At 42.2% G+C, this 566,216-nt stretch overlaps 13 protein-coding genes and 7 long non-coding RNA genes across 57 annotated transcripts; 12 read left to right on the forward strand and 8 right to left on the reverse strand.

The window, feature by feature from the left end:
- The first annotated feature begins 16,792 nt into the window (after positions 1-16,792).
- LOC309541090 lies at positions 16,793-24,760 on the forward strand. Its single transcript, XR_014223628.1, has 4 exons — positions 16,793-16,882; positions 17,451-17,502; positions 21,146-21,180; positions 24,161-24,760. It is a non-coding gene; the product is annotated as an uncharacterized lncRNA (long non-coding RNA).
- Positions 24,761-32,362: 7,602 nt separating this feature from the next.
- Positions 32,363-37,973, forward strand: CDKN2AIP (CDKN2A interacting protein). The gene is made up of 3 exons (XM_082237835.1): positions 32,363-33,005; positions 34,338-34,465; positions 35,023-37,973. The coding sequence occupies exons 1-3, from the start codon at positions 32,719-32,721 to the stop codon at positions 36,159-36,161; spliced, it is 1,554 nt and encodes a 517-aa protein (XP_082093961.1). The 5' UTR covers positions 32,363-32,718; the 3' UTR covers positions 36,162-37,973.
- A 5,286-nt stretch (positions 37,974-43,259) lies between these two features.
- Positions 43,260-47,745, forward strand: ING2 (inhibitor of growth family member 2). 3 transcript variants are annotated; one of them, XM_082237809.1, is made up of 2 exons: positions 43,260-43,648; positions 45,814-47,745. In XM_082237809.1, exons 1-2 carry the CDS (start codon positions 43,396-43,398, stop codon positions 46,482-46,484), a joined length of 924 nt encoding a protein of 307 aa, XP_082093935.1. In that variant the 5' UTR covers positions 43,260-43,395; the 3' UTR covers positions 46,485-47,745. The 3 variants fall into 3 exon arrangements, with proteins under 3 accessions (XP_082093935.1, XP_082093936.1, XP_082093937.1); XM_082237810.1 differs by lacking the exon at positions 43,260-43,648 and adding an exon at positions 43,997-44,166; XM_082237811.1 differs by lacking the exon at positions 43,260-43,648 and adding an exon at positions 43,998-44,251.
- Positions 47,746-48,963: 1,218 nt separating this feature from the next.
- LOC309540740 (uncharacterized protein) lies at positions 48,964-94,776 on the reverse strand (the record flags this gene model as incomplete). 4 transcript variants are annotated; one of them, XM_082237805.1, is made up of 32 exons in its annotated part: positions 48,964-49,246; positions 50,814-51,071; positions 51,490-51,611; positions 53,785-53,879; positions 54,344-54,550; positions 55,783-55,937; positions 56,490-56,650; positions 58,574-58,704; positions 58,872-59,073; positions 59,623-59,791; positions 60,151-60,398; positions 61,472-61,600; positions 63,033-63,166; positions 63,670-64,001; positions 65,677-65,805; positions 66,734-66,873; positions 67,960-68,831; positions 70,382-70,591; positions 71,663-71,786; positions 72,186-72,344; positions 73,822-73,932; positions 75,861-76,000; positions 84,108-84,316; positions 84,419-84,573; positions 85,515-85,927; positions 86,823-87,022; positions 87,631-88,192; positions 88,968-89,063; positions 89,144-89,221; positions 90,480-90,599; positions 91,370-91,432; positions 91,892-91,996. In XM_082237805.1, 31 exons carry the CDS (start codon positions 91,994-91,996, stop codon positions 50,833-50,835), a joined length of 6,210 nt encoding a protein of 2,069 aa, XP_082093931.1. In that variant the 3' UTR covers positions 48,964-49,246; positions 50,814-50,832. The 4 variants fall into 4 exon arrangements, with proteins under 4 accessions (XP_082093931.1, XP_082093934.1, XP_082093933.1 ...); XM_082237808.1 differs by lacking the exons at positions 48,964-49,246; positions 91,892-91,996 and adding exons at positions 92,948-93,003; positions 94,490-94,776 and having other exon boundaries at positions 49,253-51,071; XM_082237807.1 differs by lacking the exons at positions 48,964-49,246; positions 91,892-91,996 and adding exons at positions 92,948-93,163; positions 94,490-94,776 and having other exon boundaries at positions 49,253-51,071.
- Positions 66,053-91,897, forward strand: LOC309540743. The gene is made up of 3 exons (XR_014223443.1): positions 66,053-66,370; positions 71,046-71,135; positions 91,781-91,897. It is a non-coding gene; the product is annotated as an uncharacterized lncRNA (long non-coding RNA).
- A 1,395-nt stretch (positions 94,777-96,171) lies between the features above and the next one.
- Positions 96,172-106,106, reverse strand: RWDD4 (RWD domain containing 4). 3 transcript variants are annotated; one of them, XR_014223475.1, is made up of 7 exons: positions 105,953-106,105; positions 102,985-103,065; positions 102,158-102,267; positions 101,921-102,065; positions 101,368-101,485; positions 97,798-100,630; positions 96,172-97,755 (listed from the first exon to the last, which is right to left on the reverse strand). XR_014223475.1 is itself a non-coding variant. In XM_082237940.1 (7 exons), the coding sequence occupies exons 1-7, from the start codon at positions 105,974-105,976 to the stop codon at positions 100,322-100,324; spliced, it is 642 nt and encodes a 213-aa protein (XP_082094066.1). In that variant the 5' UTR covers positions 105,977-106,106; the 3' UTR covers positions 96,172-100,321. The 3 variants fall into 3 exon arrangements, 2 of the variants coding, with proteins under 2 accessions (XP_082094066.1, XP_082094065.1); XM_082237940.1 differs by having other exon boundaries at positions 96,172-100,435; positions 100,581-100,630; positions 105,953-106,106; XM_082237939.1 differs by having other exon boundaries at positions 96,172-100,630.
- A 307-nt stretch (positions 106,107-106,413) lies between these two features.
- Positions 106,414-178,736, forward strand: TRAPPC11 (trafficking protein particle complex subunit 11). 4 transcript variants are annotated; one of them, XR_014223473.1, is made up of 31 exons: positions 106,415-106,624; positions 107,220-107,448; positions 109,411-109,580; positions 111,613-111,683; positions 112,434-112,548; positions 113,328-113,427; positions 113,957-114,030; positions 114,403-114,499; positions 116,529-116,662; positions 117,501-117,648; positions 118,923-119,016; positions 120,190-120,269; positions 120,345-120,423; positions 120,507-120,561; positions 121,961-122,106; positions 122,703-122,764; positions 122,854-122,986; positions 123,788-123,918; positions 124,817-124,969; positions 125,607-125,794; positions 126,641-126,789; positions 127,326-127,447; positions 127,928-128,047; positions 129,234-129,299; positions 129,388-129,544; positions 130,159-130,270; positions 132,134-132,225; positions 133,206-133,339; positions 134,361-134,528; positions 168,686-168,812; positions 177,337-178,736. XR_014223473.1 is itself a non-coding variant. In XM_082237858.1 (30 exons), the coding sequence occupies exons 2-30, from the start codon at positions 107,245-107,247 to the stop codon at positions 177,361-177,363; spliced, it is 3,381 nt and encodes a 1,126-aa protein (XP_082093984.1). In that variant the 5' UTR covers positions 106,415-106,624; positions 107,220-107,244; the 3' UTR covers positions 177,364-178,736. The 4 variants fall into 4 exon arrangements, 3 of the variants coding, with proteins under 3 accessions (XP_082093985.1, XP_082093984.1, XP_082093983.1); XM_082237858.1 differs by lacking the exon at positions 168,686-168,812; XM_082237857.1 differs by lacking the exons at positions 168,686-168,812; positions 177,337-178,736 and adding an exon at positions 136,773-138,076 and having other exon boundaries at positions 106,416-106,624.
- On the forward strand, positions 144,825-274,771 carry STOX2 (storkhead box 2). 5 transcript variants are annotated; one of them, XR_014223474.1, is made up of 5 exons: positions 144,825-145,363; positions 252,049-252,201; positions 260,343-262,614; positions 269,125-269,499; positions 270,023-274,771. XR_014223474.1 is itself a non-coding variant. In XM_082237882.1 (4 exons), exons 1-4 carry the CDS (start codon positions 144,889-144,891, stop codon positions 269,318-269,320), a joined length of 3,096 nt encoding a protein of 1,031 aa, XP_082094008.1. In that variant the 5' UTR covers positions 144,825-144,888; the 3' UTR covers positions 269,321-274,771. The 5 variants fall into 5 exon arrangements, 4 of the variants coding, with proteins under 4 accessions (XP_082094008.1, XP_082094011.1, XP_082094009.1 ...); XM_082237882.1 differs by having other exon boundaries at positions 269,125-274,771; XM_082237885.1 differs by lacking the exon at positions 144,825-145,363 and adding an exon at positions 194,522-194,900 and having other exon boundaries at positions 269,125-274,771.
- A 6,542-nt stretch (positions 274,772-281,313) lies between these two features.
- On the forward strand, positions 281,314-292,267 carry LOC309540786. The gene is made up of 4 exons (XR_014223490.1): positions 281,314-283,858; positions 285,234-285,379; positions 288,587-288,668; positions 291,082-292,267. It is a non-coding gene; the product is annotated as an uncharacterized lncRNA (long non-coding RNA).
- ENPP6 (ectonucleotide pyrophosphatase/phosphodiesterase 6) lies at positions 284,500-313,758 on the reverse strand. The gene is made up of 8 exons (XM_082237916.1): positions 313,317-313,758; positions 304,064-304,243; positions 298,123-298,234; positions 297,203-297,344; positions 294,063-294,242; positions 292,301-292,438; positions 287,916-288,039; positions 284,500-284,748 (listed from the first exon to the last, which is right to left on the reverse strand). The coding sequence occupies exons 1-8, from the start codon at positions 313,555-313,557 to the stop codon at positions 284,543-284,545; spliced, it is 1,323 nt and encodes a 440-aa protein (XP_082094042.1). The 5' UTR covers positions 313,558-313,758; the 3' UTR covers positions 284,500-284,542.
- Positions 311,087-327,310, forward strand: LOC309540785. The gene is made up of 4 exons (XR_014223489.1): positions 311,087-312,216; positions 318,860-319,046; positions 326,174-326,316; positions 327,014-327,310. It is a non-coding gene; the product is annotated as an uncharacterized lncRNA (long non-coding RNA).
- A 430-nt stretch (positions 327,311-327,740) lies between these two features.
- On the forward strand, positions 327,741-331,171 carry LOC309540784. Its single transcript, XR_014223488.1, has 3 exons — positions 327,741-328,340; positions 329,921-329,971; positions 331,062-331,171. It is a non-coding gene; the product is annotated as an uncharacterized lncRNA (long non-coding RNA).
- Positions 330,648-369,772, reverse strand: IRF2 (interferon regulatory factor 2). Of its 6 annotated transcripts, XM_082237917.1 has the most exons (11): positions 369,552-369,772; positions 368,944-369,320; positions 354,727-354,811; positions 341,671-341,763; positions 338,692-338,791; positions 337,819-337,995; positions 337,135-337,172; positions 336,655-336,769; positions 335,682-335,846; positions 334,309-334,355; positions 330,648-332,040 (listed from the first exon to the last, which is right to left on the reverse strand). In XM_082237917.1, exons 2-11 carry the CDS (start codon positions 369,051-369,053, stop codon positions 331,717-331,719), a joined length of 1,254 nt encoding a protein of 417 aa, XP_082094043.1. In that variant the 5' UTR covers positions 369,054-369,320; positions 369,552-369,772; the 3' UTR covers positions 330,648-331,716. The 6 variants fall into 6 exon arrangements, with proteins under 6 accessions (XP_082094043.1, XP_082094044.1, XP_082094047.1 ...); XM_082237918.1 differs by lacking the exon at positions 368,944-369,320; XM_082237921.1 differs by lacking the exon at positions 354,727-354,811 and having other exon boundaries at positions 369,552-369,771.
- LOC309540756 lies at positions 346,236-347,120 on the forward strand. The gene is made up of 2 exons (XR_014223451.1): positions 346,236-346,889; positions 346,920-347,120. It is a non-coding gene; the product is annotated as an uncharacterized lncRNA (long non-coding RNA).
- Positions 369,773-379,303: 9,531 nt separating the features above from the next.
- Positions 379,304-395,012, reverse strand: CASP3 (caspase 3). Of its 3 annotated transcripts, none has more exons than XM_082237934.1 (7): positions 394,903-395,012; positions 391,148-391,229; positions 388,036-388,160; positions 386,923-387,051; positions 385,569-385,744; positions 383,559-383,676; positions 379,304-382,531 (listed from the first exon to the last, which is right to left on the reverse strand). In XM_082237934.1, exons 2-7 carry the CDS (start codon positions 391,219-391,221, stop codon positions 382,305-382,307), a joined length of 849 nt encoding a protein of 282 aa, XP_082094060.1. In that variant the 5' UTR covers positions 391,222-391,229; positions 394,903-395,012; the 3' UTR covers positions 379,304-382,304. The 3 variants fall into 3 exon arrangements, with proteins under 3 accessions (XP_082094060.1, XP_082094059.1, XP_082094058.1); XM_082237933.1 differs by lacking the exon at positions 394,903-395,012 and adding an exon at positions 394,761-394,896; XM_082237932.1 differs by lacking the exon at positions 394,903-395,012 and having other exon boundaries at positions 391,148-391,272.
- A 108-nt stretch (positions 395,013-395,120) lies between these two features.
- On the forward strand, positions 395,121-409,102 carry PRIMPOL (primase and DNA directed polymerase). 2 transcript variants are annotated; one of them, XM_082237912.1, is made up of 14 exons: positions 395,121-395,246; positions 397,176-397,258; positions 398,484-398,668; positions 398,817-398,908; positions 400,233-400,374; positions 402,142-402,289; positions 403,201-403,488; positions 404,437-404,599; positions 405,053-405,150; positions 406,099-406,185; positions 406,271-406,379; positions 406,548-406,630; positions 406,719-406,765; positions 408,784-409,102. In XM_082237912.1, the coding sequence occupies exons 2-14, from the start codon at positions 397,249-397,251 to the stop codon at positions 409,084-409,086; spliced, it is 1,755 nt and encodes a 584-aa protein (XP_082094038.1). In that variant the 5' UTR covers positions 395,121-395,246; positions 397,176-397,248; the 3' UTR covers positions 409,087-409,102. The 2 variants fall into 2 exon arrangements, with proteins under 2 accessions (XP_082094038.1, XP_082094039.1); XM_082237913.1 differs by lacking the exons at positions 395,121-395,246; positions 397,176-397,258; positions 398,484-398,668; positions 398,817-398,908 and adding an exon at positions 399,163-399,428.
- Positions 409,071-433,408, reverse strand: CENPU (centromere protein U). Of its 8 annotated transcripts, XM_082237894.1 has the most exons (14): positions 433,262-433,392; positions 430,815-430,882; positions 429,941-429,992; positions 428,406-428,475; positions 427,787-427,913; positions 425,783-425,855; positions 424,560-424,691; positions 424,077-424,152; positions 416,927-417,050; positions 415,462-415,540; positions 413,407-413,454; positions 412,192-412,253; positions 410,791-410,947; positions 409,071-410,144 (listed from the first exon to the last, which is right to left on the reverse strand). In XM_082237894.1, exons 2-14 carry the CDS (start codon positions 430,829-430,831, stop codon positions 410,022-410,024), a joined length of 1,140 nt encoding a protein of 379 aa, XP_082094020.1. In that variant the 5' UTR covers positions 430,832-430,882; positions 433,262-433,392; the 3' UTR covers positions 409,071-410,021. The 8 variants fall into 8 exon arrangements, with proteins under 8 accessions (XP_082094020.1, XP_082094021.1, XP_082094014.1 ...); XM_082237895.1 differs by lacking the exon at positions 424,560-424,691; XM_082237888.1 differs by lacking the exons at positions 409,071-410,144; positions 410,791-410,947; positions 412,192-412,253; ... (1 more) ...; positions 415,462-415,540; positions 416,927-417,050 and adding an exon at positions 419,922-422,308 and having other exon boundaries at positions 433,262-433,406.
- A 65-nt stretch (positions 433,409-433,473) lies between these two features.
- On the forward strand, positions 433,474-564,960 carry HELT (helt bHLH transcription factor). Of its 4 annotated transcripts, none has more exons than XM_082237937.1 (5): positions 433,474-433,554; positions 506,022-506,102; positions 561,396-561,500; positions 561,801-561,897; positions 564,162-564,960. In XM_082237937.1, exons 3-5 carry the CDS (start codon positions 561,483-561,485, stop codon positions 564,647-564,649), a joined length of 603 nt encoding a protein of 200 aa, XP_082094063.1. In that variant the 5' UTR covers positions 433,474-433,554; positions 506,022-506,102; positions 561,396-561,482; the 3' UTR covers positions 564,650-564,960. The 4 variants fall into 4 exon arrangements, with proteins under 4 accessions (XP_082094063.1, XP_082094064.1, XP_082094062.1 ...); XM_082237938.1 differs by lacking the exon at positions 433,474-433,554 and adding an exon at positions 547,884-547,978 and having other exon boundaries at positions 505,899-506,102; XM_082237936.1 differs by lacking the exons at positions 433,474-433,554; positions 506,022-506,102 and adding an exon at positions 560,383-560,752.
- On the reverse strand, positions 439,233-485,748 carry ACSL1 (acyl-CoA synthetase long chain family member 1). Of its 4 annotated transcripts, none has more exons than XM_082237911.1 (21): positions 485,403-485,748; positions 472,857-473,091; positions 464,004-464,118; positions 463,591-463,655; positions 462,513-462,614; positions 460,095-460,194; positions 459,421-459,599; positions 456,490-456,522; positions 456,316-456,367; positions 455,849-455,922; positions 454,379-454,456; positions 450,022-450,156; positions 449,660-449,794; positions 448,418-448,513; positions 447,502-447,574; positions 445,888-445,976; positions 445,422-445,538; positions 442,702-442,845; positions 441,906-442,007; positions 441,320-441,391; positions 439,233-440,545 (listed from the first exon to the last, which is right to left on the reverse strand). In XM_082237911.1, the coding sequence occupies exons 2-21, from the start codon at positions 473,049-473,051 to the stop codon at positions 440,405-440,407; spliced, it is 2,097 nt and encodes a 698-aa protein (XP_082094037.1). In that variant the 5' UTR covers positions 473,052-473,091; positions 485,403-485,748; the 3' UTR covers positions 439,233-440,404. The 4 variants fall into 4 exon arrangements, with proteins under 4 accessions (XP_082094037.1, XP_082094036.1, XP_082094034.1 ...); XM_082237910.1 differs by lacking the exon at positions 454,379-454,456 and adding an exon at positions 454,509-454,586 and having other exon boundaries at positions 485,399-485,744; XM_082237908.1 differs by lacking the exon at positions 454,379-454,456 and adding an exon at positions 454,509-454,586 and having other exon boundaries at positions 485,403-485,743.
- Positions 504,744-545,258, reverse strand: LOC309540790. 3 transcript variants are annotated; one of them, XR_014223496.1, is made up of 3 exons: positions 544,643-545,258; positions 539,917-540,040; positions 504,744-504,869 (listed from the first exon to the last, which is right to left on the reverse strand). It is a non-coding gene; the product is annotated as an uncharacterized lncRNA (long non-coding RNA). The 3 variants fall into 3 exon arrangements; XR_014223497.1 differs by lacking the exon at positions 504,744-504,869 and adding an exon at positions 521,554-521,758; XR_014223498.1 differs by lacking the exon at positions 504,744-504,869 and adding an exon at positions 525,405-525,683.
- Positions 564,961-566,216: the final 1,256 nt, after the last annotated feature.

Here is a 566,216-nt window from a genome sequence, read left to right on the forward strand (position 1 = left end):
CCCCCACCTAGTGGCGGGCAGGGCGAGCTCCCCACGGGGGTGGGGCGATCTGCCTAGGGGAGCGATCGGTGCGGCGGCGATCTGCCTTAGAGGGGGCTCAGCGCTGTGACGATCCACCCGGGGGGGGTTGTCACTCCCCCTCTTGGATGACACCCAGGGCAGACCGCCCCCTGCCCCCCGCCCCCCTTCCTATGCCCCTGCCCCACCCTCCAGCTTTGCCGAACTGCCCTTGGTTACATTAGCTAAAATGGTGGAGCCACTTGCACAGGTGGGGCCTGTGATTCTGTTCCCAGGGACCCAGGCTCCAGCTCCAGTGAGGGTTGGAGCAACCCGTCACATGCCTTGTCCCCTCAGTACCTCTGTAGATGGTCTTTGTGAAAGATTTTAGACCTGTGCCTGGGACCCAACTAGGTTTGGTATACCACCTCTCACTTCCCTCTACAGTACTTGCAGAAACCACCTTCTTGACTTTCGGTCTCATCCGCTCAATCTGGACAGTCGAAGCCATTCCCGGGGTGTGGCGACTGCCACATGCTGACAGCTTCTGGGAGCCATAAGTGACAGCTGAGTGCAGGGTGGGGACCAAAGTTGGACAGACGACCCCAGAAGAAGCACAATGTGTCTCTTACCGGAGGTACTACCCCCTTCGTTAACACCCATAAGTATACACACACACACAAGTACAGTCAGCGACCATTTTGTGTGGGCAGGGGTGCCAACTTGAATAAAATATGGGGGGGGGCAGGTAACCCCTGCCCTGCATATGGTGTGGCACGCATACCATTTGAATGAGAATTCCCCTCAACTTTGCGGGGGCCCAGCTCCCTCAAATATTTTATTGGCGGGGCAAAGGGACCAGGAGTTGGCTCCTATGTGTGCAGGGGTTCTGTTCCTAGCCCTGTGTGCATTGGCAGAACATGCATAAGCCCACCCCGTCCCATTACACCCTGACCTATCCTCATTTGCCCCTTTCCACCCTCTTCTGGGTCCAAAAGGACCTGCATGTCAGTGGTCATGTGTTAATTATATATATCTGTTTAAAGCTGCACTCTACATTGTATGCAATAAAATATACAGTGAAATCACATCAGTTAAAATTAACCTTAACATTAAAAAAAAATCACTTTAAATTGTCTTCACTCAGGCTCGTTCCTGAGATGGCTCTCAGTTATATGAAAAGGGCATATCCTTCACCACAGCACTACAATGGAAAAGCTCAATTATTCTCTCCTCTGTCATGTCTCTGGGAGCTGAGGATGGAAGGTCCAGCTTGATCTGAACAACTTTTTGGATGTAGGTTTCCAAGCATTAGTCATCTTCAGAGAAGACCCACTGAAATGGATAGAAGTGATTAACTGAGAGCCACTAAGCTAAGTGGGTCTGCTCTGTGGAAGACTAGCTAGCATCGGCTACAATTCTATATTTGCAGACTTAACTTGTGCCTGTTATAAAAGGGTGCAATTAATATGTTGCTTCCGAATGTAAGAGAAATGTAAATTAGATGTTGGGGAAAGACCTTACACACAATTCCCCCACCCCCACCCTTGAAAAACAATTTAGTTTTTTAATATTTATAAGAACACTTGTTTTACTTTGAAAGGAAAAAAAGAACTGGGTACTTTTTCTGTAAAGTGTGTTTAGAAATAATGAATCTGGCAAAGTTAGTATTCTGGCAGGGAATAGAGTCCTGAGGGTTGATATATCCCATGACTCTGGGAGAACTGATAGCAGAAAAATATCCTTTGATGTTTTATTTAAAAATGTTGTTCAATAATTCAATAAAGAGATCCATTATAATCATGAAACAGTAAAAATGTGCCATGAATACAATGTAAGAGTGAAATGAACTGGTATACACTTAACCAATGTTTACAGTTCACGAACCATTTTCTGCACTCTTATACAATGAGCAGAACCCAGCTTACATTGGCTGATTTGTGGGAGGTGTAAGTATTTGGTCGTTTCTTATATCTAGAGCAAAATAAGGATGAAAAGCAGGGCTTTTTTTCCAGCCATAACTTGCCAGAACATGAAGCATTCATGGTGAATTCCAGCACCCCTTTTTCTAGAAAAACAGCATGGGGGGAAAGGAAACATGACGGTGTGTTTATATTAATAGAAATGAGATCTTGCTGTTAGCAATGGCAAAGCAAATATTTTACAAATATGCATTCCAATCTACCTAAGGAAGTAGGTGTATGATGAAGGTGGCATAGCCCACCTGGAAAGGTTGAAATATACAAGCAGAGGGGTTGACTCTCCCCATCTAGTTGTTGGGTGCATATAGGCAAAAGTTGACCATTTCATCACACAGGGGGAATGGCAGGGGGTTGTATGCAGTCCCCCCACTTTGCTGCCCACTGATCCACACACTGGCTATTTTTGACTGGGCTACATACTGCCCTAGCAGATGTTCTACTACACAAAGACTTCTGGATTGGGGCCAGAGAGTTTTGCATACCTTATTTTTCCTTCCAATTAAACCCAACCAGTCCAGGCTCCCCTGGGAAGAATCGGGTTGCTATTTTGAGTCCCAAGGCAAATGAAAATGTTTTTAAGCTATTTAAATTAAATGGCTTTCCACTGACATTGGTGAAGAAGAAAACAGTCAGCTCTGATTCATCCGTGCAAAAGTGTCACCCAAAACATGAAGGATGGGACTGTCACTCAGTGAAACAAATCAATTTATCAGCATAGAATTCGCATAGAATAAAAGCCCATTTCAAATTTGCATAGAATAAAACAACAATGTTTTTGGAGAAAAAACATTGCTTTCCGGGGGGGGGGGGTGTTTGCGGGGGAGGACCTTAGATTAGAAGTAGATGGCAGGCTTTTTCATACAGAAAGTCCCATCTCTGCTAATCTCCAGTCAGAAACCTTAGTAAGTGATGGGGGAAACTGCTGCTGCTTTTTCTCAGGAGTAGTCTATGGGTCCCACCTGCTTATTGAAAGTGGGGGTGAAGCCAGCAATAGATGGAACCAGGGCAAAAGTGGTCCATACTGACCCCCCCACCCCACCCACCCTGGCTTCTTCCCTCTGTCCAGAATGCTGCTGAGGAAGGAGCAGTTTGCTTTCGCAAGAGGCCTGAACTGATTGCTTGCAGAGGGCTTTTGAAATTAAGCTGAGGGCCGTGTGAAATTAGGCCACAGGCCATATGTGTCCCTCAGGTCACAGGTTGCCCACTCTTGCCATAGAAAGCCATTGTCAGGCTGGGTATAGAGTCGTGGGCTCAATGGTTGAATGGGCTGACTCAATATAGTGACAGGCTGTGGGGCAGCATCATTATTTCTTAGATGACATATATATATATATGTATGTGCCATCATCTACACATCCAAATGTACATTATATTGGAAGCATTAATATTCTAAAAATTATGTTGCCTGGTTAATTGGCTGCACCATTTTTATGGATCAAAAGGGTTTTAGTCATTTAACTGATTGAGAGAAATCCTATGGTCCCATGGGGGGGTGTCCCAGTTGCCATAGCAGATAATCTCCCTCCCCAACCACAGAGAGCAAGATCTTGCAAGCCCCCCTGTTGAGGAAGCAGAAACCTCACTCCTCTAACAGGGCTCAGCTGGTGGTAACAACCAAAAAGGGGGCATGGCAGGGATATATATAGATCAGGAAAAGCTTTGATCATCTGGATTCAAAGCCCTCTCATTCTTCCAATAAGCTCCCACAATGGTGGGGGGGGGGTGATCAATGGGAGGGAAATATGATGGGGTTGAACCACTGACCCGGAAAGTAAGTGGGAAGTCCGAAAAAATACCACCACTCAGGCTTCTGCCTTGCTGGTGTTTAGGGACAGAAGACTGTCGATTGCAATTCTCTCAGTTTCTCGGTTTTTTTAAATTTTAAATTCCCTTCTCCACATTTCTTCAACAAATGGTGAATTTCCTTTTTAAAAATCCTCCTGAAAGTCCTTCAGTGTTCTAGCGTGACTATCTCTGAATAAACACATTTTTACTATTGTACACGTTTCTGCAAGTAATTTGTCATAAACATACAGTTTCCCAAGCTCCGTGACTGCTTCCTGTTCAGTGGCCAAAAAGGCTGTTTGGGGGCGTTTTCAGGTACTGCTTTTTGAAGTGCGCTTTTACTGCTGTTGTTCTTTATTCTGTTTTGAACTGTGCTGTCATTTTTTTTATTGCGATGTTGATTGTGTTGCTTTTAATTTTTTATAATTGTTAGATTCACTGAGTATTTATTGACAAAAAAGGGGATCTGGAAAATGCAAGTAAAATCAAAGAGAAAAGTATCTCAATGCTTGAAGTTGCATGTGAATTAATTCCCACCCATTCTCTGTTTTTACTTAATAATGTTGGAGGAAAGACCTGATGGAAATGTGTTTTGTAGCCAAAAAAAGTCATTTTGCCAAGAGCACTGGCTGCATCCCCAACATCTGGTGCTTTAAATATTCAGAGTAATAAAATACTGTAATGATAATGGAAATATTCTAAAAGAAATGGTCACATAACCCATCACCTATGTAGAGAAAAGAAATGGGCTTGTCACAGTCTTACAGCTGTGGCAACCACAGGTATAAGGTGGGGGCATAATAAAAATTCCAAAATCAGTATTTGGGATTTATTACCTTTAATAGGCCAACTAAAATATCACCCAGAGTGCGCAAACTTTCAAGTTCTCCCTAATTTTTCATCAACCTAGATAGTAAACAGAGTAGGTGAGTTGGGGTGTCATGGAGTTTGCATGTGATCTGTCAAGACGGAATGTGGGATGAGATAGCAGACATCCAAGATGTTGGGTACTATGGAGGTTTCAGGCTGCACCAAAGGCTGAGAAGAAGGAATATAGTGTTGCACACACCCACATTTCCAAGTAGTGAGAGACTTCATGGATGCCGGTGCTTATATCTACATATCTGCATCATGAGCTTGAGGTGGAAGGGCTTACAACATTGACACTCCAACAGAACTTCCTTTGGTGTCTTCCCAGCTCCAGGTGAGACTAGCCCTTGGCCTATTGTTCTCCTCCCCCTAGGATGATGTGACCTCCAGCGAGGTGAGAGGGAGGGAAGATGCCTGCCCCCCAGTTCTGAAAGTATTGCTAGCTAGGTGTTTATATGGCAACACACCAGTACTTGACCAATCCTTTAGACATGTAAATAGCATGCTTTGTTAGAGCCGTTAACAAGGAGACTGGTTTGAGCACTTCAGCAGTCCTTTCTACTGTAGACTCCCATCTTACAGATATAAAATGACAGACTTGAAGGGGTTCCAAAGACAGCAGGATGTTTTGGGTTTCCCTGTCTGCTCAACATCCCCACCCCCTGGAGCTCCTACTCATGAAATTGTCATCTGAGCATGCATGCTCATTTGCACATGCATGATGGCCGCTGTCTTAAATGATCACATTGCCACTTATCCTGCATCCAGTTTCCTAGTTGGATTGATGCTCATTTGAGGGCAGGGGAATGCATCAAACAGTATTTGTCAAGAAGCTACAGTACTGTAAGGGACGCGGGTGGTGCTGTGGGTTAAACCACAGAGCCTAGGACCTGCCGATCAGAAGGTTGCCAGTTTGAATCCCCGCAACGGGGTGAGCTCCTGTTGCTCGGTCCCTGCTCCTGCCAACCTAGCAGTTCGAAAGCACATCAAAGTGCAAGTAGATAAATAGGTACTGCTCCGGCGGGAAGGTAAACGGCGTTTCCGTGCGCTGCTCTGGTTCGCCAGAAACAGCTTAGTCATGCTGGCCACATGACCCGGAAGCCGTACGCCGGCTCCCTTGGCCAATAAAGTGAGATGAGCGCCGCAACCCCAGAGTTGGTCACGACTGGACCTAAGGGTCAGGGGTCCCTTTACCTTTACCATACAGTACTGTATGGGTTGTGCCTAACATTGTGCGAATGTGGCTTCGAAAACTAGCCGTGGGAGCACACCAGATGTGGAGTAAGGAGTGTGAACACACCCTAATTCTGATGAGCTTCATGCGAGAAACACATCTGTCTTCCAGAATGATGCTGCTTTCACAATGTATCACTATATTTCTCACCGTGGTCCTTTCCTGAGGCAGGTTTTTCTCTCTCCACTCCACCCCCAGCTACCATCATATGACTTGCACAGCTGCTTCTAAGAAAGTAGCAGTATTGAGTCATTAGAAAGCACAGCTGGGCATTACACCAAGGCCATTTACATGAAAAGAGGATCTTACTTTAATTAATCTCCTGCTGCTCTACCCGCCTGATCTGAAGTCAAGTGCCAGTGGGCGGATGGGTCACGGGTGCAAATTTATGCTTTCAGTTGCAGAATAAAAAGCCCTTATTTCATTATTATCCTAACAGAGCTGTGAGAAATCAATCATGTTCTATTAAAAAAAAATCATTTTTACAGAAAGAAAATGTTAACTATGAACAGGATCTGAGAATTACACACAATTGCCTTTTATAGTCTGAATTCGGGCAGAACAACTGATAAATGACAAGAACCTGGGCAATGCGGCAGCCCACCTCTGTTCCAAATGTTAATTTTTTTTCAGGGGGAGAAATATAGGAATGGAAAACTTGTCAAAAGAAATGCAGGAGGTTCCAGCAAGTTCTCTGAAAACAAGACCTCTTTCCCTAGGGCTTCCCTTTGTCTCGTCACTCACATTTCAAAAAGGGTGGTAAAGCACCGTCCCTTTACTGATTCCTGCAAAAGGTCATCAATATTCAAATGTTTCAAAAGCTGGTCTATTTTTAAAAAGAAAAAGAAAAAAATGGAACTGGAGTATCCTGCTGTTTATAGACACATTGACAGCAGACAAGAAAGGAATTTGCTCACTGTTGACATTACTGATCTGGTGACTGAAATGATAGATCTGGAAATAACAAGTACAGCAATGCTAGATGACATTCAGCCATGGAAATATTTTATACAATTGGTTACGTGTAAGTGTTTATCATATGTTCACGCAAAAGAATCCCCCCCCCCAAGAGAAACACACACTGGTAGCAGAAATACTGTAGATGTTGATGCTTCTTGAAAATTAAAATGCAGCAATTTACTGATAAATACATGCTCAAATTATTGTTTATGCTCCCCTTAATTATATTTTAAAGTTCTGTTGCCCATCAGGTCTCTGGATCCAGATCCAGAATGGGTCTATTATTTATTTACTTATTAACTACAATTTTATCCCACCCTCCCTCTGAGGACCACACAGTGGCTACTTCATTCCTCCACACAGTTTCATCCTCACAATAATCTTGGGAGGCAGGCTAGGACTGGGATACTGCAGTCAAACATGACTATGCATGAGTGCTAGTTATGGCATGATGGGATTAAGACCACATAGTTCTGTTCCTAGCCTCAGCTAGGTCACACCCACTCTCCTCTGCAAAGAAGGAAGTGAAGCTTCTATTTCCTTTCCTCACTCTCTGTTTTCACCATGTAATCCACTAGGATGGATGTGTCTGAACTTAATCCAAGTTCAGACCACATGTTTGAAACTATATGCTGTATTTTGCACCCAATAATAACCTACCTGTGTTCTCTTTGCTGCTGCATGGAATAACTCATGAACCAGACCTTGGATTATAAGTAAAGCTTTTAAATTTATTCAACAATGTGTAGTCTGTTCATTGCAAGAGGGTGAGAGAGGGGAGGCAAGAGCTGTAAGCAGACTAAATGGGATATGCAAAAAGGTTTAACAGCCTGTATTCCATGCTATGCTGCTGGCTAACTCTGAGAGTGTTTTTAACTCTGTTGGGGCTCTCTCCTGCTGAAGAATGTACAAAGTGCTGCATTTTGAATCTAGGTGCCCAGCCAAATCTTTTTTTAATTACCCAAATGTGGGTCAGATCTAGTTTCTACCTCCATAAGGATGAGAATGGGGGGGGGGGCACAAAGGATTGCTCATTGAGCATCCTGGTTGAGTGGGGGTTTGAACATAGGTATCCCAATTCTTCCTAGTCCAACCAGGAACCACTTAACCACACCATTCCATGTTAACTCCATGAACTTAAGGTGGTATCCATATGGCTCTCTAGCAGCTTTTATCAACATACTGAACCTGCTTCAGCAATGTTACTGCATCACGTTACTTCAGAGCATGTTCCGGTGTGAAAGAGTTGAACAGAATTGATAATATCATCAGGTGTGGCTTTTCCAATCATAGGGCGCTTCCAGACTTGCTGTTTTGGGGGACTCAGCCAACTTAGGGTTGCACAATTTTAGCTGACTGGGAAGTCTTGCAAAACAAACCAGCTTCTCCAAATACTGGACTTCTTGCAATAAGGGAAACGAGGGGAAAATGTGTTGGGAAGTGTGGAATAACACTTGCTTTTTAAACATTTACCAACAGTTTTATTACTGCTGATCATTAAACTGCAAAAAGAAAGGCATTATACATTGATAAATGGGAGAGAGAGAAATCAAGTACAGAATCTGAATAAGATTAACAAATAAGATGGTGTCCATTTATTTTTAATTAAAAACACTTATATTGTTTTTATATATATATTTATTATAGAAATCATCAGGGTGGTTTGCAATAAAAACAGCAACACATAGTCATACAAATACAAAACCCTGGCTGAGTTGGTGTGCTTTCTTTTTCCATGTCTAAATGAGAATTTCTTTTCCTCCCCTCCCCTGTCCCATTTCTGTCAGCAGTGCCAAAGGGTGGGGGAGGATGGCGAGTTAAGATGAAGTGGCTGGTTGCATGTGAGAGGGAATGAGTTAGGAGGCCATTCTTGGATATCATGTTAAATCAGTGGGTGTGCAATTTAAGATGCATTAGAAGCTGGCTGTGTCAAGAGAATAAAGTCTCCTTGCTGATTACAGAAATGGAAGTGTCTCACCACATGGGGTTACCACAGTTGATATTAGATCAAGCAGTGTTCAAAGTGAATAAAACAGTTAAGTCTAAGTATATATTGAGGAATACAGTCACGCAGGGCTTTGAAGTGTGCTATCATCAAAAAGTACAGTTCTCTGTTACTTCTTTTGCTAGTTCTCTTGCTTCTACATGCAGACAACAACTCATTTGTAAACTGTGCCCAGATTCACCAAACACAAGTACCACATGCTGAATTCCGTCTCGAACCTGGCTGAACAGAATACCGCGTTGGCCTGGGGCTTCCCAGGTGGCTTATCAATCCAAGATCTGGCCGGCCAAGCAAGCAAGCAAGCAAGCAAGGTCTGCTTCTGTTTCTAATACAGGGAAGAAAAGCAACCTGCTTCGCAGAACAGATTTCTGTGTATCTCGCTATGAAACAGCCTGATTTTTTTTATTTGTTGTTATAAATTATGTCAGATATTTTGTTGTGTAAATTATCTTGGAAATCAATAAAAGTATTATTTAAAAAATGAAACTTTGTAGTCAAATATTATATTGCCTACTTCATACTCATCGAAATTTCTCTAATGAAAATAGAGAAATCCTACCATACCCTCCAGCATTTCTCAAAATTAAAAGACGCCTGCTTCTTGGGAGAAAAGCAATGACAAACCTAGACAGCATCTTAAAAAGCAGAGACATCACCTTGCCAACAAAGGTCCGTATAGTTAAAGCTATGGTTTTCCCAGTAGTGATGTATGGAAGTGAGTGCTGGACCATAAAGAAGGATGATCGCTGAAGAATTGATGCTTTTGAATTATGGTGCTGGAGGAGACTCTTGAGAGTCCCATGGACTGCAAGAAGATCAAACCTATCCATTCTTAAGGAAATCAGCCCTGAGTGCTCACTGGAAGGACAGATCATGAAGCTGACACTCCAATACTTTGGCCACCTCATGAGAAGAGAAGACTCCCTGGAAAAGATCCTGATGTTGGGAAAGATGGAGGGCACAAGGAGAAGGGGACGACAAAGGATGAGATGGTTGGACGGTGTTCTCAAAGCTACCAGCATGAGTTTGACCAAACTGCAGGAGGCAGTGGAAGACAGGAGTGCCTGGCGTGCTCTGGTCCATGGGGTCACGAAGGGTTGGACACGACTAAATGACTAAACAACAACAAAGAAAAACTACTTTTTATGCCTTTTAAGAACAGATGTGTTGAGATGTGTGTGAAGCAGGGTTGTGCTACTAGCCCAACCACCAATGCCATATGCCTCCTGGATGTTCATGCCTGATTAAGGGGAGCCTTTGTACATAGAGCTCTACCCATGTAGGCTTCCAATTTATCTGAATGCCTGATTGTGCAATGTTCCAGATTCCCTTCCTCAGACTTCAGGTGGCCGGCAAAGAGGCATGAAACATCAAGATCAAGGACAGCTGGGCAGCCCCACGCCCCCTTTCTACTTTTGGAACACTCTTTCAGTGCTATTTCTCTAGAGAAAAAGGTTCTAGAACTCACCATGAATACCTCCCTTGTTCTCTTATAATGGCAAACGCACCCATCTGTTCTAACCAACAGTCAAGACAAGAAGTTGCTAAGAACTGGGGTTCAAATTTTCACTCTAAACTCAACTGCGGAGTCAGTGTTCCATGCAAAAATAATATGATTTGCTGGTATAAAGTCACAGGTTTAATCTCAGCCATATCTATCTAAATATTCTCTGGTAATTAGGTTAGGGAACCAAATGCGTTAAGACCTGTGCGTGTGCTACTATCCCAATCGCCTTGGAGGATGGATGGGATTCAAGTGTGGTATGTATATATACAGACATATATCTGTTTATATATAATACCCAAGATATATAATACAAGTAATCCCTGGTCAGCTTTTCTGTGGGAGTAATAAAGTAGTATTAATCAGATGTTTCATGTCACGCTAAGGGGGGGGCGGGGAGCTAAGCTAGATACTATCACTCGCTCACAGCCTTGAAATCATTCATGGTTATTTAGTTCAGTATGTTTTTTTATTTCAAGTCAAAGGTGCCATACATTGTACCATTTACCCTGGGTTCTGTAATGTTGTTTTGTGCTACTTTTATGAGAACGGCATTACCTATTCATTCCTATCCATGCTTTTTTAGAACAGCCTTTTTGTGGGGGGAGGGGACACGGACGGACGGGGGACTGATAACAAATAGTGTGGGAAATGTTTTAATTGCTTTGTGTTATGTACTGAGTTGAATAGGATCCAAACTGCAGCAGTCTGATTGGTCCTAGAACAATAGGATCCAAATTGCAGCAGTTGGATTGGTCCTAGAACAATAGGATTCAGAATGCAGCCGTCTGATTGGTCCTAGAACAATGCAGCAGTATGATTGGTTGGCAGGAACCACCCAATCCTGCTCCAGATTGAAGTGAATCCACAACCTGATTGGCTTACAGTAGAATTCCGGAATTAGCCAATCATGTGCAGCCCATTGTGTAAATAATGTATATAAAGCAGATACTGTGAGAGGACTTTCATTCATTCCTCCTCACCACTATGAGCTGAATAAAGAGCATGAAATCACTTTGCGACTCTGAGTATATTTCACTGGCGACGAAGGTGGGATCCCGCTGAGCTGACTGCGACACACAGCACCGCAGCACCGCCACCTGCCGCACCGCTGCCTCGCACCGTGTATCCAGGCTTCAGCTCCGGGACACAAGGAACTCAGAATGGCAACCGACAGCAGCTTCTCGCCGTTCAACCCAGCATCTGGAGACTGGGAAGCGTACGCCTCCCGTTTCACCTTCCTCCTAGAAGCCAAAGGGGTCACCGACGAAGAAGACGCCAAGAAGAGGGCGATATTCTTCAGCGTCTGCGGAGAGGAGACGTTTGAAATCGCCCGGGCTCTCCTTGCGCCTGAAGACGTCGCTACTGTTCCATACAAAACAATAATGGAACAGCTGAAGGGGCACTTTTCGCCGCAGCCCTCAGTGGTGGCTCGTCGAAATGCCTTCTACGCAAAGCGACAAGCCCCTGGGGAAACCATAACTGGGTTTGTGACCTCTCTCCGCCAAGCCGCCCGGTTCTGCAACTTCTCAGAGTTGGAGAACATGCTTCGTGACCGCCTCGTCGGTGGCCTGAAGGATGAGAAGCTGCAACGACGCCTCTACGCTAAGAAGGACCTAACATTCCAGGTTGCTCTGGAGGAGGCCCTGGCAACGGAAGCTGCCGAGAGGTCGACGCAAGAGGCACGGCCGAGCCTGCCATCCCAACCGAGGGTCCACCACGAAGACCTCACTGACGACTCAGGATCCGACAGGGAGGAGGTGCACCGAGTACAGCAGCGCACTCAAGCAGCGCACAGACCACAGCTGCCTCGACGAGAAGGAGGAAACTGCGCAAGCTGCGGGGAGAGTCACGAGAGGAGGACCTGCCGTTTCCGCAACGCAGAGTGCAGGCAGTGCAGAAAATCGGGACACATCGCCCGGGTGTGTCGGGCTCGGCCCACCCGACACCAGGCATCAGATGACCAACCCAAGAGCCCCAGGTCCCGGGGCCCAACGCACCAAGGCAACTCGACGGAGCTCACGGACTGCCAGGTATACCAGTTGCCCCACCCCAACGTAGAGAAAATTTATGTAGAGGTACAGATAGAGGGGGCCCCATGCCGCATGGAGCTTGACACGGGTTCAACTCTATCCATAATCTCGGCAAAGACCTTAAGGAAACTGTGTCCTACTGGGGGTCCCAAACTCAGGCCGGCCCCATTCACCCTACGGGACTTCCAGAAACGTAAGGTCCCCACAATGGGGGTGGGGACATTCAGGGTGCAATACCGAGGGCGGACGCGGCAACTGGACTTGCTTGTGGTCAAGGGCCCCTACATTAGCTTACTGGGATTGGCATGGTTTGGACCACTGGGGCTAGCTGTCACCGGGGTGAACCACACTAGCTTACAAGTGGACGTGGACGCCATATGCAAGGAATTTCCAGGGGTTTTTGATGGGAAATTGGGACAGTATACGGGCCCCCCCATTGCGCTACAGCTTGACCCCACAGTACGACCGGTCAGGCTCAAGGCCCGCCGGGTCCCGTTCGCCTTGAAACCCCGTATAGACGAGGAATTGGACCGACTCGTGGAGCAAGGAGTGCTGGAGCCGGTGCCTAATGCCCCCTGGGAAACTCCAATCGTCACACCCGTCAAGCCTAATGGTTCGGTCCGCATCTGCGCAGACTACAAATGTACCATAAACAAGGCCCTCACGGCCCACGCATACCCAGTGCCAGTGGTCAGCCATGTCCTTGCCACCCTGGCTGGGTCGAAAATTTTTGGCAAGCTGGACTTGGCCCAAGCATATCAACAGCTGCCAGTAGATGAGGCCACAGCAGAGGCACAGACGATTGCGACGCACAGAGGAGCGTTCAGGGTAAAGCGGCTGCAATTCGGGGTCAGCGTGGCACCAGGCATATTCCAGAATCTAATGGACTCTCTCCTTAAAGGGATTCCTGGTGTCACCCCCTTCTTCGATGATGTGTTGATTGCTGGGCCCACACCAGAGGAGTTTGAGGACCGCCTCCGCACCGTTCTGCACCGTTTCCAGACGGCGGGTCTCAAGGTGAAGCGGGAAAAATGTCTACTAGGAGTGCCTCAGGTGGACTTTCTGGGATTTATGGTGGACGCAGAAGGGGTCCACCCGACTGGGGACAAGGTACGGGCCATTTGTGATGCCCCAGCGCCCAAGAGCAAGACTGAACTTCAGGCCTTCTTGGGACTATTGAACTTTTACCATTCCTTCCTTCCCCACAAGGCGGCGGTAGCGGAGCCCCTACACAGACTCCTGGACAAGCGGGCCCCTTGGGTGTGGGGCCAGCGCCAGGAGGCCGCATTCCAGGCAGTCAAGGACTTGCTTGTCTCAAACTCTGTCTTGGCACACTTCGACGAGAGGCTGCCGGTGGTGCTAGCATGCGACGCCTCACCCTATGGCATTGGCGCTGTCCTGGGGCACCAACTTCCGGATGGAAGAGAGGTACCGGTGGCGTACTTTTCCCAGACACTCAACGCAACCGAGCGGAACTACTCACAAATTGACAAGGAGGGTCTGGCAATCGTGAAGGGAGTAAAAAAATTCCATGATTTCTTGTACGGGCGGCCCTTCACCGTGGTGACTGACCACAAGCCGTTGCTTGGCTTGTTTGCCCCCGAAAAGCAGACCCCCCAAGTGCTGTCTCCTCGCGTCCTCAGGTGGTCAATTTTCCTTGCCAGCTACCAGTATGCACTGATTCACCGCCCGGGGAAAGCGATGGGCCATGCGGACGCCCTCAGCAGGCTACCACTACCGGAAACAGGCCCCGACCCAGCACCTGCACAAGAGGTTATGAGCCTGGAGCTGCTTCCCGACCGCCCCATTCAGGCACAAGAAGTTGCACACCATTCCAAGAAAGATAGGGTCATCTCCCGGGTCCTGGACTGGGTGTGGAGGGGATGGCCCAGCAGCAGCCCCGGGCCAGAATTCGCCGGCTACACAACCCGCAAACATGAACTGTCAGCCCACAAGGGGTGCCTGTTATGGGGAAGCAGAGTCGTTGTTCCCCAGCCCCTCCGCAAAAGGGTCCTCACAGCCCTACACGAGACACATCCAGGGGTAGTAAGAATGAAGGCCCTTGCCAGGAGTTATGTGTGGTGGCCGGGGATTGATGGAGAGATAGAGGCCTGGGTCAAACACTGCCAGGCCTGCCAAGAATCCCGCCCAGATCCCCCAAGGGCCCCAGTCCAGTCCTGGGAGTCCGCCCGAGCACCATGGTCACGCCTGCATGTGGATTTCGCTGGCCCCTTTCAGGGGAAAACATTCTTCATAGTGGTGGACTCCTACACCAAATGGCTGGAAGTCGCACTGGTACCGTCCACTTCCACGTCCGCAGCCATCCGGGTACTACGCAGGCTGTTTGCAACCCACGGGCTCCCTGACACTCTCGTCTCAGACAACGGGACTGCATTTACGTCAGGAGAATTCCAAACCTTCACAGCACAGAACGCCATCCGCCACATCCGTTCGGCGCCGTTCCACCCTGCCACCAATGGGCAAGCAGAACGCATGGTGCGGACCACCAAGGACACCCTTCGCCGCATGACGCAAGGGGACTGGGAGTACCGCCTTGCCACATTCCTTCTAGCACAGCACAGCACCCCCAGCTCAACGACTGGCCGGAGCCCCGCTGAACTACTAATGGGTCGGCGCCTTGCAATCAGATTGGACCGCCTTCACCCCGATAGAGCTCAGGATGAGGTAGTGGTGGGGGAAGGCAGGAACCCCCGGACCTTCGAGGCCCAGGACCCAGTGTACGCAAAGAATTTTGGGGCAGGCCCAGCATGGGTACCCGCCACAGTCACCAGGGTCACTGGCCCAGTGTCGTACGAGGTGCTAACGGATGGGGGGCAATGCTGGCGCCGCCACTGCGACCAGATACGGCGACGATTCCCGGGAGAAACCCAGGAGGAGGACAGGTCAGAGGAGTCCCAAGGGAACAGCGGGGCAGTGAGGCCCATAGAGCAGGAGGGGCCAGCAGGAGAGGCAGAATCAGTAAATACAGAGAGGACCCGTGAGGCCGAAAGGACACCAGAACCAGAACCACGACTGAGCGAGCCGGTTGCACCAGACCAAACAACCCCATCACAGCCAGCATCCTTGGAACACGAGCCAGAACCTGAACCCCGGACCAGGGAACAACCCAGGCCGCAACGCACACGTAGGCTGCCGGCATACCTTGAGGACTATGAATGCGACCTCCCGGGCAGGACTGGAACTTAGAGGGGAGGGGTGTTATGTACTGAGTTGAATAGGATCCAAACTGCAGCAGTCTGATTGGTCCTAGAACAATAGGATCCAAATTGCAGCAGTTGGATTGGTCCTAGAACAATAGGATTCAGAATGCAGCCGTCTGATTGGTCCTAGAACAATGCAGCAGTATGATTGGTTGGCAGGAACCACCCAATCCTGCTCCAGATTGAAGTGAATCCACAACCTGATTGGCTTACAGTAGAATTCCGGAATTAGCCAATCATGTGCAGCCCATTGTGTAAATAATGTATATAAAGCAGATACTGTGAGAGGACTTTCATTCATTCCTCCTCACCACTATGAGCTGAATAAAGAGCATGAAATCACTTTGCGACTCTGAGTATATTTCACTTTGTGTCTGAAAAAGCCTTACTTATAGGAAGGGGGGGCAAAATACTTCCTTGAAATATAATAAACTGGAAAGCATGATAACACACATGCTTAGAGATAACCCTCAGAAAAACCTTCTTATAAACACAGCTCTCTTATTGTTAGAGAAGTTTTTTTTTTTTTGAAGGGGAAGTAATGGAGCACTAGGCATCAACTTGTATGAATTCCAAAATCCATGACCAAGAAGGAAAGCTGATATATACTGCCTATCTATAGGAAAGGTAATCCCTTCCTCTAAACAAAAAAAACCAAAAACCCACCCAGCCCTTGTTAATTGCTCTCAGAAGAGAGAACAGCCTTTTCTCTTTAATGCTCTTCTTGGCGGGGTGGGCATGTGTACATAGTAGTCCTTTCTGAATCATTAGAGATTAGATCAGCAAGATGAAACTCAGCCACGTGTCCCTCTCTAGCTCACATCCACACCACACGTTAAAACATGTTTAAAGCACATGACTTCCTTCAAAGAATTGTGGGAATTGTAGTTTACCCATCAAAGCACTAAAATCCCCAGCACTGTTAACGAACTACAGTTCCTTCACTTGCCGAGTCCACTTCCACACTGACACACATAATGTAAAAGCGTGAACATTAATTCCTGCTCTTAGTTGTTGAAAAATAAATACCATTTTAGGAACAAAAATATGACCATCAAATACATGGCCTGATTTTTCTTTATAATTAATAAATGACTTTATGCGATTCGCCACCCCATATCAGTAACAATAGCCCCTTCCTGCCGGAAGTGACATTACATGAAACCTATATTCACTTGATTTCAGAGCTCTGGACTGTCACTTCCGTATTTCATGTGTCATCATGACCATTGGCCACGCTGGCTTGGGCTGATGGAAGGTGTAGTCCCAAATTTCCAGAGAGCATCATCAAGTTGGAAAAGGCTATTCTAGACCAGTGTTTCCCAACCGGTGTTCCGCGGCACACTACTGTGCCGTGAGACATTGGCTGGTGTGCCGTGGGAGGGAGGCGGGCGAGTCGGGCGGTGAGAGGCGGCGGCGGCGAGGATCTGCGTCGAGCCGGGGGCGGCTCCGCGGTGGTGGTGCCGAGCGGCGGGGCAGCGCGTGCAAAAGGGAGGAGCGCGAGACAGCGGAGGAGGAGGAGGCCGGCATGTCCGGGCAGCAGCAGCAACAACAGCAGCAGCAACTCCCGGCGACGGCTCCTCAAGCCCCGCCGCCGCCCCCTCCTCCGCCCACTATCGCCGCCACCACCACAACAGCCGCCGCCGCCTCAGTTGCCGCCGTCCCTCAGTCCCTCGCTCTGCTGCCTCCTCCCACCCCCAAAGCTTGGAGGTTCCCCGGCAAGGGGGAGGGAAAAAACTTTCACTTTCGTGCGTCCTTCCCGGCGTGACACTGCGCGCTGACGTCACGGGGTGGGGCTTTAATGGTGGTGTGCCGCGAGATTTTTTTTCAGTAAACAGGTGTGCCGTTGCCCAAAAAAGTTTGGGAAACACTGTTCTAGACCATTGACCAGCAAAATCTCAGGAGAGAAAGGTGATTCTCCCGAACTGTCATTGATTATAGTCTAGGAGAAGCAATGGGTTGTCATTAGCACAGTGTTGTTGCATTGTATTGAGAGTTTTCCTGTACGGTTGCTTGAGGATTTATTTGGGCATGTTGTTGTGAGTAAATTAAGACATTGCACAGTGAATTTGGAAATTTCACTGCGTCTGTCAAAGTTAAGCTTCTTTTAATGTTGCAATTCAATATTTTAGCATTGTTGGTGTCTTGCTGCTTGCCTAGCAGATACGACCCAAGACATTTTGGATCCTGAGGGAGAAGGTCAAAATTATGTCCCCAATAGTGTAAAAAAGATAGCAAAATAAAAGGAAGTCATAATTTTTCTCCCCAATTAATAGCACCCCAAAAACCTGCCAGCTGACACTATCTACCTCACTGTGCCTAACTATAGAGCTGGCCTTGTAGGTGATTACAGGATAATGAGCAGCTTGGAATCATATGAGGAAGGCCATAGTGTCAGCCATTTTAACTGGACAAGAGGAACAGACTGTGAGGAGCCAACTTTGAAAAAACATTGTTGTGTATCTAGTATTAGAATGCAGCAAACACTGAAGGAGACAAGGGAATTAATTTGTGTGTTTGTATGTGTGTGAACAGACACACAATTTCCCCAAACATTATTATTATTATTATTATTATTATTATTATTATTATTATTATTATTATTATTATCCTCTGAAAACCCAGGCAGTAGTTAAGGTAAAGCTAGGGTTTTTGTTCAAGAACACTGCTCTACCATAAATATTTTGTTTCACGCTACATCATATAAAAAGAGCTCTTGTCCAAGCTGTCTAGATAGCCAGGCATACACAATTAATAATCCAAACACAGAAAAGCCTTATCTGACTGTAAAACAGACAACTTTATTTGCCTTTCATTGAAGACTCACAGGGACTACAATTTATAAGGCCACAAATTTACTACAAGACAGCCCTAATTGCTTGGTACATGTGGGAGAAGATCATACACTATGAAAAGGACTTTGCATAAAATCTGTTTTATTGTCATCAATCAGAACTTTTCATTTTCTTGAAAGTCTCTTTTTGGCTTTCCCAGTCAGTGAACAGAGCTGGGATAGAATCCCTCTTTCTTCTGACTTTATTAAACTTGGGGCCCACAGTTGACAACCATAAATTACCCAGCCATGGTTTGTTCTATACAACAATATTGAATGAATTCAACTTAGGCCATTTTCTTAATTAACGAAGGAAAATAGTTCCCATTGTGCATTAATATTGTTGTTGCTGTTAATGAAAAGTCTGCTATCTACGTTTTTTAGACATGTTTGTTCGATTAGTGTTATCAGTAATATCATAGATTTAAAACAGAAGCTGCCACTGTGAGAGCGTTTGAAGGATAGAATACTGGCTTTATAGACTTCATAGAGTGATTGTATATCCAGCACATCACCAACAGATGTTCTTTCTTCTCAGTTATCCTTATCTGACTTTGTCCTTTGAACTGCTGTGGAGCAGGACATACTGTTAAAGACGGATTGGCTGCATTCTGCCCATGCTAGAGATGCTTGCCTTCTAGAAGCAAGCTATCGCAACCAAGTGCCATGTGAAGGTGCCCTAGCTGCTTTGAAGAGAGTCATCTGCTTGCATAAGTATACTAAGACCACACGATTTGAGGATTCCACCCAGACAGATTCTGGCCCCTCCAGAATGTTCTGGCGCACACCAAAACATACAGGGGTGTGCTTGATATGTATTCATTGATGCATGCTTGATTGAAGATGAAGTCACAGAGCTATTATTTATGACTGTGCACGCACTATACATTTAAAAAACATTTAAAAGCACCCCCCCCAAAAAAAAAAAAATAACCCGGGAACTAAAGTTTGTTAAGAGTGCTGGGAACTGTAGCTCTGTGGAGGATAAACTACAGTTCCCAGGATTCTCAAGGGTAGGGTGTGTGCTTTAAATGTATTCTATGCACACAGCCCGTGATTTCACTCAGAGGTATTAAGAGACAAACTGAAACTACCTTGTGAAAAGTTATGAAATCTAAGATGGGGGGTGGTACAAGAGTTTGGTGCAAATATTGTTTTTGACACAGAAACCAAAATTCCATTTTAAGGTAAAGGTACCCCTGATCGTTAGGCCCAGTCGCGGACGACTCTGGGGTTGCACTCTCATCTCGCTCTATAGGCCGAGGGAGCCGGCGTTTGTCCACAGACAGCTTCTGGATCATGTGGCCAGCATGACTACGTCGCTTCTGGTGAACCAGAGCAGTGCACGGAGACGCCGTTTACCTTCCTGCCAGAGTGGTACCTACTTATCTACTTGCACTTGACATGCTTTCGAACTGCTAGGTGGGCAGGAGCAAGGACTGAGCAAAGGGAGCTCACCCCGTGGCGGGGATTCGAACTGCCAACCTTCTGATCAGCAAGCCTTAGGCTCGGTGGTTTAACCCACAGCGCCACCCGTGTCCCAATTCCATTTTACAAAGGCATAAATATATTCCATCAGGAGTGGGGTAGGGAAAGGTGTTGATCTTTGTTGAAAACAGGGTATGCACGCCTTTGTTTGTGCAGTTTGATTTCTCAAACCGTGCAGGCAAAGAAAAACCGGTCACCTTGAAGCCTTATTTACCTAGGGATCCATTAGCCACGCCATCCCCTGGACCTCGGAGGGAACAAAAGTACCAGGAAAGCAAAATCTTATTTGGAGAAAAAGAGTTTATTGAAAATCTGTGCACAGAGACAAGGTCTGTACTCAGAGACAACCAGCTGGATAGTTCCTGAAAATATTCTGGCTGTAAAACAAGACACTTCTGCAGACTTTTCTTATACTTTTCTGAACACTCTCCCCCCCTCCCACACCTTCCCCAGACTTCCCCAATCGGCTAGCAAATATTGCTTGCTAAACATATTTTATTGCTTGCTAAACATTCCTGTCTTTCTGCTAACCAAGCACTCCCTTCCCTCTCCTTCATACACGTGTCTCTTTTGCTAGGTAAGCATTAGTAAGCATAAGACAGGAAAAGGGGCCTCTTTAGCAACAGGTCTGGTCTGGTTGGTTATTGCTTACAGTAGCAGCTTCTGCTAGCCAGCAAGGCAGGAAATGGACTTTTGCCCTGCCAGCCAAATTTAGCACAGTCACTGGCGGCGTGCTAACTGTCTGGCCAAAATTTGCAGAAGTTGCAGAAGTAAGATTTCTTAGGTACAGAATACAAAGCACAGAAAATATTGAGAGAAACCTTTCCCATCTTCCTTTAACCTGATGTCATTGCGATAAGTGGCTGGCGCATGGTGACACCCACCTATGAAAGTTGGCCTGTGAAACAGGTGTGCTTTCATGAGGTAAGGATTCAGCCTCTTGGCTGGATCCAACTGCGCACAGCTGTTACTGGACCCCCCCCTTTTGCCATGTGTCATTCCAGTAAAGGATGCTAATGAGCCTAGGTAGAGCTTGCCTACATGTTGTAATTTCCTTTCTTCAAATTGCAAAACTTCTTTTGCTCCTTTGTCTCACCCTTCCCATGTTTGTCATAGTGACTCATGTGGGTCCCCACTTGCCGTGAGAAAAAGAAAAAAAGGGCTTCTGGAATGCCATGGTTAATTTCCTGGTAACAGACATTCCACTCACTAATCACATCAAATTTTTTTTAGAGTCACAGAAGTGCCCTAGGTTGATCTACAAGCAGGTACTCAAATTTCTTTATTGGGATTTGTCTTGAATTGGGTATTGAATATACAGTCCAGCTTTATAACAACCTGCAGTTTGGAGCACATGGAGGAAAAAGAATGGCTGCTGGTTCACAAAGCAATAGCAATTTTAAATTAATAAACCATAGAAGGCATGTGGAGAATCTTCTCTGCAGCAAAATAACAGTCTTTATAATTCTTTTCACAGTGCTGTTTATGTGGTGCCAATGACATTAAAGTTTGCCTTTTCTATGTTTTTATTATACAAATGCAGAAAACCAAACGTACCCTTTAAGCCTTGGGATGCTATTCCATTTTTGCAGCAATGTTGTACTTTGGGTTCATAGCTGAAGTAATTAATTATTTCCTGGCTTCCAGGCCTTTCCTGTATTGCTATTTTCTAAACAACAACCTCCCATTTTTGTATCCTTGTTGATTATTATTTTTTCCCAGGTGTATTACCTTACATTTATCTATATTAAATCTTATTTCATTTACTTCCATCCATCTCGCTCAAAGTTTGCCCTTAGCACTATTCTTCAGACAGAAGAGATGGTTAGACAGAACTGGTTTGCTTTTGGGATACGTTGCTAGAAGGAGAGTTAACAGCTAAATTAATTGTTTTGCTCTTTAATTTTTTTTTCTTTTATAAAGATTAACATGTAGGCTCTACTGCATATGCATTTCAGCTTGTCATTGCCTTTGCTGAGCATGTAAATAAAGGCATTTCCAGAGCTTTCCCATATTCTGCCCACCGCTGTTGTTCCACAGATTTCACCTGAACCATTGTTTGGATTAAATGTCACATTCTTCTCTCAACACAGGTGGAAGGTGTAGATAAGGGAATAAGCTGTGTCTTATAACACCCCAAACTTGCAAAAGGGCATAATTCCACATCAGGATTTCCAACTTGTTCCACTTGGATCTATTTCATTTTGAGTCAGACCAAATCTTTTGTTTAAATGCCTTGTTGCATTCATTGGCACATCGTTCAGTACTGCACAACATCAATTTTACATACTGATCTCTCTAATCAAGAAGGATAGGACACTGTTTCTTCCTTTGTTGTTGTTAGCAAAAATAAAGAAGCAGCAGTTTATATTTTGGATTTTGGAAAATGTGCAGAAAAGGTTTTGCTATTCTGGGATTTGCTTGAAATCCTGCTATTGGCAGTCAGTGCATGAGACATTGCAATATGAAAAATCCTTGGTTTCTTTGGAGAAACCAAGCATTTTCTCTCCATGGCAATTTTCTCTCCATGGCAATGTTAAATCACAGATTTGCCTGTGTATACCACTAAGGCTTTATGCACAACCACACCAATGGCTAACTCCTTACATCCAAACTGGCACAAATCCCAAGTCAAGACCAAAAACCTGGCCAAATAGATTATTAAGCGAAATCACTAGCTATGGAGACAGAGGGAAAGCTATGTAATTAATCTGAAAATAGCGAAGCATTGGGTTCAGGCAAATGATCAATTTTCAAGAGATCAGCAGAACTGTGTTGACTGGAGATTTGACAAAAGAAAAAGATCAACGGGTGTTGATGAAATCTAAAAATCAGTTTCTACCTGCCTACCCTCGGAGGATCTGGAAGGGGTACAAAGTATCCTAAACCCAATCAACAAAACAATTTTGAAACAAACTCATTTTAAAATATTATACTTAGCAAAATGCAACATTAAAATCCTTTCCACATGCATACCCTACATTATCCATTTAGGCTGTTTTCACTTCAGTTTGTGCTCAACAGCACAGAAAATGCCTCTCAGTCTTTCTGTGTGCTATTAATGCAGGACACAATGCACAAATGAAATCGAACGCCCATTTTGGGCAAGGCAGATCTTACATTCATATTAAAGACCATTTTAAGCAGAAATCAGTGTCATCTTCATAGGTAAAAATATACTTCAGCCTAGCTGCCAAATGCCAAGCCGAATAAAAAGCTATTCTAACTTCCAGTATAAATTTAATCCTTTGTAGGCTGAAGGAGCACCACAACCGTAGAGCACCAACCCCAAACTCCTCTTTTTTGGTATGGAGGTTGGTGCACAGATGGGCAATGATTTAGCAGATCAGAATAAAAGCATAAGAGCTACTGCATTACTTCATGCTGCCTGGGCCCTCCAGACATTGTTGGACTACAACTCCCATCATCCCTGGCCATGCTGACTGAGGCTGATGGGAGTTGAAGTCCAGAAACACTTGGAGGTCTACAGGTTCCCCATTCTTGTTTTAAGCAAATGCAGTTTTGAAACCATCAATGCAAAATAACTGCAGTAGGTGGGATACCGTTAACTATTTTGTACCACTACAGATACCACAACCTAGATATCCTTAAACTAAGTGAATAGGCACAGCTAGGATATAAACTGAGCTGTGACGACTCAGAACCCCTAATAAGCAGATAAAGAGATCCCACGCTGCTGTATTTTAAATTCAAATATACATTTTAATTCAAATATAAATTTGAAAACCCAAAGGCACGCGATAATTGTCAGGATGTTGGAGGTGGTACGGAACAAGCCTTCGCTGCTTCTGATGGAACTGATTCCAGCTCACTTTCAAATGCCAAAACAAGCAGGCACCATGTATAAAAAGGTGTTTTAAAATCAATCCTAACTGTGTCTCCTGAAAGTTTCTAACACATTAACTTTAAGTAGAAGTAAGGCACATACACAACATGCTTATAGGTTGCATTTAAAATTTCTCTTGTAATAGCCAGGCATGAATTTTCCTGGCAGATGCAATGGAAAATAACTAGCTGAAGATACTATCAACAAGGACCAAAGGAAAGAGATGCAAAATATCAAACTTCAATTTCTTTGCTGAGCAGTTGTGGCTTTAAAAAACAAAACAAAACCTTCTGTTGTGTATTGTTTTTGACATACACCAAGTAGACAATTTACAGAAAAAGAGGAACATCCATCGCAATACCAGGAAGCTATTAATTTTCATTATTTTCATAATTTCACAGGTGTCAAGCCTTAATCTGCTATGCCCAGGCATATTACATTGCACAGTTCTTTGCTGACTTGCCACAAGCTAATTATTGATGGTTCACTTCATTCTAATAAAATCTCTATCTCATCTGCCTATCAAACGGAAGTGAAGGGTTGGAGAGGAGCTGCCAGAAGGGCTACTTGAGTTCCTTTCAAAAATAATAAAGAAGAGGAAAACCTTGTTGTCGTCCCTCACCCCTCCAATACAGTTTGTGCCGTCAGTACATTTCTTTTCCCTTTGTTCCTCTGTTTACTGTTTAATGTGCAGACTATTCCCTGAAGGAATTACAAATTCTACATAAATGCCACACTGATTATAAAGGCTATAGCTATGGTGGGGAGGGGATTTCATTTATTTTATTTAAAACATGTATGTACTGCCTTTCATCAGTTATTTCAAGGCAGTTTATCAAAATTAAAACGGCGATGAATACGTAGGACTGGAGCCAGAAAGTGTCAGTGGAAGAGGTTTGACAGAAGGTGACTTTAGTTCCACCAGTGAAAAAAGATCAGTAGAAGCCTTCTTCATGCTAGAAGCACAAAGTCAGGGTGTGTGTGGTTGCAGGCATGGAAGAAAAGCCCCAGTGTGGACCACAGTATAATTTTAGAAATGTAGAAAATGTCATCTTAAAGATAAAACAGACACTTCTATTTCAGTGCTTGTGAAATTATATGTATGGGACTGGATCACTATGCTGGGCAGGGTGGAGAGGTATGTTACAAGTTGGGCACTGGACCCAAAAATGGTGCTTGGGCCCTGATTCTATTCTGTGTCTTTGGAAGACTTGGGGCACATCTACCCTCGTAGTTTATAACATTAAAATTGTGTTATTAAAATGTGACACCAGAGGGTGCTACAGAGCAGCGACCCACCAGCGAAGGGAAGCTGCCATTATAACTGTTATAGAACGTTATTTTTTAATACCATTTAGAAGATCAATGTAGATCCAGCCATAGACAGTCACTGGAATAAGTCCTAACCTAAGGCTACACCTGTTTCAAGTAATCAAGTTTCACAAAATGTCTGTGTGTGTGATAGTCAGACAGAGACACGTGTGTTTATCTCAATTTTCTCCTTCCTTGGATGCTTTGCTTCTGTGTCCCTGCTTTTGCATTTGGAGTTTGAGAAAGTTGTGGGAGGATCACACTGCAGCAGAACCTCTCTTCATACCTGTATTAGGGTTCAGTCTGAGCTAAGGCTCCAATGTATCTAAGAGAAGTAGTGCTTGTTTCATTGGGAATTCTGCCTCCTACTATTATGGTTGAGAAAGCTAAATGGGCAACACAGGAAGAATAAGAAGAGACGTGAGGCTGTAAGATACGCGCATGATTGGCCCACAGAGGCCTTTCCTAGGGCAGTGGAACACCACCATCAAAGTGCTGAGTTCTTGGCTGCTTCTGTATTTCCAGACTCATGCTGCTTCTGCTGCAGAGGCAATCTGCAACAGTGAATTTATTGACAATTTAGCCATAGGCCATTTCACAGTGAGAAGAAAAGGAAAGCAATTCATGAGAGGAAGTGAATATGAGAGGGATTTCTTTTCCCCAAGTAGTCCCCGGCAGGATCTTGGCACACAAAGCAATTGAAGATGTGGTGGATACTTTCCTTCATAATAGCATCCCATTATATTAGAAATAAACTTCCAGGGTATCAAACAATTGTTCCTCAAAAATGCAGGTGAAAGCTTGGTTTGTATCAACATTTGCCCCAGAGGCATTTGCCCCAAAGAGGCAAAAAGTTACAAAGCAACAAGCTTTTAAAGTTAAGGATTGTTTGTCATTGCCAAAGGAAGAGTTTTTAAAAAAGTTTACTGACATTCCAATCAACTGTGAAAGGTTGTATGACTGTGATGCGTCATAACAGTGCTGCAGTGCGAATACAATACGATGTCTTTCAATGTTGCACTGGCTGGGGGTAGCTTTTGATGCATCCCATCTTATGCATCCCATCTTATGACTGTTTACTCTGGCTCTAGCACGCTCTCACTCCTGATGTTTGCAGCTGTGCACATGTGTTATTAGACACAGTCCATCCCATGGCTTATTGAGAAATACGCCTGTTTGATGGACTTTCGCTCAAACCAGCTGCCATCCAATTAGAAAACAGAAGCTGGGGTTAAGCTGAGATGTGAACACTGGCAACAGCTGTTGCACATGCGCAGATGACAACTTCAGTGGAGTTTCAGCATGAGAAATAAATCAGGTAATGCACATCAAGCAATCACATCCCTCCCCTCAGATGCTGATACAGTAGGTGGCAGACCTGAAAGCTATGGCTATCTTGGCTGATGACAACTCAAAGAGTGGAAATGCACAAATGTATGATGTGGTACAAAAAAAGTGGCCTAAGCTCCGTCCCGTGCTTCGTTGTTTGGCACCGTGAACTTTAAAAAGCTGCAAAAGTCGCTCTGTCCCAGTAAATCAGGGGTCCCCAAACTAAGGTCTGTGGGCTGGATAAGGCCCGAGGGACTCATTTATCCGGCCCGCAGTGACCCCCGCCACCACCCACTCTTATCGGCACTGCGCTACACAGCTGCTCACTTCCAGGTCAGAGGAGCACCGGAAATAGCTTGTGTGCATGCACGTTATTTGCGCATGTGCGTTATTTCCGGTGCACATCCGGGTCGGGGGAGGGCCGTGCACATGCACACAAGCTATTTCCGGTGCTCCTCCGACTCAGAAGTGTGCCAGAAATAGCGTGTGTGCACGCATATGGGCACGCCCTCCGCGTGATCGGTGCTGGAGACACCGGCCCGAGGCGCAGTAAGTTTGCTGATCCCTGCAGCAAATAAACTGTTGTCACCACTTTTCCTCTCAACCTGGGAAGAAGAGCGGTCTGTCAAACTGCAGATGACTCAGTAAAGAACCTAGTTTCCTAATGTGATGTGTGAGTAATAAAAGTCTGATTGGGTGCTTCTATCTGCCACAGCAGTGAGTGTGGTGGATCAAAAAGTGTGGTGGGTTTTGCCTATATGTCTTATGAGTACACACACACACACAGAGAGAGAGAGAGAGAGTGAAATGCTAAATGTGCTGCTGACAGAAATTCCTTGCCTTAGCGACAACATCATTCACACTTAACCTTTCCCAATTGCTTTTCAAAAGCCCTTCCCTTTATAGTTCAATGACTTTTCAGCTATTCTTTGGTTCTGAAGCCATTGATGCTCTTTCCTAACAGCTGAGCTCTCTCTGTACCAAGGTGGGACTCAAATCTCTGAAAACCTTCAGTTTCCCCTTTTATCCTAATATCAAGGAGTTGGACTCTCGGATTTTATAAATGCACTCACAGAATGAGCCCTCCCTGCTCCTGCTAACAGAAAAGGGAGGCAACTTGAGTTAATCACCATTTCCTCTGCTGCAGTCCTCCCAAATCTGCTCCAGGGGGTTGGGGGACCCTCCACAGAAGGTGACATTGGGAGACACAGAGGGAAAGTGAATTGGCTAAATCTCTTCCCTCTGCTTCGATTCCAAAGAAGTGTCACATAGGGCATTTCCAAATGACCTGTTTACTGAGCATCATCCTGTTTTGTTTGCGGGAAGATTAGACGATGTTGGTTATCTATTAAATGCAATTACCTTCCTTGTCGCAAAAAAAGTCTGACCTTTGGGAGAAATGGGGTTTTTTTTGCACCAGATCTCCCAATCAACTATAATTGTACAATGTGAATTTGCTGGTGTGTCATTGAACCAAGAGTCTGCAAGGTCTCACAAGCTACCAGGAGTTGGCAGAATCTAAGTAACCTATGTTACTTCTGAAACCTTTTTCAATGGCTTGAGATAAAGGAATTTATTGGGATCATGTCAGTTTGGGATACCTAGCACCCCAGCTTTGTCAGGTGATGCAAAAAGATGTTTACCAAGGAATCTTGCTTGTATTTATTTACTTATTACATTTGTATACTGCCTTTCATCCAGAGATCCCATGGTGGTTCACAGCATAAAAATACAAAATTTGTATGCATTGTTCCAGCTTTACAAGTATTTCCTGCAAACACACACTCACCAATATGGCAACATTGTCCGTGACTCTCCCACTGGCCTGCTTCTGCTAACTGCTACGATTATGCTATTAAATATGACAACACAATGATTGGGACTTTGGGTGGAGAAAAATAAGGCATCTCTGACAGCAGGGTCAGTTTTCGAAGTGAAGGAAGAGACACGCATCTTTTTGTAAGTGTTGGACCTTTGGGGTGATAGGGGAGGCAGTCTGGAGCATGGTGAAAAGCTGGATATGTTTCTGTGATGCATGGAGAGTATTTCTAGAAGTTCTAAGAGGAAGAGAGAGAATTCATTACAGGGGTGTCGTTTTTCTGCAGCATCCCATGGGCAGGCTAGGCATAATGTATAGGCTGGCGCTGAGGAATGGACTCTAAAGTTTCTGACAGATATTTGAGCTTTCAATGCAGCATGGAATTACTACACAATATTAGGCAATGCTCTACTAATCTTTAAACATGAATCTAGGCATTCTGCCAAAACTAAATCCCAAAACTCGGCACTACACATACTTTGATATACTGGAGGCACACAGTCACATAATGCTCCATAATACTGCTTCAGTTATGTTTATGATTACAAATCTAACAGAATTACAAATCAGGTAGCATTTGCCTGATATTTGAGCAGTGATGCAAATCAAGTATAACCCCTGAATTCACTTTCAAAATTATGTTAGGCTTGTAGAGCTATTTACATGTGATCTAGCCTCCTTCGGTGCCATCCAGTGGAATTAATGTGAATATCACAGCTATACAAGGGGAAGTTATAAATTATGTAGCATACAAAGCATCTTTTTATTTTCAGGATGCCAAAGTAAATAAAGGTTGTCAGGGTGACAGCTAAAACAACACTCAAAACCAGTAATTTTTTTTATAGCAATGCATTCAAATTAATGCTTGCCTGGGGTACCAACCAAAATACACACACACACACACACATATGCATACACAGAAAGAGAGAGATATCTAAGAAATAGGTAGCTCTCACTTCTGCAGGGTGATGACAAAAATTCAATGCCATTAATTTGTGTAAAGCAGCTATTACCAATCAATGGCAATGTATTTCCTTCAAAAATCTGGCTAAAATAATCCCTAAGATGATCCAGGACAATAAGGGAATGTTTTCATATTACCTTAGCAGACCAATGGTTGTTCTCCATAGTAACCTATGCTATGGGGAGATCATGTGAAAGCAGTGCATGACTTAGTTACCCGCATCAGATAATTCTGCCCTTTTCTGGGGGCTGATAGCACTTGTGTAGGGAGGAAGTTACTTCAGAGGTGTCATTAGACCATTGTATTGTGGGACTAACATTGCACCCATACTTTCTCCAACACAGTGTGAGTATGCTAGTCCTTAGGTATAAGACAGCTGCGCCTATGAGAAATGGAGGGATGAGCTATGCAGTGGTACCTCGGGTTACATACGCTTCAGGTTACATACGCTTCAGGTTACAGACTCTGCTAACCCAGAAATAGTACCTCAGGTTAAGAACTTTGCTTCAGGATGAGAACAGAAATCGTTCTCCAGTGGCATGGCGGCAGCGGGAGGCCCCATTAGCTAAAGTGGTGCTTCAGGTTAAGAACAGTTTCAGGTTAAGAACGGACCTCCGGAAAGAATTACCGGTAAGTACTTAACCCGAGGTACCACTGTATTATATATAATACAGTCAGTGGGACTTAAGTTGTATGTGACTAAAGTTCAGTTCATTTAAATGGGTATGGGAACCAAGCAAGTAATTGGCAGCCAATGCAGTTAGGCCAGGATTGGTGTAATATGCTCAAACCGTATTGCACCGGTGAGCAAACTGGCCGCTGAATTCTGCACCAGCTGAAATTTCCAAATTGTTTTCAGCGGAAGACCCACTGCAGTAATCTGACAGTAAGAGCTGTTCGACAGTAGAATTTGCTGCCAAGGAGTGTGGTGGAGTCTCCTACTTTGGAGGTCTTTAAGCAGAGGCTTGACAACCATATGTCAGGAGTGCTCTGATGGTGTTTCCTGCTTGGCAGGGGGTTGGACTCGATGGCCCTTGTGGTCTCTTCCAACTCTATGATTCTATGACACAGAGGTTACCAGAGCATAGGTGACAGGAGTTAGGCTACCCCCATCCAGATAGGGGCACAGCTGTGTCACCAGCTGAAGCTGATGGAAGGCACTCTCCACCACTGAGACCACCTCAAGTGACAGATAAGGTAAAGGATCCCTGGACGGTTAAATCCACTCCAACGCAACTGGGGAATGGCGCTCATCTTGCTTTTCAGGCCGAGGGAGCCAGTGTTTGACCACAGGCAGCTTTCTGGGTCATGATTAAACCGCTACTGGTGCAACGGGACACCGTGCCAAGTGCCAGAGCACACGGAAATGCTGTTTACTTTCCCGCCGCAGCAGTACCTATTTATCTACTTGCACTGGTATGCTTTTGAACTGCTAGGTTGGCAGCAGCAGGGACCGAGCAACGGGAGCTCACTCCGTTGCGCAGATTTGAACCGCCGACCTTCCAATCGGCAAGCCCAAGAGGCTGAGTGGTTTAGATCACAGCGCCACAAGTGATAGCAAAGGATTCAGAAGCACCCCCAAGCAATGCAGCAGCTCCTTCAGAGGGAATGTAACCCCATCAAGAGCAGGAAACCTCCCATCTATCTAGTCTAGGTTACCAAGGCAAGACAACGGTACAGCACATCCACCACCACACCTGCAGATGTAAAGAAGTAGAGCTGTGTGCCATCACTGTGTTCTAAAACTATGGATGACACCACTCAGTGGTTTCATGTAGATGTTAAACAGCATGGGGGGTAAAATTATACGTATTTTATGTTGCCAGCAGTCCTGAGATCTACTGATGAAGGGCAGTACAGTGGTGCCCCGCAAGACGAATGCCTCGCAATACAAAAAACTCGCTAGACGAAAGTTTTTTCCGTTCGCGATTTGCCTCGCAAGACGAATTTCCCCTATGGGCTTGCTTCGCAAGACGAAAACGTCTCGCGACTTTTTTTCTTTGACTAAAAACAAAGACATGTTTTGTTTATAAAGTTAATTTATTTTCCCTTAAATTTTTTAACTGCTCTTTACAGTATGTGTGACTTTAAAGAGCAGTTAATAAACTGTTGTTGTACCAAATTTGGCTTTGTTTGGACTTTTTTTTACCATAGGAACGCATTAATTGATTTTCAATGCATTCCTATGGGATTTCGTGCTTCGCAAGACGAAAAATTCGCTAGACAACAAAAATTGCGGAACGAATTAATTTCGTCTTGCGGGGCACCACTGTATACAAATTTTAAAATAATAATTATCTCAGTATTTCTTACAACAGTGCTCAAAGGTAAACCTTTACATTATTATCCTAATGTTACAAATGGGAGGAACATTCTGCATATCCATGATTGACAGCTTACGCTGTTTCGCAGTGTGCTGCTAGCCCCAACTCCAGCCTATCGAAGAACCCGTGTTCCCAGGAGACTCTCAAGTAACGTTAGGATTGGCCACATCTTCCTAGCGCAGGACCAGGATGGCTGCCGCAACTGAGGCTGGCTATGCTGTTGCAGCAGCGCTTTAGCGCTAAACGAAAAGCTCAGCGCCGGCCAAGCGGCTGCGCTTGGGATTTCAGTCTGAAGGCGGCGGGTGCCGCCGCCACCGCGCGCCCGCTGGCTCCGTCGCTGCTGGGCTCCCGTGTTCCATTCGCTCGAGACAGCAACGAGAGCGAAGAGCCTCCTCATTGGTGAGAAAATGGTCCAATGATATCTCGCGCCGGAATTCCGGAGGGCGAGAAGGGCAACGACGAACCAATCGCCGAGTCAAGGGGCGGGGTAGGCAGCCATGAAAGTATAGAGGCACGGTTCTCAGTTGAATGCGACACCTACGTGACACTCAGCGCCTTTCTCTATCTCTGCGTGTGTGAGGAGCGCGTTGATGTAAAAAAGAAAAGAAAAGAAAAGAAAAGACACCCTAGAGACTTGGTAACAGCCGTGTTTGTCACTTTAAGGCAGTGATGGCCAAACATGGCCCTCCAGCTGTTTTTGGGGACTACAACTGCCATCATCCCTAGCTAACAGGTCCAGTGGTCAGGGATGGTGGGAATTGTAGTCCCAAAACAGCTGGAGGGCCAAGTTTGGCCATTACTGCTTTAAAGGGATAAAGGAGCCCTTCCCAGTTTGTATTACGCTCCTGCCTTTCACGCAAGAGGTAGCCGTATGAAAGCCGGAAGTGGCGATAACACCCTTGCCTTCCCCACCCTCTTGGATCAGCAAAGGGCTATGGGAAAGAAACGCAGCCTTTTATCATCATCCTCAGGGGCCGGCGGTCGGAGCGGGAAGTGAAGTCATAATCGTTCGCCGGAACTGGGTCTTGTGGGCATGGCCTCTTCTGATACGATCATCTCCGGTGAGGGGATTTTGAGTGTCCGCCACAGGCGCCGCAAGCCAGTTCGGGCGGAAGCTGGGGCCTCGCCCAGCGCTGCTTCCCGGGCCTGCCGTGAACAGTTCCCTGTCGCGGAGAGCGAGCAGCGGCAGGAGGCGACTTCCCGCCGAGCACCATGGCCGGCGGGGAGGCCGCCCCAGCGGCGGGGCCCGACTCCGAGCCCTGCCGAGGGGGTGAGGAAGCCGGCGACGCCGGGACGGGCTGGGTGGAGAAGCTGCGCGCGGAGTGCGAGCCCGAGGGGCACTGGCAGCACCGCCGGGAGTTCTTGATTCGCAACGCGGAGGGCCTGCCCTTGTCGCCGGGCGGGGAAGACGGCGGTGTGGGGGACGGAGACAGCCTGGAATTACGGCGACTGACCTCTCTGTCTATGGTGTGGGCCAACCATGTCTTCCTGGGATGCAGGTGAGTCGCTGCCGGGAGAAGTGAAACTTAAAAGCGTTTCGTTTGCGTGAGATACGTGCGTTACTTTAAGAGTGGTTAATTTCACAAGGAGGAGGAGGAGTTCCTTAAGATGTCATAAACCTAAGAAGGAAAATAGGGCATTCTCCGAATGTTGTTATAAATCTTTGTTTTTTCTTTAGAAGCCAGTGCACATATTTTTGCAGCTGGCTTATGTGCTAAAATAACATTAACCCCCCATTTTTTGAGCAAAAACTGCAAGATCATTTTCTGCCTAATCATATTAACTGTTTTATCATATTCGTATCCCATGTTTCTTCTATCATGAAGCTCAGGCTGACATACATTGGATTCCCGGGTGATTTCCATTGAGGCACTGACCAGGACCAGACTTGTATACCTTTAGCAAGGTAGTTGCCTGGTGTACCTGTAAGTTGCTGTAGTCCCACAACACCCTCATTATGTTGATCAGGTCCTGATTTTACAATATAGGCCAATTGTGCTAAAGCCTGTAATTACTTTAATTTTGCTACCTGTTGTTCTTCAGAACTGTGGTGCTTATAAGGCTTTTTAACAGCCAGCTAAACCAAACAAATGTATCTTCTATTTTGACTGTGTCCCCCCCCCCTTTTTTTTTGTTAATCTAGATTCTAAGATGAGAGGCAAGCTTGTTACTCTAAATACACATTCTGTGACTAAACAGTGCTAAGACTCTAATAACCTTAGAGCATTGAATTCCTCTTGTCTAGGTCTCATTGTTCTGTCTTTCCACAAGTCACCCTGAATGGCAGATAAATTGCTCTTTGCTTCTTGAAACATTTTTTGAGCAGAACATAAGACGTCTCCAGTTTTACACAATCAACTGGATCCAGGTGGAGCTAGTCACATTTAGTTGACACTGAAATCAATAAGATTTAAGTTGAATCATTACCTTTTCGCATTGGGCTTAATGAGGCCTAATTAGAAGTAATTTTGTATTGATCTGAGCCATTCTTATATCAGTGCATTGAAAAATGGAATTACTATTCCACAACGCAGATATCTGGGGTTTGGAGAGTGCCTCAAACTCTGAGGCATCAAAAGTTTATTTAAAGTATTTTAATTGCTTTTTAGAGCTAAGCACCCATGCAGCCAGATGTCTGAAAACATTCTGACCCTGAAGATAGCTGCCCCCTTTTTCTTTTTCTCTTGAGTTCTGCTTGGGGTGTGTGGAAGTGGAATTGGCAATATCTACAATCCAAATAACATGTATGTGTTGGTAGCTGTCTTGAGGATCAGTGAATGCAAACTAATTTTTTCCTCAAAATGCTAATTGCAGTTGCCTTTTCCCTTCAGGTATCCTCTGCAAGTGATGGAAAAGGTGATGGACATGGCTGCAGGCATCACAGTGACCAATGCTCCAACCCACACTCTGAGAGATGAACTGGTTGCCAAGGTGAAACGAGGCATATCCAGTAGCAATGGTTAGCAGATAATAGCTGTGCAAATACACATAGGAGCATAATAAATGAATACATGTTATCCTCTCAAAAATGTCAGCCAACATTCTTTAAATTGTCAGTTATGTTGATAATATTATTAATATTTGATCTAACTCATTTTGCTTTGGTAAATCTTACAATCAAATAAGTGTAAGGTGAATTTGATTTAATTCATGCAGAAGTGTTAACTGTCAGTTTGCCTTCGTAGTAGTTTTATGGCAGTAGTGAGCAAGGAACTTTGATCTAAACTACATACAGTAGGGTATGATGCTTTAAATGTACCTCTTCAGAGCAGACAGTTATTAATTATATGCCTATAAAATTCCTGCAGAGGCCATTAATTGTAAGACTTTAAGGTAACTCAGTTTCCTTGACTCTGTGTTTGATTGTGATAAAGACAGTTACACTCACTCTGAATTACAGACATAATTTGTGATAAGGAGAGTCACACTTACTCTGAATTACAGACATAATTTGTGATAAGGAGAGTCACACTTACTCTGAATTACAGACATAATTTGTTTTAAACTTTTTTTTAGAAGGGCCAGAAGAGCCCAGCAAGAAGCGTGCTGTTGGCACAGAAAAAGCTTCTGAAATTACTGGCAGTGATGCAGAGTCTGCAAAGCCAGAAGAGCCTATGGAAACAGATACTAATCCTGTGAAGAACCCAGGAAAAGAGGCAGCAAAAAATGCAGAGAAGCCACTGTCTTCGACTGCAGCCCAAAAGGTAGCACCTGCAGCATCTTCAGCTGTGGCCGAAAAGGAAGCACCTGCAGCAGCATCAGAAGTGGTTCAGAAGGTAACGCCTACAGCTCCAGTCTCTACAGCTCAGAAGGTGGCACCTGTAGCCTCTTCGACTGCGCCTCAGATAGTAGCACCCACAGCATCCTCAACTGCAGCCCAGAAGGTAGCACCTGCAGCGCCAGTCTCCGCAGCCCAGAAGGCAGCACCTGCTGCATCATCAACTGTAACAAGAGTAGAAGCCAGAGTTGCTAATTATGAATCTACAGCAACCACCAGGCACAAATCAGCTGTGGCTTCTTCTTTGCCTGGCCCGGAATCAAAGTTGAATTACTCTTTAAATAAACCTTCAGAATCCAAATCTGAAAACACATTAGCATCTGAAAAGAAAGGCACATTGGAAGATACGGCAGTGTTAGCTTCAAAAAGCAGCTCGCACACAAGTGTGGTTCCTGCCAAAGTGCCATGCAAATTATTAACAAGCGAAGACGCAAAAGAGAGGCAACCATTTTTCAATAGACTGTACAAAGCTGTTGCTTGGAAGTTGGTTGCTGTTGGAGGGTTTAGTCCCAATGTCAATCATGTTGAACTCTTAAACTCATCCATTCAGTCTGTAAAGGCAACATTAGATGTTGACTTTGTCCCACTGAAAGAGCTGGCGGATTTACCTCAGAATAAAAGCTCTCAGGAAAATGTGGTGTGTGAACTGAGATGTAAATCGGTGTACTTGGGTACCGGCTGTGGAAAAAGTAAGGAAAATGCCAAAGCAGTTGCTTCAAGGGAGGCACTGAAACTGTTTCTCAAGAAAAAGGTAATTGTGAAATTATGTAAAAGGAAATACAAAGGAAGGGAGATTGAAGATTTGGTGCTTCTTGATGAAGAATCAAAACCTTTAAATTTACCTCCAGCTTTAAGAAATCCTCAAGAAATATTATAAAACAGTGAAACAGTCACTGTTTATACTAGCAAATAATGTTCTATGACAAATAACTCAATTACTTTTTGTACACTATATTAGACTCCCATATATTTTGTATTTTTCAGTTTTGAGGAATTCTTGTTCTTTTCACTCAGTAGCAAATGTAAATAATTTGTTATAGATGTAAAGCGTGCTGAGGTATGCCTTAACATATATAGCACATTAGTGTGCTGTTTTATTTGCTAAATAGTATACCAGGTCTTCTATTTTTTAAGGAACAATTAAGGTGCAGTTTGCTGTTCAGTCTAATTTTCTAAATCCTACAATTTAGTATCAGTAATGCTCACTTCAGAACTCATCCTTTTTAGCTGCGAACAGATTTGTAGACAAGAACCATTGTATCTGGATTGTAGAAGGTTGTCTAAAAGTTTCAATCAAACCTTTAATCACCTGCTTCATTTGTTGCTCAGAATGTTCATATGCCTGTTTTAAGAAAAGAAGATAGTTGATTTCACTCAAGATAGTTGATTTAAGTTTTTTAATGAAGTAGTAATATTTTAACTAAAATGATATGCTGGTCCTATTTAATATCACACTTGCAAATTGTCAGTCAATAATTACCAAATTACTTCTATCACTAAACACTTCTCTAAGCAGCTTTGACTTATATTTTGTGAGAAATACCATCTTTGCTTTTTTCTAATAAATGCAGCTTTCTATATTCAGCAATTATTTATGCCTGTGTAATTTGGATTTTTAAAAAGATTTTATGAAATAGTCTGCTTCCATTTCATTTAACTAACGATATATGCTTATAACTTAGATATTTGCTCAGTCTTAAACACGCTAGTATTAATTTGCAAGTTCAAACACTCAAATTAAGTGCTAATTTTATTAAAACCTGCACTGCATTATGACTTGGGGTTGTCAATAAGTATTAACTAAAAGGTGTTGCATTCACACACTGAATCTCATCTAAAGTTCTGCACTGCTGTGATGTCTGCACATAGGTCTACATGTACAGGCATCATTCTGTTACCTCCATGTTAGTAAATGTTCTCTGAACAGTGAAATGTTCTCACAGCACTGATGGAGCATTTCCCATTGTCTCTTAATTTTCTTCACACAGCACTGCTTTGAGTGTTGCTGTGCCATTTAATAAATAGCCCAAGGCAACAACTAGCTATGCTAATTCCAGGATCTGGACCAAAGCTGTAAGATGGGAAGCAAGAGAGCATTTCTTTCAGCTGAATGAAATACAAGTAGTGAATTACAACAGAGCCCTTCCTGAAGTTGCTTAAATAATTCCGCTCACCTCAGCAACAGAACATGCAATGGCTTAGTCTTAAGGAAACTTAAAGGAGATTTATGGAAGGAACATTTCTGTTCCTGCGGCCACCTGCCTCACTAAGTCTCTGGAGAGTTGGAGAGCCCATCCTGAACTGTGAGATGGGATACCAAGGAATGATAGGGGGAGGAAGAAAGGAAACACTCCTTTCACGAACTTCCTTACGTTGATTTAGGATCCAACTCATTATTCAAATTTTTGCAAATTGATTTCAAATGCATTTTAATAGAATATTGTGTAGTAGGGGTTACTGACATCTTAGGGCCCATAAGCACATTTGCAAACCTGAGCAATGAATGTGGGTTCTGTGGAAGGGAAGGCCTTGTTGAGCACATCTGCACCTGCGGGTGCCATGTTGGTGACCCCTGTTCCCGAGCAAAAGTGGGTAAAAATGAATATGTGGCAGCTGATTGTTTGTTAAAGAAAGGTAGACTCCTTTGTAATAAAAAAATATACTCATTCAAATAAAGATATTTTCAGTTGTTTGGCTCCTGTTCAAACTTAATGGGTTAAACTTCTTTCCAAAAACTATTGGGAAAACAATTTTGATTTCAGTTTTTATTTGTACAGCATGGTAGATTGCACAATCCACAACACTTATGAGAAGAGAAGAGTGGCAGAAAAAGTAGCATCAAATGTGTATTTCTTTGTGCTTCTTTAATTTGGCCTTGTTAAACAAAAAGCACATCTGCAGCCAGCATTTTGCTACGGAGGTGAATAACCTTTTTCAGGTCACATCCCCTTGTGGCTACCATTCCTATCCAAGGTCATAAGTGCCTGCTGGATGAGGCCACTGACCCCTCCAATCCAGCAGCCTGTCCTTACAACAGCCAACCAGATGCTTGTAGGAACCCTGCAAGCAGGACATGAGTAACAACACACAGCTCATCTGCAATTCCCAGCAGCTAGTATTCAGAAGCATACTGCCTCTTGTGAGTGGAAGTAAAACAGTGATGGTGGCTAGTAGCCATTGACAGCCTTACATTGCCAGCAGCAGGCAGAGTCACCCTACACACTTCCTTACACACCCTTCTACCAGGCATTCTCTCTCACTTGCATATGATCTAGCAGTTTCCACTTTTAAAAAAAAAAACAACACAAAAAAGTTGTCATTGGTGAAAACTGCAGCATCAACTTCAGGTAAAGCTTTGGCTACTTGCATCATTCTGCCCATAGAGATAGCAGTTTTAGACTAACACATTCCTTGACTTCCTTTTTAATTTGGGGTCTCTGTTTTACACTGTTACAGAAAAGTGTAATGCATCTGTATGGAAGTGAGTGGAGCACAACCATGTCCTCTGGCGGACTGAAGTAACCAAGGTAGTTGGCAGTTTTAATTAAATTTATTGCTACAACCTGAGGTACTTTTTATTCTGAATTGATTTTGCTGGAAATGCATAACCACCTTCAGCCAAGCAGAAGTAGTGAGGATGCATAATACCCACTACAGTGGTACCTCTGGTTACATACTTAATTCGTTCTGGAGGTCCGTTCTTAACCTGAAACTGTTCTTAACCTGAAGCACCACTTTAGCTAATGGGGCCTCCCGCCGCCACACAATTTCTGTTCTCATCCTGAAGCAAAATTCTTAACCTGAGGTACTATTTCTGGGTTAGCGGAGTCTGTAACCTGAAGTGTATGTAACCTGAAGCGTATGTAACCCGGGGTACGACTGTATACATTTTTTAAAGTACTTACTAGTTAACAATTCTGGTGGTTGTCCAACAAGGGTGGTTATACTGTGTTAAGAGCTACAGAATTATTGTAGCTCTTACTAGACTCATAGGTCTGCCCCCACATCCAGGGAGGGTGATACCCTTTTTAGCTTTTTGGGCATTTCCATTTTCATATGTGCTGGACTAAAAAAGCAGTGCAAGGGCATCGCTAGCGGATGGTGTATGATGTACAGGCAAACTACCTTTTGGCCTTAAAGCTGGTGTTTGGTTCTGCGAGAAGTCAAACAATACAAGACGCAGCTGGCTCCAGTGTTTGCTACATGGGACATCTTCTGGGCTCCAGTGTCTGCTTCTGCTACCACATTTCAAGGAGAAGGTTAGGAAATAACTTACAATCACTCTTCACACTCAAGCAATTTATGTTTAAGGGCAAGCATCTGCTCAGGTTAAGGAGAGGGATTCACTTGGCAGGACAACATACACACATCCTAGCTGTGCTGCCTCCCGGCCTTCCCTGAGTGCTACCACTGGGTGAGTGCTAGCAAGAGAAGGCAGCGGCTCCTCTTTGGTGCACTCTTGCCTGCACTCTCCCTTTGCTCACCCGAAACCCACTCCTGCCCAATGCTGCTCAGTGGGTGGGCAACAAAAGTGACTGCTCCTTGCTGCTGCTCCACCAAAAGTTGTAAGGTAAGACTGCTGTTCTACTGCTGTTGCTTCAGGTGGTTATCTAATACATTAAAGGTTAAGGGAACTCCTGACCCTTAGGTCCAGTCGTGACAGACTCTCGGGTTGCGGTGCTCATCTCGCTTTATTGACCAAGGGAGCCGGCGTACAGCTTCTGGGTCATGTGGCCAGCATGACTAAGCTGCTTCTGGTGATCCAGATCAGTGCACGGAAACGGGAAACGCCGTTTACCTTCCCGCTGGAGCGGTACCTATTTATTTGCACTTTGACGTGCTTTCAAACTGCTAGGTTGGCAGTAGCAGGGGCAGAGCAATGGACACTCACCCCGTCACGGGGATTTGAACCGCCGACCTTCTGATCTGCAGGTCCTAGGCTCAGTGGTTTAACCCACAGCACCACCCACCTCCCTTATCTAGTACAGTGGTACCTTGGGTTAAGTACTTAATTCATTCCGGAGGTCCGTTCTTAACCTGAAGCACCACTTTAGCTAATGGGGCCTCCTGCTGCTGCCACGCCTCTGGAGCACAATTTCTGTTCTCATCCTGAAGCAAAGTTCTTAACCTGAAGCACTATTTCCGGGTTAGCGAAGCCTGTAACCTGAAGCGAATGGAACCTGAGATACCACTGTACATTGGAACAGCGGTAAATGGAATGTTCCATTTACAAACAAGCGGGGGGTCCTCAAGCTTTTCTAGCACTCATGCTTTCTGAGTTCCCCTCCCTTTCTAGTAGTTTTGGGAGGTGACAATTATTTAATGAAGCATGAATGGCACTTTGCACATGCTCAGAGATTTTCTTTCTAATTTCCACGGCGATAATTGGTGTAAATCATAAATTTTTATCTGCAAAATAAGCAACAACACCGGGATCTCGAACGATATAACCTTGTGAGAATGGATTCAAATAAGCCCTGCAATGGGGCAGCAGCAGCAGGACCAGCCCAATAAATTTTGGCACTGGATTGGCGCCCTCCAACCCGCCCCTGCCAGGCAAAATGGGGTGAGGGGAGATGTGCGTCAAGAACATCAGGAGCAGCGGGGTGGTATCTGACACCCCGTGGATCCTGCAGCGAGCTCAACTCCTCAGTCTATACAGCCACAACCTAGAAGTTTTAAGCTGGCGGAATTCACCCTCCGCTTCTTAAATTCGTTAGTAATGGGCGGGGCGATGCGTTATATTTGCATACTATCTGCATGCACCTTCAGCATACGCAGCCAGACCTTTTGTAGTAAAGAACTGCCGCCCCCCACAAAAAAAGAGAGAGAGAGAGAAAGAGAGAGAACCTCCACACTACGATTTTATATAAAATAGAAAAGGTTTTGCATTTCATGCTGCTCGCCATGACCTGAAAAAAGGCGCTTCTTCAAGGCTTTATATAGCCGCTGTCCGCGTCGTTTTTCGGTAGGGTGTTCTAAAGACCTGCTCTCTAGGCTACGCGCGGAGAACGCTTGTTTCTCTTGGGCCCCTGGGCCCGCCTAGGGGAAAGTCCCCGGACCCTGGGCAGAGAGTGCCGCGTGCTTTGCAGCGCGCAACAACCCGTCTCGCGAGCCCACGCTTTACTCCGCCAAGAAGCCCTCAGGGCCGAGCGGGTGGGCGCGGGAGGGGCCTCTCGTCACCTCCATAGTCACGCAGGTAGTGCGCATGTGCATCTTTCACAGAGATCGCCGCACCAACAGAACGGGGCTCATTCTCAGAACGCCTTTTTTTTTTTTACCAAATGCACCAGTAGATTTGGGTCATCTAGTTCAACGTGACCTTGGCGTTATCAGCACCACCAATAACAAAGAAAAAAGCCTTACTGAGTTTCGTAGGACTGACCGCCTGAGCCTCCCAACCATCAGCAGTAATTTGTCTCAATTCCTGCTCGAGCTGCAGCTCGGCTGATTTGATTTTTTTAGTGTGTTGTACTTTACTTGTTTGGTTTGATGTGTTGTTTCGTGCAGTTTACTCCATAGTCGGTTCACTCGAGTTTACTATGTGTACCTGGACTTGCAGCTGGAAACTTCCAATCCCACTCATTTCAGGTGCGGGGTAATTTCTAAACCCACCGTAGCTCACGTAGCAAGGCGAGCAGCACACTATGACCAAGTTACTTTTCTCTCTGCATAAATCTGTCTCGAGAGCATAGAAGTGGAGAAGCAGGAGGAGTCCAGAGACCCTCGAAGCAAGGGCGATCGACAAATAGAAGGGGAAGAAATGGAGGCAGTGAGAGATTTTACTTTCTTGGGCTCCATGATCACTGCAGATGGTGACAGCAGCCACGACATTAAAAGACGCCTGCTTCTTGGGAGAAAAGCAATGGCAAACCTAGACAGCATCTTAAAAAGCAGAGACATCACCAACAAAGGTCCGTATAGTTAAAGCTATGGTTTTCCCAGTAGTGATGTATGGAAGTGAGAGCTGGACCATAAAGAAGGCTGATCGCTGAAGAATTAATGCTTTTGAATTATGGTGCTGGAGCAGACTCTTGAGAGTCCCATGGACTGCAATAAGATCAAACATATCCATTCTGAAGGAAATCAGCCCTGAGTGCTCACTGGAAGGACAGGTCGTGAAGCTGACACTCCAATACTTTGGCCACCTCATGAGAAGAGAAGACTCCCTGAAAAAGACCCTGATGTTGGGAAAGATTGAGGGCACAAGGAGAAGGGGACGACAGAGGACGAGATGGTTGGACAGTGTTCTCGAAGCTACAAACATGAGTCTGACCAAACTGCAGGAGGCAGTGGAAGACAGGAGTGCCTGGCGTGCTCGGTCCATGGGGTCACAAAGAGTCGGACACGACTAAACAACAACAACGTTTGGGAGCTATTGGCAAAGTGGTCCTGAAGCAGAACATTCTATCCCACCCCCAAGCCCCACGTGGGCGCTCCAGTGTCACTTCTCCTCCTCTCCTCCCCCGCGCCAACTCCCTTTTGTTCCCCCAGCCCTTCTCTCCTCCCTTCCACGCGCCGCTGTCAACAGATTCAGACACAAGTGAAATGGGGAGGTGGGGTGGGAGCGTTCGGTTTCTCCTACTTCATTTCCGTCCCTCTCGGCAGCGGATTGGCTGGAAGAAAAAAAGTAGGCGGGTTCTGATAAAGAGTGTGTGTGACAGAGAGAGGGAGAGACTGGTCGTTCCGTTGAGACCAGGCACCGGCAGGAAGGGAAGGAGGGGAAAGCGTAATTTGCATGGAGCGGTGTCTCTTTAAGTTGAGACCCCGCCCTTCGTTTTCCGCGTTGGCCTCCTTGACGTTCCATCCGTCCGGACCAATCGCGTCGGGTGTGAGGGGAAGGCGGGAGAATGCGAACCGGCCGCTCCTTATAAGGACAAGGCCTCGCGCATGCGTGCTCCGCGGTACAAAAAAAAAGCGAGGAGAAGGGGGGGGCGCGGAAGGGAAAAAGAGGCGGGGAGTTCCAAGTGAGGGAGGAGGTTTTCTTTCGCCTCGGCTGCCCGCGCCGATTAACAGAAGCGGCCGGAGGGGCTTCCTTCCCCTCCCCCTCCCCGTCGCTCGAGGGCCCCGGGTCCGCCGAGGGGGAAGCGGGGTCGCTGTCACGTCGCGTAATGATGTTGGGGTCGCCGGGGCAACAGCCTGGGGGGGCGGGGTCTGGGGCGGCGGCGGCTGCCGGTTCTGCCGCCACTGCAGCCGGCGGGGCCGGCGGCGGAGTGTCCGGCTTCCCGTGCAGCGGCGGCGGCGGCGTGTCGGAGAGGATCCTGGCGCGCTACGTGCAGGACTACCTGGAGTGCGTCGAGTCGCTGCCGCTGGACATGCAGAGGCTGGCCTCGCTCCTGCGCGAGATGGACACGCGCTGCCGGGGTGAGCGGGCGGGGGAAGAAAGAGCGGGGAGGAGGGGGCGATGGCGGCGGAGGCAACGGCGCTGCTCCCACCCCCCCCCTCCAGTCTAACCGCCCTTGCTTTGAAAGGAGGAGGGGCGTCCACGCCTCACCAGGCGCCCGCAGGGGGAGGAAAATGGCCCCGCTCCGCCAGCCCCCCCCCTCCGCCTTGGCCCTCGGGACGAACTTGAGGGGGTGGGCACTGAGGAATGACCCCGGCACTGGACCACCCGCTGCCGCCGCCCTCGTTTCGGTCCGCGCACACCCTGTGACGCGAGCTGGGAGGGGGCGGCGGACGACTGGGCATGCCCTCGGTCACCCTTTTTTTTTTTTAAGTCCAAGTTCACGAGGGAAGGAGGTTCAGTAGCAGGACCCGTGTGACGCCTCCGTGGTGGTGGTGGGGGGTCTCCGGTGGGATGCATCGCCCGAAAAGTTCCGAGATGCGAACTTCGAAATTGTTTTCGTTTTTCGCTTGGTTGCACAGGGAGACGTCTCTGCAAAGTTGAGTTGTTGTTGTTTCAAATGCAGTGCAGCGATCACCCACGCATGCACGCACCTGCACAGTTGCACACCACCCGGTTCCCAGGTAGGGCTGACAGGGCTAGATTTAGCTAGGTTTTGGGGCTATCATTGGTATCAACAGACTATACGTGTGGTAGGTAAAGTGCTTTTTTCTTTTTAGTGTTAGTGGTAGATGGGCGAAGAGCATATATTCAAGGCCATTTACTACTATTTGTTCCACTTGCAACCAAGGGATTCCCCCCCCCCATCTTTTTACATGGTTTTAGTCTGCTTTTATGACCAAAATACAAATTGAACGGGTAGTAACAGCTCCAGGCAAGTGAAGCAAACAAGATTTCTGCACTGCAGGGGGTTGGACTAGGTGATACTCTTGGTCCCTTCCAACTCTACAATTCTATGATGTTGTGGTCTCTTGTGTATGATGTTAGAATGCGGATGGAGGTGTTTGGGGAATGGTGTATTTTCCTCAATATAATTTTTTCTCCACCTTCCCTGCAAAACAGAGCTGGGAAACCTGTTTTGTTGTGTTTTTTTTAGCCTGAGGGTCACATTCTTTTGTAGGTAACCTTCCAGGGGGCACACAGTGAGTAGGGCCAGAGGCACAAGTAGGTAAAGCAGTGGGCATGACTCTTGCCTTTGCACAGCAGGCTACATTCTAGCCATACAGAATCTGTATGTTTTACACAAGCATTTCTCTAGTCGCCATCCATGCAAGCAAAGAGGCATTGCCATAGTTCTAGAATGCATTCCCACTAGGCAAAAGCAGAGCAAGGCTGATGAAGAGTGTGGCCTGGGGAGAGGTTTGAAAGGCCACATTTGGGCTTTAGACCTGAGATTCCCCACCTCTTGTAAATTGACAGAAATAGTAATTTTCAGTACTTAACATGTGAAAAAATGCAGCTTGCCATTTCAAGGTAGGATGTTGGGAGAGGAAAGAACTAGAAAAAACAAACCTGCTTTCCCCCCTCCCCTATGAAACACCAGATTTAATTATGTCACTTTATAATGCTGACATGCTAAATGACACATTGGCCTCTAGATGCTTTTTAAAAACTTCCTTGTATTTTGGAAGAGGCCTTGGACAGATTTGTTTTTGCATCTTAATGTGTTACTATCCTTTGAAAAGGGACGCAGGTGGCGCTGTGGGTAAAACCTCAGTGCCTAGGACTTGCCGATCATCAGGTCGGCGGTTCGAATCCCCGCAGTGGGGTGCACTCCCGTCGCTCAGTCCCAGCGCCTGCCAACCTAGCAGTTCGAAAGCACCCTCGGGTGCAAGTAGATAAATAGGGACCGCTTACTAGCGGGAAGGTAAACGGCGTTTCCGTGTGCTGCGCTGGCTCGCCAGATGCAGCTTGTCACGCTGGCCACGTGACCCGGAAGTGTCTGCGAACAGCGCTGGCCCCCGGCCTCTTAAGTGAGATGGGCGCACAACCCTAGAGTCGGACACGACTGGCCCATACGGGCAGGGGTACCTTTACCTTATCCTTTGAAAGTATATGCTTTATTACATAGCCTCAGATATGTACTATTCACATTTTTAGTAAAAGATTAGCATTTGTCAACTTGAAAGGAGTGACTTGAAGGATTCTAGTTCATAACACACTTATTCTGACTTCTTTTTAACAGAAGCGTTAAAAGAAATCGACGAAGTCTATGAAAAATACAAGAGTGAAGATGATCCTGCTCAGAAAAAGCGTTTGCAGCAGCATCTTCAGCGAGCCCTGATCAACAGTCAAGAGCTTGGTGATGAGAAAATCCAAATAGTCACTCAGATGCTTGAGTTGGTAGAGAACAGAGCCCGGCAAATAGAGTCCCAGTCTCAGTGTTTCCAAGATCTGTCAGATACAGAGAAGCCCACCGAAAAGTCAAAAGTGGACCCTTGCCTACCAGAAAGATCTTCACGAAGACCACGTCGACAGCGCACCAGCGAAAGCCGTGATATATGCCATATAGCAAATGGAATTGATGAATATGATGACCAGCCCCCTAAAGAAAAGAGATCCAAATCTGCTAAGAAAAAGAAACGCTCTAAAGCTAAACAAGAAAGGGAAGCTTCACCAGTAGATTTTGCAGTAGACCCTAATGAACCAACTTACTGTCTCTGTGACCAAGTGTCTTACGGGGAAATGATAGGGTGTGACAATGAACTATGTCCCATTGAATGGTTTCATTTTTCATGTGTTGGACTCACTTACAAACCGAAGGGGAAATGGTATTGTCCTAAGTGCAGAGGAGACAATGAGAAGACTATGGATAAATGTACAGACAAATCCAAAAAAGATAGAAGATCGAGGTAGTCGATGCTCTGAATACATTGAGAGCTGCGTAGTTTTTATTAAAAACTGTTTAATAGGCAGACCCATATTTTAGAATAATGCATAAAACTATGCAATATTTTTTACAGTCTGTAGTACTAATGGAGTATTAATAGATGTTAGTACTTTTGTGCTTTTGAATATTCTGCACTAAAAAAACCAAATTCTTCGAACAGGGTCACATGGGAGTAGCACAAAGGGGATTCAAGAGTTCTTGGTCCCTCACTCTTTTTAATTGCAGAATTATGGTGATGCCTGATGAGGACGGACTGGAGGGATAATCATGTTAAGACTGGTATTTTAACATCTGTTGCAGTTGTAACTTTAGTCCATTATAGCTCATTCTGCTGAGAACACTTTCGTTCTATGACGCTTTTAGACTTCAGAGTCTTAAAAGATCATATTTAATTGGGGTTAATCTAGTGTTACATTTTAAGTCTTTCGGGGTGAAAAGCCAACATTCTTCTTTATTGCTTCCCTTGTAATTTCTGTATATGTCACTATGTTAATCTTGTGGTGATGAGGTTAGAAGCCTTTTTAGGGACGGTATATTAAACAATAAAATACGATGGCTAGAAGAGTTCTACTCAGCATTACAAAGACAGTCCTGAACTGAGGCTATTTGATTTTCCCATTCTGTTCCTTTCCATCTTTTAACTCATGTTGTGCCATCTTGCCACTGACTTCTTGGATGATGGCAGGAACATACAATCATGTTGAAAAGTTTACAGGTACAATGGATGCGTAAGTACTATAATATCTATAAGTCTTTGGACAAGTTATAAGAGTTTGCCTGGACTAGTATGTTAAATGGCTTTCGTGCTTTCTAGGCTCTTGGAGCTGAGGAAAGTTCAGTAGTAGTAAAAAGCAACTGCCCTCCTATAGAAGAGGGATACAATAGATGTAGATGTAGACAAAAGGAACCGTGTTCCTCAAAAGCGTAGTGCTTTTTGTAAAACCTTATACATAAGGAACCAGGACTTATTTTTGGAGCAGACAGTAATTGAAGGTGTTCCAAAACTAGATATTATTTCTTTAACCGAGTTCTACATGCCAAATTTGATGACAAACAGCTGTAATCTCTGTCTAGCTGTCTAACATACTACTATCGGTTTTTCTAAACAAGGCTTTTTTCCCTCTAGCATTTGAGAGGGATCTATTTGCATTTCACAGAGGTTATAACGTGCATGTGAGGCAATAGCAATGTGAATGAAATGGAATAAACAGCCCGATAATAAATTCACATATCTTCAAACTCTTGTTTCCGCAACAACAAACTGAAACATTTCTGTGGCAGTTAAAGTTTTTGTGGTTTAACTGATCTTTGAAAAAGTTCTGGATACTTTCACACACAAAAAAAAGTTATCACGAGCTCTGACCAGATACTTCACTTAAGGTGGACATTTTTTGTTTTGTAAGGGTGAGTAGCGGCATCTCTGGGACCTTATATATTACCTAGTTTAACTGGGAACTGCTGTTATTGCTAGGTGTCGGGTTTTATCAGCTGAATCGTTACTTCTGTATTCCACAGAGGAATGGGACACTTGTTTCAACTGATTCTGAAACACTGTCTCCCAATTTCATGGGGCAACATTGATTGTGAACTATCTCCCAGGGGAAGAGAAAGTCTTCTTCCATAAATAATATGTCTTCTGTTCAGGGTTTTTGGGAAAAACAAAATGCAAGTTCAGATATATGTATTTATTTTGGATGTCTAGTTGCTTCTCCCCAGTGTCCTGAACAAAATAATGCAACGAGTAGGAAAATTTAAGTCCCAAGGTACTAGCATGTTGTTGAAAATCTAAGAAAGAGGACATATTTTGAACAGTGACTTGATCCCAGCTGATTGAAGGAGACTGGGAACTGGTTTTGGATTTATTCGCTCCTGTGTGCTTAACACCATATTCAACACCTTCCACTGATTGTAAAACTACTTGTGCATTTCAGATCTGTTTCTAGGCATGATAATTCTGCAACCAGGTAATGGTGTGCATTAAATATCTGCACTATTCCTAAACAGGGAATGCCCAGACTAGTGTCTGCAATTCCTGTGTCTCCTCTGCTTCCAATTGACAACCTGACTCTTAGCCCTATCTTAGCAAAATGATAATGTTTCCCATTTTTAAGAAACTGTCATTGCTATGAACTTCTAATGATTTTAAAATAAGTTTGCTTGCTGTTGTTTGACAATCTCCCTCTTGGTTCTAAATTTTGTAAGCCTGGGCACATGCAAATAAGAACTGTGCCACTGAAGTGTATCAATTACTTGGATCTAATATTTTGCATGCTATGTTTTATGAATAAAAACCATTTTGGTTGTAAAAATGGAACAGAACATTTTTATATTGCCCCCTTTTTCAGTAATGCACACAGAGGCTGGGATCCAAAGAAACATATACGTGTATAATAAATGTTTTTGTGCATGTGGAAAGAAGTCCGTTTTCCCTTTCACACTGCATTCTCCATTTGCCTCACAAAATGTCACTCCAGCGGTACCTTGACATAGGGTGGAGTGAGAATGAAAGTCCCCAGTACATGTCTGGAACACCCCACATAGCTCTTTAGCTCCTAGGTTTTGTAATATTCTTTTATTTGTAGCTGACAAATGGTATTGAAATAAAGCTATAAAAGTAATAGAGCTCTGATGAAAACCATCATAACAGGTATGAATGCTGAGATTCCTTCTGACTTGCTTGGCTTCTATGCTTGAGTGAGACAAGTAGTATTCTTCCCTTTGAGTGTCCCTAAATTTAGCAGCATATAATGACAGGAAAGAGGGAAGTGGGAACAGTAAGCAATAAACGTAATTTCATAATTGAAGGCATTCGATGCTGTATCATGTTGCACTTACCTCTTAAAACTGCATCTCAGAATAAATAGGGCATTGATGAAACAGGACATCTGAATGAATTCCTAAACAGGATGATTTTTTTTATCTCTGCCGGCTTGATGTTAAACTTCAAGTCAAGCCAATCTAGCATGTTCAGAAAGGTGGGATCCCCACTCCTCTCTGCTACATCACAACAAAATGAAGTTGATCGGCTGATTCAAAATGAGCTGGTAGCATATGCTATCAGAAATTGTTGTACCAATGCTTCCTTATAAACTGATGTTCTTCCACACAAAGCTGACCTAAGTACAGTATGTGCCAAAGAGAGATGGTTGAGGCTAGTGTTTGTCAATGCCTATATGTAAGGAATAAGCTGTGCCAACCCAATCACACAAAAGCCAAACAGGGATGAGAACAAACACAGCCCTGTTTAAAACCATACTTTGAGATATTCAGATGGAGCAAAATCAGCAGGACCCAACTAAATTAGTTAACAGAATTCCTCATTGTTAGTAGCACTAAGACAAATGTATTACTCTAGCTTATTTTAGCTTTAGATTAGTATGGTATCAAATGCATATTCATAATGCAATAGCCATTACCCAGTATCATCCAAATGTTTGCTATCATTTTAATTTACCAGTAAATTTCACAATAGTATATCAATATTTCAATTGAAACATTCTGATTATATCTTTTACAAAATCACTGGAATCCATTATCACTGTCATAACAATTCTTAAAGTTGATAGATAACCCCTTTCCTACCTTTATGAAACCTAATCAAACACATGAGCTTCACCATGTGTGTAGTGTATATGTATCCCAATTACTTTTTCCTGCTCCTAAAAAAAGGGAGACCCCCTTCCTTCTACGTATTCTGTTAAAAATTTCCGACATTTAGGGCACAAAATATCTTCTATATCGGTCTTGAGACCACATATATTGTTGGGCTGCAACTCTCACCAAACCTCAGCCAGCTTAGCCAATGGTCAGGGATGATGTGAGTTTTGGTCCAGCGACATTGGGAGCTCAAGGCTAAATAAAGCTGCTCTATATAACCCAACACAAATGGAACTAGTGACTTGGGTGTTTTATCCCTGATAATCTCTGTTTGGATCCTTAGACAATGCAAACAATATAAGTTCTCACTGATGCAGAAGGCCAAGAAACATCTGCCAATAGCAAACTAAAAGTAGGTATTTTTGTTTGGGCAAGATTATAAACAAAGTTACAGAGTAGGTAAAAGGTAAAGGACCCTGGGGTAAAAGGTAAAGGCGACTATGGGGTGCGGCACTCATCTCGCTTAGAGTAGACCCATTAAAATCAACACAAGCTCATTGATTTCCTTGGGTCTACTCTGGGTGATGATCCAACATTACAGAAACTCAAAAGTATTTTGTACCAGTTCTCTAAAATCAGTGGATATCTTGTAATATACTCTCTTTAAAAAAATTCAATTGTGAATGCTAGCTTCTTACTTGGTTAAAATTTTGGCTTTTAAGTAACTTCAGGTTCTTCTTCACTGCTTGAGGATTCCTCTCCAAACAAATCTTTTCCTGTTGAACTTGCAGCTGTGTTGGTGCTCAGCATTTTCAAAGTAATGAGAGTAGAGTTGTCACTCAAACCTAAAAGAACTGTGTTTCTATCAAACGCAACTGTCATGCAGGAGATTTTGCTGTCTGGTGTAAAGACTGATATAACTGTGCCACTTTCCAAATCCCAGATACTGACTTCACCTAGTGGGAAAAAATACGCATAACATCACATTATGTCCTGCTAAGGCACAGCATTGTGAATTCTCCCTCCTTTTCCATCAATCATAATAGCAACCCATTCATGTTGGTTAAATCTATGGATGCAGAATAGAAATCAATATTTCTTTCTGGTTTTCCCCTTGTTCAAAGGGTTAGAGTAGCTGAAAAGTTAAAAATCATGCCAACATTGAAAGGATTTCCCCTTTTTCATTTATAAAGTACCCGTTTCAGAGACGTCTTTTACCTTTGCTTTGCCATTAAATGTTTAAACTAACCGTTGTAAGCAAATAAAGCAAACCGTGGGAGAAAATTGCCTTGAGTTGATTCCCAGCTTAATGTAACAAAAATATTCTAGCCCTCCTGCCTCCAACAGCCTCCACAAAATAAATCTGTCACAAACCTGCAAGCAGAACAGCCTTTGCTCCATCTAATATGTGTAGTTTGCTGCACACAGTTAGATGAAGACCTTCGTAACCTTGAATTAGCTTGTGCTTATGTTTAAATGGATCCCAGATCTTTATCCTAGAAATCACAAAAAAGAGATCAGTTCTGTAGTACGGAGAGTGACAGACAGGGCAGTAAATATTTGTAAGTAAACGGTGAGCAAATGTTGGTGTTTTTTTAAAAAAGTGTTGAGTTCACATTTTCTTCAGCTTGCCCTACCCTGCAGTTTATTGAATGTTTGTAAATTGGGACATCTTGAATACTGGACAACATATTCTAATATGTGGGACATAATGTTCAACAGTCCAGATGCAGATTAGATATTCTTTCACTAAAGACTAGAGTGGTACCTCGGGTTAAGTACGGTACTTAATTCGTTCCAGAGGTCTGTTCTTAACCTGAAACTATTCTTAACCTAAAGCACCACTTTAGCTAATGGGGCCTCCTGCTGCCGCCGCACTGCTGGAGCACAATTTCTGTTCTCATCCTGAAGCAAAGTTCTTAACCCAAGGTACTATTTCTGGGTTAGCGGAGTCTGTAACCTGAAGCGTATGTAATCCGAGGTACCACTGTACCACTGTACTTAAAAGGTACCTGCCCAACTGTACCACTGTACCACTGTACTTAAAAGGTACCTGCCCAAAGTAGTTCCAACCCTTACAGAAGGGATGAGGGACCTTGGGCTGAATAAATGTTTCCAATCCATTACGTATAGCTGTGGATCACTTCTTCGTGGCCTCTTTGCTTCTTTCATTGCACCATTTTAAATTTCTGTACAAAAGTATTTGGAACCTAAGCATCTCTGCTCCAGGAAAAGCACCAGACAGTGGAAGCTTGGTTCCAGAACGCCTCTGATGTTGTAGGTTTTGGCTCTCGAACGCCGAAAACACGGAAGCAAATGTTTCTGTTTTTGAACACTTTTCAGAACCCAAACATGTGATGTGGTTTCTCTGAGTGCAAGAAGCTCTTGCAACCAGTGGGAAGCCGCACCTCAGTTTTCGAACGTTTTGGAAGCCGAACAGGCCTTGGGAATGGATTTCATTTGAGAATTGAGGTACCACTGTATAGGTGTTACAATGTCATCTCACTATTTAGCTACCCAAACTTACACAAAGTCATGCCAAGTAATGAAACCTGGCAAACAATTGTCCGGAAGTTTAGCTAGTTAACAGCTGTGCACTGAATGCTGGACAGTCAAGCCTTTCTTGAGCATGTAAATTAAATATATCTAGTCTCTAATACAATTTCTGATGAGATGTAGATACAAAGGATATACTAAAATTTTAGAAAACAAATAGGATTGGAACCAGGGTTAGTCATGCTTGGAACAGTAGAACCATTGGTATTTCTTCTCAAAATGAATAGTGGTCTATAAATTATTTTAATAATATTTTCCCAGTGGTACACACTTAAACTTTGGTGATAAGGGCTGTATGTGACAGGCCCTGTATGTTCACAGGGAAGCTCCGCCTTGTGTTCAGACAACAAGTGGAAAGCAGGAGAATTTCAATAGTCTGTGAAGCACAATGGGCCTATCTAGGAGGAAGACAACTTGAATTGGGAAGTTGTAATCCTTTGTACCTGCCCAAAGTAGTTTCCAATCTTTATGAAAAAATTCCTGTGTTACTAAATCAAGCCTAGTGTCTCAGTAGATACAGTGGTACCTCAGGTTACATATGCTTCAGGTTACAGACTCCGCTAACACAGAAATAGTGCTTCAGGTTAAGAATTTTGCTTCAGGATGAGAACAGAAATCAGGCTCCGGCGGTGCGGCGGCAGCAGGAGGCTCCATTAGCTAAAGTGGTGCTTCAGGTTAAGAACAGCTTCAGGTTATGAACGGACCTCTGGAACAAATTAAGTACTTAACCCAATGTACCACTGTACTAGTAATTATATGGAATAATAGAATTGTAGAGTTGCAATGGACCCCAAGGGTCATCTAGTCAATATACTATTGATGTCTGAAGAAGGGCTATGTGGTACTTGCAATCTCTTCCACCAGGAGGGAGAGAGGTGAATCCAATGAAAAATAGGCCTCTGTGTGCTTAAAGTTTGCTTCATGTAAAAAGGCTTGTCTGTGTGGGCCATGAGGTTTTGCTTCCAAAAGCCTGAAATCAAAACCTGTTACAGTTGTGCCCAGTTGTGACACTCTTGCCAAACTGTTCCAGAAAACAATTAAGAACTGAGTGATTTAAGGGGGGGCGGGACCTATTGTAGGAAAAAAACTACTAAACTTTGGCATTTTGCTTACCTGTTTTCCACCATCACTCCAAAAATTATCCTACTAGCATCAGCAGCAATGGCTGTACAGCAGACATTTGGCTCATTTTTTAGTCTTTTCCTAACCTGCATTTTTAGGGGAGAGATAATCCATTTTAAATACATTGGTTATGTGCTTACTTAGCACTTCCTAATGTGTAGCACTGCCCTTTCTCCCTTTAGGTGGCAGGCTGGAGTAGTGTTCCAGTACATTGATGATGTTCTACTCTGCAGCTTTGGAAGAATGAGGTGTGAAGATATAATGAAGAGCCAGCTGCATCAGTAAACAGAGAGCAGGAGTTGCAGGTCTAGCTTTGGGACAGGAGGGAGGGCAAACCAAGAGGACATCAAGCTCAGAAATTCTAGAACTGGGAATGTTTTCTACCATTAATTTTAAACTGCTATAAGGAGAGCAAAAATCCCTTTAGTTTGCACCCCATTTGTGAGGAAGCTGTGGCTGTTCATTGACCTCTTTTTGGGGGGAGGGGGTACATACTCCACAACTGCAAAGCTGGTTCTCTGCCACCTCAAAAGAATTTCAGAAAACATACCTTCCCCGTGGCTAAATTCCATAGTGTTACATAGCTGACTTTCTCCTTCTCGCTGTAATTGGAGAGCACCAGATAATGGCCGTTATAGGTCAAGGCGGCATTGTGTAAGAAAAGCATGGATTCTCTGCTCTCAAGGGTGTGGAGATGGGACATGCTTTCCAGGCTGAACACTGACAGGTGATGTGCATAGTAGGAACACACAGCAACCTAAGAGAAGATAATGGGATGTGTGGGTTAATTTTTAGATATTGGGCCATAAATACTTGCGTGAAATAAAATGTTGGTGCATCTATCCTCTCTTGCAACTAGCAGTCGTATGAAAGGCCTTTGGTATAAGACAGCTGTGCTTATGAGGAATGGAGGGATGAGTTATACAGTGGTACCTCGGGTTACAGACACCTCAGGTTACAAACACTTCAGGTTACAGACTCCGCTAACCTGGAACTAGTACTTTGGGTTAAGAACTTTACCTCAGGATGAGAACAGAAATTGTGCGGCGGTGGCGTGGTGGCAGTGGGAGGCCCCATTAGCTAAAGTGGTGTCTCAGGCTAAGAACAGTTTAATGTTAAGAACGGACCTCCAGAACGAATTAAGCACATCCCTCCCCTCCCACCTCCGAATCTTATGAAGTATAGTTTGTGTCCGTCCGTCCCCCCCGAGCTACAATTCCCTGGACTCTTAAACTACAATCCCCAGGATTCTTAGTGATTTAAATATACGGCATGCAGGCAGCCAAAGTCCACCCACAGTGGACTCTTGCTGCAGTGCAAGCTTCTTAAAGGCATTCTTCTGCAGGATGGTGAACAAGCCTACAGTGTTTGTTTGCTTTTTGTTCTTCCATTTAATCCATTTGCCATTTCCTTTACATGCATAATTGGAGATGCAAGGGAGGTCCATGCATTCACTTAAAGGTATGTGCATGTTACACACACGCATTGTTCAAGCTATAATATCAATGTGAAAGCAATCATTTAAGAACCTAAAAGGTGGTATACATCATAAAACAAAATTAACAACAAAAATCCTGGGTTGTATCCAATTAAGTCCTACACAGAGCAGTTCCGCTGAAATTAATGGGCCTAAGTTAGTTGAATCCATTCTTTTCAAGGGTCTTCTCTGATAGTATATTCAGTTATGTACAAAAAAGTACAGAATTAGCCGGGCTAGGCACAAGCAGAAATCCCTCCAGGAAATGTTTAATAAATAAAGTTCTTAAGTTATGATGGAATTAAACAATCTCTAGGCTAAAGGACACAGCATCTTAATTCTAACTCATATTTTTTGAGAAACCATAAAATGGCACAAGTTCATTTCTCAAGAAAGTTTACAATCTGGTATGCGTTACAAAAAACAGGATTGTAAGGTACTAAAATAAATGCAAACTATTAGCACATTGGCACAAGATAAACATATGGCGCTTAGGACACATTGCCTCTCACCTTCTCATCTCCACTCAGGAGGAACTGGTCAATGGCATTGCTCTTTTCATTAGCAAGTTGCTGCAGCATTTCCGTCTCCATTTTCGCTGCCTTTTCCTTCCTCCGTCTCTTTCCAGTCATTGTTTCATTTCGCCTTTCCCATGGAAGCTGTAACACTGCCATATAATGCAATGGTGTTGCAAATAACTTTTAAAATTGCGATTTTTAACATATGCGTGGGTGGATTTCAACTGCTGTAAGCCACTTTGTGTGTTCTGGTGATACAAGATCAGGCCACGATCCAAAACACTCCTTCAAGGTCCCCCTAATGGCTGACCTATGCTCTGCTGAATTTTTCATTTTGAGCCAAAGGTCCTTAATGGCTGGCAGGCAGGCAGGCAGGCAGGCAGGCAAGCAAGCAAAGAAACAAACAAATAAATAAATATAAAAAGCAATTTGCTCTGCAGCCATATGTATGTGTGGTGCTTCATGAGGAGCAGCAAATGCAAACACCTCTTGGCTATGCTAAACTTGATAATTTGGAACCTGGCTGTTTTTTTGGTCCTGCCTCACTGCAATAATTATCTAACACAACTGAGAACAAGACCTCTGATAAAAGGTTTTTGAGGCAACTGGGGTGTGGTGGTGGTTGAACAATATATCCAATGTAAGTTTTAATATTTTGTGTAAACTGCAAAGGGAATTAATTAGAATGAAAAGTTTGAAACCTGTTGTTCTGTTAGGCAAGACTCCTTTGCATCGTTTCATGTTTTCCCTGGACAAGGAACGGTTAGGCTTCGCAGCTTGCGATGAAAATTTGTCCTTGTATTCTGGCCTTAATCGATCCTTAATAAATCCAGTTTCCAAGTTCCAGGTAATAAAATGGTCTCTGAAAACAGGAACCAGAAAAGCAAACAGAACTTATGTTATAATAACTTTCTAGAACTTCAAGGTGACCAGTTGATGTAAGATGGGCACAGAAATTGAGTAAAATCTCTGATTCAGTAACAGAGCAATTCAGGAGATAAAGGGTGGGGGGTGAGAATCAAAGACAGACAAACCACCTTTTACTATGTATGTGCTGCTAAGCTCACTCTCTGCTCATCCACCTCATGTCGGAAGCTTGTAAAGAGAGCTAGACTTCAGAAATGAAGCAATTCAGACTGCACTTTATACATGAGCAGGACATTCTATCCCTTCCTGGTTCCATACTGTCATAGATCTAGGGTAGAGTCTGCTAGTGAATGGTAGAAAATTTTAGATAATAGTTGGGATATGAAGGGATAATACAAGCTGCAGAATTGTGCCAGACAAAAAAATCCTGGGTGAGTTTATGCAAATCTTTCTGGCCCTAAGTGCAGAGCCATTGATAAACAATGGGGAGCCAGATACTGGGCCATTAAGGGCCATTGGCAATGCAAAAAGCTATGTTTCCCCCTTTCTCTGAGCAGGAGCCATGACTGACAGCTGCTTTGGACCCAAGCTTGCTGAAGCTATGAGCCGGCCAATGAGTATACTCTTGGGGTATACTGTTCTGCATCCTCTCCATTGAAGACTTTAGTTATAAATATGTGTAAAATAAACCATATTTCTTAAAGATATTAGCCTCCACTGTGCCTTGATTTTCCCAACAGAAAAATAACCCTGGAACCTCCTGGAATCTTTTGCTTTTTAATCTCAGTGTGTTGCTATAAGCATGACTTGGTTGAGTTTGGAAACTTATGAGACAGCCTTGTCCAGTGGTTCCCAATTAAGGGTACACAGACCCCTGGGGTCCGCAGGACACATCCAGTGGGTCCGCGACCCCATCCCTTGCCTTCGCTCCCAACTATTATTTTGTCATTTTTGCATGTTAATGTCACAAATCTTATGGTTTGTTTTAGCGCTGTGTGATTTTTCAATATATTGGGCAAATCAGTTTTGAAACCACACTGCGGTAACGAATTTTGACCCAGCAATATGCAGCAATATATTGCTCCTCGCAGGAGGGAAAGCAGGTCAGCTGATTTCAAGGCACTGCTGATATTGCACAGTGATCTCAGCTGTTAACGCTGCTGATCTGAGCTGCCTTTCCTCACTTTGAGGGAGACCAGGGCAGCCGATTGCAAGGCGCTGCCTTCTCCTCACCTGATGGGGAACAGGGCAGCTGATCACCCTCACTTCAAGGGACCGTGGCACTACCTTCCCTGGCACTGAGGCATAGCAGCTTTTTTCAGTCAGCAGGTAAGCAGTAGCAGCAGCCACAGTGGACTGCATCTTTGCTGGCTGCCACCGCTGGCTGCCCAAATGACAGCAGCTTGATGTATCTCCCATCCCCATCCCATCCCACTCAAACCATGCAGTGGAGGTGACTCTGCTTCCTCTCCTCCCCCCAACCATCTGATCTCCACAGCTGCTCCTTCTTTCATCCCCACACCTGATCTGCACACGCCCCACCCACCTGATTTCCAATTTCAGACATCATGATATATCGGAATATCCCCATATTTCGCTGCTGATATATCATGATTTTGAAGACTAGATATCGCTCCACCCTAGTCTGTTTTTTTCGTATACCTAAAATCGTTTACTTATTTGGGGCTTATTTTGTTCAAAAAAATTGCTTTTCAGAGGTAATTATAAAAATTTTAAAAAGCAGGGAGTCCGTGGCTTGGCTTTTGAAAAATAGGGGGTCCTCAGTAATTAGCTAATTGGGAACCACTGGTCTAGTCAATTCATGTCATACTGATATTAATAGCTGGTGGTGACTATTCCGTTCAATGTGGCAAAAAGAAAACAGCCATATTATCTTCAATAGCTGTAAAGACATTACCTGTTCTCTGAAAGTCCAAGTAGAAGGCCTCCTTCAAGGATCTTATACTCCTTATTTGGGCAGGGAATGATGTAAAGGCCAGTCTGTTTCCTTATGTACTTCTTTTTCAGGAGGTCATAAACTAAAAGAGTCTGGAATGGCATAAAAACAGTTTTCGATAAGGAAATATACGTGCAAATCATTTTCTTAACCATCTCAGCTTTTTCTAACAAGGTTCTTTCTGAACAGCCTCAGCTTTAAATGCCAATCACTAAAAAACAAACAACCAGTATTTACAGGACAGAGGTGCCTTCAATACCTGGAAAATGGGTCTCGGAGGATCTGCAAAAGAGGCCATCCCTTTGTCTGTAAGGACATAAAGTTTCATGTCTCTGACCAGAACTATATCCGTATTCTCTAGCAATCCCCTCTCCACTCTCACAGCATTGTGTTTACACTTTGATTTCATGATGTTCCACACTGTTATGACCCCTGGACTTGTGTTTCTGCACATGGCATACCTTGGGAAATATTGAAATGGATAGTCTTGTTATTGATATACAGCAAAGGTTGTGCAATGTTGTTATTTCTGCGCTGGTAAACAGTGTGGATAGCAATGATGGGAAAGAAATGAAAAGAAGGGTCTCCCTAGAGAAAGGAATTTTCATATCCTCCATGGTACGGTACTTTTCTCTGCTCTTGGTCAGCAGTGCAAAAGAAACCGATATATACAAATTATCTTTGTTTTGCCCATGTCGTCATGTCTCCCCCACCCCCGCAGCCACTTTTTAGCATACAACAGCCCTGCTGATAGTAATGCACATATTTTAGAAGCTGTTCAGCGATCAAGTACCTTAGATGTCTGCTATCACTGAAACACAACAACTCTGTCTTTTGCATTTACAGTAAATCTCTGCATTCTCCCGACTACTTTTGAAAAACTGGCTACTTTCAAAACCTACTTTTGAAAAGTGCATAGCCAGATTTTTTTAAAAAAAATGATGTTTGTCAAGTACAATATTTAAAACAGCATCTAACACAGTCTTAGGAGAGTCGTGGGTCTTTCTTACCTAGGATAGTTCTCCATTGTTAGAATATCACGAATACCATTTGCTTTCTTGGCTTTACTTGCAGTGACTGTCAATGACTGGTCATTGATCTTGGAAGCCAAATTCCAAGATTGAAGATAATTGTCTCCATCACAGAATGTTAAACAGTACCGAAGGTCAGAGCATACACCTACATATTTATCATAATTTAAAAGAACCATTAGTCATAAAATCTCAACATTGCATAATAAAACTCTAATCATGTTACTAGAAAAACATGGGTTGTCTAGACCTATGAAACTCACAGCTGTTTCACTGAGCCACATGCTATAGGTTCCCCACTCGTGGCATATATACTGGCTTCAATATACAGATACACTCTGTATTTAGATTTCCTGATAACCTTATTTGGAGTTATGTGCTGGTGAATGTCCTCACTGAGAATTCCTATAATTTTATATTTCCCCCTTGTTTTCATTGTACAAAAGTGCATGTTTCTCTTGCGGCTTTTTCTATAGAGGTTTTGAACTTCCTATAAAAGTTACTCACCACCAGCTGGGACTGAAGGAAACTTCACCAAGTGCTTGTGGTCTTCAGATTCCAGGTTCCACGACACTATTTCAGTGGTATTGGTGTTTGGGATGGGGCTGAACGCCAGCAGGTGAGAGCCCAAATGATTCACAGCAAAAATGTGAATATAATCATTGCAGCATCCCTTCAGATTGTGAGCATAGGCAAAAGTGTGGACGTTGTAGAGCTCTATATGCACAATCTCACGCTGTTTCATGAAGGGACACCTGTAATGAAAAAGCTAATATGGGTGGGTTGTGTGACATAAGTATTGTGATTTCTGGCTGTCTAAAAAGCAGTAATGAATTAAGAGTGAAGGAAAACTTATGTTCAAGGACAGTAGTGATGTGAAAAGTATGTTAATGTATCTATGAGAAACAGAGAATCCAGGATGGCATTAAGCAAATTATGGTACTTACTTCTCTCACTTCATGTAAAATAGAACCAACAGTTACCTACTCCAAAGAGTCAATAAACTGTATCTTCAATGTTATAAATTAGAAGTGAGAATTAGTAGTGGTAGTACTAATAAAAAAAGTGAATTTTGCAAAGAGGCTGCAATGTGGCAGGTTTCAAACAGAGGTTTTCAAGTTTTGTCCTAATAAGCCTCCTAAAGTTATAAATAAATTCAAGGCTTTGCAAGATTAAGTTAAGAAAGAACTCTGTGGTATTCACATTCATTTCAGGTATAACAGGGGATAAAGGGGACTCCTGGCCATTAGGTCCAGTTGTGGCCAACTCTGGGGTTGCGGCGCTCATCTCACTTTATTGACCAAGGGAGCCGGCGTACATCTTCCGGGTCATGTGGCCAGCATGACTAAGCTGCTTCTGGCGAACCAGAGCAGCGCACGGAAACACTGTTTACCTTCCCACCGGAGCGGTACCTATTTATCTACTTGCACTTTGATGTGCTTTCGAACTGCTAGGTTGGCAGGAGCAGGGACCGAGCAATGGGAGCTCACCCCGTCGTGGGGATTCGAACCGCCAACCTTCTGATCATATAATCAAAGGTAAATATTTTAAAAGGAGAGGCATCATAGGTTCACAAAGGAAATTAGACAGGGTGAGGCTACCCTCACCCTATCACTTTTTTTGGTCAATTGCCCCTGCTTTCTTCATCCTGAGGCTGAAATCCTATACTAATTTGGGAGCAAATCCCATTTAATTCAACAGGGCTTACCTGTGTAGACATATAAAATTTTGATGTGCGGGTGTGAGTGATTTTATACCATATTACTGGAATGGTCAACTGATAGTCAGTTGAAAGAGGGTAGAAAAAGTTGTTCTTTCCAAGTATTACCTGAAGATCACTAGGAAGTATTCCTTGGTTACAGCAACATCCTCAGCAGCTGCCACTGGTTCTTGGCTTTTCAGCTTAGCAACTACTTTCCCCTTTTTGCCACTAAAGACCATGGCTTCACTTCCACTCCTGCAAAAGAGAGGAGAGAGATTTACGGAAGCCACAATGTTACAGAATCAAGACCACATAGGCAATGATCATCCTCAAAGTCACAATTAGTTTACAGTAATACCATGTGAATCTCTAAAAGTGGCAATGTTGATTTACATCCAAATCCACCAAGAAGAAAAGATACAAATAAAACCCTAGTTTCTGAGGCATGCTGCTGTTCTCCTTTTCAGAAATTATTGAAGCCAGGAAACATTAATTTTCTAAAGACATACCTGTTTATCTTTCTCAAGTCTGATTGGGCCTAAAACCAGTGGGTTGTATCCAATGGATGTTCCATTCACGCAAGATCTCCCCCTTGTGCAATGCAACTTCCCCTCCCCTGCACCATTTGTCTCCCCCCCAAAAAAAACCCTGTTCTGCAACCCTCTGGATTTGGGAGGCACATGAAGTGGGAAGAGGGGGGCAGTTCCACCACAAAAGGGATGACTTTGCACAAAAGGGATGACTTTGTCAGCTGCAACCCAGTTTCTCTACTAATGCATTCACAGGAAAATATTTCCCTACAACAGAGATCTTCCTTGTAATAGCCACATATCTATGGCAAAGCATAAGAACTTTAAAAGAGCTTGTTGGATCAGGCCAATAGCCTACCTAGTCCAACATCCTGTTTTCACAGTGGCCAACCAGATGCCTGTGAGAAATTGTATAGCTTAAATGCATAGGAAGATGCACCAGCTTGTGAATATTCTTGCCCCAACTTCTGGGGACATGTTAATTTCTCTTTAGCCCCTGTTTCAGACCATTTAAAAACTACATTCCCCTGTTAAGTAATTAGGAATGTGGAGGGAGACATGTAGTTTGAGACTGAAACATTAAGGCAGCCGTCCCCAGATGTTTAGGCCACAAACTCAGTCAGCATGTCCAATGGTCAGGAATTATAGGAGTTGTAGTCCAAAACTAGATGTGAGGGGTACCAGGTGGAAAGATTGCATGAAGGCATTGTGGTACTGATGGGGAGAAATAGCGAGAATACTATTGTGTTGTAGAATATAGGGCTGGATTCCACGAAGCTGGGGGACTAGCAGAAGCCAGTGCAAGGACTTTGGATAGCGCAACTGAGCTTTCACTCTGCTTTCTTCCCCTAAATTCCCCCCATGCCTTTCCCAAATCCACTCTGGAGAGTTTGGAGAATCTGCTGAACAGTGTGTGAAGAAGGAGAGGGGAGGTTGTTCCATTTAGCAAACAGAAATGCCTTTGTTGCCTGAATTTGTTGCCTATATTTGTGCGATGTTTAGTTCCACCCATATAGAATACATCAAAGTAGTGACTAAACAGTTTTGTAGTTGATCTACAAGGCTTTTCTTTATGAAAGAGTTCTCAAATGCGTAGGGTCTTTCTATAGAGAGGAGTTTACTATTTATTTTAATACAATAAATTACATTCTACTAACCTAAAGGCACAGAGAACATAATCTTTTACTGAATTTTTGGATACCAAAATGGAATTGGTCTTGCAGGTAGGCTCTTCCTCTGTAGAAAGGTATACCTCATGGAGCAACTGACAGGAATGAGCAAGATCAAAAACCTGAAATATAATATAGTATGGAAATGAATTGGTTTGAGATGGCTGCTGACCACTTCGTACCTATGTAAAGCTATGCTGCGTGCCGTTCCTGCTCTCAGTACTGAGCCCAAATTGTAAAATCACCAAGAAAAGTAACTGTAAAAAGTGGTTATGTAAGGCCACTTGGAATACAGTTAAAGGCTTGAATCCTGTATCTCTTTCTTCTGATCCCAGCATCAGTATCAAAATATCTGTTAATGTCTGCTGATCTACGTAAGACCTGATTCAAAGGTTAGTAATCCTTAAGTCTTGTTTGCTTTATTATCAATTACATTTATAGTTTCCCCATATCCAAGACTCACGGGGTGACTAACAGTTCCAAACAACTTAGAGACTTAAATTCAATACAATACCAATGAAATAACAGCACAAAAATCTAGCAAAACACAACCAACCATGTCAGTGCACAGAACATAATTTTACCCACTGTCATAGATGTGATTTTTAAAAAAACAACACCTCACCTTAACCATGTGGCTGCCATTAAAAAACACCAGTAAGAGGTGCCCATTCATTGCAGATGTTAGTATTGGAGTACCAACAAATTCGCCAGTTGCATATACCACTTTTTCCAGGGAAAGATCCCAGATTTTAATGGTGCTTTTGTCAGACACAGCCACCAGTCTGTTCTCCAGACACACTGAAATTGCACTGATATTATTCCCAACTCCATGCAGAGTGAAGACAGCTCTGCCGACCCTCAAATCCCAGAATTTCAGAGTGCCATCACTGGAGACTGTTGCAACAGTGAGTTCTTCCTGGGTTTCTCCAATTGCTACAATTCTGTCCAGGTGACCTATGGATCCATGGGAGTAAAATGTTAGAATTCACTCTGGGGAAAAGCAGCTTCAGTAAAATCAATTAGAATTGTTTACCTTCCTCTGAAACTCAGATAAATGGGTAGCTGTTCATCATCATTTATTAATTTATACCACTTACTTGTCAAAATGGTTCCTTAGCAGTTTAGAAAACTGATTATAAGAAGTTTTTTAAGGCAGAGGCTGGATGGCCAGCTGTCATGGATGCTTTAGTTGAGATTCCTGCATTTCAGGGGGTTGGGCTAGATGACCCTTGAGGTCCCTTCCAACTCTATGATTCTATGATAATTAAAATACACACTAAAACAATTCCATCAAACTATTAAAATAAACATCCAGTTAATACAATAAAGAAACCAATTAAAACAACATAATAATTAAAAAGAGAACATAAACTATATTTAGGGATAATTACCATAATAATTTAAATGTAAGTACATATCACCATGATGGCGGGGGCTGGGGAAGACAGCGCCTAGGTTGATCATCATGCTTGCTTGCTTGGCCTACAGTCCAAGTCCTAACTGTGGACGAGCAATTTCAAGGGCTCTGTTTTCCCTTCTTCTAGATCTTTATTTTTAAATCTGACTTGGACTGGACAGACCTTCAAATAGAAGACATCCTTCAAACAGAGGACTGCCCTCTGTAGAATAGGACACATGACCACCCTACCCATTATCAAGCCCAGAATATGTCTCATGCCACCTGAGTACAATATCATGAAACATGATATTACTTAGCATTGTATTGCAGCGACATAGAATAAAATGACACCTGCAATTGACAGCAACTGGAGTGCCTATTTAAAAATAACAGCAATGTTTACAGCCCCCGCCCCAGTGTATATTAGGAGTTTGATCCGTTTTCAGAAATGCTTAAGTGTCTCAGTAGAGATTGTAGGTGGGATTCAACACATTTGTTATGTCAGCACAAGGACTTTGGGCTGCACATACTGGAACTTCCCCTCCCTCTCTGCACAAATGTAGATATAGCTGTATTGCTTCTGGCCCAGTCACAAAGCTTGCCATGCTAACAAAAATATTTTTAAGAAAACTAAGTGCCAATGACCAGGGGCAGTCTGCTCATCAGGAAAAGTGAGGCTCAGGCAACAGATGCTGCAAGGCAGGGAGCAGCGGGAAGGTTTTGGAGTGTGTGTGTGTGTGTGTGTGTGTGTGTGCGCGCGCGCCCTGTGTCCTCTATGCCTGCATGCTGTCCTCAGGGGTGGTGGACAATGTTGTCCCATTGCCAGCACTGACATGAGATCCAGCTGCTAGTCACTTCCTAAATGGGGATGGGCACCATCTTGTATTTTGCCTCAGGCAGCAAAATGTCAGCAAACAGGCAGAGCGGCCAAAACACAAGTTATAAGAAACAATGTGATTATTTTCTCTCTCTATCCAAACCATAAAGAAAGGTCTGATTGCTTTTCTAGTGGTGTGGAAGGGACTGAATGGTAAGAATTATAGATGCAACGCTAAAATGATATACATAGGGAATAGACATCAAGCAAAAGTTGCTAGAAACTTCGTAACTTCTTTAGCAAAATCTTGCAAAATCTTTAGCAAAATCTTGCAAAGGGCTTAGAGGGCTTAGAACTTCAGCACTGATTCGCCATTAAAAGGTTTCTAAAAGATTAATATTATTCTCCCTTACCTCTCAAAAGGTCGCAAAGAAGTCTACCAGGTTCTATGAGGCAGGCTGTTGAAGGTAGAAGAACAGGAATAGAAGATTTCTGACACTGGGACAAAAGAGCTGGCAGATAGGGATATTTTTTGGGATCACCTGAACCAACACAAAATAATATATGTTAGTCATTCAACGAGCTGGTTTTAAAACTGTAATAAATATGACATGGGAAATTTTTTTTACCCTGGTTTTTTACCCTGAATTCTGCATTATTTCAAATGTTTTAAAATGCATGTTTCCATCCCTACGGGTGGAGAACCTCAGGCCAAGGGGCGGAATAGGGGGCCTCTTTCTCTCTGACCCTCAGAAGTCTCCTCAGGCCGCAATCCTCACTGTGTGTGTTTCACACCTCTAATGTTTTTTGCCTTACTGGAATGTGTCCTTGAACTCTGAAAATGAGTTAGTCCTCCCTGGATGGAGTACAGAGAGGAGTGTGTGTCTGTATGTGTGTGTGTGTGTGGAAATTAGACTACAAAGGTAAAATTTACATTTGTTGTTCTGCCCACTTTTGCCTCTGGCCCCATCACTGGCCCCATTCCTCAGAAGGGAATGCAGTCCTTAGACTGAAAAAGGCCTACAAGCCCTCAATTACGGTACATTCTTACATTTGCCTCCAGTATACCTTTCTGCTTCCTGTCAAGACTAATCCTCTGGGAAACATGTAAGTATAGTTTGGGTCTGCCAGGGCCATCACGTCCTGTTTTGCCACCCTGTCCTGTGGAGAAGTAGTGCATGGAATCAGCGATGATTTTGGGTGAGATCTCATGTGCCCCGAAAGATGCTAGTGCAAATTTGGCTCCAGTGGCAGAGAGGGTGGGACATTTGCAGAGGCACCACTTTAGGGGTTTCCACTGCCTAAGGCAGTGGCCTCACTCTGCCAAATGGCTGGGCTGGCTCTGGGCTCTGTCTTGGATGCTTAAGTCCCAGTAGTGACAAATAATGGTTGGAGCTCAAAACAAAATATCAAAAATATAGAAAACGCAAAATACTTGCTTAAAAATCTACATCTCATAATTTTCAGTACCTGGGGCCACTGGTTTATCTGCTGCAACGATACGATGAAGGCGGCCTATAAGCTGTGAAGCCATCTGACATGGGTCTTGTAGTAAAACTTTCTTGGATAACTTGAGCGCTTCACTTAATAAAGTTAAGTCACGTATAGTCCTGTGGAGGAGGCAAGGGGGCAGGAATCACATCACATTAGAGTTCCCTTGCTCTAATATCCATAAAACACTAGAGGGGGTTTTACAGAGAAGTGCTTTTCTCAAAGAGAAACATTGTGGGACTCAACTATTTATTGTTAAGAAATGAAAGGCCAGCTGAGGGGCAGGATGGAAACTAAACTCATAATAACTTGATTAGCATGTAACTAGAATCTTTATTTGAATGTAGCTTTGATGGTTAAACAAAATGGATTGCTGAACAGTGCTATAAACAATGGAAGTGGTTTGGAAGATAGAGCAATATGTGCCCACCTTTCTGCTAGCCTGCTGCCCATAGGTGGGGTGAAGATCAATTTACCTGCGTTAAAGAAAGGCCCATCTGCACAACACATTGAAAGCGGGATCATATCACTTTAAGCAGTCCTGGCTTCACTTAAAGAATACTGAGAACTAGTTTTTAAAGTGCTGAGAGTTGTTAGGAGGCCCCTATTTTCCTGTCCAAGTTACAGTTCCCACAGTTCAATGGGAAGAGGGACTGGCTGTAAACCATCCTGAAAATTATACTTTTGTGAGGGGAAGAAAGGTCTCTTAACAACTCTCAGCACTCTTAACAAACTGTAGTTCTCAGAATTCTTTGTAGTTACCAGAATTCTTTGGGATAAGCTGTGACTGGTGGAATCTACACACATATTTAAAAAAAACAACCTGTGATAATCCCTTTTTAAAAAAGTTTTGAAAAATACATTGAATTTGGCATAGCTCACTGTTGCCATCTAGTGTCACATTTGTATATTGTACTTTACAACACATTAAAGCATTTTATTTGCAGCTGTATAGCTGGGTCCACTGTTAAAAATGGTATCAAACTGCTCTAAATGTATAGTGCAGATGAGGCCTAAGAGTCAACGGCCACCACATAGAAAAATGGAGTGCACCATTTTGTCTTTCACCTGAGGCAGCCAAATCTCTTGGGCAGGCCCTACTGTCATACCAGCTTAGTTGATGACAGGCTGTAAGTATGGGGGTTTGTGATTAAGTAAAACAAGCCCTAGACATTCACAGTTGTGTTCTACTGCTGTAAGCCTACCTGTCTGCATCGATAGCTGCTCTTAGATCCGCTTCAATGCTGATAACTGATGAAGCCCAGGCTTTGTATAAGAGAAACTCATAATTAAAGAGACATTCTTTGCTTAAGGCAGTAATATTCTTAGATTTGATGAGGTGATATGGAGCCCCAAGGAGCTTACGAATGTTAAAGGTGTAGCTGATCTTGGACTCTTTTTCCAAAGTCCAGGCCAAAGGTTGAAATGCAGACATTTCAATGAGTTTATGTGGAATTCTACTCAGGTAATAATCTGCAAAGGTGGCATGCAGCGATGCCTGGGAATCCTGTGTTCTGAGATATCTGTCCATGCAGACATGTCTCAGAGATGTATGAGCCCAATTAAAAACATAAGTGTGGTCAGTTCTTTGCTCTTTCAGGTGGTCTCCAAAATCATCCAAAAGTTTCAACCACAGCACTAGCGGGAATACTGAAATTGAGACTTTTTGGAATTTAGCTACTTCCTTAATAACCACATCATCCGTTGACATAAGGTGGAGTAGCTCTTCCTGAGTAATGCCATTTCTTGAAAGTGTGGTATAAGCTGCCATCTTTTTTACAACTTGCTCTCCGTGGGATTTTTCCATTCTGCTCAGTGTCCATGAATACAGTTCAGGTATATTTTGAGGAAGACACACCTCTGCCTCTGGGGTGAAAGATGTCCATAAACAGGACTCTTTATAGGCACAGTATACAAAGAGTGGTACTGGGCAGGCTGTGCATGCTTCCATTAGGCGATCATGCTGTTGCTGGGAAAGTCTTCGGGAATCCTTTTCTAACCAGGAGCTGATCATCTCATTTATTTCTCCAAAAGTCAAAGGAGGTATTTGTAAAATATTCTCTTTTGCTGTTATTTTCTGAGGGAAAGAAGCATATCTCAGTTATCATATCAGAGGCAGATTTAGAGCACTTGCAGCATTGAAGCTATGATGTAGTGCATGCGCAGAACGGTAGGCAAAAGATGGGGGAGGACCAAATTTTGGCCTCGCACAGGGTGCCGCTGAAATTTGAAAGACCAAAGTCTGCCCCTGATCACATTGTCTCCAGGCCTGATCAATGCTAATCGAGTTGGTGTCACTTTGCCAGCCTAATACAAGACAGCCTATTTACTGTAAAATATAAGAACCGAAAAAGGATTTAATATCACTGGATTTCAGCACTTCTTCATCCAATAACCAGATTTGTGGGGCAGATAACGATACCTATAAATCTCTGCCAGGATTCCACAGGTTGGATCTTCAAGTTTTGAATCAAGACTCAGGGTTAATACTAAACACCTGTGTGGCAGTTTGACTATAAAAGATAGGTGGCATGTTCTCTTTTAGACTAGACAGATCAGAGAGGCACTGGAGCAAAATCTGACACTCTCCTGTGTCTTACCTTTCTTGACTCACATCTGATGTTGGGAAAGGGCTGGGGTACAAAACACAGACGTAACTGACCTTGGAATTATGGCATCGATGTAGAATGAAATGGCTGCCTTAAATGCAGGGATTTTTGATCCTAGTCTTTTTTGGACTTTCCAAGGATAGGGGAAAAAACACTGCATTTAAAGGGGGAAAGGTACAGGATGACACTGGCATAGGGGAAATGTCATGTAGATGCCCCTCTGTTAATGTAGAGACAGGCTAGTGCGAATCCACATTTTGCTCCAGTGTGGAAAAACCCATAGAGGAAAAAGTGTATACACACCAAGAAAGCCAAACAGAACAGTTTGTATATGGCCAAAGAAAGAAAGCTTTTAGAACCTAAAGTCTCTTCAGGGTCTGCTGTTGCTTTGGGGTGAATGTTGTTGTAAATCTAACACTCTCTTACCTATACCTTCCTATTTGCCCTGGGCTCCTTTGAGAGGAAATGTAGAATATAAATTCAGTAAATAAATTACTCAAGCTTTAAATAAACAGATACCACAAATCACCATGGGCTTGATCCAATGGGTCAATGTGGGTACAGCAATGCCCACATTTAGAAAGAATCAGGATCCACTCTGAGGCCTAAGCCCATGAGCACTCAATATGCTAGTCTATTATTACATGGAATAGGAGGTCTGGGTACAAGTTTCATATCCCCAGCCAACTTACCTCTTCCACTTCCTCAAGGAAAGCAAGATTAGGGCACGACTCTCACTTTTCCCTAAGGATATGGGGTGGGTCACGAAGTTCTAAGCCCTATGTGGGAATCCATGAACATTTGTGCTCATGGTGGACTGGTTCAAGGCCCTTAAGGTCGCAATCCTGTACACACCTATGTGGGACTTAGACCCATTGATTCCAACAGGACTTTCTTTCAAGGATAGGATTGCGCTGAAAGTGTCCAGTACTGACCCTACCAAACTGCCCTGGAATTTCCCACTGTTTGAGAAAGTGTGGAATGAAAAAAACAACAACTGGATAAGGTATTACTTTACCTCCAGTTTTTTGAAGCATGAAAAACTTGATTCGGTGCACGTGGAAACAATAAAATACACATTCTTTGGTAATTCAGGAGGTATCCAAGGAAAATCTGCGACATATTCCTCTGATAATTCATCTATGCCATCCAGACATATTAGAAGTGGTTTGTCTTGTGTGGCAGACTCCAGTAAAGAGAGAAACTCTTCCACCAATCCTTCAAAATCCTTTTTGAGAAAGATAGCAAACATTTTAGCCAGTCCCAAGTAGCTAAGGATACTGTGTTGGGTCACAGGAACAGAGATGCCTGAAAATTCCGTTCAACGTTTTTCAGGTAATCAACTTAATTTGCATTCATTGTTATCCTTTAGCGGACATATCCCAGAAGGTTGCTACCTTTTCCAGATAAACCTTTTTCTTCAATAAATGTTGCAGAAGTTCTTCGTAGAGGAAAAGATGCTTCAAAATTACATGTTCCAGAGAGCCCTGTGATATGTTTCCACAAAAGTTCATAGTCCTTATTCATTTTTGCTGCTATATCCAAATCAAGCGCATCTTCAAATTTTTGCAACACTGTTTTCAGCTAAAAGCTATGTATAAAAATGTGTATTTTAGGGTATATTTTTGAAAACATATGTGTGGAAACAATTTGAATTTTCATGCATTTAATAAAATTCACAGGTTGATGTGGAAATGTGACAAAACAGACTTACGAATGAACACATAAGAAACTGATATGGCGTGGAAATAAACCAATCTATTCATTCCTAGGTAAGAATGATTATTATTATTAAAGACTATGATTGAGTAAAGAGAGGAAATAAAATGTCAGCTCAGCAAAAATAATGGATACCAAGGGATTCCTAATGGCTTGCAGAATATTAAAAAGGTGTTGGCAATAGAAATTGTGGGAAATCTGTCTTAACTTTGGAGATGTTCTCTGACATGAGTTGGCTATAGACATGTAACACATTACAGTGTTTGATGATGCAGTGATGGAGATGTGCCTCAGGAACCGCTTTGGTTCCCCATGTTGAACTGATATGAGCACTGTCAGCTGTAATAGCACTGGTCATTTGTTGAAAAGTGTTTCTTGGGTTCTGACCTTTCATTATCTGAGCAGCACTGTCAGCATTATGCTTGAGCTATTTTGTCATTTTCCATTCCTAACTTTTATTTCTTGCTGAATCATGTGGAGGGGAAAGTGTGTGCATGTAGGTGCTGTGCTGCTGCCGTAAAAATGCAACAGTATAATTTTTTCTTTGAGCCTTAAAAAGAAGGAAAATTTAATTCATTACCTTGGATAAATTAACCGAGACCTTGTAGATAGAAGCTATCTGGTAGCAAAGACTGAAAAGAGTCAGTCGGATATTTCTGCTTTCACCAGTAACACCAATAAATCGAATTACAACTCTGAGGTTCCTGAATGAAAATTGGGAAAAAGCAAATAAACTAAATTAGTTTTCTTTTTAATACATGTGTTTAGCTGTTAAATCAATGTACGTGTGCCATTACTATATCATCTAGTTGAAGGTGGACTTAACGTTGTGTACAGTGAATGTTGGGCTCAGAGTAAAATATGCAAATATAAAGGTATTAGTTTAGTTTATATATTGTTATCAATATGGAATAATTTTACATTTCACAGAACTCACAACACTCTGTGATACCAGCTAAGACAAATCAAAGGGAGCAAATATGGTAGCTAGTAAGCAGCAGTTGGGAGCCGGATATGGGTAACACTGGGTTTATCTCTATTATCTTTATTCAAGAACTTTTATCTATGTTCCAAATATGTGTGAGGCTGCGAGAGGCCCTTACCCAGATATCCAGCTAGGAGCCAAAGAAGCGGCTTTTGCTATGACGGCAGTTTTCCCGCATCCAGCCTCTCCACAAATTACAACTAGCCTTCTGTTCGAGGATGCAAGACGATTCTTCAGTTTGCACAAAAACATTTCTCTTCCTATTAGACATTTAACCCTGTTTTGAGAGGGAAAAACAAAACACTATTTGTGTTCAGTCACCCCTGTGTACTGGCTGATGCTGTGCACACACCATACCATTAAAACACATTTAAAGCCCACAAAAGTCCTGGGAACTGCAGTTTCTTGAGGAAGCTGAGAATTGTAGCTCTGGGAGGGGTAAACTGCATTTAATATGATTCTCAGGTGCGAATGGGCAGGGCAATGTGCTTTGGATGTGCTTTAAAGGTGTGGTGTGTACTGTCATAAGAGAATATTTATTTCAGTATGCAGCCTAAAATCCTATATCAACGTATCTGAGAGCTACAAGTAAGTGGTCCAGCACTCCTAGGAGGTGCTTGGAGGATGACTTATTTTATTCCTCCAGCAAGGGGCAGAAAGTGAATTAGGGTTACCCATTTGTAGCAAATAAATAAATAAATGTAGTTTTTCTCAGTCTAGAATCATTCATGCTCTTCCACAACATGCTACTTTCAATCTAGATTTAGTATCCAGATAGATCCATCCTGCCATCCACAAAGGAGGGTATGGTTACTTGATAACATGTTTGACAACTCTCTCCTTCCTTAGGTTATCAGTGCCTTTTCCTTCCCTACATGTCCCAGGTGAATGAATAAGGAAGTGGGTGAACAGGTTTCTCAAGAAAGACAAGAGCTGAGCAGTAAGCTCTTGCAGGACTCTGAGATGCTGGTTGGGATAGAGATGCATGTGGTGGGGCTCAGCAACCCCTACCGACATCAAAGCCACAACAGCTTACCTGGACAGGGATGGGGCAGGATGGGACTGAGTTCAGGGCCAGAGGGATGCACCAGCAAGAGAGGTGAAGAGGTGCACCCATGCAGACCTGACCTCTCTGCTGCCTGTTTGATGTTTTAATTAGCTGGAAGCCGCTTAGAGTGGCTGGGGCAACCTAGTCAGATGGATGGCATATAAATAAATTATTTGATGATGACGATGATGATTGAAGAAAATCCAAATGGTGCCCTTTTTGGTGGTAAAATTTCAATAGTAGAACTGGATATTTGATAATATGCTGTCCATTAATGGTACTTTTAAATCCACCTTCTCCAGAGTGGATTGTCTCACCTTGCCTAATGAGCCGGCCCTTCAAGGGCACTGGAAAACATTATATTAGGTATCATCTAATGTCCAGAAAGCACTTGGGTGGCACGTTGGTAGCAGAGAAGAAGTGATTTACAAGAGTACAACTTTTATTTCTCAAACATGTCTATGTTCTGGTAAGAGGCAGGGTGTGGGTGTGAGTAGGAATTGGTATCATTTAATTTTCCTTCATATATGCTCTTGTTGAATGACTAGAATGCTGCCCAAATGAATGGGTAGGTCAGATTTTCACTTCAATAGAGGCTGCTAATAAGATTGTTCTTAAATCACAACTATCATATCAACTCTTCCACTGTTCTCCATCATGAAGCCTGGCTAAAGTAAATTAAGCAACCAAACACCACCAAACTCACAAGGCCTGACAGTGCCAGATATGTTCCAGAACCTCGTCGTCATTATGAGTTTCAAATACTTGCTTTCTTCGCACAGGTAGCATTTCTTGAATCTCCTTCAAATGGATTGTTCTGGTCAAATGAAAACATGGAGGGGAAAAGTTTTAAACCACATTTCAACATTGTGTCTAGGTTACAGTGACTTTTGTACAGTGTTATTTATTTTCTTCCATTCATATCCCAGCTAGATGTCACCACACATGTAGTTGTTGACAACCACGTGAGGATGTTGAAAAACCTAGTTCCTTTTATGAATGTCCAAATACGAGGATATACACGGGAGAATGCTGGTGATTATTTAATCACAATTTCCAGCATTCAGAAGTGACAAACAAGGGAAAAGACTATCCTTGTAAAGAAATGCACAAAATGTATTTGTGGTGTCAACATTCTCATATGATTGTTGGCAACCACATGGCAAGGGTTAGCCAATGTGGTGTCTTCCAGATGTACAACTCCCATCAGCTGCAACCAGTTTGGACTGATGGCATTTATAACCCCCAGGCTCTGGAGGATGCCTTATTAGCGACCCCACAGCATGGGATCTATAAGTGCTCATATTGGAATCATTTTATTAATGCTATTAATCACAATATTCAAAAATTGTATGGCTTTTCAGCACCACCACAAGTGACTAAAACAGCTTTATTTTCTCAGCAGTACCAAGAACTACCTCCTCCTGATTCAGACACACACACTTCACACAGTAAAGTGGTGCCCCGCAAGACGAACGCCTCGCGAGATGAAAAACTCGCAAAACGAAAGGTTTTTTCGTTTTCGAGTTGCTTCGCAAGACGAATTTCCCTATGGGCTTGCTTCGCAAAACGAAGCTTGCCCCGCAAGCTCCGGGGACAGCAGGAAGCGCAATGCGTCTTCCCTGCTGTCTCCGGACCTCTTTTGAAGCAAGGGGCGGCGGGGAGAAGCGCTGCGCTTCCCGCTGTCCCCGGACCTCTTTTGAAGCAAGGCGCGGCGCGGAGAAGATCGCTTCTCCCCGTTGCCAGCCCCGCAAGCTCCGGGGACAGAGGGGAAGGCCTTTTGAACCAAGGGGCGGCAAGGGGGAGAAGCGATCTTCTCCTCTCCGCCCCTTGCTTCAAAAGAGGGGACAGAGCGGCGCTTCCCCTCTGTCCCCAGACGGTCTCCATAGGAACGCATTGATTGATTTTCAATGCATTCCTATGGGAAACCGTGCTTCGCAAGACGAAAAACTCGCAAGAAGAAAAAACTTGCGGAACGAATTAATTTCGTCTTGCGAGGCACCACAGTATTAAGTGCCACTGAGTACCATCTTCAAGCCCTTATGCCCACTTGCTAGAAATGGCATTTTGGAAAGACTTCACCTGAAGTCTAAAATGAAACTTTGGACCACTGGATCCTGCTCCCTAACCATTTCCACTGACCCTCCTAGCATTGTGCCTGCATGGGTGGCAATTCTTAGGGAAGGTCTGTCTGCACTGTTTTTTTGACCAGGAAGCCAAACCATACTATATTTCTTTAATTTGCTCCACAAAATATGTGAAAGTACAAGAGGGCTGGGTTTTTTGTGGTTTTGGCTTTCTTAAATCAGGCACATCCTGCCTCTGCTAGAGACCAATCAGACAATTTTGGTAAGTTATAAGCACTGTGTGATGCAGAGAGTTACCCCCTGTAACTACAGGTCCTCCCAGGTATATTATCTCTGAAAATGAAGTTCTATTCTTAGCTATAATGTCTAATAGCCATGCAGACCTATCCTCATGAATCTGTCAAATCCTCTTTGAAGCCACCTAAGTTACTGTCCATCTCCTCCTCCTGTGGTAATTACTTCCGTAATTAACGTGAGGAAGTGAAACAGAGCAAACAATACATCAGAAATTTTCAACTGTCATATTTTTTAGGCTTTGATTATTTAAGGTGCCATGGGAAAATTACTTCTATATTGAAGTATAATGGAACGAACCTTTACTATTAAGTCATGTATACATTATGAACTGTTTCACCAAAGAAGCAGTTATGTGGCTGACCTGTTGAAATGATTGATGACAATTTTCTGAAAGTCATTGCAAAGGCACTCAATGTAGTAAGCATGGGATCTGTTGGTGGTGGGGCTGATGCCATCTCTTCCCCAGTTAATGCTCTTTCTGTAGATATTCGTGTGACGAAGCTGTAAAGACAAGCCTATAATGTTGGTATCATCCACCACCCAAACAAGGAAACAGCTGACTGAACAATACTGAAGAGAATAACTGTTTGAATCAGAGAAGTTTTGAATGTTAAACTGAGTCTTTGTGCCAGAGTAAGATCAACTTGTGGGTGGCGCTGTGGGTTAAACCACAGAGCCTAGGACTTGCTGATCAGAAGGTTGGCAGTTCGAATCCCCGCAACAGGGTGAGCTCCTGTTGCTCGGTCCCTGCTCCTGCCAACCTAGCAGTTCGAAAGCACGTCAAAGTGCAAGTAGATTAATAGGTACCACACTGGCGGGAAGGTAAACGGAGTTTCCATGCGCTGCTCTGGTTCACCAGAAGCGGCTTAGTCATACTGGCCACATGACCTGGAAGCTGTACGCCGGCTCCCTCGGCCAATAAAGCGAGATGAGCGCCGCAACCCCAGAGTTGGCCATGACTGGACCTAATGGTCAGGGGTCCCTTTACCTTTACCTTTAAGATCAACTTAAACCTGCTTAATCTTTTTGTAGTGTAAGTTCTTCATACTTATAGCTCAGACCCTCCAAATGTCCCTATTTTCCAGGGAAGTCCCTGATTTAGAGAAGCTGTCTTGGTTTCTGATTTGATCCCAGAATGTCCCACATTTCCTTAGGATGTTCCCATTTTCATTGGAGATATGGTGGAGGGGATGGAATTATCTGACCCCCCGAGCCGTCTGAAAGGAATCCTCTATGGTGTGTTTTTTTTAAGGTTTCATGTTTTATTATGTTTTTATATATGTTGGAAGCTGCCTAGAGTGGCTGGGGCAACCCAGTAAGATGCGTGGGGTATAAATAGTAAAATTATCATTATGGAATGGGACGTCCCTATTTTCATAGGAGAAATGTTGCAGGGTATGCTAGGTTATGTCCCCGGGCGTATTTTATAGGAATAAGTTTCATTTAAACAGTACCGTTTCATTAGGAACATGGCCATCCAGTGTTTAGAATGCAGTATGAGATTTTGAGTACCACAGATCTAGCTTAGCTGACACTATTTTTTTAAGGATAAATTGTATGCAAAATAATAATGCAAATGTTTCATTGACTATAGTTTATTTCAGCCTTGCAAATGAAGATGTTTCTTTCAAGCTTTATTATGTTGTAACAGTGCCACATTCTGGTCTGAGATGGCACAGAGACATGCTGGGAAAGGAATCAATGAAGACCTTTCCTTTGAAAATAGTAAGCCATTTCTGTCAATACAGTGGCGTAGCGTGGGTTGTCAGCACCCGGGGCAAGGCAAGTAATTTGCGCCCCCTAACCCGTGGATTTTAGCAGGGCGCAGAGAGCTGCGAGTGCGAGCGCCCCCCCAGATGTTGCGCCCGGTGCGGACGGCCCCCCCCTGCACCCCCACGCTACGCCACTGTGTCAATAGCATAGTATCAGGGGATGATTAGCTGCTTGTGCTTAAAATAGTGCCCCTTCAGAGTTTGTGCGACCCCACAAACCTCTGTGTGTGACAGAGCTCCTCAGACATGTCTGCTCTAGTCACTTGTAGAGTCCGACAGTGGCTGTCTGCGGAAGCGCTTCCAGCAAAGAAGTTCCTTAACGGAAACGCGTCTCCTGGACTCACGACGTGACAGCTTCCGACGAAGCATAGGTCTCCCTGCAGTTGCTTCTGACACCTCCCCGCTATTTTCGCTCGAAGTGTCTCTCACCCCTTTCTCTCCCCTGCTGCTTCCTGCCTGGGCTGCTGCGTCTCTCTCAGCATTACTGAGATCCTCCTCCAGAGACCCCGCGCTCCCCCTGCTGGTTCCTGCTTTGGCTGTTGACTCTCTCCCAGTCTCTGGGAGCCCTACCACTTCCCTTTCCTCCGATGTCAGTTCCCTGACATCCACCTCCCCTCCAGGGCCCCCCTCTCCCCCGCCCCTACTCTCTCCTCTGGGCGGTGAGGAGCTGAAACCCCTAAAAGAATCCTCTTCATCTTCCGACGTCTCGAACATTTCCCTCCATCGGTCTTCGTTCCGACTCGCTGAATCCTCCTCCACCTCGGAATCGGCGAACCCCTCCAACTCTTCTTCTTCGTCGGTGGTGGCGAAGTATTCCCTCCGGAACCTCGCCACTGGCTGGGGTTTCCGAGGGAATCTCTGATGAAAAGTTTCAATCAAAACCTCGTCATCTACATCCTCTGCCCTGACCCAGGTGTTTTCCGACTCCGGCTCCCCTTCCCACATTACCAAATACTCTACTTGCTCTCCCCTCCACCTGGAATCGAGAATCTCCGCTACATGGTAGCTGTGTTCTTTTTCCTCCATAGCTGGTCCCCTATTGACCCTCCCCTCTCTGTCCCCTATATACGGTGACAGCAATGATCTGTGGAACACTGGGTGCAACTTCATGTGGTTAGGTAACCGGAGTCTGAAAGCCACTGGGTTGACCTGTTGCGTGACTTCAAATGGGCCCAGTCTTTTGGGTCTTAACTTCTTACAACCTCCTTTAAATGGTAACCCTTGGGTGGACAGCCACACCTGGTCCCCCACCCTAATGCTTTCCCCTTCCCTTCTGGTTTTGTCTGCCTGCCTCTTATATTCCTCCTTCGCCCTGTTTAAATTAAGTTGGAGCTGGCGATGGATCGCTTCCATTTCTTCAACGAACTGTTCTGCGGCTGGAACGCTCCAGTTCTCCCCTTCCCCCCCTGGGAAGGCTCGGGGATGACACCCGTGATTGGCCAAAAAAGGGCTCATTCCCGTGGACACGTTCTCCGCATTGTTATAGGCAAATTCTGCCAACGCCAGCTTCTCCACCCAATCATTCTCTCTGTCATTCACATAACACCTCAAATATTGCTGGAGGACACCATTAGCTCTTTCCGCCTGCCCGTTGGTTTCTGGATGGCGGGCAGTGGAAAAATTCACCTCTACATGCAATAAGCTCATGAGCTTCCTCCAGAACCTGGAAGTAAATTGTTTCCCTCGGTCCGAAACCACCCTCAAGGGGGCACCATGCAATCTAAACACATTTTCCACAAACAATTTAGCGGTTTCTTCTGCTGTGACCGCATGTGAGCAGGCTATAAAGTGGGCCATCTTGGTTAACAGGTCTACCACAACCATAATGGCTGTCTTCCCTTTGGACCTGGGCAGATCAGTCATAAAATCTATTGCCACTGCCTCCCATGGTCTTTCCGGCGTGGGTAGTGGTTCTAATAAACCTGCCGGTGCCCGCCTCTCCCCCTTGGCTCGTTGACATCGGTCACACCCTCTCACATACTCCCGCACATCTTCCCTGACCTTGGGCCACCAGAATTCCCTGGTAACCAGCCACATGGTTTTGTGTTGCCCAAAATGCCCTGCTGTGGGGCTATCGTGCAGTTGCTTGAGTACCTTTTCCCTCAATTCTCCTTCAGGTACGTATAACGCTCCCTTGTAGTACAACGCCCCGTTTCTCTCCTCAAAACCCCCGGGTTTGTCTCCCTCCCTCCTGAGACCCCTGAATTTGTCCTGGGCATATTCATCCTGCACCGTTCCCTCTATCAGTTCCCTTAGCCCCACCAATGCCCCCCCACACACCCAGCGATCCTCGGGAATGACATGGGTCTCTTCGGGTGCACCCTCTCCCTCCAAATATTCAGGTTTGCGTGAGAGAGCGTCCGCCCTAACGTTCTCCGGGCCTGGTACGTAACAGATCTCAAAGTTAAATTTGGAGAACTCCTGGGCCCATCTCAACTGCCGTTGGTTGAGCACTCGCGCAGTTCTCCAATACTCTAGATTCTTATGGTCCGTGCGCACTTGCACCTTCTGTTGTGCACCAATTAGTAGGTGCCTCCATCTCCGGAAGGCCTCATAAATCGCAAGAAGTTCCCGGTCGTACACCGTGTAGTTTCTCTCAGATTTGTTCAGCTTTCGCGAAAAGAAGGCACACGGTCGCCACTCGGACCCCTCCTTCCCCGGCTGCAGAAGAAGCACCGCCCCTATGGCTCTGTCAGAAGCGTCTGTTTCGACCCTCAGCTTTTTTTGTAAATCCACATGTAGAAGTTGTTCGTCAGAGGCGAAGGCCTTTTTCAGTTCCTCAAACGCTCGCTCCGCCTCCCCCGTCCAAACAAACTTCTTTTTGCTGCTGAGACAGTCCGTGATGGGCGCCGTCAGGTGAGCGAAGTTTCGGATGAACTTACGATAAAAGTTTCCAAACCCTAGGAACCTCTGCACATCCTTCTTAGTCTTGGGTGTTTTCCATTCCAGCACCGCTTGAACCTTGCCGGGGTCCATGGCCAACCCCTTGTCTGACAAGCGGTACCCCAGGAATTCCACCTCCTTGGTATGAAACTGACACTTCTCCAGTTTCACCCACAGTCTGTTGGCTTGCAGCCTGCTCAACACTTCTCTGACGTCTCTCACATGTTGCTCCTCATTCTCCGAATACACCAACACGTCATCTAAGAAGGCCACGCAATTCTTGTAGAGCAAAGGCCCCAGTACATGGTTCATAAAGGCTTGAAAACACGCGGAGCCTGCTTGTAATCCAAAAGGCATAACGAGATATTCAAATGCCCCCAAAGGGGTGAACATGGTGGTCTTCCATTCATCCCCTTTCCTTATACGTATCAGGTTGTACGCCCCCCTTAGGTCCAGCTTTGTAAAAATCTTTCCTTTTCGCACCCTGGTCAAAATATCATCAATCCTGGGCATAGGAAAAGCCACCGGCTCTGTCACTGCATTTAGGGCCCGAAAGTCACATACCAGCCTCGGCTTGTCCGTGTTCTTTTTATCCACAAAAAACACTGGGCTACCCCCCGCTGCCTTGGACTCTCTGATGAAGCCTCTCTTCAGGTTCTTGTCAATGAACGCTCGCAACTCCTGCATCTCCCTGTCTGACATGGCATACAACCTGCCTACAGGAAGCTGTGCTCCAGGGAGTAAATTGATCTGGCAATCAAAGGGCCTATGCGGGGGTAGTTGGTCAGCTTCCTTCTCGCTGAACACGTCGCTGAGATCAGCATACTGTGATGGCACCTTCCCCTTCTCCATCACTTCCGTCCCTGCTAGGGTGGCTTGGGCCCCTGCTGACCCCTTTTCCCCCCTGCAGTGTTCTAAGCAATGTGCGGAACCGAAGGAAACCACTCTTTGATGCCAGCCCACCAGCGGATCATGTAGGGCTAGCCAGCTCATTCCCAAAATAATGGGAGCGCCTCCCAAGGTGGCCACATTAAACGCTATCAGTTCTGTGTGCCTTGCCACCCTCATTATCATTGGGATGGTCTGCAAGCTGACGCCTCCTCCCAACAGTTCTCTGCCATCGATCGTGGTCACCTGCAGGGGGTTGCTTAAGGGGATAGTCTGTATCTGGTGTTCAGCAGCAAACTCCTTGCTCATGAAATTGCAGGAGCTGCCTGAGTCCAACAGCGCCTTTATTTTTAGGGGGTGTCCATTTTGCAACTCTAGCGACACTTCAATCACTAGAGCAGGTCGAGGAGCTTCTGGCACTGGCACTTGGGGAAGGGGCACTTTCACTGCTCTTTGGCCTGGCTGCAGTGCCCTGCTGGCAACCAGGCGTTGGCTTTTACCTGCTCCGTTTCTCCCTGCTCTTCCCCCTCAACAGTTCCCACCATCCCTTGCCATTCCTTCCTCTGGGGGCAGACTCTGGCAAAGTGGCCTGGCTGTTGGCAGAGATAGCATTTCCGGGGTCCCTTTCCCTCCTTCTTCGCCCCCTCACTGGGCTTTGAAACTGCGCGCGCGCGGGCTGTTCCGATTTCCATCGGCTCTGCCGGCGGGAAAGCTGGCTCAGGAATGTCTGGAATGCGTAACTCCTTCCAACGTTCCCCTCTCCCTTCCCGCCTCTCCAAGGCTCTTGCCTCCTGGCGCGCTCCAATGGTCAGCGCAGATTTGGTCAGCTGATCCATAGACACCGCCCTGGGGCTCCTGGCCAGCTCGTCTTTCACAGCTGAAGAAAGACCTTCTTCAAATAGCATCTGAATGGGTGCTGCCGATAAATCCCACCCCAATCTGTGAATCAGCATGGTAAATTCAGTCCAGTACTCACGGACAGATCTGCTTCCCTGCTTGCAAGCCATTAGCTGTCTGCGCACTACCCCCTCCTCAATATCGCTGGAGAACATGATATCCATTGCACGAAAGAATTTCATAGTGTCCTTCAGGATATCGTTGTGCGTTGCCATCAGGGGTCGAACCCAATCTCGCGCCCCCTTCTCAAGATGCCCAATTACGAAAGCAACTCGGGATTCCTCATCAGGGAACTCATCAAACTGCACATTCAGGGCATATTGCATTTCAGTCCTAAAGGCATGGTAATCCTTGGGGTCCCCCCCAAACTTCTGCACTAATCCTGGTACCTTTCTGGGGAACTGAGTGGTTCTCCCCTTCTTGTCTGCATCTTGAGCCCTCCTCTCCTCGAGCCTCGCCGTCTGCAGCGCAAGTTGGACCTCCAATGCTCGGTATCTGTCTTCCAAGCTTGGACCAGCTCCACCCCCTGCGGCTCCGGCTCCTGCTGGGTCGCTCATGATGCCTTCTCCTGCACAGGCAGCGTACAGAGACTGTCGGACTGCTATCAGGGGATGATTAGCTGCTTGTGCTTAAAATAGTGCCCCTTCAGAGTTTGTGCGACCCCACAAACCTCTGTGTGTGACAGAGCTCCTCAGACATGTCTGCTCTAGTCACTTGTAGAGTCCGACAGTGGCTGTCTGCGGAAGCGCTTCCAGCAAAGAAGTTCCTTAACGGAAACGCGTCTCCTGGACTCACGACGTGACAGCTTCCGACGAAGCATAGGTCTCCCTGCAGTTGCTTCTGACACCTCCCCGCTATTTTCGCTCGAAGTGTCTCTCACCCCTTTCTCTCCCCTGCTGCTTCCTGCCTGGGCTGCTGCGTCTCTCTCAGCATTACTGAGATCCTCCTCCAGAGACCCCGCGCTCCCCCTGCTGGTTCCTGCTTTGGCTGTTGACTCTCTCCCAGTCTCTGGGAGCCCTACCACTTCCCTTTCCTCCGATGTCAGTTCCCTGACACATAGTTTGAAGCTCAAGCTGAGAAATGCAAATAAATGAAAATGGTGCTTCCTATTCGATTCCTTCTAGTGTGTTTGGGGTTAGAGTGTAGGTTTATATATAGAAGATGAAGCAATGATATTTATTTTGTCAGGTTTTACCTGTTCATTAAAGGCTCTACTTTGCTTCCATCATTTTCAGGTCTAGAGCATGGCTTAAGAAAGACAGTGACTAATGACAAGCAGAGGTGGCAATAAAGATAGGAAGAGGAACAAAGCTTTAAAAAGTGCATATTGTGGGATAACTGAGAAAGATTACAAATTCAGATAACAGGATTAAAATAAATTAAAATCAAGGCCAAAAGTGTCTGGTGGGGGGCAGGGTGAGGTGGTGAAAATGTATATAATAGTACTTAGAAATGGTTTCTGAAAAAGGTCTGAATTGGTTTACTGAAAGCAGACAAGAGTATACACTTGCAGATCATTATGTAGAATGCAGTGGTAGACAGAGTGGGAAATGTTTTCTTCATTTCCTCATGGATATTGTGGACAGCTTAAGAAAAAAATATTTCTTAAGTGGTGTTCAATACATTTTGCCCAAAGCAACTGCACTGCACAGTTCAAAATAGATACCCCAGGATTCCCTTTGCTATGTTGTAGAGCAGGGTGGGTAATCTCAGGCTCGGGGGCCAAATACAGCCCTCCAGGCCTATTGATCTGGCCCTAAGAAATTTCCCCAGGCCACACTCACTGGTTCTACTGCACCCCCCACCCCCAAGTGTTTTGCCTGGCTGGAATGTGCCTTTGCACTCTGGTGATTCCTCTTGTATGTCTGGATGGAGTATAGAGAGAGATGTATGTAGAAATTTGCCTACTGTACAAAGGTAAAATTTACATCTGTCGCCCTGGTGCCACCCACCACTGGCCTATGTCCCTAGAAGGGAATATAGCCCTTGCACTGGAAAGGACTTTCCACCCTTGTTAACGAGGATGATGTGGTACAAATCTCATATCCCATGATATGTCATCAGGGCATCTTGAGATATTTTCAACCAGAATATCCATTGAGATGCTTCTATAGGTAGCCCAGGCCCTATGTGGCTGACAACTACCAATGATGTTCTGAGCAACCTACCCTAGAGTGAATGCTTTTCACAAAGTTCTGATGTGCTTCATACGTTGTTTTGTTGATCACTGGTCTTAGTGGGTGAACGTCAATATATTTTGGTGCATGGGGACTTGACAGAATGGACTGCAGATCTGTGATGTCTCTTTTGAAGCAGTGACAGTGATCCTCACACTTTCCCTGGACCTGGAATCCTTGATCCACTTCTTGTTGCAAAACTTGCAAAACAGAAATAATTCTATTTAAACTACTCAAATAAGCCACCACCCATATAATAAAGCAAAACACCATCCTGGTCATATATTGGATGCCCTCCTCACCTGTTCTGAGCAGTGTGGTGGCAGCTTCATGTCCAAGAGCAACTGCAGCATATTCTTGAAATATTTTATGTAGTTTCTGAAAAGACGCCATCCATTTGTTCTTCGCTTGTTGCCTGCGAGCAAGATCATTGCTGAGGATATCTTGGTACACTGTGCTGTGCAGACAACATGAAATGCATGAACCGTGAGAAACAGGCTAAAAACAAAGAAATGTACAATTGCCCTTGCACTGGATGTACAAATGTACATCTTCAAAATGTACAATCTGCCAGCTCCGTGAAATGCTGAAGAGTAACCCCACAGGCATGTTCCATTCACAAGTGAGTTTTGGATGGTTGAAAGGAAGATGGGAGCACAAGTCAACAGATCAACGATACACAGATGCCCATGATACACACAGCATAGTGATTCATAGCACAAGACAGTGTCTCCATTTTATGGGAAGAGAGTTAGGAGAATCCGCAAATAAACACACAATCCAAAGCCTAATTTCACCTCATTTTAGCCATATATTATGGTCTCCATAAGCTTCCAAAAACAAATGGGGGAAAACAATGTGATTTTTCTAGAAAAAGAGGTGTTGGAACTTACCACGAGCACCTCCTTTGTTCTCTTATAATGGCAATGGCACCCACCTAAGAGGTGCAGGAACTGAGTTCCAGCAAGTTCTGGCTGAGAAAAAGCCCTGGGGGAGCAGTAGCCAGCACAATTAAGAAAAGATGCCTCTGTCCCTCCATGATTCCCTCCTATGATTCAAGCACTGGCTTTTAGCAGATGAAACAGCAGATATTTCTGGCATAGAACGACTGTCTCTGAATGTAATATTCATGGAAGAAAGTGACGAGAATACATATTTGCATGAGGAACTGTTTTGGTTCATTTTAATCTCATTTTAATCTTTTGCTGGCCGGCAATAGCCAATTGAAGTAAATGGCATGCAAACCTCTGTCGCAGTACTGGAAAGGGAATTTGTTTACAAACAGAGCAAAATGGACACCAAATGCCAAGAAAAGTACACACCGGTTGTCCCAACACCTGTGCGTTTTTGCCAAGCTTCTGTAATTTAATAATAACAACAATAATGACAATAACTAACCAAATAGGTTGAAGTCTGTAAACCGCAGGGATGTAGTTTTCATCCAACCTGTACCAGCAATCCAGAAGTTGAAATTCTCTCTCATATTCAGCTACAGTCTTTTGGGTGAGGAGAGAAGCATTAGAAAACTCCTGCCCATTTGAATTAATCATTTCATATTCCTTCTTGCTGTTTGTCCCAGCTTCAGGTTCTTCTGTTGAGACACTGGGGCTCAGGGCATATTGATCACTATCACCTTGGATTTCATTCTTTTTATCTATTAGAGTTTCTTCCCTCAAACCACTAGCCAAACTATGCTTTGACTTTTTGGTACTCAGTTTCATTTGTTCAATTGTGGCTTTGATTGCCTCTAAATCTTCCTTGGCTATTACTGCTGGGAGAGAGGGGTCGTCATGCTTTTGCCCAATAAAAACCTGAAACAGAAAACCAAAGAAGAGAAAATTGGCTTACAGTGGAACCAATAAAGCCTTTTTGCATTTAATGTTTTGTGAAACCAGTGGCATTCCATACTGAGGCTGCATACACATTCAAAGCACATCTCTTATCCCTTACAGAGTTAGAATACCCAAAAAATGAGAGTGCCCAGAATTCTCTGAGGGTAAAAGCATGCTTCAAATGTGCTGTATACAGTGGTACCTCTGGATGTGAATGGGATCCGTTCCGGAGCCCCGTTCGCATCCTGAAGCGAGCGTCTGTGCAATGCGCGAGCGGCGAAACCCGGAAGTAACGCACTCTGTTACTTCCGGGTCACCGTGGAGCGCAACCCGAAAATATTCATCCCAAAGCTACTTCAACCCAAGGTATGACTGTAGTGCATAAGAATAACCTAATGAACTGAGGCAGCAGAACAGTAGCCTAATGAACTGACTGCTACTAGGGGTGATCCAGATAAAGAGGCGTAGCTAGCTGCTCTGGCAACCGGAGCGGTGGGGGCGGGGCAAACTATCCACGGAGTCCGCCTGGCAGACGCAAGCCCCACACTGCCGTTTCGAGCAGCACGGGGCCCTGAGCCACCGCATCACTCCCAGAAGAGACGCGTGGCTTGGGTGCGCTGCAGGCCGGGCCCTGTGATAAGTGCCACCCCCCAAGGTGTGCCATTTTGTCACCCCCTCAGGGATGACACCCGGGGTGAACTGCACCCCACATACCCCTTATACGTCCCTGTCCAGATATATCCATTTTTGTTTTGATATGGACTCCCCTCTTTCTTCCATCCAATGACTTACGAAATGGAAAAACCAGGCCCTAAAATGGCATTTAAAAAACCCTCTGTGTGCTTAACTTATCGCAAATTCCATCTGAACTTACAACAAAGGTTTGGAATCCCAACTGCTGGCATTTCCTTAATGTCTTCATATGGAGGGAAGCCATGTTGTGATTGTTAGTGATGCCATCTTTTATCCCCCACCTCAGGTCCACCATTCGGAAGTCGTAGCCTCTCTCTTTACAGTATTTGTACAGCCAAGGAAAGGACTTTTCCATTAATGCATTTCGTTCTACTTCTGAATCTGATTAAGATAATAAAGCAAGCATATTACCTAAATCAATTTGTTGATTAAAAGCAACATTTTTATAGCCCGTGGAGATATAGAAGCAAGTGGCAGACTTTCAGTATATGATTTATAGGCTCACTGCAATGTAAAAATAAGGTGCTTATTTGAATGGAAAGGGGACTGGGTTCTGGACTCTAGCACCACTAGTTATCATGACTTTTAGGAGCGTAATTTATTTCACAGGCAATTGTAAATTCTCAGCACACACTTTTCAAATTAACTTGCTATGCAATATCTGGTGTATTTTTTTATTTTTTGATCACTTACATTTGCAAAAAAGCAGAAAACTGCACAAGCAAACTACATTTTCTATAATATGATTTGCTTGTGTTGTTTTCTGGTTTTGTGCAAATCTGAGGGGTGAAACAAACAAACAATAAAAATAATAGTTCAAGAGCACTCCAGAAATAGCGGCATGGCTGGAAAAGGAATGAAAACACTGAGGAGATAGTAGGTGAGGAAAGTGACAATTTACCTATCCACCCCAAAACACCAGCTTATACCACAATAAATCTGTTAGTCTTAAGATTTTTAACACAAAATTCTGGTGCTCTTGGTTGTACCTTGATAGCCTCCACAGATATAGATCATGAAGATTTTCCTTTTGGATAAACACGGAGAATTGATTTGTCCTCTAATGGCAGCTCTGTTTGTATCGCCATCTGAAGACTTGCATGGATAGCATCTGATTTCATTACTTATTCCCTGGTCTTGAAGCAAATGAGCACTAAAGGTTTTTACTTTTTCATTCTGGGTTTTCAGGTGAGGTAGACTGGATGATGAGGATCCACAGACAGCAGCTCTGTCTGCTTTATCTTCTGAACTATTTACATCTGACAACATTAGAGAACCCGAAAACACACTTCTCGATAAATCCATTATCCTTCTGTTAATTTTATTTTCATCAGTTGTCTTGGTGTTTTCTGAATGGTGGATTTCTTCACTTGTTTGCCTTTGGAGAAGCCATTTGTTTGTATACATTGATTTCTGGGTTTCTGTTTCTTTGTGTCTAGAAACTACAACTTTTTCAATCAATTCAGTAGTTTTATCCCCATCCGGTGACTCATTTGAACAAACACTAAAACTTGAATAGTGGCATTTCATCTGATTTATGTTTGCCTCCGGCTAAAAACAAATAAATGAACAAGCCCACAATTAATTAGATAGCCTTTATAAACTGCCATTTTAATTGCATATATACTGTTGAGCATGCATTTCTCTTTATCTCATATACACACAAAATGCCCGTTGACTTCTGCAGTAGTAGTACATATAAGAGATGCAAGATTGGAAAAGGAGGCTTAAATCATGCTTTGTTGATTTTTAAACTACCTAAATTTGAAATGCTTCACATTACACCAGGGTTGGCAGACATGAAGCCCTTCAGATGTTTGACTCCAGCTCCCATCCGCCCCAGCCAGCATGAATAATGACCATGGATGGTGAGAGTTGTAGTCCAACAACATTGTCCTCTGCAAGGATCTTGATCATACATGGACAGCAATGCATAGGGAGAGGAGAGACCAATACAATATCTGTTAGTGGAATCACCTGGCACTGCAGAATAATATAATGATAAAAACATCCTAGTGGAAGGCTGCAACAACCTACGCAGTGTTGGGGATGCTGCACAGGCCAGCACAACCTCACACCAGGCTGTGCCGGTCCCCGCAGCATCTCCTGACACCGCACAAGAACGCCCTCCCATCAGATGTCAAACAACTATTTGACTTTTGGAAGATGCCTAAACAGTGGCCCTGTTCAGGGAAGTTTTATTGTGTTTTTAATATTTTGTTGGGAGCAGATCAGACAGACTGGGGCAACCCAGTCAGATGGGCAGCATATAAATAACAAAATCCTTATCCGTATAATTATCATCATCTGGTGATTTGTGTCTTACCCTTAGAATAAACATCTCTGGGTTTCTCAGGTGTGATTGACTTTTATCCTCTGATGTGTGTCTCAGGCTTTTAGCAAAATGGAAAGACGTGCAGTGCTAGTGACAAACAAAGCAAATGTTAGGGACATTTTGTTTTCCACCCCTTTCAAAAAATTTAAAGGCAAGTAATTACCTACCTTTAAGTGTTTCCTCACTTGCATGTCTGTTTCTTCAGTTATTTTCATATACGGTACATGCCAATGACATTTTTGTTTCTAGAAGTAATTTAATAATATAATATAAAAATGGTAAATGGGGGGATTTACTGATGGTGAGGTATTACTTTTAATGACCGCTCTTCCCCTTACAGAGCTAATTTCTAGTGTAGTTTAACAGTCAATGCCAATTCCCAAGGTACTTGGGGAATTGTAACTCTGTAAGGAGTTGGGGTTTCCTAAAACTCTCAGTACCCTTAACAAACTACACTTCCTAGAATCCTTTTGGGAAAGACATGGCTGCTTGAAGAGGTATGATACTGCTTTAAATGTGCAGTACAGATGTGGCCAGAGAGATGTAAATGGGCCAAAATTTGTGAATCTTTCAAGAATGTTTTGACCCTACAAAAGTTTCTTTTTAATGCCCCAAGGGTCCACACGAGAACATTGCTGATGAATATATACATCATGTGAAATTTTACTTGTAGTATCACAGACGTTAAGGGTTGAGCATGCATTTCTTAAGTACTTAATTCATTCCAGAGGTCCGTTCTTAACCTGAAACTGTTCTTAACCTGAAGCACCACTTTAGCTAATGGGGCCTCCTGCTGCCACTGCACCACTGGAGCACGATTTCTGTTCTTATCCTGAAGCAAAGTTCTTAACCTGAAGCACTATTTCTGGGTTATCTGTAACCTGAAGCGTATGTAACCCGAGGTACCACTGTACAAGTTTGCCTTCAGACGGCTTGGGGGTTTGATAACTCCATACCCTCCAACATTTCTCCAATGAAAACAGGGACATCCTAGGAAAAATGGGACATTCCAGGATCAAATCAGAAACCGGGATGGCTTCTCTAAATCAGGGGTGTCCCTGGGAAATTGGGACACTTGGAGGGTCTGCTAGTCCAAGCCCCTGCTATGCAGGAATCTTTTTGTCCTACATTGGGCTCAAACCCATTAAGAGTCTCATGCTCTAGCGACTGAACTATAGTGACGGTTCTGTTCACATAAATGGGAAGAAATCTATTTTCTAACAGTGTTTCATAGCTTCCCTGGGATTAATGATGCTCATGCTGAAACCAGAATTCCTAATAATTAATAGTACTTCTATTTAAAAAGCAGGAAAGTTATTGGTTCTCCTTTGATTTCAACTTCCTTTAAACATATGTTTGTATCAGTGTATGACAACAAGGCTTTTTTTTTTTTTGCATTTCCTAGGATTAAGCTATTACTGTACTTAGGTTATTAAACCATTCATGCTTTGGGAATACACAGCACCTCATTAACCTCACCATCAACCCAGAACAGCAACTCACCCCAGTCCATTTTGAGCAAATATCTTTGCACACATATTTCTGTGAATGTGACATCTGTGGGGAGAAGAACAATTCTTGGAGGCTTTTAGAGTGTCCTCGGCTATGCAAATTACCGGAAGGCTAAAAAGAAAAATAAATGCATGTGGCAGGTTTGGTATAATCCCTTTCATTTCATTAATTTATTACATTTCTATACAACACTTCATCCAAAGATCTCAGGGCAGTTCCCAACATAAAAATACAAAAATACAAAATAAAAAAAATTACAAATTAAATAATTAAATTAAATTAAAGCAGTACCGTATGTACTTTATTTGATTACCCAGCTATTCTTAATATTCCACTAGCTAACTGATGGTGTCTTCAGACTGACACTTTATTGTGGGAAGGGTTCAGTCGTATACTGGATGTTAGGTTTGTACAATTAAAGTGGATTTAAATGCTCTGTTGCCCTAGCACAACAAATCCACTTAAAAAGAAACCCAGATATTTTGCAGTATGGAAAATGATGAGGAAATGTATTTAAAAATGTGCGGTGTACGAAGGATAAATGGAAATATGTGTAAAGATCCTACAAAAGAAATCAGGAAGAATGCTCATAACTACCCCCACATAAACAAATCAAGAGGAATGCTTAATTAGATTGGGAAAAGTTTAACGACCACATATGCTTTGTGCAAGCAAGTCTGGATGAATGCTGAATAAATAGGTTGTCTGGAGGAGCATCAAGTTACATGCTAATCAACAGTGATAGAAATTTAGGTTGTGATTCCTAAAGAAACTTGATTAGGGAGTAAACCGCACTGGCCACAGTGTAATTTACTTTCAAGTAAGCAGGGCTAGAACTCCACCACACATAATGAAAAGTGCATTATTGTTAAAATACTTACAGTCACAATATTATCCAATTGTCTCTTATGAATTGAAGGTAAAACAATTGTTTCTTTTTCACCCTGTAAGAAATACAGCATAAAATTTTGCTGTGCCTCAATTTTGCAGACTATGCATTCAGCCAAAGCCAGATAAAAATAATGTCTGTTGTTACAAGACTAGAAAAGTCTACACAGGCTCTGGAAATGGTGTGTACCAATTTTAAAAAAATGAATCTGTACCTGTATACAAAATACATAACAAAGTAATTTTTTATATAATTCTACGTAAAGTGTTTGGACCCCACCCCACCCCTGGAATCCAAAGGAAAGTGTTCAGAAACTTTAGCTGGCTCAGAATGCTGCAACCAGATTATTGAGTGGAGCAGGTTACAGGGAGAATTTTACTCTTTTGTTAAAACAACTTTGCAGGCTACTCGTCCATTTCCGACCACAATTGAAAGTGCTGGTTATGACCTACAAAGCCCTATGTGGTTTGGGCCCAGGCCTTCTGAAAGACTGTATCTCCCTATAAAAGCTTACGCAGATGCCAAGATCCTCAGGTGAGCATCTTCTCTTGATCCCATCAACATAGGACCCATGGTTGGTGGTGACGCAAGAGAGAGCTTTTTCCATTGTCGCTTCCATATTGTGGAATTCCCTCCCAAGAGAAGTTAGACTTGCTCCCCTCTTTGTTACCCTTCCCCCTGCAGGCTAAGATCTCCTTATTCAGGCAGGCCTTTGAAAATTAAGGTGCAGATGAGATCACTGGGCTGCTGGCAGGGCAAACTGATACCACCAGATAAGTGAGAAGTGGCAGTGGTGCACGGAGGCTGCCACATGATCTCACAGGATCTTGCTGAAATCCAGAAGTTGCAGCCGTGCAACTGGTTAGCAAGGCCAGAGGCAAGGTCGTGTGTGTGGTACATGTGTCGGGCAGCCGCTTGCTATTTCACCTCAGGCGGCAAAATAGGTTGAGCCTGCTTCTGTGTCTCATGGGCCTAGGGCACATGTACATTTTATGCTGGCTTCTAATTGTTTATGTTGACTGTATTGATATGTTCTTAATTGGTCCTGATGCTATTTGATGGTGATTCTGTATTTATTGATTCATAACTTTTGTAAACACCAAGATGACTTTGTTGATAAGCAGCATAAAATTGTTGTAAATAAGTAAATATGATATATTACATCTATTCTCCCTTTCTTAATCTCTGAGAATTTAACAGAAAGATTGGGCACTTTTAAATTGAAATGAAGTTACAGAGGAGGATATGGCCCCTAACAATATAAAAACTAGCATAAAAATTCAACATCAGATTTATTTTGAAGCAACGGTTTAGATAAGTAGATCATAACCTTTCAATATTCATAATGTGTTGAAATCTGCTGACAGTTTTGAGTTGAAAATAACACAAGGGTTAGGTATCTTTCATCTATGCTTTTTAACACTGGGGTTCTTACACAGCCCAGATACCCCCTCCAAAAATGTGAGGGTGAAATACAAAGTTTTACAACAGAAACCAACATAGGAAAACTAGTTTGTAATTTAAAACTAGTTTTAATAAAAGATCTAAGATTTACTCAAAAGGTACTTACTGTATGTAGAGGCTTCTGAGACAAATTTCCTTTTGTGTAAGCTGCCCACATGGTTTCTGCACAGATGTTTAAAGTCAGAAAATGTAGAAAGTCAGCTTAGAGGAAAGTTTTATTTCATTGCCTCTTGGGTATTGGCGGATTGTTTTAGCTCTCTCCTGAGCTAAGAATCAGTTAGTTGTACTCCAAAACATATAACCGAACATCTTCTTATGCTTCCTTCCAAAGTTATAATTTTAGTAAGAAGAGAACAGATTTAGTAAGAAGACAGCAGGGCACAAATCTAATTACAGGTACTGCTGCGTAACTGAAAGTATTATCAGTCAATTGCAAACATCATTTCATATTTCCTTCATTTGCCTTTGAGAAGTGTAACAAGTATTTACAAAAAACCCATGACGTAGTAGGATTTTCTCTCCCACAGATGCTTCCAAATAGCAAACAAAACCCCCATCTCTCTTCCCAGCACTATTTTTCTTCTCTGCCTCTTGGCATATGGAAGTGAGTAAGTTTACTGATTCCCAGGCAGCGCTAACCCATAGCAACATACAGTGGCAAAACCTGTTTGACTTGCCATTCAGATTTTAGCCTCCTTTTAAGAGCTGTTGGCTAGAACAGTCAGCTCCAAAGCCAAATAAAAAAGAGGAAAGAGGAAAAGCAAGCCAAATAGCTGAACATTATTGTGCTCATAAGAATGTGTTCAGCACTCGATATGAATCTCTACCTTTATTTATTATCTCACTTTATTACAATTACAATCAGCTTAAAACAGATTCCTATACAAATTGTTGAGAAAAATAATTAAGCCAGTGTTGTCTGGAGTTTGTTAGGTGGCTGTTTTTTGCCGGTAGGTAACAATGAACAAATTTATTAATTATACAAAATCAATCGTGCTAGGTTGAGCAGCAACAATTGTTTCCCAATCAGTAGAGTTGAAATGGCTCATCAGGATAGTTGACCCCAGACCACAGCCTGCCTATCACACATGGTACAGCTTCCTAGAAGACAATGATGCAACATGGGACAAACCACGCAGAACCACTGTGGAATTATTTCAGTTGGTCTCAAGTTTGAGCAGTTTGGTGAGGATTGTTACAGTTGCCTTACTGGACGAGATAACTAACTCTGTTGAAACCACAACACAGGGCAAATTCAGATAATTGTGTTAGAAGTTATAATTGGAAGCCACTTCTGCCTGCACATTTTTAAAGCGAAAGAACACAGCTGGAAGAGAGGTGGTTTTGCCGCAATATATTCTTAGGCAGCCTCCTGATATTGTGGACTATAAGTCCGCTTACCTTAAATGATACAGCACCTCTTACCTCCACAGTCTGGCAAGGGAAAGGGTAGGCTGGTACAACCCCAAAATTGATCCTCGCACTGTCCTGGGAAGTGGGACTACAACTCCCATTAGCCCCAGCCCGGATGGGGTGGGCTATTTTAAGATATTTTAATTACAAGGAAAGTGCAGAAGCAGAGTGTGCCCTACAATGCAACATGCAACTAAAGATCAACCAGTGTGTCTGAAGTATTCAGATATCCTACCTTTCAATGTTTTCCTTCAAGAGCCTACCAATTCTGACTTCATGTCAAGTGGCAGCAGAAAGGAGACAAGCAATTCCGGTTTGTTTGTTTCCCCCCCAACTGGTCTATTCAGATAAATTGTCATGGTAACTAAATTTCTACTCTGCATAAACTGAGTTTCCTCTCCCTTGGGGAGCTATTGAACAAAAGCACTCTATTTTCCATAGCTGGCAGTCTCAAATATGAGTCCCGTCCCCCCATCAGCAGAAATACAGGTGCTCACGACAAAGATGTTAGATGTTTAATATCTGGATTCCTTTCATAGAATTTGTGTGTGAAAGGCGCAATAATTTATGTAGGTATTCACTGCACTAAAAATCACATAGCCGAGTGCCTACATATCCTGTTCATTTTTGTGATGGCTCTAATTAAATTTCAAAGAAGCACAGATATAACATCTATTTGTAGAAAGGCGGGAGTTGTCAAAATATAACTTGGCCTGTGATCCAGTCTGTTGATCATGCTATTTAATTTACTTATTTGGGATGATATGTAGGTTTGGATCCTATATTGATTCCCCAGTAGCAGGGGTGGGGGAGAACACATGGAGCAGGCTAAACTGTTTCTGGAGCAGTCTTTCTCTGCTAAAATTATCCCACTCTCATCAGTTTTCCTTGTTTGAAATGGTTAACTTTACAACAGAAACATTCCACCAGTTTGCTCACATCCTCAACACTAGGACATCCCATGCATTTCTTTTATTCTGTGTGCTACATGCCAACTCACCCACTGTTGCTCTATCTCCCCTTCCCCCTTCCATGACGGCTATGTTCTACCCACATTGTTCGAGGCAGCATGTTACTGGGAATCACAGGTTGGGGGAGCTTTGTTTCCAGTGTTATTTTTCTAGAAAAAGAGGTGCTTACCATGAACGCCTCCCTTGTTCTCTTATACTGGCAATGGCGCCCGCCAGAGAGGTGCTGGAACTGAGTTCTGGTGAGTTCCATCTGGAAAAATCACATCCACACCCAATCCTGTGCTCATGTCCTGCTTGCAGCCTTCCAGTTGGTCACTGTGAGAATGGGTAAAGGTACCCCTGCCCGTACGGGCCAGTCGTGTCCGACTCTAGGGTTGCACGCTCATCGCGCTCAAGAGGCCGGGAGCCAGCGCTGTCCGGAGACACTTCCGGGTCACGTGGCCAGCGTGACTAAGCAGCATCTGGCAAGCCAGCACCAGAGCCGCACACGGAAACGCTGTTTACCTTCCTGCTATAAAGCGGTACCTATTTATCTACTTGCACTTAGGGGTGCTTTCGAACTGCTAGGTGGGCAGGAGCTGGGACCGAACGGCGGGAGCTCACCCCGCCGCGGGGATTCGAACTGCCGACCTTGCGATCAGCAAGTCGTAGGTACTGAGGTTTTACCCACAGCACCACCCGCGTCCCTACAGCGCCACCCGCGTCCCTGCAAGAATGGGATGCTGTGCTAAATAGGCCTTTGGCCTGCTGCAACAGGGCTCTTCATGCGTCTTGTAGCATATTGTTACAGAGACACATAATGCTGCCCAGCCAAATTGAAGCAGGTTGAAGTCACAAAGATTTTGATAGCAGATTGAAATATGTGCTGAACTCTACAGTTGAAGTTTCTGCTTAACTTTGGCCCACTGTATGCACAGGGCCTAAATGCAAATAAACACACAACACAGCAGATAAATATATATTTATTTAAACCCCTCCCTTCCCACAATAAAAATTAGATGGCATTAAGGCATCTTATGCTCTATTACTATTTAAACAGTAAAGAGAACTTTTAGATACAAAACGGCACATCTATGCAAAATTCCGTTTTATCTACCCATTTGGTAGTTATATCCATCTCTTTATTCATTAACATATACAAGAAAACATGACAACTCCTATTTTTCCAAAGGAAGAAAATAACGAACAGAAATAAATGGCGCCCAGCATTTAGGGCAGGTACTGTGCTACCTTTTGAGAGGAAAAATACAAACTACCATAAATGCATTTCCAACAGAGAAAATGTACTGGTGGGTTAGTACTAGTTATTTTTTATCACAGTTTTTCATACAGTGGAATTCTATGCAGGTTTACTCAGAAGTTCTGAGTTCAATGAAGTGTACTCCCCAGTGTGTTTTGGACTGCAGTCCTATCAGAATTCTAATTACCCATTTAAAAAATAATAATTATCAGAAGTGAAATTATATTTAGCCCATCAACTTTGTGGATGAGTGAGGAACAGTAACTTCATAGATAAAAGGTAAGATTCATTGCTGTCAAATAACAGTGGCTCTGGATTGAATAGGATAGTTTCATTTGTATTGGGAAACAGCTTGGGATGTGTATCTTTCGTTATGCTTATAAAAGAGGTGGGATGATTTGGCTGAAACTGGAGGGACTCAGCAAGTAAGCCTTGTGGATTTCAATATTCCCCCATAATTAATGACCTGACGAGGTCTGTGGCCACTGGAGTATTAGCTAGAGTAACAAAGTGTATCCCAACAATTCACTAGCTTTCTATGCTGCTGCTGCTGCTGCTGCTGCTGCTGCTGTAGTAGTAGTAGTAGTAGTAGTAGTAGTATTTATTGAATTTATATACCACCTACTTACCCTGGTTACGTGCTGATGTAATAATAAATCAAGTAATAGAAGGGTGTGTACAGGTGGGGCATTGTCTCTACAGTGGCTACCGGCAATCAACCAAAGGTTTCTGGGGAAAGGTTCATGGCTGGGATGAAAGGAGCTGGGAGAAATGATGGCATTCGGGGGCTTAAATTTATTTTATTTATTCAACCAAATTTGAAAACTGCTTGACTATAGTAAAACCTCTAATCAGTTCACCAGAACTATTAAAATTATCAACAAAAACAGTTAAAGTCATTAAACACATTTAAAGTTAATTAAAATCAACTGTAAAAAAGATTAAAACACCTCAACTTCTATGCAAGGCAAGCAAATATTTAAATGGGGCTATTGGCTCATGAACCGTTGACTCCCATTGGCTGTAGTGCTGCCCTGCCTCAAGTATGTCTATACATGCCGCTCTTTTCCAGCCTCTTCTGCTAGGATATTTCATCCAGGGATTGAACTTGCAACCCAATGTCTATGGAGCTTCTGCTATCCCATTCCACCGAGTTGCAGCTCCAAATGCACCTAGTGCATCTAAACATGGTTTGGGGCAGTGATGGCCAAACTTGGCCCTCCACCTGTTTTTGGACTACAACTCCCATCATCCCTAGCTAACAGGACCAGTGGTCAGGGATGATGGGAACTGTAGTCCCAAAACAGCTGGAGGGCCAAGTTTGGCCATCACTGGTTGGGGGAAAAGGGTGTGTGTCATAGGAAAGGTTGTTGGGTACAGTAATTACAAAAGCCACATTGTGGGTCTGACTTGTGCTAATTCCTGTGGCAGGCGGTGACTTCATTCTCTTCTGTCTCACATTACAGCACTCCATCCTAACAAACTACCAGATAACTCCTGGTGCTTTCTGCTGTGAACTCCCTACCATACTGTTCCTCCTTTCTTGCCTCTGACTTCTCCATTAGCAAAATATCTTTTCTCTCCATGGAAGACACCAACATATAAGCTATGTGGAGTGTTCCGACAGTTGTTAATGTATGATCACTGATCCCAGAGCAAATCTCAAATCTCATTCAAGGGCCCACAATTCTCAGAGCCCAGAGCTCACTAGGATATTGGGTTGCCAGTGGAATGGTTCTTCCCTTCTTGTTTGCCTGGCAAAAATATTATTGTTGTAGGCTGTGGATTGGCAGAAGATTTAATCCCTGTCTGAAGGGAGGCCTGATGCTTGTAGTTTCTGCCTACTGCTACCTCCCTACAGCATGGAGAGGTGGAGCCATCTCTCTCTAGTTGTGCATGGGACACCATATGTACTGGCTCAGTCATATAATGAGTGCATTTGTTCTTTGCCATGGGCTGATAACTGATGCAGGGACTGTACCAATGCAAGGGCATCATTAGTGGCTGGTAGGCAACTGCAGATGTGCCGTGGGAATAAAAGTTGATACCTTATATTTTGTACCTCATGATCCTGTTTTGCTTTCTAGGACTATGACTATATTACAGCTGGGAAGCTGTGCTAGAGGGAGACCATGGAATTGGGTTGAAAAATGCATTTAAAGAATACCACGGTTCAGGAAGATCCAAAATTTAGCCTGTCATTGTAGATTTCATCTGAAAAGCTGGATCAGTAATGAATAGTATTTGAAATAACACTGAAGAAGCTATGCAAGAAAGAAATATACAATAAGACTAGCAGCTAGAGCATTAGATGATTCACTTTCAGTTTTGCATGATTTAGTACAGGGTCAAACAGTATAAAAGCAAATTACATATTGTTATATTCAGAGGCCTGATAGTTGACATCGAAATAGAAGGAGACAATCTTCAACCAAATTTCTTTAAAGGCAAACATGTGATATGAAGAAAGTGATTATGCATACCAAAAACATTTCCCTCTAGGTAAGCACACCTTTTCAGATTACAATGTGCGAGGAACTGTCATTTTATAAAATGTAAATGAAAAAAGAGAGAATATGGCAGTGGATTCCAAACAGTGTTGTAGTAAAAGCTGATGTTTTCCTATATCAGTGTCCTCCTATTCATCATCCTTGGAGCCAGTTTTGCTTAGCTGAAAAAAAGATTAAAATATTCAGTAGCTACCATTTTTCTTGGCCTCAATCTGCAGATTTTCTGTTAACTTTTTTCTTTCTTAAAGGCAGGTATCTGAGACTGGTACTGCTAGTATCTAGAATGTCACAAAATTCAGTAACAGGTGTAAAAACCGATTTACTGCCAAAACGAAGAGAGCTGCTTATACAAAAAGTTGATGAAAGGGTTGGGGAGACATACAGTAAAAAAAGAAACCCTGAGAGTAAGGACCTGGGACTATAGCACTGATCAGAATCCCAGTGAATGGAAACAAAGTATGTCTTGGCCTGAGGCAGTTCATCAGATGCTTTGTGGCAACCTTAATGAAACTCAGTAGACACGTTTTACCACTTTATTAGACAGCCTGCCTGGACAGCCCTTAAAGTATTGTTTTTTTAATTAACATTAGATTACTAAAAAGTTTGATTTGTTGTGATTCTTCTGTGATCGTTCCTTCACACATGCAAACCATCACTTTGCACTATAGTCAATGGCCTTGTTTGTATATCACTTTATACCATGGTGAGCTTAGCTGTAGTTTAAAAGTGAATATGAAGTGTGATGAAGTACAGGGGGGAAATTAGGCATTGGTTTAAGGTCATATGTGAAGCAGGCTAGTGTACAACATAATTACAATGACGGAGGAATGCAAGCATGCAGGGAGATGGCAATTACACATGTGGGCACTGAACTTATTTGTAAACAGTTAACCTGTATTAATCACACATTTACAAGCACTGGGAACATCACACAATATTTTGATTTCCACTTTCTTGCATATTCAATACAGTGGTACCTCGGGTTAAGTACTTAATTTGTTCTGGAGGTCCGTTCTTAACCTGAAACTGTTCTTAACCTGAAGCACCACTTTAGCTAATGGGGCCTCCTGCTGCTGCCGCGCCGCCAGAGCACGATTTCTGTTCTTATCAGGAAGCAAAGTTCTTAACCTGAAGCACTATTTCTGGGTTAGCGGAGTGTGTAACCTGAAGCGTATGTAACCTGAAGCGTATGTAACCCGGGGTACCACTGTATTATATATCAGATTTGGTTGAAAAGCTCTAACAATTACTATTCTTTTCACAAAAGTGGTAGGCTGGTTAGCCAATACTTCTGAATTTGTTAAAAAAAATACGTGGACACAATTCAATAGGATTTCTTTTCATGTTTAGGATAAGTGCCCTAAAAACTTATCAAAAGGAGAAAGTATCCCAAATAACCTTGGAATTAAAAGTATCTCAAAACTAGTACAACAATTCAGGAAGACTGAAATACTTACATGCTACATAAGGACAAGAAGAGAATCCAAATGCCATCCATGTCCAAAATGGTTAACAAAAAGAGAAAGGGAGAGAAACAGATTAAACACTGCTGAAGTCTCTTAAATATATATGTATTAAATAATTTTCAACTGTGATGTATGTTACCTTTATTACATCAACCCAATTCCATCCTCGAGGAAGCTCTCCTTTGTGATCTATTCAAAACACCACAAACAAGCCGTTAATTTTCAAATTTCAGGTTTTAATTAATCGCTTCCTGGTTTGCAGCAAACCACATCTTGCTGCGAGATTCAAAATGCAAACTATTATTTGCAGCCACACACTAAATAATTAAATGGGGTTCATAAAGGGAGTGGGAAGGAAGGACAACGTGAACACAGGGTTCATTCTCATAGTGCAGGGGTCAGCAACCTTTTCCAGCTGTGGGCTGGTCCACTGTCCCTCAAACCATGTCGTGGGCCAGACTATATTTTTTTGGGGGGGGGAGTGAACGAATTCATGTGCCCCACAAATAACCCAGAGGTGCATTTTAAATAAAAGGACACATTCTACTCATGTAAAAACACGCTGATTCCCGGACCATCCATGGGCCGGATTGAGGAGGCGATTGGGCCGCATCTGGCCCCCGGGCCTTAGGTTGCCTACCCCTGTCATAGTACCAAACCATGGTTTGATCTTTTTATGGGAGCCAACTCAATAACTACTGAAAGATTAACTGTATTCACACACACACACACTGCTTTAATAAACATTTTATTATTAAAGCACCCAAAAAAGCAAAAAATCCTGCACAAAAATATAAACATAATATACAAACATTGGTAAAATCCTGTACTTTGACAAACATTTGCTAAATCTCCTAATTCATACAATAACAAGATGCATGTTTTAAAAAAATCTAAAAGAAACATATGAACTACACCATACACACCTGTTTTATCTGCTAACTTTCGTTTTTGTGTTTTGGTCAATTGTTCCTTTTTCTCTTTTTTCTTACTAGTTTGTGCTGCATCTGGATGTCCTGTTGAGATGCAGTTGTTCAAAGCTGTCTAAAAAATGTAATTTGTTAATAAGATATTTCTGTAATTTATTGGCACTTTCTCTCATCCTTGGGTTCCCATCTAGTAAAGATCCAACAGCTTCAGATTTTCATCTATACTTTTCTACACTGGAAACTTAGCATTTACTGGCTATGAAAGCTCATTATGAGATAAGTATATTTGTGTTGTGACTTATGATAATCCTTGTTGACAATACATGGAGTTTTATATATTGTAGCCAGTGAACAATATACAATTCTAGGTATGATAATCAGCCATTTTTACTAACAACATCCAGAATACCGATTTGTACCTGAGGCAAACAGTTACTTGTTTACTATAGGAAAGTGAACTTATTCTTGCAGTGGCAGTTTGGCATTGACTTCTTAATATTTGGGGGAAAACACTAGTATTTTGAGATATATAAACAAGTTATCAGCTTACCGCAATATTAATGGGTTGGTTTTCCATAAACAGCTCTTTATTATCTTTGGCATATTCAAAAATTGTGTATGTCATAGAGGTACCAAGGTTGACTTCAACTTCTTCCATTAATTTGTTCAATATACTTTGCTTTATGGTGGAGGCTCTAGGAGAAATAATAGAACTTCCTTTTAGGGATAGATGCAAAAGAAGGCTATTCCAGAAGGAATGCCACTTCTTATAATCTGGACTACTTACATAGAGTTATTGAAGAATGCATCCATAGAGATGACTGGAGCAGTTTGAGGGTATGTTTCTGGCCATGATATTTCTATCAGGAAAGCTTTAGGGTCTCCATTTTCACCTATCTGGAAAATATTTATAAAGCATGGCAGTGTAAGAAGAAGCCAGACCCCCCCCCCCAGGATTTTTAAACCAAAGAAGAAATACTGAAATATATTTGTTTTATAACAAGGATCCTTCACAGTTCATTTTTATTATTATCATCATTCATAGAGTTGAGTCTTCAGATAAGACGACTGCAACACTAATTGATACAAATGTAAAATATTATTTCACAGGAATCCATGCAGCTGCCATTATAAAACAATAAAAAAAAAAGATATTTGCTCCATAGGTAACTTTCCTCATTCTGACTAAATGCAGTATCATCACTGTTTAATTATTAATTCACGTTATTAATTCAAATAATTATCGCTTAATTCAAATGAGATTGCTGGATAACAGCATGAATCTGAGCTCGACTTCACAAATTGCATGCTGTCAATCCTATGAAAATGAATGTGGCTATTGAAGCTTAAAGTTAAATATTCCTTCATTCACATTAGACAAGTGGTGTACTTTTTTCTTAATACGTTTGTTGCCCACTTTTCCTATAAAATAATCCCAAAGCAGAGTACAGTAGCTAAATCACAGTAAATGCATGCAATTAATCAATAAATCAATAAAAAAAACAGTAAAAACTGTGAGCTACCTCAGATACACGCATATGTCTTGGAAGAATTGGGACTCAGTTCACGTCAACACAGTTTACTTTTCTGTAATAAAACCTCACGCAAACTCACCCTATATTGAAAGGAAATAGGGCTAAGTTCCCTAAAACACTCATCACCTTCATAAATAGAACGTAATGCTTCTAGCTCCATCTGAAGGAAAGAACAAGAAAACTATTAATATTTTTAAAACCTAAAGAGAACATTTGCACAAATCTTTAAAACACAAAATAGTCCTAAGGGTAGTGCTGCAGGAAAGGGCCAGAGATACTTAGCAGTAGTGGTCTTGGTGAACTCCTGTTTGCTTCTTAACCATTTAAATTGTGTACAATCTGTTTAAGTATTAATATTTGATATTAATTTCATCACCTTCAACCTTAGTTCAAAATATTTTTTAAAAAGAGAACATTAAATAAAAAAGGGTTTAATACTACTACTACTGATGCACCGTGGGTTAAATCACAGAGCCTAGGGTTTGCTGATCAGAAGGTTGGTGGTTCAAATCCCCACGATGGGGTAAGCTCCCATTGCTCGGTCCCTGCTCCTGCCAACCTAGCAGTTTGAAAGCACACAGTGCAAGTAGATAAAAGAGGATGTTCCCTTTGGGCTCTGGGGAGGGTCTCCTCATGAGCCGGAGGCACAGCAGGGATTTATTGAGGCACTTCAGGTCTTTCCTCCTAATTCTGGTATCCAGTGGCATGCATATGCGCGGTCACACATCACTTGAATACACATAACTGGGGTGGGGTGGGGTGCCTGTACTTTTTAAAGTAGTCTGGACAGGACCAAAAGCCCTATTTTATTTTGCATGTGCTTTTTTTTATAAAAAAAGCCGTTATGATTAATTTTCACTGTTTTGTACAAGACCTTAAAATGCATATACACATGTAGAAAGATTGTAGGAGTATTCTGTGCATGGTACTCCCTATACAGTGGTACCTCGGTTTACAAACTTAATCTGTTCCGGAAGTCCGTTCTTAAACCAAAACCATTCTTAAACTGAGGCATGCTTTCCCTAATGAGGGCTCCTGCCGCCGGTGCCCTTCCACTGTTCAGATTCCGTTCTTAAACCGAGGTAAAGTTCCCAAACCGGGACACTACTTCCGGTTTTGCAGAGTTCGTAAATCAAATAGTTCGTAAACACAGCTGTTCTTAAACTGAGGTACCACTGTAACTTTTTGATCCCCCCACTTATGGACAATAGTGCCTTGTGTCATATTTCAAGCTACAGTACTTTGAAAGTCTCCCCTGTGTCCCTTGCTTCACAACCCATTTACTATGTGGCCTGGGAGACTGCTGTTTTGAGACACAGAAGCCCAAAGTTCCATTAGGCATATGCTCTCTAATGCAGTTCTTTAAATCCAAGGCAAAGTTAAGAAAAGAAAACATGAAAATACATATTCTATACAACAGATAAATTTGGATATTTGTATTTATCTATAGAATTGATAGAATTATTCGATATGAAGAATACAACAAAAAATATGATCCAAATCCAATGTTTACATCTTGTTGGAACTGAATATGTAATGAACACATAACTATCGGGTTTTCTACTGTGTAGCAAAAGTAAAGATGGTAGGTTGTCTTTGTGAATGTAGATGTGGGGTCTGTGTGTGCGCACTCTACCACCAAGCTATGGTCCCACCAAGCTATGCTCCCTTCCGGCTTTCAATCAGTGCAGAGGTTTTCAACCTTTTTGAGTCCACAGCTCCCTTGAGCAACTACATTCTTTCAGTGGTACCCCTGTGGGGCTCAGAAGCCCAGTTATGTCACCCCTTGCCTGCAGAGCAGGCAGACTCTCACCTTTTTGAACATCCTCCTTTGTGGGGTGTTCCCTCGGCCTCCTTTCCCCTCTCCTTGGGAGTCCTCTGGGCAGCCAATACTGCCGCCCCTGGTCTCTGAGCTGCCCCTCCCCCGCCCCAAAGAGAGGTGCCTCCACACACTGCCCCATAGGGGCCTGGGACTTGTCTGTCCATTCCCAACAGCAAGGGCTGGTGGACTGGCTGGCTGGCTGGTCTCCCTCACCCGCTTGCTTGCTTACTCTGAGGCTGCTTCAGCTCCTGGCAACCAGCACCCCCTGACCAGCCCCAGAGGCAGCATTCGCCTGTGGAGCTTGTAGCCAGGTCTGCCCCAACTAACAGCTGTGCTTTGGGAGGCTGAGACGCAAGAGGGCATCTGAGGATGAGAAAGAGGAACAGATGACAGTGTTGCACCCATGACCATCATTCAAGGCACCCCAGGGTGCCACGCCACACTGGTTGAAAAACCACTGAATCAGGGTATTGCCTGCTTGGTGTTGACAACTATAGCGAGTAAATTACCAAAATTATCCTGAGGTTTTTAAGCATGCTAACTTCTGTAATGTAGGGGTGGGCCTATGGGATTCAGTTTGTTTTTTTCACTAAGACTCAGAACCACCAAACAGAAGGAGGTGCAAAACAGTGGTTTAGCAAGGCAAGTCTGCTTAGAATTAAGGAACAGGATGTCTCTGCACATAAGCTCTGCTCTAGCGCTTGAGATCTGGATTTGAACCAAGCTTGCAAGCCCCTTCTGCAAAGATGCCCACTCTTGCAACCCATCTCTCTCCCCCCCGCAGCCTAATTCTTGCTATTGTCAGGACACTTCAGAGTCAGGAAACCTTCCGGATCTTCTGCAAATCACCTAGATATCCAGCAGCGGGTGCTAGTCTAAATTCTGCCCACCTCAGCTCTGTTCATAGAATTGGAGAGTTAGAAAGGACCACAAGGATCATCTAGTGCAACCCCTAGGAAGGAAAATGCAACTGTCTCATATGGGGATCGAAATTGCAGCCTCTGCATTATCAGCACCGTTGCTCTAAGCAACTGAGCTATGCCCCATGTTGCCTGTACAAGCTTTTGGCTGCGGCAGGCAGAAGCTCAACAGGTGCAGCGCCTGCCCCGAGAGGCAGAGCGGGGGGTGGGGGGGGAGAATTTCGCCTGTTGATTCTCTACTCGTGCAGCGGATGAAACTCTGCCCTTCTCCCCATCATCACCAAAACCTTTCAATCCTCACTCACCTCCTGGTCTTCGTTCGCCGTCATGACGCGACACCGGAGGAAACAGGAGGCCCCCCCCCAACCCCTTTCACTGCCCACCGTCCCTCCTCCCAGGTGATCGCGACGCCCTCCTCTCCGCCAGGGCGAGATCCACGCAGCCCCGACTGATCCCGACAGCCGCCTACCCGTGCGCGTGCGCCGAAAATGACAAGGGGAGGCGGGGTCACGGCACTCGCGTCCTCACCGGCCTTCCTATTGGACGCTGGGGTCCACCCTTCCGCGTCTTGTTCCCGGCTGGCTATTGGCCACAGGCTCTTTCAGACGCGCCCTCTTGGCTCGCTTCGGTTCCCTTACGCCAGTCCGGCCTCTTTCCGGGTCCTCATTGGCTCTTCGTCGAACTCTAACGCCACCCGCGCTCCAATGGTTTCGTCCCTTGATGAGTCTTGGCGCTCATTGGCCAGCTGGAGACGTCGCTCTCAGCTGGTTTCGCACCCCCCCTCCCAACCCCCGGCTTGTTTGCTGGGCTCCTCAGTCAGGCCTTGGGCTGCTGCCGCTGCTGCTTGTGGACCTTTTTGCCTACTCTCCTCCGTGGTTCGGTCGGGCCTTTCCCATGGACTGCACCGGTGGAAGTTGAGCGGGGCCGCCTGTGGCGCTGAGGGGGAGCTGCTTCTTCCTCACCGTGCAGCGGCGCAGGTGCGGGTGGAGCGGGGCCGCGCGGGGCGTGGTGGGCTGCGAGGGGAAGGGGACGCGGGAGGGTCAGGCGCTGTCAGCTGTAGGGAGCGCCATGACTGGCTCCGGGAGGGGCCGCGGAGGGAAAGCGCCGGCCAGCGGCCTCGGGCGAGCAGGGACACCGCCGAGAAGCTCGGGGAAAGTTGGGAGAAACCTTCTAGGAAGCCGCTTGGTCATTCATGGCTAAGCCACAAATTTATTTCAGGCTGCGGAGTTTGCAAAGCTAAGCAGGGTCCGGTATGGTTTCAGATTGGATGGGGAACCGCGTGTTGAGGTTCCTGGGTTGGACTGGATGACCCTTGGAGTTTTTTCCAACTCTACAATTCTATGATTCCATATACTGCTATTAAGGTGGTGGAAGCTGTGCCTCTTTCAATCCTAAGATTTTATTTACTATTGCATGTCGTATCAGCTTGCATTTGGGAAGAATTTAGTCAGAGGTATTTTTATTTTTTTTAGCATAGGTTTTTCTTTCTTTTCACTATTGGTGTCCCAGAATAACGATAAATGTATCTGAGTAACAGACCAGTTCATTGAAAATGTATACTTACTGTTTCAGATTTCCCTGCGAACCAACCATAACGATGAGCCCTTCGCAATGGGACTTTCCTGTGGAACTATGCTGCCGTCCTATGGCCTTCGTTACACTCACGGGTTTGGATGTAGTGTATAATGCTGTTCATCGGGCAGTTTGGGACGCCTTTTGTGCAAACAGGAGAGCGGACAGAGTACCAATTTCTTTCAAAGTACTCCCTGGGGATCATGAATATCCTAAATGTAGGACAAAGGTATTGCTTTTCATTTTATGTTTGGAAGTAAAGGATTATGTCTTGATTGTAAAATATATTTAATATAAATTACTTGCTACTTGCAGTGATTCTTGTAATTCTTTGAGTAATCAGTTTTCCACTTGAAGGTTAATTGAATGCTGGAATCAGCTAAAGGGATACTTTCAAAAGGAAGCATATAATTGTAGCTTAAATCTAAAAACTGAGTTATTATATAGGCTAGAACCCTTATTCTGTATGTGACACAAGCCAAAGCATGCTTTGCAACTCTACTTGAGACTACTTTAGGAATAAATTGACAGTTCTCACAATGGAGGGATTTAGAAAGTGGAGTCACCCAATAATCCATATTGAGACTTCTGTTTTTAACCTGTCCGTTCATAGTCTGAGTTAGGGGTGAACAGTGGGGGGGGGGGAATTGTGATGCCCTCCAAAATATTCTTTCCAGACTGGGTGAATGGGCAATAAAATGGCGAAAGCAATTCACTGTAAGTGAGTATAAAGTGATATACACTGAGGGATGGGAAGTCCTGATTTCTTATATATGCTAGTTGGGTCTTACCTGACTGACCTGGAGCAAAGTCTTGGGGTTTTAGTGGATAGCTCTATGAAGATGTTGTTTCATTGTGCAGTAGCTGTTAAAACGGGAATATCACGTTAGGAATCCTTAGGAAACAGATTGGAAAATAAACCAATATTATAATACCATTGTACAAATCTTTATTGAGGCCACACTTGGAATGCTATCTACAATTCTGGTCCCCTCACCTCAAGAAGGAAATTGTAGAGTTGCAAAACAATTTAGAAAAGTGCTACCAAAATGATCAAGGGGTTTGAGCAATTCCCCTGTGAGGAAAAGTTACAACAATTGTGCATTTCTAATTTAGGGGGGGGGGGAGAATGGGAATGATGGAGGTGTATAAGATTATGCATGGAGCAGAGAACGTGGATTGGGAGAATCTCCCTCCTTTATGATACTAGAATCCAGGACCTTGGAAGATTCAGAATGGGCAAAAGAAAGTGCTTCGCTCAAATGCATAGGAATATGTTCCCCCAAGATGTGATGGGCACCAATTTTAAAGAGAGATTAGGCAAATTCATGGAGGATAGGACTATCATCATCTTCTGGCCATAATGTCTATTCTCTGCCATCAAAGTCAGAATCTTTTAATATCAGGTGCTGGGAGGTGCAAGTGGGTAGAACACAGTTGTGTTCATGTCCTGTTTGCAAAGCTTCCCATAGGCATCTGGTTGGCCATTGTGAGAACAAGATGCTAGAGTAGATTGTGATTCTTGCTTTCTTACAATGAAGCATAGAATCATAGAATCATAGAGTTGGAAGAGACCACAAGGGCCATCGAGTCCAACCCCCTGCCAAGCAGGAAACACCATCAGAGCACTCCTGACATATGGTTGTCAAGCCTCTGCTTAAAGACCTCCAAAGAAGGAGACTCCACCACACTCCTTGGCAGCAAATTCCACTGTCGAACAGCTCTTACTGTCAGGAAGTTCTTCCTAATGTTTAGGTGGAATCTTCTTTCTTGTAGTTTGGATCCATTGCTCCATGTCCGCTTCTCTGGAGCAGCAGAAAACAACCTTTCTCCCTCCTCTATGTGACATCCTTTTATATATTTGAACATGGCTATCATATCACCCCTTAACCTCCTCTTCTCCAGGCTAAACATGCCCAGCTCCCTTAGCCGTTACGTTCCCTTAGCATGTTTACGTAGAAAGTCCTAAGTATAATGAAACTTTCCCCCAAGTGTATTCTGCTCTAGGCAGTAAGGTTGGTGATTAGCGTAGAGAAGAGAAAGGTTTGATCCTTTATTGTACTTCTGGTGGCCGTGATTGAGAAGGACATGGGATAAAGCAGAATGTTTAAGTCCTGGCATAAATATATCAGTCACCCAAACTTGTGTAAGAACAGAGAGAGCAGCTCACCTTGTTTGTCAATGCTTGCAGAGAACAACGTATGAATGGTACATTCCAAAAGGAATCTTGAAGACTGGTTGGATGAACAAACATCTGAACTTGGTGCCTGCACTTGTTGTGGTGTTTTATGAACTGGACTGGGATGAGCCACAGTGGAAAGAAAAACAGTCAGAGTGTGCTACTAGAGTTGAAATTGTCAGGTATAATTTCAAAAGATTTATTAGGTATTAGCTTAAGACAGATAAGCCGGGTGAAGTCATTGGGGCTTACTCCTGAGTGTAGAATTGCACTGTAACTTACATATGTAAGGATGCTTTTACAACAGAAATGTAACCATAGGCTGGATTTAACTTACCGTATTTTTCGCACCATAGGACGCAGTTTTTCTGTCTTAAAAACTAAGGGGAAAAGTCTGTGCGTCCTATGGAGCGAATGCAAGGGGGGGGAGGCAAGCAGGAAAAGCCCCCAAGAGCCACACACAAGCTTCGCGCGGCTCTTGCGGGCTTTTCCCCAGGAGGGAGAAGGGACTGGCGTGGCCAGTCAGTCCCTTCTCCCTCCTCTAGAAAAGCCTTGCGCAATCTCTCCAGTCATGGGAGGCTGCGCAAGGCTAAAGAGGAAGCCCGGGCAGCGAGCGCGATCCATCCCGCTCACTGCCCGGGCTTCATCTTTTGCCTAGCATGCCTCTCCAGCCGCGGGAGGCTGCACAAGGCTAAAGAAGCCAACTTTTGAAAAATCTCTCTATCTCTATCTCTACCTCTTTTTCTTTTTCTTTTTTCGTCCTTTCTCCACCCCCTTATTTTCCTCCGGATCAGTGTTTTTATCTAGATTAACGTTTTAGTTTGGAGGGGGGGAATATTATAAAAAAGGAAACTTTGCAGCTTTTATTTTAGTATACAATAAAAACAGATTAAACAAAACACAAGAGAAGGAACTAGCATAGAAGAAGAAGAGAAAAGGGAAAGAGGGAGGATACAAAGCCATTTAGCAGAGGTAGATCTTAACCCTTGCCTCACCTGGGAGCTTCTCTGGGCAGGAATTCCCTCGGCTTGTGGGGTGAGGGAAGAGTGGCAGGTAGGGGGGTACCTACCTAGACAGTGAAGCCACATGTCTCTCCAATGAAAATTGGGAGTGGGCATTGTGTGAAGCGGCTGTGGATCTCCTGCCGCAGAAGTGTAGGACTGTATAGAGTTGGGAGGGGCACCCGAGGGTCATCTAGCCCAGCCCCCTCACAATGTAGGAATCCCAGCTAAAGAACGCCAGGCAGATGGTCCCCCAACCGCTGCTTAAAAGCCTCCAGTGGTGGAGACCCCCAACAACTTCCGAGGTCACAGAATTGCAGGGTTGGAAGGGAACCCCAGGAGTCATCTAGTCCAGCCCCGGTGGACAGCGGGCATGATCCATCCCGTTGTGCAAGGCTAAAGATGCTGCTCAAGGCTAAAGAGGAAGCGCGCAGCCTGTCTGTTGCTCTTTGGGGCTGGGGGGGGGGAATAATATTTTTCCCCTTGATTTCCCCCTCTAAAAACTAGGTGCGTCCTGTGGTCCAGTGCGTCCAATAGAGCGAAAAATACGGTAATGAGTTCCACTAGTGCAGTGGTTCCCAAACTGTGCTCCATGGAGCACTTGGTCTCCCCGAAGCATCTCCCAAGTGCTTAGCAAATAAATAAACACACGCCTTTGGCATAAAGGCAACAGTAGTACTCCATGACAAATTTCTCTCCTGAAAAGTGCTCTGCAACTGAAAAAGTTTGGGAACTAGTGGAAGCCAGTGCAAGGACCTCTGCAAGGACAACAGGGTTTTCTCTTTCTCTACCCCCTGCCTCCCCCCACCCAGCTGGAGAGATTAAAGGGGTCATCATTCTGACTGGCAAGCTGAAATGCTTGTGCTGATAGAATGATTGCTGTTGTACTATGTTGAATTCATCCCCATGTTTGAAATGCTACTGTTTAAAAAAGCACGCATACCATCTTAGTTTACACCTTTGGGAAACCTAATATGAGTGGAAAGAGAGAAAGTCTGCTGCTGAGCTCTATTGCTTTCTTTAAAACAAAAACAGAAAGCCTCCTTTTAGTTAAGATTGTACTAAATGTTTGGTTTGACTTCACCCCCAGAGGCACACTCTGTTGTCTCTTGAGACAGGCAACATTTATTACTAAACGTATTTTGCAGTATGTATGGTCTAAAGGCTTGCATGCTTACCACCCTCAGTTTGATGTTATTTATTGTTCTTACAGGCAGAGTTTGCAGGGAAGAAACACAAAAGTTGCTGTGGTTTTGATTCAGAAGAAAACACCGTTACCTCCAGGTGAAGTACAATTGAAAGCTAAAATGATCAGATTTGAAATAAATGAACACAGTAATCTGAAGTTGTGAAATACACCTGTTTTTCAGTAGAAGGCAGAAATGTATGCCATAAAAGGGGGCGGGGCGGCTTGGTATTACTGTAGGTTGAATGTTTTTCAGTAGCAGTTATTTTATTTATTTATAAACATTTTCATATACCACTGTATCATAGAAATATATCACAGCGGATTACAACAATATCAAAACACACAATTAAAAAAAAACAGGTTAAAAGCAAAAGAATTAAAAGTATACAGTATATCTGTCTTTAACCCTTGGCTGGAGACAGATGACAGAGCTGAGACTGGTTTGAAAGCCTTTTATGGAGTGTGTAGTCGTATCTCACTTTTCTCTCTGGTAATCAGGTTTTCTAGGTTCCTTTTTATTTGTGTTAAAAGCCTTTCACGCTGTCCTTGACGTTCTTTTAGGAATCTAGTGCACCACGGGTTCGGATATATTGTAATCAACTGCAATAGCAGTGTTGTTCCTGTAGGTCTCGCAGTCTTAGTTGTTTTTCTGAGCTGGAAGAAAAGACAAACTCCACACTTGCTTGAAAAGGGAACCATTTATCTTATATGTTGTAGCGCACAATGAACTCATTTGCATGTCATGTAAACTATGGTTAATAGTGTACCGTGAATGTGACAATCTGTCGCCCTTTGACAGATTTTCAGAAAGTAGATGGTTCAGCATTTTTAAAATTTTATTTTAGGAGAAGACGTTATTGCTTCTGAAAGGGCAGCGGCTTTATGCAATGCTTGTGACCTCTCTGGAAAGTCACTGTTCGTTTTGCCACATACTGATCACCTTGTAGGTTATATTATAAGGTAAGTAAATTATGTGAGAGGCAGGCTTTTCTTTAGTTATTTTTTTACCATGGCCGAAATCATCCTCGTGCTTGTTTGAGAATCACATTGCACTCAGTGGAACTTGCTTCTGAGCAGTGATGACTGGTACCTATTGAGACAGGTGGGGAAGAAGGCAGGGAACCCAACAGTAGATGGAGCCAGAGGCAATGAAACGCAGAGCAAATGCATTTTAGTTTTGTCCCCATCCTCCCTGCTGAGTTCTGCAAGGGCAACACTGAGACTAAGGAGGAAGAAACTGTCAAGCAATGCTACCATGTGGACTGGTTGCAGTTGAAAAGACAGGCAAGTGCAGCTGGCTGAGAGCAGACTGAGTTTGGTAAGGTAGTGCCCAGTTTGCCATAATAGAACAGCCTCTGTTGCTTCTGAGCAGTTATAAGGTCAGGCTGTGCATATAGCTAGTTTTTAGAAAATAAGCATTTTTAAAACCTCTCCACAATTTAACACATTTTCTTTCATGTGTATTAAATCTCCACCAAGTGTGTTTACATCGACATTTTATGGAACTCTTGAATACACCCATTACCTACATGTTATGTATTTCTGTTGAAACGTAATGAATCCACCACCATTTTATTTCTGGAAAAGCTGTGTGCTCCTGTTCCATGCTGCTGATATACATAAGATTTATGGGAGAGAAATGAGGGTGAACATATTTGAAGCAAGGCAGCTAGCTATTGATACAGTGAAGTATTAAGACTCTTACTTCATTTTTAAGCAGTTGACCTTTTCTTTTATAGGTTAGAGAATGCCTTCTATGAACATGCACAGACATACTACTATACAGAAATCCGCAGGGTGAAATCTCATAAAGAATACCTGAACAAAACAACACATCAGGTATAACTAGCAACTTTATTAAACTAGTTGGGTTATCAGTGCTGAAGAACTTAGAAGCACCATTGCTGCAAATCCTGTTTTTATTGGTAGTTTTAAGAATATTTTATTTATAAATATTTTATTTATAAACTTATTTATAAATAAGTTTATTTTAGAAATATTGTTATTTATTTATTTCTTACTCTTCTATTAAAAGTATGCAGTGGCATATACCATAATGTTACAACCATATGTTCTATAAGTATACAGACCATTTCTAACATCATACCAGAATGCAAAACAAATCAAAATGCAACTTTAGCAGTAGCAAGAATAAAGCAAGTTATATGTTAAAACCAGCATTAATAACACTAGGTGTTACACATTTAAAAACAAGCCAAATCAGTATCCTTAATTTATGATGGAATAAATTGATTTGGTATTCTTAGAGTTTAGTATTAATCTGCATTAGTGTTGCCTAAAGCGTCATGATGATGGCTTTAAAACTAATACCACCTTTTAAAAATATTGTACGTTGGTTGTGTTGCAGCTTCTGTTTGTTAGACACCAGTTCAAAATAGGATTCTTCAGTGAATTGAAGCAAGACACACAGAATGCTCTAAAGTAAGTACTTGTATTCAGAGGCTAGAATCATGGGACCCTCCCACCTCCCCCAGTCTAGAAAGAGAGGCATATCTTCCATTTGTGGGTGGGATGAGAGACAAAGGAGAGCACCTTTCTACTGCCCTTCTTAAAACGATTAATTGCCATTCTCCAAGAGTATATATGCACTGCAGCATTTTATGAAGAATATTTAATATATTTCCTTTCAAGTAACTTTACTCAAGAGGAGAGGCAACAGTAAACCCCTTTAATTCCAAAAGGACTCTGGTCCTCACCGTTGTGGTCCAAAGAAAAGAAAAGCAATACGTTTGGGGCTCACTAATTTATTCTACAACAAGTGAACAACTTCTAACTTTAACATTTCTTACTTAGAAATTACAGAACTGCATATAATCTTGTACATGAACTGAGAGCTCATGAAACAAACATATTGGAAATCAAGACTATGGCAGGATTTATAAACTACAAGGTAATGACTATTGATTTAACTTGGCCTGTCTTAGGACATTTTGTAGCAGAAGTTCCTGTTCTGAGTGATTTAAGGACAAGGAACACTTCTTAGGTGAATATCCTGAATGGATGTGAGGAGGCCGTATAGGAAGAATGAGGAAGGTAAAGCTATGTTCCTACAGACCTTAATGACCTTTCTTCATGCTCTTTGTATAAAGTATAGAGGCATAGTGTAATTGGTCCTCAATATAGTCATAAAAAGTTATATCTAGTAAATGGACAGAGGACGGGTATGTTGGGTCAGGAAGGATGGCACTGAAATTGCAGAGGGTACAGTTTGTGCAATGATGAATAAGTAACAAGACCAGAAATCATAATCCTTTCTTAAATTAGTGCCCATGGTTTTGTGTTATCCTGGAGGCTAGAAACACTAAAAATAGTGAAGTCTTGCATTTATTTATTTATTTGATTTTATTATATTGAATTCTTCTATACTGAATCACGTGAAGTATATGGATTAAAACATCTTTCTACATTTAACTTTTAAGTTCCATCCCCCCATTCAATTTATTCTTATTTCAGATTCAAGTAATTGAAAAGTTTTGGTAGAGAGTATTCATCCCAAGTTTTCATGTTAACATGGGATAGCATCCGTGAGAACGGCATTCTCCTATAAATGCAGATAAATTTCTCATCAAATTCTTTCTGAGGGGGAGTCTGTTGCCCATTGCTGTCCTTGACATCTTTGCGATGATTTGAGGTTACTTCCTATGAATACCGTACTTTTCTCTCTATATCACGCAGATTTTTTCTCCTAAAAAGTAAGGGGAAATGTCTGTGCGTGTTATTGAGCGAATGTGTGGTCCTCCCGAGCACAGGGGCAAAAATCAGGCAAAAATCCAATCGCGCGCGTCAGGGAGAAGGGAACTCCGTAAGAGAGGAAGCTGTTGCTTTCCCACATTCTGCCTCAGGGTCTTACTGCCCACCCGCTTCTGTTTCGGTTGCTGTTTGCTCAAACGGAACAAAGAGCAGGCAAATCCCCTCCCCTCCAGGCAAGCAGAGGGGAAAGGAAAGGATCTCCGTGCTCCAGTGCTGCTTCGTCCAGGGAAGCATTTTAGGGACTCGCAAGCAGCCGGAAAACATGCAGGTGGGAGAGGGGGGGGCTGGCTTGGGTGTGTGTGTCTGGGAAATCTTTTGCCTTCCTTTCCTCCCTCCCGTTAAACCCCTCTCCTGCATTCTTAGCCAGCTGCTTCTCTGCACACCCCTCTTGTGCTCCTTGTCCCTTCTGTGTTTTTCCTTCCCTCCCCACTTAAAACGTGGTTACAAAGCATGGATCCACATGGATCCTCAGGATCTTTGCATTGGGTCACCCCAAATTCACCATCAGATCACATTACATGTCCATGGCTACAGCCTGCACCAAAAAAATCACGCACCCACTGTTGCCTGGGGCTGCAATGGTGCAAAAACGTGGTTACAAAGCATGGATCCACATGGATCCTCAGGATCTTTGCATTGGGTCACCCCTAATTCACCATCATATCACATAGCATGTCCATGGCTACAGCCTGCACCAAAAAAATCACGCACCCACTGTTGCCTGGGGCCACAATGGTGCAAAAACGTGGTTACAAAGCACAGATCCACAGGGATTCTCAGAATTTTTGCATTGGGTCACCCCAAATTCACCATCAGATCACATGTCTGTGGCCGCAGCATGAGGCACAAAAATGATACATCCACTGTTTCTTCAGAATTCCCCCCCCCTTGTTTTCCTCCTCTAAAAACGATGTGTGTGTTATGGTCAGGTGCGTGTTATAGAGCGAAAAATACGGTAACTGGAATTTGTGCTTCTATTACATTTTGACTGTCTATGGAAAAAAAATGCAATAGTCTGAAAGGGCAGAGAGGAACATAGTTAATATAAAACTAACGTGTGTTGTACTGTTACTGTTTACCTACAACAACTGTATTCTGTTGTAGTTGTCAATCTGGTATACCATTGAAAAATATTTTAATCAAAGTGTTCTAATTTCAATTCTTTTCAGATTTGTCGCCTTTGTTTTCAACATAATACACCGCTGGATGCAATTGCACAGTTCAGAAAACACATAGATTTGTGCAAGAAAAAAATAGGGAGTGCTGAATTGGCTTTTGAGCATGCTGCCTGGATGTCAAAACAGTATGTTTTTACTTAGTAATTTTACTACTGTGATTAGTGAATAGGTGAGCTTATTCAAGCTGCACAGTGTTGCTTTTGGTTTGCTAGTTATTACATAAACCTTATGACATTCCACATCAGATATAGCTCTAGCTCTAGGAGGAAGGTTGCCATTATACCCATTATACAAATGAAGAACCTGAGGCTTAAATGACTTGCCTAAAGCTACTGGGATGTGAACCAAAGTGACTGGTGCAAGCCTCAAATTCTTTTGTGCTTGTTACCTAGATTTCAGTGTTTTTCTGTTCCAGACATGTTTCAGAGAAGAAATGGGGAACATGTTCAGGGCTACACTAGAAATAAATATATAATGAGCTAATATATAGCGAGCCAGAGAATGTCCGCCAACTTGCATATTCTGTTAACAAGTAACCATCTGCATGCACCTATCGTACATGTAGTAGATAGGAAGCATTGCAGATGTTAATCACATGCATAATTCTGATTTTATTTTTTGGCCCAGTGGGATCATTAGAAAGTTTGAAACAAATATAGACATGTATTTGAGTTGAGACATGTAGTCTCAACTCAAATGGGTGGGTTCCTTTATTTTAAAATTATTTTGGTTTGAAGCAAAGGATGTCCTGAGTTTTCAGACTTTCTATTTCTCATGGCTATATAGGAAAGTTTTGGATTCTTTCCTTAAATTAAGATTCTTGGGGTCCTGGAAAGAGGTCAGGATTTTGTGTGGCCCATGAGTTAGTTGCCTGTTACTACTCTGCTTAATCCTTCTGAAAAATCTGAAGTGTCTGGTTCTGCAGATGTGTGTGTGATTTCCCCCCCTTTTTGTTTTAAACAGATTCCAAGCTTTTGGAGATTTGTTCGATGAAGCTATTAAACTAGGACTGACAGCTATTCAAACTCAGAATCCTGGTTTCTATTACCAACAGGCAGCATACTATGCACAAGAACAGAAGCAATTGGCCAATAGTCTCTGTAATCATGAGGTGAGTCATAGGCTGCCTTACATTTGTTTACGCTCCTTTGTGAGACCTTATTCTTACAAGGTTTTCTGCAGGAAGTGACTATAGCTTTTAGGGTTTTTTTTAAAAAATACTGACTTCTAGATAGCTGTGCTGACTCATTTGTGTGAATGGTGTTACAGTGGTGTGCAAAAAGCTGATTCCTGTTCATTCCTGTGTGTGATTCCAGTGCAGCAAAGAATCCACATGGGCTGCTATAAAACCATACCTGCGGCACGTAGGTTATAAAAATTAACCAAAAGTAAGGCTGAAAACAGAACTTATTTTGATTTCTCAGTGAATTTCAGGTAAAGGTAACATGGATAATAAGATTTTTGGGTTAGCAAGTTGGTATTTTTAAACTAATGAGTCCACACTCAGAGTCATAAACTTGTAGAATTGGATCACTAGGATCACCTAGTCCAACCCCCTGTAATTCAGGAATCTTTTGCCCAACGTGGGGCTCAAGAGTCTTATGCTCTACTGATCCTGTAATCTCTTCTGTAAGCTTACTTTTATAAGCCCATAACTTTTGGTCAAGAGATTTATATATTTACTTATATACATATATACAAACAGAGATTAAAAAAACTTGGTTTGTGTATGGCAAATGCTTGTGTTGTATAGTCTAAATAATGTACACCTTTTAGAATCGTAGTGTATGTTGGCACTCTTACTCAGTTATAGGTTTCTAAGCAACTTTATTTGGGCACAGATTCTAATGATAGGTCATGCTACATTAGAATGCTAGAATGCCCATAAAACTAGAATGCCCATAAAAGCCCATATCTAAAAATATGTGGGGGGGAAATAAGAAAAAAAGAACTTTAAATAGCAGTTCTGTAGTCTTCAAACATAATCCAGAACTCTGGAGGTGTTCTGGTCTCCCTCTATTAGTTAGATCATGCAAAACATAAACATTTTTACTCCTCTAATAGTTAGCTCTACAGAAGCCATAATTAAGTGTGTGCGCACGCACAGGCCTGCATCCAAATATATGTGCATGAATTTCATTGATTTCAAGAATCTTAAGCAGGTATATGTAGGTTCAGTGTAGTACCTTTATGTACCAACAAGCATTTTTCTGTTTCCATCCTCTGTGCCAATACAGGTTTGGATGTGGTTTTGCTTCTTCTATAATCACATACATTTTGGAAGTATTTCCCTCCCCACCCCCAGCATTCGGTTGTGTATTTTATTATCACACTGTGTCATAATCTTTAACAATATAGTTAAGGCTCTCTTTGCTTAATTTGCAGTCTTCCGTAATATATCCCAATCCAGATCCACTGGAAACTCAAACTGGAATGCTCGACTTCTACGGACAAAGACCATGGAGGCAGGGAATACTAAGTAAATATATTTTTCAGTTTCTTGCCTGCAGAACATAAACGAAAAGCAATCTTAGTTAACAAACATTTATCCTAATGTGTGTATATTTCAAATTGTGTTCCTGAGAGCCTTATATATCCTGCCAAGCATAGTGGGGAAACTTCTATGACAGGAGTAAGGAACCTGTTACTCTCCAGGTGATGTTGGTTCATTCACCATTCTGGCTACTACTGCTGGAAATCGTTGTCACTGGAGGGTGACATGTTTCTATCATGAGAAGACTGGTAATGCTAGCTGAGCTCCTCTGACTGACAGCTTCCCTGCTGCTACTGATGCTATCCTTCAGTGCCCAGGTGTGTATTTGCAGCTCATCCAGGGCAGTGATAAAGCCCAACAGACTTAACCTATGTCTCAAGTGAATCAAATGTGGCCTAAGACATATCCTATATACTTCAATACATGACAGACATGAAGTTCATCAAGAGGCATATCAGTTCAGGAATGGTTCCGCAGAGTAGTAACGTGTTCCATGGAAGCTTGTACTGTAATAAATTGGTTAATCTTTAAACTGGCACAAGACTAGAGGAAACAGATGGGGTTGTATATTTCTGTTCATGTGGAGATCTACTACCTCTGTTGAAATGAATGAGGTAGCCTATGCTTGGAAAAGCAACTTCTGTCTGTTAGAGCCCATACAGAGATTTGGAACGGGATGACAGTGAACTAAGCCTGTGGTTTTAAACATTCCATTCAGAGGCTTAGAATGAGTTTACCAGATAAATGCAAACCCTCTCATTGTGAGATATAAGGCTTGTGTCATTATTAATAGCCTCTATAATAGCAAAAATTAAATAAGTGTTGCCTTTCTGGAATCATTCCTGTTATGGGCTGTTGCCAAGAAACCACAGATTGTGAGGTTTTGGCTTTGTTGCTCAGAGCAGTAATTTTCCTAGTAGGCTGACTTAGACCATAGCACTTAAAGGTGCTTTAGTTTTTAGTATGTTTAATGATTTCAGCCTATCTTTTAGAACAGTCTACTTAAAAGAACAAAGAATACACCTGAGTTCTAAAACATTCCTTCTCCTAAGATACAGAGCAGTGTTTAGAATCTGAACATTCTTGAACTAGAACTAGGCTTGTAACAAAAGAATGTACAGTAGTTCATTAAGATGGATTTTTCATTGTCATATGCAGGCTTTGATCTCAATGATCCCGAAAAGGAGAAAGTGGGAATTTTGGCTCTGCAACTGAAAGAGAGGAAGGTTCTTCACTCTGTAAGTCACATTTCAATAGTATTTGTAGTTTGTCATTGTAAGGGCAAATATAACTTTAACAATACTTTTTATTAGGAGCTAATAATCACCTTGCTGAGTAATGCAGTTGCCCAATTCAAGAAGTACAAATGTCCAAGAATGAAAAGTCACTTGAGTAAGTATAATATTCCTAACTAATGTTTAATAAAACACATTTTACAGTTTTTAATACTGTAAATAATATAATGTTCTTTTCAGTGGTTCAGATGGGTGAAGAGTATTACGATACTAAAGATTACACCAAAGCTTTGAAGTAAGTATGATTTTTATAAATGCCACTGCATGATTTTAGGTATTTATTTTTAATTTTTGTTTAGTAATTTAAGTGAAAATTGGAAAACTTTTTTCAGCAGTGTATAGAAGAGGGTTGTGAACAGGTCAGTTTGAAAGTTATTGAGCATGAATCTATCATAAATTGTAACAGGACAGGTTATCCTGGCATAGCTTCAGTGAGTTCATATATTGCAGGTGGTATGCAACTAGACAGTTCCACTAGCACAAGGACTTTTGGCTGTGCAGCAGAACTTTCTCTTTCCTCTGTGTGCCTCTTAAATCTATTTGGGGGGTTTCTCAAACTCTCTGTAGATTTAGGGGGCATGTGGGGAGAGGAGAGGGAGGGAAAGTTCTGTTGCACAGTCAAAAGTCCTTCTGCTAGTAAACTGTTTATCTGGATACCACCCTGTGGCTATAATTCAATATGCAGAAATGTAATAGCTGATAAGTTCTGTATTTTTTATAACTGTTTCTAGAGGAAATAACTTGGAAATCTGAAGGTATAGGGGAAATACTCAGTTTCTAAAAGTGCAATGTAACGTAATGACAGTACTAACCAAATTTGCTATTTTCATAGTGGTTTTCCCTAGGACACGTGTTTTTATTGCCTTAAATCAGTAGAGTGCTGCTGAGTTGCAAATATTTTGTGATTGATATTTCAGTAACAATATTTGTCAAGTAAATTATTGAATTTATTTTTGAGTACAGCATTTAATCCTTGTTGAAGGTGAAATCCTAGGGTGGAATGTTTTAGAATTCAGCAACAGCCCTCTTTTATCAGCATCTGTTGAGATACACCAGCAGGAAGTCAGAAATATATCAATAGAGTGGCCTACTGATGTATCATACCTAACTGCCAGAAAACACTGTTAGAGCAGGAGGAAAAATAGAGCATTGCTAGGGGAGAAATAGACTGATGCCATAGTCTGCACCCTCTCAGATACTGCTCCTAGACATTGCACTGCCATGATGGGTTTATTTCCCCTATGCAGGGCTCATGTGTCTTTGACATGCTCCCCTGTGGTTAGTGTGTGCCGGCAGTTTTTCCATGGAGGAGTAACCAATGGGATTTCTCCATTCTGTGCTCAGCTTAATATTTCAGTTCAGCTATTAGAAAAAACCTCCAAGTTACTTTGGCGGCATGTAAAATTAACCTTATGTACTACTATAGTTTTGTTTGCTAAGCGGAAGTCAAAGATGTGAAATCAGATCCCAGTTGTCATAGGGAACTGAAAATGTTCAGATTAATTTCCCCCCCAGGAAACTCACATCACAAAGCTTATTTGATCAAGTGCATCGTCTATTTGGCTTCTGTGTTATTTTTATATGAACTGTCGGATTTGTTTGCTTAGTTAAATTCTCTTTTAACCCTTTTACAGGCTGCTAGATTATGTTTTATGTGACTATCGTAGTGAAGGATGGTGGACTCTTCTTACTTCTATACTGACCACAGCTCTTAAATGTTCCTATCTCATGGCGCAAATAAAAGATTACCTTACATACTCATTGGAGCTGCTGGGAAGGGGTAAGGAAGTGCACTTCATTTCTGTCTTCTTCTTTTTAACTATTTTGATTTGAATGTTTATTAGTGCAAACATGGGCAGATGAAAGGCATTTGTGGTGTATGGAACAGCCCTACCTAAAAGGGTTGTTGTATCTTTAAGAGACCCCTTCTTTGTGGTTTTGCTTCAAATGTGGTTAGACAATCTAGGGCCAAGGAGTTCTATGTTCAAATCCAGACTACATTAAGAAATTCCCTGTGTTACCTTGGACTGTTCAGTAACTCTCAGCCTAATATATGTGTGTGTGTGTGTGTGTGTGTGTGTGTGTGTGTGTGTGGAAGGTGGGCACTCATCTTGCTCTGAGAGCTTTGTTGGATTGGGATAGAAATGCAACAAATATGTTGAACCTTCTTTGGAGCTGGTTGCAAGAAGTAGACCTTGATTTTGAGTATGAAGATGGATGGGGAATGTTAAAGCATTTGCAGGTATTTCAGGCAGTAACTCTTCATTATAAATTGAAGGTGGGATATAATAATAATAATAATAATAATAATAATAATAATAATAATAATAATAAATAATTCATTTTTTCCTAATTTTTTTTTGTATTTTCCATCAGCGTCTACTTTGAAAGAAGATCAAAAATCTCGGATAGAAAAGAATCTGATCAAAGTTCTCATGGTCAGTAGGTAGAATCCAACTTCTCTGAGAAAGTCTCCAAAAATGTAAATGTTTTACATATAGAACTGATATTCTTGTTTTGGATTCAGAATGAGAATCCAGATCCAGAACCTGAATGTGATACTGCTTCTGTGAAAGCTGCCCAGAAGTTGTGGACTGACCGAGTTTCTCTGGCAGGAAGTAATATCTTTACAATAGAAGTGCAAGACTTTATTCCCTTTGGTATGTATCAAAGCTATTGAAAATAAAAAAGTAACGTTTTGTGCACCTGTTGGAAAAATGAAAGTGCACACTTCAGTTCTGTAAACATCCATATTTCATTTCTGAAAGTTATATTTTTGATAGTTTACAGATTTTGCTATATTTGGAAGTAGGGACTTGATACAGTACATTGATATATTTATGCAGAAATCTGCACTAAAAAGTTGAGCATATACACTTTAGATCTCAGGGAAAAATTTCAACTGCAAAATGTTTGTGTGGTTGTATGTCACGTTCATTCAAGTTGCCACAGGGAACTGTATCAAATCGTTTTTTAAAATCACACAGACGCATAGCACACACAAAAAACTTGCACCTTGTCATAAATTTTGCAGCCTTCATCTCATCAGAATGATTACTATGCCTGTAAATTTAATCCAAAACTGCCAAAAAGAAACTTGAGTTAAAGGCATTTTTCTATTGTAGTCAAGGAAGAATCTATCCAATGCTTTGGGAAATATGGCGATGTGAACCTCCACTTTGAATTCATGGTGAAACATGATGTTGGGCTGAGCTGAGGCATACTCTATTTTTTCTGTGCACACCCTAATATATAATGGATATATTATGATACATCTTGTTTGTACTTGATTGAAGATAAGTGAAGGCAGTAGAAAATCAGAAGAAGCTCTGCCTACAGCTAGGGCAAGAAAGAAAATAAGACCCCACTTAACTGAACTACCATTGGTCTTCTGTGAAATATGACAGTCATACTTAATGCTGTGTTTCTTGTCTTTTTCTTTTTTTTGCTCCAAACTCTAGTGCAGTGCAAAGCCAAGTTTCTTGCTCCAAGTTTTCACGTTGATACACCAGTTCAGTTTGACATATGCTTGAAAGCTGATTGTCCACATCCTATCCGGTTTTCTAAGCTGTGTGTTAGCTTCAATAATCAGGTAATTAAAAAAACAACAAAACTTGCTTTGCTTTTGAGGAAGGTTAATACCTTCTTGATAGGCAGTGGATAAGATTTGCCTTCTGCTAACCATTTTAATACTACAATATGTCAGTACTTCCTTTACCACTTAATTTTTTTCTTTTTTAGAATCTGCATCTTTATTTCTGTATAGGTAGTGATCCCTGTAAGTACAGAACTGATTTAATGGTGGTTCCAACAATATCAGGAAGGCACCGTGTTGGCTATCCCAAGTAACCAGTTAAACTACTTGCAGTGCAATCCTGTTTCTCTGTACTTGGAAGTTCACTGGGATATACCCTCTAGTACCCAGGATTGCTGTATAAATTACAAATCTTTCCTTGAACTTTTCTCATCCAGTGCTTTGGGAAATATGGTGGTATGAACCTCCACTTTGAATTCAACTTCAAAATGCTATTGATAGTTCTTTTTCAACATACAGTCGTACCTTGGTTTTTGAGCAGCTTAGTTCTCAAACGTTTTGGCTCCCGAACACTGCAAACCTGGAAGTGAGTGTTCTGGTTTGTGAACTATTTTTAGAAGCCGAACATCCGACGCAGCTTCCACGGTTTCCAATTAGCTGCAGGAACTTCCTGCAGCCAATCAGAAGCTGTGCTTTGGTTTTCAAACATTTTGAAAGTCGAACATACTTCCAGAATGGACTCTGTTCAACTTCCAAGGTATGACTGTATACATTTATCTGTGAGTATTTTCTGTTGCTGCTTGGACATGAAGTGCATAGTATGTGTAACTTTTATTTAGCTCTAAAAGGGTTGGGGGGCAAAACAGTAATCCCAGCAAATGAGATTTGGTATAATATTCTACTCTTGTAGTGATGCTATTTTTGAAAACCTGCCCACTTTTTTCTTTGGCTATAGGAATACAACCAATATTGTGTGGTGGAAGAAGCCTATCAAAAAAGTGATATGGAACCACCCAGCCAGGGGACATTGTGTCTTATCCCTGGTAAGACAAAGAAGTTCACTTTCAAATTTGTGGCAAAGACTGAAGATGTGGGAAAGAAGATTGAGGTAAGCCCTTAACTAATATTCAAAACAATACATTAAAAAGCTCGGTGACAGGTTGATTATAGTTCAGGAGTTTGTTAACACTAACAGACTAATCCAAGGGAGTACTGTTTTAACAAACAGGAGATAGAATTAGATGCCCAAGGCCTTTGCACTAGTAGAACATTTTGAGATGTGCTGCAGCACTGCACCAGATGGGACTCTGCAGGGCATTGCATTATTCAGAAGGCCAAAATTGCAGCATTGGTAGAAAGGGGACATGGCAGACTTGAAGTATTTTCTAGAAAACCTAGGAATCCTAAGATCACAATCCTGTGCACGTATAGATTGTAGTGGGACATGTCCTTTTGAATTGACTTCTGAACAAAGTTTCCTGTAAAGGTGGCATATATTGAAAATAGATCCACACATAATTGTAAAATTCTGATGCTGGAGATTTTTATGTCCAAAGGGGCAGACTGATTTATGCACAGACAGTTCAGAATATTGATTTGCCCCAGCATAATTTCATAGAGAAGGAGGTGGCAGTGGTAATGTGAATTTTATATTAGTATAGTTCTGGGTGAATATTGTATGTGTCATGGCATATGTTACATGGACTGGAGTGGAAAAGTCCCAGTGGTATTTGTCTCTCTTCCAGATCACATCAGTGGATTTAATTCTGGGTGGTGAGAACGGCCGGTGTTTGATTTTGAACTGGCATGGAGGAGGGGGAGATGCTGCTTCTTCTCAAGAAGCATTGCTTGCAGCTCGTTCCTTCAAAAGGCGACCTAAACTTCCAGATAATGAGGTTCATTGGGATAGCCTTGCAGTTCAGACGAGCACCATGTAAGTGGGAATCGGCATGTGCAATGGCAAATGTTTAATGGATACATAGAATGGTCTGTTGTCTTAGAGGGAGTGTGTGTGTGTGTGAGTGTGTAATGTAAAGGTAAAGGGACCCCTGACCATTAGGTCCAGTCGTGGCTGACTCTGGGGTTGCGGCGCTCATCTCACTTTACTGTCCAAGGCATCTGGCGTACAGCTTCCGGGTCATGTGGCTAGCATGACTAAGCTACTTCTGGCGAACCAGAGCAGCGCACGGAAACGCTGTTTACCTTCCCACTGGAGTGATACCTATTTATCTACTTGCACTTTGACGTGCTTTCGAACTGCTAGGTGGGCAGGAGCAGGGACCGAGCAATGGGAGCTCACCCCGTTGCGGGGATTCGAACCGCCGACCTTCTGATCAGCAAGTCCTAGGTTCTGTGGTTTAACCCACAGCACCACCCGCATCCTGTGTGTGTGTGTGTGTGTGTGTGTGTGTGTGTGTGTGTGTATAAACTAGAAAAATGCCGAGTTTCCCTCTCTTCTTCCCATTTGTAAAATGGAAATGGTGGTAATGAAAATAGTATAGAGAAGTGCCTGAGTATGTGTTGTGCTGGGCAGCTAATAGTACTGCATTTAGCATTAGTGCACATTTGTGACATTGCAGAAGTATGTGGCGAGAAGAGAGGATATGAGGGGATTTGAAAGGCATGTGGAACAAAACTCAACTGTTTGCCTTGCATAGAATGCTGCTGCTGTGGTGCAAGCAGAGGCTTGTGCTGTGGCAGCTAGAGGAGCGGATAAGAACAGGACATAAGAATGTTGAGAGGTAGCAGGCAGTTGATCTTTCTCTTGTTTTTATTAAAGGGTCATTTCCAGAGTGCCAAATATTTCTGTACAGCTAAGTCACGAACCTCCTGCCCTGACAAACGAAATGTACTGTTTGGTTGTGACAATTCAGTCACACGAGAAGACTGTTGCCAAAGATGTAAAGCTCACAGCAGGCTTAAAACCAGGTATTTGTTACGTGCCGTGGTACTTGCTCACATTTCCTATAGAGAGTGATGGACTTATTATGGAAAGGATTAAATCACTCCCTTCTCCTGTACTATTATGACAAATAAATAGCTATAGACAATTTGGATTGGTGCTGGAAGACAAACCAAACACAGGTCTTTTTCAGCAAGCTGACTTCAAAGTGTAACTTAAGAAGCTTTCAGCAAACAATCTTAACCACAGTTTAGGATTCAGATGTAATGCTAAAATAGGATTAATCTAAAATGGAAGCAGAAGTTTCCATCCTCCTTGTAGTCTTGCTGGGAGGTGGGTTTGCGACAGGATGTTCAAGCTCAAGGTTCACAAATCAGCTCCACGACAATCTTTTATGTGAACTGGGCCAATGTGGTTCTGAAGAACTTAACTTTGCATAAGATCAGTGCTGCATAAAGTTCATATTGACTGCAATTTCGTAATACAAGTAACTTAAAATCTTTCCTAGTTGTTGCTATTGTAAACCTAAGAAATATGACAATCTACAACCCCCTTATTTTAGGCCAAGATGCAAACCTGACTCAAAAAACTCATGTGACTCTAAATGGAACAGAAATGTGTGATGATTCCTATCCTGCTTTACTTACTGATATCCCTGTAGGAGACTTGCAACCAGGTGAAAAGGTAAATATGTCAGTGTAACAAGTATTATAAGTATTAAAAAGCAGTGATGGAATTATGTTGCACATGAGTACCTCTGAGATATAGGCCCCAATCCAAAGAAGATTGATTACAGCTCAATTCCCTTTTCACTCCAATAGAAGTTCAGGATTATGATATTTCTTTGGATCTGTGCCACGATACATATGGGACAGTAAGGAGGGAAACTCAGAATTCAGAATTTGCTCAAGAATTATATTTGCACACAGTACAAACCACAACCACTTGATTTTCCAAAGTAAAACACGAAGCAACCTAGGAACACAAAATGTTTCTCTTGGTTTCATATGCACACATAGTTGAGATAGTCCTAGAAATGTTTTTGAATGTGATGATGCTTTAAAATAAGACTTCTGCATATTGTACTTAGAGGTCTTCGGTATTTGTTTTGTCTAATCACTTTTTCTCCCTCCCTCCCTCTTTCTCCCCCTGATTGTTGTAAAGCTGGAGAAGACCTTATATATTCACTGTGGAACAGTTGGTGCTAGGATGTTTCTTGTATATGTTTCCTACCTAGTGAGTGCGACCATTGAGGGAAAAGAGATTATCTGCAAATGTCACAGGGTATGTTGGACTGGTTGGCAGTTGGTTTTTTCTTAGATTCTCCAAGTGTATCCTTGTGCGCATGACTAGCTAAAGTCTAGGGTTTCCTAAGCATGCAGACTACATGCATAAGTTCTATTGGAATCCATTATGCATGGATGGTTCGACAAATGTAATCTTTTTAATTCTTATTTTTTTGTTTCTGTTGTTTTTATTACAGCATCAATAAATTGAAATGAAGTAGGACATTATAAATGTATAAACAGTATCATGAAATGGAATATGTTTATAATATATAAATAAAGATAAATTGGCTTTTTTATAATGTGGTCAACCAGAAATGCATATTAAGAGAGACGTTTCTTCATTATCCACTGTGATAAGCTTGGCTATCAGTGATAAAAGTAGTCATTCCTCTGACAAGATGGTCAGAGGAAGAATGGGTGTACCATTCTATAACTGAAAGAAGGCAAACTTAAGAGGTGTCAGGAAATAGCTAGGATGGTGAACACCCAGGTCCTCAACATGCAACAGTCTCCTTCAACTCAAGAGAATGTTTATATCCATCTAGCGCTAGTCTGCACACCTTGTAACCAACTAAGCTGAATGTAGCCGCATGTGTCCCTCAACTTTTGCATTCTGGCAGGCAGCGAAACCAGGAAGTGTATTGAGCCGCTAATCAGCTGCTGTGCATGAGTTCAGCTTAGTGAGTGATGACTTGTGCAGACCAGAGCATAATTGGGAGGTGCCAAATGAGTGGTGCTGAAATAATAGGACCAGTGGGATGAAAGACTATAAGTAGTTTTAATAATGTGTGTTTTAAGAATGCAACTAATTTAAGACAGTAGTTTCTAGTATTGACCATGCCTCTTTTTTTGGTAAAAAGTAAGATACTGGTACTCGTTATCTTGATAAATGTGTCATTGGTGCTAGCACATGATGGCTTCCAGGGTTAACGAAAAAAGAGGTGGTGGTGCTGTGTACTGGTCAGTACCATTTTACACACACACTGAGTATGGATAAGATCAAACTATATTTGGAAATTTTTCCTTCTCTGATATAGGAGGAGGTTTTTTAGAGTACCTATAGATGGAGGAGTTACTGTTTGCATGAGTTGCAGAGGAATGATAAAGCTTTTGCTACTTTTTGGATGTTGGGCTATGAAAATCGAAACTGGAGGATGATTTAGGGTTTCTCTTTTATGCAGGATGAAACAGTTACTGTGGAGACGGTATTTCCATTTGAGGTAGCTGTTAAGTTTGTCTCAGCTAAGGTACGTTACTAAAACCTGATTGAAAACATTGCCTGGACAGACAGTATGAACAATAAAATGACCCACCTTTTGTTTCTCTTCCTGCCAGTTTGAGCATTTAGATAAAGTATTTTTGGACATCCCATTTTTGTTGATGACAGACATCCTCAGTGCTTCTCCTTGGGCTCTCACTATTGTAACCAGCCAGCTGCAGCTTTCTCCTTCCATGATGCCTGTGGATCATCTAGAATCTTATGTGGAGAATGGTGAGAACCTTCCTGTGTATTCTTAAGCACCCTTCTGGGATGTTGTTTGGGAAGAAACCCATTGATTGTTACTGCATTACGCCAGGCATACAGTATGTGTTTTTATTTTATTTAAATAGGATTATTTTGACTTATATTGCATAGAATTAGTAAGCTTTTCTCAAAAAGCAAAACCTGGAGATTAATTTGACTCCCTTGCAAATGTACTCTTTCTGCATTTCCTCCACCACAGTCAACATTTTGTCATAGTTGCTGCACAGTGAAATGTCTGCACTTTTACAATAAAGTAACTTTGCAGAGATGGTGAAGGCCCACCAAGTCCTGTTTGACTCTGGAGATATTTGATTTATATATTTATAAATACATATATAAGACTATCTTTTGTCATTAAATGACTGCTCCTTCTGTCTTTATGTGATTTGGTTCCTCTGCTTTTTGCTGGGGAACAGGAAAAAGTGAAAGTGTTCTGTGCATATGCTTGTGTTCTTTATAGTCTTCATATATTAATGTTTGCTACACTTACTTGTATGTAAATATAGAGTATGGTCATATAAAACATTCATAATGATTTCTGTATCTGAGAAACTTTAGACTGAACCTGACTTTTCTGTTAGTTGTTTTACAGACAGGTGAAAGTGCTAGTGAATGTTTTTGCCTTCGTTGTCCATCACTTCCTACTGGTCAAAGTGGAGTAGCTACTGGAAGTTATGTAATTTCCTGGAAAAGGTAAATATTCCCATCTACCTCTTCAAATATCCCATAGGTTAGTCTTGTACAGTGATACCTTGGGTTAAGTACTTAATTCATTCCGGAGGTCTGTTCTTAACCTGAAACTGTTCTTAACCTGAAGCATCACTTTAGCTAATGGGGCCTCCCGCTGCTGCCGTGCCGCTGGAGCATAATTTCTGTTCTCATCCTGAAGCAAAGTTCTTAATCTGAGGTATTATTTCTGGGTTAACGGAGTCTGTACCTGAAGTGTATGTAACCTGAAGCGTATGTAACCTGAGGTACCACTGTATATTTCTTCCTTATTGATGAATATCAATAAGCATTATCACAGTTCAAGCCTTCTGGCATACAATTTGGGCATAACCGAGAGAAGCCTTGGCTATCTAATATTGTATCTTTTAGCCAGATCCAAACAAGGGTCCTTTAAAATAGCGGGGGTGAAATAGACTGTGGAAAAACATTCACACAGATACCCCAGGCAGAGGGCTGCTGAAGAAACCCATTCACACAAATTTTGAACACATGAATCTAGAGAGTTCAGATAAGGCAGATCAGCATTTCTCTGACTATTCAAGGCACACTCCCAGCCAAGGAGCTTGTTTTTTCATTATCAGCTCCTTAGTAAAACAAACAAAGCATTCAGGGAACCAGTTCTGTAGCAGAATGCAGTAGGAACAACTTTCATAATATATTGCTGAAAAGAAGAGCTTGGAGTGAATGTTGCCCAAGGCAGAATTTTGTCTGGAGTCTTAAGTTTACATTGTGGACTCTGCTTTGTAATTTACCTGGGATGGGGGCTTGGAAAACTCTTCATCAGGTTTTGCTGGGCTTCTGAGGACCCAACCCACCTGGTGCCTTGAGGCCTCTGCAAAGGCTTTGGCCTGCCTGCCATGAATGGGGCTCTTCTCATTGCCCAGCCTGTGTAGTCCTGTGTGTGAGTAACTAACAGCATGCAGACCAAAGCCTGCCTATAAGCCTCATATGCTTATGTGCTGAATCTGTGCCCATAACGCCAGGTGGCCATGAATGCTTCTGCTAGTGTGGTGAAGAGCCCACGGTGCAAACCTTCAGACCCAACACTTTAGAGGCTTCATGTAGCAGAGGTGGGGTTGTGGATTCTAGCTAGGCTGTAGTTTTAGGCAGAATCCAAATACTGGTTCTCAAACGGCTTAGTTGTCGAACAAATCAGCTCCCGAACTCCGCAAACCCGGAAGTAAGTGTTGCGGTTTGCAAATGTTTTTGGGAAGCCGGATGTCCGATGCGGCTACCACTTGAGTGCAGGAAGCTCCTGCAGCCAATCGGAAGCCGCGCCTTGGTTTTTGAATGGTTTCGGGAATCAGAACAGATTAAGTTTGAGAACCAAGGTACCACTGTAGTATTTTATCAAATTCAGGAACATAGATCTTTCTGCAAAATTTAGTTTATGTATTTCACTCATCCCTAAAATTTATGGCCATTGTATATTCTAAGTTCATGTCTAGGTATTGCAACAACCTAAAAAAACCTAAAGCAAACAAAAATAATCTGCATTGAGTAGAAAGTGCTGTTGGCAAAATGAAAAGCTGAAAAACAAGGTCCCTATGCTTTTCTGTTCCCGTAACCATCTGCCCTTATTGTATTTTGGTGTTCATGTTTTATAACCTTTATTATTCTTCACAATACTTATCTTGACTTATTATGCAAAGCACTGAATTGTGCAAATCTGTTTTTGTCACCTAGATCCTAGATCCCTTTTTATCCCATGCCTCTAGTAATTTGATTTTCTTGTAACTCTTTCCTCTTTTAAACTGAAAATTAAGAAGTCGTTTACTGCTGATTTTTTTGTAGTGTTAAAATATTTACCTCTGTTTTCTTTTAAAGGCGCACAGCTGAGAAGAGCATACCTGTTGTTAATACTGTGATCACACTCCCCCACGTTATTGCAGAAAGTATCCCACTCCATGTTAACGCAGGTAATGTAAATTTATGCATAAAGTTATACTCGACCTCAGATGCTCTCAAACTCTTACCGCAGTGCAAAATTAGATTCTGGTGTGTTGCAAAAGTGTTGCTTACTAACGTAGTTTGTGGACAAAGTCATTTCTCCATTAAATGTTAAGGATTGGGTTGGGTCCACTTTGTCATACTTGAATTAGATCCACTAAAATCAATGCAATTTAAGTTAGTCATAAGTCCTATTGATTTCAGTAGGTCTGCGCTAAGTATGACTAAGTTTAGATCCAACCCTTTGTGCTGCCACAACTCGCTCCAGTTTCTAAAATATAAGAGGCAAAAAAAGATCACAGTTCACACAATTGATAGATGCAAAGTCTGTTTGTCACCTGTTTCCATCTTAAGAAAACTTCCATGAGAAGACACACCATTTCTTGAACATCACTTCTTTCCCCAGAAACATACAAAAGCAGACCGACTCCCAAACCTGTCCAATGAGTGTGACAGGCTGAACATCCTGGGTTCAAATCTTTGCTAGGCCATGAAGCTACTGGTGATATGGCGCATCATTTTGCATGTTTTGTATGTTCCATCATTTTGTATGTTTCTGGGGAAAGAAGTGATGCTCCATTCGTTTCTTACAAATGTGAATTTTCATAAAAGCAAAAGACTGAAATAGGTTACTCTAGTTCCATTTTTTAAAAATCCAGACTGTAAAGCACAACCTTCCCTTTTCACTTACTGCTGACAGATGGAATTTGCCTTGCAGCACTTCAGCAACTTAACAGTGTCTAAAAAGAGACTGGTATTTTTGTCAGTCCTACGTGAAGCTACAATGTTTTCATGGTTACTCCTGTGTTTAGTACATTTTTAATCTTCTTGGTTTCTGAGGTATATAACCCTAAATAGTGTTAATATATGCTTGCAAAGTTGAGAAAGCAACAATAAATGCTATTTTTGCTGAAATACATGTAACTTCTGTTACACTTCCTTTCCAAAGATTTGCCCTCGTTTGGTCGAGTCAGAGAATCCTTACCTGTAAAATATCACTTGCAAAATAAGACCAATATTGTTCAAGATGTGGAAGTGTTAGTGGAACCCAGTGAAGCCTTCATGTTTTCTGGCCTTAAGCAGGTATGGCTTAGACTCCAAACTTAAAAGAAGTATTTTGTTACAGTTGTGGGATATTGGAAAAAACCTCTTGCATACCTTCAAACTATTATCTGACTCACACATAGGATAACTTGATTGTCCTAAACATGTCCAATAGTGTTCTGAATATTGTGTCCATTTGCAAAACTTAGAGGTGGAGAAACTGGGGAATAAAAACCACAAGATATCCTTGTTTGAGGGAAGAATGACTTTTTACATAAATCTGAAATATTAAGTTTGTATATACAGATATCTAGGTACCTGGGGGAACTTTGCATTTATCTATAATTGAGAGAGAAACTAGAGTAGAGAGAGGGTAGTGAAAGAAAAGAATGATGGTGGTAGGAAATTGTATGGTTTATTACCTTAAACTGTATGCTCCCATTCATTACATGGGCTTGCCAATCGAAAGGTCAGCGGTTCGAATCTGTGTGACAGGGTGAGCTCCTGTTCCTCTGTCCCAGTTTCTGTCAACCTAGCAGTTTGAAAGCATCCCAGTGCAAGTAGATAATAGGTACTTTTGCGGCAGGAAGGTACAGTGTTTTGTGTGCTATGGCAATTGTCACGGTGTTCCATTGCACCAGAAGTGGTTTAGTCATGCTGGCCACATGACCTGGAAAGCTGACTGTGGATAAACACTGGCTCCCTTGGCCTAAAGCGAGATGAACGCCACACCCCATAGTCACCTTTGACTAGACTTAACCATCCAGGGGTCCTTTACCTTTTCCATGGGGAACTCTGATACGGTTGTGACTTCAGCAGCTGCCATTTAAGAAACAGACAACTTGTAACAGTCACAAGATATACTTGAGCCTTTGCAAGTGCCGGTCAGGAGGGTTGAAATTACAAGGTTAAAGTTGAAAGAGCGAGGAGGTTGAGAAATTGAGTGGGAATAAAAAGAACATACTAATGATTCACTGCTTCAGACAAATGTTTAAATAGCCTAGATTGAGATCGTAATCCAAAAAAAGGACTGATTACGGACTTTGAACTGTATTTTTAGATAAGATTGCGAATCCTTCCTGGTACTGAACAGGAAATGTTATACAACTTCTATCCTCTCATGGCTGGATATCAACAGCTGCCATCACTTAATATCAATCTCCTACGGTTTCCAAATTTCACCAACCAGCTGCTTAGAAGATTTATACCAACACACATATTTGTAAAGGTAAGGTATAATAATGACATCTGTGCTGTTTAGAGCTATTTCAGTACATGTGTCTTGCTTAAAGACAGTTGAGTATTAGGCTAGACTTTTCAAGCTGGCATAGCATCTACCCAGAAATTGCAAAATGTAAGAAGCAAATCTATAATTTGGAGTTTAGTCAATTAGAAGGCTCTTGTTGACTGCATTTTGCAATAATTTAATTGGGATTCTGAGGAAATACTTCCTGTTAAGACTAGCTTACATCATTTTATGAGAGAACCAGAGTATCTATTCAGTCTGTAAAATGTGCTAAAGCTTCTGCCTGTAGTCTGTGATCCAAATTAAAATTAGGCAAACAATAGCTGCTATTTCGTATTATATTTCAAATATACAAATATAATTTGTAAGATGCTTAGTTGAAATAGTTTCAAGATAGAGTAAATATCTCTTTGGGTTATGAATTACCATGATGCTAAATCAAACCTGGAAATAACTGGAATTGAAAAGAGTCTAATATGAACACAAAGCACCAATGGCTTCTTTGGCGTTTGTTAAAAGTATTCATATGATAGTGGAATTATTAGGCACTATGAAGTTGATTAATAAGTCTTTTCTCCCAAGCCCTTTTTTTCATAGCAAGAATTGGTCTACGTTAATTGAAATATTCATACTCATTATGTTACTGTTATGCTAGTGGCTAGGAAGAGACATGTCCAGGCAGTGTTAGTGAAATAGTTGAAAAAATGTGATGTGCCTTTTGTGAACTACATTTAAAAAAACACAACCTAATCCCCTCCCCAGTCATAGCTCTTCATTCTACTTGATTTGCATTACAGCCAAAAAGGATGGGTGTTTCCCATACATTCTGACAATCAATATACTATTGAGATGAACCACCTACACTTTTTGCCAGCTAGAGACATAAGCCTGCTGCCTTTGGGAAAGAAGCTCTAAGCATGTGTAGCATCTTGAGCTGTACTTCCTTCTTGCCCATACTCTCATACATGGCAATATTAGTTTCTCTTCCTAAAAGAGGGTGGGGGGCTTCCTTAAGGGATACATTTCATTCCCTTTCTGCTCTAAAGGAAAAAAGTTGAATAAACTGAGTCCCAGATTGTGTTAGACTTAATAAGCCCTCAGCACTGAAATAATGTTAATGATACTTGCCATTATAAGTATTGTAGTTGCTTAGATGTAATAAAATTGTGGTCTTAAATGCTAAAGAATTGTCATTTTGCAAGTTATACTTTTGTGCATTGTATCTATAGAGACTGTTGGAGCCAGTGACATCAGTTCAAAATTCATTCTAAGCTATTGCTACTAATGTTTTTGAAAACTAGGTGGAATTTTACAAATCTGGAAGAATGATAGGAGTCATCTTGCTCATGCTGTAAAGTTTCTAATTAAGTGGCATGTATTTCTCTTCTTTAAGAGTAACAAAATGCAGTATTGTTAGTCCCACAGAATGAGAAACATTAGATAAAATTTTTTTTAATACTGGAGCAGCTTGCTGATGGAAATCCGAAAAAAGAGAAGGATGCTCAAAGTGCAGTTGGCATCTAATTATTGCCGCCTTCTGCCTGTGACTCTGCTGTAACTAACACATGTCCAAACTCCTTTTTGTTTGGATTAGAAGTGATCCAAGAAAATATGAAAAATCACTCTTACATTATTTCCACCAGTGAATGAATGTAATGCTCTTCACCATTATAGCCTGAACTTCATTGCTTCCTTGTAGCCAACGCCTAACAGTGTTTGTTTTAACAATCCTTCAGCGCTCACTAATCTCAATGGGACGTGCCTCCAATTAAATATTTTTAAGAGTAGAACCCTAGGCAACTTTCTCTACAGTAAATATGCAGAGTTTCTAAGCAGCAGTTGCACGTGAAGAGGGCTGGGGGTACCGGGTTTGTTAGGATGAGGATGGGGCAAGGAGGCAGTGAGGTCAGCGAAGCTCTGGTTTGGTGGTGAAGAATGCCACCACTGCAGGTCCAGAGCTCCTGAACCTCGCCACTGGCTTGTTCCAACCCCACCCCAATGAATCCCAACGTAGCTGCTAGGAGGAGGATGCTACTCTAGCTGCAGCTGCTTCTAAGTAATATTAGTCTGTGCCATGAATTGCAGTACAGTGGATTTACAGTTTGGGGCTGAGTGAATTCTAAAAGGCAAGAAACCAATATTGGTATGTAGATTTGTACTGTACTGCTGTATCTACTGCTGTAGATTAAACTTAAATATTAAATCTGTTCTCTCTTCCTTCTAAAGCCACAGGGCCGTCAACCAGATGATGCTTCTATCGCTGCTGCGTAACTGTGGATTCATGCACTTAAGGGGGAGAGTTTTGCACATACTTTATAGAACTCTGCTTTTTCCAAACTAATTTTGCTCAGTCTACAAATGAAAAACTTAGGAGCCAAAACAACTGCTTAAAGTCTTAATTGAGTCTCTTTATGGACTTGATTCGAACAAATAATATATGGGGGAAAGTCAGTGTTCTAATTTTGCGTGTGCCGGTTTTTCTAAGTGTGCGGGTTTTTTCTTGGACTTCACTGAAACGGAAGTGCTATTTATTATGTATATGGAATATTTTGGCAATATGAATGACGTTAACTTGGCTAAAAAGATGAATAAAATTTATTCTGCCTTCAGTAGCCAGTCTTTGAGGTGCAACGCCTGTGGTGTTTGCTATAATAACTGATTCCACCACTGGCCCTCAATTTCTATAGCATTTAAGTCTCACTTGCTTTTAGAACCTCCTTTTTGTGCCCTTCTATGTTTCGAGTAAAGAACAGGATTCACTTCATATGCTTATTGTCTTCTTAGGCACTAGCTACTTGATGCATGATTGATAATTTGAAGCATTCCATGAATAAGTGTCATTTTGTGCTTGCATCTGGTGATAATTGAGAGTTGCTGGCTATTAGTAGTGCTGTGCAAACCACTGGGAAGCTGTTTTGGGGGCCTTTCTCATGAAGAGGCAATGATAGCAGTATTGAGAAGCTGATAGTTCCTAATGGCAACTTTGCCACTGAACAACCCTTGGCTTTTTCAAGCAGCTCTTCAGCATCCTTTGACAGTCATTTACTATAGGAGAAGAGAAACCCTAAATACCACAATACTACAAAATGATATGGCTGCATTTTGTTATCAAGTAGCCAAATGCATCTTAAATGCTTGGCCACCCTTGCAAAACTATCCTATTGCTATGGTAGGCCTTTTGGGAGAAGCTGAAACATTTGGCTCATGTGTGAAGCCATATGCTTAATTTTAGCAGTTCACAGCCAGGTCTGCTACCATGGACTGGCTTAAAAATGCTTTCTACTGTAAACTCTTAGTTGCTAACTGGAAGCCATTTTGTGGAAAAAGGCCATTACACTGCAGCAATATCATCCAGTCTTCAGACTTTTATCCAGTCAATCTCTATCAGGGTTAACTCTCCATGCAGAATGTCAGTTAGTTAACAGAAATTCATCCTATCAATGTTCATGTGAGCCGGTCACAGTAAATCATGTAAATAAAAGTGTTTCGTGATTTTTTTCATTGTTCAATAAATTAATTTAAGCTTTGGCTTTTGGATCTCATAGTGTGTCTCCTTTTGGATCGAAAGGAAGATCAGAGCCCAGGGTACAATGTGAGCTAACAATGTGAGCTGGGAAATTTCCTTGTTCAAATATCTCCTCAGCCATGAACTTGCTAGGCCTTAAGCAAGTTGCCTTTTTCTCAGCTTCAGTCCCTTCATCTGCAATATGAGGATAACAACTGGCTTAATTTCCAGGTCTGTTGACAATTGCTGGCATAACATAGGCAATGCACTTCGGAATGCTTGAAGTGCGATCTAAGCACCAAGGAGTGCTATCCTGAATTTTTACAGCAATTTATGAGATGAATAGTGTCTTTATAGTATGATACAGGTTTAGGAGATAATATTTTTAAATGGCGTAAATGTCATCTGAAGCAGGTTTACACCTGTAACCTGAAGGAGGTTTCCAAAGTAGCATTTGGCATTATTGTAGCTGGCTTTGTACTAATAAAAGGGTCACCCATGTGGTAGTATTGATGACCAACCCAATGTCAAAAAGTATACTTCCTCACCTTCAAACACCTAGTGGAGGTGGATATGTCTTCATCTTCCTCCTAAAGGAATCTAAGACCATGGCAAGATCTGCCTCAGTGCTACTATTGTGGCCAGCTGACCGGATAAGCAGCTATCTGGAAATGAACCAAATGTCTTTTTAATAAATAAATAAATAAATAATGACACAACTATACTGAGGGACAAGGGAGAAGAGAAAATATGTGACTAACTTCCTCTAGCCTCATGAATGCAGTGAACCTCATTTTGATGAAAAAATGAATAAATCAAGTTGCTTTAAACCAGAAAATAACAAATTGTAGAAATAAAATAATAATTGTAACAAAGCAGTGTTGATCCTGAAGAAGTATGTTGTGCAACTGAAATGGGATATACAAGCTTTAGAAGTAAACTGACCAGTTATTGCTGCAAGATCAGTCTAGCTTGATCTTAAAGCTGCTCTTGAAATCTTATGCTTACTAACCATTGCATAAGTTGAGTTGCAGCATCCCAGACATAACAATGCTGAGCTGAGGCTGAATTTTATTTGCTTTTTTTTTTGCTGCTTTGAAATTTTAAATTTAAGACTTTCACAAGCACATTTATTTTCTTCAAAATTCTGATGTTTGGTTAAAATACAAGCTGATTATTTGTGGTCTATCACTGGGTGAGCATCTTTAAGCCATTCCTAAGAGGGGCAGCCTTTCTAGTCCACCAATCCAACATTGATTTTCTTCACATAGTATTAGCAGCATTATAAATGCTATCTCTTGAGCCCTTAACAAGCTGGCTTGCCTTTCATAAGGTCTAAAGGAAGGAAAAAATCTGCCCACAGATGCTGTATAAAGTGCACTCTGGTGGACTTTACAACCAATGTGAGTAAAAATAGACCATAATGGTAGAAGATGCATTAAGTCCTCCTGATTTTTCATTTGCATTAACAGTATAAGATCCCCTTTTTGCCACCAACATGAAGCCTGTACGTGACCCTGTCAAAGAGTCATGGAACTTGACAAGAAAAAAATGGTTATCTACCATTCTCTTCTACCCCCAGTCTCTTCTATTGTTTGAAGGCTTTCAGTATGTTTGATTGCATAAACAACAAAGGAAATACATCTCTGGAACACCATTTCAGAGCACATTGCATTGCATTAATTCTGTCCTCCTTCTAAAGCCACCTTTTTAGTTAAACCTTTGGCACAACCCCCTAATCTTCAACCCTTATTGAAGCTAAGTTTATGTGGAACCAAACTGAACACACATTCTTGCCCTGCTTTATCCTTCCGTCTATTTCCCTTCCCTGTGTTGGAATTTTTTTATTGGTCTCTCCTCCAAGAAGTTTATAATCTGTTTTGTTACTTGTGTTTCTTGTTTCTTAATGAACAATTCATGCAAAAACACAAAGCAGGTTTGGGAAATAAAGAACTGGGGTGTTCTTCAGTATTTAAAAGGCCAGGATCACAGGCCCATGACATAAATGTGTCTGGGCAAATTAAAATGTTGGATGGCTATGGTCTCATTGGCACTGCACAGCAGGGTGTGCTAGGTCACCCTGTAAGCAAGGGGGGAAGTTTTTTTATAGTTATTTTGCAAAAGGAAGAGAAAGATCTGACATGAAATGCTTGCCCCTTAACAACATTCCTGATACATTAAAAAAGCAACAGCAACTGGGGGGGGGGAGATCTGGAATCTTTACTAGAAGAATTTCCAAACATCTAGTGGGGGGATTAAATACTTTTCATGCTGGTAGTCACTAAGGAATTATGGCCTTCAGAAACCTTAAGCATGAACAATCTTGTGGCAAATAGTTTAAAACCCATACATACACCTAAAATAATAGCTACTGAAGAAGAGAATGAAAAAATACATTATGCTGATGGCATATCTTTTTAATATAGGTTAGTGGTTTCCTTTCCATTTTAAGTCAAGGTTATAGCACTTTTCTTTATTGATTTTGTCATTGTGATGGCAGAGTGTTGTAGGGTGTGTCCAGACCCGTAGGCTATTGTACAACGGAGCCGTCTGTCTTCTCTTACTAAAAGGTTATTATATAAACACAAGTGAAGACCCGCCAAAAAGAAAACAACCACCACCACCCACTGGTAGTGTATTTCGGTTTTACTTGTTTCTACATTCCATCCCTTTGTAAACTATGTGTTAAGCGCAACATTTTTTTAATTTGTAACTTTGCACATTACATCTTAAATGTTTACTCTGTGCAAAAAAAAAAAAAAAAAGTATTTATATAAATCCTTTTTATTTCTGTTAGATGTACATATGCCCCACCACAAATCACTGGTACATTTTGTCATTGCAATATTAAAAACTGTTTTGCTCTTTCTATTTTCATTTGTTTCTAATGATTCAATATAACATAAGTAGCAAGCCATTAAAAGGATCAAAATCTACAGCAGTGGTTCCTAATTAGCTAAGCACTGCAGGCACCCTGTTTTTCAAAAGCCAAGTGGACCCCCTACTTTTGAAATTTTTTATAAGTCTGTAGTAGTTTTTGTTACGTGAATGGTGCCATGGGTGGGTTATGCAGATACCCCGAGTTCCATGGACCAACAATTGGGAACCACTGATCTAGAGTATAAGGTTTTCCTCAGTGTTGTGTCTCTATGGCTTGCTTAGCAATTGGACATAATTGCTGAGTTACAGGGGAGAGAGAAAGCACTAGGACCAGTTACACTTCAATCAATGGGCCAAAAGAGCCCCTATCCCTTCTTTGCCACCAGCAAAGGTATGTCCCCACTTGTGCAAGCCCAAAATTATCAGTGTCAGCTGATATTTACAGCAAAGTAAAAGCTGGTGGTTATTTCCCACTTCAGAATGAATCGAAACCAAGCTTCATACACTTCCATGTCTTGGAAAAATGACTCTGCCCTCAAAATCAAAAAACATTCTTTGATTTATTTATTTTTTAAAGGGGAGTAGCTGCAGTGCTGAACTCTTAAGTTTATTTAGATGTGACCCAATAAGGATGAGGTGGGGGACTGCATCTGGGTGGTGGGCTGCATCTCACTCACAGGCCATGTTTGACAGGTTAGCCAGGCCATCCACCTATTATTCACCTGTCATAATTACGCCAGGTGACCCATTTTTTGTACCTCTGAGCATGGGAGCCCCGGCAATCAGCTTTGCACTGGGGCTTGCAAAGCACCATGCACTGTGCTTTGCAACCCCCGATGATCAGCTGGTTATTAGCACTTGCAAGCCACTGAACAGACATTCCCCATTGCTGCAATAGGGGTTTACTACAGCACCAGGTGATTCCGGTCAGGTTACGGATCTGGCAAGCAAACTCTATAAATAGATGGCTAGCAGTTGCTTATTATCCATCTTACTCTTTCATTCAGCTGGCAAAAGATTTGGATCCTGATGTTTATTTTCATACCAGTACCCAAATTCTGAAAGTGCTGGCAACCCTTATGGACTACAGAGGCGCAAAACACTTTATTTAAGCTTACACCTACCTCAGTAACTGTTTACATTTGCATTTTTAAAATGAAGAAAACAATGAGAAGGAAATAGACTACTGGTGCAGTTGTCTTTTTGTTTGTAAAAAAAAAGAGTAATTATATATGTGTGTGGGGAAAGGAGGTATTTTGGCTGCCGTTATAATCCTAATTCTTGGGAGCCACCCAATCTATAGGAAAATCACACTGGAATAGCTTCAGTCAGTGCTGAGTTGTGATGTCAGCTAATTATCCTTGTAACAGTACAAATGAGGAATCTAATCCTCAGTAATAATATAATTTTGTGTGTCTGTGTGGAATCATTTTGTTAATTTTAGCTGTGTCTTATTGATACACCATTTTGAGACTTGCAATTAAGTGGTTTGTAAACCTAAAGAAATACATAAAAATTAATATTGTGGTGGCATGACGTCAGGGATATGTTTCATTTAGCAGGAAACTTTATTTTTCCTTTATGTCTCCCACTTACTTTGCATGGTGGTAGCAGTTAAAAGAATAAATTAAAGACAGTTGGGTATTGTTTGGGCTTGGCCTACTATCTGTTTAGAAGCTGCAGGAAAAACAAAACAACCCAGAAGTGCTACTTGTTCCAGCTAATTCATGGGCAGTTATTTTCAGTGTATGGCACAATATATTGTCAACTAAAAAAGATTTATACGTAGTGCCTTGATCAGGTTCTGTTCTAAGAGTATGCCTCGCTGCCCACGTGCGCGTGAAATACTATCCCCAGCCAGAAAACCTTTAGACAAATTACCTACAATTATCTCTTCATTTGCCTTGTTCTCAACATTTTCCTTCCCACATACATGCTTAAATTAATTTAGACTAGTTTCAACAAGTAAGAGTAGTCATCAAGGTTATTTTGTTTATCTGTTGCTAGATCCAGTCGAATACAGGGAATGGCACAAAGCAGAGAAGGAAGAAGTGATATATGATTGCAGCTTTCACGGTGGTGTTATTAATGTGGAACATGGCCACAATCCAGAGAATTCTGTGATACCCTGAAATTATAGCTGCAGTTAATACCTGCAGCTGGAAGAGATTACAAGAGAACATGGACTCCCTAACAAGTCCATTCTAGGGAAGCACTGAAGAAAGGACACTAGAGTATAATTTACAATATACTTTTTAAAGTTTTTGTTAAAACAGTTATCATGGTGCCTAGGGCCTCTATCAACCATAGCCAGGTGCTATCAAGGGCATTAATGTTAACTGTAACTTTACTTTTGGTAGTACAGTTATTACTTTCCTTTCGAGTTTTGTCTCCTACATTCCTATTTAACCACAAATGAGTCAGTCAGTATTTAGAATTTTGTTTTACAGATAGTAGTTTTCCCTGAAGTCCACTGGGAAGAATGGACTCTTATGCACATCAGATCTGTAACAGATAATAGAAAGTAAAACACAACCTTATAACAGAAACAAAATGCTTACACCATGCCATTATTTTGCATTTTTAAAAATAAATCTAGGATGAAGTGTTGTGCACTGGGCACGGTATTGGGATACTGTTCCTTTTTAACCCCTTTTCTCTGCTTTGGTTTGGTGGATTTTGGTAAAACTATTTGGGTGTTTAGATTTACTGGGCTTTTTGTATTTTAAACATTTTAAGCTGCTATGTGTTTTAAAAACCCACCCAACCCTTAAAGTTTGTACCTTTCAGAACCTAAAGTTTGAGATAGGTAACATGTTTCTAAAGTGATAAAAATGTAAATTTCATGAATCAGCAAAATTAAAACACTTCATCTTATTTAGATAGCAACAATTAAATTCAATATATACTGGCTCTCCAATGTAATCAATGATGCTTGAAGATAATACTGCATTGGTTAAATTATGCCCCCATGGTGAGATATATAATAATTAAAATAATCCCTCAGTATTTAAATAGCTGTCAATTCAGAATTTTTAAAATACTATCTCTCGTCACAAGATGACCAGTAATAATAGTCGAGGAGCTGTCCCCAAGTTTGCTATTCAGGTAGTAAGAAAAGAATGGTTTTTAAAAAAAATGTGTGTGATATATATGTGTGTGTGTGTGTGCATATTACATATCTTAGTGCACCGATTATACAGTTGTCATCGTTTGTCTTACACTCTTTGTAAGAGAATGTTATGTAAGAATTAAAAACAGAAAAGGTACGCAACCATCATCTTGCACGGTATCTTGCTTATTTCAAGTGACATGTAAATTGCGAGTAGGTTCTATAGGTTTGATTACATCCTTGGAAGTTTTAAAGGAATTTACAATGGCCCAGGTGACTTGTTGAGCTGGGGTGCGACCGGGAGGAGGGAGAGAACGCTTCCACTCTCTCGCTCTCTAGCAGTGGATCAGGGCTGTCAATTCCTCACAGCGCCCGCGCGCGCGCTTTTCAAGAGCTGCATTGACAGGACTGAACAGTCCCCAAGTTCCAGGCGGTGAATTAAGTTCCCTTTCCCAACCTCCCAGTAGCTAAAATACACAGCGGGGCCCTGTGGGTGGCAACCCTGAACTGGAGGCGGGCGAAAGTAGTTTAATAATTTCCTCGAGTGTTGTATGACGCTGTGTGCCGCCCTTAAAACTTTTCTTTTGCTTTGAAAAGAGCGGCTTTATAACCTGAAGCAAACGCGGCAAAGGAGCCGGTCTGCGAGGGAGCCCGCGGCGCAGGGAGAGGGCGGCGCCGCTGAGGGTCGCCCGGGAGGCGGGCCAGGCGGGGGCGGTCCGTCCTGGCGAAGCTGGGACCCGCGCCAGGCTGCCAGCGCCGCGCGCAGTGCCGTGCCGTGCCCGGCGCTCCTGGCCCGGCAGCGGCTGCTTCGACTGCTGCTTCTGCTTCGGCGCTCCGACGCCGCGATGCCTCGCCGGATGGAGAAGTTCTTGCAAATCGCCCCGCACTCCTTGGCCATCGTCCTGAGCCCCTGCGGCGGGGAAGAGGCTGCCTCGCGGCCGGCCAGGCACCGAGAGGAGCTGCAGGAGGACGGCGGCGGAGAGGCGGAGGACGACGACGACGGGGAAGGTGAGGGCAAGCGGCGGCGGCGGCGGCTGCAGCAGCAGCAGCAAGGGGAAGGAGCGCCTCCGCCGCCGGGCAGCGACTCTCTGGGTCGCCACCACATCGGCTACGAGATCTTCGCCGACTTCAAGCAGGAGAACATGCAGCATTTCTGGAACAAGAAGGTGACGGCGGCGGTGGCCGAGACTTTCTTCCTGGGCTGGATCGACGAGCAGGTGCTGCTGATCCAGGGCAAGGAGGAGCACCTGGAGGCGCTGCGCGAGGGCTGGATGCGCAGGTCCCTCAAGCCCCCCGCGGGCTTCCGAATCAAGTGCCTGGGTAAGCGCGCGCCCGGGGCGCGGGGCCGAGCGCGCGGGGCAAGCCGAGGCAGGACGAGGGAAGCAGCGGCGTCCCCCAGTGGACGGGAGCGGGGAGGCGCGGGGTGCGCCTGCACAGGGCCGACGGATGTCAACACCCCCCCCCCCAAGCTCCGCCTGGCAACTTGGAAAGGCTCTGAGGGAGCCCAGGTTACGTTTTTTGTTCCCTCTGCTCCAAGGGGAGGAAGGCCACCTGGGCATCTTCCTGGGAAAGCGCGCGCTTTCCTGCTTCCCACTCAGTCCTTTACCCCTTCAGCGACCTCCTAATGATTTCTGCCCAACTGAACTCTTGTCAAATGCGTTTTCCTCCTGATAGACGAGGGGAGGGTGTGTGTAAGTATAGTATACTGTATTTTTTGCTCTATAAGACTCACTTTTTCCCTCCTAAAAAGTAAGGGGAAATGTGTGCGCATCTTATGGAGCGAATGCAGGCTGCGCAGCTATACCAGAAGCCAGAACAGCAAGAGGGATTGCTGCTTTCACTGTGCAGCGATCCCTCTTGCTGTTCTGGCTTCTGAGATTCAGAATATTTTTTTTCTTGTTTTCCTCCTCCAAAAACAGTCTTGTGGTCTGGTGCGTCTTATAGAGCGAAAAATACGGTGATACACGACACAACCATCGTGTGATTTGAAGAAGAAAAGCGGTGATTGATTCCTGAAAAGTGGTGGGGGTTTTCATTGCGCCCATCCAGAAGCGGCCTATTATCTTTTTTTGGGGGGGAATATTGCCTCCTTTTCACCCCCTCTGGTGTGTCAGGAATTGAATACAGGTTTGACAGGTAAACTGCTAAGAAAAGTTCCATTTTCTTAGCATTTTACCTGTCAGTACTGTCTCTTGTTTTTTCTGTCTTTTTGATAGGCAGTTCATGTAGATTAACTAGTGAGTGTTGTAGGAAAAGTGAGAAAAATATCTCCACCCTCCTACCCCAGCTCAATTGGTCACTGTCTCTCCTTTCTCCAATTTTTTAACCTCCCCATCACATATGGTGCTCGAAATAAGCTAAGTGCACATGCCTAACATGATCGCAAACTCTCCCATCGGTTGTTTAACTTAGCTTAGGAACCGTGCCCAACTAACTGTTTTGAAGCAAATTCCCTTAAAAATAGCTCCAAAACTTCATTGGCTAAAAGCTCAACAACTTTGCCAAGGAAAGCTCATCAACTTGTGTCTGAATCTGAATCTGGGGCCTTGTGCATGAAAATCAGATGCTTTACCACTCAGCTGTGGCTCAGTAGCTGATCCGCTGAAGTCTCCAGGTTTGATTTTTACACTGCCTTATACAGTATTCGTTTATCCTTTGGTACATCAGACATAGGTAGATATGTATATGAGGAAATACTAGGAATTTGAAGATGAAATGTAATGGCTTCTTATAGTAGGCCGACCTTGGAAAAGTTTTTGCTTTTGTTGGATTTCCTCCAGGATTTTGTAGTGTCTGTCCAAAAGTCTCCTGTACCTGGGATGTTTCTCAAGACTTAGTTGTTGTTGTTTTAGTGTGGACTTGCCTCAGAGTCTGTGTCCTGTATCTTAGACATTTGGGAATTTTATTTATGGGACAGTAATGGTCACTCCCTGCAGTAATTCATGTTTACAATGGCAGGTGCATTTGTGTGAGCTCTGTGAATCATGTTTTGTAGATCATGCAAGAAAATGGTACCTCTTCACAGCACTGGCAGAAAGAAGCAATACTATTTAATTTGTGTTGTGGTGTCTTGTTCACATAAACATTCCTGCTTTTGTTTCTGTGGATGAACTGAAATAAGCTGCAGATTCTAATCAACATGATTTAAAGGTGCAGAGTCCCATTGAATTCACTGAAACTTATTTCAATGTAGACTTGAATAGGATTGAACTGTGAGTGGAGCAAAAGGCTAAAATTCTGGTTTGTGGCACTAAATTATACAGTAATTGACATGGGAATAACTTTCTGGATTCTGTTTTTAACTGCTTACAACATTGATCCAAGTTCCTTATGCCTGTATTGTTAACAGCATGTTGTATTTTGTATTTCCATAATCACCGAGAGCATTACGTTAAATTAGTTATGGTGGGCTGGTCACAGTCTTTCCTTTTGAGATGTGGGGGTCAACAGTTCAAGTAATATTTTAGATATTCCCCCAGCTCTTCTAATTTTAATTTGGATTTATTGGAAGGGTTACCCTAAAGGGCAGTCAGTTGTCAGTTGTTTAGTTTGTTGTCTTTGGGTTTCTTTCACCACCTTGAATGCATCATATTGTTTTTGTGCCTTGGGCAGCAAACTATATTGGGGTGAACCCAGATTGTCCTGCATTTCACTCTTTTCTTTTGAAAAGTTTTTATACTTACTTTTCTGCAAGCTTCACAGTGAGATGAATGTCAAATGTTACACCTTTTAAAAGTTTACCACAAGATTCTATCTTGATATTTAAAAGAGATAGTGGATGCTATTTGTTTGCTTGTCACATTTGCATTTAACTGCCTTACTAGAAACAAGCAGAGCTCACCTTCCTCATTTTCTGCTCCACAGTAAGTAAAGTGTGTACCTAGCTGGGGACTTTATAGAGGAGGAACAATGAGAAGTGTGGGTCATGGTGGTAGCCTTCCACCCATTTCATTGATACTGCATTTCAAGATTAGATGCAGTGTTGTATTTATATCAAATGCCCCACCTTCCTGTGCTATTCTTTTTAAAAAGAACAAACATTGCTACACCTGCATATGCTTTCCTTGCTCTTTACAAATATCAGTTTTCTGGTTGCCCCTGCTATCCTGGCATCTGTGCCTGTGGATTCCCAGGCATTTGTACAAAATGGAGCTTGTTCACACCATGGCTTTCTACACACGCCCCTCTGCCTTATACTATGTCATCTACCCCGGAATTTTCTCTTGTTAGCAGTGGCTCTTGGAGGTCTCAGAGCGGTTCTTCCCTTCACCTGCTGTGTGATCCTTTTAACTGGAGTAGCCCAGGATTGAACTTGGGGCCTTCTGTGTATTTATCACGTGCTCTGCCACTGAGGTATTGCCATTATTAGATGCAAAATGCCACATTTATAATAGGGTGTACTTGATACCTTGAATTTGTATGTACTGCAAATAAGGATATGAAGGCTAAAGTGTTGGAACTCTAAACACTGTAGGGAATGGTTTACACAGTAATTGTTGAGTCAATCATGTTTCTGTGAGTGAAAGATATGAGTAATTGTGCAGTGCCCGAAGGCGAAATCTTTCTGCAGCTGTGAACTATCTTTGCTTTTAATCTTAGAATTAGTGTATCTTTTCATATTTGTAAACCATGTGTAAAAGAGAGAGAGAGAGAGAGAGAGAGAGCTTTGCTTACTTGGATATATAGCAGAAACATAGTATATTTGTTTCATTGTGACCTACTACACTGGGGCTCTTATTGTAAATCTAGTTGGAGAACATTAAGGTGTCCATGAACTGAACCTGGTCAATTAGTTGCTGCTGACAGCCCATCAGTGACCGAAAGTTTTAGTGCAGGGCAAATAAGGCTGACAGGGCTTTTGAAACTCACGGAATGTGACATTATTGCTCTTCTCAGCCCTGTGTAACCCCTCTTAATATGAGTGGTAATGGGATTCTGTGATGTACTTTTTTTAGTTGCTTCTTATGCTATACTCAAAATAGTCTCTTAAGAGTTTATTTAGTACCAAAGTTGCTCAAGTGTTAGAAAATTGGAGGGTGTGTCTATACTTCAATGCTGGCTGGAGATAAAGCTTTGCATGGAATTTTGCACAGAAGTCAGCATTCAATGGACGAGACTTAATGAGAATGGCATTTTTAAAAATGTTCTCCGTCAAAGGAAACTAGTAAAGAGTTATAGATGATCACTACTCTAATCTGTGGTTGATAACTTCGCCTCTCAACCATCACGTGTGATATACTTATCTGGAGCTCTTAGGCAGGAGAATTTCAAGTTAATTCTACAGCAAGCAACAAGAAGGCACTTCTTTCCCCAACTTTTATTCTTCTTTATTGACAAACTTTGTCAGCTATGGATTTTCTCTGTGTCCGTCTGCAGCCAGTTGTTGCTGTTTGCTTTATTGTACGATGCTAATACTGCTTTAGTTGGTGGGCTTCAAATTTGCCCTATCCAACAGTTGCAGCTCTTGTTACAATCTTCACTTGCTGAATTAATGCTAAGCAAAGAGATTTGTTTGAAAAATGTCAGCATTATACAGCCAGGAAGGGCTTGACATTTGGCTGGAACAGGTCCACAGATTTTATAAGTGATTGGTATAGTTCAGAAGCCAGCTTCCTTAATTAGAAGGTGACTTCACCAGTATGTACAATAATTAAACAAAATATACCAGCAACAGTCTAGCAAGGGGAATTCAACAGGAATATTGTTCCTTTGTTTAGACGCTGCCATGCATAACAGTAGAGGGGCTATATGCTGTTCTCTTGAGTTGAAGCTGAGTGTGTACATTCTTCCTTTCCCCGCACCTCCCTCTCTCTTCTTCTTTTTCTTGAAATGAATTTAAGCCCCTGCTAATTTTTGCTCCCAGGAGTGGTGCTTTGTTGTAATTTTCTGGTCATTAGTAGATAACTGTAGAAACGTACAGCAGATATAGCACATGAAATGCTGTTAATTTGTTGATGGGTAACAAAGTACAGTGGTACCTTGCAAGACGAAATTAATTCGTTCCGCGAGTTTTTTTGTCTAGCAAATTTTTCGTCTTGCGAAGCACGAAATCCCATAGGAATGCATTGAAATTCAATTAATGCGTTCCTATGGTCAAAAAAAGTCCTAACAATGCCAAATTTGGTACAACAAGAGTTTATTAAGTGCTCTTTAAAGTCACACATGCTGTAAAGAGCATTTCAAAAAATGAAGGAGCAATAAATTAAGTTTCTAAACATGACAGAAAAACATTTAAAAATCAACAAAATGTACAGTACATTTTCTAATACTCTGGGGGACAACTCGAAGAAGGTTCCTCTTCCACTCTTTGCTTCTTGCTGAAGAACCTGTCCATGGTCTGCTGCTTCATCCGCCTTTTCAGCACCTCCCTGAAAGGCGACATGACCCTCGTATCAAAAGTGTTCGCAAGGTCATGTGCCACGTGCTTGTCAGGGTGGTGCCGCTGTGCAAAAGCCTGCACATCCTTCCACTTCAGGCAAATGTCCCTCAGTTCTTTGGAGGACAGCCGTTCCTCAGTTGCTTCCTCCTCTTCCAGTGAGGCCTGCTCCTGCGCAGCCTCTGCCTGCAGTTCGACCGGCTCCTGGGTGGTCAGCTCGTGGTCGTGCTCCTCCACCAGCTCGCTGATGTCCTCCTCTGTGACCTCCCCATCACATATTTAACTTACCGAATGGCTGCAAAAGAAGTTTTGGGAAAGCTTCAAAAATCACCAAAGTCTTCAAAAACCTCAACTATTCCCCCAGCCACCCACCACACAGAAATTGCAAACCCCTCCCCAACTGTTGCAAACCCCTCCCCAACTGTTCCCCCAGTCACCCACCACACAGAAATTCAAACCCAGATTTTTAAAAAAAAAAAACAGCAGAGTGGCCCAATGGTCACAGAAAATCATAAAAATGCAGAAAAAAACACACAAGCTTCCAGATTCTTGCAAACCCCTCCTCAACTGTTCCCCCAGCCACCCACCACACAGAAATTCAAACCCAGATTTTTTTTAAAAAAAACCAGTGGCCCAATGGTCACAGAAAATCATAAAAATGCAGGAAAAAAACAAGCTTCCAGATTCTCGCAAACCCCTCCCCAACACCAAGTCCTTGAATTCCAAACACCCCAACCCAAAATCCAAAGACCCCCCCAAAAGTTTTAAAAGTTTAACTTACCAAATGGCTGCAAAAGAAGTTTTGGAAAAGCTTCAAAAATCACCAAAGTCTTCAAAACCCCCAAAAAAGGCTACCACACCCCATGCTATGAGTTGCTCCTCGAAGTCAAGTCGCAACAGCACTTCTTCAAGCAATGCACCCTGGGTATTAACGGTTTTACAAAAAAGGAAACAAACTTGCAAGACGTTTTCGTCTTGCGAAGCAAGCCCATAGGGAAATTCGTCTTGCGAAACACCTCAAAAAATGAAAAACCCTTTCATCTAGCGAGTTTTTCATCTTGTGAGGCATTTGTCTTGCGGGGCACCACTGTAGGTATTGTCATATTCAAAATATCCCTTTTTACCATGAAAACTTCCTTTCACTGAAAAGTTGTTTTGGTTTCACAGTAATAGTTACTCATCTGTAGTAATACCTCCCCTAGAGGAGTAAGGTTTATTCATATGTAACTATTCTGTGTCTTTTAGAACAGTTCTGGAAGTTACCTTCATATCGTCCATAGAGTTGATGCTCATTTGTTAAAGCATTTTCAGACATAATTTATTGAGGTATAGCTTCTATTGAGATGGGATGCTTCCCAGCATTAGCACAGAAATATTTGGCTGCAGCGGAAGTGGTGATTTTCTCCCCAGCTTATTATTGAGATAATAAGTACAGTGTGAAGTGTACATGTCTCATCATAGACACTGGCTAGATCGTTTTGTCAAGATACCAGTGGCAAGCAACACTATTTCCTCCTGTGTCTATACCAATTTGGTGAGTGCTTTAAAAATATTGTGTGTGGTTTACACCATTCAAAAAAAAATATTTTAGAATGTGTTTCAGCCCAATTTTCTGGAGGCTGGATTCCAGTGCTGGGCAGGGCAAAACAAAACAATAGTCCCAAGAAAAAGAAAATCTGCACGTTCTTCTATCCACCACAATGTTGTCACAGACATAAGTTCACCTGGCACATAACACTCATCGTCTACCTTCCAGGACCAGACAGCTGGTGCATCCTGCCACAAAGCCAGGCTCCAGGCCTGATGACATGCAGCCTAATCCCAGAAATATTTACTCAGAAGTAAGTCCCATTTAGTTAGACATTCCCAGTTAAGCATGCATAGGATTGCACCTTAATAATGGTTTATAAAGAAAAAAGTGTTTTTATAATGACTCTGGTGTGGCTGGAATGAAGCACCCAAGGGCGTCTGCCCAATTGCAAGAATGTTTTACGTCTTTTTACTAACTTTAGCTCTCTTCTCCCCAACTCCCGAGTTAAACTGGGACAGTCAATGGCTGGGCAAGAAAAAACTTGTGATCTCCATATTGCCTCTTTGTGATATTATTTAAGAAGTGTAAAAATAAGCTGTCTGCCCCAAAACTTTTGCAGGCACAAACAGTATTAAAAATGGGATTGTGTATAACTGCCCTGACACCATTGTGAACACAAACAATCATGAATGCAAAATAAAAGGGACCTCTGGAGGGCCCCCAAAGTTTTAATGTGAATATCTTCAGTCACACATCGGTTTCCTACATTAAAACTTAGTTTTTAATTGCGTTTTAAGAGTATCATTAGGCTACCAAAAGAAACGAAACTGTTTCTTTGTCTTATAGGTTTGCATGTATTATCCTGCTATTGGGTAACACAGATAATAACTGTGTAGTAACTTTGTAGTTTGGAGTGGATATTTTATGCATCACAAGTTTTTGGATGCAATTTACCCTTTTTCAGCAGAAAAACAACCACACCGTTTAATTGGTGCCTCTTTTTACAAAGAGTTCATATTAGGTGACTCATCCTTAATGTCATACTAACCAGCCAGAAGTATCAGTATCAGATGATGAGATCTCTAAAGCAATGCAGTAGCTGCTTACAGTAAATTTATCTTGAACACTGAATAAAGCAATTTGGACAGCCTTAGGTCTTGTTGTTACTGAACATTGCTTATGTTTTCCAAAACCTTGGTTTCATTGTCTCCACTGAAATAACTTTAAGTGAGGAGAAGAAGAGAGAAGTATATTTGAGAAGCGAATATGCACCACTGTTGTACAGTGGTACCTCGGATTACATACGCTTCATGTTACATACGCTTCAGGTTACAGACTTCGCTAACCCAGAAATAGTGCTTCAGGTTAAGAATTTTGCTTCAGGATAAGAACAGAAATCATGCTCTGGCGGTGCAGCAGCAGCAGCAGGAGGCCCCATTAGCTAAAGTGGTGCTTCAGGTTAAGAACAGTTTCAGGTTAAGAACAGACCTCTGGAATGAATTAAGTACTTAACCCGAGGTACCACTGTATCTACTTGTTGTTACACAATTTTGTCATTTCTGCAGAACTTGGTGTTTGCCACTGTTCTGTTCTTTGAATTAGTGTGTTTCATAACTTTAAGTTAACATATTGAATCCTGGATGCTTTGGGGGGAATAAAGAAAGTCTCTACATTTTAAAATAAACAAACATGAAAAAGGTATTGATGTTCTGCTGTGGTTAGTGTAACCTGCATGAACTTTTATCTCAAAGCATTAAATATTAGTTTATTGTGTGGAATGGAACCAGTCTTATCATCATCAGGCCTTTAAGCAATAAGTACTGTATACCTTCAATAAATAGGTAAACAAGGAGATATGGGTATTTGACATGTTTTATTTATTTGAGGTATTTTCTTAGGACCAAGCAGTCCCAAGGTAGCTTCCAGCAAATAAAAATACAAAATATATTAGCCAAACAAACAAACAAACAAACAAACTATAGTAAAACTCCCCATTGAAAATAGCAGTAGGGCTCCACAACCATAAAACAGCCATAAGAGCAGCAGTCAACCCAGCATAATAATACCAAATTTTCTCATTCAGTAACTTTAAAAAAATTGCATAGCACAGTTAATCAGCAAACCAATTCATTTGCTCCTTCTCACAAAACAAATATTAAATGCACAAATCTTGCATTGTGTGTAACCTTGTACTTGGCAAATGATTAACAAGAAAGAAAATTTGTTATGAAAAGTTTACTCTCTTCCTGTATATAGCCCCACACTTGCTGTGCTTGATGTGTGAGTTTACAGCACCTGGAAAGTACTATGTGCTATTTTCTGTGGTAAGGCTGTTCTTTTCGAAGTTAGCTAGCAGACATTCTAAAAATGTGCTGTTTATCCATTTACTTAACTTCAAGGGAAAGTGTTGACTCTGTGTTACTTCTCAAAAACGGCTTCTGCTAACTAATTTTTCATTGTGGATTTTTTTTGAGGGGGGTGTTGCTCTTTGTAGTAGGTATTTCCTGTTCCAGAGCTTGTTTGGTCCTGGGCAGCTGAGGCATTTCAGTCAACCTCCAGAAACCCAGCAGCCATAGCGCTTGTACTTGTCTTCTCAGTCTTGGGAGTTGGGTTGGGGCGAGGATCACCACAAAACCTCCAGGACGATTCGCACCCACCTCTGCAGGCTTTAAAGCAGGCATCCCCAAACCTGGCCCTCCAGATGTTTTGGGACATTAAATTTCCCATCATCCCTGACCACTGGTCCTGTTAGCTAGGGATGATGGGTGTTGTAGTCCCAAAACATCTGGAGGGCCGAGTTTGGGGATGCCTGCTTTAAAGCTTGGAAGGAGGACTGTTCATCGTGGTGCAGAAACTCACTTACCATGGGGAATGACAAGTCGGAAGGAAGCCTGCTCTCAGCTCTAACCCCCTGCACTAACTCCTGGTTTGAGCTCTCTTTTCTGACAGCTGTCTACAGCTTACCCCTAACAACAACAACAACAACAACAACAACAACAACAACAACAACAACAATTTATTATTTATACCCTGCCCATCTGGCTGGGTTTCCCCAGCCACTCTGGGCGGCTTCCAACAAACACTAAAATACAATAATCTATTAAACATTAAAAGCTTCCCTAAACAGGGTTGCCTTTAGATGTCTTCTAAAAGTTTGGTAGTTATTTTTCTCTTTGACATCTGGTGGGAGGGCGTTCCACAGGGTGGGTGCCACTACCGAAAAGGCCCTCTGCCTGGTTTCCTGTAACTTGGCTTCTCGCAGCGAGGGAACCACCAGAAGGCCCTCGGCGCTGGACCTCAGTGTCTGGGCAGAACGATTGAGGTGGAGGCGCTTCTTCAGGTATACTGGGCTGAGGCCATTTAGGGCTTTAAAGGTCAGCACCAACACTTTGAATTGTGCTTGGAAACGTACTGGGAGCCAGTGTAGGTCTTTCAAGACCGGTGCTATATGGTCTCGGTGGCCGCTCCCAGTCACCAGTCTAACTGCTGCATTTTGAAAGATTTGAGACTGGGCGATAGTTAGCCATATTGGCAGATAAATGCACATGTTAAACTTGCTCATTTCAGTGGTGGTCAGTTTTTTGGGTGAAGTGTGCCACAAGTCAAGTCCAGAGTATATGATAGTGCCACAATAAACTACTAGTACCTTGGAGTAGGTTTGCCACTAATCTGCTGCATTCGAGAGCAGGCAAAAGCACATTGTTCGGGAGGAGGCAGGAAAGAGCCGCTATGCCACAGTCATTGCTGTCATGCTCTATCCAGGCCTATGGGTCCATGTGCTTCTATGAAAGTATGTCTCAAACCTCCATGATCCATGCTATGTGTGATATTTGTGCTGCAGGTTAGCCACCCATGTTTTCTCTGCATTTATAGTGCTGTTCCTTCACCACCTGTGGTGGAGGAGGGACTGTAGATCCTGGTTAGAGCACATGTGTTGGTTACGTATCTCCAATACAGTGCTGGTCTTGAATGGCCAATGGTTCAGTTGTTTAAAGCAGCAAGGTATGTCCCAGTGTGCATTCCCCATCACAGTGCATCTTTGTTATTTTCTGGCGCTGTTTAACTTGAAATAATTATAGCAAATGATGCATTACTTCTAATTCTGCCCTTTTAGGAGAAATGGTCATTTGGTTGCTGTTAAGCTTGTTTTGCCTTTTGTCAAATTCTAGTTAATGGTGTAAGACATGTGTTGGCAAAAGCCTTGGGGGGGAAACCTTACTTCCTACTTCATCTTAAATGTTTTTTTCCTATGAGCTTAATTACAGGGTTTTACCTTTCTTCTGTAATTAACCTTTCAGTTAATTCTGTTTTGTTTTTTTGCTTTTAAAAGCCTGTGATTTCTTGTAACAACTCATCTTCTCATTGACACATAACTGTAGACTGAGGACATGTTAGACAGCGCTTGCCTCCTCTAGAATATGAGCATCATTCAGTCTCTGCTTTCTGCATTCTTTTTTTAAAATATATATATGCACTAATATAGTAGTAGATAGCTTCTTGAGAAGTATGCTGAATAAAAGATATGTTATCTGTTTGCTTTTGGTAATTATGTCTAATAACTCTGCCCTAATTAGAGATAACACTAGGGGCCTTCGAGGCAACCTAGACAACCACCTGGGTTGCCCAAATTTCAGGTATCTCAGCCCTGCATATGCCAGGAGTTGGTGAGAGCTGAGCAGTGTAGCAGTGCTGCATAGCTCAGTTGTGGATTGTGTCCCTAATCTTGAACTACATCACTAGCTTGCACTTTGTCACTGCTCTCTAATTCTAACTAATTCGATACTTGTAGCATTGTTCCTTCGTTCCATTATAACTGTGTATTAGTTACAACACTTAGCATTCTTATGAAGGTACTTATTAATCCTTACTCTTTGTATTATTATTATTAGCATATTGGTATCATTTGTGGCCCTAACAACTAACGGGAGTTTTGTAGCTCTTTGGGTGTCACTTGTGTTAATTTCACTTTCTCTCCATCTCCCGCAAAACACAACAATAAGAGGGAAACAGCGGTGCCTGCTTGTGCATTCCTTTCTTCTTGCTTTGCTATAAATACTTGCAAATACAGTAAGCTACCTATGAATAGTTCACTGTAAAATGCACATAATGGTGTCTGCAATATTCTTGGGTGATGTTGTCAAATCCAGGCATTGGAACAGTAGAAGATGGCTTGGCGACATCCATTGCTTCTTCCAATATGTGGACTGACTTCCTGACATTTCAATTGTTTCTTGCATCTTTCTTCTTTGAGCGGTGCTAGCTTTTCAGAACTGTCTATATTGAAACTGTCACGATACAGTAAATATTGCAATGAACACCTTGCTGCAGCTCTCCTCTTTGCTGTTACTGCACAGTTCACTTGGCACTATTCAAAGTAGCCTTGCACCCAATGCCTGCAAACAGAAAATAAAACTTGGTAGTCGTTTGTTTACTTTTGAAGTTTATACCTTGTCCTTCAATGGTCAAATGGCATTCCAAGAACAGCCTTTAAAGGAGTTAAAAAATGCAAATATGATAAAAGAAGAAACCAGGCAAAGGGCCTTTTCAGCAGTGTCACCCACCCTGTGGAATGCCCTCCCATCAGATGTCAAGGAGCTGAGTAATTATATAACCTTAGAAGACATCTGAAGGCAGCCCTATATAGGGAAGCCTTTTAATGTGTAATGTTTTAGGATGTTTTTTTGTATGTTAGAAGCCACGCAGAGTGGCTGGGGTAACCTAGTCAGGTGAGTGGGGTACAATTTACTTATTTATTTACAAAATGTTTCCATTTAAATTGTGGGATGATCAAAATGCAACATTGTGGTTCATATCAACTGTTTCACAGGAAATTCATTATGCCACAGTGTTTTTCCCCAGTTGAGGAAACATTGCTGATGCTGATGTACTCCATGTATTTTGTATCTCTTTTTGCAAACTAAGGCAGAAATCCTGTGTTAGCCATTGGAGTCTCTCTCTCTCTCTCTCTCTCTCTGGGCCTTAAAGCAGTCAGAGGTTGTACTGTCCAATGGCAGCTGCCATCAAGAGAAAGAGGATATTACATGTCTATAGAACAGAGGAGGCTGTGGTTGCTATCCCTTGTAAATGTACTTCCAAGGTTACTTTGAACTACCTCTGCTCAAGTGTGAGCCTTGTAGCATTAGGCCAGTGATACAGCAACAGGCCAGTGATAAGCACAACTGCACTTTAAGGTCCAGTTCAGAAGTTTACCTCTACAACATGGCTGCTGCTGACAGTCACTTCTGCACATGGTTGAGCTGGAATGCACAGCAAGTACCCATGCCAGCACTGCCAGCCTGTCAGATGTGTGAGGCTCGCTCACTTACTCACAGTGCAATTTGGCTGATCCACATGGAAAAGCAGACTCAAACTTCGCAGCTGGTGTATGGAGGAGCCCCAGCCACACGAAAGTGATTTTCAAGAGCAACCACAAACCCATAATTTTGTGAATATAAAGCAAATGTTTTTAGTGTGGAGCTCAGCATAATATTTAATAAAGGCATAGTTTGTCAAATGCTGTAGGATTTTCTGAGACCACTACTATCTGTAGGTCCTTCTTGTCATTTGTGGGAGTAGATGCACTTACATTTCTGTCAGTTTCTTTGTATTCTATTTCTGAGCAGTAAAAAAACCACAGAGATAGGCTGAGGATCCCCCCCCCCCAGCTTTTGACAAAACCTGCCTCAATGCCAGATGAACAAAGAGCTAAAGGTGAAAATGTTCACAAATCCATATGTTTCTTTGGCCACAGATGCTGTGGGAAGTATCCATGTAGATACTTGACAATATCTGCAAGCCCAGACAGTGAGTCTAAGACTCTCTAAACCCAGGATCAACAGCTCTCTCTCTAATACCCTGGTAGGGGCAAATCTAATTTCATTAAGCAAGGCATATTCCCTTTGATCCCGTCACTTGAAGCTATCTTTTTCTTATTAGCCAACAATGTCTGGACAAGTTAATGCATTGTTAGCTGTGAGCTACTTTCAGAAGGGACATTTTTGTGCCTTGCTGTGAAATCATTGTGACATACCTCTGTTCTGAAATATTTGTCAGGATCTTCACAGTCACTAATGGGTGTTGGAGGTGGGGGAGAAAAGAGGAGGAACAAAGTAGCTTAAAGCAACATTACCTAGCCAGACCATTAAATATGTTTTCACATATTGCTTTCTCTTGGGCAAAGGTAAAATCAACTTTCCTCTTCTCTCCCACGTTTGTTTGTTTGCATTCTAAGAAGGTTCCATTTTATTGCGGTTTAGTAGTCTTGAAGAATTGTTTACTATTGCTACTAATAATACAAATTAATGAAACATTCATTAAATGTGTTTTATGAATGCATAATAATATTAAAAGGCACCATTATTCATGACTAAGTAATGTTTCTGCAACAACCCTGCAAACTAGGTCAGAATTATTATTATTCCCAGTCTGCATGCTAAGTGAATAGTGACTTCTAATGCGTACATGGCTGAGGTGAAGTTTTGAATATGGCTCTCTCACTCTTAGCGACTATGATTTGGCAGCCTATAAATCGTTAACACCTGAAGAGCACTAGCAAAATTCAGTAACAGTCATTGCTTGAATGAATGCTGAACTTACCTAGGGCGTTAGCTGGTGATAAATGCCTGACATTTCTTTACTGCACCTACATACTCTATTTATTTCTTACTCTCTCCTAGATACAAAATTGCTAAAGGTAAGAATAGGTAATAACATCCCTACAGGCTGCATCCTGCTTTCCAGGGCTCCTCCCTAGACCACACGCCCCGTGTGTGATGACTCATTTGCTGGCTGGTCCTTTTCCGAAGAATAAAGGGAGAAAAACTTTGATGGTGGAACACCCTCAGCAATCTTAAGATGTGTCTTGCAAACTTCATTGATTTCCCCTGGCTGAGCAGTCTCAACACTACTCACCTGTGCTGTCTTTATTGCTGGGAAGTTCATAACAACATGCATCAACATCTTTTTCTTAACTGTCACACTGAACAGATTTCCTGTTGTTGTGCATAGTTTCTGTGGGATCTAGAAGATTGTTTTGCGTGGTGGTTGTTGTGTGTGGAAATCGCTTGCACTTTAACCAGCAGCCCTAAATTGCAGGCTTGATAATTATGTTTTTGTTGACCCATATACATATTAATGAAGGTGAATTGCTCTTTTGTGTTGGGAGCTTCACTGACAGACTTTAAAATTTGTTTGATAAGGGTGGACCCATTTTCTTCGAGGCCGTCCTGGCTGGCTGTCTGGCTGACTGAATGTGCCCCTAATTGTACCAAGTTACCGTATCCAAGTCCTATGTCATTGATCACCATTGGCAGAAGCAAGAAAACTTGTTTTGATTTTTTGTCATAGCAGCGGTTTATTAATTATCCATAACAATACATAATAAATAGACATGAAAGAGAACAATAAGTAAAGGGTTTTTTTTTTGGGGGGGGGAATAGAAGTTTGAAAAACAAATATGTCTTCTTTTTTGAGTGGATAAACTTCTAAATAAATGAAATAATGCCCTTGTTACAACATCGGACTTACAGAAAATATACTGAATTGATGTAGCAAACTACATTCAACCATGATGGCTGGGGGTGGGAAACTGCTGAGAGATGAGATAATTTTATATATGTGTGAACTTATGGGATCAAATAAAATTCTAATTGAAGTAAAGGGTTTCCTATGTTAAACCCTAGGGAAGGGCAAGTCTATATCCTAACAATAATTATGTTTTATGTCCGGTTGCTTACAAGTAAGAGAAACTTGAGTATATACGTTGTGTGGTAGATCTGTTAGGAGAAGCCGAGGAAAACTTTGTGTGAGGCATTGTATATTGATATGACACAGGTAAGCAGATTACCCTGAAGCTAGTCAGCTATTAAAACTGCTCTCGACTGTTTAACTTCTGTGGGGAGGATAGGAGCGGGGTTGGTGTAAATATTTGCACTCTAATCTTTCTAAAAGATCTGGAGAATGTTGATGTGCTAGTTCAGATGTGCTGCAGCTTAATTTCTGTATAGTCCGGTTTCATGGGGTCAGTGCACTGGTATGCCAGCCAGAGCATTGTTTTGTATCGCTTTCTGTCTCTTTTTTACAGGCACAGCTACTCCCAGTTATGCTGTTGTTTCAAAAAGAAGTGAGTGAACCTATTGAGTTGTGCAACTGTTGTATAAAGAAAAACAAACTCACCTATGAGGAGTTATCTCATTACAAAGCTCTTGGTAAAGCTGCAACTTACTAATCAAGAAGCTACTTGATGAAATATGTAATTTTAGAAATGCCTTCCTTTTTACCTGAGCACAGAGGTAGGAAACCTAAGGCCCGGGGGCCGGATGTGGCCCAATCACCTTCTCAATCCGGCCTGTGAATGTTCTGGGAATCGGCATGTTTTTACATGAGTAGAATGTGTCCTTTTATTTAAAATGCATCTCTGGGTTATTTGTGGGGCATAGGAATTCGTTCATTCTCCCCCTCCCCCCCCAAATAGTCCAGCCCACCACATGGTCTGAGGGACAGTGAACCGGCCCATGGTTGAAAAAGGTTGCTGACCCCTGTGAGTTACATCCACAGTGTGTAAAAGCACCAGGTTTATTTATCAGAAAGTTATACATACAAAAACTTCAAGATGTAAAAAATATGTTTGGTTCAAGTTCCACAGCTGTTGCAAACTCTCTAGAAGGATGGCTTTATGCAAACCACTATATCTTGGCTAATAATATTGGCCTATCCAACAGGGTTCATATAATGATTACAGAGATACTGTGTGTGGAACTCTGTGTTACTGATGAAACTATCAAATTTTGTGTCACCTTTAAAAAAACAACACCTTTTGGGTGTGGAAAGTTCTGCTTCTGAATGTTGCTATGGAAACTGGAAGAGGACCATCTTAAAATCCAGATCACTATTGTGGACAGTGTTGGTTGCCACATTCAAAGGCCACATTCAGACTATCATTTGGCTCTATAAATAATAGTTTATGAAGTTATGTCTGAGTGCTGTGGCCATTATTATTTTATTATTTATTAAATTTCTATACAGCCCTTCATCCAAGGATCACAGGGCAATTGACAATATAAAAAGACAAAAATACACAACATGGTAACAAACAAAACAACAGCCCTCACCCCGCCATAGATTTTTTTAATTAAGCCATGTGTTTCTCCTTTGCCTCCTTCCATCTTGTGGGCTTCATTGCAGAGATCTTGAATTATGCCAGAGTTCCTTGTTAGGTCTAAATTTGGGAACCTTTGCCTTAATAATGTCTGTTAATAAACCAGAGGCCGGATTAGATTGAAGTGAGAAGAGAGGAGTAGTCTCTTGGGCCATCACCACCCTGAACTTCTGAGTTCAGTGAAACTACCAAGAGAACTCCTTCTGCTGATCCTGAGAGGTTCTGTAGGGGGAAGATGGTCTCTTAATCATATTTGGGGCCTATCAATTAGGCCTTTTAAGCAATGGGCTGAGCATTTTTAATTGGGCCAAGAAACAAACTGGCAACCACACCTCTATGTTTTATTAGCAATGGTGGAAAAAACCCCCAGCTGGTTTGGGTCCAAGACATACATTTGAGTATATCTAAAAATAAATCACCCCTTGACACACAATTGTACATGACAATTATGAGATGATAATTTTTGTGAAGAATGAAGTGTCATAAATATGCCACTTAAATAGGGTTGAATATTTGGTCATGGCTGACAGGAAAATGAGTTAGAAAATAACAGAGACGTTTTAAAGAAATCTCCAGGCTTTTTGTGCTGTACTTTTTGCATAGATTCTAGAGGTTATCTCCGAAAATGATCTTTGTTCAGTATGTGAGAAAGCTCCGAGGTATGCAGCTACAATGAATGTTAGACTTGGAGAGCAGCACAGTGAGGAGTTTCAGCTGCTACTGCTTCCCTTCAGTTGAGCTGGTTGCAGGTGTTTGCATTACTGTACAGTGGTACCTCGGGTTAAGTACTTAATTCGTTCCAGAGGCCCGTTCTTAACCTGAAACTGTACTTAACCTGAAGCACCACTTTAGCTAATGGGGCCTCCCGCTGCTGCCGCTGCGCCCCCAGAGCACGATTTCTGTTCTCATCCTGAAGCAAAGTTCTTAACCCGAGGTACTATTTCTGGGTTAGCGGAGTCTGTAACCTGAAGTGTATGTAACCTGAAGCGTATGTAACCTTTTTTAGTCCACGGTCAACTTCCATTTTGCCATCATTTACTGCACTTATTTCTACTACCAAGTGCAAAAAAACCCCGTTTGTTTAATTTTAAAAAGGTGTTGCATTCTTTGCCTGTAGAATAGTACAGTGGTACCTTGGGTTACAGACACTTCAGGTTACAGACTTCGCTAACCCAGAAATAGTACCTCGGGTTAAGAACTTTGCTTCAGGATGAGAACAGAAATCGTGTGGTGGCGGCACGAGGCCCCATTAGCTAAAGTGGTGCTTCAGGTTAAGAACAGTTTCAGGTTAAGAAAGGACCTCCAGAATGAATTAAGTCCTTAACCCGAGGTACCACTGCATCTGAAGTGCTTTTGAATTGTTACAAAAGCCATAATATTAGCAGCAATAAAAACAATTATTACGAGCATGAAAATCATGATAAAACTAAGCTCAAACCATGGTATTTGTGCTGTGGCTAAAGTTACTTCACACATCATGGGACAAATCTGGTAGAAGCCGTTTGGGTACATAGGTGATCATCCCCCTTTTTTCCTTTTAGAAATAATCTCATTAGCCTAGCCTAGCAGTGCCATTTTGAAATGAGCATGTTTTTCCCTGAAAAATTGGGTTCATGGACCAGGATAGTTTGAAAAAGATTTATGGAGAATTAGAAAGCTTCTCAGAACTATGTGATATTTTAGTTGGTTCTAATAAAGATATTGCTTTTTATCTGGAAATGTTTGGTAACAGAAATCTGGTCATCTTACTGGATTTTTTTTTGGGGGGGGTGGGTTGTCTCCTAAAGTTACATGGGCAGAATGGCAAATTTTAAATACCGCTCCTGTGTTTGCTAATTGAGTTGTTTGAGGTTGTAGTGCTCAATATGTCTTGCCTCTTTCACTTATATTCTAATTTAATTCACCATGGTTTCATTCTTTCATTCCTAGAGACTGTTGCTTACAAACCTCACAGGCAGATTTTTCTGGTTAAAAATCAGTGGTTTCCTGTGATTCATTGTTTGCAAGTCACAGTGAGATCTTTAGGTGCAAAGCAGTATAGATATGCAAAGTGGGATTTAGACAAGAGTTGCTAAGACCAGCCTTGTCCTGATTAGCAGCTTAAAAGTAATGGAAAACATGGATGAGAGTATTCATTCAAAAGATTATTAGCAGGGCCAGTGGGGGTGGGGTAGGAGAGCCATTTTGTCCCAGGGTCTCAGGATAAAAGGGGACTTCAAATTTATTTTTTCAGCACTTGATAAGTTTTGCAACTTCTTTTTTTATGCACATACGACCCAAATGTTTGCTACAAAAGCATTTATTAAATAAGAAAATGTATATTCAGATTATTTCTCAATCTATTTTTGGTGCCTTATGTTGTTTTTAGGTCTTGTCATTTCAATTTTTATTATGGCTAGGGAGTTTCAAAAGCTAGATGTGACCCGGGCCTTCCTGGACCTCTTAGGGGGCCTGATTATTAGGCAAAAGTTTTAGTATCCTTAAGTTATCAAGAAGTCATGTGTGTTTACTGAGAGAAAATGAAAAATAGATTGCCTGTGCCCAAGGATCACAACACTGGCTTTCTGCCAATTTTGAGTAAGGCTGTAATAATGAAGAAGTCCAAAGATTGATTTGGAATGAGGTCATATTTATGTAAATATGCAAATCAGGGCCACATTCTAGGAGACTAAAGCTTTTGTAATTATTTGAACAGAGGCCTGGGGCTCTTTTCATCTACTCAGCCGGAGTTAGACAATATATTACTTGGCTTGATGTGTGTCAGATTCTCTCTATGAATAAGGCATAATATAGTATCTTTCACAGGTTATTTCATATAGTTAGGGCCACTTTGAATGTGGTAACAGTTCTATGGTCTTGCTAAATGTTAGTTTTTTCATTGAGAGCAGGGAATAATTAAAAAGCCTTTGCCTGTGAGACAGATTTCATGGAAAACTTGGGGTTTTCAGTGCAAGTAAAAACTAGAAACTACCCCTCTCTGGTTTGTGTGTGTAAATCACAGGAAGGAAACTAGTCTTGGCTGCAGAAAAAAAATATGTTCCCAAGGAAAGGAAAGGGTGTAACCTAATTAAGAGGAAAGGGTGTGGATTTGATAATAATTTCAGGAAGCAATAAATAATTCAATTCTTGTCCAACCATCCATCCAACAGCAAACACTGATATTTGTTTGCTATTTAGTTTTTCAAGTTCTTTAGGCTTGTGATACAAAGTAAATGAAGATCGCCCATCTTCTTTTTTGGGACATGCAAAGTGAGTTCATGTAAATGTAAAGGATTCTGACATGAAAATCGTATTTTCGTGCAAAGCTACTCTGACACAAATTGCTATGGGTAGGTGCCCCCTCAATATATTAGTTTTTTGGAGTAAGGGGAAAGTTATCCATTAAATAGAACACAATATGCTAGCAACACAATACAGTCGTGCCTTGGATCCCGAACGCCTTGGAACTCGGATGTTTTGGCTCCCGAACACCGCAAACCCGGAAGTGATTCTTCTGGTTTGCAAACGTTGTTTTGGAACCCGAATGTCCGGTGGGGCTTCTGCAGCTTCCAGTTGACTGCAGGAGCTTCCTGCAGCCAATCGGAAGCCGTTCTTTGGTTTATGAACGTTTTGGAAGTCAGACTTCTGGAATGGATTCCATTCAACTTCCAAGGTACAACTGTATATAGCAGGCTGTAAAAATCTGTGCTTTCCTTTTCTGGTCCACAACAACTGTATGAGCCTGTCTAATGAAGAACCATCCTTTGTGTGGAAGATCCTACCCTATATTACTTAGCCAAGATCAGTTTCAAGAAGACCTGAACCGTTCGGTGAAGGAGGGGGGCAGTGTACCGTGATCTGAAAATACCAACACTTATCCCTTTCCCTGGGCTAGACCTAGGGGGATGTGGAGCCAGGACAAATCACACTGTGTTCCCCACACCTTTCCTTCATCCACTCCTGCTCCTGGTGGTGGCATGCTCCTCCTTATTTTCCTGTTGCTTTAGCAATGGCAGCGCCAGCAAGCTCTTCTGCCACCTGCCTCCCTGCTCTAGGCATTGAGGAGGTGAAAAACCTCACTGGGTGGGTGGAAGACAGCTGGGCACCAAGCACCCCCCTCCCAAAAGTAGTTGGGCTGGGGTCATCACCCATTCATTCCCCACACACCCAGGGATAGCCCTAGTGCCCCCAGCCAGGTGCCATTGTAATTGGGACAAAACCTCTGTTCCTGTGTTACTCACATGTAGGGCATATTTATTTTGGAGCAGGGCCACACTTTTAACATTGCCCCTGATGTTGTGTCCTCTTCCTCAGTGTGGCACTTTGTTGACTGTAAAGAAACCCCAGTGCATGAGCTGTGCAGAGGCTCCACATGAATACTGGGGACTGGCATTTTCTGTACTCTCCGGGTCCAGGGAGGGCCTGTTAAGAAAAGGCCACGCCACTGTGTCTTTCAAGATGGTAGCTATAAGTCCCTCGCACAGTGAAGCATTAGCCATCCAATCAATATCTTCCTTCTAGATTTTGCCAACTGTAATTGGTAAGGGACCAAGAGGGTGTGGAGTTGGCCTCACCAGTCCATGTCTTCAGGCCACAACAACTTAAACATATCCCATAGATTGTAAGAAGACAGTGTTCCATGTGAGTGTGGCTTCTGGTCCCCACAATTTTAATTGCTGGGAGCCCACCGTAGCTCAAATGCTGAGGCTAGCAGTGGTCTCGCCATTGGTGACACATCCTTCCGAGGTGTTGAGATATTAGCAACTCTTTATGGTAGCTAAAGTGTGGGGCTGTAGTGGCAAGCGTATTGTTCTCTCAGCTTGATATGAGAGAATCTGCCCTAGGGGATAGTACTGGTCTGTTTTCCGTGACTGCCTTAAGGATTGCTGAGCTAAGGTATACAAGGTGCTTTTTATGCTTTTAAGCATGACGTATAAACACTAATTATTACTTTGCAGTATGCCAGACTAGTTAATAGCTACTTGCCTGGTTGCCTGTATTTAAAGGTTCTGGAATTGCTTACAGTATCAAACAAACTTTCTAAACCCAACCTAAAAGTATTATTTAAGTAACGGTTTCACAGCTCTCAGTAGCTTCCCTCTCCTCAGGCCAGAGGAAAGTGAATATTGCCCCTACCTCTTCCTAATTCCTCTCAGGAAGCACAACACATGCAAGCTGTATCTAGTGGATCTGTCATACCGTTGCACCTAGTGTGTGTGTGTGGGGGGGGAATATTCCAAAAAACTGTGCAGAGAAACTTTTTAGAAGCTGGCTCCTTTTTCATTCTGTTTTTAGGGCAAAAATGACTGATACAGGGTTTGTGTATGCCATAAAATGTTTTGCACAGTAAAAAGCTATTGAATTTAAATGGGTTTTGCTTCAGCTGAATGTATTTAGTATGAGGATGTTCACTCCCTTTTATTTCTTACAATGTGTTTGTTTTAATCCACCTTTTCCCTCCTGGAAAGAGGAAATAACTGTCATTCTTTTAGAAGGGAAATGAACTGCTAAAGTTGTTTCCTACTGTTGCCCATCTTTTGACCCTTCGTCTTCCTCTTGTGAAACACTCCTGTGCCCTGACCCCCTGTGACTAAAGCTGTGGTAAATTTTGGAATGGAAGAATGGACTATGTTTCAATGTGCTGTACTTGAAAGCAGTTAAAGTGCAAGGACTTCATTTTTATTTTGGTACCCTCTGTACATACATTAAATTAGTCAATGGCACTCTGCTCATCTGTAAGCTGAACCCCACATGGGAAATTTACTAGTGATTTTACTCCTGTTGTTCCATTGCTGTCATTCCACCAATACCGAATTACACCCAGTTGTCTCGTTCACATTTTTAATAGGATATGTATTGGATGGAGGACGAGGAGAGAGGATTGAGGTTGAAGAAAGAGTTGTGATTGGAGGGGCACCCTTTTCCCATCCTTTGGACCCCCGGGAAGCTCAGCAAACCTTCTGCACCTGGAACTGGGTGTGGAGACAGCTGTGGGCAGGCTGAGGAAGTACCCCTCGCCTTGGGCCTGCCCATGAAAAGCAAGTCTAGAGTGAGAGACTAGACTAGAGTTCCAGGAACTCCTCTTCTTGTGATACTTTTGTGGGTGAGGTGAGAGTTTGTTTGGATCCTGGGTGAGAACCTGGAGGCTGAGAGGGAGTGTGCATCAGAAGAAGAATGAATTTATATTGATTTATATATATATTAGCATCTTTGTATTAATGTAACATTTTTATATGTAATTGTGTATTTTTGTAATATTTTGTTTAAGTTGTCTGTTGTTGCTTCAGTTTTCTGTGCACAGCTTAGAGAGATTTTTTAGTATATTAAGAGGTATATAAATTTTAAAAAATCAAATCAAATAGGAAGGGCATTTAACATGTAGGAGCCGGAGTTTCAGCCAAATATTTCTGCAAACATTTCCACATTATCTAATAACTCCCGGACATTTTTAATTACATGTTTATAATGGCACATTTTAATTACAAGCTTAATGTGTGAAAACAGAATTTACCTGTCTATTAATGAACAGTAAGGTATTAATTCATAACCCAGTGGGGGATTCTGAGTATTATCTGTGTCAATATGCTTTGTCCTTCATAGAGTGTGACCTCCTTGGCCAACGTGAACAGCTGAAGGACTCATTGGTTTGGTTATGGCAATTTCTTCAATATTGCATTTCACCTCTGGGACATATAAAATTATTGTATACTACTTTATACCACTAGAGGTCAGTATAAACAAAGAAATAACGGTTGTATGAAACATTTTGTAAAGGAAACCCTGATTTCTGCAAAATAAAATAACATACAGTATTAAAAAGCTAAATAATATATATCTCAAAGCCAGCCTGTATTTCTTCTTCTGTAATAAATACTGGTTTAGGCAAACCTGTGATTAACCAAGGTTACCCATCTTATCCACTCTTTTAGATAAGGCTGATCAGTAGGTGATTATTTTGCTAATTATTGTGAAAATATATCTAGCATACTGTTACTAAGTAAGTGGCTCTTGTGGTGTTCTTGAGTGGGTTTCTGGTTATAACGTTAAAAGAGAATTTTAACATTTCTTTCTAAAATTATGTTCAGAGCAATCCTAACTGTGTAATACTGTAACGTGCCCTGGCAGTCGGGACTTTACAGTGAAGGGCAGGCAAGCAAGTCATACATATACATACACTTGCTTGCAGGATCATCGCCTTGTCGTGGTGAGTGGGCTTGCACGTTCCTATGACCCTTGTGAGCAAAGCCGTCTGGAGTCTCTAACTCCCAGCAGGGTCACCCAAGGCGGTACGGTCGAAGGGGAGGAGCTAGACAAAGAATGATCCAAGAAGTCCTCAACGACAGAACAGGCAGAAAATAACAAGCAGTATATTACATTGGCTGTGACGGCAGATGAAGGCTGCAGCAGATAAGAATCTACCAGTCGTTGTGATACTCATGCCATCGGAATAGAGTCTAACTGTGAAGACTGTGCATTGGTCAGCGTGCACTGATCTACACACACAAAACAAATTCATGTACAGGCATCTTCCAAAAATCCACCCCAAACCCAAAAAAGTCCCATGGCGATCGGCAAATGGTAACGGGCAAGACCATGGAATCTGGAAGCCCCTAGTAGTGAACCAGCCTGTGGGCGGTGGATACAGATTCACTCGTTCTGACTCAAGGAATGAGGCAGTTGTGTAGCTCAACAGCTGAGCAGTCCTATTAAGGATACACTCTGCTCACCATGAAAGGGGGGGGGTTTAGAAAAGTTCCCCTAAACATAGTCTGCCTCCCTTTCCCCCTGACTGGATTACTGCGGCACCCAGCAGTTGTAAAAGACAATTGAACTTTGGAACAAGGAATATACGGACTTTGTTGGATAACACATATACTGAGTCTTCCGAGCTCAGGATCGCCATCATTGCAAGAGAGTTGCAACGAATAAAAAGGAGGCTACACATTCTTCTGGCAAGGTCTACCTGAACAAGAACATCAAATACATGGAGAAGGTTTTGCTATCAAAAATGATCTTGTGAAGCTCTCGTCAGGAGTCCCTACTGGCATTTCAACCCTTCGAATAAAACTCACCAAAAACCAACAGGCTGCTATTCTAAGCGCTCATGCACAAACACTGGATGCCGATGAAGACATTAAAGAAAAAAATTAGTCGCAGCTGGATGCCATGCTATCAGATAAAATTATCCTCCTGGGTGATTTTAATGCAGGAGTTGGGCAAGATTTTGATCTATGGCCTGGGACTATTGGGAAAGAAGGAATTGGCAACAGCAACCAGAATGGAATCTTACTTTTGACAATATGTGCAGCGCATAACCTCATTATTACCAACATACACTTTCAACAAAAATAAATTTAAAACCTCATAGAGGCACCCTTGGTCACACCACTGGCACCTCTTAGACTATGTAATTGTTCAAGCTGAAAAAATCTGTGATGTGCTCCTTTGCCAGAGCTATGACGAGTGCTGATGACACTGAAAGGCCACTGCCAGTCAAGAGTAGATAATTATGGGATGGAAGGTACTGTAACTTACTGGCCAAAATATGCTTTGCAACTGGAGCAGATGGAAAAATGGTCTGACTTGTGTTTGGCTGTTTTCATTTCCCTATTCATGAGCTAAGAATGGAACTCAATATCTAGTACAGCTGTAATCTTAAAGGGCAGCATAAGGATCTGATCAAAATCTAAATATTTAAATCTAAAATTCAATCATTCAAACACTGTTTCTTTTAAAGTAAAATTCATTTAGCAAATTTTCAGGCTGCCCTTAAATTGAGTTAGGACCGGAGTGCTGGGACATCTGGCTCATTCATTAAAGGATGCTCAGCTTTTTCTTACAATGCTTGTCTACAGAACTCATCATTTTCTTGTCTTTTCCTTTTTCTATTTAGCTTAGTGTTCAGATATTTCTGTACAAAGTATATATTTTAATTCAGAATAGATTCTCGGAAGATGCGGTGAAGTCTTAAAAGCCAAAAATTGGCAAGAAGTCTGGAAAAACGAGGGTTGCGGCAGTAAACTTGAGATGTATAATTTTACCAATCTAATGATATTTGACAGTTTCCCCTTTTCAAGAACTTTCCTATGTAAACATTGCCGAACTGGAGTATTGTAAAAGCCACTTAAAAAAACATTCTTTACTGGCTGGATTTAAAGCTTTTGTTTGGCCATGTTTTCTTTTTGGCATATATTACATCCTCTTTCCCTCTTCTGTCTGTTTTAGTTTCAGGTTTGTATAGTGGTTTCCTTTTGCCGTTCGTCTTCTTAGATTCTCTGAGGTCAAGTGGTTACTAGTGAAAGCTGAAATATGAGCAGAGTAGTGTTTTATATACTCCCCACCCCTCACTAATGAGTTCTGCTAGAATTTTCCAAGGCGTTTACAGTCATGGACCAAAACTATACTGTGGGTTGACAAGAGACAGAGCTACAGTAATATGTAATTATATGTATATCTTTATGTTTTATCTCAAGTATGGATCAGAGTTGAATACAGGATTAGGAATTGGTCAGGATAGGACAATATCTAAAGGCAAAAGCAGTGGGTTGTATTGTGAGGAGTGATTTGTTGCAAGGTCCAAATGGCATCAGATTTGGGGCAGAGTTCATGCATGTTGAGAGAATGCAGGGCTGCTGTTAGGTTAGAGCTGGGCTCAAGAACAATCTGACTGACACGTTTTGTACCAGCTGAAATTTTCAAGTACCATAGTCTTCAAAGGCAGCCCCATATACAGTGCATTAGGGCTGGGTGGTATAGCAATATATAGTCCAAAACTGGTTTGAAGTCCATATCGGAATATCGGTTTCATAGTTTTTGACCTGGCAATATATCGCGAATCATGATGTGTGTTAGGGCTAGGCGATATATTGTCCAAAACTAGTTTCAAGTCCATATCATTGTATTGGTTTCACCATTTTTGACCTGGAAATATATTGCAAATCATGATGTGTGTGTGCTATGTCAAAATCCCAATGTGGGGGGAAATGTGAAGCTAGCCAAAGCCTCTACATATCTCCATCCTTATTTTAGACATCGTGATATATTAATATATCACGATGTTTAGCTGGTGATGTATCATGATGTTGAAAACCAGATAGTGCCCAGTCCTACAGTGCATTGGAACAGCCATGTTGGATCAGACTGTAGGCCTTTAAGATCCAGTAACCTTTTTCCTACACTGCCCAACTATATGCCTATAGGAATGTTCTAACAAGCAGGACCATGACTGCAGTAGCCCTCTCCAACTTTTCTCCAGTAACTTGAGACAGTATGTAGCTAACAAGGAGTGCTTGAATGCTGTGTCTTACATGCTACCAGAACATCTTGGTATAGAGAAGAACCAGAATAATATATTTAGGCTGGTTAACCTAACTACCTTCCCTCTGCAATTCTCTGAGCTCGCCACGTTCTCCAGAGGAATGGGCAGCCTTTGGAAGAGTGTGACTGCTGAGGAAAGGGAGAATTTTTAAAACTCCTCTACCCCCCCTTTCAGTCACAGAAGACTCAACTGCAGTAAGAAGTACACAATTAGATATGTTCTATTGTTTTTCTTCAAATATTCACATTTCTTTTTTTTATAATAATATTTATTCCTTTTACAACAATTTAAACACTTACAGAAAAAACAAAGAAAAAACAGTACATTACAATACAAAAACGCTACATAAAAATTAACAAAACAAAACAAAAACAATTAAAAAACACATCAAAAGAGAAGGGGGGGACTTCCAATATCTTATCTTTCTTTCACATATTTCCACGGCCTCCTCACACCTCCCTTTTTGTATTCCACTTCTATTAATTATTTCAGCAATTCCTTTCCATCTTCCCCTATTTTCTATCCTATAATTATCTTAACACATTTTAACCTTATTTTCCTTTAATACTCTATTAATCTATTTATACTTAATTCCTTATAACATTTCTACTGAAGCCATATAACTTCATTCCAACATTCTTCTAACATTCATTAATTTTACAATATTTCTATAAATAATCTTTAAACTTTTCCCAGTCTTCTTCCACCGACTCTTCTCCCTGGTCTCAGATCTTGCCAGTCTTTTCTGCCAATTCCATCTAGTCCATCAACTTCATCTGCCATTATCCAACACTTCAGTGCTTCCAAGAGACAACCATTCTCTCAGCCAGCAAAAAGCAGACGGTTCACAACAAAGTTTAGGGGTCTGGCAGGGCAGGTCCACCTCCTTCTTTTTAGCATCCGTCAATATCTTAAATTTTACTCGAGGCTTCCTGCCCTGCCAAACAAATCCAGAAACATCCCTCTGCCACCTCCTGAAACAATCCATCCCATCCACTCTGGTCCTCAAATTCATCTGTTTTTCTTTAAGTTCCATCATAACAGATGTCAACTTATGTTCATTGAGTTGCCTTTGAATGGATGGGGCTCTCTCACACTCCAGTTGTATTGTTTTACATTCAGCAGCAAGGGTTTTCTCCCTGACTTCGTCTGCAGTTTGCCGTGTCAAGGTAAATTCCTGTATCAATCTCTGGATGGTTTCTGTGTTGGTGTTCACCTTTTGTCCCAGGTTGTCTGTTTTCCTGTGAAGCTGTTCCAGCGAATCGTTTATTTTCACTAATGCAACCACTGAGGCCTCTTCTGTCGACATTTCATCTGTTTTTTCCTTTCCATTTGCCATAACACTTGAGAGATTCAAGGTCAATCTCAGAGTCTCACAGTTTTTATCTTGCAGCTGGAAATCCCCCTAGCCCAGCTCTTATAAAGTAACCAATTTCAGAAACTTCCACTAGGGGGAAACAGTTTCTATTTGTAATAGTCGACAATGTCCCCTTTAAACGCAACTCATACAATCCAAAGTTAGTTTCAGATTTCAGTTACTTTTTACTCCTTTTTAGAAGCAGCCGGAGACAATAGAAACAATGTATCTCTCTTATTTTGCTAGCTGTCAAGGAACGTTCTAAGTGCTGTCAATGAACATTCCAAAACGTCAGTCCTACTGGCAGCCCGTTTCCAGGGTCAGAGTGGCGTTATTTTAACTCCCTTCACTCTCTCCTGCAGGCATACTCAGTCCACAACTCCCCCCCCTCTTCTCCTGCCTCCAAGGGGGGTGTTATGCTCTTTACCGATGGAAATTTAGTCTTTTACAAAAGGCTTTCCAAGACTTCAGCCTACAGCCTCCTTGCCTCAGTCTGTTTACAAATAGGGAAGGCGGACTTCCTGTTTTGAACCTCCCCGTTTCGATGCCAAATTAAACGTTTAAAATCCGATTCTCCCGTCTCAGCTCTACTCACGGGTAATTACTTTGGAGTCAAATTGTCCACAGGAAAAAGTCAATGCTCTCCGGCAACAGCTATGCGGCTTCGCTCCGTGGAAGAAGCAGACGATTTGAAGCACCGTGCCACTCACCCCACGTTGCTCCGGATCCCCGAAACTGGGTTTCCCCGCAAGTAGGGGAGGCGCAAAAGGTGCCCGCTGAATCCCACGTTCACAGGCTTCTCCCGCCTGTGATTTTTACGGGTCTCCGCCTTCGCCGTGGCGGCCAGACCCAAATTTCCACGGAGCGGAGCAGATTCCTCCCGGTCAGAGGAAATCCGCCATTGCCGGAGGCACCAACCCGGAAGTCCCCCCAAATATTCACATTTCCAGGAAGTGGTTTCTTAAATAAATAAATAAATAAATTATGAGATAACTTCAACAAACCCATTCTATTAAACTTTAACTTTTTAGTACCTCTTCAAACATTTCATTAAAAATAAAATAAAAGATCAAACAAAATCTGATTTTGCTCGTGACATTAGAATTAGGGTTAATAAGAAGAAGAGAGGCCTTTTTGCAAGTTGGGGGCAATTTTAGTGAGTGATACAGAGCCCAAAATGGCTCAGGATTTTTCATACATTTAACAAATGTGTGAGAATTCAAGATGTGGTCTAAAGAAAGCAGTTTCCAAATGTATTAAAACTTGAAAAAAGGACCAGGATTATTACTTGTAATTCGATAGCAGCAGGCTGTGAAAAACCAGAAAATTGCCAAAAGATGACAAAGATGTTTCTCAACAAATTTGTGGAGTGAGTTTTTTAAAAAAATAAGTTTAATACAGTGAGATCTATAACAATTGTGCTGGGTGTTTGTTACTTCCAGTACATTGCAACAACTAATGGATGTCAGGCCCCTGTTGCTAATTAACCCATAATGCACCTTGAAGACCTCTTTAGTTCAGCTTTCTCATAAATTAACAGCTAGCCCTGTTTTGACATGGAATTTGGCTACAAGTAGCACAGGCAGCAGTTTGTATGCAGTTTGATTCCAGTTGCCATTTAAAGTCTTCAAATCAAACACAACAGTTCTTGGGCTTCTCACTTGGTGGCCCTCAGGAAGGTGGCCTTGCTGCCTCTAGTTTCAGCGGTGTGTTCCAGCACTGCAGTTGGATCTGGGCCCTTCTGCAAGGAACCGCTTGTACCTTTGTCACAAGTTCCCTATGACCTGTATGTTTGCAGTGGCTCTTAGAATTGGGCCACTGCTTTCTTTCGATGTTACTGTGACTAACTTGGCTTTAAATGTTGATGTGCTTTTTTAGGGGGGTGGCAACAACCAGAGTTTAAAAAGAGTCTAATGTACAGAATAATGTATACATACTTACACTGATTGAGTTAGATGCTAGGATAAGCTAATGCAACCCTTAAATCCTAGTCTAGACAAAGCCCTTGTGGCAATGTGAAGGATGCTGTGGAGAGCCAGGGGCACGCCTAATGTTTTTGTAAATTAATGGATTTTCTGGCCCAAACCTCAGTATGGAGGATGTGGAGTGGGATGTAGCTGATACTCTGTGGCAGTCTGGCTGCGTGCCTGTCTCTGTTCTCACACTGGTTTGGAAAGGCCTCTTTGAGGCAACAAGTTTCATTTATTCAAGCATTTGGTTGTTTAGCATATTGAGTGCTTCTGTCTTTATTTTCTGTCAATTCAGTTTAGGATTGCTTCACCATTGAGCTAAGAGTTCTTTTTATTTGCTAATTTAAAGTCTCAGAATGTAAATTTCTTTAATATATACACACACAAAATATATAATTCCTAATCTATAGTTCAACCCGATTTAAATATTCTGCATACGCATTGTATCCCAGACTAGATTCAGAGTAAGTACAGCCTAAATGCATATGAAGTTAGAATACATGAATACTGCTCTGTTCTAAGCTATTAAGATACATCTTTCCTCAACATGCTTGCCTCTTTGTCTGTATTAGCACAATTGCTTTTGAGTAAAATTGTATTTTACAGACTTGCAGGTCCTATAGCTTAAAAAAAAAAAGCGCTTCCACTTTGTTAGGCAGTCAGAATTCATAGTCTGCAGCAAGAGAATATATGTTAATCTTCTTAAAGGCAGCAGATAAGATTTCAGAATCAGATTAAATATATGTGTTCCAATGTAAGCAGACCTCCCTGGATCTGTCTGACAATCAATAAATCCTCTTCAGATTCTTTGTTCCTTCTGTCTGCCTTTCACTCTTTTTCAAGTTGTGAGCATTTAAATCAACAACAAAAATTTTGCCATTTTAAAATGTTAAATTTTAAAACAAGACAGGTTAATGTTTTATTTGGTGCTAACTTGGATTTGCATCTCAAGTCTTTGACTGCAATAACTTTAGGGTGCCTCATCTATGTTTAGAGGAGGATTGTTTAGGGCAATGTGGGCAGATTAATTCATGCACTTCCTTTTGAGCAATAAAGGGTGTCTTGTGACTAGATCTTTATCATTACTCTCATTGGTATTTAACATAAGAAAAGACTCACTGGTGGATGAATGGTTCAGCTAGGCTTTTTCTGCTGTATAATATACTTTTTATTTCAGAGTTCCAAACTCTCTGTCAATAATACTACAATGCTACTCCTTAGGTGTGTTTTGGTGTGTGTTTTTTGTATATTTGCGATCAACAAAAATGTAGTTGCTACCAGAAAGAATAAACTGTACTAGTTTGGAGGAGAAAATGTTAGTTAGCTTACTTTCTTAGCCAATGTTGTACAGTTCGTACATTCAATTAGCCTAATCACTGAAAAGTATAAACTAGGCACAGTGACTGTTACCACTGATTGAAAAGGTACCGGTATTTAATGTTATTGCCCTTGCTGGGCACTGCTGCTTATTAGTTGTGCAGTAGAGGGCACTGTTTTTATGTCAAAACATGAGCCAAACATTTGGTTTGGTACATTAGATGAATGCTTTTTAAGTTGCCACTTTGAATTGCTTTCTAAACTGTTGTTTCTGTCTTACTTTTTCTAGCAAATTTCTGGTTTCCAAGAAGATTGACTATGGGAAATGACTGTGAAATAACATCCCCCACTGCCAGTGATACACATGCACATTGCTTTTTATGGGGTTCTTAAAATATTATTTATGCTCACTTTTTTCACCAACAACTTACAGGCTTTGTTGAAGTGATATACAGTATTCTTAATGCTTACATATATGGGGTAGATTTAATTGAAGAGTGCAAACAGAACTGTCATCTGATAAAGAATTCCAAAGACTTGCATAGGTGAAAATCTCTGCCCATTAGATGTCATGTTACATACAGTGTTGTTTCTTGCTGTTCAAACATGTTATGATATTATTAAGCTGCGAACTCAACATGAGCTTTCTTATGATGGTCTTGCATAGCCTCCACTTTGGTTTGAGAAGTGTCCCACCTCCCCCCACCTTTTATTTTGTAAGGAGGCACAGCTGGGCCAACCTATTCCTCAGAGCAGGTATGGAGTGGTGATCAGGCAGAATAGTATGGCAAAGGCCTATTTATTTACATGGTTAGTGAGTTGTTGTTATATCCTGCTTGCTTTTCTTTAAAACAGGGATGAGGAACCTGGGGCCCTTGAAATCATTTTGGAGTATAACTTCCATCACCCCTAATCACTGGTCATTCTAGCCGGGACTGATGCAAGTTGGGGTCCAGGAACATCTGAAGGGCTACAGCTTCTCCCTTCCTGCTTTAAAACAATCCATTGAAGTCAGCAAAATATTACAGCAAATCAAAATACAATGCAAGCTGTATCAGCCAAAGCAAAGCACCCAAAAATAAAAGTGGGCAAGAGGCACATTTTATCATCTTACCCAAGCCCTTGCCCAATGCTATATGAAAATGCCTGTTCTCAGAACATGGCGGACCAACTAGTCACCAACTAGGGGGCCAGGTAGTCTGGGATGTGGTGCTGCAATTGAAAAGTTTCTCCCCTCCCCCAGTGTACCTACCTGCCATATGGTGAGGAAATTCTGAGAAAGCCTCTGGTGTCAATTGAAGTATGAACAGGTTGTACTATAGGCTAAGCACAATGTTATGGATGTATTGAACTTTTCTCTAAGCTTTTAAAATTTATGTTGGTGATTTATATGAAAACCAAAATATTTGCAAAACAGTAACACTTGTACACTTCTCTTGATACAGCAACAAGTCTTAAGTGTCTGTAGCATGCAGTATCAATCCATTTTATGAACTCTGCTAGGATTGCCTACTCTCCTGTCCCTCTGTACAAATAATGAATTTGCAATAGTATAGTTAAGAAAGTGTTTCAATGTGTGTGTGTGTGGGGGGGCTATTCATTCATTAGAAAGACTTTTTTGTGATCTTGTCATGCACTTTCCGTATTTTGCATTCAGTTTCAATGTAGTACTAAATAGAACCTCCTGAATTGCTTTGGTTTCATTGTTTTTATTCTTGAACAGCAAAGAACCTGGTAACTTGCTTTAGCTGAGTTATTGGAGTTTTAATTATGCAAAACCAAGTCAATGGCTTTCCCCCTTTTTGCCTCAACAATGCTTGCGGGCATATATGACATAGTGTATATGTATGCATTTATAAGTAACATATAAATATGTAATGAGTTATTGTAGCAGAAATGCATATAGATTATGGAGTTTCAAGAAGACATTCCAGTTCCTAATTTAGAGTCATTGAAAGATACCAGACTTAATGTGGTTGAAACCTAAAAAGGCGCCCTATTATTTCCAGGCAAGTTTGGCAGTGGTTCAATGAAAACAGAAGAAGTTGAATTGTACTTATGAAGTTGGTTCTATGTGTAGCCCTCCCAGCACATTGGTAGTGGGTGACAGACAATGTGGCCTGGATCTGGAGAGCATAAAACACAGCCCAAACAAGTCAAACTGGCTTTAGCTTCCATTCATTGTATGGAATGTATAACATACATTTTCTCTGTATGTTATACTGCTCATTTATTTAATTATTCTGGTAAAAACCTGTATTTGAAAGAAAAGGCAAACGGTGTTCATAAATATTGCTTAGTATTTAACCTTATATTATACAGTAGTGATTTGTTCTCTTTTTTTCCTAAGAGAGTATCAATAAAAGTCTTTTTTGGAGGGAAATAATGAGTGTCACATGTCATAGGCCCACCTTTATTCTGAAAATCCATTACAGTTATATTTCTGGATTAGGTCACTAAGGATTGTTTTGTACGTGCAAACCTTTTGTTGACAGTGTGATCAGTCTCAGATTCTTGCTTTCAACAATGTGGATGTAAGAATATGTGAATTAAAAGCACACCTCTATATGGGATTGCAGTGCACCTTCTGATCACTGTGGAATTTTTAGGAACTGTGAAGATATCTGGAAATGCTGCAATCCTATGTAAACATGGACACTTCTTCATATGGGACTATCTCGAAAGAGCTGTGGGCATTTGTGAGCCATGATTATGCAAAGAGAATTTGTTGCCTTGTCACATTTGGTAACCAAGCTCTTAGCTTGCGATCCAAGGAGGGAATATATATGCAAATAGGGGAGCCCACGTCCTCCTGGAAGATTTATTCGATTCACAACAACAGTTCCATGTCCACAGGGGCTATATTCTTTTAAAACACTGGTAACAGACTTGCTGTTAGACCTAGATTTTCATTTTTAAAAAAGTTTAAATAACCTTTCATATTATTTTCCATATTGTATTTCTTTCAGTGTGTTGCTGTTTAGCCACCATGGGCTTCAGTTTGAGAGAGAAACAGGGTACATAATTAATAGGAAATGAAATTAAGGAAGCACCAGTCATATGAACAATTCTTCATGTTCACAAGCAAGAAACTGCAGTTTTGAACTGTTTGGGATCCATGTAATGGCGAATGTTGGCTTGCCGCTAAACCAAAAGTGAGGCGAAGTCACAATATGTGAGGGGAGGAAAGAGGGCAGGCAGAGCACAAACACGGGGTTCATTCACATACCCTTTATTTATTTTAGATACAAAGAATATACAGAACAAGAACAGTAAACTTGAAAACATGAAAAGGCTCCCTATTCCACCCATTTCCATTTACAAGTTGGTAGGTGGTTGAAATGGCAATGCGGGTAGAGTGAGCGAGCATGCTCTTCCCTACTGCCACCCTCATCTGTTAACTTGCTGAATTCTTAATGGCGGGAGAAGGTTAATGGAATAAAAGAAAGGAGTTCGTGAATCCAAAGATTGTCCATGAAGGGGTCTCGACCATGTTCTCTAGTAACCTCCAGGATGGACTACTGTAATGCACTTTAAATGGGTCTGCCCTTGAAATTAATCCAAAAGTTGCAACTAGTGTGGAATGCAGTTGGTGTCAATGGCAGTGGGCCAGTCGAACACAACTCCTGTTACTAAACATCTGCACTAGTTGTCAGTTACCTTCTAGGCCCAGCTCAGGGTGCTTATGTTGAATGGCCTGGATCCAAATGTATGAGATAATGCTTTCTTCTGTACCACCCTACCTGTGTTGGTTGATCAGTGGGAGAGGCTTTCATGGTGGTTGCTGTGTTAAAGGAGGTGTATAGTCCAGGGACCTGCGGAAGAGCATTTTTGGTGTTGGATCTGTGACACTGGAATGGCACCCCCATTGACGTGGATCTTGCCTCGACTCTGTATTCTTTCAGATATTGGGTAAAAAGCACACCATTTTTGCCAGCTTTTAGTGGTTGACAGTTAAGTCATTTTTGGGGGTGTTTTTGATTATGCTATTGTCAGAGCTGCCCGAGGTCCCAGCTCACAAAGGACCAACGCCAGTTCGTTGTTATATACAAAAGTCTTTATTGAAGTTCAGTTTCGCTTTAACAGCCGCAGCGTGCAGCTCTACGTCTGAAACTCTAGACCGCCGAAGCTCCGTCTGAATCTCCTCCCCCCAGACACCAGTTTAAGACTCTAGCCTTGCTCCACCTCTTCCTCTGCTCTTTCCTCCTCTGGTTCCGCCTGTCAGCTGGGGTCTCGCCCTTCCTAGACTCTTCTGACGCTGAGTCCCCTGAGTCTTCCCCCTGCCTCCGGCGGGCTTTAGGACCTGGTTCCCGATCCGGGCTTTCTGCTGTCCCGCGCGCCTGTACATTTGAACTTGGCGCGTGCGCCCAGCCGGCAACCTTCCTCCTGACCGTTACACTGCTCCTGTCACTGCTTCCCCCTTCGGGGAGGCTAGCTGGACCTGACCTCCCCTCCGTTCCCCCACTCTCCGATAGAGGCGTGGTCAGCCCTGACTCATCTTCTTTCCCTGCTGGAGGAGACGCTGGCCCTGACACATGGGACTCTTCCCCCCCACTACGCTCTGGTGGGGAAGCTGGTCCTGATCTCCCGCTGCTGCTTTGGGAGTCCCCGCTGGCCCCTTGTTTCTGGTGTGTCTCCCCTGGGACCCCCCTTGCCCTGACCATCGGCGCCTCCTTCTGGGAATCTTCTGATTCGCTGGAGAAGCTCATGGAATCTCTCGGGCCACTGTCATACTCCCCTGCGCTGCCCTCAGATTCTTCCCCTTTGCTCTCCATTTCCTCTCTCCCCTGTGCCTCTGTTCCTGAGCCCCTGACATCCATTTATATAAATTCTGATAATTATTTTAACGCTTTCATTTAATATGTTTTATATTACTTTTTTTTTTGGTAAATTGCTTCTGACCTTTTTTGTTGAAGGGTAGTATAGAAATCTCTTAATAAATAATGTTAAACTGTTGTTTGATGCTATGTGTGAAGAAGTAACTGGCCGCGTTTGCACACAACACTAAGCCATGGTTTATTTTAATCATGATCTATTGAACAAAAGAGGATCAACCTTGCAGGTGAGCAAAGTAACTGCAAGTTGTTTTTGTAATACAGTGGTGCCTCGGGTTAAGAACTTAATTCGTTCCGGAGGTGTGTTCTTAACCTGAAACTGTTCTTAACCTGAAGCACCACTTTAGCTAATGGGGCCTCCCGCTGCCGCCGCGCTGCCGGAGCACGATTTTTGTTCTCATCCTGAAGCAAAGTTCTTAACCTGAGGTACTATTTCTGGGTTAGCGGAGTCTGTAACCTGAAGTGTATGTAACCCGAGGTACCACTGTATTGGTTTTGTTTTCTTACATTTTGTGACTCATCCAGGTACAGCCAGTGAGCATTTGAACTGGGACACTGAAACAAATTAGAGTACCATTTCAGACCTAAAAAGGAACCATGATTAAGACAAGCTCAGATTTGTAAGCCAACTTCAGGCCATGGTTTCAGTTACAGATAGGTAGCCGTGTTGGCTGCCATAGTCAAAATAAAAAATTCCTTCCAGTAGCACCTTAAAGACCAACTGTTGGTCTTTAAGGTGCTACTGGAAGGAATTTTTTATTTTAAGCCATGGTTTGTTGGTCATATTCAAAACTGTATTTTGTGAGCTTGGTTTGGACATATAAATAATCGCAGTGAAGTTAAACAAACCACGACTTAGCATCCTGTGTGAACAAACCTTCCCCAGAAACGTCTAGTGAAAATTAAAATGTGGCAACTCTTATGTATGCCGACCTGAGCTCCTTTAATAAATTTTCTTTCTCCCCGGTTTGGCATCTAACATGGCTTTCTTCTACCCTCAAGTCCACCATGTGATAACTGCTGTGAGATTTGTCAATAGCAAAATTAATAGAATCTTCTTTATGTGGGCTTCATTCTATATATAATTCTTCTGTGGTCCTTCTTTCTAACTTCCCATTCTTGCGAAATATTTTCAATGCTACTAACCTGGAAAAACAGTTGCTGAATCTTGAAATATGTCTTGATCTCTCCTTTCAGTGCTTTTCTGTCAGTAAGAAAAGTTACACTAATTACTCTTAATCTTCTAGTACTTTTTGTGAAGAATATTTGACTGCCAGAAAAATAATATGAAATTACTTGGGGGATGGGAAGCGCTATTAAATCATCAGCGCTATAGTAATTGTAATAAGAATAATAGCAAATAGCAAAAGAGTCAAGGCTATGCATTTATGTATAATATAGTTTGCCATAAGTGGTGTTAAAAGGAAAATATTTTTCTTTTGAAATTTGATGTATGAACGTGTATGTCTTTTTTATATCAGTTTACTTTCAGAAATGCAAGCTTCAGTTTAACTACTATAGATTTGTTCAGATACAACATTCACAAATTCTTAACCAAGGTTAAGAGATTGGGATCAGGCAATGGGGTTGCATGCATTATTATCTTTTCTTCCCATATCTTCTTTCCCATTACACAATTTTACATCTGAAGTAAGCCTGCCCATGGTTGCAAATCAGCTTTGGACTGTATGCTACAGTATGACGCTTTCGTTGGTACACTACAGAATCTACCACATATGGGAAATATAAATTGCATGTACAAAATCTCTGCTGAAATACAATATCCTCTTACCCAATGGAATCTCTGCTTGAGAGTTTTAGTTTACTTTCAGAAGCAACTGCCTGTATCCCTTCCATTTTTCTTTATCTTCGAGGGCTAGAAACTTGATTTATTTGTTTTTTTAAGATGACATTCAAGATCCTGCACTGCATGGTGAGCTTGCAGGTGTGGATGATCTGTATGATCCTGTTTGTAACTTGGAGGTGAGTGGGAATTCTTAGCATTTCACATTTTTGAAGGATGCAAGTAACCAAGGATTTAAACCACCACCACTGAAGCTTGAAACTGCAGGCAGTTTTTATCTTGGCAGTTTTAATCCCACCCTTTTATGTTCAGATTAGGTACATGTGGGGATGTGCTGAAAGGGTGTTAGCAGGAGGTTCTTTATGGGCAGCTCAATAATAGCATCAATCTGCCCCTTCCACCCCCCCTCCTCCTCCTCCTTTTAAAGGGCTGTACATTGAATAGAAATCTAAAAAGTTTAAAAATGCTACTATTTGTTGATATAGATGTGCAGCTTGTTACACAATTTAAATATTTTCTTGGCAAAAAATGTTATCCAAACACAAGATAACACTGCCTTCATTGCCTACCCAAGCGTTTTTGGTTCTTTTCTTTGAAAGGCGTGCATTTCATGTAGGTTTTTAAACACACACACCATTTTCAAAGGTTTGCTTTCTGTCATAGCATGGCTTGTCCCCCCAATGCCTAGTTGGTGAGTAGGTAGGAAATGAAAATAACAATGTGAGTTTGCAGTCATACCCGATGCAGAGACCAAAAGGGACCAATATTTAAAATACATGTTGGAAATATTACATGGTTTGCTTTTACCAAATTCCAGCCTGTTCTCGAGTGAAGCACTTACGTTTGGAGGGAAAACATACGAAAATGTGCCCTCTTACGCACATAAAAGTTGCGCTTTGACACCCTTTGGGCAACCCATGTGCTTCATTGTACAGTCAGCACACGGTAAGTCACTGGGTGTATGTGTGTGGGTGGGTGAATAATATAATTATTACAGCACTGAATTGAATCCAAGTATCAAATAGCATTATTGCAGAGCATGCAAAGCTGGGTATGGAACATAATTAAAACTTAATACAGGCCTGGCCCACAGGTGTATAATCTAAAAAAGGCAAAATAGAAAAAAGTGGGGTACTGGAAGGAAAAGCTCATGCAAAGGAGAAAGAGAAGTGACGCAGTTTCAGTCCAAATGGCCACTCCCCTAGCAAGTTATTTCTATGTTCAAGCCTCATGGACTCAGGCTACAGTTTTGGCTACAGTTCTTGGGGGCGAGGATTACTCTTGAGCAAGTGTCTAAATAATAATGTCTGCCTCCTTTCTTTTGCCTTCTCTGGGCTTTAGGTGTGAGCCTGTTTTCTCAACCAAATAATCAGTACTTTCTCTTTGAGGAATGCTTCTGTTTTATGGTGATACACATTACGTGTACAATGAATGTTTCAGGTGGTGGCCAACCCTTCATGTGCCCCTGACTTCTGTGTTATTCTTGCTAGGAGGTTTGAAAAGGACTTGTTAATACAGCCACTGGGTGAGAGTCAGCGTCGCACTCTTTTAATCATTCCATCTGCACAAGCATTTCAGTTTTGCCAGATGGAACTATCCCTCCCTCTTCCCCCTGCACACTGTTCTGGAGGTTCTCCCAAGCCTTCCAGAGCCCATTATGATGGGGAAGGGAGAGGGGGAGCAACCCATTGCACATGTGGAAGTCCTTGCACAGGGCTTCTTCCGCTGACGGGTCTGGTTAGGTAAAACCCGACCACTGTACAAGACAAACACAGGATGTTGGGTGGCATGGTTGCAAGCCCCCACTACACACATGTACGTGTTCTCTCTCTTCTTCCTTACCCCTTTGCCACTAGATATACAATGGCCTGGTTCACCTAAAATGATAAGACAAAGTGTGGCTTAACAGGACTGCCCAGATGTGTAGCCTCCTAGGAAGAATCCTGCGGCTGCTATGCTCCTCCCTGCTCTTTTTCTTTTTTTTTACTATTGCAGCAACACTAATTTGAACTAATGCATGGGTAGGCAGCCTAAGGCCTGGGGGCCGGATCCAGCCAAATCGCCTTCTAAATCCGGCCTGTGGACTGTCCGGGAATCAGCGTGTTTTTACATGAGTAGAATGTGTCCTTTTATTTAAAATGCATCTCTGGGTTATTTGTGGGGCATAGGAATTTGTTCATTCTCTCCCCCCCCACTTCAAAATATAGTCCGGCCCCCTTCTGAAAAAGTTTGCTGACCCCTGAACTAATGTGTCATCTGAATCGAGCTCATGACTAAATTCTCTTCTTGCCAACTATGAGCTGTAGCCAAGAATAAACCATTTAAACCTAGTTTGGCTTACTGTGTTGTATGAACCAACTAAATGTATTTCCAAGCAAAACAAGTTCCTCATATGCCTTTTCAGCTAAAGTGCATGTGTAATAGCATCTCAAAAGATGACTCTCATGGATCGTTTTACTCCTGCAGTAATAAGAATATTTATTGTACACGTGGCATTTGACCACCAACCATATGACAATCCATTAACTTTCTATGTAAAATAAAACGTGGTAATAAAAATAAGTTACACAAACAAACCTACGGACAATTAAATAGTATTTTGGGCTGGGATAAATGCTGGCCTCAACTTTTGTTTTCCACAGTTTTAAATATCTATAGCACAAAGGCCACAAGTTGACATATAGAAGCCAGCTGTACTGCATATTATTTTAAATGACAGCATGCTATAAGGGAAGAAGATAATAAATTTCCTCTAGCAAATGCCATTACATGGTTTATCAGCTGTCCAAATATAACAGTAGGCACCTGTTTGTCTCTTCCCCCATCTTCATCAAAGAGCTCACTGGCAAGCAGGGCAAGTTACCCTGTGGCTTTTTAAAGCTGCTGTCTGTACAATCTTGCCTGTAACAAGAGAGCAGCTGTTGAATGTTTCAGCATTTAACACCATGCCTTAGCATGGTTAATGTTTTAGTTGAGAAATTGAAGGGAAATAATATAAAGCAAAGGGTGCTCAACAGGTGGCCCACAGGCCACATAAGACCATCATGCTATTCTCTCTGCTGCTTCAGCTGATTGGACCCTTCTGAGTTGTTGTCTGTCTCAACATACATCACTATAGTGATGGTTACCTCTGCTGTTGCTTTGCTGTCCCTTCCAAGCGACTGATAGGTAAACTCCTGTGAAATGTATGGCTCACATGAATCTTGGCAGTACCAGTGCAGAGCAGTTACAATGTGGATGTTTTCAAGTCCCCAAAATGAGAAGCACCTGTATCCTCTACATGCCAGTATGGTACTGTCTGACACACAAGGGTTGGAGGAAAGTACAGTAAAACAGGATCCAGTCTTAAGTACAAATTTGAGAGGACATCATTCCTGCCCATTGGCCATGCTGGCTGATGGGAGCTGGGGGGTTGAACAGCGTCTGGAGGGCCACAGGTTCTGTACACCTGCTCTAAGGATCATGCCAAAATTAGCGCACTGTATAACCACAGAACCTAGGACTTGCTGATCAGAAGGTCGGCGGTTCGAATCCCCGCAACGGGATGAGTTCCTGTTGCTTGGTCCCTGCTCCTGCCAACCTAGCAGTTTGAAAGCACGTCAAAGTGCAAGTAGATAAATAGGTACCACTCTGGTGGGAAGGTAAACGGCGTTTCCGTGCGCTGCTCTGGTTCGCCAGAAGCGGCGTAGTCATGCTGGCCACATGACCCGGAAGCTGTACGCCGGCTCCCTTGGCCAATAAAGTGAGATGAGCACCACAACCCCAGAGTCGGTCATGACTGGAACTTGTAAAATCTTAAATCAACCAGGTGAAACTTGAGGATATTTATAATACCTGGGGGTTTCCCCCCCCTGAAAACACATGCTCTGTGCTTTATTTCAGTAGTGAGGCCCTCAGTCCATCAGAGAGCCATGATGTGTTTTGGAGACGACATTAGTCAGCACAGCACAGCCCCTTGGTTTCAATAAGACTTACCGTATTTTTCGCTCTATAAGACGCACAAGACGGACCTAGTTTTTGGAGGAGGAAAACAAGAAAAAAAATATCTGAATCTCAGAAGCCAGAGCAGCAACAGGGATCGCTGCACAGTGAAAGCAGCAATCCCTCTTGCTGTTCTGGCTTCTGGGATAGCTGCGCAGCCTGCATTCACTCCATAAGACGCACACACATTTCCCTTTACTTTTTAGGAGGGATAAGTGAGTCTTATAGAGCAAAAAATATGGTACTCCCTGGTAAATTGCATTGGGTTTCAGCCTTAATCGCTTTCCTTGCTCTGGCTGTGTTTGCAACATGCCAATCTGCTTTTTGCTCTCCACACCTTCTCTGCATCTACTTCCCATAACTGTGCCATCCCAGTTATCACCCCCCTCTCCACTACTTACCCTCATTTGTTATTTGACTCATTCTCCAGAACTGCTGTTTTGTGGTTCATCATATTTTAACCCAACAGTGTACTTTACTGGTCAGAAAGAAATTTTAATCCAGAACTGAGAAACGCCTGGCAGGGGCAGCAACATTTGCTTTCCCATTGGCTCATTCTCATTCAAGCCAATATTCAGGGTAAATCCAACAGGATTTGCCAAAGCCTTTCCTTTAGCTGCCTTAGCTGCTCCTGTTTGCTAGTATGTAGAAACTTGTATGCTGTGAACTGCTCTGAGATCTTTGAATGAAGGGCAGTATACAAATTTAAGGTAGGTAGGTAGGTAGGTAAGTAAGTTAAGTAAGTAAGTAAGTGAGTGAGTGAGTGAGTGAGTGAATGAATGAATGAATGAATGAAGATGCATAATAAGTGGCCCAAGAGGAAGAATTTTGTAATGACTCTGAGCAAAAGGGAATTTTCATCATGAGAGAAAGTGGCTGAGATGCTTGTGGGGAGAAGGTTTTTGGGATCAAAGGCTCTGTTGGGAACTGAATGAGAAGCCTTATTCATTTTCTACTGAATCTGAATATGGGAGCCTGGGGGCCAAATGCAGACCTCCAGGCTGCTCTCTGTCTTGGAACTCTCCCTAGGCCACACCTTTCACTGGCTCTGCTATACACTCCAAACAGTTTTGTCTAGTTTGGAATGTGTCCTTGAATTCTGATAATACATCTTGCTTCTCTGAGAGATGACTGTTGGGACGGGTGCATGAGTGTCTATAGAAACTAGTTCAAACTACATTTCCCCATTACGTGCGCATGTGGGAGACAGGGAAGAAAGGTTAAATTTACATCCATTGCCTTTGTCCTTGCATGTGGCCCTTGAAAGGTTGCCTGGGAGAGAATTCATCCCTTTAACTGAAGAAGCTCCATCTTGGTGTGTTCAGCAGCATCCTAAGAACAGGTTGTGTGACCTTATTCAGGTCACATTTGCTTGGAAAGCTTCTCTGGTTTTGTCCGTGTGAATGGCAGTGACTGTGGGCCCCTCTCTAAGGACTCTGTATTCAGTCTTCCTTCTCACTGTCCCCTTGCCTGACATAGAGGACGGAGTATGAGCTGAAGAGGATTAGGATTTATTAAACTGAAGTAACTGTTCATGCAAGCATGGCTGCAGGTATTTCGAACTGAGGTGGTTTCCTGCTTCACTTTCAACTCTTTAAAAAATGCAGGGTAAGAAGTATGAGCCTTGAGTCATAGGTTGCCACCTATGAAATGTGTACCTGTGAGCACAAGCCTTTGGATTAAAAAGCAGAATAGGATATAAGTGAGCAAAACCTTTCTTCTCTCGATGGGACATTTAGAGAATGGGGAATCTAACCGGACTAAAAGTAATTGTTTGTTAAAATAAACACATTGTAGAACAAAGGAAAAGAAAAGCTGATGGAAGAGAAGCACTGCATTCCTGTTATTGTGCATCCCAGAACCACAAGAAGGGAGAGAAATATGATCTGAAATAAGCTTAAGAGGTTCTGTAATTAAGCCTGGATTAGTACAATAGCATAATATACCTGCTGCCCTTCTGCAGGTAAGTGGCAGACTAGCCTGAGGATGTCTGAATGGCTCCTGCTTTTATATTTGGAAGATCCTGCTCTTACATCAGCAGCCTGGGAATCGCTTTGCTGCCTCTCTCTGTATCTCTCAAGTTTTTAAAAGACAAAATTTGTTCAAACATTGCATCTAAGAAGATAGACCCTGAAATGTGTCAAACTGGCAACTGTGGTGCTAATTCAATTCCATCAGTGGAAACAATCTTATACGTACTTAGGATGGAGACAGCCAAAAGATTGTGATTCTTGCCAACTGTTCCTGTTTGTGGCGCCCTTTGTATATCTGATTTGGATGATGATGAGCATTTTCTGAAAGGGAACAAATTAAATCAGTGGCAGACATCCTAAGAGAGATGCTGTACTGTGTCCTTTCTTCATGTTATTTTGCTTAGTGAACCTCAGTATCAGTGTGGGAAAGACAAAACCTGGGACTTCCTGTAACCCAGTATTGGGCCACTCATTTCTTTTGAAAGTGACCTGAAAAAGGATAGAGAGGAAGCACTGCAGCATTTGTAATTGCCAACTCATGTGTATAATAAATCCCAATTCCTTTTCTCCGTTTAAGAAATTCCAGCCTCTTTCCCCCAGCTCTTAAGATTCAGGACTCTTACCAAGTGTTAGATTAGTTGAAGCTCTGTGCCTGCACTTTCTGTGTATAACATCCACACTCGTTGGGGCATTTCTGTTATATCCAGCGTAGAACTTTAACCAATATATATTTTATTCACTAAGTAGCCATTGCCCCTGAACTCCTAAACTTGTTGGTTTTGTTGTTGCTTACTCCATGTGGAAGAGATGGATGGATGCAGAGCTCTGTTTTCATGTTTGAGCTTTCCAAACAAAACTTTTCACCATCTCAGCCTCCCCCCTTTGAACCTTTGAACTCTTTAAGGTTTCAATTAACATTAGCAGTTAAAGGCTGAAATGTGTACATCTTCTGATGCTTTCTGCTTGTTAGTCAAGAGGCGGCCTTGACCCCAGACCAAACTTTCCACATTTAAAGGCTAGAGAAACTGCTGGTGTCCCAGTAGTGCCAATCTAACACCAGCTTTCAGACTAAAGAAGCTCGCAAGAACTGATCCAGTGCCCCAGGGATGAGCACTGGCAAAGCAAATTGACAATATCATCCCCCTGCTTTTTGCTTCTAGTATGTCATAGACAGAAAGAAGCACTTGAGCATGGGAAATACATCTTCACCTGTCATGGCTAAATTCTATTGAAATGTACCCTCCACTAACTTGTTTAATCTATTTGAAGCCATTTGCCTTTTTTGTTTCAACACACTGGGTTGACATTCCTGGTGGACTTTCTATTATGATCAGTTTATTAGGTAGCTGCAGCCAACCTATGAATGTGCATTGTGTAGTTATACCGTATTTTTTGCACTATAACACTCACTTTTTTCCTCCTAGAAAGTAAGGGGAAATGTCTGTGCGTGTTATGGAGGAAATGCCTACGGGTGGCATGCCTACGGATTTTCCTCCTCTAAAAACTACGTGCGTGTTATGGTCGGGTGCGTGTTATAGAGCGAAAAATACGGTAATTGTTTGTCCCTAGCGTGCATTACTTTGCTCTTACTAGCAGTGAATTTTATTTGCTAGTATATTTGTTTATCCAGTCAGTGTGGAGAGATCCCCTTCTGTCTTTTTTTCATGACTGTTTTGAGCTTTGTTATTCTGTTTACTTTGGTGTTGCCGGTAAACTAAACTAGAAGCTTATTCAGTCTTATCTCCAGATAAGTAGTGCAATCCATATAGAACTTCCAATATTTATTACTTTCTTTTATAAGAAGCATCCACTTACTCATGCCTAATTACTTTTGAAGTTGCACCTTTCAAATCCATGACCTTTTAAAAATGTGAAATATTTTGGCAATAATGGATATAGGGTTTTTATGTATTCATTGCTACGTTACAGATATGCCTATTTATAATTATATGTAGTGAGAACCTTTCGTTGTTTAATATGGCTTTCAATGGGGAAACTGTTGCAGTGTTTCACAGATGGTTAGCAGTGTGTATATATAGCGTGGAAGTGCTTGTGGAAATGGTAGTTGTGTTCTTCTTTGTGTTGTACTGGAAGAAAAGTGGGGAACATTAAGATGGTGATGTCTTGAGTGGCAGAAGTTTGGCAGCTTGACCTGGAAACCTCACTGACTTGAATTTATTCCTGCTGACTTGTTTGGAGCAATGACACTGTGGTCCATTGAAAATGGTCTCCCATGGCGTTCCCATGTGATTTTTTTGTTTAAATGAACCCCTGCCACGTTTAGCCTTAGTGATATTCTCCAAGAGATGGCTGTGTAATGGATGGTGCAATGACTTTTCTGCAGAAAGATTGCATCCACCACTTTTTCTCCTTTTAAGTCAAAGAGAACCATATGGTGGTTGTCATTGGTAAATTAAACTTGTGCTAATGAGCAAAGCTACTTCTTGGTCTCTGTGATGAATTAATAGTAATCTGTAAAACCAATGAAGGCAAAGCACCTCTTTACACAATCTGTTACCTTGGCCCAGGGTTAATGTTTTGAACTCACTTCAACCTCTGACTTGTTTACAAATCCATGGCCGAATTAGAAGTTGAAAGGAGGTGAAAGGAGGTCCACAACCCCAACCATATCTATGGTCCTTAATTCACCTTTCATTCATTACTGTAATGATCAGCTGAACAGCAGCAAAATTACCTATGGAAGGTGATATTTAAAATCCCCTAGAGAAACATGGTGACCTTGAAGTTGGTTTAAGATTCTGACTTGCTCTCAACCCAGTAACCGCAGTTTCTCCATTTGGATGAAATGGGAACTACCATTTATATATTTTAAGCTGTTGAGAATTGCAGCATGGCAAGAAAAAAGGAGGGAAGAATGTTTAGCAGCAAAGTAATTTTCAGGTGGGGACCCGGGTGGCGCTGTGGGTTAAACCACAGAGCCTAGGGCTTGCCGATCAGAAGGTCGCGGTTTGAATCCCCGCAACGGGGTGAGTTCCCGTTGCTCGGTCACTGCTCCTGCCAACCTAGCAGTTCGAAAGCACGTCAAAGTGCAAGTAGATAAATAAGTACCGCTCCAGCGGGAAGGTAAACGACGTTTCCATGCGCTGCTCTGGTTCGCCAGAAGCGGCTTAGTTGTGCTAGCCACATGACCCGGAAGCTGTACGCCAGCTCCCTCGGCCAGTAAAGCGAGATGAGCGCTGCAGCCCCAGAGTTGGTCACGACTGGACCTAATGGTCAGGGGTCCCTTTACCTTTACCTTTAATTTTCAGGTGGCGACTTGGGTGACTAATCTCATGTATGTAACACTGGATATCCCTGGGCAGCTTTGAAGTATTGATGACATCTCTATGAAAATAAGTGGCAGGAAATGTGTTCTCAGGGACTAGGAAAGGAAAAAGTTCTTCTTAAAACATTTCTAGTCCTAGTGTGGCCTTCATTGACTCTGGGGAGCAAAAGCTTTGTAGTGACTAGTGAGCCCAGCAAGGAAGAGAGAAAAATGTCCCGGGCTCTTAATCTGTTACTTTGCATATGAGAAGTTAACCCTTTCAAGTCCACACAGAAAACTATTGTTGGAAGTTCAATTTCACTACTCTCATCCATTTCTTCAGAGTATTGTTTACATAGCATAAAAGGACTTTTTTAAAAAAGTGAACAGGTGAATGGCTAATGAAAACATAGAAATGTGTGTGTGCATGTGTGCTGGAAGGGTAGTAGCCTCCAAAGAGGCTCTTTATGTCCTGACTGTGACAGAGACATGATAAATAGGGACTAGAGAGAAAATCTTCTCTGCGGTCACACCTAAATTTTGGGACTCTGTGTCCTTGGAGATTTTATTGGCCACCTCTTTTATGGTGTTTCGCCATGAGGCAAAACCTTTCCTGTTTTAGGCAGGTGTGTGTTTTATTCGGAAAGCTTTTTTTTACCTGGAGTTGTGTTTTTTTATCTGACGCCTTACTTTATCTGCTGTTCTAGTCTATTTGTGTTATATTGTACCTTATAAATTTTTATTGTACTTTTTGGTTGCTTTTGATTGCTTTCAGCTGCCCAGAGTGGAATGCAGGCACCAGATAAAAATGTTCCTATAGATAAACAAGGCCTCTGAATTGTTTGATAGTAAATAATGTTATTCCGAATGAAAATTATTGGCCTTAAGAGCTCTTGCGGTTAAAAACAAGCATAGTTAAAATTCCTTTTGGTGGAGAGGTAAAAGGGGTGGAGGGGGTGTATCCCTCTAAGTCTCCAGATAGAACAGAATCCTACAGCCTTCCCACAGTCATTCTCTGGCTGCTTCGGTACTCTCCAGCTCACAGACATCCCAAACAGAACTGGACCTCTCTCCTTTTAGTACCCTGCATGCATTGTTGTCTCACAATGATTGGCTATTGGACTAGAAACAGCTGTACCAAGCCTTTGGTTTGCAAAAGAGATTACAGGCCTTTCTCATAGAGTCTGATTGGTTGGCAGTGTGTGCTGAGAGAGAGAGAGAAGGGCCAAAGAAGTAGTAGTAGTACTACTAGCTGCTTCTAGGCAGTTTGATTACCGGTACTTTTGTCCTAGAGTTCCTCTCCAGCTGTCAAATGAATGGGTTCCCTCCACCAATCTCCCTCCCCACCCACCCTTTCCAACATCAGTGATTGTTTGGACAGGCTAAGAAATCTAGCAGGCAGGTTTGGTTTTAAAAAACAAAACAACACAAAAAAACAAAGGCGTTTATGTTTTTTCTTTGTAAGAAAAGAGAGGAGGTAGAGGCTGGATTGTTATTTTGAAAATTAAAAAAACAACACAACTTTGTATGTAAATACGCACAAGCTGATTATAGGCTGGGGCACAAGCGAAGCTTTGGGTGAGCCCAGGGCTATTTTACATGAGAATGTGCTGCCCGACTGGCTGAGCGCGTCTAACTTAAGGCAGCTCCTTGATTAGCATAAGACTGGGTGGCTGCCTTGTTTCCTGCCTTCAATAGCTATTCACTGTAGTCGAGGCGGAGAGGAGCAGGGAGGCAAGGCAAACGCACCGGATTTGCAGAAAAGCAAAGCGCGTTGGGCTTAATCTCGCGGTCCGGCTGCCCCCCAAGGCTGGAGGAGCTGGCACGGCTCGACGGGCGCAGACGTAGGCAAACACAGGCGGTGATGGGAAAAGAGGAATAAGCGTGCATGCGAGAAGGAAGGAAGGACGGCCGGCTGCAGGAGCCTGGAAGAGACGGGACTCGGGAGCCCTCGGCCATGATGACCATCTGCATCGAGCACCATCGCTGCTGCTTGTAGGTTTATGTACACCTTGAATGGGCGCGCGAGCGAGGGATCTTTGCTCTGCCAGTGCGGCAGGAGGAGCTGCGAGAGCTGCTAACGGGGAGAATGGTCGCTGCTGCTGCTGCAGCCATGATTTTTCGGCTGCTCCATTGATGTTTTGCTCGGATTCTGATAGGTTGGAGGAGGGCGGGGGAAGCCAGCCTTTGGCCGCTACCAGCACTTCCCCGCGATTCCTATGGCATTGCAGACCCGATGCTGCTTTGCTTTGCTCCCTGCCGTCTTTCGGGTCAAGCCCAAAGGCAGCCTGCTTTGCCTAATTCGCCCGGGCCTTTTGTGTTGCAGATCACAGTTGGCCGAGCCTTTCTGTGCTGAATCGACCTATTGTTTTGGGACCCCAGAGCTTCCACGCTGCAGATCGCTTCTCTTCTCCCCCCCTCCCCCCTTTTTTTCGGTCGCTCTCCTCCTCCTCCTCCACCGCCACTACCCCCCCGCCTTAGAAGCCACATAATTTGCCTCTCCTCCACATGACTCTGGAAGCTACAAGCCGGGTTTGAGCGCCAATGAAGTGTAATGCATTGTGGGACGTGTGTAAAAGAATTGGATCTTTCCAAGGGGGGAAAGGAAAGGACCTGCGGTCTGCTTGATGGACAAGGTAGTGGCAAAATGTTGCTTGCAGAGCCGACCCGAGCGGTGCCTGTAAAGAGACGGGTGTAAAACGAGTGCAGCGAGCAAGCCGTGAGGCCTCCTGGCTCATGCCGCTCCTGCTGCTGCTGTTGCTGCTGCTCGTGGTGGATTAGACTGCAGGTAGCCTCAAAATGAAGAAGACGCGAAGTACAACCTTGCGGCGAGCCTGGCCTAGCTCTGATTTTTCTGACCGGGCCTCTGATCGCATGAGGTCCCGCAGTGAAAAGGACTACCGCCTGCACAAACATTTCCCCCCAGCTTTCCTTTCCCAGGCTTCACGGGGCTACATGACATCTGGTCAGTAACTGGCTGTGTGTGTGTGTGTGTGTAGATCTGTATGTTTGTTTCAAGGCATGGGCTCGCATGTTTGTTTATCTCCCCTGTGCTGTGTAAAAAAAAAAAGGGGGGGGGTTATCTTGTGACTGATTAACATAGGTTGTAATGAATAATGCAATTTCTTTTAAAGCTCACATCCACCATTTTGTACCTCAGGAAGATTCACAGCAGGGCCTGCTCAATATGGTGTTTAAAGCCTTCCAGCCCCCCCCCCCCGCTTCCCCCTAAAATAAATGGAGAGAAAAATGGTCAGATCAGTATTTTCAACGAATCAAAATGCCTAGTAGATGTGATCCCAGAAGTCTCTCCCCCCCCTCCCAAATCTGCATCCCTGGTCTCCTTCTGCTAAATCATGATTACCAAATCAGATATTGTCTCTTAATCCAGCTAAATGCAATTATCTCAATAGGCATTTCTTCGTTTCATTTTCTAAGCAACAACAAAAAGTGTCGCTGCTGTTGGGGGTTCTGTGAATAGAGCCTTCGTGTCCCAGTTGACTGTTTTTGTATAGGGAAGTTCTTTTTGGTTATACAAAAATAAGTATAAATATAAACATTTGTGTGTTAGGAGGACAGGGTGTCTGTGGATATGTATCACATGTGTATGTTCATCTATTCAATTTCTTCAGTGGAAGCTCTTTAGAAATAATGGACACTGCACCAACATGCTTGTGCATGCATGGCAGGATAAGAGCACAAACAATAAAGCTGTGGAAGATTATAACAAGGGGAAACAGTCATCTTTTAATAAAAAATATGAAAGGAAATGCCTCATCCCTCCCTTTTAATGATGCCTTTATATTCCATTCATTCTATGATTCCCTTTTGAGATGTTCAGGAGGGAACAGGAAATAATCTTTAAGAGAATGTTGACGAGAAGGACAAAATATCTTGGAAGCCTCCTTTGTTGTTTGAGTGCTTCGTTAGTGTGACAATCCGACATAATGTTTCATGACCATGATGCCAAATGCCCCATTTATCATCAAGGCATATTTTTCCCTGTGAGACTCACTTTAGCTTAGAGAAATGAAGATTTCTTATATGTATCTAGAAAAGGTTTTCCATCTTCTTCCTGTATCCCATCCCCAGATTCAAGTAAAACTTAGTGGTTATCAGCAATTTACATACCTAACTTATTCCTTTGCATTCTAATAAATATGTCACTTTAAACAGTACTGGAGCAGATTCTTATGCTTTAAGAATCTCTTGTGAACATTCTTTTGTCAGCAACCATAAACATAAAAAATAAATCTTTTATGGAAATATTACTTGACTAAGTTTTGGTGAACAAGCTTATCTGTTTTGCTCAGAAGGTATGCATTAAATGAAATGACAAGTGTAATTTATGCTTTAAGGAGCTGAAAGGCAACTATATTGTTTATAGTTTGGTTGCTGCAGTACATATAGCAACACACCTATGAGAAATCTGGCCTCACTGTATACACCTAGAATCTGAGCTGGTGTTCATTATCACAGTGCAGTTTTCCCCCCTCCCAAAAAAAGAGAGAGATTTGGAACATTTTAGATCAGAATGATTAGATAATGCCCAACAGAATAGACAATTAGTTTTCTGCAACTGTATTAATACTATGGAGGGGGGGGGGGAAACAGGTTTCTTTGTTTTTCTTGAAAGCAGTGTTGTTGAAAGAGTTGTCCTTTTAACAGATGTATTTCACCTAAGAGTTTTATAGGTGACAATTAGCATGAATTAAATGCAAAGTATGTGTGTATTCATGAAAACAAACTCTGGAGAGTGGTTGCATGGTCCAGTTTGATTATCAATACTGAGTTGTCTGATTCCAGAGGTGTGTGTATGTGTGTAAATAATATACTGTAGACACATATATGAGTCTGTACTTGTTTGGGGGATGGGAAGGTAATGCCTATTGTGTCTGGACATTCTAAAACAGAATGTTACATCTTTGAATATCCCAGAGGCAATAATCTGCAGTGCTACAATGCAAGAACGTATGGTGTGGGGGGTGGGAGGAGAGGGAGCAGGTGACACATCCACTATGAGTAATACACTATAATTGTTAGGAGTATAGCACAAGTGGCAGTTGAAACAAGAATGATGTAAAGCAAATCTAGCATGTGATACTGTAGCTGGAAAAGTAATTTTGGCCTCTTTGTGGGTTGACTCTCTCTCTCTCCCTTTTTTTTTTTAATGAACTCTGTCCTTTGCCTTTCCAAATATTGGTTTTGGGAGGAATGGGTACTGTATCTAAACACTTCGGCTATTTTAAAAGGAAGCTCTCTTCCTGACAGGAAATCTATAGGAAGTCGTCTTGTATAAAAGTAGCAGTGACTGTGAATACAAATGCTTTCTTTGTCACCCAAACTGTTTTACAGGAGAGAGGGCCTTGAAACACATGGGCTTTTCAAGAGGGCTGCATTCTGTTTATCCAGTCATTTAGCCTAATTACTATTAGTATTGTTGTGGTCCCTTTTAAATAAGTGCTGTATTGTTTGGGCTTGATTGTTTGAGCCCAAGGACATTGAGGGATGCAAGCAAGTAGATTGTTTTCTTCTCCCTCCCACACTCAAAAAACTGTAAACTCATTAGTATGCACTTTGAGTCTTCGGGATTGGGCATGGGTTTATTAAGCAAGATCTAATTTAAAATTCTTTTTAAACGATTCTCTCTGACCCCTCCCCCACCAATACATGTACACAAGATCTTCATGACTGTATCAGACCAAAGGCTACTGTAATCCAATATCCCAGTTCCTACAGTGACCAATCGGATGTCTTGTGAGAGGCCCGTAGGCAGGACTTGAGCACAATGCCCCTCTCATGCTGTGGTTCACCAGAGACATGCTGTTTCTGATCCTGGAGGTGTTATACAGCCTTTGTGACCAGTAGCCATCACTAGCCACATCCTACAGGAATCCCCTTTTTTGAGCCATCTGAGTTGGCGGCCATCATTTGGTGGTAGAGAATTCCATACTTTTAAACATGCACTATATGAAGAGAAGTACTTTCTGTTGCCTGTCCTGAATCTCCAACCATTCAGCAGCTTTGGATGACCCTGAGTTCTGGCGTTGTGACAAAAGGAGGAAAAAATATACCTTTTATAATTTTATGCAGCACTATCATGTCCCCTTTACTCAGCTCTTTCTTTTTTTTGTATAAAAACCCCAAACAGTGTAACCATTCCATATAGGGGAGTTGCTCCAACCCTGATTATTTTGGAACCGAAGGTCAGTTTTCCTGTAAATGGCTGTAAGAGTTTTGAGTGTTGTTTAATTATTTTATTTCATACAATTTGCATACCACTCGATTGTAAAAGACCTCAAAGTGGTCTTAACACAGTTACCAAGAATTGTAATCTGACAGGGTATGTGCTTTTCAATAACAAAATGGCCCAAATAATTACTGTAGAAGTGCAACTGTCTACAAAGTTGAATGGGAGAGGGCTTCTTTTTAAAAAAAAGCATTTACTTTAAGAATTAGTAATATTATGAATTTATAGTAAAAAACACCAGTACGTAATGTTAGCATTTTGAATACTCTTTTGAGTGGGCTACTAATAAACAGTGAAGTGTTTTGAAAAAGCTGATAGACAACCCATGAAGAAACTGTTAGGTAAAGTAGTGATATCTTCACGGTGAGATTCTGTGCCTTTTGCTGATGAATAATTGTCTATTGAATGGCCTCTGCTGAAGTTCAGAGTTTCTTTAGGCTTCTGAGCAAGCATAGGGTTCAGAGGCCATGCAGAGAGTTCATTGTTCATGCTGAAAATATACATATCTCATAAGAAAGCATGCTGACTTTTATGCCTTTGAAATAAGTAGAAACTGCAACAATAAACATGTTTGACCTTGTATCTAGAGAGAGATTTTGACTACTGGTAGGTCTATCCTAATAATTTTTATAACTTGAAAATGAGAGTAACAGTAGATACTATAATAGTGATGAATTTTAACCAATAGGAAACAGTCATGCTAAATAACAACAACAACAAATGCTAGTGTGCTGTTTATACTTACTGAGAGTTTAGAAAGCAAAGTGTTAGTGCATTTTGCTATTGGCCTGGGTCCAACTGCAACTACGTGGAGATTTCTGGACACCAAGTTGGCGACCACAGTTTAAAAGCCTCTGCCTTAGTCCATGGTTAATACCATTTCCATTACAACTCTTTGTGTTTCTCCTTCTTGCATACTGGGACAAGTGAATTGTAAGAGCAAGCTACAGTCAATCAGTATAGTTGAGATCATAGAATCATAGAATAGTAGCATTGTAAAGGACCCCAAAGGTTATGTAGTCCATCTCCCTGGCAAATAGACATTCCATTGTGACAACTGTATCTTAGCTTTAAGGTGCCATTTGGCACCTAACTAATATATCTGAACTTCTAACACTGCCTCTCACTGTCTATCATTTATTTGCACTTAACTATGTATTGAAAGCCTATTACTTAAATTCACTGCAAGAAGATGAGTTGTAATTAAGATAGCCCATGCATGTTTTTGTTTGTTTAGTAGATTTATATTCCACTTTTTCAGCAGTCCTCAAAGTGGCCAGTAATCCTTCTGAAACACAACAGATATATCAAGAACCACATCCTCAAAAAAAGAAAACAGTTCTGGTGGGGTGGGAGCTGACATCAGATGTTCCATCCCACAAGTCAGTTGCTATGTTAGCTCTGTGGGGATCGGGGAGGGGACAGTCCAACTGGAACAGGTCCTGACGTTGCCTTTACCTGCCTGCTTGCCTGCCTCTTTTCTTCCTTTCCACAGGGCAGCTGGTGCCAGTTGGCCCTGTGGGGGTGATTGGGGAGAGGACAGGGTTGCCATATGTCCAGAATTTCCTGGACACAGCCAGAATACTGCGGGCGGAAATTTGCTAAAATGTCTGGGAAAACGTGGACTTATGGCAATCCATGTCAGCAGTGTCATTTTCCATAAAAATAGCTCAAAAACTTTTTTGCGATTCTGCCAAAGAAGCTCAACAACTTTGGACAACACTAAACAAACAAACAAAAAACCCCAGGGTGAAAAAAGCTAATCAACTTTGTGTCCGGATTCTCACTTTTTGAAACATGGCAACCCTAAATATGATACACATACAATATTTGTTCCATCAGAATCTGATTAAGCAAGATGAGTGTGATTGAGCTACTTTCTGCACTGTCTGCTGCTAGCAGCGGTGGTATATAAGGTCTAAGGTATATAAAGTTTTGAACAGTCTGCATGAATGTCGTTAACTCAAAATATATTAGTAGTGGCTAAATGTCAGAGACAGGCTGGACGCTGAGGACTGGTGAGTGGATACCGATGAGTGGTCACTGGGAGAAGCAGGGTTAGAAACTGACTTGGAAGAAGGGATCAGTGAATTGGGGTAACCTATAACAGCCGGGAAACAAGAGTCAGAGGCAGGAGAAACTGCAAGATTGGAGAGTGGAAAATAGGTGTGGGAAGGGGAAGAGATAGGTCAGACTGGTGTAGATGCAAGGGTTTCTACACCACCACCTCCTGCCCCCACCTCTCCTGCTCCACTCTCTCCCAGGACCAGGAGAGGATTGAAGGAGGAGCAGAAAGTCACATGTAGACAGTCTGCCTGCTTGCGTGCATCTCTGATAGGGGAGAGATATAAGCTGAGGTTGGGGTGGGAACTCTCTGTTGCGGCAACTGCCTCATTGGGTGCACACTTAGGAGTAGCTGACAGACATAGGACGGATGGACATGCCTTTCCCTAACTTGTAGGTGTGTTTTTGACAATAAAATTTAATTTCCCCCTATTGCTACACCAATATATTTGTTTGGAATAGTGAGGATGTATTGAGGATACTTAAATCTAGTAAACTCCAGTTTGGGGCTGCTCCTGAGTTTGGCTCAAAAGCTGCTGCTGCTGCTGCTGCTGAAAAATACTGTGACTGGGCTGCTCACTGAGGCAGAATATCAGCAATATATTGTGTCACTGGTGAAAGAATTGTACTGGCTGCCAGTTAGCTATTGGGCTAAATTCAAGATGCTGGGACTGGTGTACAAAGTCCTGTACAGCTTGGGACTAGGATGCCTGAAAGATTGCCTCATTCCTTCTGTATCTAACCAGCTATTGTGCTCCGCAAGAGAAGGCCACCTGCAGATGCCATATCATGTGTAGGTCCATTCCTTCAAATGTAGGAATTGGACCTTTAGTGTGGTGGCACATAGCCTTTGCAATTCCCTCATGTGATGCATCGGATAGACACCCTCTCTACCATCTTTTTGACACCTATTTATGGAAGACCTTCCTTTTCCAACAAGCATTTTAGGTTGAGAATTTTATCCCGGTTCGCATCTGTATTGTCAAAGTTTTTGTTGTTAAATCACTTCAGTATGTTTAGTGGGAAGTGGCTCATGTATTAAAAAGGAACCAAATGCAAGTCTTGCCACCAAGCAGAAGCTTATGCACTAATTTTGTTAATGGAGGAGTAACCTACTTGTTCATGTTACTTGATGAAATGCATTGAAAAAGCCATTTAAAAAAGAGATTTTTTGGGAAAAGGGCAGGAGCCTTTTCATACCTCAAAAGAGAAACTTACATTGAGCTTCTTAATACAATTTCAAATAAGGGTTTGTTGGTGCTCAGATAAATGAACAAAGTGACTAAAATACGCATAGGGTCACTTGTGCTTCTGAAATTTGGGCTGCTTATTTGAAGAATGGAAACATGTTGGCTTGAAAGACACTGTACTGTGATTAATTTAGCAACCCTGTCATGTTACTTCAACTCAAGTTTTCCTTCAATTCAATATTAGGAGTTTGTTTCCACTTCTGATGCAATACATAAAATTATTGAAAAACCTGCCAGTGGTCTTTTAGATATTGTTGGACTCCAAACTCTGTTCAGTCCAAGCCAGCATCACCCGTGTTTGGGGACGAGGGGAGTTGTGTTAGTCCAACAAAGTTTGCAGTGCCACATATTCCTTGCCCATGTGCTCTGTAATAGAGGCTTGCCATTACATAGGGTGTGTAAGAACCTAGTGCAACATAGATATAAAGGTAAAGGGGCCCCTGACCACTAGGTCCAGTCGTGACCAACTGGGATTGCGGCGCTCATCTTGCTTTATTGGCCGAGGGAGCCGGCGTACAGCTTCCGGGTCATGTGGCCAGCATGACTAAGCCGCTTCTGGCAAACCAGAGCAACGCACGGAAACGCCGTTTACCTTCCCACCGGAGTGGTACCTGTTTATCTACTTGCACTTTGACATGCTTTCGAACTGCTAGGTTGGCAGGAGGCAACATAGATATACTTGGCTAGAATTCTGTTCCTAAGTCTGAGGAGCAATATAGTATTTCAGCCTGAGTTTCTGACTAAGACCAGGCAGACCCAGGTTCAAATTCCTACTCAGCCCTGAGACATATTAGGTTAACTTGGACCAATCACATGAACTCATTCTAGCCTACCTCACAGATTGTTGTGAGAATAATAATAAAAAAGTGAGCATGAGGAAGTAATATATTTTTTGTCTCTCTCGGATGAAGGAGAGATAAAAACTAGACAAGGCACAGTGGTTCTGCTCTTCCTTTTGCACCTGGACTGTTGTCTAATTTTGTATATTTTCTCCATGACAAGGTTTGTTAAGCCTCGCCATGTAATTTGCAAAGTGTCGGTCCAGCTAAGCTAAGTTGCAACTGCCCTGGACGAGCACCCAACTGTGAATTTGCTATGGCGAGATGCACATACATCATGTTTCTTTTTATAAAAAGATTATTCAAAACATTTGCGCTCCATCTTTCCACTAGAAGGCCCTCAAGGTGATCTACAATCCAAAATAAAACTATGGCAAAAGTAACCCACTTAAAATAATCAACAAACACACAATTGTAGCAGCTGCAGATAAATTGGAAGACAACAAATGATACAAATATAGTTTTGTTTACTAACACTTGAGAGAATAAAATGTTTTAACAATACTTTAAGAGGGTAGGAACAAAATGAGATCTCTGGAAAGATCTCCTCATTAGCCACCCACCAGAGACAAGATCTTGAATGATGACCTCAGTGATGAACAAGGAAAGGCGTTTATATCCCCTGACAACTGCTTGAAGTAGTCTCCTACTCTTTCCTGTCTTAAATGTATCGAAGAGATATCATTTTATATTTATAAAGCAGCTTAGACCAATCCTGTACATGTTCTTTCAGCTGTCCTACAATATATAGAGCGTCTTCATTTTAGGTAAATGTATGTAGGATTGAAGCCTTAAGTTTGTGGTGTTTTTTGTTTATTTAATTGTTTGGGTAATGGCATTGTTCTAACTGGGCAGACATTGCTTGAGGACTATTTAGGTAAGTGAAGGATAAAACGGGCTGACTTCTTAGGTTAGGGCAAAAGCAAAGAGACATTGCCTCTTGCTACCATTTTAAATATGGCTGGCGTACACATGTGGTCATTGTAGAATGATTGTCCTAGAACCACAACTCTTCAATAAAATCATGAAATGTCGTTAGGGGAACCTGGCTTTTATAAGAATATTCCAGAATTCATATTCTTTTAATGCTGCTGAGACCATTGATTGACCTGTAATCAAATTTGATTGGTTCTACTTAGCGCTAAGCAATGGTTTAGCACCATGTGGATAAGTATTGGCAAGTATGAGCTCTTACGCTTCCTGTCTCTTCCTTCCGTGCACCCAGGAGGAGGATCGCTGCTGAGTTTACTTTTAATTTCAAAAACTAAACTCTAGCAGTATGTGTGAACCAAGAATTCTGGTTTACAACCAACAATGGTTAGTTGTTAAACAAGCCAGCTACAAACCATGAAATTGGCGTGTTTAGCATCTAACCATTGTTTAGCATCTAACCATTGCAAACTAGAATTCCTGGTTCACGGTTCACACATACTGCTGAGTCAGGGGTGTCCAGATGTTCTTGGACTCCAACTTCCATCAGCCCAGCCAGCACAGTCCAGTGGCCATGGATGATAGGGACTGTAGTTAAAAAGCATCTGGACAGCCATGGCTCCCATTCCTGCACTAAGTCACAAATTGAAAGTAAACATAGTAGAAATCCTCTTTGTTGTGTTAAGAGGAGAGGAGACAAAGAGGAGTATGTGAGCTTTGCACAGACCTGCTGAGATTTATCGATATACTGTAGTGCTGGATCATGGTACTAGATGTGAACTAACCAAAAGTGTTTTTATTGTGTTTGAAGTGCAGGAAAGTTTTTATCTCCCTTTGTTATCAACTAACTTGTGGATAGGCTTAGATAAGCCTAAACATAATTTATCAGCTTTCCATTTTTGAAACATATACTTAGCAATCCTGGCATTGGATAGTGTACTGAATTATTTTTTAAAAAAAAACTTGAAATTTTGTGAAATTCTAATGTGTTTTTGGTAACATCATGATCTGTTAGAAATCTAAAATACAATGCTTCATTGTCGGTTCAGCTCACTGACCAACAGCTTGAACTGCCATAACATGCAAATTTTCTTTTTCTTCCTACCTTCCTTCCTTCCCTTTTCATAATACTAGCAGGAGATGATTTGGAATTACTGTTATTAAGTGGTGGTATCACTTTTACCATGTCAACCAATTGCTTACCAACCAAAAATAACACTTTGTTTTCATCACATTGTAGAAAATGTGATTCCTGTTATTTGAAAAGAATAAGGAGGGGTTCCTATTCAGCTCAGCATAAATGCCGTCTGCTAAGAAAAGCTGCAGCCTCTTAATAGAAAATTCAGGCAGAAGTTTGTTCATTTTATAATATATACCCCATGTTGCCAGGAACACTAAGATGACAGTTTTGTCTTGAACATCAAACAGATATTGGTAGTTCTAGCACTGAATAGGGTGTGAGTAGAAGACCGAGAAAAAAAGAAATACTCAAATATTTTTTGCTTAAATTCTTTAAATTTTTGAACTGTCATGCTAAAATGGGTATAAATACCACAAATGATTTGTGAATACATTATGTATTGGCCATATTTGTTTACATAGTTAAATTGTAATAATATGGATATGGATCAGATTAAGAACAGCCCTGATGGGTCAGGCAAAAAAGCTGTGTCTAATCCAGCATCCTACTCCTATACTGACCAACCAGATGCCTACATCAGGGATGGAGAACCTCTTGGCCTCCATATTTTATTGGAGCCCAAATCCCATCTCATGTATTATGTCGATTGTGTCCACCAGAGAGTTCTTAAATAACAAAGTGATTTAAATTCTCCCTAAGAATGGTGTCTTAGAACTGGAAGGTGACATTTAAAAGGAAATCCAGAGGGACTCATTCAGAAAATTATTAATTTTTAAAAGTTGCACCCTGCTTTTCAGCATATCTGGGCCTCAAGTGGCTTACAAAAACAAACAAAAACCATACAATATACAAAATTTGAGGCATAAAATTAAAATGATGAAGCATCTTGCTAAAGAAGAATCAATGTAATTTCTGGAAAGGTACCTAAGTCCTGTCTTACAAAGCTTTTAGAATTATTTGAGCGTATCAGAAAGCATGTGGATAGGAGAAATCTGGCAGACACTGTATACCAGGATTTTCAAACAGCTTTTGACAATGTCCCTTACCAAAAGCTCCTGGGCAAACTTAGCAGTCATGGGATAAGAAGATAGATAAAGAACAGGAAGCATAGAATAGAAATAAAAGAGCTGTTTTCACAATGAGAGGGTGTAAGGTGTGGTCCCCAAGGATCTGATTTGGGACCTGTGCCTTTTAATTATTTACTGCTCACCCCTAAAGCCAGATCATTAACGTAGCCAAGTTTGTGAATGATACCAACTTATTGGTTATAGGGGCAAAAATGGGATTATGAAGAGCTCCCAAAGGATCTCATGTCATGAAGTCTTCAGAACTAGTGTTACTGAATCTGTATTTAAATGAGAACCAGGACTTGGTAGATAAACTAGTAATTGGATTTCTCTTAGTGGCTGCACATATGATTATAGCCATATTCTGGAAGGATTTAAAAGGTGTAAAACCGGAATGCCTGGTTCAAGAGAGAATGGTGCATTGCCCTTGCAGAAAAATTGACTTACAAATTAAGAGGAACAAAGCACAAAAATACCCTTTGCAGGAGAATGATGGAGCTTCATTTCATTTACAAATTCCCTAGGAAACCAAAGACCAGTTCCAAAAGTTTATAGTAACTTGCGGATCACTTATTAAAAACATGTTTTACAGATGCAGAAAAAGAACAAAATCTGTGGTGTGACCACACTTGAAATACTTTGTGCAGTACCCGTGGCCAAAATGAACATTGGGCTGGAGTAATTTTCCTGTGAGAAAGGGTTTAGGTTTTAGGGGGAAAGTGTGTAAGGGAAGACATGAAAGATGCATATGAAATAATGCGTGGAGAAAGTGGATAGAGAGAGGTTTTTCTAACTCATAATACTAGAACCTGGGGGTCATCCAGTGAAGCTGAATGGTGTGGAGTTCCAAGAGAAACTTCTTCACATAGCTTCCTTAAAATGTGCTGATGACTACCAACTTGGATGTTTTTAAAAGGGAATTAGCCGTATCCTCCATGATTTGCCTATCAGTGGTTACTAGCCATGATGGTGGTTAATAGCCATGATGGTTGATACAGTCTCCTGTACCAAAGGCAGCATGCTTCTAAATACTTGTTGCTGGGGAACAGAAGTGGAAAAGGGCTGTTATGCTCACATCCGGCTTGTGGGAGTCCTGTAGGGAGTACAGCTCCCGTCTTTCCTATATATTAGCCATGCTGGCCGAGACTGATGGGTTTCGGGCTCCAACAGTCTGGAGGCCAACAAATCCTCCCTGCCTGATGTAGGCCCTGTGGTCACTATAGGAGCAGATTGCTGTATCAGGTACACTTTTTGCCTGATGCAGTGGGGGTGATCTTAATATATTGATGGATTCCAATAGCTAAAGCTAAAACATGTGAAGACCAGGAAATGTTAGAATCTTCTATATTATTTTCTTCATACCAGTGAGGCTCATCTCAGAACAACGAAGCTGGTTCCAGAAGTGAAACCTAAAGCAAAATAGCTCTTTCAGCCTGTGCAAGTTTTGTTGTTGTTGTTCTTTTTAAGTACGAAAGCATCAAGAGCCCTTCAGACATTGATGATTTTGAGGTCTAAACAACTTGAAGGTCTGTTTTAGGCCTGAGTCTGAAGCGGCCCTTCTTAGCTTCATCTGGCCCCTGTACATTTCCAGGGACACATTCCTGAGGTGGGTAAAGAGGCTGCTTGAGGCTGGCATAAAAGAAAAGAGCCCCTAACCCCCTGCCCTGCCCTACCCCGCCCTGTCCCACAGCACTTCAGAGGAAGTGAGGCAGTGCCTGAGTGAGGAAGGTGACTCTGATGGTCTGACGACAGAGGGAACAAAACACAGAAAAAAATGGAAAAGGAACTGCAGTTTCTGTGGGGGGGGGGGAGAGGTTGAGCCTGAAACAAAGGGTCTAAATTCTGTAGAGCCCACAAAATGACTTGTTGCTCCTTTAGGCAGTGGTACAACCATTCCTTTCCCTTCTGCATGAAAGAGCAGAGATGGGAAGCCCAAAGTCATAGAGCCCAAAAGACTACTGCAGGGGTCAGCAACCTTTTTCAGCTGTGGGCGGTCCACCATCCCTCAGACTATGTGGTAGGCTGGACTATATTTTTTTTTGGGGGGGGGATGAACAAATTCCTATGCCCTACAAATAACCCAGAGATGCATTTTAAATAAAAGGACACATTTACTTATGTAGAAACACGCTGATTCCTGGACCGTCTGCGGGTCGGATTGAGAAGGTGATTGGGCCGCATCCGGCCCCCGGGACTTAGGTTGCCTACCCCTGGACTACTGCATCAGGCGGCAGTTCAGCATCTCTTTCCTCCATGATGCCATCACTAACCACTGGTCAGGAGTTCTGCTTCTCCACTTGGAATACGTTATTCACAAAGTTTTTACTTCCCACACCAATCCTGTCCGTGTCCCTTCTTTTCTCTGTTGACTACAGTTGCATGAAGTGGCAGGAGAGATGTGTAAGAGAAGGGGAGACTTTGTGATAGAGACAGAAACACTTGGTTTGTTACTATCCCAAAAGAGAACCCCCCCCCTTCCCCCTTTCCTGCTGCACCAATAATTCAAAACGGAAGCACCCAGCTCTTTCCAGATTGCAGGTTTCAGCCCTGTGCTTACTTACTTGGGAGCAAATCCCATTTGTATGTGATAGAATTACTTGTGGATAAAGTGCATAGGGTTAGGATGCTGAACCTAACCGAGGAAAAAAATCCTCCTAAAAAAGGACAGCTATTGGTTTGCATGGAAACCAGTGGTCGGTGCCACATACTCCATTCAAGAATGTTGGAAGGAGCAGGTATGCATTTTCTCCTGCCTCCCTTTCCAGGAATATTTATAGTATTGTATCAGTTAGTTCATGGGTAGGCAAACTAAGGCCCGGGGGCCGTATCCGGCCCAATCGCCTGTTAAATCCGGTCCGCAGACAGTCCAGGAATCAGCGTGTTTTTACATGAGTAGAATGTGTCCTTTTTTAAAAAATGCATTTCTGGGTTATTTGTGGGGCCTGCCTGGTGATTTTACATGAGTAGAGTGTGTGCTTTTATTTAAAATGCATCTCTGGGTTATTTGTGGGGCATTCCCCCCCCCAAAAAAATATAGTCCGCCCCCCCCCCCCGCAAAGTCTGAGGGAAAGTGGACCAGCCCCCTGTTGAAAAGGTTTGCTGAGCCCTGAGGTAGTCAGTTGTTCCCCTCAGCCTAGGTAGCCACATCCCAGGACTATCTTCCTAGATTTAAATATTTTTTATTATTTTTAATAAATTTAAGAACCTATGCTACAATTAATCATGCTTATGACACCTACTTTTTCCCCTGCAGGTCACTTGTGCTTGATAGAAAACTGGTTTCCCACCCCTGCTTTTAAAAATTCAAGCACAATTAAAATAAAATAAAATCCTACACTCCTGTGGTTCTATAAAAACTATGCCATTTAAAACTAGGGCAGGTATCCACTTATTTGTTTGAAACACTCCTCTATGATAGATACGGTAAATAGTTCTTGATCCCTTCTGATGTAAGACTCGGGGTGAAACTTTCTACTTTTCTTTCCCAAGCTTCCTGATGTGTCTAAAGGAAATAAATTGATTGATGCCTGAGAAGCTAAAGTTCTGTATGTAAAATCTCAGTCATAAGGACACATTTCTTAAATAGCAGTTTTGTTCTCTCTAGGCTATTTCGGTACCTGCCTGGGACTTTTTCGCCTTTCCGTCTTTTCCAGTATCCCACTGATTTCCATGTATGTTTATATTCTGGGATAAGCTGTGGTTTTTCTTGCTGTGTATGTTGCGCCTCACCACATACCATGATTTAAAATAATAAATAGTTTTAGCTTTCTGTTATATTTGTCAGCCCCGACAGTCTTGCAAATATAGCTAACTGGGAGGTCAGTTTGTGGCAAGCAGGGATAGAATCATAGAACTGCAGTTGAAAGGGACCCCTAGGGTCATCTAGTCGAACCCCCTGCAATGTAGGAAGTGGAGGGGAAACTGTGCTGTTGCATATGTGGGTGTGCTGGGAGGACTGCCCATAATGACTTCTTTTCCTTTTCCCAACAGATAGCTGCTATGTATTGGAATGGGAAAGGAGGAGGGCAAGTTGGGTAGAAGGAGGGGGTGTCTGTGAGGAGCCAAAAGTCAGTGCCTGTCAAGGTAGTGGCAACATTCCGTGGACTATTTTTGATGTTCACGCTGCAACTTGTTCAAAAACTGGTGACATTTTAGCTGACACATTTCCCCCTATTGATGCAGCTCTGTGGACCTCCTCTTTCTTGATTTCCTGCTTGAATATCTACATATGTAAGATGTGTTTAGTCATCATGAAGGCTGTATATTTTCCGTGGCTCTAGGTTAGAAATGAGTACATTTGGCAGGAATTCTTTGTGATTGGTTCTCTGCATGGTAATTAGTGTCTGAAAGATGGAAGGCATCACATTGAGATTACTTGATTTTTTATTTTTTGTCAATAAGGCTAAGGTCGCTGTTCCACACCTCAAGTGAGAGTAAGCTCCACAGAACTTGCATAGGAGTTCTGTGCTAAACTTGTGTATGATTGGGTCATGATGCTAAGTCAGCATAAAATCAAAAACCCTTGATTTAATTTATTTGTGTAGCTGGCTGTTGGCATTTGAAACACTCCGTCAAACTTGAAGGTTGCCAGATTAGCAACCAACTCTACTTTAAAGTATGTGAAATTCCCATCAAGTGATTTTACCCTTATATTTAAGTCCAGGTCTTTGTTTATACAGAGTTCACTGTTCTGAACTTAAGTCTCAATTCTGGATGATGCTGTTGGCCTACAAACTTTATTTAGGTTCCTGAGTTCTATTGGATTGCTGTCCTCTATTTAATATTGTTTGAACTATTGGGACCAAATGTCTGATGAAAGAATTTTCTGATATTTGCAACAAAATGTGTGTGTGGCGCAATATACCCTAGTTCAGTGGTTCTAAACTTCCCACCTTCATGGACCATCTGGTGGTTGCTGATAGCCTTTGGTCTACTCTAGGTGGACCACTTCATGCTTTTCTGCCTGTAGTAGAAATTCCAATGCACTGTGCTAGATGCTGTATGATTGTAATTGAATTTTGATTCATTTTTTATTGCTTCTTTTTTTTTACACTGTATTTTATTGTATTACAATTTGCATTCCATAAAATTGCAATAAAAGACAGTATAAGAAATAAAATAAACCATAAAAATATAATTTAATGTGGACATGCCGCAGACCAACTGAATGAAGCTTGCAGTTTGGGAAACTTTGTCCTGGTTGCTTTGCTAGCTCAGTTTCACATCCAACAATATCTATAGGGCCAATAATCCTTGCAAGATGGGTAAACATGAGTAACTGTACGAAATGCACCTCTTATTTCCTTCCAAAACCAGGTTATGAGGCATATTGCCTAAGTCTTGTCAGTTATATAAACTGACCATAGGGCTTGACTTAAACCAGTGGTTCCCAACTTTTTTGGCCATGCCCCACCTAAGCATCTCTAAAATCCTGATGCCTCCCCCCCATGACTTATAATTCTTATTTTTCAAAAAACAAACTCCTATTCACGTGGAGGAAGCCTGAAAGGCCATTAACATGGTCTAAACAGGCATCCAAATTGCCCTCTTGTGGGGTGTGTGCCCTGCGTTGGGAACCACAGACTTAAACAATTAGAGAAATAGTATGATAATCAGAGTGCACAAAGTGTTGATGTTCTTTGTGCTATTAGCTGGCTGGCACTGGAATACTGTGTCCAGTTCTGGGTGCCACAGTTTAAGGATATTGGCAAGCTGGAACGTGTACAAATGAGGGCAACAAAGATTATCAAGGGTCTGGAAACCACGCCATATGAGGAACAGTTGAGGGAGCTGGGTATGTTTAGTTTGGAAATGAGATGGAGGACATATGGTAGCCATCTTTAAATTTATAATGGGCTGTCGCATGGAAGACGGAGGAAGCTTGTTTTCTGCTAGTCTGGAGGGTAAGACCTGAACCAGTGGATTCAAGCTACAAGAAAGGAGATTCCAACTAAATACGGATGCTTTAGTTGAGATTCCCGCATTACAGGGGGCTGGGCTAGATGACCCCTGAGGTCGCTTACAATTGTACAATTCTGCATTTCTATTATCTCCAATCCAAAAACTAGGAGATGGGGGGTACTGAGCAGAGGAAGCTATTGCTGTTCTCAAGAATAATCAAGAAACAATTTGTCTAAGGAAGAAGAGCTGAAATTGAAATGAAGTATCTTGAGTCTAGCCATAATCTGCTTTGGTGTTGTGCAATTCATAGGTGAAAGTTAGTTGCTTTCTATACTCACGTTGTTCCTATTGGATTTAAATAAAAATTGTAACACAAGGGACATCTTCCCAACCTTGATGCATGTATTTGAGTCCCATTAGTTTTAATCACTAGTTATGTGTGAATACTGAGTTTACCAGTAGATTAACATTAGTCACAGTCAAAGCAGAATATTAATGTGGTTTTACAGGCCAAAGAGAACTTGGCCTACTGAATACTTTCTGAGAATTGCCTTGCTAATGCCCATGACTGGTGAAAATATAAGTACAGAACAGTCCTAAAACAAGACTTTACCAGTTCTTCCCATATGAATTTTCTGGACTGTCAGTTTTTGTAATCCTTGACATACTATAGATGCACCAGAATACAGTGCTAGAGTTATGACATGGGTGGATTGTGGACAGATAGTTGACAGCTCCCCTATATGTGAAACTCCCTGCAAGCACAAGAATGACACAGAGAAATGACTAGTCTAAAACCTTTCTTCCTGTTGTACTATTAAAAAGAAATAAATAGAGGGCACGATTAATGTGAGGTAGGATTTTAAAATGACATCTCCCACCTGCATTCTGAAATAGTATGGTTCACTCTACCGCCTTGGGATAGAATTCTGTCATCTCATTCTGCAACATGTGTTCAGGGTTAACATACTTACCCTGAACTTCCAGTTGCCTCCTTTTTCCTTTGTGACTTCAGCTGAGAGGAGTCCCTCAGAAAGTGGAGATTAGGCACTAGCAGTTATAAGAAAGGAAATTAACTTGGGCGAGAGAAGAAAAATGATTTTTCAACACCTAAGGTTCTCTGTTTCCAGAGTGCACTCTTCCTCCTCCCTTTTCAGAGTTTGTCTCCTATTTTCTAAGTCCAAGCTTATTCTTTGGTGTTGGCCGTGTCTAGCCAACACTGGGAATCTTATACAGCCAGTCTGTCAAATTTTATTTGCTAAAAAAGATTGGTCTCGCATCATATTCAGAACTTATCCAGAAGTAGGGTTTCTTTTTAGGGCAGGGAGCAGGGTCAGGGTCTATAGACTGAAGGGGAGGGGGAAGAAAATAAATATCTCTTGCACTTGCTGCACAACCACTGGATACAGTCAGTATCCTTTCAAACTGAGAAAGTTCTCTTATGCCTTGTTTTTCCAGAAGTAATCTAATATTCCTTTTATTTTTCATTTGGAGTGACAATGGTGGTAGTCTATAACATTTCTGCTGAATTATTTTTCTGAGGAGAAGCTATTTGACACAATGCATGCAGGACTGCTCTCTCTGTATGGGAGGTGTTTTGGCCAAAGTTTCTAGGTGTTGCCCAGAGACTTGTTAATGTAATCCTCTAGTTAACGTAACTCATGATGCACTGTACCCACTTGCTCATATTATTTTAGTTTGATTTCATCTGGTGCAAAAGTGCAGCAGAAGTCAAAATCATTTCAATTTTCTCTCCAGAGAACACTCCAAGATTTTAAACACTTTTTTGTATCTATTCAGGATGTTTGCACAGCAGTATAAGTGAAGAAATTCTGTTCTGGGGGAAAAAGCACCACTACTAACCATTTGTCTTTAATTTTTTTTTGCTCCTTACCTTTGTTGTTAAATCTGCAGAGCACAGATAGCCCTGGGGCTGCCATACATCCGGGTTTCCCCACATACATGTGGGATTCCAGTGCTGGAAATGGCGCCTGGGTAGAATTTCCGGAAATTGCTAAAATGTCAGGGGAAACCCAGACGTATGGCAATGTGGCCAGTTTTCTGGTGAAAATCCTTTAAAAAGCTTCAAAACTCATTTTTTAATGGAGCTTTTCTCAAAAAAAAAACCCTCAGCAACGGCTACCTGGCCTCAGAGCTGCCCAACATCTGCGAGCTTGAGAACTCCCAACGACCTGAGCACCTACATCAACCATTTACTTTTGTGCCTTAGACAAGGAAGCCCCCCTCCCAAACTTTGGCTTTTTTTTTTTAAAAAAAAAGCTCAACTGTCCGGATTTTCACTTTTTTAAATACAGCAACCCTAGATAGCCCACAACTATGTTCTGGCTAGCAACTTTTATCTGAGGATTGCATTCTACTGACTTAATTGTGATACTGCGGCACTTCAGCGTTTAACCTCAGATCCCATAATCAGTTCTTGTCCTTCCCAAAAACTATAACGCGAAGCCTTCCAACTGACCATAATCATACATATTTATAGAATTCAGATAATATACATTCCCTTCTAAATTAGTTCATGCAGATTCCAAAAGAACTCTTCTTCTGTGTCATGCAATTTTATTTCCATCACTCCCTTCAAGCTGCTTAGTTTAGCAGTACTAAGATTTGCTGTGAAAATAATGTAGTTTTCTGGGGTTAACACTATGGACATTTTCATATTACATACTGTTAATTGTAATAATAATACCTGTTATTTCACTTGTGAGGGTTTAGCATTCTTAATATTTCTGCTGTGTAAACCTGTGCAGTTATTTCTGCTTAAACAGCTGATGGTATTTCCCTGACATTATGTGAATTAATATACCTACTTGTATAATGGTGGTAGGAACTATAGTTTATTTGCCACTGGTTGCAGTTTTGCTCCTTAAGTCACTATTGATAGTAACTAATTTGATCCTTTTGTTTTGTGAATAGCCACCTGAAAATAACAGCAATGGCCAGGTGTGAGGTAGGCATTTGTACTCTGTGTGTGCGCTTTTGTAGCTCTCTACCTAGTCCTATCCTGCAGGTACTCTAGAAAGCTGCCTGTAGAAATGGCCTGTTTTGAAAGCATTGTTGAAAGGCTATAAAATCCTGCAACCATCCATATCAACTGAATGCTGCTGTTTATTTTCAGGCAGAGGTAAAAGTGGTGAGAGAATTTATAGAAATGGGTTGCCAATCCATTCTAAATGTTAGTAGGTGTCACTGTGTGCTTTCTTTACCCTGGAATATTGTAAATTTTATTAGCTTTCTGAAGCACATCCGTGGAACCGGTAAGTGTAAAACAAACAAACCAAAAAACCCCGACCTATGTCTTTACACTCACTAAAAACTCATTCTAAAAACTTGGTTGTGGGTGGGTCACCAAACCAGAACCTCATTGTTTTCCTTTTGAGGAGTTACCTGGTTCACATGATTAAATCATACACATGAGCTCCGTTCACCCATAGGCAGCACTTTCATTCCCACTTTTCTACACTCTATAAGAAAAGTTAACTTTTCCCAAGGATGTTTTGTTCAGATGACCCTACCAGATTACATTTCTGATTTTCTCAAACCTAAGAACAATGGTTATAAAACATTGACTCTCCAGCTCTCTCCTGCAATTTCCTAGTTTGAAACAATTTATTTATTTCCTGGCGCCGTGTGGACATGTAGTTGTGCGTGACTCGATCGTGCGTAATTGGGGGCACCTGTGCAGTGAAGATTGTAGACACACTTCTGTGGAGAGGGAATTCCATAGGGAAAGCCGTCTCCCAGAAAGTTCGCTCTGCAGATCTTAACACCTGAAAGGGTTGGTGGGGATAGCTACAATCTTTCAGATATTTGGGGCCTACCGGTAAGTCTTTTAAGGCTTGTGGGCACCTTGAATGGGCCTGCAAACAAAATGGCAACCAAATTATGTGGAAAGAGGAGGGTCTAAGTGGAAGGGGTGCACAATCTTGTAGAAAAATCCAGTTCCTTAGATCGGCCCTTCCCATTCTGGTGCCTCCCAGATGTTTTGGACTACAGATCCCTAAGACTGCCTTAGATAATGCCAAAGCCAGCTTTAGTTTTGCACCAGCTCTGGAAGTGTGCATTTCTTTCTCTTTTTTAATATTTGATAATACTGTTGTTTTATCTTTCTGTGTGCTATTTTTGTCAGTTTATGTTTTCTTATTGCATTGTACAGGTTCTTAATTTCACCAATTTTTAGGGCTTCACCTCTGATTCAGTATAATAATCTTTTTTTTTCTTAGTGTCAAGCACATACACTTTTGAATGGACAACTCATTGAAATACATTGAGGCTACTTCTATGTAAACATGTGTGAGATCTTGTTGTTAAATTTGAACTAAAGAGATTTTTGCAAGTAGACATATCTAAAATAGTCTACTATTTTAAAACAAAAGCCTCCCAGCACAAAGAGGAAATTTAACTCTTGTGCGTACTGCTTCAGCTTGCTGGTCCCATCACTCAAATAACTGAGACTCACAGATCAGTATAGCACTTGTTATATTATGGATTTTATGTAGTAGGAATCTCTGCATGCCAGTTGAACCAGTAATAGTTCCTGAATAAAGAATTTAACTGGCCCAAAGTAGTATTGAGTTCTGTGAGGTGTCTACTGCATTTATTCACCTAATCTGAGTGAAGCATGAAAATCTTAGGAAATACGTTGGTTTGTTGGTCTGTTTAAGTATTTTTCTTGTTCAGTAATTAAATCAGCTTAAAATTGTTGTTGGTGTTGTTTAGTCGTTTAGTCATGTCCGACTCTTCGTGACCCCATGGACCAGAGCACGCCAGGCACTCCTGTCTTCCACTGCCTCCCGCAGTTTGGTCAAACTCATGCTGGTAGCTTCGAGAACACTGTCCAACCATCTCGTCCTCTGTCGCCCCCTTCTCCTTGTGCCCTCCATCTTTCCCAACATCAGGGTCTTTTCCAGGGAGTCTTCTCTTCTCATGAGGTGGCCAAAGTATTGGAGCCTCAGCTTCATGATCTTTCCTTCCAGTGAGCACTCAGGGCTGATTTCCTTAAGAATGGAGAGGTTTGATCTTCTTGCAGTCCATGGGACTCTCAAGAGCTTAAAATAGCCTTTCTGTAATAATGCAGTGTTATATATGTGTGTGTGTGTGTATATATATATGTGTGTGTGTGTGTGTGTGTGTGTGTATACACACACACACACACACACACTGCACATGAGAATTTCCCCCTTGGTCCCTAGGAGAATGACCCATAGCAGCCCACTAGTTTGACCTCTACTGTCAAAGGCAACTAACTGCCTAGTTGATTCTTGAAATGGAAATCTGTTTATTTTTGGCTATCAATAGTGCTCAAGATGTAGATAAACCACAGAAGAATGTAACTACGTATGTAAAAAGCAATTATTCAATTATTTACTGCAAATATCCAGAAGAATTCACTCAGTTTTAAAATCGCATTTGTTTGTGTTGTTAGGAAGTTCTGTGCCTAAAGTGTTTTTTTTAAAAAGGTATTATGGTGAAAAAAGTATACTTCTAATCACATATGCTTGTCTCCTGCTAAAGCTCAGTGGCTTAGAGGTTTAAATTGCTCTACATTTTTGGAAGTTAGTGTTGTAATGAGATATGCCACGCAGATGGCTTTTCTGTATTAGGCATGCAGAACTGTCAGCTCTTAATTGCAGGAATTCTCATTTTCTCTCCCCACCCCCCTTTGTGGTTCTGATGATTTTACCTTTAAAGGCACAGCAGAAAATAATCTAATACTGTACTGTTTTTGTACAATTTGCTGCTGATAGTTGTGCAAGGTATTGCACATTGTAATGCATACTTAGCGATCTGTTCCGTTTAGTGCTTCACTTTCAGTTTTGTTACATGCAAGTTTGTATCACACAAAACAGGTACAGACTTTTCCTTCAACTAGTTTGGACAGAAATCTTGCTTTCCATAATCTTGGCCATTTATCATGCATATTCTCCATTGTTGGAATCTTTTCTTTAAACAAGTCTTCTTTCTATGTCGTTACAAGCACAACTGTGCAACCATTTGTTTTTAGTGGGGAGGTGAAAACCCTGAGTCTGCATCATGACATACAGTGGTGCCCTGCAAGACGAATGCCTCGCAAGACGGAAAACCCGCTAGACGAAAGGGTTTTCCGTTTTTGAGCTGCTTCGCAAGACGAATTTCCCTATGGGCTTGCCTCGCAAGATGAAAACGTCTTGCGAGTGTTCCGATTTTTTTCGCTCCCCCCCTTTTTCTAAGCCGCTAATAGCCTTTTAGCCGCTAAGCCTTTAATAGCCGCTAAGCCGCTAATAGCACTAATCCACTAAGCTGCTAATAGGGTTGCTTCGCAAGACGAAAAAACCGCTAGACGAAGAGACTCACGGAACGGATTATTTTTGTCTTGCGAGGCACCACTGTACATACTCTCAAGGCAACGTGGGACACAAACAGGCATTTATCAACACCTCTTGTGCTGGGAGAGCCTAAAGCAGGCTTCCTCAACCTTGGCCCTCCAGTTGTTTTGAGACTACAATTCCCAGCATCCCTGACCACTGGTCCTGCTAGCTAGGGATCATGGGAGTTGTAGGCCAAAAACATCTGGAAGGCCGAGGTTGAAGAAGCCTGGTCTAAAGCTTCCTCTATGTGTGGCATTTGTATTCGTTGACTTGGAGGAACTCACAGTGGCCTCCTCTGTACTCTCCCCCTCCCTTGTTTTATTGTCCCAGAAACCCTGTGAGGGAGGTTGGATTGAGAAATTGCAACTGGCTCAAGGTCACCCCCTGAGCTTTCATGGCTGAGGGGGAATTTGAACTCTGGTCTTCCAGGTCCTAGTCCAACCACTACATCACACTGCCCCCATAAGGATAAGAATATAAGAAGAGCCTTTCTGCATAAGTAAGGTCCATCTAACACAGGAATCCGTTTCTAACAGTGGCCACAAGTGTCACAGTTGTGAAAAATGGTAATAACTTGAAATATGGCTGCACAAAATTTTGGATGTGATTGGGAGGAAGCTTCAAAGTTCTCTCTGCTCAAACAGGAGGCTGCCCAAAGTGAGGGCGAGAGAGCAAGTGAACAAGGAGGGTACCTTTGTATCTCTTTTTCTCTGTCCTCATTTCCCATTCCCTCATTGGTTTGAGACTGATGGTATGTCCCGCTTGTGTGTGGCTGTTCTAGCTGCATAAGCAACAGCACCAGAGAATTAGAATGTAGGATGTGGCTTTGGCTTATCTTCTCAAAAGGCAATATGCAAACTACTATGCTTATTTGCAACCAAGATATACAGGCAACGAACATTTTGCACGCATTCTAAGCATGCGCCACCATGCATGCAGAGGTGGTTTTTGGACCTGGAAGAGGGTGGGCTTATGCACTCCACCGATGCATGTGATGATCAAGTATAAAACCCCAGTGCAAATTGGGGGTTGCCTGCGTGTAAAGGAGTGATGGCTTGTGATATGTTGCCAGCATTGCACTTGTAGCTGAAAAAGTTGCACCAGTGTAAGGGAGATAATGGTCAATCAATTGTCATGATGGCAAAGTATTTGCTGTAGAATCTGATGAATCCTGTTTATTGCAAGGGCCTAAAGTAATGTTAGGGACGTGGGTGGTGCTGTGGGTAAAACCTCAGCGCCTAGGACTTGCCGATCGCATGGTCGGCGGTTTGAATCCCTGCAGCGGGGTGAGCTCCCGTCGTTCGGTCCCAGCTCCTGCCCACCTAGCAGTTTGAAAGCACTCTTAAGTGCAAGTAGATAAATAGGTACCGCTTTATAGCGGGAAGGTAAACGGCATTTCCGTGTGCTGCTCTGGTGCCGGTTCGCTGGAGCAGCTTCATCACGCTGGCCACGTGACCCGGAAGTGCCTCTAGAGTGAGATGAGCGCACAACCCTAGAGTTTGTCAAGACTGGCCTGTATGGGCAGGGGTACCTTTACCTTTTTAAAGTAATGTTGACCTTTTCACACGACCGAAGGCCACAGGGGATTTCCATTCCACCTAGTAAGTTTTTAAGTACCGGTAGTTGCCATGGGATTAGCTATTGTCTGAATGCATTCTTCCAGTGGTTAGGAACTGGGACCAAAAAATGCTTCATCTAGAATAAATGTGAATAGTATCTAAAAATTATTTTTATAGAGCCTTAGACACAGTCTGTTTCGTTCTAGTGTTTAACATGTCAAATGTGACGCTAGAGTCATGCTTTTACATCTGTGTCTCATTAGACCCCATAATTATTTATCAGCCTTCCAAGCTGTATAATGGGCTCATTAGTATTTCATGGTGTCAGTGGCTAGGGTCCACAGTGTGCTTTCAGGGAATTACTTAGTTACTGATAATGTAAAAAGTTCCCTAATCTCTATAAATTGTTTAAATAAACAGAACAATTATATTTTGTTGCAGATCTTGGGATGCCATCACACACATCCAGTCATCAAAACTACTGTCTTGTATTTCCACTTCATTGGTTGCACCACTTTCAGTTTCTCAGGTAGATGAAAAGATTTCCTAACCAGGCGTAAAATTCCCACGGTGTCGTCCCCCGCCCCCCCCCTCCATGGTCTGCATTGCATGAGTTGCTCTGCTGGAGAGTGATTAATCACTGGCTACAAGATGGAACAGAGATGGCTGGCATAACTTACAGAAGCAGTGTTATCTGCTGGCTCCCTTGCTGCAGGAGTGATGGTGTCTGTCTATTTTGTGTGTGTGTGTGTGTGTGTGTATGTGTGTGTGTATGTGTGTGTCTCAGTGTTGTTTTGTGCTGCCATGTCAACTTCTAATGGATTGTTATTCAGGTCAGTAGAGATACTGCATCTACCCTTTTCAGTCATCCTAATGTATTTTTCCTTTGCCACTGAAAGGGAAACAAACAGTAGCAGTTACTGGTCAATACACAGCTTATTTTGGACTTGCCATTGGTGTCACGTTTGCAGCTTCAGTGGCTGCTAAGGGTTACAGACGTCCTAACTTGAATCCCTGCAATTTTACACAGAGTGGTTTCCACACTTGAAGGATTACTTATGAAAGAAAAGGGAAGGAGGTTAGTTATTAGTAGCATGGCAACAGAATTTTATATATGTATGATGCAGAATTGTGTTTTTGTATCCAAAATGGAACTTCTTAGTGAATGGGATTTTGTTTTATAAGAACAACTAATTCTCTGCTATTGCTTTGGAATGTAAAAGCAATAATTTTGTCCACTTTGTCTTCAACGTCAAATAAGTAATATTTAATATAATGAGGAAAAGTTCTGTGGGCCTGAGTTTTTGTTGTGTGTGTGATGGTTTGGTTTTATTCCATTATCATTTCCATACAGTTGGCTGGGGGCGGGTGAAACCCTGGACAGATAGTTGCCCAAGCACTTAAAATTTTGACAGTGTTTCTTGTCAGTTTTGACAGTCCTTTCCCCATCCCTTGCCCAGTGCTCTGTAGAGCTGACGTCTAAAAAACCTGATTTCCCCCCAGTTTTGAATGCAGTAGTTTGAATAGCAATAGGGTGCTAAGCAAAAATCTAGAGTTCTTTCACTTTTCACAATAGTACATTATTTTTTGCAAGAATAAGGTTTCCATGTATGTGGGCTTCTAGGGAATACTGGTGCTCTCAAGGCCTGATTAGCCAGGTCAGAGGTGGTGTAGTTCCATGGTTGCATGGTGACCCTGACATGCAGACCACGCTCCCCATATAGTCTGAAGGGAACAAATGGGAGGAGGGAGTTTCACAACACTGGGAAGAATACCTGGATCAACACACTATAGCAGACATGTCCAACCGTTCGACCGCGATCTACAGGTAGATCTTGGTGTTCGTTGTCGATTGTGGTCAATGGTGAGATCCTTATCTTTTAAAAAATGACTAAAAAAAATGAGAAAGGATGTCTCTGCCCCCCGCCCTCTTGCTCCATTGTGTCAGTTTGGCACTCGTTTGGCGTTAGCTGTTGGTGGGTGATTTAAAGGAAAGTAAGAAGCTCAACAACGCTGGTGCCCCCCTCCCAAAAAACTCTGGTCCATCCTCCCTCCACTGACAATGAGTAGACCACTGCCAGTCTTTTTATAGTGGGAGTAGATCGCAGTCTCTGGAGAGTTGGATGTGCCTGCAAAGGATAAGTCAGTGGTGTCCAATTTTCCCCCAAAAAAGGGCCAGATTTGAGGAATTGAAGGGCCGTGAGGGCCAGCCAAAGTTGTAAGTTGTTGAGCTTTTTTTAGGATTGAAGTTGTCCTGTAACGGAGTTTGGATATGCCTGGGATAAGTTATCTATATGCTACTGGCCTTGTTCTCAAAAATAATTTTCAGGGTAAACTATGCAAATTTTCTGTTGTATGTGTTGCCTTTTTTTTTTTTTTTGCAAAATATCAAAACCTCAGGAGTAGTCATTCTCATAAATGAGTCGATTTCTTATACATGTATCATTTCTATGTTGGGAGTTTAAGGAAATATATATCATTTAATGTAATTTTTACAGAATTTAATTTAATTTATATCATCATAAACTTTTTTGTGTTTATTTATACAATTGTGGCTTCCCTTCTAAACAGATCTACCTTCAAGGAGTGTTGGATTATTAATCTCCTTTTGTGTGTTTTTGTTAAAAACACACACTCTTAATTATGGTTCTTTTAAAAAACAACAACACACGAATATGTTTGAGGGAATTCAGTGGTCTGGGATACTTGAGGTGGGATCCAGTGCCCTTGTTCATAAGGATTTACTTTAAACTGGGATAGGGGAGGGACTGCTGCCAATAAATACCAGGTCAACACTGCCCTCTGTGCCAGATCAACCATTTGAATTTAGTATTAAGAAAGTTGTTCGTATTTGTTTTTCAGTTTTTGTGGTGAATTGCATCAAATAGGTATTCAGTGGAACCTTGGTTTGCAACCATTTTGGATTACAACCACGTCAAACCCGGAAGTGCGTGTCCCTTTTTTTGGATTACAACCCATTATTTTTTTAGGCCCGCCTTGGGTTACAACCTGCTTTAGTTTACAACCAGACCTCCGGAACAGATTATGGTTGTAAACCAAGGTATCACTGTACTGGATCTAATACTGGGTGGAAAACTTCATTGTTGAAAGATAAAATCAACACTGGTAGGGTTAGGAAGGACTGCTGTCGGAAACAGTGGCATTTGGATGACATTACTGCCAGTCAATACTAAGCAACTTGAGATGCTTTTGTACAGTATAAGGCAACTTCCTCTCTCACCATCCTAGCGGTGCTCACTGAAAAGCATTTTGCTACTTTTTCTAGCTCTGGAGTGTAGTTAATTACAAAACCTGATTTGTGAATCTTGTTTCTAATGTATAACTCATCTAAAAACCAGTTGTTATGCTGTACAAAATAAAATAATACAAATGCCAATCCAACTGGTTGTTTCCTCCTGCTCTGGAGGCTAGGCTCTGGACCGGTGGATTCAAGTTACAGTATAAGAAAGGAGATTCTGGCCAGATATCAGGAAGAACTTTCCAACGGTAAGAACTGTTTGACAGTGGAAGATACTCCCAGCAGAAGTGGGGTACTCACCTTCCTTGTAGGTTTAAAAGCAGAGGCTGGATGGCCATCTGGCATGGATTTTTTGTTGAGGTTCCTGCATTGGAGGGGGTTGGAATAGATGACCCTTGGGATCCCTTCAAACGATTCTATGATTCTATGAAAGGTGAGGTGCAGCAAAAAACATTGTGGAGGAAAATCCGTTGCAGTAAGGCAAAATGAGAAGTTGTCAGCAGCCATTTAAATAAAGTACATGATGAGGTTAGTTGCTTGTCACCTGGAAAGCAGATCTGGTGACCAGGAGCAGAAATGGAACAGAGTAGTATTTAACTTAAAATGAACAGCAATAATAAAACCCCATTAGTACAAACTAACTAAAAATTCCAAGCTCCGATAGGGCACTTTCTTTTTTCTTAATGTTATTGTGGTTGCTTTCCTTAAATGATATTCTCCCATATATTCCCTACTGTACACTGTGTGATATCCAGACCCCAGAAGCCTGCCATCTGAGATCTAGTGTGTCCCTTACCTTGTGTAGCAGCATTATGTCTAGGTCAGTGTTAATGGTATAGACAAGTTACAAATCTGCATAGGCAGTAGAAGGGAGGAAGAGAGAAAGCGCAAGCTGAGAACACAACCCTACTTTTCAAACCATAGTTAGGAGGTCAGAAATGTTATGCCTGCACAGGATCAAACTCCTGGTGGCATATGTGGAATGCATATGGGAGTTTGAATTAATCAGAGTTTGCAAACCTGCTTTTAATTCCGTTTGCAAAAATTAACCATAGTTACAGTAGCATTATTGAAGATTTCACTCTGCACCATGCTTAGCTCCAAAAAGGGAAAGCATAGGAGGATTCATCAAGAAGCATGAAGATAGTGGGAGGGAGCACGTGAGTTGAAGCATGCAATTAATCTCCTAGCCATAGCTAGGAAATCAGAAATGTTACATCTTCACCAAACCTGAGGAAAGGGGTTTTGGTTTTTTCAAATGGTGCATGTAGTGATTTGTTATTGCACCTGAATGCAGTCCTCATGCAAGCACCTATTGTTCTATATGAACTGGAAGACTCTAATAAAAGAAATAAAAGGGAACATAATCTATTATAATTGTATAAAATGTATTACAACAAAGAAACAAAATAAAGCTACTTTTCTATTGCACAACTGTCTGGGCTGCTATGGCTGTGCTAGAACGGCAATGCAAGATCGTTTCGGGCATAATCTGTTTCATGTAGGTTTGTCGAAATGCCAAGCAGTGCTGATACATTTTACATTCACCTCCTAGCCAGGTGTGATGAAGTGCAATAATTGAGTGCTATTAAAAGAGAAAAAGAATTGCCAGCACTCAAGGGCATCATAAAAAATGAATGGCAAATAAACAATCAAGGAGGTTACTATGGAAATTGCACATGTCTCAGTTAACCCTGTAGACGATATCATGGCTTTGTTAAAACCAATAAGACTTATGTTACATCTTTAAATACAGCCAGGAATTTACACTAGTCACAGGGTCTGTCTAAAGCAAAGGATTTTAAAACAAACGTACAGTTAAGGATATATTTGTATTCTCTAAAAAGCAGGATGTATGTGGGAATTTTCTCACTATTTTAATTTCCTTTTTGCAGACATTAATCAGTTCTGCTCAGTGGCACACATCCTAAACATATGATGCCATTTAGTAAGACTGTGATTGTTTTCAGAAACATGATTTGAAAAACACACCTTCTCCACATAAGCTGATTTGTCTGTTTTTGCCATTACCATCTTCATGCTGTTAATTCAAGAAGGAAACTTTAAAAATCTTTCCTCGTAAACTTTAATAAATGTATTGTGTATCAGTAGGGGGCTAAAACACTGGCAGATGTTCAATGCAAACCATATGAGATGAAATTGGACATCTTTTGGACACTTGATTCCTTTCTAACACACACCATGGAGGAGCTAACATGAAGAATGCTACAGTGACAGTGGCCAGACGATATTTTCCATTTCTGTGTCCTAATGTGCCCTTGCTATGGCATGTCCCCCAATCATCTGAGTTCTGAGTCATATAGCATATGTTGTTGTTTTTCTCATTAATCATCTTCACTTTTTGAATCATCCAATAAACAACCTCTAACAGGAAAACTAAGCTCAACTTGGTTGCCACTTGCTGGAAAAATGTATATGATCCAAACCTGCATTTCTGCGACTGCAAGTCTCAATCTGTATTTCATCTATTGCCTTGATAGATGCCTTGATAGATGCCTCGATGCCTCAGTTCTTAACAGAGCTGAAATGAATTTGGTCCTGGAAGTTTTCCTTGGAACATGTGCTTTGTGACTTTGGGTATTGTTCTGTGGGTGTACGCTAAATATTCATACCTGATATGCAGTAGCATATTATGGTGGTTGTCAACCTTTCCATATTTAAAGAGCACTTTTCATTTTGGCTTCCATGTATTTCTGAGGATTCCAGGGTACAATTATAGGATGTATACCCAGTCCATGCAAGTTATTGTTGAGCCTCTCCATTGCCCATCATTACATGAGTCTTTTCACTAGAACACACCCAAGATTTCCTTGAAGATAATCAGTAGCAGTGGGAAAGTTGTCTCAGGGTAAGTATGTCTGCCTTAACTATTTCTTTCATTGCAAAAAACCTGATGATAAAGGTTCTGTAGAACTAAGGATTCCCAGGGATTTACCACTGGCATATAATGTTTTACAATGTTTATTAGTTGCCATGTGGTGGTACTTTAGTATCTGGCGTTATCTGGGAGCGCCCCTCCGCTACTTATTTGTTTGTTATTGAGCAGCATCTTGCACATTAGTTTTTTTCCTTAGCTATTACCTATTTTCCTTCCTTCCTTCCTTCCTTCCTTCCTTCCTTCCTTCCTTCCTTCCTTCCTTTGTTCTTTCTTTTATTTATTTGCAAAGTTTTATTATTAATTCATGTTTTAATGACATAAAACGGAAAGAACCATTATAACAAAACACAAATTAAAAGTTGAAAAACAAAACTATAAAATAGGCACACAGAATAGGTAGTTGCACATGAGTTAAAATAACAAAGTCCAAGGAAAGACTTTCAACTTTATCAGATCATCAAGTATAGTTCCTGTTTTGCCAGACTTATGATGAGGGTTGTCTTGGAAAAGATACTTCTGCTGCATTACTTACAATTTCTAACCTTTTGTTACCATTGCTACTAAATATCTCAATACTACTAATTTTCTCTCGGTGAATGCTCCAGTAACTATGGATAAGCATGGGACAAAACAACACAGAGATTCAAATATTAAAGAAAAAGCAAAGTAAATTTTATTTTATTTTATTTTATTTACAGTGGTTAATAATATAGACAAATGCTGATGTTTGTATAGGGTAACATGCACACTATTCTTTATTACTGTTGCTTTAAATAAATGTATTTACACTATATGGTTGCAATCACTTTGAATAATATAGCAAATATGGTTTAGGGTTCCTGTCACCTAAAGCCAATTTTCCCATACCATTCCCCACTAGGTAACACTTAACTAGGTGCTGAAGAATTGCAGTCTTCAACCAGGTCTGTGGCCTCTTCTCTCTTGAATCTCTTGAGTTTCTCTCAGGACTTATGCTACAGTCTTCACTCTAGTCCAACCATCAGTGTTGCTCAAGGTTCTCAGCAACTCTGCTGACTTTTGGCTGTATAACTTTCTTGAAGGCTGCCTTATTAGTCACAAGCTCTTCCCCACACACCTTGATTTCAGCTCCTGGCTTTTCTCAGGCCTCCTAAGTCCCACAATGACCATTGCCAGACTCAAAACTCCAGCTCTTCCTTCTCTCTCACACTACTCTCTTAGAAGCTGTCTCTATCTCTGTTCTTCTCCTTGGCTAGAGCCTATCTTTCTCTCTATCGTGCACCCCATTTCAATTTGGGTAGAAATCTGTATGTTCACTGTGTTCTGTTTTGATCAAATACAGCGGTACCTGTGGTTACGAACGATTCAGGTTACGAGCTCCGCTAACCCGGAAGTAGCTGTTCCTGGCTGCGAACTTTGCCCCAGGATGTGAACTGAAACCGCAAGCCAGAGGCCCCATTAGCAAAAGCGCACCTAACGATAAGAACGGTTTCAGCTTAAGAACGGACCTCCGGAACGAATTAAGTTCATAACCAGGGGTACCACTGTACTCCACTTACCTGTTGAGTAAAGGAAGTTTGTTATGACAGTATATTTTTTTGCTCCATGTTGCATTTGGAAGGGAAGATGCTTCGTTGCCCGGGTATTTGGATGCTGTGCTTATTTTAGACTGCTTAAGAAAGAGGAAGGGAAGGTTGTTCAGGAGTGATCCTCTTGTTCTTCTTGCTTCTGCTGCCTGCTTTGGCCCTGGAGCCCTAGTTGCAGCATTAAACTTGAAAGTCCCAGGGGTTGTTTAAAAAACCAAACCAAAACAAAACAAAACAAAACAAAACAAAAAACTCTGGCATCCTGAAGCAGCATATATGTGCCCTACAGACATTTTGCTCTGCAACTCGCACCATCTCCAGCCAGTACCATTGTGATGAGAGTTGATGCCATGAGAGTAATGCATCTTCTTTCTCAACTTTATTGTTGGCCTTGGCCATTTTTGCATAAGCAGTAGTGCCACTTCACCATGGATCCTGGCAGAGCCATAGCTATGTGGTAGGTGGGGCTAGCCGCGTGAAGCCTCCAGAGGGGCGCCATTGAGGCTCCCAGTCTGTGTGTGTACGCAAATGTGCAGGGGTGTGTGTAATGCCAAACTGGGTCTTTGATCTGGGTGAAATAAAGTCTAGGCACAGGGTGCTCTCTTATGTGCTGATTATTTTGACAAGTGAGTAGAGTACAGTTGTTCTGTGATGCGAATAAGTTCAGTTCCCTTTCTAGGTCTTCTCGATTCTTGGTGCTGTGCTTCACGGTAGTCAGAAGTGGTTTGAAACCTGTTTTCTACTGTGACTTTGGGGGAAAGTCATCTGGATCTCTGGACTGAGTCCACTGGGCATGCTTTTCCTTACACCACTTATTTGCAGGGCTTTTTTTCCAGGGGGAACTCACAGGAGCTCAGTTCTGGCACCTCTCACGTGGGTTCTGGCACCTCTCTCAAGTGGGTGCCATTGCCATTCTAAGAGAACGAGGGAGGCGTTCGTGATGAGTTCCAGCACCTCTTTTTCTAGAAAAATGGCACTGCTTATTTGATAGATAATAACTATGCCACCATTGGGAGCAGAAGCAACCTCTGAGCAAGCAGAGGGTTCTGGGTAGCCTTGGTTCTCCCTGACCATGCACCTACTCCATCAATTTCAGCATTTTCTAGGTCTGTCAGCTCACACCCAGCAGTGCAGCGGTATCATTGTTTCCCCTCACCCCCACGGCCAAATTCTGTCTGTGCAAGGGGATTTAGTAGTGACCTTATCCTCCATATTATCATGCACATGTGTGTATGGCATAAAGATTAAACTGAATTCATAAATGAGTGTGGAAGGTGAGCCAAGTAGTGTTAATTGATTTACCACAGGCACCAGTACGCAAGTATAGATTTCATCTGGGGAGAATGGTGTGAATTTCATTTCTTCAGTTGCTTGTGCTAGTTCCTGAAAATATTTGGCATGCATCCTCAACTGACTTTTCAATGCATGCTGTAGCCTGCTATTTCATCTTGGGTGAAGACAATAGAGACACACAGAAAAGCTTTATATCTTTACAGTCTGATAAAGACTTCAGATTTCACTCTGAACTCGTGTAGTGACTGGCTTAATTTCATTAAGCTGAAAATTAAGGTGAAAAATCTGGACAAAAGCTTAGCCTAATGCTAAAAATTAAAGTTCTGAATGGGGCTGAAAGAGAAATACTGCCCGTTAAGCTCCCCTCTCCTTTCTGTGTTTAGTTTAATTAACTGAAGGCAGCTTTGCACGACCCAGTTACGTCTTTGATGGATAGTGGCATCATTTCCCCCAACCTTGTGGATGCTCAGGCGTGTTGAGATTATGACCTGGTTCCATCCACTTCTGGAAATTTTCCAAGGTGTGATAAATTTATATGGTAGAACATCCCTAAGACTCACTTAATACCCCCAGATCATTTATAAGTGGCTGCAAAAAACGTTGGTGTTACGTCCCAAAAACATAAATTAGAAATCTCCTTTTGAACATAGCCTTTAAGCTGCAAATGTTCCTCCACATAATATAGACCTAGTTAGTTCTCAGCAATGGGAAATGTGATAGATAAAGCAACGCACTTTGCCCACTTGCCTATTTCCAAGAATTGCCAGTTCTGTAAGTTCTTCAAAGGATTTATTTTGGACACTACAGTCACTAAATTATGCTCTTTGGGTTGCTTTACCATTTTAGGAATATTGCAGACTATTAACGACAATCCATGAATTCTTTAGACCTTATTAAAAAATTAACCATGGCTATTTCCATATCACACTTTTATAAATAGGCACTCAACTGTAGCGAGTAAAGCTCTGTACCCATTGCCAGCTTTAAACGTAGCTAGATTGTTCTTTTTCTCAAATTGGATTGAACCTGGTTTGGGGATAAATGCATCAAAACACAGTGTATCACACGGAATGACATGATAGTTGCAGGATTGACTCCAGATTGAGTAAATGAGCCGTAAAATGGCAAATGAAGTTCAATGTAAACAAGTGTAAAGTGATAAATATTGGGGTAAGAAAGTCTCAGTTTCACATATATCCTCATGGGGTCTGAACTGCCTGTGACTGACCAGGAATGAGACCTTGGGGTCGTAGTGGATACCTCATTGAAGTTGTTGAGAGTGTAAAAGTGTGAAATCCATGCTAGGGGTCAATAGGAAAGGAATTAAAAATACAACTGATGTTATCGTAATGCTGTTATACAGATCTGTGGCACAACTGTATTTGGAATGCTGTGTACAGTTCTGGTTTCCTTACCTCAAAAAGGATATTGTACAGTTGGAAGAGGTTCAGTAAACTGTGACCGCAATGATCAAGAGAATGGAGCACCTCCTCTAGGTGTCTGCTATCGTATGCTTGTGAATTTTGCTGAGTTTTGCAATACTCCGCTATTCTTCATTAGTTGCTTCTAAACAGCTACATTCCCTCAAAAATGATTCATTCTGCTGTTCTTCACTTGGGTGTCCCACATTTCATTCTTTGGCCAGATGTTCATTACTTGGATACTGCTGTGGGAAGTTTTCCCCACTGTGAAGATTTGTGCTATAGTCTTGATGATATACACATTCTGCAGCACGAAGTCGTCTTCTTACTATGAACGAGCACTCATCGCAATGTCTCTTACATGTAGTTTTAATGGTTTCAATAAACAGGCCTTATGTTTACATGTTCTGCTTTTGGCTTGTGCTCTGATGAAAAATCAACATGAGTATCGCAAAATAAACACTCCGATTGACTGTTAAATGACCTTTGACTTAAACAAATATTTCATTTGAGATACTGTTCACATGACAACCTTTTTAAAAAAGCATGTCTTTTAAGTTGGTAAATAACTCCCAGCATGCACACACGTGCGCGTGCGCACATACACACACACACACAAATATGATTGCTTATATGAGAGATTCAACACTACTGAAATATTAACCAGATTTATAGCAGACAGCAACTCAGTGAAGATACATGCAGGTATCTCTCCCCCCCCCCCCGCTCACCTTCACAGGTGAAGTTCAGACATTACCTCATTATTTTTGGGGACTGAAAAATCCTTAGTTTCCCATAAATAATTTTTAAAAATGTGAACTTCATGAGGTATCAACCATACTCAATTCATTATACTTACCTGCAAATGAGACACAATTTTGACACGTACATTTGAGGGTGTTCCCAAGCTTTGGTTAGGTCATATTTTTGATTTGTTATTTCCAGTCATTTCTGACTGGAAAATTATTATGTTACAATCCGTTTTCAGAGTCAGTACCTTTCTTCCATATTTTACCTAGGCTGCATGGTGAAAAGGCTTCTTCACAGTTAGGCTATCACTTAAGCTGTAAGAAGCTGGGAGTGGACAGGAAGATGGAGATTCAAAGATTTTGCCAAAATTGCTTCATTTATTTTTCCTGGTCAAAAACATTACTAAAGCTTACAGTGTTACCTTGGTTTACAAACTTAATCCGTTCCAGAAGTCAGTTCTTAAACCAAGGCGTGCTTTCCCATAGCAGCAGGGGACTCAGTTTACAAATGGAACACACTCAACATGTTCTGCTTCCAAGGCAAAGTTCACAGACCAAAACACCTACTTCTGGGTTTGCAGCATTCTTAATCCAAGGTACCACTGTATTTGTTTACCAAAGGAGCCCAATTAAATGTTTACATAAAAATAGATTTCACAATGTCTAGGGCGGGGGGGCTAATCTCTGCACCATTGGCCACATTCAGCCCTGCAAGAGGTTTTTGTGTGAAACTCAAATCCCCCTACCCAAAGTGTCATTTAAAATAATAACAAATAAAACTTTTTTTTTTTTTACTGCTCCTCTGGGTTCTTTGCTGTGGTACCGTAATGCCAAAGCTTCCCTCACCTTTTTTCCACATTCAATTAAAAAAGAACACACTTTTGAAATCGTTATGATGTTTGTACTCCCTGCTCCCTTAGATACTCCACTGGAATGTATTCTCCAATTTTGTCCATTTTTATTTTTCTTACTTACCACTCCAGTGGGTCCCATGATGCAATTTTGTGATGCCAAACTGTTTTTGTGGACACCCCTCCAATTTACCCTATTTGAAAAACAATTGTCCATGCCCATTTTTGCACATCAGCTGTACCTCAGTTGACAAGCCTCTTCCTGCCTCCAACTGTTGACGATGAATGAAAAAGGTTTGCCACCCCTTGACTCTGGGGGATGTGGGGACTTTCAGTCTCCTGAGCAGATGATGATGTCATCACTTCCTCCAATATTGAATTCAGATGCTGTCAACAGAATTGTAGCCAAATGGTGCCACTAGAAAATGAGAGAGGTATCTGCATGCTTGGGAGAGCCCCAAAGTTTGAAGCAGAAGAAAACCGAAGGAGGCAACCCCATCAATATTATTATTTATTAAATTTATATACCATCCTATACCTGGAGGTCTCAGGGTGGTTCACAGAATAAAATTGAAATATGAAACCACAAAATACATAATCAAACTAAAAATATAGCCCAATAAACACTGAGCCACATAATTCTTAATTGGTTGGAGGAAGGGGGTTGGAATGGAGTATCGTGGAAGATGTCATGAGTAATCCACACTAATGTTTTGTTGTTGTTGTTGTTGTTTAGTTGTTTAGTCGTGTCCGACTCTTCGTGACCCCATGGACCAGAGCATGCCAGGCACTCCTGTCTTACACTGCCTCCCACAGTTTGGTCAAACTCATGCTGGTAGCTTCAAGAACACTATCCAACCATCTCGTCCTCTGTCGCCCCCTTCTCCTTGTGCCCTCCATCTTTCCCAACACCAGGGTCTTTTCCAGGGAGTCTTCTCTTCTCATGAGGTGGCCAAAGTATTGGAGCCTCAGCTTCAGGATCTGTCCTTCCAGTGAGCACTCAGGGCTGATTTCCTTCAGAATGGATAGGTTTGATCTTCTTGCAGTTCATGGGACTCTCAAGAGTCTCCTCCAGCACCATAATTCAAAAGCATCAATCCTTTGGCGATCAGCCTTCTTTATGGTCCAGTCTCACTTCCATACATCACTACTGGGAAAACCATAGCTTTGACTATACGGACCTTTGTTGGCAAAGTGATGTCTCTGCTTTCTAAGATGCTGTCTAGGTTTGCCATCGCCTTTCTCCCAAGGAGCAGGAATCTTTTAATTTCGTGTCTGCTGTCACCATCTGCAGTGATCATGGAGCCCCAGAAAGTAAAATCTCTCACTGGTGTAGGTCCCACTTATTTCCTCTAGTCGGATTGTCTAGCAGTTTCTATGTTTTGTGTGAATGTAGTCACTGTGTAGTTTGATCACTTTTTTTTTAAAAAAAAATTCTTACTAAAGATTTCTTGGTTTACAAAAGCATGTGCAGTGTCTCTTTTTTCAAGTTGCATTTTCTACAGATCAGTTTCATTACTTGAGACATTAGTGTCACATTAGGAAGAAAAGGGAGAAAGAGGTGGAGGGGGGAATGGTGAGTGGGTTGGGGTTGGGTGGCAGTGCTTCTGTTCAACTTAGTGTACGCTTCGGATTTTCTGTCAGCGTGTGGGTTTTCTTTACTATTTGCTTGTATTCCTTTGGTGGTGAGAGAGGTTGGGGTTGGCCTAGGATGTGGTTGGTTGTCTTTGATGGGCTGTAGTGAAATTTGTTTTCATGTGTGAGGGGGGTGGGTGGGTGTTTTTTGGAGCAGGTTAGCCAGATTGATTCAAATGCTGTTGGCGGGTTCTTCTTGTTGTCCTGTTGGGCTGTGGTTTGACCACATGTTGAAGTTTAAGATGACAAAGAAGCAGGTGAAAGGATGGAACCATAAGTGATGGGCTAAAACAGAAGACACTGCTATCCTGAACAGAGTTGAGATGAGGCAAGACTTTCCATGAACTCAGTTTGCTGCCAGAGATATCTGCTGTGCACAGAACTTCCTTCCTCCTCTTCCTTCTTGTATTGATGCGTATTTTAACTCACTGAACATGCTTTTTAAAATAATGTTTATTGCCCCCTTTTTTATTTGAAAAGATCCTTGCTCTCTTTTTTCACATCTGAGGATCTTTCACTGTTGTATCCTGTATCCTTTCTAACGGCATGTATTCTCGATCTACTCAGGAGTAAGTCCCATTTTGTTCATTGAGACTCACTCCCAGGTTAATGTGCCTGTGGTTGCATGTTGGAAGTTTCACCTTGTCCCATCTCCTGCTTTTGTCTCCCAGCCCATTGCTTCACTTACTATATTGACGGCTTAACTAGGTTCTTATCCCACACAATGCCTGATTATCCTGTGGGCAATTTGTGATTTTATTGGTCCTGTGTTGACACAGAGGACTCTCCTCAATCTCTTTGAGCAGAAATGGTATCTTTAGAGAGAGAGAGAGAGAGAGAAAGCAAAACAAATGTATTTCATGGAGGTCTGCAAGGTTTGAATCTGGGTGGAGTATCTTTAGGTCTGCGCGTGTTTGCTACAAAAACAAAGAGGAGCTTTAGTGACAAGTTCCATCTGTCCAGGTCTGTACAGCTGCCCACTGATTGGCTGCCGCAAGACTTTCTGTTTGCTTTAAATGTGTGTTTTTAGCTCTTTCGCAGCGAGAGTGTGTGTTTTGTTTCTGTTTCCTTCCGACATGCAAAACATAGGCCTAAATTTTTAATTAGCAAAAGTGAGTGGTGAAAAAGGGAGGAGGGGGCTGAGTAATGTAACAAGCCTCAGTGGAGAGCAGCTGGGATGTGTTGCCATGACGACAGGTTCAGCAGGCTGCCAGCTAGCATGTCAATGGGCAGTGTAGGGAGGGAGCTTTCAAACAGCGCCTGCTAGCCACAATGTGATTGGTCACACCTCTGTTGTCTTTGTGTGGACCAGGGAATGCTGGGTAGGACCCGGAGTGAATGCTCAGTTTGTCTCAAAGCGACGGTGAGGTAATGCTTTTGAATCTTTTGGGATTACGGACTCGGATCTTTTGAAAGGCTGCAGTGTAGATTATTTTCATTCCCGTTTGAACTGAACCCCCCCCCCAAGTACTCTTTATATGGTTTCTATGTATATTTATGTAGTGGGATGTGGGAATTTAGGAGAGCAATTTAAGATTTATCTGTGGGCAGATTGATTGGCAGTGTTTGGGATGAGCTGCTTTCAGCATAGCTACGTAGTGCTGGCATAATTGAAGATGCGCTGACAACTCCTTTGGCAAAGCGTGATAAAAGGGATTGATGTGGGAGAGAAGAAAGTTTGGAGTTACTTTCTGGTCACCTTTGGAAGAAGAGACCCAAGTTATGCCGCTATTTGAATGATAGGATTTGGATGGTTCAGTTATGTGCAGGATGAATTTATTATTTAACACAGATGTAAAATTGTGAATATGTAATCCCAGTGTGCAGTGAGAAACCCATCTGTGTAATTCTAGGAATTTGATAGTTTGGAGAAATGTTTAAGATGTAGGATGCTAATGGTTGTTTGTGATGATTTTTAAAACTAATCATCATTGTTTCAAAGGCTGAGAAGCATTGGAAATACTGTCATACTGTGTTTGTAAAAAAACTTGCCCACAGTAGCTAAGACTTGATTGAATATCAGATGGTCCCCTTTTTGGCAGAAGGTGGGGGGAGAGAATTGTATAATGTATATGTTGTGAGCCAGTAAGATTTGGTGAAATAATTGCTTGCTTTCCATTTCAGTTGCATTTATACTTTGAGATAAATAACGTTAAGGCATTGTTTCCTTGCATGTCTCTTTGCCCATGGCATCTACCTTGAGCACTTGCATAACCAAATCAAAGCAACTTGCTGCATAACGATCATATTTGTATGTGCTAATAGAAATCCACATGTTGCCCTCATTTGGGTATGTAGCTTTAATATGTGCAGGAGGTGAGGCCAAAGGAGGGCTAGCAAGTTCCAAGAAATGAAGAGGAGTAGAAAGAAGCTGTTCTTATATGACAGGATACTTCAAACAAGCAAAAACCATCTGACTCCACAGCTTAGCATTTTAATGTGGCACTCGCTAGCTTCAGCAGCTTTTGAAACAAACAAAAAAATTCCTTCCAGTAGCACCTTAGAGACCAACTAAGTTTGTTATTGGTATGAGCTTTCATGTGCATGCAGACTTGTGTATATGAAGAAGTGCGCATGCACACGAAAGCGCATACCAATAACAAACTTAGTTGGTCTCTAAGGTGCTACTGGAAGGAATTTTTTGTTTCGACTACAGCAGACCAACACGGCTATCTACCTATAACTTCAGCAGCTTTGCTATTGTACTTTGGGCATGCTCGGTAGTGCATTTTGCCCTCTGTTAAGCTTATATACATGCATGTTCCCAGGTAGTGAAAGAAGCAGCAGCTAGGGCAAAAATAGATCTACGGGCAGGACATTCGAAATTGTACCAGGGAGGAATTTCTGGTGTTTTATGATGATGGTAAGATGCACTGTACTGTAGGTACCCACGATCCAAGTACAACAGCCTTCCTCACAGTAAAGGTTGTGGAAACAGCCTAGCGGACTGGAGCCAAGAATTAGGGGTTTAACAGTAACTTTGGCTGGCAGTCTGAATGAATGTTGGGACAACTCCAGTTTACCCACAACGGGAGTGCTTGCTGGGACAATGCTGTCTAGCTGGTTCAGCTTAGAAACAATAATATATTGACACAACTCCTCCTTCCTGCAGTACACTGTCATCTGTCTCTGGAAGTGCAGTTCATGCCTTGCTACGCTTTCCTGACAAATAATTTGGCATGTGGCTACATTGATGCAAGAAAGCAGCTGAGTTGCTCCTCTTTTTTCCTTATTTAGGAGAAGGAATGTGTGACTTATCAGGAAGCGTGGCGAACGATCAGGAAAAGAGAGTGCAGCACAGTCAAGAGTGGAAAATATAATGCATTTGTTGGTCGTCCCCCCCACTGGTTGGGGTGGGCGTATGTGGTGTAGATACTGTGAAGTCCAGGAGGTTCTTAGTCTATTTTAGACATTGGGAGCGATAAATATGTCACGACTTCCCCCTTGATTTTGATTGCAAGCCTGTGGTTATTATTGTATAGTGTCTTAATACCTTTAGGCACTTCAAAAGTAAAGTATGACAAATACGACTTTTAACTGCTGTGGTTACTATTATGCATTATGAAACAGCTAAAATTTTAAGTGTTGTGCAAAGATGTGAAAAAAGCAGAATCTCTGCCTGCAGGCTTCTGATCTAATATATGTGATATAAAAGTAACAGAAAAAGAACATGAAAATGAGCAGATTTGGGCACTAATTCTTCATAAGTTAACTTTTTAAAATAATTCTGATTTGGATATTGCCCTAACATGGATTTTTGTTGTTGTTGTTGTTGCTGCTGCTGCTGCTGCTGCAGGCCAGCACAGCTACCTCTTTCTCTTTTTTGAGTGATTTGGAAAACACCAACTTTAGCTGTTCAATGTCAGGATGCTAAACTGGGCAGGCTGCCCTAATCTGGTGTTACCTGTGTGATTAAAAACCTACAGACAGTCACTGAGGTTTACACACATGCAGTGTTGTGTGGGATTGTCATCTGCATGTTTCAGGATTCCAAGGTCCTCTAACACATGGGTAGGTAAACTAAAGCCTGGGGGCCAAATCCGGCCCAATTGTCTTCCAATCTGGCCCATGGACAGTCTGGGAATCAGCATGTTTTTACATGAGAAGAATGTACCCTTTTATTTAAAATGCAGCTCTGGGTTATTTGTGGGGCCTGCCTGGTGTTTTTACATGAGTGGAATGTGTGCTTTTATTTAAAATGCATCTCTGGGTTATTTGTGGGCCATAGGAATTTGTCCACCCCCCAAAAAAAAATATAGTCCAGCCCACCACAAGGTCTGAGGGACAGTGGATTGGCCCCCTGCTGAAAAAGTTTGCTAACCCCCTGCTCTAACACGTAAGGCTTAATTTTTTATCTTTTTTAAAGAAATAGCTTGGATATGCGTTTTTGTGTGTCCATGTAACAGCAGTATCATAGCTATTTTTAAATAGCAGGCTTTGTGTTTAGTATGCTAGTGAAGAACAGTAACAGGGCCACATTTTGCTAATGGGTTATACATAGGGTTCTTCAAATTCCCATTTAAATGTGAGAATAATATACACAATCATGATTTCTTTATCACAGAAAGATGGTTGTATACTAGTTTTTTCTCTCTGATTGTTATAACAATATACATATAACCACAGAAATGCAAAAAGGGGTGTTCTGACTACCACTCAGAACAACCTTGAATATTGAGCAGAGATTTTCATTTCATTAATTAAACTAAAATGCCTTTGCCTTTGGTTTAGGCCAGGGGTGAGGCATGCTTGTGATTGTTCATTGGCTGTGGGGCTTTTAAACTGATGCTGAATGCAAGCCTCACCGAGATTGGCTCCGCTTGGTAGTTCCAGGGTGGAGTTGACGCCTGCCAAAAGTGGACACGATTCTACCTGACCTCACAAGATACACTCACCTGTCAAAAGTGTTTCACAGAAGAGTGGCCAGCTTTGAAGCTGAAAGCGGTTCTCAGAAATTTCCACCGATAAACAAATATTCTTAAAAAAATATGTATTTAAGGGTGTTGATTCTTTGTGCTATCGAGTGAATATGCCATATACTTTGATTTTGAATATCTTGCATTATGGTGCCTCTTTCTCGGCTTTCTTTAGGAAAACCTTCCTGAACTAGTCTGGGTTTTGAACTGTCAAGCATTAGAAAACACTCTTGCGCAAGCAAATATGCCCTTTATGCTCTCTGCCCATCTCAGAAATCTGTGAGAACTTGCAAGTCAGCACATAATTAAATACTTCCTAGGAACAGCAGCTGTGTAATGTATTTCTATTGGCAGGTTTTTGGCCACAAGGAATACTCCCTCTAGTGGTTTATCAGCACACCAATTTGGGCTCCAGGTGCAGATCTGTGGCAGGTTTATTCTGGCACATTTTAAATCAGAGACTTTAAATGAGACCTGCAGCACAATCATATGCATGTTTAGGTAAATCCTACTGTAAGTAAAAAGCACACTGTAAGTTTATTTAGGATTGCTGCTCTGTGCTGCATCATTAATAATGCTGAGGTGCAGCCATGGGCTGATTCAGGGCAAAGGTTAGTCAAATGCAAAAGAGCAAACAAAAAAATAAATAAATGCAAAACTCATTATGTTGTGCTTCCTTTTCATTGCTTCTTGAAAGTGACTTATTTTCTCAAATTCTTCTGTGCTGTCTGAACCGTTTTCATTTTGTGCTTTCCCCCACATCCTAAATAATGTGCACTGCTGTTTGATCACTAGGGACAGTTTCTGATTTGTATGTATTTTGGTAAACAAACCATGGCTTAGTGTGCTGTGCAAACCAGACCAGTATTTCCTAAAGTTTATGAGCTGCTGCATTTAGATCAGCTAGGCCCTTTTCAAGAGGTTGCTTTGATACAGGTTATGGTGCACCATTTGCCAAGTCCTCAAGTTGGCCTAAGGCAAAAAACTTCCAAGGTTATCCTAGCTCAATAATGTGGCTTTTCCAGATACCACTGAGGTCATCTTCTAATTTACATAGACCAGCCACCTATGTACTGGTAAGCAGAGGGAAAATTTGGGCTATTGCAATTAAGAATTAGGGTTGGGGGCATGATACAAAGGCTGTGCTTCCACAATATTTCTGTAGGGGACCAGCAGTTTTTCTCGGACTACTGGACACAATGGTGAAACACAATGGAGGATTTTACTATCATTCTCTAGGTAGACATACCTTTTTGATACAGAATACAAATCCCCTCAGGTGCAAAAATATTTGCTTTTTTTTGTAATTCTCAGACGTGGACATTTGCATGCTTTTGACTTGTTTTCTCCAACAATCCTACCTAATTTGAAGATCAAGATAATAAGTCAGTTTCTCAGGTTATTATGTGGCCAATATAAAACATGTATTATTTGTAAAACATGTTAGTATCAAATCTCTTTTTTTTCTTTGGCCTCTCTTCTGTTGCTTATTTCTAGGGATACACATAGCAATGTTCCTTTTAATACTGCAGATAGTTGGCTAATACTGACTACTGTTCTATTGGCATCATAGCATGTTACTTGGTTAAGGATTTAAAAACTTTAAAGCATTTTAATGGGCTGTTACCTGTTATACTTGTTAGGAAGAATGGAATGGTCTGCAGTAATAGAAGCTTTTGTATCTAATTTCTGTATCCGAATATTCTCAACCTCTGCAAACAGTGAATTGAAAAGAATTGCCCTTTTGTGATGACAGGACATATTAGATGAGTTAAAGGGGGGAGACACTCATTCAGGGGAAGATGGAGAGCTAACAAATTCTTATGGGTGAGGTAGATATCCTGATTACTGGCTTTAAGTCGAGAATTCTAACCAGGGGTGGTGAGCAGCTGGTATAGTCATACCTCGGTTTACAGATGCTTTGGGTTGCGTGATTTCGGGTTGTGCACCACGCCGAACCCGGAAGTACCGGAACGGGTTACTTCTGGTTTTTGGCGCATGTGCATGTGCAGAAGTGCTAAATCATGCTTTGCGCAGAAGCGCCGAATCGCGACTCGCACGTGTGCAGACGTGCGGGTCGCGGGTTGCAGAAGTTACAGGGTAGCAGGCTGACAGAAAGAAGTAGGAGGAGGAGACCTTGGTATGGTAGAGCCATTGAAAATATGATAAGCCAATTTGAAGTGTTAATAGGACTGATGGCTGACTAACACATTTGCAGGGTTCTTCTCGTTACCTTTTGTCTATCATTCTAGTCATGAGACACTGGTTCAGGATTGACTTCCTCTAGATGACACAGAAGCTTGGCTTTGGAGCTCAGTAGGTATGTGTATGATACCTTCCAGTGGTTTTTCGCATGGCAGATGAGCTATTGTGCCGCAGGCCAATAAAAACAGCTACCATCTCATCACAGAGAAGGCCTGAGAAGAACGAAACTAACCATATTTCAAACTCTTAACCTTTTAGCACAATTGTTTACTAGCCCAGAAAAGTTTTGAAAGCTGAGTTCCATTTAGAATGATACGGTCAAACTCTCTAGATTAGGTATCAAAATAGAACACAAGCTGCTGTGGGCAGATCCTCTTGATAATATTGTGTGTGTGTGTGTGTGTGTGTGTGTGTGCGCGCGCGCACGCGCACACACACGCACACGCGCACACACACACAAAACTAATGACTGGTGCAAGCTATATCATTTCCCCTTCCCTCCATCAATGTCAAATTCCTGTTTCTTGCATGTGATAGGTGCTACACTCACCATTCCCCTAACTCAAACACATGGGATACAAAATACATTTTCATCGCTGCAATCCAACCTCTTATAAGCCCAGACATGCCTTGAGTTCTTTTTTTCTCAGATAGAATGTTACAGACTCTAGCGAAGGAAATACAAATCACATGCTGAGAGCAACCTCACACAGTGACCTCATTCTGAATGTTACCTTCTTTGTCAGGAGCAAGAGAAGCAGCCGTTTTACTGGCTTTCTGTCTTTGGAGCTGTTTGACATTTAATTGCCAACTTACTGGCGTGGTTTCAAGGCTTCCTCTTTGGTGCATGCATAAAAAAGTGAATAGGATGATGAGAGGCAAGCCTGCATGGACTTGTTCACCAGTTTGAATTATTGGCAAACAGCCCTTAGCAGTGAATTTAACACAGAGAATTATTGTAAAAATAAAATTAATAATGTTTTTTCCACAATTTTCCAGAACACAACATGAATAATAAATAATAATCAATCACAACGGTATTCATCCACAACAGGTGAGTTAGGAAAGTTACAATAACAGGAAAGTAAAACTTTACTCTTTTGTGTGGACACAGCCACACCATAATGTTGCATGTGTGGCTGGAGGATAAATAACATCTTTGCAAGCGTTGATGAAACAAAGAAACAGGAACCATGTTGCATCAAATTGATTGGACATTCCCTTGACTACCCTGTGAGGTTGTGTTAAATGTTATGAGAGAGTCTGATTTTAAGCTGGTGATTGCTAGAACCATACAAATTCAGTATTTATATATTGTTTTCGGAATTTTATTATTCTGTATGTAAAATAATGCAAGGTCTAAACAAAAAAATTGTTTCATGATCTTGGCACATCCTCAAAGACCTGCCACCAAAAAGTCTGAAGTATTTCACAATTCCACATGTGCAGTAGCAACCGCATCCCCCGTGTTCTTGTCAGCACAGAGTTGAGACTCCCTTAATCATAAAGCGCCACCTTAAAAGTAGTTTAATTGTGGTTTCTTGTATTTTAGCTAAGTTTGTTTGGGGGGGGGAGGTGTTGTTGTCTATATTCTGTCCCACTGCTCATCCTCGATTAGTGTTTCCAGGTCACCTTTCGACATGCTCTGAAATCTTACAGTTCATTTAATACCTTGTGCAATCCAGAAGTCGTGCTTTTGCAATACAAACTTGTTGCCACGCAATGATGCTCAACCAAGGTGAGAGAGCGAAGACCCTTGTCCCTTCTGGTTAGAGAACTAGACTGAACCACCCTGTGATCTTCAGATGATTGGTGGATACAAATTTTAATAATAAAGCAATTAGTTGTGCTATTTGAAACCAGCTATGTTTCACTCTTGTAATTTATCTTGCAAAGAATGCTGTGTCATCAGGTAGCCCCTAATAATTCTATATTTTACTTTGATTATCCTTTTAACTCCCCTTCACTTCAATTTATCATACTTGTCTGGGCAGCAAAACGTCAAGTAGTCCAATATTGGAATAATGGTAGGCTGTATTTGAGCTAAAAAGGAGTTCTAGCATTTCCAGACCTGCAAAGATGTCCATAAAAAGGGATTGCTAATCTTATGTATTATTGCTGATGATGGGTTGAAAAGCAGAAAAGATGATACAGTAGGTATTGAAAGATACATCTCAAGTTGCACCTATTGTATTCCCTGGGATCCCCATATAATATGAATAAGATGCTTCAGCAGGAAGGTATCCTAATACATCTTTAGATTAGGCATTCCCAGAACCCCTGTCACGTGGTCTGTACAATGTGGCATTACTCAAGCTGCTCCTCTTGTCTCTTGTTGTGAAGCTATTCAAAAGCCACTGCTACTTTGAGAACCAATTATTTGGAATAGTGACAGGGAGGGTCTGGAAAAAGAAGTAGTGCTTTGGCAGTATAGCCATTTTAATGCCTGCTGTCCTCCCAAACCATGACAAGTTCCAGTTATGCCAGTTTTTCATCTCCCTTCTAATCTGCCCATACAATTTTCCACAAATGTGTTTCTCAACTTGGCCTTGTTACCCCGAAGTACCTAAACCCACTAAAATCAGCAGCAGCAGCATTTTATTTGTATGCCACCTTTCCATAGTTAAAACAATGCTCAAGGGAGCTTACAACATGACAAGATTTACATTATTACCAATGGAACAAAAGTCATAAGCAATAAATAAAACACATCAAAAGTACACAACCGAATGGAAAAGAATTTCCACATAAATCATAAAATCTAAAACTAGGAATACAGTGCTACCTCGGGTTAAGAACTTAATTCGTTCTGGAGGTCTGTTCTTAACCTGAGGTACCACTTTAGCTAATGGGGCCTCCCGCTGCCGCCACGCGATTTCCCATCCTGAAGCAAAGTTCTTAACCTGAGGTACTATTTCTGGGTTAGTGGAGTCTGTAACCTGAAGCGTCTGTAACCCGAGGTACCACTGTACAGCATTAATATCAATTACAACTTAAAATGACATAGATAAAAAATAAAAGCAATTTAAAAAACAAAAATGGAGCCCTCTCTGCCCAGATGGAAGGAGGCAGGCAAGGCCCTTCAGGCCCTCAGCAGCAGGTGAGTCCTGCAAAGTGAAGCCTGAGGACAGTTCTTCTCTGCTTGTGACATATTTAGTGGTATTATATAGACTTGGAGTAGTTTATTTCCAGTCTGGCTACCCCATTGAAAAGTTGTAGTTCTATCTTTAGGGCAGGAGTGGGGGACCTTTGGATTTCCATATGTTGCTGAGCTGCAGCTCCCATCAGCTCTGGCAAGCACAGCCAATGGATCCCCCACCTCCATTTTTAAAATGTCTACCTTTGCCTGATTGTCCAGGTTCATAGTCATAGCTTCATTTGCAGTATTATTTAACTCCACAATTTGCAAGAAGAGATCCTATAACTTGGCCTTGATCGACTTGAGCAGCTAATGTTCATCTAACCTTTGCAGTGAATTCATCGGTTTCACCCTTGTCCTTGGCCACATTTGTCAGTTTCACACTCCTTGTTGTTTTGCTGTTGCCATGCACCATGCTAGTTATGGCCTCCGTGTTTGACAGCTCAGACATGCTCTCATCAGTTACCTCTTCCCTGCTCAATTTGGCCATCTTTGCTTTCCTCCCAAGGGTTCCCCACTGCATAACAGATTTGCTGTTGTCTAGTTCTCAATACAGCCATTGCCTGAAGCAATATAAGCTCAGTGGCGGTGGGAGACTTGATACTAAGCCACCATTAAGCTCAAAAGCGAGCCACGCCTCCCCTAATTCTGCACTGCTCAAGTGGACTGCAGTTTCTTTTTCTATGGTCGAAAGAGAGCCGTTCAGGAATCTGTGGTTGTATTATAAAAGCTGGTAAGTGAACCAGCCATCTAATTTATTATTTTAGAAGCTGATGCATATTTGAATTATTAACACTTGACAAGTTTTAGATCTTAATACAGTATCTACTCCTTCGAAAACTCTAGGAGTTAAAATGGTAACTAATTAGTGATTACTTGGTTATTTTGGCCACTATTTTAGCTGTTTTGTTTCTGTTATACAGTGCACCTAGGCAGTTTTCCAAAAGCTTCTCTGGAAAACCTGGAACACTGTGCGATAGCATTTTCCCAGAGCAATTACTCATTTCAGCTTACAAAGGATTCTGGGTATGGTGGTGAAGAGTGAGGTTGGCCAATGCTTTCATATGACTTCACTTTGCAGAGATCCAGGCGGAAGGTGACACGGCAGAATCCTGAGGCATTGCAGCGCAGTGTTACTTCCCCCATCATTGTGAGTGCCTCCATTACAGAAAGTAGAAGTAGAACTGGTCTAGAAATGCTGAGTTGCACTAGATACTGTAAAGCAAATTAATGAATGAGGAGCCACATTCCTAAAGTCCTTTCCAGCTAACTTAATTTTGCTTGTGTGCTCTGCAGTCTGATAAGTTGACATCTACTCTCAATTGTCCAGGCACTGCTGAATTATTTAACTGTGACCAATTTATAGGTAATGTGTTCTTCATCATAGCCTGATTTTAAAGGTAAGGTGTATTTGTCATCTTTCAAGTCCAGTGCAGTCTTTCAGAGAGTCCTGTGGACTCTGGTCTTCATCTATACTATGAAATAGATGTTTTCATAATAATATTGTATCTTTTTTTTGTCTGTATCTGGTGTGGTTGTCCATGCAGATGAAGGAAGCATATCTGCAAGGGGATAAAGACTGCTCCATTTTAGCATGTTGTGTGGTTTTACTAACACATAGCTTTTAAAATCCTGGAAAAGTATGATTTTAGCCTTTTTAAACTTTTTTTGCTTTCGTTTAGGTTTTGTGAAGAACATGCTCTGTATTTTATATAGACTTTTTTTTAAAAAATGTGCTTAGAAGATGTGAATTTATGGCATTGGAGTTTTGCCTAGCCGTTGAACATGAGGGAAAATATATTAAAATATGGTTTTTTATCATTTTGGATATTTATTTCTGGCAAAAAAGGATGTTGAGGGCGTGACTTTTTCCCTTCCATTGAACTTTAGCCATTGTTCTGTACATCTGTTCACTCTACCTGAAACAGCGCATGTTGAGAATACTTCGGTTCTTGTTGAAAACAAAACCCAAATAGGAAATGCTGTAATTTTCTAATCTAATATTTTTAATCCAATGATGGCCTTTGTTTATCTTGTACCTAGATAGTCAGCATATTCTATCAAGCTATATTAAGATAAGCATGTATGAAGGAATGTTAGCATAAATAGAAATTTCAGAAGTTTGTTTTGGACAGGTCAAACTATACTACTAGCTTTAAATGTAAGCTTGATTGTTAAATGCACTCCGAGTTCCCTTTTGCAGTGGTTCAGTTAGGTAATTTTGCACTCTGGAATAAATGGTCTTAGCTTCTTTAGATGGTAAGGTATATTACTTCAAAATGTGGCATGCCAACACTGCTTCACTGAGTGTGAGCTGGGGCCCCTGCCCCAAAGTCTTATCCTGATGGTATCACTACCCTTTTTGAAAATAATTTTGAATATAACTTGCAAATTTGAAATTTGTAATGCAATTGCTTATTGTCTTAATCTTCCACTGACCTAGTTTGCACTTACGCTAAGCCAAACCATGTCTTAGTGCAAGCAGATGGATGGGATATAAATTTAATAAATAGATACTAAACAATGGCTGGGTGCCACTTAACCAGCAGTAGAAGTTCTCCACACAGCATAGAATCTTTCAATATTCTGTTGTCACCAGAGGCCAACTGACAGCAGCATTGTTCGTGACATGAAGAGCAGAGCGTTAGTGTTCAGTGGAAATTATTGTGCATAACTGCTATTTTTTTTTTTAGTAAAGTTGAAGTGTGTCTTCAAACAGGTTTTTCAGGTCTCATGTGTGCATATTTACCTGAGTTTGCTTTTGATTGGCTTATAGAGCAGGGGTCACCACTCTTTTTGGAACAGTGGGCACATCTCAAATTTTGAGAGAGTGCTGTGGGCGCCACTCACAAAATGGCTGCCACAGGGCTTGGCATGATACAAAATTGGTGAGTGTATAATCATTGATGCTTCTCCATAGCTATATCCCCCTGTGCCTGATTGCGAAGATACACCTGTTTAAGACCTTGGTTTCCCCATTCCTGCTCCTAAACCAGAGTCTAGGCTGCCACTCAGTAATGCAAGAATAAGCCCCATTAAACTCAAAGGGACTCATTTATGAGGTTGGCATATATGCCATTACCTCTTTAGGTCATTTGAGCAAGGGAAGCTTTTCATGGACTGGAAATTAAAAGCTTTCCTTGCTCAAAGGACCTAAAGAGGTGATACACAGATGTAAAGGGTAGCATATACTTAAAGGTAAATGTAGTACAGTGGTGCCCCGCAAGACAAATGCCTTGCAAGACGAAAAACTCGCTAGACGAAAGGGTTTTGCGGTTTTTGAGCTGCTTTGCAAGACGAATTTCCCTATGGGCTTGCTTCGCAAGACGGAAACGTCTTGCGTTTTTTGCAAGTTTGTTTCCTTTTTCTTAACACCGTTAATACAATTGCGACTTGACTTCGAGGAGCAACTCATAGAACGCGGTGTGGTAGCCTTTTTTGAGGTTTTTGGCAATTTTTGAAGCTTTTCCAAAACTTTTCCGACACCGTGCTTCGCAAGATGAAAAATTCGCTAGACGAAAAAACTTGCGGAACGAATTAATTTCGTCTTGCGAGGCACCACTGTATATGGGTGCTCTGGAACATAGACTTTACAATGTTGTGGTTGTTTTGACAGCTCCTGCTCTCCCTAAGCTCTCAGGTATGCCTGGTAATGGCTCTTTCTTTCAATGACTTGGGTGGAAGAAGAACCCTGTCTTCTGGTACTTCCTTGGGAGAAGGCTTCCACTGTTTCTCTGTAAGATTGCAAGAGGCAGCTGTACACTCTGCTGTGAAACAGAAGTATTGCATGGGAGAAAGCATTTGATACTTAGAGTGTCTGCTGGAGCATGCCAAAACTTGCTGGGCTCTCAAGAGTGGCCTGTAGTGGCTCATCCCTCCCAGGACTTGGGAGGAAGAAAAACCCAATATCCAAGTCTCACCAATCAGCATATAAACATCTGCTTCTCCACTATAAAGTTGCAGGTTGCCCAAGGCTAGGACTTTGAACAATCTAATAAGATAATGAAAGAGTTGACTTTGAGTGATGCAGTTCAAAAAGTAGAGCTAGAAACATGTAAGGCAAATTAGGAGAGAAATGCAGAATTAAAGTCTCAGGCATAACCTATATTTTGAGGTGTTCTAGAACACTTTGGTAGGTTTCTTTGACCAAATATTATTTGGATATTGAAAGCAGGGCTGCAGTAGGAATTGAGATAGCATTTTGAAGAGCATCTTGCATGTTTCAGTTCTTAGAAAGCAGCAGTTATAGGGCATTAAAGTGACTTCCCAAATAGTTTTAGTTTTAAAAGCAAAGCAAATGGACTGTGTTCCAAATATATGATATGTGTGGGTTTGTGCTTCTGTTTGTTTTTTTGTGATGGCTTGTTTTGTGTTTTTCTTTTCTCTTTTTTGTTGTTGACATATGTATAGGGACAGTGGGAGGGAAGGGCGGAGTGGAATGTCAGTGACATTTGGGTGGGAAGAGAAAGAAAAACGGAGACTATTTCTAAGTGTATGAATTTTTAGAAAACTGACAAAGTGTTACTAAAACAGAGCAAAAGGTAGCATTATATAAGAAATAATTTATTTCCAAAAAAATGGAAGATATGTGAAATTTAACTTGAAGTCAGGATACCATTTTCACTTATCAGCCAAAATATTATAAAATAGTATGGCACTATAGCTAATGCAGGATATGCCTCACTTATGAAAGCTTGGGCTCTTTCTGGAATGACTACTTCTCATCTTAAAAAAAAGAGGATTTTTTTATTTTATTTTTTTGCTTTAGAATGAAGAAGGTAATGTTATTAATAGGAATCTAGAAGATGAATACTTTCAGTTTAATATCACATTAAAATGCATTTATCATATTTTTTATTTTTTTTAAAATAGCTATGGACTATTTAAAAATACTGCACTGGTCCATCCTGCTCACAATTTTGTGCTCTGACTGCTAATGGTTCTCCTGGGTTTCAGACAGGAATCTTTCCCAGCTATACCTGGACATGCTAATGATCGAACCTAGAACTTTTTGTACCCAAAATATGTGTTTTACAGTACCAAACTACCGAAGGCTTTTCACCAAAGCCAGACTAAATGTCTTTCCCTCTGCAGTGTTGGATGGCAGGTTGAGAGGAGTTCCCTACCAGGACAGACTTTGCTCATGTGCTCAAGATATTGATTCCATAAAACATATTTTGTTGCATTGTGCAAAATATGAGCAGGCCAGGGCTGAACTGATACTACCCTTGCTGGTACCTTTCCCGGGAAAATCAGAGGCTCACTATGTCAGGTTCCTACTGGAAGACCGGACAAATGCTAGAACGTTAGCAGTGGCAAAGTTTTTATCGGTGGTTGCAAGAACAAATGAGCCCTATATTCTAAACAAAATGCTTGTTTAACCTGGAGGTAGGCTGTATGAATTGTGTATTGATTTGTAATGATTTGTTGGACCGTAATAAAGATTGATTGATTGATTGATTGATTGTAGCCATCTGCAAGAAGCATCTTCTCTACTCAAGCAAATTCTGTTTGGTAGCCATTTTCAGGTTGTTTTCTTAGTATGATAAGAAAGTAACAGGGAACAGCTTTGCTTTTTTCAGTTGACTGTTGTTCCTTTCAGTTAGTAGTAGTGGTGATAAAACCAATTGTTGGGCATTTAAACAAACTGGGCAGTCAAATTGCAAAAGCACTCCCCCCACCCACAGCTTGCCCTTTAATTTGGAGCATAAACATTGGAAAGTTGAGTGTGGTAATTTAATTTTGAAGGAGAGCTGCTTTAAGCGAGCATCAGCCCAAGTTAATGGGAGCCATATGGTTGATTCCCCCTGCCTCCATGCTCCGTAAGAGTTGTGGTATTCAGAAGAAATAAGCTACCCAACTTTTTATTAAGAAGAAAAATGCACTTTAAAATTGATCTGAAATAATGTAGAAGATAAGTGTTAGCAAATATTATTTTTAAGAGTATGATAAAACATGGCAAATTAGTACCTCTGAAGGTGAGATGAAGAGGAGCTGTCACTGGCTCTCTGTAAGCTCTACAAAATATTTGAGATGAGGAGCCACAAAATGTCTCATAGACATCTGTAGAGTGCCTATTGTATTAACTGTGTCAGCAGTGAAAATAAATGAGAATTCCCCTGTCACGATAAACAAGAACTAAAAATTATTTTAAGAATTAAAAAGGAGTGGTTTATGTTATGCTTTTAAAAGGCAGTCAGCCCATGCAAATCTTTATTCATTGTTTAGTTTGACTTTATAATAAGTTGTGTAGAGTCGAAACATTAGTAGAGTTTTCAGGTATGCAGAAGCATTCAGAAGCAATTTGTTTATAATAGTAAGTGATTTAAATAGAAAATAATAGCTGCATCCTAAGTCATACCACTGAATGCAGTGGCCACAATCCAGTGCAGTGGTGTGTTGGCGGCTGTTTCGTGTATTTAACATGCCCAAGCCTCTGTGTTGTGTTGCTGCAACTATTTAACACAAAATCTAGTAAAGTTAGACACCTTCAAACACCCTGAAATCATTGGGCTTGAGTGCATTTAGAGCAGTATTTGATTTTGTCCCATGCACTTACAATCATAACCACAGCTTCAGTCCAGCAGAGAGCATGTAGACCAGCTGGGCCTCCACATGGGAGCCTGTGTTGAAGGTGAAATTCTTGATAACCAGATGTTTTTTCAGAAAGGGACAATAAGGGAGGCTGAGTCCATCCCCCTGCTCTCCAACTAAAACAGCTGATGGGAGGGTTTCATTTTTTAAAAATGGGTTCCACATGTGCAATTTCAGGCAGGGGAATTGCATACACTTCACTGCATGGGACTTCTCCTTCAGCTAGAGATATGGAAGTGTAGATAAATGAAACAAAGATAATCATTTGCCTGAATCTAAAATCCTTTCTCATAAGAACCAAATTTAATATTGCTTTTAAGTAAACAAGAAAGCACCTTGCACTTATAATCAATGCAATGCCGTGTGTAAAACAAATTCTCTTATTAGCCTTTGTATTTTTGTAAATTTGAAGCCTCTCATTACTTGAAAGATGTACTCATGGTTTACCATTCCTCCTCCCTTCATTCCTTCCCCCCATCTCAAATTAAATTGTTGCCTTTATGAACCCCTGCTAGTGATGCTGATGCAAATTCACCACCTCAATGAGAATTAGGCTTGAAATAGTAGGTAGAGTTCAGACTTTGAAACGCCATGCATATGGGATTTTTGTCCTTTATAATCGCTTATCACAGGGAACGGTTCCATATTTTTTCAATGCGGTATTTATATTGCTCTTTTAAAAATTCACAGATTTTACACAGATTTTTAAAGAAGATGACGAAGGGGTAAAAATTGGGAAAACAACCTAATAAGGTCAAATACAGATGCCAAAAACTTCCATCAGATTTCTCTGTCAGCTTCTTCATTCTTGATTGACAGTCCTCTCAATACTCGTGGTTTCATTCTAGTAAAATGAGTAATTAATGTTAGCCCTCTCCTAGAATTTTTTTATAGAATTGTCGAGCAATCTGCTTAAAGATAGAGAGCAGGGGTTTTTTATATTTAAAAAAATGGAGGCTGCCTGTTCCTAAAGATTTTTTTTTTTTTGGTAGCCTTTCATGTCACCATACTCCTGAAGACTTGTACATTTTAACCCCCTCATCACCACCCCTATTAAACCAGACTTTTGGGATTGATATGTTTTAATAATGTCAGTTCTGTTGTGAAAATAGTCTAGGGTTGTTGTTGTTGTTTTAATGTTCTCTATTCTTCTATTGTCCAGGTTTTATTCCAAAACTACGTTGGAAACATCTGTGTCTATATAGTCAGCTTGCTTTGAGGCTACTTAAGCAAAATATTTTCTCTCTGCAGGTGATGTATCGCCCATCAGTATGTCTCCCATCAGTCAATCACAGTTTATCCCACTTGGGGAAATCCTTTGCTTGGCCATTTCTGCAATGAACTCAGCACGAAAACAAGTCACGCAAGAAGCGCTAATGGAACACCTAACAACCTGTTTCCCAGGTAAAATACATGCTAATGTATCTGTGCTCACATTGACCCAGATTTTCTTTTCCTTATTTTTAAACAAAGCATTTCAAATGACCTGTAAAAGTTTTACAAGCTTGCTGTTTTGAAATGATGCATATTCAGGTTATTTCACTTGCTTTTCTTGTTATATTGAATCAGGGCTTGTATGTCACCTCATTCTCAATTATATGTGTATGGAAAGGATTTTCTTTCTAAATAGATGTGAGTGTGGATTTTAAAGTATGTTTCAAATACTTCCTTCATCTTTTCTAAAAAGAGTTCAAAATATTAGAGAATTAAAAATGCTTGGGGGTTTTTGGGGTTGTTTTTTTTAGGGGTGGGAGTTGGGAAGTTAACATGCAGCCTGATCCTGTTTTTGCAGAAGTAAATCCTACTTAGTTCAGTGGGGTTTACTTTGAAGTAACTTTGCATAGGATTGTAGCTGCATTCTGTAGCAGAGTTCTTTTATTACTCTTCACGTGTGGCTTTATTTATAAGGTGAGTTGCCAGTGTTCTCAGAAGACTATGAAATTAATGATCCATGTTGGAGGTGGAAAGGCGGTGGAGAGGGCACATAAAGTTCATGTTACTTTCCAGCATAGCATATCTCAATGTTTTCTGCATGACAACATTGGTGTGGTACAGTAAGGGCCAAAAGAATGAAATCCCAAAGAAAAGATCACTTCCACTAGGCAGTTGAGATTAAAAATATTTCAGATGGCTAATTTGGATTTATACACATCAGTACCGTACTTTGCTTATCAGCCGAAAATATACTCCAGAAGAGATTTCTCAACCCTTTAGCATATGCTGTAGGCTGCACTTGCAATGGACTTTAAGACAAATTAACAACAGTCCCTTATGCTACAATCCTATACGCATTTACCTGGGAGAAAGCCCAGTTGAACTCAGCATGACTTGCTTCTGAGCAGACATTATTATCGTCATTATTATTAAAGATTCCTTTTGGGGATTAACCCTCCTGAGGTAATGCCAAAGGATCTCACTTTTTCAATCAAAATTTGGGTATTTTTATTGATTTTACAAAGAAAGTGTTTGCGAAAGTTTTACTTTCCTGAAAGGGAAATTAAAATTGTCCAATTTTCTCTTGCCCTATAATATTATTGGAGTGGTGTGTTCTCCACTTTTGTGGAATGATTTGATTTCCAAAACATTGATTTCTTTAGTATTTTCCTGTAAAGCATAATCCTCTGTGAACAGTAACTGCTCATTTAAATTCTCTGTCTGTCCTTCAGTTCATCTTTGCTTTTCAAATCTTCCTCCTCGCCCCACCATCGTTTTCTTTTCCATATTTAATAGTTGAGCTTCCACAACTAGGTGGGCAGAGCTTGCTGATATAGCTTTTTAAGAGCAGATCTGGACATAGTCAGAAATGCAATAGTGCTTCTGATTCTTTTCTTCTCTGATCTCACCCACACAAAAGACTATGAATAGAGATCTTATAGAATAGGTGGAATAACAGGGAGTGCCAATTCATGCAGGTTGCAAACCACCTACTTAACCCAACTAATAAATAATTTCTTCCAACTGTTGGCTCTTTCCTTGCTTTTTGTTCCTAGCACATGGGAGCTCATGCACAGCAGCCAGCTTGTCTGTATGTATATAAAAGTTAAAAGTATACTCATTTTGTAATCCACAATCCTCTCCAATGACTAAATTTCTCTACTCCGTTTCAAGTAAGACAATTTCAGCATGTGATATTTAAGTTAATATATCATCAACATGAAAAGCAATCCCATGGATTACCGCTTCCAGTTCAGCGAGAGGATACAGATATAAAAATAAAAAAGAGCAAGAAAATATATATCTGTAGGATTTGTACCAGCTAGAGCTAGACAATGTAGCTTCATGCCAACAGCTGACAGAATGAACACACGTAAGAGATTTGGGTTGGACATTTTCTAAAAATCTGAATTTTGTAGGATTGACAGAAGATGCCGAATTCTTTTGAAGACATGGACCAGTCAGTATTACCTAAGTTGGCAAAAAGACAGGGCTTGTAAAAAGCCAATCAAGGAAAGTTATATTAATGAGAAATTTCCATCATGCTGATACAAACTAAGTTGGGCAACTAATTTCTGCCTAGTAAGAAATGGAGAAAACCTGGGGGACAGGCAGACCACGTCCAAACACTTCTCAGAATGGCTTGTTATAAGAAAAATGTGTTTCTGGCCCTCCCTGCAAATATAGCAAGAGTAAGAAAAATAGCAATAATGTTAACAGAGATAGTGTTAAAGAATAATACTTTGGAATCAATAATTAAAATGATGCTGTACAATGATAATAGATCAAGCAAACATATCATTCCATAGTGTCCTATGAGAAGCTGGTGGAAAGATGGTTTTTGTGGCTACCGGACCCTTTATTCTTAGAACTGTTTCATATTATAGGCCTTTTGTGTGTGTGGTGGTTACATAAACATTTTCATACCAACGCTGTTTTGTTTCCATCACAGATTGCAGATGTTATTACTGGTGATAACTGAGTCCTTTCATATTATTTTTATTGTGCCCCCCCCCCCCCGCTTTTATGTAAACCACCCACAGAATCTTTACTGAAGGATGGTATTCAAAATACTTGAAAGTAAGAATAGATCACCCCTATAGTCATCAGAATTGCTAATAACTGCTCTGGCATTTGCTTGTGAAAACCGGTACCAACCCACAGCCCATCTGGTTCAAAAACTGGTTGCCCATCTAAAGCTGCGCTTATCAAACTGCTTCTGCTACTTTGCTGCTTTTTACACAACTCTTTAAGGTTGAGTAATTTCAAAGCCACAGCCTTAGAAGAAAAATGTGCTTCCTCAATGCAGGTTTTTACATTGCAACATAGCCACCTAGTTTGCTGAGCAACAGAGCAGGTACAAATCTGGGTCATGGCTATATCAGAAATAAGGTATACTAATTATTTATAACCTCACATTGCAAGCACTGTACATCTTAAACTAGCATATCATGAGCAAAGGATGGCTTTTTTCTACCCCTTGTTAAGCCACAGTGACAGTTGGGGGGGTCATTTTAGAAGCTTTAGTACAGTATTTGCAATTTGCTTTTCATAAATCTGTATTCATAGTGAATAAACACCAATTCCAGTATAACATGCCTCCTTTATTCTTATACCTTAGGGTTAGCTTTATTTAAAAGGAAGGGAGAGGGAGCAGGCTGCTACTTCATTAACTAAAGCATTTAAGTGGTTATTATTATTATTATTATTATTATTATTATTATTACTACTACTACAAAATACTGTCTATTTACTGAAAGATAAGATTGTGAGCCTATGGGCATGCACCATCTAACAGACATGATACAAAAGGAAAACAAGATGGGAAGGCAAGAAAGCATTTGAGTATTCTGCATCTTCACCGGCCAGTGGATGGGGCCAAGCTGATCTCTTCCTTGCTGTGATGTTCTTCCTATGAGGCAAGGCATGCAGCCTCCCAGTAACCTTAGGAGAACATCCCTTCAGCTCCGCACTCTCAGCTGGAGCAGAGTGTTCTTCCGTGCAGGAAGTGAAGAAGCAATGACACTGCAACTGTTCCTTTTCTGGCTGTTGGATAGGGCCAGGTTGGCCTCCACTTGTCATGCTTATCCTCATATATAGAGGAGAGAGAGATTCCACAAATCTCTTGGCAGAGTTTGACTATAATGATGAACATAAAACAATTCTTCCTAATAGGCAAACACGGTGAATGCCTATTATCTTATTAAAAGAAATCATTTTATGTAAAGTTATGTTCAATATTTGTTGGAAGGCAGGTTGAATAATGCTCCCTGAGCCCAAGCTCGGGAAGGCAAATGGAATAGGTGCCAGTCATTAGAATGCAGCAACAAAAGGGAAGACGTTTTGGCCGTTTTCACTGTCAAGGTAGCTACAAAATTAGCATAATGTATGGGACTATCTAGGCACGGTAAACTGAAATGCAATATAACTATTAATGCTGCTGTTACCTTGAGAAGTGAGAAAGTCATTTTCTGACAGCTGCCATGCTTCATTGTGGCCTCTTTCTAAAACTAGGATTCCTATACATTTCCTTTCTAAATTGCATCCAATTTACACACAGCAGCTTGAAATGTGTCTTACATTTAACTGGGTTCACCTTAGGTCAGCCTTCTTTTGTGGCCAGCAAACAAGACATAATCTTCTGTCTGGAAGCTCAGTGGAGGGCACAGCACACTTTCTTGAGATGTGGAAAATGTACATGTCTGATGATTCAGTGTCCAGACAGATTTTGCTTTTGAATTATTAAAGCACTACATAATCTTAAATAACACTACTGCTGTCAGGCAGTATTTTAAATTCCGGTTTCGCTGTGTTTTATTTATTTTTTATCATTGAAATAATTTACTGGTGAAGTGTAGGAATGAGGTAGCTTTTGAAGATGAACTAGACATACAAATATATTTTAATAGAAGTTTATCTAATCTGATTGCTAGTCGTGGTAGCAACATGAATTTTGTGTGATCTTTGGGGTGCATTTAACCTATAAAGTTTTCTCTAACTTTAAAATGGGTATAATATAAGGCAATGGTTATAGGGTTCATTTGAATTAATTATTTTGCCAGTATTGAAGAGATATACCTTCAGGTTGCAGGACCCTCTAAAATAGCGGTTTTTGTGTTTTTTTTCCAAAATTTTTTATTAGTTTTACAAAAATTTTATAAACACAAACAAATAAACAAACACACAAACAAACGTGTATAATTTCATGTCCTTTTTCCCCCTTAAACCTGACTTTGTCGACTTCCCCATACCTCCACTTTCTGCATCCCAATTTCCAAAATTATTTCAGCAAATCCTAACCCTTAATTTTATCGAATTTTTCCCTTATTCTTTTCTTTTACTTAATCTTTTACAGCTGTAACCCCCATTTTTCCCTAAAACCTTGACATTTTAACCTTCATTAATTTTGCAATATTTCTTAAGATAAATTTTAAATTTCTTCCAATCTTCTTCCGCCGTCTCTTTCCCCTGGTCACGGATTCTGCCGGTCATTTCAGCCAGTCCCTAAAATAGGGGTTTTGATTAATTGCAACCCTCAGATTCCCAGCTTCTTCTTTTTTAAAGAGCACATTTCTAACATTTTTAGAGCGTGAGATGTGAGGCAGAATGTACAGGCAGCTTCTCATTTTGTGCGAGAAATTAGCCTGCTCCTGACTGTCAGTATTTTACTTTGAACCCACCCACCTGTGGGGGCGGGGGAGAGAATGGGGTAGCCCTGGAAATTCTCCTCCTACCAAAAAAATCATTTTGATACCTAGGCATGTGAGGGAGAAGTGCCCTTGGAGGAGAGAGACAGAGAGAGAAGTGTATGATTTCTCGGGGGGGGGGGCAGACGGACCTATGCATATACAGTATGTGTGGTCAGTGAAACGGAGATGTGTTCTTATTAAAGGTAGGTAGGTAGGTAGGTATGAATATGTGGTCTGCATTTATGTGTGGTTTGTGGGAGACACAGAGAGATGTTTATGTGGTGTGTGTGTGTGAGAGAGAGAGAGAGAGATGCACGTATGTCTGTGGGTGAGTAAGAGAACTAACGTTGTCGCTGCCTTGTATATTTTTCCTGAAGTGGTGGGGGAGAAACAATTTTGTGTGATCTCCACAATTGGTACCAACAGGACATAGCTGACTTCCCATGGCAAGCCTGAGGTTTCTGGGGTGGGAGGAGTAATCAGCAATGACTCTGCTCTCTCTAATGTTTCGTTACAATAGGCCCCTTGTGGCTGCTGTTTTGTGACCGCTGCCTGCAGCTCTTTCTCAAAATTCAAGGCACTTATGTTGGTCCGAAAAGTTTTGCAACCCCTCCTCTAAAACACAGTGGAAGGTAGCACATTGGGCAAGAGGGTGCAGAGAGAGGGGGAGAATTGGCAGGCCACTGCACTAAAATGGATTGTGCATTTGTAATAAATTGTGAGGGTCAATTAAATTATGCTACTTAATTCGTGCTGTACAGTGGTGCCTCGCAAGACGAAATTAATTCGTTCTGCGAGTTTTTTCGTCTTGCGAATTTTTCGTCTTGCGAAGCACGGTTTCCCATAGGAATGCATCGAAACGGTTTCCCATAGGAAAAAGGAAACAAACTTGCAAGACGTTTTCGTCTTGCGAAGCAAGCCCATAGGGAAATTCGTCTTGCGAAGCAAACTCAAAAAACGAAAAACTCTTTTGTCTTGCGAGTTTTTCGTCTTGCGAGGCATTCGTCTTGCGAGGTACCACTGTACTGTTAGCCCTTTTGAAGATGTTTCTGCAGGGTACAGAAATGTTGCTTTGAAATGGTATCCTAACATATTTGAGCCACTATGATATAGCGCAATGGTGGTGAACTCCAGCCTATAAGCCTCCTCCCCATTTGACCTAAACCTTGCCTACATGTTCACCACATGACTTCAGGCATGCTAAATTCAAAAGGGAAAATCGGGAGCATGCCCTAAGTGCCCTCCCAGTTCTTTCTTTCCAGCCAGTGCTTAAATCCAGCTCTTTTTAAAAATTTGTCACCTTTTCCACTCGCCCTCCAGTGACTGAAAAAGGTGACAAATTCAAAAAGTGCCAAGTTTAAATTAAATCTAGAAAGGAATAATGAGTAATGCACTTAGAGTGTGCCTCCACAGCTTGAACCCCCCCCCCCAAAAAAAAATGTATGAAAGCTTTTTCTTTCTCTTTTCAAATAACTGGATTTCTTCTCATGATTGTATGATTACGTTAAGATGGTGTTAAAAATTCTCGCACAGCCTAACACATTTTATAGCAAATTTTCTCACACTGTCACTTTTTCTTGTACTTTTTTCAGACATAAGCAGGAAAGTGATCTAAAAGCCTTCATTATGCATGGGATGGCTGCAGCACATGCCTTAGGATGGGTGGTGAAACAAGCTTGATTTGTTGTTGTAAGATTATTTTGAAATCTTTGTTTTGGTTGGTGTCGCCCCCCCCCCCATTACTTTCCAAATCAATAGTGTATTCTATATCCATTATGTCTTCTTTGGTAACTAATGGTTTCTTCATGCCTTGTAAGTTTGCTTTAAAAAGTTAACATGTGCCTTTAGTAGCATAGAAATTTATTGTATTTACTCAAATGTAATGCGCATCTTTTTTGGCCAACTTATGTTGCGAAAATTAGGGTGCGCATTAGATTTGATGGCGCATTTACATTCGCCAGCAAAAACTTTTTTGTTTTCAGGTTTTTGAAATTTGAGGTGTGCATTAGATTTGATAGCGCATTAGATTCATGTAAATACAGTAATTTGGGTAGCATCTTATGTTGCAGCTGCACATTTTATTTGGTTGCATATTTAGCCATATGGGATGGAAAAGAACAATCTCTTTAAGATACTTTGTTTGTCATCTTCATACTGAATATTCACTGTGAAGCTATTTTATTTGTCTAGCTTTTGCATAAAGCCTCCACGGTTTCTCTAGTCAACCTGTTGCATTTCTGAATTGGTCTTACAGTTAGCTTTACCTCAAGTTCAAAATCTAATGCTATCTGTGTATTGTGTGAAAAAATTGACATAATCTGACTTTCTCCTGATATTGAAACGACACTTTCTTTTAGATTGAATTCTGCACCTTCAGTTTTCTTAAGATAATAGTTTGCGATATAATCAGGGAAATGTTGATCTGCTTCTTTAAGATGTATTTCCCTCCCCATGGGCATTTGTTATTAATTTTCTGATATGATTTCTTTATTTAAATACATGTGCAGATACCAAAAAACAGCATATTTATTCTTGCCTTGTTTTGTGTTATATGCAATAACTTGGCTAATTAGGATTTAAATATTTATCAAGGTAAGTGGTGTGTGAGAGAAGAACCCACAATGTTTAATAAAGATTTTTAGTTTGGGGCTTGGTATGGAGGTGTAACTTTGAACCTTAAGGTTCGCCAGCACTTTGAAAATAAATAAGGGGATTTTTTCACATTCTGCTAGTGCTTTCCCTTTTTAGTTAATAATTTAGAGACCTCAAGTGCAAGAGATAGGTTAAAAGCAAACATGCTGGAGGATGCTTGACCAAGTTTTGCTTGCTCAGCAGAAACTATCTTTGAGATCATGTCAAGGATCTGCATACTTTGGGAAGGGTTAAAAGGAACTCATAAATACATTTTGCTGTTGTTTTCAGGTGTTCCAACGCCAAGTCCAGAAATCCTTCGTCATACCTTAAACATGCTGGTACGGGAGAGGAAAATATACCCAACACCAGATGGCTACTTCATTGTGACCCCACAGACTTATTTTATAACACCATCCCTTATTAGAACTAACAGTAAATGGTACCATCTGGATGAGAGGATACCTGACAGGTCTCAGTGTACCTCTCCACAGCAAGGAACTATAACGCCTTCCACCTCGGGCTGTGTCAGAGACCGGACATTACCCAAAAACCACTGCGACTCCTGCCATTGTTGTAGAGAAGACATGCACAGCATGCATGCCTCCACTCTACAGAGGAAATCGGCAAAAGACTGCAAGGACTCCTACTGCCCCCCTTCCATGTGCCAGGTGCCACCCACTGAAAAAAGTAAAAGTACTGTAAATTTTTCGTATAAAACAGAGACACTTACAAAGCCTAAGGATGGAGAAAAGCAGTCTAAGAAATTTGGGCTAAAATTGTTTCGACTAAGCTTCAAGAAGGACAAGACAAAACAGCTGGCCAACTTTTCTGCCCAGTTTCCTCCAGAAGAATGGCCTTTGAGGGATGAAGATACCCCTACCACTATACCTAGGGAGGTAGAGATGGAGATTATTAGGCGTATTAACCCAGATCTAACTGTGGAAAATGTCATGAGGCACACTGCACTAATGAAGAAACTTGAAGAAGAAAAAGCTCAACGAAGCAAAGCTGGATCTTCAGCTCACCATAGTGGGAGAAGCAAAAAGAGTAGAAGTCATAGGAAGTCTCATGGGAAATCTCGGTCGCATAGCAAAACTCGGGTCTCTAAAGGGGATCCTTCAGAGGGCTCCCATTTGGACGTTCCGGGTGAAAGAGAGTATGATTTCTATGATCCCCTCACAAGGTCCCCACGCGAAGGCTGTTTCATAATAGAACACAAGAGGGACAATTTCATTATGCACAGCAGCCCTAACGTTCTTGAATCTCACTTTCCTATGACACCTGAATGGGATGTATCTGGGGAACTAGCCAAAAGGAGAACTGAAATGCCTTTTCCTGAACCTTCAAGGGGAAGCTCCCATTCTAAGGTCCATCGAAGCCACAGCCATACGCAGGACCGAAGATCAAGGAATGAGAGGTCTAATAAAGCCAAGGAGCGGTCTCGATCAATGGATAACTCCAAAGGACCTCTGGGTGCTCCTTCTTTAGGTACACCTGAAGACATAGCTGAAGCTTGCAGTCAAGATGACCAAACAACCAGCCAAACGTACATTGACGATAGCACCTTAAGGCCTTCTCAATCACTCAGTCATCAAAGGGCTCTTATGTCATCTGCAAACTACAAAGAAGTAGTTAAACCTGAAAAGACTGGTGGCAATGCAGAAACTCCCATTTCCTGTAGCCTCTTGGAACAAAGCAAGCCAGCCGAGAATTTGCCCCCGTATAATGAGCTCAACTCCTGTACAACGAAATCAGCAATTGATGATTATTTTCAGTGTAACACTTCTAGTGAAACTGTACTTACTGCTCCTTCACCTTTGGGGAAAAATAAAGAAGACCACGACACAGTGATTTTGACAGAAAGCGTTAAAAAAGTGTCTCCCTCAGAAAGGCAGTCTCAGCACATAGCCAGAGAGCCTGGGGTGCACAAAGAGGAGTCACCTAAAGGGCCAAACAGCAGTGGTGGACCAGTTGCAACTAGCCAAACCCCCGAAGTGATTGCAAATGGCCGACTGGTTCAACACCACAACACGGAATCTAGTAGCCTTGATAAGAGGAAAGAAATATTTAGTAAAGACACACTTTTTAAGCCTCTCCACAGTACTCTCTCTGTGAACAGTTTTCACAAGCCTAGTGTGCCACTACTAAAACCTCATCAAAAGACACCTTCTGATGCATTGCCAGGCAGATGCGACAAACTCGAGCAAGCTATGGTGACCTCAGTAACACAAGTCATACCTGTTTCACAGAGACAGCAAGAAACAGCCGGGAACCAAGAGGCATCCTTTGACTATTACAACGTATCGGATGATGACGATTCTGACGAAGGGACCAACAAGAACGCTGAAGAAGAAAAGAACCGGGATGATGTGGGCACTATGCAGTGGCTTCTTGAGCGGGAAAAAGAAAGAGACCTGCAAAGGAAGTTTGAGAAGAATCTGACTCTCCTTGCTCCAAAGGAAACGGAAAACAGCAACAACCAGAGAGCCACACATTCAGCAAGACTGGACAGCATGGACAGCAGCAGCATCACCGTCGACAGTGGGTTCAATTCACCACGGTAAGATCTTAACACTCATTTACCAAAACCTGTAATATTTTAATCTTAAATTATCGTGTCCTACATACGCATTAAGTATTACGGAGCTGAGCTGCTATTCGATGATAGCATTTTATAGCAGGTTTTCTCTGCTAACTTTATGCTGGCTGGTTGGTTACTCTTGCCAAGTCAGGCAGCCACCAGACATTTGTGAGGTTGTTTACACAACTGGGGATAATTGTGATTATTTCAGAGGATGACTAGGTCAGTATTATTTTGCTAAATAATCAACCTTTAAGCTCACAAAGTTAACCAAACTCTTTCTGAATGAGCTCTGTCACCGTACCGTCAAGTGGTAAAGGAAGCTTTTATCAGCCGAAAAGGGAGAGCATGAACCAAACAGAGCCAAGCTCTGCTTATACTTTTCCTTAAGCTTTGGCAAAAATGGATGTGATACAGATACTCAAACATGGTGCAGCTGTGTGGTGAAATTCTTGCCTATATGGATTATCTGCCTAGGTTTATACACTCGAGCATAGAAGGGATCCTATAGGATTGCAGAGTCAAGTCATTCTTTGTTTTATTGCAATGAATAGTGAACCCTACCAATCTCTGCACACTTTTGGTAATGATTGCAATAGTCTTTATATTATCAGTTATCCTGAAATGAAGACGAAAGTAGTGAGCGACCAATGTTGGAAGGACAACTCATTGGGAAGAATGCCTGTGGAGCCCCCAGTTGCTTCCTCTAGCAGTGCTAGACTAGACTTGTGTCCTCTGACGCCAGAGAGCAGGAGGAAAAGAGAGCATGATCTCAACAAGATTAGGTTCCTCTCACACTGTTTCTTAATCTAAGGCAAGAAGTTGTACAGATAGTCAGATCTGGTGATCAGACTGTAGGCTGTGACATTTTTCCTACGCGGAAATGATCTTCTGTCGGAAATTTGTCATGCACGAAATAGCACTGTTAGCTTGATCTTGGTGCTCTTTGGCTCTGGAAAGAGAGCTTGCTTTCCTCACAGCTGCTTCTTGCTGTTAACTCAGGGAGCCTGTGCCTAGAAGGTTCGATTCCTGTGCCGGAGGCTCTAATTACGGGTTTCTCTGAGCTTCTGTAGACCTTGCTGTTGTCTTTGTTTTCTGGTCAGCTCCCACAGAGCTCTGTTGTTGTTTCTCAAATTGGCCTATTTTCTACTGGGTTTGTAGCTCTTGGAGACCAGACAAAGACGAGGATAGTATTATTGCACGTGTTTTGTTAAAAGTAAATTGCTTCTATCAAACTACCTGCATCTTATACTGTTTGCATGAGGCCTGAGGAAAAGAAGCAAAGCTTTCTGTGTGGTGATGGCTGCCTTTTCCAGGGTCTGTGTGGAGGTGCAATTTTATTTGACTATTTCAACCAAGGCTTTTTTAAAAAAATGTCAGTTTTATGGACATGCTATCCAAATCATTATGAATGTAAAAGGCAGGCTTTTGTTTCTATCCTGCAGGTTCTGTAATCTAATCTCTCTGCCTCTGTATAGCTCAGAGGGAGAGAATTTGCCTTGCAGACAGAAGATCTTAGGTTCAGTCCTTAGCATCTCCAGGTTGAGCTGGGAACACACCTGTCTGAAACCCTGGATAGCCACTGCCAGTCAGTGTCAGCAAAACTGTCACAGATGGTTCAGTATTCCAACTCAATATTAGGCAGTTTCCTGTATTGCTTCTCTCATAGGCAGAAGCTTCTCACCCCTTCTTTTTATTTTCTTTATTCTTCACTGGCTCAGGGAAGAACTTAGTGAGTGTTTTCCAAATCTCTGTGCATTACTACCCTGCAAAATGCCACTCAACAGGATTTTCAAAGTAACGGTTGGGGTGGAATTCTTTGCACTTTCCCTCTGTATGTGTGGGGCAGGGGTTTTATTCTGTTAATGACTGAGGTTCTCTTCAGATTATTTTCCATGGATTAGACTGAGTGCATTCCTTGCTCTTAGATATAATCCTTAATTTACTGTAACAACAAAACCAGCAAACTATGGTTAGTAATTGCTCTCGAAACCAGGATCGGAAACCATGGCTTGAGGTGGATTTCTGATGCTGGATTGGAGAACAGGCCTATCTTGCCAGTTCACAAGTCACACAGCAAAGCAAATTAGGATTCATGCTAAGCAGGTAACGGAAAGAGAAGCCTCAGAGGAAACAAACCAGGATTTGGAGAAACACCTGAATTGAGCCAGTTCAGATTAATAGCTCTGGAAGAACTACATATATGAACATGGATTTAAATTTCTTCTGCAGTTTCCTACATTTCCCTCCATATAGCACTGTAGTCAACTATCCATTTGTATAGTTTCATACACATTTTATGAGCAATTAGCACAAGTTACAATCTAATTTTGGTGCAGACGAAAACCAGAAAATACAGTGGTACCTTGGTTTTCGAGCGCCTTGGAAGCCGAACATTCTGATTTTCGAACACCGAAAACCTGGAAGTAATTGCTTCCGTTTTTGAATGCACTTTGGGTGTCAAATGGCTTCCACTGCGTTTTTCCCCTCCAATTTTCTCCATTGACTTGGCAGCCAGCCCTTTGTGCCTAGTTGTCGAACATTTCGGAAGTCGAACAGTCTTCCAGAACGGATTACGTTCAACAACCGAGGTACCACTGTAGATACACTACTGGTGCATATATATATATATATATATATATACATTTTTTATTTGTTACTTAAGCAGTTTCTTCATATAAAGAGCTATATTGCATTCACTCAAAAGTAAACATAATTTGTTCCTATTTTGAGAGAATGGACAGTTGGCCTAGGACATGAACCCATCTGTCCATCTAGAACATCTATGCTAATATTGTCAAGGAACTGGGATGGAGGGTAAGAATAAGCATGCTTTCTCTACTTCCTTCCAATCTTCCAGGTTGCTACCACATGTTTTTTTAGATTTTTATATTGCTGAAGCTCCCTTTCAGTGAGTGATTCTTACATTGGCTGCCATACTCCTAGAATGGAAGGTAATATAAGAAGGTAATTCACAGGAAACAACCCAGCTGGGTGTTACAGCCTTTTTTGACCCTTATAACATGCTGTGTGTTTTAACTTTGAGAGAAGTGGAAAGGATCAAAACAGCTGGTGTGGAAGATATCTGAGTAGAAGATAGCAAATTCCTTTAATTTAATTTGTAGTTTTAATCTATTGGGTTAAATATATATATAAGCTTTTTTACTTCCTTGAAGTTTGTGTTTGAGAAATTTTATATGAAAATTGTTAAGGCCAATGGCAAAAACAATAACATTGCTGCTGATAAGTGCTCTATGTGCGGTTGGTTACCCTTGAAAAGTGTTCTGAAACTGCAACTTCTGCAAAATGCTGTAGCCAGGTTGCTGACAGGTGCTCGATATTTTGATTCTGTCATGCCAGTTTTGTGTGATCTGTACACTGTTTACTGGTGTGTTTCTGGCCCCAATTCAAGGTGCTGGTGTTGACCTTTTGGGCACTGATTACCTTGAGAACTGCCTTTTTCTGCACATTTCTCCCGACATTGCCAGTCATTTATGTGAAGCCCTACTCTACATCCTTCAATCCCAGGAAGCAGGACTCGCAGTAACTACGATTTGGGCCTTTTCCCTCCTGTGCAACACATGTAGAATACCAGCTTAGATGTGTTAGGTCCACACTATATTGTATTTGTGGCTGGTAAAAATATTAATTAATTTAAAAGATTGTTCTCTCTTTGCTGGTTTATCTTTGTCTTGATTTTAGTGGGATTTTAATTCTTGTTATTCTTTTTATTTATTTTTACATTACACCAATATGTATTTTACTGGGGATTTTATATATTTTGTTCTTTGAGTTTATTTGGAAATTAAGTGTGGTATATTTTTTTTTTAGAGTTACACAATCTGCAACTCTGTTCAGCAACATTTGTTGGTGATGGTGCTGTGAGCTCCTACCAATAGTCCATAATGCCATATCTCCCCTATATATTCAGTGAGAAGTGTGCCTTGGGTGTTCATTCTTACTGTTTTATTACTGATGTGATATTTCTACCATGATCACTCTCTAGTTGAAATGCCACTGCAGAATGATGGCATTTCAGAAATTGGCTGGCTATAACATTCTATTTGTGGCAGAGCAATTGGGTTATCTGGGAAAGATTTACCACCGGCTGAACAATATGGCTTCATATGAGATATTAATGGCCTAAAAATGAACTTGGAATTGAGGTAGGAATTGATTAGTTTGATTATTTAATTTCTATGCCGCTTAATATACTAAAAATATCTCTTAGGTGGCATACAGAAAACTGAAGCAACAACAGACGACTTAAAATATTTCAAAAATACACAGTTAGGTACAAAAATGTTACATTAATACAAATATATATACAGTGGAACCTTGGTTCTCGAACCTAATCCGTTCCGGAAGTCCGTTTGACTTGCGAAATGTTTGGAAACCAAGACATGGCTTCCGATTGGCACAGGCACCCTGGAAACAATAGCCGACAGCTGCATTGGACGCTTGGCTTCCGAAAAACGTTCAGAAAACGGAACACTTACTTCCGGGTTTTCAGTGTTCAGGAGCCAATTTCTTTGTCATCTAAGTCATTTGAGAACCAAGATTCCACTGTATATAAATCAATATCAGTTCATTTGCCTTTTAACTCACCCTTCCTCTCAGTGTCTGGGTTCTCACCAGAGTCTAAACCAGGGGTCTGCAACCCGCGGCTCCGGAGCCGCATGTGGCTCTTTTACACCTTTGCCACGGCTCTGGGGCAGATACTAGCGAGGGGAGGAGGCGCATTGTGCACCCCGACACTCCCCACTGTGGCGGGCGCTGTACTGGCTGTGACGTCGCATGGGGGCGGTGCATGCGTTAGTCATGCACCGTCCCGACGTCACCTTCCCACCCGCTGTCAGATCGCGGCTCCGGAGAGATATTAGTTTTCAATGTGGCAGTGGTTTTGCGGCTCCCAGTTTTTTCCCCCTTCGGAAACGGGTCCAAGTGGCTCTTTTTGTCTTAAAGGTTGCAGACCCCTGGTCTAAACAAACACTCAATTCGCCCACAACAAGAAGAGCTCATGGAAATAGTGGACATCACCCTAATCTTTCACTCTAGACTTGTTTTTATGGGCAGACCCAAGGTGGATGGCACTTCTTCAGGCTGCACACAGCGGTGTCGCATTGAGCTGCTCTCTCTACACCAATTTCTAGGTACAGCAGGTTTGTTGGGTTCCCCAGGGGGGTCTAGAGGATGGGAAGAGGGAACCCCTCCACTCACAGCTCTTTCTTCACACTATGAAAAATAAAAGAGCCACTGCTATTCTTAACATAAAACATGAATGATACTTAACTATAACAGACAAAAGTGAATGTTGCTTTACACAGAAGGGAAAAAAGGAGGGGAACAGAAGGGGAAAGTAAAGAAATTCAGAAGCAAACATTACAATTGTCTTGTAGGTTCATGCATGCACATCATTTCTCTTTGCCCCTGCCCTGGGAGTGCCAAGCATCACTTGCTATACCTGTAGTTACTACCTGCCGTCTACTACGGATGATGTTTTTGATACCCAAAGGAATATTGGTAACATGCCTAGGCCCACACATATTTTAGGCAGGGATAAGGTCAGTCTTTTGTCATGGTTGCATGATAAAATTATGGAAAAGGTGTCATGCTGACAGCATGATATATATTAGAAATTATTTTTAAAGGCTTTTCAGATTTATCCTGAAATGTTCTGTATGCTACATAAGGAGCAGTAAGTGCCTGTGCTCAGTGGAGCCTGTGATACAGCAGTAATTCTTATATCTTAGTTCAGTCATGCAGCCACACGTCTGGTCCAGGGCAACCCTGTTCTTGAGTGCACCAGCCTGGAATGGAAAGGTGCTACATTTCACCTGCAATAAGGATATATTGTTTGCCTCACTTGAACAACAATTGACAATATCTGCACCTTGACATGGGCTCAGTATTAAGGACTTCTTAAATCTTGCGTAAAGTATTGAAATTATTAATTATAACATATACTAACATTCAGTGTTGAAGAATTTTGATCATGAGTTCAGATGACATGCAAAGCCATAACATGGCTTGGCTTAGCACATCACAAGAGTTAAAAAGACAGAGGATGCGAAAAGCAACTGTGAGCTCTTCTCCAGGAGTCTGCATGTTTACCCAGCTCTGATAAGCTATAATTTTACTTTCTGTAATGTGGAAGCATCTGAACCCAGAATTTTGGTTTGTCAGTCAACAACAAACTTGGCTTAAGTCTGGCTAGAGATCCTGGTTTTTAAAGAAGGAAACAAACCATAATCGGACATCACACTAAGCTGTTTTTTTTACACACTGATGTCAGGGCAAGAGGGAAGTAGGAGCGATTGGGCTTGTGCACAATATGATTTATTAAACTAGGGTCCTTGGCTTACTGTTAAAATGCAAAAGTAGGAATTCCTTTATATAACCTTCTGTGTTACCTTTTCTTGCAGGCAAATAGATAGATATATGCACAACTGTTATATGTGTGTTTGTTTCCCCCCCTTCTCTCTCTAGTACTCGTGAGAGCTTAGCTTCCAACACGTCAAGCATTGTTGAAAGCAACAGGCGCCAGAACCCAGCTCTCAGTCCTGCACATGGTGGTGCAGGTCCAGTGTTCAGCTTCCGTGCAACTGCTGACCCGCCAACAAGCGAAACTGAAAAACTGCAGAAACCTGCTAATTGCCTGCAAGCTTCTGTTACAAGTGTTTGATAGTGCTTCTGCCTCAGATCTTCTGTCTCATCCTATACAGCAAAGTTTACGACGCTGGGACTGATGTTTACGTCTTTTGGAGGGGGGAAAAACCAGGCATCTCAACCGCACAGTTTTTGTGTCTACCTAAACTGTGTTGCTACATAGGCTAGGGACAACAAAGAAATCTTTATTTCAAGGTATTGCTTTTCACATTTTGCGGCTCTGTAGCAAGAGAATAGCAGTAGGGATAATATGTACACTTTTGCTTCACTTAATTGTAACTGAGCACATATATGAAAGTCTAGACACTGTAAGTGTAATCTGCATTTTCAATGTCATGCAGTTGCCAACTTCATTTTAAAATGCCACAGATATGTGATGCCCCCTACCACTGGTTAAACTATTTGCCACAGAGATGGTTCTTTTCCTTTATAAACTGAGCCTTTGTTGAAAGTAAACAGCTAAGGGTCACCTTGAGGGAAAACAATGCGAAATGAGTCTAGGAAAGACCTCAGCTCTACCTGTGAATTATTTATACATCTGTCATTTTCACTGTGAGTCTTCATGACATGATTTTGCAAGAATCCATAGCAAAAGTAAGTCAAAAGAGGTCATGTTTTTGGGAAGAGGTGGGGAATAATGGAGATGTTATCTATTTTTACTTTGATTTTTTTAAAGTATGAGATGTTTACCTAAAACTTATTTCTTAATTTCCCCTAGTTGAAAGCAGGGATATAAGACTTTGAATTGAAGGTGAGGAAGGAGAAACCTAACTTTGATTGAGGCACATCACTAAGTGATAGAAGAGGTAACAGGTGTTTTTTGTTTTTAAAAATATAAAAGGCAAGTAAAGTGATCACTTTTTTAATGTGTCACTCCAGTTGTTACCCCAAATTATTAATATTATTATTATCAAAGTAATTTGGAAGAAGAAGAAGAAAAGAAGAAGAAGAGGAAGAAGAAGAAAGCTCTTTGTGATACAAATGATGAATTATGGCCTGAAGGGTTGATTTCTTTCTATGGAAGGACATACTATATTTTTATTTTATGTAGCTTTTAGAGTGCCTAAATTAGGCTATTGAAACTAGCATACACTGTAGAGAAAAGATTTAGAGACTAATAAACTTCAGGCCTTTTATTGAATTACATTTCTTTGTGAGTAAACATTGTATGGAAATACTTAGTTTAAAAATAATCATGAGTTTTAAATGTGTCCAGGTGGATTGCTGATGAAGAGAGATTATTTGTTTGATCTGAGAAAATGAGATATTCATTGATGTACACAAAAGCTTGCTAAGTTTTTCATCAACAAAGGTTAGTTCAATAAAAGACATCGCGTTACCTCTTTTGTGAGTCTCACAAAGTTGATAGCAGAAGTTCTGTATCCACAGGTTTATTATATCTAATGTGTATGTCCTGAAATTGCTAATCCAAAGTAATCTATTTTTTAAGAAAAGTATTCTAGATTAATGTTTAGAGAGATCTGCAATTTCAAGAGTAAACTTGAAAAGCATAAAGGGCCAAATTCTGCTGTCTGTTATTTATGCAACCCAGTACTGCATAAATTTTGTTTTCAAACAATCATAATGGTGGTACAAGTAGAATAATAAAATACAATAAGAAAGATCAGAAGCAGTGTAAATTGTTGTATGGATTAACATTTACACTTATCTGTCTTTTGTTGATACCCAGGTCATATAACCAAGCATACCATTAAAGACGGTATTTTCATCAGGTACTGGTGATGATTTGTATAACCTGTTCAAGCTTCACTTGTGTTCTGTGTTGTCTTCTGAAAGTGCACTCTTACCTTAAACAGTTTTAAACAGCTTTCAGGTGCTTATTAAATAGCTTTACAAACACTGGGCACAATTGGTTTCAGTTTACACCAGGGTAAATCAGTCCATTGCAAGTCCAGGGCACTCTGGTACATATGCAGGGACTCAGATGTGTGTTTAGTACTGAACAAACTGGAGCTCTTCCTTTAACTTTAGTGTTAGGAAATGCTCCATACATGAAATCCCATTGTGCACACTGAGCCTTCTGGGTCCTGTGAAGCTTTGAGTTGTAGCCCTGCTATCTGGAACAACCAGTGAAGGATCAGGCCTAGATACTTGCTTTATTATCATGTATACATTCTATTTGCTACAAGTAGTGAGATGGCTCAGTGCATATAATGGAGATTATTATGCTGCTTGGTTGGTTAGTTACTTGGCCTCCTGCCTTATACCTTTGAAGCTATGGTATAATAACCTAGAAATGCATTGCCTGACAAATCTCATTCCTTACATAGGTAACTCTGGGAATATTTAATACACGCAGATTCCAGAGTTATTAGGTTTTGGGGAGGAAATTGCTATAACACTATACAGTAGCAATGTGTGGGGTGGTTTTTTGGAGATATGCTCTGATATTTATAGTATGCATCAATTCACTACAATTGCTGGAATGATATCAGAATTCATAACTGAAAGTAAAAATTAAAATGTTGTATAAAAATGTGAATGAGGAAGATATTACCATGTATGGGAAATATGCTTCCATTAGTTAAGATTATTGAAATGGATACATTAAGCAGTTATACAAAAGACATCATTCCAGTTTTTTAACAATAAATTCTCCCTTGGTTGACATTTAAAGGTCCCCAAAGACGAGCTTTTAAAAGGTCCTGTTAATATTGGCATGGCTATTGGCCAATAATATGTTTGTGGCATTTTATTAGCATTAATTTTACTCTCGGAACATGTTATATAAATGAAACTTACATAAACAAACATTCTTAATGTGCATTCTTTTCAAAAATAAATATAAAGAAAGTCCATTTTGAGATTATAGACATATACTCACAGGAGTGGAGCTTGAGTGTTTTTGTCACTGTTATCCTGTGATGAAATCATGATGACCTTATATTGCATGGTTGATCATCTATCATCCTTCTAATGTATCAACTTAAAAGGTTTACAGAACCAGAATGCGTTGAATCTCTATGTTGTGTTCAACTTTAAAGGGTCAACACAAATCTGTCGGCATTTTGCACACTTGATATGTATTATTATAATACAACATGTTACTTTTATGGTAAAATTCTTTTTTACACATATAACTACCTCCATGAATTTGATGAAATGCAGCAACATGTCTTTTTTTAAAAAGGGTATTGTTAAGAGCGACGTTTAAAACTTTATGAAGAAATAGGCCATGACGTTCTCTTGTGTGTCGGTGCTTGCATATGAAGTCATTTTTCATTGCCATGATTTCCTGTTACTGTATTCAATTGGCTTTTGGCTTTAGTAGTACGAGATTTTATACAAGGGTCATAGAATCTTTTAGATAAACAAGGGGGGGCTCAAATTTGTCCTTTGTCTTTCCATTTCTGCTGAAGTTTCTACCTGGTAGAAAGTCTAGTGTTGCTTGTACTTTAGAAGCCTGTTAAATATATACAGTATATGGAATATGATTGGCAGTCTGGGGCTTAGCAGAAGACACACCGGGTATTTTACTGCCTCCGTTTAAACTCTTTGGGCCCTATTCTGCCTTCATTTATGGCAACATATCATGCCAGAGTTTAGCTTAAATCTTTGCATTATCTGCCTCCCAAGTGGGCCACTGGCGTAATACGCTCTCAGTTTTCTCAATCATGTGCATCTTGGGGGTTGAATACTATAGAGCCCAATATTTTTCACAATGAGATAAATAGTCTGAGATCCTGATATTAGTGTTAATAATAACAGAACCACCAAATAAGCCGTAGGAGTGTTTTTCCTTTAAACATACAGTAAAAAGAGCGAGGAACAGTTAAGAAAGTATCTTCAGAAGCATCCTTTGCGAGGGTGGGGGTGACAGAAATAAGCGCATTGAATGGCAGCTGCCCATCAAGGCTATGATTTCTCTATAAATGTGCTAGGTATATTTTTAGGGGGTTGTTCAGCTAAATCCATGCCATTATCACTCACACAGAAATACAAAACAAGATTGGAGGAGCATATTGTTAGAACCTTTTAACTAGTTAAAATAATACTGGCTTTATTGTAGTCAGAGCTTTGAATGTTCTGTACCTGAAAAAAAAATCCCAATTCTACAGCAAAGTCATCCAGATTCTGTACCAAGAAGAGCCATCTCCTGAGAAATAAATGTATTTTCCCTGCATCAGCTACCTATAGAAGAAGGAGAGGGAGGGAGACACACATAGGATTGAAGCCACACACATCCCAACCACTGGTAGTCGTGTGCAGAGCCATTTAAAACATTTTAGATTTCCCCTTGTGTATTTTTGAGCCTCTGTTTGCAGAGATTCATGAGATGATTCCAGTCCACACATGTGCGGTACTGTCATGGACACACAGAATAAATATAGTCCTGATTGTAATAGGCAGATTAGCATAAATAGCTGTGTGGTTTAAAAGCATTATTTGCCTTCAGTAAATCACCAGCCATATCTGTCAATTGGAGGAAGTGGCAATTATTTTCCTCACCGCTTTCGGGGGGGGGGGATGGGGACGACGAAGTTTTGCTATAAAGGGCAGTTCATGAAAGATTGGCAATGCACTGATACTGTACTTTTCCCTGAAAATCTCAAGCATTTTGCAAACTTAACTAGTAGAAATAAACTCCATTGCAGTCAAATGACTTCTTTCCAAGTCAATGTAGCCAGGTTCCAAACCCTCTCATATACAGGGTTTCCCTCATTCTACTTGTTTGACTGCCTAGTAACAATGAACATTTGTTTAATATTTAAAATAAGTTCAGCGTTAACATTACGAAGTTAGTTTTTAAGCTGTCTAAGAAAAGAAACCGTTTTGGAGCCTTGAAGTGGCCCTTACTACAGTGCCAAAATATTCTAACTTCCAGCAACATAGCCATTCTCACTAGTGAAAAAGAACTAAAATTACTACACACGAGAGAAATACTAAAATACATATTTTGAACAAGCCTTTTCCAAATGTGAAATTGCTGAGTTCAGTAAATTAGAGGCTACTGTAGTTTATATTCCTCTCTGCTCCTCCATAGAATATTTCCAACTAATTTCATTAACTTAAATAAATCACTTTTAAGTTATAATCTTACAGATGATCATCCCAATCTAGTTCATTTGATTTATACCCCTCTGCTTCCAAAATGTAATACTTCTCTTTACCCATTAGACAATCAAGGCATACTTTCCTTTGCCTAACAGGTGACCATCGCAGCATCACTTTGAGAGAGAGCACACACAGAAACCAGTTGCTAAGTGCAGGTTTCTCCTCTTTTGAGCTTGCTCTGCTGGGTTTGGGCAATGGGCTGAAATAAAAGTATAATGAGATGTCACAGCCATGCTAGTCTTTTGCAGCATAAGTGAAGAGTGTTCTGGTACCTTAAAAACTAATAAATGTATTGTGGCATCAGCTTTCGTGGCCCACAGTCCACTTCCTGCACATTCCACAGAGCAGCTGTTAGTCTTTAAGGAGCCACAACACTGTTTTTTTCATTCTAGTTCCACCTTCGCTTTCATTCATGTGAAATTACTAGAAAATACTTAAGCCTCTGTGTTTTAAATTCGTTTCAATATTTCAGTTTTAAGAACATGTCGTGAAAATGGTCCCAGCCCAGCCCAACGGGGTGTGTGCATAGAGGTGTTTTGTGACTTGTATTCACAAAATATAGCATGAGAGGGATTGATTATCTCTTAAACTAAATATGTTGTACAGCAGGCCTGTCGCTCACAATATTACAGTCTGCCTTGGATCTGCAAGGACATGGGGCTCAAATCTAAAGTGCCTGATAGGCTCAATACATGACTGCTGGTCCATCATTGTTCTGTTGGGGGTGAGTTAGATGGCTTGTTCTATAGTATGGCCACAGCCTAAGTAGGACTATGATGGAAGCATTTGTAAGTATCCCATAGTTCATAGAAAATACGGTGACAGTTCCAATATCATATGACTGAGAGGCAGAGGCCATGTTAACCACTTTAGAAAAGTTTAAAATAACAGTAGCCTATGCAGCATATACAGTTAGTGGACAAGAATAGTTAATGATATGAGATAAGTTGTTTTGGTCCATCTAACAGTGGCAGAAGCAAAGTACTTCTGTTGGGAGATGGTTCCCAGGTCACAGTTTATCATAGAGCCATTGTGTATCATATTCTGCAACTGCCAGACTCCTATCATGCCAAGTATATGATGCACAAACACAAACTCACCAGAGTGCCTCCACTTTGAGTTGTTCTGCATCATAAAAGTACTCTAAGAAGCATTAAGCAAACTGTTCTTTTCCCATTGACAAACTCTCTCACACACACCCCTTGATGCTATTCCATAATGATTCACAACAATACTGTGATTAGAGGTTATAGACAGTTTAAAATACATCAGACACCCACCTGTGAGCATGAAAGATAGGGCCCGTTGAATAATTGGCACAGATGTTAACTTCTGTATGAACAGGAGACTTAGATTTAAAGGGATCATAATTCTGCAGGTAACCTGTGAGTGACTGAATGTGGTTGTTGCTTTAGGTTTAAATGAGTTAATAAATGCAAGTGGGACTTACTGTATGCTAGAAGGGAGTTTTGCAACCAAGACTGCCTTGTATAAATGTGTTTGCACTGAAAAAAAAATTAAAATTACTTGGTCTCTGGTTGCTGTAAAGGTCATCCGAACTGGATGTTCTGTTTATATTGTATAGTATTTCATATGAAATAATACAGTTCATGAAATGTCTTCCCTTAACGTTACTGATTTATAACAGCACATTTGTGACATGGTTTTTATTGTGTCAGTGTACCATATTGTAAATGATGATAACTTGTCATGCTTAGTATAATAACTTAAAAGAAAAAAAAAGGACAGGGATTTTTGTAAGTCTATATTTGAAAGTCCCTCCATATGGTAATATTGTGTTCATGTTGTTTATGTAGTGTTGTGTGAAATATCCATTTTGGATTGTGTTACTTTTTAAAATATTAAATAACATTTGGTTATATGTTACGTTTTCAAGTCTTTTTTATTTTATTTTGCAAATGCCACTGATGTGAGGAAAACGTGTATGCTAGTTGCGTTTTGTGTTTTCAGTCCCATTTTATCATGTTCATGTTATACTTTTTCTGTGTTAGAAACTAAAATGATTTTTGAGCATATGAAGCTGCCTTATAACATCCAATCACTGAGCCATCCAAACATCCACAAGAATGCTGGGGGATAGTTGAGGCTTGTGGAGGAAGATCACCTCCGTAGAGTTTTGTTTTTACTTCTGCAAACCTTGGTGTCCCATCCCCCCCCCCACCATGCTGATACCTCACTTTTGTTTCTTCTTGGACCCATTTTGACTCCCATGTTGCTAGTACTCATCAAGAGAGTTCATCATTAGAAGGAGTGATCAGTTAAATTTTGCTTACTACCACACACCCTGAGAAGGCTAATCAAATCATAGAGTTGGATTATACCTCAAAGGTCAGTTAGTCCAATCTCCTGCTGAGGGAATAAATAAAACATTCGTGGCCATTTAGCCTCTGCTGAGATACCTCAAACAATAATATATTCAGTGAATTTCCTTCGGGGAGGGGGAGGGATACAAATAAATATTTTGAAAATGTTTGGTTTAAGAGAAGAGGTAAATTTACGAATGAACTTGTGCACGAGAAGCTTGGAAATTGGTTATAGGCTTAACTAACAACCAGTACACAAATGCTGTTTATTTACATCTTGTCTTTAAAGATGCAATTTCTAACCAAGGTGGCTTACAAGTAAAATGAAAGCAACAATAATAAATTCACAAGACAGTATTGTTGCATACATCAGGACTGTTCCCACACGGGAGTTGGTGACATGAAATTGGGTACCTTGAACTGACTCTGAGGGTTTTTGTTTTTGTTTATATATTCTGCAGGCACACATATTACGCTTGATTCCAACTTAGCCTCCATAACCCCACAGTTTCCCTAGGCCTTCTAACCCATATCCTATGTGGGCTGAGGAAACATTGAAATTTGGGTCAATGCTCTATAATAGGGCATGTGCTTTTTATATTTTGAAATCTTAATTTGATAACAAACCTCTATCATAGCTTATCTTAAGCTGCAGAGCACATCATCTGTGATGGATGTAAAAAAAGATTTGAAATTACTGTTATTCTAGAATACCGACTGAGAGCTTAAACTCAATGATGTGTTTGTTTGTTTTTCTGTCTCCCTTTGGAGATATTCTGTTCTGTTCCCTTTTTCTTTTGTGTTGACTTCTTAACAGGCTGCTTCCAGTAATGAAAAAATATTGGGCTGGGATGGAATGTGATCTGGCAGCTGATGCTGTCATTCATTTGAACCCAGTCTTTGTCAGTAAGTAAAGTCTAGCAATGTGCTTGGATGGATGGATGACTTAGTATCGAATTGGACCCTGCTGTTGTAGGTACTGGGTGCACTTGACACAACTTTCTGTATTTACAGGAATTAACCTTTGTGACCTATAACTTTAGAACAAAAACAGTGACTCGCTTTTCACTGTGTACAGACACCATATTGTGATGGACTTTGTTTCTCTTCAGAGATTTGCAGGTAAGGAATCCCTTTCCCTCAAGTATGTGATATCTTTATGATACTACAATATATATATATAAAAAACATCCTGTTTGTCATTAATAACAACATGTTTTAGCTTTGGGTTTTATAAAATATCATTATAGAGCAGAATGTTTCCCCGAACTTGTTTATTTCCCTTATGGGTGACTTATCTTGTTAGCTTTAGTTGAGTCATGTATTTTTTCCTCTCATATTTCATGCCATGAAGATGTGGCTTCTGTTAAATCACTTCATTGAGTTATTCTAGCTTTGTGTTGCCTAAACACATTATCTATTCAGTGAGAGACAACTAATACCCTTCTCAGCGCAAGTTTTGTTATGACTCCTTTTGTAAACTCTCTGGGGTCCCATATGGATGTAGGCTAGGAGCCATTTTGGAGAGCTACCACCATGCAGCTCTTAGGGCTTCCCTTCAGCCTACCTCTACTAACTGCCACCGCATAGAACAGTCTTGCCCTGAGGGAAACAGGAAAGAAGTAGATAAGCACCTTCAAAACAAAAACAGTTGCCTTTTTTGTTTGAATGATGCTTACTGTTTTTTATAATTTTATGTAAACTGCTTTGTGAGGTGGACCTGAAAAGTGCTTTAAGGGAGGAGAGCAGCAGGGAGGGGCAACAGGAACTCAGCAGTATGAAGAAAAATTATGGTTTTTAGCTACATTGGTAAAATTAGGTGGGAAATGATCTCGCAATGAGGGAAGCTGAGGAGAATGCATTCAAAGTGAGAAGTTCATTCACCGCCATTCAACGCTGGGTAGCAGGAGGACAGTTGAGAGTAACAGAAAAACGGGGGGGGGACACCTTACCTAAAACAGACTGAATTGCAAACCAGTATGCTGGATGGAGGGGAACATGTTCCAAAGGGATACACAGCAGACAATGGTCCATAAAAGGACAAAAAGGTTAAGTTAAAAGAGCAACAGTTTAAAGTTTGAATAAATGTGGGAACTTAACCAAGAAGGGATGACAGATATGTGTGTAAGTGGAAAATTTATGTGAGTTAAAGAGTATTGAAGTGTATTGAGAGCAGTGTGTCTATTAAAGAAAAGGAAGAGCTAGTGATTTAGAAAGTTAGAAGAATAAACTCAGTGAAAGAACACATTCTGCAGTTCCATAGTTCTGTGTATTGAAAGTATGTTCACATATTTCCTTCACAAAGGCCCTCTCACATTTCCAATAGCATTTGAGTACCATATGTGTACTCATACATGAGTGTATCCTCCGCATACTCATGTTTATACCAGGTCCAGTAAACATTATGCATCCATTTCTTCTTAACGGTGAATAGATGCCTTAGTTGAGCCTAGACGTTTAGGCCCCATTTTCACATTCAAGAGGAGATTGCTTAAGCCCAAGGCTCACTCATATGCTCTGCAATTTGTGCAGGCTAACATGTTGAGGCAATGTGTGAACCAGCCTCAAATCCATCTCAATATGTATTAAATATAAAGAATTGGAAGACATAACTTGGATGAGTGATGTTAGCACTGGCTTCACTCCATTGCTCTTAACGCCTCTTTTCCAAACTTTGAATAGTCTGGCTTTCCCCCTTCATGTATAATCACTGCTTTCCAACCAAATTGAAACTCCCACCCCCACCCCCCACCCCCGTTTTAAGTATGCCTGGTTTTCTGCATGTTAGAAAGTAAATTATGGTTCCGCTTGCCCGTGACCAAATATTCCCATGCCTGATACTCTTGGTTCTTCATAGAATATACTGATGCCCAAATTTCCCTAGGAAGTCTGAAAATGAGTTGACTACTTTTGTGTCCTTCTTATTCATGGAGCTAATACAATATCCAGGATATGAAAGTGTGTGTCTCTAGTTCAGGCTTCCTCAACCTCAGCCCTCCAGATGTTTTGAGACTACAATTCCCATCATCCCTGACCACTGGTCCTGCTAGCTAGGGATCCTGGGAGTTGTAGGCCAAAAACACCTGGAGAGCCGAGGTTAAGGAAGCCTGCTCTAGTTCCTTAAAAATAAACTGCTGAAACCAGACAGTGGTCGTTCTTGAACTGTTATAAGCAGCCAGTCAGAGTCCGCTTCCCTGTTACATCTCATATTGGCAGTGCTTCCAGTCTCTTCATGTTGTTATCCTCTCCCCCTCTCTGAAAGCATGTTGGTGCCATTAGAATAATAACTACAGTACTTTAGAGTATTGCTTTTCAGACTTTTATCAAAGAGAGAAACCTTTCTTTGTGTGTTAACTTTAAATGTATTTGAATTTTTAATATAGAAGGGTAGGCCTAAGTAAGGCCAGAAGAGGGAGCTCTGAGTTAGGTAAAAAAAATGGTAGAAAAGTAGAGCTGTATAATAAGCAAGGAAATTCTCGTCTTGTCTCTGAGCATTAGCCTGACATACATACATACATGCATACATACGTGTAAGCAATATATTTAATTATACACAGTTGTTTTCATGTCCTAATGCAGTTTTCATTACCAAAAGCAGGGTGGCCTCAAGCATCCCCCTTGTGTTTACCAATGTCCCCCCCCTCCTGTTTTTTTATTTTAAAATAAGGTGGGGTTTGAAGGTTTCTTCTGATTCTTTGATGGGGAGGAGAGTTACACACACAAACCTACCATTCAGCGTTATTGTGAGGGGGGAAGTGGATAACAATGTTCACTACCCTGTTTTTTACAATTGGGGATGTGCAGATATACTTTTAGAATTTGATTATAAAATGAGCACAGTGTCTACGATTCTATTTAAAACAGAGCAAAGCCTTTACTGCTACCCCAACCCCCCACAAGCATTTTCAGCTTGTTCATTTCATATAGCTGTAGAGCTCATACATGCCATGGAAAGGAAATGGCAAAAGATTCAAAATTTAATTGTACTGTAAAGACTTAGGTTATCTTCAGTTATTTCTCGTTTTCCACCTTTATGTCCTTGTTTGACAAACAAAAAAACCCACAGCTATCATTCATTAAGCTGATGAATAATCAGAATAACCCTCCAACACTGTTGACAATTTCTTTTCTATTAAGTAGGGTAGCCAACCAGAAAGAAAGAAAAAAAACCAAAGGGGGGGGGATCAGCATTTGATCTCTGGACAAGGTGCCAGAATTATTTGTGTAGATGCTGCAAATATTGGCAGATCACCTGCAAAAAATAGAAGAAAAGTTGCAGAGGGATCTTTACATTATTAGTGTGCATGCTTCACCTACACACATACTAAGCTAAATGAACAGCAAGCTGTTTTACATGCCAGCTCATGCAAGACTGCAGCAGGGGACATGTGTGGTTCTTCTGTGGTTACACTTCATAGGCTATATTATACTGAGAGAGGTTGGGAATCGGGAGCAGGTGACAGAGAAACACAGTAGCATGGAAGTGGCAATTGCTCTGACACCCACTTTTCTGGATATGCTCAGACAAGCTAAGCCTACCATGACTGCCAACACCAGAATTAACAGACAGCTTTTGCTACTCCTTCTACCTCTTTGTACAGTATTCTGAAATTTGCCACACTCTGCCTCTAAACTTGCCCTAAACTCTGGCTCCTGGCCACACCCATGTACCAGAAAGTTTTAAATCAAAACTTGGTTACCAATTTTTAATATTTCTTGTAAACCACTTACAGGTTTTAGAACAATCAAGCAGTGTATAAATTATAAAGAGGAAGGAAAAACCCTACCACTGAGGGTCAAAGTAGAAGTGATGCTAGATGTATCTTTACACTTCAGATAACTGGTTTTTTAATAATTCAAATAGCAGCTCAGATTTTTTTTGGGGGGGTCTCATCATCATCGTTATCATAGCAAGGAGGAGGAGTTTTTCCTCCCCTGCAGTGATTCGGATGAAAATCACTTTATTTTTCATGGGACGACCCTTCCTCCCCCTATTAGCCTAATGGAAGATTCGTTTCTGGTACAAATAGTAGCTTCAGAGGAACCAATTTTATTTCATCAGGAGTGCAGCAGGGAAGGAAAGTGTTAAACCCCACACACCTGCTGTGATTATGATACTGGTATTTTTTTATTTTAAAAATGTTAAATGTTTTTCTTGGCCCAGATAAGTGGGCCAAGCTGGTTGCCTTGATTTCACAATTAGACCAAGCTCTTTAGTGCTTTTTTGTAAACATATTGTATTTGCAATAATGCGTAATACTGTAGATATCAAGATCTTGCTGGTTTTTTTATATTAGTCTATTGTTTACCAGTATTCCAAACATCACTCATTGTTTCTTTAAACCCTGCCCCCATTCCTACCCTATCTATATGTTAAAAACACATATCCATTTGTGCTACGTACACATTAGAATGCTGCAGTGCAAATCTCTGACTTAAAAAAAAAGGTATAACATCAATCAGTACAAAAGACACAAAAATACTGAGTAGTTAAATCATTCCTCGTAAGGTCATTCAACATTAAGAATAGCTACTTCTCTGTTTCCATTATGAATGACTGATATCTTTGGGGTGCATGTTAGTGAGGTATCATGCTGTATCTATTTGCACAACCCCCCACCCATTAAACTGGGAACATATTGAAAACTCTGTCCCACCACAATTACTGTGGAAGAAGCTCAGCATCAGTCAATAAAGGCACTTCTTTTCTATACAGATACAATAATGGTTCAGTTCAAAACTCTATCCCTTCTGGTGCAAACCAGGATAATTCAGCTGTTATGAATGGAGTGTTATGCTAAATTCGCGTTGTATATATAGAAAACAAAAAGTGCCATTCTGTGCTCTCACTTACTTGGGTGTAAGCCCTGTGGAACTTAGAGGCTTTCTCCTGAGTAAACATATATAGGATGGCACAAATGTATTCAAGTTTGAAGAAGATGAAAGGCAAAGCATACCAAAAAAAAAATGTTCACAAGAACACAAAGGACTTCTGTACTGTTTGCATATCCTAGTGCTTCCTGTTTGGGTATCTTCTTGAAAAATTGACTTGCAATTCAGTAATTTTTGTGATGGCTTTGAAATATTATTATTATTATTAGTGGTGAGGCATGGAGAGTGCTCCAAAGAATTCAAAGTGCCTGGTCTATTAATGAACGACACAGACTTTTAAACAATAGATGCTTGTTCCCCAGCTACTGCAAATGCTTAGAAAGAACTATATTGCCTTGTATACTCAATAGCTTGGTAACAAAAGACTGTTTTTCTTTTATTTATTTTTCCTTCAAATGGATTTGATGGTTCACTTGAACTTTAAAAAATTGCATAAAGGTTTACCAGTTACTGCAGAACTCTTCTGTCAGGATTAATATCTGTGTCTATGTGACAGAGACATGCAGAGGCTCGTGCATAGTTGTAATCCTTGATACATCGTCTGTTTAAAGAAGCCAAAGCTATGAAGAATTTTGAATATTTAATCTTTCAAAATTTAATTTTACATAGAATTTTTCAAAAGTTGCTTTTAACATTCACACTGGTGTTTCAAGCTGTTAAGGGAATTTTTTCTCTTGCAATTATGGTGAATGAATGCACTCTTATCTCTTTAAAAGAGAGGAAGGGCTTGGCATCTCTCCCTTTTCTAGACAGTAAAACCTCAATTATCTGAATGACCTTAATGCAAGGAAATGCTAATCACACATGGTTGCTCTGGCATTAGGTTAAGTTGGAAACACATTTTAAATTTGGTTACCTGACTTCCAAAGAGTAGGGACTCTTAATTTTATTTCCCACTGGAAATATTTTAAAGAAAGCTAAAGCTAAATAAAATCATACCGATCTACAGCATTAGCACAGAACAGGAATGAAGAAGTGACTTGTGACATTTGTGAGGTAACTTCCATGCCAGGATAGAAAACTAGCACCTGGATCTTTTATCTGAAGCTGAGTGGCATTGCCATTAAGTTCTGGTAAAACCAAGGAGACTTTGTCTCATCTAAATGTTTACCATTTCAGTGCCAAATGCCAAAGTCTTCAGCTTAAGGCAGAAATGCAGGGAAGGCCATAGACAAGTAAAACATCATTGGTTTAGGAACAAATGCTTGGTGCATATAGAGAAGGGCTTATGGCTCAAGTGGTAGATCTCTGGATAATTTGAGGTACATCAGCAAAGCTTTCTTGTTCCCAGCTGATCAATAATAACAAAAATTAAGCATTAAATGGGGTGGGAGACCCACTGGGGAGGGTAGTAGTAAACCATGGATCTATTTTGTGGAAGGACTCTAAGGTCAGTTCAGTTCTGGTACTACACTGAGCTCAGAGTCTTTTGTACCAGGCTCAGGTTGATGGATCTTGATTTAAAGGTGGGGGACACAAGTGGAGTAGATCCTTCAAGCCTTAATTCTGCCCACACCTGGCTTAAGGGATAGCCTAAGTGGGGGTGGCTGTCTAATCAGCAAATGGAGCTTTCCATATACCTTCTACATGTAGATAAATGCAAAGCCAGGAAGACTTCTAGGACCAGAATTGCTAGATTTCGTGTAGACCTTTTAGTCTTAAGCATGTGCTTGTTTCACCTAGAGGCTGGTTAGGGACCTGGAGATGAATACCATGGAAAATGTTACTTCTTCCCCTTATTGGTAGTGCATGCCCCAGAACTAGGAGCTTACATAATGTTTCTTAGTGCCTATAAACACGTGAAGCTGGGTTTGATGCTTTAGAAATGCATATGTATAATCTTCCCCAGACAGCATTTTGTTAATACTGCTATTCAAATGACGAATGAAAAAAAAAGACTGGACACACTGACTGACATTGTATTGGGACCGGAGTAAAAAGATCTGTTATACAAACAATACAAACAGAAGTAGTGCCAGCACAGAGCTGCTCCGCTGGAATGATGGTGCCAAACTGGCATTATTTTTTAACATACACTGCACTCTCGACCAGGACCCATTGTTTGGCAATGGTTGTATTCCTGCAACCTTGCACATGACATTATAAACATCAACTGATCTGATTGGCGCGGCTCTGAAGTTAGACTTGAAATCTGAAACAAAATGACAATGAGGCATTTTAGATCAGTAGCGCACTTTGCAATACTGCAAGCTAAATTTATATCACCTGAAATTTAACGTTTGCCTCACTTTTGCATGAGGTCAGGAAGCCTTTAGTAACACAAACAAAAGTTAGCAAGCATGGTCCACATTTAAATGTTCATTTCCCCCCATAGTACTCTCATGAAAGCTTACTATAGCAGTTAGTCAGCCTCAATGTGAAGTTGCTTTCAGTCACTACTGCACAGTTATTAGTGCATGTTGTGAATCGGCCCTCTGGTCCAATATCAGAGGATCTGAGAGAACATGGAAGAACCTCCTAACCTAATGACTGGACCATGAGCAGGTGTGGATATTTCCAAAAGTATTGTTTAAGCAACATTATGTTGTTGGTTTGGTATCCTGTATTCTGTGTTTGGCGTTGTCTGGTATCCACTGTTCTTTTGCCTTTAATCACATCCCTGGATCTTGACTTCAGGTTATGCCGCAGTTTACTTTTCCCACTAGCAGAAGGATCCAATTTGGATGAATTTCACAGTAACAACTCTGCTGCAGTCCTTGCCATCTTGGATCGGTCTGGGACGGAATCCAGCTAAGGCTTATTTCTGCAAAGTAATTTTGACTGTATGTTCCGTTTCTCCATATATGGCCGTCGTGCCACATTAGCTCTGTTCATATCCTTGATAACCTTAACATTTTCTTTTGAGATATTTGCTCCATTATGTTTTACTTTCTTTTCCCACTCATAGTATGCCCAGGTATGGGAAACAGTTACAGCTCAGTTGTTAAGCATCTATTTTGCAGTTTCAATTCCGAGCATCACCAGGCTGGCTCTGGGAAGGCCAACTGCCTAAGATCCTGAAGAACTGCTGCCAGCCAGTATAGATAATAATATGATTAAGATCCTTTCCCTTCACCATGATTTAGGTAAAACAAATGACAATCAAGAGAATATAGTGGGTCCTAAAGTATATCTCTCAGGTGTCACAGGCCTAGGTAAAGAGTTGCATTTTCAGCTTACAACAAGGTAAGGTTAAGGTAGGTAAAGAACCCCTGGATGGTTCAGTCCAGTCCAAGGCGGCTGGGGTTGCGGTGCTCATCTTGCTTTCAGGCCGACGGAACCGGCGTTTGTCCACAGGCAGCTTTCAGGTCATGTGGCCAGCATGACTAAACCGCTTCTGGCACAATGGGAGGAAGCCAGAGCACACAGAAATGCTGTTTACCTTCCCACCGCAGTGGTACCTATTTATCTACTTGCACTGGCATGCTTTCGAACTGCTAGGTTGGCAGGAACTTCCAGTCTTAACACCTCAGAGAGGGTCTGTTGACCTAGATGGACCAATGGTCTGAATCAATATAAGGTATTATGCTCCTATGTAAGACACTGAGATAACATAGCAAGAATATGTATAAATGCACGCCCACATGTTTTTTACCATTTTGTGTTTGGGTCCTACTTGATAATAAAGAACCAACTCAGTCCTCCCAATTATAATTATAGGATGTGGTTTTTCACAATGGTTAAATCAAAGGCAGTTGAATATGTTGCTGGTGATATAGCCTTTTTTATACCAGTTGAGGAAATAATGAACCTTATCCACCCCATTCTGTGAGGGGGAGATGACTTTGGATGTACTTTGGACTGAATATGCTTAACAGACAAAGAATAGACCGTGAGACTTCATCTTAGCCTTGAATAATTTTGAATTGCTCTGGTTCCAGGAAATGAAAATGTACTGCTTGGAATACTTTTGATGAGTTCAGTAGAAAGAACTTATTTCTCCAACAAAAGCTGGTTTTCAATGCTTTTACAAATAAAGATACTCCTCTGATAACAGACAAGTAACATGAATAGTTTAAGGATTGGATCAAGGTGAAATGTTTGAAAAATTGCTCCTTGTTTACTGTGAGTGGAGAGAGATAATTTCTCCGTAAGGTTTGAATGATGGATTATGATTCTTTTAACACAATAAAAAGTACACAGAGCCTTGACTGTAGGCAGAGGGGTCCAAAATTTGCAACTCCAAGAACAAAAACAGTTCACGACAAGCTAGACTTTTGATAAACACGGGGGCACAGCTAAATGTTTCCTTCTGCCAATATTACTCAAGAACATCCAATGTAGCTGATGAAATCTCAGTCTACTGGCAACCTCTCAACCTAGCACAATTATCATAGCTTTCAAAAGAAAATTGCCTTTAACTATAATATATATCCTTGAGTGGCGGCTTACACAGACCTACCGTACTTAACAGGTTTACTTTTAACTGAAATGTCTGTGTATTGTAATATTAAACAAAATAAATATTGCCCTATTTTGGAGGGAGGAGAAAGGAAATAATTTTACAGCATTGAGAAACTGAGCCTTTAGTGTCATCAGCCCAGTCTTGCGGAAGACCCTGCCAATAGAGATTCAGCAGGCACCTTCTGTGCCAACTTTTAAACCTTTCTATTCCACCAGGCCTTTGCAGGCAATAAAGAGTACACCCCCCACAATGGTATAGTGATGCTTGTTTTTAATTCTTTTGGTTTTTAACTTGCTTTTAACTTTTTAGGATTTCATATTGTTGCAAACCACTGTGGTTTATTTTTTTTATAAATATTTTTATAAAAAAATACTGCGTATGTTGCTCTGGCTCGTGACAGATTTAGGATTAGGATTTAGATAAGATTCCATATTATGCAAGATTTACACTTTCTCATTCTGTGGTCTCTAAACAGAAAGACGTTTTATTAGTTGTGCTCCCTTATGTCGTTCATAATGGCTAGGACAATATATTTTAACAAAGTCGCTGGAAATATGCTGATAAGGCAAGTTATATGCTATTTCCCCAAGCAGTTTAAAACAAGGCATAGAAGTTGGAAGTAGAGTAACTCTTGTTTCTGCTTCATTTGCACAGCGTGAGGAACCTTAGGCCCTCTAGACACTGCTAAACTGCAACTCCCATGGTCTTTGGCCATTGACCATGCTTGCTGAGGTTCATGGGAGTTGGAGTCCAACAACATCTGGAGGGCCACAAGTTCTCCACACTTGTAGCAGAACGACTGAATCTGCACAATTGACTCGTGTCCGCATACAATCAACAGACAGCACCAAAAACTTCATCTGTTGCAAGCAAGGAAGGAATAGGGTGATTATCTACTTCTCCAGTTGACCTACCTGGCCCATATGCAAGGAAGAATCCTTTCATATCCATCAGTTCATTATCATAGCCATGCCATCCATTCTGCCAGGCATCTCTTTTTCCCGTTCCATTCTCCCAGAATGGAAGCTTTTCTTTGCTCTGTAGGGGAAAGAAATTCTGTTTAACGTGAGTGTGTTACACATCTTGGGCTTCAGTCCTGAACATAGTTATTGAGAAGAAGTTCCACTGTGAATTAATTAAACTTCCTTCCAAGTAAAGGTGATCATTCAGATGAATGGATCTAAAGAATGGAATCATTAAATTAAGTAATTGCATTTAATTGCTTTGACAAAAGGTCATACAGCGCTACAAATACAGAACCTACACATTAAATGACTGAAGCACAATCCTGTGCATGCCCACTCAGAAGTAAGTCCCACGTTCAGTGAGACTTGCCCTAGATAAGTGTGCATACTGTATAGGATTGCCATGCTAGTTTTAATTTTGCACTGCAGTTTAGTCTTCCATAGACATAGGGCTGGTAAAATCAAAAATATGAAGGGCATCCTAGATGAGAGCCCTGTGTAAATGGGTCTAACTGGTTATTTAGGTGATATAGATTAAATACCATTACACAGTATTATAGTAACACAAACAGGTCAGTAGTGTTTCATGAAGTGACTGCCCTCATCTTTTCAAAGAGCAGGAAGAAAACTCAGACATCCTTCCAAGCTACATCCATGATTGCGAAAACAATTCAGGATGACTCGTCTATCAAGGAGATATATGTGAGTAAGCATCAAGGAAATTTAAGAAAAGGCCTTGGTATCTCTTCCAGCTACCCCATAAACCCTCATACTATAGAGTTCTGTTCTGTATTCTGCATCTTTTAAACCACAATTAAGCCATTGTTTGTCTCCCACCAAACAAAACACTACTGTACCAGTAAGCCAAGAACAAACTTTGATTATAACTTTTGGGTTTTTTTGGAGAGATACAACCTATGAGCCCAAGTTTGGACATAATGCTAAGCCAAATACTGGAGCAGAAATGGGAAAGAGAAAAGTGGCCCAATTTTATCCCTGTGCACCAGCACACTGCACATTCACCTTTAAACAATAAACTCTGGTTTATCACTTCAGCCACAACAACTGCAGCAAGCAATGGTTTTGAGAAGAGCTGGCTTTGATCCTTCTTTTACAGGAATGTATGCATCACTAACACAGTCCCCATTTTCCAATGTCATTCTGATAACTCTGGCCCTGTTTTTTGACTTCTACCTTAGCTGAATTACAGTGGTGACATATCGGTTTAATAAGAAAACCTATAATACATTTGAATGTATTATCCCATACATTCAGTATGTTTGATTTTATGTACAGAAAGTTGCTGTGCTTTTGGACTTCATTCTCAACAGGCACTGATAGGCATTTTCTTCATACGTGGACCTGAGCAGAGGGCACTTTTGATTTATTAGTTTTGATGCGCTGCTAGATGAGCCAACAGCAACGTCTAGCAAATTTTGAAAGGTTTAACAAGTTATGTCATGCTGGCATACGACTATTTTACAAATTAGGTAAGACTTGGCAGGCCATAGGTTAATGCTCGCAAACGTGGTAGACGTTGTGCAGACCACTGACAGCCTGGAAATGAATTAAACAGAGCAGCGGTGTAAAGGGGCTCTGGAGTTAGAAGGGGGAGCCAATTTTTCCCCTTTGCTCACTCTGAGTGCTGTCAGTAAAAATAGATAGAGAAAAGGAAACAGATTTAATTTGTCAGCTAGAATTGTTCAATTATCTAGTACATCTGCTGACTATTAAATACAGAGAAATGTATGGATACTCAAGGGGCTCCTGAGTTTTTAAAGGTTTTTATTTTTTTAATGACTACAGTGCTGACAGGCAAGGATTCTCATCATAAATAGAAGCAGATAAAAATCAAAAGGGATTCCAGCATCGGTTTATTGTGTTACTAGCTCAAATTCACTGAAGCTATAAATTGGAAGGGCATCATTCTTTGGATCGAGCCATTGCTCACTCTTGTTGGCATCACTCATACAGGAAGGGGAATTTGAACACCCTATCACTGGAGGCAGTGGCAGATTTTATGCTGCAACTGTGTGTAGCAGAAATCATGCATCTCTCCACTGTATAAGCCTAAAATCCAACACAAGTGATAATGTGTCGTGCCAGTGACATTCAAGTTTTGCATATTTGTCACTGGCAGAACCCAAACCCAAGGTAACTGTACCTATCTTTTGTTGGGCAGTAATAAAAAATAACAAATCATAATTCAGTTCTGACAGCTCTCCAGATGTGTGTAAGGCCATTGTTTTAATGGCAGCCCCTACTACTTTATGGAAGGAATATGGTATGGGGAGCAAGAAAGGAGTCACCTACCAAATCAGCTATGTTTCTGTGTTGGAGTCCTCTAACAGAACAATCATAATAAGAACCACAGCAACCAAGGTTAAAATAGTCTTGAGTTGGAAATTCAGCTTTATTTATTTAAGAAGATTTCTAGGCCTGACTGCTCTCCTGGTGTCAACAGGCTTCTAATGAACTCTGCTTTGGGCAATTGGCTTCCAAGACAAAAGAGACAGTAATGGGTGATACAGACAAACTGGAACAAGATAGCTGGCTGAGGTGCTCTACCAACTTCCCCCTACAGCTGGTGTCCCTGGCCCACGTAAACTATGTTTTATTTTAATCTTTTGTAATTTTTAAATATGTGCGTGTGTGTGTCCAAAATGGTGGATGATATGCTGATAATCTGTTAAAGTAGGCACACGCATCATCACACACTTTTACTAAAAAGATTTAAAATTTTACTTTCATTTTGCACACTATTGTTCCTCCTGTGAGCTGCAAAATTGCATTCAACTATACCATGTTTCCCACATTTGGAAGACTGTCAGTCCCTCTGTTATGGGCCAGGAGTCAGCTTTGCCTGCTGAACAGCAGCCTGAAGGTGGAGAGACTCTACCTGCAGCTGATCAGCCTTCAACGAGGAGACACTGATGAGAAGCAGCTGGTGTTAGCTTTCTTAATCAAAGCTTCCAGCAGCAGTCAGGTGCTGGTAACAACACTTGCAGTTCCTGGCCCAACCTTGCTGCTTCCTGCTTGTCTTGAACCCCTGACCATCAGATCCCCTGACCCCTTGACTGTCTGGTCACACGGATTGCTGTTTGGTTGACCCTAGGACTGGACCTGACTTTGGATGCTGGCTTTCCTTCCAGGCAAGTACACCTCAGAGACTCTTCTGGTTGGCTGTCTTCCCACTCCACAGAGCTCTGCACATAGTTGCTCAGCAACAAGACTACGACACCCTCTCCCCACCCCAAGAAATCTTCCACCACTATGTGCTATCCACAGTTTGAGTGTTACCCAAGAAATCAAAGTGAATTTAACCACTGGGCTATAATTTAGGACCAGATGTAGAATTGAAGGTTTTCTCAAGCCAAGAAAATCATTACACCTGTAGGTGTTATATATGGTAGGAAGCTTAAAAATGAGATCTGATTGTATGCAAAATGGTGCAGATGAATAACATGACAAAGACATTTCTGACATCTGTGTTCTGCTTATGCCTTTTCAAAATGATGTGAGATGGAGCAGTTAAGAAGAAGAAGAAAACATTTTGAGTTGCTGAGACATTTTCAACAATAACACCTTAAAAATATATTGAATATAATATTTGATAGGTTTGGCAGCCATTTTACAGTCCCTTTGATAGGGAGGAAATTAAAAATCAATTATTCGCTATATAATAAAAAGCCATTTTTGAAATTCTGTTCTGTTAATAATGAAAGTGGTTCAGGAACAACTGGTATAGTGGAAAGCTATTCTCAAAAGCTAGAAACAATTAAAAATTAAGAGTAGGAAGAGACATACTTACTCCAGTATCAGCAAAGTTTCTAACATTTAGAGAGAGAAAATATTTAATGTAGAATGCTAATCCACCCTGAACTAGATATTGTGAAAATAATTTTAGAATTTTGTTGTTTAGTCGTTTAGTCGTGTCCGACTCTTCATGACCCCTTGAATTTTAGAATAAACCAGTTAATTAAAATAGATGTAAATATCTCCTTATATTCCTGAAATGAAAATGTGATTTCAGCTTTTCAAACAGTATATGTTAACTTTAATTTTCTTCCAGATACGGTTATATTGAAAAACAGCCTTAGTTTAAAACGACTCATACAAACTGTCAGTACAACCTATGACCCAACAAGCGAAATAGAGCATATCAGCCATGTATGGTGGCCCACAAGGGACTTATTAAACTTCCTGGCTTTGCTATAGAGCAAAAAACAAAAACAAAAAACAGAGGAGTTATGAAGCATCAGACAGGCCACTATTCATGCCTGTCTTTTGTTTGATGGGTCACAACTTGTATAGCCCTGACACAGATGATTTACCTCCACTATGAACCATCCTTCTTCAGCGACAAGTGTCAAAGGAGAGACAAATTTCCCTTCTTTATAATAAAATCGAGCAGGGATATCCTCTTTCCTGTAAACTGTCATATGTGGCACATTTTTCAGTTTGTTGTATACCTGCAAAGAAAGAAAAGCTATGAAGCCTCAGTGCACATCATAATTGCTGGCATGGATGATCACACTGCCCTAAGATATATGGTCTTTTAAAAACAACTATTATGGGAACACTGTGGGCTTACTAACTTGTGCAGAAAATCCCATGAAAAATATTCCTTTTAAAATATTGAGGTTGGATATAATTAAAGAGGGAAAATTGGACTTCTGCACCCCATCTTGCTGAGAAGTAAATAATGTATTTGCATTCCTAGCTCAGCCAGTCACAAAGCTAGGTAGTAATATTTTGAAACGCATTAAGGTTGCAGTCCTGTGCACATTTACTTGGAAGTGGTGACTGGCGAACTTGGTTTCTCAAGATCTAATTTTTCTTCAGTTCTCCACATTCCCACATCAATTTACTACTACAAAAAATTATCAGTGAATTTTGCCTAATACCGCACACATAATTTTGCAAATCCTATTTCCCTAATGTAATGCATTTTTGTATGTTATTTTCATGAATATATGGGTTTTTGTGCACACTTTACTATAGTGTGTGCATTTTTGTACATGTTACTTGGCCAAACTATGGCTTGGCTGGTAGCATTATGGCAACAGAAGGCACAGGAAGGAGCCAAGTGGCCACTTTTTGTTCCATGCACCAGCCTTTATGCCATAGTTAAGCTCAATTGTAGTTTAAAGTGACATGTAGACCCTGCTGATAAAATCTGACCTATTGATGGGAAGGTGATTCAGAGGTCATGATGACGCATAAAGGATGGACCAATCTCTTAGGCTGAGCCCAGTTTGTTAAGGGCACTACAGCAGCATTGCCTTAGGGCAGGCTTCCTCAACCTCAGCCCTCCAGATGTTTTGAGACTACAATTCCCAGCATCCCTGACCACTGGTCCTGCTAGCTAGGGATCATGGGAGTTGTAGACCAAAAACATCTGGAGGGCCGAGGTTGAGGAAGCCTGCCTTAAGGCTACGATGCATGACTGTAGGACGCTAGCAGACGACATGTAATTCTTCCTAGTCTAGGTTCTTCACCTTCAGTAGACCTTCAGGGGGTTATTGGGCTGTTTTTGTTTTGTTCTTTTGTTTGTTTTATTTATTTGATTATTTATTTTGGGTTTTTATTTTGTGATTTTTATCTTGTGAGCGGCCCTGAGACCTATGGGTATAGGGCGGTATGCAGATTTAATAAATAAAATAAATTAATAATACAGTCGTACCTCTGAAGTCGAACGGAATCCGTTCAATTTCCGAAACATTCGGAAACCAAAGCGCGGCTTCTGATTGGCTGCAGGAAGCTCCTTCAGCCAATCAGAAGCTGCGGAAGAGCTATCCGATGTTCGGCTTTCAAAAGAAAGTTCGAAAACCAGAACGCTCACTTCCGGTTTTCAATCATTCAGGAGGCGGAACGTTCGACTTCCAAGGTGTTCGGGAGCCGAGGTACGACAGTAGTAGTAGTAGTAGTAGTAGTAGTAGTAGTAGTAATGGACCAGGTTCTTTCCTGTGAATGCTCAAGTAACGCCAGAGTGTGGAGGCCAAGCAGTAGAACTGGGTGTTAAGTGGTACAGGAAAGCAGGGGGAAACCCCTGATTGGCACAAAGTGGGTAAAGAAAGAGAAAAGGTCCCTTGCCTCGGACTGCTTCTCCTTGGCTGGCCACAGGCTTACAACAGGGCCTCGGTCCTTTACTTGTATAACATCGCTCATGTTGATACAATTTCTCAGCTCGATCACTTTTTCCATCCAGTAAATGTCAGTCATCCCATGATCCGAGAAAAGAATGACATTCAGGTCATTCTGCAGGCCCTTGTCCTGTCAAGATAGTAAAGACTGTGATTGCAGCTTGGGAAAAATACACAATGCACTTCCCATTTTCAGTTCGGTAAGCAGATTCACCATTCCTGCCGTGCCATCATTGATAGAAGAAAATGTACCATGGGGGAATAATCTCTTCACCATTCCAAGCTTAAAAGGGGCTGATATCAAATAATATTCTAGTCTTGATTCAGAGAAAATTGCACTTAAGTTGAAATAAATGGGTCTAGTTAGAGATGGAATATACACGCTATACACTGTGATGAGGATGCAACCATTGATTGTAAGGGCCCTTCCAGATGTGCTGTTTTTTGGGTGGGATTCATTTCTATACTGGCAAATTCAGGTTGCGCAGTTAAAGTTGGTGTGGCAGTCTTGCACAGTCAACTCACTTCCCACAAAAAGCTTGGGCTTTGGGGGATAAGGAAAATGATGGAGAAATGGACTGAATTGTTTGATACAGCATCATACAGCCTCCCTGCAAACAATTCAGAATTCAATAAATAGCCAACACTGTCTAGCCTCCCTGAAAACTTTCCACAAACAAATCAAGGTGCAAGTATAATAAACAGATAATGTGGAAATGACCTAAGTCTCTGCACGCCCAGCCCTCATTCTTGGTGCCAATGGCTGGAAGCGGTAGAGATATAGAATTTGATGTTCCAAACCATCATCATCATCATTAATTCAATTTATATACTGCCCTTTATCAAAAGATCCCAGGGTAGTGTACATCATTAAGAACACATTTTACAGAGCATCAATAATAAAAACATAATCATAACAGGCAGCATAATAATAAATTGATCATAATAGCAGTCATCCCCTCACCCAGCTTTAACAGGCCATAGATTATGGCTAAAGGCTTGCGTAAAGAGGAATGCTTTTGTCTGGTGCTTAAAGACATGTAATGATGGCGCAGGGCACGCCTCTCTGAGTGAATACTTCTGTGACTACACATTCCTACTAGAGCAGGGATCATTTGCCAGAGGGAGGCTGGTTTTGGTGGGTTCCCTGTGGCTGCACAATAAATATTCCATCAGAAGTAGCACAATGAGAGATTAACATCTGCTTCTGTTGTTGGTCACAACTAAGTTACTACCCTCTTGGTTTCCAGACTAACTTTCTCTGATTCTTTATAGTTTCTTTAAAATATAACCATGTCTTGCCAAGCTAAATCGAGTAGTCTATGGACTAGCATAAAATGAGGAGTAGCAGGAACAACACCATAAAACCCTTTTGCTACTTGCACTCATTCTAACCTCTTGAGCACTATTTTATATGTGTAGGTCTTGAAATATTGGAGTGCTGGTGGTTTTAATGTTCAGTTGCAAGCTATGAAAGGCTTTTAAAGATCAAGAGAATAACCTTGCAGTTATTGCAGAATCAATTAAATTTGCTTCCACCTTCCCACACTTATGAGCAGGCAGGCTGCAGTTTTATCTTACTAGCTCATGCTTATTGTATGCTGTAATCTGGATGACAAGGTAAAGGGACCCCTGACCATTAGGTCCACTCGTGGCCGACTCGGGGGTTGCGGCGCTCATCTTGCTTTATTGGCCGAAGGAGCTGGTGTACATAAGCCACTTCTGGCGAACCAGAGCAGCACACGGAAATGCCGTTTACCTTCCCGCCGGAGCGGTACCTATTTATCTACTTGCACTTTGACGTGCTTTCAAACTGCTAGGTTGGCAGGAGACTACATTTATTACATAGCTGCAAAATGTCAGTGGATGCCAAGAAAGCGAAAAAGAGCAATCCTTGCCCACTGATTTTCTATTTTAATATGGTAGATTTAATCATTCTTTGAGGGAACATGCAAATCTATGTACCCAGTCACCCCAATGTTTCACATTCAAGACTTCAGACAGAGGCTTCTCCCAGTTCTGCTCAGTGCTCAAATGGCAGGGGAGTGGGCAAATAGATTCTTCCCCCTTTCCTTTTTATGATGACTCCTTTAGTGGCTAGTTGGAAAGCACGATTTGGCTTAAATGGGGTTGGTGGCTGAGGAAGTGTTGTAGATGTTACAATTGAAGGTGCCTGATACTGAGCCTGGGGACTTGGGTAATTTAAGGGCCCTGAAGACAGGCACTTAGTTGTCCCTTTTAACTTGGAAGAGGTGAGCATACAAACTGACAATCCTCTCACTTTCTCACCAAATTTATTGGGTACTCCGTGCATACATTGGCATTCTGACTTTGCTGTGGTGGTGGTGGGCCCTCAGCTTGCCTTGGAGCTCTGACGAAACTGGTTTTCTTCACTAGCTGGAGCCAGCCATTTGGGAACCATTGCAAGCACAGCATATACTATTCCCTTTATTTCCTTATATGTAAGCAGTAGCAGTGTTTATGCATTTTATGACATCACGTCCAGCAATGGCCACTTCACTTGCTAAGAGTACAGCAAGTGTACTCTGTTGCATCTGAAGCAGTTATGTGCATTTATTTGATCACAAGTACCTATGACTCACAGGGACACGGGTTAAACCACAGAGCCTAGGACTTGCCGATCAGAAGGTCAGCGGTTCGAATCCCCGTAATGGGGCGAGCTCGCGTTGCTCGGTCCCTGCTCCTGCCCACCTAGCAGTTCGAAAGCACGTCAAAGTGCAAGCAGATAAATAGGTACCTCTCTGGCGGGAAGGTAAACGGCGTTTCCGTGCGATGCTCTGGTTCACCAGAAGTGGCTTAGTCATGACCCGGAAGCTGTACACCGGCTCCCTCGGCTAATAAAGTGAGATGAGCACCACAACCCCAGAGTCGGTCATGGGGTCCCTTTACCTTTACCTATGACTCACATCTGGAACATGTACAATGTGTGTTACCATTTCAAACGATGTGTAGATGTATATACAAGGTGTGATGAAACCTTTGATGCATAGTTACAAAGAATGTTTAACAAAGATAAGGAAAGGACTGTGGGGCAATTAACGGACCCTGTAGCCTCTAAGTAACACTAACCTTGATGAGCTTTGTCATATTTTTCAATACGTTATCCACTGCTTTTAAGGCATTCTTCCTCTGAATAGATGAGGGACCGTAGTGATGACCTTCTACATCAATCCGTTCATAATACACTGCTGCCATATCCGCTCTGCCCCTTCTAGAGTGGCAACACCACAAAAGAGTTCGGTGTAAAACAAGTATAGTATGCTACTATTTTGAAGCATCTTTCAGAATCAACACTAAGACTTGGATTTTTTCATGCCATGTGCAGCTAAGTGTTGCAGACAGAAAAGGCGCAGGCCATGCTTTTTAATTCCTCTACATTCCTGAATTTGCTAATTTGCCTCTTCCTCCCCCCATTGGACCATTGTTTCTTATATTGTAAGCCATTTTTTTATACCCTAAATGTTTTGTCCAAAAGACAGTTTATAGATATAGTCAACAAGTAAACAGGCCGTTCCAAGTGGAGCAGCTTCGGAACTAATGGTAAAGTTCACACAACCAGTTGTTATGGTCAAATGCCGGTTTGTGTTGATGCTTTCAGTGGCTTTTAGCATGCCGAACTAATCTTCAGAATACTGTACATTGGGAAGGCAGTTGTATAAATAAGTACAAATCTTCATTTGGAAAGTGCTACATTCATAACCATTATTGACTTCTTCCTCTTTCCCCATCTTTGTGTGTCTGTGTGTCAAATTTAACTGGAGATGAAAACAAAGAGGGAACTGAGGGAAACGTTGTTGGTCTTTGCCATATCCCCCCCATCTGCCACCCCCTCCCTGCATTATCTCAATTAAGGGTCCTTTCTCGCATCTCCCATAATGCAGAAAACCAAAATGAATTACCTTTGTTATCATATCATGCTGCTACTCTTATGGGGAGGAAGGTTTTACTCCTCAGATTAGAGAAATAAATAAAACATTTGATTACTTTACCTCAGAAGCTCAATAGCACTATATACAGCATTGGAGAAATTGCCATCTGTTGGAACACTATAATATGGTAGGCAGTAGGTAGGTCGAATTCCAAGGATTTCAACTTCACACCCTAAAGCAAAGTGTTTAATTAGTTTAATTCAGCTTCCGAATTTTGAATTACGAATTTAAATAATGTCATCAATATTTAGATAGGAATGGATATATTGAAAGGAACTCTTAACTCTTAGCTTGAGATATACAAGCCTGCACCAGTAAAGTTCTGCTTTTGCACCAGGACTTCCTCTTTCTCTCCTCCCCCTGCACTCCCCTAAAATATCCAGGGCACCCCGTAAACATCTGTCTTGAAACCCAAAATCTGAAAATAAAAAATGTTGACCTTAGACATGAATTCTGTATATTCCTGGTATGTTCCCAAAAGAAAAGGGCTAATTTTGAACATTCAGAACTGGAATCTGAAGGATTTGCAGCCATTTTGGTTAGCTGCTTGTTAGAATTAAACTATTTTAAAATTCGACCAATTTTTTTCAAATAAAAACTCTTAATTTTATTCAAAAATCAGTTTTGTTTGTATAGGACTAATCAGTTACACTGCTCCATATTACAATAAATTAAGAACAGCAGTAGTCTAGATTTCAAAAATACTTTTACCAAATATTTTGTATTTAGATGTGCAAAACCTCTTTCTGGAACTGAAATGTTGAATCTCTTTCCCCACAGGATCTTATGAAAGCATTTTACACCAATTAACTTTCCGTCACCTCAAACCTTTCCCAGAAAAAATGCACTGTTTTGAGTCCTAGAAGCTTGTGGCAACTTCTAAAGGGGGGAACATGAGCTCTGAACAGAGGAGAACCGTGTTTTAGTATTAATATTTATAGCTTCTCTGCTTAGCAACAAAAAACACAAGCAATTTAGTTTTTCATAACCCAGACACCCTGAAATCATAGTTCTGTAACATGTATTCCCTTGAATAGTCCCAGGAGAGTCAAACAAAAGGAGGAATGAGGGGAAATGGTGGTGGCATTGGAGAAAACAAATAATGTGGGAAGTCTTACACTGAGGAATCTGAAGAAGTGTGCATGCACACGAAAGCTCATACCAATGACAAACTTAGTTGGTCTCTAAGGTGCTCCTGGAAGGAATTTTTTTTTTTTTTATTTTGTTTTGACTATGGCAGACCAACACGGCTACCTACCTGTACGTAGAACTGAGGAATGTCAGATGCCCTCTATATAAGTAATGAATTACCGTATTTTTTGCTCTATAAGACTCACTTTTTCCCTCTTAAAAATTAAGGGGAAGTGTGTGTGCATCTTATGGAGCGAATGCAGGCTGTACAGCTATTACAGAAGCCAGAATAGCAAGAGGGATTGCTGCTTTCACTGCGCAGCAATCCCTCTTGCTGTTCTGGCTTCTGAGATTCAGAATTTTTTTTTTCTTGTTTTCCTCCTCCAAAAACTAGGTGTGTCTTGTGGTCTGGTGCGTCTTATAGAGCGAAAAATACGGTACGTGCTTTCAAAAATTATGTGTTATCTAGTAACTACTAGTTCTCAGCAGCTGCCCTAAGAGGCCAGGTGTTGATGGTCCTTGTAGCATTTTCTGCTCCTCGTAGCATTTGTGCTCTTGGGTTTCTATTATTGTTCTTTTTCCGCTTTCAGGTCCCCCCCCCTTTTTTTTGCTGCATTTTACTATGTCCGTCTGACCTATAGAGAGCTTCATAAAGCACATTTTCCTAAACGTTAAGGCCCACCTGAACATGGGCCTTCTTTCTATGGCATTGTGTATTTCCTCCATGCCAGCAGGTAGAAACGGTGAGCAAAAACATGATTTTGTAAAGCATAGCTTGGTGGGCTCTAAGGCTGAATACCAATTTTTCAAAATCATAGTACAGGTACACAGTCATTATTCTCCATTGAGCATGCACACATTTTTGTCCCACCATCATCATCTCCAATCAGGCAGGCTCTGCAGCTTCTGAAACTGTACAAAAATCTCCAAAACCAGTCAACAGAGGGGATGAGAGCCTACACAAAGGGCTATTCCCTTCGCTTAGTACAACTAACAGCAAAGGGTTTTGTCCGTCTGCAGCCTGTCTGATTGCTCTGCCTATATCTCTTTTGGTATTTAGACCATTTAACTACCCCACTTGCACTGTTTTGTATTATAGTAGTAGTAGTAGTAGTAGTAGGTATCATATTATATAGTAAGGTCGTGTTTAAGCCTTAAAAAACTTCTATTTCATTTCACTTTCTTATGTATAGTATTCTGCATCTTTATATGTTTGACACAGAGACTTGAACCTCTATCGTTTTCCAATTGTATATCTAAACATTGGTTTAGCAGTTGTATGCCGAATGTCATAACACAACTCTTTTAAAGGTTTCCAGATTGCTGCAAATGGTCTGGGAAATGTCTTGATCAGAAGGAGGGGGGTAAAAGGAATGGAATTTGTGGTTTTGTACTTTAGATTTTTAAAATTCACTAGTGACATGGTCATTCAACTTTAGTTGAAGTAAACACGTCCATATTCTTATAAACAAACTGAGCAGCTGCATAGTCACTTCAAAATGTTATTTGACATGACCTTAAATCAAGTTTTGAAAAAGATGAGAGGATTGTAACATTTTATCAATAATAATCGGGTGCTCAAAAGCAGTCAATTTATTTGCATGGTTCTTTCACAACAGTATCAATGATCCACAAAAGTGTTGATGCACAGATGTTAGTTATGTCACGTATTCTGAAATACCATGTGCTCCGAGGCATATAGTTGTTCAAGTTTAACAAATATTCTGTCTAGACTGTATGACTTTAGACTGCAGGTGAGGGGTTCCAATGGTTCAGAACCATGATGTACACCTGGCACAATACAGATTTCTTCCCAACTCCTGCTATGCTCATCCATGGTCCATTCTGGGCCAAGCATGGGCAAGGAAGTGTTCCCAGGTTGTAGCATTAGTTCCATGGAACTGTCATCTTTAAGAGCAAACGATAGTATTTTCTTGTGTACGTTGCAAAGTCAGGTACAGATATGTTCTAAGTGGCTCCACTGTAACTGTGGAGTTTCCTTCCTCTTGAGACTCAACCATTTTTGAGTTTTTAGCATTTTTAGATGCCTTAGATATTTATGCCTTGTTTTGGGTGGCTTTCAAATACAGGAGATTTTAATTAAGAATTCTGTAGTATTTAAAATGTTAATGCTTATTTTGTCCTAATTATTTTAATCAAGGAATAATTTAAAATGTTGCTGCCTAACTTGAGGGTGTCTAACCATTGAAAAAGACACATTAATTGAGTGCAATTTAACTTTTGAAGACAAAATCTTCCAGTAATTAATAGTTTCTACATTTTTAAAACTTAGTTGAGAATCTGTTTTCTGATTATGAAATGATTCATGTTTTAAAATTTATCAAATGACTTTAATTCTTTATTATGCTGTACAAGTATTTATAAAAACTGGACAGGCTGACATTGTCAAACAATCATTTGGGAATTATCATGAGATGAGATTCCATTTGGATGGATTTGAAGAACATCTGACAGCAATAGCAATTTTTGTGCAAGGCTTAACGGGCTGTGATAGTTTAGCTGTTCCTCAGGTTTCCTATTTAAGAAAGGAAGAATGGCTTGGCTTGTTTCTCTGCCTGTCAGAATTGAGCAAATGCCAACTTGTATTGTCATTATTACTATTATTATTATTGTATCTGTCTGTTGCTGAGACACTGCCCTCTCTGTTGAATGGTCTTATGCAGTATTGTATGAGGGGAGACGTGACTAAGTGCATACGTGGTAAGATGAGATGAATTAGCATAGAACATGAATGAGTAGTTCAGCTGCCTCGTTGGCATTCTCTGTGCATAAACAGAGTCCTGCACATATATCAAAGTGCGCACACACATAAGGAGCAACAGTAAACTATTGCCATTACAAAAGCAATATTAACGTGGGACTCCATTTGTAGAAATAAAGCATAATATCCAGTGACTATATCTCAAGAGTTTTGTCAATAGTTCCACATTCAATGTTACCTCCAAAGCGAAAGTGGTTTGTGGGTTTAGCAAAACTAGTGACTGACTAGGAAATACACCAGTATATCCTGGGGTGCCCATGAACCTCTGGGTTATGGATGCCAATTTTTAATGGAAAAAGGGAATTGTTGAACTTTGCATATATTTGCATGTTGGCATTCCAGATACACAAGAGGCATGGCCTGATACATTGACAATGTTGATCAACATACTGCTCTTTTCCCCCTCTCTCTTTTTCTTTCATCAAGTAACCGCCCAGGACGATATTTACCTTTACCTTTACCTTTACCTCCCCACCCCTATTTTATGTTGTTATTTCAATGTATATTATGCTATGGCCACACGGCTAATGCAATAAATCTAATAAATTGAAATACTGCTCTTATTGGAAAACGTATTAGAAAATATTCATTGAAATAAATGTGCTTTTTGCCTAATGAACCGAATGAACCGAATACTATTTTGGTGAGATTAATATCAAAAGTTTGCAGCTCAAATGTTAGGATCCATTTAATATGATAGAACATCTGTTGGTGACTGTAGATAAGTGCTAACATGGTTCTCAAGGCAGCTACACTAAGCAGCTGACATATGCAGGTCTTTTTTTCAGAGGGAACTCACAGGAGTTCAGTTCTGGCATCTCTCGGGCGGACGCCATTGTTATTCTAAGAGAACAAGGGAGGTGTTAGTTGGTGAGTTCTGGCACCTCTTTTTCTAGAAAAAATAGCACAAATGTATTTTCTAGATTAAACGATTTGCAAATTGCAGTCAAGGTGAAGATACTCCTGTGCATCTTTCTCATATGACATCCAATACCCCACAGTATTGGTGTCCTGGTTGTGGTAGCACCACTCCAATCCCTGCACAGTTGTGCACAGGATTCCAGGTGTCTTGGCCCTCAACCAGGGTCTGTGCTGCTTTGGGGAATTGAAGATGTGGCAGAGGCTGTTGTAACTTTAAGAAATACTATTTATTCACATATTTACACCTGAATTTAGATGGTGGGAGTCCAGATATTGCAGCATGGGCATCTCGAGAGGGGCTCGCTCCCCAATACAGTGCAGTCTAATTCATATCTTCCAGCTTGCCTGCAGCCAGCCAGCCAGGATCATTCTGCCTTTTCTCAGCTATCCCAAACCTTGAGCCAAAGGCCCAAAATATTCCTGTGCCATCATCCCCAGTTACCCTGGTAGCCTCAGGGCAGGTGGGAAGGGCAGTTCCTTGCATTGCCAATGGCCCTCAGTGACCCTGTATTGTTTCTTAATGGCCCTAGCTAGGCCAGATTGTTTTCTGCCTAGGCTAGCCCAGGAATTCATCCACAGCTGTTGTTTTCCCTTCATATCCCAAATCAAAATCCTACCATTTATTAATTTCTAGCTGCCCCCCACCAGCCTATAACAATATATAGATAGCTAAGAATAGGTGTTGCCATCCACTTAAATGCTTCCTTGTGTGCAGAAGTGTGTACCCTGCAGTATACTAACCCCAGAATCGGAGGCACTTTGCCTCTGAGTACCGGTTACCGTGGAACAACAGTGAGAGATGGCTGTGGGCCATTTGTCCTGCTTGCGTGCCCCCCATAGATACACAGGTTCCCTTAGGCTGACAATGTACGATATAGGATACTGGTTTAGATGGGGTTTTGGACTAATTCAGAAGGGTTCTTATTCCATTCTTAGTCTTACTATGCTAGAAGAGAAAGCAATAAGTGGACCAGTTGCAGTTCCCATCTGCTTGACTTTCCTTGCTGGTTGATGGTATTTAAGCTTTTTAAACAGAGTCTTCTGGTTGCTGTGCATTGGATCAGAGCCAGAGTGATCGATCTCGAGGTTGCATTTAGAGCAGTTAAAAAGTAGAACATGTAATGTTAGTCAGCAATTTTAAGAAGTGCAGAATTCAGCAACACTCACCAGGCCAATAGTACATGAAGACTTTCCTCTTGGCTTTCATCATAGTGACCCACAAGGGCTCTGATCCATTCCACCAAAGAGGCAGCAGGCTCTCTTGATTTACGCCGATATCAAAAGACATATTTGTACTTGCATCCCACATGTAGTTCCCAGTCATTTGATGGACATTGCAGTGGCGACCTAGAAGGTGAGAGGATTGCTTTATAGCCTCACTTCTCAGTTATGTTTAGCAGTCATAACACCCCCATACCCATTTCAAGGCCCTGTGGAAGCAGAATAAAGTCTCACTTCTCTCTCTTAGACTTAGAGGGCACTAGATAAAGAATTACTCCAGCTCAAATATTGCAAATAAGTAATGAATGTAAAGATGCAGTTTTGAAGAAAAGTATATATTATTGCGCACCCCCCAGAAGAGCTGCAGAACTCATGCTCCCTCCCTAGTATGGATGAATGAAATTACTGGTAAAACGTCATCAAGTTCTATTGTCATAAACCACCTAGATTGGCATTTGATATAATGCAAAATAGGGAGAGGAAAGTTAAAGTTGTATTGACTTAGTATGAAGAAGAAGATGCAAAGAGAAATTTCATTAGTTCTTCGCTTGCAGATTGTGGGGCAGATGTACATGTCAGTGTGCTCAAACGGAATGAACTGTCAGTCTTGCCCCTCCCCTAATGATGTAGATGGGCTGCCCACCTTTTACTGTTTTTATTTTAAGGGTCACCTAAGCAAGCACCTGTTCTCTACTGCTCCTTCTTGTTCAATGGAAACATTATAAGAATAATGGCAAACTTATTCAAGGAATGAGTGTGTGACATGCAGATTAAAAATAATAATAATGGCACTGAACCCTATTTAGAAAAAGTAAATTGGATTGAAACCAATGCCAATGCTTTTCTTCCCATGTATGAGCAATCCTTTGACATTTAAGACCTCAGATCTCTTGGCTGCTACAGAGCACCTATGGAAATGTAAGTTATCTTAAAAATCATACCGCAGAATGAAACTAGAATCCAAGCAGTAAAATGTAAATATAAAACCCAATTATGATTTGGGCAGGGGGAGTAGTAGCAGGCATCACATATTTCTCCCAAACATGATGGAACGGAACAGGAATGTTTTCAATAATTTTGTTCCATTTAACAAAGATATTACATAGCTGAATGTTCTACATCTACGTGGAGAAGTCATGACTCCATAAGCCTCACCTCTATCTTGACAAATTTCTGTCAGTTGCAAAGCAGGGATGATTCATCTGTTGTGGGGCTTTACATGTGGCATAGTGTTTGTCACCTGATTGTTTAAGCCTTTATAGGTAAGCCCTAACAGCTTTCTAAATAAATACCAGCACCTTCTGCCAAGCTTGGGTGCAAACTGGCAAATGCTGGAAAGGAAAGAAAGATTATGCAAGGTTAACCCAAGACAGTTTGCTGTCTGAAATACTGCAGGTGATCACAAACAAGTTGAGATGTTATTTTGTACAACAAACAAAATAAGGTTAGAGTCAGAGATAAAAGGGATTAAATTAGGATTTAAAGAGTATAAGCTAAAAGCGTACGCGGACGATCTGATGTTATCCCTAGAAGAACCACAAGAAAGCATGGGTAAAGCATTGGAGATAATGGAGGAGTACGGTAAACTTTCGGGCTTCAAGCTGAATAAAATTAAAACAAAAATGCTGACGAAGAACCTGAGAAATGATGCGCAAGAAAGATTAGAATCCCAATATGGAATTAAGGTAACTAAAAAAATAAAATATTTAGGAATCTGGCTTACACCCAAAAATATAAATTTAATTGAAGACAATTATACAGCAACATGGAACAAAGTGAAAAAAGATCTGGATGTCTGGAACAGGGTGAACCTCTCGTGGCTGGGCAGGATGGAAGCAATAAAAATGAACATACTCCCTAAGATGCTGTTCCTATTTCAAAATATACCAGTTATCAGAGGACCCAAGTTATTTAAGGATTGGCAGAAAACTCTTTCAAGATTCATATGGCAGGGAAGAAGGCCAAGGATTAGATTCAAATCACTTACAGACCGAAAGGAGAGAGGAGGATTGGCAGTACCAAATTTAAAATTATACTATGAAGCGGCCTGCCTTTGTTGGGTCAAAGACTGGATAACTCTAGAGAACACGGACTTACTAGACCTGGAAGGGGCGGATAACAGGTTCAGCTGGCATGCCTACCTTTGGCCAAATAAAGAAAAAGTACATAAAAGGTTCTCGAGTCATATTATCAGAGGCCCATTGTATGAAGTGTGGGAAAAAAATAAGAAACTGCTAGAACAGAGAACACCTTGGTGGCTATCCCCAACAGACATCTTATCAATCAAAAAAGTAAACTTGGAAGAGTGAAAATTGACATATGAAGACCTACTGGTAAGATCCCAAGATAACTGGAGGTTAAGACCATATGAAGAATTAAAGGAGAGGCTGTCAGGCTGGCTACAGTACCATCAGATAAATGCAAAATGGTCAGAGGATAAGAAAATTGGAATGAATGAAAAGAAGTCCAAATTTCAGATTGAAATAATTGAAGGCAAATCCAAAATATTATCTAAGATGTACAACATACTATTGGAATGGGAAACGAAAGACGAAGAAATTAAAGAAGTTATGGTCAAGTGGGCAAGAGATTTGGGGCATAGTATAGAATATGAAAAATGGTCAAAACTCTGGAATGAGGGAATAAAGTTCACGGCAAGCGCTGCAATTAGAGAAAACCTAGAAAAGATGATACATCGATGGTATTTAACACCAGAAAAACTAGGTAGAATGTATAAAACTGTAAATAAGTCCTGTTGGAAATGTAAAACAAAAGAAGGAAATTTTATACATATGTGGTGGACATGCGAGGAAACAAAAAGATTTTGGGATCAGATATATACAGAGTTAAAAAAGATACTTAGATATACATTTCCCAAAAACCCAGAGGCCTTCTTATTAGGGATGGTCGGGACAGAAATTCAAGAAAAAGATAAAACTTTATTCCAATACTCAACAGCAGCGGCCAGAATTTTGATCGCTCAAAATTGGAAAGGCACAAACCTCCCAACGGTGAGAGAGTGGCAGTTAAAACTATATGACTTTATTGAATTGGCAAGAATGACACAAAGAATCAGAAATCAAAAAAATACAAAGTTAAAAGAAGATTGGAATAAATTCATGGTTTATTTTGAAAGTAATTTTAAAAACGTACCAACTACAGAGGGTTTGTTATAAAACTCCCGATGTATAAACTAGAGACAAACACCAGCGGTAAAAATGAAATTGTTAAAAGCAAAACCCGAATTCAGTAGGGAAGGAAGTCGATGTTTTATGTTTTATGTTGTATGATGTAACTTTTTTGAATGTATCTGTCTCTTTTTGCGTGTATGCTTTTTTCTCTTTTTTTTTCTTCTTCTTACTTTTTTTTTTCCCCTTTCTTTGTGTATAAAAGAAATTCAATAAAAAGTATTTAAAAAAAAAAACAAACAAGTTGAGATGCACAGCATCAAAGACTTGTCAAATAATTTTCCCACCTAAGGCAAAAAATAAAATAAAATAAAATAAAAAATCCCATAAGTGCTTCTACCTGTCCCCAGAAGTAATATAAAAAATAAATAACTATTTTCTGCCCTTCAGGATATCCAAAATTAACTGCCTGAGGTGGCTTCCTCACCCATCCTAATGGTAGGGCTGAATCTGCCAGAAAGCTGTAATATCTGAACAGTTTTCTTTTTCTTTCTTTTTTTAATTCATATATCTTTATTAAAAAGTCAGCTCATGACAGTTCAGACTTCATGGGGATCAGGTCGTCTGTAGCCTCTGGACATATCTGAACAGTTTTCAAGGCCAGTCCCATGTAATATATTTGTCACCAGATAGCGAACAAATTATCATATTCTCTTCCCCCCCAGTTTCTTTCATAATTAAATATTAACTGGACTCTTTTTAGGTCGTAACAGATGTATTCTTGAAGATTTAGGTAGGCAAAAATTACTGCGCAATAAATTGCTATGCAAAACATTGTTAACAGTAATAACTGGCTATTCATAACCTCCCTTGCTGTATTTAACTACCCATTGTTGTGGATCACTGTTTTCGTAGACACAGAGGAGGCATTGTAGCTGATTAAAACCATATAATAACAATACTTGATATTTTTCTTTTCTTTTCAGAGCATTTCACATCCCTGTAAGATGGGTCACTATCATTATCCTTATAATAAATGCAGTATTTTATTGCAGGTGATAATAAAAAATGTTTTAAACAAGCAAACACAGTTGGAGGGTGGAGACAATAAGAATTTCCCTAAGCCTTCCCCATCTCTCTATGAAATTTTTTGTGTTTTCAGGAGTACTTGTGAGGTTCATGGAAGTGATCACAGAAGCTAGCTGTGTGATTTATAGCATAGTAAGTACAGTATGTTGAAATGAGTGGTGTAATCACCACTCAGTTCTGGATTATCCCTTTACTTTTACTGTTTAGCATTTGTTATTGTTATGTACTGAAGCTCTCACCCTGGGCCAGCAGGGGGATACTGTAGATAGTTTTCACTCAGGTCCACATATGCAAATAAGGGATAGAAAGTGACGTTCAGTGATTGGATAGTTACGGAAAATGGTTACTGTTGCGTTCTAGTGGAGCTCTATATAAGCAGGCTGGCTGAACCCTTCAGTTCAGTTCTGTTCTGGCCTGCGAATAAACAAGAGCTGTTTGAAGAATTGCTGTGTCGTTTGATATGTTCACTCACAACTTAACAGTTATCATACTTTGTTATGTTCTATATGGGGATAAGACCTCAAATATGTAGGAATCAGCTTGCTGCAGTTGAACTGACCTTCCGTCAACAGTTGCCATGTCTTTCTACAATTGACCAAAAATTTCACAACAACTTTCTAAACCAGGGGTAGTCAACCTAATGGCTGGATGTGGCCCAATTGCCTTCTCAATCCGGCCCATGGACGGTCTAGGAATCAGTGTGTTTTTACATGAGTAGAATGTGTGCTTTTATTTAAAATGCATCTCTGGGTTATTTGTGGGGCATAGGAATTCATTCATATATATTTTTCAAAATATAGTCTGCCCCCCCCCACATTGTCTGAGGGACGGTGGACCAGCCCACGGCTGAAAAAGGTTGCTGACCCCTGTTCTAAACTATCGGGGGGGGGGGAATCCCACTGGAGCATCCCATCACCACATTCCCTATCTAACTTCAGCACCAACAGTCTCTCCTTGCTCTTAGAAAAGTACTTTTTCACGCATCTTCCTGCTGCTGTAACCTTCCTGATTACACTTCATTGCCTCTGACAAGCTTCACATGCCAGGGAGTTCCCGTCTTCTAGCATCAGTCAGCCCAGATGTAATGCAGCATAGGTTAAAGAGCTATTGACCCCCTTATAGAAAACAGGGGAAAGTACTTCCATATTACTTTCTGTATAGCACATCGGGTCTCTGGATGCTTGCCCCGCTCAAAACTGTTCATTTGCTGCTCCCTTACTGGAGATGATAATCTTCTCTGGCAGTGCAGTGGGGTGGGGGGAATTTTAACAGCAATGGACTGTAAAGGTTGAGGGCTGGAATATAGAATTAAGAAATGTTTCTATATTTGCAAATTATGTTTGCACACCTGTGAATATTTATGATTCAGGGAACCTGCATCCCTATTTGTTTGTTTACAGACTGCCCGATAACACAGTAGGCAACTTACTTTTTATTTACTCTTGTTTTTATATTGTATTACAAGTGCAAGAAAAATCCAAAAAACCCACAGCAAACAGAACAAGCCTATGCTGATGTGATAACCCTTGATGGCTGGGGTTAATGAGAACTGTAGTCCAAAGTAGTTAGAGTGCTTGAAGAAGGCTGAACTACACAATTTTAAAAACTAAACAGTAGAGGTTTACAACTCCATAGCATTAACAAATTAAAAACACATAGCAGAAGAATAAAAATGCACAGAGCTAAAGCAGTACTTAACTACCACAAAAATTAACAGGTCTGGGACAGCAGGAGTCTTTGCCTGGCATTTACCGGAGTGTTTCACTAATGAGTACAGTCTTGGGGCTATAATCAAAACAAACATGTACCAGTTGTGGTTTTCCTGAAAGATCCTTCTTCGTACAGAATCTGGGTGGCCGACAATTAAGGCAAGAGTGGACCTTTCTCAGTTAAAATATATTAAAAGAATTGCCACTGTGCCTACTGAGTGTTTTCCTGCAATTGGGTGATAACCAACTCTGGAAAGCAGTGTGTCAAACTGTTTTAGACTATTACCATAATTGTTTTCCAAAACTGAGCTCTGCTTTGACCTTGAGTAAGTGTGTCAACTAAGGGATTGGCTCTTCTGGATAACTAGGAACACCAAAATTTCACCTTGGCACCCACTCCTGATAAAAGCATTTTAGTGTTAGTTATGCCTTTATTGAGCTACATTTCCAGACTTGGCTAGGTCACTCCCCATCACCTTTTCTACATGCAATCCTTGTCTTCAGGTACCTAATAATTTTGGGATTTTCACCATTTTGGAACTAACCTAAGTTTTGTTGCCTGTGTTTCCTGAATGCTGCATGGAAAAGCACATGAATCTGACCTTGGAAAAGTTTGTAAGTAAACTGTTTTTAACTTACCAAACATTTGGTCTTTTTCTGTGCTAGGGGAAGTGGGAAACTCTGGAAGAAACTTAGAGGGTGTCTTTTAAATGTCTAACAGCCTATATTTCCATGTTTTACTTTGCTGCATATTTTGTGATTTTTAAAATCTCTGCTGGGGTTCTTTCACCAAAGAGTACCTGCCCCAGATCTGGATCCTGGCATCTAGGAAATTCTCTTTTTATGTACCTATTTTCCCTTGCCAACCAACAGCCATGTGGTATGCCATCTTGCTGGAGCACTCACAGGAGCAACACCAGAACCAGTATCCTCTTTGCAAAAATTATTTATTGAAGAAATGCAACCTAGGTGTGCTTATTGTGATTTCCCTGCCCAATCAAAATCCTCTAGTATGGTAAGTAGTGCACTGTGAGAATCATAGCCCTTGTTCTTCAAGTATGGCACAAGGAAGTTCACTGCATTTTTTGTAGTGTGACAGTAACTAAATAAATAAGGAGTGTCTGTTGGTTCACTCTCATCTAGCAGCCACTCCTGTGTAGTGATGTGTTCATTCCCAGGTCCTACTCCTAGAGTAACCTGATAAACCAGATGTGACTGGGTAGAAAAGATGACCATTCCAATTGGTAATATGGAGCAAGGTGTGTAAGCAGTATGCTGATGACACTCCACCCTCCTTCTCTACTCCTCACATCTCTGAGGTGATAACAAGTCCAATTTGACCAATGTCTGGAATTATTAAGGGGCTGGGAAAAGGCCAGTCAACTGAAGCTGAATCCTGGTAAAACAGAATCCCTGTGGGCAAGTTGCTCCCAAGTGTGGGGAACTGGCAAGTTGCCTGTTCTTGGTCAAGTTGCCCTCTCCCTGAAGGAGCAGGTATATAGTTTGAGAGTACTCCTAGATCTATCACTGCCTCTGGAAGAACAGGTGTCCTCAGTGGCTAAGAGTGCTTTCTTCCAGCTGCCCGACCTCCCAGCACCTTCTTCCCATCATTGCATGGCAGGGGTGATTTGCACTGGAAACTGCCTTATTCTGAGTCTGGCCCATTGGTCCATCTCGCCCTGTTTTGTCTACACTGACTGGCAGCAGCTGTCCAGGGTTTCAGCCCTATCTGGAGATGCCAGGGATTGAAAGCAGATGTTCTACTGCTGAGCTATGGACGCTTCTCAACATGCAGAGCAGGCCTATGCAGGTTTACACAGAAGTGTGTTCAAGATTACAGCCTTAGTTATCCAGGGGGTTCAGAGTGCTGTATGTATTTGAATAACACTTAAACTGTTGCAGATCCTCTCTTTAATTCAAGTGCAGTGCTTTGATCATACAAAGCTTGTGCTTTGCTTTTTTAATTCCAGGATTCTTGACAGTTTTTGGACCAGCTGCCCCTTGTTTATATTCTTTTTCTTTCTCACACATTCCTGCTGCGTAATCAGAATGGGAAGCAAAGTGAACTTTGGAAACACCGCAGAAGTTCCAGTCCACAACCTTCTGCTTCTGAGGGGGTTCTATGGAAGTGAGTGGGGCTTCTTCAGAGTAAGACATTTCAGTGGCTAGCTGGGTAAGTAGTTATCTGCTGATCATAGAGCTAATTGTAACGCAGGAAACAATGTACCTACCGCAGCACAAGCACGAAGTCACAAACCATGACATTATGCCGGTTTTACTCACAAGGGTTTTTATTATGCCAGGGTCACGTGTGTTGACGCTGGCAGAAGTGCTCAGAATGGGAAATATTAGAAGTACTCTAGAGAAGCAAATAAATTGCAGTTTATCTAGGATGAAAAGAAAGCTTTATTGCAAAATATGAAAACTTGGAGAGCACCTTAGATGCTCTCCAAGTTTACATACCTGACATTATTTACTATATAAACCTGCTGTGGAAGCATCTACATTCTCAACTGTGACAAGCAATGAACAAAAATAGAAAGAAAATACTGTAATGATGTGGACAACAACCCCGCCCTGTCCTGCCACAATATTTTCAGTTTTAAGTTAGAATTGATGCAAATTTTGCTTAATAAAGTGAAATGATCCATAAAATGATTAAATGTGTTTACACGCCCTCAAATAAATGAATGTCTGTTTTCAGTAATTGTTAAATTATATCTTAACCAGTTATTCAGAAATGTGGGGAAGAAAACTCAGCACAATCTAATACTGTATTCCAGTGAGGGAAGATGCACCAGCTGAGAATAGTATTCTGTATCCTAGAATCATTTAATACTTTTGCTAATGCCTGATATTCCCTGAGGCGAGAAGTTAAGTGGTTTACTATCGAGTCATCACAACTACAGTTAATAGTCAAAATTTATTTTTATTTTCTATAAAAAATCTGATTGTACTGTTTGCTTTTCAGATGAGCCAACAAGGTCTAACTGTTTGACAAGATTATATTTGTGGGGGGAAAGTTTCTTTCTTGAGAATAAAGTGGAACAAAAACTTGACAAATTAATTGTTTTTATATATATAGTTCAGACTGACCTGCAGTCATTCCAGTCATTCCTTTTAATCTTCAGCAAGGATGAATCCTCATTTAAAAATTTAGTCCGTATTCATCCCCGCAGTGTTACAAAAACTACTGACTTTATGCAATCTGCAACGATTAAGGCTGCCTGCTGTTAAGAGCCCTGTAGTGAGAAAGTCAAAGAATGTACTCACCAGTCATCAGTGTGTAATAGTTTGGATAGGAAAGACTGGGGAAGTCTGGTGTCAGGTAATCCACTTTTACCCCCCTGTTCACAATCTCTCTGAAGCCAGGCAAGGATTCCAGCGCTTCATCGCTGATATAATCGTGGCGAAGCCCATCAATCAAGAACAGCAGGAGCTTTTTCCGACTTGCAAGGGATGAGCTTGCCAGGGTGAGGACAAGCAGGAGAAAGGGGGCCATGTGCTTTGCCATGTTGCTGGGTGGAGAGGAGCTTTGGCAGAGCCCTGTCAGCACTGCCTGTCCCTGTGCAATAACTCTCAATGAGGCATCTGAAGCTGCTCTGAAGGGCTGGACCTCACACTGCTTGCTCTCATTTTGCTGGTTTGATTCCAGAGTTTAAAGGTACAGCAGCAGTAACTGGAATTGCCAGACTTAAAAAGTTACAGGATAACTGCTATAACACGGTGGACTTTGCATTCGGATGTAGCGTAGCAGGATGCTGTGGGCTGCATTCTGGTACCGTGCTCTGACTATAGAAGTAAATGTTGCATTGAAGCAATAAAAACCTGGTTCTCAGTGTTAGCTCTAGTGGCGCTTCCAAGACACTCAAAAGGTTAACACAGGAACAATGCAACTTCTCGGTTCCCACATGTCAGGCTTTTCAGGGCACTCAAAACAAACTGGATGAATTTGAGAACAAAAACATAATGAATTTTTCAGATCTTAAACCTTTTCTTTAAAGCCAGTGAGTTGATATAATTTTAAAGTATGAGGAGTGCACTTTTTATTTCTGTTTTTGACTCCTACATTAGCTTCACCAGATTTTGGCACAGTATTGGATATTTGCAAATTTACAGAGGCATTTGACATCCAGGCTTGAAATTTTTCACGTATGTTAGTGACTTCCTATATTTATAGTCTATTTATATTTATATTATAGTCTAGGTAAGTTGGTCCCTTACCTTTCCCACCCCGATCTGGCGACAGTGATCCATGCAACGGTCACCTCCAGGCTTGACTACTGTAATTCACTCTGTGTGGGGCTGCCCTTGAAACTGTCCCAGAAACTCCAGCGGGTACAGAATGCTGCAGTGAGGCTCCTCACGGGGTCCCTGCCATGGGAGCATATTCACCTTGTGCTTTATCAGTTGCACTGGCTCCCGGTGGAGTACAGGGTCAGGTTCAAGGTGCTGGTTTTGACCTTTAAAGCCCTTTGTGGCTTAGGGACCTTGTATGTATGGGACCGCCTCTCCTGGTATGCCCTGCAGAGGACCTTAAGGTCCATGAATAACCATAATTTAGAGGTCCCAGGCCCTAAGGAAGTCAGACTATCCTCCACCAGGGCCAGGACATTTTCAGTGATGGCTCTGACCTGGTGGAACGCTCTGTCCCATGAGACTTGGGCCCTACAGGATTTAACCTCCTTTAGCCGGGCCAGTAAGACAGAGCTATTCTGCCTGGCCTTTAATTTGAATTCAGCCTGATCTTTTATTTCCCTTCTCTTCCTTCCCCCTTCCCTTTTATGAAGATTACCTGCTCTGAGACCCCACAGCTAATTCCCCCCTGGCCTCCTCGCTGGCCCAAGTAGGACTAATTCAGCCAGCTAGCCCCGGTGACTATCTAATGTTTATTAGATGGATTTTCCTCAGATTGATTTCTGAACTTTGAATTTTATTGTTATTCATGTTTTTATACTGTATTTTATGCTGCGTCTACAATTAAGTATTTTAAATTTGTTGTTAGCCACCCTGAGCCCGGTTTTCTGAACCGGGAAGGGTGGGGTATAAATAAATTATTATTACAGTGGTACCTCAGGTTAAGTACTTAATTCGTTCCGGAGGTCCGTATTTAACCTGAAACTGTTCTTAACCCGAAGCACCACTTTAGCTACTGGAGCCTCCTGCTGCTGCCGCGCCGCCGGAGCACGATTTTTGTTCTCATGCTGAAGCAAAGTTCTTAACCTGAAGCACTATTTCTGGGTTAGCAGAGTGTGTAACCTGAAGCGTATGTAACCTGAGGTACCACTGTAGTATTATGTGAGGAAAGTCGGTGCCAGACTTCTGACATACCTCTTTGCATTTTACTGTTCTCTTCCTGCTGTGCTGTCACGCACATACACATCAATTATACGTTAAAAGTAAACAGAAAGGCAACTTGTGTGGAGGAATGTAGGCGACAGTTCAAGGGAGCAACAGGGCACTGATCATCTAGGATGTGATGCTTGTTTTGACTCCTTTTCTTTGGTTGAGTATTTACTGTATGCCCCTGTAACTAAAGAAGTGTGCAGATGTCACACATTTTGGGGTGAGGACTCCTGTAATCCTTTGCTGATTGGGAAGAGAGACGTTTTCTATCAAGTTGTGCCTTTGTTGTTACAGAAAAAAACTATTTTACAAGCATGCAAGCCATTGTGTCCCCTGGCGAAACTCAATTTCCCCTCTGCATTAGTGCTGACACAGCACAGTGTATAATTGTACTAATGAATAATGCCTGTAACATCAGTGTTGGATAACTTGTACCACTCCTCATATGACTAGCAAGCTTTGAAACTTTTCTCTGTTTTTAAAATCACGTTAAGACATAGAGTTGGACTTGCCTGGGTTCTAATAGCTGCAAGACGGGGGGGGGGGGTTAGCCTGTGCATTTTTCCTTGGCACTGCAGCACTGTGATGGAAGAAGTTGTGCCTGCTTGGTTTCTGTATAGCTATTAAAGGCACACGATCTTTCTTTGGAAAGGAGCTGGCATCCTTATGGATGGGTTTGCACAACTTTCTTTCTTTTACAGTCAAATGACTTTGAAAGTCACCTCTGTTTGATTTATAGTGCTAAGCTCCGTGTCACTCTCTCCCATCAGCTTGATAAAAAACATGTCACCTCAGAAAGCCACCTTGTTGCAGATGTTGATAATGCAATAGACTCTAGAGATCCAGAGGGCAACAACATGAGAACAGGCCTTTTCTGTGGTGGCTCTCCATTTGTGAAACGCTCTCCCCAGGGAGGCTTGCCTGGTTACTTCATTACATATCCTTAGGTGCCAGGCAGAAGCATAGATCTGTAACAAGGCCTTTGGCTTACTGAGCATTTTGTGGCCTTTTAAGTGTGTTTGTGGGACAGGGGTTATTGGTATGCTTTGGTTCTTGTTTTATTAAGTAATTTGTGTTCTGTTTTTTATTTTTGTGTTTGTGTGAACCGCCCTGTGATCTTCAGATGAAGGGTGGTATAGAAATAATAATAATAATAATTAATAATAATTTATTGTGTCATGAAATAAATAATGTATGTGAAACACTTTGAGTACTTGAGAAAAAGAGCTATATAAGTAGCATGCATATTATTATTATTATTCTGATTTTGTTTCAGTCTGGCTGAGTTAAGAAATCCTCTCGGTAAAAAGCAGCTCTTTATTTCTTGAACGGTCTTTGAGCCAAGTGAAAGGCCAGAACATATTGAATGTGGTTGGAGGCTGGCCAATGCAAAGTCCCAGAATCCAGAAAAGAGACAAAACTAAGAATCTTGCAGCCAAGAAGTTAGATTTGGCAGAAATAAAGTTTGGGAAAATAAAAGTGTCGAAGCCAGCACAGCAAATAGCAGACCGGTGGGGTCAGAGCTGCACCACCATTAAAGTATGGGGTTAGGGCAACTTGTAATGAAAAACAAGAGCAAGGTCGGGTGCCAGAATGGCTGATTTCCTGGGATGCTCATGTGTTTTATTGGCAGCGTCCTGCTTTCTCAAATGCTTAAAACAGCATTCTTGGGCTGATGAAGGCAGTCCAAGCCTTCTGCAGCCACCTGCAGTCTCCAGTCACCACACAGATTCAGTGAGTGGCACCTGCAAGCTGTGCTCAGACTTTTGTTTTTGTGGAGTGATGCAAGTGATTCTCCCCATTGCAACAGCACCGATACAACCTGGATAGCTTGATAATGGTGCAAGGAGAATGGAGAAGGGGTGTGTGTCCATCACTATGTGTGGGGGCGGGGAGAAGCCTGATCATACACAGTGCCCCAAATTCCAAATGGCAGCCACTCCTATGATGAAGCCCATGGAATTCAAATTGAAAATGGCACAAGGTCTAACAGTAATAAATGGCTTGCCTGAGGAAATTTTTCAAGAGAGCTTTGTGTCCATTCCTTCCATTTAAAAGCAATGAGATGTAAACCCAGTGGTTTTTTCTGGGGGTATTCTGGCACCTTTTGTTCTAGGGAAAAAGCACTGTGTGAACCTTTCTGGTTTTTGCCAGTCTGTACAAATTGCACCCCTCTGTGCCATTCCCAACTCTCAGGAGCAAGTGGATAAATGCACATGAGATGGTCTGAACTGTTTGAGCAGAAAGCTTTTCAGCTAAATCTGGTATCCCAAATGGAGCACCCATGGGTGCAGTGGCACCCATGAAAGTCTCCCTTGGCACTTGAGAATCATCCTTGTGCTCTTTCTTCTGTTCTGTCCCTTTGCCTCACAAGTGTTTCATTTTTTATCAGGGTGAGAACCTTCCTCAGCCATGCCAAACAATTTTAAGTTTCTGTATTACCTGATGCACTGGTGCCACCAGTCTAGTACTCAAAGCAAGTGTCTGCATCAGTTTCACCTTCACAATGTTCGCTTTCAAAGCCGTAACTTTTATTTGTTAGTCGAAGGCAAAACTTTGCTAATTGTTGAAGGAGCTGAATCAAGCTAACACCCAACCACAGACACCCCTCCCCTGGAAAAAATGAAACAAACTTCATCTCTCTCTCTCTCTCTCTCTCTCTCTCTCTCACACACACACACACACACACACACACACACACACACACACACACAAAATAAACAGATCCCAAGGCAGGATAGATAAACACAAACTCCCGGGCGGGGGGGGGGGGGACTAAGCCAAACACTTACGTCACAGAGTAGAAGTAAAAACTAAACCCATCTTTTCCTCTTTTTTTACTCCAAAAGTTTTTCAAAATGCTTTCTTTCCCTCCCTCCTAATATCCTATCTGCTCAGTCTGGAAAACCAGAGAATTGAAGGAGGAAGTGGAAATGAGTGAAACTCTTACCACTTCCTCTCTCAATTTGCTTTAGCTTTCTAGGTTGAGGTTGTTCTTTTCCCATTTCTAAGGAAAGCGCCTAAACTGCCAAAATGTCCAGTTTCACTCTTCCCATCGCTGACCTTTTGTTTCTTTATTAATTGCATGGTTTGCACATGATTTTAATTGCTGGATAATTAGAAAAACGCTGACTGAGAGCCAACAAACTAACTGCCATGCCAAATCAGTTAAAACAGTAGGCTGAACATTTTGACCTAAAGGAAAACTGAAGCCGTTTGGAAGTTTCTTCCAGCACAGAAATTATAGAAAAAATGATAGCAAAGAACAGTCTACTTACATTTCAAATCCTTGTTATTCAGAGTGTTGAATAATAAAATATTGCTTTGGATTAGCCTGTGTAATAGCACTGTTTAATCTATGCCATTTGGGTGCAAGCTAAGTAAGTAAGTAAAAAAGTAAAAAAGCAAGTAAATAGTTATTCCAAAAATCCAAAGGAATAAATTCCCAAAGTTTGATTGTTTCCTTACAGAATGCCTTTCCTGCTATAAGCCTGTCCATGCCCTGTGATCATCATCAGATATCCTTCTCCAGCAGCCGTCCAGAGGGCCATGTGGGAACAGGCCTTTTCAGCAGTGGCACCCTGACACGGAATGCTCTGCCTGGTGCAGACATTGCTATCTTTTTGACACAAGGCAAAGATGTTTCTTTTCTCAAAGGTATTTTGGTGTTTTTTCTTTGCAGCAGTTGATTGTGCAGTCATACCTCGGGTTGAATGCGCTTCGGGTTGAGCGCATTCGAGTTGCGCTCCGTGGCAACCCGGAAGTAACGGAAAGCGTTACTTCCGGGTTTTGCAGCTTGCGCATGCACAGACACTCGAAATGACGTCACGCGCATGCGCAGAAGCGGCGAAAAGCGACACACACGTGCGCAGACGTGCTGGTGCTAGTTACTTTTGCTTCTAGATGCGAACGGGGCTCTGGAACGGATCCCGTTCATATCCAGAGGTACCACTGCATTCTTATTTTATTTTAGAGGGTGTCTGCGGTATTTTGGCCTGTGTTTGAGGATGGAGGGATTGTTTTTACACTTTGATTACCTCGCATTGCACTTCATTTTAGTTGTTTTGTTTTTTGTGTTTTGATTTTACTATTACTTGCAAGTCCCATTAAGATGCTTCTATAAAACAGCCAATAAGCTTAATAAGTCACTGGGCTGGCCTGCCCATGAGGCTTCGTGAGGCAGTCACCTTGGGCAGCTGGCTAATTTGACAGCAGGGAAGGGTAGCAGATCTGGATCCCAGCCGGGGCTGCCTTTTGCTGCCTCAGCTGACAGAACAGCAGAAAGGGGCTTTGGCAGGGGGCAGGAAGAGGAGGAGGGGTGGGCACCATTTTCTGTTTTGCCTCAAGCGGCAACATGTCCCAGACCAGCCCTGATAAATCGTGGTGGTGGTGATGATAATATGCTAATGTTAACAACCATGAACTATTACTGTGATACAGAGCTTAGCTAGACAATCACAGACAGTATATTTGTGTGTTGGGGTATAGCCCCGCAAAGTAGTGAAAAACTGGAATTTATCTTACTCATATAGAATGAATGTAGAGGTGGTAGCCTTGCCAAGAAGTGTTAGCATTTGCCCTCTGGGGCACGAGTGGAATTGAGAGGCAGTGAGATTCAACCCTGAATAAGGGAGAAAGGAAATTTTAAAGAGAAAGAAAAAGAAAAAAACAGATAAGGGTTTACTGAATTCACTCCCCCAGGAAATCAGTGGGTGTCTGGAATGGATAAACCTAAATATCAGTCAGTTTGTGGTTATGTACAGTATCTGCAGTCTAGTTTATTGTTAGGTCCAGATATGTTGGAGGAACTGGACCATGGAGGAAGGGGTTACTTTCCTTCTTGAGCACAAATTGCCCCATGGAGGAACGAATTGCAGGTGCAAGGGCACTGCAAGCCAGTTGCCCTGGTCATGGCTAGGACAGGGAAAAGGAAGGAAAACCCAACTTGTAAATAGGGAGCCCCGTCAGTAAAAAAAAAAAAAAGGGGGAGCTACAAATATACTAATACAGTGGTACCTCAGGTTACAGACACTTCAGGTTACAGACTCCGCTAACCCAGAAATGGTACCTCAGGTTAAGAACTTTGCTTCAGGATGAGAACAGAAATCGTGCTCCGGTGGCACGGCGGCAGTGGGAGGCCCCATTAGCTAAAGTGGTGCTTCAGGTTAAGAACAGTTTCAGGTTAAGAATGGATCTCCAGAACAAATTACCGTAAGTTCTTAACCCGAGGTACCACTGTAAATGAATGAAGATCTGTTTTCTTAAATAAAATAAAGCTGACAGAACCTCTATGTTCAAGATGAACATAGCCAATGAAAAGGTCATCATCTTTATTTTGTGCTCCTTCTAGACGCACCTCCCTGGCTGGCTCTTGTTGGAAACCAGAGTACTGTACTTAGACTTTCTGCTGATCCAGCAAGGCACTTCTTGAAATTGACTGAGTTGTGAGTGACCACTAGGTGTCAGCATTGTTTAAACCTAAGTTCAAAAAAGGACACTTGTCTGCATATCCATTGATAAATTGATCAGCCCCCATGCTCCCTCCTCCGTGTTTTGCTATCTTGATCTTAAAAGAGAAGCGATATCCTATCCAAATCTTTAATGTTGTGAAACTAGGCAAGAAATTAAACAAACAAACCTTCTCCAACCACACCTTTTTGTGTGAAATTGCTTTCATTCTAAGCTACTTCGTTTGATTTATATCCCAATGACAGAAGAACTGGTACTAAATGTCTGTGCATGCATGACTAATTATTTAAAAATATATAATTTATATATTTAAAATCAATAATATATGATAAATGTAATAATATATTTAAAATAAAGCCCAGCCATAACAACCAACTCACTCAGGCCAGAATAGTAATTTCTGTTTAAAACCAGCTAAAACCTTATAGATACCACACAGCCAGTTGAAACCTTGGAGGGCCAAAGCATCTTTTCCCAAAGGCCATCTGAAACACATGATATCTCTCTCACCCAACCACAGACACCCCTCCCCTGGAAAAAATGAAACAAACTTCATCTCTCTCTCTCTCTCTCTCTCTCTCTCTGTGTGTGTGTGTGTGTGTGTGTGTGTGTGTGAGAGAGAGAGAGAGAGAGAGAGAGAGAGAGAGAGAGCTTTGCAAAGAATAATGGATGGCATATGTGCCACAAGTAGTTATTTTGCCTGCCCCCCACCCCACTTTTGACAACCCTGTGGATTAGGTTAGACTGGGCAACAGTGGTCAATTACACCCAGTGAGCTTCACACTGGTTTTCTTTTTCCTTTAAAAATTATGTGAAATTTCATTTTAAAGAACACTCGTGAGATTACTGGATATTTTAAATTTAGGTCTTTCTTGTATTTAAATGAAATATTATTGGTATTCTCTCTGTTCCCTCCCTTCCAAGTGGCATCCTAGCAACTGTTTTTACGTGAATGACTGTTGTCATGGCTGCTGCAGGGGAAGCAGGAAATAACCCTCAGGGCAGTGTTTACAATGAGCAGGGTTCTCGTCCTTAAATTTCAGGAGACTCCCTCCTCCGTCAACAGCTCTTGTGCATTCAGATGCAAAACAATTGTGTCCTAGACTAGAAGATAAGCAGACCTGGGAAGTAAAACACACACAAAAACTCCCGTGAACTCCTTAAAATCTTTATACATAATTGAAGTTATTCTGATTATCTATGAGGTTCTGCTTGCTTGTTTTTGAAGGAAGGTACTTGATTTGACGCGGGTGGCGCTGTGGGTTAAACTACAAAGCCTAGGACTTGCCAATCAGAAGGTCGGCGGTTCGAATCCCGGTGACGGAGTGAGTGCCCGTTGCTTGGTCCCTGCTCCTGCCAACCTAGCAGTTTGAAAGCACATCAAAGTGCAAGTAGATAAATAGGTACCGCGCCGGCAGGAAGGTACGTAAACGGCGTTTCCGTGCGCTGTTCTGGTTCGCTAGAAGCAGCTTAGTCATGCTGGCCACATGACCCGGAAGCTCCCTAGGCCAACAAAGCAAGATGAGCCCCGCAACCCCAGTCGGTCACGACTGGAGCTAATGGTCAGGGGTCCCTTTACCTTTTACCTGATTCTTCAAAAGTACTCATGGATTATGCACAGTGGGAATAGTTTGAGCATTGCTGTGGATTATTCCTTCCAAATGACATATTGCAGTGTAGGAGATGGTCAGTGGAGAGGGGACAGGTATTACCTGGGTGTCGGTTTTAAGGAATTTTCCTTTCTGCTAGAGACTAAGTGGAACAGGACCTTGTTCCATATTCTGTTCTATTTAGCAGAATTATTAGTGGAATCTAAGTCATGTACCTATGTTACTTTGAGGCTATCTAGTGCACTTGTCCTAAAAAAAATAAATTCTAGAGCTATCATCCATCTGTCTGTCTAATAACAAAACCAAACAATTGAAAATGCTATGTAATAATTGGGTGGACAAATGGTATCAACAAATCTGCTTTAATGGAAAAGCTGCCTAAGAAGTTGGAGCAAGAAGTAATCTAATGATGATGAAAGGCACTTTTTATGAAAGTTGGTTTAATTGCTTATATTGCACATCAGGAACATGACTGGCAGCCTCTGTTGACACACAGAGTGCTTTGTTGTGTGTTGTTGTTTTATTTATTTTATTAAAAAGAAATGATACAACATAGCAAAATACACAGGTAGCATTCACTTTGCCAAAAAAGAAAACAAACGCTTTCTCGATACAACCTGAAACATTTTGAAAGGATAATAATGATAATCAGAAATAGCATGCAATCAAAATTTTGTTGTGCTTTATAATGCAGTGGACTGTATTTTGCTGGTCATGAAATGGTTTTGCTTGTTTTGTTTTTCGTTTTGCTTGATAACTGTTATTATCTAAAAATAAATTATAATAATATGTTTTTTAAAAGCTCAATATGTGCCTTTTTGAGGACTGAAGAAATCCTGAAAGAGGTTCCATTTAATAAACAAAAGTTCCATGGCCTTTCCTTAATATGTTCTTCTTTCTCGGTTACAGTAACACACAGGAGCCAAAATGGCTTTAGTAATTAAGTGTGCTCTTCAAACGTAGCCCCACAGATTAAAATTTCATCTCACCAATTACCCAATTAAAAGTTCTGTCAAGTGAGGCCTGTATGTAGAATTCATGGAATGCATGAATCAGCCCAAATAGCAAAAATTACCGTAAATACTGATTTGCCCATTCCATTTAACAGAGCTCTTTAACCAGCAATAACTTCCAATAAAAACACATATCTAATTATATGGAAGCAAGAGTCAGCTTTAAAACTGTCAGAAGCTCCTGCGCCTTCCATAATTCTTTTGCACAGATATTTCCCATGACTTGGCCTCCTCTTTCTATTTTTGGTTCTGTCTGTTTATCAACAGTGCAAGTGAAAGTGAGAATAAAATTGTATTTGCAACTGAAATGATTCTTAGGATCAAATGCTGAAAATAATAATAAATAAAATAGACAGACAGACAGACGTACTGTGCTGGCATGACAGCTACTCTGAGTGATATGTTAGATTTGGCCAGTCCTGGGGATGGAGAGCAGAAGTGATACAGGATTGTGTTTCTTGAAATAATATGAAAATTGAAACCTGAAAACTGCATCACCATGTATGTGGTCAGTCATGTCCTCTCAGAAACACTCTGAGGTAGATTAGCCGAGAGAATTATACATTTAAAGCACATGACTTACCCCCAAAGAATTCTGGGAACTGTAGTTTACGCCTCACAGAGCTACAATTCCCCACACTACAGTTCCCATGATTCTTTGGAGAGCGCCATGTGCTTTAAACGTATGGTGTGTATGCAGCCTCAAGTGTTCAAGGCTAGACAGCACAGGGATTTGAGTCCTTGTCTCTGTTGAACAATACCTAATGCTCTTTTCCCATTACCACAGATAGAGATAAATCAGGTTGGTTTGGTTTGCTTCGGAGTCAGCATTATAATAAAAAGGAAATCTGTTACAATGGATAATGTCGCCTTAGCATGCTAATGCAGTTGCCACCTTTTACCAGCAGGGCTCCGGAGCTCTTACATTCCACACATCAAGGCAGGAAGGGCACAACTGCAACCTTCCCTTTCACAGTGATGTAATGATTGATGGGGAAAGGTACAGAACACTTGTTGATGTTTTTGACAAAGACACGGCTTTTGAGAACAAAGGAGCCCAGCCCAGGAAACAAAAGGGAGAAACCTCTTTGCATCAAACTCTTTTAAGTTCATGTAGATCAAAAAGATTATCATTGACTTGGTGGTTGATTTCATTCCTTTGTTTCCTGAAGACGGCGAGTGCTCTAACATTAGTTATAGCTGGGTGTGCATGAAACAATCTGCTGTAACCTTTGAACTGATTTAGTGCAAGTATTTTGTGTGTGTTTTTTATATAAACTTTGGCATATTTCCATAATGAAATGTTTGATGAAGTTGCATCATAGTTGCTATTTGTTTGCTCAAAGGGCCAGAGTTATAAAAAGGAAAGAGGTAAATAGTACTGGAAGTCTGGGTTTGTTAATTTGTCACTATAAAGAATGCTGCAATCTCTGGCTAGCATTGATAAACCCTTTTCGACTTTACTACTACCCAAGAGCCTCAGTAACTCCTAACAATGAAGGCGGGAGGAAGATAGTTAACCAACTGCACTAATATAAGAAAACTTTATTATTTTGTTATCTCTAAACTGTTGCATAACTGTCACATCATGCGATGCTCATATTGCAGTTCAATGTGTACATATTCTGGTAATGACTTCAAGCCTGGAGCCAGTGGCTGGGTTCAGATGTAACATGAAACCATGGTTTGTTTAACTAAACCATTTTTGTAACACCCCTTTTAATACGTTTGGTGCCTCTGTGTAGAAAACCTTCTGCAACATCCAGCAGCAAAAGGACACTTATTGAAATGACAAGAAGCAAGAAGAGCGGTCCCTAACCTTTTTGAACCTGTAGGCACATTTCCTCTATCACTTGTTCTTTTTGCCTTTCCATTGTGTGTGTGGCACTCCCTACTTCCATTTAAGTGAATGGAGAATCTGACCTGAGTACCCGCAAGAAATTGCTGCAGGGGTACATATAAGTATACGACGTCCGTACGTGAAACAGTTGTCTACCTTTTCTTGTTCTGTAGCTCAAAGGTCATTCAGGTACTAGGAAATAATATGCAGTTTCCATGGCAAGGCAGCCAAGTGAATGGTTACTATGGGAACTTGGAGCAGCAACTAGCCGAGCAGGTTGTTGTGTAAACTGAAAGTGCAAACACATTGTCAAAGTCAGTTATTGAGGAGCTGGAGTTTTGATTATAAAAACATAGCTCTGTTTGAAGGAGTTTTGAAATGTATTTAATTAGTCATTCTTGGGCCGCTATTTCATTGTAGCAGCTTAGCACTTTTTTAAAAAAACCAACACAGCTTTAAGAATATAGGCTACAAATGGTTTGCACTGTACGTACTGTACTTTCAAAAGGTTTGCCTTGAAATCTGTCAAATCCATGTAACAACATGTATATTTTAAACTAGGGTTGTCACTCTTTTTAACTAGGGTTGTCACACGTCCAAAATTTCCCTGGAATACTGCTGTCGGAAGTAGTGTCTGGGCAGAAATCACAAAAATGTCTGGGAAAATCCGGACGCATGGCAACCCATGTCGGCAGTGCTCAACAACTTTGGTTAAAACTAAAAGCAGCTCCACACCTTTGGCCAAAACAACAACCACCACCACCACTTTTCTGTCTGGATTTTTACTGTTTCAATTATGGCAACTCTGTTTTAACTAATCCTGCTCTTGTGACTTTCCCATTCACTTCTTAGTTATCTAATCACCATGCCCCGTGGTTGGACTTTTGGAAAGTTGTTCTACCTGCTGCGCTTTATCTCCAGGCCTTTGAGGTCACCCTTCCCACCTTTGGGTTTCCAGCCTCAGTAGCAGTGGTGAGATCTTTGGAACAGAGGAGGTAAGTGGAAAGGAAGCCTGTGATGTGGTATCGGGGCTTAACAAAACTAAAAGACCCTAGCATGAAGTCTGGCAGTGCTGGCAGAACAATGTCCTAGGGCCACTCTAACCAATGCACTCTGAGGTTTAGCTTTTGGAAAGACACAGAGCACAGACAGAGTAGGACCAGTGAAGGATCAGGGCCTGGGTGGAGCTGTCCAGTGGGCTGGAGGTTCCCAACCCCCATCACCTCATTTTCAGGAAAAGCTTCCGCTGATGAATTTCTGTCCGAACAGAACAGGGCTGCTTGAAGGATGGAGTCAGTGCGTGGGGTTTGGCAGTCCCAATTATTTAAAATTAAGGCCTATTTAAGTACAACTCAGAGTACTCTCAGAATTATCATATACCTGAAATTAATACCTAAGTACTTAAATTCACAGCATAAATAATGAATGTGCCTAATAGCCACTGGTGTGTCAAAAATATTGGGCCTGAGTGTTGGCATGAAGGTTGCTGCAAAAGTAATGAACTCATTCTCTGCTCCTATCCAACTACTATAAAATTTCACTGGCTCCTAAATTTTTGTATTCTTCTTGTTGTTGTTTTTTAAAAAATGATTACATGACTGCTAATAATTAGTTGAATTTGCATAGAATTCTATCGGGAAAAGAGCATGGCTCAGAATATATTCTTTGCAAATAAGAAGTTTTTGGTTTCAGTACTCGTAATCTCCAGCTTTAAAAACTTGGAGAACAGAGCCATCAAATGTCCATCCATCTGTGGTCATGAGATCCTACAGAAGTGCTGCTGGCAACTAATATTAGCCAGTTGTTGGGGTAGGTAGACTATTGCTTTGATTCAGGGCAAGACTCTTCATTCACATATGCTGGGATTTGCTACAAAGCTAGAGCTTTCAGAGCTTATCAGTATTGCTGTGTCAGGGCAGCAAGGTCATAGTACAGAACCTGTAGCTGCACATAGCCCCCTTCACCCCCTCTGCAAGCCTGGCAGACCCAGGGACCACCCACCTTGCCCTGGGTCCAGCCAACAATTTGGGGTGGGGTGGTGCTTAAACCACAGAGCCTAAGACTTGCTGATCAGAAGGTCTGTGGTTCAAATCCCCATGGATGGGGTTGAGCTCCCATTGCTCGGTCCCTGCTCCTGCCAAACTAGCAGTTCGAAAGCACGTCAAAGTGCAAGTAGATAAATAGGTACCGCTCTGGCGGGAAGGTAATTGGCGTTTCTGTGCGCTGCACTGGTTTGCCAGAAGCGGCTTAGTCCTGCTGGCCACATGACCCGGAAGCTGTATGCCGGCTCCCTTGGCCAATAAAGCGAGATGAGCGCCGCAACCCGAGTCTGCCACAACTGGACCTAATGGTCAGGGGTCCCTTTGCCTTTAATTAGGGTTCTGACAACTGCAACTGAGATACAGTCAGGGGGAAGAAACGCTGCATCTCCTCTCCCAGCCAAGAGCAAGAGGGTTCAGTCCTGCTAGGTGCTACTTCGCAAGCTTCAAAAAAGCATCCTGCAGCCCACAGGATTGAATCCTGATGAGTGGAGGATTCCATCCTGCTAAGGTTTGCTTCCCCAGCACATTCTCTGTGGGGAATATGCTGGCAAAGCAGACTACTGTAGCCTTTCCACCCAATGCCCTGTCCCTCATGGCTGCACATCACCCCAGATGGCCCAGCCTGATCCAGGGCTGCCCCAACCCAACTCAGCCAAAGTCCAGATCCCCTCTAATCAGCCCAATTTAGCCTGCAATTTGGCTGAATCTGGTGCTCACTCACAACAGAAACCCTAAGGGGTTTTCTTACTATGTTTTGGAGTTGGGGAATCCCTGATGTATAAAGCAAGACTAAACCATATCCTTTTGTTCTAGGAGCACACACAATCCCTGCGAGACCTGAGATAGGTCTGTGTACAGAACTCTAATAAAAGAATCTCCAAATGCAGTTGTATCCTGAACCAAAAGAGCAATTGCAGCCGTGCCAAAGAAGGAGCTGTATCAACTTTCTGAAAGTACAAGCATTCGGACCTGTTATTGTAAGTGATTGGAACTACTGGTAGTTAAAATGCTGCACTGCAATGACATTACAGCTAAAATATGAACAAAAGTGCACAATACTTGGGAAACTTCATTATCAGTAGCAGCCGTGAGGCTTGTGTGCACTTTACTTGTGGTTTCCTAGTTGCGCTGTGAAACTTCACTGTGTGATAAATTACCAACATTTAAGTTCGTTTCAAAATGACAGGATAAATGTGTGCTACTTGAACACTTTCTCAAGGCCCTTTTTTGTGTGTGCATAAACTAGTACTGAAGCAGTAGAGCCATGGCTGGTTGTGTGTGTGTGTGTGTGTGTGCGTGTACATGCACTTTTAACAAATAAAAATACATTATAGAAGCAAAATATATATTTTCTACCCATACTGACATAGTTCAACTAAAGAGAATTCTCTGTGATATAATTACAGTACATACATTTTACAATTTCAATTTAGATTTGTATCCAAGCAGAAAAAGAAAAGATGGAATTCGCCCTAAGGCTCTGAAGCTCACTGAATAGCCTTGGGCTATCAGCCTAATGCACCTTGCTGCTCTGTCCTCATTTGGGTTGGGCAGAAATGTAACAAGCACATAGATTGATTTAGGCATAATTTGGCTGTGTTGCTAAGAAATTATCTGGGCCAAGTGGCTGATCTCACAATCTTTGTTGTTTTGCTTATGCCACAAGCAGCATCGCAGCTGCAACAGGTCCAAGTGCAAAGATTGAACAAATGATATTGCAAGCAAATAAGCATTCTGATTGATGATAGGTTTTATTTTTGGAGGGTAGGGGGAACATCATGTAGCACAAAAATGCTTTCCGCTTCATGTGTGAAAACTTTGGGTTATGCCGCAGATGAATATATATCTCAAGCAGCTGACATTTTAGGGGATGCTTCATTTATTATATAAACCATAAATGAATGTGGGTCTAACCTGTCCCTGTGCTGAGTGCCTTTAAGTAAGGTGGCTGCTTCGTCATGTGTGAGAACTGCAGCCACATTCATAATAATTTATGTATTGTTTTCATGGTTAAAGGTAAAGGTAAAGGTACCCCTGACCATTAGGGTCCAGTTGTGATCGACTCTGGGGTTGTGCACTCATCTCACTCTATAGGCCGAGGGAGCCGGCATTTGTCGGCAGACAGCTTCCGGGTCATGTGGCCAGCATGACTAAGCCGCTTCTGGCGAACCAGAGCAGCGCATGGAAATGCCGTTTACCTTCCCGCCGGAGCGGTACCTATTTATCTACTTGCACTTTGACGTGCTTTCAAACTGCTAGGTTGGCAGGAGCAGGGACCAAGCAACGGGAGCTCACCCCGTGGCGGAGATTCAAACCGCCGACCTTCTGATCGGCAAGTCCTAGGCTCTGTGGTTTAACCCACAGCGCCACCCGCGTTCCGGTTTCATGGTTACTGATGATTAATTGTCATAAGCCACCTTGAGAATTGCCTGAGAGTCAGATTCTGTACTTGAGTATAAATACGTTTTACATATATAGGACAAGCCTTGACTCACTGCCTAGAATCTCTTCATTGATATTATCCACAGTTAACACTAACTGGGATTCTCTGTTCCAGGGCTTTTCTTTCGGTGGGAACCTGCCAGAACTCAGTCCCAGCACCTCTCAGGTAGGCACCATTGCTGTTCTAAGAGAATGAAGGAGGCATTCATGGTGAGTTCCACCACCTTTTCTTCTTGAAAAATAGCACTGCTTTGTTCACCCATATTTCTAAAGTGGTTAAGAAAGCCAGATTTAGAAGTATCCCAGTTATGGGATACCAAAACAGAAAGCCCAAGCAGTAGGATTTCCAGCAGAAATTATTACAGCTTTTATTGCCTCACTGCAAAATTAAACTACAATGCTGGCTTTTGGAGGCAAGAGCTACCCGTTTCCTTATAGATGTGCACCTTATAGCTCTTTAGCATTCAATTTGTTCTAACAGTATGTCTCAAGCAAATCTTCTGTCTCAAATTAGTAAAACTGGTCTGTGTGCAGGATTTCTTTGTAAGCATTCTGTGCACTGTAAATAACTTTTGACACTGAATGTACCTGAAGCACTAAGAAATTTCACTTAACCTAATCTAAAAAACAACAGCTATAATCCAGCAAAAGTTATCATTTATTCCTCCTGCCTCTTGCTATAGCCTGGAACGTGCCCCAAAGCGCCTCTCAATTAATGGAACACACATCATATATTTTGGCATCTTTTGTTTTCAGAACATGAAAATAATTGCCACCTTAACTTTTTTACACGATCCCTTTGGAAGTGTTTTATCTTATATATATTTGTATTAAATCCCACACACCAAAGAAAACGTGTTTATTTAAAAACTTATTTATATATAATATTTATTATCAATCCACAGGATAGTTTGATTGCTACATAAAATTCATTAAAAGCTATTTCACCTTTACAAATTGTAAAAAAGAAAAGAAAAAAGAAATAAAAAGAAAAAAAGAAAATGTGCCACAAAGATGCAATGGTTGCTGACAACCAAGTCACTGAATTGTAAAATTATAAATTTGCTGTAGAAAAGATTAAAAAAAGTAAAACAATTAATATTCACTTTAGAATTTTACTTTGAATAAAATATCCCACTGTATAAAAAAATAAAAAAGCTTACTCTGGTTAGAATTAGAGTATTTCTCTCTCTCTTTAAAACCTGGGAATTTGCATAATATATCTGTAATAGATTTTCTTCTATTGTACCACACAGCTTTCAAGCATAGCAGATTAGACAAGTATAAGGTAAGCACTCTTAAAAACAACCTGCGAAATGTACAGGAGGAGGTTTTACTTTCCTATTTGATTCTTTTTCCAAACTCCAAGGCGACATTAGCCAGAAGAGCCCTGGGAAGGAGCGAAGTTGAGGGTGGGGAAGAAGGGGCTTTAAGTGTGCCATTAATAAGAGCAAGATCATGAAAGGCCTTTTTTGCAAGTGCTTTTTCTTTTTTTCAATAAGGTGCAAAAGCAGTCTGCAGTATTGCTAGTACAGCACTGCATTATGTACATATTCACAACTGATTCTGGGGAAAAACAAAAATCAAGCAAGTTCACATTTTTCTTTCCATTCCGAGGTTTCCAGTTCCATTGTGGCCTGAACTGCAAGAAATGGAGGAACTTCATTTGGGGAGGGGCTCTTGGTCCTCTTGTTTCCTGCCCCTGGGCTGTAACCTTGGACCTCTGTCCAGCTTCACGTCTACATTCTGTTGGTTGGAGTCCTGAGTTTAAAATGCTCCAGTGCTGGAGTTGGACACGGTCGCCTTCCGCACTGTCAAGGCTCTTCTCTCTTCGGTTTGCTGAATGTACATTAGATGTGCTCCTCAGAGCCACAACAGAGAATCCGCCAAGAATGTGCCAGTTTATGTGGCTTAGCTGCTCTTGACTCTTGACTGAGTAATGTCTGACGTTTTCTTGATGACGCTGGCCCGGTTCTCGTGATCCGGTGGCCTGTTGCTGTTGCTGTAGCTGGTGGAAGCCGAGCACACGATTTGTTGCAGAGGGAGCTCTGGGAAAGGCCACGAGCTGTTGTAAGGCAAGGGACAGGCTTCTTCCTTAATGGTGACCTGGAGGTCAGGCTTGTTGGAAGTCACAAAAGTAGCCATCCCAGGAAGCGGGTAAGGGGAGTTCCTGGACCCCAAGTTGCTGTAGTATTGTTTGCCGCCAACGTTTTCCTTTTGCCAGTGAAGATGACCCTGCAGAGAAGAGACAAGAGGGTTTTATCCATCCCACATACAGCATAATCAGGACACCTCTTGCAATTGGAAAAGTCATTTGTTGTAGAGGAGGCAATAACCACACTTGTAGGATGACTGTTGTCATAGTGTTGAGGGTACAGAAAGGGACTCTTCACCCCAGGAGGATCTAGAATGCAAGGCAGTTTCCCCTCTCCCTCAACTGTGCTCCATATTGCAACCTGTTTGTTTTGGGCCTTACTGACTCCCTTCCTTGCACAATTGGCCCTAGGCGCCTTTGCTTGGCCATGCCAAGTGAGGTGCGATAAAAGGGCCCCCAGCTCCCAACTTAGCATGTGGCAGAAGTGCTCCTACACTGACACATGCACTGTCTTATCATCCTGACTTTCATACATCTGGGGAAAGTCTGGGTGTGTGTTTGTAGCTTCTTTATGCCAACTGGGAAGCCCCAATTGCCCAGGGTTCCTGATTGCCTAGGCACCTCATTCGAACCTGTCACTGACTACACAGCGGTCAGGGAGCTGGTGCACATGCCAATATCAGGGGTTGTGCAATGGTACACTCCCTCTCCTTGTCCATCCAGCGTCTGTGTGGTGAAGGAGGAAAGTCTACAGAGTTTCACTGATGCAGTACACATTGTAAGCATACATAAACATACACACTTACGACTTACCCTGCCCTGTTGCAGGGTTGACAACAAAAATCAGCTACAGAAGCTATAGTGAAGAATGCTTTTTCTCTCATACAAGAAGTGACTGTGAGGCTGGACAGAAATACTTTTGGTATTTGCAGGTACCACATGTGTAAGAAAGCTTTCCATCATGGCTAGGAGAACTTCCTGCCATTGTGTTCAACCACATGTGAGCTCAGGAAATCCAAAAGTGGCAGCTTGCAACCCAGATACGACAAACAAGCAAGCTGCAACTAGCTTTCATAGTCGGAAAATGTTATGCACAGTTGCTTGTTTGTAGCAGTACCCAACTGAAAGACTTCACTGCTCATTTTGAAGGAGAAAAAAGTGTCCTATTACAGATTGCTGCAGCAGTGCATTAACTTGCAAACACCATGACTCCTGAAGTGTGAAGGTAAGCAAAAAGACATGCAGTTTTCAATGATAATTAGCTACGCCTGGTGCAGATACACACCAGCCCCAATGGCTGTTCTGGGTCAAAAAAAGCACCCCAGAACACTACGTAAGGAAGCTTTGGCCTCTGATGACATGGCACAGCAGTTGTGCAGCACAACTGTGTCGTGTGGGTGCTAGAGAGGCCCTGATCCAGCAATGCTGGCACCCGGAGATCAATGCAAGGGCACACTCTTTGCATTGATACCAAGGCACCTTGAACTGATTGTATCAACTTCTACCACAACTCAGCCCAATTTGCAAGCCCAGCTGAGCTAGAATGCTTGAAAAATGCTGCCTTTGGAGTAATTCTAAGGTTTCTGCAGCAACAGGGTTGCTACTGAGAACTGCTTGTGTGCGGCTGGCACTCCAGAGGAGTTGTGCTAACTTTGAGATTCCACTTCCCTCATGGAGAAGGAGCAGCTGCAAAGCAAAGTCCCCCAGGGACTTTGCGTGTAGAAATACCGTCTGCTGTGCTAGGGCCGAAATATGAAAACGCCTTGTCATGGCTGTATTTTTAGTACTGCTTTGGCGGTTCAGCATTGTAAGCTGAAGCAAAGTGGTTATAGCCATTGGCTGAAACAGAGCGTTTATTTATTTACCACGTGGGTGAGCAACATGGCATGGTTGCCTCTGCTAGCAGCATACATCCCTGGGGGCTTTTGAGTAGAAAGCGAATGGCTCTTAAGTTAAAATCCTTAAATTTTACACCCCAAAACCATCTCAGTTATTTCAGTGGCCCTGCTCTGAAGTAGGTTCTGGGATAGCAGTCTGTGGAACTCCCTCCCCCTTAAGAGGCCTAGTTGGCTCCCACCATTTCAGTCTTTAGGTGAATGCTGAATACTTTTATTTTTATTTTTGGCCAGGCATTTGGGTTATTTTAATGGTTGGGTTTCTCTCTGCTATGCTAATGCCACACCAGTGTTTTAATCTTATGGATATGGCTTTAATTTTATTGTATATTTTTATTCTGTTGTGGGCTGCCTCCAGGGCCTTTGTAGATGGAAGGAGGGGCAGAAATTCCTAAACCAGCAAACGAACACCTCTACCTTCAATTCACAGAAGAAATGGACTGAAGCATATTAGGGAAGGGGGCGGGAAAAGGAACAAAAGACTTATGAAATATATTCTGTTCCTTTGCTTACCTGTGCACTTTCTTCGTCACTCGGTATGCTGTCTGTTGTCTCACTTTCTGTGGATAAAAATATGCATACTGAGAACATGTGACAGGATGTTTCTTCTTATTCAATCATGGATTCCATGCCAGCATTATGAGGTTTCTCCAGAACCAGCGACTCCATGTGGGGAAGGGCTGGGAGCATCAGATGCCCCAATGTTCAATCCCTTGTATCTCTAGTTTGGGCAGGGAGAGGACCCCCCCCCCCCCCCAGATACCCTGGACACTTGCAGCCAATTAGATTGGCTAAGACTGAGGTTGATGGTCTGACTCAGTGTGAGGCAGCTATGCCACTGAAATGCCACAACAGTGCCAGACAAAAAAAGTCACTTTACTAGGACTAGATTATACTAGAATCAGAAGTTGGTAAAGAGGATGCAAAACTTTCTATTTGGGGGACACTGCTAGAACGCGGCCTGCTGCATGGTCAACAGCCCCTTCTCAACCACCTCTGGAGCTACAGACATAAACATACATCAGTCTTTGCACATTCTTCTGGCTGACCTCCAAGCAGCGCTATCGGCACCCACACCCAAGAAGCAACGAAACTTCTTTCACTTGATAATATTTATCTAGAACATGCAGCCTCAAGGCCTTTTTAAAACACACACAAACTGGTAGTGTATTAGGTTTCCTGCTTCACTGTGTCCCCCAGAACCAAGCCTTTGTCTGTGGTATAGCTTACACATCCCACAATTTCCTCTGTCACATAACAGGATTTCATGTACAAGTACATGTGTATCAGCCTTTAATTCCTAGATGCAGCAGCACAGAGACAATTCAGGCAAACAATGTTCTCTTGAACCCTGTGTAAGAAAGCCTCTTGCCCTTCGGTTCCCATTCCTCACATCTCAAGTAATTTTATTTAGACACGCATACATACTGAAATGTATACTCCACTTTTCTAAGTGAAAGCCAAAATGGAGCTTTTCCTAAGAAGCCACATTTGCAATCATCTTGGTTGTGACACCATGCACACTTGTGTATTATTATTATATACTTGTTTATACCCTGCCTTTCCCCATGAAAGGGACTCAAGGTGGCTTACAGATAAAAACAGAAACCGCTAAAAACATATTTTTTTTGCACACTGTGTGAGGTTTACTGAACATATATGTAAAGGATAATTTTAATAATTATTCCGTTTCTGTGTTTTACAGCAGGTTTAGGTCATTTGTTTCTCAGAAGAAATAATACCTGTGTTTAGCAGAACCCAAGCACTAAAAGAATCTGACAACTATTCTAAAATAGAAAAGAAAAGCACCTACCTACCAAAAGTTAAAACATGGCACTGACTGAAACCAAGACCCCAAGTTATTTTGCGAGTGCAATGTTTCTTACCTGCACAGGAGGAGACTGGGGAGATCTGTAGTGGATACAACTGACTCACACTGCTGGGTTGGTCATCACATTCTGTTGTCACTTCCACTACTTGGCAAACATCAGGTGGATTGGGAACTATCATATGATCCTCAGAACCACACCCAAAATGTGAATCTCCTACAACTTTGCATGATAACAAGAAAGAATTGTGATGATTACCCGTGCCTGCATTAATAAAGAGCATACATTACAGTCAAGCAAAAAGCACTGTTATGGACTGTAACTTCACAATGGCTGGAGATCTAGCCCTAAGATTGGTACACTATGTAGAGTCTTAAAACTTGTCCCATCTCAACCAACATCTGAAACCAGGGTTTGAAGACATGGTTAAGAGGGGACTTGGTTAGGAATCAGATGGAAGGTTTGACTATGAGGAAGAGAGGGGAGCAAATTCCTGATTTGCAAACCTTGGTTTGCTGGGGCCAGCATAATGTATATACCAGAACATTCAAATAAGTGCATCAGTTTTAATTAGCCTTCCCTTGATATGAAATATGCTATAATTAAAATGACCTTTCATTCATGATGAAAAGTATTTCCTGTTTCTGAGTTTAACATGGAAAATGACGGTCTAGCCACAAAAATTCTTCTATTTCATCTCCTTCCCCGTCACCTTGTTAGGGTGTTACGATGCTGGATTCCTACTTTAGCTGAAAAGTGCTGTCAAAGTTCTGTAGTGTTTTTTCACTGGTGAGAAGGATTACTACTGAGACCCACTCGAGCTAAATAAACCATTAAATTTCATGTCCACATTTGTTCTTAAGCGTTCTCAACTAAAGCAAAATATTACTAGGCCACATCAAAATACGAACTCCTGTTGCTGTAATTCCGCCGTGTTACCAACCATATAGTGAAACTGAACTATAAAAGGCCACAGTTACTGCAGTAAGAGTTTACCAGATACGAAAAGGAATGTGCTGGGGCGACTTACCTACAATGTTTATTGTGCTGTCGACTTCAGCTTTTATTGCTGGAGATAAGCAGTAATCAGAAAACCCCTGGCATGTTCCATTACTCAGTTCATACGACGATTCCTCTGGTTCTTGCTGAAAAAATAAAATAAAAAAATGGAAGTGTGTTAAGATTGTTGAGTATACAGAAGAGCGATCTCCTGACTATTCTTCGTTAACCTTTCCCTACCCTTTGTCCCTGACACACCCTTCTCAGCCATGATGGTAGGCCTAAATGAAAGTCAAATGGTTGTTTAAGCTTCCCAAGATCAGACTGAAACAGCAACCTTTCCCAGTCCTTTTCATACATAAAAGCAAAGTGTGAAATTCACAAGGTGCCTTCCAAGAAATGTTAATGCATGGTTTGTAATGAAAAATTAAACATTACAGAGTTGCAAGGGTGAGGCGCTGCCTGAAACATTTATTCCTATAATTTGTCTATGAAATGATGAGATATTTACCTTAATTTGTTTCATTTTGTCTTCCTTGGGTTTCTTTCCTGTAGAAATGTAAGGATTCATTTATTGTTTTACAATAATTTCCTGGTAAGACTGGACAATTCTGCCTAGCCCCAATATACTCCAACTTGGGGAGTCACTGGACTCAATGTTGATCATAATTATAATTTACGTGGTACTTGAAATGGCCTAGACTACCTATTCAAACCGTAATGAAATTAAGGAAACTTGGACAGCAGTACTGCCTGCAGCTTACCCTGCAAAACCGTCAACTGGGGTGAGGAGCAAGATGCCCCACTAAATTTGGAATTCAAGGAAAAACTAGTTGCTCCTAAAACCATGGAGCTACTGCTACATCTTTTGTCTTCTCATCCCTGTATCTTACCTGACCTGACATATGACAGGCAGATATACAGTGTCTTGTGCCAACCAGGTAATCTTGCCCAGTGTGTATTTATTTTGTATATATATTTCTCTTGTATTAAGAAGCGTTTTTATTTGTTAACGTTTTGCTCTTTTTGTGAGGCACAGAAGTGAAGACGTTGCACAATTTATTATTATTAGCGAGGATGTTAAAGACCAAGTGTGCCTGCTATAAAGGAGACAATCTGACTAATGTAGGAAGCAGCCCACTATCAGCATGGCTCTCTCGATCTCCAGAATATCTGCAATGTTCCTCTCATTTACCTTTCTTTAAAGGCCTCTCAGATAACGGCAGCATCCGATATACCCGGAAGGCATTATTTCCTTTCTTTATGCTTTTGTCCTTGACTTCTTCAATATCGGGTAAGGAGTTCATAGCACATCGAAAGTTTGCCTTCCATGTCTTTGGGTCTGGTTTATCAACTCCTGGCTGGAACTTCCCTAACAAAGAAAGAAAAACGGGATTCATGGTATGACACACCTTATGCTAATAAATACAGTGGTACCTTGGGTTAAGTACTTAATACGTTCCGGAGGTCCGTTCTTAACCTGAAACTGTTCTTAACCTGAAGCACCACTTTAGCTAATGGGGCCTCCTGCTGCTGCCGCACCGCCAGAGCACAATTTCTGTTCTCATCCTGAAGCAAAGTTCTTAACCTGAAGCACTATTTCTGGGATAGTGGAGTCTGTAACCTGAAGCATATGTAACCCGAGGTACCACTGTAATAATAATGTTGATGATTATAATATTAATAGTAATATTAATAATAATGTTATTTATACCCCGCTTGCTCAAGTACACTCCAAACCTCTCTGCATTTGGCCCATCAAATCAGCAATGAGATGCCAGGCACAGAGGCCTCTGATAGACATTATGACGCTGCCACATATACAGGAATGGAGGGGGCAGCTTCGAAGAGGCAAAAGGATGCATGTGTGGATCTGCTTCCCCCCCGATGATTAAATAGCTGCAGCTATATCCTCGTAGCTGCAAGAGCCCCACCTGCTCACTGCACTACAGCTGGGACACTGGGGAAAGGTGAAAATGTGGAAAAGCAAAATGGAACACTAGAACGCTGAAAGAAGAGATAAAACCTCCGCAATAAACCTGCCCCAATAAACCTGAGCTCCTCTTACCTGTGTGAATAGCCCAGTTCCTAAATAAAGGAGCATCTTTTTCAACATCCCACCCATGGCGTGCTGCATGCATCCAGGGAATCTGAAAAATCATTTTTTCCTGGAACAGAAAAAAGGAGGAAACAACCACAATTATCAACTTGCAGATATAGAAGTCTTAAACATTCTTACTTTATAAAACAGGTAGCATTTGTACAACCAGCACCTATTTTCCACTGCTTTCTCGTTTTCTGGCTCAATAATGTTCTGCATGGAATGAAAGTCAAAGTTGTTGATTTTACTGAGATTAAGCAAAATTACTAACTGCTGCAAAATATTCAAAATAAAGCTGTGAACTAATTGAGGTACTATTGGATGTGCATTACTGTGATTTCAGGCAAACATTTCTAATTTCACTGGCCTCTTATCCTAAGCCTTTTGATTACCTGAATTACTTAAGGGTGTGGACCCTCTGGGAACAGAAATGTACATTTGGAGAATGACTAAAACTGGCTCAGAGTTCATAGAATAAGGCAGGCTATAACATTTCCCAGAAAACCATGAATATAGAAACCAAAATAGTATGGGTTGCTTCACATGTCATATGGCAGGCATGTCCAACTTCCATTAGGCTGCGTTCTGGTATCCAGTATCAAAAACTAACAGTGATCTACCACACTCTCCCATTGTCATTCTTCAACTTAAAACATACAGTGGTACCTCGGGCTATCTACTTAATTCGTTCCGGAGGTCCGTTCTTAACCTGAAACTGTTCTTAACCTGAAGCACCACTTTGGCTAATGGGGCCTCCCACTGCCGCCACGCCACCACCGCGCGATTTCTGTTCTCATCCTGAAGCAAAGTTCTTAACCCGAGGTACTATTTCTGGGTTAGTGGAGTATGTAACCTGAAGCATATGTAACCTGAAACGTATGTAACACGCGGTACCACTGTATTATATTTGGCTGAGGAAACCCAGCCAGATGGGCGGGGTATAAATAAAAAATGATGATGATGATAACAACAAATTATTACCACACCAGCCCCCTCCCAGGGCCCTTGGTACGTGTGAGAAGCCAACATGCCCCAAAATGTCCCATTCCCCCTTTACCAGAGGAAGAGCTCCATGGGGAGTGGGGGCAGCGGCTTGCTTTCAAGTAAATGCAGCTAGGTTGGAGCTGGAAAGGTGAGGAAAGTTCAGCATCCGCACAGAACTAGGAGGCAGAGGGTGTTTTCTTTCCACGGGAACCGGTGGAAAGGGGGAGAGGGAAGAGGGAAGCCACTGTCTCTCCCTCCCACAGACCTTCCTGTGGCTCCCTCCGCGGCACTGCAGTCTGTGCAGAGCCCGCACACCTTGTCTTTGCCTTCCTGCCCCGGGGCTGCGGCTTGCAGGGGGCAGAGGCAGGCCTCACACCTTTCCAGGCCGGCCAGCTGACTGGGCGTTGGGCAAAGCCGGTGGCCAGAGCAGGGTGCTTGAGGCAGCTGCGAGGGGGCGCCAGCGCCAGCCAGAGCGCTTGTTGCAGCAGCAGTGAGCAAGCCTGGCTAAGCAGAGCCTCAGTCGCTCCGGCTGAGCGTATGCTAAGGGCGCCTGGTGGCCATGGGAGAGGGTGGTGGGTCGTGATTGACAAAAATCCATTGCGCAATCGACACGTTGGAGATGTCTGTCATATGGCATTGAACCCTGTCCTAACAGGCTCACTCCTTTTCACTTGCACATGCCCCATAATTATTTACTTCCCAGTGTGCAGCTAACCAGGGTGGATAAAAATCATTAAATATATATATATATTTTCTTTTATTTAAATTGGATTTTTTTAAATTTAAATCGGATTTTTAAAATAAAATGCTTTTGGAGGAAAAATCTTTCTAAAGATAATTTTCTATCTAAGTTACATTATCGTCCAAAGGCTATTTATCAGGAAATAAGGATTTGTTATAAGGATAAGTTTTTCATGCATGTGAAAACTCAGTCTAAGTTTGTTTAAACGCATCAGTTAACAAACATGGTAAAAAAGGTAAAGGGACCCCTGACCATTAGGTCCAGTCGTGACCGACTCTGGGGTTGCGGCGCTCATCTCGCTTTACTGGCTGAGGGAGCCGGCGTACAGCTTCCGGGTCATGTGGCCAGCATGACTAAGCTGCTTCTGGCGAACCAGTGCAGCGCACGGAAACGCCGTTTACCTTCCCGCCGGAGCGGTACCTATTTATCTACTTGCACTTTGACGTACTTTCGAACTGCTAGGTTGGGAGGAGCAGGGACCGAGCAACGGGAGCTCACCCCGTCGCGGGGATTCGAACCGCCAACCTTCTGATCAGCAAGTCCTAGGCTCTGTTGTTTAACTCACAGCGCCACCCGCGTCCCTAATTGTTTTAGTTAAATACAGTAAATTGTTTAAATTGTTACTTATGATTAATTTTCTCCTTCCAATAAAGTACAGCAGAAAAGTTGTCCAAATATAATGAGTTAACTTATTAAACCTCACAATAATTTCATAATTATCTGTCCATGTCAGTAATTTTTGATAACTGTAAAAACTGCTATGAAAATTTATGCAAGAATGGGTCTTTCTGTAAAAAAAATAATGGTTTAAATCAAGTCTTGCTGACTAGTGATTTAAATTGATTTAATTTAAATCAAATCCACCCTGCAGCAAACCACAGTTTTTGGTTACACTCATTCCAATTTTGGTTATACTCAAATTAGAGTTTGATGAATGCTAATGCTGGACTAATTCCCCTAGCATCAAATCACTCTGTGGCATTATGAATGTACCATGTATCAACTGTCTACTTTATTGATCAGGTTGGTTCTCCCTTTGCTTAGATTCATGCAGGCTATAAAAATGTTTTATTTCACCTGGCTTTTGATGGGTTTTTAATTCCATTCCTTAGTTTTGTTTAAACAATGGTTTTGCTTTAACTGGTGCTTTCCTTTGCATTCTTGTTTTCGTATCACCTCATGGGCCCATAATAATGTTTAAAAACGCAGGCATGCCTTACCTCGTTTAGCCATTTCAAACCCGGTATTTTGTTTGAATTTATTTGTTCCTCCAGCCACGGCCGCATTCGCATTCTTTCCACTGGCATTGTTACCTTTGCAAGAAGAGAAAGCACAGCTCAATTATTTGACAAGCCAGGTGTGCTTCCTTTACATCAGTAGCAGGGAAACTCTGGTGCGTGGACCTTATTAGGTCTCACGGGTTGGGCTGCCATGTTGTTTTCAGCAAGACACACACCCCCTCCTTTTTCCTATGACATATATGAAAAGTTCAAGCTGCACTTTGAACGTCAAGACGTAGTCAAAGGGAAGAATTAGGAGCAAACTTAAGAGTGAACTCTCAATTTCTTCCTTTGCAGTTGAGTCACATTATAATAATAATTGTTAGTATTATTCTTATTATCCAACAGAATTAATGATGATGCTGGTGATGATGATGATGATGATGATAATAATAATAATAATAATAATAATAATAATAATAATAATAATAATAAAGCGATAGAACATCAGGCATTAAAAACTTCCCTAAACAGGGCTGCCTTCAGAGCTCAGGATCCAGCCCACTCACCAGATCTTGATTCCCACCACTACTTTACATTATACACAGAAGTGAAATTAACTATAATGTTAATGTAAAAAATATCTATCTATAAACTTTACGGTAATATTCAACATGAAACTTGGGAACAAAGGCTCTGCCTACAGCGCAGGCCCAAGATGGTCAGCAATGCATGACTTCCCACTTTGCTCACCTCAAGAGAACCAGTCTCTAGGACTGCATTGGAAGGCTTTAATCACACTTTACTTCTTTGGAGGGCATTCTTGATAAGACCTTTCTGACAATTTATCTTACAAGCAATTGTTCTACGCTATATTGTATTTCATAACAGTTCATTGGAGATGATTTTCACTGCAACACCATGTACCTACGCTGAAGTTTAAAAATGAAGTACAGTGGTACCTCAGGTTACAGGCGCTTCAGGTTACAGACTCCGCTAACCCAGAAATAATACCTTGGGTTAAGAACTTTGCTTCAGGATAAGAACAGAAACTGTGCAGTGGCGGCAGCGGGAAGCCCCATTAGCTCAAGTGGTACCTCGGGTTAAGAACAGTTTCAGGTTAAAAATGGACCTCCGGAACAAATTGAGTTCTTAACCCAAGGTACCACTGTACCTCTTGAGTCTCACAAGTTTTACTGAAAGACTTAAGCATCTGCTAAACTTTTCCCAACAGAAGTTGATGACACTTTGCCTGTAATCCTCTGCATGACTACTCAAAACAAAGCCCGTCATATTCAATGGCCACATGTATAGGATTGGGGCATTACATTACCTGGGCGTAATGAGTCTTCTGAGTAAACATGTCTTGGATCGTGCTGTGAGTCGCTTTAAATTCAGGGGGATTTCTGAGCAAGCATGTAATCCTATGCACTCTTAATTTGAGAACTCTGCATGAGTCAATGGGACTCACTTCTCAGTAAACATGGAGTATCAGGTTGTTGTGCACTTTACACTTTGGATGAAATACACTCATCTATTTTTATTTGCTTTATACTTTATGGAAGGCTGCAATCATAGATTCAATATCATATTCTGTAACAGTGACTGATGAGCAAGTAATACCATAGAATAAATGATGAACCTGCAATGTAATATGTCAGTAAAATGAAGCCAATGTAATTTTAGACATCATATATTTCATGAATTAGGAATGTGTTCTGCCTCTAAATGGGTAGTAAGTCATACTGTAAGAAAGCAGGATGGTATGCTGTACTGGAGAGATCATGGCTAAATATAGAAGTGAATTCAGCCCTGATCAACAAATACAGGTGGGATTCAGGCAGGTAGGATTGCAAGAGCCAGAAAAGCCTTGAGAGAAGAAATCAAATGTGCTTTCTTTGCTTACTCAAAGATGGAACTTAAGCAATTATTAAAACATTTCCCTATATATAGATATAACTGTTCTCTATGACCAAATCCTGTTGGCTTCTGGAGGGGCTTGATTTCCACAAGAAATTAGTACCACCGCTGCTACAAAAAATCCATCAAACATCATTTGAAATTGTGGGGAGGAAAATAACAAAGAGGGGAAAGATCATTGTGCAGGTACGGAACACTGAGAAATTAACTGCTTCATTTGCCTAAGAGAAGGAAGATCTTTCTCTCTGACAGACAGAATATTCTTAAACTTTTTTCAGTAGACATTTATTTTGATTATAGAGTATGCAAATCATACATCAGGAATTAAAACCCAATCAATATAATTGTTGCGTCAACAATGGAAAGTGGAGGTACAGTGGTACCTCGGGTTAAGAACTTAATTTGTTCTGGAGGTCCATTCTTCACCTGAAACTGTTCTTAGCCTGAGGTACCACTTTAGCTAATAGGGCCTCCTGCTGCCGCCGCACCGCCAGAGTACGATTTCTGTTCTCATCCTGAAGCAAAGTTCTTAACTCAAGGTACTATTTGTAACCTGAAGCGTCTGTAACATGAAGCGTCTGTAACATGAAGTGTCTGTAACCCGAGGTACCACTGTACTCAGAAAGTGGGATCTACTGGTAGAGATCTGCATGAAGTACTGGTAGATCAGCAATAATTTCTGACTCTTGATTATGGCAACAACAAAGAAAGTCCCCACTCCCAAATTAGACTGCTGAAAATGAAAGATACCTGGGATTGAGGGAGGAGAGTTAACCAGGAGTGGTTTTGTGAGGACAAACAGTGAGCTCAGTTGAAGTTTGGCTAATTAAAACTAATTCCTGGGCTCAGCATTCTTTAATTACAAGTGTATGTCTTTTGCACCTGGCTCTGGTCGGTAGATCTCAGGGTGCTAGTAAAAAACAAACAAACAGCAGAACCTACAAGTCTGAAGCATGTCCTCTCTTGACGTAAATGACTATGTAATTGCCTAGGCCTTCGCAGTTTCATTCACCAGCAGCCTCCAACAAACTCTTTGCATTGCAGTCAAAGGCAACAAGAAGCCAGAGCTTCACCTGCACTTACTTCCAGCCTCCAAACTTTACCACAAGCCATCGTGTTTCCAGCATTTACTACCAAACCCTTCCTCTAATACTCTGGCATTTTCTCCCATTTGTGCTGCCATGCAGAAGGCAAAGTGGTGCGGAGAGATAATTTTCTGTCTCCACAAATCAAACGAAGACACAGATCAGAATTGTCATTCAGAATCTCACTCACAACATTAATTATATGAATGGGTTAACTACCAACCACCTATCAACATATAAATGCAAGGTGGCAAGCCTTGCAGCAGGTCCTTCCTGCTCATGTTTGACCAGTTTAGGGTTACAGTGGTACCTCAGGTTACACACGCTTCAGGTTACATACGCCTCAGGTTACAGACTCCGCTAACCTAGAAATAGTGCTTCAGGATAAGAACAGAAATCATGCTCCAGCGGCGCGGCGGCAGCAGGAGGCCCCATTAGCTAAAGTGGTGCTTCAGGTTAAGAACAGTTTCAGGTTAAGAATGGACCTCCGAAACGAATTAAGTACTTAACCCGAGGTACCACTGTACATGCAACCTCAGCAACTGTGGCTTGTGTACAAACACAAAAGAAGAAGAAAGAGCAGGACTCCAAAAGTTCAACAGCACGCTATGATGTGTGTGGAAAGGTGACCTACACTGGGAAGAAATAGGATTGCCCATTTTAACTGGCAACAGGGATGGTCACCACAACGTGTTAGCCTCCTATACCGTAGCAAGATTTGTCAGTATTATTGAGCCAATCAAGAACCACCTGACTACAATCTTTGAGCAGCATACCTCATACTAGGCTGGGCGATATCTGGTTTTCAACATCATGATATATCATCAGCCAAACATCACAATATACCAATACAGTGGTGCCTCCGGTTAAGTACCGTATTTTTCGCCCTATAGGACGCACTTCCCCCCCCCCAAAAAAATGAAGGGGAAATCTGGGTGCGTCCTATGGGGCGAATGTAGGCTTTTGCTGAAGCTTGGAGAGTGAGAGGGGTCGGTGCGCACCGACCCCTCTCGCTCTCCAGGCTTCAGGAAGACATCCGCAGCGTGGGGAGCCTTGCAGGAGTTCCCGGCAAGGCTCCCCACGCTGCGGATAGCAGCCTGCCGTCCGGCGCGAGGGACTCCCTGATGCAGAGCGCCCCTCGCGCCGGGCAGACATGGGCCAGCCCCACAAGCTCGGGGACAGCAGGGAGGCGCAGCGCCGCCATCCCGCTGTTCCTCGACCTGGTTCGGTTTCCCTGACCTGCTTTGGGGGGGGAAATAAAGGAAAAATCTTTCCCTTTATTCCCCCCCCAAAAAAAAAACTAGGTGCGTCCTATGGGACGGAGCGTCCTATGGGACGAAAAATACGGTGCTTAATTCGTTCTGGAGGTCCATTCTTAACCTGAAACTGTTCTTAACCTGAAGCACCACTTTAGCTAATGGGGCCTCCTGCTGCCGCTGCGCTGCTGGAGCACGATTTCTGTTCTCATCCTGAAGCAAAGTTCTTAACCCGAGATAATATTTCTGGGTTAGCGAAGTCTGTAACCTGAAGCGGATGTAACCCAAGGTACCACTGTATATCATGATGTCTGAAATAAGGGTGGAACTATGTAGAGACACTGGCTGGCTTCACAGTTTTTTCTGCATCATAATCGGCACCTGCTCTTTTGATTTGCTGCCCTCTGCATGAAGCAGGGGAGAGCTGAGCTGGCAGAGTGAACAGGGGCTGCAGGAAACGAGAGACGCATTGACTGGCTTCACTGTTTCCCCCACATTGTGATTCTGGCATAGCTCACACACAGACAATGATTTGCACTATATTGCCAGGTCAAAAATTATGAAACCAATCTCACGATATGGACTTCAGACAGATTTTGGACGATATATTGATATATTGCCCAGCCCTACGTCATACAGAGGAACTGCTCGATGGGAAGAAGCCATACTGGAATTTAGAGGCTCTACAATTTGAGACGGGTCCTTTATACTCAAGCATCCATTGCTTTTTCGAGCACCTTTAGGACAGTATACCTGCAACTTGAGAAACAGCCCGCACACATGCAAATATATTAACAAGAGGATTAAGTGAGGATTAAAAAGAAATAGATGCAATCGTTATCCTCTACAGCCAGGAGCCATTCAGTTTCTTCCTGTTGAATGAAGGAAGCAACGTGGAATTATATACAAAAGCCTTTTGGCACCTTCATGGCAGAATTCTTGTCACAAAATAAACAACGTGCTGACGTAAGTGAACAAAAAAGACTAGCCTTCTATGAGCAGGTGCTTTCAAGTAAGCCAGGGATCATCAACATTTTTAGGACTCTGGGCACATCTGGATTTTTGAACAAGTGTTGTGGGTGCTCAACCCCCTCCTCCCCTGGATCAGCCCCACACAACAGAAAGACACACACAGAGAGAAAGTGTGTGCAAGCAAATGTTGCTTTCCCAAGTGATCCGAGTTTGTTTTTTTAAAAGTCAGATCCTTTAGAATTAATCTGAGCTTTGAAAAACACATAGGGCAAAAAGAGGAAGCGGGAAAGACCACCCGTCTTCTAAACCCCTCCTTCAGCTCTATATACTTTTCAAGGGAGAAAATGGCTACCATCCTTATGACCAAGGGACCAGTGTGTGGGTGGGTTCAGAGGCCACCAAGGAAAGACCTCAAGGGTGCCAAGTGTAAACCCATGTGCTGCACTGGCACCCCGCAAAAGGAGAGAAAGCCCTTATGCTAGACACTGTACCCTCCTCCAAATTCCAGGATCCTGCAGCCGCCGGATCTGTCTCCCTCCGCAGGAGCCTATCAGCTGTGGCACAACACTGCGGCCACCACCTTCTCTATGCTTTGGCAAGATTCCTTCCATTATCATGGCACACACCTGACGATGTGCGAGGATCTCTGCACATTCACCCCCAGAACAGATGGTGTGGTGGGCAGAAGATATAGTTAGGTTCAGGGAGGGAGGTCGAGCTCAAAAGGTCTGTGTTGGGCATATAGATATCCTCTCAAACCCTGGCCAAACAAACAAAACAAAGGCAAAGGTGAGAATTTCAAACAACTAGCTCTGATTTAGTCACCTTGCAAGCAATTGCAAGTTAGTGGGTGCGGCATAAATGTAACTGAGGTGCTATCAGGCTACAGCTCAGTCCCACACAGTTGTTTTTTTAAACAAAAGGATGCCCATGTATCCAGCTGGCCGAGAGCAGCACACACTGCCTGGTACACCTCTTCAAGGAGCATGGAGTCGGAGACAAGGACAAGCTGGTGCCTCACCTGCAGCTGCCGCCCCATGCGGGTGTTTCCGCCCCTTTGCCCTCCTGCTCCCCGGAGGTGAAGGTCGCCACCTGGGCTACTTCACTGCCAGCTTCATCGCCCTCCACCATCACGTCGGCCGCCAATGGGAGTGCAGTGGTGGTGGCCCCGCCAAGCCCTAGCCTGGGCCAGCTGTCCTCCTCCAGGAATGCCACTGCCGCCCCCCCTCATGGGGATGCAGAGTGGCAGCAGCCACAGGAGCACCAGGGCGGCGGCGGCTCTGCCAATCAAACACCGCGTCTGGTTTACCTTAGCATGGCGCGGTCTCTGCCAATCAAACACCACACCTGCTTTACATCAGCGCGGCACAGCGTTTGAGTGGCAGAGCCTCTGCCGCTCGGCCTCTTCCTCCCGTCCCCATTGCCAGGAGTCTCAGCTTTGCAGTGGGTTCTTAAATGGCTGGGCGGGCTGGATTTAGAACCCTGGTGGGCCTGATCCAGCCCGGGGCCCGTAGTTTGCCGACCCCTGGATTAGATTCTTTTTGCCCACATGGATCTCCCAACTGTTTCCCCTACAGGTCCCAAAGCATTCAGATGTCTTCTGCTCCATAGTGAGGCTGGTGCCTGGTTCCTCAAGTGGCACACATGTATATGTACCACATTTTTCCATGTGTAACATGCCCTCTCTTTTTGTAAGACGCTCCCTCTTTTTGGAGACTCAAAAATGAGAAAATGGGGGGAGATTGCCCAGAGTTGTTGAGCTTTTTTGGGGGGGATTGCCCACAGTTGCTGAGCTTTTTCGGGGGGGGGGTTACCCAGACTTCTTGGGCTTTTGGGGGGGAGGAATTGCAAGACCGCCAGACCGCCACAGCCAATCGCACGCACATCGACGAAGCCACCAATTGTCTGCACGCTCAATGAATGTAAGCGCCAATAGTGCGCCCAATTATTGCATCAGTCAATTGCCAGCAGACCTTGACGCACCCACCATCACCTGCTAAAACACCGCTGACAATCACACGCCACACCCTAGAGAATACAGTATGAAAACAGACCTCCATTAACTTACATATCTCGTCCAATCTGTAGTTTACACAGGAGCCTTTCCTCCAATGACTTAGCAAACAAACTTCACCAAACAAACAAAAGCACATGAATGAAACAACAGAAGACACATATATAAGCACATAAGGGAGTGTGGCTTTGAAATAAATTGTTCACAATTGTACAGTCTGAGATAGTGCTTCTCCTAAACAGAGCATATCTATATGGCAAAACCTAAGTATCATGTTTATTTCTTCTAATCTCTATGAAGCAACACCCACACATTTTGTTTATTCTTGTACCTCTACACAGGATCAAACAGTCCATGCTGCAGAAAGTCTGGCTCTAGCATAAAGATTATTTGTACAAATCAGCAGAATCAAATGGCAAGAGGATAGCTGCATTGCAGCATAAAGTCATGCTGGAGTACCTTAAAAACTGGACCTTTTCTGGACCTGAGCATACTTTGCCAGACAGAATAAGTGCTATGCTCTTTTAACAAACATATATTAGGGGTGTGCACTGGCTTGGGTCGAGGCCTAAGCCAAAGTGGGCATATTTGGAGGGCCTTGGACAGGTTGGCTACACACCAGGGCTGGGCAATATCTGGTTTTCAACGTCGTGATATAGCAGCAGCTAAATGCCACAATATGATGATATATCACAATGCCTGGAATGTATCTCGGCTGCTTCTTTCTCCCCTCAGCTGAGTGGAGCCGCTCCGGCTCAGGTGAGCTGGAGCTGGAGGGTCAGGGGGCTTCCTCAAAGGCGCAGGCAGGCTCCATCTGCTTCCCTGCCTCCACCTCTGCTGTCTACAGGCAATTTGAACTGGGAATACATCATGGCTCCCTGGCCACCACAATGTATTGCCAGCTCAAAATGTCTGAAACCGGTATTGTGATCTGAATGCCATACAGCAGGAGTCAGCAAACTTTTTCAGCAGCCCATTGTCCCTCAGACCTTGTGGGGGGCAAGACTATATTTTGAAGGGGGGGGATGAATGAATTCCTATGCCCCACAAATAATCCAGAGATGCATTTTAAATAAAAGCACACATTCTACTCATGTAAAGGGACGTGGGTGGCACTGTGGGTTAAACCACAGAGCCTAGGGCTTGCCGATCAGAAGGTCGGCGGTTCAAATCCCCATGACGGGGTGAGCTCCCGTTGCTCAGTCCCTGCTCCTGCCAACCTAACGGTTTGAAAGCATGTCAAAGTGCAAGTAGATAAATAGGTACCGCTCCGGCGGGAAGGAAAACGGTGTTTCCATGTGCTGCTCTAGTTCTTTTTTTAAAAAAAAGATATTTATTAGAGTTTAAGTATTACAAATAGAAAAGAAAAAAAAATACACGCAATGAACAGTTACAAAACCTCAAAAACAAAAGAAAATACCATAAAACAAAACATCAACAGTACATCAAAACATTAAAAAAGAAAAAAGAAACGGAAACATTTAAAAACACCAACCTTTAAAAAAATATAGAAGGGGGGGAAAACAAAAACAAAAAAACAAAAAGAGACCCCGCATTTTCATATCCTTATCTTTCATTTGCTTATTTCCTCGACTTCCTCACACCTCCTTTTTTGTATTCTAGTTCAATTAATTGTTCCAGCAAGTCCTTTTCCTCTTTCTCAAATTTAGTTCCATAATTTATCTTAACGCAATTAAACCTTAAGTTTACACCTTTACCCATAGTCAATCTATTCATATTTAATTCTTTATAACATTTCTGCTAAAGCCATATAACTTCTTTCCAGCATCCTTCTAACATTCATTAATTTACAATATTTCTGTATATATACTTTAATTTTTTTCCAAGCTTCTTCCACCGACTCTTCTCCCTGGTCTTGGATTCTGCCAGTCATTTCCGCCAGTTCCATGTAATTCATCAGCTTCATCTGCCATTCTTCCCTGGTAGGTAGATCTTGTGTCTTCCAGTGCTTTGCGATAAGTTTCCTGCTTGGCAGGGGGTTGGACTCGATGGCCCTTGTGGTCTCTTCCAACTCTATGATTCTATGATTCTATGATTCTAAGTATTCTTGCTGCTGTGGTGGCATACATGAAAAAAATTCTACCCTTCTTTGGCACCAATTGGCCTACCATGCCCAGGAGAAAGGCCTCTGGTTTCTTTAGAAAGGTATATTTAAATACCTTTTTCATTTCATTATAGATCATCTCCCAGAATGCCTTAATCTTTGGGCATGTCCACCAAAGGTGAAAGAATGTACTTTCAGTCTCTTTACATTTCAAACATTTATTATCTGGCAAATGGTAAATTTTTGCGAGCTTGACTGGTGTTATGTACCACCTGTAAATCATTTTCATTAAATTCTCTTTTAAGGCATTACCTGCCGTAAACTTCATACCAGTGGTCCATAACTGTTCCCAGTCAGCCATCATAATATTATGTCCAACATCTTGTGCCCATTTAATCATAGCAGATTTCACCATTTCATCTTGAGTATTCCATTTCAACAGCAAGTTATACATTCTTGACAAATTCTTCATGTGCTGCTCTAGTTCGCCATGAGTGGCTTAGTCATGCTAGCCACAAGATCCAGAAGCTGTATTCCAGCTCCCTCGGCCAATAAAGCGAGATGAGCGCCGCAACCCGAGTCGGCTACAACTGGACCTAATGGTCTGGAGTCCCTTTACCTTACTCATGTAAAAACACCAGGCAGGCCCCACAAATAACCCAAAGATGCATTTTAAATAAAATGACACATTCTACTCATGTAAAAATATGTTGATTCCCAGAGCATCAGTGGGCCAGATTTAGAAGGCGACTGGGCCAGATCCAGCCCTCGGGCCTTAGTTTGCCTACCCATGCCATACAGGTTTCAGACAATTTACTGATATATCACCAGGCTATAGTACCCAGACACGTTATCACTGGAAGTCAAATTGGATTGGCCTTGAGCAACAGGAGGCTGCTAGGGAGTCAGGCATTGGGCAGGAAGGAGGAGGAGCAAGCAATGTGTGAAAAAGGCCAAGTCTTACCAGACAGGCACTGGCATCTTTCTGGCAGAAGGCAGGCCCAAGACACGACTCTCCTCCCTGCCAGATGCCCTGCCCCACAGGATCCTTGTCCCCACTCAACAGTGGAAGGATCAGTCTTGCAGGGTGCTGCTGCTGCTTCACAAACCACTTTCCTGCAGGAGAGCATTTGATGTTGGATAGATATTATAAGTTGGAGAAAGGATATTACCTTCTAGCAGATCTGTGCCCATTCATGCGCTATAAAAGACTGTAAAATCAGTTGGGACTGATTTTATACCTGGAATTGCTCTATCCCTGTGGCATCTACAAAGTTTTCATCAAACTGCTCTGAACAATTCAAGTAAACCTTAAAGTCAACTTTGCTGGCTAGCAACTCTTATGACATACAGAAAGTGCAACTTCTGGGGCTGAGCATGTTGTCAGAAATGGAAACAACACAGAAATTGAAACTGGCGTAGAGAAGAAATTAGAAATGAAACTGGACCTGGTATTTCGCTTATGTTAGTTTCAATTTCTGTCAGCAGCTGGAAAAATGTTATAAGTAGAAACACTGCAGTAACGACATCTATCTATATCCACCCTCCATGATAACGTAGTAAGTTTTGCCATCTTACGAGCTAGCCTCTAAGTTTTGTAGCCATTTTCACGCCATATGCCCTTACGTTAAAGTACCTGATATCTTCAGGTAGATGGGCAAACTGTAAAACTATGCTAGTGTGTAAGAGTCACAACTGGTAAAAGATATACTAGACCAGATCAGGCCCTTTAAAGCAAGGATTTGTGGGACTGGCACCACACTTTAAGCCAGTGGTGATGGCCAAACCTGGCCCTCCAGCAGTTTTGGGACTACAATTCCCATCACCCCTGACCACTGGTCCTGTTAGCTAGGGATGATGGGAGCTGTAGTCCCAAAACAGCTGGAGGGCCAAGTTTGGCCATCACTGCTTTGAGCTAATTGGCGCAGCATACTAGCACATACTTATATCAGGTTCTTGCATTGCAAAAGGGTTCCAAGCCACATGCCCCTATTGCCCCTGTGAACACATTGCCATGGAAAGCAGTGTGCAATGAAAGCCCTCTGTAGCTTCCTGGTAAGAACTCACACCCATGACTGTGGCAGCAAATTCTTCACCATCCCAGTAACAGGAATCGCTGTCAGGGCAGTGGCAGCAGCTTATTCAAAGAAGGATCAGTTTACACAATGCAGTGTTTCTGTATTAACCTGTAGTATCCTCTCTCCCTGAACAGGCAGGTGCTGTTTACAGAAGAGCTCTGCCGCACAAGAGTTTCCTTCACAGGAATCAAATGAAGCAGATAAGCTCTCTGTTCCTCAACCCCAAGCAGGGAAAACCCCACTTCCTCCTGGAGAAGACTACCATAAGCTACTTTTAAGTGGGCCCCAATGAGCCTTGCCAGACTACAGGGCCGGCTCAGTTTCCTCTGGCTTTGCCTGCAATCATGCTGGATTCATGAAACCTAATCTGCCCTGCAATATACGAACAGAAATTCAGCAGCCAGCAAACCTTTTACCAGTTCTTCTCTTGGGTTCCGTTTCAAGGTTAGAGCTGTTATATCACAAGATCCCCACCCATCCACTTGCTCCTGCTTAATGTTCCCCATTTGATTTTGCCTGGCCAATATCCTAGTTTAGACAGCTGACTCTAGTTGACATGACGAAGGGGCAGGTGCTGGGCCAAAGACCACAGGTGTTGCCAGAAGTCAGGTGAAATAGGAGCTCATAAGCCTCAGTTTCCACTGCTTTCCCTTCACATCTGTGGTACAACTTTCTGCTTAACAGAAAACACTAAATCTACAGCTGTGAAATGTGATTTTCAAAATTAAGCAGCAGCGACAAACTCAGCCTTCCTCTCCAGATTCACAATCATTTCATAAGTCTGGATATTATCTTGTGTGACCAGATAGAATTGCTCAGATGAATCTGTACTCTAATTATAGGATTCAGGGAACTTGGATCTGTTCAGAAGCTGGAGCTATTCCAGGATGTAAAGCAGCACCAGCCCTATTTTAAGGAACACCAAATACAAGGAAGTTCTGGCCGTTGGATGTACGCTTGACCACGACTCTCCCTTACATCCAGAATAAAGTGCACAGTTAAAATATATTGTATGGAAATTTGCAATGTTTATCCTAATTGCACACTAAAGAGTATGGGTTTCCAGGTTGAGGAAAGTTATGCCAATATCAGAATATATGCCTTATGAAGCACATTTCCCGCACAATGAGCCACTTGCCTAGGCCCCAGAGCAGGAGAGGGGAACCTTTGACCCTCCAGGTGTCACTGAACTACAACTCCCATCAGCCTTAGCAAGCATGGTCAATGGTGCCCATGGTGGGGCTGTCATTCAGCAACATCTACAGGGCCAATGGTTCCCCACACCTACCCTAGGGCAAGACGCTTCTGGGATCCTCAGATGGTGGTCATCGTGGACAAAAGTGCCTCATACCTACTTAGGGTGGTACTTTAGTTATGGTCACTCCTAGAATATGATGATCCGGGCACTATTGTAAATTCTATGGTAACCACTAGGTTACCAAAACTGTGCAGAAATGTTAAGTATGTAGTTCAAAATGCAGCCAGTTGTTTAATTATGCAAGTGAGCTGGAGGGGGGGGTCATACCATCCCTTGCTAAGATGTGTGCTTTGGATCCCAACTCATTTCCTGGTGCAGTTGTTTCATTAACACTGTGATCTTGCAAGCTGTCCTAGCAGCCTAGTCTGTTCAGATTACAGATACAGCAAAGCTGAGCTCTGCACTTACCTGTCTGTCTCCTGCTTTTGTCCTATCTATGTGATACGTCTCACAGGCCATTAAGGCTAGAAGGGAGAGATGGAGAAAGAAGCATCTGGGGAGACAATAGAAGTTGGATTATGGTCCACCCCATCCCACTTACATGAGAGTGACCAGTGACAAATGTCAGGCCACCCCCCTGAACACTTATTTTAGCTGCTAGACTACATTTCTCACCACTTAAAAACTTAGCTAGCAGAGGCATTTAAGCATACTGAGATAACACCCTTGAAGCCTTCATTGTCTTAAGACTTGAAAAAATTGCCTATAAATCTTCTAAGTATATTTTATGGCTGGCTGGATGCATGCTTCTGAGCTCAGTTGTTCCACACATGGAAAATGCCCCAGTCAGCTACTCTGAAGCACATTTTGACATTTTCCCCAATGTGGCCTTCATCTAACTTGAAGCAGCTGGTGAAGATTGGGGGTGGTGGGAGGAACGGCAACACCCAAGGAAGAGGTCAAAGTGTGCAGAGAGATAAAATATACAACATTTCATATGTTTTCCTAATTCAGACAAGCCTCCAGAGCGCAATTTCCTCACTAAAAGTGGATCGCTTTTCTTGTTCTGGCACTCACATTAGTACTACAGAGAAGCTAGGCAGCTGAACGGTACTGTGTTCCTTCATGCGCATGCTCTTGGCGCATAAAATAAATTCTAAGTCAGTGCCTGTGTGCATTGTCAAGGAAAGAGAGACTACATGCACCCATTGATTCCAGGTCTTTCTCCAACCCTTCCTTTCTCATTTGAACAAAAATGAAGAACAGCCTTCTACCACAAACAAAAGAAGACTTCCATCCCACCAAAAAACCTTGCAGATAATAAAGAATTCTACATATGTGAAGACCCCCCCCCAAGCTTCTTCCCATCAAATACTTCTCAAGAATTTCAGAGCTTTACATGTATGCAATCTTTTCCACCAATGCTAATCCACAATCCTGCAGTGCAGTCACCCCAACTAGCCAGGATCTGCTTAGGTTCAGCAGTGACCAGATCAAAGTTGGAACATGGAATAAAAGTTAGGCAGATGTGTTCTAGGCAGATGTGATGTTAAAAGGTAGGCGATATCCTCAGTTATGCTCTGAAATAAGAGATGACCCTTAAAAATCTAGCTCATCTTCAAGATATGGATACACATATACATCCACCTTAGCTTAACCATGTATATTTTGTGATTGTAAATCACCTGTATACTTAAGACATGTTCAATGTACAGGGAACTCCTGATTTGCGCAGGGGTTGTGTTCTGGGTCATCACGCATGGCAGCAGAGCACGCATAAGCCCACCGTGTTATGCCCCCTCCCCCTTTTCCAGCCACTTCGAGGTTGCCAAGAGGCACACATGCGTGGTCATGCGTAAACTGGGCATGCATTTATCGGCCACTGCTTGTATTATAAAAGAAAGGTATGAACTTTGACCCAACTTCCTTAGTAAATTATATGGCTATCATCTGGCGCTTCCTGAATGTGCATTTAAGAAGGCATGGGAGGAAAAAATTAAGACTGGGTGGATGGTTTTAATTTAATTTGAGCCATAGAACCAAGGAAGAAAAACACAATCTTTTTGCCTTCTAAGCCTTCGCAAAAGTGACTCATTATTACTGACTCTGCATAGTGCAACCCTAATTTTCCCAGGAAATGTAGCTCCTCAGTTATTTCCATGTTGTACAGGTTCTACCCAAAAGTTACATGAGAAAAAACTTTGCTATTGGAGAGCCAAGGTAAAACAGTCCAGCCATCGCTGGGCCCAGTGCTTTTTTGTTTTCAGGGGGTACTCAAGGGTACGCAGTACTGGCACCTCTCTTTTGTTGTTGTTTAAAAGTGTGGCACTCAGTGTTTTTTTGGGGGGGACGCAGGGGTACACATACCCCTAAACATTTTGTGAATCTAAGTTTGGCCTCATTGAGGGGCAGTATTTCAATATGAGTAGGAAAATGAGAGTACCCCTAAACATTTTTTTAAGAAAAAAAAAGCACTGGTGGCACTTACTGTAACAACTTCACGGGCCCCTGACCGATGAACTTTGTGCCTTCAAGTGACATGTAAGAAGGATGGGCTAGTCCATAATAAACCACGTCTCTTGTGCATTATTGCCTGACCAGTACAGCCTATGAGGGAGGAGACTAAAAGCAACAGAATGCAAACCAGCAGTTGCCTAACTATCACCTAGACACTGCAGTGGGGAATCTGTGGTCCTCCAGATAGTGTTAGACTGAGCCTCAGTCAGGACGGTGAATGGTAAGGGATGATAAGAGCTGTAGTCAGGCAACATCTGGAGGGCCACACGTTCCACTCCCTCATCTAACCCCTTTCTTATTGCTTCCAAAGGTAGCAAAAGGAATTTGTACTTGGAAGACATAAATGAACCCACCAAGAATACATCTAACGATGACTGAGAAAGTAGACAATAAGGTCATAGGTAGTTACTAGGAAACTTTAGCTAATCCTTCTCGTGAATGGCAGGCCATATTTCACATTAATTCTGTGACAAGATGCATGAAAGAAATGAGAGCTCCCTAAACCAAACAAATTACATTGCACCTATTACTGCATTTGTTAACTAGGGGCTGTGTCCCTGCTCCCTCTGCTCACCAACCACTCAGCCATTCCCTCATTAACCCCTATGAACTTCCCTTCCCACCTCATGTGACTACAGTGGTACCTCGGGTTACATACGCTTCAGGTTACAGACGATTCAGGTTACAGACTCTACTAACCCAGAAACAGTACCTCGGGTTAGGAACGTTGCTTCAGGATAAGAACAGAAATCGGGCTCCGGTGACACAGCGGCAGTGGGAGGCCCCATTAGCTAAAGTGGTGCTTCAAGAACAGTTTCAGGTTAAGAACGGACCTCCGGAACGAATTAAGTTCTTAACCCAAGGTACCACTGTACTAAGATGACTTTTCACCTTCCTAAGCCCATTTCTGAAGCCATGTTTCTCTTTTCTGCAGCCCCACTTGAACCCAAACCAACTCACAGTAACCTTCTGCATCGTCCTCCTTCCACAAACTGCAACTTCTAAGCACCCTGTGTCTCTACATCCTTGCTTTATTCAAACCTCAGCTGTTGTTTAAAACTGCCTCTGTGTTCCTCCATCCCTGGTGCCGCTGTTCTAAAGCACCACTTCCCCCCTCTCAGTGTCTCCCCTTTCTCACTCCCATGCCAAGACCCTGTTGTTGTGCACCCTGCCTTCTCTTCTGCTCACCTCCCCAGCCCTGACTTCATGCAAATCCAGGATTGTGATGAGGCACTACAAATCCTTCAATGAAAAGAACTGTGTGATGACAGCCTTATGTTTATATGTATATAGGAGATAAGAGTGTTCCTTTCTTTTATGAACTCCTGGAAGGCCCCGGGGTATTGGGGAAATTTGGAAGCCAAAACTGCACAGAGGAAAAATTGCTGCTTACACTTACAACAGAATTAAATATTAATTCTTGTATTAGAAGTTTATATCACAAAGGATACCTTTAATAGGTATCACTTAAATTATGTGTTCTGAAAGCAGGAAGAATTAAAATAAATGGGCCCAATTCTGTAAAAGCACATGATGGTTTTCAGAGATTTATCTGGTAGCATATTCATTTTTTTCAGGAGACTGTCATACTGACTCTCTCACCTTCAACAAACAAAAGCAGTATTCAAGCCAGTCCAAAATTCAAAGCAACGCATTTGAATTTTGCAATTTGCAGTCATGGCAAAAGAGAAAACAAAACAAAACACTGATACTTTTATTGTTTATGGGCTCTTTTCTGATAGCTGCATGTTATAAATGATTTGTACTTGGGTTACAGAATGCACTCATATGTCAATTAGGAAAAGTATGCTAATATTTCAAGCACAGCTTCTCCCTTTAGAATACACAGAAGTTGAGGCTAAGAACAAATCGGTTCTTAAAAGACCATTTCATTAACCTCCTTTTAAGTGGTATTATAAAAGGACAGGGAGTATGTTTTCATTTCTGAGTAGAAATCAGAAAAAAGACACCAAATGTTTTAGTATGGAACGTGCCGGAGCACAAGATTTCAAGTATCTGAGGTACAAGCGTCACAATCACAAGGTGTACTTGCTATTCATAGTAATCTTTGTTTTTGTAAAACTGTTCTTTGTAATCATGAGCAACGTCTATTTGCTCAGTGCAATAAAGGTATGTGATATTTGATTAAAGAGTTTGTTTTATTACCTGGGCGGGGTTGTTCTAGCTGTTCATAAAAAACCTCTCCTATTTTGTAACCCTCCAGTTCTCAGCATGATTAACCCATGGCTTTGGGGTGCAGACATTCCCACCTACAGATCACCTGTGCCTAGACAGACAACTGGAAATAAAGATGATCTCTTTAGAAAGTGAAGTTCCCCCACCCCTATCCCTCTCTTCACCTTTAAGGACTTGGAAATCTCCCAAGCACAAGACTTCCCAAATTGGGCATTTTGACATTTGCTTGTACTTGCTCATTTGTACTTTGTTTCTGTCACTCAAGCCCTGCTGTAATGTTGAGTTGCAAAGGTGAACACTCTGAACCACATCCCAAAGGATAATAAAAACATTTTTTTTTGCAAGTGCAAATAATAACAACAACAACAACATAATTAGCAGGAGATTACCATTACTTGGCTATTGCAAAAGCAGTGCCTGCCACTGTAGTACTGAACCCCTGGCTGTTTGTGCAAACTTTCTTATGGGTTTTATTTTCTGTTTCCCATGTGTGAATTACTTTTTTGTTGCTGGTTTTAGCTTTACATAAATGAAGCAGTAATACTCGGTCACATGTGCCAGGGGATATGTATGATATTCAGTGCCTTTAACTATTACAGAATGAGGCTATTTCCCGCCCCGCCCCCTTAAAGATGCTCAAAAATTTACACGGCACGCCACAAACCAGCTATGGGGAACCTTTTGTCCTCCAGATGTTGAACTACTATCCCCACCTGCCCCAGCAAGCAAGGCCAATGATTATGGAAATTGTAGTTTAGGAACATCAGGAAGGCCAAAGGTTTCCCGCAACTCCTATAAATGATTTAGTTTGGAGTTCTTGCACACATATATAACTTATAGTCAATGTGCAATGTATTAATGTACCGGAGAGCTATGGCTTAATTTCTGTTGGAGCATGATTATACAGCTTCATCTACCAGTGCATCTGCCTGTAACACCAGGGTAATAGCCCCACAGTGTTTATACTAGTTACACATCATGATAACATAAGAACATAAGAGCCTGCTGGATCAGAGCAATGGCCCATCTTACAGTGTTCGAAATTAGTCGGGCGCCAGGCGCATTCTGCAACAGACAACTAGGCTTTTGCAAGGAAGCTTAGCATCTCCATCTGGCTGGCATGCATGGCTGTCACCAAGTCAGCTGGCACATGGAGTTATACTAGAGTAGGCTGCTTGCGATTACAGACTGGTGATTTTAATTTTAAGTATTACACTGGAGAACTTAACTGCACAACTGTCACACATATGGCAGGGAAAAGGGAAAAGTTCAGTGTCATACATTACAAAATTAATCCTTTTTGCAACCTGCCAAGGGGGATTTTGCCTGACAAGGTGTGCTGGACTTCCCCATGACTAAGCAGCTTCTCTATGAATGCAGCTTGTTCTACTGTTACAAACATTTGATGTTTGGGTTTCATCGGCGGAGATTTCTGCATGGCCTGACTGTGGGAATCAGGAGCTATGCTACAGTGTCACTTGGTGTTGAGTAGGCGTGTGACTGGTAGCCACACACTCTTTGAGATCTGTTGCCCTTAGACATATCACCCACCCTTCTGAGTACTGTTAATCACAAATGTAGCATTCTGAGAAGGCAGAATGCCTTGCAATCTTCATTTCTTTAAAATGCCAATTCAACTTTATGAGACAGACGAGTCGTAACACCAACCCGATGGGTGAGAAAACAAAACAAAAGGAACTACTTGCTCCCCATTGTGATCTTAGAACCATACAAACATGTGAGTAAAACAATTTTTTAAACTAGGGGTGGCAAGCCCTGGAAAAGCTTCCCTGTGCAATTCTTTCTGCCCCACCAGGAAGCCACCAATTTTACAACTGGCAGTAGAAAAAAGTAAAGTACAGCAGACATAGTGCAGGGTCTTTTTCTATTTTCCCCCCATTTATTTATTAAACTTGTATACCGCCCTTCACCTGTAGATTTCAGGGCAGTTCTTTACCTAGCTCAGCACTCTGATGAGGATGCCAATTGCTCCCGTATTTGATGCACAGATATTTGTGGAGGGGCTGTGTGTCCTATGTATGTGTAAACATGACATAAATTTGGAAGTAGAATAAACTAACAGTGTTTCTCAAAATCCCTGCCGCCGCCTCCACCTTCAAATATCACTTGAAAAATTGCTGGGGTCTCAGTGGACCACTTAGGAAACTTTTTTCCCTTCTAAAAATCAAAGCACATGCCTAATTTATGTTTTAGTAACCACACCTTTACCTTTCTAACACGATGGATGTGTCTGCTTTTGTGAGCAAAGCTCTGTGAAGTCACTCAGTCATCTCACTTTCAAGTTTGGTCACTGGAGTCATCGCTGTCACTGTCTTCATTATCTTTAGTACTGTTTATTTTAAGAGTTTTATAGGTTGGACATTTGATTTTTTAAAAAAATATTTGCTATTTATATTATCAATATATGTGTATTGAGTTGTTTTGTTTTGGGGCCCTTGGCTCTTTGTTGATTTAAGAATCTTTGGCTCCTTATTTTTATAAACCACTTTTGGATATTTTATATAAAGTGGTCCATACATGATTAAATAAACTTCTTGGATTTCTTTCAACATTCTGTTTTCAACCACCAATCAATTATTTATGGTCGTTGACTATCCTGCCTACTGCTCTGACAACTAGGCCTCACCTGCCTTGTGTTTAAGGCGGTCATTGGAATCTCTCTGTCTCGAGAGACAATGGAGTGTGCCTCTGAGGGTGAAGTCAAACTGCTGCACTGGCAGCACCCAAATGACATTCCTGGGGCGCAAGCCTGGGCAGTGTGTATGGAGGTCCTGGGCTACCCAGACAAGAAGACCTCCTCTCGGCCTCAGAGCAATACATTAGACACCAGCTTAGCTGCAGGAGTTTCCTCATCTGCACTATATGTTTAAGATGACATCATACCACTTTTAACAGTCATGGCTTTCCCCAAAGAACTGCAGTTTGTTAAGGTTGCTGGGAGTTGTTAGGAGCCCCCTATTCCTGTCACAGAGCTACAATTCTCAGAGCTCCCTGGGAAGAGAGACTGACTCCTAACCACATGGGGTTTACTTCCGTGAGGGGAATAGGGGTCTCGTCATAACTCTCAGCAACTCTTAATAAAGATTTTTTTTGGTGGAAGCTATGACTATTTAAAGTGGTATCATACAGCTTTAAATATATGGTGCAGATGGGACCCTAATCTAGACCACTATTTCAGAAATTACTTAGAGGGAAATTAGTAGACTGCACCAGCATCTTAATATGAAAATCACAGCTCCTAGGCCAGAATCTTGTTAGCCTATTTGATAATCCAGCCCTGGTTCAAAAGGCCTTGATCTCTATTAGCATAAAAAATAAAACATAGGCACAGCCAAGAACAGATATTCTTGACTGTACAACCTTTTCACAGACCACAGAACAGAGTTCACAGACCACAGTTTGAGCATCTATCTCTGTACCTTTATTTTTACTTCATAATCTGAGATATCTTTGCAAAGAAAAAGGTCAGTATGCAAATAATTGTACAAATAGTATTCTATAGTCTGGCTGGGGACAGGCTTTGAACTTGCAGACTTCTTTTACATAAGTGGCGCATTTCATATGGCTCCTCTTAAAATGTAGGAGGGAGGGACTTTCCAAAGTAGTTTTTGACATGGCATGGAAATCTAACGTTGATACAAAAACACAAGTTTGTTTTTCTAAACCCACTGGCCACGTACAAAACCCTGGACACGCCACAAGTATCTTTTCAGCTGCCCAGCCTATTAGTTTCCCCTTTGCACAGAGATCACACATTCAGAATTGTATTGGCAGCCCTGTACCTCCTCCCCATTCATAAGCAGCATGGCAAAAGTGCCCTTAAACAGAAAACAAAACTCATAAGCAGCATTCAGCATTACAGGAGTAGGCAGTGTTTTAACAAATCACTGATGCTAAGAGTACCTTACTGTAAAGAACATCATGCTGAGAGCACATTTTGTTCTTGTTTAACACTGGAAGAATGACTCATGCTTATGAAGTAGCAAACTCAGGCTGCGCTCCGAAAGGCACTTGTGCCAGTAAAGCAGAGCAGGCATCAGTGCAGTTTGGAAGCTGCAAGAGTTTCTAAAACTACAGCCCAGCAGGCCAATAATGCACAATATGCCCCAACAAGAGAAGTATTTCTGGATGGAATGAGGCTTCTGCAGCTGGAGACTTTTGAGAATCAGTGCCCTTCTGGGTAAACCCATTGTGACTAGAATCAAGATCCTCTGTGGGTGGCAATCTTATGCACATCTACTTGAGAGTGAATGCTGCTAAATTAAACAAAATTCACTTCTCTGTCTACACCATGGTTAGGCAAACTAAGGCCTGGGGGCCTGATCCGGCCCAATCGCCTTCTCAATCTGGCCTGCGGATGGTCCGGGAATCAGCATGTTTTTACATGAGTAGAATGTGTCCTTTTATTTAGAATGAATCTCTGGGTTATTTGTGGGGCATAGGAATTCGTTCACCCCCCCATATAGTCTGGCCCCCCACGAGGTCTGAGACACAGTGGACTGGCCCCCTGCTGAAAAAGTTTGCTGACCCCTGGTCTACATGCAAGTAACACAAACCCGTTTCTAAAATCTGACCATAGTTCTACATGCAAGTGGAAACAACAGCCATAGTTTTTAATCTATATCCAACTCCACGCTACTTTGTGGCACAAACAATCCAAGTTTTCGAAGGGTGTCTCACAACACCCTTAATGTCCTAAAGGGAACTCTCAATTTGGTGTGACTTTCAGATGCAGGTGTATCCTTCTGATTCACCCTCACTGTAAAGCAGGGGTGACTAACCTGTGGCTCTCCAGATGTTGTTCTCCAGGCTATAACTCTCATCACCCCTGACCATTAATGGGCCATGCTGGGTGGGGCTGGTGGGAATTGGTTGGGAGTCCAACAACATCTGGAGGGCTGCAGGTTCCCCACTGCTGCTTCTGAAAGTAGCAAATTACCTGAGATGTGACTATATGATCTATCTCCAGGAAGGAAGGGGTTTTTAACCAGGTGGCCAGAGAGATTGCATGTTAAAATAACATGCTTCTTTCTCCCCACAGAGAAGTCTGGAGACACCTGATAAGGGTTCCACACATTTTTGCTGGCTTTGGTAGCTGCCTGCCAACTGTACTGTTTTTAATGGTGTTTTGTGTTTTATTGTACTGTGCACCACATTGATATTTTACAAGATGGCAGCTAGAGCTGAGCAATGTCTGGTTTTCAACAAATTAATCAGAACTATTATTAAATTGAGATGGGATGGGGAGACACAATACATCCCTAACTAATGCTCTTGAACACAGCCCATGGTGTTATTTTAAAATGGCCATTCTTCAGTACAAGCACAATTTCTGCCCCAAGAAATGTTGTGCCATTACCGGCGTCAGTGCTACAATATAGGAAGCGTAATTAAGTGAAACTTGTCCCAGTGTCCACATTAATTTTGAGAATGTGGGAAGAGCCATCAGGCGTAGCATTCTCTTCCCCAGTGGCCAAGCAGACACCTACAAGAAAGCCGCAGAAGAACAGTGCAAAAACAGAACCTGCAGCATCCTGACTGATACTGGTGGTAATATATACCGTATTTTTCGCCCTATAGGACGCACCTAGATTTGGGGGGGGGGGAGAAATAAAGGGGGGGAAATTATTTCCCCCCCCCAGAACAGGCAGCTCTCCGCAAGCCGTGGGAGCCCAGCGCGAAGTCGCACCGGGCTCCCACAGCTTGCGGAGAGCTGCGCGAAGCCTGCTCTGGGAGCATGCGGGGCTGGGGGAGGGGGAAGCCCGCCGCCAGCCTCCAAACCAGGTCAGGAGACAGCGGGATGGCGCGCTGCGGGGCTGGAGGCAGCGGGATGGCGGCGTTCCGCCTCCCCGCTGTCCCCCGAGCTTGTGGGGCTGGCGGTGGCGCTCTCCTGAAGTCTGGAGAGCGAGAGGGGTCGGTGCCCACTGACCCCTCTCGCTCTCCAGGCTTCAGCAAAAGCCTGCATTCGCCCCATAGGACGCACACACATTTCCCCTTCCTTTTTGGAGGGGGAAAAGTGCGTCCTATAGGGCGAAAAATACAGTAGTAATCATGACTGGGAGCCATCAATATGCCTTATCCTCTATGAATTTGCCCGATTCAGCTTTAAAGCTATCTATGGTCACGATATCTTGCAGTAGCTAATGTTTGCTCTGAATCTCCCACCATTCAGCATCACTGGATAACCTGGGTTTTTAGAGGAGAAAATGCTCTCCACATTACATATTTTATAAAGCTCTATCATGTCCCCTGTTACTCATCTTTTTTTCAAAACCAGAAAGACCCAAGCATTGTAAGCTTTCCTTAGAGGAGAGTTCTGCTCTGCTTCCATGGTTGGAGACAGTATGCTTCTGAATACAGTGGTACCTCTGGATGAGAACGGGATCCGTTCCAGAGCCCTGTTCGCATCCTGAAGCGAATGTAAAATGTGACTGCACATCTGGTTTCGCCACTTCCGTGCATACGTGTGACATCATTCTGAGCGTCTGCACAAGCAGCAAAACCCAGAAATAATGTGTTCCATTATTTCCGGGTCGCCGCGAAGCGCAACCTGAAAATATTTAAGCTGAAGCGTATTCATCCCGAGGTATGACTGTACCATTTGCTGGAAAATACAGGAGGGGAGAGTGCTCTTGAGCTCAGGTCCTGTTTGCGGGATTCCCATAGCCAACTTGTTGGCCATAGTGAGGATGCTAGCCTAGATGTTCTTAGGAGTTGCTCCAGCCCCTTGATCGTTTTTGACTGCCCTTTTCTGGCTCAATATTGTGAGGTGAGATCAGAACTGCGGACAGTATGCTAAATTTGGTCACACCAAAAGTCTGTAAATCTGCACTATAATATTGGCAGTTCTATTTTCAAACAATTTCCAAAAAAGGAATTTGCCTTCTCCTCCAAAGCTGCAACACACGGCATCTACATTTTCACCAACCTATGCACCACTGCTGGTTCACATTCCATCAGTGTATATGTGAATATTTTTTTACCCCAGTAAATTATCACTTCATACTAAACTGCATTAGCCATTTTAATACCCATTCCCCAGTTTGGAGAGATCCTTTCTGGGTTCCTCACAATTGCTTTTTGTCTTTTAATCCCCTGAATAATTTGAAGTCTTTAAAAAACTTAGCTGCCTCACTACTCACCCTACCTCTAGATAATTTGTGAACAAGTTAAAAAGTACTTGTCCCAAGACTTTGGCTATGCTTATATTTTCATACTAACTGAGCTGGTATGAATATCTAAATCTTAAGAGTTAATGATAGGCCCTTTTCCTATGCGATCTCTGCGATCTCTGGGATCCAAGAGAACCAGACTGAGATTTTCAAAAATGGTAATATTTCCTCAAATTAGGATTTCTAGACTGCCCAATGCAAAGGATGCCGCTCTTTTGAAGGGATTTTGCTACAATTTAGGGATAGGGAAAATCAAACTTGGACCAAACAAAGACTTAGAACACCCAAAATCCCCATGTTCCAAATAACCTTTAAACCAGGACTTCCTTACATTCAGTAAAAGTCAGTTGCACTTAAGTCCATTTGAAATTAATGGGGCTTAGGTTTGCTGTTTAAAAACTTGTTTCATTGATTTCAATGAGTGACTCTCACTGGAATTGAGTTGTTGTGTTTCTAATAATAATAATAATAATAATAATAATAATAATAATAATAATAATAATAATAATAATTTATTATTTCTACCCCGCCCATTTGACTGCATTGCCCCAACCACTTTGGGTGGTTTCCAGCATATATAAAAACATAATAAAACATTAAGCCTTAAAAAGCTTCTCTATACAGGGCTGCCTTCAGATGTCTTCAAAAGGTTATATAGTTACTCATCTCCTTGACATCTGACGGGAGGGCATTCCAAAGGTGGGTGGGTGCCACTAGAGAAGCCCCCCCCCCCTTACTTCTCACATAGTCTAATCTTCACGCTGAGCAATTTTTGCAGACAAAGTACATTTTGATATTACAGGGCACACAACATTGCAACATTCATAGCCAATATACTTTTATGCCCCTCACTTGAACGGCTCTTTTGTATTCAGTGTCATGATTCAGTGAAAAGTGGAAATGCAGGTTTACAGACTATCAAATTTTTATTCATGTAAAATTCTAATGGCTTCCTGAAGTGTGGCAACCACTGCTGACTTCTAGCTGTCTCCTTAGAGACAGTCACATACAAGACATTCACAGAACTCTGTGCACACTGGGTTTTCACAAGAGACCTGCTCTGCACTGTGTATGCCTGCTGCCTCTGCACATGACATTTATGGCTAAATCCCAGTGAGAAAAGGGGCTGCCATGCCACAATCTAAGGTTGTTAGAACAAATCCTTTAAAAGTGGCAAAGCATAAACTGGGGTGGTAATGATTTTAGATTAATTAAACCAGAGAAAATCAACCATGTGGCACCATGAATTTGCTAACTAGAGCTTCTGATCTAAGGTACACTTTCCTAAGTAAGGTAAGGGTAAAGGGACCCCTGACCATTAGGTCTAGTCGTGACCAACTGGGATTGCGGCGCTCATCTCGCTTTATTGGCCGAGGGAGCCGGCGTACAACTTCCAGGTCATGTGGCCAGCATGACTAAGCCGCTTCTGGCGAACCAGAGCAGCGCACAGAAACACCATTTACCTTCCTGCTGGAGTGGTACCTATTTATCTACTTGCACTTTGAGGTGCTTTCAAACTGCTAGGTTGGCAGGAGCAGGGACTGAGCAACGGGAGCTCAACCCGTCGCGGGGATTCGAACCGCCTACCTTCCAATCGGCAAGCCCTACACTCTGTGGTTTAACCCACAGTGCCACCCGCCTCCCCAAGTGCATGTACCTAAACACAATGACCAACAAAGGCGGCCATCATAGGCAGCTGTGACACTCTAGAACAGCTTTCCTCAACCTTGTGTCGTCAGATATTCCTGAACTCCAACTCCCATCATCCCTGACCATTGCCCATGCTGGCTGGGGCTGATGGCAGTTGCAGTTCAGCAGCACCTAGAAGGCCCACAGGTTCTCCAAACCCTGCCCTAGAATAACCACCATCCCTTGGCAGAAACAAAAATCGTTGGATTCCAAACTATTCGGCCTGACTTCAAGCAAAAACGGGTAAGGCTAGCGCGCGAAAGGGGGTATATCTGCTAGCCCTTGCACCAGATAAGCCGAGCTTCCTGGAACAAAATGCACCTAGTCTCGCCTTTCTCCTCCCACGCCTCGAGCCGCAGAAGTATCCAGTGCCGCGTTCTATTGCCTCGAAGCCGGCTCCCCATTGGCCAAGCGGAGCAGACACGTCACGGCTTGACCCGGCCGCTGAGGCGGAGGAGAAAAGGAAGTGGCCAAGCCAGGCTTGTGTAACCAGCAACCTACTTCGCGGGGGGTGGGGGTGTCACGCTTGTATTTGGGGGAGGTGGGGGCTCCCCCCCGCAGCCTCGGGCAGAGTGGCACCTCCAGGTGTGTCTCCCCCCCCCCAAGCGCCAGTTGCTAGTTAAGGGCGGGAAGTGGCCATTTCCTCCCTTTCTCTCCGGCTCCAGCCCAAGGCCGCCTCCCTGCCTGGTTCTTCCTCTTACATACAGCCTCTCGGGGAGGGGCAGGGGAGAGCGGAGATGGCAGCCGCAAGGCCTCTGCGGGGAAAAGCAAAAAAAGAGCACACGGCGCCCTTCGGTACCAAGCACACGTTACGAAACCACCCAGCCCAATTCCCCCCTCCCCGACCTCATTTCACAGCACCGAGTGGGAAAGGAAAAGCATACAGGAAGCGGCAGCCGCAGGGCCCCGGGAACCGCCCGGCTCTCCTCTCTCGGCAAAGCGATTTCTACCGGAACGGGCCTTGCCCCGCCATGGCTGGGTTCAAAGTCCCCGAGGTGGGAAGAGAAATCCTTCCCCCGACCGCCCCCCCCCGGTTTTATGCACAGCTCCCCTTCGTGCATTGCAGGGTTGGGGGCCCTCGCTCGCTCACCTAGCTTCCACGCCCGCGAAGAGGCTGGTCAGCTGCCAGAAATAATATCCGCATGGCCAACGTATCCCGGGATCGAAAACAACAAGTGTCCACCAGCTCAGCAGCTCCATTAGCTTCTCTCGTCAACCTCCGCGGGAGTGAAAATAAAAGTTGCTTCCTCCGCGTCCCCCAAGCAAGGTGCTCCTGGGCTCGGTTCAAATTCTGTGCTCCTAAATCCAGATTATTTTCTCCCTTCCGCCCCGTCGCAATCGCTCCTCGCCTTTGTTTCTGCCGCTGCTATTCCTCGCCATCCGGCAACCCCCTAAGCAAACCGCCTGTTTCAGAGCCCCACAACCAGCGAGAGAAACGCGTCCTTCCAGCCGATCCCTTCCCAGCCTCTGCAAATCCAAAAGTGAAATTAAAAGCCCTGCATTCTCTTACCAGTAGCTGCACCTAAAATCATATGACCCGCAACGGCGCTGGCCTTTTATTTTTGTTTTCAATCAAGATCAATAGCAACATTTCTGGAAGCAAACGTCTCAAGCATGTGGGGGGCGGGGAGAGAAACGCCTAATCTGCAAAGGATTAATATTTGGGTTTTGGTTTTTGTTTAGAAAAAAATGCCTTACCAATAAGTTTGTTTCGCGTTATTTATGGCAGTTCCCTTCAAGGTTATCGCGGTTGCCAAGAGACGCAAAATGGAAAGGAAAACAGGCGGCTGCATAAATCGCGGGAGCAAAACTAAAAGTTATTCCCTCCTCCTCTGCTTTTGGCGGAGATCAGCCCAGATCGAAAGCAAAACAAGGGGAGGAAGCCGCGAGGAGCTGAGTCTTGGAAATCCTCCCTTCCTCCTCCTCCTCCTGCTCCTCTTCCAGGCCTGTTTGTGCAGAGAGCGAGAGAAGGGGAGGTGGGGGCTGGAAGGAGAGAAAGGGGTGCGGAAGTTTGCCGCAGCCGTTCATTGGCAGGCTCCGCTGCTTTCATCAGTTCTCAGAAAAGTCGATTTCATTTTCACTTCCCTCCAGCAACAGCGACATCAGCCCACGGCGAGCGGGTGGAAAGTGGCTGGTGGGGGAGGGGGAGGCGGAAATAGAGGTTTCGGTTCCTCGGTAGGGGAAACCAGGGCTTACAAGCAGCCACTGCTTCCCCCCTCCTCCTCGTCGTCTTCGCCTCCTTTTTCTGTGGTCGGATGCTGTATCCTGGGGACGGAATGGCGCCCGAGCATCTTCCAGAGCCTTGTGCGAAGAGACCCAGGGGGACGGAGAGATGCTGGATCCGACCTTGGGCGTTGCACGCCGTGTGTGTGTGTGTGTGTGTGCGCGCGCGCGCGCTGTGGAACCGGCGGCCTCTGGCAGAACCGGGAGATTCGGCTTGTTTTGTTGCTAAGAAAAGAGAGCCAAGTTTCTAGTCATTGTGAAACAAACAATAACAGCCTAAGAGGCAGTGGCTGCTTATCTAAGCGAGGATTTGAGAAGTCAGGGCATGCAGTGCCGTGCCACATGTATAATTTTCTTTTCTTCTGAATTTTTATTTATAATGAGGTTGGGGAAATAACCAGTGGGATTGTTTTTTTAAGCAGCGAACCACTGTGAAACTCCTCCCTTTTCGAAAAGTCACTTCCTGTATAGCATGTGCTGTTGTTGAAAGAACCACAGGTCCAAATCCTTCTCTTGGGTGTAGAATTAGCTGCATGGTCCTTTGGTTCCAAGCCCATGCCTTGTGTTTCTTTTGGTGGTGGCATCCTGCCTATGGAATGCAATACCCAGGGAGGCTTGCCTAGTATCTACTCTCTCCTCATTTTGATTCCCGGCAAAGATCCATCTATTTTCCATGGCTTTTTAACATTTATTGAGTCTTTAATCCTCTTTCATTGATTATTGAGGGCTTTATTGTTTTTACTATTTCATTGCTGTCATATTCCTTTTCATGGTTACTTATTAATACATAAATTCATAAATAACAATAATAACCTGCCCTGAAAATATTTATTGAAAGCCTGGGGAAGAAAGTGAAACAAACATGTCTCAAGATGGCTTAAAAGAATTAGAGAAATTATCTAGCCAACTTAATTATTAAATTAGTCTTCCTTGCCTACAAAACTTAAAACGTGTCTTTCAAAAGACTGGCGTCAGTCATAGAATAAAGCAGATACATCTCCCAAGTCAGCAGAACTTCCTGGCTGATGGTTTTTTGTTTGTTTTGTAGCCCACTCCTTTTCTGAGATGATTCAATGACATGGTGTATGTTTTCTGGCAAAGATGAACTGGAATTCAGACATTAATGACTCATTGTGCTTATTGCCTCTGTCTTCGCTTCTTCTTTTTCAGATGCCACTTGTAACTTCCACCTTTTAATCTTTGTTCAAAACGCATACCAAAAGCAAAACTTTGTCTCCCACACCAGAGAAAATAAAATTATTGGCAACCAGCACTGCAGCCTTTAAAGGTGGGGGGATATTGCTGGACAAATACCAAAGTTAATTCCAGTCCACCTGTTGCCAGAATTCCCTTTTACATATACACATTGACACATATATTACACTTTCAATTTATCGAGCTAGCCGAATTTAATGGAGGTGTTTGGAGTCATAGCTCGGTGGTAGAGCATCTCTAGGTATAGCTGGAAAATATCCTGTCTGAAACCCAGGAGAGGTGCTGCTGGTAAGTATTGCTAAATAGTACTGAGCTAGAAAGACCAATGGGCCTGACTCACCATAAGACATCTTCCTGTGTTCCTAAAAAAAAGGAAATTAGGGAATTAACCAGCTTTGGTTCATTTAGGGTACCAGCTGAAGACACCTTTTCTGCCAGGCCCAATAGATGCTTGGCTATGTACTGAGTGATATACTAAATAGATGGAGATGGGTATATTTCAAATAATATTATAGTTCTTATTCTTTATTGGGTTTTACATTACTGTGTCATGCCCCCTAGTCATGTGTGATGAAGCGAGAGGGAATGCAAAATCCGTAAGTTAGAAATACACATTCAAAACAAACAACAAAACATGCAACTCACAGTTCAAAAACAACCTCTCCTGGATCTGAAGGTAAGAAGTAAAGCTGTGTGGTACCAGCATACTGATGAACACTGCAGCCCAAACCTCCAACTTCTGCCAGTGGTTTCATGTAGCTGTTAAAGAGCATAAGGGACAGTATTGAACCCTGGGATACACCAGACAGCAATAGCCATGAAGTGAAACAATCGTCTCCCAGTATCACCTTCTAGAAAGGCTTCTCTAGAACATAAGGAACCACCACAGGACCAGGTCTTGTAAAAACAACCCAGATAAGCAGTCCAGAAGGACACCATGGCCAATGAAAGGTCCAGGAGAACTAAGAACATGGCACTTCTTCAATCAATTCTCTGGCATAAATCTTCCATTGGGGGCTCAGGCTGTTCCTGTGCCAAAAGCTGGATTGGAACAGATCCAAATAATTCATCATCCAAGACCATCTGGAGCTGAGAGGTCCTACCACCTGGCCCATTCACCTTGCAGTGAAGCTTATTTTGGAAGCTTACAAAACAACCACAGTTAACGTCCGTGTCCTTTATTGGTAATGTCAGCATGTCCTGGCACTTCTCTCAGGCCTCTAAAATCTTAACAGATAATTTTTTACCATTCATCAAGTGTCTCATACTTCTCATAACAATATTTTTTACCTCAGTCTAGCACCTTTCATGTGTCTTCCTCTGTCTTAGTTCACATAAATACTAACGTACATAATTACAGTGGTACCTCGGGTTACATACGCTTCAGGTTACGTATGCTTCAGGTTACAGACTCCACTAACCCAGAAATGTTATCTCGGGTTAAGAACTTTGCTTCAGGATGAGAACAGAAATCGTGCTCCGGTGGCATGGCGGCAGCAGGAGGCCCCATTAGCTAAAGTGGTGCTTCAGGTTAAGAACAGTTTCAGGTTAAGTACGGACCTTCGGAACGAATTAAGAACTTAACCTGAGGTACCACTGTACCGGGGAATCCCTTTATAGGTTACATATATTCTGCAAGCTTCTATTTCAAAGACTGCTTCACATCAGAAAATAATGCGCTGTGGCTTTGAGGAAGCTGCCAGAAAAAGTGGTTCTTCAAAACAGGAACCTATAAATTTGCCCTCTAGGCAAATTTAAAAAAACAAAACAAAACAAAACACGCACAGCAGGAATGGGGAACTTGTGGGCCTCCAGATTGGCAGTGCAGGGATGGGAGAAATTGTTAATAAATTCCGTTCTGACACAAATATATCTATATTTTAAAACCCTGATAATTTCAAGAATAATGGCAGTATCCTGGTGCCATCTTCAAAACCTGGAAACAAGAAAATATGCAGGCCATGCTTTTAATAACAGATCACATGTACAGATCCTGAAAACAAACAATACAGTGGTACCTCAGGTTACATACGCTTCAGGTTACACACTCCGCTAACCCAGAAATAGTGCTTCAGGTTAAAAACTTTGCTTCAGGATGAGAACAGAAATCGGGCTCTGGCGGCACAGTGGCAGCAGGAGGCCCCATTAGCTAAAGTGGTGCCTCAGATTAAGAACAGTTTCAGGTTAAGAACAGACCTCTGGAACGAATTAAGTACTTAACCTGAAGTACCACTCTAGGTATTTTGATGCCTAAATGTAGTAAATGGAGGCAGCAGTAGATTTCATTATATTTTTCCTCATAACCAGGGAACCACTTTATTGGGTAAGGAATTAAGAAGTGGTACTCGTTTGTGATACAAATATGCTACATTAAGGTTTTTAACTTTGGTATAAATGACAGGCCATTAGGAACTTAACAATTGAGTGCTAAGTATGTTTCCTTGGAAGCAATTCAGACTGTGTTCAGCGGGACTTACCTCATGGCAGAAAAAGAGTGAGGCCTCTGAGGAGAAGCTGTGTGCCCAGGAGGTCTATGCCGATTCATAGATGTCTGCTCCCCACTTCCATGGGATCCTACTGTTTTAGCTTGTCTGTGTTGTAAGCCCTAAAAAGCCTGAAACACCTCTTGTCAGACTCATAGATTCCCCCCCTCCACTTGACAAACAGTGACATGGATCAGTACATAGAATACCACTCTAGCATTTGTCAGATGAAACTAAGAATACCTCTTTTATTAGATGAAGACGTCCCAGGAAAAAAAAGGTATAAGTTAGGTGGGTGTAATGGTTACAGTGATGGGCTGGGACTTGGGAGGCCGAGGTTCAAACTGACTGTTAGGCGTGAAACAACTTGGATGATTGTGACTAAATACAGTGGTACCTCAGGTTACATACGCTTCAGGTTACATATGCTTCAGGTTACAGACTCTGCTAACACAGAAATAGTGCTTCAGGTTAAGAACTTTGCTTCAGGATGAGAACAGAAATCGTGCTCCGGCGGCACGGCGGCAGCAGGAGGCCCCATTAGCTAAAGTGGTGCTTCAGGTTAAGAACGGACCTCTGGAACGAATTAAATACTTAACCTGAGATACCGCTGTATTAACAACAGATGAGAAGAATGGAGTCTATTGGGGAAATGTAAAATAGATGGAAGCAGTATAGAAACAATATATTTAAAAGTTATGAAGATTACTGAAATAAAGAGAAAAAATATTTAAGAAAAAAGAAAACACAGATTGATTGAATCATGTTAAGCTTGAGGAAATAAAAGAGACTTGGAAAATGATAGAACTCCCATCTGACTGGTGGCTTTTGATCTGGTCTGTGATTGGTTCAGTTTGTGGGTGAAAGGCCTGACTGGACACTGAGTGAGGTTCTTAAATCAATTTGGCAGTTAGAAGCAATCTAAGTGGCTCTATAAATCAAACTGCACCCCAGCAAAATTGCTGCCAAGAATATTGGAGTTCTATAGTAGCCTGAACCAATAAGAATGGAATGTTTTCAATTTCTGCTCCCTCCTGCTTGATTTTATCTAATCTGTATTTTCTTTACATGAATTTTAATATTGATTATTTAATTATCTAAATATATATATTTTTATTCTGTTTTTCAGCCAAAAGAGGCTTCCACAGCAACTAATAAATCAATACAAACAAGACAGTACCTGCCTTCAGTCTTAGAACCTGGAGAAACACAGCACAGAAGGATAATGGATCTAATGTTTGTCTAGGGATGAAGAAAATTTTTGATTCAGCTTTCATTTAAAGGTCACACCTAAGTCACACTTCGCAAAATAATATGCAAACCAAAACACAAGTATCCTTCAATATTCACACCTCTCTGAATTTTGCAGTGTAGTTTTCTAGTCAAGTAATATGTTTGCATATTACAACGGGTGGCGCTGTGGGTTAAAGCCTCAGCGCCTAGGGCTTGCCGATCGAAAGGTCGGCAGTTCGAATCCCCGCGGCGGGGTGCGCTCCCGTCGTTCGGTCCCAGCGCCTGCCAACCTAGCAGTTCGAAAGCACCCCCGGGTGCAAGTAGATAAATAGGTACCGCTTACCAGCGGGAAGGTAAACGGCGTTCCGTGTGCTGCGCTGGCTCGCCAGATGCAGCTTTGTCACGCTGGCCACGTGACCCGGAAGTGTCTCCGGACAGCGCTGGCCCGGCCAATAGATGTGAGATGGGCGCACAAACCCCAGAGTCTGTCAAGACTGGCCCGTTCGGGCAGGGGTACCTTTACCTTTACCTTTAATATGTTAAAAAAAATGTGTATACATCAGATAAAAATGAGAGGAAGGAGAAGGGATGGGGAAGAAATTAATTTCAGGTTGCATTTAAAGACAAACCTGCCAAATCTATGTTTTCTGAAACAAATATGCAAACGAAAATGCAAAAATCCTTTGAAATTCACACTTCTCTGAATTTTGCAATGCAGTTCTGTAGCCAAGCAGTGTGTACAAAAATAAATGTGATGCATAAATTAGTGAATATAGCACAGATAAATCCATTAGATTATGGAAAACTGTTTTCCAAAATTGTGTACATTAGAAGAAACCCACACTAAAATGCAGATAAATTTTCATGAGGAATAGTTTTTTTGAAAATTGCCAGCTGATGTGGAAATGTGGAGAACTGAACTTAAGAATGAGAAACTGAGAGGAACCAAAACTGACAAGATTTGTCTACCCCTAGGAGGGAGAACTATGTATGATGATTAATATAATGCAATATAATAACATAGAATTTATAAGAAAAATAACATCCTGCCTGCGGTCTAAATAAACATACCCCTTTAACCTCTCCATTTCTTCCTTTGTAAGGGAATACAATGGAGTAAGAGAGACTGAATTAAAATACTTCATTTGGAAAAGATATGTGAAAATAAATATGTCAAGGCCCTTAAAGAGTAGGAAGGACTGGATGGCAGAAATAGCTGCAGGCGGTGACTTACAAAGAAAAAAGTATTACCAAATAAAGAAAATGGAAATGTAAGAACAAGAAGCACTCAGGGGTCTAGAAAGAATGTACAGGGAAAACTAATAATCTGGAGCAACAGAATGCAAACATTTCAAAGTTAGGTTTTAAAATCAATGCAATGCAGAGAGGAAGCCAATGTAAAGAGGTTTTTTAAAAAGCAATATGAAAACGAGCCTTTTCAGTGGTGGCTCCCCATTTGTTGCTCTCCGTTGGGATACTCACCTGGCTCCATTGTTACATATCTTCAGGCACCAGGCAAAAATATTGTTTGCTAGTCAGGCCATCCACACCATACATTTTAAATGAATTTAAAGCAGTTGGCTTCACCCAAAGAATCCTGGGAACTGTAGTTTATCTCTCACAGAGCTACTATCTGTCTTGAGAGACAATGGAGTGCACCTCCAGGGGTGAATGCAAACTGCTGTGTCGTCAGCACCAAAGGGAACTCCCCAGAGGTCCTGGGCTGCCCAGACAACAATGCCACACACAAAAAATTGCAAGTATTTAAGCAAGATGCTTTCTTTGCTGCAATTAAGTAAATTTGTATAAATCCTGAAAAGACACTGGACCAGGAAACATTTCCAAACTAACTTTCACTCTGTAGCACCATAGTGGAAATATTAACTCTATGTGGGAGACAAGGCTATAACTCCTGATTTCTCTGAAGATGTATACCAACCCATGCAAGTGTGGGTAGGAATTATAAGCAGTTCAACCATCTATTTATTAAATGTGAATTTGCAATATTATTGAACAGTTTTAGATTATTTACCTAGCCATTAAGGCTACATACACACCATGCATTTACCGCGAACTTTAGTTTACTCCTCACACAGCTACAATTTATGACACTCTCGACATTCTAAGTTCCCAGGATTCTTTGAGAGAAACATGCTTATAATGTATGGCGTGTACACAGATTGCAGCACAGTCCTTTGTATGTTTATTCAGAAATAAATCCCTCTGTGGGACTTATTCCCAAGCAAATATATATTCTAGATGATACTTCAATCAGGATTTGTTGGGTTCTTCTGGTTTTACATCAGATACTCTTGAGCAGCTTTCAGCCTTGGCAAATTATTTCATTATCTCTAGTGACACCCTGTGGCAATGATCTGATGCCCACACAGCACATTATAATACAGTGGTACCTCCATTTGTGGATGGGATCCGTTCTAGAGCTCCGGTCGGATCCTGAGGTTTCCACAACCAGAGGAACCACTTCTGTGCATGTGTGTGGCATGGTAGAGTGCTTCTGTGCATGCGTGTGCAGCGAAACCCGCATACGTATCCCGAAGAAAACGTAACTGGAGGTGAATGTAAGTAGAGGTACCACTGTAGTCTGGATTGAGATGATACAGTACTGTACAGTGAAATTCCTTTGGACTATTGCTGGTGTTATTTCTATAAAACCATCACTCTATAGGGAGTTTTACAGCATAACCCAGGAAAGAAGAGACCCCTGTCCCAGGTATACATAATATTTTTATCAAAGCCATGGAAATTCCAGTTGTTGGACTGGCAAACGTAAATGAAAGTATTTTAGTTGGGTTTCCCCTCACTTCCAAGTACATCTGGATTCCAAGATTAAGTCACACATCAAGTAAATAAATGCATCTGGTGGGCCCTATAGCCAACCCTCCTGCAGCCTTGAGGCATGTACCATTAATATGGGCAGTATTATGTGAAATCAGCTTTCATACGCAATTCTAGCCTGCAGTCCTCAGCACACATACTGGCAGGGAATAAACATCCAACATGGTGGGACTTTAGAGTAAGTATTCATAGGATTGCACAGCAAAGAGACCAGATTAAGAAGAAAAATCTAAGTTGCCATTATACTTAAAATGGATACTGTGTAAAAATCTTGGTTGATTCTTCAGGACATAAGGACACTTAGAAGACTCCTTGGAGAAGTCAATTGGAGATCTGGACTGAAGGGAGGTTGTGGAACTCCTTAATTGGTGTCTGGAGGCAATTTTGGGATGGATGAGGTAGACTTTGCCTTTGATACTTGAGAACTATATTTTAGGACCCACTCTGCTATTGTGACTACTATTTGTTTTGAGCAGTTTTTTATATTAATTGCCTTCAACATAGTGCTAAAGTGAGCATTCAATCAATGTATGGGTGGCGCGGTGGGTAAAACCACAGAGCCTAGGACATGCAGATCAGAAGGTTGGCGGTTCGAATCCCCACAACGAAGTGAGCTCCCGTTGCTCGGTCCCTGCTCCTGCCAACCTAGCAGTTCGAAAGCACATCAAAGTACAAGTAGATAAATAGGTACTGCTTCGACGGGAAGGTAAACGGTGTTTCCGTGCGCTGCTCTGGTTCGCCAGAAGCGGCTTAGTCTTGCTGGCCACATGACCCGGAAGCTGTACGCCAGCTCCCTCGGCTAATAAAGCGAGATGAGTGCCGCAACCCCAGAGTCGGCCACAACTGGACCTAATGGTCAGGGGTCCCTAATGGAACATTCTCTCCCTCTACTCCCTCTGTACACTCCCTGTATCCATGGGGGGGGGGGTTTCTCCCAACTTTCCAGGAGCAGATAGGGGGATGGCACAGGATGCATGTGAGGAGAGAAGGGGGGGGTCCTGTTTCTTGCACAAGCACTAATCCTTGAGTTAGTGCAAATATTTTGTTGAGTTCCGCTCGTTGGTCCTGTCATGGCCACAAGTGGGGAAGAAGCAAAGTTAAGAATTTACTGCATGCTGCCTGTTTGTCTTAACCACTGTTTAAGCTATAGTTTAACATGACACGTGATCAATGTCTCATTTGCCACACTAAATTATAGGCAGAGTGACATTAAAGAGGAACAATATTTTTGAGGCCAACTCATTGCCTGAAATGGAGGTTGCATTGCTGTTAATAGTTCACATCTGTATATGGCAAGTGTTCTTTAAACTTTACCTGTAGAATAATTTTTTTCTATGTGGGTTAATATGATTATCTATACACTTTAAACAGGACCGAGAAACTGGAACTTGTAAGACGTTCTAAATGTCTAGGTTTTTTTAAATAAAAAAGTAACCAAAGCTAGTTAAACAATGCACATGGTTTATTAGGTTTTCATACAGGAGTTAAGATAGTCACAGTCACACGCATAAATTAATCATATCTAATAATTTAAACCTTTGCCAAAAATCTTGTTTGCAATGATGGGTAGTTTCAGATATTGCTCTGTATTATTCTTTTTAAAAGATTCATGCCTCTAAGCAAGAGACATAGTCAACTCTTCTGAATAAATTAACTGATTTATTTAGCTGACGATAAGTTCAAATGTATAGAAACTATTGCATATTATGCCATTTGAAGCACATTGCTGTGCTTGCTTCTCAAAGTTCAGTTATTTAGCAGGTGGTGAGTAGGTGGGTGGATCAAATCCAGGAGCCCCCATGGCTGAATAAGGACACCAAAACTTCAAGAAACATTGAAGTGTGGATCTGCGACTCTATTCCAAAGAGCCATGATATGCACATACACCAGTGAATGCTGTATTCTGTCCCACTTGCTCCCATTTCCTATTTTGCTATTGACAAATCTTACATGCATGCAGAACCTATTTCTGCACATTATCTCCCATCTGGATCAAGATGAAAGGTCTCAACCCGAAACATGCACAGCTATCTCAGTTACACTCATAATAATTTCTCCGAGTATTGCGAGCATCACAAGTTCACTAACACAAGCTTTTATCCATGCCTGAAGGCATTCACTATCATGTTAATATTGAGCACAACATGCACAGGCACAGCAAGCCTTGGCTCATATGCTCCCTGTATGGCAGAGGAGCTCAGATGCTTTTTCTTCCACTTTTAGTTAGCTGCAGTTTGCTGTGCCATCTAGACCCTGAATTGTGTTTGACATGAACTACGAATAGTTTAATGCAAGCTAGCTTAGTAACCCATGGTTTGAAAGTTGGCATAAGTAACATTAGCTACAGGTTGCCAATTCAGTGATGCAACAAACCCATTAACCGAAAATGGAAGCAAAAGCTTCTAAACTCTTCCTCCTGACCATGTGTGAAGAGGGCAAAGGGAGTGCTTGCAAAAACAAGGCTCACTGAACCTGCTTGTGCGTGTTGTGCAAAACCATGGTTTAGCATAAATTATTAACTACCATGTTGCCTGTACTTACTTATTTGTAAGCCTACTTGAAATCTACAGAAGTTCATATTGAGTGAAGGAGGGTGAATAGCATTACCTATCAAATGTGCACACCTAGAAAGTAATCCCAGATAATGATCATGATAGTCCCTGTGGGAAGCCCTGGGTAAAAATAAGAGAAGCAAAACATCATGGTTGGAGTATACTACAGATTGCAATACCAAGGAAGATTGGGGAAACATGTCCTGAAACAAATTACAGATGTTTCAAAGAAGCAATAACGCTTCAAATGCCCTGGTATCTGTGGGAATACAAACTCTGCTAAGCACAGATCATGCAACAAATTTCTGACATGCCTTGCTGAAAACCATCTCTTTCACAATGTGGAGGAAGCAGCGAGGGGTTGGCTATTCTTGACCAGATCTTAACCAGCAGGGAAGTGGTGAGAACTTCAGGGGGGAAAGTAACTACTGTACGTAATGATGACATTACATATGGAAAGGTGGAAGAAAGTGTAGCAAAACTTGAACCTTTCATTTCAGGAAAGATGTTTTTCATGGTATCAGAGAAATACTAGGTGGGATTCCATAGCTAGATATAGTACTGGGGGAAAGAGCCCCAGACAGGCACAAGTTGGGTTGTTGTTGTTTTTTAAAAAAGGAGTTACTAAGGACACAATTACTAACAATTCCAGATGAGAAAGAAAAATGGCAGATGTCTTTAAAAAATAATAAAGACAATGTAGCTGCACAAAAAGCTGAGTAATAAGCTGAAAATAGAAGCAACCTTCAAGAAAAGGGGGAAGGAAGGACAGGTCACCAGGGACACGTAGCCCAGGCTTGTAAGAGCCATGTCAAGAAAGCGAAGAATGAGCCAATGCAGGCAGGACACAAAGTTGTATGAAGAAAGTAGTTAAGAATCTGCATGCTAGAAAGGGCCGAAGAAATATTTTACTTCGAGCTGAAGATGAACTTCTATTTTACATACTTGCTTCTAAGTCTTAGTATTTTAAAACATGCTGCTTTTTAAAAAAGGAATCAGAATCAGGATTGGGAAATGGGACATGCATTTTTCATATACTTCTTATCATCAAATAGAATATATAAATAAAACTAAGAACCACAAAAATGTGTTTAGGAGCAGGCTGAATTTATACTCTTCACAAACTACCACTTGCACAACACTCCTGCCTAAACTGAAATGTGAATGTAAGCATGCAAAACTGCTTTAAGGCCTGGATCCAGTAAGGATCAGCGTTCCAAGAACCATTTGCCATCTATTAGAAAAGAAGCACCTCTTTAAAAAAAAAATAAAAAATCTTAAGGTATTCTATAGTGGTCAAAAAGCTTTGAAAAGGCTCAAAAAGCATTTCATATAGCCATTTCTAAAAGGCTGAAGAACGACCTCACAAGTTTGATTGTGCTACATGATTGTATATGAAAGATAATAGTTTAGTCCTTACGCCATATTGAAAAACTGCACTCTTGTGTCATTACATTAATTTCTCCAATTCTAATGGTATTGACTGGGGGGGGGGGAATACCATTTCTATCAACAGTTTGCTTTCAGGTAAATAACCCTAGGATTGGGCTGCAACAGTTACCAAAGTTAACTAAAAGTAACCTTTTACTGCTCTTCAGTCTGCGGCAACTGATACTTTATTTTGACAGTAATAGTTGATCTCTTCCTTCAATCTATTTTAGCAACGAGGTTAGAGCATAATTGCAAATCTACATATATTTTCATTTTCCAAACTAGAATTTCTGAACTAGCAAGTGATCCCACTATTCTAGTGATTGTAGTAATCCACTCCATAGGTCATAACATTTCAATACAACCTATGTATTAGAGACTGGACATCGGGACAAGAGTTAAAAATGATATAAAACGCTAGTGCTCTTCTGCTAGCTTTCACATCACAGTGTAGGAAGCTAGTGAGGAAAATAAAAATCTTTTGTGAGCATAGACACAATACAAGGGATCTGCTTCTTTCCGTGGAAGTCTGGTCTGTTTGAATAAGAACTGAATTCTGCAACCTTGCGATTTACACGTGTCAGAATTTGCATAAGTTCAAGTTTTGTAGCATGCTGTTTCAGCATCCCACACAGTGACTGTATAAACCAGGAGCCATCTGATGAGTTCCTCCAAGAGTAGTAGCCTATAAGAAAAAAAATGAATTGAATAAAATATAATGTTCTTCAAAATGAGACTACAAAAGCTAATCATGTTTGAGAATCAGAATTGGGAGGGACCCCAGGGTCATCTAGTCCACGCAATGCAGGAATCTTACTTTTATTAAACTGATTAAGGTCACAATCACCCCACCACAACTAGATAACTTTGCCCCAGAACAAGGGTGTTCATTCAGTTTAGTAAAGGGCTACACATTAATCTCATTTAACTTTTATTTGTCCTGCTGTTAAGCCTACCACCCCTTAGTCTCAAATATTCCCCAAGAGAAGTGTTGAGATTAAAAAACCATCTTCATACATGGCCATGTTGATTTGGAGATATTTTCCACTTAGGCTATCTAGCTAGTGCATGCAGGTTGATGGGCCAGTAACATTTTTGTACATGAAATGGTTTTGCAAAAGGAGGGAGAAGTATTCAGGCACCTTTGTTGGACTAGGACATGGGTTGACAAACTAAGGCCCATGGGCTGGATCAGGCTTCATTGCCTTCTGGATCCGGCCCGCGGAGGGTCCGGGAATCGCCATGTGGATCGCCAGTGTGCGTGTTCTTTCCCTCTCCCCTACACGGTGCTGCCGCTGCCTCCTCCCTCCCTCCCTCCCGGCTTCTCCCCACCCTGCCTAGAGGAGGAAGGGGGCTGGGTTTTATTGATGCCAGCAGCAGCAGTGCTCAAGCGGCCTGCCATTTTAAGCAGCCCCTCTCCGGAGCCCTTTTGTGCACTGCTCATCGTCCCTCCACCGCCGCCAGCCCCTGCCGCTTGCAAGACACAAGTAAGCAGCCACCGGGGCTTATCCAATGCTGTGGAGAAGGGAGGGGAGAGTCGTGCGGGGGGGGGCCTTATAGTCCGGCCCCCCACAAGGTCTGAGGGACAGTGGACCGGCCCCCTGCTGAAAACGTTTGCTGATTCTTGGACTAGAATATGCATGAAATAAAAAGTTATAAAGTCATCTATGTATTTTGAGCAAAAGGTTGCATCTTTTATTCATTTATCTTACCGGGAGCAGTTGAATAGGCATATAGGAAGTCGGCTTCTACAGGTATTTTCTGACATGTGCTTTCATCCGTGCCACTGTCTGTTTCAATACCAGAATCAAGGTCTGTTCCTCTACAAGCCTATGAAAAGGAAGACAGAAGAGTAAAAGGAAGACAGAAGAGTAAAAAGAAGAAAGAAAGTACCGTATTTTTCATCCCATAGGACGCTCCGTCCCATAGGACGCATCTAGTTTTTTTGGGGGGAAATAAAGGAAATTTCCCCCCCTTTATTTTCCCCCCAAAAGCAGGTCGGAGAAACCGAACCAGGTCGAGGAACAGCGGGATGGTGGCGCTGCGCCTCCCTGCTGTCCCCCGAGCTTGTGGGGCTGGCCAATGTCTGCCCGGCGCAAGGGGCGCTCTGCTTCAGGGTGCCCTGCCCGCCGGGCGGCAGGCTGCTATCTGTAGCGTGGGGAACTCCTGCAGGGCTCCCCACGCTGCGGATGTCTGCCCGGTGCGAGGGGCGCTCTGCTTCAGGGTGTCCCGCCCGCCCGCTGGGCGGCAGGCTGCTATCCGCAGTGTGGGGAGCCCTGCAGGGACCTCCCGCAGGGCTGTCTAGGCTGCGGATGTGTTCCCGAAGCGCTGGGCGCTCTGCTTTCAGGGCGCCCGATGCTCCGGGAAGCAGGCTACTATCCACAGCCTACACAGCCCTGCGGGACCTCCCGCAGGGCTGCCTAGGCTGCGGATGTCTTCCTGAAGCCTGGAGAGCGACAAGGGTCGGTGCGCACCGACCCCTCTCTCTCTCTCCAAGCTTCAGTGAAAGCCTGCATTCGCCCCATAGGACGCACCCATATTTCCCCTTCATTTTTGGAGGGGAAAAAGTGCGTCCTATAGGGCGAAAAATACGGTAAATATTACCACTATTGGCTTGCTGAAAATGGCAACAGTTGGATACAAATGAACACAAACAAGGAATAAGAGAACTCATTTATGCACATCTTGAAAGGGGAGGCATGCTAATCTTGATGAGGTATGAGTTTCAAATTGAAATTTGCAGTTTTGTGACATGGAAAAGCCGTTCTGAGTCAGAGAAGAAGTTCACAGCACTTTTAAAGCACTCTGCTAAAACAGTGGTCACAGGTGAGAGAACCATCAACCTAAACTGAAACAGTAAGAAATGCTTTTCTGAACTGGTTATGGTTTAGAGGCATTGGTCAAATGCTTAGGTTTGGCCATTTTAGTTTCTCAGTGAAAGCCCTGGCTAATGTTTCCGAAGGTTGTCCAAGTAGACAAGCTTTTACTAATTAGTATAAAGAAGGCTTCCTCAACCTCGGCCCTCCAGATGATTTTGGCCTACAACTCCCATGATCCCTAGCTAGCAGGACCAGTGGTCAGGGATGATGGGAATTGTAGTCTCAAAACATCTGGAAGGCTGAGGTTGAGGAAGCCTGGCACAAAGTAATGTGTTCTCATTATTAATGCATTACACCATCTTATTCTGTAGGAGACCTAAAATTAAATGACAAATACAAAATCATCATACTGATCTCATTTCCTAATGAAAATGAACAGGGATCATGGCGTTTGGGGCAGTTCTCTTGTTTTCCATCTGTTTACCATATTCAAAAAAAGCAAGGCAACTTAGAGAATAATTCTTAGCAGCTGCCCCACAACTATGATCCTAGTTGCATTTTCTAAAATCACTGTTAAGATTTCCCTTTTCGTTTTCAATGGCCAGTTTTAAGGAAGAAAAGGTATCTAATTCCATTTTTAGTTTGTTTTTTTAGATTGCTGCTATCCTCTCTAAGCAGTAGGAATTGTATGGAAACTGAAATATTAACACTGCTAGAAAGCAAAAAATTAACACTACCAGAAACTGGATATATTTTATATTCCCAGAAATGTAACCATAGATCTTATGCTTATAGTATAATGCAGACATAACATTTTCTTATCTTATCTTTGGGACACATTTTTTTGTTTTTTAAAATAAAAGTCTTCCCAGTATTGTCATCTGCTGAATTTTGCACAATTACCTGAATAAAGAAGAGCTTTGGCTTTCCTGCCAAGGACTTGCATCTGTCTCCTCTGAAGAGACTTGTTAACATTTTTAGCTCCAGAGGACCATCTGTACCATAGATGAGTCCATCCTCTCCATGGCTTAACAAGACACAAACAAAACTGCTTCTCTTGTTGTGATCATCCTTGGCAGCTTCAAAAAACCCAGGTGGAGGGAAAACATTGTTTAAGTATTCAGAAATTCCAAATACTCATTTGACATTTTTTCAACAAGAAACTTTTAGGCAATAGCAAACCTTCAAGCACAATAATGCTTCCCTCAAACAAACAAATAGACAAAGTGAGACAAGCATTGTCAATCATATAGCTTCTTTGGGATAAGCAGCATAGGAACAGGATAATTTAACATTCCTATGAATTTGTGGCAACTGTAAGGCTACCTTAGGCTTGAATGCAGTTAAATTCTCCCCAATGTTGCCCTGCTCTTGCCATACTAGCATGGCATAAATCCATACTAATATGGATAAATCCTGCTGATATGCCATATAATCCTTTTTATAGGTAGGAGGCAGTGACAGCAGTTATTAGCAGGCTTATTATATAAATGAATATTGAAAAGAATCTTACTAAAGCAAATAGTAGTGGGGGAGAGCTTTATAAGTGGAAATGTTTAAAGAAAGTTGGGTCTGACAAATCAAACGGTAACAAAATCAGGATTGAAAGTGACTTCTATTCTAGAATGAGCTTAGTGTCTAGACAAATATTTTCCTGAGTGAGGAATATATATCTTGATGACATTTCTAATCAGGAAGGAATATTTTTAGTTGCCAATTCAGGCTCTGAAGTTATCCAGGTTAGAAATACCAATTACACTGCTTAAGGCTTAAGCAAAATTAAAATATAACTTTAAAATCTTAACCTAAGGAGAGTTCATGAAAGCAGACACGGAGGTGGGATTGTATTCAGTACCTGGGGCACAACTTCCAAACCTTGTTGCTGGGCCTGCAAACACATGGTTCCATGATGGACCTGGTCCACATAGGCATTCCCTCAAGGTGGTCAATTCTGATCTCCAGCTGTTGAGGGGACTGTATCCAGACTTGCCCATTTCCAACAGACGACTTAAGACTGTCAGAGCATACTTTTTTTGATGTTAATCTATGCTTTCAGATCCTCCTACTCAGTGGTGCGCATGCAGCCTGCTGCTACACAAAGGGACCCTTAACCCTTCTGCCACACCAGGTGTTCTACTTATTATTTAATATCAAAGTTCCTCATTGCTAAGAAGAGCGGACAACACAAAAACCCAAGAGTTTATATTTTATATTTTGGCACAGCAGGCAATACATCATCCGCCAAATCACTACTTACCATTATGCAAAACTTCAATAATCTGCTTACATGTAAGATCATTATAAGGCTTGACTGTGTACCCCAAGGTCCTGAATGTGTCTACAACATGTGCAGCATCTGCATCTGTACCAGATCGATATGCCATCCCTTTAGATAAAAAAGAAAAGAAAAGAAGTTGCGTTGACTTAATTTTTGAAAACAGTGTATGCCACAGGCAAATTCTGCTCAGTTATATGAAAATAAAATATGGGAAAGCACAGCTGGAGCCTGAAGACTTGTTCCTATATGAAATATATCAGGATTTATGGAAGACATTCCACCCCGTAAACACAGAAAGAATGGAAACAATGGGTGCACTGGTTTTATTGCAGATGAACAATTGAACTTGGCATCACCCGCTGATCAATGGAGGGACCGACTTTGTATATAAATAAAACAGGTATAGAAAAAACCTTGTGCAGTCGTACCTCGGAAGCTGAACAGAATCCCTTCCGGAAGTCCGTTCGACTTTCAAAACGTTCGGAAACCAAAGCACGGCTTCTGATTGGCTCCAGGAAGCTCCTGCAGCCAATCAGAAGCCACGGAAGCCCCATCAGACATTCGGGTTCCAAAGAACGTTGGCAAACTGGAATATTCACTTCCGGGTTTGCGGCGTTCGGGAGCCAAAACGTTAGATCCGCAGGGCGTTCTGGATCTAAGGTACGATTGTATCGAGCTTGGAAGGAAAAGGAACATTATTGTCAGGCTTCATTTAGGTGTAATGAAGTCACCTAACTGCTTAAAGCACAGCGTTGCTATTTAAAAGGGGTGTTGGAAATCTGTGGCCCTCCACATGTTTTGAGACTAGAACTCCCATCGTCTCTGACAAATGGTCATGCTGCCTGGGGCTGATGGAAGTTGGGAGGCCAACATCTGGGAGGCCACAAGTTCCTCTCTCCTGATATTAAGACCAACAGCTCTCTCCTATGCAGATTTAGGCATGTTTGAACTTACGGACTTCCTTAAGCATACAACAGCCAACTTTGAAAAAGACTAAGCAGTAGATATATTTCACTTTTGACAGTTTAAAGCAGGTTACAGGGAGGGAAGCCTTACCGGCAGGGGGAGAAAGTTTTTTTTAAAAAAAATTACCAGTAGCTGGATGGAAGTTTTTATTGTTGACTAAAAGACACATTCCCATTTCAGGGTGATCCATTCTGTAACTCTCATCTGCCGGTATCACAGAGTCCACAGATTTGCTAATAGGTATGCTCTTCCTAAGGAAAAAATAAAACACAATGTAAAACTTAAATATCTCTCTCAAATTTTCAATTTTCTGATCCTGAATTTAAAAAACAGACTGAGGCTACAATCCTACACACATTTGCCTATGAATAAGTCCAAATGAATTCAAGAGGACTTCTGAGTTTGCATGTATACAATTATACTGCAAATCTGATATCTTCTGGATTTTGCACAAGTTCAGAACAGCATGAATGTTAATGCTGAATGAGAAATTGCTAGCAAAACAACAACAACCTAGTTATAAGCAGTTCCCTCAAATATCCACTATTAAATAAATACAATGGAACAAACAAAACATTTCATGTTTTTATTACAGTGGTACCTCGGGTTACATACGCTTCAGGTTACATATGCTTCAGGTTACACACTCCGCTAACCCAGAAATAGTGCTTCAGGTTAAGAACTTTGCTTCAGGATAAGAACAGAGATCGTGCTCTGGCAGCGCGGCGGCAGCAGGAGGCCCCATTAGCTAAAGTGGTCTTCAGGTTAAGAACAGTTTCAGGTTAAGAACAGACCTCTGGAACGAATTAAGTACTTAACCCGAGGTAAAAAGGTAAAGGTACCCCTGCCCGTACGGGCCAGTCTTGCCAGGCTCTAGGGTTGTGCGCCCATCTCACTTAAGAGGCCGGGAGCCAGCGCTGTCCGCAGACACTTCCGGGTCACGTGGCCAGCGTGACAAGCTGCATCTGGCGAGCCAGCGCAGCACACGGAAACGCCGTTTACCTTCCCGCTGGTAAGCGGTCCCTATTTATCTACTTGCACCCAGGGGTGCTTTCGAACTGCTAGGTTGGCAGGCGCTGGGACTGAGCAACGGGAGCGCACCCCGCCGCGGGGATTCGAACCGCTGACCATGCGATCGGCAAGTCCTAGGCACTGAGGTTTTACCCACAGCGCCACCCGCGTCCCTAGCCCGAGGTACCACTGTACTATTAGATAGACTGGATAACTGAGAACAGATCTGATCCTTTGAGCACATGAAATAGATTAATGAGATGTAAACTCTTCCCTGCACTGCTGAGCTGCATTCAAGATGTTTGGGATGAAATAAATATGACAGAACCATAGTAGGAAGAATGAGAGAAATGTGCAATTATTTTTCACACAAGAAGCTCAAAAGAGGTTTTATGACTGCAAGACCTCCATTGAGCATTTTGTATTCACCTTCTATACAGCAATACTGCTATTATCGTTATTATTAGTTAATGTGTTAACTGCCCTTCAACAACATATCCCTGGGCAGGTTACAGCAATTTAAGATTCAGAATTAAAACAGATTATAGTCACAGGAATAGGGTCTAACATCATAGCTATGCAATATAAACCACGTAAGAGGGTATCAAATTGGCTCTAGTCGTTTTTGTATTAAATCTGAGAGGAACAACAGTAGTCCTTGAAAAGTACAAGTGAATTTTAAAAATAAGCTTTTGAGTGCTTTTTAAAAGTGGGATGGTGAAGAAACCAGTATACACCAAGTGAGGATCCTATGAACAGATCTCAAAATGACTAAAGTTACAAGAGTTTTTAGCCTTAATTCTGTGAATTTATTCGCATAGTCTCTCTTACAGACCTCATTATGCATGGATTTTACAATAAAATATGAAGCACAACAATACAAAAGGGCAGGCAAGGTCTCTGAAAACAAGTTGTTTTGGCACATAGCTGATTATAGTCATACCTTGGTTGTCAAACGCCTTGGTACTCGGACGTTTTGGCTCCCGAACGCCACAAACCCAGACGTGAGTGTTCTGGTTTGCGAACGTTTTTCTGAAGCCGAATGTCCAACACAGCTTCTGATTGAGTGCAAGAAGGTCCTGCAGCCAATCAGAAGCCATGCCTTGGTTTTCAAGCAGTTTCAGGAGCCGAATGGACTCCGTGAACAGATTAAGTTTGTCAACCAAGGTACAACTGTACATGAGCACATCTCCTGTGTATACTTTTTCTTTGGAGCAATCTTCTAGTTACAAGAGCAACTAATAGTCCTAACACCAAAACATACTGGGACATATTCAGCTAATAAGCTGTGATTCCTGAATTGCAAAGGTTTGAACTAGATTACCCTTGGGGTCCCTTCCGATGCTACAATTCTATGATGCCATGACATGGCTGTGCAAGCAGAAGCCAACACAACAGGACTTCTCCTTCTCCTTCTGCAAATATGCTCTGAGATAGGGGACAACCTCCAGAACAGCATGTGTGGGAGATGAGGGGAGAATGTGATGTAGGAGAAGAGGAACTGGAATGGTCTCATTAGTGCTACACTGAATAAAATCCACTGATTATTTGCGATTACAGTGGTACCTCGGGTTAAGTACTTAATTTGTTCCGGAGGTCTGTACTTTACCTGAAACTGTTCTTAACCTGAAGCACCACTTTAGCTAATGGGGCCTCCTGCTGCTGCCACGCCACCGGAGCACGATTTCTGTTCTCATCCTGAAGCAAAGTTCTTAACCTGAAGCACTATTTCTAGGTTAGAGTCTGTAACCTGAAGTGTATGTAACCCGAGGTACCACTGTAATTTAGAGCTCATCTGCATTTCCCTCAATGATTACTCCATCAATGCATTATGAATTAAAAATCGGAGTCCTAGTTGTTTAATACACTTGTTTTCTTGATTACTTGCCTTTCTCAACTTAATTCAAGTGGCATTCCTAAGACTGGTACCCTCTCTTGTATTTTCTTCTCATTTTTACATAAGATTAAGTCCAGGGAGTTGCTGCATTTTCACTGCTGTTTGCTTGCCTTGTCTTTCCATGTAGGATAATGGCTAATGGCAAGGAGGAGTCACAACTCACCATCAGTTGGTGCCAGGCCCATGGGAGGAATGGGTATATTATGGGGTGGACACTCCATATATTTTGAGGGAGATCTAAACTAAAGCCGAAGTCTACAGTGGCTAGAAGAGAAGAAAAAGACCACCACAAAGAACCAACCAACACCAATAGCCAAAATCCCCACTTACCCTTCAGAACCAGGGATTTTTTTTGCATCTGTCACAGTTTGTGAGGATTTCATAATATGGTTTATGTCTGCCATAGTTGTTTCTGTAAACAAAGGATAAAGTGTTATCATCAGAATTTTTTAATGCCAATCAATGCAAGGAGAAAGCAAAGCTTGTGGAAAATAAAATTGTGGCCTCCCATGTATCAAGAGAACAGATAAAGAAAAAATAAAAATGAGCTGCCCCCAACTTCCCTGAGACAAGGAGAATACAACCCTGAGGCATAATTATTCTGAAGGAGCATAAATTTAGCTGAAAGCTAGGCATTTTTAATAAACCCACTAAGGGGAAAGGCAAACAGGTAGTTTATAGCAATTTACAACACTTGGCTACCTGTTCAGGTTTAAAGTCAAATACAGGGTAAAAAAAATACTGCTTCAAAAATAACTTTATACAGTGGTATCTCGGGTTACATACACTTTAGGTTACATACGCTTCAGGTTACACACTCCGCTAACCCAGAAATAGTGCTTCAGGTTAAGAACTTTGCTTCAGGATAAGAACAGAAATTGGGCTCCGGCGGCACGGCAGCAGCAGGAGGCCCCATTAGCTAAAGTGGTGCTTCAGGTTAAGAACAGTTTCAGGTTAAGTACGGACCTCCGGAACAAATTAAGTACTTAACCCAAGGTACCACCGTACCTGAAAATCAACAGTCTGTTAAAATTAAGCAACTTGGCCACAAAAAGACCCATCCATCAGCAGACATCTGTTTTGATTTTGTGCAGTCAGACATATGCTCTGTCACTGACGGTTTGTTTCTTTTCCACAACACCAATGCTAACGTACTGAAGCATCGAAGCTCTTGGGAGGACAACACAGTTACTAGCTAGCTTCACCGGAGTACTAAAGCATTACCTCATCTTGGTTAGCTAATGCATTGATGTCATATTCTGTCAAGCAGAATATACATCTCTCTGGGGAGGATGATCTCATTCTGCAAAGGATGAAAGAAAGGCTTCTAGGAAAGTTATCAGATATTCTGCTTTGAATTTCCTCCTCCCTTAGGTAAGAAACATTTTAAAGGGCACATAAAGTTATGAGGCTTCTAGGAAAAGTCAGTAACAATACAGCTGACATGATTGGTCTTTTTACCCATTACATGTGGGATCATTATAGAATCATGAAATTCTACAGTTGGAAGGGACCATGAGGATCATGTAGTCCAGCCCTCTGCAATGCAGGAATCTTTCGTCCAATGTGGGGCTCAAACCCAGCCTATAGGTGTGTTTATACACACCTTTCTGACTTTAATGTGGCTGGAATGAAGCCAACCATGCAAAGATAAGAGTCACTTTCATTGCTCCATCTATTTTTTGCCTCTGGTCCTGCTCACCACTGACATGGTAGGCTCACAAGACATCCCCGTAATCAGAAGTTGTTGCAATGGGATCTGCTCAAAATGTGTTGCTGTGAAAGCCTATGATAAAAGTGGCTGCTATGCATCACATAAAAGCCCTTTCACTAGTTGTTGGCTATGGTGTCTTTTCTACCATTTGCTACAGTGGTGCCTCGCAAGACGAAAAGAATTCGTTCCGCGAGTCTTTTCGTCTTGCGATGTTTTTCGTCTTGCGAACCACGGTCCGTCGCAACTGCGCCTCTTCAAGCGGCTTTTAAAAAAAAGCGCAAGACATTTTTGTCTTGCGAAGCAAGCCCATAGGGAAATTCGTCTAGCGAAGCAACGCAAAAACGGAAAACCCTTTCGTCTAGCGAGTTTTTCGTCTTGCGAGGCATTCGTCTTGCGGGGCACCACTGTACTTGATGCAATAATCACAAAAGGAAACTGCCATCTAGATGCAACCTAAATTGATCTGCACGTTTTCACATGTCAATTGCTCCTAACGAGCTTTATTTCTACATATATCTGTTTATGTTGACTTAGCCACAAACATTATAAATATGGAAAATGTTTTCTGGAGCTCTTGACACCAGTGACAAATTTCATAGACTTGACTGAGAACATAGATAAGCAAAACTAGCTAGACTATTATTGTGAAAACTGTACTTCTCCTCTTTAACCTTGTTTATCAATCCATACACTCTTATTTTCACTTTTAACAGGAAGATACAATGAATTGCAGAAGGCTGAAAAGATCTAGGCGTCTATCTGCAACTGTCAGTATAGCACCATAGTGTGTCATTCCTCCTTGGAAAACTGACAAGGTTAATTCCGAATAAAGTTTAGTTTCTAGTACAGAGCGGTTAGTGCTGATGACATTAAGACAACAATGTTTTCCTTTGTTGGAAAATAATCTTTTGACTCTCATGCACTTTGTTTTCCTCCTTTTTTGAGAAAAAAGGTGCTGCTGCTTTATGATTGTGAGAGTTCACATTAATATTCAACTGCTTTAGTCTCAAGCTTTCCAATTTCTCCATCCACAGGCCAACTGACTAATTCTTAAGTTACCACTGAAATTTTACATAAAGCCAAAATCATATTGATTTTGGTAGTTCTTTCTTGGGTAATAATTATCACCAGATTTTGTTCAAAATGAAATTCAAAAATTCCTCCTCAGGCAAAACACCAATTTCAAGGGAAATCTAAAGCATTCCTGCAAGACTGACAACGTTTTCCAGATACTGTTGTAGTAATTTTTTGTTAAGACTGACAGCATAATTTCATATATTAATCTAAGCCATTTGAGTGAGGATTAGTTCATGGGTAATGCTGCCATGAAGTCTTTGGTGGAAGGGTGATAAATTACTATGTTCCCATCTTGGTCTCCAAGCAAAACCTATGACAGGAAAAACTCAGGTTTTAAAACTGGCAAGATTGCTAACTACAGAAACAGACAAGATGGCATTATTAAGCAACCCTTTCGATATGCCAACTACTCCCATTGGGCTATTGATCAATTCAAGTGCAGCATACACAATTATCACAAATTTTAATTGCGATTGAAATTAAACCAAAGTAGTTTAGCTACCATCCCCTGCATTGGTACTCACAAACAAGATTATAGTCCTTCCCTTCTGCAGAAACTAGCATACTAATGGGTGTTTGGGGAGTGGTGTTTGTTTTTTTTAAGCACTACTTCACTAATTCTTTCATATCCAGTCACAGAAGGATGCCACATGTCTGATGAGCTGAAAGAATATTAGAACAAAAACGACAGACAGTGAAGGGGAGATTTCTCAACTCTACCACCAAGCCACATGTGTGGGGGGTGGGTTCAGAGAAAACTTGCTGCATGCTGCTGAAATAAGATCTCTCGGTCTGCTTCAGCTCTGTAAAGAAAAGAAAAGAAAGCGGGTCCCCTCTTGTTTGCAGCTCAGCGAACACTGGGCTGGATTCAGACCTGCCAGCTCCTCGCCTGGTTCCTAATAAAAGGCTCGAGGGCATCCGTGATCCGCGCCTCAGATGCGCTGGGACGGAAAGAAGTAGGAACAATAAGCAGCTATGGCGCCCAACAGCTGCAACAGCAGCAGGGGCTGCCGGAGGAAGGGGAAAAGCCGAGCAGGAGAGAGGCTGGGGGGGGGGGGCGTGGGAAGGCGGGCGGGGACCGGGCTTCCCACGCGGGTGGGGCTCGGCTGGGGAAGCAACAGTTTCCCGCAGAGAAACTTTTCTTTGTTTTACCTTTGCCGTCTGCTTTCCCCGCGCGCTTCCTGCTATCAAAACAAGGAGCGCCACGCCGGGCGGGGAGGGCGCCTGCAGGCTGGCTGGCTAGCTTCCCTGAGGGGGGAGAAAAAGCAGCCTGGGCGATCCGCGGGCTACTGACCTCGGACGCCTCCTCCTCCTCCTTCGGTGCTGCTGCGGTTGCCCGCTTCCCTCTTTGGACCCAAGTGCCTGGCGGAGCGCGCTCCCTCTTTCTTCCGCACTTTGCTCCTTCGCTCCGTCTCCCACCCCTCAGCCCCGCCCCAAGAGGAGGAGGAGGAGGAGGAAAGGAAGAAGGAGAGGAAGCTGCCCTAGCAACGGCGACGGCCCCAGCAACAAGGAAGTTTGTCCAATGGAAAGCGCGGGAAACCGCCCGTCGGCTCCCTCTTTTGCGCGCGCAAAGCCACTCCTCTTCGGAAGCGGCTGCGGGGCTGCAGCTCCTCTCCTCTCCGCGCTCTCTTCCTAGAGGTAGGTAGGGGGGCAGCTGCGATGCGCTTCACCCCACACCAGTGCCGGATTGACGTATAAGCTAAACAAGCTATAGCTTAGGGCCCCACTCTCTTGCCCCCCCTTTCACTATTAATATACTTCTTAACTGTATTTCAGTTCAACAATTACTTTGATATACAGTAATACATATTTTGTTATGTGCAAATGGCTTTAGAAACCTATTAGTAGGTATGTAAAAACACCAGGCAGGCCCCACAAATAACCCAGAGATGTATTTTAAATAAAAGGACACATTCCACCAGTGGCGTAGCGTGGGTTGTCAGCACCCGGGGCAAGGCAAGTAATTTGCGCCCCCTAACCCGTGGATTTGCGCCCCCTAACCCTAACCCCCAGATGTTGCGCCCGGTGCGGCCGGCCCCCCCTGCACCCCCCACGCTACGCCACTGCATTGCACTCATGTAAAACCACACTGATTCCCGGACCGTCTGTGGGCTGGATTTAGAAGGCAATTGGGCCAGATACAGCCCCCAGGCCTTAGGTTGCCTACCCATGCATTAGTGTGTCGGCTGCAGTGTGTTGTGCGAACGCTCCGCATGCTCCTCCCGGGGCTGGAAAGGGGTTAGTTTAATCTCTGGTTTGCTAGTAAAACTGAATTACTGTGTCGCGAAATGTCAGGGGTTCAGGAGCAGAGGCGAGGGCAAGGGAGGAAACAGAGAGCGAGGGGGAGGAGTCCGAAGGAAAGATGAGCGATGACGACGACCCGAGATCTCCGAGTCTTTCCAGTGAATCGGAAGATTCACAGAAAGGAGCGCCAGTGACCAGAGCAAGGGGGGAGCTTAGGGGGACACCCCAGGAAGAAGGGACAAAAGGGGGTTCAGAGAGCAGCAGTTGGAAATCGGGGCCAACGTCCCCAACAGAGCGCAGTGGGGAGGAAGGGCGCCAGGCATCGGGAGCCGGCGGCTCGCCGCAGGGGGGAGGGCATGAGTCAGGAGTGGCCACACCTCCATCGGAGAGCGAAGAAATGGTTAAGCGGAAAGTGGAAGGTTGGGCGCGCGCGCCAAGTTCAAATGCACAGGAAGGCGGCACAGTAAGCAGCCCGGAAAGGGAGCCAGGTCCTAAAGCCCGCCGCAAGGAGACAGAAGGGGCCGGGGGGTCAGCGTCAGAAGAGTCCCGGAAGGAAGAGACCACGGGGGGGCAGAGGGACCCAGAGAAGAACGGTCAGGCGGAAAAGGTGGAGTAAGGCTAGGGTATTAAGTTGGTGTACAGGAGGCGGGGACTCAGACGGAGCTTCGCCGGTCTAGCTTATAAGACGTAGGGCGGCACGCTGCAGCTTGGAATTGGAAACTGTAACTCAATAAAGACATTTATAAAGTGAACGCTGGCTAGCGTGATCCTCTGTGAGCTGGGATCTGGAAGCAGCCCTGACACGAAATGATGCGAAACTGAACTACTGTGTTGCGAAATGATGCATGTCTAAACAGAGTGTCACCAACATGAAAAGTTTGGAAAGATCTGGCTTATAGGAACCTGCAACCCTGTGTGTGTGTGTGTGTGTGTGTGTGTGTGCGCGCGCGTGTGTGTGGGGAGGCCTATTTGCATTTTCTTTGCATTTGGTCTGGGTGCCAAGTGGATTTTGGGCCCCAGTACACAGCGTATGTGTACAATGTACTATATGTGCACTATACAAATGTGTACTATACAAATACAAAGTATCTCCATTGCTCAATAAGTCCAGCAATTCAGAACGTAGCACTGGACAGCTAACAGACTCTACTACTGAGCTGACATGTGTTAATCACAGATATAGTTGGAGCACTGGGTCTTTACCATAGCAACTCGCTTGGCTGTTTTGCAGCTGCAGTTAGCTCAACCACGGGGTGATTTACACTTATGAAGGAAATTAACCACTTCTCATATTCAACATATTAATAGTCTACGTTTTTACAGGTATTTCCCCCTCAGTGTGTTTGCTGTCTCAAAGTAGGATAAAGACTGATTACTTCTTGGCAAGAAAGGTATCATGAGCACCAGTAAGTCCACTATTCCAAGTTCTGAAAATATTTACATTAAACTTTGCAGTATTAAGCATGATTAAAACTTATTGCAGATAAAATCACTGCTGATGCAGAATAATTTATTTGATTCAGTTGACACTAGTGGTTCGTTCCAGAATTCTGTGAGGAGACATAGCATGGAATTAGGTGGTCTTGGTGCCTCATTTTTCCTGTGCCTCTTAAAAATCTGCTTCAGAGGGTTGGAGGACTTTCTGGGACAGGATTTTAGGGCTGCAAGTAGAGGAAATCAGCAAAAGACCCTTCTGTTTGTGGAAGAGCTGCTGGGTCCAAATTCTTTGAATCCAACCCAATAAAAATATGTGCATATTCTGAAATATAAGGTGGGAAATGCAGATTGAGAACATAGGATACTGGACTGAATATATGTTGAGAATGGCATGATCCATATGTATACACAGACATATTTGCTTGCATCACTGGACTAATGTCCTGTTTCATGATCATTGTGTATTAATACTTCCACCTTTGGAGCTGATTTTCTGGTGGAACATAACATGCTTGCTGAAGGATGTAATGACTTGACATTAAAATAGGTACTTTGAACAATTTAGTGTTAAGAGTGGTGAGTCAAGTGCAGCCCTATTTTTAAGAAGTGCATGTTTATGTACTCCAGCTTTCTGTCTTATACATGAGCAGCAACCAGCAAAGGACTGAATCCCTGTTTAATGTATATATTAACATGGAAATTGTGGTCTATGTGCACCTTTCCCAGTTTGTTTGAGCTTTCTAATAATATCAATACCCAGTTGCTAAATAAATTGTAAGAAGTGGGTTGTGTCCTCTGTTGAATGTACTGCTGATGCTAGACATATCGTTTGCATGTCCACCAACCCAGTTAGCCTGTGAAATATCTATCTATGTACTTCCCAAGTGTCTCTTAAGATACAGGATAAGCTGAAGCTTCAAAATAAGCAAGCACCTTGTCTTACTGGTCAATGGTTTCAATTGATTCTGGAAGTGGTTAAGTCTGTACTTGCATGCTTCTTTGCTTATTTGCACCACCCATTTACCAATGCCACAATTTTATCTCTGGTTGTCAAGAAGACAGTAAGAGTCGATCCTGCATCCAACTTCTGGGCTATATTGTATAATAACTATCTGAAAATGATCATGAGCTTCACTTGTTATTTATAAATGGAACTCTTGGTTGAATACAAACTTGATATTTTGATTGCTTTAGAACAGACAAAGAGAAAATGGGAAGAAAGGCTAAAGGATATTGAGGAGCTGGCATCTTCGTATAAACGACGGCCTCTCTGTCCACGTTACAAACCGCAGTTGTCCAAACCATGGCAAGCGACCCCAGTTTGGAAGCTATTTCATCGGCAAACTCAAGCATTTAACTTTGCCAAAACTTGTAAACAGGTATGATGGTTAATGATTAGAATGTGGCTTTGCCAGCAATATGCCTTGCACATGTTAAGTTTTTGTTATAGCACATTTATAATTGAGAAATGACTTGGCTTTGGGTAGTATGATTTGTTGATTGAGGTTTTTTTTTTAATTTTTAAAGGATGTTCATGTATTTGCTTTGGAAAAGAATGCAGAAAACAAGCAAAGGATTTATCTTGTGACAACATACACAGAGCTTTGGTTTTATTATAGGCAAGTATCTGAAAAACAAATACTGTACTCAGAACGATTTATGTTCCTATATTGATGTAACCCAAACCTTTGTGTGTTTACTTTGAATAAGTTCCCCTGTGTTAAATGGCACTTACCCCCATGTAGATGTGTGTAAGGTTGCAGCCATTGCAATTTAGAAGTTGAATCCAGACTTTGCCTTTGGGAGATGGAAGGGCTCCTACCTTATACCTTTGATCCAGCAGTGGGATCACACTGAGAGAAGACAAGGTGAGGGAGAACTTTTGCTGAGTTCCCCAGAAGCCCCTAGCATCACTTTTCACAGTGTTCCAGTAGGTCCCTCAATCATGTGAAGCAGATTTTTGGAGAGCACTAAGGATTGGAAGGGGAAATGGGATTCTGTAATAGTCTGCTTTCCTTCCTTTGCTGACTAGAGCACCTCCTGAGTGGAATTCTGCTTGGGATGCTCCTGGAACCAAGCCTATGCAGTCGAACCTTGGTTCTCGAATGCCTTGGTACTTGAACATTTCGGCACCTGGAAGTAAGTCTTCCGGTTTTCGAACGTTTTTTGGAAGCCAAACGTCCAATGCGGTTGTTGGCTATTGTTTCCGGGGTGCCTGGCCAATTGGAAGCCGCACCTTGTTTTTCAAACGTTTCAGAAGTCGAATGGACTTCTGGAACGAATTACGTTCAAGAACCAAGGTACCACTGTATATTCATTTGTGGTTTTCCCCCAGTGTGACAGAACATTCAACTTTTTATTAGATTAAGGGTATATTTTCTTTTTCTTCCAAAAAGGAAACTAAAAAATAATACTATGTGGGTGCATCTTTTGCACCTTTGACCTCACTCATCAACTTGAGTGCTGGTGTAGCGCCTGACATCTGTTGCCACATTAGTTCACTTCTGGTATAAGCTCGTTGCAACAGTTAGACAGCTTTACTCAGCCAGCACATCTTTGCGCTTTTGTGTTCTTCAACAGTGTAGTGGCTTTCTATAAAACTACACATAAAGAACTGGGACATATTTTTGGAGCAGGTGATAACTCAAAGTGTTCCCAAACTATATATTTCTTTATAGTTTAGAGTTCCTTATTCCAAATTTGATGATAAACAGCTGTGTTCATCAATAGGCTGCTATGGGTTTTTCCAGACAATAAGGGTTCTTTTCTGTTTGGCCTTTCAGAAGGTTCCATTTGCATTTCACAGAGGTTATCTCCTGCATTCAAAGCAATAGCAATGTAAAGTAACTACAATTTTATTTAAAATAATTTGGAGTATTTGGTGTAATCTGATAATTGTAATTGCAATGAATATAAATTATTGTGATTCTCCCTTTAATCTAGAACATATAATGAAACAAGCCTTATGCATTGTTATGAGGTTATTCCAGAAGAAGCTGTTTGCAAACTTTACTTTGATTTGGAATTCTACATAACAGCCAATCAAGAAGCTGATGGGAAACAGATGGTAGCAGACTTGATAGAGGTAATATTAAAGTAATAAGGAATATAGATTTAGGCAAAATATTCGGGGAATATGCTCGGTATAATGGAATTTTAACAATGAAATAAGCCACCAAGGGAGGCAGTAGAATCTTGTTCTTTGGTGATTCAAACAAATGCTACACCATCATCTGTTAGTTTAAAATCTAATCCTGCAAGATATTGGGCAAGACATGTCATGACCTTTATATCTAATTTTAAGCACTTGAGAAGTAGTAGTATCAATTGTGAGAAAATATAGTGTGAGCAGACTTTGATGTTGGTACTTTGAAATTTCAAGTAACATATAATACTTTTATTTTACCAAAGAAGAGTCCCTCGTCTTAAAGTTTCAAAAAAGAAGTTTAGTGGATGGTATGAAAGTTGGAGCACACTGGGGAAAATAGCAGCTGTCTCTGTTTCAGTACGTAGTCATAAGATGTGCCCTTTTGACAGAGGTGGAAAGTCTGAGTCTTTCTGAGGCTGTGTGAAGAGGGACAGTGTGGTTGATTTCCCATGCGCTGTGTAAAAGAGGAAGGACTGGAGATGAGGCCTAAAACATTTGAAGTGTCGCTTGATCAAAAAGGCATTTTTTTGGCCACAGTATAAGGGACTATCAGTCCATCTGAAATGGACTGGCCAACAATCAAAGGGCTATGTGTAATGTACTACATATGCCCAGGGACTTTTCGGCTCCCACTCACCTGCTTGCTGTACCCCTTGCAAACTCGCTCCCAAAGCCCAGGGGTTTCTCCTGAGCTGCATTCCATGAAATAGAAAGGGCTGTGGCTTAAAGTGTAAACTGACCACTGTCTCTCTCACCATGACCAACATATAGAAGTAAGTACCCCTAAGTTGGAGGTGGGCTTTTTCTACCAGATGTCTTGGATAGGACTATTTATTTGGCTTTTCCTCAACTGTGTAATCAATGAAAACATAAAATATCTATATTTTTAAATACTGTTACTGCACTAGGATATTGTTACAGAGTACAGTCGTACCTTGGTTTTCAAACAGTTTAGTTCTCGAACATTTTGACTCCTGAACGCCACAAACCCGGAAGTGAGTGTTCCAGTTTGCAAACTATTTTTGGAAGCCAAATGTCCAATGGGCCTTCCTGCAGCCATTTGGAAGCCGCGCTTTGGTTTCCGAACATTTTGGAAGTCAAACGGACTTCCGGAACAGTGCGACTGTAGGAGAGACGAAGAGACTTGAATATGGGAGTGCCCTAGGGTAGTAACACAGAGGGGAATGGCAGGGCTTGGCGAGTTGAGTGAGCAGGGGCACAGCCCCTGGGAAGTAGTATGAAGGAAAAATAATTTCATGACTGAGGGAAAATGGCTTGGTTTCGGTAGGATCATATGAAAGCATTCGCTATGTTTAACCAGCACAGCTGCAGCAAACCAATCTGTAACAGAGAGAGCACAAAGTATTGTGGCTTAAGAATGCCCAATTTCAGTGGAGTCAATGAGCTTAAAGTCATATACCAAGTTAAATCTTAGTCATAAAGATACATACTTGTATTTTGCTGTATTTGAAATTTTCTGTGTTAAGTTTTTCTAAAAGCTATGAAATGAAGCCATTTTTTGTGCGGTTAATTTTGCATATCAGATCTTTTAAATATGTTTATATTATCTTATGTTTTTACTTATGGCAATGTTTAAAATATGTTGTAAGCAGTGTGGATACTTATTGGGTAATAAGCCATTAACAAGTTTAACAATTAATAGGGGACAAAATGATAAAGGGAGAATTTCACTGTGTCTTTCAGTTCATTTGTAAAAAAATTGATGAACACTATGGAATAAAATGTTCTGTTGAAGATGTTTTGAATCTGGATTCCAGCACCAAAGAAAAATTTAGTTGCCACTTAATATTTTTGCTCCACAATGCTGCATTTAAGAATAATATTCATATAGGTAAGCACAATTTATTTCAAATGCATGCAAAATGGATTTGCAACCATTTTAAAGTAGTGGATATGAATATATATTATCATCATTTTTTATATATATCTAACAAGTTGGGCTGTATATACAGTCAGTTGGCAAGTGCGGCTCACATGCTTCATTGGTTAAAGTGTCTGACTAGGAGCAGGAAGACAGATTCAAATCCTCACTCAGCCATGAAGTTGACTGAACTTGGGCCAGGCTATCTCTGTCTAGATGTTGGGCAAGATGGAGGGCACAAGGAGAAGGGGACGACAGAGGACGAGATGGTTGAACAGTGTTCTCGATGCTACCAGCATGAGTTTGACCAAACTGCAGGAGGCAGTGGAAGACAGGAGTGCCTGGCGTGCTCTGGTCCATGGGGTCACAAAGAGTCGGACACGGCTAAACGACCAAACAACAACATCTCTAACGAACCTCAGGGGATCGTTAAGAGGATAAAATGTTCTGGAAGAACCAACTTGAGCTCCTTGAACAAAGAGTGTAAATAATAGTAACACACTGACTCAGTACTTCCAGCTTACAGAGGTTCACTGTGCAAGTTATTCCAGTCTGCACTGGTACCCTTGCCCTCATGGCTGGTTTGGTGTGGGTTGTGTATTGCTAGCCTCCTGCAGCATGCCAGCTAATGTCATAGGGTTCTTTCTATGCTTTTGTTTGTGTTCTAACCACCAGATCAGGAGCATGAGAAGCTAACTGGATAAGCTGTTAGTAAAATCTTGGAAAAAGGAATTTGTACAGTGCCTGATGTTTTGGCTCCCCCCTCCCCCCAATTTATAAAGATTCACTGTTTCCTATTAGGCAAGCAATTGCATATTGATTCTTAGATTGTTTAACTTTCCTATTGTTGATCTCTCAAATTTCCCCATTCTGTTTTTTAGGTAACTTTTTAAGAAAAATTTTGCAACCTGCTTTTCTTTTAACTAGGAAAAGAGACGTAATGGTTCCAGAGAAACAGGTGGTCTCTCGTTCTCAGAGTTGCAAAGCTGCCACTGATTTGCCCAGCTCTGTTGAAAACCAGACTGTCACCAAGGATGTGTCTCATAGTAGGCAACTTAGTGCAAACAATTCTTCGGGAAATAGTGCATCTCAATTGAAAGAAAATCCAGATCTTTCTTTTCTAATAGTGAATGGTAAACACGGAGAAAAGCAGTTGTTCGTAGATCTTGGTAAATATAAATGCACATTTAATACACAACTCTGTGGTAATATTTTTGCATATGTGAAGAACCTGGGAACATTTTATTTCTGCCTTAACAAGAGATCTGGCAGGTATATCTGAAAATCTGCTGTAGCTGGGGGGCCCTTTAGGTATTGTCAGGCTACAACTTCCAGGAGCCCCAGCCAGTATAGCTAGTGGATGGGGATGATAGATGCTGTACTCAGGCAATGAAAGGATGGCGCCATGTTGACCCCTGCTGTAGCCCTTGTATGTATTTCAAGGTTGACAGCATAGGGTAGATGGGTAATGCTTTAAGAAGCTTTTTGCCACTAGGTTATTTCAGTACGGAGATAATTTCAAAATTACTCATTGTGAATTTGTCCAGTGTGTGCTGATTAACACTGATACTAAAAATGGTGGGCCTGATCTGGTCCTGTCGTATGTATGACTGGGTATGCGCAATTCTCCGCCCATGTGAAGAGTGCCAAAAGAGAAGATGAGGAACAGCTGTCAGGGACTTTGCATATGGGGAGGGAGGATGCAAGAAGAACACAGTCATTCTTTATTTATACATGTGATGTTCAGGGACCATGGGCCAACATTTGCTGCATAAAGTCTACCTTCTCTTGATAAGTGTTTTCTGGCTCAGGGTGTCTGCGTATTTTCAAGCATACTTCATCTGACACCACAAACAAGTATTGTCAGGACTCTACATTCTAATCCCCTCATATGTTGGAAATCTTATTTGAGATACAAAAACATCCAAAAAAAACACCCTGTTAGTGAGATCCCATCTGTTGTTAAAAAGGTATTCAGTGATAAATTAAGAGTGGCATTCCAAGAGAGTTTATGGATTGAAATTGGTGGCCTTAAACACATTTAAATGTTGAATTGCTTTGTTGATTCCAAAAAGCATAAGCAATTGTAGATACAGCCAATAACCTTTTTTCTCTAGGAGTATATACAAAGAACAGAAACTTCCGATTATACAAGTCATCAAAAGCAGGAAACTCTGTTGTTTTGGACATTGCTGAAGATAACAGATTTGTTCCTGAACCAGTAAAGAATTCTTGTATAGAAGAGCAGTATTTCCTTTCCTCTTTGATCTGTAATGTAAGGTAACAATATCACTTTATTGAAATGTTAATTTCCCCTAGTACTTTTTAGTGATTATTGAGGATGTTCATTATTTCACTTGCAATGGCAATGACTGATTATTATGTATGCTAGTCCCCCTCTGCTTGGAATCCTGGAGAATTTGGAGCAACGTTGCCTTGTAGAGTCATGATAGATTGAGGTGTTTAAGCCTCTTGGCTTGAAGAGCTGCCCTCTCATCTGGCTATAAATCTTGGAAGGTGGTTGGTATAAAGCAGAATTTTTGCTGTTGTCCTGTTTCTTTTTTCTATGTCTGTCATTTTATCCATGATTTGTGATTGCTTCTCCAAGCACTGATATAGCCAAGTAAGTGAAAATAATGAGCTTTTTTAAAAAACATGGTTTAAAGTGTGGCTATGGAAAATATGCTTGTATCCTGCAAGTATTAAGATTCTTCCTCCTGTGTTTCTTCTCAGATATTCAGACAGTTTAAAAATTTTGTCTTGTGACAACCCAAAGGAGACAAAAGAAAAATCTACGGATTTAGACGGCAGTGTTTCTAATGGCCGTCTGGGTAATTGTGTTAAAATAAATTTTAATTCATGTTATGGAAATGATGCTATGGCATTTAAAATTTCAAAATGTTTTTATTTCATCATGTGGCTGTGAAAATGAGTATGTCTGAATTGTGAAATTTATGTCTAGCTGTGCTCCTGAAGAAGTTTATCCTGAAACCTTATTATGCATAGTAAATACTTCAAATATCTACAAAAATTTTGTAAGCTGCTGACAAGTATTTGATTAAACCGCTCTTTGTCAGTGGTCATTGCAGTGTATTACACACAAAAAACAAAAGGTAATCCAAAAATTTTCAGAAGTGTTACGTTATTAGAAATTTTAAAAATGGAGGAATGTGAAGCAGGATTAATTTGTACTGCTGCTGATGACTAGGCTAGATATGAAAAGCATGTTAGATTTTATTACTTTCTCAGTGCAGACTTGAGGAAAGGAGACTCGGAATTCAGCTTTCTTAGGTGAAGTTCATACCATTTCAGGCTCCATTCCTCTAATATGCGAAGCTGGTGGCTGCATTATTCTATCCAGCCCAGAGCAGCTCCACTGGACTCAGCTGGTGGAGTGATGCTAGCATTATTCCAGCCTCTGGCAGTAGCCTGCTGAAAGCCCAAACCAGGAGTGGGTGGCCATTGCTATGCCAACGCTAGAATGCTGTAGCCTCAAACAGGTTTTTGCCTGCTGCCTCAACTGACATAAGCGACGTGGATGCAACAGTGGCTATGTTTCTGTTATGCCCTGCTCCTGCCTGGCCAAGTTCTAGCATCATCTGTCAATGATTGCTTGTGTACTATGTCAGGCAAGCTAGAAATGGTTTTGGTATGGAGCTTTTTGCTTTTTTTTACCATGGCAATGAGGTCCCAATTCTGTTCCTAACAGTGTTCATATTTTATTTCTTAGTGTGTGCTATGGAAGAATAAGTAATTAACATTTGTAAATTTTTTTATAGACCCCATAGGAGGATATCAGTGCTCACCTTATCCAGAAATTGATAACTTCGTTCTCTCTTTGGTCAATAAAGATAATGTTCAAGGAGGTAAGGAATATTTTTGGGCCAAGCAGAGGTGGTATTTCTAAAGATAATGAAGTTGTTTACAAAGTGGAACATCTCTTTTTTTCAGGGATAAGAAGATGGAACTATTTTTCTCTTGAGCAACTTCTTGTATATGACATCTCCAAGTATCGCTGTTGCATGAATATTGGCAGAGCTCACAAAAGTAACAATATAATGTATGTATACTTTGGTATTTTCCTAAAAATAATTTGTTCAATAGGTTAATAAAACTAGGATTACCTTTTCTGCAAAGCATTTATCTGTAGCAAGGCTATAAAATAAAGCAATTAAGATCACTCTCATTGACTGAAACTTACATAAACTATTAAATCTATTATTTCAAGGATTGTAATAGATTTGAAAAGTGAGAATTGGTATCAAAAATGCCATGACCCTGTTTGCAGAGCAGAAAACTTCAAGTCAGAATGTGAGTACTTTTTTGTATTACCTACAATATTACAGCTTCTAATGTTAAATGGTTATAATTCAATATAAACTCTCTTTGTATTTAACAGGTTTTCCACTACCAGCTGAGGTATGCCTCCCATTTCTTTTCAAAGAGGTATGCTTTCCTCACAGTGCAATATTGAAATGTTTTGGTTATATCCTGGCAAGACCTATTTCTGTAGCAAACAATTTAGAAAATGAGTTGCGTAGATGAAAAATGAGCAAACGTTAGAGGGAAAAAAATTCCATGCCTACTTTTTTAAAATAAAACCAATATTTCATTAGCACAGTCTTGATGTTGTCATAGGCTTGCATTATTAAAGTTGTGCAGGGGGTTGTGAATACTGTAGTACTGCTTGTGTTTCTCTCATTAAAGTCATGCAAGCCCATCCCTGATCTGTGAATTCCTTTAGTCTGCACAGTTGTGCAACAGCTAGAAACCACATCCCACTGAAACCAGAACTTCGTAATAAGACCTTCTCCATGTGTTATTTTGGCAGAAGTATTGTTAATGAAAATGCAAGTAGAATGCTCCTGCTCTATATGAGCTAGGTTAGAAAGTACAGTGGTACCTTGGTTTACGAACTTAATCCGTTCTGGAAGTCAGTTCTTAAACCAAAGCATTCTTAAACCAAGTTGTGCTTTCCCATAGCAGCGGGGGACTCAATTTACAAATGGAACACACTCAACAGGAAGCGGAACATGTTCTGCTTCCAAGGCAAAGTTCACAAACCAAAACACCTACTTCCGGGTTTGCAGCATTCTTAATCCAAGTTGTTAAAAAACCAAGCTGCTCTTAAACAAAGGTACCACTGTATGGTGCAAAAATATTGTTGTCTAATTAGTAAAGTCTGAGCAGAGTTGTGTGTCTTAACTTTTTTCTTACCCGCAATAACAGATGACTAAATGTGCAATATAGGGTCATGTTGCTGGGACAGAAATCGCAAGAGTGCCCCCTATTAACCTCCTAATAAAGGAATTCCTAGCTTTTCATCTACCACTTTGAAAATATATCTGAGCTACACTACAGCTCTTTGACCATGTGGAATAGCACCCTTTCCACTTGAATTGGTGGCTTTTTTCTAAAAAAATGTTAAGAGGTACTTTCATTTTCCTACTCATATTGAAATAATGCCCCTCCATGAGGCCAAACTTAGATTCACAAAATGTTTAGGGGTATGCGTACACCTGCTCCCCCCAGGAAAAAAGCACTGGTGGCAACCACCTCTTCATGACAACTTTTGAACATACAGATTAACTTATCTTAACAAAAAGTAGGCCTCTGAGCTGCTGCACATATGTGACATCATTTAATCTGTGAACACTCAAGTTGAATGTGAAACATCTCAAGTGAATAATAGTGATGATGTTAGATGATGTGAAATTTCTATCTGGTAACTAATTTGCAAGTGAACTTGCATGTGTGGCCTCTTAGCTTTGTGCATTCAGGATCTTTAAAAGACCAACTTGTTAGAAAGTCTCCCACTGAGGCTTAGCTCTTTCCTACTGAAGGAAAACGTCTTCAACAGCCATGATATATTATGTTGGGCAGCTGCAGACAGTTATTGGCTTATGCCTCAAAACACCAAAGCCAGGCAGTAGTTTAAGAGTGTTTGCAGCTACTGTATATGAATACTCATTGGAGCACATGGTGCTCTACTGAATTTATAAAAATCACCAACTTTGATTGGTGCATGACTTAAGGCCCTATAACAGCTCAGGACCAGGTTACTTGTGAGACTGCCCTGTCCCTTAGATTCACCCAGTAGATTGCTGCCATCTGAGGGAGAGTTTTTCCTGCAAGTTTCAGAGATCTCAGAAGCCCATTCCACAATAATTCGGAGCAGAGTTGTTAGTGGGGCCCTGTTCTTTGGAATAACATTTCTTTCACAATACAACAGGCACCCACTGTCTGCACTTTCTGAAAACAATGTTTTAAATTCATTTTTTGTTTTTCATGCTTAACTGTTTTTAATTATTTGTAAACTGCCTTAAGACAATGGTTTAGAAGGCAAGTAATCAATAAAAAACTTGTATCTGGTTGTATGAAATATATAAATATTTTAAAACCTGGTTAAAAGTTATAATCCTCAAATAACTATTTCTTTTGAAATCACTTGTTTACTTTAAAAGGATGAAGAATATGTGTATATAATGGATGAAAATGGAAATATTGAGGAAAAAGCAAACACACACCACAACCTTACAGAAAGAAAATCTTTAACGACAACACATGAAAATAGAGAGCTGAACACCAAGAAAAGCTCAAGTATCACAGGAGATAATGAAAATGACATCTGCTTTTTGGAAGCTGCTGAGGATATAGAACTAGCTGAAGCTGCTGAAACATTTCAGCCTTGGAGTACAGATGAAATACCTGATGAACTCCTAATAGAGGTTTCAAGAAAACACAAAGGAGATGAAACAAAAAAGTAACTCTACTTTAATAAATTAGGTATGGCTGAATAAAAAGCATTCACTAGGGTAGTTATGTTGGCAATAGCCAGACAAGCTAGCCAGCAATGTGCTTTTACTTGAGAAATCATGGTTTCAGCTAGCTAGTCCCAAGAGTTCAAACACCAAAAAACATTAGTACCCCTTACAGGGCTGAAACAACTTAGCAACCACCAAGATGCCAGTTACTGAAATATGCTCTCTCTTAATTCTAGAAATGGATTAGTACAGCTAAATAGTCAAATTAATAAAATTATAATGTAGAAAGTGATTTGTGTAATTCACATACATGTCCAACTACACATATATTAACTGTTTCGCACAGAGTGTGAGATTGGCAGAAGAGGGGACAAGCCACCTGCTTCATTTTAGAATGTTTTTCTTTGGTATGTTTTAATTATGTTAGTGATAGAAAACAAAGTAGCTTAATGTAAATTATACTACCCCGTGGGCCACAGGTAGCCAACATGCTGCTGTTCAGATGTTCTTAGGGCTTGACAGCAAGCAGTGAGGTCACTTTGCCATAAAAAACTATCAAGGTTTATCTTGTTTATATTCAGTTGTCTGTCCTATTCCACTACTTCCTATTTGCCTCCAACTTAACTGGCAATTTAAAAAAGCATTTATTGCTTTTTATGCTGAGTTCAGATAGCAACACTAAAAGTATGAATAGTTCAGCCACTTGAGAAAAATCTCTTCAAAAAAGGATTAATCTTCCAATTTCCTGCTTCAACTACAGTTCTATTAGAAGTGTCAGTGGGGTGGCATTCAACTGTGTTTTACTCCAATTAGACGTAGTGAAATTGACATAACTTAGTAATGTTCATTAATTTCAATGGGTCTCTGCTGTGTAGTTGTATTTAAAATATGGCAGGGTATTCGTTAGGCAGTAAAGTGTAAATTATATGTATATATGTCTAGTCCTCCGTTTGTGAATCTAAAACCTGTTGTAATTTTGAGTTGATACGGCGAACGTGGCTTTCAGCTCCTAAAATTCTTCGTGATTCCACCAGGAGTGCAGGAAGGCTGGAGGCACCATACTATGAAAGAAGAAAACAGGGGGGGGGGGACACAATGTTTCTAAGAAAGGCAGTATTAAAACACTTTGTGAAATAATCCAGTCACAGCCCCACTCACCCATGCAGTTGTACCCAGATCAACACTAACCACTCACTGTAGTTTGGGGACTATTCAGAAGCAGGTTTGTCAAATCAGGTGGTAGCCTGGCAGGGCATTCCAGGGGCCATAGGATATACTGGATCTCCCTCTAGGTGGGCACTGTCACTTTTGTAGGCCCAAAAAGTAATAGCACCAAGGGTGGATCAGGTGCCTTTGGATCTGCTGGATCCAAACCCCTTCTTTCTCTCGGCATGCCACTGGGACTGCTGAGAGATGATTGAATACACTACCCCTGGAGCTGGTATACCAAATTTTCCCTCCCACTGGATGGGAGGGAACTACAAAAGAAAAGGCTGGAGCAGCACAGAATTTGGGGCAGGGGGGAGGTTAAATGTTACCACCACAATAAACCCTTTCAGAATGAGCACAACAGGGTTGGGGTGGTTTCTCTGCCATGGATTATCCCACGCACCCAGCTGCCCAAAACAACAGCAGCAACAATTAGGATTGCTCTACCTAAGTAATGAAATACTGCACATGGCATCAAACTATTAAACATATACTTACTACTGTTTTTTCTTGTGGGTTTTCCTTTCTGACATTGACATATTTTTGTTTAAGATCCTTTAAATCAGTCACCAACTGAACTGCATTCCGGAGAGTGGATAGTTCTCCTTTTAGTTCAGCATATTCTCTTTCCAGTTTCTTTAGCTGTGGTTCAGTTCTGCAAAACACAAATGTGTAAGGGTTGTGCCTTGATGAGCTACTTGGTTCGGCTAAAAAGTAGTTAAATGTAGCTAACATTCAAGTGATTTTCTGCTCAGTCACACATGGGTTCTTCACTTCCACAGAACAATGTTTTAAAGAAGCTCCTGAGCCAAAGATTACTGATTGATTGAATTTCTAAACAGCCCTTCAGCCCGAGGCTACCTTAGTGCATTAAACAGAAAGTAATAAATACAATAGAATGGGAGCTGGAACTTGTCCTTCCCTTCAAAGGTGCAGAGCCCACTCTATTTGTGTGCGTCAGTGCTTTTCCATCTAGCTCAAGATGAGCTTCTAAGAGCCTACAGCAAGAAAGAGATGTGTGACTGTACAGAAGACCACTCAAAGAACATCAGTTTAAAGTAAGCAACCTGACTTCCTTCATGCTATGTGTGTAGATGCAGAAATGGAAGTTTACCAAGCTGGCCTCCCTGGAGGACGCAATCCTGCAGGATTGTTCCCCCAAAGATTTCCTGGCTCTAAGATCTAAAACATAGTGACTAATGATGGCACAGCATAGGCTAGTTGGTTACCTAGCGAAAGTCTGTTAGCAACACACCTTGAAACAGTTCAAATCCATGAGACAGCCTCAGTGACAAATTATCAGCAGCAAAGGACTAACATATGTGTAAGTTGTAACTACTGAGGCAACAAACTTCTAGCAAAAAGCTAAGGAAAACGGTTTAGAGTTGACTGAATAAACATGTATCCAACACTGCTGCTCAGCTGTCAGTTGAAAAAGACCTGGGCAGAAAGACACTTGCTTCCACTCATTTGAGAGGAGGCTCTAGGAATTTTCCAAAATGTTGCTTTTGCACAAAACCCACATGTGACTCCAGAGACTACGAAGAATCATCTTTAAAAAAAACACACCTTGAAAACAGGTTGTCGCAAATTGTGTTTATGAAGCTTCTCGGTGTTTAGAAATGCATGTTAACAAAGAAGAGAACAGTGCTCTAACAATAAAATTATTCTCTGTCAACATTGATAATTGCAAAAAACAAGTGGAATTTATGATTCATGATAAAACAAAATACTACAGAATATAAAAAAGCATACACAAATGAGCTTATGAGAGGTATATCATAAGAAAGCATTTTAGACTTTAATAATATAAGAAGTGTTCTGGACTATGTCTAAAACTTAAATCTAAAATGTATTTCAAGTTATTTCATGAAACAATTTTAACTGATGAGAACATACTTAAGTAGTTCTCCTTTGACCTCTGTCAAACGCTGCCTTTTCTTATTTGTTGCTCTCACCATCTGTAATGACAATAAATATATTTTAAGACTGAAAAGCAAAACATACAAAGGGTGATATCCAGCTAAGTCATACTTTGAGCAGACCCACTGAAATCAATGAACTTAACTAACATGCCCATTGATTTCAGTGGGTCTGCTCAGCATATAACATTGGATATCACTTCAGTCAGTCCTTAATCATTTGTACACCTGCACTCTACAAAGTATAAAGTGGATATCTTTTGTACACATGATCCTGCTATACTAAGTACAATGAGTGACAGAATAAATAAATACAATTAATGTACAGGGGGACAAGTGATGTTTACTGAAAGGAAATCCAATTGATTAATTGGTATAAGAAGACAGAACATTCATTATATAAAATCAATACCTGCCAATATGAATACAATGCCAGTGGTTTTATTTTTAAAAAATTGTCCACCAAAACTAATGTCTGCTTTTAGAAAAGCTATAGCAAGAGAACAAAACAATTGTAATAAATTCATTTTCTCATATAAGGCATACCAATCTATTTGGGCTCTTTATCACATAAAATAGTGAATATAATGCTCCTAAACATCCAAAATAGCAGGAAGAGAGCCAGGAGTTGTATGAAAGCTATGCATTTTGGTCTAAGACACACACACCTTTCACAAACTGGCTCCAGCAATGAGTACTGAATGCAGATTTGCTTCTTATCCTGGGGAATGTTCAGTTGCAGATGGCAGTACACAAGCACTACACCTGATCAGGTTGATTAAATATGTTGACTGAACACATTTCAGTCAATACAATTAGCCACAGAGACAACATGCCCTCTGGTGTCCTGTCTCATGATTCCAAATATTCTCCCTCTAACAGCCCCCTCGGAAGCAGAAATCTAGCCTTCCCACTCCAAAGCAATCATGGGTGAAAAACGTGGGCTTCAAAGCAGCACACCTCTAAAACTAGCATGTCTCAGGGCCAAAATCAAGACGAGGACATAAATTCTTGCCACAGCAGTTGGATTTAATCATTATTGGAAGGAGAGCTTCTCCCTCTGGTGAAATTCACAGGGCACACTGCGAACTCCAGCTCATAATTCACTGAAATGTCCTAATCCAACATGCATACTCACTTCTGTAGACAGACAGAACCCATACAATTAATGAAGATTCATGAAATTGTTTACCTTTGCATTTTTCAATTTTGTTGTTCTAAGTTCCTCAGCATCTGCAACCTAATGAAAATGTGCAGGTTTTAGTAATACAGCATAGCTTCTTAATTTACTCTTTTATTCAGTTGTTTTATTATGACACAGCTTTTATGTGTCACTGTAAGGGTTGCAATTCATTGGTTTCACATTTTCTAGCCACGGGGTTTCTGGAAGTGGATATCCAATTACAAGTAAGCTGATAGGTTTTTTTTTAAGTTGAGGTCTCTGACATCACCATGTCAATAAAGGTCTGTATAGTTAAAGCTATGGTTTTCCCAGTAGTGATGTATGGAAGTGAGAGCTGGACCATAAAGAAGGCTTTATGGACTATCGCCAAAGAATTGATGCTTTTGAATTATGGTGCTGGAAGAGACACTTGAGAGTCCCATGGACTGCAAGATCAAACCTATCCATTCTTAAGGAAATCAGCCCTGAGTGCTCACTGGAAGGACAGATCCTGAAACTGAGGCTCCAATACTTTGGCCACCTTATGAGAAGAGAAGACTCCCTGGAAAAGACTCTGATGTTGGGAAAGATTGAGGGCACAAGGAGAAGGGGACGACAGAGGACGAGATGGTTGGACAGTGTTCTCGATGCTACCAGCATGAGTTTGACCAAGCTGCGGGAGGCAGTGGAAGACAGGAGTGCCTAGCGTGCTCTGTTCCATGGGGTCACAAAGAGTCGGACACGATTAAACAACTAAACAACAACAACAACTTTTTTAGAGTTCTGTGATTTCCAGATTTCTCCCTTCAGCATATGTCTGCTGCAGCTTTGGGATCAAGATGGCTGGCTAGAAGGCAGGAGCTGGCTAACCATAACAGAGAGTCAACAAGGGAAGCTCAAAAGGTGTGGTTACTCATATGAGAGACAACCAAAACTGTGATCATTACTTTTTGATTCCTTCTCCTTTCTGTGCTCTTTCCAAGGCTCTAGCTACACTATCTTGCTGTAGCCAACTAGGATGCAGCTCCTACAACTTGTAAGTCCATGAGTAAGTCCATGCCAGAATCCCAGGTGAATGCCAACTGTTTGGGACACTGTCTTGGCTCAGTCCAACATTAGGGCCTAAGCAGGTAAGTTACAAAGATTCTGTAATTTGTGGAAAGTTACTTAGTTTTCATAGTTCTGAATTTGTATTTATTATCCTAAGCCAAGAATCTTAAAGGATCAGTGCTCAACTGGGGAAAATATGATTCAAAGTTTTATTTTAAAGATTTATCCCACCCTTCACCTTTCTTTCCTGGTTGTTTTACAATACGTCTTCGATTTGAGAAACATGGCTGGAGTCCTTTAAAAATGTTAAATCATTAATTGCCACAAACATTTTTCATAATAAGTATTATTTTAATTTTGCTGTGGGCATTTTGTTAATGCTATCGTTTCCAAGTTTGAGAATTAAATAATACAACAGGTTTCGGTTCAGTTTTCAAATGTTCTCTGTGAAGTACATATGTCATTTGAAAAGCAAGTTTTAAAGTCTGCAGTTGGGAAAACAGCAGAGGAAAAATCATGTCAGATAATACAAAGCCTTTGTATGTGTAACAGTAGAAGGGAACCTTTTTTTTGATGAGGGTCACATTCTCTCAGGTGCAATTTGTTCAGAACCACATGGTGAACCATCCCCTTATCCTCCTTGTGAAGAACAGATCACTCTTGCTACAGGTCTGAACAGATAATTTGCAGAGGGCTTTCCCCCTTCCACCACCCCATCCATTTGAGCCCCTCATTTCCCTCACCGGTCTAACAAATGCAAGTCTGTTTGCATTTTGGCAGCGCTGCACCTTCATTTCCATTTGTCAGCCTTATTCATGCAGAGCATTTCATTAGCTGGCATGCCACAGCCAATAAGCAAATTTTATCATTGGCGGGCTGTTTTCGGGCTTTCCCTTTCCGAGGGTTCCCCCCTATTTTTGTAATGCTTCTGCAAACTCTAGTACCTCCCTCTTGTGCCTGGATGGTGACGTTTTGGCAACATGAGCAATGGCACTTACATCTGAACAGCAGAAATAAGGGAACAAATGTACTTACATTATTGGTGAGTTGCTCTCTGAATGCAATAGAAAAGCTATCAATAGCTTTCCTACATATTTTCAGCTCCACTCCTTGTCTGAATAGGGAAGAATGCATACAAATCAGTATATTAAACAAACCTAAAGAAAAATGCTGAACTGATCAGTATATTGAAAAACATATTCTAGGTATTGAACTTGATACGAGTGGACAAAAATTGGATAATGCCATCAACTATCTAAATTTCTCCTACTGAATAACATGTGAAATTATAACTTGAAACACTGAAAGCTTAATTTAGTTGCATCACATTTACAGTGGTACCTCAGGTTACATATGCTTCAGGTTACATACACTTCAGGTTACAGACTCCGCTAACCCAGAAATATTACCTCAGGTTAAGAACTTTGCTTCAGGATGAGAACAGAAATCGTGCTCCAGTGGTGCGGCAGCAGCGGGAGGCCCCATTAGCTAAAGCGGTGCTTCAGGTTAAGAACAGTTTCAGGTTAAGAACGGACCTCCAGAATGAATTAAGTACTTAACCTGAGGTACCACTGTAGTTAGTTCATCCTCATTATGGTTTAAACTTGAGGGCTGGGAATTGTTTTAGATAAGCACCCATTTGTTTTGTTCTAGTATTCTTTCTTCCTATATACATAAAAATGTAAGGTTGCCATTGCACAGCGCCCATTGAAGGACTTGTAGTGCGTCATCACAATACTGGATTTGCATGAAGTCAGGATGGGGCAGAGGAACAGAAGAGAAGGCGGGCTGCACAACAACAGCAGTCATGACATGGGAGTGAGCACAGAGGGACACTGAGGGAAACTGCTGCTTTAAACAACATCAGACGATGCGAAGCCCTCAGATATTCCACAGCATCTTCCCACAATCATGTATTTCATTCATGGTACCATGTGTTGTCTTTGACAAAATGTCTCAGATTGAATGTAGTACTTTATAAGATGTATTTTATTAACAAGCAACTACTCATTTGTACAACATTCATCAACTGAACTTAAACTGACAAATTTGCGCTTAAGATTCTACTGCTCTTAATCTGCTGTAAGATTACTGTATCTCTTCATATTCTACTAATCTTAAGAGATATACAGTAACATATCAGCATGGGGTGTTTGTGCAAAGAAGGCTGCAGAGGAAGAAACACGACTATGGGGGTTGCCCTAGGGGTAGTAATGTGGGGGGAGGGGAATGGCAAGGGCTTGGAGAGTTGAGTGAGCAGGGGCAGAGTTCCTAGGTAGTAGTATCAGGGGAAAATAATTTCATAACAGAGTAAAAATGGCTTGCCCTTTTGGTTACAATCATATGACAACATTCACTATGTTTAAACAGCACAGCTGCAGCAAACCAACCTGTAACAGAGAGAGCACAAAGTATTGTGGCTTAAGAATGCCCAATTTCAGTGTTGTCAATGGGCTTAAAGTCATATACCAAGTTAAATCTTAGTCATAAAGATACTTACTTGTATTTTGCTGTTATTTTCTCAAATGCATCCAGAATAACATCAGTTTCTTTGACACGGCTGGCAGCCTTTTTCATGTCTTTGGAACCCCAAACCTTTATCAAATCTGGCTCAGCATCTGAATCTAAATAAATGGTGTTTTTGAAGCAGCTTTTGAGATTATAGGTCTCAGCCAACCCTCAAAATTTATGATTTAAAATGCCTCAGAATTGCACCAACTTTTAATAGAAGAAATAAAATCCATAAACGATGGCATTATAAAACATTGTCTTTCAGTTGTGAAACTGAAGACAGAACTGCACGGTAGCACTAACAAACAATGCTAACGCTTAATGTTTCATATATTGGCAGGCAAAATAGTGACCATTAGGCCTTCTAATAGGCAATGGTCTGATAATATGCTGAGCCAGTGTGGCATAGCAGTTAGAGCGTCTGTAGTAGTTAGGAATTCAATCCCAACACACTGCCACCATGTAGTAATGTTAAGGGGCACAGCATCCTGCCACTACCCCTTGTAGTAATGTTACGGACACATGCCCCTTCCTCACCTGTCCTACAATCCAGAGGGACCAGGCTAAGAGAGGGAAGGTGGTGCCGCAATATATACTTTTTACAGGACCAAACACATTAAAAGGGTAGATGCAGCCACCACTCCCTTGTAACCCGGGATAGCCATGAAAATTAACCCAAGAGAGAAGGTTGCTCTTCCTAGCCCTGCAAATCGCTTCCACAAAATACAGGCAGCAATTCGACAGGTTCCGCAATTACAGGCAGAAATTCACAGGTACAGTAGGGGCAAAATGGTCAGGCTTGGATTCAGACTTCCCCAGAATGGCACACAGAACAACAAGGAAATCCTCTTTTCTTTAAAATTTATTTAAAAAAACAAGGTTGAACATACTTAAAAGTAGGCATATCTCTCACAACGTTTTAGACAGAAAAACAACAACATTGTAAAGCATCGCTAGCTAAATGTAGTTACAAAAACGAAAACATAAGAAAGGTTAGAGCAGTTCACAAAGTCCTCGGTTGAATCCGCATCTCAAGAAAACAATAGGAATCTTCATCACAAAGAACACATATACGAATGTAGCTAGTTGACTGTCAGCATGATGGTATCTGACAGAAGGGCGGATGAGGTGCGGCACAAAACCCCTTTCCTAGGATTTTTTTCCTGTAAAACCCCACGTGGAATAGGACCTCAAAACCAATCAGAACTCTTGATTAATTAATTAATTAATGGTCAGCTAGTTGGATAATAACTCAGCTTGTGACAGCTGAGGCTTGTTGGTTCTCAAGACCTTGGATCAAAAGTTTCCTCCCCAAATTTGTCAGACACACCAGGTCCTCATTCTCCTGTAATGAGGCTTGATAACCCATGTTCACACGGGACTACACTTAGTAACCAGGTGCTAAATCACTACTAATCAAGTAGAGGTTTTTCCTTCCTGCAGATGGCTGAGATAAGCATTCACACTCCCAGAGACAGCTAGTCTGCAGCTTAAGGTAACAAGGACACATTTCCCACAAATCCTTTGCCCTTTGGTCTTCCCACAGTGCTTTTCTTCAGCTTGACCAAAGTTTGTCTATTGAAATTTACTAACTTCACTACACCCTGCCCTCTAAGATGAAATTACAGGGTTAAGTCCCTAAATTTCACCAAAACAAAATATTTACACAGTTTGGAAATACTCAAGTGGAACATCATTCACACGTCAACAATTCATTTTACAGACTGGTACATACGTGACAGAGTATCAGCAACCACATTCTCCTTTCCAGGAATGTGAGTGATCTTAAATTGATAATCCTGTAAGGTTAAGCTTCACCTGAGCAGTTTTTGGTTAGAGTCTTTTACTCTTTCCACCCAGGAAAGGGGGAGGAGTGATCGGTCTGGACTTCAAAGGTCTTATCCCACAGATAGGGAAGGAGTTTAGTTAGAGCCCAGACCAGAGCAAGACACTTTTTTGACAGTAGAATAATTTTGCTCCCGGGGTAGCAATTTCTTGCTCAGATACACCACCGGTTGCCAACTCCCCTCATTGTCTTGTTGGAGCAAAACCCCTCCCAATCCTGTTTGACTGGCATCTGTTTGCACCACAAAGGGACACCACTTATCAGCGGGTAGCATCACCTGCGGACTCACAAGAGCCTGTTTTAACAACTCAAAGGCTCCCTGACAATCATCAGTCCAATCCACTTTGATTGGCAGAGCTTTCTTACACAGGTTGGTCAAGGGAGGAGCTAGAGTAGCAAAATGATTAACAAACCTCTGATAATAATTTACCAATCCTAGAAAAGATTGTACACCCTTCTTGGTTTGTGGTTGGGGCCATTCCTGCACACACTGGATTTTGGCTTCCAGGGATTTGATGTTTCCCGACCCCACTGTAAATCCCAAGTAAATCACTTCTCCTTGAGCAAACTTACATTTAGACACTTCAACTGTCAGGTTTGCATCTCGCAATCGTGCCAAAACTCTCTGCACATGCTTAAGGCGTTCTGGCCACGAATTGAGAAAAATTAACTCAATCTCCTCCCTTCTCCCTCTGAGCATGGACAAAGGATTATCTAGGAGCTTGGCAAAACCTGACTGGTTTGACACAAACTCTGAGCTCCTTTGGTAAACCTCAACCAAAGTTTTCAGCAGATTTTGAACAAAGGGGTTGGGCAGGCTGATGATCCCACCAGACCTGAAAACAATTTTACTCATAACACAACCATGCTGTTTCCCAGGACTAAAATTCTGTAAAGGACCCACCAATTTCATTCTCTTTTTAACAAAACCACTTACATTACAAAACATATTTTGAAAAACATTAAACATATCAACTGGGTTTTTAAAGTCCTTGAGCTGTGGATAGAAAAATTCTTTTTTAGACACAAAAAATACAGACTCAGTCTCGCAAGGAGGGCTTTCCGCAGCTTCTAGGCAACCTAGGATAAACTGACCAAATCTCTGCTTTACTTCAAACAACAGAGAATCCCCCGTCATGGCTAGGCTGAGGTGGCCCCCCTTCCTCTTCTTGACTCTCAGCTATCAGCTGACAGGACACGCTTGCATCTTTCTCATTCTGCGTTGCAAGGGGGCTTGCTGCAAGCTGCTGGAAAGGAACTGTAGATTTCAAAACACTTTTCTCCAAAGTAGGGTTTGCACAAACTTGGGGTTCAGGGACTGGAACAAAATGATCCCCCTTAAAATCCTTGGAGGGAACTGGATCAATGGCTGCAGATTGGAGGATTAATTTTACACCACGAGAATTACTTTTCCGAAAATCGGACTGAATCAGCTGGGACAAAAACTAAGTCATTTGGTACAGTCACAGTATCAGAGTTTTTGCCTCAAAAGGAAGGCACAGCAATTCGACGAATGTCAACACTGGGGGGTGCGTTAGACGCTGAGTTGGACCAATGAATGCAAGGAGTGGCGGTACTTATTAAGCCAACTCTCTTCCCCAACCGGATTCTCAGGAGCAGCAGTCTTAGCAGTCCCCGTGGTTGCGGGAATTGTAGCACCAGACGCCAAACCTCCACCCATCCCAAGGCTTCCCTCAGCCCTCAAACCTTGAGGTGTCGTTCCCCAGTTTTCCGTCACCTGTGCCTGGGTGGGTAAGACCTTAATTGACAAAGAGTTCACCGATATTTGCTGTGGGTGAACCTTAAATCCCAAATCATTTCCCACCAGAACAGGGCTTTTACACACTTCAGGATCATGAACTATAACAAGTTGATTTCCAGTGTAGCCTTTATAGGACACCGGAACAATGGCGGTAGGTTGGAAAATCTCATCTACACCATACGGGCTGATCTTCAAGGGGTCAGGCTGCATCTGTATGGGCAAAACCAGATCTCTAGACACGCTGGTGATATCAGAACCCGTGTCTCGGAAAGAGTTTACAGCAATTCCGTTGATCTCAATGGGTGCTGTAAATTTTAAATTAGCCCAGTTAATGTGTGGCACCCTCGGTCCTGCCCCTGTACTCACTGGCCCCACTGTAACAGCATTAGAAGTGGTTCCAGCAGTCTTAGGAATTATAGCATCAGGCACTGCCCCACCCCTCCCATCCGGGACCAGGTTTTCTCCAGCTCCTGAACTTTGCTGCTCAGCCTCCCAGTCCTCCGCCGGTCGCTGAATCATATGCACTGCAGGAGTCAATGTCCAGGCTGGGGGCTTTTTACCATTCAATTGAGGGCAAGCTGCCTTCACATGGCCAGGCTTTTTACAATGAAAGCACAGCCCCGAACTAGGAGCAAGTTTCGAACGGTCACCCCCCGCTATGGAAGAGTCTTTTGTAGGCATGGGGGTGGCTTTACTTTGTTCCTTAGCTGGGGGAGCAGATTTCCCGGCTGGAGCCGATGCCGCTGGGCTGTTCCTTCCCGGCTGTCCCCTTTTCGCCAGATGGGACCACTTCAATTTAAACGATTCTGCGAGCTGGGTCGCTTGCTCCAAAGTAGCTGGATGCTGACTGGCGACTAGGCTTGCAATCTCAGGGGGCAATTGTTGCATAAATTGTTCTTTTAACAGCAATTGCCTTAGTCCTTCAAAAGTATCAACGCCTTCAGCCAAAAGCCATAATTCAAAATTTTTAGCCATTTTCAAAGAATACACACAAATACAGTCTGAGGGGCTGCATTTATCCACCTTCCGGAAGGCTCGTCTATAATTTTCAGCATGAAACCCAGGCCTCTGCATCACCAGCCTTTTAAAACGCTCATAGTCATTTGCCTGGGACAAAGGGAGTTGGGCCATCAGCTCAACTAGCTCCCCACAAATTAAGGAGCGCAAAATAGGCATGTACATTCTCAAGGGCACCCCCATATCCCGACAGATCACTTCAAAGAGAGTTAAATAACGAAAAACGTCTGTGGGGGGCTGGTATGTAGGAAACAAACGCAAGTCAAAGTTGCTCAAAGGAAACCCTTGAGGAGCCTGTCTTGGAATTGCTCCCCGCGGTTCTGGGCTACAGTCATACCTTGAGGCATAACGATAACGGGGCACCTGTCCATCCGGATGCTGAAGTCCCTCCTCTGTGTATCCACGCGAGGGTTGGGGTTGAGGTTCGACCTCCTCGTACCGTCGCGCTGCCCCATGGGTTTCCCAAGCTCTTACTGGCAAGTAGACCCGGACTGGACTAGGCAAACAACGTCCCACTGGTCTGCGACTTTCACGGGACGAACGCTCCAGGTTGTCGTCCTCCACAGATGCTTCCCGCATTTGTCGTGGCAAGTCTCGATACTCATACGCCATCCGGCTGGTTCTTGGGTCAGTAATGATGGACTGGCCCACTCTGGGAAATTTTTCCCGGCACCGAAATCCTCCCTGTACGGGATCTGGCACCCGTTCGACAGCTTTGCCGGCTGAAAACTCCATTTCCCTCGGCTCTGCATAAACAAGATAGCTTCCTCTAGGACGTGTAGAGGCAATCACAGCTTTCACGATAGCTGTTGGTTAAACAACGTGCCAACTGCGCTCTGAGAGTTGCACGACTCTCTCCCGCCCCTCAGAGTTCTTAATTGGTTGGCATTCTCTTCTCCCTCGGAATGCTCCGAGAACAAGGGGGAGGAGTCTGCTTTAGAAATTGGTTGTTGGGGGGGGGGGGTTCTGCCGCGGTAGGAAGGGAGCTACTCTCTCCACCAAGCACCCATTCATTCACCGTTTGCATTGTATTCTCATGGGGAACTCCGCCTTCCATGATTCCTAACTATATCAGAAAAAAATAAAACGCCTGCAACTTATAAGAGATACGTGCTCAAAGTGCCTTTCTGTAGGGAAGTTTGATCCCACCCAACTGCCAACCATGTAGTAATGTTAGGGTCACACGCCCCTTCCTCACCTGTCCTACAATCCAGTGGGACCAGGCTAAAAGAGGGAAGGTGGTGCCGCAACATATACTTTTTACAGGACAAAACACACCAAAAGAGTAAATGCTGCCACCACTCCCTTGTATCCGGGGATAGCCAGAAGATTACCCAAGGGAGAAGGTTACTCTTCCCAGTTACTGGCTGCCCCACCCTGCAATTGATTTCCACAAAATGCAGGCAGAAATTCAACAGGTTCCGCAAATTACAGGCAGGAATTTACAGCTTCAGTAGAAGGCTAAATGGTCAGGCTTGGATTCAGACTTCCCCAGAAAGGCACACAGAACAACAAGGAAATCCTCTTTTAAAAATTTATTTAAAAAACAAAATTAAACATACTTAAAAGTAGGCACATCTCTTATAGCGTTTCAGACAGAAAAACAACAACATTGTAAAGCATCGCTAGCTAAATGTACTTACAAAAAAAAACGAGAACATAAGAAAGGTTAGAGCAGTTCGAAAAGTCCTCGGTTGAATCTGCATCTCAAGAAGACAATAGGAATCTTCATCACAAAGGACACGCATACGAATGTAGCAAGTCGACTGTCAGCATGATGGCACCTGACAGAAGGGTGGATAGCTGCGCCCGCAAACTCCTTTCCTAAGATTTTTATTCTGTGGAATAAAATCCATGTGGAATCGGACCTCAAGACTAATCAGAATTCTTGTTTTATTTTAAATTTACCGTCAGCTAGTTGGATCAGTTGGATCAATGGTCAGTTGTGACAGCTGAGGTTTGTTTGTTCTCAAGACCTTGGGATCAAAAGTTTCCTCCCCAAATTTCTCAGACACACACCAGATCCTCCTCCTCCTGTAATGAGGCTTGATAACCCTTATTTACACAGGGAAGACACTTAGTAACCAGGGGCTAAATCACCACTAATCAACTAAAGGTTTTTCCTTCCTGCAGATGGCTGAGATAAGCATTCACACTCCCAGAGACAGCTAGTCTGCAGCTTAAAGTAACAAGGACACATTTCCCATAAATCCTTTGGCCTTTGGTCTTCCCACAGTGCTTTTCTTCAGCTTGACCAAAGTTTGTCTATTGAAATTTCCTAACTTCACTACAGCGTCAGACTAGGATCTCAGTGACTCACAGCCAAAGCTACCTCACAAGGTGGTTGTGGGGATGAAATTACGAGTTGGTGGGGAACCATGAATACCACCTTGAGCTACCACTATCAGGCTAAGTGCCCTAATTTGAAAATTCCTGTACAGTGGAGTGAGTGACAAGCTATCCATGGATCCCCCCCACTGTAAGCAAAACAACACCACACAACCTCTTTCTCACCTGAGTAATCTGTCTCCATCTGTGGTGAACAAGCCTCTTTCTGCTTCTTGTGGCATTCAGCACTCCTAATAGGCATCTGTCAAATAAAAATGCATACATTTAAATGCTTTTATTTTGAAATTTATGATCACATTAGGCAGGAGGAGCAGCTATGAAGTTTGTCTGAACTCACACTCTTTCAACAAGTATTTCTGGCTAGTTCTGACCAAGGCATGTTGAGGAAATACAAGGAAATGGTGCCAAGAGGACACTTGCCCATTTGCAACAGCCCCTAACTAATTTACACACACATAAACTGCACCAGTGAAAGCACCACCGTGAAAAAAATACTGGAAACTAAAATATAGGAAGCACTGTATTTCTTCACTAATACTTTCTGAACACATTTTTTAAAAAGAACAAGACCCAGATATGTGCTAAAAGGCATCATTCTTAGGACAAAGCTTCTCACAGCTATGGTGCATAGCAAAGTTTATAGTTAACCTTATCAGTATTCAAGTCCTCCACAAGATCTGGAATGTTATCTGATATTCTGCATTCTGAAGAGCTGCATCTTACTGGCAGCGGAGATGTTAATCTATAGTCCTCTGTGCTGGATGTAGACTCTGTGGCTCTCTAAATGAAAAGTCAAGTGATTATTCTCAGATTAAAGAGAATACAAATGCAGTGCCTTTCATTTTATAGGAACGGATGCAATCTTTCCCTCCAGTATAAAAACAGCTTTACATATTATGGAAACATCAGTTATAAATCTTTATGTAACATGCATCTGCAATGTTTTCTGCAGTCTGTGAGAAACATATGAATACTTGCTGCAGGGAGCCACAATTTACCTTGCTTTCCCACAGCAAACATAATTAAAAACTAAATGAAAGTAGGTTACATCCAATAAAGGTACCACGAAAAGTTTGTAAAACAGGTAGCCATGAGGCACTTGCAGCCTCAATAAAACAGCCTCAAGTTGTTACCATATATGACAACTGTGATCACAACTGGACCAATATAAGCAGCTGTTTATAGTGAGCACATGGGAAGCAGCTGAGCTGTACTGTAGAAATATTAGACTAAGAGCACCACTATTTAAAAGCCTAAGTGTCAACTTCCATTAAAATAAGTTTCTAACATTCATAATTTCTGTGTAGTCTGAAGACATGCAGACAATTACCTCAACACAGAAAACAAGAGTCTGCAAAAGCCTATACATATAATGTGCCTGCAAAGATACAATGCTTTGTGCACCAAACATACAATTCCTGGTATGTCTGCCATTCCTCAACTATCATACTTGTGCCAATCTTCTTTTCTGAGCACTCAAAAGCTGCATTTGCTAGATTGGGGTAAATGCATTTAAGAGCTTTAGCTCCTAGAAGGGAAATTATAATATACAAGGGAATTTATATATATATGTATGTATATGATTTCTAAGGCCAAGTCATGACTTTAAAAGCCATGCCATGTGAAGATAATATTACCGATATTCATTCTTCATTATCTTAGCTAGCATGAGATTTCAGCTAGTAGTAAATAAATCATACTTGCTTGAAATCTGGAGAATTAATTACCCAGTTATAATAATATACATTTAAAACATAGAGATCCAATTATTTATTTCCAATATATTGGAAATATATTGGCATTTTCAATATATTGTTGTCTGTTTTCCTGAAGTAAAAGTAGGTCACACAATCTTAACTTCATTTCTTTACCATATTCTCTTGCACAGGTTCCTCTTCGGAAACTTCTCTCTCTGATCTTGATTTCAAGATATGCTGACACTTGCTAAAAAAAGATATAAAATAATGCAATACTTTATATTCTGGCATGTAGCTTTAAAAATCAAAAGGTCACTTCTTTTCTTGCTAAGAAGTTTCACTGTTGGCACACAGGATTTGTCCAATGCTGACAGTAAGAATCAAAGAGCCAGCAAGAATATAGTGGGGATCAAATGGGTATGTGAATTGAATGGTATGTAGATGTGTGCATGCAAGAAAAAAAATAAGGATGCGACTGTTGTGTATATCTGAGTTACTCAAAAAGCTATATGGCTTGTGTTGCATAGTGTCGTGTTGCATAGTGGTTAAGAGCTGAAGAAGCTGATACTGCACAACAGTATGTGCTGATAGGAATTGAAGCTTAATTCACTGAGACAACTTACAAATCTCTAATATCTCTTACAATGTGTTCCTAGGGGTCACAGATGTGCCACTCAGAAAGGTACTGCAAGAGCTAAAGGTTCAGTCTTGATGACACAGTAGAGTACAAAGAGCCAAAGAAAAATAATGCAGTATATTTATACACTTTTGCTGCATAATATATTGATTGCAAATAATAATCCTGTTTAGACCTTAAAGTTAGGAATACTCCTACAGTCATATTTTTGAAACATACAAGTTGGTTTAGAACACATGTGGGGAAATGTTTTGGCTTCACAGGCCAGATCCTTTGCATCATAGGCCTCGCAGGGGGGATGGGGCTGCCCACCTATCAAAACCCCATCTGTGGCTTTGCAATGTGCCCACTGAAACATTCACTCCTCTCCTTTCATTTCAAACAGTGCTTTGCTCTGCCTCCCCTTTAAGCAAAGGGGCATTGTTAAACCCATGTTTAGTGCTTTGGGAAGTTCTGAGCTTGTTTCTCCCCTCTCCACCATTGACAGGCATGAGAGAAACAAGGCTGAAGTTTGCTGGCAACAGCAGCAAGCTGGCAAACACCTGGAATAAGCTCTCTTGTGCACCAAGCCCAGTGCTTAGGAGGATTGATCTCCCTTCTCTTCAGCTTGTACGATCAGAGTGTGATCCTGCTTCGTGCTGGGTTCCAAAAGCACTCCTGAAAGCAGGTGGCACACAAGCTGCTTCACATAGCGCTTTTGAGCAGGATTTAATCTCTGCTTATCACCAGTGATGTCAGCTGATGGGGAGGTGGGCATTGTCAGGGAACTGCCATCGGAGAAACAGGTGGTGGAGGGGCTCAGGGAGGAAGGAAGAGACTCAACAGCTGAAGCAGGAACCAGCAGGGGGAGGAGTGGATCTCTGAGGGAATGCGAGCAGGAGGGAGGGCTCAGAGACGCTTCCAGCGAGAACAGTGGGGAGGTATCTGAGGCTCCCATAGGGAGACCCACGCCTCGCCGGAAACTGTCACGCCGTGAGTCCAGAAGGCGGGTTTCCGTTAAGGAGCTCTTATGCTGGAGACGATTCCGAAAGCAACCACTGTCGGAATCTACGAGTGACTAGGGCAGACATGTTTGAGGAGCTCTGTCACACACAGAGGTTTGTGGAGTGGCACAAACTCTGAGGGAGCACGATTTTACGCACAAGCAGCTAATCATCCCATCACAGGCATGGTTTGGGGATAATGGCCTCATGGGCAAAAGTGGACCCCTAACAGACCAGATTGGTCTGCAGTTCCGCACCCTAGATTTTGAATATAAAGTAGGGAGCATGCTTGTGTTCACTCCTCCATATCCTTAGTTTAAAGTTTAAAAAGGAACAATCAAACCATCCAAGCATTTCACATGGTTTGGATGCTATCTTCTCAATTGCATAAAAAGGCACCTGAAAATTAGATGGGGGTTCTGTAGTGTGCTGAATGAATGGCCAATGTTAGTATGCCTAGCATATTTTAGTCAAGCTAACAGGTGTGTGAGTGAATGAGAAATGGGTACATGATGTGTTACAAGGATAAACATGTTTTCAAATTTACATTTGTAGTACCTTCCTCTAGTATCTTTCTTTTTTGGCTCAGAATCTGATGAACTGCTTGTTGACCCATCTGAATACTGATCTTCTTCCTCATAAGCAGACACAGCAGTGCTATGTAAAGGTTCCTGTGAAGGTTCACCTAGATAACACAGACAAATCTAGCATTAATGAACTGCACCATCTTGTTTGTAGTGAGCAATAAAAACATAGGTCAGTCTTGGGCATTCAGACATTTGTCCACCTCAAATGTAAACATATACATGAGGGAGAGCAAGGGCACACTATCAGTGACAACTGTCCCTTCCAGCACAACCACTTTATTAAATTAACAGTCCTCCTATTTCAGAACTTCACCTTCAAAACTCATGGAGGGCTAGTAACATAACAGTAATGTGTCAGAAGAAGTGGGCTTGACAGCACATTCATTTCTCCTCATGGGCTTGTTTACATGTGAGGAGAACATATTTTTATATTTCTCACTTCAATTCCTTGTAATTTTGGACTGCTCTAATGCCTCAGCCCTGAAACTGTTCACAGGATTTGGGGCACGACTTACACCGCTGAAGCAGATTCTATTTTATGTTCTGTAACTATTAGTGTCAATTTAAAAAGGCAAAATGCGACCACTAACCAAATAATTCATCAGGTTCCTCTGCTTGGTCAGTTTGGAGAACTTTCAAAATACCTGATACATCTGGTTCCTAAGGAGAAAGCAGTTTAAAATGAAAGTGCAACTTGACATGGTATCCCTGGGGAGGACCCTCAAAAAACAGAATCTGTAACAAATAGCTGAAAATTGAGATTTATTTCTTTCAGTGTAAGAAATAGAATTCAAACAAATTCAAATACTGGATTAGAACAAGAAAGAAATGTTTTATCAAAATAATATTTCCTATAATAAAAAATCCACAGAAAGCAAAACAAGACAAGAAAACAGGGGTTATGTATGTATTTTTTTTGGGGGGGGAGGGATTGGCCTTTGGGGTAGGGTGAGATAGATAGGGGTTTATGTGTGTGTGAATGACAGACACTTATTTCATCTGTGGAGTGGATTTTCTGGATCTGTATGTGCTGTTTGTGTGACTGAAACAGTTGGACATAGAAAGAGGAATAGTGGTGTGATGGGGGGAGAGGGAGAGGCGGGCAGGCAAGGTATGTATGTATGATCTGTCAGAGAGGGTGAAATGTATGCAATGTGTGTGAGGGAAGGTATGCTAGTATGTGAGTGGTCTGCTTGTATATGTGGTCTGTGTAAGAGAGAGAGAGAGAGAGAGAGAGATGTTTGTGTAGCTGTGTATATGTAGTGTATGACATACATATATACATACAGCATTTTACTTGTATGCTGGCTTTCCAAAGTTAAAACCATGAACAATTTCCACATATATCTTAAGATCTAAAATAAAGATCCTTTTTAAAATTAATAACAGAAACACCCAGCCAAACAAAACTTCCTAAACAATAGTCCAGCCCAAGAGTCTTTTCAGCAGCCTCAGCTTTCATAGCTGGAGTCAGTCAGCCCCCCCCCCCCCAGGCCAGGTGGGAAAAGGCCTGCAAGGCAGGGAACAAGTCTTCCAAGACTCACAGCCAAGCTGTATGAGTGTGTATGTGTGAGAGATGTGTGTGTGTTTGTGGCCTGTATTTGTGTAGTGTGTGTCAGTGTGAGAGTGAGCAGGATGTAACCATTCTATATATTTTTTTCTGGTACTTGGGAATTCTCTATGATTTGACAGCAACAGCACCATTGTGTGCATTTGAGGAATCAATACTGTGTTATCTCCAATCCAGAAGTGGCAAGCAGCAGATTTTCTGGGTAAGGGGAGAGGAGCAGCAGTGACTGTACCAATTTTTTTGTCATGCCATGCCTCTGAATGTCAGCCATTCATTATCCCATTATCTGTACACATGTATTTTACATATTATGTATACTTATAGTGCCCCTAACGGAGGATGATTCTGTATTGCATCATGCTCTTTAAGCACTTGGGATATCATGTGTCACCTCTATAGTTGGAAGAGTGAAAGGCTTTTTTAAAAAAAGTTTCAGTTCAAAATTCCCCATAGAACTCCAGTATGGATTATCTCAAGGCTGTGAATCAAATAAAACTAAACAGAAGTGGAAAATGTCTCATTTGTGTTTGAATGAAAAAGATATGTGCCACTTACTCCCAGTTTCTTTCTGAAGTCCCTCCTTGATTTTCTCTTTGGCATCTTTTTACTAACAAAATAGGGGGAAAGAAACATTACCATAAAGGGGTATATTATATTTTACATTTATGATTTTTTTTCAGCAGGACCTTTATCAACTCTTCATTGCACTTGTATCTGTGAGTTTCCTAAAACAGACTGACACAGTTCTAGGTAGTCTCCCATTCAAGTACAGAACAAGCTCAGTTCTATACAGCTTGAGTATTTCAGGGGCTTGCAGAACATCTCTGGAGTTCAATCAGTCAGTATATTTATTCTGCTGTTCCTTATACAAATACATTCCATCACTGTTCTGTCCATATGTGTATTGCATATTAATGAAATTATTATTTTGTGGAATGCCATTGTGAAAGTTAAAAGATATGGTGGGAGATGAGAACTGGAAGGCACAGAGGGGCTTAGATGCTATGTCTGTTGAGAGAAATTTAACAGCAGATCTGTCATTGCTGCTTACTGTAAAATAGTATTTTTTTTTGAAAAGCACCTACCTCAACAGTAGACATACAGACTCAGGCAGATGATATTTATTGTATTACTCCTTTCAATTAAGAAGCCAGTATGATCTTGCAAAAAATGTAATTTCCATATAATATGTCAAAATTCTAGCAACTTCTAGAAACAAGTTCTTCAGTTATATGCACACCTTCATATTCTTATAGCTGACAAACACTCCCTTGTAATCTATACACTCTTTTACCAGCACAGATGTTGTGATTTACACTTGCTTAGGACAAATTAATCTATTAAAAAAATGCCAAGGGCAAGACTGATGTAGATTTTGTTGAGAAAAGTGGAAATGAACTTATAAATACTTTTTTTCATAGTTACTAACCGAACACCGTTTTCCATATTTTGCTCTTGTCTTGTCTGTACTGCTAATTTAAGATGAATTTATTTCTTCTGAAAAGAGAAAAAAAAACACACACACACTTCATAATCACATTCAGGTGGAACAATAAGACATACACTTTCCACTTTTTATGAAGATGAGTAAATCCACGAACAAGTGTGGCTACCAAAATCGCGTCTGGTTTGTTTCCCACTATTCCTCCCTACTTCCACCTTGTGGACGACAGAGATACAGGAATGCTATCTGCCTGTCTTACAGGGATGTAAGATTAAAGCATGTAAAGTAACCAGCCGCCCCCCAAGCTAGTCAACCTGGCGAGAAAGCTAGAGGTGTTTTCTCTCTCTTTTTTGGCTGCTAAGACTAAAAGCGGGTTATCTTCAACTCTTGAGCCAGCAAAGATTGGCACTACAAATGATGTAAGGAGGGAGCTGCAGCCCACGATAGGAAAAGTAGTAAGGGAACACCTAGCTACTTTAAATGAATTCAAATCTCCAGGGCCTGATGAGCTGCTTCCAAAGGGTACTAAAGGAGCTTGCGGATGTAATTTCAGAGCCTTTGTCTATTATTTTTGAGAATTCTTGGAGAACAGGTGCAGTCCCTACAGACTGGAGGAGGGCAAATGTCCCCATCTTCAAAAAGGGGGAAAGGAAGGTCCAGGTAACTACCAACCAGCGAGCTTGACATTGATACCAGAGAAGACCCCAGAGAAGACCCTAGAACAGTTAATTCAACAGTCGGTCTGTGAGCATTTAGAAAAGGATGCTGTGATTATTAAGAACCAGAATGGGTTTCTTAAAAATAAGTCATGCCAGACCAACCTGATTTCTTTCTTCTTTTTTTTGATGGAATTACAGACTTGGTGGATCAGGGAAATGCTGTGGACATAGTGTATCTTTATTTCAGTAAGGCTTTTGACAAAGTTCCCTATTATATTCTTGCGAGGAAGCTGGTAAAATTTGGGTTGAACGAGGTAACTGTTAGGTGGATTTGTAGCTGGTTGACTGACCAAACCCAAAGAGTACTCATTAATGGTTCCTCGTTATCCTGGAAAAAAGTGAAAAGTGGGGTGCTGCAGGGTTCTGTCCTGGTCCCATTGTTAACGTCTATATAAATGACTTGGATAAAAGAATTGAGAGGATGCTCATCCAATTTGCAGATGGCACCCCTACCGGGAGGAGTAGCTAATGCCACAGAAGACAGAATCAGAATTCAAAATGACCTTAACAGATTGGAGAACTGGGCGCAAGCTAACAAAATGAATTTCAATAGGGACAAATATAAGGTTCTGCACTTAAGACAGGAAGAACCACATGCACAAATAGGGGTTGGGGGATACCTGGCTTACTAGCAGTACAAGTGAAAAGGATCTAGGGGTCCACAAGCTTAACATAAGTTAACAGTGTGATGCAGCAACAAAAAAAGCCAATGCTGTTCTAGGCTGCATCAACAGAATTATAGTGTCCAGATCAAGGGAAGTAATAGTACCGGTCTATTCTGCCTTGTCCAATTTTGGACACCACAAATTAAGAAGGATGTTGACAAGCTGGAAGGTGTGCAGAGGAGGGCAACCAAGATGACCAAAGGTCTGGAAACTAAGCCTTATGAGGAGTGCTTGAAATATATGTTTAGTCTGGAAAAGAGGAGACTGAGAGGAGACATGACAGCCATCTTTAAATATCTTCAGGACTGTCACGTGGAGGAGGGAGCATGCTTATTTTCTCCTGCTCTGGAGGGTAGGACTCGAAGCCATGGCTTCAAGTTGCAAGAAAGGAGATTTCGACTAAACATTTGGAAAAACTTTCTGACAGTAAGAGCTGTTCAGCAGTGGGCTCCCACCAGAGGTGGTGGACTCTCCTTCCTTGGCGGTTTCTAAACAAAGGTTGGTTGGCCACCTGTTATGGATGCTTTAGCTCAGATTCCTGTATTGCAGGGGGTTAGACTAGAGGACTTTCGGGGTCCCTTTCAAGATTCTATGATTAGCTTCTAGCTAAAATAAAATAAAATAAAATGCCGGAGCCGCTACCAAGAGCTCCCTCGCTGAGCTGCAGCGAATTCAAGCCGCCCCTCGGAACTCTTTTCTTTGCCTCAACGTTCACGCGGCGTGTCCGTTGGCGGGTGTGTCACCTTGACAACCCGCGCGCCACAACGGCTGCCATGCCCCGCCCCCGGCACGCAGCCTGGGGCCACGCCCTCCCTCTGCTGCGCTCTACCTTAACGTCCGATAAGCCCCGCTCCTTCTGGCCACGCCCCCTCATAACTCCTCTCGAGCCCGCGGCTCCTCCTCCCTGACTAGGGCCCCTGGGCCTCTGCACCTAGCGCCCCCCCCCCTGCCCCGCCTAAAGTGCCCTCTTGAGCTGAACTATTCGGCTGTGGCGCGCGCCCCCCTCAGTCGCCAGGCCCGACAGCTGCCGCGAGAGAAGCGAACTCACCGCGAGCTCCCTTCGGCGGTTGCTTTCCCGCCGTTGTAAACTCAAATGGCCGCGCCGGAACTGTCCCACCGAGCACCCGGAAATGGGGGGAGACGCAACTATTAGGACTTCCCTCAGCGTACAAGGAACAAGGCTTTTGAGGGCGCCCCTATTTCTATCTCGGCAGTTGGTTTGGTCCGCCGGCTCTGAGCTAAGAGGCGAAAGAGTATGCTAAGAGCTTTAGAAGACGAGCGGCGTTAGCTGCTGGTAGCTGTGAGAACAGAGGAGCAGCGCCATCTAGTGGTTGGAAGGGAGTAGGTAACCCTTATTTTTCTGGATACAGTTCATTACTGGCGTTCTTCAACCTTTGGTTGCCAGATGTTGCTGCGCTACAACCCCAGTTACCGCTGGCAGTTGACTAGGGAGTTGTGGGCCAACAACGTCTGTGCGAAACTGTACACCCAGAAGACAGAACGGAGTGGCTGGTTAGGAGTAGTGCAGCTAGGGCTTCTTTGCATCCATCCATTCATAGATGGCTCTTTGATCTTCAGTTAATGTAAAACAAATAATAATAATAATGATAAAAATAATAAATAATAATTTATTATTTATACCCCACCCATCTGGCTGAGTTTCCCCAGCCACTCTGGGCGGCTCCCAACCAAGTGTTAAAAACAATACAGCATTAAATATTAAAAACTTCCCTAAACAGGGCTGCCTTCAGATGGCTTTTAAAGGTAGGATAGCTGCTTATTTCCTTCACATCTGAAGGGACGGTGTTCCACAAGGTGGGCGCCACTACCGGGAAGGAGCTCTGTCTGGTTCCCTGTAACCTCACTTCTTGCAATGAGGGAGCTGCCAAATGTAAAGGAGGAGAGGGTTTTATTTTTTAAGAAAGTCATGGGAATGCATTGCAAACAGTTTCAAATAAGAAACATGTTCTCTGCTCCATCAATAACATTGATTCCAACTCAGTGTTGGATTTCAATGTCCCACCTCAGTCAGAGCTTGTTGTCATCTGTATGTTGCTTCTTTCACCCATTGGATTCATGTGGCTGTTAGATAGCACAGGGATAAATAAAATAGAACTCTAGAGCAGAAAACCTGTGAGGCAGAGCAATAGTTCGTCATCTAAGGTCTGCCCATCAGCAGAGCCACTGAAGCATGGTGCATCCCACGTTCATCCTAGACAGGTGATCCTGAATGATATTGTGGTCAATCTTTGAAGGCCACTGAAAGTTCTAGTAAGAAGCAACAGGGATACACTCCTCGGCCCGCCCCCCTAAAGAGCTTCATGGCAACCAAGATTAAGACAGTTTCAATTCCAAACCTGGGCTTGAAACCACATTGAAATTGATACAAATGACTGCCCCTTAAGCTTCTGGAGCTGACCAGCCACAACCTTGACTCTAGGGACAAATAAGATACAGCACAAGTCAATAGTGTGACAAACCACCCTGGAGCTCCAAGGAGGCACTCAACACTTGCAGTCACACACTCTCCCTATGGTAGCTGTTAATTGTCATCATGGGCAGGGATCAAGTATACAGGTGATAGGCCACATGTCTTGGATCAACCTGCCCATAATGTCAGGCTGTCTCAATAGAAAGCCATCCAAATAAAAAGGACCAAATGACATTAAGGAGATGCCCAACATTTGCAGTGCAGTCAACTTGGACTTCCAAGTGAGACACAAGTGATTTTATCCGCAAAGTTCTTGGCAACAATATCAATGGACACCTGAGGGTTCGTTGTACATCCTGCAAGAAGTGCCTCGGGACAATACTGTACAGTGGTACCTCGGGTTACATATACTTCAGGTTACAGACACTTCAGGTTACAGACTCCACTAACCCAGAAATAGTACCTTGGGTTAAGAACTTTGCTTCAGAATGAGAACAGAAATCGTGCTCCGGCGGCGCAGCGGCAGAGGGAGGCCCCATTAGTTAAAGTGGTGCTTCAGGTTAAGAGCAGTTTCAGCTTAAGAACGGACCTCCGGAACGAATTAAGTTCTTAACCCAAGGTCCCACTGTACTGACAAAGGCTTCTGTTAATGGAAAGGGAGTAAAGTATTTTTTGCTGACTTTTCCTTCCCTGTCTAGCAGGCATGGGGAACCTTTGGCCATCCAGATGCTGTTGAACAACAACTATCATCCCTGGCCATTGGCCATGCTTGCTGGGGCTTATGGGAGATGTAGTTCAGCAACAACTGGAAGGCTAAGGATTCCCCACACCTGCTTTACAGCCTCCTAAATCTGTTGCAGAAAGATTGGGGGCCCCCAGAACAACAGGAGATTGTAAAAGAGGTGAATTTGCAAAAAATTGTCTCCCTTTTTTATTCATAGAAGCCTTCACTGGCTCAGAGACTCTTCCACTAATGGAAGGACACAGATATGACTCAAGGTAATTCTTTGTCAGATCAAAGAACTTTCTATGAACTGAAGAATACAGTTCAGTACTACCATCACAGCCATGCTAGGGCACTTCAGTTCAGCCTTAATCTATATTCTTTTCACTGAATTTGACATATTATGTGCTGCCTTTCATGTTCCGCTTCCATCAGGGTTACTGTATGTCCTGCTCAGTACAGCTGAGGCTAATAAGATGATTAAATATTCACATTTAAATAAGAGTGGTGTGTTACTACACCCTCCCTCAAAAGTGTGAAACACTGATGCATGTTAGACTAATTGGAGCTTCTTCTGAACAAGTCTTGACTTGATATTGCAATTTACCTGAAAGTGCAATGAGTCTAAGATACTTCTCTAGGTTTACTACAGCGGTATGAAAGATATCTATGCAAATGGAGAAAGAGCTCAATTTAAATTCCTGCAGTCCAGACCACGTGTTGACTATTTGCTGAACTATTCTTCTAGACTCAACCACCAAGCTTATAATGTTTCAGGTGCTACTGAGAACATACCCACCCACCTTGGACACACAGATTATGAAAGAGAAAAGGGCATGGGAGAGAGCTCCAGCCTTTAATTTGAACTGGCACTGACTTGTCAACATGTTCACCGTGAAGCCCTAGCACACATACACTGTGTGTAGTTAAACAAAATTAAAAAATTCCTTCGAGTAGCACCTTAAAGACCAACTAAGTTTGTTATTGGTATGAGCTTTCGTGTGCATGCACACTTCTTCAGACTTCAACAAACATAGTTGGTCTCTAAGGTGCTACTGGAAGGAATTTTTTTATTTTGTTTCGACTACGGCAGACCAACACGGCTACCTACCTGTGTGTAGTGAGAAATGAGGAGGAGCTATGAAGCTAAAAGACAGCCTGTGCATCTTTTGTAAAGGTGATTGATTTGTCTTACTTCATCCATGCAGACAGGATTGGAAGGTGTTTGTTTCTTGGTGGAAGACACTGGGCAGAAACTGAAAGAAGCAGGCAGATGAGGAGGTCTAAGAGTGAAATCTTGCTCCTGTCAATCATAATACTGGACAGATTACTACAGGGTGTTGAGAGGGGTTATTTTTAACTATTAAGTGAGAAACAGCGGCCGTAGTCTAGGCCAGAAGTGTTTCCCTTGGTGACCCCACCATGCTGAAAAGTGTGTGTGTGTGGCGTTTCCTGTCCTTTCCAGAAAATCACTGTGCTGCGTGCAAAGGGGTCTAGAACTTTTAAAAATAAATTAAATAAAACCACTTAACTCACTAAAAGATACATTTTTTTAAAAAAAAGAATATTAAGGGGAGCCATGCCCATAGTTAAGCAAGGTAGCTAAAGCAATGGTGTCATGTCCTCGGCTGTGACACGTCCCCCTGCTGAGTGACTTGGCTGAGAACTTTGGGAGAAGCAACTATTTGAGGATAGTTGAGGTGAGCAAAGGTGGTCGTTAGTTTGTGGTGGTCGTTTTTGAGAAAGCAAATACGTTTTGAGAAAGCAAGAAAGTTTCTTCATCTAAAGTGTAAGTAGGATTCCTAATTCTTTCTGCATTCTACTTCTTTTGCTATCCCTCAAGATTTAGAAACATAGGGAACCCATGTCATGGTTAGATTAATTTTAAAGAATTGTCCTCAGGGCCCCCTTAGATGTTTTGAGGGAAAAGGCTCGCCTTCTCTCTTGTGGGCATCATCACAAGAAGGGCATATCCCAATTTTGGAGGGTCTTTTGACAAGATGCCCTCAGTGGGTTCAACTGCTTGCTGCACTCTCCATGAGAGGTTTCTGAAACCAAGTTCATCTGCCAGGTGCCCCAAATTCAGTGCAGAGTATTTGCTAACAATACTACCACCACCTACAGAGTTGCCAGGCTGCTTATCTGAAAGCAACTACAACACACTCTAAACTACAACAAGCTCTTTTGCTAAAGTTTTACTGCATGCTGTGGGCATGTTTCTGCAAGCATCTGAGATGTTAAGATAAAGCGAGATTGCATATTTCTGTCTCTTGCCAAACTAGGTGAAAGGGCAGCAGTAGACACTTACTTATGGTGGTTGAATTGGAGAAGTAATTACAGAGGGGTGGGGTGAGGTAGAACTTGGTGTACTCTGTAGGGTGGACCAAGAGCCAACAGATGTGTTCCTGAAGCGTGAAGATAAGGCATAAGCAGCACAACTAATCTTAGATTAGCAGAGTACTGCTCTATTCTTTTCACTTTAATGGGGAAAGGGAGGATCCTGGCACTTCTTAGCCTGTAACACCTCATGTCACTGTTTTTCAAGTTAATCAGACAAACAATTTGTTAGAGAAGACATCCATTCCACCATTTGAACTAGAAAGAATCAGGAGTATGCTTTTAAAGGTGATCTAATTTTCAGTTCCACACACACCCAATATAGTAATAAAGGCCATGTTCTTCTAAGTGCTTTTGGTCAAACAAGAAGCAGAAATGTTTGTAAATTTTACATAATTTACAGTAAGCAGGACTATAATATAGATGGCGCTTCCTCAAAGCAAGCGAGTATCAAAAGACTGTTAAGGTATTAGAATATTACAGAGTAATTTACAGCTTCCAAATACAGAGTACATACATTAAAAACTTACAAAACAAGACACCAGAGTTAACAGTTTTGATTCAAATAGGGAAAGAGTTGAGGATACTTCCTGCGTTTTCTAAATCCATGTCCAATAGGGATATAAAGCTGCAGCCTGAGTGAAGTAGGGAACTTGTTTCTTTAAATCAGGGGTGGGGAGCTGGTGGCTTCACAACTGTTGCTGGACTTCCAGGTCTCATCAGAATGGCCAGGTAATGGGAGTTTTAGTCCAACAAATGGAGGGGCATAAGTTCCCCATCCCTGCTTTAAATTGTGGAGCCAAACTTTTTGCAGATATAAGAGCTACAAACAAACAAACACACCCCCCACGCTAGTCAAAGGGTTTTGGTAATGGAGCAGCAATGGGGAAGGACAAAGCCATTGTATGACCTCAGGTTATTTTTGGAGGAGCAGTCTTTTGAATAAGGCAGTTGCTGGGAAGCTCAAATGCATGGTTGCCTATGGGAAACTGAAAGCAGGACCTGAGTGCATCTGGGTGGTTACTGAAAACAGGACGCTGGATTAGATGAGCCTTTGGTCTGATCCAGCAGCGCTTTTCTTAAGTTCTTAACAAGCTTTTTTCAGACCACTGCAGATGTTAACTGTACCACAAGCTCCTCTTATGAGCTACTGCTTTCCTCTTGTTCATGTAGTAAGCTATAGCCCATGATTATTAACAGGCTGAGCACTCTGAATTTGCAAAGAGCTCTCTGCAATAGATGTACACAGAGTTGTGTGTTTATTGTTTCACCATAATTGCAGAGAACTCCTGCGAGAGAAAGCAAGAGTTGAAAATCCAGCAGAGCAACTTTAAGGATCCTACAATTTCTTTTTCTTTGGCTTCATTTGGAACATGATTAAGTACTTCAAGTAACACCCCTCACCCCATAAATAAATTAGTAATACTCAGTTTCTTTTAAACTACATTTTACCATGCCACACTTTTCAGACAGTGGTTCCCATTGTTATGAACATTTGATGCAATTTCTTAAAAAGGTTTACTCAAATTAAATGCAGAAATATTTATTTTGGTTTCCTTCATTGGTTTTTGGAAATTTTGGTTTATAAAATATAGAAATAGCCAACACTAAGCAAACAATCGAACTCCAATGTAACAAGTGACTTAATACTCTATGAGTATTGGCTGTGCAATTAGGGTACATATGTATGAAATTATACAACTGAGTAGTGCATTACAGTTACACAATCTTTAGTGCAAACTTCATTGTGCTTGTTTACATATATTTAAACAGGAATTTATGACTTGCTATGTGGAAAAACCCTCAAGCATGGATTATTACAAGGCATTTCAATTTCATTCCCCCCACCCAATGAAATACAGGTGCAGATACATGGTAACTGAAATATCTTTCCCCACTTCATGCCTAATGAAAGAATGTCCCATGTTAAACCACATCCCAGTTTCTGGTTTTTTTGTATATTGGAGATCAGAAAGTGAGAATAGTGTGAAGCAGAAGCCAACTTTGCACAAAGATAATCAAGTTAAAAGTGGCCAAGGTTAAGCCTGCTCTGGCAATCTAGTGGCCAACAATGAATGAGCATGACAGTTAGCCCCAGCACTGGAATTCCAACCACATGCATGCTACAGCATGATGTTGCAATGGCCCAACCATCTCTGGAGCTCATGAAGTCAACATGTATTGCATTGGTAGTTTCATCTAGATTCCTAGGGCATAAGACACACCCAGAAAAGCTTCGAAGGAGTCAACAGGAAACCAAAGTAGCCAAGTTTCTGCCAGCGTCCTAAGGGACCTGCCTTTCTCAATGTGCACTAAAAATCTCCATGGGGCAGAAACCACCAGCTGCACAATATACTAAAGACAATAAAATGTGCTAGCAACACACACACACACATCCCTTTACATGCCTTGGAGAGAGTCACATTTTTGGCTGAGGAAGTCTTAAATAACTTACAAATCACATAGATACCATTTACAGTTTTAAGGCGCATTGAAGAAGTTGTATGTCACCATAAAAAATGGTCTGCAACACAAGTGGACAGTAAGGCAGTGTTCCATTTTCTTCAGTTTTCCTATGTCGAGTACCCCTTTGCGTACAAGTTAATGATTGCACTGTTTCCTTCCCTATATTTGCTGTAGTCAATTTAGAGATATGAAGGTCAATAGCAAATGCCATTCTCTCCAACAGTTTTCCTCAGTTACATTTGTATATTGGCATAGAGTTCTTCTATCTGGGACTTGAAGTATTTGCGTAGCTCTGGTCTCTTTGCCTTTAATGTTGGCGTTAGTAGGCCATTCTCGATAGAGAACATTTCAGGGTGAAGGGTAATGCCTTTGACCTGGAAAGATAAGACAGGAAGTCAGATTTTGCATACTTTTTTCATTAACTAGTATTAACAGCAAAATTGGCATTTTGAAATATATGAGATAATGTTCAGAACAGCTTGTTCTAAGTGATTTATGTTAGGAATACTCAGCAGTATAACTCTGCAAAGTAGGATTTAACAATGAAAACTAAAGGAAAAGTTAGAAAATAAAAAATAAACCAATAAAATATGCCTAGCAGATTATTTTATATTGTTCACAAGCATGCTGGTTGATGAGACTGAAATTTTTGTAATATTTTGTGGTACCACTGAAGATGATCACTTGGGTTGAAACACATCCAGTTATTATAGCATTTTCTTTGAATTTATTACTATTTGTACATTACAGCATTTGGTTTATTATTGATAAACACAAACACAGTGCTAGGCATATTCCGTTGGTTATATTTTGTCAATTTATATTTTAAACTTTTGATCTTAAAGATGCTTTCATTACTTGTTTGCAGCATTAGGTTTATTTTGTCTTTGTGATAAAATTACATAACTGACACTCAAGAGGGAAAGAGAAAGACACCTCTATTCTAGTCCCTAGTGCAGTAAAAGTGGGATGAAATTAAGATGCATTCTCAAAAATCAGCCCCACAGATTCAAGTTTGTTCTAAAAATAGAGCTTTGATTCACTAATGAACCAGTTAAAGTTTCCAGCTGCAAAACTATGCAAATAAAGCAGTTTAATATGAAATCAAAGTACAAATATTATAGTTGAAACTTCAAAGAGATACTCACCTGTTCAAAGGACTTCAAGCCAAACTCTTTCCCAACTTTCAACAGGTCTTCCAGAATATATTTTTTGATGTCCTATTGGGATTCAGAATAATAAGAGTTATAGAACAATACTGAGAGAAAGTATTTCTGAACTATTTGTGGACCACCTATCAAAAGTGCACGTTTTATTGTGGATATTTATCCACCTTTATCCACCCCTCACCTGCATGTGTTCATTGAAGATCTAAAAGGGAGGAGCTAGCTGTACATGCATAGGCTCCCCCATGAAACTGAATGTTTCAGTAATCCAGGACTCTCAGTTGCTTGAGGGAAACGTATGAGTAGAGTCACCACATCCTTTAGACCAGAGGTGGTTAAGCTTTTGTGGACTGAGGGCCACATTGACCCCTAGTCAACCCTCTAGGCAATGCTAGCCAGAGCACAAAAGCAGACTGCAATGATGTGTAGACATTGTGATGAGGCTAGCAGGTGTAACCCCCGTTCACCTGCCACGTTGTGGTCTCAGGAGCAGAATGGATGCCTGGATGAAGCTTATGAAAAGGGTGGGAAGAAAAGACTTCTCTAAATCACAGATCCAATCCCTTACCTTGCTCCTGCATAGTTCTTCATAGGTGCCTCCCAGTCCTTTTTTCTTGGCCCAGCTACACAAAACGTCTGGATCTGGTACTACAATTCCTATTAGAAAAGCCTAAGTAGAAGTAAGGGAGCATGTTAGAAGCTGCCCACTGACAATTCATTTTATGAGTTTCTCTGAGAACCCCGCACCCCACCCCGCAAAGTACAGTCAAGTAGCAAGCTATGCTATTGTCAATGCTATTGAGGGGTTTGTCGCATCACTGCAGGTAGGAGAAGACACTATGAAGAGATTCGATTGGCCTTTCAATGACAAAACATAATAGTTTTATTCCAGCAGGTTTAAATCTTGGTGCTGAGTTATTAGGTTTGGGTCATCATTTTTAGCTCATTATGATGGTCTCAAATTAGGTTGCCCTTCTTAAAGGTCTCATTGCAGGTTTGAAAATGGGATGTAAATATTTAAATAAATCTGCCCTAAAATTCTAAGGACTTCACATTTAAGACTCAACATTTATGGAAGAATGTTTCCCGGCATAGATTAGACATTCATCAAGCCTGGCTTGTATCAGGTAGCCTAAATGTACACATTAGTACTACCACAGAAATAAATATCTTTTAAAAAATAGGCTTTTCCCAAATAAGCAATATCACTTTTTATATTTTACAAACAGCTCTTTGCTAGTCTAACCTGTCCAGAAGTAAGCATTTTATCTAACTGTAAATAAAATCCACTAACTACTAAAAAAATTATGCTTACATGCTCCATTTAGAAGGCTATTTCTAATAGACATTTAAGGTAAACATACCTGCAAACTTTCACCATAGACAAATATCTGGGCAACAGGCTCACTCCTCATATAAACATTCTCTATTTTTTCTGGTGCAATATATTCTCCTTGTGCAAGTTTGAATATATGTTTTTTTCTGTCAATTATCTTCAGTGTACCATTCTGTAACACAATAATAATAGTTAGCTTACTCCTAAAAACTGTTCACGTAATGAATTCAGGACCACATTGCTCCATGAACAATAACACAAGTGCTAGCAGAAGACTCAATAGAAGGAATAGTTCACAGTAGCATTTGACCTTGCTCATTATCTTTGAATCATCTGGAACAACTAGATCTCTCTCTCTCTCTCTCTCTCTCTCTCTCTCTCTCTCTCTCTCTCTCTCTGTCTCTCTGATTTATGCCTACATTAGAACAAACAGTTCTAATGTATCAGCTATGAGCATGTTACAAACGTCAAATAAATCAATCAAAGATTCATTCATTTACATTCATTGCATAATACACTGTCCCAACTTTGTCAACAGTGATGGGATGAATGCCTCAGACTACTTAGAACGCATTCCCAGGTTCTCCTGGTAAAGAGGCCTCAGCTGCTACAGTGGTATATTGTCGCCCTCCTCCATTTGTTGGCTGGGTACTAAATGTTCTGGGCTGCTTAATCATCTGTCTTGGGGAAGAGTCTGAAATGCCTGGCATTCTATGTATTAAGGTTGGTATCCCAGGAGAGATACTATGCAACTTAGCTTTGCAGTTTGAACCCTTTCAGGTATACTGTGCAACTGTGTTCTGGTGGCAGCACACTCTATTACAACAATTTGCTGCAGTTTATCCACTGTAGCAGTCAGGATCTCCTGTAGGTGCAGTTGCTTTCACCGATCCACCTCTTCCTGCCCCCACAGGTCGCAGGTAATCAGAGGGTTGCACTGCTAAATCCATGGACATATTCATCCATTCCTCATGTTGTTGATATATCGATCCACAGCTGGGCCTTTCTACTAGTTGTCTAACAGCTGCAGATGGCATGCCAACATAAAGAAATGTAGTAATTGTGGTAATACGAAATTTGCATTGTCTTAACTCCACTGAAAGGCCAGCTTCTATATCACAATCCTGATGGTGGTGTTGACTGACCCTTAAGGTAAGTATAGTAGCTGGAAGAAACGGTCTGCGTTCAAGTCAGAATGAAACTAAAGGTAAAGGTACCCCTGCCCGTTCGGGCCAGTCTTGCCAGACTCTAGGGTTGTGCGCTCTTCTCACTCTATAGGCCAGGAACCAGCGCTGTCTGCAGACACTTCCGGGTCACGTGGTCAGTGTGACAAGCTGCATCTGGCGAGCCAGCGCAGCACACGGAACGCCGTTTACCTTCCCGCTGGTAAGCGGTCCCTATTTATCTACTTGCACCCGGAGGTGCTTTCAAACTGCTAGGTTGGCAGGCGCTGGGACCGAACGACGGGAGCGCACCCCGCCGTGGGGATTCGAACCGCCGACCATGTGATCGGCAAGTCCTAGGCGCTGAGGCTTTAACCCACAGCGCCACCCGCGTCCCTCCTCGAATGAAACTAGTTCAGTATTAAAAAAGGGACATAGTCTCTAGAATGTGCATTGCTGTCACCAGTGTTGTTTATTCTCAGATTCCTCTTGTCTAATTAGAAGCTTCACATTTCTGGCATCTGTTGCTGTTCCCCTTATTTTACTATTTCCCTCTTTTCCATCCCTTGTAGAATTAAACCAAGTAGTCACTAACCAGTCTGAATGCTGTTTCTGTCATTAACTTGGGTTGTTGTTTTTTGTAATTAACTTCATATTATTCAGTGCTTTGGCTTGCCATCTTAATGACACTTTTACAACAGGCAATTTGATCTACACATGCAGACAAGGACATGCTTAAGTTACTTCTAAAGGCTTAGCAGTATGATGCTGCATCAAATCACACAGACTTTTTTGTGAGTGAAGCTTAAGAGAACATTGGGTTGTTTTCCACTAAGTCCTACTTGGAACAGACCCATAAAAATCAATGGATTACATTGTGTTGTCGTTTAGTCGTGTCCGACTCTTTGTGACCCCATGGAATCAGAGCACGCCAGGCACTCCTGTCTTCCACTGGCTCCCCCAGTTTGGTCAAACTCATGCTGGTAGCTACGAGAACACTGTCCAACCATCTCGTCCTCTGTCATCCCCTTCTCCTTGTGCCCTCCATCTTTCCCAACATCAGGGTCTTTTCCAGGGAGTCTTCTCTTCTCATAAGGTGGCCACAGTATTGGAGTCTCAGCTTCAGGATCTGTCCTTCCATTGAGCACTCAGGGCTGATTTCCTTAAGAATGGATAGGTTTGATCTTCTTGCAGTCCATTGGACTCTCAAGAGTCTCCTCCAGTACCATAATTCAAAAGCATCAATGGACTACATTAGTTGTGACCATTAACTTAAATGGGTCTACTCTGAGTAGGATTAGCAATCCATCGTTCTTACTAACTTGCATTAATTTTTGCATTTTAATTGGTTTCTGATTAAAGGACTGAAGCAGCCCTCTGGTACCTTTCTTTCCCATTCTAACCTGAAACACTCTTAAAGGAGGATAAAGTATGTTTGTGAAGTTCAAAAAGAATGCAAAGAGGAAAGAAGATATGTAGGGCAATGGAAAGACTGGACATCTCTGTCTGTGGAATTAAAGCAATGGCAAGCCATCTTGATATTTGGTCTTATGTCTGAAAATGCTCGATTCACAGGTTTACTTACTGGTAACCATTTCCCGATATCTCCGGTGTGTACCCAGCCATCTTTGTCAAGAACTTCTGCAGTCTTTTCAGGTTCCTTCAGATAGCCTAGGAACACATTTGGCCCTTTTACGCAAACCTGAAATAGAATGGAATACACGCTCTGTAAAAAAATCTGCAGGACAGGTTTGTCCTATTAAGTGCTTCAGTGTTAGGATGGAGTGGGAGTAAAGCTCGTTTAGTGTAGCCAGTGCATCTCACTCAAGAGCTGCTCTCTCTAATCTCATGCTTTAGTGGTATTACCAGAGCATTTGTCTCTGTATGACAAACTGCATTGATCGAGATCACAATCCAAGGTCATTAAACTGAATGAGGGTTTTTTATGGTTTCTTTGGATATAGATTGTATTTATTTTTAAACAATGGGTACAATTTGAGACGTAGGACTCCTGGCATAGGTCCATTCCTTGGATTTAGAGTGCTACTTACCTCACCCTCTCCTTCGGCAGCAAAATAATTCATTTCTTCAACGTCAACAAGCTTTACAATGTTGCAAGGCATTGGGGCACCAACGTGACCTATTTGTTGGATAAATAATGTCTTTAAGCATGCGGCAATAGTACTCGCTTTATAACTGTAGCTCTACATAAGCAGAAGTGGCGTCATTCAGACTGCACTCTTTATTGTTTTCTCATGGTCCCAAGCCTGAGTTTTGAATGTCTCAAAGGGTACTTTGACCTCAGCTTTTTAAAGTTGCATTAAGGCTCCCAGCCATCACACTGATGAAAAGAAACTCTTCTAGAGTCAACTCATACATACCAAATTTGTTCATGGTCATTGACTATAGAGAGAGATCCATGTGACCTAAATGATACACTGGAAACTGCAGTGTATGATATTGCTTCAGTGATGGCACTGCTGTATCTGTATGTAATGCCCAGTGCTTTGTTACCACAATGCCTTATTTGCGTTACACAGGGCTTTCCATGCATGCATTTGCATCCAAGGCTTGCTTTCATTAAAGTAGCTAGATCTGTGATTAGCTACTGTGTTCGTCTGGTCTTATCAAAATAACCAGTGGGAACCCGACTTGAGTTCAAGTGCAGCCAGGCAAGCTGGTACTTAGTGCGTAAATTTTATTTTTATTTTGTTTATTAAATTAGTATACTGCGCTTCATCCGTAGATCTCAGAGTGGTTAACAACATAAATATATAAGATTTAAAAAACACAAAATACATTGGAAAACAAGGACAAAAACAACAAATAAATAAAACCCCTCCCCTTCCCACAAACACATTTAAAAAGGAATAGGATGTTAATCAGCCAAAGGTCTGGGGCCTAAAAGTGTATCATGAAGGCACCAGCCGAACCTCCTTGGGGAGAGCATTCCACTAACAGGGAGCCACTGAAGAAAAGGCCTTTTTTTTGCATTGCTACCCTCAGGACCTCTCAAGGAGGCGGCATACGAAGAAGGACCTCAGAGGATGATCTCAGGGTCTGGGTAGATCAGGCTTCCTCAGCCTTGGCCCTCCAGATGTTTTGAGACTACAATTCCCATCATCCCTGACCACTAGTCCTGCTAGCTAGGGATCATGGGAGTTGTAGGCCAAAAAAATCTGGAGGGCCAGGGTGAGGAAGCCTGGGTTAGGTTCATATGGAGAGATGTGGTCCTTGAGGTATTGTGGTCCTGAGCCATTTAAGGCTTTATAGGTCAAAAACAATACTTTGAACTGGGCCTGGAAACGAATTAGCAGCCAATGTAGTCAAGCAAGAAACGGAGTAATATGAAGATGGCTGGTTCTGCTATCAGGAACTTCCACAGCTAATCTCCACCAGATATATGGAATATACTATCAATTCCAGTCTAATATGGAAATGAAATGCAAATTGAAAAGCTCCACCCTCTGTGGGATTGCACAGAGCAGAACAGCAAGACTCCCATTATTTCCAGAACACCAGATATGTGGACCACTACTGGAAGCAATACAATTTTCCTTTCCTTGCACTAACAATCCATAAACTTCTTTGGAAGGCTCACTTCATGCTTGAGTTACCATGCCATCTTTTTAACAACGTTTCAAGAAAGAACACAGAAGCCCTACCAGCGGTCCAGTCACCAGGTACTGTTAGGGAACATCCAGCTGTGCATTCTGTCTGTCCATAGCCTTCATAAAACTGTTAAACAGAGTATAGAAATTAGCCATTGGAGCTTTTATAGCCCCTCTCATATTCTGTTGTTCCTTTAACACAAAAAAAAAACAGAACTGTAGGCAATATGCAGGCTAAGCTTTTACAAAAACCCTGTACGAATGTAGGATTCATTTTTGCTAAGCCATCCATGGTCTCTCTACCCTCCTGCACTACCAATATTTTCAGTAAGAATTCCAACATATGCAATCATTCCTACAGAACTGTCTTTAGTGAGTAATCACAAGTCTCATAGCTTTTGTTATAACATTTGAACAAAATCCCATCTGCTTTCAATTTGGAACGTTTTCTGAAATACATTCTTGCAGTTTTAATAATAAACATTAGCATCCAGCCCCTGGCCTAACATTATACCTACAGGCCAAACACACTGAATTGTGGAAGCACATCTCTCTCTTTTAAGTGTGCATTGGGAATGGGATATTTCCACTCATGGGCATAATGCTTTCAGAAGGACAGGCATGTAAGTCTGTTGCAGCCAACTTGTTGATTTATTATTATGGCATAAGTTTTCATGGACTACTGTCCACTTCATGGAAATACCGTGCTATCAAAAAGAGAGCTAGTTTTTGGTAGTGAGGCATCTAATGACATGTTACTAGAAGTGATCCCACCCCCCAAATACATCCTTAGAGTGAGACAACCTGCACATCAGCTTCTCCCCTACTCAGATTCTACTCTTTTTGGTTATACTTTAACACTATGAGGAAAGTATGGCGTTTATACTCTTGACATTAAAAAAAATGCTTTAAGGAAACTACGAAATAACAAGTAGAGCAGATTTACAGTTCAGTCACAGTCCAAACTCACCTGACAACCAAGAGCTGCTCGTAGGAAGGTCAGTACATTGGCAGAAACAGGAGCTGCTCCTGTTATCATTAGCCTGACTTTTCCTCCCAGATTTGCCTGAAAAGGGGGGCGGGGAGTGTTCACAATTATTTTCATTCCAACAGTAGCATCCAGGAAAAAGCTATGGTGAGTGGCACTTGGATATACATCTCAATGTGACTCAGATGTGCAAATCCCATTGATTGTTTCTATGTACATGTGAGTTAAGTGAATAAAGAGATTATTCCTTAGAACAGTATTCACAGTACCACTGGCTGCCTTGTTAATTCACCATTTGGAATTGTTCCATGACATAGCAATGAAGATCAGTGGCCATTCTAAAACCAAGCATGTACAGTAGAAGGGAATTTTCATTTATTTAATACATTTATTAAAAGTATATCCTGCCCTTCCTTCCAAAGGAGCTGAGGGTAGGATGACTGCATAATAAATTAATGTGTAAGTGGGCCCCATTTGGCAATTCTATGCCAGGAAAAGAGGAAGGCTCTTTACTGGGATTGTTTGAAGCCATCCTCTTGAAAGTGGATGTTTCTACCATGCAGGGTGTACTTGTACTCCCACTTCGACTACTGCAATGCGCTCTACGTGGGGCTACCTTTGAAGGTGACCTGGAAACTACAGCTAATCCAGAATGCAGCAGCTAGACTGGTGACTGGGGGCGGCCGCCGAGACCACATAACACCGGTCTTGAAAGACCTACATTGGCTCCCAGTACGTTTCCGAGCACAATTCAAAGTGTTGGTGTTGACCTTTAAAGCCCTAAACGGCCTCGGCCCAGTATACCTGAAGGAGCATCTCCACCTCCATCGTTCTGCCTGGACGCTGAGGTCCAGCGCCGAGGGCCTTCTGGCGGTTCCCTCATTGCGAGAAGCAAAGCTACAGGGAACCAGGCAGAGGGCCTTCTCAGTAGTGGCGCCCGCCCTGTGGAACGCCCTCCCATCAGATGTCAAAGAGAGAAACAACTACCTGACATTCAGAAGACATCTTAAAGCAGCTCTGTTCAGGGAAGTTTTTAATGCATGACATATTAGTGTATTTTTGGTCTTTGTGGAAGCCGCCCAGAGGGTGGCGGGGTACAAATAATAAATTATTATTGTTGTTGTTGTTGTTGTTGTTGTTGTTGTTGTTGTTGTAACCCAATTGCTTCTGCCCCCTCCTGTGAGCACACTATTTTCATTTTTAAAAATGCAGGGGTATAGTTACCTGTATTTTACGGAAAATCATTTTATCCCACAGGCTGTTATTTCTAATTATGCCACTTCTAAGTTCCGCTTCTTTCCTCTTGGAAGCAAAATCCAATATCCACCGCTTAAATGAAGTATTTGCTTGGCCAAAGATCTGAGAAGAGAGACCATTTTTTATTATGTTTGCAGCAAAAAATTGCATGGGTCATTTACTGGCTTATTGATACAGGTTCACCGAGCAAATCCTAGAGGCAACTTTGCTTGCGATGTCTGTGCTGATGGCTACAGGCAGGTTCACCAAGCTGCAAAGTGTGCTCTTCTGAATTTGTAAGGGGAGTGAGAAGGAAAGCACGGACTGGATTCGATTGCTCGTGGACTTACTTTATCAAACATTCTGTTCAGCAGTCTTGGCACAACTGGAAACACTGTAGGCTGCAAAGTTTTTAAGTCATCCATGAGTAGCCTGATGTCTCCCTGGAAAAATCCTATCCGAGCTCCATGGCAGAGAATCACGCACTGTTGAATGACACCATATAGATTATTAAAACCAAACCCACCTGGCTGGACAAGTAGATTTGCCCAAGTTAAAAATTAGGGACATTCTGCATATTTTCTAAGTGTAGTTTAAAGCATTCTTTACACTCTTCTGGCATATCACAAGTTTAACTGTTTAGCCATAGCTAGACTCTGCCCAAGTATCTTTACCAAGAAAAACAGTGCTGTCTAAGCAACTTATTTCTATCATTTTTGCCTCACACACCCAACTAAAACAAAAGTTACAGTCCTCAATATGTTCTGCACCCCAATGCCAATGAGCATGCAAATGTTTGACTAGTCTGGTTCATACTGTGTTTCCTGCCTCACAATCTAGCACCAAGATTGGTAAATCTCATCCTTAACTCAGTCAGCAAGTTCGCTGAATTTCTTGCTGGGTAAATGCTGTAGGAATTACCCATCTTGCTTGGCGAATTAGCCTGGAGACATATGGCTAAAGAGATCAGCAGGCACACCAACGTTTTTTTCACTGGTCTACAGCAGAGCTGTATGTTTCAACTTTTGGAATGCACTGAAGGCATTCAGAAAGCATTAGAGACAGAGGATGAGACAATCTCACTTAAAATACACAGAACAGTGTGGTGCTTCTCAAACTCCCCCCCCCCCCGAAGGTTGTGGCTGGATCCAAGGTGGGTCGCAACAGGAGCACTACCACCATGCAAATATATGGTCAAAGGTTAAGAGGTGGGTCTCCAAATGCATGTTTGGGTTAAAAGTGGGTCCTGGGTTCTCTAACACTTGGGAACTCTGAGTAGAGACAAGAAGTTACAGTCATACCTCGGGTTAAATATGCTTCAGGTTGAGCATTTTCAGGTTACGCTCTGTGGTGACCTGGAAGTAATGGAACGCATTACTTCCAGGTTTCGCCACTCACGCATGTGCAGATGCTCGAAATGGCATCAGCACATGCGCGGAAGTGGCGAAACACGGCCCGCAGATGTGCAGTCGTGTGTTATGTTCTACTCAGGATGCGAACAGGGCTCCAGAACGGATCCTGTTCGCATCCAGAGGTACCACTGTACTTTGGCTAAGCCAAAAGTCCTGGCTTGCCTTTTCTGTATTGGATATAAGGTCAACTCCCTGGGACAGTTTATTGTTGTACATTGTTTCTAAATTTAGTGCTGTACATTGTTTTAATTGTCTGATTTAACCATATTTGCACAGCAGTTTCTAATGTTGTGAGTGTCCTCTAAGAGGCTTCTACTCTGCAGCCTCTTATAGTTGTTTTATCTGCGAGTCTTTTAGTTCTTATGCTCTTACAGTTGTTTTATTTGAGTGTCTTAGTTTGTTTTTAGTTCTTATCTGTTTTAATTATCAGTTTTTTATCGGGGGGTGCCGCTAGGGGCGCCTTGGAAGATGGCGGATATTAACATCTATCCAGCCCACATGAGATAATTAGAGGCTGATTATGGGGAGTAAATCAGTCTCCCTAACATCTCTCCAGGGGGGAGAGATGCAGTTTTCACCCGCTGTTGCCATAAATCACCCCTGAGTTCGAAAGAAGGAGGGGGTGAGGCACTGGGTGCACAACCCTGAGCGGGCCTCGGAACTCCTCTGAAGCTACTTCCAGGAGCGAAACTAGTTGTGCTACTTAAAAGGAAAAAAAATTGGTGAAAGATCACGCACATGCTTCAAGAGAGGCAGGAGGATTTTATCTGCTAACAATTTTACCACTGAAATGAAGAAGATTGAGATGGAAGATTACATCAAAGTACTACAGACATTCTGGTATGTGGAATGGAATGCAACAGAACTGAAAGGGGGGGATGACTTTTTTTTTTTGCTCTATGTGATTTACTAATAACCCTCCCTCTTAGAAGATCCATCAAAAAAACTAATCGGCAAATGGGACTAAAAAGGAACTGTGTGGAATAATATGGAATAATATGGATTTAAAGGTTTTACTCTGTAAAGGACTTGGAAAGAAGGAAGGCTCTCTCTATGACGCAGTAAGAAAGGAGATTTGATACGGAATGTGTATCAAATTTGATACGGATGTGTTGCAGGAGGTTTGGTCTTGGGGAGGGCGAGCCGAAGATTTATTATTTTCAATGAGATTGCAAACTGGAAGGGGCAGCCCTCCTGGAAAAAGACTAATTTACGATGCAACAGGTCGGGAAAGTTAAAGAGCGAGTTTTTAGACTGTATTTGATGGCGATTGCTTGCTCAAGCAAAATTCCTGGACTGTTGGATGAGAGTGATTTACGAGAGAGCAGTACAAAGTCTGCACAGAAAGACAAATAAGACTGTTTTTTTCAACCACTTGTGGAGCAACTCGGAGGTGAATAAAAAGGAAAATGAGTAACGACAAGGATTGAGAAGAGGGGACTGGAAATATCATTCTTAATATGAAAGCAGCAGAAATATTTGAGGATTGGACTCTTGCCGATCAAGAAGCATGGGTACCCCCCACAAAAATTTATAATTTGGAAAACAATTGGATTATATGATATGTATTGTTATAATTTGGACTAATTGGTTTGATGTGTTTAATTTGGTAATATGAAACTTAATTAAAATTATTTTTAAAAATTATCAGTTTTTTATCCATTCATTATCCGTGTTTAATCTTGTATTTTATTCAGATGTTTTTTCCTATGCCTGTTTCCTTGTCCTCATTTGCTCTAACAATTATCGGTTAAAAAATCCTAACTGCTATTTTATCTATATGCTTTTTTTAATCCTGGTCTGTGACCGTAATAAAGTTTATTCATTCATTCAAGAGGAAGAAGTTAGCTAGCTAGATACAAAGGCTGAAGGCACACTAGTGTGCCATGCTACACTTACCAGAACTGAGAGAAAGGAGAGGAGCAAAACGAGATCAAGCCCCGATTATTAGTGTTTTGAACTAAATGCTTACCTAGGAAAGTGTGTTCTATTTACAATGCCTTACTGCCAGTCAGAACATTCTTCCACTGGCTCTTAAAAGTAAATAATTTAATGCTTAACAAAAAAAAAAAAACCAAACAGGTTTGGCATCAGGAAACAAGCAGCAAATGTTCAGCCACTATTTCTGGTACCAACCTTTCAGTCTGCTTCAAAATATTACACACTTAGCACAAACCTTTTATAAAGTATTTATGCTTTTAGTGAAACTTGTGTCTATATGTGCCCATGCAGCTTGCACTAGTATGTGTATGGCTATCTACATTAGAGCAAGGAGGAAACCAGAAAACTATCAAAACCTCTACTTTGGAGCTTATTTGAATGGCTTAGCGCATTCTTTACACACCGGCTGGAATCAGCACAATCAACTGTAAAAAGAATGGTGTAAGGCTGGGGCGGGGGAGGAGTGCTATGGCACTGAAAGACTCTACTAGAAGGGTCAACATAGGCAAGAAGTTCATTCGGGGGGGGGGGCTCCGCTAGGGGCACCTTGGAAGATGGCTGACAATACCATCTCTCCAGCTCACACGAAGTAATTAAGGGGCTGAGATGGGAGTAAATCAGCTTCCCGTATTTCTTCCCGGTGGAAGGGAAGATGCAGCCTCGTCCGCGGTTGCCCATAAATCACCTCCGAGTTCGAAAGTAAGGAGGGGGTGAGGGCACTGGATGGAAAGCCCTCGAGCAAGCTCGGATCTCCTGGATGCTGTCTCCGAGAGCGACCCAAGTTGCATTTCTTAAGATGAAAAATTGGATATAAGAATTATTGCACATGCTTCGAGTGAAGAAAAGGGTCCATTAGCTGCTAATTAAGCCTGCCACTGAGAAGTTAAGAGTGATGGATTGGATTGGAAACGGAAAGGAAAGGGGGGGGGATAAAACTTTTTCTTTTTTTATTACAATACTGCCCAACAACCCCCCTCCTAGAAGAACCGTCAATACAACCTATAGCAAGTGAGTTGGGAAAATAAACTGTGTGGAAATAAAAATATCAACTAAAGCCTTTGTTTTTTGAAATATCTGGAAAGAAAATAAAAGGCTATCCTGTGACGCAGTTTTGGCTATCTAGAAAACTTTCTTAGCAACTTGTGTTATACTATTGCTATTTTTTAGCTATTTGTGCTGTACTATTAAGACTAGAAGTGCAGTAGAAATCTTGATCAGATCAGGGAAGGGAAGCAAATTTACACTAATTTTCAGAGTTCAAACATTTTTAAAAGTCCCATTTGGTCTACAGAGGCTTGCTTACTTGTTGACAGGCTGACAAAAAAATTGCTTCCCCACAAAGAAAGAGTCTTACCTGCATAATTCTTTCAAATACATGTGCAAGAGGCAAATAGGAAATGTGTGTGTCTCTGGCACTCATTATATAGCCACTCTGCAAAAAGAGGACACTACTTAATTGTTACATAGAAAATACAGGTTCCTACCTCCACAACTCTCTCAAACATGTGGGCCAGAGGCAAGAAGGAGATTAAAATATCTTCTGTAGAAGGAAAAACTGCTTTCTGTCAGTGGAAGCACCAATAGAAGGAAAGAAAGAGAAAAATGTAAGAGTTAAATTTGTTTAGTGTAAGAACAGATACCCGAACACATATTTATCCCAAAGCTCATCTTTTTAATGGTTAACCTTGAATTTTTAAAAAGAGTTGAAACAAAGTTTGGTCTTTTGGTTACAGTATTTTTTAAAAGTTGCTGATGAAAAGTTGAGAAGTTCCAAGTCACCAACTTATTCCCGCCTGTTATTCCATGTCAGTTAAAACAGAACCAGTACACATGTCCACCAAAGCAACTGGAAAGAATGCAAGCTACAAATTAAACAAAAACCCAAGTTAGCTGATCAAGTTAATCTGGAGACTATTTTTTATACCACATTGCCCTATCAGCTGCAAAATGGGGTTTGAAAGTGTTGTCAATCATTTCCAGTGTGGCTTTCACAGCTAACAGGGTTCTCGGGTCTAATCCTGGGTTATTGATAACAGAGGTATTAGAAATGCTTTTTCTTGCCTCAAGGTCACAAGAAAAACTGGGTAAGTGAGATGTTCTATCATATCAAAAGCTAGATAGGAACATCAGATATAAAGGGCTGAGTGCCTCGTCCAATCATCCCTCGATTGGATCCTCCTTCTTAAACCGACTGATCTACTTGTTATTTTTTTTAAAAAGTCCAGATATCTTTTGATACTGTGCTTTATGCAAGAGCTCTTCGAATCAGGCAAGTAGAGAAGCAATAATACACTTGGCTATAGAGTTAACACTAGGTTACGTTAGCTACAATTAAAATACGTGGGGAAAACTGGTGGAACATTCATTATGGAGATAAGCTTCATGTCAGATAGCATCTGGCCCAAATACCATCTCAACCATCAAATGTCAGTGGCCTTAGGAAAGCCACTCAGAGCACTATTCATGTGGGAGCACCGGCCCACCTTATATTATTGCAGTAATTCTTACAACACTGTTCTGAGCACTACAGCACTTAGTGCCATAAGGCAATCTGAAGTATTAAGAAATTTAGCAGACACACCTATGTTCTGGTTCCCCTTACAATTAATTTCAGCGAACCTTCAAGAGAGGGTGCATTCTAAACCCAACTATAATTAAGATTAATTCACAAAGCAGCCTTTCCCATCTACTACCCCTCCAGGTGTTGTTTGACTACAACTCCCATAATCCCTGCCAGCCAGCCATGCATGTTGCAAGTAGGAATCAACTATTTGGAAGGGAAAGCACAACTATTCACCTAGCACTTAAAACAATCACACTTTACCTCTGTAGCTTTCACAAATGCCGACATATTGCTCACTATATTTTGGTGAGTAATCATTGCTCCCTTGGGGTTTCCTAGAGGAAAAAAGGTGTTAATATATGTAATAGTGAATACATCCAGTTTCTAACTAAGCTGCTGAAAACGCTTGTATAAATATGCAAGAGCTTAAGAATGATAGGTTATACAATGAATACACATAATCCATCTTACTTCCTTAAATGTCCTACCAAATGTGAAGATAAATCCAGGATATGGGCAAGGCTGGATAATTTCCCCTACCTCCAAAACCTTTGTCTTTCTCAGCAGCCTAGACATACAACTGAAGTTTCTGTGACCCATCAAAAACTAGGGCTCATAGCAGTTTAGTATAGAATCTGCTTTTATAGCATTAAAGTATCTCAAAATTCTAATCTCACTTCCCCAACCAAAGAATGTTGTCTCCCCATTACAATACTTCTAAGGTGTACCTGTAGTTCCACTGGTGAAACAGATTATGGCTAGATCTTCTGGTTTTGGAAGCTAAGAAGAAGAGTAAGAGATTAGACTAGCAGTCTGTCTTTAACAACTGATCACACACACAGTTTGAAAGGTTTTAAAAAATGTAAACTAGAGTTTTATATTAGAATCTGCATGATACTTACTACAGCTTTGTGTTTGTGGACTCTTCCCAGTGCCTTTAAGGAAGACAGGAAGGAGAAAGAGAAAGAGATGGCAAGTTAGGAAGCTAATGACGGTTGGGATTTCCATAGCTCTTACTTTAAGCTCTCTCAGGAGCAGCAGTGAAAACTACTTTTCATTCGTAAGCTTCTAACGAAGGCTCAACTATTTGGAAGGGAAAGCACAACTATTCACCTAGCACTTAAAACAATGACAGCTTTCCTCATTTATAGGCTATACACTTGGGCAGGTTTTAAACTCAATTAAGTTTCGGAAAGCTGGCAAGGCTTATGCTCTGTACTCATCAAATGCCTGCAGGTTCTGACCTTTCCCCTCCCTCGGTGAACTAGAATTGGAGCACCTCCAGTGGGAGCACAGTAAATTTTGTTTGATTGCGTGCAGTTGATTCAGGACAGATCTGAACTGGCACAACATACAACTAGTAGTAAATTCCACCTTGGTATATGCATGAGGTAGCTTAGAAACAGTGCTTGTTGGGGTTTTCAAATTTGTCACTTAAAACTAAATAAAGGAAAGCTCCTTCCCTGAATGAAGAAAGGCTCATGCTGGTAATCAAGTATTTGGAAATCCACACCCTAAACTTCACCTCAGGACACAAGCCAGAAATTATTAAACTGGTTTAATATTAAGTTTAACAGTGCTGCCTCTGGCCTCTTTAGTTTTCTGAATGTTACCATTTGGCTAGGGAGCAGAAACGAAAGAGATGCATGTGGTATGGCTATGATGTATGAATTTCTACCAATAATGAAACAAATAAACCTGGTGATAGTCTGGAGGCAAGAGCTAGGACTCAGCTATACAGCTGCAAATAAAATGTTTTAAGTGTGTTTTAAGGGCAATACACAATGTGACACTAGATGGCAATCGTTATGGAATTCAGTGTATTTTTAAAAACGCTTTTAAAAAGCATTTTCAGAACTGTTTTTATATATATGTAGATTCCACCCTAGTCTGAACAAGTTCCCATGAAGAATAAACAAGCAGATTAAAAACAAAGCCACCTTTCCCCCAGGAAAACGCTTCAGTGATACTACTTTAGCAGTGTTGAACTCCAAATTATTTATTTAACAAGATCTATAGACAATTTAATAACAACAGCTACAATAACAACAATAACAAACACTAAGCCAGCTAAATATTTTATGCATAGAAAACTACAGATCAACAGAAATTGAAAGCAAGTATGCAATTATGTATTTGAAAAGGCATAAAGAAACAGAAGTTTTGAGAAGGCACTTAAAACAATACAGTAGACACCTGCCTGATGTTACCAGGCAGGTTTACAGCATGGGTATTGCCACAGTAAAAGGCGGACTTCCTCATAGATGTGAAATGAACATTATATGGCTTCTGCAAAAATGCAAGTTCCACATATCAAAGTGATCAAGTGGGCACATATGGGGCAAGTTGACCCTTTGAATAATCTCATTCCAGGCTGTTGAGGGTTTTATTTACTAGCACCTTGAATTTGCACATATCTTTGAGCACAGGTGTAATATATTGACAAGATTTCATTCTTGTCAGCAGCTGTGCTGCAACGTTCTGCATTAACTGAAGTTTCTGGATCAACTACAAGGGAAGCCCCACACAGAGTTTGCTGCAGTAATCCAGTCTTGAAGTTATCAATGCCTAGTTTAACGGTAGCCAAGGTATCCCAGTCCAGAACAACTGTGGCCAAGGCCCCTAGTGACAAAGCTGGATTCAGAAGCATCCCAAGACTGTGTATCTGTTCCTTCAGAGGGAGTTCAACCCAGTCTTTGGACATGATGTTGGCAAATTCAGGAATTCTTCTGCAAGTGCAAGCACTTTTTAAACACTTTGGTAACCAAAACATGTGTAACTGTCTATCGGCAATAGGATTCTGAATAGGTAGGGCAAAGTTCAGGCAGAAATGGACATCCCTGAGCCTCAACACAAAATAATATTGCAGATGCTTCAGCAGAAAGCCAGTCACCTAAAGGAGGATTTTGCCCTTGTAAAACAAGAACTCAGGTACACTAAGGAAGCGGAATGGTGGGAGATTCAGGACACACAAAAGTACTTCACACAGCAAATAGTTAAAACTCTGGAGTTTGCCTGCATAGGAGGCCATGATGTCCCAACCTGGATGGCTTTACATAAATTCATGGATAAGGTCATCAATGGTTGCTAGCCATGATGGCTACATTCTACCACTACTGTCAGAGCCGTATACTTTTGAATACCAGTTCCTGGGCATCACAGGTGGGGCAAGTGCTGTTGTGCTCAAATTCTGCTTGCAGGTTTCCCACAGGTATATGTCTGACTATTGTGAGAACAGAAAAGCTGGTCTATATGGGCCTTTGGGCTGATCCAGTGAGCTTTGTCTTGTGATAAAGGGTCTCAATTGACTTGCCTAATCCTAACTGGGAGCACATAGGCATCAGCGCTAGACACTCGGAAGCTGGATCTTTTTTCATGCCATCCAATTAAATGTTCAGGCTCCTCAAAAGTCATACTTGAAAGCTTACTGGAGAACTACATTACAGAAGCACAAAGTACATTTGGAGTATGGATTTGCGCACAAGACCTCTGATCTTTGTTGCAGTGACACTTTATAAATCAGGACTACAGGTTCTCGTTAACATTTTTCAAGTGTGATTTCCCCCCCCCCCCAGAATTGACACAACCTTTGAACCAGTTATACTAGGTTGTGTATCTTTAATCTTAGCAAATGTTTAGTGCCATGTTGTGAAATACTAATTTGTAAACTGGCCAGGAGATCCAAGCTTTTACACAACACAAGTCCAACCTTTATCCTTTACCCTGTTGGTCAAAGATCAGCATTTTGTAACTTGCTAAACTTTGCTTCTTTCTTCCCTTGATTTTGATGTATCATCAAAACTAGTGGCTGTCCCATAAACTACTTTGCTCACCTCAAATTCTTTCATGCTGATTACATCCACTCCACATTTCTTTCCACGAGTGGCAAGATCACTCTCAAAGGGATCCATAATCACAATTGTCTTGAGGACAGATATTTCTCCTTTCTCGATGTTATCCAGCAGAAGCTTCGCCTTTTCAGGCTTATCACAAAAAACCAATGCTAAGTCAGCTAAAATTGAGAAGAAAGGGGGCAAAATTGGGAAGAAAGGGGGCAAATTAGAATCAGCTTACCCTCACCCTGTCTAGTCTACTTCTGCACAAAAGACTATGTCACCAAGGTTGGGAGTAAATTGCATATTGTACACTTAAGTTTGGCGCTTTCATTTTGCTGCAGGGATCTCATTGTATGTAGGGCCATTCCAAGAACGCTCTTCAGGCTGCTCTTTCTCCAAAGCCATTATACCCCAGAAAACAGACTGTCGGAATCGATGGATTCACTTCCTATAGTCAGCAAGTCCCTGTGCCTACTCAGCTATTAAAGGCTACTTCATCTTACCTACTGCTATTCTGTTGCTGTAGCAGCTTTCAAAAACAATTCTGCAAATAACTCTACAGCTGCAAAGTTAGTTGCATTCTGTGATGTTTGGGTTATGGTGGGTAGGCTTTTTCATAGTGATTGCATTACAGACAAGTGTATTCATTTGTTGAGGAATGCAGCATATACCTTTATTTACAATGTAAGTAATAGCTTCAGTTCCAAGGGTGTCGTAGAGGGGTACAGCCACCATAGAGTAAGAGTAGCATCCTTGTTCAATGATAACCCACTGCAAGAGAAGCAGAGTTAATGTAGTGCTTATTTGCCAAGCACAGATGCTACAGCCAGCTGGCCTGGTTTAGGTATTTTCACACTAGCATTCAAACAGTGACTCAAGTATGCCAGTGTCAGCCTTGTTTGTTTGCAAAGCAAGCTGCTGTCATCAACTGAAGTACGCAGCAGTAAGGAGAAAAGTCTATGCTTTTGCAATTCAAGTTTCCTTTATGAATACTGTCATGGAAGCTAAGATGCCATTCACGCAGCTATTTCCAGCTTGTGATCGGTGCTGTTTAGCCAGCCCATGCATGCGAGTGTTTGGCACGGATTTGTCGTTATGATAAGTTACAAGCCAGCTTTTGCTGATGCAGTTTGTTGCATTCTGCATGTGCATAATAACCACTTCAGTCACAAGCTGAGAGTCTGACCAGGCACCAAGATAAGGAAGAACTATTACCCCCTGACACACACGAACAGTCCTGGAACAGTCTGTTAATATATCATTGGAGTTGGACGTACATATTTGTGTTGAAATAGTTTGTAAGTCTGGAGTACTAAAAAAAGAACATTACAGTGGAACCTCGGGTTGCGGACATAATCCGTGATGGAGGCACGTCCACAACCCGCAGCGTTCATAACCTGCAGCGCTGCATCTGCGCACGCGCGTGATGTGATTTAGCGCTTCTGTGCATGCACGAGCAGCGAAACCTGGAAGTAACCCTTTCTGGTACTTCTGGGTTTCCCGTGGTCTGCAACCTGAAAACATGTAACCCGAAGTGTTTGTAACACGAGGTACCACTGTACTTCTGCATCTTGTTTCTCAGGGTTACTTCACATTGCCCCTGTGGGAGGAACTGGACATAGTAAACATAGGTCTGCTGCTGAAAATGATATAAAGAGTTTCCCTCTCCTCTTCTTTGTAATACAGTACTGGAAAAGTGTGGTGAGATCACATCATACATTTGGCAGCTGCAAGGGCATGGAGTGGTTAAAGAAGGGCTATTTGCTCCACAACAGTTGTATCTACTTCCATCTTGTATACAGGTGTTGCTATCAAACCCAGTTCCCTGCCACATGGATTTGTTCAATACAAGCATTTACAAGAACACATTACAATTCCTTATGCATGTAAAAAGCAATCACTTGTACAAAGAGTATTTTAATGCAATGTGCATCAGGAAGTGCCATCGGAGGGCATTTCCATCATTATATGTTGCCATGAACCTAAAGGATAAAGCTGATTTAAGCAAGTAATAAGCAAGCTAACCGATGGTTAAAGCTAAGCCATATGCTAATGCTTTCTTAACTAAAGTCCCAGATATTTTCCACACCTATTTCTCTATAATGTGCTGTATTGTATTACTGGATCAATCAGTTCAATGGAACACCTTTCCTAAAGAGTAGCACATTAGATTAAGAGATAATGTTGGAAAAAACAAATGCCAACAAAAACAATGCAGGAAACAAACTCCCTGAACTAGTATTGAACTGGAAGAAACGTTTGGTATCTTAGCTACCACAGTTGTTATGACTCAGTTTTGTGGTCTGTTAGTATCAAGTCTTAGAGGCTTGCATTGTCTGCAGTTCACAATTCAAATTTCCATAAAGGGTGCATATGAAGGAACAGTCTCCCTCTGAAAAACATCTCAGTTATAAAGCTATGTATGTACAAAGGATTGCTGAAAGTTAGCTAATGAGCAATTAGTTCCACCCTGGTATGAGCTTGGTTGCATAGTAGGGCTTGGTATGAATTCTTCTTACACATTGTGCAAGTTTATAGGTGCACTGCATTACAACACTCTTTATACAAGTTTTTTGTTTTCTTTTACACACATCAGAAACGTCAATGCATTCTTAACAACAAAATTTGTAAGTGCATATCCAGGTGTGTAAGAGTTGATATTGCAATTTAGGGCTTGGCAATATCTGGTTTTCAACATCATGATATATCAGCAACTAAATATCAGTATATGCTGATATATCACAGTGTCTGAAAAGTATATTGTCTGCTTCTTCCTCCCCACCTTAGGGGAGGAAGAAGCAGCCGAGATATATCACCCAGCTCCATACTGCTCTGGTTCCTGCAAGGAAGAACAGTATGGGGGCTTGATCAGCTGAGGGGTGGGCGGCTTCCTTGCAAGGGGTGACCAAACCCTTGATTCTGGCTTCCAGGTGAATTGGTTTCCTAGGGAGCAAGATGTGATTTTTATGGATGATGGCAACCTCCCAACCATTCACTCTGTACTGGTGCTGCACTGTGTACAGGGCTGGGTGAAATTAGGATCATGGAAACTCATCTTCCCAGGGATGCAAATGATGGCCTTTGATTACCTCAGGTCTGTTCTGTGAAAAGATTCCTATGAACTGATCAGGAGATGGTTTGAAGCCTCTGTTCAGAAGCGCTGAGCCAACACATTCTGCTCTTTCTGCAACCTGGGGGAAAACACACATCTGTGTAAAGGTGCATCACTTACCAATTCTGTGAAAGCATGTAGGAATGTACTGTTCAATTTTCCATTTTCCCCCGCTCGGCCTCTTCAGTAACCTTAGCCACTTTACACATTTTACACAGGTACTGGCCAACGCTTAAGGTAGGCTATATACCATTAATGAGTAGGATGGAAGCCTGTTTTTTAAAGGCCAGGTATCTGCTCTAAAAAATTATGCCTAGGCAGAGCTCAGAACAATTCCACAACTGCCCTGGCCATTAAATTCACAAAACACATAGAAGAATCAGATTTTAAATGAGCTGAGACATACTCGATTTGAATATGTAGGTGGGAATGCTGTTAAGTCTGTTTAGCTAAGAATACAAAAGCTTAGAATATGAAATATTATAGGGATCACACACAGGATCAATATTTCCAACACATAATATCTCTCTCGTGATATATATTAGCCAAGTTACAATGAAACATGATGGCTTAGATTCCAATTGAATAAAGTCCTTCCCCCCAAAAAACAAACCAATCAGATGTCTGCTATCGCCCAAAGTTTCCACCCATTCTGGGTAATTTCCCCATTGTGCACAGGGTCTGGAGCCTCTGACCCCTCCAGACAGGCTTTTCATGGATTGAAAGAGAAAGGAAGGGACAGGAAATATAAGGAAGTTCACAAAAGGAAAAACTGATTAGAATTCAAGTTTTGAAAGATACTTGAAAGTGTCTGTTGAACTATAGATTAGGCAAGTGTGCAACACATAAAGCCTGGATACTAGTGAAACTTAACAACAAATTTTGTATTAAATATAAACATAAAGAACATAGGCCACTTAAGTATGCACCCAATAATTGTGGCTGTTGAACTTCCCTCATCCCAACATTTTTGAAAGGAAATAACTTGATTGCTGTAAGCATCAAAAGAACCAAGCACCAACCCCATCAACATACACAAAGTTGTGTCCGCTTACCTCCTTGTAAGAGATCCATTCATACGGTTGATTTGGTTTCCTTACACCCAAACAAGGGCCATTGTCTACAGTGATAAAATTTTAAAAGGTTTAAGAATTTTAGCAACTAAAAAGGAAAAGAAAGAAATACAGGGGAGATTCTAGTTCACTCCACCACCAGATGGTTCAATCTAGCCCCCCCCCCCAAATGATTCTAAAGTTAAAAATTCATGTGCAAGGCTTCATTACTCACAATGTCAATATTGCAACCATCATGATACATAGTTCTCACTTTAAACTTCAATCATCAGCTGATTACTATTTGCTATTCCAGCAGACAATATTTTACTGCACTATGAAAGCAGTCAGCTACTGTTTCTTTCAGGTGACTAGAGCCCTGCTCCAGTTTGCTTTCCCAAGGTATGAATACTCACTTGACACATGCATTCCTCTTTGGAAGACATCATAAACTGTCTTCACATCATCATAGTAGTATGACATTGTCTCATCACTATCAAGTAGTGATGATCTTCGGGCATGGTCTTCACCCTGTATATAAAAGAAGGTTAAATTACACATTTCTTTCTCCAAAGCGTCCTGTGTGACCCTTCTTTTCGATGTCAGACAGTAACAGCCAAGTGACTAGGTTGTTGCAACAGTTGATTGAATTAGGGAGCATGTCAACGAAAGAAGCAAAACTCTGGCTAAAATGTGTGACAGATATAAATTCAGTTCCTATCTCATTTCATTTCTGCTACAATACTAGGGCATCCCATATAGTTCAATTTAAGTTCAGCTGTATTTGGTTGATACGGACACACACACACAAAAATTAGTGCTGATAACGTAGCCCAGTTGCAGTTTGCAGAAAGGAAGTGTGGTGGTGCCTCACAAGACGAAATTAATTCGTTCCGCAAGTTTTTTCTTCTTGTGAGTTTTTCGTCTTGCGAAGCACGGTTTCTCATAGGAATGCATTGAAAATCAATTAATGCGTTCCTATGGAAACCGCTTGCCAGGCTGGCGGTGCGGAGAAGGGCTTTTCTCCCCACCGCAAGCCTTCAGGACAGGTACGGGAACAGAGGGGAAGGGGCGCAGCGCTTCTCCTCTGTTCCCGGGGCTTGCGGTGGGAGGAGGGTTTTTCCTCCCCACCGCCAACATTCAGAACAGCATTCTGAATGTTGGCGGTGGGAAGGAAAACCCTCCTCCCACCGCAAGTCTTCAGGACAGCCATCTGAAGGCTGGCGCGGGGAGAAGCTCTCTCCGCCCCACCGCCAGCCTTCGGAAGGCTGCTCTGAAGGCTGGCGGCGGGAGGAGAGCTCCCCGCGCCACCGCCAGCCTTCGGAAGGCTGCCCCGAAGGCTGGCGGTGGGAGGAGAGCTCTCTGCCCCACCGCCAGCCTTTGGAAGGCTGCTCTGAAGGCTGGCGGCGGGAGGAGAGCTCCCCGCCCCACCGCCAGCCTTCGGAAGGCTGCCCCGAAGGCTGGCGGCGGGAGGAGAGCTCTCTGCCCCACCGCCAGCTTTCGGAAGGCTGCTCAGAAGGCTGGCGGTGGGAGGAGAGCTCCCCGCCCCACCGCCAGCCTTCGGAAGGCTGCCCCGAAGGCTGGCGGCGGGAGGAGAGCCCTCCTCCCACCACCAGCCTTCGGAGGAGGTCCGAGGACAGTGGGGAAGACGCGCTGCGCTTCCCCGCTGTCCCGGAGATTTCCCTATGGGCTTTCGTCTTGCGAAGCAAGCCCATAGGGAAATTCGTTTTGCGAAGCGCCTCCAAAACGGAAAACCCTTTCGTCTAGCAGGTTTTCTGTCTTGCGAGGTGTTCGTCTTGCGGGGTACCACTGTAGTCATCCTATGCTTATACAGTGGTGCCCCGCAAGACGAATGCCTCGCAAGACGGAAAACCCGCTAGACGAAAGGGTTTTCCGTTTTTGAGCTGCTTCGCAAGACGATTTTCCCTATGGGCTTGGTTTGCAAGACGAAAACGTCTTGCAAGTGTTCTGATTTTTTTCTGCTCCCCCCCTTTTACTAAGCCGCTAAGCGGCTAATAGCCTTTTATCCGCTAATCAGCTAATCCTTTAATAGCCACTAATCCTTTAATAGCCGCTAAGCCTTTAATAGTCGCTAAGCCTTTAATAGCGCTACTCCGCTAAGCCGCTAATAGGGTTGCTTCGCAAGACGAAAAAACCGCTAGACAAAGAGACTCGCGGAACGGATTAATTTTGTTTTGCGAGGCACCACTGTAAATTTGTTTGAATAGAATAAAATGTTGAACTTAAAAAGGGGTTGCCTGCTTTTTTGCAGTCATGGGCACATCTGCAAACTATTGTGGGCAACACACACACACCACAACCTATTCCATTGCTAAACAAAATGCTTCTTTCAAGCCTAACATCAAAGGGGATGGGGGACCCGGTGGGAACATGTGTGTTTTTGGACATCACATTGGCAACTCCTGCTCTACACACTACAAGGTCAATGAGTCACTGCAAAAGGTTGGTTTCTCATTTCCACTTAAACTAGACCAAAGTTGAGAAAAGTCTAACATTATGCTGCAATAACTGTATAATCTTTTGCAATTGCCTTGTTTCAAGGCAGTGGTAGCCAATGTAAAGCCCTCCAGATGATGCTGAACTACGGGCCATGCTTGCTAGCAACATCTAGAGCAGTGTTCCCCAACCTCGGGCCTCCAGCTGTTTTTGGACTACAATTCCCATCATCCTTGACCACTGGTCTTGCTAGCGAGGGATGATGGGAGTTGTAGTCCAAAAACAGCTGGAGGCCCAAGGTTGGGGAACACTGATCTAGAGGACCAAAAGTTTCTCACACCTGTTTTACAACCGCTGACAAAAACTGTCTCAGAAACCAGATTTCTCTTTAGTACATTATTGAAGTATAAGAATTGCACCTGTGCCCTAAACATTTGTACAGCGTGTATTTTAACCCCTTTCCACTGTAATACACACTGCTCACCTTGCAAAGAAGGTAATTGTCTGGAAGCACCTTTTTGGTGTGTTTACAAACAGCTCGCTCGGGAAAAGAATTTTTCATTGTAAAACTGGTTCAGCTGGTTTCAAACTAGTTCTCACACAGAGTTTCTTATTCAAGAACAGACATCTATATAAAATACTACTTGAGTTTTACATGAAAGTTTCATTGAAAGAATTAGTCAGCTGATCAAGTTTTCAAAGTGACATTTTATGAACTAGAAGCTCCTCGCCATCATTATAGAATACTATACTCTTCAGTGAAGGCCTGCTTTGTAAGTGGACGTCTTGTGATCATGATCACTCACTATCCCAGCAACCAAAAAACCCCAAGATAAGAAATGCCTCAAATAAGAAATGCTTTATTTGCATCATTCCTATCTAACACATATGACTAATTGGTTGCAAAGTGCTCTCTACTCAATGAGAAGCTTACAGAATTTCTTCCTATATTCTCATTTACCTTGCTGCTTAGGGCCATTTCACACATTATTGTGAGAAGTGAAGTTACAGGAAACCAGGCAGAGGGCCTTCTCGGCAGTGGCACCCTCCCTGTGTAACGCCCTCCTATCAGATGTCAAGGAGATAAATAACTACACAACTTTTAGAAGACATCTGAAGGCAGTCCTGTATCAGGAAGTTTTTAATGTTTGACATCTTATTGTGTTTTTATATGTATTGGAAGCTGCCCAGAGTGGCTGGGGTAACCCAGCCAGATGGGCGGGGTGTAAATAATAAAATGACGATGAAGATGAAGCAGCAATAGCAAACCTGAATTTGTCCCAAGGTGGTAGAAGTGGTTGTGGTTCCTTGAAAGAGCACTGTCTGTATCATACACATGTGCTGTATCCATAATTTTAAGGTGTAACTGTACACAGTACCATAAAAAAATGCCTCAGGTCTGCATGGCTTTTTATCTTAAAATATAAGCAGGATAATCAAAGTTAACCACATCCCATTGTTCTTTAGACAGAAGCTTGCATCCATACAAGCTAGCTGGAGAATAACTGCCCTACGGACTCTGGTTTATGGCATGAAGCAGTGCTGCTAAGAAAAACTCTCTAGCAAGTGAATACTTGGCATTTAAACTTCCTAAGTCCAGTACTTCATACAGAAATCCTCGCTGCCACCTTTTAAAGGTGTATCGGTAATATTTCCTGTAGGAGACATGGGGGTGAGGAAAGGATGAGCTTTTATAAGACTGCCAAGCGTAGTAACACAGGAAGCTGCCTTATACAGTGTACACAAGGCTATTTACTCTACATCCAGTGTGATCCCACTGCTGGGTTTGTGAAGCAGTGTACAGATGTTAGCCACAATCTACATCTGTCCTGAAGTTCCTTGAGAGATACTGTGTTTTTATGTTGTTTCCCCCAAACCAATTTCAATCCAATTTGCAAACGTATGAGGACAACCACTCCCCTCCTCCACCCACTGGTGTGGGCAGGCAGCACTTGACTTGGAAACACATCCAACAGTACAGATGTGTGCAATCATGTGCAGATTTGATTTTAAAGGCAATGGGAGGTGGGGGGTGGAACCTTGCTGCGTTTTAATGCATACACAACATTAAGTCAGACCCTTGGTCCATTAGTTCAGTACTGTCTACACTGACAGGTAGTGGCTTGCCAGAACCTGAGACAAAGGATCTTATTTGGAGATGCCGGCGATCAAGTCTGAGACCTTCTACACTCAAAGAAGATGTTCTACCACTGAGTTATATACCCGTCCCCTAAAATTCATAGCAAGAGGAAAAATCTAAACTAATTCCCAGCTCAGGCTCTTGAGAGACCACTGCAACTCTCATTGTGCACGTGGAATTTTGCATGCTGCTTTACAGCATAATATTCCAGTGCCTAGTTTACTGGCAGTGGAAGGAGGGAGGGGAACTACAGCAGGCATAGGCGGGCCAAGTTTGCCTATGCCTGAACTACAGCAATTGGCCTGCTGTAAGCCAGCGGCTTCACTGAAAGAGGTTGGGAGAAGAATGGCAGAAGTGCCGGTAGTTCTCAAGACTCTTTTGTTGCAGGCACACTTCTATGGAGTGAAAGGATCCTTGGATGTATGCCTGAGGAAGCTATTGTGTTGTCAGCTGTGAGCAAGCTCTTGTTGATTTAAGGAGAGCACACAACCCGAGCCAGCAGGGCCCAGATTGCCAGCCACCCACTAACCATCAGAAACTTGGTATTTTGCAACAGCTATTTGCCAACTACCGGTTTATTAGGTTATGGAAAGAGTGTCAGCATCACCAGCCGCTCTTTTGAAAGAATGCCATGAGGCAGCTCTGTTAAAATCAGCACCCCAGTTGCAAAACCATGACAAGGATGCTGGGAAAAGGAGGCCCAAAGGGACTTCAAACTAGGATTTATAGGAACATTAGAGCACAGGAGGGCAGGCTGTCTTAAGAGCAGCAATTGTGAAAAAGGGGGATTTTAGAAGATGTGGCTTTGTTCTCTCTCCTCCATTAGGCTATGTCATGGTTTAAAGTAACAAAATTCTGTGTTGCATTTCAGACATTTCCCCCCCAAAACCCCACAGACACCAACTGGTTGCAATAACAAATATTGGTTTGCAGCTTGGAGGACCTTGAAGGAAAGGAAGGAAGGAAGGAAGGAAGGAAGGAAGGAAGGAAGGATATAATATCTATGGATATAAGCTAAAGCCTTTAACCCTGCTGCACACATGTCTTTCATATAGAGTAACATTCTGCAAGCAGATCCCTGTCTCTTCCAGCCCAATTGGGGAGAGGGCAATTGGTGGGCAGAAGTGGGAGCTTCTGCAGGAAGCACTGGCTGCTGCTTGAATTGTAAGCAGTGAGAAGGGGAGAAGCAGCTCAGGATCTGGTTGAGGAGTACGCCTGCACTTTGGAGAGTATGAGGCAGTCCCTAAGGTTCATACGCTTCTCCAGACTTTGGAGCAGAGGATTGTCTCTGACCCTGGACCACAGAGGACGCTGCCTCTGAAGTTCAGTGTGGCATTAGATCCTCTGGAGCAGGGTTATGGTATGCACAAGCCGAAATTCACAAGTTCCTGGAGAAAATGGTGAAGCTATTTCTGTTTGGCCATATGTGTGCACTAGCATAAAAAAAAAATCAATTTAGTTGCAGCTAAGTTCCAAGAATTTTCCAGAAAGAATTGGTAGTTACTCCACAGAAGCAAACACAAATATGCTTCTTGTTTGGCTAGTAGAGTCAAACATTTACATCTGATCACGGTGTAAGGTCAGTACAAGTTGGGCAAGTGAGTGATCCTGATGGGATATAAGGTAATCCTTCCAGCCTGTGATGACTGGCCACCCTGGGCCCAGTAAGGAAGTGTCATCTAGTAGGAGCAAGAGTTGCAAAAACCAAGAACAGCCAGATTTTCTCTAGGTTTTTCCTTTTGTTTTACATAAACATTGTCTGATAGAAGCTCATTATTTCATTTGATACTACTAGTGATGGCTTTAATGTGCATGCCTTAAATACAGGATTTCCATCAGAAGTGAGCCTTTCTTTTTTAAGGACACTAATAGGAAAAGAACAGAACCTGTCAAAATTCATAATTATTAGAAGTGCAAGACCTACATCCTCATTTATTCCTTGCCACCTACTGGAGTACTTATTCAGATATACTTAACCTAAACTTGAAGGAATTATTGTTGAAGTCTATGAGGACTAGAATCAGAAGCAAGCACATACCCACACCTCAACTCTCAATTATTTGCCCTGCACTCAGAAATAGTGGTCTTCTCAAGCACAGTGACTTCCAGACCTATCAATTGATAAAGAAAATGAAGTCCTGATCAGAGTTTAATTTCAAGGTACAAAGTGTACTCAAAATCCATAAACCAGATGTACTTTTCCATACACATCAAATTGGCTTTGCAGCATGTACAATGAAATAGCAACAGTTGATAATGGATTTTCATTTGCAAGAATTATTCCCAAGCACTCTGGAAAATATAATGGGCAAGATCTGTTGACTTTTTGAAAAGGACCCTACTAATACCTTATCAGACCTAAGTTAGCAGTTCCTATTCAGCAAAAACACCCCAGTTTATCCAGGATAATAGTTTGCTAGACAAAGCAAAGTATGAGCCAGTTCAGCACAAGGTTTTTATTTATCCACACAATCAGTTTTAATGCCATGAGCCTGAAAAGTATTGCTCCAGTATACTGCGGCAAGAGATCAAGCTCATTTCAATTAGGCTGTTTCAGATTTATTTTAGTAAAATACTTACAACATTACAAAACATTACAACATTCCTCTTTGGCTGGTCAGGGTATGGTGTATAAAAGAATGAAAACATGAAATTCCTAAGAATAGTGTAAAAATAAAGATCCACACTATCATTAACATGAAAATGAATGAGTGAACCAAAAAATTTAATAGCATATGCAGGAAACAAAGCCACCAACACCAGCACATGGATCTAACTAGATGCATATACTGTACAACTAATGACAGGAGAGTATTTAAAGAATTCAGAAAAGCTAATCGAGTATAATTTTCAGGTGCATTGTCTAATCACAATGTTTTGCATCTCTGTGTTCAAAATGTTTTGGTACCTGTGGTCTGGTGATTGCCTGTATCACAGTGTAACAATGCTGGACCCCACCCCAAAAACCTTTAGGGCTGGAAGAAATCCCCACAATCCCTGAACATGTACTTAAACAGAAAAGGGATTGCCAAAGGGACCCTGTAGATGGAAAATTTCTGTCTATATGGAAAGACGGCCTCCTAATTCACAAATAGCTATGCTTGGCACAAGATGTAGAAAATGCAAAGAAGTTTGCCAAGGGTCATGTCTGGGGCAACTAGGATAGTGAAAGCCTACCCAGGCCGCTTGCTCAAAGCTGCTTGTTAAAGTCGCTCGTAGAGGAAATTGCTACTGACCTTTATTTCACACTTGTATTGGACTGTATGGGATATTTTGACTGCAAGAATGAGCCTGGATTGGAGCCAGGCCAGACAGCCAGGGAAGAAGAAAGCACAAAGAGAAACTATCCTCTAAAGCAGGGCTGGCCAACTCCCAAAAGACTGTGATCTACTCACAGAGTTAAAAACTGGCATTGATCTACCCCCTTTTTGGGGGGGTTCAGGTCAAAGTTCTAGAGCTTTTTTTTAAAGAAGGAAAGCCCTGCTTTGGGGGGTGCAGGGCAAAAGTGTTGAGTTTTTTTTAGGGGAGCCAAAGTATAAAGCGATCTACCACAGACATCCAGTGATCTAACGGTAGATCACGATCTACTTGTTGGACATGCCTGCTCTAAAGTATCCAAGTACGACTGTGCGTACTTGGTTCCACTCTCTCCAGTGCTGCAAAAGCAAAGAACAGCTACAATCTTGCGAACCTCAGGAGGCCAAATCCATCTTCATTCTCTGTACTAGGGTAAAAGGACTCACCACCTGCCTAGCCCAGAGGGAGAGAACAACACAGAAGAGGCACACTTTGCTTTGCATGTGGTTTTATTAGCAATTTACTATTAATTGTGTTATTATGCAAATGCACTTAAATAAAATGAATAATTCATGAACCTCAGTTACTGAAACTGATTTGGTGAGACCAGCTGAAAGTGAAGTTGTCTGGTGCGACATAGTTGTTTTAATTGTGTGGTTGTATTATCTGAATTGCTGATTTATGAATGGTTTTATTGTTGTTTTAATGTGCATGCTGTAAATTGCCCTGGGATCCTGGAAGATGGAGGGAGATTTAGAGATAAATTAAATAAACAGTGCACATTATCCCTGTTCAACTAACCATCTGTGGTTACTGTAGTTGGCCTAAGGAGGGCAACACAGTGCTACAGCAGCACTGTGAAATATCAGAGGGTACATCGACAACAGTACCAATATAAGCCACCTGCCAAACTTTGCCAGCAGGGGTAGGGAGAAATAAGGATCTGGTACACCCAGCCAGAAAGGTTCCTCACCATTGCTTTAGAAAAGTATCTGTTTCAAACCTACATGGCTGCAGAAAAGGTTACATCTCAGAAATCAATGGATGCTTTGAACCAAGCCTATCCAACACGTAGTTTTTCTGCCTTGCATAGCTTCCTAGCCCTCGCTCCTGAGCACATGATGCAGTCATTCCCTTTGCACACTTCCTAGACCTTGCCAGAATAGTCTGCTGCAATCAATATGAGAAAGCTATATAAAATGCTGCAACAGAACTTTATGCTCTGGGGGCAAAAGGAATGTGACTGGCACATACAACCAGATTCAAAGCAATGCCTTAATCCAATAACAGAACAGCTTAAAAAACCCTTTTATGAAACATGCTATGCTAATCTTACATGTAAATACACAAGGGATGAAAGACAGTGATTCCTTACCTCCACCTCCACAGACTGCATTGCTAAATCACATGGTGGCTTCAGAGCTCTGGGTCTTGTGGCGTACCAGTAAGTTGTGAGAGCTGCAAAAGCACCGAATCCCATCAGTGTGTTTGTTGGGAGAGTGCGCACGTACTGCCTTACGTCACCAAATTCTGGCATTCGCAGATGCCTAAACAATTCATGAGCTTGCATTGTGATCTCTTGTCCTTGTTATTTTTTTTAACGCAGCAATCTGTTGACAAAAAAGAAAAGTTGTGAACCCAACGTGTTATCAAAGAACCTCTTTTCCCCCCTAGAGAGGGAGATGCAGCTATTCTCATGCTCTACTACCATACAAAGCTGGAAACACCTGCATTTTTGCCACTTGCCCTCTTCCAGAAAGGCAAGAGATTTTGAACAGGCAAAGGCACTACGTTTAACATTTCTGTTTCTTTGTTAAGGCAATTGTTGGCAGGCACCACACTTTGTTAGCCATAGTGCCCAAAGTTTGCAAAATACATTCTTGCTGTATTTTTGTGCTTTTGGAAAATAGAGAATCTGCTGGAAGAGCAACAGTAGTTCCTTTCCCTTCTCTTCCAAGGCAGCTATTTTTTTTTTTTTAAAGAGCCTGTGTGCAATTGTTTCCCCCCCTGTTTTCCTCCAGTGCTTTTAGAGTGCAAGCTAGCCTAAGTTGTGTATAAAAATTATCTTAACTAAGCTTGTATTGTTATCCTAATGGTCCCTTTAAATCCCCAGCAAACACTGTAGAGTAGGAACAGCCCTTTCTTTCCCCTTTTCCTTTTCCAAAAGCCCTGCTGTGCCTGCTCAGCTGACACTTCCCTCCACACCAAGGTCCCTCAGGACACGATTCACGTGACTACACTTAATAAGTTTCTGCCCACTAGGGCAAAGGTAACTAGCAGGCACAGTCCATACTTAGCTCTAAGAGAAGGAGGGCCAATAGAAAGAGAGCACGGAGTCACCCCACTGAACACAGAGGGTGGCAGGCTAGGAAGCAAACAATGTTTGCCTCAGAAACTCACAACTGGCAGTGACATTCATTAAAGCCCATCATCAGCTCATTCCTATCACCAGAGGAAGGCTGACAAAAAGGCTTTTCAAAGGGGGGGGGGGAGAGAACGTGTCAGCGTGGAGAGTTTGTTTGCAGAAGCTGGTGGGGTTTTTGGAACAAGGCAGTGAAGATGAAGACAGTTTTACTATACCGGGAAGGAGATACAGTATTATGAATGCAGTTGTGGGGAAAGGCAACGCAAGCTTGTTTCGAGTCAGGCTATTAAGAGTAAGCTCATGAGTGCTGGACCCATTTGTCATTGCGTATCAATGCCTTTTCCAGCTATAATAACCAAGGGCAGTTATAGAGTAGCATTGTCAGCTTACCTACTAATATACCCCGGGGGGGGGGAATCACTCAAATAGGACAGAGCTACAATTGGGTTTGAAGCTAAAAAAAATATCGGGGGGGGGGGGCGTAGTGGGGAGAGACAGTGGAAAGCTTCCTTCATGCAACAATTTTATCTGGCAGTTTCTCCAGTGTAAGGGTGAAGCCTGATGGTCAGCTCTGCAGCCCTAAGTATGCAGTGGGCAAGTGCCAGGGATGAACTGTCAATGTTCATGAGCCATGCCCACTAGCACATTTAAGGATTTTTGTTCTACCTTTTATTCACGGTCCCCTGTTTACAAAATTTAATATAGGGCACAATAACAATGGTTCTGAAAACAACAAAACAGTACGTAAAAGCATCAGTTAGGCTAAGTCTTCTGAAGACTGTAAAAGATTCTAAAAGGTCTGGGAGGGTTTTGCCGGGTGTCAAAAATATGGCAATGCAGAGGGGCCAAGCAAGCCTTGCAAGAGAGAGTTCTCAAAATGGAGTGCCGCAACTGAAAATGTTTGCCACCCACTTCACCTCCAACAAAGGGCACAGTGTATGGGGCAGGCTGATACGGGAATGGCCTGCTCTTTGCACGCAATAAAGAATTTCAGTGTGACCATAGCCAACTTGGTTGCACAACTACTTCACGCAGGTTGTCAAAGAGGCCCCTTTTAAAGGCTTACTTTAACCCTGTCTTGCCGCCTAATCTCTCTGCTGTACTTGATAGGAGGAAGCAATCAGGTGTTTACATGCTGCCTTAACATTCAAAACCAAGGTCAAAAGGTAAGGGTTGCTCTAAATAGAATTGCTTCAAGGAGGTATTGCTCTTTTGGTTTGCTTCTAGAGTACAGTGGTACCTCGGGTTACAGACACTTCAGGTTACAGACTCAGCTAACCCAGAAATAGTATCTTGGGTTAAGAACTTTGTTTCAAGATGAGAACAGAAATCGTGCTCCAGCGGCACAGCAGCAGCAGGAGGCCCCATTAGCTAAAGTAGTACCTTAGGTTAAGAACAGTTTCAGGTTAAGAACGGACCTCCAGAACGAATTCTTAACCCAAGGTACTACTGTACATGTTTTAAATATTTGGGGGTTGTTTGTTTGTGTGTGTTAGCACTAAGCCAGCCACATTGGGGTGTTTTGGTAAGTAAAGCAGAGTCTAAATAAAATATGCAGAATAATGCTGTTCTTTTTATCACTATTTTGTTGCTTTCGTATTCTTAAACTGGGGTTGGCAACCTAAGGCCCGTGGGCCCATGGCCCCCTCCCACTTGGTTGGCTCCCGTGCGCCGCACTAAACCAGCGCAGAGCAGAGCAGGAACCACCTTCTGCAACACTGGCCAGCTTGCCATTGGCTGCAGGAAGCTCCTGCAACCAATGGAAAGCTGTGCATGCCTCCTCCACGCCGGAAGGAGTGCCGGAAATAGCGTTTGCACATTCGTGTGTGCGAGCGCACTACGGATCACTACTGTGGCATCTGCGGAACCATGAACCGGCCCAAGCCACAAAAACTTTGCCGACCCCTGTTCTTAAGCATGCAGAAAGCTATTTTCCTGTGCATTTGAGCAGCCCAAGCTTTTGCACATAAAAATACCATAGATATGTTTTATCAGCATACATTGGTGGTGAAGTAAGTGTTCATTTGATTCACAGGAGACATTCACTTTCCCTCTTCATTCATCTTTAAATAGTTGCTGAGTTCCCTATCTCAAATTTTAGCATGTATCTAACTTACAAGGCATGGATACCTCAGCAGTTATGTAGTCCAACAAAGCTTATTTGGCACATCAATTTGCACACCTTGACAGCTATTTGTATGCAGTAGACAAAAATATGCTACTGACCGTCTTTCAGCTGAGAGTGTGATAAATTGTACTGTGGGCATTTGATGCAGGCATCTAATCTTTCACTAGGGCAGTGGTTTTCAGACTGCCTTCAGTGAACACTTTCCACATCGGTTTGTCTGCTGCCAGACCGCATGCAAATTGCAGAGGATTCTGCTGACTATTCTAGGCTGCATATTCCAAGTGTTCAAGTGGTGGCTTACTAGACCTACTCGGCCTAGCAAAGCCTAGAACACACCTAACACTCTTCTGCAGCTGTTCAGTACAGTGGTACCTCTGGTTGCGAACGGGATCCATAACGGAGCCCTGTTCGCAACCTGAAAAGAACGCAACCCGCATCTGCGCATGCGGGTCGTGATTCGCTGCTTCTGTGCATGCGTGTGACATCATTTTGCACATCTGCGTGAGCGGTGAAACCTGGAAGTAACCCTTTCCGGTACTTCCAGGTCACTGCGGGATGCAACCTGAAAACGCACAACCTGAAGCAAACATAACATGAGGTATGACTGTAGATCTGAAGCTCAATAGTGATGTACAGTCTTGCAGAAAAGCTGATTTGCCACCAATGTTCTCCATAAGAAGGTGCTGGGAAACTTCTGATTAACCTGAGCTTCTCTGGAACAATTTGTTGATCTGATGGGAGCAGGGTCCAAAGTGATGTGTACGACTTAAGGTCATCTGCTTGCTGTGCCTTTCAGACTCTGCCTCCACCTACCTCTCCAGTCTATAATGCCTTTTCCCCTTAGTTCAAAGGCTGGCCTAGCAATAATAGTGTCAGCAAAATGAGCAGATTAATTTGAAAGCCTCAGAAGGCCAAGACGGTTTGCATAGTGCAGGAGTTAAGAAGCACAAGCTGTAAGGCAGGATGCTACCAGCTGAAGCCTCCCTAGCTCTTCTCTTCTCTAATAAATAAATAAATATCAAGCTAGTATACTCGAAGTCTCATCGCTGCCCTCTGCAATATGGCAAGAAGAAGAAGAAGAAGAAGAAGAAGAAGAAGAAGAAGAGGAGGAGGAGGAGGAGTTTGGATTTGATATCCCGCCTTTCACTCCCCTTCAGCAGTCTCAAAGCGGCTGACATTCTCCTTTCCCTTCCTCCCCCACAACAAACACTCTGTGAGGTGAGTGGGGCTGAGAGACTTCAAAGAAGTGTGCCTAGCCCAAGGTGACCAAGCAGGTGCATGTGGAGGAGCGGAGACGCGAACCTGGTTCCCCAGATAACGAGACTACCGCTCTTAACCACTACACCGCACTGGCAAGAAAACTCTCTCTCACTGGCAAGAAAACTCTCTCTCACTGGCAAGAAAACCAGTCTAGCTTGCATCATAGTTGGGAAGGTTTACAGAAACAAAATATGCTTTGATCACTACATGAATGCCAAGTTATTCTTATACATGCTGTAAAGACTTACCACAGTCAATTTACCCCCCCCCCCCAATTCACCAAGCTCTTTGATATTTTGGGTGCAAGGTCTTTTTTCAAAGCCTTCAAATCAAGCCATCATATCCTTCGACTTGCACCCTTTTGTACATGCAACATGCCAAAAATCTAAACCAACTTGTTTCCTGAACTGTGTCTACATTCCTCATTAAAAGTAAGCCCTAGTTCAACTGGTACTGCTGCTGATTTTGTTTTCACCCCACCTTTTTGTATGTGGGAGTTGGTGTGCAAAAGAACTTGCCAATTTGCCATTAAAATAACACTTAAGACCATATGATAAAGAGCAATGTGACTTTTTAAAAAGAGATTAAATACAGTCAACTTATTTAGCACCTGTAAAAGCCACGCCAATAAGCTAGATGTACCTTATGCAGAGATAGGTCATCTAAGGATACTAGACATGGCAAGAGAAAATTAGGATAAGCAATAAGGTGTTATACACTTCCTATATTTTGAGAAATATTCTCCTTAGCCTACACTCCATTTGGAAGTATAGCTCACTGAAATTAGCAATTCCTATTTCAGACTTAAAGGTAAAGGTAAAGGTACCCCTGCCCGAACGGGCCAGTCTTGACAGACTCTGGGGTTTGTGCGCCCATCTCACTCAAGAGGCCGGGGGCCAGCGCTGTCCGCAGACACTTCCGGGTCACGTGGCCAGCGTGACAAAGCTGCATCTGGCGAGCCAGCGCAGCACACGGAACGCCGTTTACCTTCCCGCTGGTAAGTGGTACCTATTTATCTACTTGCACCCGGGGGTGCTTTCGAACTGCTAGGTTGGCAGGCGCTGGGACCGAGCAGCGGGAGCGCACCCCGCTGCGGGGATTCGAACCGCCGACCTTTCGATCGGCAAGCCCTAGGCGCTGAGGCTTTTACCCACAGCGCCACCAGACTTAGGTTAAGCTTATTATGAAATTATTGGGAAACCTTTTTACATCTAAGTTTAGCTCCTGTTGCGTCAAGTTTAGGATCCAATAAGATTTAATAGGACTTCAGTCAGAAAACACAAAGTCCAACTTGCCGTGGATAAGCCAGTATCCAAAGAGCTTCTGTGATATCTGTATTACCAGTGAACTCTAGATTAGACTGAAGCAGCGTGAGTCCATGCTGAATTGAACTCCCAGGTTTATAGTTTCTACTTGGGGATGATCTCCAGTGGCCTCATGTTGTAAAATTAACCAGTCAAGGGTACATAGTTTAGTATGTTGTATTAGCATTATAATATACAGTACTTGATATATAGCAAACGGGATTATACTTCAGTTCTACACCCAAGAGCTAAGGAAGTAAAACATTTTTGCAGGCATATGTAATATTGAAGTCCATTGAGGATAAGGACAATACCCTAGATATTACATCCAGATAACACACACTTTATATGTGGGACAGAACTAGCATCTTGTGTATATGGTAGAATTCAACTCTCCCTTTAAATATAATATGGTCATTACTTAGAGAGTAAAGGGTGCTTTCTGACCTAGTCAGTTATGACTAACTTAAGTTCACTGATCTCAATAGGTCTCCTCCGAGTACAAATTAGTCAAATGCCACCCAAAAGGTTTAGCTTTAGAAGAGAGTGCACAGTGAGGGAGCTGTGCATGCAGGTTTCTGTCCTTGTCTTATAACATGCTCAGTTAATAAATGCTAAGCTTCAAGCCAGCCAAAAGCTCCTTGACACATGAATAAGGAAAATACTGAATCAGCCAAGATGTGGTCTTTCCAGCTGAACTCAGCTTTGTGGAAGTCAGCCAAGTTGGCTGAATGCAGCCATTCCTAGCTCCTCCTCCTCTACCAGCAAGTACAATAATCTATTTACAGAAGGCAGAATGTTCTCCTTTTGTCTGGCAATAGGCAGACATCGTTCGAGGGCAACTGTCAACTTCTTCATTATAGCGTTAGAACCCAGCAGCCAATAGCCTCTCTCCCTCCCACTCTGCTGTTTGATTGAGGGGAAAAATAATTGCATGAGTTGCTTAATCAGAGGCATTGCTCTGTTACTGGAGTCAGTTCTACCTACATGGGGCTATTAGAAGCTGTGCAAGTTCCCCATTTAAAGTTCCAATTTAGCCCATCTTATCTTTGGGGTTAAGAAATGCTTAATCAACATGAATCTACTGATTGAAATGGAAACTTTTGCTCATGTTTTGGTTCCCTTTGGAACACTTAATCTTTTTTAAAAACAAATGGTCACATTTGAGAAATCTGTTCTAAGCCACATTAAGACATTGGTGTGTCTTAAGACAGGCATCAAGCTAGCTAAAACAATTCTCAGTGTAAATGAAATAGTTTTTCTATTACTTCTGCAGAATGTAAGTCAGAAAAAAACCATCCCAATAGTCTGGCAGAAGTCCATTTATTGCTTAATAGCACAATAGGGAAACGGAAAATGAAACCGATCAGAAACATTATTTTGACAGTGATTAATGAATCAGCCAGTGGTACTCAATTTAAGTTAACACTCAACAAAGAGCAGCAGCCAAGCATTCAGGTCCATGGTTTGGAAGGCTGGTAAAACAGCAGTTTCAAGTAGCCATTTATGGTTTGGTCTACACAGGCATTTTTTCAGTTGGTACCAAGGCCTTTGGGTAGCAACAGTGGAGTTCGTATGTTTGTATTGTTCGTATGTTTGTGTTGTTCGTATGTTTGTATTGTTGTATTCTTCAGTGTATCTGAAGAAGTGTGCATGCACACGAAAGCTTATACCAAGAACTAACTTAGTTGGTCTTTAAGGTGCTACAGGAAGGAATTTTTTTATTTTGACTATGGCAGACCAACACGGCTACCCATCTGTAATTCGTATGTTTGGAAATTTAAGTGATATTTAAATAACATATATAGATGTTTCAGCATTCACAAGATGGAGCAAGAAAGTTAGGACTGACTGTGGTCAAGTTCTGCCTTGAGCAGGAAAAAAATCCACTGCCCTAAAATTCAATGAAGACTTAGCAATGGAGTTTATGAAACAATGCATTGCTAAACACTGAGCATCATCCTAGCTAGCAACCCATGCAGATAGTCTTAAAATAGTATCACTGGAATGCATTTGCAAGAAACAAAGTCTAGCTTTCTGAAGCAGAGATCATTCTAAGGAAAATACGAAGATTTCTGTATTCCATGTAACTTTTCCGACACTTTTCTTTCTTTGTCAGGAGAAAAGTGTGGCAAGCACACCCTTGCGCTACGTGGAGGGTTTGTATTAATAAGCTACAAATGCCCCAACCCTCAATGAGCTTCAAAAGGTCTGCTGTTCAACATTGATATACTTGTTCTCAGAAGAGCCCCTGGTTGTCCCTGTGTGATTTCTTTCTTTCTAGTTTTGTTACCATGTGCAACATCTATAGAAACATCTATAACCAAGCAGAGATCTTAGCCACAAGGTTTCTTTTTTCTTGCCTGAAAGCAAGTATAATCTCCATTGCTGTTGAAACAAAGTTTGGAGAGCACTTTAAACCTTAGTTTGAGGATGAATACAGAAGTTAACTTGTTTTAGTTTCTTACAGATTCATAACCTAGATACAACCTAACTCATTTCTTCATCGTTCCCAACAATTTAAAATGGCAGTAAGTCTTGTGTATCTTTACAGGGACTACAAGTGTTTCAGCAAACAGCACAATCAGACCCTGGCTGTGTGTTGCTTCAGAATTCCAGGTTACTGAGCTGCAAATTATGTTCTCTCAAGACAGCATCTGGACAACACCTCATTAGACAGAAGCAAACATGATTTCTAGAGAATTAATGTCATAACCTTGAGAAATAGGTACTTCAGAGTCAACATCATCGTAACAAAAAAGGCATTACTTGTGAATGAACTACCTGCCCAAATGCTACTCCACTCATCTTAACATTCTGCACATTTTCTATAAAGAGATCAACTGGTGCCCAGTTACACAGCTAGGATCTTTTGTTCTGCATGTTAGCTTGCTAAATGTAGGAGGTTTATACCCTACCTGCAGTCTTAAGCAGTATAGTTATGCAACAAACACATAGTTAAGGCCACAAGTCCTAACCATCTTACCTGGGAGAAGCTCCATTGAATTCAACAGGTCTTAAATAGGGAATTCAATAGGGTGGGATTGCACTGTTATTTTCATGATACATTTTGTTTTAGTGTATTCCTACTTTTAAATGTTTTTCCCTCAAGTAATCTATTTGTAACTTAGCTGTGGATAAATTTGAGCACCTATATTGCTACAAAAAAGGCTACAAGTATACAGTACTTGATGGGCAAATCTTGGTCTCCTCAGGCACATTTATATAGCACAACAATTTAACAGCTAGTATAATTTTGGTTTTCACCAAAATTTGGGTGGTCACTGGACCTGGCAGGGCATCTAGGAGGTCACTGATTTCTCCCCATCCTCCTCCCTTGCAAATCATTGAAGTTTTACAAACACCTAGGGTAACTAAACTGAAAAATGTCTTTCTTTGGTTCAGAAGAGGTCCTTTCTGTCGCAGTTGCTTCTCTAATGGGAGAAAAAAGCCGCGTGTCCATTAACTGTTCTGGCCCTCTCTTTTATCCTCCTTTTCAAGGAAACACTAGACACTCAAACACCACAGTTATATAAATACTGAGCACCTAACCAAGCAGCTTAACTTGGTTCAGAATTGTTTGTGCAGATTCATGCCACAGTAACTGTATGTTACTCAGAATCCCATAGGGTTTGCTTCCTGATAGGTGTTTGCAGGATTGCAGTCTGAATTGGTTAGAAATGAAGGCTGGAATTGGTGATCCACACAGGACTGCTAAAAAAGGGACCCCATAAGTTTCCAAACCTATGGAAATATATTATTCTCCTTTCCCAGCTTATTCATTTATATGTTCCACATTCTTTCCAGAATGTGGAATAAAGTAGAAGGATATTAAATGGACTAAGACCTGGGAGATCAGGGTAAAAGTCACCTACTCAGGCACAAAGGTTCCTGTGTGACCTTGGGTCATTCACAGTCTCTCAATCTAACATACCTCACAGGGTGGTTGCAAGAATAACATGGGGGAAAGTGGGTGCGTGAGTGCCACCTTGAGTTCCTTGGATGAAAGGTGGAATGGATATGAATGTAAAACTGATAAATAAAAAACAAGCAAAATAAAATGTGTCTCCCACCTGCTTACTCCCAATTTTTGAATTGAGAAAGGGGTGACCAAGTTTGGAATCTTGGAAAAAGACTATCTGAAAATCAAAGAGAAAAGCATTGGGAACACAATCAGGATATGCAGACCTACAAAAACCAGACTTTACATGTGGGTCCTCAGCAAATGCAGTATGTGGCTATCTGCTAGGACAGGTTTGCCTGGGTGGAGGGTACGGGCAGGGTGCTATCCATGACCCTAAATATACTACATATAGGCTCTGCACACTGAGTTCTCATCTGGACCATTCTCTGCACCATTCTACTTGTTTTAATAGCATTTTAAGTTTGGCAAAGTGTTTTATAGTTGCTTTATCCTCACAGCAATCCTGTAAAGTAGATCACAGTATGATTTTATCAGAACAACCAAAAACAAACATTAAGGATCAGAGGTGAAGCGTGGGAGGGTGTGTGTGTGCTGTGGCCCCAAACGCAAACAGGCACCCCCAGAGTAGGCTCCTTCATCGGATCCTGGCCAGAAGGAGCTGCACCGAGGCTGCAGCGCTTGGGCCTGGCACAACACCGGCCCCGGGTCAGGCCTGACCTGACCTGACAGTGGAGAGAAAGAAGAGAGTGGGCAGCAGCTTCCTCACCCCTCTCCTAACTCTGAACTGTGGCACGCGCCCCCGTCAGGGGCACATCCCATACGCCCACCCCGGGCAACACTGGCATATGTTCTGCCACTGTTAAAGACCAATTTATTAGGGAATGAGCTTTCTGGGACTACAGTCCTTCATTCTTGGTGACTGATGAAAATTTGTGGACCCACATATTTGTTAGCCTCTAAAGTTTTGTTTCTGCTGTAACTGATGGCTAAGCTGGCTATCCTTTCAACTGAAAGTGTATCACAACACCCATCATCCCTGGCTGTTTGCCTTGCTGGCTGAGGCTGATAGGAGTTGAAGCCCAACAGCATCTGGAAGGCCACCACTCTAGTCCTATGGCAAGCAAACAAGTAGAAACAGTACCAGAACTTCTGGCACCATAAGAGCATTTAAAAGCGAGGAACCCAAGGGGCATAAGGCCCTCTAGGACAACATGACTCCTAGTAATGACAGTAAATGTTAGTTCGAAAAGCATTCCACTAAGAGATCAAAGACTAATTTTACCTTACTAAAAGTATAGTATATTTTGGATTATCACTACCTTTTTAGTGTGTAGTTAAGAGCTACCTAAAAAAAACCCCCAGCAAGAGTCTCATTAAGCTGCTTTTGGAGCCACTTTGCACTAAGCAATACGACTCAAGCAAACATCCACTCAGAAGGTATCTACTCCATCTTTTACTCTTAGGCAAATTTATGATACTATAGGGGTTACGTTTGCCTATTCCTTTACCATACTCCCTCCTTTTCCCCTCTTCTACCCGCCAAAGTATCCCCTCTTCTGCTTTCTACATACCTGTGAGAAGCTATCCAAGCACCCAAAATAGAGGACATTAAACCACCACAGCAATAATCTGACCATCAACCAAAGCTGACACATATCCAACAGTAAAACACCATGAATATGCTTCCAAATGAGCTCTGGTTAGCCTAATCACCATTGTTCAAATATTGAAATGAAGCCACAGCCTTTTATCCTCAAGGAAGAATATTCCTACTTCAATTGCTAAACCTGTTGAATATTCTGCACCAATCTGTCACAACATTTCAGTGGCTTCCTAAAAAAAAAAAAAAAAAGGCTTGACAACTTTCGGGGTGTCCTGGTTTTTACTTTTTGAAATATGGCAATCCTAAATGGGAACAGAATGGCCCGGTCCATAATAAATTACTATTTCTGCAGCAATGCTACCATTAGACACTTTTACCTAAAAGCATTTCATGCCTATCCCAACTGGTTGGGCAGCAGTCCAAGGACCTCTGCAAGGCAGATCCCACCTCCAAATAACAATATCGTTATACTGAGCTGTTCTTTCTACCAAACCCTGATGGTGCTGGAGCAAGCCGAGGAAAGTTCCATCATGTGATAAGAAGCCAGCCCAAGGGGGAGCAAGTTAGTGGCAAGCGGGCAGCATTGCTGACCTGGCTAGCTGCACCTTTTTACAGGCCCATATGCAAAAGCTCTCGTAGTTTTAGCGTGGTGGCAAATAATAATAATAATAATAATAATAATAATAATAATAATAATAATGACACACATTCCAAGTCGGGGGGGGGGGAATGGATTAGTCTCCCCCTTTCCCTGACCTGACATTCAGTGCCTCGGAATGCAGCAAACGCTTGTCCAAAAGACAAACCACTTCCCCGTCACCATAATGAGAAAATCTGCGTCCATCTGCGCCTTCAGACTGGCCGGGGGCGGCATGCGGAGGAGCCCAGTGCCAGCCATCTCCCGAGCCCTAGACAACCCGGAACATCATCTCCCCCAAACCACCTCCCGCCAACGCCGCCCCTCCCCCCGAAGATGCTGCGACCGACCTCGGCTCGATGGCAAGGCTCGCCTGGTCCCCGCAAACCGTGGCGGCGGCGGCGGCGCCTCTCCAGTCGGCCTATGTATGGCGGGGAGGCCCCTTGCGGAAAGCTTCGGCTTCCTGGCGTGCGGCTCTCGAGCCAGGGCGACCCCCTCTTCCCCGCCCCCTTTCCCGGCAGCAGCCACAGAGGCGGCGGCGGTTGGGAAGGAAAGGTCCGCCTGGAGGAAAGCGGCTCTAGGCGGGGGAAGAAGCGGGGAAGTCCCCGCGGGCCGCGGAAGCTTCTTCCGCCGCGCGCTGGGCTCAACCCTCTCCTTGCGGGATGACAGGCGCCGGTCTTGGCGGGCTGACTCACCCACCTGCTTTCGTCTCGCCCCTGGTCAAGTGGCGGCGGCGACGGCTACACCGACGAGGCGCTCTGCAGCTGGAGCGCCCGGCCCGTCCTATTTAAGCGGCCCGCAAAAAAGAAAAAAAGGAAACAAAACAAAACACCCCCGGCCGGAGCTGTGGCTGCAGCGGCAGCAGAGCGTGTGGCTACGTCGCGTCGGGCCCGCCTTTCCTGCAAGCGCAACGAGAGCTGGGGCACTAGGACCCTCAGGAGGCTGGTCAGCCAACCAGACGGCGTCCTCGCCTTTGCGCCCACAGCCAATCGGAATTTGGGAGGACGAGGACGAGGAGGAAGGCCGGGCGCAGTCAGTCACAGGGCGCCACCGGGCAGAGCCAGTGTTTCGGGGTTGGCCTGGAACTCGGAGTTGCGGAGGAGGGAGGGACTGCGCGCGGGCGGAAGGGCTGCGCTCTGCGCATTCTCAAGGGACTCGCGGCGTGCGCTCGCCTGTCCACCTACCGCAGCTCGCGCCACCTAGCTGTGGATGCGCATTAAGGATCGAGGGTCTGGTCCGCGAAAACTGATGCCGCCATAAAGCGGCTAATAATTAAAAGGAGGCGTAAGACTCCGCTGCGCGCCACCTTGCTTGTTGTTGTTGTTGTTGTTGTTGTTGTTGTTGTTGTTGTTGTTGTTGTAAGGAAGGGATTAGTTCAGCGCAACTGCCCCCTGGAAACTGATTTATTTCACCACATGTTCTGTGGAATGAGACCGGCTCAGGGGAGAAAACAGGTTCTCTGGAAGAACCAAGCATCCATCAAAATTAAGCCCTTTAAGAAGCAAGAGCAAGCCAAAACAAACAAAAACAAAAACGTGCGCACACCCCTCACACCGTCAAGCACCCGGCTTAACAGGGCAGTTCTACACGGGTCTACTCAGAAGCATGTCCCCATGAGTTCCATGGGATCTGTGGCCTGGGAGAACAAATCCTAGGAAGCAGCATCACTTCAGTGCTTACCCCCCCCCCCAAATAAATGAAACAAACCTACCACCCTTTTTATATGTGGGGAAAGAGAGTGTTCTTCGACTGCACATTTGCCGCTGAATTACTTCTCAGTAAACCTCTCCATTCTGAAGGAAATCAGCCCTGAGTGCTCACTGGAAGGACAGATCGTGAAGCTGAGGCTCCAATACTTTGGCCACGTCATGAGAAGAGAAGACTCCCTGGAAAAGACCATAGGCGCCGACTCCATGGGGCCTGAGGGGGCCCGAGCCCCCTCAAAAATTCGTTTGGGGGGGCTCCGCCCCCCCAACAATTTAAGAAAATTATTAGGCACCTTGCCAAAAACCGCGCAGGGGACTCCGGCGCGTGCCTCCCAAAGTGACCGGGAGCTCCTGAGAAGGGGCGGGCAGGTTGGTCAGTCAGAGGAAGACCCCCAGCGGCGGGACTTTAGAAAGGAATGGAGCCGCGGGGCCGAGGAACGGCGTATTCGTCCCCGGCGAGGGACCGGGGTGAGGGGAGAATGGAGGGGACGGGAGTTCCCGCCTCCGGAGCGGGGCTTTTTTTCTGGGTTCGGCTAAGGTGACGTTGGTAGGAGGGGGTGGCCGCCTCCCGGCGCGAAGCCTGGGGAGGGCAGGCCGGTTCTTGCATGCAAAAGCACCACTGCCATCCTGCCGCCAGTATGGACCCCGGTATGGGCCCCCCAATATTTTTTATAAGTCGGCGCCTCTGGAAAAGACCCTGATGTTGGGAAAGATTGAGGGCACAAGGAGAAGGGGACGACGGAGAATGAGATGGCTGGACACTGTTCTCAAAGCTACCAGCATGAGTTTGACCAAACTGCGGGAGGCAGTGGAAGACAGGAGTGCCTGGCGTGCTCTGGTCCATGGGGTCACGAAGAGTCGGACATGACTAAACAACAACAAACATGATTAGTTGCCCACAGAGGTAACTCATAGAGCTTGCCAAAGTTTACATCCCTCCCCCCTCTTCCTGGTAAATACCTGTGAGAATGGGACTTGCACAAGGTGCCAAGATGTATCCCCAGGTCGGGCAGAGAATGTCCCGTCTGAATGCTCCACTAGATGGACCAATGGTCTTAACTAATGCAGCTGCTTGTGTTCCTCTCAGAGGAACTGGAGAAGGGAGAGGACTAGGAGACAGACTCAAATCTCTCTATCATGAGCAAAAGTTTGAATGCCCAAAAGGCATTCTTTCAGTATTGAAAGGTATTCTTTCAGTATTGAAATAGTATTGGGGGGGGGGATGCTTGAAGTATCATTTTGCTATTCTGTTTTCAAACCTTTAAACCAGCCTGTTATTCAGTGGCATAATTCGTACCTCTCCCCTCTGCCTCACATTTTGTGTCTCGGGAGAGCATTTTTATCCAGTGGCATCTATGTATAGCGACTAGATTTTAAAATCTAGTCTATGTCTGTCGTTGTGAAATAGAGGCTTTTGTGTAACTTTAGCTAGATCTTTGTAATAGTCCCTCTCTTTGAGACCCTGCCCATAGCCCCTTCCTCATTGCTACACATACTCAGCAGGGACTAATGTCATAATTTCCAACTTACATAATTCTTTATTGCTCCCCCAATAATATAACCAAACACCAGGGGTTGCAATATCCAACTATTAATGCTAAATGTTCGCATTGCATCCCTCCTCTCTGCCTGCCAGAAAGAACACTCTACTCCAACAGAGTGCCCTGGGGTTGCAAAACTGAAGGGAAGCATATCCTGTCCCCATTCATTGGCAAGAAAATTAAGGGTGTGTGTGTGTGTGTGTGTGTGTGTGTGTATGTGTGTATTTAAAGGCAGGGATCTGTACAAGTAACTATGTTCTTAACACTCTAGCCACTGAAGTGCATTGATTCCACATAGGGTCATCATAGCTCTTGCACACCAGCTACTACAACATCATGTTTTAATGAGCTGTGTCATATCTAGCGATACCACTAACTTATGTTATCTTACCTATAAGCTGCTGCAGTCTGATACTAGATTTATACCTATATATAACCCAAACAGATATATATATAATTTATGCACTTTTGTGTATTCACGTAACCATGTTTTTGCATTGGTATCAATACGCTTTCTCTTTTTGGGGGTTCACTGACTTGCTCTTTAAATTGAAAAGGAACTTCCAGTATGTTGCTATTGATGGACCAGGAAAACATTTCAGAGGAAAAAAACCTTTCTACAGTACTTATTAATGTAGATCAGGGGTAGGCAAACTAAGGCCCGGGGGCCAGATACAGCCCAATCGCCTTCTCAAACTGGCCCACGGACAGTCCAGGAATCAGCGTGTTTTTACATGAGTAGAATGTGTCCTTTTATTTAAAATGCATCTCTGGGTTATTTGTGGGGCATAGGAATTCATTCATCCCCCCCTCCCCAATATAGTCTAGCCCACCACATGCTGAAAAAGGTTGCTGACCCCTGATATAGATGATAGAGCAAAAGGTAATGAATAAAATATTTCAGTACTCCATCTGTGTAGGGTTCTGTGTGTGCTTTTAAATACCCCTTTTATGCACTGTAAATTATAGTTTAACAGAAGAGTTCACTGTTGCTTATAGAGGACTCCATTAAAGTTATGGTAAGTTACGCAGTGTGGATCTGATTAAATAAAAACCTGTTTTGCATATCAAAGTCAATTCCTGTATTGCTGGGAAAATGTTTGGCAAATATATCACGATAACCCATGAGGTTGCTTAACTGCATCTTCACTCCTGGACCAGTGCCCATCATCATATACCTTTGGGTGCTTTTTTTTGAGTGAGACATTAAAATTATTTGCCAAAAAGGGAGGGGGAAGGGAAACAAATGAAGAATATTGGGGCATTTTCTGAAGAGTGATATAACAGGAGGAGAAGGAAACAAAAATGAGAGACCTGACCATTTATGATTTCTATTTCTTTTTTTTTTAATTATATAGTTTTGAGTATTAGATGCATGCCTATATAATTGCTACTATACATAAGCATTATTTAACCCAATTTAATTGTGTATTTGAATCAGGGTACTCTGATGCAAGAGAAGATAGAAAGCTAGGTGGGAAATTTATGACCTTGGTAATATATCTCCAGTGGGTGGATACTCAAAGAACTAGATTTCATGTGGTTTGTACACTGATGCCAGAACAACATGTAAAAATACCTGTGTGGTAATACTTGTTTGTTCTTAGATAATTTTTTTCAAATAGTCATTTTGTTCTTAAAGGCTTATAGTACTGCAAGGAAGGATTGCCTTTCTCTGGGTTAAAACTAATCCGTTCATCCTTACAAAAAACCAAAAAAACAGGATAGTCCACTCTGCCATTCACCTTCCCCAGAGTCTATTTACACGGAAATCTGAGAGAAGTATTCTGCCCTTTCTAGGTGCTAATGCCCACCATTCCTAATGTACCAAAACCATAAATGGATTAAAGCTTATCCACTCAACTCCATGCATTCCTTTGCAATATCCACACCAAGCCCTCAGTCACGGTGCTGTGGAATGAAATAGAGCTGCTGGTGGGAATGCCTCCCTTTGCAAACTTCTCCATTTCATTTGTCTTTCAAAAGGTAGATGTGAAAACGAGTAGGCTGTGTTTCTCTCCATCCCTGCCCCTCCCCTTCAGGAAGATGTGCAGTGCTATACTGATGAATGCATAAGCTTCTTCGAAAAAGGAACGGAATGGAAAGGCTGTGTGGGCATAGCCAGGATTTTTTCTTGGGGGGACAGGCTTTTGTTAGGGAAAGCAGAACCTCATATTGGTATTGATTTGTACTGATTTTTCCTGATTTAGGGGAGCAGCTGCCCCCTTCTTGCCCCCCATGGAAAGGCTTGAAATGGTGAACCCATTGAATATTGAGGGCACACATTTTGAGATCTACAGCTTGATCTTCAACATGTATGTAAATCACAGAGAATCTCATTGGGACTTGGGGGCTCATCCACACCATTGTTTAATGTGGATAGTAAGCTTCATGTTCCCCCACTAATCCCCTATTGTTCATTTGACATTATCCTCTAAATCATACTTCCCTCTCCCTCTATCCAGATTTTCTCATACTCTTTCTTTTTTTGGAGTATCCCTGGTATGAGAAAATCTGGATTGAGGGAGAAGGAAGTATGGGAAGGCAGTGATTTAGAGGCGACCATCATATGGACACCGGAGAATTAATGGAGGCACAGGAAGCTTACAATTCATATTAAACAGCATCATGGATGAGCCTTTAGTAACAGCACTTAGGACTGTAGCCCTTGCATCGTTGCCAGACCTGCTCAGTCTTGCCTCCCTTCTGTTAGAACCATATTCTATCTGGTGTGTGTCAATGTGGCTGGGATTTGCAGGAGAACAAAGATAGAATGTATTACAGTATTTTAATATATTTTTTTGGAAGCTGCCCAGAGTAGCTGGGGAAGCCCAGCCAGATGGGCAGGGTATAAATAAATAAATAAATAAATAATAATAATAATAATAATAATAATAATAATAATTATTATTATTATTATTATTGAAAGCTGCCCCCTAGCCCCAGATTCAGTTGAAATGAATGGGACTTCTATTACCCCTCAGTGCAAATTGAAGGCATGGTGGAGGAGGTACTGATCTGGATCAGGACCACAGCAGGGGTTAAAGGGATACAGCTCCCCCAGTCCCCCACCCCAGGTTCCCAATCCAGATTGAGCAGCCAGGCCTAACAGTAACACAATTTAAATTGCTGCACTTCAAAACACAGGTGTTTAGCTAACATATTTTGGCCCTTAGCCACTGTGTTCCATTAACAGCAGCAGTCTTTTTGTTGCCAGCTAGTTCCATCCCCATCTGTTCGATCCAGTAAAGGTGGATCCGCAGCCAGGGCCTAATGGTCTTTACCAGACTCTCTGCCTTGTTAAGTCCCTCAGTCACAGCATGGACTCCTACTGCAACTTGCAAAGTCCTCCCCACTACTCACTGACAAAAAATTAAAGTGCTTCTCACCATGAATTAACAATTACATAAAAATATTATGCAGTATTAACAAGAACATCATAAATATTACATTGGAAATCGGTAAGGAATCAAAAGTATTGCTGCTCAAAGCCCCTCCCCCCCAAACATGAAATAATCTACTGAGGGAAATCAAGTTGCTTTGAGGTAAATTATTTGAGAATAACGGCTCAAGTTATAGGAAAATTTGGGGTGCGGCCTACAAACATCCCTACAAACAGGTTAGTGCAGTGGCGTCTGGTGCATATTGGGAATGGGAGAGGCATGGAGACCAACAGTAGGTGGGGTTAGGGCCAATGAAAGGCAAGGCCACCTGTTTATAGTTTTGTCCCCATCCTCTTCCCTGCTGGAGTGTACAAGGGCAACATAGGGATGTCATACTCACCAAAGTGAAAATCTGGAGAAAGTTGTTGACCTTTTTTGGGGGGGGGGTTTAGGGTATTTTTTTTTTTTTTTTTTGCATTTTAAATGCATGTTTCTTTTCTAAAAAATCGCCCTAGTTGCAATTTTGACAGTCTGATTCCAGGCGTGTCCAAGAAAACTCAGACATATGGCAGCCCTAACATAGACAGAGGAAGCAGGCAGTCAACATCACCCTCCAGACTGGGAGTAAGAAGAAAGCAGGCAGGTGGAGACTGTTTGAGGGCGGCCTGAGGTTGGTGAGAGCAGAGCCTCCACCCTGCCCTTATGGGCCAGCTTCCACTGGGTTGGTGTGTATTTCTGCCACTGGTTAGCTTGTCTCTCCTTTATTCCACAAGTGATAAATGTGCTTGTCTGCAGATCCAACGCTGACTTCTTTGGTGCTCCCTAATGCTTCAGGGAGACTATGACTTTCCATTCTGCATGCCTTGTGGGTTTATCCAATTAGAGATTCGTTCAGGGTGTTAAAAGAAACCAAACCAAAATGGATAGATTCCTTTTTTATTATTGGAAAAAGAGAACCTTGAAGAACGGCTCTAGCAACAGGAGTGACTTATGATTGTCACAAGGACTGGCAAATCAAGCACTGTGCAGAGTCCCTTCACTTATAAAATGTGTTTTTCCTGAGGTGGATGCATAGGAGAAGGCTATACATCTAACCAAAATGGGATAAGTGATCCTTAGTTTTCTGCAGCAGGAGCCTCAGACAGATTATAGTCATCTGGGGAAAGGCATAAACACACTTGAAGGGTGCAGCGCAAGAGAAGTTCTCTATGAGTTTTGACTAATATGGCTGAGGCTTTCAAAAGCTGGCCATAATAATTTCTAGTGCCACCTTTCCCAAGCCTAAAGGTAAAGGGACCCCCTGACCATTAGGTCCAGTAGCGGACGACTCTGGGGTTGCGGCGCTCATCTCACTTTATTGGCTGAGGGAGTTGGCGTACAGCTTCCAGGTCATGTGGCTAAGCTGCTTCTGGCGAACCAGAGCAGTGCATGGAAACGCCGTTTACCTTCCCGCTGGAGCGGTACCTATTTATCTACTTGCACTTTGACGTGCTTTTGAACTGCTAGGTGGGCAGGAGCAGGGACCAAGCAATGGGAGCTCACCCCGTCGCGGGGATTCGAACCACCGACCTTCTGATCGGCAAGCCCTAGGCTCTGTGGTTTAACCCACAGCGCCACCCGCGTCCTAGTTCCCACCAAATGTTCATGGATTATAACTCCCATCAGTTGTAGTCAGCATGGCCATTGGTCATGGATGGGGGAAGTTATTGCCCTACAACACCTGGAGGGCAGCAGACTGGAGAAAGCTGCATTAAGCTCTCATTGTCTAATATACACTTGTTTCAAACCCTAAATCCACAAACCCCAAATATATATAACATAATGCTACTGAGACAGGTGCAGCCAGTTGCAGGACATGGTTCCCTGTTGAAATTGCATTCAGTGAAACTGAATGAATTGTGAGCTGAGAGGCCTCTTCACCAGGGAAATGCCAGATTTAAATGCCTGGCTTGAGAACACCGCTCACAAAACGGGTGTGGGGAGAGAGAGAGAGAGAGAGAGAGAGAGAGAGTTCATTTTGCAACACGTGAAATAGGCCTGCATAACGCAAGGCCAGTGGGCTACTTGCAGACTCCATCCAATTTGTCGCTCCTGCAGGAGTTACCGTAAAACACTCCCTGCTTGTGTCCCACCCCTGACTCTGTAGAAATACCTTCTGATCTGCATTATGCATACTCTCCACTGCTTCTCCCAGCATTCAGAAGATCTGTCAACCTGTTTCCCAGCCTGTTGCAACAATCCAGCTATGCCAAACAACCTGATTGCTATCAAGTTCCTCTCAAAATCAATTCATACATTACATTTTAAAGTGTGCACTTAAACATCCTTTAGTTTTGATTTTGTTTTTAAAAAGAATGGCATTGGATTTCACTTAATGCTGTCGCAGTAAATAACTATTTCCTTGATCTGATTAATAGCCTTCTATCCTACCGTATTTGAATTGGTGGGGTCAGTGCTCCCCCCCCCCGGTAAAATAATATGTTTAGGGGTACTTTCATTTTGACTGAAGAAAACCACCATTTTATATAGTTCAAATCAGGAAAAATAAATAAAAATAAAATAAAATAAAAATAAATCAGGAGTGCTCTGATGGTGTTTCCTGCTTGGCAGGGGGTTGGACTCAATGGCCCTTGTGGTCTCTTCCAACTCTATGATTCTATGATTCTATGAAATACAGTAAATGGACAAAAGTACAAAGATTCACAAAATGTTCATGGGTATGCATACCCCTGGGAAAAAAGCACTGGGTGGGGCTATCCTTTTCAGTTGCAATGTGAATTTTATTATTTATGCGTGCTGACTTGGGTCGCTTGCAGGTGCATGCATCACATGTAGTTCAGCCCCACACAAGTGATTGTATTTTTCTCTCCCTTTTGCCATTTCCCTTATAGAATTACCAAAAAGCATGTTTTCTATCTCAATATCTAACAAAGAGCAGCACCGTATTTAGGGTGGTGCAGGCAGTTCATTCGCACAGGGTGCTGAGCTGAGGGGGGGCACAAATAATAATAAATAATAAAAGAATTATTGTGAAAATAAGAAATATTGAAGGGGAGGCCACCAAATTTTCTGCTTGCTCAGGGCGCCATATTACCAAAGTCCATCCCTGCAAAGAGAGTCCCTTTCCCTAACCTCGGGGTGACATTAGGGCCTCCCTTCACCTGAATAGTTACGACATGCCTTTTCAAAGCCTACATCTCCTTGCCAAACCAAACAGGAAAGTAGTTTCTGAAATACTGATCACAAAGAGTTCAGAAAAAAGGAGTCACATGCCAGAAAGAAAGCAAACATTCTGGGCACAACCTAATGTTTGTAAATGCTGTTTCTAAAGATCAAGAATGGATGTTTGTTGATGCTCATTAGCTCTCAAAAGGTTCCCTTTTTCAAAAGCTCAGTTAATGGTGTTTGAGCACAGTAATCTCTTGGGCTGTATCAGAACTGCTATATTCAATGCTATATCCTCCTAAGTCTGCACAAACCAAGGGGATACAAGTGGTTCCCTTTCCTGTCTTACCCTCATAGCAACTCTGTGAGGTAGGTTAGGCTGAGAGTAACTCTGACCCACCTGGTTACCCAAGGAAAGCTTCATGGCTGTGTGGTCATTTCATACTTGGTCTCCCTTGTCCTACTGTGGCAACTACATCACACTGACAATTAATACTACAGTGGTACCTCAGGTTAAGAACTTAATTCATTCTGGAGGTCTGTTCTTAACCTGAAACTGTTCTTAACCTGAGGTACCACTTTAGCTAATGGGGTTCTCCTGCTGCCGCTGCGTGAATTTCTGTTCTCATCCTGAAGCAAAGTTCTTAACCCGAGGTACTATTTCTGGGTTAGTGGAGTCTGTAACCTGAAGCATCTGTAACCTGAAGCGTCTGTAATAATAGACTGTACAATAGATACTCAACAGAAGCACTGTTAAGACATACATGAATATAAATAAGGATGACAGATTACTATCTCTTCCTGATTTAAAGGCGCCCTCATCGATTTTGTAAGCATCTGATTGTACGATGACTTTAATCACTGAAGAGGGTTTTGAGTACAGGTTTCTCTTCTTCTTTGGCAATCACTCGTAGACGAGTAAGACTGTCTTCCATGGTCTTAACAGTGAGTCTGTAAGTGACTGTGGAGGCCAATTCTGGATCCACACATCCTTCCACAGTGGGGACATAGGTTTCCGGGCAGGAGTTGATCACAACGAGGGTTTGCCAAGTGTGACTTCCTTTTAGCTTGTTTCTCCCTTTTGTCCTGAGTTCGAGTGCATTCAAAGCCAATGACACTCTACTTGTGCACAATCAACTTGTACCGTATATGTGCGGCACTAGAAAATAATTTAATAATTTGATTCATACCGGGAAATGAAGGGAGAGAGCTAAAGACCCTCCTCAGAGCCTGGCAAGGACTTCAGTGAGGGCAGATAAGAGACTGGAGGCACAGCGGGGCTTTGTTTAGGCTGCTCAGCCTCCCCACCTAACAGCTACTGTGCTTAGTAGCGTAGCAGAAGCAGCTGCTTTTCCACATCTCCTCCAGCTCGCCCCATTGCTTCAATTCCAGTTGGGGATATTCTTTGCACGGTAATTTTGATCTGGGTTGGAGAGGGAGTGGCAGAGAGGGCATTTAAAGGTTGTTTTTAGAGGGTGCTCCTCACTTATGCGATTTCCATTTATGCATGCAGGGCACTGGAACATAGCCCGGTAAGTGGGGTGTCACCTGTATGTTTCAGAAAAGGGTTATCCTATTGGCTCTGGCAATTGAGGGGATGAAGACCCAGCCTCACGGCATTCCATGAACTGGATGGATAGGAGTTTGCATACCCTTAATGGAGTTACACTCCTAATCAGATTTACTTCTGAATAGAGATGCATAGGATTGTATTCTTAATGAACTAACTGCACCAGCTGTTCATCATTTGTCACTTCCTTTTTCTACTATGTTAAACACTCGTGATTTGGATAGGCGCACATTTTAAGAAGGTCATAGACTGGTTATTTAGATGGCACCCTAATAGGAGGCAAGAGATGTCTCTAGGAGGTATATGTATTTCCTTTCTCCGTCTCAATGCTGGCTCTCTTCTCCATAATTGCCCCATTTGCCAGAATGGCAGCTTGACATATAATACTAGAAGTACAAGAAATAAGAAGCATAAACAGGATGTTTAGCGACTCAACAGGCTTTTACAGCTTCAGGCTCTGATGATGTCACAACACCCTGACACTGTTGTTGAACTCTTCTTTACTCACATTTGATCAGCTACATGCAGGGGCAGACTTTGGTAAGATGGCACTGTGAGTGAGGACAAAATTGGGTGCCTCCGCCTAAAATATTTCTTTTTTTCACAATAATTCATGTTGGTACAGTTGCTTTTTATGGATCTTCTCAGCAGATAGCTGTAAAAATCTTCTTCTTCTTTTATTTTTATTATTATAATTATTATAATTATTATAATTATTATTATTATTATTATGTGCCCCCTCGGCTCAGTGCCCTGTGTGGTGGAGCTGCCCAGACAGCCCTAAATCTGGGGCTGCTACACGGATTGCCAGTTTGTTGGAGTCTAGCAGGTTTGCCTTCTAATCCTTCCCAGGGTTAGGCAAAGTAAAGTACTACTGACTTCTGTGTGCTGGGGCCGCACACATTCCAGTTCTCAGCCCTTCCTTTGAATTCAGTTGTGCAAAACCTGGGTAAAGCCCTTTCTGCTGGAGAGCTGCAGCAAAACAGATGCAAGCGCAGTCATCATAGCTGATTGTTTATATGCTTTTTCCTACACGAGAATGTGCAGATGTAGCACATGCAAGGCAAGCCAAAGTGGTGCTTTCCATATATTCTGGACTACAAATCCTATCAGCCCTAGCAAACATAGTCAGTGGTCAAGATGATGGAAATTGTAGTCCAAAAGATAGGGTTGCCATATTTCAAAAAGTAAAAAACCAGGACACCCCGAAAGAACTGTGGAGCTTTTTTAAGGAAAACCCCTAAGTTGCTGAGATTTATTATTATTATTATTATTATTTTTACAAAATCGCCAAATAAACATGATTTTTCGATTGACTTGCCTAAGATCCAAGACAAAGCGCTGCCTTTTGGAAATTCCCCCCAGATGTCAATTGTGCCTTTGAAATTCCAGTAATGTCCGGGGAAATCCAGATGTATGGCAGCCCTACAAAAGATCTATATGGCACTGCATTGGCTACCCAGCATACACGCCACACATTTAAAGTTATTGACTTCCGGGAGGGGGGGGGAATAATCCTGGGAATTGTAGTTTTTTTTAAAAAAGGGAAATATAACTCCATGAAGGTTAAAGCACAGTTCCCATGATGCTTTTGGGGGGGAGGGGGAAGTTATGTGCTTTTAACGTATGATGTATACACAGTTTCAATGGCTGCAATCCTGAGTACATTTTCTAGGAAGAACCACTAAAACAGCAAGTCATACTTCTGAGTAAACATAGACAGGGTTGCCCTGCATGACATGTAAAATCAGCAGATATATTGCGTGATCAACAAAATGATCAGGTGGTTTGCTTTACTCTTGAATAAATAAAAGCAGTTTCAGTCATATATGCCCAAGATTGACCTGTCTGGCTTGAAATGTATGAGCCACTTTCCCAGAGGGCTCTTAAGGTGGCATACAAAAAAACCCAATGCAAATACAATAAAAGTTCCACAAGCTGAAAACAGGCAAACATTAAACAGTGCATAAAACAATTCAAAGCCACAGAGCAAATTAGCAAAATCAACAAGACAAGCCATCTTCCTTCCTTGCATTTTCAAGTTGTACCAGCTTCTGTTCTGTTCTGATTAGGTGGATTTGGGATCACTTCTATGGCAGGCAAAAATTACTGGTTATCGAAGATCAGGGAAAATACAGGAAATAAAATGAGGCACTTTGCAAAGATGGTTCTCCTGTTTTCTCTTCATCAAGCTCTGCTCTGTCCATTTGGCCCAGTCCCCCCTCATAACTTAATAACTTGCTAAAGAAACATGTGCAAGGAGTGTTTACAGGTCGTTCCCCTTGCCCCACATTTGATGCCAAGAGCATGTGCTATATTTAATGGACCAATCTGTAAGGGAGGAATGCAATCCTGAGAACACTTAAATTGGCAAAGCCCCATCCAAACGTCCTTGCTAAAGGATAGCGGATGGGGACAGCAGCAGTGAAAGAACACTTGTTTGGCAGACAAGTTGTCTCAATACTACAGAGCAGGAGGATTAAGCTGTGTCCTTCCTGCATCTCTCTGAAGAAGAGATGGAGCCATGCGCCAGTTCTAGCTCTTGCTTACTGAGGCTTACTAAATGAACAGGTCCTAAGTTTCTGGAGTAATACTTATCCTGCAGTCCAGGTGACTTGGGCAACCAGAAGTTGCAAGAAGAAGAAGAGTTTGGATTTGATATCCCGCTTTATCACTACCCAAAGGAGTCTCAAAGCGGCTAACATTCTCCTTTCCCTTCCTCCCCCACAACAAACACTCTGTGAGGTGAGTGGGGCTGAGAGACTTCAGAGAAGTGTGACTAGCCCAAGGTCACCCAGGAGCTGCATGTGGAGGAGAGGGGACGCCAACCTGGTTCCCCAGATTACGAGTCCACCGCTTTTAACCACTACACCACACTGGCTCTCTAGCAACTCACCTATGCGATAACCCCCAGTACAGTGGTACCTCAGTTTAAGAATAGTCCTGTTTAAGAACGATTCGGTTTACAAACTTCACAAAACCGGAAATAGTGTCCCAGATTGAGAACTTTACCTCGGTCTAAGAACGGAATCCGAACGGTGGAAGGGCACCGGCGGTGGGAAGCCTCATTAGGGAAAGCGTGCCTCAGTTTAAGAATGGTTTTGGTTTAAGAATGGACTTCTGGAATGGATTCAGTTCATAAACTGAGGTAAAGGTAAAGGTAAAGGTACCCCTGACCATTAGGTCCAGTAGTGGACAACTCTGGGGTTGCAGAGCTCATCTCGCTTTACTGGCTGAGGGAGCCGGCGTTTGTCCACAGACAGCTTCCGGGTCATGTGGCCAGCATGACTAAGCCGCTTCTGGCGAATCAGAGCAGCACACGGAAACGCTGTTTACCTTTCCACCGGAGCGGTACCTATTTATCTACTTGCACTTTGATGTGCTTTCGAACTGCTAGGTGGGCAGGAGCTGGGACCGAGCAACGGGAGCTCACCCCGTTGTGGGATTTGAACCGTCAACCTTCTGATTGGCAAGCCCAAGCTCAGTGGTTTAGACCACCGCACCACCCAAGGTACCACTGTATATATATTTAAAAATACCACCGGTATACGGGGTGTTAGGGAAGAGGTAGTGCCTCTGGTGGGGGACTTCTTGTGCTCCTTCTGGGGCAGCTTGTCCACCTTTGGTCCCCACCCTGCACTCAGCTTTTACCTGTGGCTCCTAGAAGATGTCAGTATGTGACAGAGGCCACACCCCAGGAAACAACTTCAACGGGCCAACTAAACCAGGTGAGATAGCTGATGGGTCTCAAACCCTCAGTGAGTTAGAGACTTCCCTTGCATGTGAAGACAGGCTCCAGCGGATTGAGTGGATGAGACCAATAGTGGATCCAATGGTCAAGAAAGCAGTTTCTGCATGTTCTGTAGAGGGGGCAGATGGGGCACTTCAACCTGGGAAGGTAGCCCATCTAGGAGAAGGAAAACTCTGATCCTACACCTCTGCTACCTTGTGGGAGAAGAAAAGACTAAGGAATAAACCATATACAAATCTGGAGTCCCTGAGATGGTTGGATGGTGCCTTGTACGCCTCTTTCCAGCAATCCCTGCTCCTAAGCTGGTGCCTAATGTATTGCTTTGTTGTCCTTTGAAACCATATCAATGTGGTCAAGAGGGGGCCTTGTCATCTGGGCAGCTTAGGACCGCCAGGCTAATGCAGCAGTTTGATTTTACCCGCAGAGATGCACTCCATTGTCTCTCGAGACAGATGGATGCCAACAACATAGAGCGGGCAATAGGCCCCCCCTTTTTTTTTTTAATCAAGCAAAGATATACCAGTCACTGTTTACTTTGAAAGGAGAGGACCATGAGAGCCTGTGCTAGGCAGCTTAGAACTTCATTCTCTTTTAGCTAATGCTGACAATGAAAGTGGAATGTGCTCTGGTGCTTTGATTGTGGCTGGTGATATCGTGAGTAATGTTGCAGCTGTATAGCTAAAAGAAGGTAGATCAAATAAACTGAATGAACTGGCTTAGTTATCACCTGAGGGCTCTTATTGTATTGCATAACAATCCCACAACCTTGCCATGCTCTCACCAGGTTTCCTTGGGAATTTAAGAATTGGAATAGAATCTTACAGCTTTCTCAGCAATCACAGGTGTGAACAAATGGAATTCTTTCAAGTGTGCTTGGTTTGGAGAAGTACGAGGCAGAGCTGTCCTTTCTCCGTTGATATTTTATTTGCGTTTGGAGCAGAATAGGAAAATTCATAGTTGTTTTTTTTTACATGAAGTGGAATTTAAAATAGCTATTTTGCAGATGATTTGTTATTATTGCACACCACCCCAGTCTCTGAGCAGTGCATGATTCCAGGGGCTCTTGGTCATTCACACAGTTCATGTTTCCAAAGTTCATGTTTCCTGAATGGGGAAACTGTGCCCCTGAAGGACCAGGAGTGCAGCCTGGGAGTCATTTTGAACTCACAGCTGTCCATGGAGTCACAGGTTAATTCTGTGTCTGTCTACCAGCTCCATCTGGTACGCAGGCTGAGACCCTACCTGCCTGTGCACTGTGTTGCCAGAGTGGTACATGTGCTGGTTCTCTCCCGCTTGGACTACTGCAATGCGCTCTACATGGGGCTTCCTTTCAAGGTGATCCAGAAACTACAACTAATCCAGAATGTAGCAGCCCTGGATGTAGCAGTCCTGGAAGACCTCCATTGGCTCCCAGTACATTTCTGAGCACAATTCAAAGTGTTGGTGCTAACCTTTAAAACCCTAAAAAGCCTCATATTTTCTTTTTGTATGTGTTGTATTAAAATGAAATAAAAACTATTATAAAAAAAGGAAAGGGGGAAAAAGGGGAAAGGGGGGGGAAAGCCCTAAACAGGTGTAATGTTTTACAGTGTTTTTATATGTGATGGAAGCCACCCAGAGTGGCTGGAAACCCAGTCTGATGAGTGGATTACAAATAATACATTATTATTATTATTATTATTATTATTATTATTATTATTATTATCATCATCATCATCATCATCATCATTAATACTATTACTACTACTACTAAACGAGGCACAGTGAAGGCTATGGTGTCTTTATAATATATGGTTTATATATATAAACCACCTGAGCCTACGATGGAGGGGCTCACAGCATCAACACCCCGAAAGGGTCTTGCTTCTCCCATAGCCACAGGCTTGGATTCGTACAGAAATCAAACACTGCTCTCTCTATCCCCAGTTTGCCGCTTTGCTTCTAGCTCACATCACTGCAAAACTCTCCTTCTAACTACTCACGAGTTGAGGGATGGAGGCGTACCCATTTGCCACATCACACAGATTCATTTCCTTTGTTCCCGTTAATGGCTCATTGCCCAGGCTATCACCTCAACTGAAAGGTAGCCTGGCTTATATTTTAACACTTGCTGTATCCAGGGGTTAGAAGGTTCTTGGTATACAGCCCACTCCCCACCCACCCACCAAAACTAATAACGTTATTTGTCCGTAGGCCCAAAATGATGTTGCAGGTGTATTGGACTCCATACTAACTTCCAAATTAAAGAGTCAAATTGATATCCTTTTATTCACGAATTTCCAATCGATTTTTCTTTGGAGGAATTGGCAGCTCACGATTGCTGGACTCAGAGCTTCGTGCAATGAAGGAAGCGCCTCGATTCCCAAGTGCCTCCGTCTCCAACCCCGCTCACACTCGGCACTCTTTTTGGAGTTTACCGGGGAGCGGGGGAGTCATTCCAGACACCCACAGGAACACCAGGTCCTCAGAACGCTTGATCTGAGGGTTTTTCAGGGTACCGCAGCGCTCTAGCAGTTCTCCCCTGCCTTCAAAGCACTGGCGCCCTTTCCGCGAAAGAGCTCCTGTCCGCCATAATGGGCGACTCAACTGGAATTATTTATATTTTCAGGTGTTCAGACACTTCTAAATTACATTCCCTTTTTGTAGGCACAATGAAAGCGGATCCTATGAGACATTATGGTGGCAAAGAGACTTCTGCTTCAAGACTGGAAGGAGAAGCACTCAACCTTCATTAGTAGTTTGAAGATCTCACTGCCTTTTCTATGTTTGAATTTTTATCAAATGATCATCAGTCTTGTTTGGATATTCATTTGGACATATAAATATAAATATACACATATATAAATAAATATGTTTAAGTTAGGATTGGGGGGATTTTTTAATTGTTTATATGAATTATTATGTTACATTATCCTGCACGTGCGCGCACACACGGGACCCTCCAGAAAAAAGTATTTCACAAAACGTATCCTCCCTCAGCCAGTACTCCAGCCCTCCTTTGACACACCTAGCCCTAATACCTCCTTGATGTACCTACTGATACATGGATGCTTGTTTCCTAGGCAGAGCGCAAGCATCAGCATAGCAGTGCTAAAAGCTTTCACTGCTTGGGGACTGTGGACAAGGTCAGGGCTAAACTATTTGAAAGATCTCTCTTGTTCCGTCACATTTCCTGGGATGAGACACCAAAACCTGAACTCAGCAACTCTTGATGGCTCAGCAGCCGGTAGGCATTTGGTTGGGAAGAGAGTATGAGAATCTTACAGTGCTTTGTGTAATACATGTTTATAAAATATTCAAGTTGAGCACAGAGGAGAAGACCCTTAGGCAAACAGTGTGTTTCTCCTTTAAAGAAACATTTGTTTCGCGGAGTTGCATTTTGCCAGCTGGCTGCCAACCCCACCCCTTAGGATCCTTCTCCTCCACTGACTACTGTACATTCCAATTCTCAGGCACTTTCCCTGAAGCATTACCCAGATTGAATGTGCTAGATAGCTAGTAACCAACAGTCATTGTAAAGCATTAAGCAAACGAACTCGTACAAAATTTTTCAGACAAGGCCATTCTGCACAACGATGAGACAATTCAAGTATTGTTTGGAAACCTACGTGAACATTGCTTGAACTTTGTTTACAGCAATGCCTCAATCGGCGAAGCAACTTTCGCGTTGAACTTCAACTAGAGTCTCATCAACAACACATTTTAAATATGTGATTAACACATGGATGGATAACTTGGTGTCAATAAAAACTTCCCATGCTAGAGAAAGGCCTCAATTGTGTAGTCACGAGTGAAGGATCAGGCTTGCACACTCGCAACCCTAGGGCTTTGGTAGCATTTACTTTCAGTTTCACTGGGTCTCAGTTTCCCGTGGTTCAGTTAACAAGCAAGCTATATAAGCCGGTGGTCACTGCTGTGAAACTGAGAACGGGGTGGGGAAATGAGTCACCGGCTGCCTTACCTCTAGTGACCTCTGTACTGGGCAGCCCACTAAAGGAGCCTGCTGCCTTGCAGCAAGAAAGCCAGTGGGTAACCAACCACCTGCAGTCAGGGATAAGGGACACCTTTGATGAGGTCACATTGAAAGATGAAACAATGCACAAACAGAAACCCAGCCAGCCTTTGAAATTTGCACTTCTCTGAATTTTGCAAAATTTGGGGATAGTGCACAACATCATAGGAAGGCTGTTGTTCAGCCAAATAATATGGGTAAAAATGCACATGCTAGAGGAAATGTATATAAATACTGAGGCCTGGTGAATGTACACAATGGCTGGTTGTTATGCACATTGACCATTCAACTTACATCCCCCTTAACATTCACCTATAACAGCCTCATCACACAATGCTCACATTTATCCTTATTCAAGAATCCCGTGCCTCAGGTTCCCATTTTCAAAACTGGTATGTCACTGTGCATATTAGGGTAGATGCATGCCTTGCTATGTTTCTATAAAGCACCTGTGGCATGGGTTTACATGGAAGAGATCTGTTTATAAAAACAGTGGCATTTCATTTGTTTAGCTTATGTTTCATTTTAAAACTGATAAGATAATAGTGGGAGCAAATGGAATGAAATGGTGTCCGCAGGCGTTTTTGTTGTTTGTCTAGCCTCTGTTTACAACGGAACATTTTTCCATTTCCTACGTATGTCAGCTCAAGTTACACAGCAAAACTGCAATCTGAGAAGCAGTCGGAGTTCTAAACCTTTAATAAAAACCTTGTGCATGCATTAATGTCGATGGGAGGGCACCAGGTTGGCAAAAGCTGCATTAATTAGAAGCAGGGCTATCACAGGTGGCATCTAGCCTTAGCCTCCCTTGACGTCAGTGCAATGTTTCACTGAATATTCACAATCAGCAAGGCTGCTCTGAACTTTGGATGACCCAGCAATAATTTATTTATTTTTAATGAGATTTTTCTGTTTAAAACATTAACTTTTTTTATTATACAATCTGTGGTGCTATCTTTTGTTGTTGTCGTTGTCCCAGACCAATTGAGGTTACTTCGGATTTCGCTTTTCTAGTATAGCAACTCATGGCATGCCTTCCTAAGTGAAAATAAATGCACGCCAATAACTAAGACAATTCCACGTTCCAAAAAACAACAACCAGTGCCTCATTTCTAAAAGGATACCTACCAAGGTCCAGGATTAAACAATATCCCGTGACAAGAAAGCCTTAAATCAGTACTTATGCCTATGCCTATTACCACTTCTATTTGTTAATTTAAATGCAGGATCTAACTCTGGATACAGTGGTACCTTGGGTTACTTAATTCGTTCCAGAAGTCCGTTCTCAACCTGAAACTGTTCTTAACCTGAAGCACCACTTTAGCTAATGGGGCCTCCCACTGCCGCCGCGCCGCCAGAGCACAATTTCTGTTCTCATCCTGAAGCAAAGTTCTTAATCTGAGGTAATATTTCTGGGTTAGCGGAGCCTGTAACCTGAAGCGTATGTAACCTGAAGTGTATGTAACCTGAGGTACCACTGAATTAGGCAATATCGCATACTCCCCCCCCAAAGTATATTAGGAGAAATTCACAATAAGATGATACTTTATTTATGAGAACTAGTTTTTAAAAATTCACAAACAGATGTGGAAGCGTGGGGAAACAAATTTAAGGCTGGAAAATGAGAAACAGAAACTGACCTATTTGCCCATCCCTACTGTGGAGTCTCTGAATACTGTGAATGCACTCACCTCATGGGATCATAGGAACACTGGAAGATGTATTCTACTGAATTAGATCATTCATCTCTCTAGCTCAGTATTGCCTGCACTGACAGGAAGTTCTCCAGGGTTCAGAAAGGGGGCATTCCCAGTCCTATCTAGAGATGCCTCGGATTGGAACCTGGGACCTTCTGCATAAAAAGAAAACATATTCTCTACCACTGAGCTTCAGCACTTCTTTTGACCTGAGCTCTCCCAGCTAGCCTGTCTCTAAGTGCGACTCATCCCTCAGTGCAGAGAGTCCAGAGCCAGTCAGCTTCTGCTGCTGGCCAAGAGACCAGCTGGCTGGCATTCTTTATCTCGCAAACCTACTACAGAGGAAAGAAAACCACACACAAACCTGGAAATTGGTTGCAGGACTTTCTGCTGAGACTCTAGTTTTGTTCCCAACATGCATTTCCTTAGCCATTGGCTCCTCTTAGTTCCTGTTCCCAATCTAAGACACTGAAGGTGTTGTGTTTTTTAACAGGGTTATATGGATGCTTCATGAAGATGGTGACACTGGTCATCACTTAGCAATGATTACTCGGCCTGCCTGGGGACTTCCACTGTGGGTAACATTTCTGCTTGTTCTTGTGGCTTACCCTCGTATTTCACATGCCATTGTCTGTTTTCAGTGGACATTCTTTCTAGTGGTACAGATCTGCCTTAAGCAACAAGGTGATGAAAAAAGAAACAAAGTTTGTGTTTAAACACTTGCAAGTGCCTCTCCTGCCTGAAAGAAGATGTATGGAGAGCTAACCAGATGACCATGGGAAGTCCAACAGCAGGCAAACATGTTTTGTGTTTTGCCTGGCTAAAGAAGAACCCCAGAATCCAGTGACATCAAAATGTGTTTAAAAAGCAGGGGGAAATTGGGAAAAGTCCCACAGGTTCAGAGAAATGTCTTCTCTCCGCACACACGCTGTGATTTTTGGGAGGATTTTGTTTTATCTGCATCCAGAGAGTGAAGAAATTATTTCTTCGGCAAAGCACTAACTTAAATCTATATCTTCATTAAAACATATGTATTTAATTAAGCATTTCTTTCTAAAGAAATAAATATATACATATTTAAGGCATACTTTATGGGGAGTGAGCCCCATGGAATGTTTGCTGGGTACAATTGTGTACTAAATGTTACATAGAAACTGAAATCCCAGGCATAAATATCACTGCGGTCAATGGGATTTGCTTATCAGTATAAGTGTTTAGGATTAGAGTGTTTGTGGTTTCTTTGATGTTCAATATTTCTCCAGGAATGAATTTGCAGAATATATTTATTAAGAAATAAGCTACTTTGTATGGCAGTGGAAGAGGATCCCCTTGCCCATTCTTTATCTGGAGCATGGGGGAGTGCTGAAGTAAAAGAGCAAGTGGAACCCAGGTGGCAGGAACGAAATAAAGAAATAACTGCTGATCTCTAGAGAAGCATCCATAAGAGCTCCTCTCTTCCAAAAAGGCACATGCTTTCCTCCCTATGCAGTGAAATGGAGCGAGAGATTACTTTATCCTCATTCATTTCCATTCAGGGAGGGTAGTAAAGGTAAAGGGACCCCTGACCATTAGGTCCAGTCGTGGTTGGCTCTGGGGTTCTGGCATCCAGCTCACTTTATTGGCCGAGGGAGCCAGCGTACAGTTTCCGGGTCATGTGGCATGACCCAGCATGTTCCAGCATGACTAAGCTGCTTCTGGCGAACCAGAGCAGTGCATGGAAACACCATTTACCTTCCCGCTGGAGCGGTACCTATTTATCTACTTGCACTTTGACGTGCTTTCGAACTGCTAGGTTGGCAGGAGCTGGGGCTGAGCAATGTGAGCTCACCCCATTGCGGGGATTCAAACCGCCGACCTTCTGATCAGCAAGTCCTAGGCCCACAGCGTCACCCGCATCCCTTAAGGGTGGGTAGCACCCCATATATCCTGCCTGCCATCTCCTATGTGTGATAATAAGGAGAGGAAGGAAGAGGCAGAGAGATGGGGTTAGCTCATTAAGGGCCCCTCTGGAAACTCTTTTTCTTGCACATTCCTGATTATTTGTGCAAATGATGCTTTCAGGGTAGTCACATATGATCCTGCTTTCAGTAATTGTTTATGCCTGCAAAGTTCTGAGGCAGTTCCAATCAGTGCATATCCTGTAACTTCCTGCTTAAATCCCATTAACTTTTTATACCCCACGTTGAAGGATACACCTTCAATGACACACCTGAATGGAGGGGCCCAGTCTATGCAATGCTGCAAACTCCACCCACTTTTACCTCTGGCTTTGCTCACTGACGGGAATGCACTCTACAGGTGAAAGACATCTTTTTCCTTCGCATGTTCAATTGCTCCACACTGAGCTCTACAAATTCTACTGGTACAGCGGCCTTGTAGGAGGATGCTACTCTGGTGTTGCAGGTGAATGCTCTGCCACAAATATTTAAGTTCACACAACCAGTTCCTTAGTAACTTCTTAAGTATCCTCAGTTCAACCACGTGTTTCTATTAAGTTTTTTTTATAGAGAAGCTCAAAACAAAATGCAGTATCTTTTTGAAAGGAATGTGGGGAAAGTTTTTCAAATAAGCCACAGGAAATATTTCACAAGGACACTGAAAATGACCTTGAGTTTAAAAGGAACCGCAACAAAAAATCCCAAGCACAATGGTTTCACAAATGCTTCAAGTTTGCTTTTAAGAACAAGACACAAAGCAGACCTTCAGAATTAGCCCTCCTTGCTTTAATGAAGCACAACGGCTCAGAAGTGGACAGGACTTCTGCAACTCTTCCTTTCTCTTTTTGTTCCTTGAATTCCTTTCTCCTTAACCTGCCTCCCAGAACTGTATGCGCACACAGATCTATTTTTGAATCCTCAGACATGCATCAGCATTCCATGCTTGTTACACATGGGGTTACTGTAAGGGTTACTGAACTCGGCAAAAGCATCTGCTAAACTGACTTGAGCATTTCCATGTTGTCAATTTCCTCCCACAGTAAACAAAACAGCTTTTGAGCACGCACTGCATGAGTCCTGGTGACATGTAGCATGGGACAAGTTATAAACTCTCCAGTTCACTGTGGAAATAATCCATTTGTCTCTGTGCCTCTTTGGCTAGTCAATGTCACACAATGTTCATTATCATAGGACCGAGAAAGCAAGAATGTGGGGGGTTTTTTAGGGCTGTATGTCCAACAGAGCAACATTAATTTATTGTTGTGGACCCTCTCTAGCCAGGACCTGGCCTGAAACAAGATCCCAGTGCCCTCCAGATATTTTGGGCTAAAGATTGCCTTACCAGAAGTTTTTGCAAGGTGGTGCCGTAGGTACAAGAGCTATCACTTCAGCACTTTGGGAGGACACAGTTCCTGGGTGGGTGGCAATGCTTTGTGTGAGTGTGAGCAGTTATGGCAGTGGCCTGTACTAGATGGTGCTATATGCCTGCGCGGTGTAGAGATAACAGTTCCCTGATCTCCACTGCCACCTCACATCACCCTTGGGTAAGAGTGTTGGGATCCTCCTTCCCGGTGCAGCAGTACACACCAGGGGAAGCTGGTTGCCTTCCAGAGAACTGCCATAGGAAAGCTCAGTTGGTAGGGCATGAACCTCTTAATTTCAAGACCCACATTGAGCAAAAGATTCCTGCATTGCAGGGGGTTGGACTTGATGGCGCTCATGGTCTCTTCCAACTCTATAGTTCTGTGATTCTATGATTCTGTGTCACATGAGCTGCTGGCTTGCTATTCCTAGTGCCTGAAGCACTGGGCTTTGGCAATTGGTGTCTGCATTGTTGAGGTTAATAGCTTCTATGCACGCTGGAGCCCTGCTATCTCTCAGTTAAGTACTGCCTGAAATGAAGGCACTGCATGTCCTGAAAAAGGCTCAGAATGTACTAATGAAAACAGGACCCTTCTTCCTATAGGTATACTCAGGCGGTCCCTGTCTCCTTCTCCAGTCTGGCTCTTTGCAAAAAAGCAAGATACAATTGCAAGCATAGTATGAATTCTGCAAATAGTCCAACAGAAAGTTACTTTCCCCAGCGTGCTCAAGAGCAATAGTGGACCTTGGAGTCTCAAATTTAAATGGGTGCCCTGTGCAACCCCAAAATTCGGCACTGTCTGCCTCTTGCTTTCCATTCTACGTCATAGTTGAGGCGCCCCTGCAGCGCTCTCAAGGCTCTATACCTGAACCGGTCATGCTCCCCTAAATCCACCTCTGCCAGGAGACAGGAGTTTCCCAGAGCAATGCAGACTTACTCGATCCGTGCAATTTTCCTAAGGGTGCTCAGAAGGAATGTGCCATTTATAGTCTTTAATTAGTCTTTCCAATCCCTGAGCTAATGATGATTATCAGTAGTCATAAATTCCTGGCTGTCCTTTCTATTATGAAAATAATACATGGAATTTAAAGAACTTTTTGTGGCCATGTAGCTTCCTATTGTATAATGCTTTGTTGACACAGAACAGGTTAAGAAAAACACTTGCCCTGATTGAGCCGGTGTACTGCAGCCATGGGTGGGGAACCTCAGGTCTGGGGGACAATTGTGACCTTCTTGACCTCTCCATCTGTCCCTTGGGGCTCTCCCTAGGCCACGCTCCTCATGGGAACTACTTTGTGTGTGTGTGGGGGGGTTTAGGGCTGCCTGGTGCTTGTCTAGATGAAGGATGGAGTGGGGGGAGTGTGTGTGTGTGCAGAGGGTGTGTACCTGCTGTACAGAGGTAAACATTACATTCCTTGCTCTGCTCACTTTTCCCTCGGGCCCTGATCACCACTGAATGCGGCCCCCAAAAGTTTGCCCAGAAGGGGATGAAAAAGCTTCCCCATCCTTGCTTTAGAAGTTAAGAGATCCAGAGCCAGATTTCCCTAGTTCAATGTCACCTCAGCCATTAACAACAAACTGGGTGGCATTGAGCAAGTCATCCTTTCTAAGCCTCGTCTCTTTCACTGCCATGTGGAGGAAAAGACAGCTCTATCCCCCCCTCAGCCCATTTTTTTTCCTACCTGGGAGATTATTGAGATGTGTGAGTACTTTGTGTGCTCAGAAAGCAGTATACTGCATAACTAAGTAGATGGGACAGATCCATAATCAGGATCTATTGCATCTTTTTTATTTTCCTTTTAAGGTTAAAACTTAGAAAAGGGAAGCAGATTTGGGCCATGATGCTGGCAGAGATGTCAACCTCCCATGTCACTAATTCTACTTCAGAAATTCAGGTTTCCACTGCTGAAGCAAGTTAAAAATCCCTGTCACCAAAATTAGCCCACTAGAGGGCTTACTTTGGCCCACTTCACCACCACCAGAGGTGGCAGGGCAGGCAGGGCACCAGTGGGAATGCCATCTTGGGGGCTTCCGGCACCTGAGGTGGAGGCCTTACACCACCTAATGGCTGGGTCGGTTCTGTTTATGACAAACTACTTCCTGCAGCAACTTTTCTTTCTTTATACTGATGCTGAGTGCATTCATATACATTCAGAAGCATTTAAAGCCATAGTTTCCTTTGAAAATCCTAGGAACTATAGTTTGCACCTCCTTGAGGTACATTCCCTGCACCCTGAACAAACTATAGTTCCCACGATTCTTTGGGGCAAGTCATGTGCTTTAAATGTATGGTGGGCAGGCAGTTTGAGCATTATTGAATGGGTAGATGAAGAACAAAGTGCCCTGTTAGTAATGATTTAGAACCTGAACAAACTGGATACAAACTCTAAAGTTGTGGAACTCCATCCCCACAGAACTGTGTCTGGCAAAAGATGCACCTCTTGACACTTGAGATGTATATTTTAGGACCCACCTTATTTTGGGGATTAAATTGTTTTTATATTGTGTTTTAATTGTTGTAACCCACCCAGGGACCTTAGAATGCTGGGTAGGTAAAATGATGATGATGCAAATCTTGGTATTTAACAACTTGACTTTAACTGACTTGTGTAAGTTGTGAGGCACTCTGTTAAAGCTGAGGGGAACTATCTTCTGTGGTGAATGGAAGGTCTCCCTGAGCAACACAGAAGCTGTGGTTGCCCTACTCTGACGTTTGTGGTGAATGACACAGGCTTTCTTTTGGTAACTGCTCATTTTCACTAGGATCATATGGGCCATCACTTTTTTTTTGTCAGCTGTCAACAAGAGAAAAACCCGTAACTTTGTGTATACCATGCACTTATTCATTAATGCTGGAAAATTCTGTCGATGAGCATCGTCAACTACTCTTGCCTACCTAGAGAGTCAAGCCCTCCACCTGTAACCTGGTAAGGGAGGTAGGCAAGCCAGGAGACTCTATGTCAGGCCTGGAGGTCTGACAACCCTAAGCCAGAACCAATGTCAAACAGAGTCAGCTCATTCTAGTTTTGTCCCTTTCCTCTCCCTTGCTGGGTTCTGCAGGGAATAAGGAAAGAAGTGAAAGTCAGTGCTGGTTGTTAGTAAGAGGGCAGGTGGGTGGGGGCTGGCTGAAGCCAAACTGGGTGCCCCATTCCCCCTAATGGTGGAACAACCTCTACTGGATGTGAGGGCCTTTTCTGTAACTTTCTGCTGGTGCTTGCCCCTCTCCTTAGCTTTTACTGTCCACAATTTAGTTAGCTTATTGTTTATTATTTATATTTACAGTCCATCCTTCACTAGAGACCATGGGTGGGCTTGTGGCCTTTCCATTATTTTTGGTATTTTAAGGTGACTCTACTTTAAATTTTCTGTGCCATTGCTTCTTAGTTTGTTGTTGTTGTTGATGATGATGATGTTGTTGTTGTTGTGTGTATTTGGCTTTTAAATTATTTTAGTTGTTTTGTGGTTGGTTGTTTTAGTGTATTTTGAACGTTGTTAGCTACCCTGAGAACTACCTTGGCAAGTGGAAACTAAGGCAAGGTATAAATAAATAAGGCTGTCCAGGGACGTGAAAGAATGGCAGTGGAATGCCACTCTAAAGCCAACTGTATGTAAGCAGAAAACTTGCCTGTACTTATCACTTGCAACAGAAACTCAGCGAACAACAACATATTAGGAGCAGGTGCAAGGAGACCTGATAGGGATGCAAGTGGCCAGCCTAAACATGTGGTTAGAATCCTTAAATTCCAATAAACATCTGATTGGAGGAAACCAAACAGAAAGGTTTTGAGGAATTGTTCAGATAAACAACTGACAAGATAATAAACTGAGACATTTCTATGGTGGCCAGGCAAAAATATATTATTCTGGTGCGGGTGTCCGATTGTGCTTGGAGCAAATATAGATGTGAAACTGAAAGCTCTGTGCTCATTCCCCACAGGAAAGAAAATAGAGATGGTAGTGTGCAGGTTATTTGGTGGGACACTATATAAACAATTAAATTTATTGGTTGTTCAGCTTTAAAAAATAAACAAGAACGCCACCTTCTTTTCAGGCTTCCACTATATACCCCACAAAGATGAGGGCCCCCAATATATTGGTTCAAGGTTAGGAACAAAGAGAGTTGCATTTGTCAGCTGTTCGCCTATGGCCTTCAAGGTGGTGGATTCTTCCCAGAATTCTCTGAGTCCCTTGGAAGGTGGTGAACTCTTCTTCACTGCTGATTTTTACACAGAGGTTGGATGGCCATACGTCACAGAAGCTTTCCTTGCGTTTGCTTATTTTTCTCAGTTCTCAATTAAGTGATTCTGCAGTTCTCTCCCTTCCCTGGAATCATGCATCTCTTTCTCTTTCATTCATGTGTTTCTCAAGATCAAGCACTGTAATATTCTTTTCCAGACAAGTTACAAAATTTCAGTCTCTCTGGGTGAAAGAGTCTACTGGAGCATGAGTGCTCACAACACTTGTATTTCACCAACTGCCATCTTGTGACCTTTCTGAAGCCAAGACTTTTTGCTGACTGAGGTGAGGAACAAGATGGCCGACCCTCCCTATTCCTTGTACAGAAGCCAACTGGGCTGGCAGTTGAAACTTGCCCAACACGCAGCAGTGATAGTAAGAAAAAGGGGGAAATAGGCTCCACTGATCCTACCACCCTCCACTGGTATAGGTGCCAATATCATGTTGAATTTCTGACATATTAGGAAACCTTCTTATGCTAGAACTCCTAATCAAAAATTGGCAACTTGTTTAAACATTTAAAGAATATTATAAAACGTTTATTGAATATGTGGGAAATAATTGCTCAGTTCAATACCTATGATATTCTACACAACTGGGGCCTCAGGTCCCTGAAGGAACGCTTGCTCCTACATGAATCTGCCCATATACTATGGTCTCTGGTTGATGGTCTCCTCTGAGTGCTCTTTGTGTCAGAGGTGAGGCAACTGGCAACTGGGAGAGAGGATACTTTTGGTTTTTGCTCTTATCTCTGATACCCTTTCCCTAGGGAAGCTCACTTGTGCACACATCAATTTGATCTTTCTGGTACCTTTTTATTTTTTCCAACTTAGGCCTGTTTTTTTTTGTCTGAACCTGTGCTCAGCTGAGCTGATAAAGCCCCACTTCCAGAATCGCCCTCCAACGTGATTAACGACCTGAGCCTTTGATGAGGCTCCAGGCACATTCCCATTCAGCAGAGAATCAAAACAGCACACGGAAGTGATGAGATTTATGGCTACATCGCTATGAGTTTTATTACTAAGCTACATAGACAGAAAATATATCATCCTCTCTCTGAGAGCAGAGAGCAACTGAAACAAACAAAGGGACAGGAAACCAGTAACGTCACATCCGTCTCCTGTCTTCCGTGAGACTTCCAACAGCATGGAATGTCTCTGGAATGTAAACAGAGTCTTGTGACTCTAAGCAGCTGCATAGTGGCAAACAGAAACTAACATTTTTAAGTTGCTTTCAACTTCTGTTGATGTTTTGATTGGTTTTAATTTGTAAGTTGCCCTCAAAGCTAATGTTGAAGGGCAGTATACACATTTCTTTTTGGGATCTGATGACGACAATGGCTCCTAATGGCCACTACTATATCTAGCTTCTGCAAGCCAATAGATATCCACTTGTGTTTTGATCAATGTGTCTTAAGACCCGATGCCACAGAATAGTCCAGTACATCAGCTTCTGTGTGCTAGAATGACACTTCTGACCATCTACAAAGTGATTTTCTCTGTTCCTGATGAGAGAGTACAGCCAGTCATGTGGTCTGAACTGGGAACAGTACAGGGGTTTCCAGATCAAATTATGGACCTTTCAGTTTAAGCCAGTTTTTTCATGTCAAATACTGCCTAAAGATAAAGGACTACAACATGTCATGTACATTGCTATTTAGAATGATTGATTCAGAGGTTGCAAAACTATTATCAGATGGGAGCCTACATGTCATAATCAGCAAATTCTTAGTGCATTAAGTTGAATAGCAGGATTATTTGGCTTTGTAAAAGCAGAAAATATGTGCAATTTTAGATCGCCTTGAGAATTAACTATATATGACAGCAACAGCAAGGTAGCTTCGCTATTACTTTGGGAGAAATGCACGCTCAACAGTTCTATTTCTAGATGAGCCAATAATGTGCTATGGAAACTGGAAAAGTCACTTGGGGAGCATTTTTAGGTATTGGATAATTTTAATAGTTTTAATTGCTCTTCATATCTATTTGCCTATGGTTCCCCTCTGTTTACTCATCTATAAAGTGTACCCATTGGAAAACAATCAGAAGCGATATCTACTTACAAAGATTTTATTTTTATTCTTTTAACTATTCCTAAGGGTAATTTATTAGGAATCTGTCGCCATTTTCAAAGCATTGATGAAGCTGCTAGCATGGGGTGGGGGTCTGGATGTGGCAGTGGCCACGGGATAGGGTAATAATTATTGCCCTTGTGCTCTTTTTATTATCAAAATCCTGCCAAACTGCTAATAGCCTCATGGGTGGCAGGGAAAACATAGGCACAATATTGTCCCTTCGAACTGGAAGCTTCACAGCAGAGCTTGGGGTTGTGGTGGTATGTGGATTTCAATCTGGAAAAGAGAGAAAAGCTTGGACCTACGTTTCCCAACACTGCAGTTCTGGTCCAATTCCACGCCACTGACTACAGTACTGTTGAGCTTTGAAAAAGATGCTGAAACCCAAGACCTTCCATATCATTGAGGTTTGCTTGACATTTGCAACTCTTTGTGGTATAGTCCCAGATTGATCGACGGTGGCTCAGAACTAGTTGGCTAAAGGTAAAGGTAAAGGTAAAGGGACCCCTGACCTTAGGTCCAGTTGTGACCGACTCTTGGGTTGCGGCGCTCATCTCCTTTTATTGGCCAAGGGAGCCGGCGTACAGTTTCCAGGTCATGTGGCCAGCATGACTAAGCCTCTTCTGGCGAACCAGAGCAGCGCACGGAAACGCCGTTTACCTTCCCGCCGGAGCGGTACCTAATTATCTACTTGCACTTTGACATGCTTTCGAACTGCTAGGTTGGCAGGGGCAGGGACCAAGCAACGGGAGCTCACCCCGTCATGGGGATTTGAACTGCTGACCTTCTGATCAGCAAGTCCTAGGCTCTGTGGTTTAACCCACAGCGCCACCCGTGTCCCTTGGCTAAAGGTAACTTTGCACTAAAGACTTACATGGGCTTGAACCCAGTGCTTTTTTTCTGGGGTTACGCAGGGGTACGCATAACCCTAAACATTTTGTGAATCTACGTTGGGCTTCATTGAGGTGCAGTATTTCAATGAGTAGGAAAATGAGAGTACCCCTACACATTTTTTAAAGAAAAAAAGAACTGTTTGAACCAGTTAAACAGTTTTTGTTCTGCCCCCAAAGAACCCAGAGAATTATAGTTTGCGGGAACCTTTATAAGTGTTTGTAAAGAGAACTTTCTCCTTATTGCAGAACAGTATTTCCTATGGTCCTTTAACTGGGAAGGTATTGTAATTAAACTTGTTTAAAGCTGATTTTAAAGTGTAGTGCATCAAGAATACTTGTGCCTAGATACATTGTAGAATTTGTAGAACTTGAAGTCACAGAGCTGTGATGTTGCTAAAGTACTGTATGTAAACGGAGAAATGGAGTTGACTTTGATACATCAAAATATCAAACTGAGTCACGGTACACAGTAAGAGACAGAGTTGCTCAATTTTGACTTTCCTCTGTAAGTATACGTGGTCTGCAGTTACAAATTATGTTCACGTTCTCAGTAAGTAAGAATTCTGACATTGTGTCAACATGACTGAGGCAAAAGCACTTAGGGTCAGGATTAGATTTCCCAAGTGCCGCTGTCATGGCAGAATTTGAACTTGGACCCACTATTGATGCAATTTTGGGTGGTCTGCCCAGAGCACTCGGTAGGAATTGCTTCATGTTTCATGTGTGATATAGTGAGATCCTTGTGCACTTCACCAGGTACATATCACTCCCATTAACATTTCTAGGCAGGAATGAAATCAAGTCACACATTTTACAGACTTGTTTATAAAAGTGCACTCCCCCCCCCAGATCTTGGTCCAATCCAAATTAGTGATTATTCCTCGTACTGCTGCTTCTTCTTTCTTGCTTCAGGAGGCACACAACACATGCTCCACCCTGCAGTAATGCCGCCATTTCAGGCCCTTCATTCCCTGATTTTCAGATTGCTTTTATAATAGTTTGATTTTATTTATTGCATCATTTCTTCACCATGGATTTCCATGTGAATCAGCTGCATGCTATTATTTTGGTAGTGACTTCTCAATGTGCACCTGTGCTTAATCTGAATGCTCTTTTCTCCAAGCCTTCATTTTCCGTGGACTGGGGGAGGGGGAGGAATAGTTGCAGTCATGGAAGGATTGTGATTGTGGTCATCTCTTCTCAGGCGCTATTTCTGGGGGTGCAGCCTCCTCCCCGCCCCCATGCAAACAAACCAAGAGAGCAATCCCTGTCAATTGACTTGCATAATCGGAAAAGGAAAGTCTGAATCTCCAGACATAGATAATGATGGTGGAAATCTCAGCAAGTATTCTGTTCTCCGGGTGATACTTGTTGGGGTGTGGTGAAATTCCCCCAAACAGACTCTCACATGTTCTGGGGATGCAGAATCATCTGTCTATGCAGGTTAATTGAGAGCTCACTTTTAAAGCACATTCAATGCACATTCGAAGCAAATCCTGGGAACTATAGCAGGCTTCCTCAGCCTTGGCCCTCCAGATGTTTTTGGCCTACAACTCCCATGATCCCTAGCTAGCAGGAGCAGTGGTCAGGGATGATGGGAATTGTAGTCTCAAAACATCTGGAGGGCTGAGGTTGAGGAAGCTTGAACTATGGTTTGTTAAGATCACTGAAAATTGTATGTCTCGAGGGAAAACTACAGTTCCCATGATTTCTTGTGGGGAGTCATACGTGTTGAATATGCTTTGACTATATATTGTGGCTCTGCCCCAGCTTGCATTAGCTGTCTGTGTAGGTGCACATGCCTCTACCTAACGAAAAACCAAAACCAAACCACAGTGACCTTTCAAGCCCTGCCCTCTTCCCAAGTAGTTTCAATTAGTTACAGGGATGTTTGCCACAAAGCAGTGTGAGAAACAACAAGGGTGCAATTCACATGATGTAAGAACTTCCCACATTTTATTAAAAAAAAGAGATAGTGTTGTATTTTATACACCATGCCCCACCCGCCCGAGAGACAACTGCATGTGTGAAAAAAGAGCACTCCAGTAATGTCTTGAAAAACAAAAGGGACACCAGCAAGGATTGCCCTTTACAGTTTCTGTAACCTGCGCTAGAGCTGGAGCTAGACACATCAAAGAAGCATTTCTGTTAAACGTGTCGTAAACTTTGCATGAAAAACCAGATTGGCAAAAACAGAACTCCACAGCACCATCTGGTATCACAGTGCTATAATGTACAGTGGTACCTCAGGTTAAGTACTTAATTCATTCCTGAGGTCCGTACTTAACCTGAAACTGTTCTTAACCTGGAGCACCACTTTAGCTAATGGGGCCCCTGCTGCTGCTTCATTGCCGCTGCACGATTTCTGTTCTCATCCTGAAGCAAAGTTCTTAACCCAAGGTAATATTTCTGGGTTAGCAGAGTCTGTAACCTGAAGCGTATGTAACCTGAAGCATATGTAACCCGAGATACCACTGTATATATAACGCGCATAAAGCGCTTTTTCTTTGCCAATGTTGCTGAGTCCTCGGTCTGGGGAGAAATAGTGATTCAATCAAACAATTGGCACTTTTTGAACTTGCCATCTTTTTCTATTCCCCCTTCACTACAGCTAGCAAGGAAGAAGTGAGATAATTCCTTTGCCATTGGACTCGAATCCAGAAACTGTGAAAGCACAGAACACAGCTCTGAAAACACGTGAATATGTTGTCCCTACTCTGCATATTAAGGAATAGAGTATAAGGAAGCCAGTTCAAAAGGGTGAAATGCCTTCCTCACAAGCAGCTGTGAAAGGAGGAATTCAAAAGAAATAAGCATGGGGAAAGTGTGGAATGCAGCTAGGACCCAAACACTGTAGAGCATTTGGAAAATAATGTTTGAACTGTGGGAAGCATAATAATTTCAAAAGGTGTAGCTAAACCAGAGAAAGAAAGAAAAATCAGGTGCAGACTGTTGAAGATACTTTAGATGATACCGTATTTTTCCGTGTATAAGACGCCCCCTATTTTGGGGGACTCAAATTTAAGAAAATGGGGGGAGATGGCCCAGAGTTGTTGAGCTTTTTTGGGTGGCAAATGCAGAAAATCACTAACCCGAATGACATACGCTGACAATGGTTCGCTTTGCCAAAGAAGACAACATGCATCTGCCCGCTCACCAACAGCAAAGGGGAACTGCATGCCCAATTCCCAAAGCGACAGCTAATCCACAGCAACCCTAGCTGCAGCAACCGATCACCCAACCAATTACTGCAGCAGCAGCCAATCCAAACCAGCACTTGATTGAGCCACCAATCACCCACAAAATCGCCACTGACAAGCTCCTGCTTGTGACTGCAACCAATCACCCGTCCCCCCCCATGCACTATCAGTGTATAAGACGACCCCCATTTTTAAACATTATTTTAGAGTGAAAAAAACCTCATTTTATACACGGAAAAATATGGCAAGTTGTATGTTGATGGTAGTAGACTAGTGAAAGGGACTTGAGCTTCTCTGTGCAGGTGAATGAGACATCTATCCCATTTAAACAGGAACGGAACTCATCTGAAAAAGATTCTCCCAGTTTGTCAATAAGGCCAAAACAGAGAACAGCAGCTTGTTGTTCCTTATTGTACCCAAGAATATGACACCCATCTTGGGTCGCAACCTGTGAAAAACTAAATCTGGTAAAACACATCTTTGCATTGCAGGGCCATACTGTCCAAGGGTAAGGGCCACTCATAGCAGAATACCAGGACTTGTTTGTTGGATTAGGCTGCTTGACCAGGTGAAGACTCCATCCAGATTAATAATACAGTGCCTCCCAATGCAGGAAAGTGCCATTTGCTCTCCTACAAACTGAGCTAGATAGGATGGAGGACTTAGAAGTAATTAAGAAAACAGATGAACCAGCTGACTGGGTGAGTTCATTGGTACTTGCGGAGAAACATAATGCTCAGTTGTGCATATGCCTAGATCCAAGAGATCTCTTTTTTAAAAAAATAATTTTTATTAACCGACCAATCAAATCAAATCACATCACATAAATTCCGAATTACAAAGCCAAATTTTAAATTTTTTGTTGGGGGGACACATATTTCAAGTTCCGAAGGGGATTCCAATCATCTTCTTGCTGCTGCGTTAATATCCACAAATCTGTCAAAATAATGTTCATAATTCTATCCAGTCCTATCTTGCTGTTCTCACATCTCATCTTGTTCGTATATTTTTCTTTTTTTCTTTATGATCTCTTCTGACCGTTCGTCCAATCATCATGTCGAGATGGTTTCCATATACCATCACTTTCATAAATAAAAGCACTCTTTCCATCATCAGTCTCGCAAATCTGTCGCCTTCTTTAGTCCCTCTGAGGAGGCTCACCCACAATATGAAAACAGATCTATTCCTCCTCCCAGACATAAGTCTTTCGACAGAACTTGCCAAAATGGCGACGCTATTTTTTGCTGCGTCATTCCAAAGCTCTTATACTTTCCACGATTCCTTAAAACATGCTTTGGTTAGAAGATTATCTCCACACAGTCTTAAATCCTCAGCTTAAGTCATTTAAACGGCATTTCTGACTTGTGACTTGTGGGGGGGGGGGTGTTATTGGTTAATCACATAGAGAAAAGAAAGGAAAGTCCCCCCCCCATCCGGTCCCGTTGCTGAACATACCGAGCCTTGGTGTGTCTTCTCATGATTTATTCCTGTTCCTCCGACCCGTCTTGTTTCTCAGAGATCTCTTCGGTTAGCAGTCTTTACTCCCCATTCTTCCTTGAAATATGTGCATTAGCTTCCTCCTAATTGTTTCTTTTGAAGTTGCTTCAGCTAGAGGCGCGAATCAGAGACAGCGTCCAGGAGCGCCGAAGTCCGCACAAGGGCTTTCTGCCTAGTGCCCCCACCTCCTCAAATTCGGGGGTGGTATAGGGCACAGCAGGCAAGGGCAGTTCCCCACACACACTTGGGGGGCGGGGCGGGAGGCTGTTTACTCCCATCACAGCCTCTTAATTACCTCATGTGGGTCGGAGAGTTGTCATTGTCAGCCATCTTCCGATGCGCCCCTAATGGCCCCCCCCTTAGATCCAAGAGATCTCAACAAGGGAATTTTAAAAAAAGAAAAAAAATTACCAGCCAGAGAGGAGATAATGGCACAGTTTGCAAGTGCCTTTCTGCTGGTGCCTTGTTAGAAATAACAAAAAGGTATGTGGGATATTGTCAGAAGTTCCTGCCTCTGGCTTGCCTGATTTAGGCTATAGTCCTATGCCCAGTTTCCTGGAAGGAAGCCCCATTTACTTCTGAGTAAATTTACTTTTACTTTTGGGATTTACTTTTGAGTAGGATTGTGCTGTTAAACACCCAGTTTAACAGTCATTTGTGATTACTGAATTATGTCATTTCTGGAGATGGGTGGTGGCGGCGCTGCAGCCGGCAATACACCTCCTTGCCATGGGCACAAGGGAGCCTAGGTACACCTCTGCATTGAGTACTCCATTTTGACATTATAGATGTTTGCACCTATCATTTGGTATTGCATCTGCTCCCAAAATCAATCATAAAACAATACATATGCTCTATGTGCACATCACTGAGCTGGATATTTCAATTACTTTATAATTTATAATACCTTACTTTATAATTAAGGGAGAGCAATAATCAGTGGCCTTGCCAAATCCTGATTTCAGAAGATTCCTCAACATCTAATTGAGTGCTGCGGTCTTACAAAGTCCTTACCAGTCCTTCACTGATGCTGAAACGAGATATGCTCAGATTGAGAAAGAGTTACTTAGTATATTATTTGCTTGTGAAAGATTTACTCAATATATTTATGGCAACACAGTGGCTGTGGAAACTGATCATAAGCCTATCAGAACTTTATTCCACGAACCACTGAATGACTGTACATTACAGATCAAATGAACGATGCTGAAACTGCAGAAGTATCATCTGTAGGTGACTTAAACACAACAGGGAAATGTTTGTTCACTGCAGATGCGCTTTCAAGTGTTGTTCCCCCCCCTGCAGTAGTGGAAAAGATTTCAGAGACATATTTATGTGGATATGCTTGCTGCTTCCCTTCCTGTGGCAAATGAAAATGGCAAATGAGAAACTACAGCAGATCAAAGATGAATCTGATAAAGATCTATGCAAATCCTGAATGAAGTAGTAATTAGAGGCTGGCATGAAACTAAGGGCATATGTGATGTAAGTTTCAGAGATTACTAGAATTTCAGACATGAACTCACAGCGATAGATGGCATCATCTTCAAAGGAAGCAAAGTGGTGATACCTCCTAGCCCTTATAAAGAAATACTACATAAAATCATCTTGCCATTGAGAAATGGGGGGGGGATGCCCTCATGAAGAAATACTACATAAAATCTACAAGGATCATCTTGCCATTGAGAAATGGGGGGGAAATGCACAAAATGTGATATATTGGCCTATAATTAATCAGGATATAATAGCTAAGGTAGAAGGTTGTTTCACCTGCTTAAAATACAAGTCACATCAACAACCAGAGCCATTGAATCCAGTTCCTACCAGAAGAAAAAAAAACACCTGACTTAATCACATGGCATTCCAAGAACTACTTAATAGTTACAGATTATTATTCTCTCTTTTCAGAAATACACACAATTCAATGTACCAGCAGTAGAGCAGTGATTGCCAGCCTGAAATGGGATATTCAACAGACATCATATTCCAGATGAAGTGTTCAGTGATAATGTTCCACAGTTCTCATGTGCAGAATTCAGGATGTTTGCCAAAGACTGGGATTTTCAACACAAACCATCAAGCCCTAACTTTCCTCAGTTGAATGGGCTTATAGAAAGGTCTGTCCAGAAGGTCAAAAATCTGTCGAAGAAAGCTTTAGACAGTGGAAGTGACTGATACAATTCTCTGCTGATTCAAGGAGCACCCCAGTGGAGAATGGTTGATCTCCTGCACAACTTTGAATGGGAAGGGGTATCAGAGCTAAAACAGGGATGCGGGTGGCGCTGTGGGTAAAACCGCAGCGCCTAGGACTTGCCGATCGTCAGGTCAGCGGTTCAAATCCCCGCGGCGGGGTGCGCTCCCGTTGTTCGGTCCCAGCGCCTGCCAACCTAGCAGTTCGAAAGCACCCCCGGGTGCAAGTAGATAAATAGGGACCGCTTACTAGCGGGAAGGTAAACGGTGTTTCCGTGTGCTGCGCTGGCTTGCCAGATGCAGCTTGTCACGCTGGCCACATGACCCAGAAGTATCTTCGGACAGCGTTGGCCCCCGGCCTCTTAAGCGAGATGGGTGCGCAACCCCAGAGTCGGACACGACTGGCCCGTACGGGCAGGGGTACCTTTACCTTTATCAGAGCTAAATTGCCTATATCTGAAGATTTACTACAGCCTAACAAAACTGAAAGTCCCAAAAGAGTAAAAGAAATTCAAAAGATGAAACAAAAATATTATTTTGACCAGAAGGCCCCACACTTCTAAAACTTAAGCCAGGATACAAGGTTTGCCTGAGAAATTATTCTACCAATCCCCATGATGGGGTGAGCTCCCGTTGCTCAGTCCCTGCTCCTGACAACCTAGCAGTTCGAAAGCACATCAAAGTGCAAGTAAATAAATAGGTACCGCTCTGGCGGGAAGCGTTTCCGTGCACTGCTCTGCTTCACCAGAAGCGGCTTAGTCATGCTGGCCACATGACCCAGAAGCTGTACGCTGGCTCCCTCGGCCAGTAAAGTGAGATGAGCGCCACAACCCCAGAGTCATCTGCAACTGGACCTAACGGTCAGAGGTCCCTTTACCTTTTACCCGCAACATACACATTCATATAAGGTCGAACTGCATGCAGGACTCTGGGAATTTCATACACCAAACTAGTTTCTGTGCAGAAATATTTGACTTGTGTGAATCAACCCTTAGAATGGTATAACTTAAAGCAATATAATTCGGCTTCACTATATTTTCTGTTGTATACTATAGTTTATACTATAGTATAGTCTATACTGAAGTCTGTATTATAATCTCAGTGTCTGTTAAGAGTGCATTCACACAATGCCCTTGTGAATAAGTGCTGGAAACTTAAGAACTCTATAGAGGTGGTCAAGGGAACAGTTGTTGTTGTTGTTGTTTAGTCGTTTAGTCGTGTCCGACTCTTCGTGACCCCATGGACCAGAGCACGCCAGGCACTTCTGTCCTCCACTGCCTCCCGCAGTTTGATCAGACCCATGCTGGTAGCTTCAAGAACACCATCCAACCATCTCATTCTCTGTCGTCCCCTTCTCCTTGTGCCCTCCATCTTTCCCAACATCAGGGTCTTTTCCAGGGAGTCTTCTCTTCTCATGAGGTGGCCAAAGTATTGCAGCCTCAGCTTCACGATCTGTCCTTCCAGTGAGCGCTCAGGGCTGATTTCCTTCAGAATGGAGAGGTTTGATCTTCTTGCAGTCCATGGGACTCTCAAGAGTCTCCTCCAGCACCATAATTCAAAAGCATCAATTCTTCGGCGATCAGCCTTCTTTATGGTCCAGCTCTCACTTCCATACATCACTACTGGGAAAACCATGGCTTTTACTATACGGACCTTTGTTGGCAAGGTGATGTCTCTGCTTTTTAAGATGTTGTCTAGGTTTGCCATCGCCTTTCTCCCAAGGAGCAGGCGTCTTTTAATTTCGTGACTGCTGTCACCATCTGCACTGATCATGGAGCCCAAGAAAGTAAAATCTCTCACTGCCTCCATTTCTTCCCCTTCTATTTGCCAGGAGGTGATGGGCCCAGTGGCCATGATCTTCGTTTTTTTGATGTTGAGCTTCAGACCATATTTTGCGCTCTCCTCTTTCACCCTCATTAAAAGGTTCTTTAATTCCTCTTCACTTTCTGCCATCAAGGTTGTGTCATCTGCATATCTGAGGTTGTTGATATTTCTTCCGGCAATCTTAATTCCGGCTTGGGATTCATCCAGCCCAGCCTTTCGCATGATGAATTCTGCATATAAGTTAAATAAGCAAGGAGACAATATACAGCCTTGCCGTACTCCTTTCCCAATTTGGAACCAATCAGTTGTTCCATATCCAGTTCTAACTGTAGCTTCTTGTCCCACATAGAGATTTCTCAGGAGACAGATGAGGTGATCAGGCACTCCTATTTCTTTAAGAACTTGCCATAGTTTGCTGTGGTCAACACAGTCAAAGGCTTTTGCATAGTCAATGAAGCAGAAGTAGATGTCTTTCTGGAACTCTCTAGCTTTCTCCATTATCCAGCTCATGTTTGCAATTTGGTCTCTGGTTCCTCTGCCTCTTCTAAATCCAGCTTGCACTTCTGGGAGTTCTCGGTCCACATACTGCTTGAGCCTTCCTTGTAGAATTTTAAGCATAACCTTGCTAGCGTGTGAAATGAGTGCAATTGTGCGGTAGTTAGCACTCGCCTTTTCACACTTCTGGTGCTTTCATGGGAATACTGCTACAGCAACATGGTCATAACAAAAAGAGGAAAATGTTGGAGTGAGAGCCTCCACACTTCTGTGCAGATGAACATCTGACACAGAAGGAGAAGCATCAGATTGCAATATTAGTGCAAAAGCACGGCACCCTCTGTCTGCAACAGGCGTGCAGCTGTCACAGAATGTCATATGACTGCGGTGGAAGGAAAAGAGTTCCACGCTGTTCTGATACAAATGGGAGTAAAATGTTGCACAACCTATAGGAAAGTAGCAGAAAATATATAGGTAAGGAAAGGAAGTGAGTTGTCCTGAAAGATTAGACAGATGTTGTTGCATACCCACTTCATGCTCTATGCCCTTCTGAGTCTGGCACAGAATGATTTCAGGAAAGTTCTGCAGTCAGAAACTGGGAGAGGTAGTTGCTGGCTAATGGTGACACTCAATGATTTCTGCCGTGTGTGTATGGCACAGAACATCATTGCTTCCTCTAGCAGCCAGCCAGCGGAGTTATTTCAGACAGTCCAGAGGTTACTGACTCCCCATGTGGAGCCCTCAAAGAGCTGCTCTGACCAACTGGCTGAGCTCAGAGATCTAAACTAGTTGCCGATGTACTACTGGGCTAGGTTCAAGGTCATACTATTAGTATACAAAGCCATTAATAACTTGGGACCAGTTTACCCATGAGATCACCATGCACCACATGTGCTTACTCAACTGCTTTGATCAGTGGAACTGGCACTGTTACAGGTGCCACATAATACCCGTTCCATATTTGTAAGATCTCAATCATTTAGTGTGATAGCACCTACATGTTGGAACCCCCTGCCTATTGGTATCAACCATGCACCTTCACTGTATTCTTTTCGATGCCTGCTAAAAACAATTCTTGTTTAGGCAAGCCTACCCAGATGCTTAGAAATGCTGGTGTGAATTTTAATCTGTTTAGTATTCAAACTGTTTGTATGGTTTAATGCATTGTATTCCACCCCACCCTCCGATTTTATGGTTATGTCTTTTTTTAAACTACTCTGAGGTCTTTTACAATCAAGCAGTGTATAAATTTTATGACATAAATAAATGAAATTGAAATGTACACATTTACTTATTTATTTATTAATTGCAATATTGAGATTGTGACATACCCAAATTACTATAAATTATTGTTTCCAGTAATTTGCTAGTTACTTATTCACTAATAGCGGACCATTTGGATCCCTTCCAGTCGGGATTCAGGCCTCATCATGGGACTGAAACTGCCTTGGTCGCACTGGTTGATGATCTCCGGCGGGCTAGGGACAAAGGTGAGAGCTGTTTCCTAGTTCTGCTGGATCTCTCAGCGGCGTTCAATACCATCGACCATAGCATCCTTCTGGACCGTCTTGAGGGGCTGGGAGCTGAGGGCACTGTTATACAGTGGTTCCGCTCCTTCCTCCTGGGCCGTGTTCAGAAAGTGGTGGTGGGGGATGAGTGTTCAGACCCCTGGGCTCTCACTTGTGGGGTGCCTCAGGGTTCTGTCCTCTCCCCCATGCTTTTCAACATCTACATGCGGCCGCTGGGAGAGATCATCAGGAGGTTTGGGCTGGGTGTTCATCAGTATGCGGATGATACCCAGCTCTACCTCTCTTTTAAATCAGAACAAGTGAAGGCGGTGAAGGTCCTGTGTGAGTGTCTGGAGGCGGTTGGAGGATGGATGGCGGCTAACAGATTGAGGTTGAATCCTGACAAGACAGAAGTACTGTTTTTGGGGGACAGGAGGCGGGCAGGTGTGGAGGATTCCCTGGTCCTGAATGGGGTAACTGTGCCCCTGAAGGACCAGGTGCGCAGTCTGGGAGTCATTTTGGACTCTCAGCTGTCCATGGAGGCACAGGTTAAATCTGTGTCCAGGGCAGCTGTTTACCAGCTCCATCTGGTACGTAGGCTGAGACCCTATCTGCCTGCGGACTGTCTCGCCAGAGTGGTGCATGCTCTGGTTATCTCCCGCTTGGACTACTGCAATGCACTCTACGTGGGGCTACCTTTGAAGGTGACTCGGAAACTACAACTAATCCAGAATGCGGCAGCTAGACTGGTGACTGGGAGCGGCCACCGAGACCATATAACACCGGTCTTGAAAGACCTGCATTGGCTCCCAGTACGTTTCCGAGCACAATTCAAAGTGTTGGTGCTGACCTTTAAAGCCCTAAACGGCCTCGGTCCAGTATACCTGAAGGAGCGTCTCCACCCCCATCATTCTGCCCGGACGCTGAGGTCCAGCGCCGAGGGCCTTCTGGCGGTTCCCTCATTGCGAGAAGCAAAGCTACAGGGAACCAGGCAGAGGGCCTTCTCGGTAGTGGCGCCCACCCTGTGGAACGCCCTTCCAGCAGATGTCAAAGCGATAAACAACTACCTGACATTCAGGAGACATCTTAAGGCAGCCCTGTTCAGGGAAGTTTTTAACGTGTGATATTTTATTGTATTTTTGGTTTTTATGGAAGCTGCCCAGAGTGGCTGGGGAGGCCCAGCCAGATGGGCGGGGTATAAATAATAAATTATTATTATTATATTATTATTATTATAATCACAGCACATGTTTTCCCAATGACAAAAAAGTGGTAGTGCTGGGCAAGCAAAAAAGTTAAAGAATATTGGGAAAAGATATATAATGAGATTGGGGGGGGGATGTTCAAAACAACCCTCCGAAAAATCCCAGAAGCATTTCTATTAGGAATTGTTCAGACAGAGGTTCCCAGGGGTTGAAAAAAATTATTCATGTATGCAACAACAGCGACTCGGATTTTGCTAGCCCCAAAAAATGGAAAGTGTGGGAGGTCCCTAGCAAGGAGAATTGGCAACTTAAGATGAAAAAAATATGCAGAGTTAGGAGGTCTAACAAGCAGAATAAAAGAGCAAGAAGAACAGGTATTTAAAGAGGAGTGGGAAATTCTTGTTGAGTATATTGAAAACAATTGTGCGCAGTTGAAAACACTGGCAGTATTAAAGTAAATTGAACAGTATAACATATATTGAAGTGATGCACAATAGGAGAACAGAATTAGATGGATATATCAAAATACGCAGGAATGGTGGGTAAGTTAAATGAACCTTGAAAGGGGAAGGAGGGAAGACAATGAATGTATGGTATAATATCAGATGTTTAATTTGAACGGTATAATTTGGAAATTTAATAAAAATTACAAATAAATAAAAAGACTTTTTTTAAAAAAAAGATTGTGATAAGGTCCCGAGGTGAAAAAATTAAGGTGGTAGGTTTGGTGCTAAAGTCTAGGAACAGTTCTACATGCAGAAGCAGGCAGAGCTGTGAGGTCCCAGTGCCTGCATGTTGGGTGAAAAAGTTTAAGTTTATTAAAGGATGGGAAACGTTTTGCAACTGCTAAGCCCATAGAAAAGAAAAAAAGGCCTCCACTTGAATCACAAAAGAACCAGACTGTGATTCCTTAATATAAAAAGGGTCACAGAGCAGCTTTAAAATGTCTTCAGGGGCAAAGGTGACAAGAAGTCTCCAGCTGATGATATAAATACTTCAGGTATTTACAGAACAGTGAGCACCTTGGATATAAAAATCTATACAAATCCATAAGGAAGGACGTATGGAGTGAGCATGGTGCTCTGTATGCTGAACTGTATACAGGTGAGGACTGCCATACGTCCAGGTTTTCCAGGACGTATCTGGGATTTGCCCATCGGAAATAGCTTCCGTGGCAGAATCGCTAAAAATGTCCAGAAGTGTTCACAGAGGAAAGATGTGAAATCCAATGTTCTTCGGTCTATTTCTCCCCCCCCTATTCCCAGAGGAGCCCCCCCACCCCCGTGCTTTGGTAGTAATAAAAATTGGTAGTTATTTCAAGAAATAAATGAGACTTTCTTAACTTTTGGAGCTAGCTCTCTGAGGCGAAGCTGACCAAAGATCAAAACTGGTGAGGCAACTTTGTTTCCTAAAATGTCTCCTGTTAGCTTCTGCCTCTCTGTCAGCTCTAACCCCAAATTACCAGTCAGAAGATATCAAGTGGTATTTTACCCCTCCAGGCACACCGGCATCTGTGAATGGTTAACCGTGATCCCTGATAACTATTAACGTCCATTTAGGAAATCCAAGATAGTTATAACTATTGTAACCTTTTCCCTAGATAACATTTTGTTCCAACCGTTCTTACTAAACCTCCATTTGTCTCCCTCCTTCCCTAAGGCTTTGTTTTTTTAAGGCTGTTTGTCTTTTAAGCTGGTGAGATTTCTTTGCCATTTTACCTGTATAAGAAGCCTGTAGTGGATAGCACTTTACAACTGTCCATAGCTGCCAAACCATGGACTGTTGGGTTACATTGACACTGGCAAAGATGTGTAAGCCAGTGTCAGGGTCAGGCACTGTTGGGAACATGTTGCGGCCCACACCCCTGCAAGGGGGCAACACTGTCAACCTCCAGGCAGCCTTTCTCAACCTGTGGGTCCCCAGATGTTGTTGGACTACAACTCCCATCACCCTCAGCTGGCAAGGCCAGAGCTTAGGGATGATGGGAGTTGTAGTCCAACAACATCTGGGGACCCACAGGTTGAGAGCCGCTGCTCCAGAGCCTTCTTGCCCAGCTGGTGCCTGCATTCACCTGCCCTCCCTAAGCATGCAAATCATTGAGGGGTCAGGAAATAGAGCAAGATATTCCACTTGCCTGCTTTCCCTCTGGGGGCTTCTGTGGTTTGGGTCCAGAGGAAGGGAGTATGTGAAAGGTCAGTGGAAGCAAACAAGAGGTGGACCCAATAAGGGAGTCGGCCAACTAAAGGCATCTTCCCCAAGGACTCTCCCAAAATCTGGAGTCAGCATTGCCCAAACCCACCAAGATCAATAAGGAAGTATCATCTTCTCACTGTGATGTGACCAAAAAGTAGCTGTTAAGTCCTTTCAAATATTTCCGAACCATTATAGCCCACATGTCAGCCAGTTACCTCCCAGTGTCTCACAACTGTGATATTCCAATGGAGCTATTGCGGATTGGATTTCCCTTTTAGTTTTGAAGTTAATTATTAATTTTGTCATTGTTGAGAACATTAAGACTTAGAATATCATTTGCTATGTTTTCATAAAATTGGGGCTTTAAGCGCTAAGGTGAGCATCTTGTTTTTATTCATTTATTTCGTAAAAATTTATACACTGCTTGATTGTAAAACAAACAAACAAACAAACAAACAAACCTCAAAGTGGGTTACAAAAAAGCTAAGCAGTTAAATCAATGAAATTTACAATACTTTGAAACATACAAATAGTTAGAATACTAAAACAGATTAGAATTCACAGCAGCATTTCTAAGCATCTGGGTAGGCTTGCCTAAACAATAAAGTTTTTAGCAGGTGCTGAAAAGAATACACTGAATGCACCTGATTGATATCATTAGGCAAGGAGTTCCAAAGGCGCTACCACACTGAATGACTGAGTTACTGCAAATGTGGAACTGGCATTATGTGGCACCTGTAGTAGTGCCAGTTCTATGGATTGAAGGCAAGTAGGCACATATGGTGTAAGGTGATCTCATAGGTAAACTGGCCCCAAGTTATTACCGTATTTTTCGCTCCATAAGACACACTTTTTAAAAAAATGACATTTATTAAAATTTCAGAGACAAGAATTACATAAAAACAAGAAATACAAAAATAAAAGACAAGAATAAAAATACAAGAAAAATATAAGATACAAAATACAAAAAAACACTTAAAAAGGAAAATAAAAAATAAAAAATGAATCAATCTTTCCATGCCTTACATTCATATCCTTGTTTCCCTGACCTCCTCATACCTCCCTTTTTTGTGTTCCAATTCAATTAGTTAATTCAGCAATTTCTTTCCCTCTTTATTTTCTCCTAATCCTTTAACTTGATATAGTATAACTTTAAATTTTCACCTGTTGTCAATCCATTTTTACATACACCTTTATAGCATTACTGCTTAAACCACTTAACTTCATTCTAACATCATTCTAACATTCATTAATTTTACAATATTTCTGTAGATAATCTTTAAATTTCTTCCAATCTTCTTTCACCAACTCTTCTCCCTGGTCTCGGATTCTGCCAGTCATTTCCGCCAATTCCATGTAGTCCATCACCTTCATCTGCCATTCTTCCAGAGTGGGTAGGTCTTGTGTCTTCCAATACTTTGCAATAAGTATTCTTGCTGCTGTTGTGGCATGCATAAAGAAAGTTCTATCCTTCTTTAGCACCAATTGGCCGACTATATCCAGGAGAAAGACCTCTGGTTTCTTCAAGAAGGTATATTTAAATACCTTTTTCAATTCATTATAGATCATCTCCCAGAAAGCCTTAATCCTTGGGCACACTTTTTTCCTCTTAAAAACTAAGGGGAAATGTCTGTGCATCTTATGGAGCAAATGTGTGGTCCCTGGATCTAAATTGCCGGAGTGCGGCATGCTCCTGAGCCGCTCTTTGGGGCTGGCGGGGGAAACCCGGGCTTCCCCCTCCAGCCCTGGGAGCAGCGGGCAGGCTGCCTGCAGATGCCCCACACTCCCGAGCAGCTCTGGGGTAGCCAGCGAAGCCTCCGCAGGGCAGCGGGATGCAGGCTCCCCGCTGCCCTGCGGAGGCTTCGGGGGCTACCCCAGAAGCCAGAACAGCTAGAGGGAGCGCTGTGCAGTAACTAATATTACACACACACAGAAAGAGAGCAATACAGGAACTAATATTTAATTAAAACACATTAAAAAATACAGTAACTAATATTACACACACACACACACACAGAGAGAGAGAGAGAGAGCGAGAGAGAGCGCGCAAGATCTAGGACCTAGCCCAGTAGCAGATCGGCAACCAGTGCAGAACTCTGAGCACTGGTTATATGTTGACAAGGCCTCACTCCTGTCAGCAACTGTGCAGCAGCATTCTGCATTAACTGCAGCCTTTGCACAAGGAAAATCCCCACATAAATCAAATCGCAGTAATCCACTCCTGGAGTAAACAACACATGAACTATTGCAACAAGGCTTTCTGGTTCCTGGAATGGCTGTAGCTACCAAAGCAATTGCAGTTGATAAAAGGCACCCCCAGCCCCTGAGGCTACCTGTGCCTTCCATGTCAGAGCTGGATCCAACGCCCTGGGCTCTGTGGTTTAGACCACAGTGCCACCCACGCCCCATTAAAGGTAGAATTAGAACCAATGAAATCCCATCTTTTAGATTTAGGGGAGCTAGTCTCAAACGTTTGTTGGGGGAGACCTAGGGTTTTTTTGTGGGGGAAGTTATTTGTCCTGTCTTCACGCTTTTTATGATGGAGGACCGCTGTAGCCACCCCCAACGACACGTACTCAAGATGGAAGGGGAGGGAACAGCTGCAGTCGCCTGCGGTTCCTGCGCAATGTTTGCCATCTTGCCAAAGGTTGCAGGCAGCTTTACCTGCAGCAATTGCATGTTGATTGCCCTCTTAGAAGACAAAGTCCAGCAACTGGAGGAACGTGTAGCTATGCTCCAAAGAATTAGAGAGCTGGAGCTCTTCTTGGAAGCAACAGAGCGCACCGTCTCCACCAAGGAGGAGACAGGGGACTCCCCTGAGAAGGAGGCTAGTTCACCAACACAGGAGCCAGATATATGGAGAAACGTGACTCAAAGAAGTAGGAGGCCCAGGGTTCGCTCTGATTGTTTAGAAATACACAATCGCTTTGAGGTCCTCTCCCCTAGCATGGAAGACGAAGAGCAGACTCCATTTGAGGATATCTCCCTCATTACAGTCAATCAGGTATATGAAGACGAGCAGCAAAGTCAGTCCTCAGGGAATGTGCAGGCGACCTTGGAACGGACAGCTCACGGAAGAACCCCGACCAAACCTAAGAGGAGGTGTGTAGTGGTGATAGGGGATTCCCTACTGAGGGGAACAGAAGCAGTGATCTGTGGGCCTGACAAGATGTCTCGGGAAGTGTGCTGTCTCCCCGGGGCTAAGATCCAAGATGTAACTGAACGACTGCAAGGAATCATAAAACCCACTGACAAATACCCCTTTCTCTTGGTTCATGTGGGAACCAATGACACTGCAAGCAATAGCCTCCAGAAGATCAAAAGAGACTACGAGGCTCTGGGCAGGAAATTGAAGCAATTAAATGCACAAATTGTCATCTCATCTGTCCTCCCAGTTGAATGACGTGGCCCAGGGAGAGAGGGAAAAATAGTGGAAGTGAACAGCTGGCTTTGCAAATGGTGTAAACAGGAACGGTTTGGATTCTTAGATCACGGACTGCAGTTTCTTGAAGATGGACTTCTGGCAAGCGATGGGCTGCACCTCACAACGGTTGGGAGGAATGTTTTTGCCAAAAATCTCAGAAACCTCATCAGGAGGGCTTTAAACTGACTAATGTGGGGGAGGGAGACAGTGCTCCTGAAGGTAGGAGTCTATCAATTGATGAAGATAATAATAATAATAATAATAATAATAATAATAATAATAATAATATTTATTTATATCCCGCCCTCCCCAGCCGAAGCTGGGCTCAGGGCGGCTAACAACAATCAAAATAGTTCAACATTCTAAAACATTCATTATAAAATTAATTAAATCAAATTAAAATCAAATTAATGGCAACCATCAAGCAAATTTTTGTGCAGATTGCCAGAGGAGGGGGTCAGGCTGCACCCTGACAAAAGGCCTGGTGGAACAGCTCTGATGATCATCCAAATGTCATAGACCAAATGGAGCAAACAGCACGCAGACCTAGTGGTGGGAGGAAAAAATCCTTAAATAAGAGACACAGGGGAATGATTAATGGACTTCAATGTCTGTACACTAATGCGCAAAGCATGGGAAATAAACAAGATGAGCTTGAGCTCTTGGTACAGCAAACTAAATATGACATAATAGGCATCACTGAAACCTGGTGGGATAAGTCCCACGACTGGAATGTAATAATGGAGGGATACAATCTATGTCAGAGAAGCAGACCAGACAAGAAAGGAGGAGGAGTGGCGTTATATGTCAGGGATGTGTATACCTGTGAAGAGATCCAAGATTTAGAATCTCAAAGCCAAAGTGAGAGCATTTGGGTCAAAATTAAGGGAGAGAAGAATAACAGTGACCTCATTGTGGAAGTTTACTATAGATCCCCAAGCCAAACGGAGGACATAGATGATGCCTTCCTGGAACAGATGGCCAAGCATGCAAAAGGAAGGGAGATAGTAGTAATGGGGGACTTCAATTACCCGGATATTTGTTGGATGTCAAACTCAGCCAAGAGCATAAGGTCAAACAGATTCCTCACTGGCCTTGCAGACAACTTCATTGTCCAGAAAGTGGGAGAAGCAACAAGAGGAACAGCCATTTTAGATCTGGTCCTAACCAATGTTGATGACCTGGTTAGTGGGGTAGAAGTGGAAGGATCATTAGGTGCGAGTGATCATGCTCTTCTGAAGTTTACTATACAGCAGAAAGGAGCAGCCAAGCATACTAGGACTCAATTTCTTGACTTTAAGAAAGCCAACTTCATAAAACTTAGGCAAGTGCTGGGTGAGATCCCATGGACAGTAATACTAAAAGGAAAGGGAGTTCATGATGGCTAGGAGTTTGTTAAGAGGGAGATAGTAAAAGCACAACTTCAGGCAATACCAATGAGACGGAAACATGGAAGGTGCCTAAAGAAGCCAGGGTGGCTATCTAAAGAACTTTTAACTGAACTAAGATTAAAAAAGGATGTGTACAAAAAATGGAAAAGGGGGGAACCACCAAAGAGGAATTCAAACAAATAGCCAGCACGTGTAGACACAAAGTCAGAAAAGCTAAAGCACAGAATGAACTCAGGCTTGCTAGAGAGGTTAAAAGCTACAAAAAAAGGCTTTTATGGGTATGTTCGTAGCAAAAGGAAGAACAAAGAAACAGTGGGGTCACTCAGAGGAGAAGATGGTGAAATGCAAACAGGGGACACAGAAAGGGCTGAACTCCTCAATGCCTTCTTTGCCTCAGTCTTCTCCGATAAAGAAAACAATGCCCGACCTGAAGAATTTGGAGCAAATGATTCAGCAGAGGAAACACAGCCCAGAATAACTAAGGAGATAGTACAAGAATACTTGGCTAGTTTAGATGTATTCAAGTCTCCAGGGCCAGAAGAACTGCATCCAAGAGTATTAAAAGAACTGGCAGAGGTGATCTCAGAACCACTGGCAGTCATCTTTGAGAATTCCTGGAGAACAGGTGAAGTCCCGGCAGACTGGAGGAGGGCAAATGTTGTCCCTATTTTCAAAAAGGGGAAAAGAGAGGACCCAAATAATTACTGCCCAGTCAGTCTGACATCAATACCAGGGAAGATTCTGGAGCAGATCATTAAGCAGTCTGTGAGCACCTAGAAAGGAATGCTGTGATCACCAATAGTCAGCATGGATTTCTGAAAAATAAGTCATGTCAGACTAACCTGATCTCGTTTTTTGACAGAATTACAAGCCTGGTAGATGAAGGGAATGCAGTGGATGTAGCCTACCTTGATTTCAGCAAGGCATTTGACAAGGTACCCCATGATATTCTTGTAAAGAAGCTGGTAAAATGTGGTCTTGACTATGCTACCACTCAGTGGATTTGTAACTGGCTGACTGACCAAACCCAAAGGCTGCTCATCAATGGTTCCTCTTCATCCTGGAGAAGAGTGACTAGTGGGGTGCCACAGGGTTCTGTCTTGGGCCCGGTCTTATTCAACATCTTTATCAATGACTTGGATGATGGACTCAAGGGCATCCTGATCAAATTTGCAGATGACACCAAACTGGGAGGGGTGGCTAACACCCCAGAGGACAGGATCACACTTCAAAATGACCTTGACAAATTAGAGAACTGGGCCAAAACAAACAAGATGAATTTTAACAGGGAGAAATGTAAAGTATTGCACTTGGGCAAAAAAATGAGAGGCACAAATACAAGATGGGTGACACCTGGCTTGAGAGCAGTACATGTGAAAAGGATCTAGGAGTCTTGGTTGACCACAAACTTGACATGAGCCAACAGTGTGACGCGGCAGCTAAAAAAGCCAATGCAATTCTGGGCTGCATCAATAGGAGTATAGCATCTAGATCAAGGGAAGTAATAGTGCCACTGTATTCTGCTCTGGTCAGACCTCACCTGGAGTACTGTGTCCAGTTCTGGGCACCACAGTTCAAGAAGGACACTGACAAACTGGAACGTGCCCAGAGGAGGGCAACCAAAATGGTCAAAGGCCTGGAAACGATGCCTTATGAGGAATGGCTAAGGGAGCTGGGCATGTTTAGCCTGGAGAAGAGGAGGTTAAGGGGTGATATAATATCCATGTTCAAATATATAAAAGGATGTCACATAGAGGAGGGAGAAAGGTTGTTTTCTGCTGCTCCAGAGAAGCGGACACAGAGCAATGGATCCAAACTACAAGAAAGAAGATTCCACCTGAACATTAGGAAGAACTTCCTGACAGTAAGAGCTGTTCGACAGTGGAATTTGCTGCCAAGGAGTGTGGTGGAGTCTCCTACTTTGGAGGTCTTTAAGCAGAGGCTTGACAACCATATGTCAGGAGTGCTCTGATGGTGTTTCCTGCTTGGCAGGGGGTTGGACTAGATGGCCCTTGTGGTCTCTTCCAACTCTATGATTCTATGAAATACAGTGTCCTCAGTTCACATTCCCCATGAGCATAACATAATCAGTGGTATCAAAGCCAATGAGAGATCAAGAAGCAGGGGGCAAACTTGCACTCCCTCTGCCTCACTCTTTGTGGAGGTCATCCACCAGGGAGACCAAGGCTGGCTTAGTTCCGTGGCCAGGCCTGAACCCAGATTGGAATGGATCTATAATCTGTGTCCTCCAAGAATGCTTTCAGCTGCCCTACCATGGCCCTTTCCACCACTTTCCCCCTCAAAAGGGGGCATTGGCAACTGGTTGGTAGCTGTTCCAATCAAAAGGGTCCAGAGCTGGTTTTTTTCAGAGTGGTCATACCAGTGCCTCTTTAAGTGCAGCAGGAACCACCCAGTCTCCCAGTCAAGTGTTAACCAAACTCTGGACTCGACCAGTTAGCCCTCCTCTGCTAGGTCTGATAAGCCAGGAGGGATGGGGTCAAGGGGGCATGTCACAATCACCTTGTCCACATCAGCTGATTGCATAAGGTGAAACTGACCCCACAAAATATCCTCAGGAGCAGCACTGGGTACTTAGTTGGAGTTGCAACAAGTTCAGGATTACTCTGAAATCAGGCAAACTTAACCTCAAAGTGTGTAGCCTGTTGGTCACATCTGGTCTTTGAGGGTTCCAGAGGTCCCTCCTCCACACTGGAAGTCAGTAACCTCTAGACCATCTGCAAAGCCTCCAACATTTCTCCAATGAAAATAGGGCTACTACAGGATGCAATGCAAACTGAGCCCTTTTTGCGGCCTACACTGCCAAATAGTAGGCATGATTTTATGTTCTTACAAGTGTCCAATCTGCTTCAGAGTGATACTTGTGCCAGTGGCACTCCAGTCTTTGTCTGATCTAGGAGCTGCTCAGGCTCCAAAACTTTGGAGAAGGATGGTAAGGTGTGACCGTGTCAACTGCCTGTTTTATCTCACCATTCCATAGTAAGAACTTGGCTTTTGACAGGATCACCAGTTTCTCCACTGGAACGCCCCCCCCCCCCTCAAAGAGCTACAGTTCCCAGAATTCCCTGTGAAGAGGAATTAACTGTTAAAAAACTCTGGAAACAAGTTTCATGAGGGGAATAGAAGTCTCCTAACAACTCTCAGCACCATTAACAAAGTACAGTTCCCAATATACTTTGCAGGAAGCCGTGACAGTTCAAAGTGGTATCATAGTACTTTAAATGTACAGGGTGAATGTGGTCTTAGTTTTGCTTGGGTAGCAAGTCTTAGCTGCTATCCTGAGCTGCTGCTCTGTAACTCATAAATAAATAGAACTATAGAAGTTCCTCTGATTCCTGCCGCTTTCTGGTATTAAGGTACACCTGCTACAGTGTTTCCTCACAGAGTATGTTCTCTTTCCAAACCCACAGGATGCTATAAAACCAAACTCATTTCTTTATTTATTTTTTATATACTCATTTATCTTGTGAGATCCCCTGAGCCTGCAGGCTGAGGGGAAGAACAGGCCAAGACAGACAACCTGACAAGAGCAAAATCATCATTATTTTACAATCAACAATAATTGAACGCCTTGAGGGGATCTTTGTAGTCTGCAAAGATTGCTTTGACTTTGGACTGCCTGCCAAGATAACCAAAATAAACAGGAGCTCTTAGCACAGTGTTTACCGGTCAAGCTTTCACCTTTTGCACATATTCTGTTCCAAGGATCTAACATTCACCAGACTGGAAAAAGAAAAGTCAACACATCCCATCTCACTGAAGTGCCCATGGGGAAATTTACAAAAGCATTTTTGTATATCTAGCAGAAGCCCAGTTAGAAGTCTCTAGGAGATGACAGCAGCTAAAATCTGGATGAGATAAATCTCACTGAACCTATTTATGTTTACTCAGAAGCCAGTCCCAATGTATTCAACAGGGATTATGTGCATAAAAGCGTTTATACTCTGTACAGGGCCACAGCCAGAGTGGTTCATAACAGACAAATATATTGGATCATAAATTATTTTAAATTGCAGGAGAGGCATTTATTTATATGTTTTAAAAATATAGCTGCATTACAGTGGTACCTCGGGTTACATAAGCTTCAGGTTACATACGCTTCAGGTTACAGACTCCACTAACCCAGAAATAGTGCTTCAGGTTAAGAACTTGCTTCAGGATGAGAACAGAAATCGTGCTCCGGCGGCACGGCGGCAGCAGCAGACCCCATTAGCTAAAGTGGTGCTTCAGGTTAAGAACAGTTTCAGATTAAGAACGGACCTCTGGAACGAATTAAGTACTTAACCTGAGGTACCACTGTACAAAGATTAAGAAGGCTAATAGCAGAGAGTATTTGGAAGCCAAAGAAAGGGATGTGTCTTGCATTAGGTCAAGGAACCTGTTGCAGGCCAGGAAAATGTAAGGAAAAAAGAAAAGATCCCCCCCCCTAATTATTTCTAGATTTAATCTACGAATAGGATTCAAGGAGGCACTTTGCATGCCCTTCAGGACATCTGAGGTCCCACTCTTTGAGTATATAGTCTCCATTTTCCCTCAGAAAGTTACTTCCAAAACTTAAGAAATCCACAGCAAGGCAAATGGGAAATCATGCCAATCCCTGCCATTGCTGTTTGTTGTGATTCAGCTTTAAAGAGCGGGGGTTTTTGCAAGAAAAGCTCTGGGGCAAATTTTCAAAAGAGTGCTTGAAGACAGAGCTTTAAAACGCAGACTTGTGCCTGGAAAGAGCAGGCAAAAGTTAAGTGTGGATGTCCTTAGCTTCGGACATAAAAACATCAGTATCAACACTCCCTCTACAGCTAGTAATGAAAACAACAGCATGATGACCTTAACAAAGAGTACTAAATAACCAGGTTGCGCTATCAGTAATTAGAGAAGTAACTAGAGCCAGTCTTTTAAACTTGATTCTCAAGTTCCAAGAAAGGTGATTATTTCACACTTACTATGGGTCCCAGAAATCTTATTTCGACCGTGTTTACCAATCAGGGTTTCTTTTCTTCCTGGTCATAACCTAGTTCCCATAGATTGGGAAGAGACTGCACACCTTGATTGCAGATGTGCTCTTTTCTAAAGGCAAGCCGAGAAAGTAGTATCGATACCCACATTCACACATTGAGAAATATCAGCAGGAAACATTTCACAGCAGCTGGCAGGTATTCAAACCACACACATTCCTTTTAGGACTATTATCCCGTTTCCAAAGACCAAAACAAACAAACAAACAAACAAACTAACAAACAGGTGGGGTATTTGGGAGCATCACAGCATCGGATTTAGGTGCGGGCAGTGCTTCCCCCCCTCTAAATAAATGTTTAGGGGTACTCTCATTTTCCCACTCATATTGAAATACTGCCCCTCAATGAGGCCAAACATAGATTCACAAAATGTTTAAGGGTATACGTACCCCTGTGCCCCCCCCCCAGAAAAAAAGCACTGGGTGTGGGCACAAAACAACAACAATTTATATTTTTGTAATAATGTAAAGTTTCAGTGAGCCTATTGAGAAAACCCATAAAAATGCAACTATGTCAAAAGGAATTATTGTGAAAATGAGAAATATTGGGAGGGGGTGTACCAGATTTTGTCCATAGCTTAGCTCCTGGCAGTACAGCAGCAGCTGGACCAGGGGAGAAGCCGGACAGCCACAATTTTCTCCCTGTGCACCAACACATAGTGTGTTTATCATTAAACCATAGTTACCTAAGCTTATGCTTAACATGGGACACAGGTGGCGCTGTGGGTTAAACCACAGAGCCTAGGACTTGCCGATCAGAAGGTCGGCAGTTCGAATCCCTGCGATGGGGTGAGCTCCCATTGCTCGGTCCCTGCTCCTGCCAACCTAGCAGTTCAAAAGCACAAAGCGCAAGTAGATAAATAGGTACTGCTCCAGCGGGAAGGTAAACGGCGTTTCTGTGCTCTGCTCTGGTTCGCCAGAAGCGGCTTAGTCATGCTGGCCACATGACCCGGAAGCTGTACGCCGGCTCCCTCGGCCAATAAAGCGAGATGAACACCGCAACCCCAGAGTCGGCCACGTCTGGACCTAATGGTCAGGGGTCCCTTTACCCTTTACCTTTAAGCTTATGCTTTGGAGTACCCATCCAAAAATTATGGTGCCAGTTCTTCAAAACAAACATAGCCTGAGTTTACATTCCATCTGAACATGGTTTGAAAATAGCTTTCTGTTAATACTACGCAGAATAACAAATGGTCCTGCCGTGTCACAGAAATTCCTAATCTTGCATGTTGGGTAAGGCGGGCCAGAAGCATTTATTGACCAGAAGCAATGCTCTGTCTATCCACCTAAAATTATGGCCCAATCATTTCATCTAGTGACAGTTCAGTATTGCTAATTATCCCTTCGCTGACAGGAATTCAGATAAACTGGAAGGCAAATTAAATCAGGCACACTGTCAGGATGAGTCACCTCTTTTGGAAAGAGAAATTAGTTCCATCTTGTCACAAGCTATCAGGAACACCTAGGAAGTCATTTCCCCAGCTGACTGCATAGAATAACCCCTTCTGTAATTTGAAAAGCAGTGTTTTTTTGCAACACAGGCTTCCAGATGGAGGTGTTTTCAACTGTCAAGCTTGCTGATTCAGCATGTACTGATAACCAGTAGTGTGGACTATAAACTGGAGACTAGTACAAGGGCTGTGGTGTAGACTCATCTTCCTATGCTAGTTGGTACCTCCTCAAGATGTTTTCATTTCTTGTTTAGTGCTACAGGCTGCAGTGAAGAGCGTTTTCCTGCCTGAGGCAAATGCCTATTTGTTCTCTCTCATAGAATCATAGAGTTGGAAGAGACCACAAGGGCCATCGAGTCCAACCCCCAAACACACACCCCATTCGTTGTTCAGAAGCTGAGTGGCCTGGCAGATGAATCTTACTGGTGACAGTGTGAATAATTGTGTGCAGTGCTTTTTTTCCTGGGGGTATTCAGGGGTACACAGTACACTGTGGGCACCAGGGAAGACCTCTGTGGGTACCTGCAGGCATCATGTTGGCAACACTGGTTCTGAAACATACAAAGGCCTATGTGGTTCGTGAATGAGGTATTTTAACTATGGGGCAGCCCACTCCCCCTTATTCCACCCTTCATCCTAAAGTCGCAGGGCAGGTCACTTTTAAAAGTATTTTTACCTTAAAAACAGCTTAAAATACACCCACTAAAGAGGAATGGGTAGTCAAATTGTGCAAGTACTTGGAGCTTGCAAAGCTAACAGATGCAATAAGAGATAAACCTTAAAAATTGGTGAAAGAAGAATGGGAATGTTTAAATAATTATTTAGGGGACAAGCGCTTAGCAAGAAAGATCTGGCTATGTTTAGAATGATACCGCATAGAGAAATGTTCCCTGATACCAAGATGAGGGATTCCTTTGGAATGCAGATAGAGATAATTGATAAGAATAATGATCTGTTGTGAGCTTGACGGAAGTGTACAATAGATGAGCTTTCCTGCGTTGGCTCATCTTCCTTTTTCTTTTTCTTTTTTTTCTATTTTTCTTTTTTCTTTTCTTTTATCTTTCCCATAGTTGCTTATGTTCTGTGTCATGTACTTCAATATTTTTTGTAGATTTTTTAGTTGTTTTTTTCATTACTATTAAGGAATTTTCCTTTGTAATTTTGGTTGTCTATATTTATATGTACCTGTTTAAAGCAAAAACAAAAAACCTAAAAAAACCTTTAAAAAAATCTTAAAACAAATTACAATCACAAACATTGAGAGGGTCCTAAAACAATAATCTCAAGGGTCAAAGGCCAGGGTAAAGAGGGTAAATGACTTTGCAAACAACTGCATGGTAAAATCAAGTTGATTTCCTCCTTAATTCACTCCAAGAGTTAATGGATAAGTCATAACATTTCAATGTTACGTAGAACTACACTTGATTCTTCACCACAGCAGTGGAAAAAGAGCTATGATTTCTCACCTGATGTGCTCTGTTTGAATGGTTGTTTGCTTTAGGTTGGGTAAAGTGTTAATGTACTTTTGTAAAAGTCTAGCTGAGTAAATTACTAGACCCATTAGTGCAGGAATTTACCTTTCTTACACAGGCTTGCAGTGGAGAGTTGCCAGTTACTGAGAACAAAAGCAGCTGCCACCACCCCAGTTAAAAACCATTTATATGCATACTATTCACTTCACATTCTTTTATGCATTTATTTCAGGCCTTAGAGTGAAATAGCTCAGTTTCGCAAAGGTCACTGAATTAGTCTAAAAGTCTCCAAACACTTACTGAAAGTAGTTCCCATAATTTATGAGTGAAGTGAACATGTAATAAGTTTATTTTGGGGTAGATTTCTAGTTCATCATCTTCAAGTTTCTTAACAATTGTTGGGAAAAATAAATGAAATGGTTCACATTCCACTGTGTTCATTTTTTTATGCTCCCTTAGCCTTTGTGTAGGGACGCGGGTGGCGCTGTGGGTAAAACCTCAGCTCCTAGGACTTGCCGATCGCATGGTCGGCGGTTCGAATCCCCACGGCGGGGTGAGCTCCCATCTTTCGGTCCCAGCTCCTGCCCACCTAGCAGTTCGAAAGCACCCCCAAGTGCAAGTAGATCAATAGGTACTGCTTTATAGCAGGAAGGTAAACGGCGTTTCCATGTGCTGCGCTGGTGCTGGCTCGCCAGAGCAGCTTCGTCACGCTGGCCATGTGACCCGGAAGTGTCTCCGGACAGCACTGGCCCCTGGCCTCTTAAGTGAGATGGGCGCACAACCCTAGAGTCGGACACGACTGGCCCGTATGGGCAGGGGTACCTTTATCTTTACCTTAGCCTTCGTAACTATATTTTATACTTCAGCACAGCTGCTTGTAACATTCTGAATGCTGAAAAAACATTTCCAAAGATCATTTGGCTGAACTTGAACTGAATGTGATCCAAACTAGTCCGCTTCGTAAAGGGTTGACTATGAACTGTAATTACCGTAGTTCCTTCTGGGATATGCTGAACTTGAAGTAGAACCAATTCCTCTTAAAAATGAACATTTGAAGCTCTGATTTATTTTCTGTGCTGAGTTGCTTTATATTGTATTATACTGCTGCTGCTGCTGCTGCTGCTGCTGCTGCTGCTGCTACTACTACTACTACTACTACAACTACTAGTAATTGTTATTTTATTACCCGCTCTTCACCCTAGGTTTACAGGGGAGGTTACAGGGCCGGCTCACCTATGAGGCAAGGTGAAGTGAGCGCCTCAGGTGGCAGGATCCACAGGGATCTGGCTTTTAAGGAATGCATTGGCCACTGCTGGAGTGTGCTGCTTGGAGGCCAGATATGCCTACTCCTCAGCAGCCCCCCTCAATACTGCCCCCACAGCAGCCTCTCTGTGAATAGGAGGCACTGCTGGTCTCCTTCCGCCCCTAGGAAGCAAATGGCGGGGGCTGCCCTGGGCTCTGCACCCATCTGGCATGATTCAGAGCAGCCCCCCCCCCCGCAACAACCCTTGATTCCCACGTCAACCATTGGGTAAAGTTGATTTGATTCCCCTCCTTGTTACCAATATAGATCTTTATTCCCCACTTGTTCCTGATGTGGATCTTCATTCACCCCTTCTTCCCACCATCTTCTGGTTCGCCTCAGGTACCAAAATGTCTTAGTGGCCGCACTCTTGTAGGTTACAACATCAAAATGCAATATATATATATATTAAAGTTTAGGACAACTTACATAATTAAATTAGGTCTCAAAAACATATCCCACTTTTCCACTGGAGTCCTCCAAGCAGCTAACCATGTGGATAAGACACACCAAGTACCACACGCTCACAAAACAACGCCCGCCATCCCACCGAGGGAGGAGACAGCACCAGAGGTTTCTTCCCACAGGGCAGTTGCTCCAAGTTGGCTCTGTGGGGTCAGGAAGGGGGCAGTTTACTCCTACCCTGGGCAGAGCAAGGAGAATCCAACTAGAGTAGGCCCTAATATTATCTTTTTGTACTGATACATATATACAAAATTTGCACAGATGTGCACAAAAAATATAAAATAAAAAACAAAGAACAAAACATTTAAAATAAAGAACAAAAAATAAAATAAAATAAATAAAAGTGTTAAAAAGAATAAAAGAAAATCAAAATAAATAAAAGTAATAAATGAAATCAAAATAAGAAAACAAACAAACAAAAAAACAATTCACTAATCCTCAACCTAATCTCCACCAACCACCACTAACTCCTCTCTCCTCCACTCGCCTCACTACTAACCCACAGTGGCCGCCTGCAAGTCAGTGGCTTTTAAAGGAGAAGCAAGAGATGTCACAAAGGAGGGCGGGACCTTGTCACCGTGGCAACCCCCCCACCAGGACCTGGCCCCTCCTGAGTGGTGATGCTCCTCTGTCAGAACTCAGAGGCAGCTGGGCTGCATCTTCATTTCACATCCTTCTTCCGGCAGCCCCATTCCCAAAGGGAGACCATCCCTACATCCTTCAAGGCAGGCTAGGCATCTCCACAGCGCAGTATTTTGCAGCCCCATTTTGTGATCTTTTGGTTGACCTTATAATAAACATATTGCCCGAATATGTAACTATATGTATTCTCTTCTGATCTTCTGGTATCCCTTCAGAACCTAGGCATGATTTAAAACTGTTCAGGCCCCTTCAGGTCTAGGTTGTTGTTGTTTGTTTTGTAACCCTCTAATTCAGGGGTGGGACGTGGGTGGCGCTGTGGGTAAAAGCCTCAGCGCCTAGGGCTTGCCGATCGAAAGGTCGGCGGTTCGAATCCACGCGGCGGGGTGCGCTCCCGCTGCTCGGTCCCAGCGCCTGCCAACCTAGCAGTTCGAAAGCATCCCCGGGTGCAAGTAGATAAATAGGTACCACTTACCAGCGGGAAGGTAAACGGCGTTCCGTGTGCTGCGCTGGCTCGCCAGATGCAGCTTGTCACGCTGGCCACGTGACCCGGAAGTGTCTCCGGACAGCGCTGGCCCCCGGCCTATAGATGTGAGATGGGCGCACAAACCCCAGAGTCTGTCAAGACTGGCCCGTTCGGGCAGGGGTACCTTTACCTTTACCTTTAATTCAGGGGTAGCCAGTACTGTGCCTTCCAGAAGATGTTGGCTTCCCCACTCCCATCATCCCCAGCCAAGATACCCAATGGTCCAATCATAAGAGTTGTAGTCCATTGTCACCTGAAGAACGTCTTGTTGATTACCTGTGTTCCAATTTCTTTAAAACATCCTTTCAGTCCATAAGAGAGGACTTCCTTAAGCACCTGTTGTCATCCCTGTAGTCTTTTCTTTTGTGTGTGTGAAGGAATCTGGTGCTGGTGTATTGATTTAATTTTATTTCTTATTTTTTAAATGCATTCTGTGTTCTCATTTTGTATTTTTATGTTGTGAATCACCTCGTGATCTTCAGATGAAGGGGGGAATACAAATTTAATTAACAATAATAGTAATAATAATGATACACAGTAGCAATCCACTCACAAAATTGAAATGCAGCTTGCTTCTGTTTCCCTTGGGATGTGTGGAAGAGACTTTGGGAACTTAAAGTTTTTGACCTTACTTTTGTGGCAACCTGGGGAAGAAGCATAGACAGAGCGCAACTATGCAATCCACCCTGAAATGGTTTCGCAAATTGCACAGAGGAAGAGCACTTTACTTGCAGAATTAAGGTAGGAGTAAATTGCTGTATTTCAAAAAGGGAAAAGAAGAAGAAACATAGGTATACAATGGATCACTATATTATACTCAAATAGTTTTTAAAAAAACAAGACTGGTAATGCTATATTCATCCTATCCTTCCTTCTCACTGTACTTCTCCCTTGTGAATTACAGAAAGACCTGTCTACTTTGCTCATTTCTTTGTAAGTTTGAAGCTTCTTCTTTTTATTACATCTGTGGTAGAGCTTTTCAAAATGTGGTTTTGTAATCCCTATTGTGTCCCGGGTCAGGCAAGTTAAAGGACATTTGGATATATCTCAGGAGATTGTCCACATTGTACATTTCTTGACCAGTCGCTTACACAATCCAAGCTACAAGTCATTTTGCAAATTGTCTGGAGCACTTGTCCTTTGCTCCAGAAGAAAGTTTCCTTTCCTAATGCAACACGGAGGAAATAATGCCAAAATAATGCCTCTTGCTAAATGTTATATATCCATCCATTTCTGTCCTGGCAGATGCCTTTGTAGGGCACTTAAGGCCACTCTATCTGTTAGCAGCCATTCTAAAGGAAGCACGCTTGAAATCAAATTCATTAAAATGAGAACAGGATTGATAGCTTTGAGCCTGTGATCCATTTAATTTTGAGGGGCTTTTTGTGTGCAGGTGGTGCTAATGGTACACTGAATGTGTGCAATTCTGTTTGAGGCAAGATTATATATCAGTGTGAAACAGCAAAAACAACAACAACTATCTAATATGCTTAAAACTTTTCCATTACCATTTGATCCATTCCTATGTCTCCTTACCTGAAAGGAAGTATCCTTGAACTTTTTGGGGCTTACTTTTGAATAGACATATCTAGGATTTCTCCATAATTTTAAAAAGTCCTATAGCATCTATTTTGATGACAATTTAAGTGTCAAGTTCCCAAATTGTTCTCAGTTATTCTGTGGTGCTTCTACATTCATTGGCATGCTGGAAGGTGGGAGTATACTTACTGAAAAATTGAGTTGTTTGCTGCAACTGAAAATTGCATTGCAAAAGAATTTGGGAAGAATACAAGGGTGCCGGTAGTACTTTTCGTGGGTTATCATCCTAGATAGACTATTTGATAGTTCCTCTTCCACTGAAATGTTTACTTTTATGCAAAATATTTGTGTGTCATCTTTCCTACAAAAATATGTTTGAGTTAGTATATAAAAATCAATAATAAAAGCTTTCCTAGAGGATTTTAAATTATTTATTACTTCTGTCTTTTCCCCCAGGAAGAGAGGCTCATATGCATAAACAAGAATCTGTTTATAATACAGATTGCCTTGCTGGGTGCAATCCATATTCTCTCGGTTATAAAGCCAGCTGCATTCCACTGAAGGCAACTGTTTAAAATGCTATTAATAATAACTAGGTATGTTCTCTCACCACTTGGGGGCAGCAGCCAACACCAAATATAAAGTTGCACCATCAGATATACTTCCTGTAAATTGCCTGTGATGCTCAAAACTGTATGTTTCCTTTTTACAAAAGGAAAGGCAAATTAACCTCTCTTTGTATTTGCAGGACTTTTCTTTTTTTGTTATGCATTAAATATCTGTGTTCAACAGGGGAAAGTATGTTAGACCGCACACATTTCATACAAATAGTTATACTAAATGTGTGTGTGTGCATGCACACACAGAGGTGGGTGCATAATAGTACTCATATACTAAATGTTTGTTGCTTTTTAACCAATTAATTAATCAGCTAAACAATGCAGTATTGGAATGCAGATGATATTTAATTAAATGCAGGTGGCGCTGTGGTGTAAACCACTGAGCCTCTTGGGCTTCCGATCAGAAGGTTGACAGTTCGAATCCGTACAACGGGATGAGCTCCCATTGCTCTGTCCCAGCTTCTGCCAGCCTAGCAGTTTGAAAGCATACCAGTGTGAGTAGCTAAATAGGTACCACTGTGGCGGGAAGGTAAATGGCGTTTCTGTGCGCTCTGGCACTCATCATGGTGTCCCATTCCACTAGAAGCAGTTCAGTCATGCTGGCCACATGACCCTGAAAGCTGTCTGTGGACAAATGCCAGCTCCCTCAGCCTGAAAAGTGAGGTGAGAGCTGTACCCCATAGTCACCTTTGACTGGACTTAACTGTCCAGGGGTGATTTACCTTTACCTTATATTTAATTATTATGACTGCAATACTGTGCATAATTATAATTTCTCAGTAGTACAATCTTATTTGTGTTTAACCAGAAGTCTTATTGAGTTCAGCGGGACTTACTCCCAGATATGAGTGCATTGGATCGCAGCCCCTAACCCCAGTAACTTCAATGGAATTTAAACTGAACTGAATTCAGGATCATAACAGCTTCCATTTGATGCAACCATTTGTTATTTAGAGAACCTTCTCACAGGCCAGTCTTATCCTCTGTTGTGGGATATGCAAGTGGGAAAGAATTCTAGCTCATCATTCTTGAGCTGGCTGATACAGCATTACTTTGCATTATTGACAGCTCTGCAGTCCTGATGTGGCATCAGCACAAAGGACCTAAATGATGACCCATCTGTGGTGATGCAGCTGCAAGGATATGATATATGACACGTGGTCTTAAGTCAAGGAATGGCAGTTGTGACATTAGTCAGCATCTTATCCGCAAGTGCAAATTCTGAACATTGCAGCAGTTAAAGGCTGTGGTTAAAAACAACAAAACAAAACCCAACTACCTACATAGGAATACAGGAAACTGCATATTACCAATTCAGACTATCTAGCCCAGAATTCTAGATTCAGGTAGGTAGCCATGTTGGTCTGACGCAGTCGAAATATATATAAAAATAAAAAAATTGTCTAGTAGCACCTTAGAGACCAACTAAGTTTGTTCTTGGTATGAGCTTTCGTGTGCATGCACACTGTTTGCATATGTGCTATGAGTAATGCATGCCAGCCCAGCCCCACTCATCCACAATCAAAGAATTGATGAGTTCGTTCTTATTTTGGACTGATCTAGCATTTTACACCAGAACAGCCCTACCAGGGTTACAAATGTTAACCAGCTACCGTCCCTGTTCTTAATCTAGTTAGGCTGTCCCCCTGCAAAATATAACTTGACCCTTCTGTAGAAGATTTCAGTAGAAGATTTCAAAGTTAGCATTATCGCCTGCTAATGTTTGCACCAATAATATAATCAGCATTCCTAATGGGGAGTGTGTATACATCCTGCCCCTTGCACTGGACCCTTTTAAAAGTCTGTAAATGCTATTGTTAGAATTTGTGCCTCACCATCAGAGTTCAGGGAGCGTAATTAATATTTTTAAATAGGGTAATTGGTACTGCATATGTTTTCCTTTATCTTTTACAACTACATGAGTGGCAGAAATTCAGAAGGGTGGATTTTTGCCAGTACAGATAGAAAATGCCGCATTTACCAAATTTCTCCTTGTTTTATCAGTCTTTTTGTGGATAAATGAGATTATTACAAATTAAAAGTCAGGGGGGGAATTCTGGCAGTAAATCAAGATGATACATTTCTGCTTCTCTTGGAGGGTGGTGGAGATTGGTAGAGTTGTCAAGTTATCATTTCAATTTGAATCTATCGTTTATTGTTTTACATCAGTAGTGATACAAAAACGAAACCAGAGAAGGCACAGCAAATTAATAACATCACTCGGAAGACAGTTGTGGAAGCACAATATGGATAATAGTGCTCAGACTGAAATTTGTTCGCTGTTTCCCCTTCTGTGTTAATCTGGCCTCATCGCTAGGAAGAGGGAAGGCTGCCTAATGTCTACAACTGTTAATTAGGGTCTAGCATTGTCCACTTGGTGGCAGTGTGACCAGAGCATCCCTGTATGCCTGGGTTTGAAGCTAGATTCTTATAGAAACTGGGTAGAAATTTACCAAAATTAGATTTAAAAGGGTCTTTCTGCATTGGGTAGTTGGTCCAATCCACAGGAACTATAAGGTCGCCAGCTTTTAACTGGGTTCTGCTCTGGTGCCTTTCTGCCGTCATTGGCGGAAAACAATGCTTATCTCATTGCCTTGAAAAGTTTCATCTGCTGATTTCTATAGGTCAGCCTTCCCCCAACCTGCTGCCCTCCCCGTATCTCGGACTTCAATTTCTATCTACTGCAGCCTGCATGGTTATTATTATTATTATTTATTAAATTTGCATACTGCCCTCCATCTCTAGATTTCAGGGCAGTTTATAGTTGTACTCCAAAGCAGGGCACCAAGCCAGGGAAGGCTACTGTAGCTCAAGCTGCTCTTCAACATATAGGAGCCATTCAGGTTCCAGACATGTCTAGTTTATCTGTTGGAATGGCATATGATTTACAGGACAGGGAAGGCACACACACACACAGCCATGTTAAATTTTGCATCAGGCAGTTCTAACTAAATGTGAGCCATTCAGGGATAATAAAATATCCAATGGCTGGGATATTTCAAGGGTTCTGCACTCATCCTTAGCACCTTAATTTCGACCTATTCACATGTATGATTTCTGACTTCCTAACCAGGGATGCGGGTGGCGCTGTGGGTTAAGCCACAGAGCCTGGGACTTGCTGATCAGAAGGTCATCGGTTCGAATCCCCGTGACGAGGTGAGCTCCCATTGCTCGGTCCCAGCTCCTGCCCACCTAGCAGTTTGAAAGCACATCAAAGTGCAAGTAGATAAATAGGTGCACTCCAGCAGGAAGGTAAATGGTGTTTCCATGCACTGCTCTGGTTCTCCAGAAGCAGCTTAGTCATGCTGGCCACATGACCTGGAAGCTGTCTGCGGTCAAACGCCGGCTCCCTCAGCCAGTAAAGCAAGATGAGTGCCCCAACCCCAGAGCATAGCTGTCAACTTACAGATTTGAAAATAAGGGACCAGCAGCCTTGAAAATAAGGGACCAGCAGTCAAAATAAGGGACCTGCAGCCTCACCTTTCCAGGCACTCCAGTCTTCCTGTCCTCCTGCAGTCTGGTCAAACTCATGCTGGGTAGCTTCGAGAACACTGTCCAACCAACTTTGTAACCAGAGGTTCAACTGAATAGAATCTGAATCACATGCACCACAAGGCCTATGCAGCCTCAACTTAAGATGGCTCCCCGGCCTGGCTTTGCACTGCAAAGTTTGCAGCAGCACGTGCAACAAAATGGCATCCAGCATTCAAACCCCCCCTCAGCTTGCATTAACTAGCCACACACAAGGCATGCAAGCTCCACCCCCCCCAGTCATTCTTAGACTTCTTATTGGGTGAGCAACACAGCCAAGCAACACAGTTGGAACCCCTCCTCCTCCCTGGCTGGCAGGGAGGGAGGGGAGCTGCTTCCTTTGAAATTTAAGGGACATCATTTAAGGGACATTTAAGGGACATCCATCAATAAGGGACAGCAGTGGGACATGGCGCTGGAATAAGGGACTGTCCCTTCAAATAAGGGACACTTGACAGCTATGCCCCAGAGTCAGCCACAACTGGACCTAATGGTCAGGGGTCCCTTTACGAGAGTAAAGAGAACCTTTAAGAGAGCAAGAGAACCTGTGTGCTTCCCTTTTCCCTCCTTCTCCTCTGCTATGCAAACTCCCTTCCTCTCTCTTTTTAGAGGTAATCATGCTGCACAGCTCAATTTCCACCAATATTACTGCTAACCATGGCTAGTTTTCAGGCAGAGGCTGGAACCAGGGTTAAGAGAAGGATTGACAACACTAGCTGATTTTGCATGTGAGCTTGAGCATTTTCTGAAACCAGTGGGAGGGATTATTTTTCAGGTGGGCTTTGGAAACTTCTCACGTAGCCATAGATTGCTTTAATGGGGTTTATTTAGCAGCAACATACTTTATCTGATATATATATAGTTGTTGTTGTTTAGTCGTTTAGTCGTGTCCGACTCTTCGTGACCCCATGGACCAGAGCACGCCAGGCACTTCTGTCCTCCACTGCCTCCCGCAGTTTGATCAAACTCATGCTAGTAGCTTCAAGAACACCATCCAACCATCTCATTCTCTGTCGTCCCCTTCTCCTTGTGCCCTCCATCTTTCCCAACATCAGGGTCTTTTCCAGGGAGTCCTCTCTTCTCATGAGGTGGCCAAAGTATTGGAGCCTCAGCTTCACGATCTGTCCTTCCAGTGAGCACTCAGGGCTGATTTCCTTCAGAATGGAGAGGTTTGATCTTCTTGCAGTCCATGGGACTCTCAAGAGTCTCCTCCAGCACCATAATTCAAAAGCATCAATTCTTCGGCGATCAGCCTTCTTTATGGTCCAGCCCTCACTTCCATACATCACTACTGGGAAAACCATGGCTTTTACTATACGGACCTTTGTTGGCAAGGTGATGTCTCTGCTTTTTAAGATGTTGTCTAGGTTTGCCATCGCCTTTCTCCCAAGGAGCAGGCGTCTTTTAATTTCGTGACTGCTGTCACCATCTGCACTGATCATGGAGCCCAAGAAAGTAAAACCTCTCACTGCCTCCATTTCTTCCCCATCTATTTGCCAGGAGGTGATGGGCCCAGTGGCCATGATCTTCGTTTTTTTGATGTTGAGCTTCAGACCATATTTTGCGCTCTCCTCTTTCACCCTCATTAAGAGGTTCTTTAATTCCTCTTCACTTTCTGCCATCAAGGTTGTGTCATCTGCATATCTGAGGTTGTTGATATTTCTTCCGGCAATCTTAATTCCGGCTTGGGATTCATCCAGCCCAGCCTTTCGCATGATGAATTCTGCATATAAGTTAAATAAGCAGGGAGACAATATACAGCCTTGCCGTACTCCTTTCCCAATTTGGAACCAATCAGTTGTTCCATATCCAGTTCTAACTGTAGCTTCTTGTCCCACATAGAGATTTTGCAGGAGACAGATGAGGTGATCAGGCACTCCCATTTCTTTAAGAACTTGCCATAGTTTGCTGTGGTCAACACAGTCAAAGGCTTTTGCATAGTCAATGAAGCAGAAGTAGATGTCTTTCTGGAACTCTCTGGCTTTCTCCATAATCCAGCGCATGTTTGCAATTTGGTCTCTGGTTCCTCTGCCTCTTCTAAATCCAGCTTGCACTTCTGGGAGTTCTCGGTCCACATACTGCTTGAGCCTTCCTTGTAGAATTTTAAGCATAACCTTGCTAGCATGTGAAATGAGTGAAATTGTGCGGTAGTTGGAGCATTCTTTGGCACTGCCTTTCTTTGGGATTGGAATGTAGACTGATCTTCTCCAATCCTCTGGCCACTGCTGAGTTTTCCAAACTTGCTGGCATATTGAGTGTAGCACCTTAACAGCATCATCTTTTAAAATTTTAAACAGTTCAGCTGGAATACCATCACTTCCACTGGCCTTGTTATTTGCAGTGCTTTCTAAGGCCCATTTGACTTCACTCTCCAGGATGTCTGGCTCAATGTCAGCAACCACACTACCTGGGGTGTATGAGACATCCATATCTTTCTGGTATAATTCCTCTGTGTATTCTTGCCACCTCTTCTTGATGTCTTCTGCTTCAGTTAGATCTTTACCACTTTTGTCCTTTATTATGGTAATCTTTGTACGAAATGTTCCTTTCATATTTCCAATTTTCTTGAACAGATCTCTGGTTCTTCCCATTCTGTTGCTTTCCTCTATTTCTTTGCATTGCTCGTTTAAGAAGGCCTTCTTGTCTCTCCTTGCTGTTCTTTGGAAATCTGCATTCAATTTCCTGTATCTTTCACTATCTCCCTCGCATTTTGCTTGCCTTCTCTCCTCCGCTATTTGTAAGGCCTCGTTGGACAGCCACTTTGCTTTCTTGCATTTCTTTTTCATTGGGATGGTTTTAGTTGCTGCCTCCTGTATAATGTTGCGAGCCTCCATCCATAGTTCTTCAGGCACTCTGTCCAGCAAATCTAAATCCTTAAACCTGTTCCTCACTTCCACTGTGTATTCATAAGGGATTTGGTTTAGATTGTATCTTACCTGTCCAGTGGTTTTTCCTACTTTCTTCAGTTTAAGCTTGAATTTTGCTATAAGGAGCTGATGATCTGAGCCACAGTCAGCTCCAGGTCTTGTTTTTGCTGACTGTATAGAGCTTCTCCATCTTTGGCTGCAGAGAATATAATCAATCTATATATATATTTGTGCAATCAATATATATATTTGTGCATGTTTATACAAGTCATACGTCATTTGTAAATAGATAATAAATACATACCAGTCTTAGCCAGCAAACATTTTACATTTCATCTGTCATGGATGCTTTAGCTGCATTGCAAGGGCTTGGGCCAGATGATCTTTGGGGTCCCTGCCAACTCCACAATACTATGATTCTATGATTCTACAATGGGCTTCATTTCAAATTCCATCATCTACCTGTGTTGGAATACGGCAATAAAATAGCTCCCAAGACCTTGAGTTCCTCAGTGGAGTGTATTTTTATATTTAAAAGAAAATGAGAAAAACCTCTCATCCGTCAATTAGGAAGCCAGAATTAAAAACCCAGAATGTAGGCTAGCTTTTGCCAACCTCTAGATGTCACAGATTACAGTTCCCATCGTGCTGGTTGGGGCTGATGGGAGTTGTAGTCCAAAGCTTCTGGAGGGAACCAGGCTGTCTTAAGACAGGTGTAGACTATCTAGAGAGAGCAGCAGTGGCTCAGAGCTGGATAAGTGTGTTGTGCACAACTAATGGCAGGTCACAATGAAGGGAATGTACATCACCTTATAAGTCAGGAATGAGGATCCTGTGGCCCTGCAGATGTCCGTTGGCAGTGCTGACTGGGGCTGATGTAGTCCCAAACATCTGGAAGGCCACAGGTTCCCCATTCCCTATTCTGAAAGGGGGTTACATTGATTGCACCCCTGGATGTGCATTGCATAATGTAAGGAGCAGTGCCGGGGTTATGTATAGGCTAAGTAGACTGAAGCCTAGGGCCTCTAAATCTAGGGGGCCTTGCCAGCCCGCCTGCTCCCCAGCAGGCGGTCTCCCCTCTCCCAAAATTGCTAACCCAAAACTTCATGCGAGGGCAGGGCACCACCAGTGAAAAGGCCCTGCTCTGTGTAGCTCCTGCCCTGTCATCTTGTTTTTTGTACAATCTTGTTTGACCTCAGTAACCAAAATTATATTATCAATATATACAAGCAGAAAAGTTCTTTTCCTTCATCTGCAAGAAATCATACAAAACAAAGTGGCACTAATAATGAAAAGTTCCAGGGTGGCAACAGAAAGCAAACTAAAAATGCTTTTGCAGTTCATCAAAACTATCCAGCAATATCAAGTTATAGGAAAACTGGTGCTATTAACAGTAATCCTTCTTGTTGGTTAATTGGTTCGGCAATTTCCATGCACATGATGTGTGATGCTAATTATTCTTTCCAAGAGTTAAATGATAACTAATCAAAGGCAGCTCGTCGGGAGAGCTATGAGATTCAGGTGAGGGTCAGATGCCTTGTCAATCCCAGCAGGTATATGAGAGGACAGCCTGGCCTGTGGGCTGCCCATACTCCACAGGACAAAAGCAGAAAAGATATTTATTTTACACTGGAACACAATTTAATAGGAATTTACTATTAATAGGAATATACTACTCTTATTAGTCCTGTATACAAGACCTCTAGCATATAAAGGTAAAATGATATACGTCCAAGGTTAGATATAATTTCTCTTTCTAAATTTACATTTTTAATGCAGTGGTACCAAGGGTTAAGAACTTAATTCATTCTGGAGGTCCGTTCTTAACCTGAAACTGTTCTTAACCTGAAGCACCACTTTAGCTAATGGGGCCTCCCACTGCTGCCGCGCCGTCGCTGCACGATTTCTGTTCTCATCCTGAAGCAAAGTTCTTAACCCAAGATACTATTTCTGGGTTAGCAGAGTCTGTAACCTGAAGCGTCTGTAACCTGAAGCGTCTGCAACCCGAGGTACCACTGTATTGTTACAGTTAACTTATATAACTACATATACACATACACAACAAAGGAGGAAATATAGATTGCAATCCTTTACACATTTATGTGGGAATAAGTTCCATTTTTCTATTTTGCCATGATTACAATTATTTTTTCCATGCAGCCATTCCGCCAAGGAGTTCAGGGTGACATACACAGTCCCCTCCCCCATTTTCCCTCACAACAACCTTGTGGAGTAGGCTAGGCTGAGAGAAAGTTATTAACCCAAGGTCACCCCAGTGAGCATCATGGCCAAGTAGGGATTTGAACTCTGCTCTCCCAGATTCCTAGCTCAGCACTCCAACCACTGCACAATACTGCCTCTACATTAGCTACATATTGATTACAGTGGGACTTACTTCCTAGTAAAAATTTCTAGGATTGGGGTGTTAGAACCTCGATTCAATTTCTTTCCATGACAGCACAAAACAAAAACAGTTGGATTGGCCTGGAAATCAGGGTGTGCGAAGCTCAACAAAGATCCAAAACCATTTGAAATTATTGTTTCTCTACCACCCCAACTTGCATTTATGCCTGTGAATGACTCTCTATAACTTTATCCCCGTCATCAAAGATCCTTCTTTAAATGAAGCAAATGGCTACTATGGAAGAAGGATTGAGTAGAGAGGCAATGCTGAAGTAAAAACAAGAACCTCTTCTTGCTTTTGTGTGGTATGTCTCTTGCCAGATATTAGCCTATTAAAACAAGTACAGGTTACAGCATAATTTCCCAATAAGGTTTTGAATTGGGGGGGGGGGCAGTCTTCCAAGTATGCCAACTGTGCTCAAATGTCAGTGCTTTTATGTGTTTATGTCATGTTTCTGTATCATATACATTCTTAACATTAATGTATGCAATTACTGCATAATTAAGAAATAATTAATATTATATATTAATAGCTGTATGGTATTCGGTGTCAATTTGCGGCAGCGCTTTAACAGGTGTATGCTAGCATGAGGCATTAAGTCCGATCCTTTGCGTGTTTACACAGTAAGTCCCATTCTATTCAATGGAGATTGCTCCCAAGTAAAATACACAGAGGATTGTAGCCTTTAAATAAATGGATGGAAAGAACTGCTTTGCATTCAAACTGCCTTGTTTCTTGTGTGTAAAGAAAAACAAGAGCGTTTTCCAGATGTATGTCTGTGTTGAATCCTCATTGCTAAAGTGCTTAAAAATAAATCACAAACCAAGGGAGCTTTTTCTATGTATATACTGTACATGAAATCATGGCCATAGGGAGTACCCATTTCTAAATGTATGAAACATGTGCACTCTACTGTTTATGGTGAATAAAAGAGTGGTGTGGGTTTTGTGTATTTCTGGAGAGTTAAACGATAAATGCTGTTATACTTCTGGAAGTCTCCAACTGGAAATGTGTCAAGAGCTTTCCAAAGCAGCTCATAATGTCTGTCTGGGGCCCTCATTGTTAGTCTGAGCAGAGATGTAACGTTAGAAATCAGAAGTAAAAGCAAACATCTCCCCTTAATATGCCATAACGTTTCCAGCACTCCAGCTCCATCACCCCTGTCATATCCACTTTGCATGTGTCCTTTCTAGCTTCCATTGTCAGCCTGAACCTGCACCTCATCCAAGCCTGTCCTGACCGAGACACAATTCTCCGGCAGGGAAAAAGAAGCAAATAAACAAGTTGAGTGGTGTAAAAAAAGGGGGTTGCCTTGCAGGTGCCTGCAGCTGGCGGTTAACACAGACAGTAAGAGGATCAACTCCATCTCCACTGGCTGGAGAGAGAGGGAGAGAAATAAAGCTCCCACATTTACTATTCACAGTTTAGTTAATTTGGATGATAACGGTTAGTTTCTAATCCCATTGTGCAGAATTGAATATACTGAAACCTACAAGCCTTCTGAAAGAGGGTATCTTGCAAACAGAACAACAATCAGGAGCGTCTCCCCCCCCCCTAGACTGAACCGTGCAAGGCACGCACAGTTTTGGATAACATTTTGTAGGGGTTTGTTTAGTCACCCATCAGGTTGCAGACAAAACAGGTTACAGACAAAGCATCAAGAAGCGAGAGCTCTTTAAACAGACAAGAATCTGAATTTGCATTTTGCAGCAATAAAAAAGAAGAAGCACAAAATAACCAAAAGCTAACCAAAACTACAGTTCTAGGAGATATTAAATGGCACAGTTTCCTTCATCTAAAAATAAAATAATAAAAATCAGGGAGGAGAACAGTAGCCTATTTTTTAAAACAGTTTGCAGAACGTCTCTCTGAAACTGTATTTCTGACTCTTTTTTTAAAAAAACACGTTCATAATATTGCTTTGGAGAATACACCGTTTCCACGATGGAACGGACTAAAGTTTGGATACACTGGCACACATCTCCAAAGTCTAGGTGATGTTTTTATTTGGACGTGCAAACTATAGTCACATTCTGAGTTGAATTTGTTATTCATTTAGTCGATGTGTAAATTGGGCTTGTTTGAGGGGCGGGGGTGTCCCTATACAACTAAATAAGAAGGTGCCAATGAAAGTTGAAAGAGGCACGAAAATGCGCTCCGAAGCTTTGGAGAGGAAAAGGATACACCCTCTTTTTTAGCTAATTTCCTCAAGTTCCTGTTTGTGTGTTTTCGATATTTTCCTCTTCAAGCCTTTCAAAAGAAAGCAAGCAACTTCCCCAAGCTCCATTATTCCCTCTCCGGCCCCCCCTCGGACAAACTTGTTGCCCCCCAAAAAGACAGCCCTTTGCGCTCTCAAGGCGAGAAGCGCGGCTGCCAGAACAGAGGCCCTAGGAAAAAAGTTAACAATGCTGTGAAAATATGTTTGCAGAAAATAGACAATTGTTGGATTAGACGTATTCAAGTATGAAATAATGCCTTTTTGTGTAAAAACTTCAGCAATGTGCGTGTACAAAAGTTCCCTGTGGCAGTTACTTGCTCCCTTTGTGAGCGTTGCGCTTTGGCGTCTCCACTTGGCGCATTTCACTCCCAGCCCCTTTAAACGCGATTGTTTCTTTCTTTCTAATGACATTTACCGGATCAAAACATGCTGTTAATTCGATCAGAAAGCTTTACCCTTCCTAACAATGCCACAATAATTTCTCCTGAAGTTTGTTAAATTGACCAAAATTAGGCAAATGAATAGGGGGTCTGTAGGCGACCCTTCTCGCAGGTGACACCACATAATGCACTCTCAGACCAGCTGCGATCCCCTCTTTATTTTGCCCCTCTTTTCTTTGACCCGCATTATTAAGATTTAGGCCCAATGAAACCATTCACACTTTTCAATGGGATATTTTCCTATAGGATAATAGGCTACAAATTGAGCCTCTCCAAAGCGGCGAGGAGGAGGGGAAAAATAACAACCTCGAGAGACACACACACACTACAGAAACGACCGTCGTGTGCCAAAGGTTTGAGGGAGGCTCCTAAGGTCTGCAGAGGGGAGGAGAGAAAAATTTAAAGGACGGGGTGGGGGGAGAGAGAGAATCTCGTGCCAGCCTCCAGTCCCCACACCTGCCGGGGTGTCCCCGCCACATAAAGCGGGAGAAACAAAAAGGCCTGGCTGCCATCTCTCATAAAGATGGACGTGTCACCAAGTCGTGTGAGAAAAGCCTGAGAACAAACGGGCCCACTCCGTCTCCAAGGGCTCTTCCTTGAACTGGGCGGAACAGCCTATTAAGGGCTTACTTAATTACTTTAATGACTCTGGACAGGCTTTAAAATGCAGTCAGCGCTTGGACAGGGAAGGGGGGCGGCGGCAGGGTGTGTGCATGTGTGTGTTGGGCTGGGGGGAGAGTGTGGGGTGCCTGGGATTTGTAAACAGGCGGCCGTCGTGTGAGAGACCGACCAGGCGCTTGGCGGCCCAGTGAAAGAAGACGGCCAGTGTTTCGCAGCCTGCAGGCGCGCCACTGCGCTCAGCTCCCTCAGCCCTGCGCGGGTCGTTGCCATGCAAATGCCCTTCGGGGGCCGATCACGTGTCCTTTGAAGGGCCACGTGGAGTGACAAAGCTGATCTGACGTCCCCCTACCCCACCCTTACACGCCCCTTAGGCTGGGGGTGTGGGGTGGGTGGGGGAAGACCCGAACATACACACATTTTAAAAAACTGATCTTTAATGCATGCCTCCTCCTCTTCCTAACGCTGCTTTCCCTAATCCTGGGGAATCAGGCAGGCCATGAATATATCCCCCCCTCCCTCAGAAATGATCGCTTTATAAACCGCCCCTTGGAAGTTAGGGCTCTGCAATCCACCTGGGCCACTTGAAGGAGGACATCGGGTGCCTTCTGCGAGCTTCTCCCCCAGCAGCGGCTTCTTGTCACGATGGCCTCCAAATTGAAGGAACGGAAAGTGAGTTGGAGAAGGAACGGTGCCCTGCGCGCTGCCACCGGGCTCGACCTTTCCTCAAGGAACTGGTGGCCCTTAGCTGCACAGGCTTAGACATCGGTTTTGAGGCTTGTGATGATGTGTGGGATAGGGGGGGCAGTACCAGAACTCAGGAAATAGAAAGAAAGAGGCGAAGTCTCGAAAGTGCTGAGATATAGGAACCTTGCAGTATTTGGCGCTTCATATATCTGGACGTTTCAAATCTCGTATGGAAGTTTCCAATATCTCAGTTTTGAGGCTTTGCCGTCCCCCACCCCAGTTTGCCTTCTTAGGATTATGGTACCATCAGCAGGTGATGGGCCCATCGTCGTCTCCAGCAGTAGGGATGCTGCATTGCTAAGTTTTGGGGAGGTTTTTGTTTCTTTTTTGTCTCCAGTATGTCAAAAGCTTGGAGAGTTGGATAGGAGGAGCTCACAAGTGCCTGGCTCTTAAAGGGCTGCTCCAAGCTGTACAGAAGTAGGTTGTGCAAGGGCAGAGAAGTGTCTGGAGACGTCAAGAAAACTTAAAGGTGATGGAGCGACTTCGCGTTCTGATGCGATGCTCCCTTCCATCTTGCCATACCACACGTGTGTCTAGCCTAAGCCTGTCGTTCTCATGCATTTTCCAGAGGATCCCGGTCTCCCATAAAGTGATCGAGAAAAGGAGAAGGGACCGGATCAACCGCTGTCTGAACGAACTCGGGAAGACGGTGCCAATGGCTTTGGCAAAACAGGTGCGCATCCCAAAGTTGCGTTTTGCGTCTTTTCGGCCGAGAGGGGAAGCAATTTGCGTACGTGGGGTTACTTAGGAGTGGCTGCTGCTGTTCTTTTTGCGTGGAGGGGGGGTGTATGTGGCATTTTGCAATATAAGGGGATCGTGATCATAGCTTTGTGAATGAAACAAGTGTGGCTTGTTCCTGCTCATTTGCAAGCCTTTTTGTCGTTAGGTTAACTCACACTGCTGGATTCAAAGCTCCGGGTGCACGGGGTTGGAAACAACTCCCTGAAGTCCTGTCTGCCTTTGTGCATTTCAGAGTTCCGGCAAGCTGGAGAAAGCGGAGATCCTGGAGATGACCGTCCAGTACCTGCGGGCCCTTCACTCTGCAGATTTCCCTCGGGGGAGAGAAAAGGGTAGGCGTGCTCTTCTTCCGTGGCTGTGCGTTTCTGGCCACGCAGGCGCGCAGGGAGAAGACCCTTGGCCGGGAACTGCTGGCTGAGCTCTCAGAAGCCTTGGGAATGGATCACCCTTTGCTGTGGGAAATCCCATTAGTGAAATTGGGGGATCCTGGCGACACGGGTGGAGAGGGAAAGAAATCTCAGCTCGCGACACTGGGAGGGATTTTGGACACAAACGTTTTCACGACCAGATTAGTGGTCCAGGGGTTAAATCGCCAAGGGCAACCCACTAGCTCTTAGTCTCAGACCCCCAGTGCAATCCTCTATAAATCTTCTCAGAAGTAAGTCCCATTGATTACAATGGGGCCTGCTCCCAGATAAATGGGTGTGAGGTGGTGGCCTCAGTTTTCAGTATGATTCTACCTCACAGTGAATGGATTGCATGGAACATAAATAAACAATCCTTTATATGAATTAAACTCCCCCCCCCCAAAAAAAAAAATGAGTAAGCAAATTAATGGAAGGTGGAGTTCTCAGTGTTTAGAGACAGTGCATTACAGTAGCTTATGCGTTGCTTTGAGCTTTCCAAGCCTGGGTGGTATTGGAGACAAGAGTGCAGGACTCAAACAACATTTCATTTGATCCAGCAAGGTAACTTCATTCCCTGATAAGGAAGGATTTTACAGACTTGTGAGATGTAGAATAATGAACAAATAGTGCATTTATTATGGCACAATCTTCTGTGACCAACAGCCCACTTCATCAGCTGGATGAAGCATTAATACCCAGCAGATGTATATGATGTGAACATATACTCAAATAGGTGTATATTTTTTGTATATACCTGGCTACATAGGGGGGAAGTCCAGTGCAAAATTGTTGGCTGAGAATTTATCAGTACACTCTGAGGCTGTGTACGCACTATACCTTTAAAGCACATTATTTCCATCAAATATCTCTGGGCACTGTAGTTTACTCATCACAGAGTTGCAATTCCCAGCAACCCTTAAGAAACAAAAGTGCTCAGAATTTTTTGAGTGGGAACCTGTGCTTCAAATGTGCTTTAAACATAGCTGCTTTTCCTACCTTAACTAGCAAGACTGTAGAGCATGGGTTGCTCTGTTCTTATGCTGTATTTGCTGATCTACCCCTGGTTCGTTAGGCTTCATGGGATGTGTATTGAACATTCATTTTGAGTTATTGTGGGGAGGTTATGTGATGTCACATCAAGGGATTGTTATCTCACACTTTCCAGTGGGTTTCCCCATCACTGGGGTAGGGAGTGAGCTCATCCACACTCCCTTTTGTCCTGCAATTTATTCCATTTGCCCCATGATTTCTAGGCATGGGTCTGAGAGGTTTTTCTTCTGCCCCTTTGCCTTCCCCTGGAAAACCCACAAGTTTACTGCTGAATCAGTACATACATAAATCTGGAGAAAACCCATTTGACGTTTGTTCTGATGCAGTAGTAAACCACAGGTTTTCCCTGGGGAAGTGGCAGGACGAAAGGAACACCTCTTAGCCCCCTGCCTAGAAATCATGATACAAATGTCAGTGTGGATGAGCCCTTTGTCACACAAGAGCACCAAACCAACTCTAATTGTGCAACTTTAATTTGCCAGTATATGGCTGAATCCTATCCAAAAACAGCAACATTCTTGAAGTATCCTTTGTCCTCTTGCATTGCCTTCCACGGGATGCCCACGTTAACCAATGCACCTTTTCCCATGTGTAAAATGGTCAGGTGAAGAAGATACAGGTGAATACCTGCAAAGGTACAGGAGCATTGTCCTACTTTTTTACTTCACCACTCCACTGAGACCCCCCCCCACTTGGGAAACACTAGTTTCCAAACAGTGGCGTAGCGTGGGGGGTGCAGGGGGGGCTGGCTGCACCGGGCGCAACATCTGGGGTTTAGGGTTAGGGGGCGCAAATCCACGGGTTAGGGGGAGCAAATTACTTGCCTTGCCCCGGGTGCTGACAACCCACGCTACGCCACTGTTTCCAAACTCTACTTACTAAATTAGGCAAAACAGCTTCCCATTAATTTGCTGCAAGAGGCAGGAAAAGCAGGGTGTCGATTGTAGGGTGGGGTGTTCGAGTTTCTTCCTGCCCCATGTAGGCAAGCCATGATTCCCAACCACACGTCCCACAGGGGGCAATTTGATTTTGAAGGCGGGCAGTTCAAGAATGAGTTATTAACAGTTAATGGCTTTTTAGGCTTCCTCCATGCGAATAGGAACCACTGCTGTAACCCAATTTTTCTTTCTTTCCAACAGAGCTTCTAGCTGAATTTGCCAACTACTTTCACTATGGCTACCATGAGTGCATGAAGAACCTAGTTCACTACCTGACCACAGTGGAGAGAATGGAGACCAAGGACACCAAGTACGCCCGGATCCTGGCTTTCCTGCAGTCCAAAGCTCGCTTTGTCACCGAACCCATCTTTTCCTCACTGGGATCTCTCCCAGAGCCAGACTTCTCCTATCAGCTGCCACCAGCTCCAGACTGCTTGGGCTACAGCCCCAATGACCCTGTGTTCCAGCAGGGATCTGGACACGGCCCCTTTTCCTGGCACAGCTCCGCTAGGAGTCCCACTCTCCCTTACCTCCCCAACGCTCCTGTGCCCCTCACTGGCCACGGGCAGCAGCGCAGCACCTTCTTGTCATCCGTGCAAAGTCTGGACCGCCACTACCTCAACCTGATTGGCCATTCCCACCCCAACACATTCAGCCTGCCTTCTGGCCAGCATCCATCAGTGCTATAGCCTACGTCTGGTGTTGCCAGCTGGTTGTCCAAAAAGGGTCCCTGTGTCTTAAAGAGCTGCCAGAGAGAGAGAGGTCTATGGCTTTTGCCTTCCCAGTGTTGCCATGCCATTGACCTTCTCCGTGTCTTGCAGTTCCTAAAGGCCCAAAATGCCTTCCAAGGCCAGGTAGTGCCGAGCTCACCTGCACATATTACCTATTTATATTATTTCAAGACAATAAATTATCTTGCCTCCTTCCACAACTGTAAATAGATATGAAATTAACGGTGGAGTGAAATAAAAATATACTTCTGGAAAAAGGTTCAGCCTGATATGTTTGCTGTGTTTATTTATTCATCCTTCTGCCAGCCAGTTCTTCTAAATGTTTGCTCTGATTTTGGCACAAATGGAGTAAGGTTAGGTGCACATTAGGTTTATTTTGTTTTACCTTTTTAAAGAAAGCATTTTTAGAAGAAACAAACACAGCTAAGGGGAATGGAAACTCTATTTAAGCGACGGGGGAGATGCCTGTGCCAAATGGCTAAGGATGGTATCGTACACCAAGGTTATTTTGCTGTTGGTTTGATAGGAGCCAGGCTGCACCACAAGACTTTAACTTATGCAGCGGTGTCCTTTGATATGGGATGGGAATACCCTGGTGTATATATGGTGTTGTTTGTTGTTGCCACCTGGCCTTGAGATCTCCATGCTTCCTTGGAAGCAAACCTTATAGGATTTAATCTCAAAGGCTCTGGAGCCAATTCACACAATCATATTAGCATGTCATGGAATCATAGAACCTGAAGGAGCGTCTCCACCCCCATCGTTCAGCCCGGACACTGAGATCAGCGCCGACGGCCTTCTGGTGTTTCCCTCATTGCAAGAAGTGAGGTTACAGGGAACTAGACAGAGCGTCTTCTTGGTAGGGGCGCCCACCCTGTGGAACACCCTCCCTTCAGATGTGAAGGAAATAAGCAGCTATCCTATCTTTAAAAGACATCTGAAGGCAGCCCTGTTTAGGGAAGTTTTTAATACTTAATGTTTTTAACATTTGATTGGGAGCCGCCCAGAGTGTCTGGGAAGACTCAGCCAGATGGGTGGGGTATAAATAATAAATTATTATTATTATTATTATAGAATCACAGAACTGTAGAGTTGGAAGGGACCCCAAATAATGCAGGAATCTCAGCCAAGGCATCCATGACAGAGAAAGGGGGCTGTTGAATGGATCATTGCAGATCTCACCATGGAACTGTTTTACTACTGCCTCATTAAGGCACCCATGGAGGTCTCACACCATTGCACATGGGAATGCACTAGGTACCAGCTGGACTCCAGGTTCACCTGGGGCCCACGGCTGGAACATTTCTTCAAGCTGTCTTATACTGCATCAGACCATTGGTTCATCCAGCAGCCCTTGGACCTTCTACCTGCAAAACATATATAAAGGTAAAGGGACCCCTGACCATTAGGTCCAGTCGTGACCGACTCTGGGGTTGTGGCGCTCATCTCGCTTTATTGGCCGAGGGAGCTGGCGTACAGCTTCCAGGTCATGTGGCCAGCATGACTAAGCTGCTTCTGGCGAACC

This window comes from Podarcis vaucheri, assembly GCF_965113315.1.
Source record: "Podarcis vaucheri genome assembly, chromosome: 9".
NCBI lineage: Eukaryota > Metazoa > Chordata > Lepidosauria > Squamata > Lacertidae > Podarcis > Podarcis vaucheri.

What these genes read in the sequence shown, in the direction of transcription:
- PRIMPOL (XM_082237912.1), top strand. An exon ending in GCAGTTGTTCGTAGATCTTG is followed by an intron (nt 403,489 to 404,436) that starts GTAAATATAAAT and finishes TTTTTTCTCTAG; the next exon opens with GAGTATATACAAAGAACAGA. An exon ending in CACAAAAGTAACAATATAAT is followed by an intron (nt 406,380 to 406,547) that starts GTATGTATACTT and finishes TATTATTTCAAG; the next exon opens with GATTGTAATAGATTTGAAAA.
- IRF2 (XM_082237917.1), bottom strand. Translation starts at nt 369,053, where the DNA reads ATGGAGCTGCTGAGCTGGTGGACACTTGTTGTTTTCGATCCCGGGATA. An exon ending in GAACTGGGCTATTCACACAG is followed by an intron (nt 337,996 to 338,691) that starts GTAAGAGGAGCT and finishes TTTCTTTGTTAG; the next exon opens with GGAAGTTCCAGCCAGGAGTT. An exon ending in GTGACGAAGAAAGTGCACAG is followed by an intron (nt 332,041 to 334,308) that starts GTAAGCAAAGGA and finishes TCTTCTCTGCAG; the next exon opens with GGTCATCTTCACTGGCAAAA.
- CENPU (XM_082237888.1), bottom strand. An exon ending in AGGACTTGAATACTGATAAG is followed by an intron (nt 424,153 to 424,559) that starts GTTAACTATAAA and finishes TTTATTTGACAG; the next exon opens with ATGCCTATTAGGAGTGCTGA. An exon ending in GATGGAGACAGATTACTCAG is followed by an intron (nt 422,309 to 424,076) that starts GTGAGAAAGAGG and finishes TTGTTTATGCAG; the next exon opens with AGCCGAGGGAAATGGAGTTT.
- ACSL1 (XM_082237911.1), bottom strand. Translation starts at nt 473,051, where the DNA reads ATGCAAGCTCATGAATTGTTTAGGCATCTGCGAATGCCAGAATTTGGT. An exon ending in TACTTACATTGTAAATAAAG is followed by an intron (nt 459,600 to 460,094) that starts GTATATGCTGCA and finishes TCTCAATTTTAG; the next exon opens with CTGACTTAGCATTGGTTTTT. An exon ending in TCTATGGTGAAAGTTTGCAG is followed by an intron (nt 442,008 to 442,701) that starts GTATGTTTACCT and finishes ACTTCTACTTAG; the next exon opens with GCTTTTCTAATAGGAATTGT.
- TRAPPC11 (XM_082237857.1), top strand. Translation starts at nt 107,245, where the DNA reads ATGAGCCCTTCGCAATGGGACTTTCCTGTGGAACTATGCTGCCGTCCT. An exon ending in CTTGTAGGTTATATTATAAG is followed by an intron (nt 112,549 to 113,327) that starts GTAAGTAAATTA and finishes TTTCTTTTATAG; the next exon opens with GTTAGAGAATGCCTTCTATG. An exon ending in GATTACACCAAAGCTTTGAA is followed by an intron (nt 120,562 to 121,960) that starts GTAAGTATGATT and finishes ACCCTTTTACAG; the next exon opens with GCTGCTAGATTATGTTTTAT.
- STOX2 (XM_082237882.1), top strand. Translation starts at nt 144,889, where the DNA reads ATGCCTCGCCGGATGGAGAAGTTCTTGCAAATCGCCCCGCACTCCTTG. An exon ending in CTTCCGAATCAAGTGCCTGG is followed by an intron (nt 145,364 to 252,048) that starts GTAAGCGCGCGC and finishes TTCTCTCTGCAG; the next exon opens with GTGATGTATCGCCCATCAGT. An exon ending in AGTGGGTTCAATTCACCACG is followed by an intron (nt 262,615 to 269,124) that starts GTAAGATCTTAA and finishes TTCTCTCTCTAG; the next exon opens with TACTCGTGAGAGCTTAGCTT.
- ING2 (XM_082237809.1), top strand. Translation starts at nt 43,396, where the DNA reads ATGATGTTGGGGTCGCCGGGGCAACAGCCTGGGGGGGCGGGGTCTGGG. An exon ending in GATGGACACGCGCTGCCGGG is followed by an intron (nt 43,649 to 45,813) that starts GTGAGCGGGCGG and finishes TCTTTTTAACAG; the next exon opens with AAGCGTTAAAAGAAATCGAC.
- CDKN2AIP (XM_082237835.1), top strand. Translation starts at nt 32,719, where the DNA reads ATGGCCGGCGGGGAGGCCGCCCCAGCGGCGGGGCCCGACTCCGAGCCC. An exon ending in CATGTCTTCCTGGGATGCAG is followed by an intron (nt 33,006 to 34,337) that starts GTGAGTCGCTGC and finishes TTTTCCCTTCAG; the next exon opens with GTATCCTCTGCAAGTGATGG. An exon ending in AGGCATATCCAGTAGCAATG is followed by an intron (nt 34,466 to 35,022) that starts GTTAGCAGATAA and finishes ACTTTTTTTTAG; the next exon opens with AAGGGCCAGAAGAGCCCAGC.
- RWDD4 (XM_082237940.1), bottom strand. Translation starts at nt 105,976, where the DNA reads ATGACGGCGAACGAAGACCAGGAG. An exon ending in CGGCGAACGAAGACCAGGAG is followed by an intron (nt 103,066 to 105,952) that starts GTGAGTGAGGAT and finishes TCTTTCCTTCAG; the next exon opens with ATGGAGCTAGAAGCATTACG. An exon ending in CTATTTCCTTTCAATATAGG is followed by an intron (nt 102,268 to 102,984) that starts GTGAGTTTGCGT and finishes AATATTTTCCAG; the next exon opens with ATAGGTGAAAATGGAGACCC.
- ENPP6 (XM_082237916.1), bottom strand. Translation starts at nt 313,557, where the DNA reads ATGGCAAAGCACATGGCCCCCTTTCTCCTGCTTGTCCTCACCCTGGCA. An exon ending in CTATTACACACTGATGACTG is followed by an intron (nt 304,244 to 313,316) that starts GTGAGTACATTC and finishes CTCACCTTCTAG; the next exon opens with GTCGCCACTGCAATGTCCAT. An exon ending in AGTGCTATTGAGCTTCTGAG is followed by an intron (nt 297,345 to 298,122) that starts GTAAAGTAATCA and finishes TTGCCACTCTAG; the next exon opens with AAGGGGCAGAGCGGATATGG.
- CASP3 (XM_082237932.1), bottom strand. Translation starts at nt 391,257, where the DNA reads ATGATAACACTTTATCCTTTGTTTACAGAAACAACTATGGCAGACATA. An exon ending in AAAATCCCTGGTTCTGAAGG is followed by an intron (nt 388,161 to 391,147) that starts GTAAGTGGGGAT and finishes TTTTTTCCTTAG; the next exon opens with GAAGAGCATACCTATTAGCA. An exon ending in TGCCTATTCAACTGCTCCCG is followed by an intron (nt 382,532 to 383,558) that starts GTAAGATAAATG and finishes TTTTTCTTATAG; the next exon opens with GCTACTACTCTTGGAGGAAC.
- HELT (XM_082237935.1), top strand. Translation starts at nt 561,300, where the DNA reads ATGGAGCGACTTCGCGTTCTGATGCGATGCTCCCTTCCATCTTGCCAT. An exon ending in CAATGGCTTTGGCAAAACAG is followed by an intron (nt 561,501 to 561,800) that starts GTGCGCATCCCA and finishes TGTGCATTTCAG; the next exon opens with AGTTCCGGCAAGCTGGAGAA. An exon ending in CCCTCGGGGGAGAGAAAAGG is followed by an intron (nt 561,898 to 564,161) that starts GTAGGCGTGCTC and finishes TCTTTCCAACAG; the next exon opens with AGCTTCTAGCTGAATTTGCC.